The 576,716-nt window shown below is 43.8% G+C and overlaps 5 protein-coding genes and 1 non-coding gene across 14 annotated transcripts; 3 read left to right on the top strand and 3 right to left on the bottom strand.

The window, feature by feature from the left end:
* Positions 1 to 41,031: 41,031 nt before the first annotated feature.
* On the bottom strand, positions 41,032 to 191,861 carry LOC140463333 (uncharacterized). Of its 3 annotated transcripts, XM_072557139.1 has the most exons (16): positions 191,714 to 191,861; positions 157,660 to 157,748; positions 151,342 to 151,425; positions 131,569 to 131,625; positions 130,622 to 130,771; positions 112,468 to 112,593; positions 104,368 to 104,413; positions 100,881 to 100,971; positions 82,755 to 82,896; positions 79,481 to 79,585; positions 74,312 to 74,402; positions 73,575 to 73,665; positions 62,878 to 62,955; positions 46,729 to 46,831; positions 44,428 to 44,564; positions 41,032 to 43,307 (listed from the first exon to the last, which is right to left on the bottom strand). In XM_072557139.1, the coding sequence occupies exons 1-16, from the start codon at positions 191,769 to 191,771 to the stop codon at positions 43,172 to 43,174; spliced, it is 1,584 nt and encodes a 527-aa protein (XP_072413240.1). In that variant the 5' UTR covers positions 191,772 to 191,861; the 3' UTR covers positions 41,032 to 43,171. The 3 variants fall into 3 exon arrangements, 2 of the variants coding, with proteins under 2 accessions (XP_072413240.1, XP_072413241.1); XR_011954659.1 differs by lacking the exon at positions 46,729 to 46,831 and having other exon boundaries at positions 43,161 to 43,307; XM_072557140.1 differs by lacking the exons at positions 41,032 to 43,307; positions 44,428 to 44,564; positions 46,729 to 46,831 and adding an exon at positions 52,993 to 53,139.
* A 21,175-nt stretch (positions 191,862 to 213,036) lies between these two features.
* Positions 213,037 to 271,908, bottom strand: pyroxd2 (pyridine nucleotide-disulphide oxidoreductase domain 2). Its single transcript, XM_072557138.1, has 16 exons — positions 271,614 to 271,908; positions 268,685 to 268,704; positions 261,148 to 261,241; positions 253,744 to 253,817; positions 242,022 to 242,177; positions 239,753 to 239,906; positions 237,499 to 237,560; positions 234,985 to 235,082; positions 233,491 to 233,632; positions 232,748 to 232,882; positions 229,896 to 229,968; positions 227,724 to 227,880; positions 225,586 to 225,740; positions 219,408 to 219,514; positions 216,778 to 216,898; positions 213,037 to 214,857 (listed from the first exon to the last, which is right to left on the bottom strand). The coding sequence occupies exons 1-16, from the start codon at positions 271,732 to 271,734 to the stop codon at positions 214,787 to 214,789; spliced, it is 1,740 nt and encodes a 579-aa protein (XP_072413239.1). The 5' UTR covers positions 271,735 to 271,908; the 3' UTR covers positions 213,037 to 214,786.
* trnak-uuu (transfer RNA lysine (anticodon UUU)) lies at positions 247,285 to 247,357 on the top strand. Its single transcript has one exon. It is a non-coding gene; the product is annotated as a tRNA-Lys (tRNA).
* Positions 271,909 to 273,863: 1,955 nt separating the features above from the next.
* Positions 273,864 to 290,617, top strand: atpv0e2 (ATPase H+ transporting V0 subunit e2). Its single transcript, XM_072557137.1, has 4 exons — positions 273,864 to 274,048; positions 278,489 to 278,536; positions 280,821 to 280,940; positions 290,048 to 290,617. Exons 1-3 carry the CDS (start codon positions 273,945 to 273,947, stop codon positions 280,912 to 280,914), a joined length of 246 nt encoding a protein of 81 aa, XP_072413238.1. The 5' UTR covers positions 273,864 to 273,944; the 3' UTR covers positions 280,915 to 280,940; positions 290,048 to 290,617.
* A 10,704-nt stretch (positions 290,618 to 301,321) lies between these two features.
* LOC140463330 (CREB3 regulatory factor-like) lies at positions 301,322 to 459,762 on the top strand. 6 transcript variants are annotated; one of them, XM_072557131.1, is made up of 11 exons: positions 301,344 to 301,453; positions 311,985 to 312,198; positions 313,050 to 313,123; positions 395,766 to 395,984; positions 404,165 to 404,290; positions 411,072 to 412,077; positions 427,703 to 427,894; positions 433,886 to 434,075; positions 438,376 to 438,449; positions 440,945 to 441,067; positions 458,889 to 459,762. In XM_072557131.1, exons 4-11 carry the CDS (start codon positions 395,976 to 395,978, stop codon positions 458,975 to 458,977), a joined length of 1,809 nt encoding a protein of 602 aa, XP_072413232.1. In that variant the 5' UTR covers positions 301,344 to 301,453; positions 311,985 to 312,198; positions 313,050 to 313,123; positions 395,766 to 395,975; the 3' UTR covers positions 458,978 to 459,762. The 6 variants fall into 6 exon arrangements, with proteins under 6 accessions (XP_072413231.1, XP_072413234.1, XP_072413237.1 ...); XM_072557130.1 differs by lacking the exon at positions 311,985 to 312,198 and having other exon boundaries at positions 301,322 to 301,453; XM_072557134.1 differs by lacking the exon at positions 395,766 to 395,984 and having other exon boundaries at positions 301,343 to 301,453.
* Positions 459,763 to 496,627: 36,865 nt separating this feature from the next.
* Positions 496,628 to 575,727, bottom strand: LOC140463329 (ectonucleoside triphosphate diphosphohydrolase 4-like). 2 transcript variants are annotated; one of them, XM_072557128.1, is made up of 13 exons: positions 575,590 to 575,727; positions 570,987 to 571,159; positions 569,160 to 569,339; positions 547,194 to 547,399; positions 533,973 to 534,123; positions 531,998 to 532,101; positions 527,241 to 527,300; positions 523,128 to 523,282; positions 515,469 to 515,635; positions 513,308 to 513,632; positions 506,530 to 506,615; positions 502,382 to 502,543; positions 496,628 to 501,314 (listed from the first exon to the last, which is right to left on the bottom strand). In XM_072557128.1, the coding sequence occupies exons 2-13, from the start codon at positions 570,992 to 570,994 to the stop codon at positions 501,107 to 501,109; spliced, it is 1,812 nt and encodes a 603-aa protein (XP_072413229.1). In that variant the 5' UTR covers positions 570,995 to 571,159; positions 575,590 to 575,727; the 3' UTR covers positions 496,628 to 501,106. The 2 variants fall into 2 exon arrangements, with proteins under 2 accessions (XP_072413229.1, XP_072413230.1); XM_072557129.1 differs by having other exon boundaries at positions 513,458 to 513,632.
* Positions 575,728 to 576,716: the final 989 nt, after the last annotated feature.

The following is a 576,716-nucleotide window of genomic DNA, read 5'->3' as shown; positions in this document are numbered from 1 at the left end:
TACTTCCAGGATTCACCTCTCCGAGGTGGTCTCTCGTCTCAGACTGGCCTCCCTATGACAGCCTCCAGTCTGGTATTTGGATAAGGATACAGTGTTGTAAGCTGTTGGTGAGGAAAGATTGTTTGTTTTAAAGTGTCAGAAAACAGTGGTGGCAAGATCATTGAGTAATTTTAATGCTGAGTTAGACATTTCTTGCATAAAAGTAAGTCGAAGGGTGAAAAAGGGTAGGCAGGAAAGTGAAGCGGAGGTCATGGTGATGTAGAATGACAGAGCATGCTCTAAGGGCCTCCTCCTGTTTATAATTCACTTGTTAGTACGTGAGGAAGTGTAAGGTGATTAATTTCTATTATACACCAGAAGCATTTGTGAAAGGAAGTCTTCAGATGGGAAGTTATTCTTGTTGATCTTGGGGTTTCTACGTGACTGGGAAGCGATGTGAATGTTGACACCATACTGATTCGAGGCCTTGTCTGCTTTGTGATGTGACTTAGCGGCTACCTGCTCTGCATGTAAATCAACTCAGCCTTCCCAAGTGTTATCTGGAATGCATAACCATTTATTTCACCCTGCGGTATCTGTCCATTTGAAAATAGACATGTGAAGCCAATGAAGGTGTTGGAGCCAGATTCATAAATTCCATCAGACACCCAAGAGTTAAAAAAAACAATTCTGAGCAAAAGCAGAGTTAACAGGAGGGGCCAAAGGATATGTGTAGGAGAGATAAAGCACCAAAACAGGGAGCTGATATATGTATTAAAATGCACAGGGAAAAACAACAATGATGGGCGAAAGTGGGTTTAGAATAGATATCACATAGACTAGATGGGCTGAATGGCTGTGTGACTCCATGAGAAATTAATGTACTGTGTGTGATAGAGAAAAAAGCAAGTGTCATTCTCAAAACTGAAAGGGAGGTAGGAATAGAAACATGGGATTTCTATAACTGACCTTGACTCCCACTTCCTGCTCTACTCCCTCATGCCATTGTTATCTGGAAATCTCGAGAATTTCATTCCCTTGAGTAAGGAAATTCCATACTTCCCCAGACAAAGGATCAGCGCTCCGAAAGCTTGTGATTTCAAATAAACCTGTTGGATTGTAACCTGGTGGCGTGTAATTTCTGACTTTATCAACCCCAGTCCAACACCAGCAGCTCCACATCATTAAGAGGTGCACAGCCGCCCCTTTTATGTCGGCAGTGTTTAGCATAAAATACCTGATCCCAAAGCCGGTATGCAAATGCAAGTTGTTGTAATGGTATGGTCTACCCATCTGTCTCCAATCGGCGTGGAAGTGAGATGAGCCCTAGACTGGGAACGTGGCTTAAAATATAGTTTGAACAGTAATTAGAGAATGCAACAGGGAAAATAACAGACAAAAATGGAAATTGCTGGAAAATCTCAGCAGGTCTGGCAGCATCTGTGGAGAGAAATCAGAGTCAATGTTAGAGTTCCAGTGACCCTTCCTCAGAACTGTCCGTAGCTCGGATGGTTTTTATACAGAGGATAGGGGGGGAGAAGTAAACGATAGGTGGAGACAGAGATCCAAAAGCGAAAGAAGACCAGTTGATCAGGCAAAGGAATGGTTAAAAATTCTGGAGGAACAAATAGCTGCTTATTGGGACCATTAGTGACTGACAATGGGTTGCGTGCAGTGGCAGCCCACGTGGGGGCGTGGGAAAGCCTGGAGGAGGGTGAGTCTAGAAAGACCGAGTCTAGAAAGCTGCAATGACCCCAATCCAGGCAGAAAATGAGGTGCTGTTCTTCCAGCTTGCACTGAGCTTCACTGGAGCTCTGCAGCAAGCCTGAGACAGAGATGTTGGCCAGGGAACACCAGCAGATGGATTTGCTCAGCCTTTCTTTGTTTTAATAACATTTGAAGCTCTTCGGTCTGATGAATGAGTTAAACAGACGGCACATGCCAGTTGGAAGATACAGAGAGGCATCTGTTCCAGTTCAATGATGATCTCAGTTTTTACCTGGACACAGCCTTTCACAATCAGCGAAACAGCAGGAGGCCATTCAACCCCTCAAACCTATTTTATTATTACGGGGTCATGGTTTACAGAATCACAGGATGGTGATGTAGAATGACAGAGCATGCTCTAAGGGCCTCCTCCTGTTTATAATTCACTTGTTAGTACGTGAGGAAGTGTAAGGTGGTTAATTTTTATTATACACCAGAAGCATTTGTAAAAGGAAGTCTTCAGATGGGAAGAAAGAGTCCATTCAGCCCATTGTGTCTGCATCCAAATGAGCATCATGACTTAGTGCTATATTTCTGTCTTTCTCCCAGTAACCCTGCACCTTTTAAATATTGCACCTTTTGAATGTCTCAATTGAACCTGCTGCCACCATATTTCCAGACAGTGTATCCAAAACCTAAAACACTCATTGAAAAGGTTTTTTCACACATCATGCTCACTCTCCTTGTAAGTCACTTTCAATCTGTCCTATCTCGTTCTTGATCCTTTGATGTGTGGGACCAGTTTCTCCTGACTTACTCTATCCAGTTCCCCCTCAGGATATTGAAAATTTGTATCAGAGCTCCTTCTTAGCTTCTTCTCTCGAAGGAGACTGGATTGGGAATCGATGGGAAACTCTCTGCTGGTTGGAGTCAATGGAAAATGCTCATGATTGTTGGAGGTCAGTCATCTCAGCTCCAGGACATCTCTGCAGGAGTTCCTCAGGGTAGAGTCCTAGGTCACTGTCTTGATCGAGAGACAGCTGGTTGTGTGTTTAACCTGAGGGTTGCCAGACCTCAGGCGAGGTTCAGTTTCATAGTGACTTCAGGTGTATAGGAATTAAACTATCACTGGCCAGCATTCCAGCCAATCAAGCCACCCGATCCAAAAAGGTCAACAAAACTAAATGTTATGACATGGGGAAAATCCTCCTGCTTAATTTAAAACCAGCTACACAGAAAAGGTTTATCCAGTGCTATAATCTGTAAAATCCAAGTGAACTATTTAATGTAAAAATTAACAACTTCATTTCTTAAAATATAACAGAGAATAATTAACAAACCATTATTTACAATTTCTTCCTCTAACCGATCTGTTACTATAATATTCCCTTCTATATATATATTCCCTTCTATAATACTAGTCTGATAAAACGCTCAATTAAGATTTACAAAACCACGCTTCTAATCTCAAAACCTGGCAGCTTTCGTGCTTGTATTCGAATCTTCCTGTGTCTTATTTTCTTCTTCTTAGGAATTTCTGAGTCACAGGTTACGGATCAAAAAGGTACATTTAAGAGAGCTATTTTTCAAGCAGTCTGTTTACATGCTGGGCTTGGCAGTTCTCATCTCAACTGTTCAATTTTCTTACAGCCCCAAAGATTGTGTCACTGGCTTTTAAGGTTGTCAATATACTCAATTCCAATTGGATTAGAGTTTTATATTTTTGGGGGTATAATTTAAACTGATTGGCCAAATTCAAATTTGAGTGTTTTTTGTCTCATAGCAACTCAGCGAGTGCTGTTTGTTCTGAATCAAGTGTTACTTTGTAAATTCTCCAGCACTCCATGTACTTGCCAAGTCCTTCACTCTCTTAAAGGTACACCCACATCTTCATAACATAAAGAACTGATCATTGACTTCAGAAAGGAAGGAAGAGGACACCCCCCCCCCCCACTCATCTCCATCAATGGAGCTGAGTTTGAGAGGGGAGAGCATCAAGTTCCTCAGAGTAATGATGACCAAGAACCTGCACTGGACTTTCCATGTAGATGCAACGGGTAAGAAGGCACAACAATGTCGCTTTTTCCTCAGGTGGCTCAGGAAGTTTGGCATATCCATAAGGACCCTCACCAACCTCTATAGATGCATCATTGAGAGTGTACTGTCTGGGTGCATAATGGCCTGGTACTGCAACTGCTCTGCCAAGGGCTGTAAGGAACTACAGAAGGTGGTGCGCACAGCCCAGACCATCACGGAAGCCAACCTCCCATCCATGGACGCCACTTTCCGCTGCTGTGGAAAGGCTGCCATCATCACCAAAGACCCATCACACCCTAGTAATGCTCTCCTACAACCTCATCCATCGGACAGAGGATACAGAAGCCTGAACACATGCACCAGCAGGTTCAGGAACTGCTTTTTCCTGGCTGTTATTTGACTGATGAATAGACTCTCTGCCTCAAATAACGCTGTTCAAGCCTAGTGCTGGCCTGTGCAATGTAACCTGTATGCCTCTGCCTAAGTCTTTTTGATCTCTACATCCTTGCTTGCTATGATCTGCCTGTACTGCTGGTAAACAAAGCTTTTCACTGTACTTCGGTACAGGTGACAATAAATAATTCAATCAATCAAGTGTAGCGTTCTTTTTTTAATTCATTCACAGGAAGTGGGTATCACTGGCCAGGCCAATATTTATTGCTTGCCCATTATTGCCCATGTCCCCAGAACTTCAGCCTGCAGTCCTGGAATACTAGTCCAGTGACATCACCAGGACGCTACGACCAGCCCTCTCCCCTAAGCTATTGCAAGTTTCCCTCAAAGCCACAAACCATCATGACTTGGAACTATATCGCTAATCTGTAACTGAGTCCAAATCCTGGAGCTTCCAACCGAGCAGCGCTGTAGTAGTCTCTGTGCCAACATGAACTACAGCAGCTCTAGGAATCGGCTCACTACTGCTTTTTCAAGGGAAGTTAGTGATGAGTAAGAAATGCTGCCCTGATCTACAATGCTGACAACGTACAAGTAATTTGTTTAAAAGATTGCAATAGGCACACCTAACATGAAGTGGTTAAGCATAATTCCAAACATCAGGAGCCAGGACTGGCTCATCTGTCTTCATCAGGACTTTGCACTAGACTGCCCGATTCTTCACCTAAAAACTGTGGGACATCATCGAGAGCATTCTGTCTGGGTGTATCACTACCTGGTATGGCAACTCTACCATTCAAGATTGGAGACGGTTACAGAGAGTGGTGAACTCAGCCCAGACAATCACAAAGGCCAACCTCCCAACTATAGAATCAATCCAGCAGGCCCACGGTCAAGGAAAGGCCGCCAGCATTCTCAAAGATCCATCCCACCCTGGCAATGTGTTTCTATAATGTCCACCATTGGGGAGAAGGTACAGAAGCCTGAACACATGCACCAGCCAGTTTCAAAACAGTTTCTACCCTACTGTTGTTAGAATACTGAATGGACTCACAAACTCTTAGCATTCGCCTGTACCTGTGTTTTTGTTTTTGCCGCTGTTTACCTATTATTTACTTATCTATGCTACTTAACTCTGAGATCTGCCTGTATTGCTCGCAAGACAAAGCTTTTCACTGTGCCCCAGTACACATGGCAATAAATTCAACTCAATTCAGATTGATGGAACCAATGCAGCTTCAACATTAACTCTTTCACAAGGTTAGAAAGGTATAAAACTTCGGTGAGTCCACAGCTGGAGTATTGTGTGCAGTTCTGGTCACCACATTACAGGAAGGACGTAGTTGCGCTGGAGAGAGAAGATTTACTATAAGGTTGCCAGGGCTGGAGAATTGTAGCTATGAGAAGAGATTGGAAAGGTTGGGTTTGAAGAGAAGGCTGAGGGTGACCTGATTGAGGTTTACAAAATTGTGAGGGGGAGAGGTAGAGCAGACAGAGGAACCTGTTTTCTTTGGCAGAGAGTTCAAAGACCAGGGGTCGTGGATTCAAGCGAAGTGGCAGAAGACTTAGAGGAGATGTGAGGCAAAATGTTTTTATGCGGAGGGTGGTGGAAGCAGAGACCCTAAACTCTTTTAAAACCCTGCACCTCAAGTACTGTAAGCTGTAGGGTTTAGGGCCTGTGCAGGAAGACAGGATTAGAAAGGGCGTCTGGGTGTCTTTGGGCCAGCATGGACAAGATGGGCCGAATGGGAAAAAGTGAGGACTGCAGGTACTAGAGATCAGAGCTGTGAGTGTGGTGCTGGAAAAGCACAGCCGGTCAGGCAGCATCTGAAGAGCAGGAATAGTTCTGATGAAGGGCTTACACCTGAAACATCGATTCTCCTGCTCCTCGGAAGCTGCCTGACCGGCCGTGCTTTTCCAGCACCACAATCAAGATGGGCCGAATGGCATCCTTCTGTACTATATTATTTCTGTGGTTCTAGCAATGACCTTCTACCCTAAAGGGCACGACAGAAATAAATGTAATGGTTATAACTGTGATTTCCACAAATATCTTCAGAAATAAATTAATTAATTACAAGGCCACAGAACTCCTCAGAACAAGTGGCTTAAATTAACAAGAGGGAAGTTTTTCTGCAGCTGACAAACATTTGTTAAATTATTAGGTTTTACTCAGTTGACGAAACCCTTTTATTAGTGATGACCACAGGGGTGTAATGGAAAGTATGGCACATTGAGACAGGACTGCAATCATGCGTTTCCTCCTCTACCCTCACCTTTCTACTGATTGAACTTGACCATTGTTCATTGGAGCCACTGATCCCCCAATGCCACTGGGGAGTAAAGAACCTTCAGAGAAGATATTGCAACCCTCCCTTGCAGACTTTCAGGGCCTAGCTAGGTCGGGGGAGTCCAGAACTAGAGGGCAAAAGTTTAAGGGGAAAGGAGAAAAATTTTTAATTTTTCACTCAGAGGGTGGTGCGTGTATGAACTGCCAGAGAAAGTGGTGAAGGCTGGTACAGTTACAACATTTAAAAGGCATCTGGATGGATGTATGAATGGGAAAGGTTTAGAGGGATATAGGCCAAATGCCGGCAAATGGGGTTAGTTTAGTTTGGGAAACTTTGTTGGTGTGGATGAGTTGGACCGAGGGATCAGTTTCCATGCTGTATGACTCTATGGCTCTGAAAAGGGGCTGGCAATGGCCTGTTGGAATTATCACCAGCCTAATTAATCCAAAGGCCCACGTCATGTTCTGTACACCTGGGTTCAAATCCTGCCGTGGCTGTTGGGGGAACTTGAATTCGATAATAAAGAAATCTCGGATAAAGTGCTAATGATTATGTAACTATTATTGGATTCAACCCACAATGCTGTTCATCAGCAAAGGAAATCTGCCATCTTGACCCGATCTGGCCTATATGTGACTACAAACCCACAGCAACGTGATTGACTCTCAACTGCCCCCTATGCAGTTAGGGAAGAGCAATAAATTCTAGCCTGGCCAGTGACACCCACTTCCTGTGAGAGAGTCAAAAATCACACAACACCAGGTTGTAGTCCAACAGGTTTATTTGAAAGCACCGCTCCAAAAGTTTGTGTTTTCAAATAAACCTGTTGGACTATCACCTGGTGGCGTGTGATTTTTGATCCTGTCCTACCCAGTCCAACACTAGCACCTCCACATCATAAATTAAAACAAAACACAGACACCACAGAGCTCTGAGTTCCATGTGTACCTGACACTATATTGCCTTTACTCGTGGTGTAGACAGCCTTTTGTGTGGATTGCTACCGTGTTGCCATGGAGATGTTGGAATGTTCTGTCGATGCTGCGGGTGATGTCATCAGGAGTTCTCAGCGCCAAGAAGGACCACTCATGACGATAAGTTCAGAGGGCAGGAACCAGAGTGAGCACAATCCAAGACGAGTCCACAATGACCATCCAGGTGGAAGATTTGCAATCGGGAGATCGCCAGTGCTCAAGGTTTCACTGGAACCAGGCCTATCTCCTGTCAGGGACCGCGTATCCGCTGGTGGGCACGGTAGGAGATACCCCACACAACCATCTCGAAACAGGAACCAATTCCACCTCCAAGAATGTGTGGTTGGAAATGGGCTCATCAGCCACTCAGGGAGCCACCAAACCCCTGACAGGTGACACCAAATTTCCTGGGTGGACAATTGCACTCATCAAGGAGCGAATGCCGATGATTAAAGGCAACAGAGAAACAGGACTTTCGGCCCAACCGGTTGATGCCAGTGTTTGTGCTGAACTCGAGCCTCCTCCAATCTTTCCTCGTTTCAATCTGTAGTCATCCTCTAATCGCCTTCTCCTTCATCTGTTTGTCCAACTCCCCCTTAAACACCTCAACACTATTTACTTCAAACACACCCTGTGGTATGGGAGTTCCATTGTTTTACCAGATAAAGACGTGTTACCTGAATTCTTTCTTGGGTTGCTTGGTCATTATCTTACATTAATGGCCTCGAATCATTCCCTTCCTCAGAAGAGGAAAAGTTCTGTCTGGATCCACCAGCTAAACCTTTCATAATTTAAAAATGAGGGACTGCATTTTGGTAAGACAAGCCAAGGCAGGACTTGTTCAGTTAATGGTGGTGCCACGGGGAGTGTTGTCAAATAGAGAGACATAGGGGTGTGAGTACATAGTTCCTTGAAATTGTTGTCACAGGTAGTCAGGGTAGTGAAGGAAGCATTTGGCCCATTTGCCTTCATCAGGGAAAGCACTGAGTGCAGATGTTGAGACATCATGTGCAAACCTGTGCAAGACACATTGGTAAGGCCACATTTGGAGTACTGCACACAATTCTGTTTGCCCTGCTATAGGACAGTTGTTATTAAACTGGAAAACATGCAAAAAAGATTTACAAGGATGTTATGAAGGCTGGAAGGTTTTAATTATAAGGAGAGGCTGGTTAGGCTGGGACCTCTTTTGCCCTAGAGCTTCGGAGGCAATGGGTGACCTTGTGGAGGTTTATAAGATCATGAGGGAATGGATAAGGTTAAAAGTCAAGGTCTTTTCCTCAGGATAGGGGAGTCCAAAACTAGAGGACATAGGTTTAAGGTGAGAGGGGAAAGATTCAAAAGGGACCTGACGGGAACTTTTTCACACAGAGGGTGGTTTGCATATATTAGATTACTTACAGTGTGGAAACAGGCCCTTCAGCCCAACAAGTCCACACCGACCCGCAACCTACCAAGACCCAATCCCCTAACACTACGGGCAATTCAGCATGGCCAATTCACCTAACCTGCACATTTTTGGACTGTGGGAGGAAACCGGAGCACCCAGAGGAAACCCATGCAGACACGGGGAGAATGTGCAAACTCCACACAGTCAGTCACCTGAGGCGGGAATTGAACGCGGTTCCCTGGCGCTGTAAGGCAGCATACTAACCACTGTGCCACCGTGCCGCCCATATGGAGTGAACTACCAGAGGAAGTGGTGGAGGTAGGTACAATTATATTTAAAAGACATTTGGACAAGTACACGGGTAAGAAAGGTTTACAGAGATATGGGCCAAATGCAGGTAAACGGGTCAAGTTCCGTGTGGGAAAGCTGATCGACATGGAGAGGTGGCACCGAAGGGTCTGTTTCCATGCTGAACGACTCTATAAAGGCACACCCATAGATTTCTGGGATCAAGCTTGTAATCTTCTCTATGCTCTCTCAAGTGCCTTTGTGTTTGTGAGAATATTTGATAGGCATTTTCCAAGCATCAATCTTTAGAATCTGAGAATCAGGGTCCCGTACTTGAATCAGCAACCATTTCTGAAATTCTTGCAGGAGACATGGGTATTGTCGGCAAGGCCAGCATTAGCTTTCCTCTCTAATTTTCCTGGAATTGAATGGTTCACCGGACCATTCCAAGGGAATTTGAGAGCCAACCATGTTGTTTTTGTTAGATTGGCGTCTGTGCATGCCTGGAACATGATGTCAAAAGCTGGCCCATCCTAACTGTGGTGTCAACAAGCAGTAAACAGCTTTCATTAAGACACATTAAGGGGATAAAATCAGAAAATGTTGGATACACTCAAGAGGTCATACAGCATCCGTGGAGACAGAGAAACAGAGTGAGTGTGTGGAATCCTAAAGAGTCATGAAAGATGTGGGCTTTGATGGAGAAATACATGAGAAGTCCAACAAAGCCCATCTCAACTTGGGAGCAAACCCCTCCATCTTTTATATGTCTACAGGACATCAAGGTGAGTTTCTCTCTGGGCTATAGCGAATTACCCTTTAAGGGGGCTTATTGCTTGTTGGGGCTTGGTTAGCTCAGTTGGCCGGTTTGCAATACAGAGGAACATCAAGAGTGTAGGTTCAATTCCCACACTGGTTAAGGTTACCAGGAAGGACACTCCTTCTCAAACTCTCCCCTCACCTGAGGGGCGGTGACCCTCAGGTTAAACCACCATCAGTCGTCTCTCTCTCCAATGAGACAGCATGGTCTACTGGAATATGATGAATTTACCTTTCACTTCATTGCTTATTAAATGCCTTATCAATGACACAACTCAATCCATCAATATTCAGCTTTCTACTTTACCAAACGAGCTAGACATGGAGAAGTCCTGACATAGAAGTCAGAGTACTGGATTAGTGGTGCTGGAAGAGCACAGCAGTTCAGGCAGCATCCAACGAGCAGCGAAATCGACGTTTCGGGCAAAAGCCCTTCATCAAACGTCGATTTCGCTGCTCGTTGGATGCTGCCTGAACTGCTGTGCTCTTCCAGCACCACTAATCCAGTATTTGGTTTTCTGTATCTGCAGTTATTGTTTTTACCATAGAAGTCAGAGTGTATACTTGTGACTTAACTCACCACCACGCAGGGCATCCATGTTGGACACTGGGCACCAATATCTCAGGGCATGGTCTACGGGCACTGACCACATCCACACCATGCCCGTGGATATCAGCATCTGACATGTGCCAACATCTAAGAGCCCTCATAGCAAATCTCCGACCCATTATATAGAACACTCTGCACTCCAACACTGCACCTCAGAGTGTACCGGTAACTATCGTTGTCATGCCAGGGAATAATAGGCACATCTTGACCTCTTCTGTCCTATTGTGGGCTGTTTTTGTCCTGGAGTGAGGGAGGGGTAGGTATTACAGGAGATGAAAGTGGGTGACACGGATGTTAGTGTTGGTGTGGGTGGGGAAGAGCCCCGAGGGAGTGAGTAAGCAGTGTCGAGGGTATGCAGGGTGTCAGGGGCGGGGATGGGTGAGAAGGAGCGAGCGAAGATGTTGCAGGCAATGGCGAGGGTGATAGGGTATGAGCCTTGACTTCCTTAGGTTCAGATGGATATGGACCAAACGCATGCAAATGGGACAGAGGGAGGAGAAGAGAGTGGAGTTTGAGAATTACTCTGAAAATCTATTTTCGTCAATTTTATCAACTTGGACTGCAGAATGGGTAGAAAATAAATTGGACGAGCTGTAGGGAAAGCTTATCCCCACTTTCTGCTGCAGAAGGAGGTGGAGAACTATCATCTTGAACTACTGTGGTTCTTGGAGTGTAGGGATACCCACAATGCTCTTAGAGAGGGAAATCCAGCATTTTTACACAGCGCCAGTGATATATTTCCAAGTCAGGATGGTGAGCAGCTTGGAGGGGAACTTGCAAGGGGTAGTGTACCCATGTATCTGCTGCCCTTGTCCATTTAGATGGAAGTGGTTGTGGGTTTGGAAGGTGCAACTTGTCAATAGTACACACTGCTGCTACTGGGAGTTGGTGGTAGAGGGAATGGATGCTTGTGGATGTGATACCAATCAAAGGGGTTGCTTTGTCCTGGATGGTGTCAAACTTCTTGAGTGTTGTTGGAGCTGCACCCATCCAGGCAAGTGGGGAGTATTCCATCACTCTCTAGTTACAAACAAGATCATGAAACAAATAATCTGGTCATCATCACATTGCAGTTTGTGGGAACGTACTGTTGTAAATTTACCACCATGTTTCCTACATTACAGTGTAAAGATGAGTGCACTTCACAAAGTACTCCATTGATTATAAAACACTTAGAGATTTCCTGTCATTGAGAAAAGCTTTATATCAATGGAAATCTTTTTATTCCTGAACTTGCAGCTCCACAGAATCCAGGTAAAATTGTCAGCGTAATAAGGTTACATTAAAACCAAAGGATTTTTATGATGTATTGGTAGTGTTTCTATCGCTGATCCAGGCATTCTAGGTTCAAGTCCCATCTGCTCCAGAGGAGTGTCATAACATTGTTGAACAGGCTGGTTAGAAAATATCTACACTTCAGTCATTTATCCTCTGTATGGATCCCAGATCTGCTCCCAGCTGGATAGTAGTGAGAGTTTTACTGAACAGTTCATTCATTACCCTCATCAAAAAAAACTGTCCAAGCTCAGTCTCAGACTCTATTACAAAACAACTTTGAAGATCATCAGCAAAATACTTTATCTCCTGCCACCAGTCACTGGCACAATCATCAGAAGAGCTTGAGTAATTTGAGTCAAGAGTAACTGATTTATTGGAAAGATTGAAATTGTTCCCTGGAGAGGTTAACGCTGCGTCTGGTTTCTGTTTGCAGGAGGCTTTCTGCTTCCAGGAATTAGCACTTTCTCAGAAAGATCACGAGCGTCATTCAGCTGCCAGACTCCACGACAGGATTCGGGTGGAATTTATATCTTCGACCGATGCCAAGTTCTCTCTGAGAGTCATAAGAACCCATCGCTTCACCTCAGACACTGCGGTAAAACAGGGGGTTGGCATCAGGATGGGTCACATTTCCACATTTATAAAATCCATGTTTTATTTACGGAATTGTTGTAGAGCAGGGGGAGGCCACTTGGCCCATTGTGCCAGGATGTGTTCTATCCCCTAGTGAAATCTCCTGCCTTCTCTACATATCTCTGCATATTATTTCCATCCAAATAATCATCCAATGAATGGCTCAATTAAACATGCCTCCACCACATTTACAGACAGTGTATTCCATACCCTAACTACTCACAGTGTGAAAAAGATTTCTCCCACATAACTTTGTTTTGTTTTCATTTATTGACAGGATGAGGGCATTTATTATCCACCCCTAATTGACCAGAGGGGTGGTTAAGAGTCAACCACATTGCTGTGAGTCCAGAGTCACATGTAGGCTAGACCAGGTAAGGATGATAGTTTCCTTCCCTTCAGGACATTAGTGAAACAGATGGGCTTGCTTTTCCCAACAATTGGTCATCACGAGTCTCTTAATTCCACCATCTGCCATGGCTGGATCTGAACTCCAGAACATTACCTGGGTCTCTGGATTAATAGTCCAGCAATAATACCATCACCTCCACAATGTTTGTGCATCACTTTATTATTGATATGGTGTGGGCATCACTGGCAATTTCCTAACTCTATTTATCACTGGAATATCTTATTAGGTCAGTACTTTAAGGGACAGTTAAGAGACATAGACACCACTGGGATTTTGGAGTCACATGTGGTGCAGACCAGATAAGGATGGCAGTTTCCTTCCCTAAAGTACATTAGTGACCCTGATAGGTTACAATTGGCGGTGGTTACATGGTTGACATCAAGCTAGTTATTCTAGACATTACTGAATTCAAATTTCACCAACTTCCATGGTGCAAGTTGAAACTTTGGCCCCAGAACAGGTTCTCAAGTGTTCCAGATAACTATTCGAGTGATATTACCATGACACCACCACCTTCAGCTATTACAGTGGGATTTGATCTCATGTTTCTTAGACCAGTACATAGCTCTGCTGGATCATATGACCATCTTGCTTCTGCCTTGAATTCTGGGTTAATGTGGGAGCATGTTGTGTAAACCTCCCTGTGCATACGTCTAACATTACAACACTTCAGAAGAATGCCATTGGCCAGTTTGAAATGTCCTGAGGGAAACTGCAAAAGACATCGCAGAAAGTCAGGCTCTCTCCAACTTTGCATTCCCCAGAATGGCCCCCTCATCTCCCTACATATGTCAGCTGCTCCACTTCAAAACAGAACATTTTTAATTTATTCCAATTGACGTGGGTGTCACTGGCTGGGCCAGTATTCATTGCCTGTCTCAAATTGTTTCAGAGAAGTTGGTGCTGAGCTGCTTTCTTGAACTGTTGCAGTACTCAGGCGTATAGAGACACCCGCAGTGATGCTTGGGAGGCAGCCCGGGATTTTGACTCGGGACATTTGGAAGTGAATTGATGAACCACAACAAATGCATTTCTCGTAGTTCTTGGAATTTTCTTAATGTTTCTTGAAGGTCACCGTTGCTGATTTTAATTGTAACCTTTTGCTGGTGACGAAGACAGACTCAATTAATCTCCATTTACCAGGAAAGGACACTATTCTCTCGGCCGTGCTCTCTAGCACAGGGAGAGCTGCACAGGGGATACCCTGCTTTTAAGGGTTTTTGAGATATGTTTTTGACTTCCCACAATGCTTCCAGCTGGCTCCCATGGCCTTGGGACCACCAAAGCACGATGTCAAATTATTGCTCACATTTCTTTTGACCAAGGTCTGGACAAGAAGCAGCTAGCGCTGAACAAGATATAAATGGACACAAGTTCACCAAAACGTGCCCAGTTCCTGCTTTACTGAGCAGTGATTTACTCCAGCCCACAACTGTACTGGTCACCAAAAGGTCAGAATCATAGAATCCCTACAGTGTGGAAGCAGACCATTCAGCCCATCGAGTCCACACCAAACAGCAGCCCACCTAGACCCACCACCCTGCATTTCCCATGGTCAATCCATCTGACCTGCACACCTTTGAATTGTGGGAGGAAATCTGAGCACCCGGAGGAAACCCACACAGAAATGGGGAGAATGTGCAAACTCCACCCAGTCACCCGAGGGGGAATCAAACCTGGGTCGCTGGCGCTGTGAGGCAGCAGGGCTGACCACTGAGCCACAGTGCCACCTTAACTGAATATTAAAGGTACTCTTTTCTATTCAGCTTTCCATCCTCCCTCAGATGGAAACCTCAGATCTTTCCGGTGTTGTTTTGTCTGTTCTAATTAGTCGCATCCTCTCCTCCAGGGCCTCCCACCAAATGATAGTTCATTTTTAGCCACCTTAGTCCCACTTCTAAGACTCAAATGAATTCACAGTGGTCCAGTGACACAACACGTAGCATCCCTGCCTCAGAATCAAGATGTCCTAGGTTCAAATCCCACTCCAGGATTTGACACGGAAGAAAAGAATAGGTTTTAATATGGCTGATGTCAACTTGTAAATTCCCTCTAACGTGTGCCAATGGTAAGTGTAGAAGAGATTATTTGCCAGTAGTGTGGTACTACCCAGGCTAAGGTTTTAGACCAGCAACCACCTCCAACGAGAAAGAATCTAACTGCTACCCTGTGACATTTAATGACATTCCTGTCACTGAATCCCCCCACTATCAACATCCTTGGGGTTACCAATAACCAGAAACTGTACTGGACTCACCGTATAAATACTGTGAATACAAGAGTAGGTCAGATGCTAGGGAATACTACAGCGAGTAACTCCCCAAAATCCCACCCACCATCTGCAAGGCACAAGTCAGGAATGTGATGGAATCCTCCCCACTTGCCTGGATGGGTGCAGCCCCAACAACACTCAAGAAGCTTGACACCATCCAGGACAAAGCAGCCCACTTGACTGGCACCACATTCATTTCCTTTATTACTGATGTACAATAATAGCAATGTCTACTAACCACAAGATACACTGCAGAAATTCACCAAAGATCTTCAGAGAGCACCTTCCAAACCCACAATTCCTCCCATTTAGAAGGACAAAGCAGACACATGGGAACACCACCACCTGCAAGTTTCCCTCCTAGTCCCTCACCATCTTGACTTGGAAATATATCACCGTTCCTTCAGTGTTGCTGAAGGAATCCTGGAATTCCCTCCCTAACGACATTGTGGGTCAATCCACAGCACATGGAGTGCAGCAGTTCAAGAAGGCAGCTCACACCTACCTTCTCAAGAGGCAACTAGACGGGGGAATTAATGTGTCTCAGGCAGCGATGACCACATTCCATGAGCGAATTAAACAAAATCCTGTTCCTGGGAAAATACGCTACAAAAACAGTTGCAATCAAGTGATTTGCCTACCTCTTGTGACTCCAGTCATGAGAAATCTTCTGAGTCAGAGATTTGAAGATGGATACCTTCAAGGGCTGGCCCATGGAGGATTCTGAGGCCCTTTCTGTTCAGGGCAATGCAATATATTTGACCTTTGACTCCTCACTCAAGTAAGTCATTCTTCATAGTGAGCCATAATGAGTCACTACAATCCAATCCTCCCACGCATTAGATTCCAGAACAATGATCCAAGGAATTGTGCTCAGCCTAACCACCCACAGTAGGGGTGTTACCAGCCCATCACGATTACCCTGGAGTCCTCCCAGGACATCAATGTAAGTAACAGACAGAAGAAAAAAGTATCTAAAGGAAATAATGATGGAAAAATTTGAGTTATTGGGAATGAAACTGTTAGAGTTAAAAATAAATGCAGTTAGAGTCAAAACAACCATCCAAAATGGGTGTCTTTTTGTTGCAGGAGGGCAGGTGTCCTTGAGGATGGACCAATGGAAGGGTTTGTTTTTTTAATTCATTCATGGGATAAGGGCGTCACTAGCTAGGCCAGCACTTATTGCCCATCCCTAATTACCCAGAGGACAGTTAAGAGTCAATCACATTATTGAGGGTGTGGGGTGGCTTGTAGACCAGACTAGAGAAGGATGGCAGTTTCCTTCCCTAAAGGGTATTCGTGAACCTGATGGTCTTTTTTTCCCAACAATCAACAATGGATTCATGGTCATCATTAGACTTAATTCTAGATATTTTGTCCACAGTAGTATAGTGGTTAATATTCGCACCTGTCACATGGGAGACTGGGATTCAATTGCCCACCAGGGAGGTGGGCATTTTACAGGCAGCACGGTGGCTCAGTGGTTAGCACTGCTGCCTCACAGTACCAGAGACCTGAGTTCGATTTCAGCCTTGAGTGACTTTGTGGAGTTAGCGCACTCTCCCCGTATCTGTGCGGGTTTCCTCCGAGTGCTCCGGTTTCCTCCCACAGTCCAAAGATGTGCAGTTTAGGTGAACTGACCATGCTAAATTGCCCATAGTGCTCAGGGATGTGTAGGTTTGGCGCATACGTCATGGGAAATGTAGAGTAATAGGGTAGGGGAATGGGTCTGGGTGAGATAATCTTCAGAGGGTCAGTGTGGGTCACTTGTCGGGCCAAATGGCCTGTTTCCTCACTGTAGGGATTCTATGGGATTTCCCCAACAATGATTCACGGTCATTGTTAGATTTTTAGTCCAGATTTGTTTTTGAATTCAAAGTCCACTACCTACAGTGGTGGAATTTGAACCCAGGTTCCCAGAATATTACCTGTGTCTCTGGATTAACAGGCCAGTGATAATACCACTCGGCCGTTGCTTCTGTGTGTGTGGAGGGCAGGGTGGTTAGAGATGACAGATCATGTGATGTAAAGTCCAGAATGCGCCCAAGCAAGACTAATAACCCTATCCTTTTGCCCAGGCCACTACCGCCAATGGGAGTAGTCAATGCCCTGACAGCAGTGAACTGAAATGCAGGTAGGACAGCGATCTGGAACTACCCTCTCCTGAAGACCACAACAACTCACCAAGAAGTGGTTGGGGAGCATGGAGAGCTGGTTTGAGGGCCTTTTCTTTACCTCACTGTTACATTGTTGAATATTGAAAGAGTGGAGTGAAGCAATCTGATGTGAAGTCTCTGATGGCTAACTGACTGATGTTGCAATGCTACATTGGCCACCTGGTCTGCAACAACAACAGAAATTACTGGAGAAACTCAGCAGGTCTGGCAGCATGTGTGGAGACAAAGCAGAGTTAAGATTTCAGGTCCAGTGACCTTTCTTCAGAACACTGCTAACCATGGTTGGACTATATGTGACTCCAGATCCGCAGCAAGGTGGTCAAATCTCATCTGCCTTTTGAAATGGAGAAAGTGAGGACTGCAGATGCTGGAGATCAGAGTCGAGAGTGTGGTGCTGGAAAAGCACAGCAGGTCAGGCAGCATCCGAGGATCAGGAGAGTCGATGTTTTGGGCACAAACCCTTCATCAGGATTCCTGAATACAGCTAAGGGAAGATGGGCAGGACACATTGCCTGGCACCTGATAAAATGCCCTTCTGCGTTTAACTATTTGAAAGAAAACTTTCACATAGAGTCAGAATAATACTTTAAGGACAACCTTCAGAGTTTGAGTGTTGCTCCTGAAACATGGGTGGACACTGGCCAGCGGTCACTCTGGTGCAGAGGTGTTACCTCCAATGACCATCAGGGTGATGTATTGTTCACCAGGAACTGTCAGCCTTCCGAGTTATGTTGGGAAGGCTGTGGTGTCTGGACTAATAATTCAGAAACCTCCAGGTTAATGTTCTGGGGACATGGTTTCCAATCCCACCATGGCAGATGGTGAAATCTGAATTCAGTTAGAATTTGTACTTGCACACCCTGATACAAAAGACCATGTTAGGGGAGGCAATTGCCAAGAGTTATTATTGTTGGACTGTTAGTCCAGAGGCCTAGCTCATGCTCCAGGGACCCAGGTTCAAATTCTGCCATGGCAGATGGTGGAATTTGAACTTAATAAAGAAGCTGGAATTAAGAGTCTAATGTTGACCATGAATCAATTGTCAGGAAAAAGCCACCTGGTTCACTAATGTCCTTTAGGAAAGGAAACTGCCATTCTTACCTGGTTTGACCCACAGCAAGGTGGTTGACTCTTAACTGCCATTTAACGGGCATTTAAGACAGACAATAAATACTGCCCTAGCCAGTGGCACCAGCGTTCTGTGAATGAATTAAAAGGAAGAGTCATGAGCCTGTCTTCTGCAGCACCAGTACATGTGGGTCCAACGTTCAGCTGGTCTTTTTGTGCTCAGGTTGAACTGATACATTCATCTCCAAACAGGACATACTCAAATCCGAAACTTACTGAATTTGTGCTCATATCATTGTCATCTTTAACCGTGAAGACAAACGTTGTGTCCCTCAGTTACTTGCTGACAAATTCACTGAGGAATTATCCACTGCCATGCCTGGTGTGTGAATCCAAACACAGTGTTGTCAGGGACACATGGCATGGAGGCCTGTGTCTGTGAACCACCACAGCCACTGCAGGGATTCAACCTGTGATATTGGCATCATTCAGGATTGTACTGAAGGATAACTGTGCTGAGCTGATAACTGAGCTAACTGACATCTGGAAATAGGAAGACGTGGCTGACTATTTGACTGCGTGAAGCATCACAATCCTTTCGCTGCCCAATGTTTCCACCTGGAGTCAGTGGATAGCGACCGGGTGGGTAAGACTGATCTCATAGCTGCTTCCTTACCCCACGGGCACATTGTACCCCAGTGAGTTTTGCAAACTCAATGCAGACCAAACATGTTCTTTTTTCCTGTGTTTTCTACCCATTCCACACCAGGTCCTGTCATAACATGAGTTACTTACAGCAGAGTCACCCATTCCCTCCTACTCTCATTATCACCTATTCACCTTCTCTTCTGTCCTGGCCTACTATCAATATCGATAATGCTGACAGTTCTGAAGGAGGGTCACTGGACCTGAAGCATTAACTCTGTTTTCTGTCCTCAGATGCTGCCAGACCTGCTGAGTTTCTCCAGTGTCCACAGTTCTTTGTTTTATTTTAGCGTTTAACTCGCTGCTGCATCTCTTCTGGGTATGCCCACTTTGAAGAAGTTCTGCTCCTCTCGCTGAAAGGATTTCTGTTGTAATATTCCTTCTCGCTCTCCTTTGTTACTTGCATTTTCTCTCCTAGTATTTGACAAAGCCAATTTCCACAGCCACATCTCATTCCTCAGTCACTGCCTCTGGCTCAGAACCAACTCACGTGGATTCTGACTGAGATTTCATCCTTTGCATTTTGAATCCACACAGGGTCCACAGGTATCTTGTGATGTTCGACGTTCCTGAGATAGCTGTTCTCTCTGCATCCTGAAATCCACACTCAGTGCCAAACGTTGCCATATTCACACTCTCAACCTCTCACTGCATTACAGCACCTCACGCTGGCTCAGAGCTACAGTGATCCCACTTCCACTTCATCCTCCAGCTCATTCGACGTGCTAACAAGAAACCTTTTCTCTTCCATTCGGTCATGAAGGAAGTCAAGACATCCTGACTCAGAGATACCCACCGCCCTGCTCCCTTTCCCTTCCCTCTGATGCCATCCCGCCTCCCAAACCCACCTCCTGTTATGTAATCACTATCCCTCCTGATCTTTCACTGTCTGATGCTGAATGTTCGGTACTCAGCAAAGGTCTGTTTTATCCATCTGCAGCCCCCAACTCAAGGATTTTTTGGCATGACATGACGTTGAACTCTTCGTCCTTTGCCTTCACCTCTGTGCCCATTTCTCTGAACAGGAGTCATCTCCCTGTCCCATAAACCCCTTGACCCAACTCCAACACTCTCCCTCCACCTGGACTCCTCCCCCTGGCCTTTTATCTGCACTTGATCTGTTCATCGAGAAATGTCGATGTGTCACTGGTCGTCACAATTTCTCTGCACCCCTCCCCGCCACCCTCACCCCCACCCATTCCAACCTGTTTCTTCAGGTGAGGAGTCCTCACTACCGAGGTAGACAGGGTCCCATCCCCCACACATCGTCCCTTGTCACTTCCCCCCACCCCACTTCATTTTTGCGATTATTTATATATAAAGATAGTTTTTATGCGTAAAGGGCTTTCATTAAAAGGGGGATTGAGTTTAAGAGCCGCGAGGTTCTGCTGCAGCTCTATAAAGCCCCGGTTAGACCACAGTTGGAATATTGTGTTCAGTTCTGGTCTCCTCATTATGGGAAGGATGTGGAAGCTTTATGTGGGGGAGGGGGGGGGGGGGGGGGGGGGAGGGGGGGCAGAGGAGATTTACCAGGATACTGCCTGGACTGGAGGGCATGTCTTATGAAGAAAAGTTGAGGGAGCTAGGGCTTTTCTCATTGGAACAAAGAAGGATGAGAGGCGACTTCACAGATATGTACAAGGTGATGAGAGGCACAGATAGAGTGGATAGACTTTTTTCCCAGGGGTGGAAATGTCTATCACGAGGGGAGATAATTTTAAGGTGATTGGAGGAAGGTTTCGGGGAGATGTCAGAGGTAGGTTCTTTACACATTTATAATGTGGAATTTAATTTCCTGAGGTTGTTTGGCTTTGTAAATGCAAGCGATTTTCTTTATTTTCCTTGCTTCTCAATAATTTACATGTGTTTTTTTAACTTCATATATACTAAGTTATCATGTGGGTGCATGGAATGCACTGCCAGCAGTGGGAATAGAGTCAGATGCATTAAGGACATTTAAGTGACTCTTGGATAAGCACATGGATGCTAGTAAAATGAAGGGTATGTTGGTTAGTTTGATCTTAGAGTAGGGTAAAAGGTCGGCACAACATTGAAGGCTGAAGAGCCTATACTGTGCCAGACTGTTCTATGTTCCAAAGTTTATTTTTGAAATTTTTTTAAAAATCTAGGAATGGTGGGTGGAGTTTTTGATAGCTAGGATCCCTGACAATGCTGCACTCCCTCAGTACTGTACTGACTTGCTGCCTTACATTACATCGTTAGCTGTCTGGAATGGAGATTAAATCCACAAACCTGAGATCAATTCCACATTAAGCTGACTTGCCACATCCTGCAACTACTGTTCCTGTAAAAATCAAGTTGTACGAGAAAATGTGAACACTGAGGTACATGATGCATCTTTCATTGAGGTCAAAACTGACTGCTAGACACAGGTACAAAGGTTTTACTACACAGCAAAAATATTGCATAGCATTTTATAACATACAAAAAATTAATAGGAGAAACTAATAATGGTGCAAATGATCACTAATCTTAATAAAGAGATCAGGTAACCTTAATGTTTCAAGCAGCCTATGATCGGGTGATGTTTCAGTGTCAATAGTGCCCTCTATTGGACTGTGACACTCTGTGCTTAGAGTCACAGAGACATACAGCATGGAAACAGACTCTTGGTCCAACTCATCCCTGCAGACCAGATATCCGAAACTAATTTAGACCCATTTGCCAACATTGGCTCATATCTCTCTACACCCTTCTATTTCATATACCCATCCAGATTACTTTTAAATGTTGTCGTAGTATCAGCCGTTATCACTTCCTCTGAGGACTCATTCCATACATGCACCACCCTCTGCATGAAAATAAATTGCCCCTTTTGTCCCTTTTATACCTTTCCCCTCTCACCTTAAATCCTGCTTGTCGCAGATTCAAAGTCTCCCTTGTACCTTAAGTGCAGTACCTAGAACAGATTGCAGTAAAACAGGCCATCCTGCCCTGCAGGTTTATGTTCAACATGTAACTCCATCTCTCTGCTTCTGTGAAGAGGGGTCACTGGACTCAAAACATTAATTGTGTTTCTCTCTCCACAGATACTGCCAGACCTGCTGAGCTTCTCCAGCAAACTTCTGTTTTTTTCATTTCAGCACCCACGGTTCTTTGTGTGATTATAATGTCTCCACCATAGATTTGCAGTATCTTTCTTCCTTCCTCCCCCTTGTCTCTATCCCGCTTCCTCTGGAAGGCAGTCAGACCTTCGTCAACTCCTTGTGGTAGTAAGGTCTATCCACTCTTTGGGTGAAAATATTTATCTTGAATTTTTCTAAAAATTTAACACTACAGGTAGTTCTCCAATAACACTGTGGCTGTGTTCCATTGAAACCTTGCTTAATAGAAAATCGCTTCATATAAATAATGGGGCCTATTGGAAAGGTGGGATTTCACTTATGATCGCTCAAAAATCACCCAAAAGTCTAACGTGAAATATAGCACAGTCTGAATGAAGGTTGAAATCATATTTATTAATAAAAGTAAATTTAGCACAGTATTTTTGAAGAATGTAAGAAAGCTGCTCTCTGTACAGTATCGCTTACAGAAAGCTGCTCTCTCGGCAATTGACATCATGTTCGTGCAAAGCAAAGTGTGCAAACCAATCTCTGCTGGAATCACTCTATGGCCAACAAAGGTAAGTGCTCTTGAAAATACCGTTCTCGAATTCTTCAGCGACATTATAGTCAAATCGTGCTGCCAAAACAAGCTGTATGCGAGAACTACCTGTATTTTTCTAATCAACCTCTTAAGAAATGTATTACACACCTATGGAGCAGGTGGGACTTGAACCCACACTTTCTGGTCTGGGGGTAGGGACACTGTGTCACAAGAGGGCCTTTCTGATCCTTTTTCTTTTTTATTATTTAACCTAATTTTTTTCTAATCAACCTGTTTGGAGATTTATTACACATCTCTGGAGCGGATGAGATTTCAACCCAGACCTCCTAGTCCAAGGGCAAGGACACTATCACTACACCACAAATTTATTAGCAACTAGCTCGAATTTTATTTGGATGTAACTATCTCATATCATGACTCCATTATTTAGACTATGTCATCCAAAGCTGTGCAGGTCAGGTGAATTGGCTGTGCTAAATTGACCATAGTGTTAGGTGCATTAGTCAGGGGTAAATATAGAGGAATGGGTCTCGGTGGGTTACTCTTCAGACAGTCGGTATGGACTTGTTGTGCTGAAGGGCCTGTTTCCACACTGTAAGTAATCTAATCTAATCTAAATTGCCCATAGCAATAGGTGCATTAGTCAGAGGGTAGTGGGTCTGGGTGGGTTACTCTTCGGAGGGTCAGTGTGGACTGGTTGGGCTGAAGAGCCTGTTTCCACACTGTAGGGAATCTAAACTAATCTAATCTTCTGTACATCTATCCAATCCTACATTTCTAAAGATCTTGAAAAGGTTTTCCTCTAAATTTGTCCTTTCTAAGCAAACCATGATCCAGCCTTTCACTTTTCCTGATAATCGATCACTCAGCTCTGATCTTGAAGCGAGTTAATTTCAATGCTCCTCATATGATTCGCACAGGTTCACAAATGAGAACAGGAGTGCAGGATTGTAAAACAGAGATTGCAGGAATCACTTGGGTGTGTCGAGCAAAGACTTATAAGGGTTGAATTCATTATCACTGTGATTGAAGTTTGCAACATGTGGAGAACAAATGAGACCCAATGAGAAGAAAAACACAAGGAAAGGGGTGGAGCAGATTCTCTGAAGATTTGCCTTTAATGCTGCCACTCCGACAACATTGCTGAGCGGCCCGAGTCAGTATAGAAATTACAGGGATACTGGCTCTTCACGATGATTGATGTCATGTGTGTCATGTTTACTTTTTGTTTGGTGTGATGTGAAGGTAGGTGCCTGGGATGGACAAGGTCAGAAGTCACATGACACCAGGTTATAGTCCAACAGGTTTATTTGAAATCACAAGCTTTCGGAGCGCTGCCCTTTCATCAGGTGGAGTGAAGAGAAGCATACAGGCACAGCATTTATAGGCAGAGAGATCAAAAGATGGTACAAATGGTGTTAGTGGAGTGTTGACAGGCTGAAGAGTAAGTCTCTGCAAGTGATCAACAGTGTCAGATGGTGTGAATAAAGCATCAACAGCTGAATTTCAAGTGAGGGGATGACCTATAATTTGATTAATTGAGGCAGAGAGATAATTGCAAAAGAAATAAAAAATAAGATGGCGCTGGAAACAAACCAAATGGCTGGAATAACATGATAGATGTAAAAGTTGCATGCGGAGGTTCGAACCAAAGTAAAAAGTAATCCAAAACTGTCCAAACTAACTGAGGTACAGAGATCATAACAGGTTATTCAGACGATGGTGTCAAAACAGGATAGTAAGGAAGATTTACAAATACAGAACAGGATGGTGGGGTTGCATGCAGTGCAACATGTAGTGCTGGTGTTATCACAGGTCACCCAAGGCAAGGGACATATAGTATTATTGTTGGACCATGAGACTAGAGATCCAACTAATGCCCTGGGGATCTAAGTTTGAATCCTAACATGTCAGATGATGAAATTTGATTTCAATCATAATCCGGACATTAAAGTCTAATAATGGCTGCCAGCCTGTTTTCAATTGTGAGGAAAAGCTCATCTGGTTCCTTATTTCTCTTAGGGAAGGAAATCTGCCATCTTTACCTGGTCTGTCCGAAATGTAATCTAAAGAGCCATATCAATAAGGTTGACTCTTAACTGGGCAATTAGGGATGGGCAATAAATGCTGGCCTAGCCAGTGACATTCATGTCATAGAGATGTACAGCATGGAAACAGACCCTTCGGTCCAACCCATCCATGCTAACCAGATATCCTAACCCAATCTAGTCCCACTTGCCAGCACCCGGCCCATATCCCTCCAAACCCTTCCTACTCATATACTCATCCAAATGCCTTTTAAATATTGCAATTGTAGTAGCCTCCACCACTTCCTCTGGGAGTTCATTCCATACATGTACCACCCTCTGCGTGAAAATGTTGCCCCTTAGGTCTCTTTTATATCTTTCCCCTCTCACTCTAGACATATGCCCTCTAGTTCTGGACTCCCCGACCCCAGGAAAAAGACTTTATCTATTTATCCTATCCATGACCCTCATAATTTTATAAACCTCTATAAGGTCACCCCTCAGCCTCAGACACTCTAGGAAAAAACAGCCCCAGCCTATTAAACCTCTCCCTCAAATCCTCCAACCCTGGCAACATCCTTGTAAATCTTTTCTGAACCCTTTCAAGTTTCACAACATCTTTCCAATAGGAAGGAAACCAGAATTGCATGCAATATTCTAACAGTGGCCTAACCAATGTCCTGTACAGCCGCAACATGACCTCCCAACTCCTGTACGCAATGCTCTGACCAATAAAGGAAAACATACCAAATGCCTTCTTCACTATCCTATCTACCTGCAACTCCACTTTTAAGGTGCTATGAACCTGCACTCCAAGGTCTCTTTGTTCAGCAACACTCCCTAGGACCTTACCATTAAGTGTATAAGTCCTGGTAAGATTTGCTTTCCCAAAAGCAGCACCTTACATTTATCTAAATTGAACTCCATCTGCCACTTTTCAGCCCATTGGCCCATCTGATCAAGAACCTGTTGTAATCTGAGGTGACCTTCTTCACTGCCCATTACACCTTGGTGTCATCTGCAAACTTATTAAATATACCCCTTATACTTACATCCAAATCATTTATATAAATGATGAAAAGTAGTGGACCCAGCACCAATCCTTGTGGCACTCCACTGGTCACAGACCTCCAGTCTGAAAAACAATCCTCCACCACCACCCTCTGTCTTCTACCTTTGAGCCAGTTCTGTATCCAAATGGCTAGTTCTCCCTGTATTCCATGAGATTAAACCTTGCTAACCAGTCTCCCATGGGGAACCTTGTCGAATGCCTTACTGAAGTCCATATAGATCACATCTACCACTCTGCCCTCAACAATTCTCTTTATTACTTCTTCAAAAAATTCAATTAAGTTTGTGAGACATGATTTCCCACGCACAAAGCCATGCTGCCTATCTCTAATCAGTCCTTGCCTTTCCAAATACATCTACTTCCTGTCCCTCAGGATTCCTTCCAACAACTTGCCCACCAAATTGGGGCGGCACAGTAGCTCAGTGGTTAGCACTGCTGCCTCACAGCAGGTTCGATTCCAGCTTTGGGCGACTGTCTGTGTGGAGTTTGTACATTCTCCCTGTGTCTGCGTGGGTTTCCTCCGGGTGCTCCGGTTTCCTCCCACAGTCCAAAGATGTGCAGGTTAGGTAAATTGGCCATGCTAAATTTCCCCATAGTGTTAGGTGCATTAGTCAGAGAGAAAGGGGTCTGGGTGGGTTACTCTTCGGAGGGTTGGTGTGGACATGTTGGGCCAAAGGGCCTGTTTCCACACTGTAGGTAATCTAATCTAATCACCACCGAGGTCAGGCTCACTGGTCTATAGTTCCCTGGCTTGTCCTTACCACCTTTTGTAAACAGTGGCACCACTTTAGCCAACCTCCAGTCTTCCGGCACCTCACCTGTAACTATCGATCATACAAATATCTCAGCAACGGGCCCAGGAATGACTTCCCTCGCTTCCCACAGATTTCTAGCGAAGTTTGCCGATGATACGAAGTTAGGTGTTCAGGCAGGTAATACTGAGGAAGTGGGGAGGCTACAGAAGGATCTAGACAGGTTGGGAGAGTGGTCCAGGAAATGGCTGATGGAATTTAACGTGAGCAAGTGCGCGGTCTTGCACTTTGGCAAAAAGAATAAAAGCATGGACTACTTTCTAAATGGTGAGAAACTTAATAAAGCCAAAGCACAAAGGGATCTGGGAGTGCTAGTCAAGGATTCTCTAAAGGTAAACATGCAGGTTGAGTCTGTGATTAAGAAAGCGAATGCAATGTTGTCTCTTATCTCAAGAGGGTTGTAATATAAAAGCAGAGATGTACTACTAAGACTTTATAAAGCTCTGGTTATGCCCCATTTGGAGTACTGTGTCCAGTTTTGGTCCCCACACCTCAGGAAGGACATACTGGCACTGGAACGTGTCCAGCGGAGATTCACACGGATGATCCCTGGAATGACAGGTCTAGCATATGAGGAACGGCTGAGGATACTGGGATTGTATTCGTTGGAGTTTAGAAGATTAAGGGGAGATCTAATAGAGACGTACAAAATAATACATGGCTTTGAAAAGGTGGATGCTAGAAAATTGTTTCTGTTAGGCGAGGAGACTAGGACCCGTGGACACAGCCTTAGAATTAGAGGGGGTCATTTCAGAACAGAAATGCGGAGACATTTCTTCAGCCAGAGAGTGGTGGGCCTGTGGAATTCATTGCCACGGAGTGCAGTGGAAGCCGGGACGCTAAATGTCTTCAAGGCCGAGATTGATAGGTTCTTGTTGTCTAGAGGAATTAAGGGCTACGGGGAGAACGCTGGCAAGTGGAGCTGAAATGCGCATCAGCCATGATTGAATGGCGGAGTGGACTCGATGGGCCGAATGGCCTTACTTCCACTCCTATGTCTTATGGTCTTATGGTCTAGTGTACACCTGATCAGTTCCTGAGGAATTATCCACTTTTATGCATTTCAAGACATCCAGCACTTCCTCCTCTGTAATATTGGCATTTTTCAAGATGTCACCATCTATTTCTCTATATTCTATATCTTTCACGTCCTTTTCCACAGTAAATACTGATGAAAAATACTCGTTTAACATCTCCCCCATCTCCTGCGGTTCCACACAAAGGCCGCCTTGCTGATCTTTGGAGGGGGGGGGACCCTATTCTCTCCCTAGTTACCCTTTTGCCCTTAATGTGTTTGTAAAAACCCTTTGGATTCTCCTTAACTTTATTTGCCAAAGCTATCTCATGTCCCCTTTTTGTTCTCCAGATTTCCCTCTTAAGTAAACTCCCACAGCCTTTATATTCTTCTAAGGATTCACTCGATCCGTCCTGTCTATACCTGACATATGCTTCCTTCTTCTTCTTAACCAAACCCTCAATTTCTTTAATCATCCAACATTTCCTACACCTACCAGCCTTTCCTTTCATCCTGACAGGAATCCCGTGAATGATTTTTTAAAAAGCAATTGCAAAGACCTCACGTTGACCTGTACTGTTTGGATGGATGATTTCCCAGTTGGATACCCCAAAATCAGGATTCAGATCATCTAACTGGACAGAGTCTAACAATAAGTGATTTTAACAAAGATCAAGGCAGAGATAAAACCAGAAATACTGTGGGTGCTCAATCAGAAAGGTTCAATCAGTAACTTCATGGTCACCATTACTGATGCAGCTTTAGATTCCAGAATCATTTAATTAACTGATCGTTTAACTAAGTTTGCAGCTGCCATGATGGAATTTGAGCTCTGGATTATTAATCTAGTGACACAAGCTTTATGCCACCATATGTGGTGAGGCCATTTCTCTGGTACATAGAACAATGGGGCTTTATAATATATTTTATGGGTTAATATCTATACATGTTATATACATATATTATTTATATATGTATAAACAAGCTGAATGGAGTTTAAAAGCTCAAAGTATCAAAATCAATTAATTCTGTCAGGGTTGACCAACTGAGTACTGATCTTGCACAGATAATGATAACATAAAGCAGAAGCAATAGGTGGAATCATATTCTCCACTTTCCTTTGATAGTCATTCAAATATGATTTTTTTATTTTCAGTCATCCCACCAATTACACAAATTACACCAATTACACCGAGCATCAACCACTATTTTACTCACCAGTAACCTTCATCTTGCTCTCGAGACAGCCATTAGCAATTCAGAATAATTGCCGCTATCTCGACTTCATTCAGCCCCATCAGTAAGCTGCAAATTTGCAACAATTCCTGGTGTCAATGGGTGAACTTGAAATTGGCTGCTTTCCAAGTTCCAGACGTCATGGAGGTTTCACAAAACATGAATCATATATCGGAGCTTGGGTCATGAAAAGATGCAGCTGATCATAACATTGTCCATATGCAGGAATCTGATTCAATCCAGTTAAACATTTGCACTGTATTGATTCTCAATAGACTAATACATTAACACGTTTCACATTTACAGAATTCCAATAAACGAACCATATATTACTGCAAATATTTCCAGTGGGACCAACTATTTTGCATTAAATAGGCTTCCGAGCTCCTATTGTATTGACATTCATTCAATCAAACTTCTGTTTATGTTCTCCTACAGTACATGATTCCCAATCCAAGCAGGCTGCTGAAAGGTTTTAACACAGAAATTTGATGATATACTGTCTCTTAATTACCAAGCCCACAAAACATGTAGAATCGCTGGACACAGTAGACGTTATTTGGCTAATCAGGCCTGTTCAGCTCCTCTGATTAATATTGTCCCCCTGCTCTTCCCCACAGTCCTCAATATTTTTCCTCTTTGCATATTCATGCAATTCCCTTCGAAAGTTACCTGTTCCAGATTCCAGATCATAGCAACTCACGGTGATAAATAATTCCTCAACATCCCACTATTCTTTCACCAATTACCTTAAACACATGAAACTGACCACAGTCGCAGGTGGCTCTCTCCTTAGAGAGAGGTCTCTGGTGCTGAGTTTAACCCAAGGATCACCACACCTCAAGGAGGGGGTGACATTGAGAAGCAGTAGCTGGTATGGGAATTTAACCCACGTTGATGGTGTCACTGTCCATTGCAAACCAGCCTCTCATTCAATGGAAATGACTCATATAGATGGCTTTTGACCCCAGTGTTAGTGCAAGCAGCTTGTTCATTTATGATATCAACAGCTTTCCTGAATTTGATGTCTCAATTAAATGTCTCATTGATTTTCTGCTCTTTGTGGAACAATGCAGCATCTCTATTTTCTCAAAAGAACCAAAGTCCCTTCCTCATCTCTAGGCTTCATTCAATTAAAACCTCTCTACATTTAATCAATCTCGTCATGTTAGGAGTCACAGAGTCATAGAGATGTACAGCAAGGAAACAGACCCTCTGAACCCTTCCTGTTCATACACCCATCCAGATGCCTTTTAAATGTTGTAATTGTACCAGCCTCCACCACTTCCTCTGGCAGCTCATTCCATACACACTCCACCCTCTGCGTGAAAAAGGTGCCCCTTAGGTCCCTTTTAAATCTTTCCCCTTTCACCCTAAACATATGCCCTCTAGTTCTGGACCCCCCCTCCCCGCAGGGAAGAGACTTTGTCTATTTATCCTATCCATGCCTCTTATGATTCTAATGTTTCTTCTAATGGAACTACTGTGTTGCATTTCTTCAAGTCTTTAACAAGCTAACTAGACATTTTTATAATCTCACTATAGTAAATATCTAAGATTTAGATGTACAGTGGAGAAAAATATCAGATAGTAAGACTGCGTGAGCTAAGTTCTTGCCCTTTCTTAATAAGTGGACCTTTTATTTTAGATTATCTAGGTATCTAGTACACACAAACCTATTACAAAACCTGAATATTTTCAACTTTAGCTTCTAAGAATCCATACAGGTAAAATATTGCTCCACCTCAGATGAAATGTTCTGTACTCTTACAGACATTCACCACTTCCTGAGTTCAATCAGCTTAAGAACAAATTGAAGAAAGGCAGAGAATCAGGACCCAAAGAAGACACTAAGAGTCAGGGACATTAGCAGCTAATTATACACAGCTCTCCCAATGTGACCAAACTCATCGCTCTTTGCCTAACTGTGGAGAGATCGTAATCATGCAAAGATTGAGATATTGAGATGAAAAGGGACAAGAAATAAGTTTGCACAAAAGCTGAACCCACGAAGAGGTGTAACATCTCATTCCCTCCATCTCCAGGAGCAGGTTCAAGAACTTTGACTTTGTGGACTGGGTGGTTTGAAATGAAGTGAGGTTTTCAGTGGAAGAATCATCCTTGTGGCAGCTCCTAAATGTATTGCACTGTCCCGTTCTCTCTCAACAGCTCTGATTGGCTCTCCTTTTCAAAATATTTTTGAACCTTCCTTGGGAAGATATAATGGCATCTGCCCAATCACTGCAGCAAATTTTGACCTCTCCACCTCCTGATGCTGCCTAGCTTGCTGTCTTCTTCCAGCTACCTGTCTGTCTACTTTGAATCCCTGCAGTAAGGCAATCAATGCTCCAACATTCCCCAAGTAAGCCTTTCACCCAACCTCCGACCCCATCGGACACACCCTCACCCCAGATTCACCAGCCAGAGGAACATCAAATTCCCTATTCTCCCTGACAGATTCCCTCACTAATAAATCTCCTTCTCACTTTCCACGCTTCACTCAACATGATCCCAGAATCCCAGAAGTCTTTCCTAGTTTCTCAATATATTTGTTTTGGTAAATGTGCACAGGAAGGGAGCTGCATTTATTCTGATTTAATATTTCAACCTTTTTGGCCGGAGAACCTGTTCCAAGCAATATAAGTGTTTGATTTGGATTTTATTGTCAAGTGCATTTTACAGTAAGAATGCAATAAAATACAGCGAAAAGCTTTCATTTGTCGCCAGAAAATGCTGCCGTTTTGAATAATTTAAGAAGATAGAGCTGGAAGAGAGTCCATCAATCCTGAGTCAGCTCATGACCGTCCGTGACACCTATACCACTCTCCCTCCCCCACCACTTCACCGCCGTCTACACCAGAACCAATCAACATTGAAGTCTTTGAAGCCATACCTTGGTATCCAGTTATATGAGGCTTTTTAATAGAGTGCAGCAGGCAGAAGTTTAGAAGTCAGAGAAAGGTCCTTTGGCTCTTTAAATATTGCAGTCAATTAACCTGGAACTGCAAAATATTACGACAAATAATGGATTCAATTTTTTTGTCTAAACACCAGTTGGAAAGGTAGGACGATCAATTAAAGCAATAGTAAAAACCTCTCATAATATTACTCTCGGCTACACTTAATGGTATTAGGTGAACATTAAACTCAGTGTTCCACCCAATCTAGTGAGTCTCATGTCTGTAGAGCCAAGTAAAAATGAGACCCTGCTCTCTCAAATAAATCAAAATAACTGAAAGCCTGTGGCCTCATCTTGAGTTTGGAGTTGAGCTTAGCTGCTTCTATATCTTCAACTTCAAAGTCGGTCCACAATCTAAACAGCGTAAGTCAGGAGTGTGGTGGAACACTCTCCACTTGCCTGGATGAATACAGCTCCAATAACATTCAAAATGTGACACTATCCAGGACTAAGCAGCCTGTTTGATTGGCACCACATCCACAAACATCCGCTCCAGGCACCACCGATGCTCTGTAACAATACAGCGTACTGTATGTAAGATGCACAGCAGCAAATCACCAAACCTCCTCATACAGCACCTTCCAAACCCATAACCACTTCCATCTAGAAGGACAAGGGCAGCAGATACATGGGAACACCACCTCAACGTCCCCTCCAAGCCATTCACCATTCTGATATGGAACTATATCATCACCCCTTCACTGTTGCTTGGTTCAAAACCTCTTTCTAATGGGATTGTGGGTCCACCTACACCAGATGCACTGTGGTTCCTCACCACCTTGTCAAGGGGTAATTATTGATGGGCAATGAATGCTGGCTTAGCCAATAATATTCATACCCCATAGATGACTTCTAAAAATTATTCAAAGTAGGATTAGCACATTTCTTTTCACTTTATAATTCTCTTCCACTTACTTATCTTATTTCTAAATATTCAGTCTTTCTAATGGAAAACATTAACCCATGTTGAGCACAATCAGATCAGAGTTATCTTTATGAATTGCTCTGGAAACTGTGGCTTAGCAATTTTGGAAATTTGGATAATAGTGACTTAGTATTATTGTCACCAGTAAGTATAGAACCATTTGGCCCATCACATCCACACTGCTTCCCCAAAGAGTGACATACGGATCCCCCACCAACCCAATCCTTGTAGCCCCACATTTCCCATGGCTAACCCACCTAATGTACATATCCCTGGACTCTATGGTCAATTTGGCCTGGCCAATCCACCTAACCTGCACATCTTTGGACTGTCAGAGGAAACCCACGCAGACACAGGGAGAATGTGCAAACTCCACACAGACAGTCACATGAGGCTGGAATCGAACCCGGATCCCTGGCACTGTGAGGCTGCAGTGCTAACCACTGAGCCACAATACTATAAAGCAGGTATCATTCCCTACCTACCTTCAAAAACAGATTTACTAAATAAGTAATACCTTTGGGCTCGCAAATCACACATACAACTCAAATAAACTACTTCGGTTGAATTGAATTCACCAGTTTCCTCATCTCCATCCCCCCCCCCCCCCCCCCCCCCCCCTCCTATATACAACCCTCCAGCTCAGCACCATCCTCTTGACCTATCTTCCTTCCCACTATCCGTTCCGCTGTCCCCTCTGATCTGTTACCATTACCCCCATCTGGATCTACCTATTGCCTTCCTAGATACCTTCCCCCCCAGCCCACCCCTACCCTCCTATTTATCTCTCAGCACCACCACCACCACCCCCACCCCCCCCCCCCCCATTCCTGAATAAGGGTTTATGCCCATAACATTAATTCTCCTGCTCCTCAGCTGCTGCCTGACCTGCTGTGCTTTTCCAACGCCACATTTTTTGACCTTGAATTGAAAGGATCCTGGTTTGAACTAATAATTATTTTCTAATTGTGACATTGAGGGCAGTGAGACTGTGGAACTTGCTATCATAGGGTGTGGTTGAGGTGAATAGCATAAATACACTTAAGGGAAAGCTGGATAAACACATGATAGAGATAGGAATAGAAAGAGTTAACTGACAGTGTGAGATGGAGTATGGGAAGTGGTCTTTTAGAAGCATAAACATCAGAGTCAACCAGTTGGGTGAAAGCACTATTTCTGTCATGTAATTTCGGCATAATACCAACATTCCCATCTCCAGCCCTGTACAGGTGTTCCCCATGAGACAGCTTTTGCAAAAGAATCCAAAAAATTTGCATACAACCCGGCAGCTGCCTGAGATTATTAAGTGGGGGTATTAAGTGATGTGGGTCAAAGGCAGGTATATGGAGTTAAGCCACAGATCAGCCATGATCTCATTGAATGGCCTACTCTTGATGCTATGTCCCAAACAGGTGGATTCAACTGATTAACCACTGCCCAATGTGGAAACAAGCTATAACAAGATTGGGATTAGAAAGGTAATTGAGGTCCATCTGGTTGGTACTAGGCATGCAGCCAGTTTGAGGAATTAAGGCTAATGTAGGGGGCCCTTTAACACCAGTGACAGTATTTTACTGATGTCAGAGATGACCCCTCAATGCAGAGTCAACCAGGTTGATCCTGCAGTTGGGTCAGCGATGGGCTGACAGTTTGTTCATTACATGGTCAGACCAGTTAAGTAGGCACCAGCCTTGGCTCAGTGGTGGCGCCCTCACCTTGGAGTCACATGACTACAAGTTTGAGCCCCACTTGAGAGATTTGAGCACAAAATCAGACACTGTCAGCACAACAGCAAGGAATGCTATTGTTCTAAAGGAGATATTTGGTAGGGTCTTGAGCAGTGATTGCGTCCCTGAAGGGCTGGGTTCAAGTCCCACCTGCACTAGACATGTGTCCAAATCAAACTGGATGATTTAAAATTATTTTTCAAGGGGTCTCTTATGTTGAAATTCCTCATTTTAACAAGCATGGAGGGTCACAGTGGACGCCAAAACACAAAGCTGTATTGCGGTTTTACAAACGCACCATAGAAAACATTCTATCTGGGTTAGCAAGTTTTGAGAAGATTTATAGCTCAGGTTGAGGTTCTGGATGGAGGTTTGCTCACTGAGCTGGAAGGTTCATTTTCAGACATTTCGTCACTATGCTTGGTAACATCTTCAGTGAGCCTCCGGATGAAGTACTGATGGTATGGCTAAACATGTCAGAAGAAAGTGGGCCATGCCACCAGTGCTTCATCTGGAGACTCACTGATGATATTACCTAGTACGGTGATGAAACAAATGAAAATGAGCCTTCCAGCTCAGCGAGCAAACCCACATCCAAATTCTATCTGGGTGCCTCATGGCTTGGTGTGGCAACTGCTTTGCCCAGGACCGTAAGAAACTACAGAGAGTTGTGTCGATTACGCAAGCCAATCTCCCTTCTATGGATTCCATCTACATTTCTTATTGTCTCAGGGAAGCACCCAACATCATCATTACCTCCTACCCCAGTAATGCTCTCTTCTAGCCACCTCCATCAGGCAAAAGATACAGAAGCTTAAACACTGTACCAACAGGTTAAAGAACAGTTTCTTCCCCGCTGTTATCAGATGGCTGAATGGACCTCTAATGGCTCTTGCTTTGTACACCTCCTGTGCAGATGTAAACTTCTATTCCTCGCCTTGGTATAACAGCCTATAATCTATTTGTCCTTGGATGTAATGATCTACTTGTACTACATGCAAAACAAAACCTTTCACTGTACTGAGGTATTGTGACAACAGTAAATCAAATCAAATCAAATGAGTCTTCAACAGAATCAATGCATCATGCTCTGGCTGGAAAAAAAAGAATTGAACTAAATGTATCATTGCCATGTTTGTATGCTTTATTATCATTTTGTGAAAAATGGGCAATTTGAGAGGGTACAGTTCATAAAACAAGTTGGTGCAAGAGGACTAAAGTCCAGATTTCTCTATTTGGTGAAATTAGTAGTCAATGTTTAAGAACTGCAAGACAGTACAAAGTAACAATGCAGTTTACACTTACAAAATTTTCCCACAGGTCAAAAAAACCTTCTCAAAGATCAGAAATATCATTCTGAGGCCTATTTACATATTGCAAATCTTTACTGCTTGGCAGCTGTGCATAGTTAAGAGTATATATACTTCTATATATATTTTTTTAAAAGAGCAAGTCAGTAACTCTAATAAATATTTGGCATCGCAATTTTCTCGACCTTCAGCTTAGAATCTCAACATACAATACAAGACTAGAAATGTTTAAATCTCTCCAGAGCAAAACAGCCAAATCTTGGTCATCGAGAATGATAAAACATGTTTTTTCGAATGCTTAAGATTGGCATCATAGCAAACTCTTATTTAGCAGGTGTGAACTCACCATCCAGTTGGTACATGAGATCATCCTTCATTTTATTGGGGTCCGACCAGAAAACAATGATTACAAACTAGGATTCAATGGGTCCAAAATTGAAAGAAACAATGAAAATTGCTAAACCCGATGTCAGTTTGCTGCAGAGGTCTGTAAGACAGAAAACTGGTTCCCAGTTAAAAAAGAAAGCAACTGCACAGGGGTGAAAACAGAAAATACTGGAAAAGCTCAGCAGATCTGGCAGTATCTATGAAGAGAAATTAGAGAATTCTGGACCCGAAATGTTCACTCTGCTTTCTCTCCATAGATGCTGCCAGACCTGCTGAGCTTTTCCAACAATTTCTGTTTTTGTTTCTGATCTCCAGCAATTCTGTCAGTTTTAATTTTACAGTGGTCTTATCACTTGGGCATTATGTCTGTTAGATTTTGCAGCCATAAGATTTTGGACCAAGGCTTTGGATAATGGGAAAATTTTAATTTCCAGCACTTTAAACAATCTAGGTACATGCACTGATCTATTTCATTGTGACAGACAGCAGAAACTGGACTTTATTATTGGCTTAGCTCCACGCAATGTCAATGCGCAGTGTACATTCGGAAACACCCAGCTGTGAATGGGAAAGCTGTGATCCGTCTTCCTGGTGCCTGAATAAGCATCCCAACATCCAGGTAATGGCAGAACATCTGGAAATTCAGAGAAACAAACAAATGCCCTTCCTCTGCTCATCGCCATTCCAAAGGCAAGAGATTGTCTTAATCCTTCACCACACTGAACGGCTGGAAATAAATGCAAGCAACTCACTGGAGGCTCTTCCATCCATCCATTCAGAAAATTAGCAGCCAAAAGGAATTCCTGCCCAGCTTTCCAGGACATTCCTTCAAGCAAACACTCACAGTATATTTCACCCCTAGATGTGATTCCCATGTCCTTTCATAGTGTGGTGGATAGATACCAATCACTCAACACATTATTTCCACACCCTTCATTCTTTCAAAGCACATGTTGCATTGGGGATTTGGCTATATTAGGCTACAGCAGCTAATGGAAAGTGTCTTGGACCCTGCTTAGGCTAAGAATGCGTCTTGAATCCTTTCAGAGGCTTTCTTTCCTGCCTTTCATGTACATAAGGACACACCTCACAATCTGTACCTCACTCCAACACTGACTATATTCATTACGATGTCATTTTTCTGTTGAACATTTTGCCAATATTACAGCATAGTTGACTCCCCTTCAGTGAAGACACAAGTTAAGACACTCAGAGCAGCCTATATCTTCAGAAGGGCCTCATTGGCTGGAAAGCACTGTGAGGTAGAAACATGGAAAATAGGTGCAGGAGTAGGTCATTCAGCCCTTTGAGCCTGCACCACCATTCAGTATGATTATGACTGATCACACAATCTCAGTATCCCATTCATGCTTTCTCTCCATGCACCTTGATGCTTTTGGTCGTAAGGGCCATGTCCAGTTCCCTCTTGAATATGTCTAACAAACTGGCCCCAACAGCTTCCTGTGGGGAAGAATTCCACAGGTTCCCAACTCTGAGTGAAGAAATTCTTCCTCATCTCAGCCTTGAATGGTTTACCCCTTATTCGTGGACGGTGACCCCTTGTTCTGAACTTCCTGAACATCAGGAACACGCTTCCCACCTCCAGCCGGTCCAGTCCCATCAGGATTTTCTACGGGACCCCCCTCATTCTTCTAAATTCCAGTGAGTACAAGCCCAGAAGGTCTAGTCTTTCCTCACATGTTGGTCCAGCCATCTCGGGAATCAGTCTGGTGAACCTTTGCTGGACTCCCTCAATAATAAGAATGGCCTTTCTCAGACTAAGAGTCCAAAACTGCACACACTGATCAAGGTGTGGTCTCACTAAGGCCCTGTATAACTGCAGCATGATGTCCTTACTCCGATACTCAAATCCTCTCACTATGAAGGCCAATATGCCATTAGCTTTCCTCTCTGCCTGCTGCACCTACATGCCAACCTTCAGCAATTGTTCCACCATGACACTCAACTCTCATTGCACCTCACCTTCTCCAAAACTGCCACGATTCAGAAAATAATCTGCCTTCCCGTTTTTGTGACCAAAGCACATAATCTCACATTTATCCACATTGTACTTGCCAAGTATCTGTCCACTCAGCCAGTCTGTCCAAGTCACTCTGCAGCCTCTTAGCATCCTCCTCCTGGCACACACTGCCACCCAGCTCAGTGCCATTTGCAAATCTGGTGATATGGCATTCAATTCCTTCATCCAAATCGTTAATGTCGATGGTCAGGAAGAGCCAACAGCATTGTGATTTTATGACTAAACCAGAGACTGTGGGCGCATGTTCAAATCCCGCTGATTAAATAGTGGAATTTGAACTCAATGAAAATAAGGATGATCATGAAATCGTGAAGATTCCATCTGGTTCACTAATGCCCTTCAGAGAAGGAAGCAGCTGATCTCACCCACATGTGACTCCAGACCGCAATGTCACTGATTCTTAAATGCTGTCTGGAGATTGGAGATGGGCAATAAATGCTGCCTGGCCAATGATACCCACACCCAATGAACGATTAAAAACGAAATATTAATGTGAGGCTTTCTTTCATTCAAATTGAGAAGGTTACATTGGTAATTTCACCAGACTAGATATTCTAAGCAAATGGGGAACAAGAGGAGAAGATAATTTAACAAAATAGAAAGCACCTAATTTCAAAATTCATAATTCAAGTTGCGTTACAATAGGACAGAAACAACATAAGGGTTATACTGAAACATGAAGCACAGAGTCTGAAGTAGCAGACCTATGGGAACAGGAAGGGTGGTTCGGGGAGAGAATACGAAAAAGGGAAAAAGCAAAATATTGCACACATTTTCTGAAGGAGGTTTGGAAATAAAAAGCTTATTCATTATTTGTGAGTTCATTGCTGGTGGAACACTTTTTTGCAGAATTGCATTGCGTCTCCAACCTTTGCATGAACCCATCCTTGTCAGTCACGCTGACAACCTCAGAAAGAAAGATAACATAATGCTGGAAAATGAATACATTGACTGGTTACTGAATCAGGCAACAGGTGAATGGTCCCAATATCCAGTGATCACCACAGACTCATCAATACTTACACCATGTCTGAACCAATCAAATTGTCACTTTTCATTTAGTGGCCAATGGTCAAACCTGTAATAAATTACTAGATACTCCTGCACAAAATCTTCATCTTATTTTACGGCCAACCTCCCATTAAAACTTAAATCACACTAAGCCTCTGCTTCATTGACAAAAATGAATGTAGATTGAAATGTGGACAACTTACTGTTGGAGACCAGGAGCTGGAAGAACATAAAGCACTCTTTCTTCCCTGCACCACATTCCAATTCATGTCAACTCCTGTTCAAGGAGATCATTGTACAGGAATGGTGGTACGAGGGCCTCAGGCCTTTCAAAGGATACATGGGTTCCAACAAAAGTTCACTGCTCTGAAACAATAACCCTGCTCTTCCCTCCTTCTCTGTAGCTGTGGCCTGAGCCACCCAGAGTCCCAGTACATTTTCCCAAGATCTCCATCATCTGCAAGGCCTTGTTTTGTTTTATCTGAGACTTGACCAAAGCTACAGGTCTCGACTGGATTCTTGGACCAAAGGGTGGGAAGGTCCGGCCAGTTAGAAAGCAGGACTAAGAAATAGATGGAGGAGGCTTTTCAACCCCTCAAAGATCAGGGTGGACCTGCTCCAGACCTCATTGCAGCTCCTCATAGCCTTCAATTTCATGATATTTCATGAATCTAAAGTATTTAGTATTTAAAGAATTAAGTATTTTTTAGTACCAGCCTTCGCAACTTTTTGGCTGAGAGAATTCCAGACATTCACTGCCATCCGGGAGAAGGGCAGTGTATATTTTACAGTGGGGGGGAGCTGGTGGCATAGTGGCAATGTCACAAGACTAGTGGCCATCCCAAATCCCTGGCCAATGGTGCAGTCACACTTGGATTATTGTGTTCAGTTCTGGTCACTCCATTACAGGAAGCATTGGAAAAGGTGCAGAGGAGATTTACCAGGATGTTGCCTGGTCTGGAGGGAAGGTCTTATGAGGAAAGGCTGAGAGACTTGGGTCTGTTCTCATTGGAAAGAAGAAAGCTAAGGGGGGATTTGATAGAGACATACAAGATGATCAGAGGATTAGAAAGGGAGACAGTGAAAGACTTTTTCCCAGAATGACGATGTCAGCTTGTACGAGGGGGCGTAACTACAAATTAAGGGGTGATAGATTTAAAACAGATGTCAGAGGCAGGTTCTTTACACAGAGAGTGGTAAGGGTGTGGAATGCGCTAACTGCTAATGTAGTCAACTCAGCTACATGAGGGAGATTTAAACAATCCTTAGATAAGCACATGGATGATTTTGGGATACTGTAGGGGGACGAGCTGAAAATGTCAATTCATGTCAACTCCTGCTCAAGGAATTGAACAGGAATAGTGGTATGATAGCCTTAGGCCTTTCAAAGGATACATGGGTTCCAACAAAAGTTCACTGATCTGAAACAATAACCCTGCTCTTCCTGACCCACCCAGCGTCCCAGCACATTTTCCCAATGGTGCAACATCGAGGGCCGAAGGACCTGTTCTGCACTGTATTGTTCTATATTCTATGTTCTGGAGCCAAGAGTTCAAATCCCACCATATCAGACAATGACATTTAAATTCAATAAAATCTAGGCCTCAGCAATGACTATGCCGACCAAAAGTGATTGTCATAAAACCCCATCTAGTTCACTAACATCCTTTCAGAAACAAAACTTGCTGTCTTTACCTGATCAAGGCCTACACGTGATTCCAGACCCACAGCAATGTGGCTGACCCTTAACTGCCCTCTTGGCAATTAGGGATGGACAGGAAATGCTGACCTAGCTAAGAGATGCCCATGTCGCACAGATGAATAGATAAAAAGCAAAAGGAAAGTAAAAAGACATGTAAAACAGTGTCAGACCATCTTGAGAGACCTCATTACACCAATAAGAGAGTTCAACCTTGCTTCATATACATGATCTATCTAACTGTGTTCTTATGACAGTGCTGGTCTGGAAAAACTTTTCCAGAATGTTCCAGCTCACTGCCTCAAATCTCCTCAATTGAAGGAAGGGGGCACACACTCTATACTTCGAGTTGCTGTGTCCCGTTCTAGGAACCACAGTTAGGAAGGATCCTTCGTGTTGAGCACCACAGATTTACTAGAATGATACTGGCATCTGACACCCTATATTTAATTCTCCAATGCCCAAGAATGGGTGACAGATGTGATGAATGATGACTAATTTCACCAACTGGATCAAACTCCAATCAATGAAATAGTAGTTTCTCAACCAGAGGCAGTTTCTAGGTCTGAGAGATCATGATGGAAGGCTAGTCTCCAGGGGACCCAATCAGGAGACGAGGAACAGGGCAGACGGAGGTAAGGACTGGGAACCTGGTGACTAGCTCCCTATCCCCATTCCTGCCTTAGATTAGCCTCAGATTTGGGTAAATTGGAGACCAGGTTTCCCCAGGATATACCAGCCACTATTGCCACCTGATGGGAAGGAGGATAATGGGTTGATGGTGAGGTGAGCTCCTGATTGGCAGTTAATTGGCCAATTAAGGGCCTTAATTGCTTGCGAGTCAAGAGAGTTCCCGATGGATCATCTTGACAAGCACGGAGGTGGTGGGAACAGGGGAGAAAGACAACCTCTTCAGCTCTCCTCCACAAACATCTCGCTACCTGTGGGGACGGGCAAGTTGCACTCCAATGGTGATTCTGGGTGAAGAGATGACACAAACCAGGGTTTGTTCTCCCTGGAATTGAATAGGTTAAGGGGCGATTTGCTCAGATTTTTTGAGCTGTTCAAGGAAAGCAAGAGAGTGGATATAGAAAAACTATTTCTGCTGATTGGAGAGTCCAGAAGGAGGGGGGAGTCATTAAAATTGAGAACCAGACCTTTCCGGAAGTCTGGCAGAGTGGTAGATGGCTGGAATTCTTTTCTGCAAAAAGTAAGTTGTGCTATACCTATTGTAAAATTTCAATCTGGGATTTAAAGCTTTTTTTTGTTAGTCCAAGTTATGAAGGGAAACTGACAAAGATAGGCAGATTGAGTAGGTCGCAAATCAGCCACAACCTCAGGGATTCATGCAAAGAGGCTCAGCTCGGGGATAACTCGCCTCTTCCTATAGGTTTTAGATTCCAACTCAGGAGTCAGGGAAAGTGTGAGGCCCAGGAAATACTTCAACAAATCACTTCATGTCTTCAAAAAGAGATGAAGCAAGAGATTACAAAAGCAGGAAAGAGGAGGAGATTCTCGGAGCTGGTCCTCAAATGTGTGTGTGTCTATGTGTGGTGTGTCTGTGTGTATATGTGTGTATGTATGTGTGTCTGTGTGTGGCATGTGGTGTGCATGTATGTGTGTCTGTGTGTGGCATGTGGTGTGTATGTGTGTCTGTGTCTGTATGTGGTGTGTGTCTGTGTGTGTATGTGTGCCTGTGTGTGGTGTGTCTGTATGTGGCATGTGGTGTGTGTGTCTGTGTGCCTGCGTGTGGTGTGTCTGTGTGTGGCATGTGGTGTGTGTCTCTGTGTGCTTGTGTGTGATGTGTCTGTGAATGTGAGTGTGTGGTGTGTGTGTGTGTGGAGTGTGGTGTGTCTGTGTGTGTGTGTGGAGTGTGGTGTGTCTGTGTGTGTCTGTGTATAGAAATGTGTCTGTGTGTCTGTGAGTGAGTGTGCGTGAGTGTGTGTGCGCGCGTGTCTGTGTGTGTGTCTGAGAGTGAGTGTGAGAGCCTGTGTGTGTGCGTGTCAGATACCGTACAAATTTAGGCAGAGTTTTAAATTGGTGGCAATTTTGAAAAATACCCCCAAAACTGGAGTGTCTAAACATTGATCTTTCCTCAGTACTCATACTTAATCAAATAGGCCTGATATGGAGTGCAAATATCCAAATTCCACTTCCCATAGAGAAACTGTTGGATGTAATGATATGCTGATGACGCCAGATCAGCCTGAGATATGGAAGGTTCTGTTGAAATTAGTGCATCCGTAATACTTGGTTTTTTATTTGGTCTCTGAGCAGACTGGGGCTTCCTTCAGTGCTGCCAGGGTTTCTTGTCAACTCCTCTGTGCTCAGAGATGTGTTTGTAGCGGCACTTATCTCCAAAATGGCAGCCTGTCGTACGCCAAAAGTAGCATTCATCGCCGTCAACCGGGCCTCGACGTTTTGACCTGAAGGTGAAACAGCGACAAACATTTTAAGACTTGAAAAGCATAGAAATACAGAAAATAGGTGCAGGAGTAGGCCATTTGGCCCTTCGAGCCTGCACCACCATTCAATATGATCGTGGGTGATCATGTAATCTCAGTGTCCCATTCCCGCTCTCTCCCCATACCCCTTGGTCCCTTTAGCCACAAGGGCCATGTCCAGCTCCCTTTTGAATGTATCTGACTAACTGGCCCCAACAGCTTTCTCTGGGAGAGAATTCCGCAGGTTCACAACTCTCTGTGTGAAAACATTCTTCCTTATCTCAGCCCTGAATAGCTTACCCCCTATTGATCCCAGTTCTGAAAGTCCCCAACATCGGGAACATTCTTTCCGCATCTAGCCTGTCCAGTCCCATCAGGATTTTATATGTTCCTATGAAACTTCCCCCCCCCCCCCCAACCCCCCTTATTCTTCTAAATTCCAGTGAGTACAAGCCCAGTCAATCCAGTCTTTCTTCAGATGTCAGTCCTGCCATCCCAGGAATCAGTCTGTTATCGTGTTTCTCTTCATCCGACTCTAAAATCCAAACCAATCAGCCAAACACAACGATGAAGGACATTGTGTTAAAACTTGTTGAAGTTAAGTACCCCAGATGCCAGATTGTAATAGTGATATTTTAATTATGAAACACATTCTCAGGCTAAGGAATAAATGGGGCTGCACGGTGGCTCAGTGGTTAGCAATGCTGCATCACAGTGCCAGGGACCTGGATTCGATTCCAGCCTGTATGAAGCTTGCACATTCTCTCTGTGTCTGCGTGGGTTTGCTCCAGTTTCCTCCCACAATCCAAAGTTGTGCAGGTTAGGTGAATTGGCCAGGCTAAAATCGCCCATCGTGCCCAGGGTAGGGGAATGGGTCTGGGTGGGTTACTCTTCGGAGGGTTGGTGAAGACTTGTTGGGCCGAAGGGCCTGTTTCCATACTGTTGGGAATCTAATCTAGGTGGGTATATGAATGGGAAGGGTTTCAGGAGATATGGGCTAAATGCTAGCAAATTAGATTAGATTAATATAGGGTATCTGGTTGGCATGGATGAGTTGGACCGAAGGGTCTGTTTCCTTGCTGTACATGACTCTATAACTCACCCACATGCTGTTGTCCCACTTATGGGCTGAGGTGACACTCGCACTGGGGTAGAGGGTTTCTGCAATGGAGAACTTCGTTTATTCAGATGTCTGTCAGGGTATTTAATTAGCAGCTTTGTGTTCTCGATCTCCTTGCCCTGCGGATCAAAGAGAGAATCACTCACAAATGCAAACATGACTCGACACTGCCCGATACCATCAAAAAGATGCTAAATACCAGGAGGTTTCGAGCTTCAGACCTTCTGTGTCATCAGGATGGGCAATAAGCACCACCCCAGACTCTCTACGTAGAAACAGAAGTTATTTGATCAACCTGGGTGGCATAGTGGTTAGCACAGCTGCCTCACAGCACCAGGGTCCCAGGTTCGATTCCACCCTCGGGCAACTGTCTGTGTGGAGTTTGCATATTCTCCCCATGTCTGTGTGGGATTCCTCTGGGTACTTCGGTTTCCTCCTGCAGTCCAAAGATGTGCAGGTTAGGTGAATTAGCTATGGGAAATTCCCCATCATGCATAGGTTAGATGGATTAGCCACGAGATATACAGGGTTAGGGTTGGGGCGGGAAGCAAGTCTGAGTGAGATGCTCTTCAGAGGGTCGGTATGGACTTGCTGGTCCAAATGGCCTGTTTCCAAACTGTAGGGATTCTATGGGGAAAAAGAACATTCCTTGTGGTAGCACCCTGCAAATCAGAAGACACAATCACTTTTCTGATGTCATGTGTACAAAGTTGTGCAATGTATAGGTACCGTGTATTCCATTGAGCAGACTGAATACAACAACAATAATTTAGAAGGGAATTATGTTGAGCCCAAATGAGGGATGCTAATATTTATGCTTTACACAAGCCTACCAAACATTACTTCATTGCACCTCAACCACATCTAACTTCCTAACTTCCCTGTTAAATGCAGCTTTGTTACTCACTCAACTCATCCTTGCAGTAACAAGTTGCCTGTTCTCATCATTTTCCAAGTACAAACATTTCTCCTGAATGCATTCAGAAGGTGCTATTCTAGAGAAAGATTGAGCAGTTTAGGCCTATACTCTCTGGATTTTAAGTTTAGGAAAATGGAGGAGATCTAATTGAGGTCTCTAAGATGCTGAAGGGGATTGACAAAGTAGAGGTAGAGAGAATGTTTCCTTATGTGGGGGCAGTTTAGAATGAGAAGTCATAGGTTTAGGAGAAAGGGTGGCAGATTTTAAAATGGAGATGAGGAGGACTTACTTCTCTCTAGGGGTTGGGAATCTGTGGCATGGTGGCTCAGTGGTTAGCACTGCTGCCTCATGGCACCAGGGACCTGGGTTTGATTCCACTCTCGGGGTGAATGTCTGTGTGGAGTTTGCACATTTTCCCAGTGTCTGCGTGGGTTTCCTCCGGGTGTTCTGGTTTCCTCCCTCAACCCAAAGATGTACAGGTTATGGTCGTTTGGCCATGCTAAATTGCCTGTAGTGTTCAGGGATGTGTAGGTAAGGTGCATTAGTCAGAGGTAAATGTAGGGGAATGGGTCTGGGTGGGTTACCCTTCGGGGGTTGGTGTGGACTTGTTGGGCCGAAGGGCCTGTTTCCTTACTGTAGGGATTCTGTGGAAGAGAACGGTGGCCACTGAATAAATTTAAGGAGAAGAGAGACAGATTTTTAATTAGTAAGGGGTATGGGGAACAGGCAGGAGAGTGGAGCTGAGGCCAGGATGAGCTCAGCCTTGATCATATTAAATGGTGGGGCAGGACTCAAGGGGCCTCCTTCTCCTGGTTCTTACTGTTTGTTCAGAAAGGTTGAAGTAGCAGGGTGGCAGGAGAAGTCACTACTCATTGGCTGCTCTTCAGCTGTCCCACCCGAGTGACTGCAATCTCCTGAAGGTTGAAAATGTCGATCTGAATGGTACGAAATCACAAACCTCAGCCACAATGGAAATGACCACATGACCCCCGGTTAAATCACATTTCGAAACTACAGTGCTGTCAGAAACTGGGGTTAATCCATGTCCAAACTATCCTCCACTGACTGCATTTAACCAGAGAAACTATTTGCCTGTTAGTGGAGGACATTGCTATAGTTTCAGTCACAAGTTATATTTGTAAACGTCGCCCTTGCTTAGTGATGCAGTGCTGTCAATATCCAGCATTTTATTCCCAGGGCAAGTCAAAAAAGCATACAAAAATATCTTTTCAGAGCAGAACTGAATGATAATACCTTGTGCCATTTACAAGTCACACTTCACACCAATGAATCGGGAGACTTGCATGTGCAAGGATGGGTGACTAAAGGGACAAACCCAAAGAGCAAAACCTTTCCCAACTTACCTGCAATGCCTCCAATGCTTTAGCAGCTGCTGCATGGCACTTAAAGTTGACAAATGCACAGAAACGCTCATGTAGCACCCGGATACTTTCGATCTCCCCATAGCTAGAAGGAAGCAATTAGAAGTAAATCAAATATTCTCTGGTCGCATCTAATTGTTCTTATTCAAGATGCACCCTCACCAAGCTGGAGAGACATTGCACAACACAAGGAGGAGACGATTTTAAGAATCCAGACTTCAACTTAGAGACATAGAGTCACAGAGATGTACAGCATGGAAACAGACCCTTCGGTCCAACCCGTCCATGCCGACCAGATGTCCCAACCCAATCTGGTCCCACCTGCCAGCACCTGGCCCATATCCCTCCAAACCCTTCCTATTCATATACCCATCCAAATGCCTCTTAAATGTTGCAATCGTACCAGCCTCCACCACTTCCTCTGAGAGTTCATTCCATACACACTCCACCCTCTGTGTGAAAATGTTGCCCCTTAGTTCTCTTTTATATCTTTCCCCTCTCACACTAAACCTATGCCCTCTAGTTCTGGACTCCCCCACCCCAGGGAAGAGAATTTGTCTATTTACCCTATCCATGCCCCTCATGATTTTATAGACTCTATAAGGTCACCCCCTTTTCCCTGGAGCCTCCGACGCTCCAGGGAAAACAGCCCTAGCCTATTCAACCTCTCCTTATAGCTCAAATCCTCCAACCCTGGTAACATCCTTGTAAATCTTTTCTGAACCTTTTCAAATTTCACAACATCTTTCCGATAGGAAGGAGACCAGAATTGCACACAATATTCCAAACGTAGCCTAACCATTGCCGCAACATGACCTCCCAACTCCTGTACTCAGTACTCTGACCAATAAAGGAAAGCATACCAAATAACCTCTTCACTATCCTATCTACCTGCGACTCCACTTTCAAGAAGCTATGAACCTGACTCCAAGGTCTCTTTGTTCAGCAACACTCCCTAGGACTTTACCATTAAGTGTATAAGTCCTGCTAAGATTTGCTTTCCCAAAATGCAGCACCTCGCATTTATCTAAATTAAATCCATCTGCCAAACTTGCGCAGGTATTTGGCACCACTAGGCTACAATGGAGGAGGGAGAAATCTAACAAATGATTGACAAGTTTGGAGAGACCGTGAATAAACTGGAATTTATATGTCTCTTAATCACATCCCACCAAGAGTACTTAATCTTTCTCATTTATCTGATTTTACTCCGTGAATCTGTTGCTAAGTAGACACATGGAAACAGAAGGGAGGCTCGTAGCACAGGAAGGGAAATGTGTTCTTCATTACAGCCTCTGACAAAGTGGAGGGACACATTAGAGAAAATACTTTCGACAGCAGCTAGCGCAGTGTAAGGAATTACACCGATTTACTCAGCAAAGGAGGCCCTTCAGGTACTGGGCCTGCACTTGCTCTTGGAAAGATCAGTTCAATTAGTCCCTGTCCCTGCTCTCTCCCTGTGACTCTGCAAAGTGTTCCTTTTGAGTACTATTCCCTTTTCAAAATTATTACTAAAACTGTTAACATAAGCCATCCTGACACATCACAGCTTGGTATAGTAACTGTTCTACCCAAGACCACAAGAAATTACAGAGAGTTGTGAACACAGCCCAGTCCATCAGGCAAACCAGCCTTCCACCCATTGACTCTGTCTACACTTCCCACTGCCTCAGGGAAACAGCCAACATCATCGATAAACCCCTCCCACCCCGATACTCCCTTCCATCGGGCAGAAGATACAAAGGTTTGAAAATGTGCACCAACAGATTTAAGAACAGCTTCCTCCCCACTGTTATGAAAGTTATGAATAGACCTCTCATATATTCAAGTTGATCTTTCTCTACACCTTCTCTACAGCTGTAACACTATATTCTGTATTCTGCTACATTACCAGGATGTACTTCTGTAAGGTATGATCTGCCTACATAGCAGGCAAAACAATACTTTTCAATGGATCTCAGTGCGTGTGACAATATTAAAGCAAATCAATAAGAGTTTGCAAAAACCATTCTCTCGATCCGACTACTACTTATCTAAAATCTTAAATCAGGTTCCCTCGTTACTGCTCCTATTGTTAATGCAAAGAACGTCACCTTGCTTCATTTTCTGGGTTTTTCTCCCCCAAAGTCAACCCATTCAGAGATTTTAGGACACACCTCTGGAGCAAGTGGGACTTGAACCTCAGTCCTCCTGGCTTAGAAGCAGGGGCACTACCAGAGCACCCACTCCCTGCTTCAAGGTAATTTACAATCACCCTGTTCAGAGATGTTATTCCATGTCTTTGCAGCATGTGAGGCTTCAAACAGGATCTCCTGCCTTAGAGGCAGGGACGCTATCATACCACAAGAAATCCCCACCCTCTTGCTTCACTAAAACGCTTCATAAATATGAAACAACTGCCACTTGAATCTGCTCCATTTTGCTATTAGATTACAGACAATGGATACTTTAGGTCCATTTAGTTTCCTTCGCTCTGGGTCACCAGTTACCGTTACATTATGGACAACAGTTTGATGACTTTAACACTAGTCCTCCGGGAGTGAGGCAGGTAATAAGAGGGAGAAATATGGCTAATTCTACTCCTCTCTATATTGGTGCTGACAATAAACACCCCCGTACCGTGGTAATTACCAAAGTCAGCTCACTGTCACAGAATGGGGATCGAACCTGGTGATTTTCCATTCAGTTCCACACAGAGTGGGATGATCAATTTGCAAGTGTTAAGATGGAATCAGATTTACTGTGGTCCCTGAGAGATGGAGAGGCTGAATTTCAAGGCAAAATCCAGAGGGTTCTCCAATGTAATCAAGGCAGGAGATGTAAATCGAGTGTTTAACTGAATTTAAGGTGGTGGGCTGTAACTGGGTATCAATTCAAAACCCGATCTATTCGAGCAGACTGTAACTCTGGTAATGAGCTCCGCAAATAAAACAAGAAAAGATTAGGTTCCAGTTCTACTCTACCCCTGCCTTACTACAATTGGACAGAAATCCAAGTATCTGTCTAGATACTGTCTCACAAGGGTGTTGTTATTTACTATAAACCATACCTTTTCTGATAAGATAGAAAATCAGAAACCTCCATTTTGTCCAGATGGATGAGAAGGCCCTGTTACCTCATACTTACATGGATCATCACAATATTCATCCCAGGAACACCAAACAGGCTTCTTCAAATAGAGACAGCAAATGCTTCTGAAGGAAATTGGATACAATTTGGTTTAAGTCGAATTTTCAAAAGACGAAAATGGTTCGCGGCAAAACAATAACTAGCCCCTGGCAACCAAGTGAATCCTAATCCAGGCCGAACACTTCCTGGCAACTCCCGCGGGCCCTTTAATAGGAGCAGAGTAGCATACTCCGAGGGGTCAAGGAGTGGTGCCAGTGTCAGCTCCGGTGGCTGCTTGTGTCAGATTAACCTTCAGGCAGAGTCACAACATTTGTATACACACAGCGCATGGAGTCCTTCAGGACCAACTCTCTTGAAGATAAGGTATGAATAAAAACATCCTTATTTCTCAAAGGAAGTTGAACCACCTACGATAGCAAATGAGCCTATGAGTCTCTGTCACACTGAGATAATTTGCTGAGGTATTCATATCTTGTAATGGTGACTTTGTCTAGAGGTGCTACTGATGTCTCACCATCAGGAGTGATATTGTCCGTCCTTCTTGTCTGTGTTGCATAGTTGTTTTCTTTCATGGGCTGCAGTTCCTATTCTAAAATTTACTTATCCTGACACATTACCACAATGTTTTGCTCCAGATCAGTCACTCACTGACATCCGCCAAGTTATTTCAAGGGGTTAAAATCCTTTTGGCATTTACTGCTTTGTTCCTTAAGAACTCCCAGCCCAGTGTGAAGCATTTTGTTTTATACTCTAGATCCTTCTAATTCTATCAAAGCTTTCAGTCCATTATAGTCACAGTCATGGAGTCATACAGCACGGAAGCAGACCCTTCGGCCCAACCAGTCCATGCCGATCATAATCCCAAACTAAACCAGTCCCACTTGCCTGCTCTTGGCCCATATCCCTTCAAACATTTCTTATCTACGAAGTTTTAAACATCCACCACATCCTCCACAAGTTCATTTCCAAGCTCGAGCCAATCCCTGTGTAAAAAAAGTTGTCTCTTATGTCTTTTTAAATCTTTCTCCTCTCACCTTAAAAATATGGCCCCTGGTCTTGAAATCCCTCACCCTAGGGAAAAGACCCCTTGCCATTCACCTTATCTATCCCCCTCATGATTTTAAAATCTCTATATGGTCACCCTCAACCTCCTACACTCCAGTGAAAACAGTGCCAGCCTATCCAGTCTCTTTTTATAACTCAAACCCTCCAATCCCATAACATCCTAGTTAATCTCTTCTGAAGCTTCCCCAGCGTGATAACATCCTTCCTATAACAGGGCAACTAGAACTGGACACAGTACTCTAAAAGTAGCTTCACCAATGTCCTATATAACCTCAACATTACATCCCAACTCGTATACTCAAAGGTCTGATCAATAAGGCAAGCGTGCTCAATGCCTTGTTCACCACCCTGTTTTTATGTGATGTAAACTTCAAAGAATTACACACCTGAACCTCTAGGTCTCTCCATTTTACAACATGTTGTCTCCTTCATAACGTGCTCTGACTGTCCAACTTTGAAACCTAGCCTTTTCCACTTGCTGCTCCAGTAATTGTTTATTCTACTCTATTTACCTGCTTACGTTCTTTCAGCTGGGATTATTATTGACATTTATTTATGAAGAGAATATCAGGTGGGCGATTTGCAGCTCCATCTGTTTTTGCAGGTCTGTCACTTTCTCTAGAACTGCTTTGAGTTCAAGCCGACGTTTCTGTAGCTGCTTCTGGTGAGCTTGATGGGTTTTATTGTGTGCATTACTCCAGATCTTCCAGTACATCAGCAATCTTTCAATTGGACTGATGACAAATGGTTTGTAGTTCATGTTGTACCCTTTCTCTTTCTTCCAGTTGTTCATTCATTTTAATGAGCAGAGCGGAACTATCCACAACAGACGTTATCTTTCAGAGATGGCATTCTCAAGTTTGGATTTATCCTGGTTTAATTGTTTATCCTTTTCCTCTGAAGTTTCATTTGTCTCAGCAGGGACTGAGATTTTAACTCCACCAATTCAGAAGAGAGTGATGTGTACTATTGTTCTTTTACATTTAGTTCTGCAAGTATTTCTTGAATACAGTAGTCAATTGCAATCCCTGTTGTCTGATGTTTGACTGATTCCACGGGTTCTGAAGGGTTCAAGGTCACTTGATGTTGGTTCAGAAGAGTCTATGATGTGGAACATCTGCAGTGTCTGGATGGATTGATTGGAATTGCACTCCAGCATTATTGATCCTGCATATGGGATTGGGGAACTGTTGTATTTTGGAAGTTTTACATTTGTATGGTTCATCATGGTTTCCTATGTCTGTGGGTACATGAACTTTTAAAGAATTTGTAGTGGTAGCTATTTAAAACTTGCTCCGGTGTCAGTTTTAGCCAATAACAATAAATAGTTAGCGGAGGTGGCGGCATTGTGGTGATGTCACTGAATTTTATTAGGAGGTCTGCTGTGTCCCAATTTAAACTAGGAAATGTTCTTACACAATGCCTTTGATCTCCCCTTGCTTGTTATTGATACAGCACACACTCTGATCACATGCCTTTCTCAAATGAATTGAACTGACCTCTCAATACAGATTTGCTTACCACCTAACTGTGTTTACAACCCTCTCTGATGATGTAATGAACAAATACATCATAAGGGGTCTCATGCATTTTAGCACAACTTAAGACTACCCACTATTTATTTCACCTGTAGATTGACTGGTTTACTGACTGTTTGAGCATAATCAGCCTCATCAGTGCAATGTTCCCCAATGCTGTTCCCCCAGATCATATGAATGATATCGATCTATTAATCAATCACTCATCATGGATTGATGAACACGGTGAGTTGGTTTATTTAAAATAGTAAAACACATTACAAGTTACACAGCAAACTGACTGATTTGCGTGTGTAATTTACAAATTGCCATCCTGTCAGACTCACAACATTGTATATATACAGGACATAGAATGCTTAAACATGAATTTTCTTAAAGGCAAGGTACGTACATGACAGGAGTTACCAGAACTAACTGCTTCTTGGATGTTAAGGAAACCAAGCACTGAATAATTGTAGCTTGCAGAACACAGCATTCATTAAATTCCTCAGCTGTGTTACAGCTTTTTTCTGTCCACACAACAATAGTCACATGCATTAATATGACACCTTTAACACAGTGAGACATCCACTCCCTCAACCAATGAAGCGCAGAGTCAGCAGTTTGTACCAGCACTGCAGCAACTCACCAAAGACTCCTTCCAAACAGTGACCTCTACGCCCTGGAAGGATAAGGACAACACATACACAGCATCTGCAGGCTCTGCTCCACAACATCTGGACTTGGAACTACATCGCCGCTCCTTCACTGTCACTGGACAAAAGTCCTGGAACTCCCTTCCCAATAGCACTGTGGGTGTCTCTGTGCCCCAGGGGCTGCAGTGCTTGAAAGAGGCAGCACACCACCACCTTCTCCAGGGCAATTAGAGATGGGCAATAAATCAGATATTGCCAAAGATGCCCATGAAATAAGAGTCTTAAAGATTAAGATGCAACATTATAGAGAAAATTTGATACTGTGCCACGTATTCAGATGGGTGATCCAACACTTGGTCAGCAAGCTTTGTTCTGAGCATTTATTTGAAGTTATAAAGCAAATTCATGAGAAGCAGAGAGAATATTCCCCAATTTAGGCACTGTTAGGTATTTCTGCCAATAGTCTAACAAAGAACAGCAGGGAACCAGAAGAGGCCAGAATTGGAGGAGTGCAAAGTTGGGGTAGTGACGGGGGAGAAGGGAGGCCATGGAGGGATTTGAAAACAGGGATACATATGTAATGTGAATCTCAGCACTAAAAGTAGCCTTAGCTGGAGGGTTAGATAGGATGGACAGGGAGAGCCTTTTTCCAAGAATGGTGGCGGCGAGCACAAGGGGGCATAGCTTTAAATTGAGGGGTGATAGATATAGGACAGATGTCAGAGGTAGTTTCTTTACTCAGAGAGTAGTAAGGGTATGGAACGCTTTGCCTGCAACGGTAGTGGATTCGCCAACTTTAAGTACATTTAAGTCGTCATTGGACAAGCATATGGACGTACGTGGAATAGTGTAGGTTAGATGGGCTTCAGATTGGTATGACAGGTCGGCGCAACATCGAGGGCTGAAGGGCCTGTATTGCGCTGTTATATTCTATGTTGCTAGAGAAACTCAGTAGGTCTGGCAGCAACTGCAGAGAAAAAAAAACAAGAGTTTCCATTTCGAGTGAAGTTCTGTTTCTCTCTCTCCACAGATGCTGCCAGACCTGCTGAGTTTATCCAGCAATTACTGCTTTGGTTTCACGTCTCTAGCATCCGCTGCTCTTTGTTTTATGAAGAGGTGCGGGCACCATCTACTTCAGAATTCAACTTGAAACAGTAAGTCTGCTTTCTCTGCCAGACCTCCTGACAGTCTCCAGGAATTGCTGTTTTCGCTGGAGCTGTTCAGCGGTCTAAGCCAGCTGACGACAATGCGGTCATCTGTGAATGCATCTCAAATAGATGACAAACTTTCACTGATCAGAATGCGGAATCGAGCTAGTTTTACGCAGGGTTTGAGTCTTACAACCACTGCAGTTACTCCCTCAAATGACTGACAGCTTGCCAGTGGAAATTCCTGGATTTAATAAGGGTGGTACCATTCTGTTTGTGATTTTGCAGGATGCAGGCAGCACTGGCACAGGTACTGAGCAAGATAAAAGCTACTCTTGTTCCAAGACATCTATCGCATGCCCTTTAACTAAATAGCTTGTGATGTAATGTATGATTTAAATCATTAATTCAAAGCCTCATGAGCAATGTGTCTCGACAGAACATGTTTGACTCTCCTGCCCCTTAAAACATCAAATTATCCCGTGTCAATATTTAATTTTCCTTGCCTTATTCAGAACAGCTTATTTGTGCAGCGGTGTCATTAACTAGAAGACTTGACACAGGGGAGTTCCTGGCAGCACAGAGAAAGTCTCTCTCTCTCTGTATAGTATGCACCGACACACCTATAAGTCCCTTCATAAAGGGCAGTTTTGTAACGTTGGTATACAGAAATACTCAAAAGCAGCAATCATCAGTTCAGACAGCGCTTTCAAGAGCAAAATGAGTTCCTAAATAGAAGTGTGCAAATAAAACCAAATAGGACTGGGGTTTGCGATTAGAAAGTTGCTCACAAGGATAGCTTTGTTAGAAATCTTTATGTTGCTGCTACCTTTTAATTGGATTCAAGCCATTTTCTGAGTGATAGAAAAAGAAATTGCTTTGGATGGTACCTTTCCAGGATGTCCCAAATTGCTTTGCAACGAAGCACGTTTTAAATGTCAAAGTAGTCACTGGCGTAATGAAATACAAACAGCACTTTTGCACACAACCAGCTTTCACTAACAGCAACATAATAATATTCTGTTTTTGAGATGTCGTGTGAAGGGTAGACATTGACAAGGATACTGGCAATACCTTCTTTGTCCTTCAACATACTGCCATGTGACCACTGTATATTCGTACACTCCTACATTGTGGAAGCAGACCAGTCAGCCCATCGGGTCCAAACTGACCCTCTGAAGAGCACCCCACCCAGACCCACACCTGTAACCCTCCATTTGCAATGGCTAAACCACCTCGCCTACCCATCCCTGAACATGATGGGACAATTTAGCATGGCCAATTCACCTGACCTGCACCTCTCTGGATGGTGGGAGGAAATTGGAGTACCCAGAGCAAAGCCACGCAGACACAGGGAGAATGTTCAAACTCCACACACAGTTGCCCGAGGGTGGAATCGTGCTCGGATCCCTGGCGCTAACCACTGAGCCACCAGGCCACCCCAATCTCTGTCTGTATGATTCTGTCTGAAACAACAGATTGGGCCTCTGTAATGTCCAAGATAGTCATTCAATAATGTAGCACTCCCTCACTACTGCATTCAAGTGTCAACCTGGGGTTTTGTGCACAAGCACAGACAATGCTGAAGAAACACAGCAGGTTTGGAGAGAACTACAGAGTTAATGTTTCACATCTATATGACAGTTCAGAAGAAGAAAATTCTGAAGAGTCTCACTGGACTTGAAACGTCAATTTTGTTTCTCTCTCCACAAATGCTACCCCACCTGCTGCGTTTCTCCAGCACTCTCTGGGTTTGTTTCCAGCATTTTTACCTTAATTTTTAGAAACAAGTCTCTCTAGAGCGGTGCTTGACCCAAAAATGCTTTACTTAGAGGGAAAAGTGTTGCGTAAGGTAATGTTCTGAAAGGGTCAATGATGGATGTTGCATGAAGCACCAAACAAGCTGATGTCCTGGGGGGAGAGAAGGAGGGTCTCGCTCTGGATCCCAATCAGATCAGACATTACCATCCCTGGCTTTTAGTCTTAGTAATTATGTCTGACTGGCCAATGTAACTTGTACCTTCTGCTAACACACAGAAAACAACATCGTACTGTTAAGTCAAATGTTTCTTCTTTTTAAGACACGGAGGAGCTGGTGTTGGACCGGGGTGGACAAAGTTCAAAATCACATGACACCAGGTTATAGTCCAACAGGTTTATTTGAAAATTCATGCTTTCAGAGCCAAACTCCTCAGTGATGTTGCTCTGAAGGCTTGTATTTTAAATAAACCTGGTGTCATGGGATTTTCAACTTTCTTGTTAAGACTCACTGGTGGTTCAACCCCTCCCCACTGTTAACCAAACAGGCCAATATACCCAGTATAGAAAGGAGGGTCAATGGCAGCACCCATGAGTTGGTAGTTGGTTGGTTCTGTGGCAAATATAACTTGAACCACCCGCAGAGCCACAGCGACTAGCTCGTTGCATTTTTTAAAATTCTACCATTCCAACTCAGTGCGACCTGTGTAATGGAATACTATCCTGACCCAGGAGGCAGGCTCTTCCGAAGTTGGAATCGCTGTAATGGACAGGCTACAAGGCTAGTCCCTTTATTATATAAATCTTGCCTGACAGCAGAATATGAATGTTGTAGGTGGGAAATTAATTGCACCCATCAAGAAAGGAGTTAAGTGGTGTCACAACCTTGTGCATTTTTAAAATCAAGATGTGGAAGAAGTTGTTATTTATTAGTTTGAAAATAGTGATGGAAAAGGATAGACCAGATCTAAAAGTTGAAGTTCTAAATTGGAGGAAGGCTAATTTTGATGGTATTAGGCAAGAACTTTCACAAGCTGATTGGGGACAGATGTTCGCAGTAAAGGGACGGCTGGAAAATGTGAAGCCTTCAGAAATGAAATAACGAGAGTCCAGAGACAGTATATTCTGTTAGGATGAAAGGAAAGGCTGATAGGTATAGGGAATGCTGGATGACCAAAGAAATTGAGGGTTTGGTTAAGAAAAAGAAGGAAGCATATGTCAGGTATAGACAGGACAGATTGAGTGAATCCTTAAAAGAGTATAAAGGCAGTAGGAATATACTTAAGAGGGAAATCAGGAGGGCAAAAAGGGGACATGAGATAGCTTTGGCAAATAGGTTAAAGGAGAATCCAAAGGGTTTTTACAAATATATTAAGGACAAAAGGGTAACTAGGGAGAGAATAGGGCCCCTCAAAGATCAGCAAGGCGGCCTTTGTGTGGAGCCGCAGGAGAAGGCAGAGATACTAAACAAGTATTTTGCATCAGTGTTTACTGTGGACAAGGACATGGAGAATATAGAATGTAGGGAAATAGATGGTGAAAAATGTCCATATTACAGAGGAGGAAGTGCTACATGTCTTGAAATGCATAGAAGTGGATAAATCCCCAGGACCTGATCAGGTGTACCCAAGAACTCTGTGGGAAGCTAGAGAAGTGATTGCTGGGCCTCTTGCTAAGATATTTGTATCATCGATAGTCACAGGTGAGGTGCTGGAAGACTGGAGGTTGGCTAATGTGCTGCCACTGTTTAAGAAGGGCAGTAAGGACAAGCCAGGGAACTATAGACCAGTGAGCCTGATGTAGGTGGTGGGCAAGTTGTTGGAGGGAATCCTGAGGGACAGGATGTACATGTATTTGGAAAGGCAAGGACTGATTAGGGATAGTCAACATGGCTTTGTGCATGGGAAATCATGTCTCACAAACTTTATTGAGTTTTTTGAGGAAGTAACAAAGAGGATTGATGAAGGCAGAGCGGTAGATGTGATCTACATGGACTTCAGTAAGGCGTTCGACAAGGTTCCCCATGGGAGACTGGTTAGATCTCATGGAATACAGGGAGAACTAGCCATTTGGATACAGAACTGGCTCAAAGGTAGAAGACAGAGGGTAATGGTGGAGGGTTGTTTTTCAGACTGGAGGCCTGTGACCAGTGGAGTGCCACAAGGATCGGTGATGGGTCCACTGCTTTTCATCATTTATATAAATGATTTGGATATGAACATAAGAGGTATAGTCAGTAAGTTTGCAGATAACACCAAAATTGGAGGTGTAGTGGGCAGCGATGAAGGTTTCCTCAGATTACAGCGGGATGTTGATCAGATCAGCCAATGGGCTGAGAAGTGGCAGATGGAGTTTAATTCAGATAAATGCGAGGTGCTGCATTTTGGCAGGACTTATACCTAGGGAGTGTTGTTGAACAAAGAGACCTTGAAGTGGACTTGCAGGTAGATAGGATAGTGAAGAAGGTGTTTGGCATACTTTCCTTTATTGGTCAGAGTATTGAGTACAGGAGTTGGGAGGTCATGTTGCAGCTGTACAGGTCTTTGGTTAGGCCACTTTTGAAATATTGCATGCAATTCTGGTCTCCTTCCTAATGGAAGGATGTCGTGAAAGTTGAAAGGTTTCAGAAAAGATTTACAAGGATGTTGTCAGGGTTGGAGGATTTGAGCTATAGGGAGAGGATGAATAGGCTGGGGCTGTTTTCTCTGGAGTGTCGGAGGCTGAGGGGTGACCTTATAGAGGTTTATAAAATCATGAAGGACATGGATAGGATAAATAGACAAAATCTTTTCCCTGGAGTGGGTGAGTCTAGAACTAGACGGCATAGGTTTAGGGCGAGAGTGGAATGATATAAAAGACACCTAAGGGGAAAAAGTTTTACACAGAGGATGGTGCGTGTATGAAATGAGCTGCCAGAGGTATTGGAGGCTGGTACAATTACAACATTTACAAGGCATCCAGATGGGTATATGAATAGCAAGGGTTAGGAGGGATATGAGCCAGGTGCTGGCAGGTGGGACTAGATTGGGTTGGGATATCTGGTCAGCATGGACGGGTTGGACCGAAGGGTCTGTTTCCATGCTGTACATCTCTATGACTCTATAACTAAGTGTTATTAATAACTATTCTTACTTATATCTCTTTGATCAATCTATTTGATATTTGAGGCAGAGAATGAGGAGAAGCTGTTCATCTGTTCATCTAGTGACCCAGGTCATGTTCTGGGGACCTGGGTTCAAATTCTGCCACAGCAGATGGAATAAATATCTGGAATTAAGAGTCTAATGATGACTATGAATCAAATGTCAGGAAAAAACATCTGGTTCACTGATTCCCTTTAGGTAAGGCAGCTGCCATTCTGGCCTCCATGTGACACCAGACCCTCAGCAATGTGGGTGACTCTTAACTTCTCTCTGGTCAATTAGGGCCAGGCAATAAAAGCTGCCCAGCCAGAGATGTCCTCATCCTGTCATTGAATAACAAAAAAAATCACTCTCTCACCTATTATCGATAGCATGTGGCTTTACTGTCTCTCATTATTTGTTATTTTCATTTCATTAGCTTCTGGTTTTGACCATGGGCTTCCCTTTCCACATTTTGTTTTGGCTTCTCTTGTCTTTGTTTCTAGAATATGTCATACCTTCTCATCTATTCTCCCAGTTGCTCCAGCGTTGCTCCCCCAGCACATCTCAAGCCCAGGGTCACTGTTTCTGCTTTCCTCACCATTCCATACAAAGCTGCCAGATTGAATTCTGCCTCCTGCCCCTTCCCTAGGGACGCTGGTCACTCACCTTTCTCTATCCATCCCATATACTGTACTCCTTGCATTCCCATTTGTAGCTGAATACAACATTAGCCCAGAGACACAGCGCAAGGTAAAAAGTATCAACTCCATATTTGGGTTTTGGGGAAAAGCCCTAAGCTTCCCTGAAAACAATCTTAAGGGCCGAAGAAGATAATTTGTTTAGAATGTAATTACATGATTGTCATAATTGTTTAAAGTATGTTCAAATCCTTAATCTTAGATTTTTAAACATGTCAATTATAGAAAAACATATTCAGAAATAATTTTGAATGATGTTTTGGAACCAAGGACCAGATTACACAAACTCAACATGATATATTGGAACCATGACAACAATAGAACAGTTTTAACATTGGAATGCCCATTACAGGGCCATCTACAGGACTAATAGGTTTCAACAATAATAACTTTTAATGAAATACACATCCCAAGCATCAAATGTAACTGATAATGAATTGGTTAAAGTAGATACTTTAAGAGGGCTGAAGGTTTGTGATCCGATTCCAGAGACTTGTGCACAAATGTCCAAAGTGACACTTGGTGTGCGTTACTGAGGGAGTGCTGCACTTTTGGAAGTGCCATTTTTCAGATGACACTCCCACCTTGAGTCCTTCTCTGTTCTCTCTCAGGTTTTATTTTCATTTTTATGCTTTTATGGATTACATGTCACTGGTGAGGAGATCAGTTGTTGCCCATCGCTAACTGCCCTTGAACTAATGATGTGCTTAGGCCATTTCTGAGGATTGTCAAGAGTCAGTCATATTCTGGATTAGTGGTGCTGGAAGAGCACAGCAGTTCAGGCAGCATCCAAGAATCAGTCATATTACAGTGGGGCTGGAGTCATGTGCAAGCCAGACCAGGTAATTATGGCTGATTTCTTTCATTTAAGATTAGCAGGTTTTTTTTTAAATGACAATTGATGACAGTTTGATGGCCACCTTCAGTAAGATAAGTTTCCATTTTAAGTTCATTAATTAAATTTCAATTCTACCAGTTGTTACATTGGGATGCTCCTCCCCTCCCAGGCAATAACAGCTTAACATCCTATTAAGTGTTCACCCTTCAGCCAATGTCAAGCAGGAGAAAGAATTACAAATGGGGGAGTGGTCTGCAGGTCCCTCAATAGCAGCCACAACCTAGGACAGAGCATTCACGAAGAAATTTTGGGTGCTTGTGAGGAACAGTCCACAGTATAGGAAGGATGTTGTGAAACTTGAGAAGGTTCAGAAAAGATTTACAAGGAGGTTGCTGGGGTTGGAGGGTTTGAGCTACAGGAAGAGGCTGAATAAGCTGGGGCTGCTTTCCCATGGAGTGTCGGAGGCTGCGGGAGGTTGAAGAGCTTTATAAAGTCATGAGGGGCATGGATAGGATAAATAGACAAGATCCTTTCCCTGAGGTGGGGAGTCCAGAACTAGAGGGCTTTGGTTTAGGGTGGAAGGGGAAAGATTTAAAAGGGACCTGAGGGACAACATTTTCACACAGAGGATGGTGTGTGTTTGGAATGAGCTGCCAGGGGAAATGGTGGAGGCTGGTACAATTACAATATTTCAAAGGCATCTGGGTGGGTATATGAAGAGGAAGGCTTCAGAGGGATATGGGCCAAGTGCTGGCAATTGGGACTGGATTAATTTAGGATATCTGGTCAGCGTGGATGAGTTAGACCGAAGGATCTGATTCCATGTTGTACATCTCTAGACTCTCTAACTCTAATCGTGAGTTAGTGATCTACATGAACTGATTGGTAATGATTTACCGGATGAGTACAGGCTATCTTTGAGAGAGTTTTGTATTGTGCAAATTGGCTGCTGTATTTCATGTACTATGACAGTGATTGGACTTCAAATAGTACTTCCTTGGCTCAGGGACATACTATGAAATGGTTTCCTTTTTGACTGTGCATTCACATTGAAGCTTGCAAGCTCCCCACCATATTTCACTTGGAAGTTGTGGTCAGCATTCAGAGATTAGAAGCCCACTCAATCAGTGTCGGAGCTTAAACAGGCAGGAGCTGCAGCCGAGACACTCAACTCATGGAAAACACCACCAGATGTTGAGGTTTTGAGACAAAATGGCCCAAAGCACCTTCTTCATCCAAATTGGTCTTTTCTTTGCTCACTGCAATAATTCTGAGTTAAACTGATCCAACAGTAAAATGGCTTTGAAGGACTTTAGCGAGATCTGGAGTTGTGTTTAATAGCACTGTGAATCAGGCAAGGATGATATAAAATGTTCCCTCAAATGGGTAAATGTGTAGACTCCATGAAGGGGGCAGATTTTTAAAAAATAGAATGGAATCCCTACAGTGTGGAAACAAGCCATTTGGCCCAAGAAGTCCACACTGACCCTCCGTAGAGTATCCCACCCAGACCTATTCCCCTAACCTATTACTCTACATTTCCCCTGACTAATGCACCTAACCTACACATCCCTGAACACTATGGGCAATTTAGTATGGCCAGTTCACCTAGCCTGCACATCTTTGGATTGTGGGAGGAAACTGGAGCACTCAGAGGAAACCCATGCAGACATGGGGAGGGTGTGCAAACTCCACAGTCGCTCGAGGCTGGAATTGAACCTGGGTCCCTGGTGCTGTGAGGTAATAGTGCTAATCGCTGAGCCACCGTGCCACTGTGTATGAATATACATGAGGTCTGCAAGACAGGGCTAATTGTTTTTAAAAATTCACTGGCCAGGCCAGCAGTTATGCCCATTCCTTATTTCCCACAGGGCAGTTAAGAGTCAACCACATATGCTGTGGGTCTGGAGTGAGTCCAGGTAAAGTCGGCTGAAATCCTTCCCTCAAGGATGTTAGTGAACTAGATGAGTTTTTAGAACAATTAGCAATAGGTCATGGTCTTCAGTAGACTCCTAACTCCAGATTTTTATTGAATTCAATTCAATGGTGGGACTCGAACCCAATGACCAGGAACATTACCTGGCTCTCTGGATTAATAGTCTAGTGATAATACCACTAGGCCATCATGCTCCCTGCTATAGCCTCCAGTTTGTGCCAGTTCTGTAATCTGAAAGCTCTGAGCATGTCATGTACTTACTTTCTGAACAGATCCTTAAGCTGCTTCTCTTTGACGTGAACAGTGACATTTCCAACCCACAATGATGCACAAGTTAACCTGAGAGAGGAAAGAAAATATACAATTTAAGGACAATTGGCTCAGACAACACTCCTTCCTCAATCACCAAATGCACATGAACTGGTCTCTCATCTGATCTTGGAATCTTGCTCTGCACTATGCGCCTGCCTCACCTGCCAGCACAAAACTGCTGCTGAGCTTCAAAGTGGACCATTGATTGCCTAAAGATCTTCCTGAGATACGGGATTGTGCAGAGTGAATAGTTTGGTTTAATAAAGGAGACTTTCACTACCTCTTGCACAGTGCAATCAAACCCGATCTTGACAATCTCACTTGTCAACCATTTAACCCACAAGTCTATTTTGAAACATTCTGACTGTAAGACTATTATGGAAAAGATTGTTTTCTTCATACATTACGTGTGCCGTATAACATGCAGCCTGTCGCCACATTGCTGACATTTGTTTACTGTAATCTCATCCAAACACAGACTAATTGCTGAGTGATTAGCAAAAAAAACATTTGCAACAATTCCATTACTTTGATCAGCAGAAATTAAAGATGTGAAACCCTAGCTTTCTATAGGTTCCTCTATTGAACCGCAAGCCATGGAGATTGGAACAGGTCAAGGCTTATTCATCAATCTTTGTTTATTCAGCAAATCTCAGGGAGTCAGCAACAGCAAGAGTGAGATCCTTGTTAAACTCCTGGCCCTCATCACTGACATTCATCCCTCCTTCCTCATTCTTCTGGAGTACTGTGTTCAGTTGTGGTTGCCCTGTTATAAGAAGGATATTATTCAGCTGGAGAGGATGCAGAAGAGATTTACCAGGATGTTGAACATAGGTTAGGCTGGGACATTTTTCACTGGAGCATAGGAGTCTGAGCGGTGACCTTATACAAGCTTATAAAATCATAAGGGGTATCAATAGGATTAATGGCAGGTGTCTTTGTTGCCTTTAGAACTGATTATTCTAACGTTTTACTCTTTGTCAGTCGAAACTCTACTGCATGTGTTGTAAATCACACCAAGTTCAGTTCATCTGTCACCTCTTCACGCTTGTTCACCTACGTTGGATATCATTTAAGCAATAAATGGATCATAACATACTCCTAAATAAAATCCAACGACTGCAGGTGCTGCAAATCAGAAACAAAAACAGAAGTTGCTGGAAAAGCTCAGCAGGTCTGGCAGCATCTGTGGAGAGAAATCAAAGAACATGGAACAGTCTGGCACAGTAGAGACCCTAAGGCCCTCGATGTTGTGACGGCCTTTTATCCTACTCCAAGATCAGATTAACCTACCTACCCTTCATTGTACTATCTTCCATGTGCCTATCTAAGAGTCATTTAAATGTCCCTAATGTATCTACTCCAGTTGCCAGCAGTGCATTCCATGCACCCACCACTCTCTGTGTAAAGAACTGACCTCTAACATTTCCCTAAACCTTCCTCCAATCACCTTAAAATTATGCCCCATCGTGGAAGCCAATTCCATCCTAATTTACTGAAAGAAATACAGTGAATGTTTGAAGAAGGGAAGCTTACAGGGTTAGGGGACAAGAGGAGAGCAGTGGGATTGAGCCAAGCTGTTCCAAACAGCTAACCCAGACGTCACAGGCAGACTGGCCTTTTCTGTGCTGTTTTGCTCTGGGATGTTTTAAAGGAGATGATTCCAATTCAAATGGAGATAACAAAGCTGGTGCATTAAAGGGATGCAGTGAAGTGACACTTAACAGAGGAACATCCAGCCATCTCTCCAATTCCCAAAAACTTCCCAGCCTCCCTGGGTACGTCAATCTACAGGATGTGGCTTCACATCCTGTGATGAGGGCTCCCAAGGCAAAAACAGGCTAGTGTTCCGATAAGAGAAATGGTCACTTGACCGAGGCAGAACCGTTAAAGGGTTCAACAACCAAACAATCTGGGAGGGACTGAGGGCAGAAGAGAACCTCAAAATTGTCAAGGACATTAAAACAGATTAAGTCTTAAATTGCTGAGGTGTAATGCCTATGATTATGTCTGTAATCTAAATTCTCCCAGCTGAGCACCTAGTAATTGTTGGCAAAATGAGGGAAACATGAGTATTTAAGGCAAGTGCTAGCATGCTTCTTTTAAATACAGACTAATTAGCATACACTTAAAAGCCCACATATGTTGGAGCAGAAAAAGTGCATTTCGGTAAACAGACAATCATTAAATGTTGAGGCACAAGCCTGTGGGACTAGAGGGTTTGAACTGTAAGGAAAGTCATAGAATTATAGAGATGTACAGCACGGAAACAGACCCTTTGGCCCAACTTGTCCATGCCGACCAGATATCCTAAATTAATCCAGTCCCATTTGCCAGCATTTGGCCCATATCCCTCTAAACCTTTCCTATTCATATACCCATCCAGATGCCTTTTAAATGTTGTAATCGTATCAGCCTCCACCACTCCCTCGGGCAGCTCATTCCATACACGTACCACTCTCTGTGTGACAAAGTTGCCCCTTAGGTCCCTTTTAAAGCTTTCCCCTTCCACCCTAAACCTGAGCACTCTAGTTCTGGACTCCTCCAGCCCTGGGAAAAGACCTTGTCTATTTTCCCTATCTATGCCCCTCATGATTTTATAAACCTCTGTAAGGTCACCCCTCAGCCTCCGACGCTCCAGGGAAAACACCCCCAGCATACTCAGCCTCTCCCTATAGCTCAAATCCTCCAACCCTGGCAACATCCTTGTAAATCTTTTCTGAATCCTTTCAAGTTTCACAACATCTTTCCAATAGGAAGGAGACCAGAACTGAACACAGTATTTCAAAAGTGGAGAGGATGTTTTTCCCTGGAGAATTGAAGGCTGAGAGGTGACCGTATGCAGGTTTAAAATCATGAGGGGCACTAATAAGGTAAATAGCCGAAGTCTTTTTCCCAGGATAGGGGAGTCCAAAACTATGGAGCTGAGGTTTGAGTTGAGAGTGGAAAGATATAAAAAGGACCTGAAGGATACCTTTTTCATACAGAGAGTGGTGAGTGTATGGAATGAGCTGCCAGAAGAGGTAGAGGCTGGTACAATTAAAAGGCATCTGGATAGGAAAGGTTTAGAGGGATATGCGCCAAATGCTGCTAAATGGGACTAGTTGAGGTTAGGATACCAGGTCAACATAGGTTAAAAACAAGGACTGCAGATGCTGGAAACCTAGTTGATTTTAACCCTGCTGAGAATCCTCTTACAAGGATGCCTGCCTTGAAGAAGTTTTCCTCCTCTCTCTACAAGAATCTCAGTGAGTTTCTCTCTCATTGCAACCCCCAGGTCATACTCTATGCTACTTTCTCCCCACCACACCCCCCCCCTCACTTATCTCTCCACTCTGCAGGCACCCTGCCTCTATTCCTGATGAAGGGCTTTTGCCCGAAACGTCGATTTTCCTGCTCCTCGGATGCTGCCTGACCTGCTGTGCTCTATCAACTCAACATAGGCAAGTTGGACTGAAGGGTCTGTTTCTGTAATGTATGACTCTATGACTATTCTGGGGTTTCCAAAAACAAGTTAATAAACTGCAGGTGCTGAAGATCTGAAACAAACAGAAATTGCTGGAGAAACTCAGCAGGTCTGGCAGCCTCTGTGGAGAGAAAAACTGAGTTACCATTTCGAGTCCAGTGACCCTTCAGGTTAACTCAGTTGCTCTATCCGCAGAGGCTGCCAGACCTGCTGAGTTTCTCCAGCAGCCTCTGCTTTTGCTTCTGAGAGTGATTTTACCTGATCAACACCTTGTATTTAAACATTGAGCGTCTTTGGAATTCCCTTCCTCAAAAGGCAGTGGATGCACAATCTTTAAGTATTTTTAAGTCAGAGGTAGATACATTCTTCATTCCCAAGGGGATTTTCGAGAATATGTAGCTCCTTTATCTTGGGACCTGTTCCCTCTAGTCTGCATCTGTGAATTGTGCTCGATGCTAGCTTTACATTTTTGAGTCATACAGCATGGAAACAGACCCTTCGGCCCAACCAGTCCATGCTGATCATAATCCCAAACTAATCTGGTCCCACCTGCCTGCGTTTGGCCCATATCACTTCAAACAATTCATCTTTGTGTACTTATCTAAATGTCTTTTAAGCTTGCAACAACTGTACCCACATCCACCACTTGCTCTGGACGTTCATTCCACACACAAACCACACTCAGTGTAAAAAAAAGGCCCCTCGTGTCTTTTATAAACCTTTCTCCTCTCACCTTAAGAAAATACCCCTAGTCTTGAAATCCCCCACCCTAGGGAAAAGGCATCTGTCATTCATCTTATCTATATTCCTCATTATTTTATGAACCTCTATAAGGTGATCTCTCAACTTCCTATACTCCAGGCAAAAACCAGCCTATCCAGCCTCTCATTAAATCACAAACCTTCCACTCCTGGCAAGATCCTGGTAAATCTTTTCTGAATCCACTCCAGCTTAACAATATTCTTCCTATAACAGGGCAAACAGAACTGGACACAATACTCCAGAAGAGGTCACACTAATGCCCTGTACAACCTCAACATGATGTCCTAGCTCCTACACTCAAAGGTCTGAGCTACAACAGCATGTGTGCTAAATGCCTTCTTAACCACCCTGGAAGAAAGTGGGGACTGCAGAGGCTAGAGAGTGTGTTGCTGGAAAAGCACAGCAGGTCACGTAGCATCTGAGGAACAGGGAATTGACATTTCAGGCCAGAGCCCTTCAACAGGAATGAAGACTTCTTAACCACCCTGTCTACATGGGGCACAAACTTCAAAGAATTGTGTCCCTGAACCTGTACTTTGGGTCAGGGACTAAAAATCAACTGGGATATAAAAAAGATGTATAATCCCTGTGAGTCCCATCCTCCATGTTAAGAAGATGTGGTTGTACCTTTAAGAGAGTGAAGGTCTTGGCAAGTACACGGAGTGCTGGAGAAGTTACAAAGTAACAGTTTGAATAAGAACAAACAGCACTCGCTGAGTGGCCTGGTGACAAAAACAAATTTGAATTTGCCCAATTAGTTTAAATTATACCCTGAAAAAATACCAATTTCCAATTAAGTTTGAATTGAGTATATTGACAATCTTAAAAGCCAATGACACATTCCGATGCTCTGGGGTATAAGACCAGGGGAAATTGAACACTTGAGAGGAGAACTGCCAATTCTAGCATGTACCAGACTGCTTGAAAAAACCTCTCCCTTAAAAGTCCCTTTTCGATCAGTAACCTGTGATGCAGAAATTTTGAACAAGGGGAAAAGCAGACACAGGAATATCCAAAGACAATAACCTACAGCTGCCTGGTTTTGAGATATGAAGTGTGGTTTTATAAATCTTAATTGGGAGCTTTATCAGACTAGTATTATAGAAGAAAAGGTAACAGATAAGTTAGAGTAAGGACTTGTACATAGTTGTTAGTTAATTATTCTCTGTTGTACTTTATGAAATAAAGTTGTTAATTTTTACTTTACATAGTTCTTGGCCACTCGAAGTTTTACAGATTATAGCACGGGATAAATCTTTTCTGTGTTGCTGGTTTTAAATTAAGCAGGAGGGTTTACCCGTGTTGGAACACTCCACCTCGAGTGAGGTTACAATGATCACACACACTCAGTAAAATGTCAAGGTATCTAATGGTTTGTGATCTGCTTGCTTCACTTACACTAATGTGGGTCCCACAGCAAACACAGTCTAATGATGCCTTGGGAAACAACAACGGTGCTGAATTATAGTGGTAGAGGTAATAGTGGAAGATTATATCAGAGCAGAGGACTGAAGCTCAGTCTGTACAAGTGACAATTGCACAATATTTACTCTGATATGCCTCTGGGAGTGGAGAAACAGTCTGTTCCATTGCAAGCTGATCCACAGCAAGGTTAGATCACAGGTACGGCATGCCATCAAGAAGACTAATAGGATGTTAGCCTTTATTACGAGAGAAATTAAATATGAAAGTGGAGATATGATGCTTCACTTAAGTCAAACGTCACATGGCACCAGGTTATAGTCCAACAGGTTTATTTGAAACCACAAGCTTTCAGAGCACTTCACCTGAAGTGACGTCACCTGACGAAGGGGCAACGCTCCGAAAGCTTGTGATTTCAAATAAACCTGTTGGACTATAACCTGGTGCCGTGAGACTCCTGACCTTGTCCACCCCAGTCCAACACAGGCATCTCCACATTATTTAGACAGAGCACTATACAGATCACATCTTGAATAGCGAGTGTGCAGCTTTAGTCCACTTAGGAAGGATGTAAATGCATTGGGAGGTGGCTTACCAGATTCATCTCGGGAATGAGTAGGTTGTCTTATGAGAAATGGTTGGACTAGTTTTCACTAAAGTCTAGAAGAGAGAGCAGCGAATTGATTGAAATGTATAAGATACTGATAAGGTCCTGGTGGACATGTAACAGAATGCTTCCTGCAGTTTTAAAATTGGGGTTAGCCCTTTTATGACAGGTGTTTCTTTCAGAGGCTTCTTTAACTTTGGAACTCTCTGCCTCAAGAAGAGGTGCATGTATGGTTATTGAGTAGTTTTGAAAGCAAGGTGGATAGATTCTTGTTAGGCAGGTGAATCGAGGAGTAGATGGGAATGTGGAGTTTGAAACATGAGCAGATCAGCTGTGATCTTATTGAGTGGTGGAGTAGGTTTGAGGGGCTAAATGGCTTTTTTCTGCTTCTATTTCCAATGTTTGCATATTCACATGTTTGTACTTCCCTGTTAAAACCTTGGAAATCCATGCAAGCTGAACTTGCAGAATCTGAAATTTTCCATCTTTCTCCATGGCAACACCTCAGCTAATCACAATCAACATGCCAACCAATGGCCAGCCTTCTTTCCTGTACTGTTCAATTGTTTGAAATTTGGCATTCTTGCGCGTGTGTCCTGAAGTGTGAAAACATCAGCCGAATGTGTCTCTTTGCAGCAAGATTCATGTTCTGTCCTGTCAAACAACTGCTCGTATTGTACACTGCCACATGTCCTTCACTCGTGTCATCATTTTCTTGGACAAAAACAAGACTCTTCACCAAAAGGATAGCCATGCTGATTTATCATATGTAATACAGCGGGAGTAAACTATTTGGATACAAAATTGGCTCAAAGATAGGAGATAGAGGGTGGTGGTGGAAGGTTGCTTTTAAGACTGGAGGCCTGTGACCAGCGGTGTGGCACAAGGATTGATGCTGGGTCCACTATTTTTTGTCATTTATACAAATGACTTGCATGTGAACCTAGGAGGCATGGTTTGCAGATAGCACCAAAATTGGATGTGCAGTGGACATGGAAGAAGGTTACCTCAGAGTACAACAGGATCTGGATCAGATGGGCCAAGGGGCTGAGGAGTGGCAGATGGAGTTTAATGTAGATAAATGCGAGGTGCTGCATTTTGGAAAAATAAATCTTAGCAGGACTTATACACTTAATGGTAAGGTCCTGGGGAGTGTTGCTGAACAAAGAGAACTTGTAGTGCAGGTTCATAGTTCCTTGGAAGTAGAACTGCAAATAGATAGGACAGTGAAGAAGGCATTTGGTATGCTTTCCTTTATTGGACAGAGTATTGAGTATAGGAGTTGGGAGGTCATTTTGCATCTGTACAGGACATTGGTTAGGCCAGTTTGGAATAGTGTGTTCAATTCCGGTCTCCCTGATACAGGAAAGATGTGAAACTTGAAAGGGTTCAGAAAAGATTTACAAGGATGTTGGCAGGGTTGGAGGGTTTGAGCTATACAAAGATGCTGAATAGGTTGGAGCTGTTTTCACTGGAGCGTCAGAGGCTGAAGGGTGACCTTATAGAGGTTTATAAAATCATGAGGGGCATAGATATGGCAAGTACTCAAGATCTTTTCTCTAGGGTGGGTGAGTCCAGAACTAGAGGGCATAGGTTTAAGATGAGAGGAGAAATATTTAAAAAGGACCCAAGGGGTAATGTTTTCACACAGAGGGTGGTGCATGTATGGAATGGGCTGCCAGAGGAAGTGGTGGAGGCTGGTACAATTACTGCATTTAAAAGGCATCTGGATGGGGATATGAATAGGAAGGATTTGGAGGGATATGGGCCAAGTCCTGACAAATGGGGCTAGATTAATTTAGGATATCTGGTCGGTGAGTTGGACTAAAGGATCTGTGCTTTCCAACTCTGAGATTCTATGCAGTGGCCTCTCTCTCATGTAATCTGAAGTGGCAACAGAAGCCATTGCAAATCGCTCACGCCAGCAAACCTCAAGCAATGAAGTCCCTCAGGTTCTGAAAGCACATAATCTGTGCATTTTCTTTTAAAATTAAGAGTAGCAAAAAATCAGCCAGTAAATGCTTATGGAGCATTCAATTTTACACCATCCCTCTTAGTTTCTCTCAAGCTGAAGACAAACAGAATGGAGGGGAGGCAATGTGATTTCTCAAGGTAATCATTCAGAGTTGGAGAAAGGAATTCTCAAGCCAGAAAGTCACCCTGCACTGAGGCAAAGAAAAACTCTATCGAATAAGACCTTCCGAAAATAAAATTCCAATAGCTTTAATCATAGCCACACAGCCGCCACACGCTCCTGTTGATTTGACGAGCCCAAAGGCTGTTTTCCGTTCTGCCCTTCGTTTTATGCAGAAGATTAACTTCATCACACTCTGCCAGATGCTCAGCATCCAACCTCACTTCCTCTCAGTTGTGTAACAGAAAATCCTCTCAGTGAAACGCTGTGAAGAGGTCTCTCACTGTTGGGCCTGTCTTCTGCCTCCAGTTAGTAAACTGGCAGGGAGCCATGGAGTTGCTACAGAAAATGTGGAGGTCAAACACGCCCCTTCACCAAAGATTCCCATACTGTCTTGGAAGGGTGTCCAGCTTTAAACACATCTGTGCCAACCCCCAATATGCCTTGCAGGAACGCAAACACAGAGATCGAGAGATTGCACCCTTCCTCACACAGTTTGCTCATCAGTACCCTGCCTCCCCCACCAACTCAGCTCTGGGAGGGTGTGATTGCACTGGAAATGGAGATTCACCAGGATGCTGCTTGGGATGCAGCATTTCGGAAGTAGGGAGAGGCTGGATAAGTTCTGTTTTTTTCTCTTTAGAGCACAGAAGATTGAGCAGGGAGGAACCTGTTAGAGATTATGACATTATGAGGTGGAGGTCTTATGAGATCTTATGATCCTACTCCACAACCACCCGATGAAGGAGCAGTGCTCCAAAAGCTGGTACTTCCAAATAAACCGGCTGGACTATAACCTAGTGTTGTGTGGTTTTTGACATTATGAAGGGCATTGAAAGGGTGGAATGAGACCAGTTGTTTTTAGTTGAAGGTCAGTGACAAGGAGTATAATTTTAAAGTGAAAGGCAGGAGGTTGGGGAGAATTTGTGGAAAAGATTTTTCACCTGCAGGGTGGTGGGGACCTGAAATACATTACCTGGGAGGGTAGTTCAGGTGGTAAACCTTTACAAAGTACAGAACAACCTCAATTATCCGAACGAGAGGGGAGGGGATTATTTTGTTTGGATAACTGACTAGAATAGAAACAGGCCCTTCGGCTCAACAAGTCCACCCCAACCTCCGAAGAGTGACCCACCCATTCCCCTACCCTACATTTATCCCAACTAATGCACCTAGCCCACACCTCCCTGAACACTATTGGCAATTTAGCATGGCCACTTCATCCTAACCTGCACATCTTTGGGAGGAAATCCACACGGACACAAGAGAATGTGCAAACTCCACACACACAGTTGGCCGAGACTGGAATTGAACCCGGGCCCCTGGCGCTGTGAGGCAGCAGTGCTAACCACTGAGCCACCATGCCACCCTTATTGATTGTTTGGATAACATTTTTATGGGAGCTTGAACTCTTGTTTAAATAATCCAAAATTTGGATAATTAATGCTTGGATAACCAAGGTTTTTCTGTATTTGGATGACTATCTGGCTACGGGCCTAATGTAGGAAAGTGGGACTCGTACAGGGGGTAGTATATTTCTGGCGGCACAGACTTGATGGACTGAAGGGCCTCTGCTGTACTCCATGATGCCACAATGCCATCTCCATACACCCCCAGTGAGCCCAGGTCAATGAGAGGCTGTTCTGGTGATCCCTTTGTGGAAGTCCATTGTTGTACATTGAGAGATGGGATGAGGATCTTGGGGAGGGTGATTGCTGGTGAGAAGCAGGATTTGGGATCTGGCCAGAGGGTGGCCCTCAGTGACGGGGCGCTTGACCATGTCTGCACCCTGCACCCTCTCGCTTAAAGAAACCCCTTTCTCACCTTAGAATTGACACACCCTTGCACCCCTACCCCAGATGGGGAGGGCTTTAAGTTTGTCGTTCAGTATCAGTGTTGTCACATTCGCCGTCACAGCGGGCAGTTTGTGCACAGCAAGATCCCACAACCAGCGAAGAGACGAGCAGGCAGTATATTTGCAGATGTTACAGAGTTTTCCAGCTCTATAAGTGAACAAGCCTTGTTTTGACCTTTCTGGCAATGTAGCACCTGCTCAGTGCCACCCTGAGGTGTCAGTGTCGATCTGGGGTCAACTCTTAAAGGTGAAGTTTACTCTCACATCCTCTTGTGCACATTCCCACTGAGCCTGAGGAAGGTAGGTTGTAACTGTGAACGTCCTGCTGGCCTATGCAGCTATCTTCTTCCATACACATGGGAAAAAAACACACACACAAGAGTAAACACTTGGTACCTACTCAGTTTGATCCCCATTGACAGGACAATCGATCAAATATAAACAGTCCTCTTCGTCAGGTATCTCCAAGGTCCCAGAGTTTGGCCGTTGAACTGTGAAATAGGAAGAAGGTTACAAATTAGGAATTAAAACCTCAGGTCCAGCGTAACTTTGGGGATTCACAAATTCAGCATCAAAAACCAACCAAAAAGTCAATCGCAATGTTGTGGGGCTGGAGTCACACATAGGTGAAAGTGAGGACTGCAGATGCTGAAGATCAGAGTCGAAACGTGTGGTGCTGGAAAAGCACAGCAGGTCAGGCAGCATCTGGGGAGCAGGAGAATCGACATTTCGGGCATAAGCTCTTCATCAGGAACACGTAGGACAGACCAGGTAAGGACGGCAGATTTCCTTCCCAAAAGGAGCTGAGTGACCCAGGTGGGGGCTTTATGACCATCAGCGACACTAGTTATGGCACCATTACAGAGATTAGCCTTTTATTCCAGATTTATTGATTGAATATAAGTTCCACTAGCTGAGATGGTAGGACATGAACCCTTACCCCAACAGCATTCGCCCTGGGCTAGACCCCACTACATCAAGACTTTCCCTTAAACGTGTGGCAAGAGGAGTGAAGGAGAGGAAGAGTGGTGGAACAATGGAGAACATTCCAATTCAGAACCCTTTCAGTGTGTCCACCAAACACCAAGCAGGTAGGAACCGGCTGGAGAAACCAGTGGGCAAGTCAAGGATACTCACAATTCAACTCTAAACGAGAGTCTAGAGCAGCCTCGACAGTTTGATGCTGCTGGAGGGCCATTAAGCTTTGTTGCTGAGTGAAACCCATGTTCTGAAACAAATATTTAAAAAGACGCTGTTAAACAGAGGCAACACCTTCTCCACTTGATCAAACAAAAGTACCGCAGATGCCAGAAATCCGAAACAGACACAGAGAAGGATGGAGAAACTCAGCAGGTCGGGCAGCATCTCTGGATTCAGAAACAGAGTTAATCTTTCAAGTCATTAGATGAATGCTAACGCGGTTTCTCTCTCCACAGATGCTGCCAGACCTGCTGAGTTTCTCCAGCATCCTCTGCGTCTGTTCCAACATTTTGCACAGTTTCTCTGCAGGTTTCTGTTTTCAAATGTAAAGTGGGCCACTCGTAGACTGGAGAATACATTGACTTAACCAATCAAGCCAATACGGATCAGAATAGACGTAGAGAAGACAGTTACACATGTGGGCGAGAGTATGAGGGATAGTCACTATTAAAACCAATAAGCAGTGCAAGAGAAACCTATTTGTATAGAAAACGGTCAGAATGTGGCACGTGGTGATTACACTCAGATTAACACATGGGGAAAAAAGGGAGAGAATGTTCTGCTGAAGGGATAAGATGAAACACAGGAAGATGCATGCACCTTTCGCATTGAATGGTCCATTTCTGGCCTGTGAATGAAATGTAGGGTCCCTCACACAACTGGATGCAAATATCCTACAATGACTTAACACCAGGCGGTCTCAAGTCTGCATTCCAATGGGCCCCACAGTGCCAAACAGCCCTAACATCAGCACGGAGTTGCCAGTAGATAGTCAATGTGGGGAATCCTGACCGTTGTACAGATTGGGTGGTCTCTGAGAGGTTGCATTCAGGTATAATGCCGGACCAAGAGGAGAGAGTAGGACAGAAATGACCAAGCGTCCAAAAAAGACTTCAACAATTTTAATACCACTCGTCAACATTAAAATATACACCTACTCTAGATTTAATTTGACTCTGCTTACCCTTACGAAGAGAAGTACATTTGAGTGTCACCAATATTTTTGTAAATATATCTTTCAAACCAAAGCTAATCTTAGTGGAGGTGTGTTCTGCTGAGCTGGCAGCAATTAAGGAGATGCATAAATGTTCCTGTACTGCGTTTGTCTAGAGACAGTGGGTCATATGTAATGATTCATCACTCGACACAAAGAGTAACAGAATCCAAACAGAAACAGAAATTAACTTGTTAAAGAAAAGACAATCTCACAAGAGAGCAGTAACCACCAGTTACAAAGAAGTAATCAAGACAGCACTCCACACAAGTGCCATCAGTTCCAGTGTTTGGCCTCAGGACTACCTCCTCCATCAAGCTCTCTGCTAAGTCTTTGATGCAATTATTTTGGTCAACTCATTCAGGTTGCCGACAACAAGCTGCTCAAGAATTCTAGTCACTGAATTTCGACAAGCATCTGTCTGACATAATAAGGTATTTATATCAGTGAAACAGCCAATTTGTCACAACTGGTTGTCTTAGTGTTCATGTTCCTTGTGAGACTCCTCTCCCTCCCCTTCATCTTACACAAACATGGAGTCACAGGGTTCGAGAAAAGGCCCTTTGGCCCATAGGGTCTGTGCTGATCTAATCTATACTGCTCCCAATTTCCACTACTTAGCACATAGCCTTCAATGTTATGAAATTTTAAATGTTCATCCAAGTATAGGTTAATGTCTGGGGAAGTTTCTCATCTCTACAAGCCCCTCAGGCTCCACACTCCCACCATCCTCTGGGGGAGAAAAAGTGTCATTAAATCCCCAGTGAACCTCCTGCCTTCCACCTGAATATAATGCCCCTTTGTAGTGACAGGAATCAGGTTGACTGCATTGACCACGAGTTTCTTGATTGGGGTTGTTAACCTGGGTCAACCAGGAGTGCCCTGGCTGACCGATATAACCAGGAGATTAGAATTCCCTCAGTTGAGGGCCGACTCCGAACTGGCTGGGCCACAGCCAGTGTGTTATTGGTATTCTTGTTTGAAAACGGATTTCTGTGCTGGCTGACTGCACAGCCAGTTTGGGTGGCAAGGTGGCTCAGTGGTCAGCACTGCTGCCTCACGGTGCCACGGACCTGGCTTCGATTCCTGCCTCAGGCTAATGTCTGTGTAGAGTTTTCACATTCTCCCAGTAAAAGTGTGGGTTTGGTCCGGTTTCCCCCCATAGTCCAAACGAAGTGCAGGTCAGGTGAATTGGCCGTGCTAAATTGCCCGTAGTGTTAGGTGCATTAATCTAGGGATAAATACAGGGTAGGGGAATGAGTCTGGGTGGGTAACTCTTCGAAGGGTCGGTGTGGACTTATTGGGCTGAAGGGCCTATTTCCACACTGTAGGGAATCTAATCTATACTGTTCCAGTTTAGTTCTCACTAGGGAACTATGGTTTTGTTATTTCACTAGCTGGTCACAGCCTGTGTTACTATTTTTTATTTTTTTGGGCAAGGACTATGATCATTCCATGGCGGGGCTTGGCCCTTTCACTATGGTTTTTTAGAGTTTGCACACTTTCCTTTTGCATGTGTTTTCACAGTGTTTGGACTGAGGCCTGTAAGTCAACTGCACCTAAAACAAAACAAGGAGAATAGAATCTCCGCAGTTGAGGGCTGACTCTGAGCTGGTTGGGTACAGCCAGTGTACTGTGCATGAGTAAATAAAGGGGGGGGGGGGGCTTGGTGACAGGACCCTGTTATGTCAAACTTGTTATTGACTCTTCAACTATAGGGAACAGCTGCTGTCTTTTCACCCTGTCCATGGCCATCACACTCTTAGCGATATCCTTCTGTTTATTTATCTAACTGTCCTCTATTATGTCTGTGCTGTTCACTTCAACTTGTGGCAGAAGGTTCTGCCTCCTCACCCCTCTGTGAGTGAACGAGATTTGATGGAAGTGTTTTGATACATGTGTGTGACTGGGCATTATGTAAAGTATATGTTCTCTCACACTCAAATAACCACCTCCAAAATGACTGTTTGTTGACTCTAACTCCCCATAGTTACAAGGAAAGTTGCCTCTCTGAAGGAACGTTTCAGACAGGTTGAGATGACTATTTAGAGTCCCGTCCTGTACCTTGGGTAATCCTCATCAGCAAAAATTAAAATAGGCCAATATAATTACTGAATGTCCCCGTCAATCCTGAGTAAGACAGACAGAAAATAGTCAGGTAATCCAGTCAAGATTGAAGAGGAGGGTACCAGTAACTAAGCAGTGAGGCTGTCATTTGACAAGACCTTGAGTTTGTGCTTGTTGCAGTAAAATACACTGGCGGCAGGTTATAAATATTCCCCATGGTTAACAGTGCTCTCTATGCTCAGTGAGAGCGTCATAGGTTCAAGTCCTGCTCCAGAAATGTGAACACGTAATTCAGACCAGCACCAGAGCCAGCAACCTTAACAGCACCCTAATTCAGATGATGTGTTCAACCACAAACCCAAATGGTCTCTCAGATGGGTGCAAAAGATCCCATGCTACTATCCTAAAGAGAAATGAATGGGTGGGGTCAGGGGGTCCTGCTCTTCAACCTAACATCAGTAAAACTAATTGTTCAGTCAGTATTATCGCTGCTTCTGGGAGTTCACCGCGTGCTGTGTTTCCCACATTAAAATCTGGATTGTGAATTGTCTGTACCCACAGTCGGTTAATTAATGGTTTTCCTGTAGGTATGAGGTTTCACAGACTGCAAGGAATGCTCCTTCAAGGAACCACTTAGTGCCCAGGAATGGGAAATGTTGATGTTTTAAGAAAAATGTGAAGATATTAAGAGGGTAAAGCTTTACAAGAATGGATCCAGGGACAGTTCTGTGAATAGACTGGAGAAGCCAGGGGAGTACTTGTACTTTGATTGAAGGGTAAAGGAGTTGAAGATCATTTAAATGGGGCAAGTCGGCAGAAAGCTACTTCACAGGGGCTTTTGAGGTGGTAATCATGCATGAATGATAATAAGCTCGTGTTGAAGTTCAGTGGGTAACAGGGAAGGCAAATGGAATGTTGGCTTTTATTTCAAAGGGAATAGAACATGAAAATATTGAAGTTTTGTTAAAAACTATACAAGGCGCTTTTAAGACTACAATTAGAATATTGCAAACTGTTTTAGCTGCTTATCTAAGATAGACTGACATTTGAGGTATTGGGCTGTTACTGGGTTGAAGGCACTGTCTTATAAGGAGAGGCTGAGTAGATCAGGCCTGTACTCATTGGAATCCAGAAAATTGAGAGGAGACCTTATCGAAACATACAAGATTCTTTAGAGGACTTGACCGTGTCTAGGACCACAGGGCTTAATCTCAGAATAAGGGGTTGCATGTTTCAGACAGAGGTGAGGAGGAATTTCTTCCATATGTTGTCAGGCCTGGACTCCAGACCCACAGTGAGCTGGTTGACTCTTAACTGCCCTCTGAAATGGCCAAGAATCTGTAGAATTCTTTACCGCAGAGGGGTCTTGAGGTTGGGTCCTTAAGTATAATCAAGGCTGAGATAGACAGATTTTTCATCAGAACAGGAATCGAGGGTTATGGGGATAAGGCAGCAAAGGGGAGTCGAGGATCATCAGATCAACCAAGATCTATTTGAAAGGCAGAGCAGACTCAACGGGCTGAATGGCCTCCTTCGGTTGCTATGACTTATGGCCTTCTAGAATACAATGTTGAAGGAAGTTTCAATCAAAGCCTTTGAACTCATGAGAGGTTTGGACAACATAGATGGGGGAATCTGCTCCCCCTGGTGGAAGGTTTGAGAACTGGAGGATATTGGTAAAAGAAGGAGGAGGATACTAGGGAACACATTTTTAATGGATTAGAAAGCACTGAGTGAGTGGAGAGGCAGCCTCAATTGCGAATTTCCAAAGTGAATTTGATAAGACCCTGAAAGGAGAAATCTTGCAGGGCTGCACAGTAGAAATGGCTAAAGTCCTCTTGCTGAAGTGTAATACAATGATTATACAATTCATATGCTCCACATTACAGTAAATCGCAGCAAGAAGTTTTGATGATAATCCATGCAATTAGGAAATCCATGCAATTACGGACAACAAGTGAGAAAGTAATTATTTTTATATGAGTTGTCTCGATCATTAATTTTTCTAAAATCAGCAAAGATTTGAGTAAAAGTATCTACTTTACCATCAATCTAAACATACGAACTTTGAACAGTTCCTTAACAGCATCATCACAGTCTTTATCGAGCTGCAAGACCAGTTCGAATGCAGATTCTGCCTCAGCATACCTCTGTAAGAAGAAGGCCTCAGTGTTAGATTCTCAATCTCGCTGTTAAATAATCCCAAGTCTATTTGAAACATTCTTATCCTTTTCTTCTTTCTGCATCCAACTTGATGTGAAACCAAGGATCTCTCTGTCTCTTTTCCAATGGAATTGGAGGAGTCCTTGACAGTGCTCTCAAGTGACAACAGGCCATTCTGTTATTCACATACTTAACATGGGTACATTTATAAAACACTTTTCATGCAGTAAAATGTCCCAAGTTATCAAACAGAATTTGACATGCCTGAGCATTTCCCAAATTCATTCTTCTGGCATTCTGTTCCTCAGCTCCAAACTCACAAATCCCAACTCGCTGCACTCACTCGGGAGCTTTCTATGCCTTGGCATTTTTGCTCATTTTAAGATCTTTCTTAATCCCGATGACAGTGAGACTTTTGACCCTTGGCTGCTATCTGTATCCGTGCTGTCTGGGAGGGCACTGTAGAGCTATCTGGTGAAAGAATCATGCCTGGTCTTCCCCAGTCTACAATGGGTCAGTGGATGTCGTTGGTAACTGACAGGGTAATGGTTCAACACAATCGAAGGATAAAGCTGTCACTATTTGAGGGGGAAGCGGTGGCCTGTTTCTGGGCTAGTATTGCAGAATCCCAGGTGAATGCTCTTCGTTCAAATCCCACCGAGATAGGTAAGTAAAGTGTCGGGACGTTAATGGTATGGTGTTAGAGACTTGATCTCTCAAACAGAAGGTGCGGGCTCTCTCTCACCCAGTCCATAAGACCATAAGACATAGGAGTGGAAGGAAGGCCATTCGGCCCATCGAGTCCACTCCACCATTTAATCATGGCTGATGGGCGTTTTAATTCCACTTACCTGCACTCTCCCTTAATTCCTTGCGAAATCAAGAGTGTGTCAATCTCTGCCTTGAAGGCACCCAACGTCCCGGCCTCCACTGCACTCTGTGGTAATGAGGCAGTCCAGAGGTGTTTCATACACATTGGACCAGTTTCATTAAAAGTATCTATCTGGCTGCTCTTGTGGATAGCTGTAGAATCACTTTTGCCTCCACCATTTGCACTGGGATTCATTAGCAAGGCAGCTATATGTCTAAGACTAGACGGCATACATTTAAGGAGAGGAGCAAGTGGATTAGAGGGTTTCTAAGCAAAATAATTTCAACAAGACTGGGTACATACGTGAAACACACTGTCCAAGAGGGTGATGCAGGCAGGTACCCTCGCAACCTTTAAGAAGCATCTGAGTGAGCTCTTAAAAAGCCAGGACATAGGAGGCTATGGGCCAACAGCAGGGAAATGGGATTAGTGTAGTTTGGTCAGGAGGAGGAAGTGAGGACTGCAGATGCTGGAGATCTGAGTCGAGAGTGTGGTGCTGGAAAAGCACAGAAGGTCAGGTAGCAGAGGGGCATGGATAGGATAAATAGACAAAGCCTTTTCCCTGGGGCGGGGGAGTCCAGAACTAGAGGGCACAGGTTTAGGGTGAGAGGGGAAAGATATAAAAGAGACCTAAGGGGCAACATTTTCCTGCAGAGGGTGGTACGTGTATGGAATGAGCTACCAGAGGAAGTGGTGGAGGCTGGTACAATTGCGCCATTTAAAAGGCAACAGGATGGGTATATGAATAGGAAGGGTTTGGAGGGATATGGGCCGGGTGCTGGCAGGTGGGACTAGATTGGGTTGGGATATCTGGTCGGCATGGACGGGTTAGAGCGTAGGGTCTGTTTCCATGCTGTACATCTCTATGACTATGACCCTATCTGAGGAGCAGGACAGTTGACGTTACAGGCATAAGTCCTTCATCAGCAATGACAGAAGGACCTGTACTTTGCTGTATGTCTCAATAATAGTAGAATTATAGAATCCCTAGTGTGTGGAAGCAGACCATTGAGTCTACACCGATCTTCGAAGAGAGTTCCACCCAGCCCCCTACTCTGCATTTCTCCCTGCTAACCCACCTAGCCCGCATATCCCTGAACACTATGGGTAATTTCCCATGGCTAATCCACCTAATCTGCACATCTTTGGACTGTGGGAGGAAACCAGAGCACCCAGAGGAAATCCACGCAGACACGGGGAGAACGGGCAAACTCCACACAGACAGTCACCCGAGGGTGAAATCGAACCCAGGTCCTTGGCGCTGTGAGGCAGCAATGCTAACCATTGAGCCTCCCTGCTACCTTGAGGGAGGGGGATAGAAGAAGATCATTAAGCGTGTGTCAGCTCTTGTGAACAGCAATTATAACATTAAAAAGACATCTTGATGGGTACATGAACAGGAAGGATTTAGAGGGATACAGGATTAGTGGTGCTGGAAGAGCACAGCAGTTCAGGCAGCATCCAACGAGCAGCGAATTCGCTGCTCGTTGGATGCTGCCTGAACTGCTGTGCTCTTCCAGCACCACTAATCCAGTATTTGGTTTTCAGCATCTGCAGTCATTGTTTTTACCTTTAGAGGGATACAGGTCAAATGCTAGCAAATGGGACTAGATTTATTTAGGATATCTGGTTGGCATGGACGAGTTGGACCAAGGGATCTGAATCTGTGCTGTGTATCTCTATGACTCTAAATCCCTTTCGAAGTCTATGACTGAGTCTGGACCCCATAAGACTATTCACTGCTTTGGCTTTCTTAGGTGTGGTTCTTTCACAAGTTACCTTCAGCTTTTGGAGGTAGACTCACTTTATTAATTTATCAAAATCCTTTGTGATTCTAACCACTAACAAGGAGCACAGTTTGAGGATGATTCAACTAAATTGCTCATTTGTTGCTCATCCAGTGTCCAGGTCAAGTCTTTCACCGACTCAGACACGTGCTTCTATATTTGTAGCAGAATGGTTATCATCACAGAACAGACCAGGAGAGAGCACCATGTTGTGAAATTTGAAGTTAAATTAAATTAACAAATCTTGAGGAACCCCTTCCAGCCCCATCTAACACCCCTCTCCATCCCATCTTAAATGTTCATCTTCCTCTTGATTATACACCCCCTCCACATCCCACATTCCTGCCATTTAGCTACCCACACTCCCAACCTCTGGCACTGATTCATTGTGTAACAAATGATTAGTAAAAGGATATGAAACAGACGCAGGGAAAGAACATACAAAATCTAGAGTGGATCAATGAGCTGTCAGCGTCTGTGGTGGGTGAATACATTCACCTTTATTCCAACGAGTGCTCTTCCCTTTCGGAAATAACCTTTCGGCCAGTCATCAGCGAGTCTGATGGAGGTTTCAGCATCTTCTAGTGCGAGATTGTACTTGCGAAGTCTGTCATAGCAATAGGATCGATTTCCAAAATACCTGCACATGCAGCAACAATTTTATTTAGAAACCATACAGCAGGCATCCTAGCAAAAAGTTACTCAGAATCACAGCATTGTTACAGCACAGGAGAAGACCCTTCAGCCCATCATCCCTGCACTGGTTCTATCCCCTATGGCTAATTTTCTGCCTTCTCCTCACATGACTGTACACTACCTATATCCAAATAATCATCCCATACTCTCTTGAATGCATCAATTGAAACTGCCTCCACCATATTTCCAGATAGTGCATTCCAGACCTTAACAAAAAGTTTTTTATTTTCCTCACATCACCCTTGCTGCTTTTGCACACCTTTTTAAATGTATTCCTCTCGCCTTCATGTCCCTTTTAACAGTGGGAATATCTCCCTATCTACTTTGTGAAGCCCGCTCATGATGCTGGAAATCTCTACCTGATCTCCTGTCAGCCTTCATCTCTCCAAGGGAACAGTCCCAGCGCCTTCAGTCTGTCCTCGTCACCCCGAAGTTTCTCATTGCTGGAACCGTTCTTATAAACAACTCTCTCCAATGTGTTCACATCCTTCCTATAATGTGGTACCTTCAACAATATATCTAACAAGTGTCTTATACAAGTTCAACGTCACCTCCTTGTTCTTGCACTCTACACCCAGTTATGGATCAGACCAAACCCCCTCAAAATATATTAAGAAGATATCCTAGTCCCTTTTTTTATTTTAAAGGTAAGTGCCAGGTGTTGCGTTCCAGATGCAATTGGTCAAACTGTCAGTCTTGAAGCAGTAGACACTTTATTTATATACTCTACTTAAAAAGCAACAGAAGGAAAATGAAAGTGGAATAACTTAACTCGGTTGGAAAACTTAACAGAATAATAGATTATTTAATTACTAAACAGTAACTGTTCCAATACAGTAACATCCCAGAAAGACAAACTTGACAAAGGCAAATTCAGTAAACTAGATGTAGCTCTCCAGTCTAGGAGGACAAATATTAAGGGAAAACTCTGGGAAAGAGAGACAGACAGAGAGATAGAGAGAGAGAGAGAGAGACAGACAGAGAGAGAGAGAGAAAATAGCAGGGAGAGATTACTTTCAAACCCAGCAACTGGCACTGAAAAACTAAAACTAAACATCCTATTTCTGTAGGAGCTTTATCCCACCCATTCAGGCTGCTTCTATTGTTCCTACCAAAAAAAACCCCAAAGCTGCACAAACAGTTTATTGTATTGGCTCTGACTACTCCAATTGGCTCTTCTCCCAACCTTTCTTCATAAAAACACCCAGGACAAAATACACTTCTTAAAGACATAGTATTGTAACAGTCCCTAGTAATAAAGTTGAGGATGCTGAATGCTTTACTAACTGTTCTCGTTACTTGTCCTGCCACTTCCAATGGTCTATGCATGGATATATCCAGGTCCCTCTGTTCCTGCAGTCCTCTTTGGATTATGCATTCTATCTTACATTGTCTTTCAAAGTTCTTCTTAACAAAGTGCATTATCTCTCACTTCTTTGCATTGAAATTCTTCTGCCTACTCTTCCAACTTTGCCTATTTCCTTTGGAGTTCCACATTTTTCTCCTCATGGGTTACAATTCTTCCAAGTTTTGAGGCATCTGCAAACTTTGAAATTTCTCCGTACAAACCAAGATCTGGATCATTAACATACATCTACATCTGGATCATTAACATATTGTAATGTTGAGGAAAGGTAATGAAAATTTATATTTCAATGGAGAATGGGTGCCCCAGAAGGCACTGCTCAGGTAATTCAAGAGTCCAAGAAATGCTGAAACCTAAAAATATGTTTGGCCTGATTTTACATCATACCAAGGATTCAGAAATTCAAACCGAAACAGAAAGTTTTAGAAATAATTGGAAGCTTCTGTGGACAGAATCAGAAATTCCACAGCACCAGGTTATAACCCAACAGCTTCATTTGAAATCACAAGCTTTTGGAGTGCTACTCCTTCATCAGGTGAAGTAAGTCTCTTCTGAACCCTCTCCAGTTTAATACCATCCCTCCTATAACAGGGTGACCAGGACTGGACACAGTATTCCAGAAGAGGCCTCATCAACATCCTGAACAACCTCAACATGACGTTCCAACTCTGAAACTCAAAGGTCTGAGCAATGCAGGCAGGTGTGCTAAGTGCCTTCTCAAGCACCCAGTCTGTATGTGATGCAAACTTCAAACAATTATGTATCTGAGCTCTCTGTTCTACAACACTATGCAAGGGGCTACTTTTAATTGTGTAAGTCCTGCCCTTGTTTGTTTTACCAAATGCAACATCTTGCATTTATTGAACAAGAGGTCTTTCAAATTACAAGAAATCTAAGCAGAGGAGGTAAGGAGAAGATGTTTCTAATGGCCACTGGGTTAAGAACCACCGGACCCAGACTAAAGGTGACTGACAAAAGAACCAGAGATGACAGGAGGAAAACCTTCTTAACAGCTATCTAGGTTTCAGTGAGGGCTGCAGATGCTGGAGATCAGATATGAGAGATCAGATATCAGATATCAGATAGGAACAGGAAAATCAACGTTGCAGGCCGGAGCCCTTCATCAGGAATGAGGCCTCTGATGAAGGGCTCCAGCTAGAAGCATCGATGTTCCTGCTCCTCGGATGCTGCCTGACCTGCTGTGCTTTTCCAGCAATACACTCCCAACAGCAATCTAGCTTTGTTCAATATATCGCTTCAGTTGCATAGGACTGTAATCTTTTGCTATAAATTCTTTGTCTTATGATCTTCCTCCACAGCCACCAGATGAAGTAGCAACGCTCCAAGAACTAGTGATTCCAAATAAACTGGTTGGACTATAACCTGGTGTTGTGTGATTTTTAACTTTGCTGAAAATGTGTTGCCGGAAAAGCGCAGCAGGTCAGGCAGCATCCAAGGAGCAGGAGAATCGACGTTTCGGGCATGAGCCCTTCTTCAGGAATCATCATTCCTGGAGAAGGGCTCATGCCCGAAACGTCGATTCTCCTGCTCCTTGGATGCTGCCTGACCTGCTGCACTTTTCCAGCAACACATTTTCAGCTCTGATCTCCAGCATCTGCAGTCCTCACTTTCTCCTCGATGATTTTTAACTTTGTCCACCCCAGTCCACCACCAGCTCCTCCAAGTCATGGATTATTTTTTATAACAGAGTGAGTAGCCAGGAGCTGGAACGGACTGGGTGGAAAGACAGCAGATTCAACTGGAGCTTTTGGAATGGAATTCAGGATTTTCATTTGAAAAGAAAAAGAGTGCAGCGCTCTGGAGGAAAGGTAAGGGGCAAGGGGAGAAGTAGAAGTAGCAGGACTGCTCTTGCAGAGTGTTGGCATGGGCTCAATGGGCCAAACAACTTCCTAATGACCTCTAACCATTCAATGTTGACTGCCTGGGAAACTCATGTTTTCATCAGTTTTAGTAGTAGACTTGCAGGTAGATAGGATAGTGAAGAAGGCATTTAGTATGCTTTCCTTTATTGGTCAGAGTATTGAGTATAGCAGTTGGGAGGTCATGTTGTGTCTATACTGGACATCGGTTCGACTACTTTTGGAATATTGCGTGCAATTCTGGTCTCCCTGCTATCAGAAGGATGTTGTGAAACTTGAAAGGGTTCAGAAAAGATTTACAAGGATGCTGCCAGGGTTGGAGGATTTGAACTACAGGGAGAGGCTGAACAGGCTGGGGCTGTTTTTCCTGGAGCATTGGAGGCTGAGGGGTGACCTTATAGGGGTTTATAAAATCATGAGGGGGTATGGATAGGGTAACGAGACAATATCGTTTCCTTGGGTTGAGGGAGTCCAGAACTAGAGGGCATAGGTTAAAGGAGAGGGGGTAAGATTTATTAGGGACCCGAGGGATAACTTTTTCACACAGAGGGTGGTGTGTGTATGGAATGAGTTGCCAGAGGAAGTGGTGGAGGCTGGTACAATTACAACATTTAAAAGGCATCTGGATGGGTAAGTGAAGAGGAGGGGTTTAGGGGGATATGGGCCAAGTGCTGGCGAATGGAACTAGATTAATTTAGGATATCTGGTCAGGATGGACGGGTTGGACCAAAGGGTCTGTTTCCACGCTAAGCATCTCTACGACTCCAGTAATACTGGATTTAGGGAAAGGAATTATAATACTCCACTCCTGAGTGGTGTTACGGACCAGGCCAGACCCCCTCAAAACATTTCAAGAAGGTAGGCCAGACTCTAACTTTGCGAGTTGTTTTAAGTGGGTGTAGAGTGGATAGTCCAGGAGTGATGCAGCTGGCTCAACCACTTCGTTTTAAACAAAACAGAATGTATTTAGAAGAATACCAAATGAAACACAAACAAAAGAGAACAGAATACAGAATAATTTAACTTATCTGAAAACCCAACAGATTATCCCAATTTAATGATGCTGTTCCAAATTCCTGCAACAATCCCCATAAACATCCCTTGGCAAAAACAGGTACAATCAAACACAGGGTCCTACAGGAGAGAGAGAGATGTCAGAGCGATTCAGCATGGAACATCTTCTTCCATGGAGCCGTTTCTTTGACCAGCAGCCTCAAACTGACCAGCAGCTCTGAACAGCCAGAATACTAAAACCAAACTAAAGTAGAGAAAACCTGAGCTGGGAGAACTGGCCACTCTCCTTCCATTGTACAAGGGTTTGTTTAAAGACTTAAAAGCTTCTTCAAGTAAATAAACCCAGACATTTCGGAATCTATCCATTTATGACCCCATTGAAGACAAAACCAAGGACAACCTAACCTTGTTAAAGGAGCAGCATCGTCATAGTGATCAATGGGGAGTGTGAAAGGAGTGAGAGGCTGTTTGGTGTTGCTAACACGGATCAGATTCGGGAGGATCCTGGACCGAGTTATCGTGCAGCTTGGGTCAATATAGAGCCCCCAAACGCTGCCCAGAAATGCAGGCAGTGCAGCAAACCAACAAGCCATCACTTAGCAGAGGCCACATCTCCTCTTCAATCATCAGCTCACCTCACTTTGAACCAAAGTTGCAGTTTAGAGCAAAGACTGGATTCCCCAGGACCCTCTGGCTCACTTTGGAGCCGTATTGGTTCTCACCTCGAACAAGCTCCTCCGCACACCACAACACAAACGGAAATCTCTGAAACTAACGCCGGAGTCTGGGTGCTGCTCAACTGAGCTCTCCTCATTCCAGTTTGTGGCATTTCGCCAAGCATTCTCACCCATTGAGAGAAATCACAGAAGCACACACACGCGTTGGACCATGTCTGGGGCAGGAGGGACGTGAACCCGACCTTCTGAGTCAGAGGAGGGGGACGGTACCACTGCACTATAATGAGTGATAAGCGAGCTAAGTGGAGGAGGTTGAAGCCCCAGCAAGCACTCATCAAAGGATGCTGAACTTTTAACATTACTCCTTCATTTTTCCAGTTTATATTAAGGACTTCAATGTAAACTATTAGCTTATTTCTTTATTTTTCTATTTATTCCATAAAGGTAATACTTAACCTTTTAAAGGGATTGAGTTTAAAAGCAGGGAGGTTATGTTGCAGCTGTACAAGGTGCTGGTGAGGCCACACCTGGAGTACTGTGTGCAGTTTTGGTCTCCTTACTTGAGAAATGATGTACTGGCACTGGAGGGGGTACAGAGGAGGTTCACTAGGTTGGTTCTGGAGTTGAGGGGGCTGGCTGATGAGGAGAGGCTGAGGAGACTGGGATTATATTCATTGGAATTCAGAAGAATGAGGGGGATCTTATAGAAACATATAAAATTATGAAGGGAATCAATAAAATAGAAATAGAGAGGATGTTTCCACTGGTGGGTGAGACTAGGACAAGAGGGTATGGCCTCAAGATTAGAGGGAGCAGGTTTCAAACGGAACTGAGAAGGAACTTCTTCACCCAGAGGGTTGTGAATCTATGGAATTCCCTGCCTAGAGAAGTAGTTGACGCTATTTCAGTAAACATTTTTAAAGCTAAGGTTTATTTTTGAAAAATAAAGGAATTAAGGGATAGGGTGAGAGGGTGGGTAAGTGGAGCTGAGCCCACTAAAAGATCAGCCATGATCTTATTGAGTGGTGGGGCAGGCTCGAAGGGCCGGAAGGCCTACTCCTGCTCCTCGTTCTTATGTTCTTATATGTTCTTACCAGTTTGCACCAGAGTTTTTTTTTATATCTTTGTACCTAAGGTGGGTGTGTGTGTGACGGCATTTGACATTTTTTACTGTAATCCTGTACTTGAGTACATGTGACAATTACATCTAAATCTTGAACTTCTAACAACCCTAAGAACCCATCACCAGATGACCCATCTGACTACTTAAGCAAATAAAGTATGAGCACTGCCCATTAGGGTTGTATAACATAACAGAAATGTTTGAGGACTCTGGGTCTATATTCAATAGAGTTTAGAAGGATGAGGGGGGAATCTAATTGAAACTTATGGAATACCAAATGGCCTGGACAAAGTGGACATTGGGAAGATGTTTCCATTGACAGAAGAGACAAGGACCAAGGGCACAGCCTGAGTAAAGGGAAGACCCTTAGAATAGAGATAAGGAAAAGCCTCTTCAGCCAGAGAATGGTGACTGTGTAGTATTCATTGCCACGGAAGGCTGTGGGGGCTAAGTCACGGAGTATATTTCAAAGAGAGATGGATTGTCAAGGGGACCAAAGGTTACGGGGAGAAAGTGGGAGAATGGGGTTGAAAAACCTAACAGCCCCAATTGAATGGTGGAGCAGACTCAATGGGCTGAATGGCTTAATTTCTGCTCCTATGGTCTTATAAAGTGGATAAAGGGGAGGGTATCCAGTTGAGTAGCAAAAAGAGAGAGACAGATTATTATCTGAAAGATGTAAGCTGAGAGAGGGGAATGCACAATGTGACCAAAGTGTTCTTATACACCAGTCACTGCAAGTCAGCAATGCACCTGCAGCAGGTGGTGAAGAAGGCAAGTGGCACGCTGGTATTCACAGCAAGAGGATTCTGAGACAGGAACAACGATGGCTTGCTGCAATTGTCCAGGACCTTGTTAAGACCACATCCGGAATGTTGTGTACAGTTTTAGAGTCCTTGCTATAGAGGGGGTGCAATAGAGGTTTACCAGAACAATGGGATGGCAGGACTGACGTATGAGGAGAGGTTGAATTGGTTAGAACTATATTCACTTGAATTCAAAAGAATGGAGAAGGAATCTCATAGAAACCTATAAAATTCTAACAGGACTAGACTGGGGAAAGACATTCCCGATAACCAGGGAGTCCAGAACCAAAGGTCATCATCAAAGGAGATGAGGTGGGCCATTTAGGATTGAGAGGAGGAGACATTTCTTCGTCCAGGGAGTGGGGAGCCTGTGGAATTCTCTGCCATAGAAAGTGGTCCAGGCCAAAACTTTGAATGCTGTCAAGAAGGAGTTAGATATAGGCTAAAGGGATCAAAGGGGCATGGGGAGAAATTGGAAACAGATTGTTAAGTTGGACAATTAGCCATGATCACCCCTTTAACATTTTGGTGAAGATCTGTTGCTCAGGTTGTAGATGAGGTAGTTGGTGGGTTATCATGCAGAGGTCTCATGTTACCTAGCACCGTAACCCAGCAACTCGGCAAAGCTAACTACCTCATCATCACCTCTTCTGTCAGGCAGAAAATACAGAAGCTTGAACACACGCAACGACAGGTTCAAGAACAGCTTCTTCCCTGCTGTTATTAGACTACAGGGAAAATAGCCCCAGCCTGTTCAGCCTCTCCCTGTAGCTCAAATCCTCCAACCCTGGCAACATCCTTGTAAATCTTTTCTGAACTCTTTCAAGTTTCACAACATCTTTCCGATAGGAAGGAGACCAGAATTGCACACAATGTTCCAACAGTGGCCAAACCAATGTACTGTACAGCCGCAACATGACCTCCCACCTCATGTACTCAATACTCTGACCAATAAAGGAAAGCATACCAAACGTCTTCTTCACTATCCTATCTACCTGCGACTCCACTTTCAAGGAGCTATGAACCTGCACTCCAAAGTCTCTTTTTTCAGCAACACTCCCTAGGGCCTTACCATTAAGTGTATAAGTCCTGTTAAGGTTTGCTTTCCCAAAATGCAGCACCTCACATTTATCTGAATTAAACTCCATCTGCCACCTCTCAGCCCATTAGCTCATCTGGTCCAGATCTTGTTGTAATCTGAGGTAACCCTCTTCGCTGTCCACCACACCTCCAATTTTGGTGTCATCTGCAAACTTGCTAACTGTACCTCTTATGCTCGCATCCAAATCATGGGTATGTGAATAGGAAGGGTTTGGAGGGATATGGGCTGGGTGCTGGCAGGTGGGACTAGATTGGGCTGGGATATCCGGTCGGTATGGACGGGTTGGACCGAAGGGTCTGTTTCCATGCTGTACGTCTCTATGCTGGATGGGGTCCCAAACTTCATATAATGTTAATTTTGCTTTGTGCATCTTCTGTGCAGTTGTAACCCGTACGCCTCACTCTAAGCTCCCTATGATTTGTATTTCCTATGATCTGCCTGTATGCTCGCAAAACAAATCTTTTCACTGTACTTAGGTACATGTGACTACAATCAATCAAATCAAATGATCATAATGAAAGGGGTAGCAGACTCAAAAGAATTAATGGCCTACCCTACTCCTGCTTTCTAAGTTTCACCCGACAGTCAGTTTAAAGCCGTGTATACAGTCCCCATACACCGATTGGTCAGACACTCAGCCAATTGAGGTGGAACACATCCAAACGGAGCAGCTCACTATTCCCTCTGTACTAATGCGTGTGCCCTCTGAGTCAAGTCCCCTTCTTCCTATCGCAAACCTGAAAGAGCCTGCTCCTGAGCTGTAAGATTCTAATTTCAGAGACTGCTCGATTATCTGCAGGTAATTACTCCCGAAAAAATACACACACTTCTGCTGCATAGACAAAGCGAAAATTAATCACATTAATCCTGGAAATTAGTTATTGAAAGAGTATTAAGAACACGTCAATCTTCCTTTCAGGTGAGACTGACTTGGTTTTCGGTCTCAGTTGATAAATGCCAATGTTATGATAAAGGAAATCAGACACAACCAAACAGAGTTCCATCAGTCTGACGGTGCGAATAAAATGTTTTTGCTTTGTGATTCATGATTAAAATTTTACTTCGCCACAATGCACTGACTTAATGGTTTCTCGGCTCATGCCCAGCACTATAAACAATTCCAAGCACGTTAGTGAGGGAGCTACAGCTTGTCCCTGGCATTGCCAACTCTCAGTTATCCGATGGACCAGCCAGTGGACCCAAGTCCTTCACTCACTGGAAACAGGATGGCAGGTGTTTGGGGGAAAGTGGGATCCTCCTCTAAAGGAGTGCTTCCGGCTGCCGATAGTGGGGAAGAGACACAAAAACTGCAGATGCTGGAATCCAAAGGAGACAAGCAGGAGGCTGGAGGAACACAGCAAGCCAGGCAGCATCAGGAGGGACAGGCAGGAGGCTGGAGGAACACAGCAAGCCAGGCAGCATCAGGAGGTGCAGATGTGAGGAAGGGACAGTCACCACATCCCACAACATTGTTTTCCAAGACATCAGGAAAGGGAAAGCAGATTCCAAGATGGTGACTGCAGAGTAGGCAGCATCCAGGCTCCTCAGCCCAGAGCTCATCTGTCTACCCACTTTTTCTTTCTTCACTTTCCTCTCTTTTTTTCCAAAGATGTTAAAATGTTTTTTTTTAAATAAACTTTATCTTGGAAATGGCTAATGCCCAGAATGGGCTGGAGGCCCAGAGTGGAGCATTGCGGGTTGGAGGCCCAGAGCAGAACAGGCTGGAGGCCCAGAGTGGACCAGAATGGGCTACAGACCTGGAGCAGAGCAGGCTGAGGCCCGGAGTGGAACAGAGTGGGCTGGAGATCCTGAGTGGAGAGGGCTGGAGGCCCAGAGTGGGCTGGAGGCCTGCAGCAGAGTGTTTAAGACCTGGAATGGGTTGGAGTCCTGTGGTGGAGCAGGATGAGAACCGGAGAGGAGTAGGTTGGAGGTCTGGAGCGGAGCAGGGACAGTTGGTGGATTGGGTTCTGGCACAGGCGATCAGTGGTTTGCGAGCTGAGTCAGACTACTTGTGGAAGGCTCCCACGGTGACCTACTGCAATGTAATGTTTATCTGCAATTTGTTTATCCGACTGTAATGTTTATCCTTTTTAACTTTGTCTTACTTTCTAATGTATACCATGAATCACTGTAATGTCATTTGTTTCATCTTTATTTCTCTATTTTGTATCTAAGATTTGTACCTGAGCTGGCACTGTGAGGGTACAAGTGACAATAAACCTAATTCTAATTCAGATAATGGAAGAGTGTTTTTTTTAATAACAGTAAGAAGGGTGAGGCAGACAGGATTTTTGGTGGCATCTTACAGACTCTGAAAGGCTCTAAACCATCAAATCAGCTTGTAACACATAGAAACTCTTTAATCTCAGGGGAGTCAAAGCTCTGCACCTTCAGTCCAGATGAACAATAGGCAGTTGAAGATTTTCATCTCTCACTTGTCAGGACAGATGTCAAGTCTCAAAGGGAACAACAATTTATATTTCATGAGAAAAGACTGGTTGGAAACGCAACACCTTTTTTTAAAAGTGCAGCTTAAGCTGTTGTTTCCTTTGTGTAGTGATTTGAACAAAAGCCAGGTGGATCTCACTGACTACAACATCCTTGATTGGGGTTGTTAACCTGGGCCAATCAGGGAGCCCTGGCTGACTGATGTAAACAGGAGAGGTGCCCTCTGAGAAAGGCACTGCTTGTCACTGGCCACTCGGGTGTTTCCTTTCTTCCTGGTGGTGGAAAATAAATAAAGATTTACACACACGTTGTTCTTCACTGAGTCAGACACTTGCACATACACGGCATAGGTACTGGGGAAAAATAAGCACTACCGCTGAAGATAAAAAGAAAGCAAAAGAAAAAGAAACAAAAAAAAAAGAAAGGAGCACGCGGTGTCGACTAACACCCTCAAGATTTTCAGGGAGAGGTAGGCAACAGGATGTGCAGTGTTTTATTTCTCCCTCTGATTCCATTTTGATTTAGTCCCTGCCCTCTCCTTCACCTTTTTGATCACTCAGCATCGCGCTGTGATGAAGGTAAAAACAATGACTGCAGATGCTGAAAACCAAATGCTGGATTAGTGGTGCTGGAAGAGCACAGCAGTTCAGGCAGCATCCAACGAGCAGCGAAATCGACGTTTCGGGCAAACTTTTGCCCGAAACGTTGATTTCGCTGCTCGTTGGATGCTGCCTGAACTGCTGTGCTCTTCCAGCACCACTAATCCAGTAATCGCTCTGTGATGAGCAGGGCTTGTCACTGGCCACTCGGGTGGGTTTTTTTCTTCCTGGTGAATGGAATATGAATAACGTTTTCTGCACTCGAATTTTCTTCTACACCTGCACACGCACAACACGGGTACTGGGGAAAAATAAGCACTGCCGCTGTTGGGCGCTACTGTGGGGTTTACAAAACACATATGTTAACAGTGACTCTCCTCAGTCGAGGGGCTGGCTCTGAGCTGGCTGGTCAGAGTCCATTCACTGTAGCCATGTAAGTAAAGGATGACATGGTTAATGGGATACCCGCTTGTTGTGCAGTTATTTCACTTTGAAATTTGGTACTCATGCAGCTGTGTTAATCTGTCCTAACTTTGACAATGTGGCAAGTTCTGTACCACCAGGCAATCTTTAAGTCTTCGATTTTAGTCTCTGAAGATCACTGATGAATGGAGAGGGATCTCAGACTCCACGTAACTGGGGCCACTTGAAACATGACACTCTGATGGATGTATACGTAACCAAATAGTTTAGTTTTGGCCCAGGCATTACATTGTCTGTCACTGCAGTACATGCATGTACCAGGAGCTGGAATAGACATCTATTGAATCTTTCAGCACTACTGATCCACATCATACAGGAGTTAACATAAACATTGCAACATCAGGTACAAATATCCTGCTGAATGTATCACGGCGAACAATCACCTGCACTGAGTCAATGTAACCTCTGGCCAAGCAATGAGGCACAGACCAACATAACAACAGGGAAGTCCTGATAGAGGTTTTCAAAATCATGAGTGGGGCTGGACAGAGTGGATGGGGTCCAGATTGTTCCTGAGAAAAGAACAAGACGACATCGATGCGCCAATGAAGCAAGGGTTGTGGGAGATAACATTTCTTCACGCAGCGAGTGGTTAGGGAATGGGCTGAAAATGTGGTGGAGGCAGATTCAGTTGAGGCACTGGAAAGGGACATTGGATGATCATTTCGATGGAAATGGTATGGGGAAAAGGCTGGAGATTAGCACTAGAGGATAGTATTGCTATAGACACAATGGGCCGAATGTCCTCCTTCTGAACAGCTATAATTCTGTGATCAGTTTGAAGACCATTGCTCAGGCCCAATAATTTTCCTTCCATCACCATCATTGAGATGTTCATTAGTCACATATACTTTTGGTGGACCCTGTCATGTGAAAATCTGATGCTGAATTTGCCAGCAGACGCACGTCAAAAATAACCCATTGAAATTTGGATAATTCTGAAAGGAATTGGGCAATAGGAAATGTTTATGGCAGATCCACCCAAATTACACAGAGCAACAATGATTTAATAACAAGAAGTAACTAGTTTGACATAGAACATACCCATGGTTAATGAAATGTTTCTGGTGAAAAGTCCTAAGAATTAAGAACCAGCTACAAACAGACCATCTCAGGATCAGCAAACTCTTTTGGGAGTCACCATTCCCCCTGTTTTCATGGTTTTGAAAAGTCAGCTGAGCAATCATTTCGATGGCCTAAGTGAGTCGATCATTTCAGGAACAGGGCTGAGGAATCACAGGATTCTCACACACACAATTAATTTGATCAAAGATACTGAAACAGACACAATTAAATCAAACTGATTTCTGTCACTTGTTCACCCTCTGGACTCCAGATCAGAAACCAAGCCCAACCAGGCCTCATCAATAAGACAAAGATTGATCATCAAGCAGAGTGTGATTGATATTCTCGACAGTGCCTGAACAAAACTCCGTCGCCTGAATTAAATGACCACAGAGCAACAGAAAGCAGCGCTTTGATGAATGCTGCGCTCAAATTTTAATGATATTTTTCATGAAGTAAGCTGGGAGGGACATGGACTGAGCCTATGCTGCTGAGATTTAACAAGTCCCAAGTTGTCAATTAGTTGTGACACCACATTGCAAACCTGCACAGCAGCACGTACTGCACAGAGGCCACCAATTCAGCTCCTGTGCTATTTATAAGCCTGCTCCCAACTGTATTCCACAACTACACCACCATTTGTTCAGCACAGGGAATCAGGGATAGAGAGGAATTGCTACTGATCCTTAGCACACAACCAGATGCCTATACTGCACATGTGCCTATAGTGGCTCTCTGCTGAAGGACTTTGGAACCAATCCCATTGCCCTGCTCTCTCCTTCCATCTCCAAGAGTTTGCTGTCCTTGATTTCAATAACCTCACCCCTGGTTTCCAATCTCTCCATGACTTCACCCCTCCCCACCTCTCTAACGTCCTCAGACCCCACAACTCTCCGAGTTCTCTGTGCTCCTCTTGTGCACCTTCAATTGCTTTCGCCCCACCATTGGTGCCTGTTCCTTCAGCTGCCTGGTCCCCAAGCTTTGGAATTCCCTCCCTAAATCTCTCCACCTTCTCAAGTCCCTCTTCTCTCACTTGAGAACTTCTTAAAATCTACTTTGTCAACCCCAAGCTTTTGGTCATGTGAACAAATATCACTGTATGTGACCTAGTGTCAGACCTTGTTGTAAAGAGTATTGAGACATTTATTAAATTTTTAAAATTTACTTATGGGATGTGGGCATTGCTGGCTAGTCCAGCATTTATTGCTTGTCCCCAATTGCCCAGAGGCTAGTTAAGAGTCAACCACATTGCTGTGGGTCTTGAGTCACATGTAGGCCAGACCAGATAAGGATGGCGGATTTCCTTCCCGAAAGGATATGTGTGAACCAGATGGGATTTTCTGACAATCAACAATGAATTTATGGTCACCATTTGACCCTTAATTCCAACTTTTTTTTAATTGAATTCAAATTCCACTATCTGCCATAGTGGTGTTTGAACCCAGTTCCCCATAACGTTAGCTAACCTTCTGGATTAATAGTCCAGCAAATAATATCACGAGACCATTGCCTCCCTGAAAGTTGTCAGCCCACCTCTGAAATTGAACTGTCCTTTTAAAGCCCATCTCATCAGCTGAACCTTTCTCAACTCTGCTACAAATGGCAGGCAGCAGTGAACACTGAAGGCTTGTGTGGGACTGACATGGCAGCAAGTCCCAAGACATGGCTGAGGTTTGTACCAACTACTTTCAAACAGTCTTTACAACTGAGGATGTTACTCATCCTCTCACACAGAGGGGATGCTGGAAGTGAACCTATGAATATGGAGTAGGCCATTCAGCCTCTCCATCCCAGTCTTCCACTCAATAAAACCCTATGGTGGCTCAGTGGCTAGCACTGCTGCCTCACAGCACCAGGGACCCCGGTTCGATTCCAGCCTTGGGTGACTGTCTGTGTGGAGTTTGCACATTCTCCCTTTGTCTGCGTGGGTTTCCTCCGGGTGGTCCGGTTTCCTCCCACAGTCCAAAGATGTGCAGGTCAGGTGAATTGGCCATGCTAAATTGCCCGTAGTGTTAGGTGCATTAGTCAGAGGGAAATGGGTCTGGGTGGGTTACTCTTCGGAGGGTCGGTATGGACTGGTTGGGCCGAAGGGCCTGTTTCCATGCTGCAGGGAATCTAATAACTAGAGAGAAAGGGAAGTTGACAGCAGTGGGGAGGGCAGCAAAACTGGAGAGAGAAAGATGGAGGAATAAAGAAATAGAGAGAAAACAGAGGGAGAAAGATGATATGAGTTCTCATTATTCTCTTCTTTCTCTAAAGAATCGCATGCATCTTAAGATGCAGAAGGAGGCCATTTGGCCCATCCAGACTACATCAGCTGTTCATACCAGTGTCATTACTCAGTGTGGATCACCTTCCCTCCTTGAGTGAAGGGTAAAAGAACAACAGATAGGACAGAAGGGAGGACAAGTAGAAGAGAGAGAAAGAAATAAAGAGAGCTGGGCTTGGGTGGGGGAGAGGAAAAGCCTGTTGGGGTCTCATAGGTTGATGAAGTGAGATTATTCCCTGCAGCCAGTTAGATATTACTGTGGGGAGTGGTGTAAGAGAGTTGTGACGGAGTGAGATTGATCCCTTGAATATTCCTGAGCCCTAACTAAATGTAGCTGATGGTATCTTTAAAATTATTAGTTGAACAACAGTGCCCCCAGGTGTCAGGATCCGCAGTATCACTCCAAGGTCCAAACTATTCCAGCCATTCATTGCCAATCTGAGAGCTGGGCTGATCAGTGACAAATTAACAAAAGCTGAGTTTATTTTGATTTACGATACTGTTAGCCCACACCACAGCTGACATTCAGGGGCTCATTCAGGGGTAGTGTGCGAATTTTGATTATGAAGGGGCGGGAGGAGCTCAGAAATCCAGAACTCCCCCACAGGTGTCTTTCCTCAGGAGAGGAGGAGGAGTAGGAGTAGGCCATTCAACCCTTCAAGCCTAGTCCTCCATTCAATATGATCATGGCTGATCATCTAACTCAGTCTGCCCGTCCCTGCTTTCTCCCCCATCCCATTTGATCCCTTTAGCCACAAGAGCTATGTTTAATTCCTTCTTGATACATTTGCTGTTTTGGCCTCAACTATGGCAGTGGCAGTGAATTCCACAGGCTCACCCACTCTCTGGGTAAAGACATTTCTCCTCATCTTAGTACTAAGTGGCCCATCCTGTAACTCTCAGACTGTGACCCCTGGTTCCGGACCCCCAGTCATCGGGAACATCCGACCTGTGGTTACTCTGTCAATTCCCCTTATAATTTTATAGGTTTCTATGAGGTCTCAGCGAACCCCCGGCCCATTGTTCTTTAACTCCAGGGAATATGGTCCTAACCAATCCATTCTCTCTCCACAGGCCAGTCCCACCATCCCAGGAATCAGTCTGGGAAACAGAGAGATTCCCAACTGCAAAGGGTTTCCAGTCGGGTGGTTAAACATTGGTTTGAGTCCACAGGAGCTGCCTTGGAGATACCGTGCTGGGAATGCGCAAGTTGGCTCTACATAAGGTACATTCGAGTCTGAGAGAGACAGGCACTCTTTTTAAAACCAGAAATTGAATCGAGGGTTATGGGGAAAAAGCAGGAAAGTAAGGGTTGAAAGTTATCAGATCAGCCATGATCTCATTGAATGGGAAAGCAGATTTCATAGGCTGAATGGCCTATCTCCACTGCTATGTTTTGAGGTAAAACCATCACATGGAATCCCCACAGTGTGGAAACAGGCCATTGGGCCCAACAAGTCCACACCGACCCTCCGCAGAGTAACCCACCCAGACCCATTCCCCTGCTCTATTATTCTACATTTACCCCTGACTAATGCATCTAACCTATACATCCCTGAACATTATGGACAATTTAACATGGCTTATTCACCTAACCTGCACAACTTTGGACTGTGGGAGGAAACCAACTCACACGGACACTAGGGGAATGTGCAAACTCCACACAGACAGTGTGGAGGCTGGGATCAAACCCGGGTGCCTAGAGCTGTGAGGCACCAGGGCTAACCACTGAGCTATCATCATTTGCTGCCCATCCCTAATTGCCCTTGAACCAAGTTGTTTCCCGTTGCTTTCAGAGGGCAGTTAAGAGGCAACTGCATTGCTATAAGTCTGGAATCACATGTAGGCCAGACCTAATAAGGACGGCAGATTTCCTTCCCTGAAGGACATCAGTGAACTAGGTGGGACTGTTACAACAACAGAGTTTAGTTTCATATCACTGAGATTAGCTTTCAATTCCAGATTTGATTCGTTGTATTTAGATGCCAGTGGCTCCCGTGTTCCTGACTGACCCTAACCCTAATTACTCCCCCACCACTGCCTCCCCGCCTCCACCAACAGCCCTCTGGGTAACTAACCCAGTGACACTACCATGATGCACCATTTCCTGTGTGACTGGCAGTGTCATCTTTCAAAGAAGATTCTAGAGATTGGGGCAGCTGCCAAGGTGCAGGGGGAAAGACCACTGCCTGAGGTCTTCCTGCTGAAGGTAAATGGGGTTCCGTTCAGTTATTGGACACACCCAGTGCTTCGCATATATGTAAATATTAGTAGAGAGAAACCTCGATTATCTGAAGGACATAGGAGGGAATATTTCGTGTGGTTAATTGAATTCCGAATAATTGAATGCTGAGTTTAGCCAAGCATTGGGGAAATTGTGATCTTGCCAGATAATCCGACATTTGGATAATTCCTTTGTATTTTTATTTTGTTTTTTTTCTAATAGAGTCAAAGTCCAACGTTTTGTTTGTTTACTTGACATTAGATTAGATTAGATTAGATTACTTACAGTGTGGAAACAGGCCCTTCGGCCCAACAAGTCCACACCGATCCACCGAAGCGCAACCCATCCATTCCCCTACATTTACCCCTTTTGCCTAACACTACGGGCAATTTAGCGTGGCTAATTCACCTGACCTGCACATCTTTGGACTGTGGGAGGAAACCGGAGCACCCGGAGGAAACCCACGCAGACACGGGGAGAATGTGCAAACTCCACACAGTCAGTCGCCTGAGGCAGGAATTGAACCCGGGTCTCTGGCTCTGTGAGGCAGCAGTGCTAGCCACTGTGCCACCGTGCCGCCCACATGCTACTGTACAGAACCAAACTGTTTTGTGTCAATACACAAAGAGACTATTTTTTTGTGAATAAAGTATATTTTTGAAATAAAGGAAGTATTCAAAAGAAGGTTCCACCTCCTGGACACTGATTGGTTATTGGTCTCTTACACCGCCTCAGAAAACACAGGACTTTGACCAACCAGAGCTGGTTATCTTCTTTGCATCCCCACCATACCACCCGCACCCCCCCACCCCCCCCCCCCCCCACCCCCACACAAACATTCCAGCCAAACACAGCCTGGGTAGTTTCATTACCTGTGATCCTTGGGATCAAACTGGACAGCCTCTGTAAAGAGTTCCACAGCCTCAGAGTAGTAGCCTTGTTTGACCAGGTCAATCCCTTGCTCTGCAAGGTACAACAGACACTGAGTGAAACTAGGAACACAGACGCTAAGATGTGTTTGCTTGCCCTGACTGACAGCATTCCTACTGGATCCCAGCAACCTCACTCAGCTGGCTGGACGGCTGGACGGCTGGCCTGTGATGCAAAACATCACCAACAGCATGGGTTCAATTCCCATCACCGGCTGAGGTTCCCATGAAGGACTCTCCTTCCCAACCTCTCCCCTCGCCTGAGGCACGGTGACCCTCAAGTTAAACTCACCCTCAGTCATCTCTGTCCAATGAGTGGGTGAGAGAACAAGGTGGTGAGTGGGTCTGGGGCGGAGGCACCCAGTGGACTGGGCGAAGACGAGACTCAGTACCTCACCCCACCCTGGGACCAGTCCCAGAAGGGACAGCAGGCAAGATGGAGGAGCACGCTTCCTGAGACTGCACAGGGTACGAGGGAGGAGGACAAATGGATGGGTGAGAGGGGAAGAAGGGGTGAGGGAGAGATCGGGGGGAGAGAGAGATGGAGGGAGGGGAGAGAGAGAGAGATAGAGGGGAGGGATATTATGTGGGAGAGGTGGTGCGTGTGGGGGAGGGGGTGTGTGATGGTAGGGGTATTATATGGGGGAGGAGGTGAATGTGAGGGGACGGGGAGTGTGTGAGGGAAGGGGGTGGGGGGGTGGGGAGGTATGCACGAGGGGAATTCCAACAGCTGATAACATTCACCGACACAAGGTCAACATTCACTCTCTCCCACTCTGCCTCAGTCCCCTTCCCCTTCCCTCATAATAGGGACTCAGGGCCTCGACGGTCTCACTCTGAGCTATTTCTTAACCAAGTTGGTGAATCAAAAATGTTGTAGTCATTTGCTGCTTGGCACTTTTGTATTACTCATCTTTATTTCTCACTCACTGATTTAAAACAATCAATTAATTGCTTTGGAATTGTGTGAGATTTTTTCTTAACTTCATGTTTACTGCTCGTCAAACCTGATCTACTTGACCAAAAGAGAAAATGCTGGAAAATCTCAGCAGGTCTGGCAGCATCTGTAAGGAGAGAAAAGAGCTGACGTTTCGAGTCTAACTGACCCTTTGTCAAAGCTACAGATGCTGCCAGACCTGCTGAGATTTTCCAGCATTTTCTCTTTTGGTTTCAGATTCCAGCATCCGCAGTAATTTGCTTTTATCCTGATCTTCTTGATGTTTACTCACTGGTGCTGTCACAAAATGACATGCCCCTGCACCTTCCCATTCCCCTATGGGGAGCAGCCTGGTCTACATCAGTGGGTCCCTCCTCCCACCTTCACCTGCCCTGGGCTGGAGCACCCTGGTCTACATCGTGGGTCCCTCTGTGACCAGGAGCAGACACTGAACAAGTTTACTGAACAAGAGTTCAAACCTAAACTGAGAAATAGTCAATGCAATGGCCACCTTCCCTCTCACTCCAATCCACAGGTCACAACCCAAAAACGTTTACAAGTTTGGAAAGAAGATGGAGTGGAGACCTTTCATTTTCGGGAACACACTGCTGCTAGGTTTTTAACCCTCCACCTTGTTATTTGAGGTTGTGAACAGCAGCTCATGGCTGGCTCTCTCCTCTCTGATGCCAAAGGTTCTGGGTTCAAGCCCATAGTCCACAGAAAACAAGACCCACACTCCCAGTTCCGCAGGGTCCGCTGCCTCCTTCAGGTGAGACCAAAAACTGAGGTCCCATCTGACTGCCCCCTTCCCCCTCCAGGTGGGCACAGAAAGATCCCATTTTCAAGATTAGCCATGAAGGTTTCCTCCCCCCCAAACTGTCCACGACTCATTGCACAAATAAAACCTCAGATAAAAGTGGTTTAATCTGGCCTGTGGCTGCTTGTGGGCTCTCCCTGTGCACAAAAATGGCTGTCACGCTTCCCACATTACAACAAGAACTACATTCTTCAGAAAGTACCTCAGTGGTTGAAACACAGACTGGAACATCCTGAGCTTAAACACTAAGACACGTACAGGAACATTAGGTCAGGTAGGCAAACAGGTCAGAACATCCGAACGGAGAGATAGACGGACAGATTGAGACACTGAGATGGAGAGAGAGAGAGAGAGGCAAAGGAAGAAACTGAGAGAGAGATCGAGAGAAACAAACAGAAGGAAAGAGTGACAGTGAAGGATAGAAAGAGAAAGATAGAGAAAGATAAGGTGAGACAGAGACAGAGGCAAAGACAGAGTGAGGGAGAAACAGAGCAACAGAGTGAGATACTAAAGGAGAAAGAGAGAGTGAAAGAGGCAGAGAGAGAATGAGACAGCAAATAAGAGAGACAGAGACAGAAAGAGAGACAAAGAGAGATACAGAGAGAGAGGTGGAGAGACAGAATGACGGACAGAGAGGGAGGCAGAGAGAGAATGAGACAGGAGTGAAAGAGGCAAAGAGAGAACAAGAGAGACAGAGACAGAAAGAGAGACAAAGAGAGATACAGAGAGAGAGGAAGAGACAGAATTACAGAGAGAGAGAAAGAAAGAAAGAGAGAGAAAGTGAGCAAGTGGAAGCAAGGTAGAAAGATTTAAGGAGGGAATCGCAGAGCTTTGAACCCGGGCAGCTGAAGGCGTGGCCACTAATGCATGGAGTGATGAAGACCAGGATTGCTCAAAAGACTAAACTTGGAAACGTGCACAGGTCTTAGAGTTCCAAGGTTTGGTGGGGAATGATGCCATGGGGGAAAGGTTCGAACACTGGGAAGAGGGTGTTAAAGTCAGAATAGGGCTGAACTGGGAGCCTTGCCAGATTAACAAGCACAGGGGCTAATGGGCAATCGAGACTGGGTGAGAGTCAGGGCACAGACAGCTCCGTTTTGGGGTGGAGGGCAGAGGATGTGAGGGTGCACAGTGGAATAGCCCGGGTCAGAGGGAACAGAGACATAGGAGAGGGCTTCCACAGACAATGAGCTGAAGCAGGTGTTAGAAATGGGTCAAAGTTACAGAGACAAAATTCAGTGAGAGGGGTGATGGGTCAGTGAGAGGGGTGATGGGTCAGTGAGAGGGGTGATGGGTCAGTGAGAGGGGTGATGGGTCAGTGAGAGGGGTGATGGGTCAGTGAGAGGGGTGATGGGTCAGTGAGAGGGGTGATGGGTCAGTGAGAGGGGTGATGGGTCAGTGAGAGGGGTGATGGGTCAGTGAGAGGGGTGATGGGTCAGTGAGAGGGGTGATGGGTCAGTTTTGGAGTTAGAAGGTCACCTTGCAAAATGAGTATGTTTCACCATTGGACAGGAGTCAGAGGGGAGAACATGAAAGGCTGAGGGGCAGGAATTATGAACCGCATTTCCTACAATTAACGCTTCCAAAGAGACAAGGATTCACGTTTAATGTGGAGAAAACAAATGATAAACTTAAGATTACAAAAACAGTTTAAACGTCACTCTGAAATGACCTACCAGCCAGTTGCCTGCTTTTCAATATTAATGGATCCAAATCACTGAGCTGAAAAGTCAATTTAAAAGCCATTGATTAAAAATGGGCTGAATAAACACCCTTTATCTAAAGGACACAAAATGTACCATAAAATTAACAGACAGCAAAAGATCAGAGAATAGGCAACAGAGGGGCAGGTGAAAGTATGCATTTCACACATAAATTCCTCAGCTAAATCCACTAAATTAATTTTTAAAAATTCATTCACAGGACGTGGACAGCATTTATTGGCCAAAAGGCAGATAACAGTCAACCACATTGCTGTGGGTGAGGAGTCACGTGTAGGCCAGACCAGATAAAGGCAATAGTTTCCTTCCCTAAAGGATGTTGAGTGAACCAGATGAGTTTTTACAACAATTCACAATGGTTTCATGGTCATCACTAGACCCTTCAGTCCAGATTTGTTTTTTTTTTAATCACCCTGTCAGGATTCGAACCCAAGTCTCCAGAACATTTCCTGCAACTCTGGATTAATGTAAAACAAAAAACTGAGGATGCCGGAAATCTTAAACAAAAACAGAAATTACTGGAGAAACTCAGCAGGTCTGGCAGCACCTGGAGAGAGAAACAGAGTTAACATTTCAGGTCCAGTGAGCAGTTCTGAAGAAGGGTGACTGGACCCGTACCACTAACACTCTTTGAGCTGCACTGTGGAGGAGTGAATCCTACTTTTTAATCGTCTACCACACAAAATGAACTGGCAGGGGTCAAAGAAACCAGCTTCCAAAGAGAGAGAAAGAGAGAGAGAGAGAGAGAGAGAGAGAGAAAAAGGAACAAGAGAAAACATAGTGAGAGTAAAAGAAAGAGAGAGAAAGGTCAGTATTCACCCAGGAGGTGGCTATGGAGGATAGTGAGATTAGAGGGGAGCATGCTAATATGCTCGGGCATTTTGAGATCAAGAAAGAAGTGATGTTGGGTCTCTTGAAGAGCCTTAAGGTGGATAAGTCCCCAGGGCCCAATGGTGTCTATCCAGGTTACTGAGAGAGGCAAGATAGGAGATTGCTGGACTTTTACCAAGACTTTCACCAAAATTGGAGGTGTAGTGGACAGCGAAGAAGATTACCTCAGATTACAATGGGATCTGGATTAGATGGGCCAGTGGGCTGATGAGTGGCAGATGGAGTTTAATTTAGATAAATGAGAGGTGCTACATTTTAGGAAAGCAAATCTTAGCAGGACTTATACACTTAATGGTAAGGTCCTAGGGAGTTTTGCTGAACAAAGAGACCTTGGAGTGTAGGTTCATAGCTCCTTGAAAGTAGAGTCACTGTTAGGTAGGATAGTGAAGAAGGCATTTGGTATGATTTCCTTTATTGGTCAGAGTATTGAGTACAGGAGTTGAGAGGTCACGCTGTGGCTGTACAGGACATTGGTTACACCACTTTTGGAATATTGTGTGTAATTCTGGTCTCCTTCCTATCAGAAGGATGTTGTGAAACTTGAAAGAGTTCAGAAAAGATTTACAAGGATGTTGCCAGGGTTGGAGGATTTGAGCTACAAGGAGAGGCTGAACAGGCTGGGGCTATTTTCCCTGGAGCATTGGAGGCTGAGGACGTGACCTTATAGAGGTTTATAAAATCATGAAAGGCATGGATAGGATAAATAGACAGTCTTTTCCCTGGGGTGAGGGAGTCCAGAACTAGAGGGCACAGGTTTAGGATGAGAGGGGAAAGATATAAAAGGGATTTAAGGGGCAACTTTTTCACACAGAGGGTGGTACGTGCATGGAATGGGCTGCCAGAGGAAGTGGTGGAGGCTGGTACAATTGCAACATTTAAAAGGCATTTGGATGGGTATATGAATAGGAAGGGTTTGGAGGGATATGGGCCAAGTGTTGGCAAATGGGACTAGATTAGGTTGGGATATCCGGTTGGCATGGATGGGTTGGACCGAAGGGTCTGTTTCCGTGCTGTACAGCTCTACGACTCTATCTTTGTATTCTTGCTAGCCACTGGAGAGGTACCAGAGGACAGGTGAGTAGCTAATGGTGTTCCTCTGTTCAAGAAGGGAAATAATGATATTCCAGGAAACTATGGGCCAGTGAGTCTCACACTGGAAGCTATTGGAGAGAATTCTTAGGAATAGGATTGACTCACATTTGGAAAAGCATGGACTAATTAGGGGCAGTCAGCATGGTTTTGTGCAGGGCAGGTCAGGTCTTCCTGACTTGATTGAAGTTTTCGAGGAGGTGACGAAGCTGATCGATGAGGGTAAAGTAGTAGATATTGTCTACATGGATTTTAGTAAGGCTTTAAACGAGGTCCCTCATGGCAGGTTCATCCAGAATATTAAGATGCATGGGATCCACAGTGACTTGGCCACTTGGATTTAGAATTGGCTTACCCATGGAAGGCAGAGGGTAGTGGTGGAAAGCTGGAGGTCAGGATCTAGTGGTGTCCTGCTGGGATCTGTACTGAGACCTCTGCTGTTTGTGATGTAGATAACTGACTTCATTAAAAATGTAGATGGGTGGACTAGTAAGTTTGCAGATGATTCAAAGATCAGTGGAGTTAGAGTCATAGAGAGTCATAGAGATGTACAGCATGGAAACAGACCCTTTGGTCCAACCCATCCAAACCGACCAGATATCCCAATCCAATCTAGTCCCACCTGCCAGCACCCGGCCCATATCCCTCCAAACTCTCCCTATTCATATACCATTCCAAATGCCTCTTAAATGTTGCAATTGTACCAGCCTCCACCACTCCCTCTGGCTGCTCATTCCTTGCCCGTACCACCCTCTGCGTGAAAAAGTTGCCCCTTAGGTCTCTTTTATATCTTTCCCCTCTCACCCTAAACCCCTGCCCTCTAGTTCTAGACTCCCCGACCCCAGGGAAAAGACTTTGTCTATTTATCCTATCCATGACCCTCATATTTTTGTAAACCTCTATAAGGTCACCCCTCAGCCTCCGACACTCCAGGGAAAACAGCCCCAGCCTGTTCAGCCTCTCCCTATAACTCAAATCCTCCAACCCTGGCAACATCCTTGTAAATCTTTTCAGCAACTTTTCAAGTTTCACAACATCCTTCCTATAGAAGGAGACCAGAATTGCGTGTGGCCTAACCAATGTCCTGTACAGCCGCAACATGACCTCCCAACTCCTGTGCTCAATACTCCGACCAATAAAGGAAAGCATACCAAATGCCTTCTTCACTATCCTATCTATCTGCGACTCCACTTTCAAGGAGCTATGAACCTGCACTCCAAGGTCTCTTTGATCAGCAACACTCCCTAGGACCTTACCATTAAATGTGTAAGTCCTGCTGAGATGAGTTGTGGATAGCATAGAAGGTTGCCAAAGGATACAGGAGGATATAGATCAGTTGCAGACATGAGCGGAGAAATGGCAGATGGAATTTAATCCGGGTAAGTGTGAGGTACTACACATTGGGAGACCAAATGTTAAGGAAAAGTATACAGTCAGTAGCAGGACCCTGAACACCATTGATGTACAGAGGGATCTTGGGGTTCAAGTCCATAGCTCCCTGAAAGTAGCCACACAAGTAGATGGTAAAGAAGGCCTATGTTATTCTTGTTGTTACTGTTTGGGGAATTGAGTACAAGAGTCATGCTGCAGCTTTATGAGATTTTGGTTCGGCCACACAGATTATTCTGTTCATATCTGGTCGCCACATTACAGGAAGGATGTGCAGGCTTTGGAGAGGGTGCAGAAGAGGTTTACCAGGATGCTGCCTGGATTAGGGCTATGATCTATAAGGAGAGGCTGGGCAAACTTGGATAATTTTCTCTGGAGCGGCAGAGGCTTATGGGAGCCTTGATAGAAGTCTATTAAATTATGAGATGTATAGATGGGCTTGACGGTCAGAATCTTTCTCCCCAGAGTTGAAATGCCTAATAGTAGGGGGGCATGCACTTAAGGTGAGTGGGGGCAAGTTCAAAGGAGATGTGAGGGGCAAGTTTTTTTACACAGAAGGTGGTAGGAGTCTGGAACACAGTGCCAGGGGTGGTGTTCCACGTAAATATCATAGGGGCATTTAAGGGACTTGTAGATAAACACATGAATACGCAAGGAATGGAGGGATATGGACCAGGGGCAGGCAGAAGGGATTTGTTTAATTTTGCATCACGTTTGGCACAACATCGTGGGCCAAAGAGCCTGTTCCTGTGCTGTTCAGTCATATGTTCTAAAGAGGGGAAAGAGAAAGCAAAAAGAGAGGAGTGTGAGAGAGAGAAAGATAAAAAGAATAGGAGAGATATAGGAGGCGATGGCCTAGTGGTATTATCACTGGACTTTTAATCCAGAGACCCACATAATGTTCTTGTGACGCTGGTTCAAATCCTGCCGCAGCAGATGGTAGAATTTGAATTCAGTAAAAAAAAATTCTTGAATTAAGGTTGTAATGATGACCATGAATCCATTGCCAATTGTTGGTAAAACCCATCTGGTTCACTAATGTCCTGTAGGGAAGGAAATTGTTGCCCTTACCTGGTCTGGCCTACAAGTGACTCTAGATCCACAGCACTGTGGTTGACTCTTAACTGCCCCTCTGGGCCGTTAGGGACGGGCAAGAAATGCAGCAATGTCTTCATCCCATGAATGAATAAATTTAAAAAAGAACAAAGAACTGCAGATGCTGAAAATCTGAAACAAAAGTAGGAAGCACTGGAGAAACTCAACAGTCTGGCAGCATCTGTGGAGAGAGAGGAGCAGAGTCGATGTTTCACGTCTCGTAATTCTTCTTCCAAATATGGAGTGGGTTTTCAGGTGCAGATTTCCCCTTGAGTTGTTCCTTATTGTGCCAACCTAGTTCAGGGTCTTCCATGCATTTCTGGAGCAAGCTCCCAAATAATCCGCCTACCCAGCACTGCCTGCCTCGTGTGTGACAGAGCCTGCAGGTAGCATTTAGCAGCCACAGATAAAGCTATTTCACAGAATCCCTACAGTGCTGAAAGAGGCCATTCAGCCCATCAAGTCTGTACTAACCCTCCAAATAGCATCCCTCCCAGGTTCAACCCCTACCCTATCCCTGTAACCCTGCATTTCCCTTGGCTAATCCACCCAGTCTGCACATTCCTGGATCACTATGAGGTAATTTACTACAATCTTACGACAGCCATTGTAGTCAAGATGGTGTTGGTACAGTGAGTCGTGTTCGGGCTCATGGACCCCATCCACTCCATGCCGGCGTCATCGTTTTCTCCATGTATGTCTTGGTTTTTCTCTTTCTTATCTTCAAGGCCAAAGTAGTGTCAGTGGCGCTGTGGCATGGATCAGGACCCTTAGTGTGCTAGGCCCGGAGCCTGGACCACTGATGGCAGTAGGCCCGGAGCCTGGACCGCTGAAGGCAGTAGGCCTGGAGACTGGACCCCTGGCAGCGGTAGATCCGGAGCCTGGACTCCTGACAGTGCTAGGCTCAGAGCCTGGACCCCGTGGCGGTAGGCCCAGAGCCTGAACTCCTGGCGGCGGTAGGCCTGGAGCCTGGACCCTTAGCAGTGGTAGGCCTGGAGCTTGGACCTCAGGCGGTGGTAGACCTGGAGCATGGACCTGGAGCATGGAGCGGGGAGGGGGCCAGGAGACTGGAGTCCTGGTGGCAGTAGGCCCGGATCCTGGACCCTGTGGCAGTAGGCCCGGAGCCTGGACCTCAGGTGGCGGTAGGTCCGGAGCATGGACCTCTGGTGGTGGCAGCAGCAGCAGAGCCAGGATCCCCTGGGGCATCGCCATTGTCGTTTCTGTTCCTGGAGCGGGACTCCTTGAGGCCCACTTTTCAGAAGCCCTGAAGCTGTGCTTGAGACCTCAATTTGAACAGAAAATAAACTCTTATTTAAGTAACTTCTTTTTATCCTTATTGTAACTCAAAATAGTGCTAGATTGTGGTGACAAAACACTTTTCACTGTATCTTCAAGATCTACGTGACAATAAAGCATTCATTCATCGAATTCATCACGGCCAATCCACCTAACCTGCACATCTTTGGACTGTGGGAGGAAACCAAGGAAACTCACGCAGACACGGGGAGAATGTACAAACTCCACACAGACAGTCACCTAAGGATGGAATCGAATCCAGGTCGCTGGTGCTGTGAGCAGCAGTGCTAACAACAGAGCTACCATGCCGCCCAATCATATCTCCAAACCCACGGAATTGGAGCGTAAACAAATCATCCTTGATCCTGAGGGACTGCCCAAGATAAAAATCTCCCTTTCCATCGATAAACCATCCCAGAAACAAAGCTGCGCTGATGAGCTGGACCACGCACTCCACTCACAAAAGCAATTGTCCTCTAAACGCAACTGACTGTCTCTTATCCACTATACCCTGCGGTCACTTGCTGATGATTCTTCACCTGATTTATATCCTCGCACGATCACAAAGCTTTTCCCAGCTGGAGTTAGTGATTTTTATTCATGTGGTAACTTGTCTGTTCTCCTGCTTTAACTGTTCCTAATCAGTGTCTGAGCTCAAGAGAAGGCCCCGCATTAACAGGTGGTGAACAGCGCAGGTTTCTGCTTGTCTTTCATGACAGAAATCAATTGGACTGTGCATCATTCCAGCTCTCCTACATTAACAGCTTAGCAACATTCCCATGATGCACCTTCCCCATTTAAATAGACAATTTGCTGTTCAGTACAAACAGAAGGTGGCCCGTCAGTCCCTCCAGCCTGTTCCACCGCTCAAATCATCTGTCTTATCTCCTTAACCCTTTAACACCATTCCCCCTCATGACAAAGGATCTGTTGAATAAGCACAGAATTGGGAGCCCTCACTCATGTATCACAACAAAGCTAGCATCCGGTTTCACTGCGTAATAGGGAAGGCAAATGGAATGTTGGCCTTCATTTCAAAGCAAATGGAGTGTAAAAGTGGGGACGCGTTGCCAAAACTATTCAAGGCATTAGTCAGACCACAACTGGACAACTGTGAACAGTTTTGGGCCCCTGGCCTAAGGATAGACAGACAGGCATTGAAGCCGGTCCACTCAGATGATAGCAAATATGGAGGGACTGCCTAACGAGGAGAGGTTGAGTAAGTTGGATGTGGGCACATTGGACTATAGAAAAGTGGGAGGAGACATACATAAGCCTTAGTGACCTTGACAGGGTAGATGTGGAGAGGCTGCTTCCCCTTGTGGGGGAGTGTAGGATCCTCCAGTAATCTCCAAATAAAGGGTCACACATATAAGACAAAGATGAGGAGGAATTTCTTTCCTCAGAGGGTAGTGCACCAGTGGGACTCTTCATCACAAAGGGCTGTTAAGGTTGGTCCTTAAGCACATTATGGTGACTCTGTGGTTAGCACTGCTGCCTCACAGCGCCAGGGACCTGGGTTCAATTCCTGCCTCAGGCGACTGACTGTGTGGAGTTTGCACATTCTCCCAGTGCCTGCGTGGGTTTCCTCCAGGTGTTCCGGTTTCCTCCCACATTCCAAAGATATGCAGGTTAGGTGAATTGGCCGTGCTAAATTGTCCATAGTGTGCAGGCTAGGTGGGTTAGCCATGGGAAATGCAGGGTTACAGGAGAGGATTGCTCACTGGAGTGTCGTTATAGGCTGAATGGCCTGTTTCCACACTGTAGGGAACCTATATCAAGGCTGAGACAGATTTACTTTCAGTAATGGAATTGGGGTCATGGGGAAAAGGCAGGAAAGTTATCAAATCAGCCACAACCCCATTGTATGGCGCAGCAGACTCAATGGGCTGAATGGCCTACTTCAGCTCCTACATCTTATGTTTAGCATTTGAATGAGATCGAGCACCATTTACCATCCATTTTGCTGCAGAGTGATTATCAGAGGGAAAGAGAATTTAGGACAATGTTTTGATTTGAATAGAGCTGAACATATCCAGGATGAACACGCACCCACACTCACTCACTCTCTCACCCACACACTCAGACACACAAACTCACAGACATATACACACACAAAAAGACATGCACATGCACACAAATGAACGCGCACACACTGACACATGCATGATCACACGTACAGACACACACACATGCTCACAAAAACACACATACACTCAGATGGACACATTCATGCACAAGGACACAGACAGACACTAACACAGACACACCAGAGAAATTCTTGCCCACACTTACCTCATGGCTTTTGGTCTCATTCTCTTTGTTTTCTTTTGATTTTTTGTCAGATTTGCCTTTGCTCTTGGGTCTAATATGACTGGCAGCATTGGCAACGAAAGCACTGCTGATGTCCCATTCAGGTTCCTGGCAACAAGTGGAACATAAGAAAGTCAACTGCAAGTGCATCACCACAAGGCTCTTCCTAAATAGCTTCTCCCATCCAGCATTACCACCACCACCCTAACCCCCACCCCCGATGGACAGCTGCCAAACCTGGAGGGAAGGGGAACAAAGTGACTATCTCACACCTGAGCTCACACCCTTCGATTCCTCAGACACAGCCTGTTGAAGGAGCCATGAACTTAGTTTCCTTCATCCGTCCACGCTACACTAGACCATAAGATGTAAGCGCCATTCAGTCCATCCAGTCTGCTCCGCCATTCAACGAGCTCATGGCGAATCAGATAGTCCTCAATCTCAGGTTCCTGCCTTTACACCCAGAATCAGCCGCCAATTTACACTCAGCAACTTCCCACAAACAGCAGGGCAATAATCAATTGATTATTGGTTCTTAATAGTGTTGGTGACGGAGGGATGAATGTTGTCTGGGCCTTAGCTCCTTCAGCAACTGAGGTATGGAGATACCACGATGCTTCAATATGGCCTCCCACACTGTGTATTAGCTGTATCTGCATGTGTGTGTGTATCTCTGTGCGTCTTGTGTGCGGGCAGGCATTTCTGTGTGTGTGCATTGTTGTGTGTGTCTCTGCCATACCTGCGTGTCTGTCTGTATTTGTTTTGTGCCTGTTTCTGTGCGTGCGTTTCTATACATGTCTGTGTTTCTTTGTGCAGAATGTCAATCAGAGGGTCAGCACTGAGGGAGTGCCACACTGTCGGAGGGACATTACTGAGGGAGTGCCACACTATCAGAGAAAATGTACTGAGGGAATGCTGCACTGTCGGAGGATCAGTACTGAGAGAGTGTCACACTGTCAGAGGGACGGTACTGAGAGAGTGTCACACTGTCAGAGGGTCAGTGCTGAGGGAGTGCCACACTGTCAGAGGAACAATACAGAGGGAGTGCAGCACTGTCAGAGGGTCAGTACTGAGAGAGTGTCACACTGTCGGAGGGACAGTACTGAGGGAGTGCCACACTGTCAAGAGGGTCGGTGCTGAGGGAGTGCCACACTGTCAGAGGTGTTCCTTTTTGCTTGAGACATTAAACTCAGGCTCCATTTATTCTCTTGGGTGGGCAGAAAATATTCCATGGTACAACCTCAAAAAAAGACAAATTACCCCAGTATGTTTTTTTTTTGTTTCCCTTTACAACAGATTAAGTTTACTTGTCAACATTTCAGAGTTGCAGCTAAATTTAATTTTCACTGATATTCTGGCACGTTCCTGATGTGGTCAGAATCTGTGGTATTTACCACAGGCTGTACCGAGGATAATGTTGTTGTGACTGTAATGATGTACACCAGTCTTGGCTAACATAGCATAGCACTCAATCTCTGATTTCCTCAAGACTGGACAGTTGTTGGCAGAATAATCAGCATGATTCACCTCGGTGTGAATCATTCTGAATGTTTTTGTGAAACCCAGCACACTCTTGTCACTTTTCACAACTGACTAGACCCTGGAGTTGATGATCTTCAATGTGATATCTGTGTCTTCCTGGCTATCACCATCTTTGCCCACCTGTTGGCTGTGCTGTGGGCGAGGGGAGAGGAGACAGGGTGGGAGAGTCAGATGCACAGGGTCAGAATTCACACGGGGAGGACCAGTGGCAGTGCCAAAGCGAACCCAAGACGTATCTTGGCCAATTATCATCCACCAACCCCACACGACTGAAACACATCAGTTGGTCATTGACACACTGCTGTTTGTGGGAGCTTACTGTCTGTGAGAACTGACTGCAGCGTTGATCAGATTGCAGCAGTGACTACACTTTGAGAATATACGATTAGCTGCTCTGTGCCTTGAGATGGCCTGAGGAACATTGGAATTAGGAGTGGGAGTAGGCAACTCAAGCTCAGAGTCGAGAGTGTGGTGCTGGAAAAGCACAGCCAATCAGACAGTATTCGGCAAGCAGGAGAATCAATGTTTTGGACATAAGACTTTCATCATTCCTGATGAAGGGCTTTTGCCTGAAATGTTGACTCTCCTGCTCCTCGGATGCTGCCTGACCTGCTGTGCTTTTCGAGCACCACATTCTCGACTCTAATTTCCAGCATCTGCAGCCCTCACTTTCTCCTAGTCAGCTGTGAGCCTGCTCCACCATAATAACATGATCATGGTTCAACTCCACATCTCTGCCTGCTCCCTTCATCCCAGTTTTCATCAGAAACATATCGATTTCTTTCTTGAATCTGTTGATTGATTCTGCCTCCATCGCACTCTGGGGCAATGGTTCCCAAAGATTCACAACCCCTCTGACAGAAGAAGTTTCTCCTCATTTCTGCTTCGAACCTACCGCCTCTCACTCTATATCTATGACCTTCTGTTCAAGATTGTCCCATAAGGGAGAACATCTGTTCAATGGACACCTTATCAATCCCCTTTAGCATTTTATAGATCTCAATCAGACTTCCCTCTCAACAGAAGAAGGTTTGTTGACTTCGGCTTCATCTCACATGTGGAAACGCAGTGTTGGGACGAATATTGCAGCCCCTTCTCTGACCATTAACGGAATAAGGTAATTGGAGTCGCAGGTGGACAGGATGGTGAAGATATGAGAAAATGAGGACTACAGATCAGAATCGAGATTGTGATGCTGGAAAAGCACAGCAGGTCAGGCAGCATTTGAGGAGCAGGAGAATCAATGTTTTGGGCATAAGCCCTTCATCAGGAAGGTGAAGTAGATGTTTGTCTGGTATGCTTACCTTCGTTGGTCATAACATTGAGTACAGGAGTTGGGAGATCATGTTGCAGCTGTACAAGACTCTGGTTAGGCCACTTTTGGAATATTGCATACAATTCTGGTCATCCTTCTATCGGAGGATGTTGTTAAACTTGAAAGGGTTCAGAAAAGATTTACAAGAATGTTGCCAGGGTTGGAGGATTTGAGCTACAGGGAGAGGCTTAACAGGCTGGGGCTGTTTTCCTTGGAGCATCGGAGGCTGAAGGGTGACCTTATAGAGGTTTATCAAATCATGAGGGGCATGGATAGGGTGGTTTTCTACCCAGGGTAGGAGAGTCCAATAATCAAGGGCATATGTTTAAGGTGAGAGGGAAAAGATTTAAAAGGGACCTGAGGAGTAACCTTTTTTCACACAGAGGGTGGTACGTGTGTGGAATGAGCTGCCAGAGGAAGTGGTGGAGGCTGGTATAATTGCAATATTTAAAAGGCATCTGGATGGGCATATGAATAGGAAGGGTTTAGAGGGATACAGGCCAAGTGCTGGCAAATTGGACGAGGTCAGATTGGGATGTTTGGTCAGCATGAATGAGTTGGACCGAAGAGTCTGTTTACCTGCTGTACGACAATGAGTTAAAGCCAAGCTATTCAACTGCTCTTCATACAACGACCCTTTCACCTCCGGAATCAACCTAGTGAACTGAGATCCTGAAAGGTGCTACATAAATTCAAGTCCTACACCAGTCCCATGAACTTGGAGCAAGGTGATTCCCAATGCTTTATTCTTTTGGCAAGCGTTCGACAATAGGGTCATTGACAAGAAATATTGACCTTGCGGTTACCTCTCTCTCCACCCCTCCCTCCCTCTCTTCTCCCCCCCCCCCCCCCGCTTTCCCTCTCTCTCTCTCTCTCTCCCCCCTTCCATCTCTCCCTCCCCCCCCCCACTTTCTCTTTCTCTCTCTCTCACTCTCAGCTGCTGAGTTGACCAGCTCAGAGTTTTCCAGCACCTTCTGGTTTATTTATAGGCTTCGGTAAGTGAGGATTTTTAAGAGCGAAGGCAGGTTACAAGTCTACATTGTCACTCCGAGAACTGTACAGTACAGAAGAGGTCCTTCAGCCTGTCACATCTGCACCAACCTCCTGGAAACTTCATATTTTAAAAAACAGCCAGCAGACATTTCCCAGAGTGTTTCTGAGAGTTTTGTACATTGGATCTGACCTCATCATAAACATTGCATAGATTATAAGATAAGAATCGCTTATCCACGTCAGAAAAGTCCTTGAAATGACTTCTCCTGTGAACGGCAAAAGAAAAGGTGGGAAATGAGAAAAGTCAATACTTGGCAACTCATCAGTCCCACAAGGTGAGGCAATGTGATTGCCTGGTCCAATATACATCTCCTGACTGTATGCACCGTTCCAATAGATTCACTGTTCTCTCCATTTACAAACAGATTTCAAACTAAAGCTTTGGTAACATCTGGATCCAAGTGGAATGAGAGAGATCATTGACATTGACACGGGTCTGTGAGAATCGTGAACCCTTTCACAGTTCTGTTTGGACGATTGGGAACCAGAAACTTTCAAAGGGTTGGAGGACAAATCCAGGCTGACTCACCAATGCAGTAGTGTGGGAGTGCCACACTCTCAGAGGGACTGTCTTTCCACTGAGGCAACGCATTGAATCCTCATCATTCCTTCAAAAGTAATGGGAAAGGGGTCTTTCCCCTCCAACCTTCCCCCCAAAGCGTCCTGGCCCAAAATTATTCCTCAACCACTAAAACAGATTATTTACACTGTCCTGATCCCCCCAGAGCTTGTCCAGTAGTCAGCAGTGTGGTGGAACACTCCCCAGTTGCATGGATGGGTGCAGCTCCAAGCAGCTTGACACTATCCACTGGAGAGGGTACAGAGGTGGTGCCAGGATGGTGCCTGGACTGGAGAGTTCCATTGACAAAGAGAGATTGGACAGACTAGAGTGGGTAGTTTTCTTTGAAGTGGCAGAGGGGGTCATTGGTGGTGGGCAATGGAACACATGATTGAGATGTATGAAATTATGTAGGGTATATCCAGGATAGACAGGAAGGACTCATGGTGGAGTGATCACTGACCGTTTGGTGGGGGAACGTGCATAGATTTAAGGTAATGGGCGGGAGGTTTTAAGGGAAAAAGCATTTTTCACTCAGAGGGTGATGGGAATCCAGAACTCACTGCATGTAAAGATGGTAGAACCCCTCAATGTTTAAGAAATATTTAGATATGTATCAGCAATCCTAAGGAAAACAAGGCTACAGTTCTGGAAAATTGGATTGGATTAGAATCGAATAGATAAACTGAAGGGAATATTTATGCTGCTAGAAACCCCTCTGGTACTCTGACTATCCAGCACAAAACAATCCGTTTGAATAGTGCTACATTTACAAATGTTCACCCCCATCACCACTCACGCACAGTGGCAGCAAGAGTGCCATCTGCAAGATCCCAAACTGTCATCCAATCCACAATCTGGCTCCCGAACCATGCGCCACCCCCACTGTCCCCTCGTGAACCCAACCCCTTCCCCGACTGCGTCTCACCCTCTACAGATTTCAACACATCCAGCACCATAATCTCCCTCCTCACCCATCTTCCATCCTAACCCCTTCACCCCACACCCCACACCCCACACCCCACACCCCACACCCCACACCCCACACCCCACACCCCACACCCCACACCCCACCAGTAACTAGAATCAAGGTAATGGGTGGAACAGAAAAGGAAAGTAAGCTTTGAGAAGATTTGTAGCTCAGGTTAAGGCTCTGGATGTAGGTTTGCTCACTGAGCTGGAAGATTCAGTGAGCTCCCAAATGAAGCACTGGTGCTGTAACCTGCTTTCTATTTATATGTTTGAGTTTCCTTCAGTTGGTGATGTCATTTCCTGTGGTGACATCATTTTCTATTGTGGTGTCATTTCCTGCTCTTTTCTCAGGGGTTGGTAAATGGGATCCAAGTCAATGTGTTTGTTGATAGAGTTCCAGTTGGAATGCCATGCTTCTAGTAATTCTCATGTTTGGCTTGTCCTAGGATGGATGTGTTGTCCCAGTCGAAGTGGTGTCCTTCCACATCCGTATGTGAGGATACTAGTGAGAGTGGGTCATGACATACTTAGCAAGCAAATCTATATCCACAGAAAAGGAAAATAAAAGTCCTCAGAGAAACGGTGCAAGGAATTCTCACCAGAGTAAAGCGTTTAGCAGCAGAAACAGAGTACTTTATTCCTGATGAAGGGCTTTTGCCTGAAACGTCGATTTCAAAGCTACTTGGATGCTGCCTGAACTGCTGTGCTCTTCCAGCACCACTAATCCAGAATCTGGTTTCCAGCATCTGCAGCCATTGTTTTTACCTCCTTGAACAACTCACTGAGTTGGGATCTGCTGGGATTTTCCATCATTTTTTTTTGCTTCCAAACAGTTTTCAGGGTCAATGCTCAGATCTGACTCACAATGTGGACAGAGTGGGAAGTATTCCCCCTCCTGGGAATGATCCCTGCGTTGCAGGTTTCTTTGTGATGCCCATGCTTCTAATCGCAGAACATGCACTCGTCTTGAACAGACAGCATCTTTCACAATCTGAGACCATCACCAAGGGCTCAACGGACAACCACATTCTTCCTCTTGAAAGGTAATCCGAAAGGAAATGTGGGGCACCTGTCGCTAAAGTTTTGCCTTAACGTTGTAAGAAGAAAAATTGGCTCCAGGTTTCTGTATTTTCACTTCGGTTTCTTCCAAAGTTGGTCCAGTGGCTTCATTTGTTCCACCCCCTCACTCCCCACAGCCATCCCTCAACACCTCTCACTCCCCACAGCCATCCCTCAACACCCCTCACTCCCCACAGCCATCCCTCAACACCTCTCACTCCCCATAGCCATCCCTTAACACTCCTCACTCCCCACAGGCATCCCTCAACACCCCTCATTCCCCACAGCCATCCCTCAAGACCCCTCACTCCCCACAGCCATCCCTCAACACCTCTCACTCCCCACAGACATCCCTCAACACCCCTCACTCTCCACAGCCATCCCTCAACACTTCTCACTCCCCACAGCCATCCCTCAACACCCCTCATTCCCCACAGCCATCCCTCAACACCTCTCACTCCCCACAGGCATCCTTCAACATCTCTCACTCCCCACAGCCATCCCTCACCGTCCCTCACTCCCCACAGCCATCCCTCACTGTACTCACTCCCCACAGCCATCCCTCACTGTACCTCACTCCCCACAGCCATCCCTCACTGTACCTCACTCCCCACAGCCATCCCTCACTCCCCACAGCCATCCCTCAACACCTCTCACTCCCCACAGCCATCCCTCAACACCCCTCACTCCCCACTTCCATCCCTCAACACCTCTCACTCCCCACAGCCATCCCTCAACACCTCTCACTCCCCATAGCAATCCCTTAACACTCCTCACTCCCGACAGGCATCCCTCAACACCCCTCATTCCCCACAGCCATCCCTCAACACCTCTCACTCCCCACAGACATCCCTCAACACCCCTCACTCCCCACAGGCATCCTTCAACATCTCTCACTCCCCACAGCCATCCCTCACCGTCCCTCACTCCCCACAGCCATCCCTCACTGTACTCACTCCCCACAGCCATCCCTCACTCCCCACAGCCATCCCTCACTGTACTCACTCCCCACAGCCATCCCTCACTCCCCACAGCCATCCCTCACCGTCCCTCACTCCCCACAGCCATCCCTCACTGTACTCACTCCCCACAGCCATCCCTCAACACCTCACTCCCCACAGCCATCCCTCAACACCTCTCACTCCCCACAGCCATCCCTCAACACCTCTCACTCCCCACAGCCATCCCTCAACACCCCTCACTCCCCACTTCCATCCCTCAACACCTCTCACTCCCCACAGAAATCCCTCACTGCCCACAGCCGTCTCTCACCGTCCCTCACCTCACCCTGCAACCTTTGACTCCATCCCTCACATCATCACAATCTCCATCCAGAACTATAGTAGACAGCAACACAGATATGTGAGCCATTGAGCCCGTTAAACATGTGCTGTCTCTTTCAACACTCATGTAACTAATTCCACTCAATCCCATCCCAGTCTTGCCCCATCACAGTAAACATTCCAAATAACTGCGCTTCAAATACCTATCCAACTTCCTTCTGGAAGCTCCTATTGAATCTGCCTTCATTATCCTTTTAGGACATACATTCCACACTACAACAACTCAGAAAATAAAGTTCTCATCTTACCTGTGCTCCTTTTGCCTCTGACCTTCAGCCTGTGTTGCCTGGTTACTGGTCCTCCTCCCCAACTCAGTTACTCCGTTTAAAGCCTCCATGTTTTGAAGCTGTTCAACTATATCACCCCTTAATCTCTCTTCTCAAAGGAGATCAGTCTCAGCTGCTGTGGTCTCTCCCAGAAATAAAGTCTCTCATAGAAACGTAGAATATAGGGGTAGGCCATTCGGCCCTTCGAGCCTGTTGCACCATTCAATAAAATCATGGCTGACCATCCAATTCCGTCTCCTGTCCCTGCTTTCTCCCCATACCTTTTAATCTCTTTAGCCCTAAGAACTATATCCAACTCCTTTTTGAAACATACAAAGTTTTGGCCTCAACTACTTTCTGTGGCAGAAAATGGGGAGGCAAGGTGGCTCACCAGGGACCTGGGTTCGATTCCAGCCTCGGGCGACTCTCTGTGTGGGGTTTGTACATTCTCCCTGTGTCTGTGTGGGTTTCCTCCCACACTTCAAAGATGTGCAGGCTGGGTGGGTTGGCCATGCCATGGTGTCCAGGGATGTGTAGGCTAGGTGCATTATGTAAAAACAATGACTGCAGATGCTGGAAACCAGAGTCTAGGTTAGAGTGGTGCTGGAAAAGCACAGCAGTTCAGGCTGCATCCGAGGAGCAGTAAAATCGATGTTTCCGGCAAAAGCCCTTCATCAGGAATACAGGCAGAGAGCCTGAAGGGTGGAGAGATAAATGAGAGGAGGGTGGGGGTGGGGAGAAAGTAGCATAGAGTACAATCGGTGAGTGGGGGTGGGGATGAAGGTGATAGGTCAGGGGGGAGGGTGGGGGAAGGTAGCAGAGAGTACAATGGGTGGATGGGGTGGGATGAAGGTGATAGGTTGGGGGGGGGTGGATAGGTGGAAAGGAAGATAGGCAGGTAGGACAGGTCATGGGGATGGTGCTGAGCTGGAAGTTTGGAACTGGGGTGAGGTGGGGGAGTGAAAATGAGGAATGGTGAAGTCCACATTGATGCCCTGGGGTTGAAGTGTTCCGAGGCGGAAGATGAGGCGTTCTTCCTCCAGGCATCTGGTGGTGAGGGAGCAGCGGTGAAGGAGGCCCAGGACCTTCATGTCCTCAGCAGAGTGGGAGGGGGAGTTGAAATGTTGGGCCACGGGGCGGTGTGGTTGATTGGTGCGGGTGTCACGGAGATGTTCCCTAAAGCACTCTGCTAGGAGGCGCCCAGTCTCCCCAATGTAGAGGAGACCGCATCAGGAGCAACAGATACAATAAATAATATTAGTGGATGTGCAGGTAAAACTTTGATGGATGTGGAAGGCTCCTTTAGGGCCTTGGATGGAGGTGAGGGAGGAGGTGTGGGCGTAGGTTTTGCAATTCCTGTGGTGGCAGGGGAAGGTGCCAGTGCAATTCCTGCGGTTAGGTGCATTAGTCAGGGGTAAATGTAGGTTAATAGGGGAATGGGTTGGGATGGGATCCTCTTCGGAGGGTTGATGTGCACTTGTTGGACCGAATGGCCTGCTCCCACACTGTAGGGATTCTATGAATCCCACAGGCTCCCCACTCTCTGGGTGAAGAAATTTCTCCTCATCTCCATCCTAAATGACCCCCCAGTTTTGGACTCCCCGGTCATTGGGAAGATCCTTTCTGTGTTTACTCTGTCTAATTGGGTTGTCCCCTCATCTTTGGCCTCAAATACTGGGAACTAATAGCCTGCAGTTTCAATATGGAACAGAGACTCTACTCAGTCATTTCTTTAATTCAGCCATTCGCAACTTCTTAAAATTTCAATAATAAAATGATATGTTTAATTTAAATCTTTACACTATGAGATACAATGTCAATCAGTCCCTCTCCTTCTTTCTCCCCACACCAGTTAGATGTTCACACCAGAGTAAAGCAACCCACTTGATTGGCACCTCATCTGCCACCAACATTGACTCCCTCCCCCACTAACACTCAGTAACAGCAGGGTGTACCATCTGCAAGATACACTTCAACAACTCACTGAGGCTCCTTCAGCAGATACTGAAACGGCATATGCCCAAATATAGCAAGACCTGGATCGCTTCTAGACTTGGGCTGACAGGTGGCAAGTGACATTCGCTCCACACAAGTGCCAAGCTATGACCATCTCCATCCAGAGAGGCTTCAATCATCGCCCTCCATACTGGCATCACCATCACTGAACCCCTCAACTGTTAATATTCCATGGGGTTACCACTGATCAAAACTGAACTGGCCATTTAAATACAGTAGTTACAAGAGTAGGTCAGGGGAATGCACCATTCACAAGGCTACAGGAGGGAATCCTCACCGCTTGCCTGGATGGGTGCAGCTCCAACAACACTCAAGAAGCTCGACACCAACCAGGATAAAGCAACCCACTCAATCGGCACCACATCCACAAGCATCCACTCCGCCCCCTGACCAGAACAGCAGTGTGTACCATTACCATCAGTGTGTGCACTGCAGACATTCAACAAAGCTCAGTCCAAACCTAAGGCCACTTCCAGTCACCAGAAGTAAGTCACCAGAGTCCCAGAGGACCATTGCAGAGAGATGACTGCTGGTCAGTTTAGCCTAAATCAGTGTGGGAACTGAACCCATGCTATTGACTCCACTCTGCATCGCAAAGCAGCCAACTGAACCACCTGACCCTCTTCCATCTAAATGAATGAGGGCAATAGAAACAGGAGATGCACCACCATCGGAAAGTTCCCCTCCAAGCCACTCACCATTCCGACTTGGAAATACATCAGCCCATCCTTCACGGTCACTGGGTCAGAATCTTGGAATTCCCTCCTTAAGGGCATTGTGGGCTGCAGCGTTTCAACGAGGCAACTCACCCCCACCTTCTCAAGGGGCAACTAAGATCAGGCAATAAATGCTGACCCCAGCCAGTGATGCCCACATTTTGTGAATGAAACAAAACATTTTAATTAAATGTTATAAGCACTACTACAGTTAGGTGGCAGTGTGGGGGTAAAAGAAAAAAAAATCAATCTCTCCCTCAACATCAGCCAAACTAAACAGCAGGTCATTGACTTCAGGAAGCAAGGTGGAGGGAATGCCCCCATTTACATCAGAGAAGCTGAGGTGGAGAGGTTCGAGAGCGTCAAGTTTCTAGGCTGATGTCCTGACCTTCCTGGGAAGGTACGTCCAAGTTGGGGGAGAAGCCACTGATGTGATCGACCCCTTTGGAATCTGGACCAGTAAGCGGCAGGTCAGGGTAACTCTGAGGGCCGATGACAGTGGGAACATCCTCCACCCACCCTCGAGCTTCGCAATCGGAGGCAGCAGAGGCTACCTGACATATGCAGGGCAGCCGAAAGTGTGCCGAACCTGCGGGAAGTCGGGACACGTGCCGGTGGATTGCAAAGTGACCATCTGCAGGAACTGCAAACAGGAGGGTCACTTGACTAAGGACTGTCAGGAAGAAAAGAGCTGCAACCTGTGCGGAGAGGCGGGCCATATGTATAAGACCTGCCCAAGACGGGGGGGCCCCACCTACGGCACAGATGGCGGGAGGTGGCAACACGAGCCGCGGACCGACAAAGTCCAGCGAGGTACCGCGAATCAGCAAAGGAACGGTGTCTGGAGGCACCCAGAAGGAAGGGAAGGTTGTAGAGGAGCAGGCGGCAGACAGCGGGGAGATGCAGCAGCCGACCCAAGCTCCTGCAAGACAGACGGAGGAAATGGAAGAGGAGGGATCAAAGGAGGCAGAGCAGTGGATTATCGTTAAAAACAGGAAGAGGAAACCTCTCGAGGGCCCCAAAGCCACCAAGCGAAGGGGGAAGAGACACCTCCAAGAGGAGGATACAGGCAGCTCCTCCGAGGGTGAGGACGGGTGCAAGAAGGGTCGCCACCGGAGGAAGAGGCAGAGCGCCGTGGGGAGAAAGGAGGGCTGCACCGCCCAAGAAGGAAAAGACGATCCCTCTGAGGGGATGGGTGAAGGCCTCCCCCTACCCGGAGAGAACCAAGGGGTACCCACCGGCCCACAGCTCCAGGTAACTGGGAGCAGCGTCCCAGTGACAGCCCCGCTGTCAGATGGAGAACGGGGCGATGCGGACCCTGGGTCTGACGCGATGACACCAGAGCGGGGAAATGACTCCAGCGTGGAGCTGGACAACTACCTCAGCCCTGGGAAGGTCCAGCAGTTCGCTGTCACCACGGGGATGCACGCAGCGACCCCACTGGAGCAAGACCAGAAGAAAATGGACACTGGTAACCCCGTAAACTGGTAAAATGGGATTTAAAATTGCCAGCATAAATGTGCCTAGCATTAAATCGGCTACGCGATGTGTTTCAACGCTGGCCTTCCTGGCCAACGTCAAAGCCGATGTCCTGTTTCTGCAGGAGTGTGGGATACCGCACCTCAGCAGTTACAGGAGATGGTCGAGCTTGTGGGCCCACGGGCCGTCAGTGTGGTCGGGGGGGCAACGATAGCCGCGCCTCCGGCCTGGGTATCCTGTTGCGGGGAGGCAACTTCACCATCTCCGAGGTTAAGGAGGTGGTGGGCGGGCGCCTCCTCGTCGCGGACGTTAAATACAGAAACGCTCCCGTGAGACTAATCAACGTGTACGCCCCAGTGGGTAAGAGGGAACGGTTGGCCATCCTGCAACAGCTTCCACTGCTGCTGGCTACGTCCAGGCCGGTCATTCTGGCCGGAGACTTCAACTGTATCATTGATGCAGATGGACAATCCAGCAGGGGGGACAGTAAACTGGACGCCAAGTCCAGAGCCCTGATGGATACAGTAAACGATGTCAAGCTGCACGACGTCTTCAGCACCCCTGCAGATGGAGCGCAGCGTAGATACACCTGGTCACGGGCAGACGGGTCTATCCGTTCAAAGATAGATTACCTGTTTGTGTCCCGAACGCTCTCGGTCAGATCCACCGACGTCAAGCCGGTGTTCTTCTCTGACCACTGCCTCCTGCTGGCCGACTGTCACCTACAGGACGAACAGCGGGCGGGCAAGGGAACGTGGAAACTGAACACTAAGCTGTTGACCCCGGGAAGCATCGAAGAGCTCAAGAGGGATTACGCAGGTTGGAGAACCATGAAGCCCCTCTTTGAGTCTCCAGCGGACTGGTGGGAAACGGTAAAAGGGAACATCAAGAGGTTCTTTATCCTCAAAGGTGTCCAGGAGGCGAGAGAGAGGCGGGGAAAACTGTCCCAGCTCCAGGAAAGTATGCAGAACCTGCTCCTGCTGCAGACGATGGGGGTGGATGTCACGGAGGACCTCAAGGAGGTGAAGGGCCAGCAAGCCTTGCTCTTTACCTCGGAGGCCTCCAGGATAATCTTCCGGTCCAGGGTTCACTCGGTGGAGCAGGACGAGACGTGTTCACGTTTCTTTTTCCAGAAGGTGCACAAAGAGAGCTCCGTGCTCAGCAGCCTGAAGAAAGAAGATGGCTCGGTAACGTCATCTCAGGCTGACGTCATGAGGATCAGCAAATCCTTCTACGCCAGCCTGTATGACTCGAAGCTAACCGACAGCGCGGCCTCCCAGTCGTTCCTGTCCTCTATCACGGAGGTCCTAGATGACGGAACACGAGAGAGGCTGGACCAGCCGCTATCTCTGGATGAACTGACCAAGGCCCTCGAGTCCTTCGAAAAGAATAAAACTCCCGGAAGCGACGGCTTACCGGTCGAGGTTTATTCCGCTCTTTGGGACTTGATCGGCCAGGACCTGCTGGAGGTGTATTTCAGTATGCTTCGGGCAGGTACCATGAGTGAATCCATGAGGAAAGGCATCATCACCCTCGTCTACAAGCGGAAGGGGGAGAGGGAGGAAATTAGAAATTGGAGACCGATCTCACTGTTAAATGCAGACTACAAAATCCTGTCAAAGGTCATCGCCAACCGGGTCAGGTCTGCTCTGGGATCGGTGATCCACCCGGACCAAACCTGTGCTGTACCGGGCAGGAAGATCTCTGAGAGTCTTGCACTCCTCAGGGATACGATCGCCTATGTGCAGGACAGGGGGGTGGACACCTGCCTCATCAGCCTGGACCAGGAGAAAGCCTTTGACAGGATATCGCATACATATATGAGCGATGTCCTCTCCAAAATGGGCTTTGGGGAGGGAATCGGAAATTGGATCAGACTGCTGTACACCAACATTGTCAGTGCAGTCTCAATCAATAGGTGGGAATCAGATAGCTTCCCTGTAAGATCTGGAGTCAGGCAGGGATGCCCCCTCTCACCCGCCTTGTTTGTGTGTTGCATAGAGCCATTTGCCGAATCCATCAGGAAGGATGCGAGCCTGAGAGGGGTGACTATTCCTGGCAGCGGGGGCCTGCAGGTTAAGGCCTCCCTGTACATGGATGACGTCGCTGTTTTCTGCTCGGATCCGCTGTCCGTGCACAGACTCGTGTGCATCTGTGACCAGTTCGAACGGGCCTCGGGGGCCAAGGTAAACCGAGGCAAGAGCGAGGCCATGCTCTTCGGGAACTGGGCCGACCAATCCTCTATCCCCTTCACCGTCAGGACTGACCACCTGAAGGTGCTGGGCATTTGGTTCGGGGGGGCTGGGGCGTGCGCCAAGACCTGGGAGGAGCGGATCAGGAAGATGAGACAGAAACTAGGCAGATGGGGGCAACGGTCACTCTCCATCGCGGGAAAAAACCTGGTCATCAGGTGTGAGGTACTCTCAGTATTGCTATATGTGGCACAGGTCTGGCCTATCCCCAGAACCTGTGCCGCCGCAGTCACCCGGGCCATCTTCCAATTCATTTGGAGATCAAAGATGGACCGGGTCCGAAGAGACTCTATGTACAAAGACCGGTGCAATGGGGGAAAAAACACGCCCAATGCCACCCTCACCCTGATGGCCACCTTTGTGTGTGTCTGCATCAAGCTGTGCGTGGATCCCCGGTACGCAAACACCAAGTGTCACTACGTACTGAGGTTCTACCTGTCCCCGGTGTTGCGAAGGGCGGGCCTGGCCTCGCTGCCGCGGAACGCTCCGAGTAGTTGGACCGTTCCGTATCACCTGTCCTTCGTGGAGAAATTTATGAGGAAAAACACCTTTGACCACAAGTCCATCAGGAAGTGGTCAGCACGTAGCGTCCTTGAGACCCTTCGGGAAAAGGAGAGGGCGGATCCTGTCGAGCGGTTCCCTGAGCAGACTGTCAAAGCCATTTGGCAGAATGCCTCATCGCCAGAACTTTCCAACAAGCACCAAGACATGGCTTGGCTGGTGGTGAGAAGGGCTCTGCCTGTGAGATCCTTTATGCACGCCCGGACTCTCTGCCGCACCGCACGCTGCCCTCGAAGTGGCTGCGTGGGGGACGAGACTGTCACACACCTCCTTCTGGAATGTGCCTATGCAGAGGAAGTCTGGAGAGGAATGTAGTGGTGCTTGTCAAGGTTCGTCCCGAGCAGCGCCGTGACTCGGGACTCCGTGCTCTACGGCCTGTTCCCCGGGACTCACACCGAGACGAACATTAACTGCGCCTGGAGGATCATCAACTCGGTGAAGGACGCTCTCTGGGCGGTCCGAAACCTGTTGATCTTCCAGCTGAAGGAGTTGACCCCGACCGAGTGTTGCAGACTGGCACATTCCAAGGTCCAAGACTACGTGTTGAGGGACGCGTTGAAGCTTGGGGCAGCTGCCGCCAAGGCGCGGTGGGGAAAGACCACCGTGTAAGATCGGCCTGCCTAAAGAAGAACAGGGGGCCCATACAGACGTTTTTTTGGGCTCTGCTGATGCCTCAGCCAAATATATGTATATGTACAAGATTGAAAAATGCACAGGGTTGTAAATGACAAGGATAAATTCGAATCTGTGTTTGTAAATATGGACATATGTATGGCATGATCAAATGTACAGATCATCAAATCATTTTATGAATAAAGTATATTTTTGAAATAAAAAAAAGTCAAGTTTCTAGGAGTAACAAGCACTCCTAGATTGACAATCAATGACAACATTTAAAAGATATCTGGATGGTAACATGAATAGGGAGGATTTGGAGGGATATGGGTCAACTTCTGGCAAATGGGATTAGATTAATTTTGGATATCTGGTCGGCATGGACGAGTTGGAGCGAAGACTCTGTTTCCATGCTGTATAACTCTATGACTCTATTTTTAAAAACCTATTTCATTCACTAATATCTTTCGGGGAAGGAAATCTGCCATCCAAACCCAGTCTGGCCTACACGTGACTCCAGCCCCACAGCAATCAGATTGACTATTAACTGCCCTCTGTAATGGTCTATTCAGTTGGGTCGAAGGCTGCAGCGCACCACCACCTTCTCAAGGGCAATTATGGCTCAGCAATAGATGCCAGCAATGCCATGAATGGATAAGAAAGTGGTCACCGCTCCTACCTTACACACTCGCACAGACCTTCCCCCTTGTTCCTTATTTCCCTGCACTGTTTATCAACACACAAAAAAACCTCATCTCTCTATTACCCTTCTTAACAATTCCAGGTCAGCCTTCCATAACTTTTTGGGTTCAGCATCAGTCGATCCCACAAGTAGATTCCATTCCGTTTCTCCCCCAGGATTGATCCCAACTGAGTGCCTCCCTATTGGTTAACCCAACAACCAAGCAATAATAGCCTCCCATGACCTCAACTGGACTTGCATTCCTCGCTTGCCCATCCTAGCCTTTCCAGAGGCGATTCGGGCGAAGGGGGAGCCTGGTAAAAACGATCAGAAGTTGTTCTTTCTCAGAGAAAGCGAACACTTGGTGTCATGGCAAGGCCCAGACCACTGCCGTCCAACTTCCGTTCTGAAGAATAGTCACCAGACTTTTTCTCTCCCCATGGATGCTGCCAGATCTGCTGAGTTTCTCCAGCTATTTCTGCTCTTGTTGCAGTACCAATTCATTTTGCCTTATAACACAAAGTGACATGTGCACTACTTTTGCAGGGCTTGGGGGAGTCAGCTTGTTTCTACAATGCAAAATAGTTCCCCATAAAACACACCAAACAAAATCAGAAATTGCCCTCCCAGCTTTCTATTTTAAAAACCCTGCACCTTCATTTTTTTAAGGTAAAGTCATGAGGGGACTTGAAGTAAAATAAAGAGAAACTGATTTCATTTTTACTAAAGATTGAGCACATATGTGTGTGCGCGTGCGTGCGTGTATGTGGGTGTGTGCGTGTGGGTGTGGGTTGGGGGTGGGGGAGTTCACACAGTGATTGACAAAAGAAGCAGGAGCCCCATGAAAACAACATGTTACTACCAGAGGTGTATGTTATCTGCCATGGGGCGGTGGTATTGATCCAATCATCAGGGAGAACTCGAATAATAATTGACAGAAGTAAATAATGCAGGGATGTGGAGAAACAGCCAGGGATGACCCCCTTCTGTGCTGATCCTTCAAAAGCGATGGGTTGAGAGAGGCCATAAACAAATGATGCATTATTTAGAACTTTCAGAGAGGCGTTTCCCAACATGAGGGTTGAGATGAAAGAAAGAGGCAGCAAACTGAAATTTCAGGCTGGTGAGCTCCAGCTCCCCTTCCCCTGCGGTTGGAGGAGGTCACTGATCATAGCATAACCTCCTCAACATACAGTGTGCGCATGTGCAAAACAGGCACACATACACCCATACACACACACTAACGCACAAATACACATGCAAATATTCACACACACATACATATACACACTCTCACACACAACTATAAACACACACAAAACACTATTCACACACACTCATACAAGCGTACAGACACACACATGACTATTCACACACACTCCCATAATCACAGATTGATGACACATGACACTCACAGACAAACATACACCGGGTAGTTCACTAAGAGGTCGCAACAAAATGGAAAACCTCAAAACAGGGAAGCACTGTTTTAAGGAAACTGCTTCCCAATGCACCAACATCACATCCACTATCGACTGGGACTCTTTAGAGAAAACTGTAAAATTATTTTGTATCTAACCACCTCTAATTTTCTCCCAAATAGTCAAGATAACTTGTTAAAAACCATCACATTTTCTTGACTGTAAATGGAGTCATTTTCTAAAACTGAACCAATGATAAAATAGCTGAGATTTGTGCGAACTCACCTCGTCCATCATCACTGGGCCTGGTACAGTGCAGGAATCCCCATTCTCAAAGACGCCTAGAGGTTCCGAGGTCTCCACTCCTCCTTCTGGAATGTTCTGTATTTTAATAATTGTTTCAATCTCCTCATTACTATCGCTGTCTTCCTTTTCCTACAAATGTAAAAGATTCTGGCTTTTACTTTGCTTTAAATAATTCAAAAAAAACAACACTAATAATAAACCTTCCTGTAACTAATACGATCTCAGCTGACATTATGACTGGACAAAGTCAGATCCCAGAATCTGGATTGATAGATCCTGTTTGATTGTTAAAAAAAATATTTTAGATGGCATCTTTTTGGATTTATTTTTAGAATGAGTGTGATGTTCCTTCCATTCCCTGGACAACATTCAGCTGAAACAAATTGTAACACAAGGACATTGTACCCTGGAGAAAGATTATGATGATGTCACAGAGCTGCACATCCCTGAGTATAAATAGCACAGTGTGGGTGGAGTTAAAACACAATACTTTGGAAGGAGTATGGAGCTCTGCACTGGATCATGCTACAGCATGGATATGAACACATGAAGACGATAAGTTAGCCCTTATCTATTGTAACTGTATGATCAATGTCTGACATATCTTAATTACAATGTACTATAGCATTGAGTGTTAATATATAATAAATAGTGTTACTTTAAAGTCAAAGTCCGAAGGCAGTGATTGATTTTGCCTTTTCCTTCACCATTCTGTCTCAAATCCAAGCTCAGTGTAGCAGCAAACTACACAATCTTCAAAAATCAATCTTCAAAATATTCAATATTTCGCTTGTGCTTTGAAGTTGAGAAGACTGATGGAAGAGCTGAATGTCAGGTAAGTAGGGAGACTGGAATTCTGAGAGAATAACTTGATAAATCAAATGGATTCCTAGCTTAGAGCCGGTGACAAAACAGTCTTTCTTTACCAGTTTGTTCTCCTCATTGCTTCTTCCTTTCTCCTGCTTTCTTCTCTCTTTCTGACGCTGGAAGCAATAAAGCAAGAGGTGAGGGATTAATACAGAGGCTTCAGCTTTGAATCAACTTCTACAGAATAAGCTGTTTGAGGACAGGGCCTCATGATGGCAAATATCACAGAATTATTACGGCACAGAAAGAGGCCATTTGGACTTAGGTGCCTGCACCAGCTTTTCAACCAAGTGTCATTACCTACAGCCAAACTCCCAACATCCCTCCATGCCATTTCTACTCAAATGATCATCCAATGCCCCTCCTGAATGCCTCCATTGAACCTACCTCCATTATATTTCCAGACAGTGCGTTCAAGACTCTAACTACTCACTGGGTGAAAACGTTTCTTCTCACATCACCCTGGTTTCCTTTCTACATTATTTTCAATCTCTGTCCCTCTCGCATTTGCTCTTTTACTAGTGGGAACACCTTCTCCCTATCTACTCGGCCTTCTACACCGCAAGCAAAATCAGCCCGATTTCTATCCTCACCACTAAAGTTTCTCATCTTTGGAACCATTCTTGTAAAGTACTTCTGTGCTCTCTCAAAAGCATTTAAAGCCTTCCTGCAATGTGGCACCCATACCACCTGCACACAATACCCCAACACTGTCACGTAAAATCAAGGTGCCATGGAAACGAGAGCTAAGGTGAATCAGCGAGCCCTGAGGAAATTACTGTGAATCAAGGTGAGCTCAAGAATAGAGACAGCAGATTGAATTTGTCCAGTTTCGAGACATAGAAACAGAAGACAAAAGCAGGAGTAGACCATTTGACTCCCTTGAGCCTGTCCTGTCATTCAATATGACCATGGCAGCTCATTGAGCTCAATGCCCTAAACCACGTGCTCCCATATCCCTTCATTCTTTTAGCCATGAGAGCTGTATCTCCCTCCTTCCTGAAAACATAATGTTTTAGCCTCAACCACTTCCTGTGGTGGTGAATTCCACAGGCTCACCACTCTCTCAATGAAGAAATGTCTCCCCCTCTCAATCCTAAAAGGTTTAAACCTTTATCCTTAAACTATGACCCCTGGTTCTGGACTCCCCCACCATCAGGAACACCCTTCCTGCATCTACTGTGTCTATTCCTGTTCGAATTTTGTAGGGGGTTTCTAAGAGATCCTTCCTAATTCTTCTAAACTCCAGTGAATATAATCCTGACTGACTCAATCTCTCCTCACACGTTCAGCCCTTCCATCCTCAGAATCAGTTTGGTAAATCCTCACTGTACTCACTCCATAACACAAACATCCTTCCTCAGATCAGCAGGAGAAATCTGCACCCAATATTCCAGGTGTAGTCTCACCAGTTGCAGCAGGACATTTTTGTTCCCACAATCGAACCCTCTCACTATGAAGGTCAACATACAGTTTACCTTCTTCACTGCCTGCTGTACCTGCACTCTTACCTTCAATGTCTGGTACACAAGGACACCCAGGTCTTGTTGAACATTCCCTTCTCTCAATTTGCAGCCATTCAAATAATAACGTGCCTCCCTGTTTCTGCTGCCAAAGTGGATAACCTCACATTTATCTACACTATAATGTATCTGCCTTGCATTTGCCCACTCACACAGCCTGTCCAAATCACACTGCAACATCTCTGTATCCACCTCACAGCTCACCCTTCCCCCCAGCTTTGGGTCATCTGCAAATTTTGAGATATTGTATTTAGTTCCCTCATCTAAACCATCAACAGATATTGTCAATGGCTGGAGCCCTGAGACCGTTCCCAATGGTCATTGCTTTCATTCAGAAAAAGACTAATTTGTTCCTACTCTTTGTTTCCTGTCTGCTAATCAACTGTTTTTTTATCCAACTCAATACACTGCCCCCAATCCCATGAATTTTAATTTTACACATTAATCTCCATGTGGAACTTTGTCATAAACCTTACCAGGGCATGAATGAGGGCTTCAGGAAGAGATGAGCTGAGACAAGGGAGATGTCAAGGAATAGGAAACAGATGGAAAAAGACAGTCGTGATTCTAGATCATTGCCGATGAGTTGGGTGTTTACATTTTCTCACTCTCCATCCAGTTTCTACTGGGGCTAGGGAGTGTTAACTTTAAAATTCACTCAAGATCATTCAGGAGCAATGCTAGGAAGTACTCCCCCCGCAATGTTCCAACTCAAAAAGCAGTTCAGGTTAGAGGGCGAGTGAAAAACTCAAATTTGATTGATTTCAGGTCAGGCTATTAAGAGTTAAGGAGCCAAGATAATAAACTAAGTTATTTTTACTATTCTTTCAGGGGATTTAGACGTTGTTGGTTGGGCCTATCCCTAGTTGCCCTTGAAAAGATGGCAGTGAGCTGCCGTCTTGAACCACTACAGTCCATGTATTGTAGGTTGACCCACAATTCCCTTGGGGAGGGAATTCCAGGGTTTTGACTGAGCGACAGTGAAGGAACAGCAATCTATTCCCAAGTCAGGATGGTGAGTGGCTTGGAGGCAAATTTGCAGTGGGTGGTGTTCCCATCTATCTGCTGTCCTTGTCCTTCTAGATGGGAAGGGTCATGGATTTGGAAGGTGGCTTGATGAGTTTCTGCAGTGCATCTTGAAGATGGCACACATTGCTGCTGCAGACCATCAGTGGTTGAGGGAATGGATGTGGTGCCAATCAAGCGGGCTGCTTTGTCCTAATTGGTGTCAGTTTTTTGAGTGTTAATGGAGCTGCACCCATTCAGGCAGGTGGAGAGTACTCCATCACACTCCTGACTTGTGCCTTGTAGGTGGTGGTCAGGCTTTGGGTAGTCAGGACATGAGTAATCCACTGCCAGATTCCTAGCCTCTGACCTGCTCTTGTAGGCATTGTATTTACATGGCTAATCCAGTTCAGTTTCTAGTCAATGGTAGCCCCCAGAGTATTGATAGATGTGTGTTTAGTGATGGTGATGCCATTAAAGGTACAGAGCAGTTAGATTTTTGGAGATGGTCATTGCCTGACATTTGTGTGGCACAAGTGTTACTTGCCACCTATCAGCCTAAGCCTGGATATTGTCCACGTATTGCTGCATGTGGGCCCTTGATGTTTCAGTCACTGGGGAGTCATTATTGGTGCTGAAAACTGTTCACTTCTGGTTGTACACCCTGACTGCTAACCTTATGATAGACGGAAGGTCAGTTTAGGATACAAAGCAACCACAGTGTAATTGAATGGTACAACACGCACCAAGAGTTGAATCAGTCTCTCAGTTACCCTCCCTAATAAAAGGATAATTACATCATCAATAACAAGAATCTCTGACAACTTTTGCCTACCACCATCTATGATCACCCAATCCCATTCCCCCTGCAACCCCCTTTACAAATCAATTTATCTGCTTCCATCATCCTTACTGGCAAAGTATTCCCAATTACGATGACTCCTTGAGTAAGGATATTATTCCTCATCTCAACTAATTTATCTGGCTCATGGGTGGTCTTTCTACTAATCGCTGTGTTACTAGAAACAGTTTCATCATAATTAATCAATCTAAACCCTTCAAAAAGCCAAGGTGCTCAGTAGTTAGCACTGCTGCCTCACAGCACCAGGAACCCAAGTCAAATTTGCACATTCTCCCTGTGTTTTTGTGGGTGCCCTCCAGGTGCTTTGGTTTCCTCCCACAGTCTAAAGATGTGCAATTAGGGTGGATTAGCCATGCTAAATTGCACTGTGGTGTAGGTTAAGTGGATTAGCTATGAGAAATGCAAGGTCTGTTTGGGATGCTCTTCAGAGGGTAGGTTTGGGCTGAATGGCCTGCTTCCACACTGTAGGAAATCTATGACTGCTCTTATGAGGTCCAGCAGTATTAGCTTTCTTTCATTTTCGATGCTCTTTGTTGCTCTCAGTTCTTGAAAAATTTGCATTTGCTGCAAAGTACCCTTGCACATTGATGAATCACTTGGAGCCTCTAAATATGAACTCAACACTGACACAACAAAAAGTTAAAACTCCACATCACAGAAGAGTTGCAACAGAGTGAAGAGAAATGCTGCCGGAACAGTAACTCAGATTACCAGTCACGTGTTCAACAAGGAAACTCAATACTGCATCTGCATTTATTTGATTCTTTTGGTTTAACAAAGAGCTAAAAGAGTATACAATTTCAAACAGACAACTTGTGGTCAACGTTAAAGACTCTCATTATTATTTGTGAACCCCTTTCATACCCTTGCTTCCCTCTATCTCTTTCATCACCCCCCTGGCTCCACAACCATCCAGAATTTCAGTGCTCCTTTAATTTGAGCATTCCCAATTTTAATTGCTCCACTAGTTGTGGTTCATCTCATCTTGCCTTAGTCTGTCCTTACACTCCTCTACATTGATCTAAGGCACTCGTCTAGAAATCAAGCTTTTGATCTTGGTGTATGCACTTGTTTTGTCATTCACCTTTGAAGTGGCAAGTAACATTTGCGCCACACGAGTGCCAGGAAATGACCATCTCCGACAAGACAGAATTTAACCATTGTCCCTTGACAATCTATGGTATTACCATCGTTGAACCCCCCACGAGAATGGTCCCTGGAAGGAACAGCTTAACATTTGAGGAATGTTTGAGATCTCTGGGTCGATACTCAATGGAGTTTAGAAGGATGAGGGGGAGATCTAATTGAAACAAACAGAGCCTGGACAGAGTGGATGTTGGAAAGATTGGTAGGAGAGTCTAGGACCTGAGGCCACAGCCTTAGGGTAAAGGGAAGACCCTTTACAATGGAGAGAAGGAGACACTTCTTCAGCCAGAGAGTGGGGAATCTATGGAATTCACTGGCACAGAAGGCTGTGGAGACCAGGTCATTGAGTATATTTAAGACTTATGATAGGTTCTTGAGTATCAAGGGGATCAAGGGTTATGAGGAGAAAGCATGAGAACAGGGTTGAGAAACTTATCAGCCATGATTGAATGGCAGAGCAGAATCGATGGGCCGAATGGATTTCTGCTCATTTCTGCTCCTATGTCTTATGGTCTTATGAAGGTACAGTTAGCCTTATCCTGACGGGGTACAGTCAGTTGCCTCCTGCAGGGGTACCCCCTACAGTCAGTTGTTCGTTATTGAAGTCCTTATAGATGGAAATCTATTGATGTTGTATAAATTGGCATGAATTTTAATGACTTCACCAGAATCTCAGTGTCGGAAGATCCTGACAATATTTTGTCAAGTTGAGTGTGTTAAACTGGGCTCGAAAACAATATTTTAAGTCACAGTCCCTCCTGAACAACCTTCCTGGCCCCAAAATAAAATCATTTTGCATTTATGGACATTTAAATTTCTATGATGTTGCAGCCATTACAGAAACTTAGTCGAGAGAAGGGCAGGACTGGCAGCTCAGTTTTCCAGGCATGATGTTTCAATCATGACAGAGAGGGATGTAAAAGAGATTGGGTGGAGGGGTTGCATTACTGATTAAGGAGAGGTCACAGCTGCACAAAGAGAGGACATTTTCGAGGGTTCATCCAGTCAGGCCATATGGGTAGAACTCCTGAATAAGGAAGGTGTAATCACAATGACGAGGTGATACTATAGGCCTTCTAGTAGCCAGTGGGGTGCAGAGGAGCAGATAGATAGGTCAGGGAAAGATGTAAAAAATAACAGGGTTGTTGTAATGAATGATTTTTAACTTCTAGGAGAAAGTGAGGACTGCAGATGCTGGAGATCAGAGACAAAAAGTGTGATGCTGGAAAAGCGCAGCAGGTCAGACAGCATCTGAGAAAACTATTGACTGGGGCTCCTTTAGTGCCAAAAGTTTAGTTCAGGCAAAATTTGTTAGATGCATCCAGGAGGATTTCTTGAAACATTACGTAGATAGTCTCACTAGGAAAAGGGTCATATAAGACCTTGTATTGGGGAATGAGCCTGGCCAGGTGATCGGAGTTTTAAGGAACAGTGAGCATAATTCCGTAAGTTTTAAGATGGTTATGGATAAGAGTAAGGCTCGCCCTCAGGTGAAAGTCCTAAACTGAGGCAAGACTAATTACAACAACATTCGGCAGGAACTGGAGAAATTCGATTGGGGGAGATGGTAAATCCACATCGGACATGTGGGAGTCTTTTAAAGGCCAGTTGATCAGAGTTCAGGACCAGCACGTTCCTGTGAGGATGATAGATAAGGAGGCAAGATTCATAAACCTTGGATAACAAGACACATTGAAAATTCAGTTAAAAAGAAAAAGGAAGCACATGTAATGTTTAGGAAACTAAAATCAAATTAGGTCCTTAAGGAGTATAGAAGGAACAGAAAAGAATTTAAACAAGGAATTAGGAGGGCCAAAAGAAGCCATGTCATATCCTTGGCAAGTAGGATTAAGGAGAATCCCAAGGCATTTCATATGTTTGTTAGGAGCAAGAAGACAGCTAGGGAAAGGGTGGCTCCACTCACAGACAATGGACGGAATGTCTGTGTGGAGCCACTGGGAGTGGGTGAGGTCCTTAATGAGTACTTCACATTGACATTCAGCTAGGAGACTTGGGTAATGGTACGGTTAGGGAGGGGTATGTTGAGATTGGCGGAGGTGGTATTGGGAGTCTTGAAAAAACATTAAGGTAGATAAGTCCCCAGGGCCTGATAAACTCTATTCCAGGAGACTGAGGGAGGCAAAGGAGGAGATTGCTGGGGGTCTTGACTGAATTTCCCCTTTAAGCAGCAGCAAGGTCCCAGAAGATTGCAGAATAGTCAACACTGTTCCTTTGTTTCAGAAAACAGGGATAATCCAGGAGATAACAGTAAATGGCAGGCCCTTTAGGAACACTGATATACAGAGGAATCTTGGAGTGCAAGTCCATCGCTCCCGGAAAGTAGCAACTCAAGTGGATAAGGTGGTAAAGAAGGCATATAGCATGCTTGTCATCATAGGTCGGGGCACTGAGTATAAAAGTTGGTAATTCATGTGACAGCTGTATAAGACTTTAGTCAGGCCACATTTGGAGTAGTGTGTGCAGTTCTGGTCGTCATACTGTGGGAAAGATGTGGAGGCTTTGAAACGGGTGCAGAAGAGGTTTACCACAATGTTGCCTGGATTGGAGTGCATGAACTATAAGGAGTGCTGTAAGGAAACAAACTTAGACTGTATTCACAAGAGTTTCGGAGACTGAGGTATGACCTGTTGGAATACGTAACTCTCAAGGCATGACTAGAGGGGGTAGGTGGAGATTTTTCCCAGGATGGAAATGTCAAATACTAGGGGGTGTAGGTTTAAGGTGAGAGGGGAAAAAATTAAAGATAACATGCAAGGGAAGTTTTTGTAACACAGAGTGTGGTAGGTGCCCAGAATGCACTACCAGGAGAGGTAGTAGAAGCAGAGAGGATGGCAATGTTTAAGAGCCATTTTGACAGTCACATGATAAGGCAGGGACTAGAGGGATACAGAACAGATGGGATTAGTATAGTATGGCATCATGGTCTGTACAGAAACAGTGGATGAAGGGCCTGTTCACGTGCTATACTATTCTATGGACCTGATGATCAATATTCTGTATTTGTTTAATAAAATGGAAAAGAACACAGAACAGTACAGCACAGTACAGGCCCTTCGGCCCTCGATGTTGTGACGACCTTTTATTCCACTCTAAGATCAGGCTAACCTACATCCCCTTCATTGTACTATCTTCCATGTGCCTATCCAAGAGTCGCTTAAATGTCCCTAATGTATCTGACTCTACTCCCACCGCTGGCAGTGCATTCCACGCACCCACCACTCTCTGTGTAAAGGACCTACCTCTAACATCTCTCCTAAACCTTCCTCCAATCATCTTAAAATGATACCCCCTCGTGATAGCCATTTCTGCCCTGGGAAAAAGAGTCTGGCTATCCATTCTATCTATGCCTCCCATCATCTTGTACACCTCTCATCCTTCTTCAATCCAATGAGAAAAGCCCTAGCTCCCTCAAACATTCTTCATAAGACATGCCCTTCAGTACAGACAGTATCCTAGTAAATCTCCTCCACACTCTCTCTAAAGCTTCTATATCTTCCTTGTAATGAGGCGACCAGGACTGAACACAATATTCCAAGTGTCTAACCAGGGCTCTACAGAACTGCAGCATAACCTCGCAGCTCTTAAACTCAATCCCCCTGCTAATGAAAGCCAATACACCATACGCCTTCTTGACAACCCTGTAAACGTGGGTGGCAACATTAAGGGTTTTATGGATGTGGACCCCAAGATCCCTTTGTTCCTCCAAACTGCAAAGAATTCTGCCTTTAACCCTGTATTCTGCATTCAAATTCGACCTTCCAAAGTGAGTGTCTTCACACTTTTCCAGGTTGAACTCCATCTGCCACTTCTCAGCCCAGCTCTGCATCCTGCCAATGTCCCGTTGCAACCTCCAACAGCCCTCCACCCTATCCACAACTCCACCAACCTTCGTGTCATCAGCAAACTTACTAAACCACCCTTCTGCCTCCTCATCCAAGTCAATTATAAAATTCACAAAGAGCAGAGGTCCCAGAAAACGTTCGGGTTTGTTCAAGGTATTTCAATTTCTCATGTTCACATTCTTGTCTTTATTGCATATTCTATTGCTCAGTTCTGTGACCATTTAACCTTCACTGCTTTTGATTTCCTGTTTTGTTCCCGTCAAAAAAACTTCAATGTGCACAGCTGCTCAGTCTGCTTGATGTCATCACCAGTGCTGGATGTAGGAAATCCCTTACATTTGGCTCCAGAATTAAATTAACATCGAGAAAAATCAGAGTTATTCCACACGGATTGCCACAGATAGCTGTCTTCATCACTGCTCATTGATTAACAAACCTGGAGTCAATAATTCTGCATAAGTGTGTATTTCTCTTAATGACACAAAATCACAGAGTATTTCATACAGAGATCAATAAGACATGCCCAATTGCACCATTAAATCTCTCTGTCTCAAGGTTCCTCACTTGTGGAAAAGGAACAGCTCTGAGGCATGTCTCAAACCAGTGAAGTGAGTCCATTCATTGCAGCAACCAATTAAAGAAAATAACGGGAAATATTCTGAGTGCCTGAGAACATCCTGTAGAATTCCATGATGATATTCTCCCTTGCATCTCCAGTATTCACTGCTGTCCAAATACAAGATGATCCTCTCAACACCACCAACGCAGGGACTGAGGCAGGACGTGCAAGCAACTACATTGAGAGAATCGAGTGCTGTCTGTTCAGAAAAGGAACAGTGACCAATAGAACAAACAAGAGGGGAAGAGGGGTCACAGTGATAAACGGAAAGAGAGAGAGAGACTTAAAGAGCAGGTGTGGGTGGGGGGAGAGAAACAGAATGAGAGAGACAGAGGGTGGAGGAAGAGAAGCTGTTGGAGGGAGTGAAAAAAAGAGAGAAAGGGAGAGTTGCAAGAGGTACTGAGAGTTCGAGTGAGAGGAAAAGATAGAGAGAGAGAGAGAGACACACACACAAGATTGGGGTGTGGGGGAGACAGAAAGAGAGAGAGAGCAAAAAGCAGAGAGTGAGTGTGAGCCAGTGCAAAAAGGAGGGAAAGAGAGAGATAGAGAGAGAGCAAAAAGGAGGGAGAGAGAGAGAGGAAGTTAGAGAGAGAGAGCTGCAGGGCCCATGCAATGACAGGAGGGAGAAATGTTAATTTCCATTTCTATGGTAACTTGATCACACATCTGGGAGTGTTCCCAAGCGACTGCTGTCTAATACAATACTGACTGGATGCAGATACTATTCATGGAAATAAATAGGAAGGAAGCCTGAAAAAGTTGTGGTGCCAAAATCAGCAAATGTTAAGTTAATCTGTTTTTGTTTTGATGGCATAATTCAAAAACGGAAAGTTACCCTGTTCTTTTTAAACATAATTACAAGGTCTTTAACGTCTAATTGAAACACAGAGTCAGATCAAACTGTTCAATGCTTCCGCTGAAGAACTTCAGTTCCAACAATTCAGTCAGCTCTTACCAACATACAGTTGTGTTCGAGAGTCCTGGCTTAATACTTCAAAGGCCAAGCTGCTGCACTGTGTAGCTCAGCAACTGTACTTTTGCCCCAAAACCACGTGGTTCTGAGGTCAGGTCCCACTCCAGGTCTCGGGCAGAAAGATCAAGGCTGAGTTTCTCAGTACACTTCTAAAGGAGTGCTGCAGTGTCAACAGGCTCACCTTTCCAATGTAACATTAAGCTGCATAAAAGACACAGAATGGAAAAGATCCTGGGCTGTGTTTAAACAGGAGCAGGGAGCGCTCTCCAATGACTTTGAGGTTGGGATGTCATTGCTGAGGTTGTTCAGGACGTTGGTAAGGCCTGTTCTTGAGTACTTGCGTGCAGTTCTGACTGTCCTGTTACAGGAAGGATATTACTAAACTGGAGAGGGTTCAGAAGAGATTTACCAGGATGTTGCTGGGAATGGAGGGTTTGAATTATAAGGAGAAGCTGGGTCTTTTTTCAATGAAGTGTATGACATGAAGAGATGACCTTATCGAGGTTTATAAGTCATGAGGGGTATAGATAAGGTGAATGACATCTGTCTATTCCCTGAAGTGAGGGCGTTCAAAACTAGGGGGCATATTTTTAAAGTGAGGGGAGAAAGATTTGAAAAAGACATGAGAGGCAGCACAGAGAGTGGTTTGTGGGGGGGATGAACTTCCAGAGGAAGTGGTGGATATGGGTACAGTTACAATGTTTAAAAGACATTTAGATAAGTGCACGAACAGGAAATCTTGAGAAGGATTTGGATCAGGTGCAGGCAGGTGGTAAAAACAATAACTGCAGATGCTGAAAACCAAATACTAGATTAGTGGTGCTGGAAGAGCACAGCAGTTCAGGCAGCATCCAAGGAGCAGCGAAACGTCGATTTCGCTGCTCCTTGGATGCTGCCTGAACTGCTGTGCTCTTCCAGCACCACTAATCCAGTATGCAGGCAGGTGGGACTAGTGTAGTTTGGGATTATGGTCAGCATGAATTGGTTGGACCGAAGGGGCTGTTTCTGTGCCGTATGACTCTATGACTCAATCAATTTCTATCCCTCAATCAACGTGATGACAAGAAAGTCTGTCTGGCCCAAAAGACAGGAGAAGAAGTAGGCCATTCAGCCCATTGACTCTGCTTCAACATTCAATAATCTGATCATCTTCAACTCCACTTTGCTGCCTTTTCCCCAGGACTCTCAATTCCCATACTGATTAAAAATCTCTCTATCCCAGCTTTGAATATACTTAATGGCCCAGCCTCGACAGCCCTCTGCAGTAAAGAATTCCATAGATTCACTCCCCTCTGACAGAAGACATTTCTCATCTCTGTCTTAAATGTCTGACCCTTTATTCTGAGATTATTCCCTGTAGTCCTGGGCTCCCCTGTAAAAGGAAAACAAACTCTCTGCACATACCCTGTTGAGTCCCCCTTAGCATCATGTTTAATGAGGTCACCTTTCATTCTTCTAAATGCCAATGAGTATAGGGCCAACCTACTCAACCTCTCCTCATAAGACAAACCCTCCAAATCTGGTATCAGGTAGTGAACTATCTCTGGACTGCCTCCAATGCCAGGATATCTTTCCTTAGATAACAGAATGCTAAGCCATGACTACAATATTCAAAGTGTCTAACCAGGGCTCTACAGAGCTGCAGCATAACCTCGCAGCTCTTAAACTCAATCCTGTTGACAGAGTTTTCTTTATTCATTCATGGAATGTGGGCATTGTTGGCTATGCTGGCATTTATTTCACATCCACAAGTACCCTTCAGAAGGCAATGGCAAGCTGCCAACTTGGAAAAATGATGCACTGAGAACAACGTCGGCAAAACCAAGGAACTCATTATTGACTTTCGGCAGGATGTTACTCATGCCCCCCTACACGTTAACAGCACAGAGGTGGAACGAGTGGAGAGTGTCAAGCTCCTGGGAGTGGTCATCCACAACAAACTTTCTTGGACTCTTCACAAGGATGCACTGGTTACAAAGACCCAACACGTCTCTTCTTCCTCAGGCAGCTGAGGAAATTTGGCATGATGGCAAATACCCTTGCTAACTTTTATAGGTGCGCCATCTAGAGCACTCTGTCTGGATGTATCACTACCTGGTATGGCAACTGTACCATTCAAGATCGGAGATGGTTACAGAGAGTGGTGAACTTGGCCCGGACAATCACAAAGGCCAACCTCCCATCTATAGAATCCATCTACTAGGCCCGCTGTCAAGGAAAGACCACCAGCATTCTCAAAGATCCGTCTCACCCTGGCAATGCTTTTCTACAACCTCTACCATCGGGGAGAAGGTACAGAAGCCTGAACACACATGCACCAGCCGGTTTCAAAACAGTTTCTACCCTACTGTTGTTAGAATACTGAATGGACTCTCAAACTCTTAACATTCGCCTGTACCTGTGTTTTTGTTTTTGCTGCTGTTTACCTATTATTTACTTATCTATGCTATTTAACTATGTGATCTGACTGTATTGCTCGCAAGACAAAGCTTTTCACTGTGTCTCGGTACACGTGAAGATGAGTTCAATTCAATTCAATACAATTTAATTCACTTCATTACAATTCAATTCGTCTTGAACCGCTGCAGCCCATTTGGTGTAGGTAGATGCACAATGCTGTTAGGGAGGGGATTCCAAGACTATAGCCAAGCAATACTGAAGGAACGATGCTGTGATTTCTCCAAATCACGAAGGTGAGTGGCCTGGAGGAGAATTTACCGTTCATGTCCCCACACAGCAGCAACCCTTGACCCTCTAAATGGTAGTGGTCATGGGTTTGGAAGGTGTTGTCTAAGGAGCCTTGGTGAACTTCTACAGTGCATCAAATAAATGATACAGAGTGATGCCACTCAGCGGCGGTGGTGAAGGGAGCAAATGATTGTGGATGTGGTGCCAATCAAATTGGCTCCGTTTCTTGGGTGATGATTCTATTGAATTCATTTGGAGTTGCACCCACCCAAAGAAATGGACAGTATTCCATCAAACCTCAGAATTGTGGCTTACAGACGATGGACAGGTTTTTGGGAAAACAAGTTTGATTTGTTTTTCTATATGCAAGTAAGGGAGACATAGTTTAAGAACCATGAGGAGTAATAAGTTGTCTGGAGATTTGTTCACTTTAATTGAGGTTCTTTACAAACCGGGAGAAAGTGAGGACTGCAGATGCTGGAGATCAGAGTCAAAAGGTGTGGTGCTAGAAAAGCACAGCCAGTCAGGCAGCATCATGGAGCAGGAGAGTCAACATTTCGAGCATAAACTGTTCATCAGGAATGGCTTATGCTGGAAACGTCAACTGTCCTGCTCTTCAGATGCTGCCTGACTCTCGAATCTGGTTCTTTAAAACCCCTCAAGGTCAACAGTCCATCATTAAGCAACATTTGTCTTTACCATCTGCAAGCTGCAGAAATTCACCAAGACTCCTTAGACAGCACCTTCCAAATTCATAACCACTAGCATTTGGAAGTACAGAGACTGTTGCTATGTGAGAACATCATCTGCAAGTTCCTCTCCACGAGAAACTACAGAGAGATGTGAATGTAGCCCAGTCTATCCTGAAAACCAGCCTCCATCCCATTGACAACAAAAACAGAAGTTGCTGGAAAAGCTCAGCAGGTCTGGCAGCATCTGTGCAGCGGAATCAGTTAATGTTTCAGGCCAAGTCTTCCTTCCATTGATTCCATCTACACTTCCCACTGCCTTGGGAAAGCAGCCAACGTCATCAAAGACCCCTCTCACTCCAGTTATAACCTCTTCCATCAGGCAGAAGATACAACAGTTTGAAAACACGTACCAACAGAGTCAAGAACAGCTTCTTCCCTGGCATTATCAGACTTTTGAATGGATCTCTCATATATTGGAGTTGATCTTTCTCTGCTCCTTCTCTGTAGCTGTAGGACTATATTCTACATTCTATTCTATTATCTCAATGTTCTTATGGAAAAAGTCAGAAGTCATACCACACCAGGTTATAATCCAGCCGGTTTACTTGAAATCACAAGGTCTTGGAGCACTGCTCCTTCATCACTTAACACACCACTCCACCATACAAAGCAGCAGCGCTCTGAAAGCTTGTGATTTCAAGTAAACCTGTTGGACTATAACCTGGTGTCATGTGACTTTTGACATTGAACACCCCAGTCCAACACCGGCACCCCCACATTGTATTTATATAAGGTATGATTTGTCTGGATAGCATGCAAAACAGTACTTTTCATTGCATCTTGGTACATGTGGTAACAATGAATCAAATCAAATTCAAGCCACTCCCTATCATGACTTGGAAATATTCCTTCAGTATTGAGCACTAATTGTGTGTCATATCTCCTACGTACTAACAGTGATGATACTTCAGAAGTATCACATGCACTCTCCAGTGCTCTGGGACATTCACTGGTTGAGAAAGATGTTATTAGTATGTTACAATTGTTAGGGCAGACAAGGCAAACAAAAAAAAGGTAAAGTTGCCATATTCCTACTGGACCAAGGGCTGCTCTCTGATTCGAACCCATACTGTTGGCATCACTATGGATTGCAAAAGAGCCAACCTGCCAACTGAACTAGCTACTGGCAAGCTATAACCTGGATCACAACATCCATCTCTCTGAAGGAATTCATTTCACAGCCTTTGCTGATGTTGTTCTGTGCGGAAAATTAAAGGGATTGACACAAACAGAGTGATACTGACAGGAGAAGGAACAGTTGCTCAAATCAATACGCAATGCCTTGTAACACTGAATCAGTAATAAACAGCTCGCCAAATAGCCTACTCAATACTTGATTTATTAGGACGCCTGATGATCTAACATTGAGCACATGAAAAAAGGAAATCCCCTCAAGCTCAAGCTCATTGCTTTTCTTACACTATAAGCAACCTGTCAGATTTGTAAGTTGAAATGTTGCATTATTTAAACTGCCACTTGACAGAGCAGAGTAAGTCTTGCTGGAAAAAAAAGACATCTTATCAAAAGCTTTGTATCTTGTGTTCATCAAGACAAATGTAAGAATGGCAAATTTCAAACGATCACAATTTATACTGTGATGTAGCTTCATTACATATTATTGTTGAACATAAATAGTAGGGGAGGCAACAGCCTAATGGTATCACCAAAGGACTATTAACCCAGAGAGTCGATGAAGGGCTTATGCCCGAAACGTTGATTCTCCTGCTCCTCAGATGCTGCCTGACCAGCTGCGCTTTTCCAACACCACACTCTTTGACTCTGATCTCTATTAATCCACAACCACTAGCATTTAGAAATACAGGCACTTGCTATTTGAGAACATCATCTGCAAGTTCCTCTCCACGAGAAACTACAGAGAGATGTGAATGTCGCCCAGTCTATCCTGAAAACCAGCCTCCATCCCATTGACAACAAAAACAGAAATAGCTGGAACAGCTCAGCAGGTCTGGCAGCATCTGTGCAGAGAAATCAGAGTTAACGTTGCGGGTCAAGCTTTCCTTCCATTGACTCCATCTACACCTCCTGCTGCCGAGGGAAGCAGAGACCCAGGTAATGTTCGACAGACCCAGGTTCGAAACCTCCCATGACAGGTGGTGGAATTTGAATTCAATAAAATAATCTGGAATTAAGAGTCTAATGATGACCATGACTCCATCGTCAATTGTTAGAAAAATCCATCTTGGTTGACTAATGTCCTTTAAGGAAGGAAACTGCGTTCTTTACCCTAGATGTGACCCCCAGACCCACAGCAATGTGGGTAACTCTTAACTGCCCTCTGGAAGGGCATTAAATGCTGCCTAGCCAGCGATGCCCTTATCCCATGATTGAAAAACAATTTGGAGACTTGGGTCTTAAAATGGACTGCACTAGGGTGGCATGGTGGCTCAGTGGTTAGCACTGCTGCCTCACAGCACCAGGGACCCAGGTTCAATTCCTGCCTCTGGTGACTGTCTGTGTGGAGTTTGCATGTTCTCCCTGTGTCTGTGTGGGTTTCCTCTGGGTGCTCCGGTTTCCTCCCACAGTCCAAAGATGTGCAGGTCAGATGATTTGGCCAGGCTAAATTGCCCATAGGATCAAGTGCAATAGTCAAGGTTAAATATATGGTATGGGAATGGGTCTGGGTGGGTTACTCTTCAGAGGGTTGGTATGGACTTGTTAGGCCGAAGGGCCTGTTTCTATTGTGTAGGGAATCTAATCTATCTCATGTCTAGCTTTACCTATGCCTTGATTTGTATTTCTTTATTAGGTGTTTTAAGATGGGAGAAACACAGTTTAAGTTTTGCTTTTGAGAACCATTCCTCTGGAGATTTTTTCACAGTTAATTAAGGCTGTTTAAAAACCAAGGTCGATCATTTAGTGCTTTGTGAAACGAGAAGTAGAAGAGAAACAAAATGGGCTGTTAAGCAGCAACAAGGTTTTCTTGACACAAGATGATAGAGATGAAAACAAGAAATCTTTTAGAAAGAGAGAACGATCCAGAAGGTTAGGTAGTGGACAGGTTTCTTTCAAAGATAAACAGGTCACTCAGAGAGAAAAAGCTTATAACATCAACATTGCTGGTTGCCGTCTCCAAACCAATCAAGAGAAGTTCTAAAGCGGCTTAGAAATCAGTGAAAGAAAAGTTTCAAAAACAAAAAACTTAAGATGTCAGAAAAGAATTCCTCCTACAAGGCTGGCGAATGCATGAGTTTAAGGAACACATGTTACGCTATATTAGCAGCCTGTTTAAGGGTCTCAAAGAAACATTAAATAAAAATAATAACATTGAGTGAATGCAGACAATTGCCAGAAAAAACCAAATGCAATATTGTTCACTAAACAGAGAAACTTAAAGTGGAAATAGGAGTAGACTGTTCACTGAAGTTTGAGTATCTGTAAGGCTGTTGTTGAAAGAGGTAAAAAAAAGGTTGAACATTTATTTTTGACGTTTTCAATAAAATAACTTCAAACAGTTTTTAATGTAATATTATGATTTGGACTGGGGTGTACAAAGTTAAAAATCACACAACACCAGGTTATAGTCCAACAGGTTTATTTGGAACTACTAGCTTTCGAAGTGCTGCTCCTTCATTGTGTGATTGTAGAGAATAAGATTGTAAGACACAGAATTTATAGCAAAAGTTTACAGTGTGATGAAACTGAAATTATATATTGAAAAAGACTGGGATTGTTTGTTAAGTCTTTCATTTTTTAGAATGATCATGTTGGTTTCAATTCTTTAATATGTAGGTCACAGAACATTTTTTTAAAATTATTCTCAAGTGGACTTTAACACTCTCACTCACACACATATACACCCACATGCACACATACACATATAAGTTTGTGGGGTGAATTTGTACTTGCAGAATTACATTTTACTTTGCTCAATAATTGCATGAATCCCTGTAAGATTCTGTAAATCCGTTTTTTAGATTAGAATCAGTCTGACCATTGTGGCACAGACAGTCGCACAGGGAGCTAACACCTTCAATACCTTATCTGGGCTGACATGACACCAATTGTTAAAGCTCATTTGAGAATGTAACTTATTTTTTAAAAAGGTTTTGCGATTTACATATGAAAGAACTGAAACCAACATGTTCATTCTAAAAGATGAGAGACTTAACAAACAATCCAGGTCTTTTTCAATATATAATTTCAGTTACATCACACTGTAAACCTTTGCTATAAATTCTGTGTCTTACAATCTTATTCTCCACAACCACCTGATGAAGGAGCAGCGCTCCAAAAGTTAATGCTTCCAAATAAACCTGTTGGACTATAACCTGGTGTTGTGTGCTTTTTAACAATATAATATTTAGTACTTCATGTAAAATCAACTTTGTTGCTCTTTTATTAAAAATATATTTGTAGCCTCTTGTGAATTTGGTTCATCATTGTTTGTCAAGATAAACAAATTTCAAAATTAAAATCTGGAGTCTATTAAGACAGGGTGTCACACTAGAATCAGACTTGTCCAGTTTTAAGATCAGCTGGGATCATAGCAATACTACAGCAGATTGGTGGGTTGGTTGGTAAGTTGACTCTAATTGGTCAATACATTGCTATTGTTATGAAGGTGTAGAAGTGTACTATACCTTTCAGAGAGCGAAGGATTTAGCAAGGACACAGAGTGCAGGAGAATTTACAATGTAACATTTGATCCAGCAGCTAGCATTGGCTGAGTTGCTATGAGACAAAAACAAATTCAAATTTGGCCAATCAGTTTAAATTATACCTCAAAATACCAACCTCCAATCAAGTATGAATTTAGTGTATTGACAATATTAAAAACCAGTGAAACAATCCGATGCTTTAGGGTATAAGACTGGGAATAATTGAACAGTTGAGAGGAGAACTGCCAAGCCATCAGCACGTATAGACTGCCCAAAGCACAGCTCTCTTAAAGGCACCTTTATCTATCAATGATCTGAAACAGAAATCTCCAAGAAGAAGAAAATCTACGGAGGAATATACAAAGGGAAGATTCGACAGCTGCCTGATTTTGAAACTTGAATTTTTGGTAACCTTACTCAGGGGTTTTATCAGACTATTATTATAGAAGGGAAAGTAAAAGAGAGGTTAGAGGAATGAGTTGTAAATAGTTGTTAGTAAATTACTATCTGTTAAACTTTAAGAAATAAAGTGGCTAATTTTTACTTTAAATAGTTCTTGGCCTCTCAAATTTTCACTGATTACCGCACGGGATAAATCATTTCTGTGTTGCTGGTTTAAATTAAGCAGGAGATGTTTACCCCATGTCGTAACACTATGTCAAAAGCAACAGAGAACTATACGGCATTGCTCTGTTGGTGAAATTCATCCAGGTCTTGTCTTTGTTCATAGGAAATGGGCGTCGTTGGCTAGGTCAGCACTTATTGCCCATTCCTAATTGCCCTTGAACTGAAAGGCTTACTGGTCCATTTCAGAGGGCAGCTAATGGTCAACCACTTCACTGTGGGTCTGGAGTCACAAGTAGGCCAGACCAGGTAAAGATGCAGTTTTCTTCCCGAAAGGGAATAGTGACCCAGATGGGATTTTACAACAAATTGACAGTAAAAATGATTACATGGTCGCCATTTCATCCAATTCAAAATTTCTTCCGAACAGCATCTCAAGTCAAAAAGTGTGGTGCTGGAAAAGCACAGCCGGTCAGGCAGCATCCGAGGAGCAGGAGAGTCGATATTTCAAACATTCACCATCTGTCTGGATAGATTCAAAATCATGCCCTAAATTATAAATGCCTGGGATTCAGGATTACCAATCCAGTGGTGTTACCACAACAGCACCACCTCTCATTACCAGACCTCTCAGGATTTTACAGAATCACAGAGAGGAGAAGAGGCCTTTCTGCCCGTCAAGCTTGTACTGATACATGAGAAACACCTAACCTTCAACCTAGTCCCATTTACAGCACTTGGCCCATAGCCTTGAATGTTACGATGTGCCAAGTGCTCATCCAGGTCCTTTATAAAGGAGGTGAGGCAACTCGCTTCCACCACCCTCCCAGACAGCGCGCTTCAGACCATTACCACCCTCTGAGTAAAAAGGTTTTTCCTCACAACCCTCCAAACCTCCTGCCCCTCAACTTGAACCCACGTCCCCTCATGATTAGCCCTTCAACTGAGGGGACAGTTGCTCCTTATGTTGCCCATGTCCCTCGTGTTTATTGGGTTAAACCTCATTCTTTTCTTCACTAGCAATGTTACTACTGTTAGCAAATTTTGAGAAGATTTGTAGCTCAGGTTGATGATAAGTCTGTAAGTTAGCTCACTGAGCTGGAAGGTTTGTTTTCAGATGTTTTGTCACCATGACTAGGTAACATCATCAGTGAGAGTCTATGGTGATACCTTGGATACTACTATCATTGAAAAGCAACAAACAAAAAAATCACAAACCTTTTTTTTGGCTCTTCGCCTTTCTGCCTTTTTCTTTGCTCTTTCCTGGTCTGTTATGTGTTTGTCCAACTTGATTCCATTGTCCTGTTGGTAAATAGAGGGCAGTTACGACTAACATTGGAACCCCACCTTCATGACTTCAAGAGTCAGAAACTACAATATTTAATGTCCCGAGTACACTCAAGTAGAAAGACAGACCATCATTACAAGGTTGGGGCCCGTGTGATGCCAAGCTCAGCAACTGCAACATCAGTGCTCATCACATTGGCCAAATAAGCACCACACCATGATTGAAAACTGTTCTGTTATATGCCCTATCCAACATTCAGCTTTCTTGTAGCCAATGGAGTCCAGACAGATGAGGAGAATCCCACCCAGCAGCACCCAGTGGCAATTGTCAAGCCCTTCAAATAATCCTTTGCTGGGTCAATTCACCCAGGTGCTCAGACACTCTCAAAACAGAGGAAATCAGTGAAATCCCACAGATTCCCTGCAGTGTGGAAACAGGCCATTCAGCCCATGCTGACTCTCTGAAGAGCATCCCACCCAGTAACTATGCATTTCCCATGGCCAATCCACCTAGCCTGCACATCCACAGACACTACAGGCAATTTAGCATGGCCAATCCACCTAGCCTGCACATCTTTATGACTGTGGGAGGAAACAGAACACCTGGAAGAAACCCACACAAGCACAGGGAGAACGTGCTGATCCCACACAGACAGTTGCCTGAGTGTGGAATCGAACCCAGCTCCCTGGCACTGTGAGGCAGCTGTGCTAACCACTGAGCCACCACATTGCCCTTAAATTTAGAGGCAGGAAATTTAGGGGTGAATTTAGGAAGCATTTAAAATGATGCAATTCTGGAATTCAATCCCACCAAAAGGCTATGGGGATGAATGGAATTTTGTAAGACTGAAATCAAGGCATTTCATTCATTTGGTGAGGATGTTGAACAATACGCAGCTATAGTGCATATTGGCCATTATCTAATTGTGTGGCACGAGAGGATCAGAGGTTTACTCCTACTTTACCGGTTACCAGTGAAATTTCAGGGTTTCCTTTCAGATTGTAGACTGCAGCCACTTGACTGTAGATTATACTCTGACCGGTCCTTGCAGACAACGGTGACAATGTGCAGATTCTGTTCTATCCCGTTCCAACTACATTCCACAGTTCATGTTCATCAGTTCTGAACTTAACCAACACCCGGCTAAACAACTGGACAATTGCCTCTCAACAAAAAAACCGGGAGATCTGCGGATGCTGGAAACCAGAAACAAAGAAAAAAATTGCTGGAAAATCTCAGCAGGTCTGGCAGCATCTGTGGGGAGGAATGAGAGTTAACGTTTCGGGTTGAGTAATCCTTCTTCAGAACTGAGTTCTGATGCTGCTCGCAATTCTGTTTCCAGCAATTTCTTTTTTTGTTTGTTGCTGATCAAAGTTCTCAAAATATTAAAGAGAATAGATAGGGCAAAGAGAGAACAATTGCTTCCACTGGCTGGGGGGTCCAGAATTATGAGACAGAGTCTAAAACTCAATGTGTGTATCCCTATGACTCTCTGACATACGTTATATTCGGAAATGCTTTCAAACTTGAAGAGTTGAAGGCGTTTCAAACTTGCTTTCCAAATGGCCAATGATACTAGATAACAATTAGTATTAAATCAGAGACTGATAAATTTCTGTTAACCAAATGTATGAATAATTGTCTATATAGTAAATTAGAGCTGAGGATCTTTAACAATCCAGGTCCTCTTCACAGTCTCTGTAACAATAAATGTCTATCACACATCAATGTCACTTGTGCCTAGTTGCTACCCATGCAATAAACTATGACTTATTTAAGACAAGTGCCTCTTCTTCATAGACTACAGACGGGTTTGCTCCATCAACATTAAACCAAAGGACCCTGTCGATCCCTGAAAGAGGAGACAGTGAGGACTGCAGATGCTGGAGATCAGAGCTGAAAAATGTGTTGCTGGAAAAGCACAGCAGGTCAGGCAGCATCCAAGGAGCAGGAGAGTCGACATTTCGGGCATAAGAAGGGCTTATGCCCGAAACGTCAATCCCTAAAAGAGGACTGTAGCAGCAAAGCTACCTCACTGTGAGCAAAGGTGCAGACAGCTCAGCATAACACAATGAACAGCTGTACAGATTGCTCATCCAACAATGAGAGAGGAAAAGCTGGGAATGACAGACCCATTAGCATCGCATCTGTTGTTGGGAATTTACCAAACCCAGTGATGAATGACATGGTGACTTAACATCTTGGAAACTTTCAGCCAATCAGAGAGAGCCAGCATGGATTTGTAAGGGACTGTATATGATGGACTTAATGCAACTTTCTGAATAGTTTGGGGTGACTAGAACCAGGGCACCGTGGATCTCATCGACTACGAGAACCCTGATTGGCAAGGGTTAATGACCCCAATCAAGGATCCCATAGTCATTGAGATCCCCCACCTGGCCCTGGTTCCAATTACGACAGTTATCGACAGGGGAATGTCTGATGACAGTAATTATGCCAAATTTCTTTTGGAAATCAACAAAGTCCCTCAGAAGTGACCGTCATTCAAAGGTGAAGATTGTGGAACTGAAGGCAGAATACTGACTTGGTTTGGAAAGTGGCTGAATGGCAAGACAAGAGAAGAGGGATAATGGGGCAGGTTCTCACACTGGCAGGATGTGACGGGCGATATCAGTCTCCTGTAATCATGGATTTATTAATGGCACAGATGAGGGGAGGAAAGAAGTAACAAAGCCAAGTTTGCTGATGACATAAGACAGTCACCGGTGGCAATGTAGCAGGCAGCATACAATTAAGAGCATGTTCATAAGTTAAGTAAATGTACAAAATTGTAGTAAATAGATGTTTATACAGTAACTATGAGATCATTTACTTTGGATCGTATAAGCAGAGAATTATGCATTTTCAAAATGATGAAAAGCTAGAGACATATGATTAAATAATCATGAACCAATACAGAAATTATCACAAGGCTTTCGGAATGCTGGCTTTCAGATCTCAAGGACTATAAATGGAGGTAGACCTCTTGCTTTCATGATACAGAGCCTGGTTAGAGATCATTTGGAACCACTGAAAGCAGTCTTGGTGTCACATCTCAGGAAGAAGACATTATCCATGCAGGAATAATGTTTAGATTCAGCAGAATGACACCAGCACTCCAAGGATAAGATTAGACGAGAGGTTCATAATTAGGGTTGTATATAATTTTGATCAAAGTTCTCAAAATATTAAAGAGAATAGATAGGGCAAAGAGAGAACAATTGCTTCCACTGGCTGGGGGGTCCAGACTTATGAGACAGAGTCTAAAACTCAATGTGTGTATCCCTATGACTCTCTGACATGCGTTATATTCGGAAATGCTTCCAAACTTGAAGAGTTGAAGGCGTTTCAAACTTGCTTTCCAAATGGCCAATGATAACTAGATAACAATTAGTATTAAATCAGAGACTGATAAATTTCTGTTAACCAAATGTATGAAGAGTGGTGTATGGAGATAGGTCACAGAGCAGCCTAGGAAAGATGCTGTTAAATTTGAAAAGGTTCAGAAATGATTTACAAGGATGTTGCCAGGACTGAAAGGTTTGAGCGATAGGGGGAGGCTGAATAGGTTTAGGGTTTTTTTACCCCTGGAGTGTCTGAGGCTGAAAGGTGACCTTACAGAGGTTTATAAAATCATGGGAGGCATACATAGCCATGATTTTTTCCCACGGTGGAGGGATCCAAAACTAGAGGAGCAAAATTTAAATGGGAACCGAGGGATTATGTTTTCACACAGAGGGTGATACGTGCATGGAATGAGCTGCCAGAGGAAGTAGTGAAGGCTGGTACAATTACAACATTTAAAAGGCATCTAATGGGTGTATGAATAGGAAGGGTTTAGAGGAATATGGGCCAAATGCTGGCAAATTGAACTAGATTAGGTTAGGATATCTGGTCAGAGTGGTCAAGTTGAACTGAAGGGTCTGTTTCCATGCTGTGTATCCGTATGACTCTCTGACATCAATGATTGATATGGATCAGGGTCAAGGAATTAAACAGCCTACTCCTTCTCTTCCTGTGTTTCCATATCACTGACTACTGAGAGAGATTTAAGACACAAGAGTCAAATTACCAGCAGGACGAACATTAAAAAGACGCAAAAGTCAAGTGTGAACTTGAGTAGATCTTAAACATTTTCTCCACAAAACCTCACCATTCCATTCCTCCCATTTTCCTGAGTCTACTCTCCTACAGTTTGTTCCTGCTCTTTCTTCCTATGGATTTACTACAGGCAAAAGAATAAGCTATCATTACCACATACAATGGAACATTTTCCTAAATCCATCGACCTTCCCCCAACTTAACTCATGTAACATTACTCGAGTATCTGACTACATCAACTGTTCTCACTCCACCTCCTGATCACATTAGGCCCTCAGCTGTGAAGCCTCTTGGAAGGCCTTTTGCTACCTTGCACACTTACCTGGAGAGAGATAACCTAGGTAATCTAGGTTTCCTCCCATAGTCCAAAGATGTGCAGGTTAGGTAGATTGGCCAGGTTAAATTGACCATAATGTCGAGGGAAATGTACGTTAAGTGGGTTAGCCATGGGAAATGCAGGACTAGGAGAGATAGTGGCATAATTGTAATGTCGCTGGACTAATGGGCTAATTGTTCTGGGACATGGGTTCAAATTCCACCATGACAGATAATAAAATATGTATTTCAACAAAATAGTATAATAGAGCTGACCTAATGGCAAAGTGCTTTAACTTGCAGATTTCACATAGAAAATGGTGATCATGTAACCACTGTGAATTGTTACAAAAATCCATCTAGTTCACTAATGTCATTCAGAGAGAGAACTGCCATCCTTATCTAGTCTGTCCTACATGTGACTCCTGACCCTCTGGACAATTAGGGATGGGCAATAAAATGCTGCTCCAGCCCGTGAATGGATTTTTAAGAAAATAACTAAAATATAACTTGCTGAGACTCTCTGGTGTGTTATTACATGGAAAATGGTGACAATGTCTGAAATCTCAGTTTTGTTTTGTTTATACACATAGTGGGAAATTTGAATATTTAAACTTCTGGGTTTTTTTTTCAGATACATAGATTAAGGCATGGAGTACATTACTAAGAGTAATGTGTCATCTCAAGTCAAAATGTGAAAAGGAAAAAGTATTGTCGACAGAATTCAAGCTGAATCTTCTCAGCAGACCTTTAAATTGAGACCATGTCAGTGGAAATCATATTTCCCGTTTTACTATTTTGAAAAAGAACAAAACAGTTACCCTGGTGTTCTGGAAAACATTTAATCCCCAACCAAAGAAACTGCGAGGGTTTGCTGTGAACAAGTTGCTTGCTGCCTTTTCTCCATATCAAAAGCAACAATGCTTCAAAATTATTTAATTAGCTCGAGAGTACTTTGGGACATCCTAACGACGTGAAAAAAACCAAGTATTTTTTCTGTCGTTTCATATCCTCGTTCTGCATTACGCGTTCAATGAAATAACATAAATTCCTGAAAACTTCATCCACTGGGCTAATCAATGCAAAGAGCTGCTCCACATAGAAACTACGCTAAGGACATCTCAGGCCCAGATGAAGTCATGGACACCGTTGGGCTCTCTTTCCGATCTCAGTTCATCTCGGTCCAGGAATTCCCTGGATTCACACCCAACCTCCCATCAAATGACCACTGAGAGCTCACCCTGTTTTCTCCATTGGACCCACATCCTCACCAACCCCAGAAGATGCAATCCTTTCATAAACAACTCCATTGAGTAGGTGTTTACAACATAGGAATGGGAGTAGGCCATTCAGCCCTTTGAGCCTACCCCACCATTCTAGATCATGGCTGATCATCTCCTCAGTATGATTTCCCTGCACTCTCTCTAAGGTGGCACGGTGGCTCAGTGGTTAGCATAGCTGCCTCACAGCGGCAGGGACCTGGGTTTGAGTCCAGCCTCGGGCAACTGTCTGTGTGGAGTTTGCACATTCTCCCCGTGTCTGCGTGGGTTTCCCCCCGCAGTCCAAAGATGTGCACGTTAGGTGGATTGGCCATGCTATATTACCCTAGCATGTGTAGGCTTAGTAGATCAGTCATGGTAAATGTGGAAATAGGGTTGGAGGCTAGGTCTGGGTGGGATACTCTATGGATGGGCCAAAGGGCCTCTTTCCACAGTGTAGGGATTCTTTGATATCCAACGCCATTAGCCTCCAGAAGCCTATTGATTCTGTCTTGAATCTCCTCAGTCCATGGTCCAGCGGGAGAGGTAGAGAATCCTGAAGTTGTCTCTCACCTGAATGGAGGTGAGTTTGATTGGATTCCCTTCTCCATTCATCCCTTCACCACATTCCATGGCATTTTCCTCCACCTTCTCAAGGTTATCTGCAAAATCAAGAGGTGAGACAAGGTCAAGAAGGACAAGAAAACAGCTGAGATTGAAGGTGGCATAGTCAACTGAAATTAAGAAAATGTGAGGATTTTATATTTCATTTCTAAAAAGTTTAACATTGTAACCAAATGAGACATAATCTCATCTTCTGAACCAAAAAGGACTTGAACACAAAGATTTAGGTCAACATTCCAGCACAGGACTGAGGGGGTGCTGCACTGTCAGAGGAGCCACCATTTTGAAAGGGACTTCTTTCAGGTTGGGTAAAAATTATTTCTTGTCACAATTTTGATAAAGGTCAAGCAAGTTTTCCCCACTGTCCTCACACCTTTCCCTCATTCAACATTTGCAAAACAGATTATCTGGTCACGTGGGAAATATATATGTGATAATTAAAGGAGACGGTGACATTGTTAATTTGTGACTTGTCTAGTAATCCAGACTATTATTCTGGCAATATAGCTTCAAATCCCACCATGGCAAATAGTGAAATTAGACTAAAAAACACTATTCTAGTAATGACCAACGCTGATTGTTGTAAAAACCCATTTGTTTCCTTAATGTCCTTTAGGGAAGGGAATCACCCATTCTTACCTAGTCTGGCCCACACGGGACTCCAGACTCACAGCAAAGTGTTTGACTCTCAAATATCCTCTAGACAATAAATATTGGCCCAGCCAGCAACGCCCACATCCCATGAATAAATAAAGGAAATGGTTGCCACATATTCTACATTGCAACTGCAAAATAAGGTATAGGCCATTCTGATATAACGCATGATTCATTAAAGCAAATTCGTTATAAAATAATTGATGAATTGGGGACATTGACTCTAAAATGCGAAGTTTTAAAGTCTGAATTGGGAAAGAAACTCAACCACACTGCATTTCAAAGGACTAAAGCATTGACAATGCAGTTAGATTTCACACCAATATCGACAGAGTTGGAATTCCTGTCACATTACTGAATTCATATTATAAAGCTAATGTAAGAGTTGATGAGAGACAGTTTTACCTTCACTGTACACATTTAGGAATTCACATTCCAGTCATCCGACACAAAAACAACAGTTTTTAAAATTTAAAATCAGAAGGACAGAATAGTGTTATTAAATGCACCATTTGGCGTGGCACTTAACCACAGTAGAGCTGCAAAGATTTACATTCTGTCTGGGAGGAACTGGTCCATTCCAGTGAAACAGGCAGGACACTGAGACATTGGTCTCTGTTTGTGCAGTTCTGGTCACCACACTATCGGAAGGATATGATTGCACTGGAGAGGGTGCAGAGGAGACTCATCAGGACACTGCCTGGAGTGGAAAGTCTTAGATATGAGGGGAGACTGGATAGGCTGGGCTTGTTTTCCAAGAAGAGTTACACCCGAAACGTCCACTTCTCCACCTCCTGATGCTGCCTGGCTTGCTGTGTCCTTCCAGCCTCCTGCCTGTCTACTTTGTTTCCCCTGGAGCAGAGGAGACTGAGGGGGCAAGTTCTGATTGAGGTATACAAAATTATGAGAGGCGTAGATAGATTAGATTGTGAGATCTTTTCACCAAAATTTGATCACTTCAAATCTAATGGTGATCTTGCTTTTTATGTTTCTTTGCAGCTGTAACTTTGTTCAGTCGCTCTTTGTACGCTATGATCTGCCTGTACTACTCACAAAACAAAACTTTGCATTGTACTTAGGTACAAGTGACAATAATAAATCAAATCAAATCAAATCCAATCAGAACCAAGGCAGACGTGTCTAAGACCAGAGGGTGGTCAATATAGGGAACATACTGCCTGAGAGGGTGGTGGAGGCAGAAACTCTCACAATGCTTAAGAAGCATGTGGATGAGCACTTTAAATGCCAGGGCATAGTAAGCTAAGGACCAAGTGCAGGGAAATGGGATTAGTGGGATATGGGCATCACTGGCTGGGCCAGCATTTATTTCCTGTCCCTAGTTGCCCTTGGGAAGGTGAGGGTGAGCTGCTTTCTTGAACCACTGCAGTCTATGTGCTACAGGTAGACTACCCTTGGGGGGTATTTCCAGGACTTTGATCCCGCGACACTGAAGGGACAGTGATATATTTCCAAACCAGGATGGTGAATGATTTGGAGGGGAATTTGAAGGAGGTGATGTTCCCATATATCAGCAGCCCTTGTCCTTCTAGATGGAAGTGGCTGCGGCTTTGAAAGGTGCTGTCTGCGGATTTCTGCAGTGCGTCTCAAGGATGGTACACACTGCTGCTACTGAGCATCAGTGATGGAGGGAGTGGATGTTTGTGGATGTGGTACCAATCAAGTGGGCTGTTAGGTCCAGAATGGTATCAAGCTTCTTGGGTGTTGTTGGAGCTGCACCCATCCAGGCAAGTGTGGAGTATTCCATCACACTCCTGACTTGTGTCTTGTGGACAGTGGACAGACTCTGGGGACTAGATTAGAGTGGTGCTGGAAAAGCACAGCAGGTCAGGTAACATCTGAGGAGCAGGAAAATCGACGTTTCGGGCAAAAGCCCTTCATCAGGAATAGAGGCAGAGTGCCTGCAGAGTGGAGAGTCTCTGGGGAGTCAGGAGGTGAGTTACTCGTTGCAGTATTCCTAAACTCTGTCCTGTTCTTGTAGTTACTGTGTTTATATGGTGAGTCCAGTTCAATTTCTGGTCAATGGTACATAACAGTACAATTGAAGCTGAACCAGAATTTTACAAAGTTTCACCATCACTCCCTTCCTTTGTATGCCTCTATTTGTAAAGTCCAATATCACACATACCTTTTTAACCACTTTCTCAATCCAATGTAATCATACATGTACCTTGAGTCTTCCCCAATCTGCACCACTTTAGAATGTACTCTAGTTTAGAAAGCCTCCCCTTATTCTTATGGCTAAAGGATCAGGGAGAAAGAGGGAACAGGGTCCCAGGTTGGATTCTCAGCTGTGAACTTATGGAATCGTGGAGAGGGTGGAAGGACAGAACTGCCTACTCCTCTTAGTTTCTGTGTTTCCTGCCAAGACGCCCAAGCTCCAACTTCTATGCGCCAAATTACATCTGCTCTGTATCTGCTCATTCCACAAATATGTCTACAACCTCTTGAAGAGTATTCAAGAGCTATCTCTTTACCCCCAGAGCGGTTAGAGTGTGGGAGACATTACCACAAAGAGCAGTTGAGGTGGAACAGGACCAACACCTTAAAGGGAAATCTGTCAAGCACATGAGAAAGGAAAAAGGAAAGGGGCATGTTGGTCACATTGGCTGCATTAAGATGATGAAGGATGTGCTCAGCAGGGCCCCAAAAAGGCCTGGACCTTTTGCATAATTCCATAAATAAATTCTCAGTTCAGTCGGTGGCCTATAAATCACTCGTTGGTTCAATTATTTCCCATTTGAGTGGAACAGGCCTACGTTATTTGTTGTTTAGAAGATTGAAAGGTACTATCAGTGACACATGGTAAAATTTGTAAAGGGTTTAACAGCACACATGCTGAGACAGTTTCCCCAAGAAGGGAAACCAGGGATCACAGATGTTTGGGTCAGCTATCTCAGACAAGGTGAGGAGGAATTGCTTCAGACAGTGAAGAATCTTTGGCATCCTGGGTGCTCAGTCATTGGGTAGATACACAAATGAAACTGGACAGCAAAAGATAGGGCAGGAAGATGAAGTTAAGGTTGACGATCAGTCATTAGATCATCAGGCATAGGAGCAGGAGTAGGCCATTCAGCCCATCGAGTCTGCTCCGCCATTGAATAAGATCACGGCTGATCTGACAATCCTCAACTCCACTTTGCTGCTTTATTCTCATAATGTTAATTCCCTTACTGATTAAAATTCTGTGCCTTTGCAGCACAGAATTCCACAGATTCAATACCCTCTGAGAGCAGAAATTCCTCCTCACCTCTGTCTTAAATATGCAATCCCTTACTCTGAGATTATCCCTGTGATCCTAGATTCTCCCACAAGAGGAAATAGCCTCTCCACGTCTAGCCTCTAGCAATTTTGTAGCTTCAATAAAGTCGCCTCTCATACTTCTAAGGACTTCTGATGTAAGGTTCTGACCTGAAATGTTGACCTCCCTGTTCCTCTGATGCTGCTTGACCTGCTGTGCTTTTTCTAGCTCCACACTTTATCCCCTCTAAACAACAATGAGTATAGGCCCGATCTACTTGCTGCATTTTGGAAAGGCAAATCAGGGCAGGACTTACACACTTCATAGTCCTGGGGAGTGTTGCTGAACAAAACGATCTTGGAGTGCAGGTTCATAGCTCCTTGAAAGTGAAGTTGCAGGTAAACAGGATAGTGAAGGCGGCGTTTGGTACACTTGCCTTTATTGGCCAGTGCGTTCAGCATTGTAGTTGGGAGGTCACGTTGCAGCTGTACAGGACATTGGTGAGGCCTCATTTGGAAAACTGCATTCAATTCTGGTCTCCCTGCTTTAGGACACATGTTGTGAAACTTGAAATGGTTCAGAAATGATTTACATGGATGTTGCCAGGGTTGGAGGGTTTGTGCTAGAGGGAAAGGCTGAAAAGACTGGGGCTGTTTTCCCTGGAGCATCGAAGGCTGAGGGGTGACCTTATAGAGGTTTATATAATCATGAGGGGCATGGATAGGGTGAACAAACAAGCTCCCCAGGGTAGGAGAGTTCAGATCTAGAGGGTATAGGTTTAGGGTGAGTGGGGGAATATGTAAAAGGGACCTAAGGGGCAACTTTATCACACAGAGGGTGGTGCATGTCTAGAATGCGCTGCCAAAGGAAGTGGTGGAGGCTGGTACAATTACAGCATTTAAAAGGCATCTGGATGGGTATATGAATAGGATGGGTTTAAAAGTGATATGGGCCAAATGCTGGCAAATGGGGCTAGATTAATTTAGGATATCTGATCAGCATGGACTAGTTTGACAGAAGAGTCTGTTCCCATGCTGTATATCTCCACTACATAAGAGAATTCTCTCCAGACCTGGTTTCAGCTCAGTGGACCTTTTCTAGACTCCTGTGATCTTACTACATACAGCATACTCTGGGATGTTACACCACTGTTTAAAGAGAGAGGTAGGCAAAAGATGGGGAATTATAGACCAGTTAGCTTAATCTCTGTAGTGGGGAAGATGCTTGAGTCTATTATCAAGGAAAATTGCAAGGCATCGAGATAGAAATTGTCCCATTGTACAGATGCAGCATGGGCTCATGAAGGGCAGGTCATGCTTAACTAATCTTTTGGAATTCTATAAAGATATTATGATCGCGGTGGACAACAGGGACCCAGTAGATGTGGTGTACCTAGATTTCCAAAAGGCCTTCGACAAGGTACCGCACAAGAGGCTGCTGCATAAGATAGAGATGCATGGCATTATGGGTAAAGTATTAGCATGGATAGATGATTGGTTAACTAACACAAACTAAAGTGGGGGGGATGAACGAGTGTTATTCTGGTTGGCGATCAGTAATCAGTGTTGTGCCTCAGGGACTGCAATTATTCACAATTTATAGAGATGATTTGAAGTCGGGGACCACAGTTAGTGTGTCAAAATTTGCAGATGACACTAAGATGATTGGCAGAGTAAAGTGTGCTGAGGACTGTGAAACTTTGCAAGGAACATAGATACTTTAAATGAGTGGGCAAAGGTCTGGCAGATGGAATACAATGTTAATAAGTGTGAGGTCATCCATTTTGATAGGAGTGACGGTAAGAAGGATTATTACTTGAATGGTAAAAAGTTGCAGCATGCTGCTATGCAGAGATACCTGGGTGTCCTTGTGTATGAATCAGAAGGTTGGGCTGCAGGTACAAGTCATTAGGAAAGCAAATGGAATTTTGTCCTTCATTGCTAAAGGAATTGAGTTTAAAAGCAGGGAGGTTATGTTGCAGCTGTACAAAGTGCTGGTGAGGCCACACCTGGAGTACTGTGTGCAGTTTTGGTCTCCTTACGTGAGAAAGGATGTACTGGCACTGGAGGGGGTGCAGAGGAGGTTCACTAAGTTGGTTCCGGAGTTGAGAGGGTTGGTTTATGAGGAGATGCTGATGTAGACTGGGACTATATTCATTGGAATTCAGAAGAATTAGGGGGGATCGTATAGAAACATACAAAATTATGAAGGGAATGAACAAGATAGAACAAGACAGATATTTCCATTGGTGGGTGAAACTAGGACAGGACGCTACAGCCTCAAAATTGAGGGAGCAGATTTTAGGACTGAATTGAGAAGGAACTTCTTCACCCAGAGGGTTGTAAATCTGTGGAATTCCCTGCCCAGGGAAGCAGTTGACATTACTTCAGTAAATGTTTTTAAAGCCAAGTTGGATTTTTTGAACAATAAAGGAACTAAGGGATACGGTGAGAGGGCAGGTAAGTGGAGCTGAGACCAAAAAAAGGTCAGCCATGATTTTATTGAATGGTGGAGCAGGCTCAAAGAGTCAAATGGCCTACTCCTGCTCCTAGTTCTTCTGTTCTTATGATTGACTCCTGCTTCTATTTTGTGTGTTTTTGTGATTGAAATAAATGGTTGCTACAGCCAGTAATCTGATCAAACTGTCGTACTGTTTGGCAGACTCTAATGTTATTCAAGCCACTTGTTTCGATAAATTCCTTACAGCTTACTCATAGTAATTTATTATATCCTATTCAAGTTCAAGCTTGAAACATGCAAACAAAAATATTCAAGCAGGCATCACAATCCTTCTGTTATTAATCTCTGCGAGAAAACTCATTCTTAAGCAAACACACACACTACAAAGCTATGAAGGAGAGCACATTTTTCTTTTCTGAGTGAGGCACAGAGAGCACACAAGGGAGGGAAAGAATATATTTGTATTTCTGTCACACCTTTTCGCAACTTCCCAAATGGGCATTGTAGCCAAATGTATTGCCTTTGGAGTGTCTTCATGGAACACAGAAACTAATTTGTGCACAGAGTCTGCAAACTACAAGATGATAAAAGATGGGCTCATGAGGGTGGCACGGTGGCTCAGCAGTTAGCACTGCTGCTTCACAGGCCAGGGACCTGGGTTCGATTCCATTGTCAGGCAACTGTCTATTTGCACATTCTCCCCATGTCTGTGGGTTTCCTCCCACATCCAAAGATGTGCAAGTTAGGTGAATTGGCCATGCTAAATGGCCCATCGTGTCCAGGGATATGCAGGCTAGATGGGTTAACCATGGGAAATACAGAGTTACATGGATGGGTTGGGTCTCTGTGGATACTCACTGGAGAGTCTGTGTGGACACGATAGGCTGAATGGCCTGCTTCCACACTGTAGGGATTCTATGATCTGTTTCAGTGATATGATGGGGCTATACATACTGGCCAGGATACGGCCCTTCTTCAAAACAATGCCATGGGATCATTTAACAGAGAGGATGGACACGTCAATGTCTCACCTGAAAAGCAGCTGACCTAACACTGCAACATTGGACCTGTTAGTCTGGATTCTCTGCACATAACCCTGGTGCGGGATTTGACCCCACAACTTCCCTGACCCAGAACCACTGAGCTAAACGTGCAGAGTGGGAGTTGTTTGACTCTGATTAAAAACCTGAAAGGTTACTTGGCAAGTTGGTTGATGCTTAATCAGGAGCCAAAACACTGTGTCTCACAAATCGTGGTATTTTATTTTTATTCATTCATAGGACAAGTATATCGTTGGCTATGTCAGCACTTAATGCTCAGACCAGAGGGGAGCTGGGTCACCCACATTCAGTGGGTCTGGAGTCACATGTAGGCCAGACTGGGTAAGGATGGCAGTCTCCTTCCCTCAAAGACATTGGTGAACCAGATGGGATTTTCCCAACAATCAGCAATAATTTTGTAATCATCATTAGAATCTTAATGCCAGATTTCTTTTTATTAAATTCAAATTCCACCATCTGCCATGGCAGGATTCAAACCTGGATCCTCAGAAAGTTAGCTAAGTCTCTGGATTAAAATAATATCACTGAATAATATCATTGATAAGTAGTGTTCGAGAGAAGGCAAAGCACCATCAAAAATATTAACAGTACTGCATATTCATATCATATGCTATTATGGTGACTTAGTGCAAGATGGCAGCTTAGTAAGACACTCCCACTGGAGCTCCTTTGCTTGGTCCGTCCTTTTCCTTTCTTTCTTTCTCTCTGTCTTCTTTTTTTCTCCCTTCTGTATTAGGGGAAAGGGAGGAGCAGGCAAGCCCCAAAATCGAATCGCAGAACAGAAGCTGGTATGGGGGGTGAGAGTCCCAGGGCAGAGGCCTGTGTGGGGGGGTGAGAGTCCCAGAGCAGAGGCCGGTGTGGGGGATGTGAGTCCCAGAGCAGAGGCCAGTGTGGGGGGGTGAGAGTCCCAGAGCAGAGGCCGGTGTGGGGGATGTGAGTCCCAGAGCAGAGGCCAGTGCGGGGGCTGAGAATCCCAGGGCAGAGGCCAGTGTGGGGGATGTGTGTCCCAGAGCAGAGGCCGGTGTGGGGGATGAGAGTCTCAGAGCGGAGGAAGTGAGTCCTTGGGCAGCTGAGTGCCAGTACGGAGGCTTGGAGCAGAGCAGGGATGGTTATTGGACTGAGTTCTGGTGCAGGCGGTCAGACTAAGTGCCTGTGCTGAGCTGCTGCAATGTAACATTTAGTGTAATTTGTTTATCTGACTGTAATGTCTATCCTTTACCTATGTCATATTTTAACTTATTCTTTAAACATTGTAAAATAGAGCAACAATTTTCTTTCTCATTTCTCTTTTCATATCTAAGATTTGTACATAGGTGGTGCCAGAAGAGACAAGATTGTAAAACTCTTCACAGTACTCCTGTACTTGAGGACACGTGACAATAAAGGAAATTCTGATTCTAATTCTAGTTCTAGAAGGGAAACAGGTGATGGCTGATCAATTGAGCTCTAAACATATCAAGGGGGACCAGCTGGGACAGTGAGAAAGAGCAACTGGATCACTATAGGCAATAAACTCTCTGTACAAAGAAAGTCTGTGTCTCTTGGATCCCAATCAGGATATTCAAATATTAACTATCGAGACAGCAGGTACCTGTAAAAGAAATAGTTATCAGAAAACAAAGTGTAATTCATGATGAATAGATTAGATTAGATTGTAAGGCAGTCTGAATAGACTTGAGCACAAAATTCTCAGCTGACATCAACCCTGAGAGAGTGCTGCACCGTCAGAGGAAGCGCTGATGTTAACCCAAGGCTCAAATATGAAATAATGCAGTTCTATTGCTTTACTGAAGTAATGTTACCCCAAGTATTTATCCCTCAAACAACATCACAAACAGATTAACCAATCAGGGATGTACGGCAGCTTGTGTACTGTTGCATTTCTGATGTTACCACTGTGAAAATACTTCAAATAAGGCCTCGACTGGTTATGAAATACTTTGGAATGTCTCATACTATGAAAGGCACACTGGCACAGTGGTTAGCACTGCTGCCTCACAGTGTCAGAGACCTGGGCTCGATTCCTGCCTCAGGTGACTGACTGTGTGGAGTTTGCACACTCTCCCCATGGAGAATTCTGGTTTCCTCCCCCAGTCCAAAAATGTACAGGTTAGGTGAATCGGCCATTCTAAAGTTAGGTGAAGTGGGAATGGGTGTGGACCTGTTGGGCCAAAGGGCCTGTTTCCATGCTGTAAGAAATCTAATAAACGTGTTGTTTTTTTTCTTTCTTTGTGAGGTTGGCTCTCAACATCCTCTGACATGACCCAAGAAACCAGCCCAGCTGGGCTTAAGAAATCAGAGCAGTTTACATTGGAGCAAGCACTGGCTGGGATTCAGGCAAGGTCACAACACAAAGTTCAACACAAAAGCAGCACAAGATTATCAGAAGTAGGCTAACAGCAGAACAGTAAAGAGCATTGGCTTAGAGTGTGCTTTCTTTCAATAGGATCAGCGTTGATGAGGTTACAACTTGTTCAGTGATAACACCAAGTGTTACATTTGAGGACACTTAGCTTAGGCAACGTACTTATGAGATATGATTTGATTTATTTATTGTGAAAATACAGTGAAAAGTGTTGTATAGTGTCAACACATCCCGCAGCCGTCTTAAAATACCAGAGAAAACCAAATTATAGAATGTAAAGGCAGAAAAACGAAGAAATGAAGAAAAAGTGACCAAATTTACAGTCCTTCTTGTTAAGCGCTTCACTGCAGGCCATCGGCCTGATGGCTAGGCAGGAGTCCCCTTCACTACACCCCTGCCTCTGGAATGAAAGTCACTCTCTTCAGCGCCATCTCACCTCCGCCAACGCCCTCGCCATTATGAGTTCTCGCTGGACCTCACCAATGCAGGAGAAATTGCCGATGCTGCCAGGTACCGCACCTGCCCAAACTCGAGTCCGTACTGGGCCCAAACTGGCCTCCACTGCCACCAGTGTCGTTGGTGGCTTTTGTCACCCATCCTTAACTCCCTTGAACCGAGCAGCTTGCTACACCATTCCAGAGAGGAAACAGCAGCCAATCACAATGCTGTGGGCCTGGAGTCATGTGTAGGCCAGAATGAGTAAGAAAGGCAGATTTCCCTCCTAAAGCACATTAGTGAACCAGGCAGGTTTTAATGGCAAATTGGTGACATTTACATAAAGAGCAGCATAATGCAGACCCTGGAAATCTGAAATAAAAACAGAAAGTGCTGGAGAAACTCACAAGGTCTGGCAGCATCTGTAGAAAGGCAAACAGAGGTAAAGTATCAAGTCCAGTATGGCTTTTCTTCTTCAGAACTGAAGATTGGAAAATGGTGGTTTTAATGGGAGTGGAACAGATGGGAAAGGTGCCCAGAGCAAAATGCAAAGGGAGCACATTAATGGTAGTAGAGGAGCGATATCAATGAAATATAGGTGTCATTAGCAGAAAAATGAGTCAGCACTGCTGAACACAAACTCATGCAAACAAGACATTGGGGATTGGAGAGGAGAGGTTTCAAAATGAAAACACTGTCGTGCTCTGAAATTGTTGAACTCAATGGTGATTCCTTAAAAGTCTAAGCAGCTAACAAGGTGCTATTCCTTCAGTTTGTGTTGCACTGTAGCAGGGCTATACCTGATGAGGGGCTTTTGGCCGAAACGTCGATTTTCCTGCTCTTCGGATGCTGCCTGACCTGCTGTGCTTTTCCAGCACCACTCTAACCTTGCACAGTAGTAGGCCTTAGAGAGAAGCAATGATTGTTTCATTGTCAGCATTACTAAATTCCACCCATCGTTCTGATGGGATTGCGAGCCTGTGTCGCAGAGTATTACCATAGGCCTTTCAATTACCAGTCCAGTGACAATAACACCACACCAACATTGCCCCTCAATGGAGAAGAGGTGGAGCTACCAAGACCTACAAGGACAGACTCATTTTCCTGCCCATTCCCAGTGAAAGGAAGCCCATAAATCATACAGAATATTGAGAGTGGCTCCCTTTCCATTTTGCTCTGGGCACCTTTCCCATCTGTTCCACTCCCATTAAAACCACCATTTTCCAATCTTCAGTTCTGAAGAAGAAAAGCCATACTGGACTTGATACTTTACCTCTGTTTGTCTTTCTACAGATGCTGCCAGACCTTGTGAGTTTCTCCAGCACTTTCTGTTTTTATTTCAGATTTCCAGGGTCTGCATTATGCTGCTCTTTATGTAAATGTCACCAATTTGCCATTAAAACCTGCCTGGTTACTGCCTTCCAGACAGGAAGTAAAGGTCATTGACTGAAGGCATTAGGCAACCGCTTTCATTAAGATATGATGATAAATTCCAACAGCTTCTAAAATTCTTCGTTCTCTTGGAATGTAACTGGGTCATTCAAGAATTGGCACAGTTCGAACAAGACATTGGCAGCTTTTCAAATTTTGCAAAGCACATGGTTGGTTTGCTTTGCCAGCAGATTCCCAGTAAATTCAGCAACACATTGAAGTGTGTTGGCTTTGCAAAGCCCATTGCTTTCACAGAATCGTACAGGCACTTTGGCTCATCAAGACTGTACTGTAAAAAAAACTACTACTTACACTCAGGACCTCAATGCTGACCTTGCACAGCGATGCTCACATCTTGTTAAAGAGTAAAGGAGAAAGTGTACCCAGCTGTCTCAGCCAGCATCTGAACGAGACTTGGAAACATCACACTAAACCTCAACTGTCAAAGAACATCTCCAGTCATCTTGTGGGGTCTTATCAAACAGTGTTTGACACCTAGTCACACATTAAGACATATGTGTGGATAGAGTTCAGGCTCCTTTCCAAAAAGATAATGGACAAAGAGAGAGACTTAAGGTGGGAGATCGGTTTAGGGATGTACAGAGATCAGGTAGTTGAAAACTATTGTAGTATCGATGGAATGCAATGATCCTGTCAATGACCAGTGTCAGTCAAACCAACAACCTAACTATTCTAATCTCATTTTCCAGCACTTGGCCCACAGCCTTGTGTGCTTTGGCACTGCAAGTGTACATTTAAACACTTCCTCAACACTACAACAGTTTCTGCCTCTCCCAGCCTTACAGGCAGCGAGTTGCAGATTCCCCACCATCCTCTGGGTGAAAAAGTAATGGCAATCACTGAAGCTAACTGCACAACTCCTCCGGTATCCTGAATGAGACGACCACAGACCGGACCTTGTTCGATCCTCTGCAGTCGATTTGGGTTGCTGACATTTCAGAGCATTACCAAGGGAGGTGCTGTGTATGGATGAGACATTTACCTGAGGTCCTACTGCCCTCAAACTTGGATGTACCTGATCCCCCGACTCTCTAATGGAGAAGCTGCTCAGAGACTCTGCAGAAACTGCGCATGCACCAACCAACGTGCATTAAGTTCCAGTCCTAGAAATCGCTGTCATGCAGGGACCTCAGAGTCTGCACAGCGGCAGGAACAATTAAAGGGAATATCGAGGTTTATACTTGAGTGTTTATGATAGATAGAGTAAACATGCAAGGTCACTAACTTTGTTTTCAACTCAGATGTATTCAGAATGATTAAGTTTCTTTCTTACCTCAATTCTGAAGCAATTTTCTCAGTACAGTTCAAGTACGGCACGGTGGGGTAGCATGGTAGTTCAGTGATTAACACTACTGTCTCACAGGGCCAAGGACCTGGGTTTGATTCCACCCTTGGGCGACTGTGTGGAATTTGCACATTCTCCCCGTGTCTGCGTGGGTTTCCTCTGGGTGCTCCAGTTTCCTCCCACAATCCAAAGATGTGCAGGTCAGGTAGATTGGCCATGCTAAATTGCCCATGGTGTTCAGGGATGTGTAGGTAGGTGCATTAGTCAGGGGAAATGTAGAGTAATAGGGGAATGGGTCTGGGTGGATTATGCTGCGGAGAGGCGGTGTGGACTTGTTGGGCCAAATGGCCTGTTTCCACACTGGCGGGATTCTATGATACAGAAGCAAGCTTCATCTCTCTCCTAGGAGGAGAATTCAGGGCAGTTCAGGATATACGTAATTAGTGAAACCTTCCAAACCAGAAATGTTTGTTTAGAAAGCTGCAGGTTATTACAGCTGAACAGATTTAGCCTCCCAGATTTGTGGAAAGGTTCACGTCAACAGATTTGAAAGGAACTTATCAAACTGCTTTTCACAGTTCACAAGTAAACTGTCACAAGTTAGTTAATAGCACTCTAAAGAGCTGAGAAAACGTATAATTTCTGTGGATTCTCATCTCTGCAAGGGATAGTGTTGGGAAAAGGGTTGAAACATTGCTTGTGTGTTTTAGAGCTGGCTAACTATCTTCAATATTTGTACTTTTTTTACATTTCTTCTTTTATGTAATAAATTTCTGTTCTGTTGTTAGAGACCGTCTGTAGTCTCATGTGACTATATCTCACTGATTAACTACTATGTCAAGTAACAAAAACATCAACGTTAGCTACTAAGCCAGGCTATATCTGGGATCTGACTTTCCCAGTAGCACCATCAGCTGGGATCTTAATGCCAAGGATTCTTGCCCTGCTTATCTTCCATTAGAGCCAAGGGATCAGTTACATCCAGTTAAGCGGGCAGATAGGCCTCAGTTTGACATCTCGTCCACACAAGGCAGCTCCCTTGGTACTTGTCTCATTCAGGATACCAGAGGACTTATAGAACATAGAACATAGAAAAATACAGCGCAGTACAGGCCCTTCGGCCCTTGATGTTGTACCGACCGAAGCCTACCTAACCTACACTAGCCCAATAACCTCCATATGCTTGTCCAATGCCCGCTTAAATGACCCTAAAGAGGGAGAGTCCACCACTGATACTGGCAGGGCATTCCATGAACTCACAACCCGCTGAGTAAAAAATCTACCCCTAACATCTGTCCTATACCTACCACCCCTTAATTTAAAGCTTTGTCCCCTAGTAACAGCTGACTCCATACGCAGAAAAAGGTTCTCACTGTCAACCCTATCTAAACCCCTAATCATCTTGTACACCTCTATCAAATCTCCCCTAAACCTTCTTTTCTCCAATGAGAAAAGTCCCAAGTGCCTCAGTCTTTCCTCATACGATCTTCCTACCATACCAGGCAACATCCTGGTAAACCTCTTCTGCGCCCGTTCCAATGCCTCCACATCCTTCCTGTAGTATGGCGACCAAAACTGCACACAATACTCCAGATGAGGCCGCACCAGAGTCTTATACAACTGCAACATGACCTCAGGACTCCGGAACTCAATTCCTCGACTAATAAAGCCCAGTACACCATATGCCTTCTTCACAGCACTATTTACCTGGGTAGCAACTTTCAAAGATCTGTGTACATGGACACCAAGATCCTTCTGCTCATCCACACTACCAAGTAGTCTACCATTAGCCCAGTAATCCATCTTCAAGTTAGCTTCAATTATTGCCATTACTTCTTTACCCAAAGGATGGTGGGAATCTGAAACTCACTGCCTATAAGGATGGGAGAGATAGAAACTCTCGTCACATTTAAGAAGTATTTTGATGTACATTTGCAATGCCAAGGCACACAAGGATAATGGCCAAGTACTGGAAAATGGGATTAGATTTGTAAGGTGGTTGTTTTTGACTGACACTAGGTCGAAGGGTCCTTTCCTGTGCTGTACACCTTGATGACCCTATGACCAGAGTTTTTGCATCTGATTCCAATCTGGTGACCCTCTGCTGCCAGTGTACATAAACCTGGCCATTAATGGGAGGGCTGAACTATGTTATACCCTAGAATTAAAAGCTTTGCAACGCTTATCATTTAGGCTCACATATGCCATCAACAATCATTGGGGCAACATAGTAACAACTGAAAATTCCCAGAAATATGTTGCAGTATGGTGACTGGGGGAGAAATGAACGAAAGAAAGAACGAATTTACATGGCAAACAGATACAGAGATATGACTCTTGCAAAGATACTTGACAGAGCCTGTAGAATTAAGAAAAGTATCATTCAGGAGAAAAGCAGGAACAGACTATTGAGTTTGTTAAGCTCTCACCCCTACTTTGACCATCACAGTTGTCAGACCCTAGTCCTCAATGACCTTAAATGCTAATCTTCACCAGCAGTGCTGACTGTTTCACCATATTGTCCATTATGGAAGCTGCTGCTCAGCAATACAGACTGTACGATGTAGCTCAGTGACAGAGTTTGTGTTCTGCATGTGCAACAAACAGCATTCAATTCGAGCCATGTCTGGTCGATTTCATAGATTCAGAGAACGTTACAGCGCAGTACAGGCCCTTTGGCCCACGATGTTGCACCGACCTGTGAAGTTAATCTGATGCCCATCTAATCTACACTGTTCCATTATTATCCATGTGTGTGTCCAATGCCCGTTTAAATACCTTTAACGTCGGTGAGGCTACTACTGTTGCAGGCAGGCCATTCCACACCCCTACTACTCTCTGAGTGAAGAAACTACCCCTAATACCTGTCCTAAATCTATCACCCCTCAATTTAAAGCCATCTACCCTCAGGTTACCCTTCACCATCCGAGGAAAAAGGCTCTCACTGTCCACCCTATCTAACCCTCTGATTATCTTATGTGTCTCAATTAAGTCACTTCTCAGCCTTCTTCTCTCCAACGAAAACAGCCTCAGTTCCCTCAGCCTTTCCTTGTAAGACCTTCCCTCCATACCAGGCAATATCCTAGTAAATCTCCTCCGAACCCATTCCAAAGCTTCCACATCCTTCCTATAATGCGGTGACCAGAACTGCCCGCAATACTCCAGATGCGGCCTTACCAGTGTCATGTACAGCTGAAGCATGACCTCATGGCTCTGAAACTCAATCCCGCTACCAATAAACACCAACACACCATATACCTTCTTAACAACCTTCTCAACCTGGGTGGGAACTTCCAGGGATTTATGCACCTGGACACCAAGATCTCTCTGTTCATCTACACTGCCAAGAATTTTACTATTAGCCCAGTGCTCTGCATTCCTGTTACTTCTTCTGAAGTGAACTACCTCACACCTTTCCGCATTAAATTCCATTTGCCACTTCTCAGCCCAGCTCTGCAGCTTATCAATGTTCTTCTGTAACCCACAACATCCTTCAGCACTATCCACAACTCTGCCTACCTTAATGTCATCTGCAAATTTACTAACCCATCCTTCTACGCCCACGTTATTTATGAAAATAACAAACAGCAGTGGCCCCAAAACAAATCCTTGCAGCACACCACTGGTAACTGAGCTCCAGGATGAACATTTCCCATCAACAACCACCCTCTGTCTTCTTTCAGCTGGCCAATTTCTGATCCAACCCGCTAAATCACCTTCAATCCCGAAACTCCGTATTTTGTGCAATAGCCTACTGTGTGGAACCTTATCAAACACCTTACTGAAATCCATATACACCATGTCAACCGCTTTACCTTCACCCACCTGTTTTGTCACCTTCTCAAAGAACTCAATAAGGTTACTGATGCACGACCTACTCTTCACAAAACTGTGTTGACTATCCCTATTCAAATTATTCCTTTCCCGATGATTATAAATCCTATCTCTTATAACCTTTTCCAACACCTTACCCACAACTGAAGTAAGGCTCACTGGCCTATAATTACCAGGAATGTCCCGACTCCCCCTCTTCAATAAGGGAACAACATTTGCTATCCTCCAGTCTTCTGGCACTGCTCCTGTCAACAATAATGACATAAAGATCAAAGCCAAAGGCTCTGCAATCTCTTCCCTGGCTTCCTAGAGAATCCAAGGATAAATCCCATCCGGCCCTGGGGTCTTATCTATTTTCAGATCTTCCAAAATTGTTAAAACCTTCTCTTTGTCAACCTTAATCCCATCTAATCTAGTCACCTGTATCTCTGTAATCTCATTAACATTGCCCTTTCCCAATGTGAATACTGATAAAAATATTTATTAAGCGTTTCCCCATGTCTTCAGATTCCACATACAACTTGCCATTACTATCTTTGAATGGCCCTAATCTTACTGTAGCTATTCTTTTATTCCTGATATCCTATAGAAGGGCTTAGGGTTTTCCTTGATCCTATCCACCAACAACTTCTCATGTTCCCTCCTGGCTCTTCTTAGCCCTCTCTTTAGATCTTTTCTGGCTAACATATAACTCTCAACCTCCCTAACTGAGCCTTCACACCTCATCCTCACATAAGCCTTCCTCCTCTTGACAAGAGCTTCAACTTGTTTAATAAACCATGGCTCCCTCTCTCGACAACTATCTCCCTGCCTGATAGGTATATACTCATCAAGGACTTGCAGTAGCTGTTCCTTGAATAAGCTCCACATTTCAAGTATGTCCATCCCCTGCAGTTTCCTTCCCCATTCTACAAATCCTAAATCTTGCCTAATCGCATCATAATTGCCTTTTCCCCAGTTATGCCTCTTTCCCTGTGGTATATCCCAATCCCTGACCATTGCTATTGTAAACATAACCAAATTGTGGTCTCTATCACCAAAGTGCTCACCTACCTCCAAATCTAACACCTGGCCAGGTTCATTCCCCAGTACCAAATCCAATATGGCATCGCCCCTTATTGGCCTGTCTACATACTGTGTCAGAAAACCCTCCTGCATACATTGAACAAAAACTGACCCATCTAAACTACCTGAACTATTGTATTCCCAGTCAATATTGGGGAAGTTAAAGTCCCCCATAACAACTAGGAGAAAGTGAGGACTGCAGATGCTGGAGATCAGAGCTGAAAAATGTGTTGCTGGAAACGTGCAGCAGGTCAGGCAGCATCCAAGGAGCAAGAGAATCGGGTTTCGGGCATAAGCCCTTCTTCATAAGCTTATGCCCGAAACGTCGATTCTCCTGCTCCCTGGATGCTGCCTGACCTGCTGCGTGTTTCCAGCAACACATTTTTCACCCCATAACAACTATCCTATTACTCTCGCTCCTATCGAGAATCGTCTTTGCTATCCTTTCCTCTACATCCCTGGGACAATTCGGAGGCCTGGAGAAAATCCCCATCAGGGTGACCTCTCCTTTCCTGTTTCTAACCTCAGCCTAAACGACCTCAGTGGATGAGTCCTCAAATGTTCTCTCAGCTGCTGTAATATTACCCTTGATTAACAATGCCACATCCCGCCTCTTTTACCATCTTCTCCGTTCTTGCTGAAACATCTAAAACCCGGAATCTGCAACAACCATTCCTGTCCCTCCTCTAACCATGTCTCTAAAATGGCCACAACATTGAAATCTGAGGTACCAACTCATGCTGCAAGTTCACCCACCTTATTCTGGATGCTCCTGGCATTTCCAACCAAAACCCTGATTGCCAGTGCCCTCTCGCGACCTTGTAAACCTATTCCTGACCTCACTACCCTCAACCTCCTGTACACTGGAACTACAATTCAGGTTCCCATCCCCCTGCTGCATTAATTTAAACCCCCCCCCCCGGAGAGCAATAGCAAATTTCCCCTCCTCAGAATATTGGTATCCTTCTGGTTCAGGTGAAGACCATCCTGTTTGTAGAGATCCCACCTTCCCCAGAAAGAGCTCCAATTATCCAAGAATCCAAAACCCTCCCTCCTGGACCATCCCTGCAGCTACGCGTTCAGCTCCGCTCCCTCCCTGTCCCTCACTTCACTAGCACATGGCACGGGCAACAAACCAGAGATAACAACTCTGTATGTTCTAGCTCTAAGCTTCCACCCTAGCTCCCTGAATTTCCGCCTTAAATCCCCACCTTTCTTCCTACTTATGTCGTTGGTGCCTATGTGGAACACGGCTTGGGGCTGCTCTCCCTCCCCTTCAAGGCTCCCAAAAACACGATCAGAGACATCACAAACCCTGGCACCTGGGAGGCAACACACCAATCATGAATCTCTCTCGTTCTCATAAGATCTCCTGTCTGTCCCCCTTACTATGGAGTCCCCAGTGACTAAAGCTCTGCTCCTCTTCCCCCTTCCCCTCTGAGCGACAGGGACAGACTCTGCGCCAGAGACCTGTGCCCCATTGCTTACCCCTGGTAAGTCATCCCCCCCAGCAGTATCCAAAACGCTCTACTTGTTGTTGAGGGGAATCACCACAGGAGATCCCTGCACTGCCTGCTGGTTCCCTTTCCTACTCTGATGGTAACCTACCTTCTTTATGTGGCTGTGGAGTGACTACCTCCCTGTAACTCCTCTCAATAACCCCCTCTGCCTCCCGAATGATCCGAAGTTCATTCAGCTCCAGCTCCAGTTCCCTAACACAGTTCTCGAGGAGCTGGAGTTGGGTACACTTCCCACAAATGAGGTCAGCAGGGACACTAGAGGTGACCCTTACCTCCCACACACTGCAGGAGGAACATCCAACTGCCCTAACATCCATTCCCACTATTCTGAATTCCCAAATAGACTGCCAGAAAAAAAATGAAAGGAAACATTTGTCACTTTACCAACCGACATACAGAACCTTTTTTTAGGTTCGAGGTGGAGGATGGGTGGGAGACACTACCTGAGTAGTGTTTCGGTAAAGCAACCACTCAAATATGTAACCTCATGATCTCTCCGACTGCCTTCAGGAACTGAAGAAAAATCGGAACTAAAATAAATTCAAACTGTATACTCATATATTCCGATAGGTCCTGCTGCTCCCTGGGGACCTCGTGATTTCTCCGACTGCATCCAGGAACTTTCACAGTAGAGTTCTTAACAAAATGCTAAAATCTCGGTTCTGATCACTGCACATCGCGATTTACAAGGTAAGGAGGAAATAAACAAAAACAGAAATTGCTGGAAAAGCTCAGTAGGTCTGGCAGCTTCCGTGGAGAGAACTCAGAGTTAACATTTCAGGTCTAGTTCTGAGGAGGGGTCACCTGACCCGAAACATTAACTCTGAATTTCTCTTCACAGATTCTGCCAGACCTGCTGAGCTTTCCCAACAATTTCTGTTTTTGTTTCTGATTTACAGCATCCGCAATTCTTTCACTTTTGCACTTATATATCTCTTTTTGTAAACTCAATAAAGTGCATGAGGATACTAAACTGTAGGTGTATGTAAGTATGTCTTGAAGGACTTGGCCCAGTACTCAGCTGAGAAAAACAGAGATACGTTCAAGGGCAGATCTAAATGTTAAGTCTGTTTGTTATTAATTCATGTGACGTGGGTGTTGCTGGCTAGGTCAGCATTTACTGTCTATCTTTAATTGCTGTGGAGAAAGTGATGCTGTGCTGCCGTTTTAATTGCTGCAGCACTGGACCGTAAAGACATTGCAGTGCTCTGAGGGAGAGACTTTCAGGATATTGACTCAGTAACAGTGAAGAAATAGAGATATCGTTCTGAAGGGTGTGTCACTTAAAGGGAAGAATCTGCAGGTGGTGGTGCTCCTAGGTGCATCCCACTGGGTATAGAGGTGATGGCTGAGTGGTATTATCATTGGGCTGTTAATCCAGAGGCCCAGGTAATGCTCTGGAGAACCTGTGTTCAAATCCTGCCATGGCAGATGATGGAATTTGAATTCAGTGGGAATTATGAGTCTAATGATCACCATGCCAATTGTTGGGTTACTAATGTCCTTTAGGGAAGGAAACTGCCATCCTTACCTGGTCTGGCCTACATGTGACTCCAGACCCACAGCAATGTGGTTGACTCTTAACTGCCCTGTGGGCAATTAGGGATGGGAATAAATGCTTGCCTAGCCAGTGATGCCCTCAATCCCCTGAATGAATAGAAGGTGGTACAGATTGTGGGTTTTGAAGATGCTTTCTAAGGACTAAGGCACCTGGATGGGTATATGAAGAGGAAGGGTTTAGAGGGATATGAGCCAAGTGCTGGCAAATGAGACTAGATTAGGTTAGGATATCTGGTCACCATGGACAAGTTGGACCAAGAGGTCTGTTCCGTGCTATACATCTCTATGACTCTTGGTGAATTGCTGCAGTGCATCTTGTAAATGGTACACACTGCTGTACTGGATGTAAGTTGGTGGATGGGATGCCAATCAAACCTTGTCCCGAATAAACTTCACAAGCATTGTTGGAGCGGCACTCCTCCAGACAAGTGGGGAATATCCCAAAATATTCCTGATGAAGGGCTCCGGCCCGAAACATCAATTTTCCTGCTCCTCCGGTGCTGCCTGACCTGCTGTGCTTTTCCAGCACCACACTCTCAACTCTGATCTCCAGCATCTGCAGTCCTCACTGTCTCCTAATATCCCCAAACACTCCTGACTTGAGTTTTATAGATGGTAGACGGGCTTTGGGAAGACAGTATACTCATCACATCTCACTTATGCAGATAGGTACGAAGTTCTGGACCTCTCAACATTTACAAAGGCTGATCTGATCAACGTTTACAAAATAATAAGGGATGTGATGACTTTTTCAACTGAACCTATTAGGAAGGATGAGGACTCACAATTACAGACTACAAAGGGTAGAACTGAGTTGGATATTAAGTAGTTTGTACTTTCCTCAGACAATAAGGGAATGAAGCATTGTTCACTGCACATCAGAGGAGTGTTAGCTCTTGTACTAGCTGAGGTTAAGGATTGCCTTGTGCAAGGCAGGGGTAATCTGTGTATTTAAACCAGGGTCCATGTAGGATCCTGGACTAACAATGACCATCCAAAGAGATTGCATTGAATTGTTTTTTAATCTTCCTTTCCTGGGTTTTGATCCCACCTTCTGTCATCTCCTTCAGCACTACACTCCTCTAATACTTGCTCTCCTCCCAACCTGACCTCTTGCCCATCTTGAATTTAATAATTCCATTGTTCACGACCCTGCCTTCAGCTGCCTAGGCCCCAAACTCTAGAATTCTGCTAGTCAACCCTTCCATGCTAAAGCTCACTGATAAAGTCATACAGTACAGAAACAGACCCTTCAGTTCAACTCATTTGTGCTGACCAGACATCTCATATTCTTTGAATAAGTTTTTAATCATCTGCTCTAACCACTCAAATGTGGTTCAGTTACAAATTTTGTTTCTCAGAGCTCCTGTTAAGCACTTGGGAATTTTGTGATGTTAAAGGTGCTATATAAATGCAAGTTCTTGTTTTTTTCCTCCCTCTCCCAGGCAATCCAGGGTGGTAGATAGAATAGAAACAAGGCACCATGAATATATCCTGTTAATATTGTATGTTCATTTTAGATAATCCAACCCTTCCCTATCTTTTCCATTGTTTGCTAAATGCCTTGCGATGAAATAATCACACAGTCAGCCAGTCACATTTACAACCATCTACCTGCTAATTTATCACATCAAACCAAAAACATTTAGTCAGAAGCTACCACAAGGAATGTCAAATGGAAGTACCAACATTCAGAAGGCAAGCTGAATCTTCTCATCATGTAATTTTAATTCCCATACGACGGATCAAATGAAGTCATCCACTTAATTGAAACGGCCAAACAGCTGGAGAGAGGCATTTGCGTTTGGATCAGTGTTCTTCCTGTGACTCAGCTGGAAGCACTCTCATCTCTGAGTCAGAAGGTTGTGGCTTCAAATCCAAACTGCACTCCAGGACCAGGTATTGGCTTTGTGGCCATTTGTTGGACTCATACAGACTCATACAGCCAGAGGCTCTGGGGACACTGTTCAAAACCCACCATGGAAGATGGTGAAGTATGAATTCAACCAAATATGGTCTTAAAAACAGATTTTCTGGAAAAGTTCAACAGGTCTGGCAGCATCTGTGAAGAGAAATTAAAGTTAACATTTTGGGTCTGGTGACCCTTCCTCAGAACTGAGTTAACTCTGATTTCTCTTCACAGATGCTTCCAGACCTGCTGAGCTTTTCCAGCAACTTCTGTTTTTAAATTAGATTAGATTAGCTTCCCTACAGCATAGAAACAGGCCCTTCGGCTCAACGAGTCCACGCCGACCCTCCAGAGTAACCCACCCAAATTCATTCCCTACCCATTATTTACCCCTGATTAATGCACCTAACACTACGGGCAATTTAGCCTGGCCAATTCACCTGACCTCACATCTTTGGACTGTGGGAGGAAACCGGAGCACCCAGAGAAAACCCACAGAGACACTGGGAGAATGTGCAAGCTCCACACAGGCAGTCACCCGAGACAGGAATTGAACCCGGGTCACTGGCGCTGTGAGGCAGCAGTGCTAACCACTGAGCCACCGTGCCACCCTTGTTTCTGACTTACAGCTCTTTCAGATTTTATTCATTAAATGTGGTCATTATGGCAAAGAGTCCAACCTAATATCTACTCTTCATAACATAAGTCTTAGCCCAGTCCTCCCCAAATCGATACAGTTGGCATATATTTAAATGACATCACTATTGTAGAAACCTTGATCAGCTCAGGCTTTGTGCATGTGCACAGGCCGGTCTTACAGAGATATAACTAGTAAATAGACATTAATCTAGTCCAAAAGCTAGTGCTTCCAAATAAACCTGTTGGACCTGGTGTTGTGTGATTTTTAACTTTGTCCACCCTAGTCCAACACAGGCACTTCCTCATCATATTTTGAAGAAAGGTAGATGGGTTCTTCCTATGCCCTGGTCAATAGATATCCTTCTATCACCATCCATCAAAATACGTTATCTGGTTATCCCACTGCGGTCTGTGGAGCTTGAAGTGTACAAATTGGCTGCTGTGTACCCTACATTACAGCAATGAATATTGTGGAAGGGCTTTCAGACACTGAAACAACATTGCAATTATGTCACAGAGCTGCTCCTCAATGTGCATAAGTAGTACAATGTGGGAGGAGTTAAGAGAGAAGACAGAAACAACTGGAGATGAAGACAGAATCATGGTGCGTCACTTTGAGATTTTAGAAAGCTTCACAGTGTTGAGATTCTGAAGCTTCTGTGTCTCTGAAGCTAAAGACACCATAGATATCCTATTGGTCTTATCCCCTTTCAATCATAGGAAAGGTGATGGCTTCGTGGTGTTATCAGCGGACTGTTAGTCCAGAGACCTCAGTAAAACAAGTGCAGATAAGCATGTGGAATAGACTGACTAGTACTAGTCCTGGTGTTTATGGAATACTCTTCTAATAATGTAACACTAAGATGAGAGTCTGGGATCTCTGCGCCCAGTTCTGAAGACAGTTTGTGACCTCAACTTGTCTTTGACCAGACTACCATGAACATAGACTCATGGATTTTGGCATAAAACCACATGAAAAAATGTGTGATTAAACTTCAAAAGCACTTCATTGGCTGTAATGTTCTTTAAGACACAGGTCATGAAAGAGGTCACAGAAGTCACACAAAAAAGTCTTTATTTTCATAACATAGTGAAGCATAGGGTTATTTCAAACAGGTGAGGTATGAAAAAGTAGGTAAATCTTTCCAGGACGATACAAGGCCACTTAGAAGAAAGTGAGGGCTGTAGATGCTGGAGATCAGAGTTGAGAGTGTGGAGCTGGAAAAGCACAGCAGGTCAGGCAGCATCTGAGGAGCAGGAGAATCAACTGTTCATCAGGAATGAGGCTTGTGGGCCGGGGGCTGAGAGATAAATGGGAGGGGTGGGCCTGGGGGGAATGTAGCTGAGAATGCAATAGTTAGATGAAGGTGAGGGAGAAGGTGGTGGACGGATGAGGAGCAGATGGAGTGGGAAAGGTAATGACAGGTCAAGAGGGCGGTGCTGAGTTGGAGGCTTGAGACTGGGATAAGGTGGGAGGAGAGAAACAAGGAAACTGGTGAAATCCACATTACTCCCATGTGGTTGCAGGGTCCCAAGGCGGAAGATGAGGCGTTCTTCCTCCAGACGTCGGGTGGGTAGGGTTTGGTGGTGGAGGAGTTCCAAGAGCTGCATGTCCTTGGGGAAATGGGAGGGGGAGTTGAAGTGTTCAGCCACGGGGCGGTGGGGTTGGTTGGTGCCGGTGTCCCAGAGATGTTCTCTGAAATGATCCGCAAGCAGAGGAGGCTACATCGGGTCCCCAGTGTAGAGGATCTTTCCGCATCCAACAGAAATGTACATGTACCTCCACTAATGTCACCTCCTGTATCTGTTACACCCAATGCGGTCTCCTCTACATTGGGGCGACAGGATGCCAACTTGAGGATCATTTCAAAGAACATCTCTGGGACACCAATACCAACCAACCCCACCACCCCTTGACTGACCACTTCAACACCCCTCCCATTGCACCAAGGACATGCAGGTCCTGGGCCTCCTCCATTGCCACTCCCTAACTACCTGTCATCTGGAGGAAGAACACCTCATCTTTCGTCTTGAGACCCTGAGACCACACGGGAGTAATGTGGATTTCACCAGTTTCCTTATTTGCCCTTCCCCCACATTATCCCAGTCCCAACCTCCAGCTCGGCATTGCACTCTTGACCTGTCCACCATCTTTCCCATCTATCCACTCCACCTTCCTCTCCGACCTATCACCATTACCCCCACTGCCTCCATCTACCTATTACATTCCCAGCTAACTTTACCCCCCCCCCCCCCAGCCCCACCCCCCCAGCCCACAAGCCTCATTCCTGATGAAGACCTTATGCTCGAAACGTCGATTTTCCTGCTCCTTGGATGCTGCCTGACTTGCTGTGCTTTCCCAGCACTACACTCTCAACTATACAAGCCCATACCTGGAATATAGTGAACAGCTCTGCACGTCTTATCTGAAGATAGATAACTGGCTTTGGAAATAATCCAAAGAAAGTTCACTCAGCTGACCCCAGATGGATAGACTGTTTTATGAGGAGATGGTAAAAACAATGACTGCAGATGCTGAAAACCAAATACTGGATTGGTGGTGCTGGAAGAGCACAGCAGTTCAGGCAGCATCCAACGAGCAGCGAAATCGACGTTTCGGGCAAAAGCCCTTCATCAGGAATAAAGGCAGTGAGCCTGAAGCGTGGAGAGATAAGCTAGAGGAGGGTGGGGGTGGGGAGAGAGTACCTGGGAGTTGCAGTGGGAGAGGAGATGTTGAGTAGGTTCAGACTGTACTTATTAGAATTTAAAAGAATAAGAGGTGACCTTATTGAAACATACAAGATTCAAAGGGAGCTGTGGAGGTGTTTGCATTGAAAGGTTAATAGGGCTATGTAGGAACATATAGTAATCAGTTCAACCACAATATTATTGAATGGGAGAGTGGGGGTGAGTGAGCAGGTCTTGCTGTAAATTCATATGCTCGTGTGTTACATACCATTGGTTTTATTTGACCAATAGAAAACTTAGATTCTCAGGAGACAACGATGATCTTATAATGCATACGAGGATGTTTCAAAGAAATGCTCTCTTGCAACATTAATGTTTGTAATATAAAAATGTTTCCAATTTGTTTCCGGCATGAAAGACTTTATTTATGATATTTCAATTAAAATATGCATGTAAACCATATCAAAAATACAGCTCCCATTACACTCAAATTGTTTTGCAATAAGGATTTTTTTGTTTTGATGAGAGCATCATTGGCTGGGCCAGCATTTATTGCAAAGGGGGCAGTTAGAAGTCAATCCACGTCACTGTGGGTCTGGAGTAACACATGGGCTAGCCCAGATAGTGATGGCAGCTTTCTCCCTGAAAGGGCGTTAGTGAACTGGATGGTTTTTCTTCCCCCCAACCCCGAGATTACCAGTAAACCATTGCTGATTACCAATGGATTCCTAATTGCATTGAATTCAAATTCCACCATCTGCATGGTGGGATTTGAACCCAGGTCCCCAGAATACTTAGGTCTCTGGATTAATACCAGCCCAGCACTAATACCACTAAGCCATCACCTCCCCTAGTAACTGGAAGGGGATAAAACCGATAGGATATCCAAGGGGTCTTTGACCCCAAAGACTAAAAGGTTTGAGAATCTCTACATTGTGAAGCTTTCTAAAGAAAAGACATTCAAGTCCAGTGTAAAAAGAGGTGAGCAATGGACAAGAAAGCAATAGAGCACTTATTAGACACAGCCACGGGATGAGCCAAAGCTCTTTACAAACAGTGACTTATTTTTGAAATGCACTCACTGCTGTAATGGAATTAAACACTTCTGACGTGTACACTGGCATTCATACAGTTTGGCCAATGTGCTGTACACAAACAGCCATTCCATTTAATCACATGTCAAAGATGCTGACTAGCTTTAAATGCTGTTTATTGAGTATTTCTGGAAAAATCTCCAACATTGTGAAAGAATTGCTAAAGGAAACAGACCGAGATGTGAGTTGATAGGAGATACATCCTGATAACTGTGTCCCAACATCTCAACGATCAGATTTGTTAAATTTTGCCAACATAACCTCTGCTTTCACCTCAGCTCAGAGTCAAGCGAGAAGGCTCAGCTCCAGCAATTGAAACGTAATCCAGGGTGACGTTTTATTGAGTTACATCCCTCAAACTTATTGCCTTCACTCTTTTCTCAACATAAGCTTTTGGCCCTTGGTTTCAAAACCTCCATTATCTAATATCTCAAAGAACACCACATCATCTTTTGACTGGACGCTTTCCAACGTTCTGGACTCAATATTAAGATCAGCAACTTCAGATTAGAAACATCTTTCCTGTTTCCTTAGACACCAAGTGTCAGTGTAAATGCACCCTGAAAAACCGAGCAGGAACAACAGCATGAGTAAACTATTCCACAAAGTGGAACATTCACACTCAATACACTTTAAAAATACTTCAACACTCGTCGTAACAATGGCTAGCCACTTCAAAAGAGACACTATCTTTTTTGATACAAAGTTTACTAAACAGTCTCAACTTTTGCCAAATGTACCACCAACAAATTTATGACAAGTAATTTGGTCAAGTGAAGAGAAATGACCAAACATGTCTCTGTCATAGTCTTACGGTGTCTATCTCTACGGTGCCCCCCCCCCATCCCAATCGCACACTACATGAAGCGAGTCCACTCTGCTCCCACTCTACTTTAGTGATGACTACCTACCTCCTGGTAAAGTTAAATTTAGTTTTCTGGTAGACAAATTCTTACAACATCACACAGACAGGTCACTTGCCTTGAGAATGTTGCAACTTGTGCTATCGAATCTGAATCACGATCATGTCACTGCTATGTCAACAAGCAAGAGGTCAAGTCCCATCTATGTTGAAATTGTGGCACCTCATTAATGCACTGAAGCATTCCGCTGCAAATAATTCTGGCCTCATTTCGTTCCTGTTTTGCCACCGCGCTTTCCCGAGGTCTGAAGCTCTGGAATTCCTCCCTGTGCTTCCCAGTTCTCTCCTCCTTCCTCCTTTAGAACACTCCTTAAAACCCACCATCTTTTGTATCATCTCACCTAATATCCCACATGGCTCAGTTTCATGTCTCATTTTGTAAATCTGTGAAGCAGCTTGAGAGGTTTCATTATGTTAAAGGTGCTATATAAATATACAGGGTTTGCTGTCTCAGTAACAAACCATGATGCTTCGCACAACATGGAATATTTACTGCAATAAATCCAAATGGTCTTCTCTATCTGCAGTTCAATTGAATATAATCAAAGAGGTGTTTACTCTCATCATTCTGAATCAGAGCTTTGAATCTCCATTATGTCATGCAGCTAATGCAGGGCGAAGCAATTTTCTTCCTCCATCGTTGTTGTTGATTGAGAGACAAGGTGATGTATCAACTAGTGATCCTCCTTTAATGGTTTATGCGATGGTTTGAGGGAGCAATTTTCATAGCTTTGTAGGTTTAACTGTAACAATGAAGTGAAGTTGTTCCACAATAGCGGTCCAAAAGAAATAAGATGATGATTGGGTGGCACAGTGGCTCAGTGGTTAGCACTGCTGCCTTACAGCGCCAGGGACGTTGGTTCAATCCCACCTTCGGGTGACTGTGTGGAGTTTGCACATTCTCCCTGTGTCTGTATGGGTTCCCTAACACAGTCCAAAGATGTGCAGGTCACGTGAATTGGCCATGGGAAATACAGGGTTACAGGATGGGATGCTGTTTGGAGAGTTGATGTGGACTTGATGGGACAAATGGACTGTAGGGATTCTATGAACGAAGCACTGGGTACCCGGGTGATGAGCAATAATCTAATAACCGATAATCGATCCGATAATTGGACAGAGAAAGGCTTATCCAAACTGACAAGGTCCCCTCCAACAATGAGCATGGGGTTTACTTCAAACGAGCAACCTATGGCCAAACAGGGTGGAGATTAGATCAGAGTGGTGCTGGAAAAGCACAGCAGGTCAGGCAGCATCCGAGCAGCAGGAAAATCGACGTTTCAGGCAAAAGCCCTTCAGCAGGAATAGAGGCAGGAAGCCTCCAGGGTGGAGAGATAAATGGGGAGGGGGCCTGGGGAGAAGGTAGCAAAGAGTACAATAGGTGGATGGGGGTGGGGATGGAGGGGATAGGTCAGAGAGGAGGGTGGAGCGGATAGATGGGAAGGGAGATGGACAGGTCATGAGGACAGTGCTGAGCTGGAAGGTTGTTAGACATGTCCCTGGACGAAAACCATCCCGTGCAATGAGCTGATGGGAAGTTGCAGGAGGAGGAACACCCCAGGTAGTTTCAATGACTACCAGCCCCAAAACAGACTTGCATTTATTGAATGACTTTACCATGCAAGAACATCTCAGCTGCATTACAAGGAGAGAGAGAGAGAGAGAAAACAAATGCATGCAAAACTGTAATGAGACCCTTAGGACGCATGATTAGTTAAGGTCGTTCCTTTTTTCATTCTGGGGGGTTACTATTGACCAGAAACTGATTTGGATCAGTCATTTACATACTGTCAGAGATATGGAATTCTTCAGTAACTCACCTCTTAGCTCCCACTTGCCCGGATGGGTGCAGCCCCAACAATACTCAAGCAGTTCGACACTATCCAGGACAAAGCAACCCGCTTGATTGGTACCACATCCACAAGCATTCATTCCCTCCACCACCAACATTTAGTAGCAGCAGTGTGTACTATCTACAAAATAGACTGCAGAAATTCACCAAGGCTCCTCCAACAGCACCCTCCAAATTCACAACCACTTCCATCTAGAAGGACATGGGCAGCAAATACATGAGAACACCACCCCCTCAAGTTCTCCTCCAAGCCACTCACCATCCTGACTTGGAAACATATTTAATCAGTGTTACCAGGTCAATGTCTTGGAACTTTCTCCCTCAGGAAATTGTAGGTCTATCTGCAAAACATAATGTGGAGTGCCAATGTTGGACTGGGGTGGACAAAGTTAGAAATCATACGACACCAGATTACAGTCCAACGTAAACCTGTTCGACTATAACCTGGTGTTGTGTGATTTTTAACTCTGCAATGCATGGACTGCAATGATGCAAGAAGGCAGCTCACAACCACCTTCGCAAGGATAATAAGTGCAATATGTGCCAGCCTAACCAACAATGCTCATACCCTGTAAAAAGGTAAATTACAATAGTAATAATGTTTCAAGGTTGTTTTTAAGGGGAAGGAGAAGTAGGGAGGATGGATTTGGGGTGAATGTCCCTCACAAAGGAGCTAAAGATTCTTCCACAGATAATAGAGTGAAAAGATGGGGAAACACTCAATGTAGAGCCAGAGGGCTGAAGGTCATGTTGAGAGGATGAGGAAGTGTAATTATCAACTGAGTCAAGCCCATGCAGGTAATTGAAGTCAATTTGAAATTTAATACATTGAATGATTGAAAGCCAATGTAGGTCAGGGAGTGACGGGCAAGCATACCACAGTATGGGCAGTTGAACTTTGAACAAGTTGTAATTTATAGTGATGTAGGATGTGCAGTTGGTGTTACAGAAGCGCTACATGCAGAGCTTAGCATCAATGACCACACCCATGAAGTGACCACCCATCCTTCCCAAAACATGATGAATCTTTACATGCACATGATCTGGGAAAATGTATAATTTCCAACAGGAAATCCAGCTCTATATTCTAGTTTACCCAAATATATCACTTGTTAGTGCTTCATTTAATCTCTGGCAAATGAAGGAATATACATTTTAAGCCCGAAGCTAAATTATTACACAGTTATCTTAGCATAAAACCACTAAATAAAAAAGCATCCAGCATAATCTGCATGGTGTATATATCTACACCAGTAACAACTTTACAATTCTCAACATGTATCAAAACAACAAAGCTGTTGATTCTACAAAATCCCACAACATTAAATTGCTCCTTAAAACACAATTACTGTTTACAATGCAGTATATAGTCATTGCCATACATCAATCTCATTGTTGACCTCAGATTGACACAAAGCCAGCCACAAATGGACCATCAAAATCACTTTGGGATATAATCAGAACTGAGCTCTATTAGGTCTCAGGACTGCATTTGGGTTGGTTGCGTTTTATTTTCTTTATTTGTTTGTATGATGTGGGCATCACTGGCAAGGCCAGTATTTCACCCATCGGTAACTGCGCTTGATGTGAACATTTCAGGGGGCAGCTATTGGGACCCACATTACTGTGGGTCTGGAGTCACATGTAGGCTAGACTGGGCAAGGACGGTAGATTTCCTGATGATGCTTTCACACTTGATAATGACAGCTGTCACGGCCATCATAAGTGAAATTAGCTTGAATTTAAATATCACCGGCTGTCAGGGTGGGATTATTAACCTGGGCCTCTATATTGCTCATCTGTTGGAAATTACCACTGGGCTATCACCTTTCTGCATGTTGATATGGTCAGGAACTGAGCCTCCTGAGAGTCTACATATTCGCACTGATAATTTAAAGATATTAACACACCGATCCAATGAGCTTTACAACAATTACTTAAACAGTGTGTGCTCTATCTAATACAACAACAGCTTTCATTTACATACCACCTAAGATACTTGAAGCTGCTTGTCAGGAGCATAATTAACTAAATCTGACACTGGACTGCATAGAAACAGGAGTAGGCCATTCAGCCCATCAAGCCTGCCCTGCCATTCAATACGATTAAAAATCAAAAGCTTCAATGCTTTTTGCTCACTCCATCCCGTGGGGCACACAGTGGCTCAGTGGTTAGCACTGCTACCTCACAGCGCTAGGGATCCAGGTTTAATTCCACCCTCAGGTGACTGTCTGTGTGGAATTTGCACATTCTCCCCGTGTCTGCATGGGTTTCCTCCAGCTGCTCTGGTTTCCTCCCACAGTCCAAAGATGTGCAGGTTAGGTGGACTGGCCATGTTCAATTGCCCAGTGTGCAGGCTAGGTGGGTTAACCATGAGAAATGCAGAGATAGGATGGGATACTCCTTCGAGGGTCAGTGTGGACACAATGGGTCAAATGGCCTGCTTCTACACTGTAGGGATTCTATGATTCATATCCTGTACACAACTGGTAATCAAAAATCTATCAATATCTACCTTAGACATTGTCCACTGCCCTCTGTAAATTCTCAGGGTTCGCAATCTTGAGTAAAACAAACTCTCCTCATCTCACACCCAAATGGCATTTCCCTTATTTTTAAACTGTGCTCCCTGATTCTAGAGTCACCAATTAGGCGAAACATCTTCCCTGCATTTAATCTGTCTAACCCTTTAAGTATTTTGGAGGTTTCAGTAAAATCACCTCTCATTCATCAAAACTCTCGAGTCCCAGTTTTCCCAATCTCTCTTCATAGGACAGCACCACTGCCCTGGGAGCAAGTCCCACTTGTCCTTCCTCTACAGTCATATCTTTCCTGAGAGAACAAGGCTAAAATATAAATATTAGGACAGTTGAGCAAAAGCGTGGCAAGTGAAGTATGATATAAGGAATCTCTTAGAGAGTAACAACAGACAGATCAATTCAAGGAAAGAATTCTACAATTTAAGCACCAGGCAGGTGAAGTGAAAGGAGAGAAAAAGTGGAGAGAGATTAATTGTTCTAATTTACCCAGACAACATCCAAACCAAGTGTGGAGAATTTGCCTGTCATATTACCACACTTGAGCTTCCCTCAAGTCAGAACAATGTAGGTTTCTGAACCTTACTCCAAAAGATTTGAGCGAATCCTTTTAGACTGACATCTGAACGTTGGAGTCAGGCTGTGCAGCACTGGTCAAAGTCTCCATATTTCACAGGAGATACCAACACATAGCAGGGCACGCTGCAGATTCTACAGCACTTGGAAGTGTCAGAGACAACCACTGCTACATCAACCCCAGCACAGTCAGCCAGTGACCTCACCTCATCCCTGGGATCTTGCTGTGCTTAGAACAGCTGAACATTTTTTGCCCGCAGGTCAATACTACCGCGTGGAAAAATAGCTTTTTAGATTCAGAAAGCTTCAAGAGACAGACGTGTTAACGACATGGAAACAGTGAACAATTTACATCGGGAACAATACCCTTTAACAGCGCTGATCGCTTGAAAACTACTTGCAGATGGGCTACACCGCAGGAAATACAACTAGTCTGTACAGAAAACAAGGCATTTTCCATTTAAGAAATATATATATATTACAAATAACTCAACAATGGCGCTGATTAGAACTGACAGCACAGTTAGTTAAAAAGGGAATAAAAGAACAAATCTTTCGGCATCACAACTTCCTTCAATATTCGCCTGGTTAGGCACTTTCAAAGTAATTCCAAGCATTTACAGGGCGAAGGTCGAGTGGGGAGGAGAGAGGTCCAAACTTTAAACAAAGTTAACTTTTTTTTTCTGTCTCTCTTTTCTCATCAATGCCAGGCCTTGCAGTATCAATCGGGGAGGATTTGCAGCTGGTATTAGGAGGGTTCTCAATGGGAGTACGGGAGGCCCCGATGGGATCCACAGTCTCCGGGCTGGGCGGTGGAAGGGGAGACAGAAACTTACCTCTGGGGAAGCCCAGGAGCCTGTACAGTTCCCTTACTGACTGCATATCGCCCGGCATTCCTCATCGTCCCAGCGCTCGGCTGTCCCGGGGTTACACAGACCACCGGTAGTGTCCCAGCCCCGCTTGAAAAACCCGACCAACTAGCGGAGGGAATGGGTCGCTGCAGAAACTTGCAAAGCATCAAAACGGTTCGCATTCCCTTTCCGGGAGATGCAAGATTGAATCTGCAAACATTGCAATTCCATGCAACATTGTCACGGTGCCTTTTTCCAAGATTTATGTCCATAAATATATTTCAAGGTTGTTCTGAAATCATAATGTAGGGGAATAACCGCGGGCACAGGAATTCCTGAAAAATCTCATCAGATCTGGCAGCATCTGTGAAGGCAGAGCGGAATTAACGTTTCCAGTCCAGTGACCCTTCTCTGCTTTCTCGCCACAGACCTGCTGAGATTCTCCAGCATTTTTCTGTTTTGGTAATAATACTGTCAATTCCAAAGATGTGCAGGTCAGGTGAATTGGCCATGTTAAGTTGTGATGAGTCAGGGGGGTGGGTTACTCTTCGGAGGGTCGGTGTAGACTTGTTGGGCCCACAGAGTCTGTTTCCACATTGTCGGGAATCTAATCTAATCTAAAAGTCATTAGTGTCATAGCAGTAAGTTAAAAATAACACAACACCTGGTTATCGTCCAACAGGTTTATTTGGAAGCACTAGCTTTCGGAGTGCTGCTCCTTCATCAGGTGGTTGTCGCTCCAAAAGCTAGTGCTTCCAAACAAACCTGTTGGACGATAACCTGGTGTTGTGTGATTTTTAACTTTGTCCACCCGAGTCCAACACCGGCGTCTCCGAATCATGTCATAGAGCTGTACAACACGGAATCAGACCCTTCAGTCCAACTCGTCCATGCTGACCAGCTATCCGAAATCAATTCATTGTACTATCTTCCACTCTTGGATAGGCACATGGAAGAGAGTACGATGAAGGGCATGTCGGTTAGTCTGATATAAAAGTTGGATAAAAGGTCGGCACAACGTCGAGGGCCGAAGGCTTGGACTGTTCTGTGTTCTAAGTCAACTCAGCAAAAGTGAGTAGTGCGAGATGCTGGAAACCAGAGTTTAGATTAGAGTGGTGCTGGAAAAGCACAGCAGGTCAGGCAGCATCCGAAGAGCAGGAAAATCGACATTTCGGGGAAAAAAACCCTTCACCAGGAATTTATCCCTCCCATTTATCTCCACCCTGGAGGCTCCCTGCCTCCATTCCTGATGAAGGGCTTTTGCCCAAAATGCCAATTTTTCTGCTCCTCAGATGCTGCCTGACCTACTGTGCTTTTCCAGCACCACTGTAATCTAGACTCTATGTTCTAAATCAATCTAGTCCCATTTGCCAGCACTTGGCCCATATCCCTCTAAACCCTTCCTATCCAGATAGCCATCCAGATGCTTTTTCAATGTTGTACCAGCCTCCGCCACTTCCTCTGGCAGCTCATTCCCTACACGCACCACCCTCTGCGTGAAAAAGTTGCCCCTTTGGTCCCTTTTCAATCTTTCCCCTCTCACCCTATACCTATGCCCCTCTAGTTCTGGACTCCCCCACCCCAGGGAAAAGACCTTGTCTATTTACCCTATCCATGCCCCTCATGATTTTATAAACCTCTATGAGGTCACCCCTCAGCTTCCGATGCTCCAGGGAAAACAGCCCCAGCCTGTTCATCCTCTCCCTTTGGGTTCAATTGTTGAAATTATTTATATTGTGACTGTATCTTTTCTGAAATCATAAAACAGACTGAATGTCCAGTTCTCCACCACATCTGTCACATCCTCTATCTTGCTTTGTCATTGCTTCCTTATCCATGAGGAATTTTCCTCTGGATAGCTTTTGCTGAGGTGGTTGTCAGTGGTCAGCACAGACTCTATTCCTCAGTCACCTACTCCCAGCCTCTCCCTGGGTGACTGGACAGTGCTGAGGCAGACCACCATCTGACCTCTGGTCCAGGCCATTGCAATGCTCTCCAGGCCAATCCCTCCATCATGCAGTATCAGTAACACAGAGTCGGTCTTTATTTGACATTCATTCACGGGCTGCGGGTGTTGCTGAGCAGGTCAGCATTTATTGCTTGGTCCTAATTGCCCAGAGGGCAGTTAAGAGTCAACCACATTGCTGTGGGTCTAGAGTCACATGTAGACTGGGTAAAGATGGCAGCTTCCTTCCCTGAAGCACTATAGCCTAGATCCTGACTCCAGTCCAACGAGCTGACAAAATGGATTTAAAAGGGACCTAAGGGGAAACGTTTTCACGCAGAGGGTGGTACGTGTAGGGAATGAGCTGCCAGAGGAAGTGGTAGAGGCTGGTACAATTACAACATTTAAAAGGCTTCTGGATAGGTACATTATTAGGAAGAGTTTAGAGGAATATGGGCCAAGTACTGGCAAGTGGGACTAAATTAGTTTGGGATATCTGGTTGGCATGGACAAGTTGGACTGAAGGATCTGTTTCTGTGCTGTACATTACTATGACTCTGTGACTCTATACATTGACTCCCTGTCCAGGAACACTTGCATTTCAATAACTTTTATCCTTCTTCCCAGGGTAGGATGGAGTCCAAAACTAGAGGTCATGGGTTTAAGGTGAGAGGGGAATGATTTAAAGGGGAATTAAAGGGCAAGTTTTTCATGCAGAAGGTGGTATGTATATGGAATGAGCTGCCAGAGGAAGTGGTGGAGGCTGGTACAATTACAACATTTAAAAGGCACCTGGATGGGTGTATGAACAGGAAGGGTTCAGAGGGATATGGGACCAATATTGACAAATGGGACTAGATTAATTTAAGATATCTGGTCAGCAAGGATGAAAGGTCTGTTTCATGCTGTGTTTCTCTCTGACTTTTCAATGCCCCATAGCTTCACCACTCCCAAGCTCAGTAACTTTATTCAGATCTTCAGGACTCTGAGATGTTCACACTCTCCTATTCTGGCCTCCACTCAATCAATGACAGATTTATTATGACTTGAAGGAGCCTTTAGCGCTGGAACTCTCTCCTTGAATCTTGTCTCCTCTTTAAGTCTATTCTCTCCTGTAAGATGCTTCTTAAAACACCTCACTGTCCACATGCACAGTCACTGTCCTTTATATTGTGGTTCAGTGTCAAATGCTGTTTGACAGCATTGATGTGGAATGCCTTGTGTAAAGGCAGTGTCCTTTATTTGACTGTAGTTTTTGTTTGTAGAAATGAAAGTAAAGACCATTTTAAAATCAAGCATTGTGGAAGGAGTTACTGCACTTTTTAAAAAGAAGTTAGTGAACCTCATTGTAAGTGGTGGTTACACTGCTGTCTTGTTCAGGAGTTTGGCTCCAACAGCTAACACCATAGGGGCATTTCTGAAATGAGATTCAACTGGAAGCAAGTATCTAATGGCCAGCTGTGGCTGACAAAGTCCATCTACCTGCCAACAGCAATCTGATTGGGTAGTTGAACAGCTTGTGGGTATGAAGGAGATTTCCAGGAGTCTTCGGACCTCAGGAAGAGGTGGTGGTGGTCCCTCTGCTGTAGACAATACCTGAAACCTGAAGAAAATCAGTTATCTCTCCCACAAGTTGATGTAAACTGTCACTTCTAACCCACATATTAGAGACTTGATCATTTGTGAAGTAATCACTCTGTGCTTCTTGTAAACAAAGGTGAAAGGTATGGGAGAAGAGAGATTGAAGAATAGTGAACTCTGGCAAGCAGAAAGATCATTTCAGTGAATCACATGGATAGGGGCCAGTAAACAGCCTTCCCAGTTTTTCACTCCATCCATTACACCAATATTTTTTCTCTGCATGTGTATATAGGGAATGCTTTGTAAGGGTGTTTTAAGTTCATTGTTGTATATCCACAGACCAGATTCTTTTAAAAGATTTCATTAATGGGATTGTGGACATCACTGGCTAGGCAGCTTTTATTGCCGATCCTTAATTGTCCAGAGAGCAGCTAAGAGTCACTACGGTGGATCTGGAGTCACATGTAGGCCCGACCAGGTGAGGATGGCAGATTTCCTTCCCTGAGGGATATTAGTAAAATAGATGGGTTTTTATGACAACTGATGATGGTTTCATGATCACCATTATTGACATTGGGTTTCAATGCTAGATTTTTTTAACTGAATTTAAGTTGTACCAGTGGACAAAATAGGATTAGAATTATGTTCCCAGAGCACTAGGCTGCAACCCCCAGATTACTAGCTCAGGGACGAGTAAAGACTTATTCATTTTTCTTCCTTACTTTCACTTTTTTTTTAGATTCCCTACAGTGTGGAAACAAGCCCTTCGGCCCAACCAGTCCACACCAACCCTCCGAAGAGCAATCCACCAAGTCCCACTCCCTACATTTACCCCTGACTAATGCACCTAGTACTATAGGCAATTTTAGCACGGCCAGTTCACCTGACTTGCACATCTTTGTGCTGCAGAAAGAAACTGGAGCACCCGGAGGAAACCTGCACAAACACGGGGAGAATGTGCAAACTCTACACAGACGGTTGCCTGAGGCGGGAATTGAACCTGGGTCCCTGGCACTGTGAGGCAGCAGTGCTAACCACTGAGCCACCATGCCGCCCCATTAATAACCATGATTTGGATTTATATGATTAACATGGTAAAGCAACTGAAGCTATGTCACAGGAGCTTAAAACAGGCAAGTATTTCATTTCCTTTTCATTCATTCATGGGATGAGGGCATTGCTGGCTAGGCCAGTATTTAATGCTAATCCCTAATTGGTCTGCAGTCACGTGTAGTTGAGAGTGTGGTTCTGGAAAAGCACAGCAGATCAGGCAGCATCCGAGGAGCCGGAGAATCGACGTTTTGGGCATAAGCCCTTCATCAGAAATGTCAATTCTCCTGCTCCTCGGATGCTGCCTGACCTGCTGTGCTTTTACAGCACCACACTCTCGACTCTGATCTCCAGCATCTGCAGTCCTCACTTTTTCCTGGAGTCACATATAGGCCAGACCAAGTAAGAACAGCAGATTTCCTTCCCTGAATAATGTCAGTGAATATTCGTCTTCCCTGACACTGGTCATCATTAAACCCTTAATTCCAGATTTTTAATGAATTCAAACTCAAATTCCACTATGAGCCATGGGAGGATTCAAATCTGGGTCACCCCAGACATTACACAGGTTACTGGATAAACAGTCAAGCAATAATATCATTGGGCTATCACCTTCTCTTTGTGATAAATATTAATTTGAGTTAAGTACATAAACCTGGTCTGTCTTTTTTCTTCATTTGTATTGGCACAGATAGGTACATTAGCCTTTGTACAATGATCAAATCTTCAAATCTTCAGATAATTCTGGGAATAGTGGGATTTGGCATCCAGTGCGTTATCCCCAGTGGTCGTATGGAACAGGTGATTATTTTAATGATGCTGTATAAATGGAAGCTGTCATTTGAGTTCAACACTTCATCCGAGATTATTAACAGCTAGATATTTGAAATAAAAACAGAAAATGTTGAAACGATGAGTAAGCCGGGCAGCAGCTGTGGAACAAAAGGTGAGTTTAATGATTCATGTTGATTATCTTTCATTCAAATAATCCCAAGCATATCCAGCATTTTGTGGGTTCGGTATTAGCTCTTTAACATCTCTTTCCTTTAACAAGCAGTGAACTCCATATTCTAACAAATCACAGAAGGAAATGACAAGGAGAGACGCCACTTTAAGTGGGCAAAAATGCAACAAGAAAACAACGGTTGTGGATTTTTAGCTGAGTTTATTCCTTCCCTTATCATAAATAAATATAAATATTAATCCCTCAACACTCTATTTATCCTCAACCTAAATCATTAAAATGGATTAGAGTGGTGCTGGAAAAGCACAGCAGTTCGGGCAGGATCCGAGGAGCAGGATCATTAAAATGGTTTGTTCTTCTCTGAAGTACAAGCTTCCATCATGAAATGTCCAGTTGTCTTTTTAATGACAATATTCATAGATAAAAATCACACGACACCAAGTTTATTTGAAAGTACAAGCATTTGGAACACCTTCGTCAGGCAGCTAATGGGCTCACAGAACCATTGAAAAGCTCAGGACTGCAATATCACATTCAAACAGCAAGCTCATTCACTCCACTCCCTGCACTTTCCACATATCCCTGCATTTTCTTTCTCCTTCAAATATTTATCCATTTCCCCTTTGAAAGCTACCACTGCATGAATATTCACACTCTCCCAGGCATTGCATTCTAAAGCCCAACTACTCATTGTGTTTTCCTCCAGTGCTCTCTACTTCATTTGCCAACTTACTTAAGTGTGTGTCTGATAATTATTAACCATTATAAACAGTTTGTCTTTATTCACTGCCTTTGTAGGTACACAGGAACAGAAGTAGGCCTTTCGGCCCATTGAGCCTGTTCCGCCATTCAATGAGATCATGGTTGATCTGTGATCTAACGACATACATCTGCCTTTAGTCCATATCCCTTTGTTTAATGGAAGTATGTATATATATATACCTCAGATTTAAAATTAACAACTGATCCAGCATCCACTGCCATTCGTGGGAAAGAGTTCCAAATATCTACCACTCCTTGTGTGTAGAGGAGCTTCCTAACATCTTTGCTCTATGGCCTGGCCCTAATTCTCTGACTATGTCCCTGCTTCTGGATTCCCCAACCTATGGAAATAGTTTCTCTTTATCTATCCTGGATTTTTGTGTTGTTATCTTGAAGACCTCAATTAGATTACCTCTTAACCTCCTAAATTCTAAAGAAAAACAGGCCTAATTTGTATAATCTCTCCACCTAACTTTACCCCTGAGGTCCGATATCATTCTCATAAACCTACCTCCAAGGCCAATCTATCCTACCTAAGGTATGGTGCCCAGATCTGCTCACAGTACTCAAATAAATTTAAACACCTCCATCAAATTTGGGTGGCACGGTGGCTTTGTTGTTAGCCCTCACCGCGCTAGAGATCCGGGTTCGATTTCACTTTTGGTCTGTGTATTGTTTGCATGTTCTTCTGTGTCAGTGTATGGGATTTCCTCCGGTTCCCTCCCACAGTCCAAAGATGTGCAGGTTAGGTGGATGGACCATGCTGAATTGCCCTATAATGTCCAGGGATGTGCAGGTTAGGTGGATTCCTGATGTAGGGCGTTTGCCCTAAACATCGATTTTCCTGCTCCTCGGATGCTGCCTGACCTGCTGTGCTTTCCCAGCACCACTCAAATCTCAACTCTAATCTGCAGTCCCCACTTCCACCTAGGTGAATTAGCCAGGGAAAGTGCAGGGTTACAGGGATGAGGTAGAGTAAGAGATAATCTTCAGAGAGTTAGTGTGGACTCAATGGGCTGAATGGCCTGCTTCCACACTGTATATATTCTATGATTCAAATCTCTTCTTAGCCTTTTAAACTGAACAATTTCAGTTTCTCCAGTCTATCAAATAGCTGTAACCCTGCTTCCCTGGAACCATTCTTATAATCTGTTATGTAACTTCTTCAGAGCCTCAAGTCTTTCCTGAAATGTGATGCGAGAATTGCATGAGGTATTCCAGCTGGGAAATATTTCATCGAGTTTGCAGAGATGTGAAAATGTTATCTGGAACCCTTTTTGCTTTTAATGATTCCCAGATTGATTGACAATATAATACTTTTTACATCATGTCTTCACAGGAAAGGTGACAATTTCTTGGTTCTAACCTCTACCTCGTGGAATAGATCATTTTCCAAGCACTATTTTTTTTCAATGGAGAGACACCTACGGAGAAGTGACTGAGAAATAAGACTTAGGCAGTGGATGAAATAATTGGGGAAGAAGGATTAAAGATTTATAGTTAGAAGGTTAGATGAGAAGTTTAGAGATAAGGTACTGAGTGAGAAGAAATAATAGAAAAAGGAGAAGGAAGTGAGGTCAAAGAGAAAGAGAAGTTTTGTAGAAAGAGTAGTGAGAGACAACAAGGCAATTGTAAGGTGTTAAAGTTCTCTTCTAGGTACTAACATAGGTTTAAAACTTGTTTTAATCTCCTCGGTTTATACCTTTTGGGTTCTTCTTGCATAATTAAAATGGTCAAAAGTTCTTCCTCAGGTAATTCTTTTGGGTTTGAATCGTCAGGGTGCAGTTTTAAACATTAGGATGGATAGGACTGTGTCTTTTGACTTGCTTTCATGGTCACACTGAGAAAATTGGCCAGGGTATTTTTGAGTTCAGAGCAACTGGATGCAAACAAGTTGGCATCTGTTGTTCTGCAGAAATAAGGTATTTTCTAAGACATAAAAACAGAAATTGCTGTAAAATCTCAGCCGATCTGGCAGCATCTGTGGAGAGGAAATCAGAGTAAACCTTTCGGATCGAGTGACCCTTCCTCAGAACGAATCTTTTCTAAGAATCTTGCTCCTCTCGCCATAATCAATTACGATAAAGTTCGTAAGAAAGTTTTTAAAGCATTCTTTATGAAATCACATCAAAATTGGTGGTGTAGTGGACAGTGAAGAAGGTTATCTAAATACAATAGGATCTTGATCAGATGGGCCAAAGGACTGAGGACTGGTAGATGGAGTTTAATTTAGAAAAATGCGACATGTTGCATTTTGTTGAGATGAGAGAGGGCAGAATTTACACAGTTAATGTTACAGTACCGGGGAGTGTTATCAATCAGGGGTTCAGGTACATAATTCATTGAAAGGATGTCACAGATAGACAGGGTGGTGAAGAAGCCATTTGGCCCACTTGCCTTCATTGGTCAGTGCATTGAGTCTCGGAGTTGGGACATCATTTTGCAGCTGTACAGGACATTTTTCACTGGAGTGTAGGAAGTTGAAAGGTGACCTTATAGAGGTTTACAAAAACATGTGGGGTATAGATAAGGTGAAAAGCAAAGATCTTTTCCCTATGGTGGGGAAGTCTAAAACTAGAGGTATGAGTTTAAGGTGAGGGGGTAAGATATTAAAGGGACCTATGGTGTGTATATGAAATTTACTGCCAGAGAAAGCAATAGAGACAAGTACAATTACAACATTTAAAAGTTATTTGGACAGGTACAAACGCAGGCAATGGGACTAGTTTAATTAGCGGAAACCTGGTCGGTGTGGACATGTTGGTCTGTTTCCATTATGGATAACTCTAGAGTCAGGATTGGAAAGGAACAAGACTTAACAATGCTACCCGGGAAATCAGAACACTCATATTTCTTTTCCTGAATGCCTATTATTTACAAGATTTGGTCTCCCTCAAGGAAACAGGACTAAGAATCTGGAGTTGGAAAACAAATTTGTTATAGGAGACAGGGCAAGTGGTGCTTTAAGAAAACCTCAAAGTTGTCTCATGTATTTCAACTAAACTTTCCTTCTCAAAAAGCACAATACAAATGTATATACAGTACAACCTTGAATATCTGATCGAGATAGGCGGGAAGTATTTTGTTTGGATAACTGATTGTTCGGATAACTGATTGTTCAGATAATTGATAACGTTTTTACAGGACCTTGAGATCTTTTTCGGAGAATCCAAAATTCAGATAATTGATGTTCGGATAATCGAGGTTGTTCTGTGTAAAATTTAAATAAAAAACAGAAAGTGCCGGAGAAACTCAGCAGGTCTGGCAGTATCTGCCAGTAGAGAAATAGAGTTAGCGTCTTCAGTCCAATATACCTCTCCTTCAGGTCTCAAAATTTCAGACCTCAGAATTTTGCTTTTGTACAAATGGAATATGTTTGAATTGCACACTGTCCGTCAGTTGAAAAAATCAGTATTTCAGATGAAACCTCTTTGCTTAATGTTACACTTAAAATATGGCATTTTCTAAACATCTGATGCTTTCCTCACGTTGTTCTGAAGTCCTAGCTGAAATGATATGCTCAAGTCTTCAGAGTGGAGCTGGAGCCCAACATTATTTGCCGCCGAGAGAAGAAAACTAGTCTACTGAACAATGCATGTTTCACACTGAGGCTGCAATGCACTTTCTGCTAGAGTCTCACCTCACTTCAGGGTTAGATGCATACCACACACCAGCATGCACATGAAGGGTTGAATGGTCTCCTTCCGAGCTGTGTAGTTCTAGTGCATTTCCCAAATAAAAAGCAAGTTACTTGTCCAGTACCTCACTGTAATTCCTGTGCCACAATTCTGTGGTTTCGACTATAGACCAAGATGCAAATTGACTTTAGTGCTGTGAGGTGAACAACATGAAACAAAATTCAAAGGTATAGTTAATTTTGAAGAACTGACTGGTTTCTACAGAACTGTCATCACCACTGTTAAATTCCCACTGACTCATAACAGAATTTATCAGACCAACTTTCCAAGTACAACCTATTGGTTTTCTTCATTCCTGACAGCACTGACATTGTTCTGGTCAAAGTCACCCAGTAATGTCTTCCAAGAACACAACAATTTTGTTGAAACAAATGCAACTTTCTTGAGACTTGGGCGCCAGAGGCAAAATTGATATTTATTGTCAAAGCCTAGGTGCTCCAAGTACACCTAGCCTCCTTGAAATATTGCTGCCCAGGTGGTAACTCCTATTCTTTTACGTGACAACTGAGGGTGGGTGAGTGGGTGGGTCAGATGAAAGCAGGGGACAATGTTCTGATACTTTGGGTTTAGAAGCTGATTTCTGTTCCAATATGGCTACTCTCTACCTGGGTTTCTGGCCTTCCCTGACAGGCCAGTTCCCAAGATGTGTCCCTAAAGGTGTGAGTGTCTTTCAAGAGAACTCAAAGGAAAGAATTTCCCTCAGACTCTAGATCTGTGCATGGGGGTCCTGGAAACTATGATCCTGACCTACTACATGGGCCTGTGGACTTTCAGAACCAGGCTGGGCCTCTCTATGTACACTCAGCTTGACCGCTCTGCTATTTGCCCAATCCCACAACTCCTATCCATAGGGTCAGTCTGCCTAACTAAAACAGAAAGTGCTGGGGAAGCACAGTAGAAAACGTCCTTCTCTCTAACTCTTACTGTCTTTGTTTCAGATCTCCAGCATCTGCAATGCTTTGTTTTATTTTCAGTCAGTCTGCCTAGCTGTTCTTCAATTATAGCAAAGCTGAAATTTGCTGCGATTGATCACTAGGGTATCGAGTCTCTGTCTGATATCTTCCACAGATTGCACTAGACTGCATAAGGCCATGATGTTCTGTAACTCTCTGAACTGACCTTCAGTTCACATATCCTAACTGACAACAAGATCACTTCCCTCTCAACAACATTACTTCCCTCTGACCTGCAACTGACCTTCCCAAACATACATCTTCCTCAGTAAAAAGGGGGCATAACTTTAAAGCAAAAGGCAGGAGATTTCGAGGGGATTTGAGGATAAACTTTTATTTACCCAAAAGGTCATGTGGGGTGAGAGTGCACTGCCTGGGGGTTAGTTTAGTTGGGAAACCTCACAACCCTTAAAAAGTACTTGGATGAGCCCTTGAAGTCATAACACTCAAGGCTATAGGTCTCATGTAGGAAAGTGGGACTAGTGTAGGTATATTTTTTGCTGGACCAAAAGGCTTCTGCTGTACTGTATGACACTGATATTCTCATCCACACAGATAGATTCACCAATAGATTTATGACTCCAACATCTGTGAAGTTCACACTGTCCAACACTCAAAAATGGGCATGTTTTCCCCCATAAAATTCCATTTACTCTATCATCAAAATATCCACCCACCAACCTCACCACGTCACCATGGCACATATCCATCCCTTGTAGAATATAGTGCTCCACTCAAACACATTGTTTTGGAGCACATTGGAGCATACCGCTACCTATCATTTTAATGCTGCTTCTCTGCCACTTTGTGCACAGCAACAGGTGCACAGCTCATGTATTGTAGCAGGGTGTACCTCATGGCTCTTCATAGAAACATAGGAAACAGGAGCAAAAGTAGGCTGTTCAAGGGAATAACAAGGAATAGGAGGCACTGGTGGGAGGAGTCTATCAGCTGCTAAATATACTACTCTCTAGGACAGAGATTAAATCAAGAGATAATGAGGATATATAAAAGAGGCATTACACCAACTGAGTCACTTTAGTCTTCATGTAGATTTGGAAAATCAAATTGAAGGAAGGATATCATTAAGCTGGAGAGGGTTCAGATGAGATTTACCAGGATTTTTCCAGGAATAGAAGATTTGTGTTATTTATAAAAAGGCTGGATAGGCTGGGACTTTTTCAACTGGAGTGTTGGAGGTTTGGCAGTGACCTTACAGAGATTTATAAAACCAGGAGGTCTATAGATAGGGTGAATGGCAAGTACCTTTTCCCTATGATGGGGAACTTTAAGACTAGGGGCATATTTCTAAGGTGAGAGCAGAAAGATTTAAAAAAGACATTCGGCCAATATTTTTACAGAGAGAATGGTTCGCATGTGGAATGAACTTCCTGAGGAAGTTATGGACGCGGGTCCAGTTACAACATTTAAAAGACATTTGGATAAGTTAATGAATAGGAAATGATTGGAAGGGATATGTGCCAAGTGCAGGCAGGTGGCACTAGTTTAGTTTGGGATTATGGTCAACTTGGACTGGCTGGACGAAAGTGTCTGTTTCTATGCTGCTTGACTCCATGAATCTATGAGTCTATGGCGATAGTGGCCACAAGGAAGAATTCATACAATGTATTCAGTACAGTTTTTTTGAACAATATGTTGTGGATCCAACAAGGAATCAGGCTATTGTGAATCTGGTAATGTATAAATGAGGCAGGTTTAATAAATGATCTCAGGGTAAAAGGTCTTGTGGGTAACTGTGACCATAACAGAGTAGAATCTAGCATTCAGTTTGAGAGAGTGAGAAGCTTGGGTTGAAAACAGCTGTGTTCAGTATAAATAAGGATAGTTACATCTGGCTAAGGGCAGATTTGGCTGGAGCGAACTAGGAAAAGAATTTAGCAGGAAAGACAGTTGAGCAGCAATGGCAGATATTTAAGAAAATATTTTATGATCCACAGCGAAGATTTTTCCCAGCAAGGAACACGGATTTTAGGCAAGGCATAAACCAACCATTGTTAAGCAAAGAAGTTAAGAAATAGTATCAAATTGAAAGGAAGTTACCTGCAATGTGGTGGAAATTAGCAGTAAATTAGGGAACAGGCAAGTTTCAAAAAGACCGCAAAAGATGAAATGTGATTTATTAGTAGTTCTGGGATTTACATATTAATGAACAGAAACCTGCAACCCATTCTAAACGATGAAAGACTTAATAACAATCTAGGTTTGTTCAATACATCGTTATAATTGCATGACACTGTGACCTTTTGCAATAAATTATGTGTCTTATGAGCCTGCCCCACTAGTTACCTGATGAAGGAGCAGCGCTCTGAAAGCTAGTACTTCCAAACAAACCTGTTGGACTATAATCTGGTGTTGTGTGATTTTTTTTAACCAAATCAATAAAAAGGGAGATAAGGGAGGTGGGAAGTTCACAGTCCAATCCAGACAGAGTGTGCTGTGGAATTGTTACATACTGTGCCCTGCATTAGTGGAGAAGGCAAAGGTGGGGAGGGATGGGTTGGATGCTGGAGAGGTGGGAGAGCAGCATCAGCAATATTCAGGAGAGGAAGATGAGGACATTGAGTAGAAGGATCATCATCTTCAATGTGCTAGATTAGTGCAGCATCAGGTGCAAAAAGCCAGGCCCCAATAGATGAGATACATTTTCTATGTTTCTAAGAAGAGCCATGAGGTACACTCTGCTTCAATGCACGTGTTGTTTACCTGTTCCTATGTGCAAAGTAGCATAGCAACAGCATTACAACAATAGGTAGCAGTGTGCTCCAACGTGCTGTGTTTGAGTGGAGTGCTGTATTCTATGTGGGATACATGGTGATGTGGTGAGGATGGTGTGTAGATATTTTGAGGATGGAGTAAATGGAATTTAATGGGGAAGAATGTGCCTATTGTCGAATGTTGGAGTCTTGGATCTGTTGGCAAAACTATACCTATTGGTGGGAATCATAGAGTCATACAGTACAGTGTGGGAGTGATCTCACAGACACTGTACATCTATTGTTGCTCTAAAGGGAAGCAATCCCTGTTTGTTCCCAGAAGAAAATGCAAATTTTTTTTTGTTTGATTTTTTTTGTTGCTTTTCCTGTTGTTGAATAAAAGTTAACAGTTTCAATTGTTTGAAGACTTGAATCACACGATGCTCCCACATTAAACAATGAGAAGGTGTTATGCTACTCTGAGCATTTGGGAAGGAGTCATACTCTCTCAGACAGGGTGTTTAATACAGTGTGGTGCTCAGGATGGCTAGCCTTTGTAGCTTGATTTTTTTTGTTGCTGTTGTTAGAATGACTGTCAGCTGGACAGAAGACAATGTAAAATAGTTATACATTTACATACGTGAGATAGCGCAGCAAACTTTATTTTAACCAACATCTTATGAACCCTTACTCTTGATAAATCAGCAAAAGTTATATACCTCAAGTACAGTGAAGTTTGCCACATTATTCTGTTCAATTTATTATAGTTTTTTTTTCATTTATTTATCTCAGTGTAAAATATTTGTTGTTCTACTGAATGGCAATATAAAATATCATCAATTTTGAATCAATTTCTCCTCAAATTCTGCGGTCTACCACCATGTCCAAGTAGTCAGTTGAAGGTAGGAGTGAGTAGGTTTTATTTAAGGCAAGGTTGCATTACTATTTCAGTGGTTTATACTGTAAATAAAATATAACAGTGATGTATATATCCCCGCATTACATTTCTATTACTTACTGTGTGTTTATACATTGATTATGTGGACCTCATGATTATCAGGAACATTTGACCTATCAGCTCATTACTGGCCCTATCAGGGCTGGATAATAAAATGCCTATTGTATTTGCAATGATGTGTCACCTGGGCCTTTGTAGTTTTCTTTCTGGTTACCCTCCCACTATATGGGTTAGCACAGTAGTTAGCACAGCTGCCTCAATGCGCCAGAGACCTGGGTTCGATTCCACCCTTGGGTGACTGACTGTATGGAGGTTACACATCCTTCCCGTGTCTAAATAAGTATCCTCCAGGTGTCCAAAACTGTGCAGGTTAAGATGGATTGGCCATGCTAAGTTGCCCTGTAGTGTGGCAGGGATGTGCAGGCTAGATGGATTAGCCATGGGAAATATAGGGTTACAAGGATTGGGTGGGAAGACTGTCGGTGGATCAGTGTGTATTTAATGTGCCATATGGCCTGCTTCCACACTGTAGGGATTCTATGATACACAAACTGTGAAGCTCCTGGCTGGCAGCACTTGACCTGCCATACAAATTTTACCTGAAACATGGCACTAGTGTCAAGAATGCCAGAGGTGTCCCAGGTGGGTTGTGCATGCGAGATGGTGTGGCGCTATAGCGGCATGCTGCATACATATTGAGGTGAGCTGGGCAGAAGTGCCTGGGAAAAGCTACTTTGGTCCACAGAGGGATAACCTAGAGGGAACACCTCAAAATCGACACTTAGCCAATTTTTCTTTTGCTCAAATTCTGACCGAGTCCTCAGGTGGTGAACGAATACCCAGCAGGTACACAAGCTGGAAGCAAACATGACAGATTAAAATATGGCCGAACCATCGGGGATAAACAATAGAAATATATTCTAGAAGACATCAGTACCTTCAGAAGAAAGAAGACTTTGACCAATCGTTTACATTGACAAACAAGTCACTAAAGTTCACATCAGAGAATTACTTATCGAATAGTATATCCATAAAATGGCAGCGATGTCAATTGAGCAGTGACGGACATCAATCCCCTCACAGCTATTCTCAAGAAAAGATAAAAGCTTATGGCACTGGCAAAAGCAGTCGGGCTATTTTACCCCTAAAGGACTGGATGTCACTTGTTGAAATGAACTCAGATGCGTGGCATTCAAGTGGAGGAATCTGTGTCTGGGATATCAATGTTCTCCTGTTACAGCCTCTGTCCCTTCTCCAGCCCCATTCAATCTGTCATGTTAAAAAATAGCAGCATTACGCCTGGTTAGAGTGGGAGAAAAAACTGTGTAGAACCACAAATGATATAGAATGACAAAAGGTGCTCCTGACCTTCTGTGTATGTCTAATGTTTTCTGTGAGTTTTTTTTAGTTTTAGTGTAGAATAATGGCTGGTGCGTTAGGCTTTTAACTTGGATTGAGGGTTTATAGACCATGGGAAGGAAGCTTGATGAGCCTGTGATTGTCATTTGAAATTGAGGGATCATGTTACAGCCAATAATCCGCCTTATCTCGACTGTTATATGATGTGTCATCCGCCCCTTACTGCATTGAAGCCTCTTCTCCTGGGAGTCTAGATCTCCCTGAAGACTGAAATATAATTTCAACGTCTTTGTTTCATTATATTGCTGGATCCTTCATCCCTAACTCTTCATTTTTGTGCCAAAATGCTATTGGGAATGTTTGTAACAGCTTATTAGCACATTCTTTATTGCACAAAGTCATGCTGATTTCTGCTCATTTCAGTCTTTATTTTCCTGACATTACTCCTTAATTTACTTTGGACTCATTTCCATTGAGTGTGAAACTATTATCTTTACTACTGTGTGTAAAAGTCACTGCATCTTTCATCTTCTGAGAGTTGCAGTGGGAATTCTGCAGTGTAACACTTACAACCATCAGGCTGTAGCACAATCTTAATTCATCCCAATCCAATACTTAGTCTGCGCTCAATGTCTACCTGATCAAAATGCACCTTGATGTGGCCTGGAAAAGCTTCTGTCTGTGTCCAGAAACACGTGCTATTGGCCGTGAAATAAGTGACCAAAAAGATCATGTACTCATATAGAGTCAGAGGGTCATAGAGATGTACAGCATGGAAACAGACCCTTCAGTCCAACCCGTCCATGCCGACCAGATATCCCAACCCAATCTAGTCCCACCTGCCAGCACCCGGCCCATAGCCCTCCAAATCCTTCCTATTCATATACCCATCCAAATGCCTCTTAAATGTTGCAATTGTACTAGCCTCCACCATTTCCTCTGGCAGGTCATTCCATACACGTACCACCCTCTGCGTGAAAAGGTTGCCCTTTAGGTCTCTTTTATATCTTTCCCCTCTCACTCTAAACCTATGCCCTCTAGTTCTGGACTCCCTGACCCCAGGGAAAAGTCTTTGCCTATTTACCTGATCCATGCCCCTCATTAATTTTGTAAATCTGTATAAGGTCACCCCTCAGCCTCCAACGCTCCAGGGAAAAAAAGCCCCAGCCCATTCAGCCTCTCCCTATAGCTCAAATCCTCCAACCCTTACTCCTAATTATATATCCCCTTTAACAAAGTAAATGTATCACAAGGTACTTCACAGAAATGTTATCAGAAAGTTTTCACACAGAGGGTGGTGTGTGTATGGAATGAGCTGTCAGAGGAAGTGGTGGAGGTTGTACAACTACAACATTTAAAAGGCATCTCGATACGTATATGAATGGGCAGGATTTAGAGGGTATGAGGCAAATGCTGGCAAATGGAACTGGATTAATTTAGGATATCTGGTCGGCATGGGCAAGTTGAACCAAAGGGTCTGTTTCCATGCTATACAGCTCTATGACTTAATGACTCTAAATTTCTCTAACCTGGAGAAATATGCAGTCGGTTCTGCTCTAATGCATGTTACTTCAGAGCAATTTGAGAATTTAGACGGTTATTTGCAGAGTGTGAACTTGCCTTACCTGTATTGGATATAATGCAGTTCTGGCCCCATTAGTTTTAATGGTGCTGCTATTGCATGATTTTCTTATAACACAAGATCACGCAAGAATGAAACTATCGCTTTATATCCGAACCGACTGTACTGTCCTCAATCACCACCATTTTGACTCTTGTCAAGTTAGGCCTGCATAGGGGAACTGACTGCTGTCAGTTACTGAGTCATTAACTGGACAGAATCCAGTGGATCAAGGTGATAGTATCCAGAGACAGGATGCCATTCACACAGTGCAAAACCATGTTGAAAACATACTTTCCCCGACTGACAGCAGGCACCACATTGCTTCAGAGAGATTAGCAATGACTAAATCCCATCAATATCACGGTCCAGAGCGCTAATGTTAGTTTACAAAGCCAAAGGCCTGAGGGGGAATTTTCTGACAGTTAAGCACCAGTGATCCCATTCAAACTACTGCAGTGCAATTTCCAAATTGCCCTAAAACAATTGCAACAGCGACATGGAGAGACACCGTGGAGTGTTCACATCACCTCGTTCTGCCCACTTCCCTCGAGGTCATGACCTCTGTGTGGATCTGACTGTCTGTTCACAAGGTTCCATCGTGGAACATTGAGGGGCTGTTAGATAGGCCAACCCTTCAGCATTGCCTCTGAACTTCCCAGATTATGAGTGGTATGGGCAAATTGAGGGCAGGTTTACCAGTGACTGGGCTGGCACTGGGCAGCACATCCACCCACCAGTGGAACAACTTAAGACTCCCAAGCGGGCATCTAATGTCCATTCAAACACCTTATCCCATCCTATTGCCAGGGGTTCAACAGGCAGAGGGTGAAGCTTATGTTGAACAGCTAGAATGGCAGGTAGCCTCACACTTGGTCACTCTGTGCATCATTGATGACCCTGAACAAAGGTACTGAATGGATGTACAAGCTAGAACTGACTCCCCTCATCATTGGCTCTGCTCAGCTCAGCTCCACCCCAATGTTTACATCTTGGGAATAGGTAACCTGCCCACATTCTGATTCCAATGTTAACCTATTACCTGGAGTTTCAAAAGTCCGGTTTATTTCTTTAAATAGAAAGAATGAAGGACAGCAAAGAGTTAAGGTCTTCCATGAACCTAAACGCGAGGCTAGATTTCCCCATTCTGACTGGTTTGTTATTGGTTTTAGTTCCCTATAGGAACAAAACCCAGGCCATGTGAAATTCTGCAAGTGTAACTACACAGGGACTAGTGAGACCATACCTGGAGTATGGTGCGCAGTTTTAGTCTCCACATCTGAGGAAGGATACTCTGGCCTTGGAGGGAGTGGAGCAAAAGTTTACCCGATTGCTGGGATGGTAGGACTGATGTATGAGCAGAGGCTGAATTGGCTAGGATTATAGAATAGAATCCCTACAGTGTGGAAACAGGCCCTATGGCAATAAGTGCACATAGACCCTCTGAAGAGTAACCCACCCAGACCCATTCACCTACCTTATATTTACCCCTGACCAATGCACTTAACCTACACATCCCTGAACACGATGGGTAATTTAGCATGGCTAATTCACCTAGCATACACATCTTTGGATTGTGGGAGGAAACCCACACAGACACAGGGGGAAATGTGCAAATTCCACACGGTCGCCTGAGGCTGGAACTGAACCTGGGTCCCTGGTGCTGTGAGGCAGCAGTGCTAACCACTGAGCAACCATGTTGCCCCCCAAAGGGAGTTAAGAAAAATGAAGGCAAAGTCTTTGAAACCTATAAAATTCTAACAGGACTAGGCAGGCAAAAGATATTTCTTACGACCAGAGAGTTCAGAACCAGGGGCCACAGCCGAAGGATATGGGGTAGGTCATCTAGGACTGAGATGAGGAGAAATGTCTTCACCCGGAGAATGAGGAGCCTGTGGAATTCACTGCCACAGAAAGTGGTTGAGTCCAAAACATTCAAGAGGGAGTTGGATATAGTTCTTAGAGCCAAAGGGATCAATGAGTATGGGGAGAAAGCGGGAACAGGGTACGGAGTTAGCTGGCCAACCATGGTCATATTGAATGACAGAGCAGGCTCGATGGGTCGAATGGACTATTCCTGCTCCTATTCTCTATGTTTCTTTTTTTTCAATCCTGAACACTGTTTTCTCTTAGGCCAACGCAACAAAGTCTGACATTGTTCTCTCTCCCCAATCACACTTTGCAGCATGGATAGGATAAATAGACAAGGTCTTTTCCCCCAGGGTAGGGGAGTCCAGAACTACAGGGCATAGGTTTAGGGTGAGAAGGGGCCCAAGGGGCAATTTTTTACACAGCGGGTGGCGCATTTTTGGAATCAGCTACTGGAGGAAGTGATGGAGCACCTGGAGGAAACCCACACAGACACAAGGAGAATATGTAAACTCCATAGGCAGTTGCTCAAGATTGGAATTGAACCCGGGTTCCTAGCACTGTGAGGCAGCACTGCCAAACACTGAGCCACCGTGCCATCCCAATGATGCACTTCATTCTGAAAATGGCATCACCTGACCACAAACTGAGCATCAAAGAAACAACCAAATACAACAAAAATGCTGGAAATCTGAGGACAAGTCATATTGCATCGGAAACATTAACCGCATATCTTTCTCTCTGCTAATGCAGCCGGACCTGTTGAGTCTTTTAAGACCATAGGACCATGAGACATAGGAGTGAAAGTAAGGCCATTCGGCCCATCGAGTCCACTCCGCCATTCAATCATGGCTGATGGGCACTTCAACTCCACTTACCCGCATTCTCCCCGTAGCCCTTAATTCCCCGAGACAACAAGAATCTATCAATCTCTGCCTTGAAGACATTTAGCGTCCCGGCCTCCACTGCACTCTGCAGCAATGAATTCCATTTGTGACAATGCTGTGGCTTTAACACGTTATTTTGTACCAGTTTCTTTTAATACAGAGGTAGAACAAGAGTTTTCCAGCTGGCTAATGAAAACTGCTTGAGTAATCAGCTTGGGAGTCCATGGACATTTTTTAAAAACAGCCCAAATGGGTGTGGCCAGCTCTTACAGATGAGGGATTCTGGGTCTTGTTTTAGCATCAGAGGCTACTGGCGTCTCAATACAGTTGGAAGCTTCAGTAAATGTCTCCTGGCTGCTATACTCTCTGACTTTTCTCTTGATGCTTTTTTCCTCCTGGATGGGAGAACTGCATGTGAGTATCTGAATTTTCCTTTTCGCCAAAGGGGTGTGTTTGTGTGATGTTACTATATCGGAACTGTTAATTAGTAATTGCTACTGAATCTATTGTTCTGTTAAGTTTTCCAACAGAGTTAAGCTCTTCAAAGTTCTTCTTTCTTTGGTTGTATTTTAATTATAGTGTTTAAATACATTTTAAATAAATAAGTAGTTTGACCAATTGCATTGCATTGGGAGCATGACATTGTATCTTGGTGACCTGCTTAAACTATTTTGAGGGAGTCTGGCCAGGTCCATAACACTCTCCAGCACCTTCTGTCTCTGTTAAAGTTCCAGTGGTGTTAACTGTTCTAATTTATACCACCCTCCATCCCAACCCGTAACCTCCTACCAAATGTTTTACTCCACTCGGGCCCAAAACAAATAACAGGAGACTTTTAAAGCAGTTTACTTGCATGGTTCAACCAGACTGCTTCAATCGCTGATGGTCAGGAAGAGACTCATAAAACACTTCTGACATTAAAAGGCCATTATATCAAGACCAGCCAGTTGATGAAAGATCACTTTACTACAAAGGGCCATAATTTAAAACCCAAACTGACAAAATGTCAATGGGCTGTTGACTCCTCTAAGATTTTTACTGACACTTGAGACATTCAATGCCCGTTAAATTGTCTTTACTTCATAATTCTTCAGTGTTCTATTCCCAACATCAATCCAAGCAAAAGATATACAGTCCACTTTTGAAATGGTTTCTCACAGCTTTTAATGACAAATAGGACAAACCCCTCCATATTGTTTTCTTGCAATCTGCATTCTGCCTGCATAAATTATCACATTTAATTCAGAACCTGAAAATTAAAAGGTTTACTTAATGTTTTACTAGATAAAGCAGTATAGCTCTTAGCATCATAGAATTGGAGAAACAGACCATTCAGCCCATTATGTACACCCCAGGCATCAAGCATCTATCTACTCTCATCCCACTTTCCAACACGTGGCCCTAAGCCTTGTGTGAAAGGGAATTTCAAGTGCCCATCCAAATACTTCTTCAATATCCTGAGGGTTCCTGTCTCTATCGCCCTTTCATGCAGTGAGTTCCAGATACCCATGAATGACTGAATGAAAACATTCTCCTTTAAATTCCCTCAAAACATCTGTAACTTGCTCCTTCCCTTAAATCTGAGCCCTTGGTTAACTGACCCTTTTACTAAGGGGAAACGTTTCTCCCTATCTATGCTCCTCATAATTTTATTCATCTCAGCCGAGTTTCCCCTTCAGCCTTCTCTCCTCTAAGTAGATCAACCCCAGCCTTTTCAAAAGCTAAACTGCTCAAGCAATGGTAATCTCAGTCCCAGTGAATCCATTGCAGTCACATCCTTCCTACAGTGTGGTGAACAGAACTGCAAATGAAACTAAAAACAAAAAGTGCTGGAAATCTCAGGCAGCATCCGTGGAGAGACAGCAAGTTAACGTTTCGAGTTGAGATGACTCTTCATCAGAGCTGCATTGCATACAGTTGAAAAGTGAGGCACAGGAAATGCACAGCAGGTCAGGCAGCATCCGAGGAGCAGGAGAGTCGATGTTTCGGGCCTAAGCCCTTCATCAGGAATGTACTGCATACAGTACTCCAGCTGTGGCTTAACCTGCATTTTATCACAACCAGGAGAAAGGGAGGACTGCAGCTGCTGCAGATGTTGGAGACCGAAACGTTAACTCTCCTGCTCCTCGGATGCTGTCTGACCTGCTGTGCTTTTCCAGCATCACACTTTTAACTTTTATCACAACCACCCTACTCTTGTACTCAATGCCTCAACAAGTAATGGCAAGTATTCTGTATGTTTTTTAACCATTTTACAGAAATCTTCTGTTCACTTCAAGAATCTATGGATTTGCACGCCAGGGTCCCTCTGATTCTTTGTACTTCCTAAGGTCCTTTTGCTCATTGTATACTCCCTCTGTTACACTAGGAGTGATTGGAATCTGGAATGGGCTGCGTAATAAGGTGCTGGATGTGAAATCTATAGCAGCATTCCAAAGAGGATTGGATAAATACTTGAAAACGAAAAGTCAGGAATATCGGGAAAGAGCAGGGACTAACTGTCTTAGTCTTTGAAAGGGCCAAGCCTGGTCCAGTGGCCCTTTGGGCTCCTCTATGATGCTACGGGCAGATAGTAATCGTTGATGAAGTGCTTTCCCGTTCAGTAATCATTCTAAGCGTTGATCAGGTAGAGAGCGTGAGCATATTCCGTTGTAGAGGTGTATTCAAAGCCAGCAGTCCAGGTGGGAGGGGGGTCTGTTAAACTCGTCTCAAATCAGAAAGGACAACACGTGCTGCATTACGGCCTGCTGATCCCATTACTCCACCTCCTGATGAAAGACACAGGAGACGGTCATTCTTCAGTTGTTAAAGAATCTATTCAACCATGCAAAATGTCACAGCCAACCTGGTTTCACACAGCTTTCAAACTCCCAATTTCTAACATCAAGGGACACTACCAACTCTACCATCCCTTCAACTCACCTGTTCAGCTGAGTTGGGAATATACAGCTGTTTCCCCACTGTCGCTGGGTCAAAATCCTGAAACTCCCTCCCTGACGGTACTTAGCTCTCCTCACAGCTCACGGGCTGTAACAGTTCAAGAAGGTAGCTCACCACCAGCTTCTTAAGGGCAATTGGTGTTGGCATAAAGGGAGGGCTGCAGATGCTGGAGATCAGAGTCAAAGAGTGTGCTGCTGGAAAAGCACAGCAGGTCAGGCAGCATCCGAGGAGCAGGAGAGTCGACGTTTCGAGCATAAGCCCTTCATCAGGAACGCTCGATGCGTCGACTCGCCTGCTCCTTGGATGCTGCCTGACCTGCTTTGATTTTCCAGCACCACACACTTTGGCAATTGGTACTGGCCTGGCCAGTGACATCTACATCCCCTGAATGAATAAATAAAAAAAAACAGAAACCCACCCATAGGCACTTTCCTATCAAGGGTCCTGACAGAGTTTGGTGGAAAGTACCCTGATTGATTTTTCTAACTGTTGGCCATTCCCATTCCACGTAACTTTCAATTAGCTCCCAAACACTTCTCGGTTTAATAAATGTAAATTTTGTGGCTCATATAATATCTGAGACATTGTTTCTGAATGACTCCAGATACAAACCACTTGTACATGTTGAGCCTTCAGGTGATGAGTTGAAGGAGATTCTTCAGAAGCTGTTCTATCCCAATTTTAAAAAAGATTTGCATTTACATTGTGCCTTTCATACCCATTGGACAGTCAATAATGTCTTAAAGCTAATTAAGTGTAGACGATGTTGTAGGAAACATAGCGGCCAATCTAGGCACAGCTAGCTCCAAAAGCACAGCAATGTGATATAAAGACCAAATGACCTATTCTTGAGGGACACCTGGGTAACTAGACTGTCCTTTTTCAAAACAATGCAGTAATATCTTTCATGTTTGCTCAAAGGAGAGAGGGGGCCTTTGTTTATTGTATCAGCAACACCCAACAGTGTGGCACTTCCTTAGTACTACACCAAGCTTGTACCTAAGTCCTGGAGTGGGATTTGAACCGATAACTCTCTGACTCACAGACTACAAGTGTTACCCACTGAATCACAGCATATCCCTAACTGAAAGTATACTACTGCAGAAGCTGGGAGTCTGACACAAAGTGCCATGGATCGGTAATGGTAGGTATCCTTTGCTTTGTCTCTCCCACCAGTATGGCCTAAACCCCAAACCTCACCCCACCCCCACCCACCTCCAGAATTTCCAGCACAACTCGTTACTCACTATGCAACCCTTTTGAGTTTGTGGGTGAGTGCAGAGTTGGACCATAAGATATAGGTGCAGAATTAGGCCATTCTGCCCATTGAGTCCGCTCCACCAGTCAGTCATGGCTCAGCTATTTCTCAACCCCCATTCTCCTGTCTTCTCCCTGTAACCCTTGATCCCCTGACTGATCAAGAACCTATCTATTTCTGTCTTAAGTACACTCAATGACTTGGCCTCTGCAGCAGTGAATTCCACCCTCTGGCTGAAGGAATTCCTCCTCAGCTCAGTTCTCCTTCACTCTGAGGCCTTGGGTCCCAGTCTGTCTTATTATTGGAAACATCTTCTCCACATCCACAGTGTCCAGACCTCTCAGTATCCTCTAAGTTTCAATCAGATCCTTCTGAACTCCATCGAGTACAGACCCAGAGTCCTCAACTGCTCCCCATATGATAAGCCCTTCCTCCCAGGGATCATTCTTATTTTCGTTTCTTTTCAGACACCCATTACTTTGCTTGTTACCTGGGTGAGCTCCACTGCCACACAGGTAAAGGCCTTTAACCGGTGACCTGTAGTTCGAATATGAGGGCAGAGGTCGAGTCAGGTACAGCTGATCAAGTGACATTGCTCCATGGAAAATATTCTGCAAGAAAACACCACAATTGGGAATATTTATCCATCTCGGTACCAAATCAGACAGAAGGACAGAGAAATGCTGTCATTGAGAGCGATACAAAAGGGTAACATAGTGAGGGGCATTTCAAGAGATTTGCGTTGTTAGGATTTTATTGCCATCATCCAACCTGAGACAAGGGGAGAAGTTAAGGAGGAGAATCTTTCACTGTAACCTCAGCTGGTGTGGGAATCGAACCCACGCTGTTGATATCTCTCTGCATTGCAAGCCACCCTTATAAACCTCCCTACCCAGAAAGAAAAGCCAATAAAGTCAGCGAATGAGTCGTACAGGTCCTGTACACTTCAAAATAGAGGTCCAGTAAAACCTGTACATTCATTCCCAAGTATCACTGGGTCTTTCCCACTGGGCAGGACGTTCTCCAAAGCCTTAAGGTCTTTGTAAAGTACAATAGCCAGAGTCAGGCACTGGGCTCCAGCAGAAACTGGGGCCTAATCACTGGATTAACTGTAACGGATATCGATGTTTCCGTTTGGAGTGTGAGTTTGAATGTCAATGTGAACAACTGCTGCCTCACATTCAGGATTCCCAATGAAGACTGGTATCTGTAATAAACACAGTGGATATGGTATGTCTTATTGATGTGTCCAGCCACTGGTCCCAACTGGACTCTGGCAATCACCATACACTTAGGAGCAGAAATTGGCCATTCAGCCCATCGAGTCTGCTCTGCCATTCTGATGGCCCTCAAACCCCACTTTCCTGCCTTTTCTTGATCACCCTTGATCCCCTGAACTGATTTAAAAATGTTTGGTTCAAACCTGATTAGACTTAATGAATCAGCCTCTACCACCCTCTGTGGTAAAACATTCCACAATTCCTCCAACTCCAAGAGAGAAAATCCCTGCTCACTCCTGTCTGAAATGTGTGATCCCTCACTCTGAGATGATGCCCTCTGGTCCTAGACTCTTCCACAAGGGAAACAGCCTCTCCATATCTACCCTGTCAAGTCCCCTAGCAATCTTGTATGTTTCAACAAAGTCTCCTGTAATTCTTCTAAATCCCAATCAGTATAGGCCCAACCTACTTAATCTCTCCTCATAAGACAGTCCCAGCCTAGACTGCCTCTACTGACAGTATATCTTTCCATAAGACCATAAGACATAGGAGTGGAAGTAAGGCCATTCGGCCCATCGAGTCCACTCCGCCATTCAATCATGGCTGATGGGCACTTCAACTCCACTTACCCGCATTCTCCCCGTAGCCCTTAATTCCCCGAGACAACAAGAATCTATCAATCTCTGCCTTGAAGACATTTAGCGTCCCAGCCTCCACTGCACTCTGCGGCAATGAATTCCACAGGCCCACCACTCTCTGGCTGGAGAAATGTCTCCGCATTTCTGTTCTGAATTTACCCCCTGTAATTCTAAGGCTGTGTCCACGGGTCCTAGTCTCCTCACCTAACGGAAACAATTTCCTAGCATCCACCCTTTCCAAGCCATGTATTATCTTGTACGTCTCTATTAAGTCTCCCCTTAATCTTCTAAACTCCAATGAATACAATCCCAAGATCCTCAGCTGTTCCTCATATGTTAGACCTACCATTCCAGGGATCATCTGTGTGAATCTCTTAGACAAGTGTCCACAGTATTCCAGCTGTGGTCTGACTAGTGCTACGTATAGTTTTAGAGAAACCCCCCTACCTTTATACTCTGTTCCCTTTGAAATAAAGAGAGAAACTAAAGGAAAACAACGTCAGTCTACTTTGAGGATCAAACCCAGGCAAACATACAGCAGGCACTGCTGTTTCTTCTGGTGGACAGTGCTACCAAGATAAAGGATTGAGAAGTGGGACATGGCTATCTTGCTATTGTGAATTTCTGTGTAAAATTATTCCAATGAGTTTTATTTTAATGAAGTCAGTAAAATACTATACATGGGTTCAAATTCCACCACAACTGCAGTGTGCTTTAAAATTCAATTGATTAAAACACCTGGAACTAAAGCTAGTCACAGTAATGACGACTATCAAACAATCACCAATTGTTGTAAAAATCCATCTGGTTCACCGATGCCCTTTAGGAAGGGAAATCTGCCGTCCTTACCTGGTCTGGCCCACTAGCAATGTGGTTGACTCTAACTGCCCTCTGCAATGGCCTAGCAAGACACTCAGTTCAAGGGCAGTTAGGGATGGGTAACAATTTCTGGCCTTGCCAGTGAACTCCACATCCCATTCAAAAAATTGTTAAGCCTAATAGCCAAAACAGCGGAATGCAAGTCAATCTGTACAGTCTGGTTAGAATGTGTTTCAGTGCAATGCACAACCAGAACAACAGGATACTGGAGGAATGTTAAAATCCAGAAGGGAAAACGCAGAGTGAAGGTGGATGATCCCTGGTCTTTATGGTTTGAGTGATGAGGTGAATGAAGATCCCTCAGGCACCACAAACTAATCCGTCATTTTCAATCTATAGATTGATCATTTTTCATTGACCAAAGTTACAGGACTCATACCAACCCCTCCAGTTAAGCCAAACACTTTCTCCAGGTCCGGTGGTGTCAGGATGTCACGCCCAACCACGGAGGACTTGAACCCTGGAGCATACTGCTCAATGCAGTCGAACACTGAGGAAAACAAGAGATGACCAATGGTCATTCATACAGTCAAGAGAAGGGAATTAGGCAACTCATTCTCTTCAATGATCCTTTTTTCCTTCTCCTTCTCCTCCTCTCCTGAAAATGCACTCTTTCTAGCACCTTCTCATGATTTATTGTTGTCACATGCATCTACGTACAGTGAAAGGTTTTGTTTTGTGTGCAGTACGGGCAGATCATACCATACAAGGACATACAGGTCATATTGTGCTTAGACAGAGGAACGTATACCAGGTTATGCTGCGCAAGAGGTGCACAAAGGAACATCAACATTAGATTTGAGATAGATCGCTTTTGGAATATTGTGTGCAGTTCTGGCCTCCCTGCTGTAGGAAGAATGTTGTGAAACTTGAAAGGGTTCAGAAAAGATTTACAAGGATGTTGCCAGGGTTGGGGGATTTGAGCTACAGGGAGAGGCAGAACAGGCTGGGGCTGTTTTCCCTGGAGCGTCGGAGGCTGAGGGGTGACCTTATAAAGGTTTATAAAATCATGAGGGGCATGGATAGGGTAAATAGACAACATCTTTCCCCTGGGTTGGTGTGTCCAGAACTAGAGGGCAAAGGTTGAGGGTGAAAGGGGAAAAATTTAAAAGGGACCTAAGGGGCAATTTTTTTCATGCGGGGGGTGGTGTGTATGGAATGAGCTGCCAGAGGAAGTGGTGGAGGCTGATACAATTATAACATTTAAAAGGTATCTGGATATGTATATGAATAGGAAGGGTTTGGAGGAATATGGGCCAAGTGCTGGCAAATGGGACTAGAACAGTTTAGGATGTCTGGTCAGTATGGACAAGTTGAACCAAAGGGTCTGTTTCCATGATGTACACCTCTATGTCCCAAGAGAGGTCCATTCAGCAGTCTTATTCCTGAGAAATTATGATAATTTCACTGGACTAATCTCTCAGAGATCTGGGCTAATACTGTGGGAAGACAGGTTCAAATCCTACCATAGTGGCTAGCTGTGTTTGAACTGAATTTATAACTCTGGAATAAGTTAGCGAAGGTTTGACCTTGAAGCTGTTGTCGATTGGTGTAATCTGGTTCACTGATGACCTTTAGGGAAGGAAATCTGCTGTCTTTACCCAGCCCAGCTGCACATGATTCCAGACCCACCGCAATGTGGTTGGTTGGTAAGCTGCATTCTGGAATGGCCCAATAGGCCATCCAGTTCAAGGACCATCAGGGATGGAGAACAAGTTCTGGCTTTTCCAGTTGTTGTAGGAGTTACTTAAATTAAATATGCCCCACGTTGTATTGTGCACGTAAATCAAATTTGCACCACACCGGAGGAGGGGGTGGGGGGATGGGGGTTTAGATTTAGCCTTCTTCCTCTTGAAAGGTAAAGATTTACAGGACGTGTGAGGCCTGATATGGTAGCCAAAACATCTATTTCCAGTATTAACAAGAATTAACTCTTGTAGTGAACTAGAAGTAGTTTACTGCATATTAGCAACTAGATACATTGTTACAGAGATCGTGCGGGAGATCAGATACTGGGTCTCTCTCATTGAGCTCCTCAGCTATTCTGACTACAAGACCATATAACAGCATCATAATCAATGGTGCTTATGGCATTCTTTGGTATTAACCCTTTCAGACCTTTGCACCCATGTAAGTAACACCGACATCCCGTGAAAAAATAAAGGCAACAAGTTCAGTTGTAAGAACATTGTATTTTTTAAAGTTTTATGAAGACTTTATATTTAATAATTTTTGTGAAGTTGGGTTTGATGGGCTGTGGATACCCAGATTTTTAAAAAAGCGATCAGTTGAAAGGAAAATGGAAGATTCAACTTTAAAACAATTCTTGGAGTTGACACATCTAGTGACAAGCCTCTTGTTTACTGCAGGTCTCCTGTACAGGTTTACAATGGTCAGGCTGTGCTATCTGCATTGCAGATTGCTTGGTATTTGCAGTTGGTTGTGAGGCTGAGGGAAGGAAAGGAGAGAGAGCTTCCCAGCTCAACTCTCCTGTTTTTGAGTCCAGTGTGGTAGCTGGAACCCTGACCCACTCTGAACCCTGATTGTGTTCCTGAAGAGGCGCATCTCCAAGAACCCGTGACATTGTGTTCCCTGAGCAAGTCGTGTTGGTAAAGATCCCAAAGGCATAGAGTCATAGAGATGCACAGCATGAAAACAGACCTGGAGTGTCGGAGGCTGAGGGGTGATCTTATAGAGGTTTACAAAATTATGAGGGGCATGGATAGGATAAATAGACAAAGTCTTTTCCCTGGGGTCGGGGAGTCCAGAACTAGAGGGCATAGGTTTAGGGTGAGAGGGGAAAGATATAAAAGGGACCTAAGGGGCAACTTTTTCACGCAGAGGGTGGTACGTATTTGTGTTTGACAACATCACTGTTTGCACACTATAGCAGTAGACTGATGCCACCTGAACATTCCACACCATTTTGTTTATACTTTCAAGAACTAAAACGCAATGGCTAAAAGTGCTTTAATTTTCCCAAAGTGAATCTCCACAGAGAAATTTACTTTTTCACCTTTACTCAGTGCATGTTTGATTTAGATTATTTAAATGGGTAAAATTTGTTCTTATTGAATATGTTTTGCTTATAATTAATCAATAATTTTCTGTTCACTTTAAGAAACTTGGTTGTTAGATTTTTAAAATTTTAAGACCATAAGTCATCGGAGCAGAAATTAGGCCATTCAGCCCATCAAGTCTGCTCCACCATTCAATCATGGCTGATAGGTTTCTCAACTACATTCTCCCACTTTCTCCCCGTAAATAAGACCATAAGCTTAATACAGAGGAAGCATACAATTGGCTAATTGAGAACCAAGTTAAAAAACTGAAGATATGCTGTGGGCTGTGGAGTAATTGGAAACTAGTGAAATACATCTCAGTAATAACAAAGGGAAAGTTAGAAATGATTTGAAGCACAAGAGGACACGGGGACTAGCATAGGATTTGTTTTAGATTTGCTGTTGCAAAGAGCCATCACAACACAGAAGGCTGAGTGGCCTCCTACTGTGCCAAGACTATCATAAACAGAATGATAACCATGAGAGCATAAAATATAGGAGCAGTAGTAGGTCATTCAGCCCATTGAGTCTGCTCTACTGTTCAATAAGACCAGGGTCGATCTGATAATCCTCACCTCCTCTCTCTTGCCTTTTCGCTAAACCCTGATTCCTTTACGGATTAAAAATCTGTCTATCGCAGCCTTTCATGACCGAACCTCAACAGCCCTCTGCAGTAAAGAATTCCGCTCAGAGAAGAAGTTCTTCCTGATCTCTATCTTAAATTTGTGACTAATTATTCTGAGAATATACTCTCTGGCACTAAATTCTCCCATAAGGGGAAACAACCTTTCCTTAACTACCCTGTCATATCCCCCATGAAGCCTGTATGTTTAATAAGGTTACCTGTCATTCTTTTATATTCCATTGGGTACAAGAGGTATCCCCATAACCTCTCCATGTAAGACAATTTTTCCATACCTGATACCATTCAGTGAACTTTCCCTGCAGTGCTTCCAATGCCAGTACATTTTTCCTTAAATGTGGGGACCAAAACCATTCCCAGTATTCTAGCTGGGGTCTGACTAGTGCTTTGTATAGTTTTAGCAAAATCTCCCCACTTTTATATTCGGTTCCCTTTGAAACAAAGGCCAACATTCTATGTACTTTCCCGATTACCTGAGGAATTTTGCTAAAGGTTCTTGAGATCCTAATTCAATGTCTATCTGGAACACCCTAACAGCAGTTTATCTGCTATCTTCTGCATCTCACATGGGTAAGAGTTATGAAGCATAATGACCTATTCAACTTGTATCTGTCAAATCCCACCTAGAGGTGTTCAGACATATCAAGGGCTGGTGGGAGATGGGACTCAGAACTGAGTTTCACAGTGAAATGAAAGTTTTTCAGTTAGACCCAATGAGTCCACTCATCCCCACATACACTCTTCTAGCCCTGAGGAACGGCTGAGGATACTGGGATTGTATTCGTTGGAGTTTAGAAGATTAAGGGGAGATCTAATAGAGACGTACAAAATAATACATGGCTTTGAAAAGGTGGATGCTAGGAAATTGTTTCTGTTAGGCAAGGAGACTAGGACACGTGGACACAGCCTTAGAATTAGAGGGGATCATTTCAGAACAGAAATGCGGAGACATTTCTTCAGCCAGAGAGTGGTGGGCCTGTGGAATTCATTGCCACGGAGTGCAGTGGAAGCCGGGACGCTAAATGTCTTCAAGGCCGAGATTGATAGGTTCTTGTTGTCTAGAGGAATTAAGGGCTACGGGGAGAACGCTGGTAAGTGGAGCTGAAATGCGCATCAGCCATGATTGAATGGCGGAGTGGACTCGATGGGCCGAATGGCCTTACTTCCACTCCTATGTCTTATGGTCTTATGGTCTTATGGTCTTATGGTTAAGGCAAGCATGTTGGGGACCAACTACGAGTCTTCCAGAATTGGGAGATCAGAGAGTTAAAAACCCCAAATATCTCTTTATGTGGTTCAATGTTCATTTTAATTTGTTTGCAATCCTGTGATTGTTTGGGATGTTTCGTAACATAAAGGCCCTATGTTGAAGAAAGCTGTTGTTGTTAGTGGAGATGAATCCAGTGCAGCTAGCTGAATACAGGGAGGGCCTTCAACAGTAGTCTTCCACATTAGAAGGTCATCAGCAGAAAAACATGGCTAAGACCATCTGCAAGTTCAGGACCTTCTCGTGTATGAGACCCCAGCCAACTCCCGGGATGTTTCCCACACCCACAGCCCTCAGGGGACTGCAGCTGCACTCTCACTTCCCGTCTGCTGTCATTGGCAACTGAGACAGCTCAACAGGAATCTGCAGGTCCAAAAACAGAAATTTCTGGAAAACCTCGGCAGGTCTGGCAGCATATGTGGAGAGAAATCAGAGTTAATGTTTTGGGTCCACTGACCCTTCCTCAGAACTGTCTTCAGGGTTTGGATGAAGTGTCACAGGACAAGAAAACAAATTGCTTAGAGATTTCTTTAATGTAAAAAGTGAAAACATATTGACAGAAAGAAAAATAAGTCAACAGAAACAAAAAAAAATTGTGTTATGTCTCACAGTCAGTTTGCCTTTAGGAGATATCCTCATGATATCATCTGCTTTGTCTCCACTGATGCTGCCAGACCTGCTGAGTTTTATTTTCTGTTTTTTTTTGTGTCAGATTCTTTGTTGTAGGAATGCACTGGTGTCCAGGGGAGAGGGAAAACTCGGATAACTGGGGAGGAATGACTCCCCTGCCTGTCTTGTGAAGCAGGCACCCTGGGAAGTTTTCACAGACGATCAGCCACGGCCTGCAGCATCACTCATTAGGGGAAGCCACCCAGAATTCCCCAACAGGGATGTTTCTGGAAAACTTTGAGAGACTGGCTTCGTAGCATCAAAATAATCAGGCCTTGGCAAGTGCAGGAATAATTGTAAATAAGTGCACAGCCAAATCCCTCAGTGTCATATTTCAATTAAACTTTTGGGAATATAGGAAACCACAGGAGTAGGCTGTACAGCCCTTTCAGCCTGTTCTGCCATTCATTCCTAATGAAGGGCTTTTGTCCGAAACATTGATTTCGAAGCTACCTGGATGCTGCCTGAACTGCTGTGCTCTTCCAGCACCACTAATCCAGAATGCCATTCATTATCGTCCAACTCAATCATCTAATTCTGCTTTCTCCCAAATCCTTTGATCCTGTTAGCCTCAAGCGCTACACCCAACTCTTTCTTATAACCATACAATGTTTTGGCCTTGATCACCCTCTGTGATAAGAAATTCCTCAGACTCATCAATCTCTGGGTGAAGAAATTTCTCCTCATCTCAGTCCTACCCTGTATCCTTAAACTGTGACCCCTGGTTCTGGACTGCCCTGCACTGGGGAACATCCTTCCTCATCTCCCCTGACGAGACCTGTTAGAATTTTATTGGTATTTGTGAGATCCCTCCTCATTCTTCTGAATTCCAGTGAATATAATCCCAATTGCTGTACTCTCTGAATAAACCCACTGATTCTTAGAGAGCTAGTGGCAAGCCATTTCACTGTGTTGCCTACCTCTATCAGCGTAGAGATTCCTCTCCAGTTCATCCCACTCTTTACCTCCTTGTAGATAGTATGGTGTATATTGGGTAAAGATAGAGATGACATGGCAATTTGGTGGAGCGATAGTAGAATCCAGAATTGAGGGGATACATAACTCCAACACTGGTCTTATTGGAAGAAGACAAAGAAAAACAGAGTTTATATGAATACACTTTCTGACTTTACACATTCTGACAACATTTAATATGTTGGGAACACCGTGTTATTTTCAGGGATTGGCTTGGTCACTTTTGGAATACTGCGTTGAATTCTGGTCTCCCTGCTATAGGAAGGATATTGTGAAACTTGAAAGAGTTCAGAAAAGATTTACAACAGCGTTGCCAGGGTTGGAGGGTTTGAGCTGCAGGGGGAGGCTGAATTGGCAGGGGCTGTTTTCTCTGGAGCACTGGAGACTGAGGGATGACATTATAGAGGTTTCTAAAATCATGAGGGGCATGGATAGGGTGAATAAACAAGGTCTTTTCCCTGGAGTGAGGGAGTCCAAAACTAGAAGGCATAGGTTGAAGGTGAGAGGAGAAAGATTTAACAGGGATCTAAGGGGCAACTTTTTCACACAGAGTGTGGTGAGTGTATGGAATGAGCTGCCAGAGGAAGTGGTGGAGGCTGGTGCAATTACAATATTTAAAAGGCATCTGGATGAGTATATGATTAGGAAGGGTTTACAGGGATGTGGGCCAAATACTGGCAAATGGGACTAGATTAGGTTAAGATATCTGGTCAGTATGGACACAGGGTCTGTTTCAGTGTGTTCACTCCGATTACTCCATGACTCTACCACTCTATGATTCTATGAGCTCCAGAATTGCGCTTATGCACAAGACAAGCAAATGTAAAGAAAACAAATAATTTCTAAATATAAAGTGAAAACATGCAGTCAGAAAGAAAAATAAGTCAACAGGAAAAACAGTCTCACAGTCAGTTTGCCTTTAAGAGGTATCTTCATGATATCATCACTCTACTATAACATGTGACCTGAGGATATAAAGGTCTCGGTCTCCATCTTACCACGGATCACTTAAAGCATGACACCCTGGTTGCAATAAATGTCTGTTGGATTCTATAATACCATGATATCCATGCCCAGGTTCTCATGCTGCAGGGGCATTGCTGCATCAGATAAAAAATAAAGCTCCGATAGATAACGAAACACAATGCGGAGAGAAAGGTAGAAAAAGAAAGAAAAAAAAACATTTGTTTTTGACCTTAGGATGTCCCAAAGTATTAGGATCGACAGTGAGAGCCTGCTATAAAGTGGTCCATGGATTCTTATAAGTATTATAAGTAAGCTGCCTTATAAGTAAGACCACATTACTTCCGAGCTAGTAATCTATACTCAGGCTCAATTCCACTAGGGGCTGTGGCCAATACTACCTAATGATCACGACAGTTTCCAGTCTCCACACTCCATGACAAATGAATGAAGCAGGTGCTTTGCAAAATCAATCAAATAATCAAATGACTGCTTTTAAATTTCTTTTATCTATAGTTGGGAGGGGAATGAAGAGAGAGAGACATGGAGAGAGGCAGAGAGATGGAGAGAGATAGAGGGAGAGGGGTAGACAGAAAGAGAGAGAGCTAGATAGAGATATGGACAGGAGAGAGAGAGCTGGATAGAGATAGGGACAGGTAGAGAGAGATATAGAGAAAGAGTGAGGTAGAGAGATAGAGGGGAAGAGGTAGACAGGAAGAGAGAAAGATAGAGAGAGAGAGAGAGACAGAGGGAGAGAAAGGTAAAGAGATAAAGGGGAAGAGGTAGACAAAAAGAGAGAGATATAAAGATAGAGAGAGTGGTAGCTGCTGCATTTGCAGAGAGAAAACCTTGATGCTGAGACAATTTGTACTAGGTTTTACACCACAGCAGACCATGATCTACTGGATATCCAGTGTACTACTGAGGAGCACCCACTGTACATGTAGGCAAGTAAAGAAGCCAGTTTGTACACAGCAAGAGTTCACAAAATGCACCAAAGTAAACAAGCAGCTCATGTGTTTTCCAGAAGTGATGGCTGAGGGATAAATGTTGAGCAGGATAGTGGGAATCTCCTCCTCTCCCCTTCCCTCCCCAGAAGAACAAATTCCTCAGATTGTACCTGGTGGATGGAAGGCCCCGGCAGGCTTCCTCATAAGCCTCTTTGATATAGGCCATGTCCTCACAGTTCAAATGAATGGTACCAGCGATACGCTGAGAAGGAGGTATGCCATCATTGGTGGGCACAGCCAGGAAGTTTGGTAAGCGATCCACAGCAACTGGTAAATATCAAAACAATCAATGTTTTACCTTTGGTTTAGATTTAATATGTAAATTTAGGGCATTATGACCTACATAGGGACCTCCTCAGTTCTCATTGTTATTTTCAGATCCCTCAAAGCCCTCATTTCCTCCCCTTTCTCTATAACTTACTCTGGCACCAGATCTCTGCTCCTCTCCAGTACATCCTGGTTTTAATTCCTCAAATCTCACAGACTTTGCCTTTAACTGCCCTGTTTGGTACAAACTGTGGGATGTGTATTTTTTTTTAAAATAGGATATCTATTGTAAGTTTAGGTTTCTGAGTTAATAACAGGTAGATTTTGAATGATCTCAGAATCCCAACAGTACGGATAGGTGCCATTCGGCCCATCAGGTCCACACTGACCCACTGAAGAACATTCCACCCAGAACCACCCTCTATCCTATCCCTGTATTTCCCGTGGCTAACCCACCTAGCCTGCTCATCCCTGGACACTATGGGCAAGTTAACATGGCCAATCCACCCAACCTGCACATCTTTGGATTGTGAGAGGAAACTGGAGCAGCCGGGGGAAACCCACACAGACACGGGGAGAACGTGCAAACTCCGGTAAGACAGTCACCCAAGGCTGGAATTGAACTTGGGTTCCTGGCACTGTGAGGCAGCAGCACTAACCACCGTGCCACCTAATAATCTTGACCATGTGAACACGAGAAGATTGTTTCCTCTCTGCATCCGTCCAGAATGAGATGGCCTGGTTTTAAAATGCGGGGTGGGATGGAGATAAGGCGATTCTTGTTCCTCTCAGATATTTGTGCAGCTTTGGAGCTCAATCATGGAAGGTGACGGAGACCCCTGAATTGAATATTTTTAAGATGGCGGTAGATAGGTTTTCATTAAAGCAGGGAAGCAAAGTTCATCAGGGGGTAGATGGGAATGTGGAATTCCAAACAGATCAGCCCGTGATCTTAATGAATGGTGGAGCAAACTTAAGGGGCCCGAATGGTGCAATTTTGACTGTATTTTGTATGGGTTCGTAACTTTCCTGTTGAAGCATCTTGTGATGTTTACTATATTAAAGCTGCTATATGAATGAAAGTTTTTGTTGTCGCTAATGTCCCCACGTTTTATTCTAGTTGTGAATATCAAAGGGTTTCCAATTGTTGGTGGGGATCGAGTATCCCTGGTCCTGCACTGGGTTGGGCAATTGCTCTTTTTCTGGTCTTTGGTGCAAAGTTCAAATCCAGGTCAAAGCAATGCAGTGAACTGAATGGTGTCAGGGCTTAAATTCTGTAGCGAGGTTCCATAGAATGGCTTGCATTCCTTTTGAGTTTACAAATGCAGGGTCATCCGATTGATTGAAGGGATCTGACAAGAGTGAATCCAGAGATGACCAACAGAAGGATCTTACAGAAGGACAGAAAAGGCTTGAGAGATCAACCCCTTTGGGGGGGGAATCTGGTACAATACAGGAAGGCACAACCTTACAGCTGGAGCTAAGTTGTTCAGTGGAGAGATCAGGAGGCACTTTCTCTCACTTAAAGCAGGATAGCGGAAGTGAGGAGCTCACCTAAACTATCTCAGGGTGAAGGCGTGATTATAACTGAGCCCAGCAGACATCTTCCAGATTCCCCAGGGTAGGGGAGTCCAAAACTGGAGGGGGCTAGGTTTAAGGTGAGAGGGGATAGATTTAAAAGGGACCCGAGGGGCAACATTTTAACACAGAGGGTGGTGCGTGTATGGAATGAGCTGGCAGAGATGGGTACAATGACAGCATTTAAAAGATAATTGGATGGTACATGGATAGGAAAGTGGGGAGTGGAGCTAACTACAAGCAAATGGGACTAGTTCAGATTAGGAAACCTGGTAGGCATCGACGGGTTGGGCCGAAAGGTCTGTTTTCGTGTTGTATGACTCTATGAACGCCCAACATCAAAGACCATGATTGGTCCAGCCTAGGAACATGTCATCCAGCTGGTAGTACTCACTTCATTCAAATCCATCTCACCCTCTCACCAAGGCTATACGTACCATTGATCTTTGTAACAGGAGAAGTGTAGTCAATGGAGGAAACTTCCTTAATAAATTCTTTAGACAGTGATTCCTAGAACAGGCAGAATTTCACATTAAAGACTTGCATTTACACCTTATCTTTCATCTCTGTTTGACATACAATGTTGTAAATGTAAAGTCCTCAAGTAGCACTGGGATAATGTGGTATTCTTTGATCTATGAACATTGATCAGGACACTAGGGACAACTGTTAGTTTGTCATTGGGATATGGGCCAGAATTTATTGTCCATCCCTCACTATGCAGAGGGCCATGGTGAATAGTCAACCGCACTGCTCTGGGTCTGGAACACATGTAGGCCAGACTGGGTAAGGATGGCAGATTTCCTTCCAAAAATGGCATTAGTGGGCCAGATGGGTGTGTACTACATTTGACAGTGCTTCCAATGTCACCAGTAGGCTAGCTTTTTATCCCACATTTTTATTGAATTGATTTTCACCAGTGGCCACAAATTGAAACCTACATCCGCAAATCATCAGGCTACGTTTCTGGATTTTACCAGTCCAAAAACATTACTACAACACCTTTGGCTGTCTGCTTCTGTGTCATGGGATCATTTATGATGGGGCCCCATCAATATTGGAACCAGGAAAGTCAGCCTGGAGTTTACACTCAAAACATCCGCAGTGAGGCTGGAACCTATAAAACCTTTGACTCTGAGACGTGGCTGTGCCACAGCTGGTATGTAAAATTTGACAAGAAAGCCACCTGAGTAGATTACCCACATGTGCATAAAGCTAACATGGCAAACTGCCTCTGGAAAAACTGTCTGATATCCATTCTCATTGCCTCAGTGAATTTATCATTCAGGCAAACTAGTCTGATTAGCTAAGTGGTAACATGCTTATCTTTAATCACACTGGTTGCCAGCACAGCTAACATTTTCAGTGGAGACCTCACTGTCAGCTTCTTATTGAGATCAGTCGAGCGACTGATACCAAGTGGGGAAGGATATCCACACAATGTATTCAGCAGACAATGGGTTCCGTTTTGATCAAAGCAGTGGAAGTTTATTATATAGGTGTAACTAACTGATGAGCACTAAGGTTCACAATTGTGATACATCAGGCTGAAACGTATGTATCACTCTCGTAGCTACATGCTATTAGCAGTGAGAACAATTGTTGAACCACTGGTTGGAGCACCCTAAACATTCTGGGAGAACAAGTTCATTCCTTTCAGGAACAATCCTTTATATCCTGACCTTATCTTGTGGATGTTGGTTAACTCTATCAGGTACTAAGTGCCTTATACAACAATACCCAGATTCCAAAGTTCCCAGTTCGAAATTAGACAGGGTTGACGGGTGACAGCTTAAGCCGAACTTCATACATTAAGGTACAACCCAGCAGCTAAAGTCCCTCTGAATACTTTGAGTAATTAGCATTTGAACTTGATATTTTCCTAGACTCAACTCACCCTCCCCATGCAATGATCCTGAATCCATTGAATTCAATTCCGGTGTTCACCCACACGCATGGATGGTCTTCCACACTGTTAATATAATCTCTTAGTGTGGAACTGAATCCTAAAGTTCAGCAAGGTCCTAGCTGTGACCCTCCATCAATGCCAAGCTAATCACAGCCAGGGCTTCAATAGTTTTTCACAGGATATGGGCATCACTGGCTAAACCAACATTCATTAGCTATTCCTCATTACCCATGAGAAGGTAGAGGTTGCTGCCTACATGCTGCAGGTATATCCACAATACTGCTTGGGAGGAACTTCCAGCATTTAGACCCAATGACACTGAAGGAACAGTGATATATCTTCAAATCAAATGGTGTGTGGCTTGGAGGGGAACTTGCAGATGGTAGTGTTCCCAGGGATCTGTTGTTCTTGTCCTTCTAGATGGAGGTGTTTGTGAGTTTGGAAGGTGCTGTCTGAGGACCTTTAGTGAATTTCTGCAGTGCATCTTGTTAATTGTGCACATTGCTGCAACTTAGCATCAATGGTGGAGGGAGTGGATGTTTGCGAATGTGGTGCCAATCAAATGGCTGCTTTGTCCTGAATGGTGTCAAGCTTCTTGAGTGTTGTTGGGGCTGTACCCATCCGGGCAGGTGGGGAGTATTCCATCACACTCCTGACGTATGCCTTATAGATGGTGGGCAGGCTTTGGGGAGTCGGGAGGCGAGTTACTCACTGCAGGATACCTAGCCTCCAACCTGATCTTGTAGCCCTTGGTGTTTATATGGCCAGACTAGTTCAGTTTCTGGTCAACGGAATGCCCCAGGACAGTGATAGTGGGGTAATTCAATAATGGGAACACCAATGATTGTGAAGAGGCGACGGTCATTACTTGACACTCAATGGTGGTAGAAGTGATTCATGACAATTAAACCTAACGCTCATGGGTGAAGGATTGTTCACAGGGTGTAGGTATCACGGGCAATGGCCAGCATTTACACCCATCTCTAAACTGCCTTGAGGAGCTGTTGCTAAGCTGGTATCTCCAATCACTGCAGCCACTGTGGTGAAGGTGCAACCCATGGTGAGGATTTTGACCCAGTGACAACAAGGGGATATCAAGACGTGCCCAAGCTGGGACAAGGTGCACGGCCTGGAGGGGAACTCGGTTGCCAATGGGACTCCATTAACTGCTGACAGAAAGCAGTCATGGAATGGGGGTGGTAGATGTGGTAGATAATGGCGTGGGATGGTTGTTGGGCTCATCACCATTCAACAATCTGCCAACCTTCACTGTCTGAAAAAGGACTACTTGAGTGACATTATCTGGGTGTGAGCAGAACCCCTGGTAGTGAATATAAAAAGTATGGAAGAGGAATCAAATAGAGACATTATCCAATGTACCTTTGGCGTCAGCTGGAGGAAGGTCACATGAGCAGTGGCATTGGATAAAACCACTTTGCTCCTTATCTCAGTTCCATCTTGCAGCACAACTCCCTGTGCTTTCCCATTACTGTCCACAAGAATGGAATCCACTACCTGTTCAACAGAGAGAGAGAGAACTACATTAACTTTCACTGACAATATTAAAGGCATGAACAGTGTTAATTTTCATATTTATCAAGGTACTGTGAGCTTAGCAGTAAATTGCTCTACAAGACGACCAGAATGGCTGTAAGTGTGATACTGGTGTGACTCTAGGCTAAGCAATTTGGATACATTATTGAAACAGACTGAAGGGAACTTTAGGAGAAAGTGAGGACTGCAGATGCTGGAGATCCGAGTCAAGAGGGTGGTGCTGGAAAAGCACAGCAGGTCAGGCAACATCACACTCTCAACTGTGAAGGGAATTTTACCTCAAGCCTGGCCACGGCATAATACAGGGTTAAAGCACCATGACAGGGTGAAAAAGCAAAATGGGTTTAATTCTCCACATTAATGCTCCGCAGTAGACACATGAGACCATTTAATAGAAAGACTTTCCCTTTGTGCACACTGATATTGTTGCTAACTATCCTAAATTTGTACTCTCTGGTTGCTGGCCCTCCTGACAAAGAGATCAGCTTCTCCTTGTTTATTCAGTTTGTAACCTCCTTATAAAGCAAATTAAAATGGAATGGTCAGATGAGTGTATCTGGAGCACGTACCTTCTCTGTAAAGATTGAGGCTCCATGATCCGCAGCCACATTGGCGATGGATTTGGAAAGTGCACCCATTCCACCTTCCACATAACCCCAAGCCCCTTTAATCCCCTCCAGCTCCCCCATCACGTGATGAAGCAGTACATACCTAAAATGAGCAAGAAAACAGTTGAGGGGCTTTTGGAACACAAATTATCCATGTGTCACTTGACAAGTTTTATTTGCTCTGTACATGGAATTACTAAAGTTTGGGCAAGCCTTCAGAATCCTGAAACACTCTGCCACCTAATGGCCAGCATCTGCCACTGCACCATGACGGCGGAAATCCTAACACTGAATGGGAAAGGTTGACACAGCAATGTTGTCACAAAAGTATGTTTTATTTTCCTGGGACTTGTGCAATGGTGGCAAGATCAGCATTTATTACCCATTCCTAACTGCCTCAAGAGGGAGAGAATTCCAGGCTTTCGACCCAGTGACAGAGAAGGAACGGTGATATACTTCCAAGTTAGGATGGTGAGTGGCTCAGAGGGGAACTTGCAGGGGCTGGCAGGACCAAACATTATGCTGCCAGGAAATGAAGTTTGTCACATTTGTGCAGCAGTTTTTTTTTAATTCATTCACAGGATGTGGGCATCACTGGCTAGACCAGCATTTATTGCCCATCCCTGCCCAGAGGGCAATTAAGAGTCAACCACATTAGATTAGATTCCCTACAGAATGGAAACAGGCCCTTCGGCCCAACAAGCCCACACCGACCTTCCGAAGAGTAACCCACCCAAACCCATTCCCCTAACCTACATTTACCCCAGATTAATGCACCTAACACTATGGGAAATTTAGCATGGCCAATTCACCTGACCCGCACATCTTTGGATTGGGGAGGAAATCCACACAGACATGGGGAGAACGTGCAAACTCCGCACATACAGTCGCCCAAGGCTGGAATCGAACCCAGGTCCCTGGCATTGTGCTAACCACTGAGCCACCGTGCTGCCCCATTGCTGTGGGTCTGGAGTCACATGTAGGCCAGGCCAGGTAAGGATGGAAGTTTCCTTCCCTTTTGAACATTAGTGACCTAATGAGCTTTTCCAATAATTGGCAATGGACTCATCGTCATCATTAGACTCTTAGTGTCTGAGATTTTAAAAACTGAATTCAAATTCCACCATGGCAGGATTCAAACCTGGTCCCCAGAACAGTTTCTGGATTAACAGTTCATTGATAATACCACTAGGCCATTTCCTCCCCTTTGTAAGGTAGCAGATGCTGAACTGGGTTAATTAAATTAATATTCAGAAAAGTTTATATTAAAAACTGAAGAGAATCAGAGGTTATTGAGCAACGTTGGAAGAATAAATATCAGATACAAATTGTCCATGATTTAATTGAAAAGAATGTCTGAAACCTCTTTCTTTTACTATTTTAATAAATAACTTTGATGCAAAAGTTCAAGATAAATTTACTTGAAACGAATGAAAGATCTGATGGTTTTCCTACCCACTGCCTGCAGCCTGCGGACTTATCATTGCACCAATAACTCCATCAGTAGCCAGAGTCGCTTTCAGGGGCTCTGATTCAAACCAGTGATTTAGAATCTGCCAAAAAAAAGAAAATAAGGACAGCAAGTTGGCAAAGCGTAGCTATCAGAGGATAATGTCAGAACTGATGCTCCTGTAAATATCCCACGTGAAGCGAAATAGAGATTTAGTCACTGTCCAGCAATGCATTTCTCAAAGGACAGACTTCCACATTGGACAGACGCCTGCAAGGAAACAGCTCCAGGAACAACTGCTGAGCTGACGCTGTCAGTAACAAGGCTGCAAGGCAACTCCCATTTCATCGGGAAAGCCTCATCATTGTCAGTCTGTTCCTCACACAAAGACTGGGTACAGAATACTTACCCCAGAGCAAATAGGGAGGTGTGGGAGAGTCTGGCAAGGACTAGCGGGGAGGCTCCTGGGGGCAGGCAAGGCCAGAGATATCCTCGTGAAGTTCGGAGGGACGTTCCTGCTCTTCGGACTCCCCCCACCAACCTCCCCCCCCCCACTACAAAACAGGAATGTTTCTCTCTACTTCCCGATAGTTGCTGACCACTTTATAACCTACGCTGTCCTCCTGTAGGATACAACCTGTGGGAGAGGAGGACAGGCTCAGAGTGGGTAAGCAGTTTGTTCAGTTTCAGTGTCCATCCACCCAGTTTCCATCATGGCTTTGAGAGAGGAATCGCCCAAACGCCATGCTCTTGTTCCTCAGCCATTTTGTGTCTTAGCCAAATTTTTATTGTTTAATTTTAATCGATGGGGTCAGGATATCACTGGCTCGGCCAGTATTTATTGCCCATCCCTAAGTTAAGAGTCAACCACATTGTTGTGGGTGTGGAGTCACATGTAGGCCAGACCAGCTAAGAATGGCAGTTTCCTTCCCTAAAGGACAATAGACAAATGGGGACAATAGACTTTTTGTAGATTATTTTGTAATGGGTTAAATGCAATAAAATAAGGCACCATTGTCCTAGAGGGAGGTGACTGGTGGTGATTTAACCTGCGGGTCACCACTCCTCAGGCAAGGGGAGAGGTTGAGAAGGGGGGACATTCCTGGTGATTCCAGCCAGGGTGAGAATTGAACCCATGCTGTTGGCATTACTCTACATTTCGAACAAGCCCCCAGCAAGCTAACCAGGCCCCTAATGGGAAACAAAATTAGCTGGATAGACTTGGCAGGTCTGGCAGCATCTGTGGAGTGAAACAGAGAACAATAACTCCGATTTCTCTCCACATTTGTTGCCAGACCTGCTGAGTCTTCCCAGCAATTCCTGATCTTGTTTCTGATTTCCAGCCTCGCAGTTCTTTGGGGGTTTTTTTTTGTTTAGTTACCCCCTGTGGGATCAGTGCGATGCCAGCAAGTCTGGCATCCCCATCCTTAATGCCCATTGAACAAAGTGTCCTGCAAGAGCTATTTCAGAATCACCCCCATTGCAGTGGGTCTGGAGTCACATGTAGGCCAGGCTGAGTGAAGATGGCAGATTTTCTTCACTAAAAGGACACTGAGGCATAGTGTCCTACAGCACGGAAACAGACTCTTCAGTCCAACTCATCCATGTCAACAAGTTTTCCCAAATTAAACTAGTCCCACTTGCCTGCATTTGGCCCATATCCCTCTAAACCTTTCCTATTCATGTACCTGAACAGATGTCTTATAAATGCTTTAACTCTACCTGCCTCTAATACCTCCTCTGGCAACTCATTCTATACACACTCCATACCTCCCTCCGCATGAAAAAGTTGTCCTGTAGGTCCCTTTTAAATCTTTCCCCTCTCATTGTAAACCTATGCCCTCTGGTTTCTGAATCCCCCGTCCGAGGAAAACGACGTTGGCTATTTGCCTTATCCCTGTCCCTCATGACTTATAAACCTCTACAAGGTCACCCCTCAGCCTCCAACGCTCCAGGGAGAAAAGTCCCATTCCTCTCCTTATAACTCAAATCTCCAGTCCTGGCAAACAGTCTTGGAAATGTTTTTTCTGCACCCTTTCCAGTTTAACAGCATCAAGGTTAACAAGATGACAATAACTGTATGCAGGATTCTGAAAGGACCCTTGCCAATCTCTTGTACAGCTGTAACATGATGAGTCAACTCCTGCCCTCAATGCTCTGACAACAAATTCTGGAGATCACAGTGGGACAGGCAGCATCCATGGAGAGAGAGCAAGCTAACGTTTCGAGTTCAGATGATTCTTCATCAGAACTGAACTCTTGATGTTTTTATTAAACCCAACAATTGGCAATGACCGCCATTAGGCCATTTTAAATTCCAGACTTTATTGAGGTTGGATTTCCTCATTTGTCATTTGATGTCCCCAGAATGTTAGCCAGATTCCTAGCTCAGCGACATCGCACCTGCACCACGGTCTCTGCCAAGTGCGGAATCCCTGAGGCTGGGATCAGAAATGTTAGGGTCAATACACAATGGGACCATACAACAGCAGTTTCCAAAAGGGAATTTCTGTGCTTACTTTGGATATTGGAGCTGTCAATAGTTCGTAGAACTGTGGAATACGTCTCCCCAGTTTAAGACCTGTGAGGAGAAGAAGGAAAACGGTGAATAGGAGTGAACAAGAGAACTAGGAATAGGAGTCAGCCCCTTGAGCCTTGCCACCAGGCAATAAGACCATGACTGACCCTTGACCTTGACTTCACTCTCCTCAATGTTGAAAGATCAAGTGATTTCCATGTTGAATAGATTCAACCACTGAGCATCCACAGCTCAGGGGTAGAGGATTCTAGAATCCCTACAGTGTGGAAACAGGCCCTTCGGCCCAACAAAGAAGAGTAACCCACCCAGACCCTTTATTTACCCCTGACTAATGCACCCAATATAAACATCCTTGAACACCATGTGACAATTTAGCATGGCCAACTCACATTTTTGGACTGCACGAGGAAACCCGCACAGACATGGGGAGAATGTGCAAACTCTACTCAGACAGTCGCCCGATGCTGGAATCAAACCTGGGAGGTAGCAGTGCTAACCACTGAGCCACCATGCTGCTTTTTATTAAATTCATCCAACCCCTCCTACCCCTTGCAATTTCCTCCATTCAACCTGAAGGCTTATAAATGAGTAAAAAAGTAGCTCCTCATTTCAGTCCTAACTGGCTGGCCTCTTCACCCAAGGTTATGGGACTGTGTCCCAGGGGAAACAGCCTCACAATTGACAATATTGAAAATGGTGCTCGCTTTACGAATGGACCACGACATGCTGCAGATCTAGCAGAGAGTAGCTGATGCTCACTGGGGTAATTAAAGACTGGTTTTCTCCAGGAATGGGAATGGTCAGGAATGATTCAGAGCAAACCGATGTGCAGGTTAGGTGAATTGGCCATGCTAAGTTGCCCGTAGTGTTAGGAGAAGGGGTAAATGTAAGGGAATGGGTCTGGGTGGGTTGCGCTTTGGCGGGTCAGCATGGACTTGTTGGGCCAAAGGGCCTGTTTCCACACTAAGTAATCTAATCTAATCTTTAAAAAAAACTGGAGTTTGTATTGAACTGTGAAATACAAATAAACAGTTATGGAAGACAGATTGACTCCTACATCTGAAAGTGGATCTCTTGACATTTAATATTAATATGGTCTTTGTCAAGGCCATTCAGCAATTTGGAAGTATCAATCATACTTATTCTTCTAAAAGCCAGGGAGCTTTTACTACAATTCTCCTCACGGGTGGCCATTTAGAACCTTTCAATCAATCTAACAAACCTCCATTGCACAAATGACTTATGCCCTGATTCACAGTGTCAGGGACTCAGGTTCGATTATACCCTTAGGTGACTGTCTGTGTGGAGTTTGCATGTTCTCTTTGCGCTTGCATGGGTTTCCTCCGGGTGCTCCGGTTTCCTCCCACAGTCCAAAGATGTGTAGATTAGGTGATTTGGCCATGCTAAATTGCCCATAGTGTCCACGGATGAGCAGGTTAGGTGGATTAGCTGTGGTAAAATGGAGGCGTATGGTTCTGGTTGGGATGGTTTTCAGAGGGTTGGCGCAGACTCAATGGGCCAAATGGCCTCAATCTGCATTGGAGGGATTCTATGTTGAAAGGGTTTAATAATAGGGGAAGAGTTCCACCTCAGTGCTGAGAGCACCATTTGGGTGAGAGGGTGAATGGTACTTGTGGCACAGTGGTAATGTTCTTACCTCTAAGTCAGGAGGTGCAGGCTCAAGTCCCACCTACTTCAAAGGTGTACATTAACATCTCTCAACAGATTGATTAGAAAATATCAACTTATGGAGCATCAGATGTGGCGTATTAGGAATGAGATGACTGATCCCCCAAACAAACATAATCATCTTCATTAGTGCTAAGTATGACTCTAACAGCAGAGAACTGTAGGAGCTCTTCTGGTGCAATGGTAGTGTCTCTACCTATCAAACCAGGTGACTCCGGTTCAAGCCCCACCTCCTTCAGAGGTGTGTTCTAACATCTCTGAACAGATTGATTAAAAAGATATCTAATGCAGGGGATACATCTTTTTAAAAAATCTATACTCGCAACTGACATTTGTTCCACATTCAATGAACTCATCAGGGCTGAAAGCAGTTCATCTCTTTTTCCTGTCATTTGTCTGACCTTTCTGTTTTGGCAAATTTAGCTGTTGCATTTGTTTAAAAAAGGAACATTTGCAAAACTTGCAAAAGTATGTAATTGACTGCAACGTGCCTCGGGATGGCTCTGTGAAGGGCACTATATAAAGTGCAGTTTCTGTTCGATTACCTGTTTGGATGAGAGGTTTAACAGTGCGTAGGGATTGTATCTTCTGTATCAGTGAGCCACTAGTTAGTGATGAGACATCCACAGGTACTGCATCCAATAGGGGCTCCACGGACAGGGCCATGTGATTGATGAAAGCTTCATATTCTGCATATGACTAACAAACAAAACACAACTCACATGTAGATGTCAGAAAATATTCAGACCCTTTTTTTGTTCATTCACATGATGTGAGCATCCCTGGCTAGTTCAGAACTTATTACCCACATTTATTGCAGTTAAGTGTCAACCCTATTACTGTGGGTTTGGGGTCACACATGTACTCCAGACCAGGTAAGGATGGTAGTTTCCTTCCCTAAAGGGCATTAGTGAACCAGATGGCTTTTTTCAACAATAGATTCTTAGTCATTATTAGCTCCTTAATTTCAGATTTTTATTGAATTCATCTTCTACCATTATGGGATTTGAACCTAAGCCCCCAGATCATTACCTGGGGTCTCTGGATTAATAATCCCGTGACAATATCACTAGGCCATCCCCTCCACTCCCCTCCCATATATCAGAGATTGATTTAGATATTTAACCATCTTTGGAGGAATTTCATATAGAAACTCATTGCTCTCTAAGGATTGTCAAATAGATGTCAAATGGTATCTGCCCATCCTCACACACACCCCCATTCAACTTTGACCTACTATCCTGCAAAAGGAGTATTCCAACCCTCTTCTTCATGCACAGGGAACCATTGTGCCCCAGGATATTTTCATCATCTCAATCTGAACAGTAGTTGTTTGTTCGTGAAGCTGAGTGTGAGGAAATGCAAAAGTTGAATTTATATAGCAACTATCATGACCTCAGGATTACACCATATTGTCTTACAGCCAATGAAATATCTTTGAAGTGCGGCCAATGTTTGAACATATCAACAGAGCAACCAATTTGTGCACAGCAAGCTCCCTCAAGTGATAATGGCCAGATCAGCTGTTTCATGAGACATAAATGTGACCTGGACACTAGGGCCCTGCGCTTCTGGGAAATAGTGCCATGGAATTTGATCTGTACAAGCCTCTGTAGGCCTTAGTCCAGTCATCCCCAATGCTCCAACTCTCCTTCACCAGAAGACTACCTTTGGCTTTGGGTTAGAGAAGCCATCTTTAGTTGGGTACATTCCTATAAGTTCGATCAGAGGACCTCCGACTTCCAATCTTCCTAGCATGCTGAGCAGCCCTTTCTCTCACAAATAAAACAAATTCTTTCATGGGATTTGGGCATCACAGGCAATGTCAGCATTTGTGGTCCAGTTGGAAATGCCTATTGAATGGAAAGACTTACTGTACCATTTCAGAAGGTCAGTAACAGACAGTCACATTGGTGTGGAGTCACATTTGGGATCACACCAAGTACAGATGGAAAATTTCCTTCCCTAAAGGACATCCATGAACCAGATGGGTTTTGGTGACAATCAATAGTTGTTGCCATGGTCACCATTGAAGGGTGTAGCTTTTTTTTTCAGATTTATTCATGGGGTTCAACCCAGTAGCAGTCATGATGGGATTTGAACCTGTGCTTTTAAAAATCATTCATGGGAAATGGACATCACTGGCAGGTCAGCATTTATTGCCCATCCTTGGCTGCCCTTGAAGTAAGTGGCTTGCTAGGCCATTTCACAGGGCAGTTGAGAGTCAACCACACTGATATGGGTTTGGATTCACATGTAGATCAGACCAGTTGGGGATGGCAGATTTCCTTCTTGAAGGGCATTAGTGAACCAAATAAAATTTTCCCAACAATTGATAGTGATTTGTGGTCATCAGTAGATTCATAAATCCAGATTTGTTTTAAAAACTTGGATTCAAATTCTACCATCTGCTGTGGTGGGAGTCAAATTTAGTGCCCAGAACATTAGCTGAGTTTCTGGATTAATAGTCTAGTGGTAATACCACTAGGCCATCACCAGTATGTGTCCCTAATGGCATTAACCTGAGTTTTTGGAGTATTAGTGTCATCACCATTCCCAATACCCCCCATGTCCCCCTGGTCTCCAATACTCTTATAACAAAGAAACAAAAAGCCTTCAGAAGAAAATTAAACAAAAAGAAAGCACTTTTATTTTCCCAATTCCTTTACATATTTTTCCAGCGTTATGTCTATAAGATCCTATTTCAATTCATGGAGACTCTGGGACAATGTAACTGACTTGAGTCTATGTGTGTAACTTGGGGGATTGACTTTTGTGGGGTTAGAAAAGAAAGCTCCTGACAATTGGAGTTACCTGTGCATCTTTCACTGAAAACTGTGCAATTTGTTTCTGGGTCTCTTCCATGGTATTGCCCATCAGGAGTGAGCGAGGTGGTTTCCCTCCAACTCCATCCTCTAACATCGGGGTGAAAGAAGACGGGTTCCGTATGTGTACCTTTAATCCATGTTTCTGTCACGAAAAAAAAGTACAAAATCATGCTTAGAAAATGTATTTTTCCAAATTAACTCAATCAGGTTTGAATGAGCAGGTACAAGCAACACACGATGCTGGGATTTTGAGTTGGGAAACAGCAATGAGGTTAGGAAACTGTCAGGTAAGGAAAAAGACAGGGATGTGGAGATCCTCATTCAGATATCCCGAAAAGTGAACAAGTTCAGCAGGTAATAGGGAGGGTAAACGGAATGTTAGCCTTTATGTTGAAGGGAATGGAGAATGAAAACTAGGGATGTCTTAATAAGGCTATACAAAACACAAGTCATATCACAGCTGGAATGCTGTGAACAGTTTTGGGGCCCTTAGTTAAGATAGACAGGCATAGGAGACATCCTAGAGGAGGTTCTCTAGGGCTGACACCAGGTATGGTGGGACTGTCTTATAAGAACATGTCAAGTAGGTTGGGCTTGTATTCAGTGGGGCTTAGAAGAATGAGAGGAGACCTTATTAAACCATGAGAGTGTTGGACTGGGATGGACAAAGTTGGAAGTCACACAACTTATAGTCCAACAACTTCCCTTACTCCCCCCTTACTTCCCTCCAAGGCCCCAAGGGATCCTTCCATATCCGCCACAAATTCACCTGCACCTCCACACACATCATTTACTGCATCCGCTGCACCCAATGTGGCCTCCTATATATTGGGGAGACAGGCCGCCTACTTGCGGAACGTTTCAGAGAACACCTCTGGGACACCCGCACCAACCAACTCAACCACCCCGTGGTTCAGCACTTCAACTCCCCCTCCCACTCCACCAAGGACATGCAGGTCCTTGGACTCCTCTATCGCCAGACCATAGCAACACGACGGTTGGAGGAAGAGCGCCTCATCTTCCACCTAGGAACCCTCCAACCACAAGGGATGAACTCAGACTTCTCCAGTTTCCTCATTTCCCCTCCCCCCACCCTGTCTCAGTCCCAACCCTCGAACTCAGCACCACCTTCCCAACGTGCAATCTTCTTCCTGACCTCTCTGCCCCCACCCCCACTCCTGTCTATCACCCTCACCTTATCACCCTCACCTTAACCTCCTTCCACGTATCGCATTTCCAATGCCCCTCCCCCAAGTCCCTCCTCCCCACCTTTTATCTTAGCCTGCTGGACACACTTTCCTCATTCCTGAAGAAGGGCTCATGCCCGAAATGTTGATTCTCCTGCTCCTTGGATGCTGCCTGACCTGCTGTGCTTTTCCAGCAACACATTTTCAGTTCTGACCTCCAGTATTTGCAGTCCTCACTTTCTCCTTATAGTCCAACAAGTTGATATAAAATCACAAGCTTTCGGAGTGCTGCCCCTTTGTCAGGTGAAGTCTTCATTTAACCTGGTGTCGTCTAACTTCTGACTTTATTAAAACATGTAAGATTATTGTGAGGGGACTTGACAGGGTAGATGCAGAGAGTTTAGGACCAGATTTTTATGACAGAGATGAGGGAGAATATTTTAGTCCCAGAGGGTAGTGATTCTTTAACACAAAGGGCTGTCAAGGCTGGGTTGTTAAATATAGATCAGTAAGAGAAGAGAGTGTGGTGCTGGAAAAGCACAGCAGGTCAGGCAGTATCGAGGAGCAGGAGAGTCATTGTTTCGGGCAAAAGCTCTTCATCAGGATTGAGGCTGAGAAACGAGGGGTTGGTGAGATAAATGGGAGGGGGCTAGGGGGAAAGTAGCTGAGAGTGCGATAGGTGGATGGAAGAGGGGGTAAAGGGGATAGGTCAGAAAGGAGGATGTAGCGGATAGGTGGGAAGGAAGATGGGCAGGTAGGACAGGTCATGAGGGCGGTGCTGAGTTGGAAGGTTGGATCTGGAATAAGGTGGGGGGGGAGGGGAAATGAGGAAAGTGGTGGAAACCACCTTGATGCCATAAGGTTGGAGGGTCCCGAGGCGGAGAATGGGGTGTTCTTCCTCCAGGCATCGGGTGGTGAGGGAGTGGTAATGGAGGAGGCCCAGGACCTGCATGTTCTCAGCAGAGTGGGAGGGGGGGTTAAAGTGTTCGGCCACGGGGCAGTAGGTTTTGGTTGGTGCGAGTGTCCTGGAGATGTTCTCTGAAGTGCTCTTTCGCCTAGATCAGTAAGAGAATCAAGGGTTCTGGGGAAAAAGCAGGAAAGTGAAGTTTGGATTATCAGATCTTAATGAATGATGCAGCAGACTTGATGGGCTGAATGGACTCCATCTGGTTTTATGCTGTTGGTGCATAGAGGCAGCACGGCTTAATACAGGCTCTCTCAACTTTAACATTGCGAGGCGAAAGGATCTGGAAATAGTTTACACTAAAGAATGGTGGAGGCAGATGCAATAATAAACATGATAAGATCTTCAAGGTGAAAAACTAAAATGGAGTAAACGTAGCTCTTCTAAAGAGCTAGCATAAAGGCAATGGACTAAATAGCCCCTTGCTGTATTGAACAATTCTATGGAATCAGTGCAAAAGGGAAACCACAAGGTCCAGTGGGCATGAACCTGGAGATAAGGGTAACAAGGAAGTGGGAACGCCAAAATATCAAATGAGTTTTTCAGTTCAGTGTTTACAACTTGCATTTGGGTCACCCTTTACTGTAGTAAAATATTTGCACGTGTAAGACCAAGTGACATTAGGAAAGGTGACTGGAAGCTTGATGTAAGATAGGTTTTAAGGAATGCCTTTAAGAAACAGACAGAGAGTGGTAATGGTCCAGAAACAGAACTGAGCAATCTGATAGATTGGATGTTAACTACCGAGCAGGCAATTGTTGAACAGACTGGATGTTTAAGGATGCGGTTAGGAAACATTACATAGAGGTCATTGCAACCTGCCATAAAACCTGGTTTAAATCAATTCAAGACAAATTTTAATGAGGACATGCACAAACAAAGCACTATTTGACAGTACTGGCATAACAAGGAAGGGGACGAGATGGATGGGCAATCCTTCCCAGTTTAGAGCCGACTGTTCCACTTCCTTAAACAGACATCCAGAAAGATGGGGGCTGCTTCAGGCTGCCTTAAGAAACAGAAATGGGCTATAACCTTCAGCATTCACACGGCACTAAGATACAATGAAAGCACCATCTGGAAAAATGTGAGTCAGGGTTCACAGTACAGCAGGTTGTGTGGGAAAAAAGCAAATCAGGTTTTAGAATTCAGCGAGAAACTATGCCTGAAAGGAAATATTAGAATTAATTCATTTCCATTTACTAGGTGACAGAAAGGAGTACCCTTCAACAGTATACAAGATGTTATGTTCACTATGAAGTGTCTTTGGACGCTCTAGGCACTAACAGGGTCTACAGAAATGCAATTCCCCTTCATCCCCTTTTTACTATCTATTCTAATTCAAAGCTGGTCATTTCGAATGTATTGTTAATTTGAATTGAAATCATGCAAAGAAAAATTCTCCACTATTGCTCCATTATAAGTATTGAATTCCACCTACTTTAACGTGGTTTCTTCATCAGAAGGTAGACTGACACTGAGTGAGTAGAGTAAGCTGCAGTGGGATGGTGTTTCTGTCCAAAATCTATTGCTCAGGCACTTAGTGCAGGGCACAGACGAGGATGGAATCAGGAGGAGGGAAGAAGGTTCGGAATTGTGGAAAGCAAATCAGAGTAGATAACCCAGCCCCCACCCTCCTCCCATTTTTATCTCTCACATACTACCCAAGGCACCTCCCATACCTCTGCTTTGATCCCCTTCATGCCCAGAGGACCACAGGAATGGGAGTAGGCCATTCAGCCCATCAAGCCTACTCTGCCATTTAATACAATTGTGGCTGATTGAACAACTGGCAACTGCCCCTGTGATTAGCAGCAGGAAGAACATCCAGCAGAGGGTGACCAAGAGGGAGAAGCATCACTTCGGTGGATACACTGCAGCGGATTGTCATGGGCCTGGTATCAAGGAGCGCAAGGTAAAGGACTACATGCTGAGGCACATGCTAAAGCTCGGAGCAGCTGCTGCCAAGATGCAGTGGGGAAAGACCATTGTGTAAGGTCCTTCTGCTGAAGAATAATGGGGGTCCATTTGGTAATTGGGCCCTCCTGACACCTCAGCTAAATGTGAAGAGGTTGACTGCAAATATAAGAACGATGAACATCAAAGACTTAATTTGTTCTCTGTAAGTTAAGACAGTGTAGATATAAACAGCTCCATTAACTATACAAGTACCGAAGATTTCTTTCTATCAATAAAGCATATTTTTGCAATTCAGAAAAAGAGAGCCGGGATACAGAAATGTACTATTGCAAAATTTGTTGGTAGCAGAGTAAACAGTAAGGCATTGGCTCTAGAGGCTTCAGAAAGCAGCAACTCAGGAAAAATTCCAGGTAAGCTCAGGTAAAGTCCTTTTAACTTTCCTCTTTAGTCTGACTGCAGTTGAGATGGCTGTTAGGGCAGACACACGTTCCTCCTACAGGATGTGGGAGCTCAGGGGGGCTTCCATCATTCCTGAAGCCTACACGTGTGGGAAGTGCACCCACCTGCAGTTCCTGGGGGACCATGTTAGGGAGCTGCAGCTGGATGCACTAAGGATCGTCCGAGATGCTGAGCGCTTCACAGGTAAGGGTTTTATTGAGGTGGTCACATCCATGGTGCAGGCAGAGAGTAGCCTGGTGACTACCTGGAAAGGCAAAGGGAGAAGGCAGAGAGTGCAGGAATCCCCTGTGGCCAATCCCCTCAAAAATAAGTACACCATTTTGGACACTGTTGGGGGGGGTGACCATTCAGGGGAAAGCAGCAGTAGCCAGGTTGGTGACACTACGGCTGGCTCTGGGGCACAGCGGGCAAGTGTAAACTGGACCTTAGTGATAGGAGAGTCAAGTTAGGGGGAACAGACAGATAGGACGTTTTGTATCCTGGGATGTCTCAGAACAACTGTAGAACATTCTCAAGTGGGAGGGTAAGCAGCCGGAAACCAATGTGCACATTGGCACAATGAGATAGGCAGAAATAGAGAGGAGGTCCTGCAGAGTGATTATAGAGAGCTAGGAAAATAGTTAAAAACCAGGACCTCGTCAGTGGTAATCTCCAGGTTAAATGCAGTGCCACATGTTAGTGAGCGTAAAAACAGGAGGATATGGCAGATGAATGCTAAAGCCTGGGTAGCTCAGTCGGTAGAACATCAGACTTTTAATCTGAGGGTCCAGGGTTCAAGTCCTTGCTCGGGCGACTGCGTTTAATGGGCGGCATAGTGGCACAGTGGTTAGCACTGCTGCCTCACAGTGCCAGAGATCTGGGTTCAATTCTTACCTCAGGCGACTGACTGTGTGGAGTTTGCACATACTCCCCGTGTCTGTGCAGGTTTCCTCCCGCAATTCAAAAAACTGTGCAGGTTAGGTGAATTGGCCAGGCTAAATTGCCTGTAGTGTTAGGTGAATGGGTCTGGGTGGTGGGTTGGTGTGGACTTGATGGGCTGAAGGGCCTGTTTCCACACCGTAAGTAATCTAAATTGATGCAGGGGGTATTGATTGAGATTTTTAGATCATTGGGATCTCTTTTCTGAGGCAGAGGTGACCTGTTCAAGAAGGGCGGGTTGCACCTGAACCAGAGGGGGACCAATATCTTGGCGGCCGGGTTTGCTAGTGCTACAGGGGAGGGTTTAAACTAGATTGGCGGGGGATGGGATTCTCAACAGCAGGGAGGCAAGTGGGAGGCTGGAAGGAGATACAGTAATCTAAAATAATAAAGTAAAGAAACAGGTTAGGCTGGAACACAACAGGGAGCAAGAAATGGATTAAATGGCAACTATTTCAATGCTAGAGTGCTGACAGGTAAGGCCGATGAGCTCAGGGCATGGATAGGTACGTGGGACAGGGATATTATGACAATTACAGAAACATGGCTAAGGGAGGGACAGGACTGGCAGTTTAATGTGCCAGGGTACAGATGCTTTAGGCAAGACAGAGGTGATGGAAGGAGGGGAGGGGAAGTTGCATTTTTGATTAATTCGAGTATCACTGCAGTAATCAGAGATGAAACAACTAAAGAATCATCCAGTGAAGCTTTGTGGATGGAACTAAGAAACAAGAAAGGGATGGTGACGTCATTGGGGTTTTACTATAGGCCCCCAAATAGCCAATGGAGATTAGTGAAACAAATGTGCAGGGAGATTGGGGAGACTTGCAGGAGCAATAGGGCCATCGTAGAAGGGGATTTTAATTTTCCTAACATAGACTGGAACCGCCATAGTGTTAAGGGCTTATATGGGATGGAATTTGTTAAGTGCATTCAGGAAAGTTTCCTCAAGCAGGCTTACTCAGGAAGGGACAAAACTCGACCTACTTTTGGGAAATGGGGCAGGGCAGGTGACGGAAGTGACAGTGGGGGAGCACTTTGGGACCAGCGACCATAGTTCTATTAATTTTCAAATAAAAACTGGTCCGCAGGCTGAAGTTCTAAACTGGGGCAAGGTGAATATTGATGGAATTAGACAGGAGCTTGCAGGAGTTGATGGGAGTAGTTTGTCTGCAGACAAAAGGACCTCCGGCAAGTGGGAGGACTTTAAAAGTGAGATAGCTAGAGTTCAAGGTCAATATGTTCCTGTGAGGGTGAAAGGCAAGGTTGGCAGGAATAGGGAACCCTGGATGACAAGAGATATTGAGGTTTTGACCAGAAAAAAGGAGATGGCATGGCTCCAGGAACAGGCAGCTGGAATCAAAGGAATCCCTGGAGGTATACAGGGAATACAGAAGTTTACTGAAGAAGGAAATCAGGAAGGCAAAAGGGGGGAGCACGAGATAGCCTTGGCTGAGAAGATCAGGGTGAATCTAAAGAGGTTCTTTAAAAGTATACTAAAGGAAAAAGAATAACTAGAGAGAGAATAGGGACTGTTAAGGACCAGAGTGGACATGTATGTGTAGAACTGCAGGAGATGAGTGAGGTTCTCAATGAATATTTCTCCTCTGTGTTAAACATGGAGAAAGACATGAAGACTTGAGAACTTGACAAAGTTAGTGGTGATATCTTGGGAACAGTCCATATCACAGTAAAGGAGGTGTTGGATGTATTAGAATGCATGAAGGTGGATACATCTCTTGGGTCTGGCCAGATATATCCAAGAACGCTGCAAGAGGCTACAGAAGAAATTGCGGGGACCCTGGTTAATATTTTTGCATCATCATGAGCCACAGATGAGGTCACAGAAGACTGGAGGGTAGGAAATGTTGTGCCCTTATTCACTAAGTGCTGCTAAGAAAAACCTGGGAGCTACAGACCAGTAAGATTAACATCTGTGGTAGATAAGTTACTTGTGAAGATTCTGAGGGATAAGATTCACATGCATTCGGAAAAACAGGATTGGATTAGGAACGGTCAGCATGGCTTTGTGCATGGGAGATCATGCCCCACAAATTTGTTCGAGTTCTTTGATGAAGTGACCAGGAAGGTTGATGAGGGCAGGGTGTAGACATAGTCTATATGGATTTCAGTAAGTGTTTGATAAGTTTTCACATGGTAGGCTGTTCCGGAAGGTTGGATCACATGGAATCCAGAGGGAGCTAGCAAATTGGACACACAATTGGCTTGATGATATGAAGCAGAGGGTAATAATGGAAGGATGCCTGTCGGACTGGAGGCCTGTAACTAGTGGAGTGCCTCAGGGGTCGGTGCTGGGCCCATTGCTGTTTGTTATCAATACCCATGCTTTGAATGAAACTGTACAAGGCATAATTAGTAAGTTTTCAGATGACACTAAAAGAGGTGGTTTTGTGGACAGTGAGGAAGGTTTTCAGAAGTTGCAGCAGGGCTTTGATCAGCTGGGGAAGTGGGCCGAGAAGTGGCAAATGGAGTTTAATATAGACAAGTGTGAGGCCTTGCATTTTGGAAAGCCAAATCAAGGTAGGAGGTTCATGGTGAATGGTAGGGCCTTAAGGAGTGTAGTGGAACAGAGGGACCTTGGCGTTCAGGTGCACGATTCTCTGAAAGTGGAGTCGCAGGTAGACAGGGCAGTGAAGAAGGCTTTTGGCACACTGCCCTTCATCAGTCAGGGCACTGAGTGTAGAAGTTGGGATGTTGTGTTGCAGTTGTACAGGACATTGGTGAGGCCGCATTGGAGTATTGTTTTCAGTGTTGGTCACCTTGCTATAGGAAGGATGTTATTAAACTGGAAAGAATGCTGAAGAAATTTACACAAGGTAGTTGCCTGGACTCAATGGTCTGAGTTATAGGGAGAGATTGGACAAGCTAGGACTCTTTTCTTGAGAGTGTAGGAGATTATGGGGGTATCTTATAGAACTGTATAAGATTATGAGAGGCATGGATACGGTGAACACACTTAGTCTTTTTCCCAGGGTTAGGAAATTGAGGACTAGAGGTCATCAGTTTAAGGCTAGAGGGAAAGGAATAAAAGGGAATCTGAGGGGCAATGTTTTTACACAGAGGGTGGTACGCATATGGAATAAGCTGCCAGTGGAAGTGATTGAGGCATTTGGACAAATACATGGATAGGAAAGGTTGAGAAGAATATGGGCCAAGTGCAAGGAAATGGGGTTAACGTGGATGGACATTTTGATCGGCATGGGCCAGTTTGGGCCAAAGAACCTGTCACTATGCTGGAGGACTCTATGACTTCAATGCCTTTTACCAACCTCTACTTTAAATATACTCAAAGACTGAACTACCACATCCCATTGGGGTAGAGAATTCCAAAGAGTCACTGCCCTCTGAGTAAAGGATTTCTCCTTATCCCGGTCCTAAACGGAATCCTCCTTACTTCTAATTCTGAACTTCATAGTCAGGGGAAAACTTTTACCTGCATCTACCCAGTCCATCCCTTTATGTGTTTAGTAAGTTTCAATGAGATCACCTCTCGTTCTTTGAAACTATAGGGAATACAGACCTAGTTTGCCCATTCTCTCCTCATAGGACAGTCCCACCATCCCGGGAACCTTCATTGTACTTCCTCTGTGGCAATTATATCTTCCCTGAGGTGAGGAAGATATAACCGCACACAGTCCTCCAAGTGGGGTTCAACCAAGCTCCTAAACAACTGAAGCAGGACTTCAGCACCCTTGTATTCAGATCCTCTTGTGATAAAGATTAACATTTTATTAGCCTTCTTAGTATTCCTGAACAAAGAGACCTAGGGGCGCAGGTGCATAGATCCTTAAATATTGAGTCACAGCTATACAGGGTAGTGAAGAAGGCATTTGGCACATTTGCCTTCATTGCTCAGTGTATTGAGTATTGGAGTTAGGAAGCCAGCTGTGCAGGAGAGTGGTGAGGCCACTTTTGGAATACTGCATACAATTCGGTCTCCCTGCTGTTGGAAAGATGCTATTAAACTGAAGGGTGCAGAAAATATTTACAAGGATGTTGCTAAGACTGGAGGGTTTGAGCTGTAGGGAGTGGCCGAATAGACTGAGATTGTTATTCCTGGAGTGTCAGAGGCTAAGGGGTGACCTTTTTGTTAAATTTATTCACAGATGAGGGGTTCACCGATTAGGCCATCCCAAATTGCCCAGAGGACAGTTACAAGACAACCACATCCCTGTGAGTCTGGAATCACATGCAGGATAGACCAGGTAATTTATAAAATCAAGAGGGGCATAGATAGGGTGAATAGCCAAGGTCTTTTTCTGAAGCTGGGGAGTCCAGAACTAGAGGCCATAGGTTGAAGGTGAGAGTGGAAATATTTAATAAGGACCTGGGGGTTAACTTTTTCACGTAGAGGGTGGTGTGTGTATGAAATGAGCAGCCAAAGGAAGTGGTGGAGGTTGGTACAATTATATATTTAAAAGGCATTTGGATGCATACAATTCCGCAAACATTAACAGTAGGATTGGATAAAACTTAAAAATCAACAAAGGATGACTGGAAATGTAATGTAGAGGGAGAAATTAGAGCATGAGAAAGAGACAGAAATAAAAAAAGGTCATAAAAGTTTCTAAAGAATGTTTTAAAAGAAAAAGAGTAACTTAAAGTAATCATAACTCCTCTAGGAAGTGAGTCAGGAAATGATGTTTTATCATGCAGAGGGTGGTGTGTGTATGGAAGGAGCTGCTGGAAGAAGTGGTGGAGGCTGATACAATTACAGCATTTAAAAGACATCTGGATGGATAAGTGAATAGGAAGGGTTTAGAGGAAGGGTTTATGGGCCAAATGCTGATAAATGGGACTAGGTCAGATTGGGATGTATGATCGGCATGGACGAGTTGGATTGAAGGGTCTGTTTCCATAATGTATGACTCTGTGATTCTATAAAAGCACACAAACATTGATCAATCTCTGTATGAATATACTCAACAATGGAACATCTACAGTCTCTGGAGTAGAGGACTCCAACAATTCATAACTCTCTGAGCACAGAAATTACCCCTGAGTTCAGTCCTTACTAATTATCCCCTCATCTTGAGGTCATGCCATTTGGTTCAACACCCTCCACTTAGGTGAAGCAGAACTCTTGCATCTGCCCTAAGTCCTTTGGAGAATTCTGCTGCTTTAATTTCACTCAATTCTCACTCTCCTAAAGCCCACAAAATGAAGGTCAATTTTTACAGACTGGTGACATCTCAGTGTCCCTCGCATCCCAAGGTGTTTCACTTCCTCATCACTTCAATTAGTTAAGATTCCAGAACATTCTAGCACGCGCCATTTCAGTTCCTTGCTACGTGCGGATACGAATGGAACCGAAGAGTTGTTGTTTACTTTCTGCCTTCCTCCCACGCCAGCCCGTTGCCCAAGATATGAGTGCGACCATCACACATGATATTCTTCAACAAGTGGCATTGTCAAGTTGTGTGACTGTGGTGAGAATCTCTGCACAACCCAATCTTGTGCTCGCCCCCATTTTCCAAACTTCATTCAGTTTTGGAGTTAGGGCTTGGTGGTTGGTGGTCAGGAGTAGCAGCCCCAGCTAAATTTTTCATCTTTCCTATATGTGGGGCACTTCGGTTAATAGAAACACCTCAACTGCAGGGTCTGGCCGACAGCCCAAATTGCAAGCTGAAAGCTTCCTGTCGGACCTCGTTTTTAATTCACTCATGTGTTTATTGCCCACTCCTAGTGGAAGGTGATGGCGAACTGCCTTCTTGAACCCCTGCAGTCCATCTGCTGTAGGGTGACCCACAATGGCCTCAGGGAGGGCATTCCAGGATTTTGACCCCACGACAGTGAAGGGATCGCAATATATTTCCAAGTCAGGATGGTGAGTGGCTTGGGGGGGGGGCAACTTGCAGTTGGTGGTGTTCCAAAGTATGTGCTGCCCTTAGATGGAAGTGGTGATGGGTTTGGTCAGTGCTGCCTGAGGATCTTTGGTGAATTCCTGCCGTGCATCCTGTAGATGGCACACACTGCAACGAATGAGTGTTGGTGGTGGCACCACCAATCAAGCGGGCTGCTTTGTCCTGGATGGTATCAAGCTTCTTGAGTGTTGTTGGGGCTGCACCCATCCAGTCAAGTGGGGAGTATTTTATCACACTCCTGACTTGTGCCTTGCAGAGGGTGGGCAGGCTTTGGGGAGTCAGGAGGTGAGATACTCACTGCAGGATTCCTAGCCTCTGACCTGCTCTGGATACTACTTTTTCTACAGAACATTTCTTAAAAGAAAGTTGCCTCACCTTCAGCTCCAAGTCTTTGTAGATCTGAGGTCTCAGCAAACTGAGCACATAAGATGCACGTGAAAACTTAAAACCTGCGGTGTTAAAGCACAGCAAGAGATCCATAAACAGCATGTACATGTCTGGATATGCAAATGCAGCATTTCATTGTGAATATGCTCCGTTCAATCATCACAAAATGTTTCCTTTTTTTAAAAAACAATCAATGAACTCAAAAAAATCAATAAACCCCAAACTGCAGACAATTAATCCTCAGATTGCAGATGACCCGATATTTCTTGTATTTCCATTTAACAGTGATATAGAGGTGAGGGCATTTCATCAAATCCCTAAAGTATGGAAGCAGGCCATTCAGCCCACTGAGTTCACACAAACCGTCCCACCAAGAACCAAATCCCTACCCTATAATCCTGCATTTCTCACGGCCAATTCACCTAACCTGCACATCCCAGGGCACTAGGGGCAATTAGCATAGGCAATCCATCTGACCTGCACCATGAGAGGAAACCAGAGCACCTGAAGGAAACCCATGCAGACACGGGGAGAAGATGCAAGCTCCACACAGTCGTCTGAGGGGAGAATTGGAACCTGGTCCCTGGTGCTGTGAGGCAGCAGCGCGAACCACTGAGCCACCATGTCACACTAATTTTAAATCTGAGACTGATAGTTTTTTAATAATAGTACATTGGGGGCAGCACATCAAAACCAAATAAGCATGGCATATTGGCTCAATGGTTAGCACTGCTGCCTCGTAGTGCTAGGGACCCGGGTTCAATCCCAAGCTCGGGTGACTGTCTGTGTGGAGTTTGAACATTCTCCCTGTGTCTGTGTAGGTTTCCTCCGGGTGCTCTGGTTTCCTCCCATAATCCAAAGATGTGCAGGTCAGGTGAGCTAGCTGTGCTAAATTGCCCGTAGTGTTCAGGGATGTGTTAGTTAGGGGTAAATGTAGAATAATAGGGTAGGGGAATGGGTCTGAGTGGGTTACTCTTTGGAGGGCCGATGTGGACCTGTTGGGCCAAATGGCCTGTTTCCACACTTAGGGATCCTATGCAGCATAGAGAGCAGGAGGAGGCCATTCAGCCTTTCAAGGGGAGGCAATGGCCTTGTGGTATTATTGCTGGACTGTTAATCCAGAGACCCAGGTCATGTTCTGGGGACACGGGTTTGAATCCTGCCATGGCAAATAGTGGAATTTGAATTCAATAAAAATCCGGAGTTAAGAGTCTAATTATGACCATGAATCCATTGTCAATTGTTGGAAAAATGCATCTAGTTCACCAGAGACTGGATCAGCTGGGAGGATAATCACTGGAGTTTAGAAGAATGAGTGGGGTGATGGGAATCTCATTAAAACCTATAAACTTTTGACAGGACAGATGCAGGAGGTCACAGTTGAAGGATACGGGGTGGGTCATTTGGGACTGAGATGAGGAGAAATGTCTTCACCCAGAGAGTGGGGAGTCTGTGGAATTCTCTGCCACAGAAAACAGTTGAGGCCAAAACACTGAATGTTTTCGAGAGGGAGTTAGATATAGTTCTTCAGATGTAAGGGTTCAAAGGGTATGGGGAGAAAGCAGGAACAGGATACTGAGTTTGGTGGAGTTTGAATTCAATACAAATCTGTAATTAAAAGCTTAATGACTGTTGTTGATTTTGAGGGGGGAGAAACCCCATCTGGTTCACTAATGTCCTTTAGGGAAGGAAACTGCCATCCTTACCTGGTCTGGCCTACATGTGACTCCAGACCCACAGCAATGTGGTTGACTCTTAACTGCCCTCTGGGCAATTAGGAAGGGCAATAAATACTGGCTTAACTAGCAATGCCCTCATCCCATGAATGAATGAATACAAGTCTACCCTGCCAAATAATCTGATCATCCAACTCAGTATCCTGTTTCTGCTTTCTCCCCATACCCTTTTGAACCCTTGCACCTGAAGAACTATATCTAATTCTCTCTCAAAAACATTCAGTGTTTTGGCCTCAACTGTTTTCTGTGGCAGAGAATTCCACAGACTCCCCACTCTCTGGGTGAAGACATTTCTCCTCATCTCAGTCCCAAATGACCCACCCCGTATCCTTCAGCTGTGCCTTCCTGGCTAGTCCTGTTAAACATTTATAGGTTTTATGAGATTCCCCACTGCCCCACTCATTCTTCTAAATTCCAGTGAATACAGTCCCGGCTGATCCAGTCTCTCTGGGACCAGACCTTCCCATGCTTGGATCGGGGGCTGGAGACTCGGGGCAGGAGCAGTGTTGGGGCCTGGGATTTCTGCCCCTACCCTTAATTAGGAATATGGGACACAGCCAATGTATGGCCTTAAGATAATTAAGCGGAGGAAGAGTAGATCACTCGGGCCCTTGTGTCTGCTATGCCACTCAACAAGTCCATGGCTGATGCCCTACCTTACCCTCACCTTCCTTCCCCAACTGCCAAATAACAGCCATCTTTACCTCGTCTGACCTTCCTGTGACTCCAGAGCTACAACAAAGTGGTTGACTCTTAACTGCCCTCTGGACAAATTAGGGATGGGCAATAAATTCTAACCTGGCTCAGTGACATCCAAATCCGATTAACAAATTTTCTAAACTTCAGCCAGTTTCCTAATCAAGTCATTAATTCACGCTCAGCTCCACGGGTTTAGTTTAATTGGCTTTTGTCATTGGCTGCAGAGTGCTTTGAGAGGTCCATGCCATTAGCATGAGGCTGGACTTTTGGAACTTTAATATACTAGTTACTTAACTAGTCCAGCGTGTCTGTTACTTAATTGCTGTATTCTATTTACCCAGACTTTTAATAAAGTGAGTGCTTTATCTGAACCCATAACCTGGAGGTGCCGGTGTTGGACAGGGGTGGATAAAGTTAAAAATCACACAACACTAGGTTACAGTCCAACAGGTTTATTTGGAAGCACTAACTTTCGGAGCGACAACACCTGGTGAAGGAGTAGCGCTCCAAAAGTTAGTACTTCCAAATAAACCAATTGGACTGTAACCTGGTGTTTTGTGATTTTTAACTTTGCATAACCCAGTCCAACACCAGCACCTCCAAATTGTGAATTTCTAACTTCATCTAAACCCATGTATGATGACTTGCCTCTGAAGAGCTCCCTCTGATGGATATAAGTTCAATTACATGATAGACATTGAGTCAGAGTCATACAGCACAGAAACAGACCCTTCGGTTGAACTAGTCAATGCCAACCACAATCCCTAACTAAACTAGTTCCGCCTGCCTGCTCCTGGCCCATAGCCCATCAAACCCTTCCTATTCGTGTACTTATCCAAATGTCTTTTAAATTTTGTAATTGTACCCACATCCACTACATGCTCAGGAAGTTCATTCCACACACTAACCACCCTCTGTGTAAAAGGTTTGCCCCTCACGTCTCTTTAAAATCTTTCTCCTCTCAACTTAAAAACATGTCCCTGGTCTTGAAGTCCACCATCCTAGGGAAAAGACAACTACCATTTACTCTATCCATTATTTTATAAACCTCTACAAGGTCACCTCTCAACCTCCGACACTCCAGTGAAATAAAGACCCATCCCACCCAACCTCTTCTTATAACTCAAAGCTTCCATACCCAGAAAAATCCTGGTAAATCTTTTCTGAACCCCCTTCTAAACCCCCTTCACAACTGGGCGACCAGAACTGGACACGGTATTCCAGAAGAGGTCTCACCAATGTCCTGTACAATATCACATGACTTCCCAGCTCCTATACTCAAGGGATTGAGCAATGAAGGCAAACGTGCCAAATGCCTTTTTAACCACCCTATCTATAAGTGATGCAAATTATAAAGAATTATGAACTTGCATCCCTCATTCCCTCTACTCTACAACACTACCCAAGAGGGAGAAGGTGAGGACTGCAGATGTTGGAGAGTCAGAGTCGATAAAGTGTGGCGCTGGAAAAGCACAGCAAGTCAGGCGGCATCCAAGGATCAGGAGAGTTGACGTTTTGGCATAAACCCTTCATCAGGAATGTGGGGGGGAGGGAGCTGAGAGATAAATAGGAGGGTGGGGCAAGGGCTGGGGGGAAGGTAGCTGGGAAGGTGATAGGTGGATGCAGGAGGGGGAAGGATTGTGATAGGTCGGTAGGAAGAGTGGAGTGGATAGATGGGAAGGAAGATGGACAGGTAGGACAGGTCAAGAAGGTGGTGCTGAGTTGGAGAGTTAGATCTGGGATGAGGTGGGGGGGGGGAAATTTGGAAACTCGTGAAGTCGACCTTGATGCCGTGTAGTTGGAGGGTCCCAAGGCGGAAGATGAGGCGTTCTTCCTCCAGGCATCAGATGGTTTGGAATTGGTGGTGGAGGAAGCCCAGGATTTGCATGTCCTTGGTGGGGTGGGTGGGGAAGTTGAAGTGGTTGGCCATAGGGCAGTAGGGCTGGTGGGTGGGTGTGTCCCAGAGAAATTCCCTGAAATGCTCCGCGAGTTGGCGTTCTGTCTCCTCAATGTAGAGGTGATCACATTGAAAGCAATGGACACAGTAGATGAGGTGGGTGGATGTGCAGTAAAATCACTGCCAGATTGAAAAGGACACTACCCAAGTCCTTACTATTAAGTGTATAAGCCCTATGCTTGTTTGCTTATCAAAATGCAATATCTCCCATTTATGCAGATTGAACTCCATCTGCCATTAAATTTGTATTTGTATTAAAACAGAAAGTGCTGGAGAAACTCACCAGCTCTGGCAGCATCTCTGGAGAGAGAATTTAGAGATAATGCTTTGAGTCCAGTATAATTGGAAGACTGATGGTTTTTACATTGTAGATAAAGAGGAGGGGGTAGAGAAGTAAATGGAACAGATGGGAAAGATGTCCCAGAGTAAAAGGCAATGATTATGGTATTAATGGTGATGAAGAAGTGAAATAGATAAAGAGTAAGTGTTATTCGTAGAAAATTGATCATCCCCTCTTCAGATCCCAAGAATAGTCAGATTGGATTTGTAACTTTAATTCTGTTTCTCCCTTCATAGATTTTGCCAGATCTGTATTTCTCCTATACTTTATTCCTATTTTAATTTCAATTCTCCAGCAACCACAATTTTCTGTTTTTGTTTTAGTCTTGTATTTACATAGCTGCTTTCAATACCTCAGAAGTCACAATGTGCTTCATAGCCACTGAGGTATTTCTAGAGCAAGTAACTATAGTAATGTAAAGAGTGAAATAGAATAAACAATTAATTTGCATGCAGCAAGTTCCACCAAACAGCAAATTAGTAATAAGCATTGAGGGCCAGCCAGCTCAGTGGTCTAACCAGCTGATTTGTGGTGCAGAAAATTGCCCACAGTGATTAGTTGAGGTTACAATGAAGAATTCTCTTTCTCAACATTTCCCCTCACCTCAGACACAGTGACCCTCAGGTTAAACGATGACCAATCGTCTCTCTCTGACAGATTCACCCTATGGTCTAGTAAGACTATGGTTACCTTCCCTTTAATGACCACACAATTTGCTTTGGTGAAGTTTGCCTAAGTGAGTAGTGGGAACCATCAAGGTAAATAAGACATATTCAGATGAACACTTGGAAGGACAGAGCTTGTAGGCTACGAGTCAATCATTGGAATAGATGGATGTTTGATGACCAGCATGGACACCTTGGGCTGAAATGAGCACCACTAGCATTGCCAATATTTATTACCCAAGTTGCATTTGGGAAGCTGGCATTAGGATACAATTACTATGCCGTCCATAGGTCAGCTGGCAGTGCTGTCTCTGAGTTACAAGGTACAATGTTCAAATCCTACTCTAACACTTCAGATCAAAGGTCAAGGCTGACACTGGAATCCTGAGGGGACTGCTGCACTGTCAAGATTGCTGTGTGGTAGACATTAAACCAAGGCTCCATCCACCTTTTAGGTGGATCGCATGGCGCTCTCTCAAAGGAGAGAAGGACAGACGTTCCCAGATGCCAGCCCAGTATCTCTCAACCATCAGAAACACCAGAAAGCATGGTCATTGATGCCTGTGGGAGCAAGGTGCTATGCACTAATTGCCCATCAGACTTTCCAAATTGTAACAGTGACAACACTTCAGAAGTAAAGTGCTTTTGGACATCTATTGGAGGTGAACGGTGCTAGAGAAATGCAAGTGCTTTTTCTATTCTCAAATGATTGTCATCCGATCTCCTTTACAATAGTCTTAGGAAGGGAGTATCAGGGTCTTTACACATCAGCAGCGAAGGAATATTGAGATATTTGCAAGTTGGAATGATGTGAGACTTGATGCCCTTGCCTTTATAAAGGCTCCTTGCTTGCAGGCCATGAGGTCCAACAGCATGGAAACAGACTGTCTGGTCCAACTCATCCATGTCAATCAAGTTTCCCAAACTAAACTAGTCCCATTTGCCTGTGCTTGACCCATATCCCTCTAAATCTTTCCTATTCATGTATCTGCCCAAATGTCTTTTAAATGTTGTCAGTGGAAGTGGGTATTGCAGATGCTGGAGATTAGAGTCAAGATTAGAGTGGTGCTGGAAAAGCACAGCAGGTCTGGCAGCATCCGAGGAGCAGGAAAATCAATGTCTTCAGCAAAAGCCCTTCATTGGGATTCAATGTTTCAGGCAAAAGTCCTTCCTGATGAAGGGCTTTTGCCCGAAACATTGATTTTCATGTCCTCGGATGCTGCCTGACCTGCTGTGCTTTTCCAGCACCACACTAATCTTGATTTTAAATGCAGTAACTGTACCTGCATCTACACAGCCTCTGGCAATTCATTCCATATATGAATCACCCCCTGTGAGAAAAGGTTGCCCCACAGGTCCCTTTTAAATCTTTCCCCATGCACCTTAACCCTATGCCTTTTAGTTTAGATTCCCCCTACCCTAGAGAAAAGACTCTTGCTATTCACCTTATCTATGCCCCTCATGATTTTATAAACCTCTGTAAAATCACCTTGTCAACCTCCTACGCTCCAGTGAAAAACATCCCAGTCTATCCAGCCTCTCCTTATAACACAAACCCTCTAGTCCCAGTAACATTTACACCCAGGGACGGAGTGCTCACTGTTCTCACTCCAACTGCTTTCTTGGGGCGGCATGGTGGCTCAGTGGTTAGCACTACTGCCTCACAGCACCAGGGACCCACGTTCGATTCCCGCCTCGGGTGACTGTCTGTGTGGAATTTGTACATTCTCCCTGTGTCTATGTAGGTCTTCTCCCACAATCCAAAGATATGCAGGTCAGGTGAATTGGCCACGCTAAATTGCCCTGTCGTGTTAGGTGCATTAGTCAAGGGTAAGTATACAGTAGGGAATGGGGCTGGGTGGGTTACTCTCCGGAGGGTTGGTATGGACTTGTTGGGATGAAGGGCCCGTTTCCATACTGTAGGAAATCTAATCAAAATGTGCATCCTCTCAAATTTAATTACACCCTTACTGAAACCGCAGGAGCTGCTCCTACCTGGAATGAGTTCCTCTGTCACTGCAGCCCCACCAATTAAATGACGCCTCTCTAGTACGGCAGTGTTCACTCCAGATTTCTGTAGGTACGTTGCCTGCAAAAGGACAAGTGACAAGTTTATTTCAGGTTTCCAGTATTCTGCAGTATTCTGCTTTTCAATTAGTCAGACTTCAACAGAGTTTCCCAACATGCAGTCCTGAAGATCAGAACTGGACACGCATTTTCCAAAACGTTCGTTAAAAATGCTGCACGGGCATCATATGGAACTATTAGAGATTTGTTAAAGTTAAACAGTGTTTCATAGATTCAATGCAGTATTTTTGAAGAAGTGCATACATAAAGGGGGACAGGTTTTTCAGAAAGTAGGATACAAAAAATATGATAGTTCACTGTAACTTTTAACAAAAATTCACAAGAACTTTGGTTAGGTCACAGCTGGAATACTGCGTGGAGTTTGGTCACCTCATTGTAGGAGGGATGTGATTGCACAGGCCGGGGTTCAAGGAAGATTCATTGGGATATTGCCTGGGATGGAGCAGTTTAGCGACAAAGGGAGGCTGGACATCCCCAGGATGTTGCCCAGAAATGGAGGGTTTGATTTGGAATGAGAGGCGGGATAGGCTGCAGTATAGATAAGGTGAATGGTGGGCATCCTTTACCTAAACTGGGGGATCTCAAGACCAGGGTACATATTTTTAAGGTGACAGGCGAAAGTATTAAATAGATATGAGGGCCAATTTTCTACACAGAGAGTGTGTGGAATGAACTTCCAGAGGAAGTGGTGGATGCAGGTACAGTTGCAATGTTTAAAAGACATTTAGATATATGCATGAATAAGAAATGTTTGGAAGGATATTGGCCAAGCACAGGCAGGTGGGACTAGTTTAGTTTGGGATTAGTGAGTTTTGGGAAGACTTGTAGCTCAGGTTGAGGTTCTGGATGTAAGTTTGCTGACTGAGCTGGAAGGTTCATGTTCATGAAGTTTGGGATTATGGTCAGCACGGACTGTTTGGACTGAAAGGTGTGTTTCCGTGCTGGATGACTGTGACTTGGGTTGTTTTCTTTGTAGCAGAGCAGGCACCTAACTGATGTGTATAAGATTATAGAGGGGAGCATGGACAGTGTGAATAGAAAGCAGCTGTTAACCTTAGTCAAAGGGTCAGGAACAGCCTACACAGTGAACATGGAAGGTAGGAGATTTAAAGAGGATTTGGGGAGAAGGGTTTTAACCAGCATGGTGGGTGTCTGGAATGCACTGCTTGAGAGGGTAGTTTACACAGGATTCCCCACAACCTTTAAAAAGTATGTGATGAACATCTGAAGTGTCATAACATTGAAGGCTATGGGCCCAGTGCAGGAAATTGGAACTATTACAGTTAGGACTTTATTATTTGGTGGTACAGACTTGATTTGTCAAGTGACCTCTTCTTTACTGTTTGATTCTACGATTTGAAGAAGTTGCCAAGGATGACTGGCGATCAGGAGGTGGGTGACAGGCATTTCCCTCAAGATGCATTCAGTCTTGGGGAGGTCTGCATCACTGGTAATTATTAACCGTTCCCCCAGTCCTCATGGGGAAAGATTGTGATGGGTCTTCTCCATAAACCATCGCAATCAATATTGAGTTTTTGCGCGGGTCACTCCGTGCGATTGTTTGAAAGATAGAGTTTCTTGCTACAACATTTCAGAGGGGAGACAGGAGTCTACGATTGTCATGTGGATTTATGTAAAAGGCAAAACAGCAGGATTTCTTCCTGGAGAAAGACATTACCATCTGGTTAATTTCATCAGACAGCTTCAGCGTCACATTTCAACTCCAGGCTTTACTTCCAGATAAAACCCATTTCAAATTCTCCAACTCATTCAAGTGCTTAGGGAAAGTTTCAAAAACATAAAATAATTCATCAGCGAACACAACTGGACAGTGAAATTGGGAACAGTATATTATATTTTACTCCTTTCCATTAATAAAATATTCCTTGATGACTCTAAGACAGTAACTTGGAGCAGTGTTATTTCTACATTTTAAAACATGGAATTATCCCCAAAGGTAAGTATTTTGAATTGGTCTCCAGCTCCATGACCTTAAAAAATAAATCTCTTATGAACCATACAATCATTTCATTGGTGTACACCAACCAGTTCCAAATTTTCATTTTGATAATGGTGAACCTCTGAAACATCTCTACTAGTGCCTGTGCATCTTATGAAAATTTGACTATTTAACTAGCTTTCTTGAACAAATGTACCTTACATCGGGTTAGGGGGGGTCGAACCTCATTTGTATTCTTCATATCTTGAAATTTGTGTAAAAGTTAACTGAAAATGTGATTTCAGGTCATTTCATGTGTAACTCAGTTATATTTAAAATTCTGATAAAGAGTCCTACCAGATTCAAAACATTAACTCTGTTTCTCTCTCCACAGATTCTGTTAGGCCTGCTGAATTTCTCCAGCAATCTTTATGTTTGCTTCAGATTTCCAGCATCTGCAGGAGAAAGTGAGGACTGCAGATGCTGAAGACCAGAGTTGAAGAGAGTGGTGCTGGAAAGGCACAGCAGGTCAGGCAGTGTCCGAGGAGCAGAAGAGTCAACGTTTTGGGCATAAGCCCTTAATCAGGAATGAGGAGATTCCTGATGAAGAGCTTATGCTTGCAACATCAACTCTCCTGCTCCTCAGATGCTGCCTGACTTTTCCAGCACCACACTCTTCAACTTTGCAAATATTTTGCCTTTTATCAGGTTGGACAGATGGCTGATGAAAAGGAGCAAAGGGCAAAAATAACTTTAAAGTGGGATACAGTAGACATTGGAAATAATGGAGACAGATGGAAAATAACACTTTGGAAGTCAGGCAGCATCAGTGGAGAAAGAACCAAGAGCTGACATTTCATTTTGATAATCTGAGTCACAACCAAATGAAAGGTCAGCAGCTTGAAAGGTCTCTCTTCTCAGAAGCTGTCAGAACTGCTGAGTATTTCCAGCATTTTCAGGGTTTTTTTTAATCAAAGAGTTTAAGTCAATGGGTGCTGCTCAGATAGGGTGCACAATACAAAGTGGGACACCTTAGGGGAGTAAGTCTGGTCTCACTTTTCTCTTCAGTAGACAGAAGTTGTGGATTTGGCAATAGAATATTCTTGGCTATAGAACATAGCATTCCACAAGGATAGGTCAAAGTGATCCAGCAGATTGCAAGTACAATTTAATGCATGGGGAGATAAAGGAATATGTTTGTTGACTCGATGGTAAGACATTGAGACTGAGCAACTTAGAGAGAGATGGAAGGGTTCAGATAGATAAATAATTGAAGGTATAAGCGCAGGTACATAAAAATAAAAAAGACAAACAAAATAAAAAAGGAAGATTATAAATAGGAAGAATTCAAGAGGCTTGAGCGAGGTTATAAAATGTGCAAGTTATCAGTGTTACAGAACATGGACCAACGTGGGGCACTGAGGGATACAAGAAAATTTTCTGATTCAGTATGTGGGTGTACCTACTAGAGAAGGTGCAAAACTTGACCTACTCTTGGGAAATAAAGCAGGGTAGGTGTCTGAGGTGTCAGTGGGGGAGCACTTTGGGGCTAGCGACCAGAATTCTATTAATTTTAAAATAGTGATGGAAAAGGATAGACTAGATTTAAAAGTTGAATCTCTAAATTGGAGAAAGGCCGATTTTGATAGTCATAGAGTCATAGAGATATACATCATGGAAACAGACCCTTTGGTCCAACCTGTCCACGCCGACCAGATATCCCAACCCAATCTAGTCCCACCTGCCAGCACCCGGCCCATATCCCACCAAACTCTTCCTATTCATATACCCATCCAATTGCCTCTTAAATGTTGCAATTATACCAGCCTCCACCACGTCTTCTGACCGCTCACTCCATACACGTACCACCCTCTGTGTGAAAAAATTGTCCCTTAGGTCTCTTTTATATCTTTCCCCTCTCACCCTAAACCTATGCCCTCTAGTTCAGGACTCTCCAATCCCAGGGAAAAGACTTTGCCTATTTATGCTATCCATGTCCCTCATAATTTTGTAAACCTCTATAAGGTCACCCCTCAGTCTCCAATGCTCCGGGGAAAACAGCCCCAGCCTGTTCAGCCTCTCCCTATAGCTCAAATCCTTCAACCCTGGCAATATCCTTGTAAATCTTTTCTGAATCCTTTCAAGTTTCACAACGTCTTTCCGATAAGAAGGAGACCAGAATTGCACGCAATATTCCAACAGTGGCCTAACTAATGTCCTGTACAGCCGCAACATGACCTCCTAACTCCTGTACTCAATACTCTGACCAATAAAGGAAAGCATACCAAATGCCTTCTTCACTATCCTATCTACCTGCGACTCCACTTTCAAGGAGCTATGAACCTGCACTCCAAGGTCTCTTTGTTCAGCAACACTCCCAGGACCTTACCATTAAGTGTATAAGTCCTGGTAAGATTTGCTTTCCCAAAATGCAGCACCTCACATTTATCTGAATTAAACTCCATCTGCCACTTCTCAGCCCATTGGTCCATCTGGTCCAGATCCTGTTGTAATCTGAGATAACCCTCTTCGGTGTCCACTATACCTCCAATTTTGGTGTCATCTGCAAACTTACTAACTGTACTTCTTATGCTCGCATCCAAATCATTTATGTAAATGATAAAAAGTAGAGGACCCAGCACCAATCCTTGTGGCACTCCACTGGTCACAGGCCTCCAGTCTGAAAAACAACCCTCCACCACCATTTTCGAAAGCTGATTGGAGGCAGATGTTCAGAGGTAAAGGGACAGTTGGAAAATGGGAAGCCTTCAGAAATGAGATAACAAGAGTCCAGAGAAAGTATACTCCTGTTAGAGTGAAAGGGAAGGCTGTTAGGTATAGGGAATGCTGGATGACTAAAGAAATTGAGGGTTTGGTAAAAGAAGGAAGCATATGTCAGGTATAGACAGGATAGATCAAGTGAATCCTTAGAAGAGTATGAAGGCCGTAGGAGTATACTTAAGAGGGAAATCAGGAAGGCAAAAAGGGGACTTGAGATAGCTTTGACAAATAGAGTTAAGGAGAATCCAAAGGGATTTTACAAATACATTAAGGACAAAATGGTAACCAGGGAGAGAATAGGGCCCCTCAAAGATCAGCAAGGTGGCCTTTGTATGGAGCCGCAGGAGATGGGAGATATAAACAAGTATTTTGCATCAATATTTACTGTAGAAAAGGACATGGAAGATATAGAATGTAGTACATAGTACAATGTCTGGGACCCACTTCCCCGTGTCAGTTTCTGGTTTGGCACGGTGGCACAGTGGTTAGCACTTCTGCCTCACAGCACCAGAGACCTGGGTTCAATTGCTGACTCAGGTGACTGACTGTGTGGAGTTTGCACATTCTCCCCGTGTCTACGTGGGTTTCCTCCGGGTGCTCCGGTTTCCTCCCACAGTCCAAAGATGTACAGGTCAGGTGAATTGGCCATGCTAAATTGCCCATAGTGTTAGGTAAGGGGTAGATGTAGGGGTATGGGTGGGTTACGCTTCAGCGGGTTGGTGTGGACTTGTTGGGCCAAAGGGCCTGTTTCCACACTGTAAGTAAACTAACTAATCTAAATTAGTTAGATTTCTTTATTTTTTGGTGCAACTTTCCCATTCTGTGCAGTGGGAGATCACTAGAGCAGTCAAGTATTTAAATTCATGTGCAAAAAACCTGCACTCAAAATGAGATTACTAAACCAGAGACTGAGGTGATGTTCTAAGGACCAGGGTTCAAGTCCTGCTATGGCAGATAGTGGAATTTGAACTCAGCAATAATCTGGAGTTGGCAGTCTAATGATAACCACAAAGTCACTGGTGATTATCAAGAAAATATATCCAGTTCACGAATATCTTTTCGGGAAGGAATTCAGCCATCCTTACCTGGTCTGGCCTACAGGTGACTCCATGCCTACAGCAATGGGTTTGTCCTTTAACTGCCCTCTGGGCAATAAGTGCTGTACTCGCCAATAGAGCCCGCATCCCGTGAGTAAATGAAAACAAAATTAACTTCTCTAACTTTCTTTAAGAAGCCTAAGACTGTAATGTTTAACTTTCTTTCTTTATTTTTCTACTTTATATTAAGAAGGACTGTAATATTTAACTTTTAACTTTGTTTCTTTATTTTTGTACTTTGTACATAAGATTTTGTATCGAGGTAGCTTTGTACCTAAAATGGCACTGGGAATGGCTACATTGTACACTTTTCACTGTTCTCCTGAGTAGACTTCCATACTTGAGTACATGTGACAATAAAATCTAAACCTAATTCTAAATTCTGAGAGCTACCGGTTATATTATAGGAGATCGTGATAAGCTGAAGTCTGAATCCAACAGGATCACTCCAATGCAGTCATGAGGCACACTCCTTGACAGCACAATTAGAAACATGTGATGTGTCTGAGTTCTACTAGAACAAGATTCAATGTTCAGATTTTCCCAAATCACTCACCATACCTTCCACCATAACACAAAGTTCTGGATGGTCAGTCAACCTCAGTAATGATCTAGGGTAGGTTCATATTAAGGTTATGGGCAATCAACCTCAAAATGGGTTCTGACAGAGTCCAAAGAGGTTATCATGGTGATTAATCCATCAGTTCCAGCATGGTAGTGGCTTTAATGTCTGGGTATCACAGTCAGACTGAGCAAAGTAACAAAGTACAAATTTTGGACTATGTAAGGAATAGTACACAATAGTGATCACTACTTGGAATACAGGAGTCAGAATCAAAGGACAATGAGTACTAGAATGCTGGAGTGTGCTAAAGTCCAAATGGATTTATTCACTGAGTGTCACTGGCTGGTCAGCATTTTATTGCCCATCCCTAGCTGCCCCTTGAGAAGGTGGTGGTGAGCTGCCTTTTTGAATCTCTGCAGTCCATGTGCTGTAGGTAGACCCACAATGCCCTCAGGGAGGGAATTCCATGATTTTGAACAGCAATCATGAAGAAACAGCTAAATATTTAGAAGTTGGAATGGTGAGTGAGTGGTTTGGAGGGAAACTTGCAGTTGGTGTGTTCGCATGTAACTGCTGCTCTCATCTAAGTGGTTTGCATCGCTTTTCTCATCTCTGATTATCTTGCAAATTCCACTTTCTTTCACTGTGTGATAGCCACTTTGACTGCTATTTCCTGCTATCTCTTCTCTTTACTTGAGAGGACAAAATGTCCTCTTGGAGTCTCAGATGCCTCCTTTATCTGGCCGAGACTCAATCTGCGAAAGGTTGTGTGTTCTCCTTTCCAATGTCTGGAGCTGACCATCCCAGAGTTTAGAGACCTGTCCAGTTCCCTCCTCTTGCTGTCCAAGAGACATTGCCATATGAAACCTCCCCACAAGACATCCTATCCCAACTGCCCGAGAATTACAGTTCACCACACAGCGTCTGTCAAACTCAGCTGCACCCAGCCATCAGGCCCAGCTTTAACACTCTGGGAGTTTCCCAAATACAGGAAAAACTGAAACCTCAATGTAACAAGTATTAAAATGTTACCAGAAGCAAAGACAAGAAAGTTGTACGTACAGCTATAAGCCCATTGTGACCTGGGGAAATAAAGGAAAATAAGATGTTCATTTTCATATTACTTAAGTACAGTTAATACTATGCAGATTGTGAGTCAAATACTCTGTTTTAGCAACATCATATATCATAAACAAACAACACTTACATATAAAAGCAAAATACTGGTAATCCAAAGCTAACACAGAAAATGCTGAAGAATCTCAGCAGGTCCAACAGCGGCTATGGAGAATGAAACAAAGTCAACGTACCAAACTCAAAACTTAACTCTCTCCACAGACCTGCTGAGTTTATTCAGCATTTTATGTGATTGTAGTGCATTTATATAGTGCTTTTACCATTGGAAAATGCTCCTAGGTGCTGCCCATGAACATGGACAGAACACTGACACCAAGCCAAAGAAACAAACATTTGGGCAGGTCTCCAAAGCTTGTTCAAAGATGTAGGTTTTAAGTAGGGTCAGAAGGAAAGGGAGAGACAGAGGCAGAGAGGTTTGGGTAATGGATTCCAGAGAAAGTTGAAGGGATAGCCACTAATGTTAGGGAGAAGGAAGTGGGAAAGGCTCAACAGGACAAAGTTATAGGAACACAAGGTCACGAACTAGGGAGTAGCAAACTATGCTGTTATGCGGACAAAGAATGAAGCTACACTGTGCTTGACATGCTGCAAAATGCACTGGGATAAGCAACTGAGTTATCTGTTTTCTAATACCATTAGACAAAGGAGAAATGTTTACCAGATAGTTGAGGAAATCTTTGCCTTCCTTGAAATTTGCAAGTGATCTTTTGCAGCAATAGTAGCGAAGAAAATAGTAAAGAGAAGAATCAATTGTGACAGCAGTTCATAGGTCTCCACATAGTAATAACACTGTGGGACAGGGTATACAGGAAGGAATAATGGGGGGCTTCTGTGAAAGGTACAGCAATTATCATGGGTGATTTTAATTGACATACTGATTGAATGAGTTATACTGGCAAATATAACATGATAAAAATGAGCTAATAGAGTATTTTAAGACAATTTCTTAGAGCAGCATGTTCGAGACAGCAGGATATACCAGACCTGGGAGTGTGCAATGACATAGAGTGAATTAATGTGCCATAGTAAAGAATCCTCTGCAAAGCACCTGTATAAATTTTGCATTCAATTTGAGGAAGGTCTAAAACTAGTTTTTCAAATGCAAATAAGAGCACTCACAAGGAGTAAGGACAGAGCTGGTTAAAATGAACTAGGAAGAAAGGAAGGAGTAGGTCAGTAGAAATGTAGTGGCAGACATGCAAAGAGCTATTATATAGACTTCAGTGAAGATACATTCTCGTGATAAAGAAAGCGATGAATATAAAAGGATGGGTACATGAATAGGAAGGGTTTGGAGGGATAAGGGCCAAATGCTGGCAAATTGGATTAATTTAGGATATCTGGTTGGCATGGACGAATTGGACAGAAGGGTCTATTCCATGTTGTACATCTCCATGGCTCTACTGGGAAATAAGAAATCAAGGCAGAATCATTCAACACCTATTTAGTGTCTGTTTTCACTGTAGAAGGTGAAAATAGTATCAGAAATACACATTAATTGAGAAGTTTAAGGGAGAGCAGCTCAAACCAATGATAATCACCTGAGAAAGTGTCCTGAGAGCACAAGATACCTAAGGGGCAACTTTTTCATGCAGAGGGTGGTACATGTATGGAATGAGATGCCAGAGGAAATGGTGGAGGCTAGTACAACTGCAACGTTTAAAAGACATCTGGATGGGTATATGAATAGGAAGGGTTTGGAGGGATATGGGCCAGGTGCAGGCAGGCGGGACTAGATTGGGTTGGGATATCTGGTTGGCATGGACGGGTTGGACCGAAGGGTCTTTTTCCATGCTGTACATCATCATGACTCTATGACTCGAGATGGATTCCAGCAGATTGGAAATAGAAACTTTAACGCCTTCATTCGGGGGGGCGGGGGGGAATAGAAAACAGGAAATCACAGGTCAGTTGGCTTCACATCTAACAAATGGAATATGTCGGAATCTATTACAGTATTAAGGAGGTTACAGTAGGGCACTTTGACAATCTGAATGCAACCAGGCAAAGTCAACGTGGTTTTGTGAAAGGGAAACCATAGTAGATTAAATTATGAGAGTTCTTTATGAAAGTAACAGGTGAGATGGATACAGGGGAAACTGTTGATGTGGTGCACTTGAACTTCCAAATAGCATTTGATAAGGCCCACATTGTATAAGAGCTCATATTGCAGGGAGGGTGAACATACTGTCACGAATAGAAGATCGGTTAACTAACAGAAAGCGTACATTAGGGATAAACTGACAATTGATCATTGCATAAAATGATTGAAGATTAAAGGAGGGAAGATCAAAGTACACGAGTGTCACAGGGATCAGCGCTGCAGAATCAACCAGTTACTATCTAAGAAAATGACTTGGACGACGATGCAGTTGTTAAATTTGCTGATGGCAAAAAAAGATAGGGAAGAGAAAGTTGCGAGGACAGATAGGTTAGACGATTGGGGGGACAGATGATTGGGGGGTAAATGGCAGAGAGAGAGGAGTGTGTGGAGAAAATATTAACCTGTACACTAAGACAGAAAGGCACCTCATTATTTAAATAAAGAGAGATTGCAGACTCTGTGGTGCAGAGGTATTTGGAAGCTCTGATGAGATACATGACTGAAACATAATAACCACCTAAATTTATCGGGGTCATTCCATACCGAGAGGAATATCAGTAAGTGTACTACATAATACTATTCCAAAACAAAATACAAATTGTTGTTGGGCCGGACTGGTGTTCTCAATCCGGTGACGATTGTGCAGCGTTATATCACAGTTTAACGCCCTTTACTTGAAATGTAACCCCCTCACTCTGCTCAATCCCCTCACACCAATGTTCCACCAGGTTTATTTTTTTTGTCGCTTACCTCCGCCAATGATCACGGCGTCGTACTGGGGTCGGAGTGCAGCCTCGGAACTCCAGTTCCTGTTGACAGGGGGGTTCAAAAGGACTTTGCAAAACCTGCACCGGACTGAAGTGATCGCCATTGTAAATTAACCTTTTGCAGAAAATCAAAGTTTCAGTGTAACCAGAATCCAACAGGAGAAGATACTGTGGTTCCTTCCAGGGGCGGATCTGAAATAGGCGACACCTCTTCTGCAATTTGTTTTTAACCATAACTGTTTCAGAGCACTGAATCATTAATTTCACGAGTTTAGATTGTGAAACTTGTATTTGCGGTCATTGGAAACCGCTACTCCCCCTGTCGAATCTGGCATCATGTCTCCTCCCCCCGTCATTCTGTATTCCCTAGCCTGCCAATCAATTCATATCCAGACTATAACATTGTCATCCTTTTAAAATCCTTCCATGGCCTCATCCCTCTTTGACTCTGAACTCCTCCTGCATCCTCTCCAGGATTACCACGGACGAGAAACTGAACTAGGAATCCTGCAGCGAGTAACTCGCCTCCTGATTCCCCAACTTCTCTGTAAGATACAACCCACTTCTATCACCAAGAGTCAAGTAATGACTACCTCCAACAAAAAGGAAATCTAGTTGTGGGTCCTTGACATTTCATGATGTTCCCATTATGGAATCTCCCATTCTCACTCTTCTGAGGAATTCAGTTGACCAAAAGTTAAACTGGACTAGCCATATAAATATAGTGGCTACAAAAAGTCATGCTAAGATAATTGCAGTGAGTAATTCACCACCAACTCTACAAAGCTTGTCCACCATCCACAAGGCACAAGTCAGGAGTGTGATGGAATACTCCCCACTTGCCTGGATGGGCAATACTCAAAACGATTGACACCAATGGGGATACATCAGCCCACCAGATACACACCATATCCAAGACAATTACTCCCTCCACCACTGACACTCAGGAGCAGCAGTTTATGCCATATACAAGATGCATTGCAGAAATTCAGCTTGCAAGACAAAGCTTTTCACTGTGCCTTGGTACACGTGACAATAAGTTCAAATTGATTCAATTCAATAGCACCTTCAAAGCCCACAACACTTCCGTCAGGGAGAACAGAAATACATGGAAACACCACCACCTGCACATTCCCCTCCAAGCCACTCATTATCCTGACTTGGAAATATACCACCATCCTTTTGTAGCGATTGTAATGAGGTCAGCCAGGTGGACCTCAGAGAATATGAGTTCTCTGACTGGGGCTGTTAACCTGGTTCAATCAGGGAGCCCTGGTTGACAGATATAAACAGGAAGAGGTTCTGTTCACTCTGAGAGTTGGATCTGAGGGAGCTGCATCAGTGTCAATGACTGCTCATGTGTCACTAAAGGGTGTCTTGGTGACAGGATACTGGAATTATTTCATGCTTTGTATCATTGGGTCAAATAAGAGCATTGTGGATGTACCTTCACCAAATGAATTGCAGCAGTTCAAGAAGAGCAACTAGAATGTGGCAATAAATACTGACACAAGCGGGAGTAGTCTTAAAGAGAACAGATAGGGCTACGTGCATGAGTTTAAAAACTTCTTCGGTTATATCTGTGCTCCTTTAATTCTGGCTTAAATATGCAGGAAGCCTCAGCTCTCTGCAGCCAGGAGTTACAAAGTCCCCTCAATCCTCTTTTAAATAGGCCAATCGATAATTAGTCCTAATTTTTTTAAAAGTCTCGATCTCTGAATGATGAAAAATGAAGGCCATTTTGGGGGGGGGGGGGGGTGGTCCAGGCCGGGGGATTCCTTCCAGAGGGTGAAAAGTCCCAGTGTGGGATCTCATTAATGTTATAATATGACAGAACAGCTGACGGCCTACTTTCTAATGATTGACACCCAATCCAACCAATCATAAATCTAGACGGGAAGACCTGCCAATCACAAAGTGGCAGGGCAGTTAAATCTCGCCCATGTATGACGTACCGTCATGGCGACAAAGACAACCCTTGATCTTTGCTACAAAACAATTGTTGCAATCTACCTCGATGGAAGTGCAAGGTTTAAATGAGTTGCTTGGAACATCCTGGGAGCCAATGATAAAGGGGAAAATGAACTGAAGGGGGTTAAAAAGTGTAACCTGAATTAACATCCAATCACAGGGGTTGGGGAAATGATGGGCGTGGGGTTTGTCCAATGGAAAGGCACTTGTGTCATCGCTGACCAATGGGAACTGGGTATAGCGGGATTGCCAGGCTGAGGGAGATTGGTGGATTGGGCCGCTTGTGGGGCTGGTGGTAGAAGCGGTTGGCAGTGGGAAAGCAGGAGACTGGGACAAGGACAAGATGACCAGTCATTCAGTGACCATCCCCATGGTCTGCTTCACTATCTTCTGGGGGCTTGTAGGCTTTGCCCTGCCTTGGTTTGTGCCGAAGGGTCCTAACAGAGGGTACGTATCCACACAGCGTTTCTAACGAATGGTGATGGTTTTACTGGTGGGTGGGGGATGTCTGGGGTCCGACATTCTGCACGACTTAAGCATATATTTTCATGCCTCTGGATTTATTACATGCTTGAATTTTTCTGTCGCCTTGATTTCCCGTGATTCTGTAAGAAGTCAGCCAAGACCTCCAAATGTAGAAGGAAGGTGTTAGATTTGATTCAAAAATAGGACATGCTGGAAAAGCTCAGCAGGTCTGGCAGCATCGGTGGAGAGAAATCATAGTGAACGTTTCGGGTCAAGTTACTGTCCACAGATGCTGCTAGACCTGCTGAGCTTTTCCAACAATTCCTATTTTTGTTTCTGATTTACAGCATCCGCTGTTCTTTCGGTTTTTATTTGTTTTTTTTTATTTGCTATTTTTGATTTGTATTTCAGCTCATCACCTTTTGTTTTCAATTTCCCTGCCTCCGCCTCAGTACCTATTGTTTTTCTGCTAATATGCATGTAAGTTCCCCCTTTTTCCATCTCTGTCTCCCCTTAAGATTCTCCGTGACACCTACCTCTTTGACCAGGTCACCTCTACTCGTGACCTCCTATGTTTTGTTTTATGCATCGTTCGTGTTATCTGTGAGATATCTTGGGAGGTTTTGTTATTATGCTAATGTTATAAATTGCAAATAGTTATGAAGAAAGACTTTCATTTGCATAGTCTCTCTCACAGCCACCATGGATGCTTTAAAGCACCTTGTGACCAATGAATTACCTTTGAAACGTGACTGATCATTGTTTACAGTGAGCTGCCATGAATAGTAATATCAAAATGGCCAGATAATCTGTCCATGGATTCATAGGATTGCTGCAATAAAGAATGAGGGAAATCAGCCTGTCATACCCATACTGGCCCTCTGCCAAAGTAACTTGGTTAAGACTGCTTTGCTGCGTTTTCCCTGTACCCTTGCAATTTTTGATTTGGTTGTTTGAAGGATAATTATTGGTTAGTTTCCCTGCACTTCTTTGAAATGTGACACGCATTAGGGCAATTGGGGACTCTGTTTAATGTCTCAAAAGACAGCACATTGATGTTCCAGCCCTCAATACTGCACTGAAGCATCAGGCTTGGTTTGTGTGTTAGCATCCCGGAGTGAGACTTAAATTCTCAATCTTATGATTTGGAGGTGACTACATACTCACTGAGCCATAGCTTGTGGTTTTATTCTGCTGATCAGTGTTGCTGAGATTGACGGAAGCCTCAAGTCTGAAGTAGTTAGGTTTTGGCTGTGATGAAGATGTTTATGTATTTGTCATTCATTTATTTGCACATCTTAGATATACTATTGATATTTTGGTCAAAAGTTGTTTATGGAGTAAATATTCAGTGAGACATCGTGCCACCGAGTGTGGGCGGCACGGTGGCACAGTGGTTAGCACTGCTGCCTCACAGCGCCAGAGACCCGGGTTCAATTCCCGCCTCAGGCGACTCTCTGTGTGGAGTTTGCACATTCTCCCCGTGTCTGCGTGGGTTTCCTCCGGGTGCTCCGGTTTCCTCCCACAGTCCAAAGATGTGCAGGTCAGGTGAATTGGCCATGCTAAATTGCTCGTAGTGTTAGGTAAGGGGTAGATGTAGGGGTATGCGCTTCGGCGGGGCGGTGTGGACTTGTTGGGCCGAAGGGCCTGTTTCCACACTGTAAGTAATCTAATCTGTGATATGGAGGTGTTCCAATTCAGGTTTAAGTTCTGAAACCAGTCTGGTTGCTGGAGAACAATGGAGTATCCTCTCAGTCCATTACAGACTGCGCTATAAAGATAATTTGCAAAGTCTCCTGCCTCAAAAAATGCTTCCCCTACTGATTCTGTATTTAATTTAAATTGATGCATGTATAGTGTGGCCTGCATACGTTTTGTGAATTGCTGCCATCTCTGTTTTGCAGGCCTTACAGCTGCATAGGATATTCCTACACTTCACACAGCCACTATGCTGAAGGGGACTGTAGAAAATGCTGTTGAATTGTTCATCTTTATCAATGAGAATATGTTTAGTACTGAAGGATAATTCTGAGGTTTGAATGGCACTATCATTGGTCCCTATGAGGCAGTTACAACATTGGTATTGATCACCATCTCAATCCCTCTGCTAGTTTTTGCAGTATTCTTTTTTTTAGGCCAATCTTTCATTAGCATTCACTAATCTTTGGCATCTCCTAAGCGGCGCTCTGAAAGCTTGTACTTCCAAATAAACCTGTTGGACTATCAGCTGGTGTTGTGTGATTTTTAACTTTGTCCGCCACTGGCACCTCCAAGTCGATTTTTGTTTTAAAAAATCTCATTCACACTGCCTTCAGTGTGAAGTCACTAAGTTGTGCTTGATTTAGAGCTATTTTTGGATTAGAGACCTATATGTACAAATTTATGATAGGCTGTTTGGCCCCTTGAGTCTGCGCTGTCATTTGATAAGATCACTTTGGTGATGAGTTGTGGCCTCAAATCCGTTTTCCCTGTCTACTCCAGGTAACCACTGACTTCCTGCTTGGCCAAGAACCAATTTACTTTTGCCATTAAAATATTTAATAAACCCCACCCCCCTCAAAAACCATTGTTTTTGGGTTTTTTCCCCCAGAAATCCAAACACACTCAACCTTCTGAGAGAAAAAGATTATCCTCCTCGTCTCCATCTTAACTGAAAGACCCTTTATTTTTAAACTGTGCTACTTCATTTTTAGTCTCCTGATGATGTGAAATGTCTTTACAGCTACACCCAATTAGATCTCCTCAAGATAATCCACATCTCAATGCCCTGAATGTTTCAATCAGATCATCTGTCTTTTGAATTCAAATATATTGTCTCCACCTGTCCAACCTTTCATGAAAAGTCAATTCCCCACCCCAGATATCAGTTGAGAGAGCCTCCTCTGAACTGCTTCAAGCACACTTTCTCAAATAAAGGACCCAAAATGTATTGTATATATTAGTCCGGATTGCTTTTACCGGTATCCTTTACAATTATAGCAAAACATTCTTGCTATTATACTCCATTATCTTTGCAATAAACAACAAAACTACACTTGCCTTCCTAATTTATTTGCTATGACTGTATTCTAATGTTTTATGAATTATGTAGCTAAATGCCCAGATCTCTCTGTTCTGCAGTCTCTCTCCATTTAAATAATATACTGCTTATTGAGTTTAGAAAAGATTTGTAGCTCAGGTTGAGGTCCTGGATGTAAGTTTGCTTGCTGAGCAGGAAGATTTGTTTTTATGGAAAACAAACCTTCCAGCTCAGCGAGCAAACTTGCATCCATATATGGCTTATCTCGTTGCCCTGACCAGTTGGACGTTTTCCCACATTGTACTCTGTCTGTCACATTTTTGCCCATTTCTGTCTCTGACCTGTCTCCAACAGCAGAATTGCTATATCTTCTTCACAACTTATTTTCCTAGGCAAAAGTGAGGACTGCAGATGCTGGAAACCAGAGTTCAGATTAGAGTGGTGCTCTAATCCAAGGAGCAGGAAAATCGACTTGTGTTCCTACCTATTTCATTGTACCATCAGCAAATTTAGAAGCCATGCCTTTTGATTCCTTCTTTCAAGTTACCAATACAAATTGTCAATAATTGAGACCCTGACACTGATCCCCATACTCATCGCTTGAGTGTTAATGGGGGTGGCATAGGTGCAATCATGTTAAAGGTTAAAATGAAGAATAATTTTAGATATAGGAGAGTCACTGATAAATCCAATAGGATGGCCATTTACCTTCTTAATGATATATCACTGTTCCTGGGTCAAAATCCAGGAAACTCTTCCTAAACATGAGTCTGCCTACGTCAAACTGACTTCAACAATTCAAGATCCCTCACCATCACCACTTCGAGAGAAAACTAGAGATAGACAACAATTGCTAACATTGTCAGTGATGCCCACAACGTGGTAGTTATTTGTATTTAGCGTGAACCATCCCAATATGCTTCACACGAGTGTTATAATGTGGAAATGATATTGCACTACTCAGAGCAATATTAGGACAGATGCTCAAAAGTTTGGTCAATTTTGTCAATTTTAAGGAGTACTTTAAAAAAGGAAATGGAGATAGGGAGTAAGAAGTTTTGTGAGGGAATTCCAGAGCTTTGGGCTTTAAAAGTTGAATATGTAGTTACCACTGATGAAGTGATAAAAATTGGGGATGCTCAAGAGGTCAGAATTTGTTGAATAGGGAAATCTGAAGGATGTGGGCCTGGTGAAAATCATAGAAATGTCCCCAGGATGGCTTTAATGCACATTTTGTTTCTTTTTAATATTGTACCTTGCCTCTCCCTCCCACTTCTTGACCTTCAGCTGAGAAACATTTTGAGTTTCCTGGTTTCCCTCATGTATTACCTGACACATTGTTTGGTTAAGAGTATTGGCCTTTCTTATTAATTTTTAATTCCATCCTTCTGTTTATTTTGCAGTGTAATAATAACAATGATCGTCACGACAGCGGTTTGTTGCTATTTGTTGTAAGTACCATGTTACGGACTGTGTGTATGCTAAAAGAAGCTAATGTACTTATAAAGGTCAATTGGCAGATAGCTAATAATGCCCTATCTCTTTCTTAAAGGAGGAACAAGCTGTAGGATCTGTAAACCAGTTTGCTTGAGGTTTCTGGGTTGAAATAAAGGCTCAGATTTCAAATGTTTGCTGATGATTGAACAATATCCAACACTGTTTGCAACAACTTGAGAATAAAAGCAGTCCATGTCAAATGCAGCAAGACCTAGACAATATCCAGGCTTGAGCTGAAAATTGGCAAGAAATATTTGTGCCCCACAAACGCTAAGTCATCTCTAACAAGAGAGAATCTAACTATCGTCCCTTTGAGCAAAGATAATGCCATTGACTGTAATTCCGCATTATCAACATCATGAGGGTTGCCATTGATCAAAAACTGAGCTGCACTAAGTATTTAAACACAGTGGCTACAGGAACAGGTCAGACACTAAGAATCTTGCAGTAAGTAACTCACCTTCTGACTCTCCAAAACCTGTCCATCATCCACAAAGTATGGATTAAGAGTGTGTTGCAATGCCCCTACTTGTCTGAATGGGTGCAGCTCCAACCACATTCAAGAAACTTGACGCCAGCCAGGTCAAAGTAGCCTGTTTGATTTGGCACCATATTCACAAACATCTACTCTCTCCAGCACCATTTCTCAGTAGTATCAGTGTGTACTATGTACAAGAGGCGCCACAGAAATTCACCAAAGATCCTTAGAAAACACTTCCCAAAACCCACAACCACTTCTATCTTGAAGGACAAGGGCAGCAGATCAATGGGAACACCTCCACTTGAAGTTCTTCTCCAAGCCACTCACCATCCTGACATGGAAATAAATCGCTGTTCCCTTCAGTCTCATTAGGTCAAAATTTGGAATTCTCTCCCAAATGGCATTATGGGTGTACTAAATGGACTGCAACAACTCAAGAAGGCAGTTCACCATCTCCTTCTCAAGGGCAATGGTTGGGCCACTATTGTGATACTGTATGCAATTCTGGTCTCCCTGCTATAGGAACGATGTTGTTAAACTTGAAAGGGTTCAGAAAAGACTTAAAGGATGTTGACAGGGTTGGAAAGTTTCAGCTATAGGGAGAGGCTGAATAGACAGAGACTATTTTCTCTCGAGTGTTGGAGGCTGAGGGGTGACCTTATAGAGGTTTGTAAAATCATGAGGGGCATGGATAGGATAAATAGACAAGTCTTTTCCCCTGGGATGGGGGAAGTCCAAAACTAGAGGGCATCGGTTTAAGGTGAGAGGGGAAAGATTTAAAAGTCACCTAAGGGGCAACTTGTTCATGCAAAGGGTGGTATGTGTATGGAATGAGCTGTCAGAGGAAGTAGTGGAAGATGGTGCAATCGCAACATTTAAAAATCATCTGAATGGGTATATGAATAGGAAGGGTTTAGAGGGAAATGGGATCAGATTTATATAAAATATCTGGTCAGCATGGATGGGTTGGATGAAGGGTCTGTCTCCATGCTGTATATCTCTATGACTCTGTGATCTAGGTGTAGACAATAAATGCTGTCCCAGCCAGAGATGCTGACATCTTGTGAGTAATATTAAAAATCCAGCTCTAAACGTAGCAATGTGATTGCCCAGAGAGCAGTTGAGAGTCAGTTTGGTATGGTCAATGAATGTTGGCCAAGGCAATGACACCCACATCCTGTGAATGAATAAATAAGAGATAGATGTGGGATACATGGTAGATGTAAGATACTGGGACTTTCAAACAGCATTAGATAGAGAGTTTTGCATTGCAGACACAAGATTAAAGTTGGAGATGTGTGATGGATCAGATAACAAGCTGGCTATAAGGCAGGATTCTGATTTCTCTTGGAGCTGATTTAGGAAAGCCTGTTGCTACTCTGCTTTCATTTAGGATGTGACTAGTTGCTGGTTGTGTCCTGTCTTGCCTGCTGAGATAGACTAGCTTAATTTAATATATTTACCAAGTTACAAAAGTGAGATTAGAACTGTAGTCAATCCTTTATGTACTGTCAGTTCAAGCCCTTGAATTAAAGAATAACATTGCTAGTTGGCTCTAATTGGAATAAATTTGGTGCAATTAAATAGATTTTATTGAAAGCCAAACAACCTGGTGTGACTAGATAAAGGATTCCTACCTTGTGGTTGTTCAAGATTTCCTTTGTAACCGGGATTCGGTGGCGAAAGAAGTTAATTAAGTAATCCTCATGTTAAGCACTTTATTGGATTAAACTCTGTAATTTCTTTCTTTCCTTTAGCTGGCTCATTGCCATCCTAGCTCAGATGAACCCTCTCTTTGGCCCGCAGCTCAAGAATGAGACAATCTGGTATCTCCGTTACTTCTGGGAATAAAGGAGAACTGCGTCGGATCATCCATGGTACAGTACATGAAGCTCAGTGGAAAGAGAGGGGGAGAGAGAGAAAGTTAATACTGCTACTGCCTTCGGGTTCAATTCGATGCCTTAAACTGAACTGGCTCAACCCGTCAGCTATTCTGTGTTTGGCTTGTGCGGGGACGGGAAGGTCAACCAGGCTTCCCACTGCAGTACTGTTTACAACATAGCCAGCACTAGCATTGCTTTGAATTCCAGCTAAATAGTTGTGTAACCATAACAAAGACAGGGAATTCTATTGTTTCATGAGTCCTAATTTCCATCGCTTTGCCATGGGTTGCTATATCTTCAGGCACTTGGGTCTTGAGCTCTGGAATTTCATTTCCACAACTCTGTGCCTCTCTGTCTGTCTGTCTGTCTGTCTGTCTGTGTCTCTCTCTCTCTCATGTTTTAAAATGCTTCTTAAAGCCTTCCTGTTTGATCAATTTATTTGTCATTCTAGCAATATGTCTTTATACAGCTCCATGCCAGCTCTTTTTTTTTGATCATGCTTCTGTGAAAAACTTTAGAAGGTTTTGTTCTGCTAAAGGTGCTGCATAAATGTAGGTTGTAGTTGTTGAAATGGGAGGAGTCCTGCTCTGAGAGAGACCAGGGCTGCCAATGTCACCTTATCAAGTGGGTCCAAGTTTCCATGATGTAATGGAGCAAAGCGATGCTGTTCGTGCAATAGAAAGGGCTGGTCACAATTTATAAAGAACATTTAGTGCGGATAATTACAGGAATAGAAAGAGGCCTGTTCTATCGATCTTGGGTGATCTATACACTGAGTCCAATTAACTGTCTTCATCCTAAATCCCTTGATGCCCTCCACTACTCTGCGCCAATCTCCACACCACCCCCCCCCCCCCCCCCCCCCCCCCCCCCCCCACCCCACCCAAACAAAAATCTACCAACATTAGTTTTGAAAGTTGCATTTAACCAGTGTCCACAGCCTTTTGAGTTCTGGATTTGCAACACACTTTGTGTTCCCTGACTTTGGCCTTGAATAGCCCAGTTCTAGTTTGAACGTGATTATCCCCCAAAAATAGGGTCAAGAGGGAAAGGAACCCACAAATAACATGAACACCCCCGCTCAGACCATCAGGGACTCTCCTGTACGGGAAGGTTGATTTTCATTGTCGAGTGGGCTCTCCTGGTCACTAATTTTATTCATTGCTCTCCATTTTCTATTTGAGTCGCATTAAAAACCATTTTTCTGCCTTTCTTGAGGGTTCTCCTTTTCCTCTTCTCTCTCCGGTATCTAATAATGCCTTATCTTAGCTCCACAGTATGGGTATCTTTCATGTTTCTGACATCAGCCAGAAAGGAGATACCAACCCGTATAGCGACATTATTGCGGGTGTCTCTTGGTTATGAAAATGTCCAACTTACTATTGGTCACTCTCTCTGATAGATTATCAAACCAGAGGATCTCAAAGAGCTGACAGCAGCTCAAACACCTCATCATTCTCTGGCTGAACTTGAGAAAGTATTGTGTGCAAAATTTCATGTCTTAAATTTGCAAAGGCAATGGGAAGGGAGTGAGCTGTAGGTTAAGAACTTATCAAGGGCTTCAGCTGCTGTATCGAGAGACTAATAGATAACCAGACTCAGTCACAGACCATGTCAGTTCAGTTAGCTGGACAGCTGGTTTGCGATGCACAGTGGCACAAATCCCATACCAACTGAGGTCACCGTGAAGGTCCTGCCCTCTCAACCCCACTCCTAAGGTGTGGTGAAACTCTGCTTAAACTCAGCACCAGTCTCTCTCTCTCTCTCTCTCTCTGTCTCTGAGGACTATGATCCTCTGGGAATATGACAAATTTACCTTTGACCTTTACAGGCTGTAATCTAACTGAAGATCTCAGCGTTAAATAAGAATGGGTTTAAATTGATTGCTGTCCTCTGTCCTCAAGTAGCTATTGACCTATAATTCCCTTCCTGTGATCTGGCTTTAATTTTATTTGGAAAGTGTAGGCTTTCTTTTGTGTTATTTTTTTCCCCCATGTGAACAGCCCTTGGCGTGTGAAAGCAGGCTAATTCTGCTGGACAAACCCACCGCCAACATCAAAATCATTTCAGGCAAGGCTAGAGCCACTTGAGCGACTATTTTCAAGCTTGTTCAAGCATATTTAAGACCATTAGAAACCACCAGCCTGTTGGTAAAGCCAGGATCTGTAAGGTGTTTCAGTAGGTGTGGGCAGGGAGACCCTTTGGGAATGAGAGATCCCATACGTTTAGCCACCCGAGTTTTTCTGTGTGCAGGACTGAAGGTGGAGACAGTATAACCAACAAAAACAGCCTCACACAGCTTTATAGAACATAGAACAGAAATACGCAGTACATGCCCTTCAGCCCTCAATTAGATTAGATTAGATTCCTTACAGTGTAGAAACAGGCCCTTCGGCCCAACCAATCCACACCAACCCTCCGAAGAGCAACCCACCCAGACCCATTTCTCTGACTAATGCACCTAGCACTATGGGCAATTTAGCATGGCCAATTCACCTAACTTGCACATCTTTGGACTGTGGGAGGAAACCGGAGCACCCAGAGGAAACTCACGCAGATACTGGGAGAATGTGCAAACTCTACACAGGCAATCGCCCAAGGCTAGAATCGAACCCGGGACCCTGTTGTCAATCTTTTATCCCATTCTACATAGCCTTCATCTTCCATGTGCCTATCCAAGAGTTGCTTACATCTCCCTAATGTATTTGACTGAACTGCCAGCAGTGTATTCCGCGCTTTGTGTAAAGAACCTACCTCTGACATCTCCCCAAAACCTTCCTTCGTTCACCTTAAAATTATGCCCCCTCGTGATAGCAATTTCCACCCTGGGAAATAGTCTCTGACTATCCACTCTATCTATTCCTCTCATCATCTTGAACACCTCTATCATGCTCCTTCGCTCCAATGAGAAAAGCCCTAGATCCCTCAACCTTACTTCATAATGCTGCAGCTGTTTGAATTTATGTCTGGTATTCACATATTTGAAGCTATTTCCAAATTCTTTATAACCAAGAGGGAATCAATGCAGGGAATCTTGAACACTGCCAGAGAATGCATTGCCAGAAGACGGCACGATGGGAGGAAAGGAGCATTTGAACAATTTGGCAACCATTTCTGCATCTCTTTATTTGACATACTTTTCCTAATCAACCTGTTCAGAGATGTTTATATGCCCCTCTGGAGCAGGTGGGACTTGAACCTGGGTCTCTCGGCTCAGGGGTAGGGATACTACCACTGCACCACAAGAGGACTCCTTATTTGAAATTGAGTTGAATCAATTTGCTCTGCTAAGTAAATGTGCAGGGTACATCCACTACAAAATTGCCAACACTGCTTTCTAACCTCGACCACTGTTTGGTTAGAGAGGAATTCACAGCTAAACCCCAATTTGTCCACATGGTACGTTTTCCAGCAAAGGGGGGACTCTTGCTGTTTATTCCACCTCCTTTTTCCAATTTTGAATTTGCCTGAGTACTTATCCCAACTGAGAGAAGTGACTCCTAGGTGAAAGGAGATTTAACTGAGCACATCTTGTTTTGGTTTGTTCAGTTACTCAGGCAAAAGAACACAATATGTTTCTTCCCTAACAAACATTCCTCCATCATCCCTTTTACTGATTAGTGTTATTCGTATAAAATGGAGATAATTTAGTGTTATTTCATTGAGCATTGTATCCTGCTTAAAATGAAGGGCAGAACAATGGCTCAGTGGTTAGCACTGCTGCCTCACAGCGCCAGGGATCCAGGTTCGATTCCAATCTCGGGTGACTGTCATTGCAAAGTTTGCACCTTTTCTCTGCAGGTCTCCTCTGGGTGTTTTGGTTTCCTCCCACAGTCCAAATGTGTGCAGGTTAGGTGGATTGTGCGTGCTAAGTTGCCCCACAGTGTCCAGATTAGGTGTGTCAGCTGTGGGTAAATGCAGGGTTACAGGAGTAGGGTAAGGGGGTGCGTCTGGGTGGGATGCTCTTTGGAGGGTTGATGTGGACTTGATGGACTGAATGACCTGCTTCCACATCTGGGGATTGTATGGTTCTATGATCTACAGTACATTAATATTTTTCCATATTAAACTGACAATTGTAGTTTCTGTCACCTGATGGCGCCAGGATGCTCCATCACTCCTGGGGAAACAACACCACCCCTTACTGTAAGAGAAGCAGTACTACAAGTCGAATACATTCTGTTCCTCGTTGCACCCAGGAGCTCTTTACAGTACAAATCCTGCAAATGTCAATCCAAAGTCTGATACCTGATCTGTTTGGATTTTAGTTAATCCCAGCAGGACAACTGCAATTAGTTTTTATGTCAGAGGAGCAATATTTATTCTAAGAAAGAAAGCCACAATGTCCATTCCTGATTGTTGTCATGTGGCCCTTGCTGAGAGTTCCCTGCGAATTTTTTTTTTCCCTTTTAAAATATTTGAAAAGTCAATTCTACCAGAGGCCAGGATCAGGCTATAAATGAAACAAGTGATGGTGTAGATGGTAGTGTTGGGATAGGGCAGATGGGATTGTATTGAATAGTAGAATGCATTTTGAGAACAGCTTGTTTCTTGCTACTGCAGTGGCGGATGTCTGGTACTGATGTAGCCCTAGCAGTCCCTTCTTTCTCCATACTGATTTTTGAGGCATTTTTCTGTCTACATCAGATTGATCCCACCTCCCCCCCCCACCCCCCATCCCAATATTGCAAGAACTATAATGTCTCAATGTGAAGGGCAGGAGCAGTAATTATTGGAAAAAATGTACAGTGTGAGATTTGCAATGTATTCTGCAGCTCAAATTGATTTATCCTGTCAGGAGTGTTATGGGGAGAATCTTCTCTTGGGGAGAAGTTCAAAGTTGACTTCATGCTGACATTTTTATGAGAGGGGGATAAATACACAGTGAGGGAAAAGGAAGTTGACTAATGGGATATATATATATAAATGTAGATGATGGCTATATGCAGGTCATTCTCCACATTATAAAATTGACACACACACCTGGAAGTAATTGCAAAAAGACTTGCATAGATCGCTCTAAAGCTGAATGAAATAACTCCACAGAGACTGGTCTTCAGTCACCAATCACCCTTTATTTACAGCCAAAGAGTCCTTTTCAGCTTCCTCCGAGCCAGCACTGAATGAATAGAACCTCTGACACTCTTGTTTTGTTTTTCAGAACCCATGATGCACTCCTGTTTTTGTTTTCTTTTTTTCATTACCCCCACACTACCGTCTAACTGCGGTAGGGCTTATTTTTCCCCAGCACCCATGTTGTGTGTGTGCAGGTGTGAGACACAGTGAAAGACACAAGGTGCACAAATCTTTATTCAATTTCCACCACCAGGAAGAAAGGAAACACCCGAGTGGCCAGTGACAAGCAGCACCCTTCACATCAAAGGGCAACGCTGTGTGATCAAAACAGTGAAGGGGAGGGCAGGGGTTAAATCAAAATAGAGTTGGAGGGAGAAATAAAACACTCCACTCCCTGCGGTGCCCACCTCGCCCTGAACAACTCCAGGGTGTTGGTGGACGCCGCGTGCTCCTTCTCCAAGGACACCCGGGCTCTGACGTAACCCCGGAAGAGGGGCAGGCAGTCAGCCCTAACTGCCCCCTCCACGGCCCACTGCCTGGACCTGTTTATGGCCAGTTTGGCCAGGCCCAGGAGCAGACCCACGAGGAGGTCCTCGGACCTGCCCTCCCTCCTCCGTACCGGGTGCCCGAAGATCAGGAGCGTGGGACTGAAGTGCAACCAAAAGCAAAGAAGGAGGTTTTTGAGAAAATCAGAAAGGGGTCACTCTTGTTTATATCTGCCAGCCAGGGCTCCCTGATTGGGGCTGTTAATCTGGTGCAATCAGGGAAATTAAATTCTATAATGTCCTCCTGGCTGACCTCATTACAATCAGTACACTGAAGAATCTTTCGCAAAGAGCTGACCGTGTTGGTGCTTTCCTTTGCAAAAGTTAAGGTTCAGACGTTACCTAATGGAAGTTATGGGCGGCACAGTGGCTCAGTAGTTAGCACTGCTGCCTCACAGCACCAGGATCCCAGATTCAATTCCAGCCTTGGGCAATTGTCTGTGTGGAGTTTTCACATTCTCCCCGTGTCTGCATGGGTTTTCTCCAGGTGCTCCTGTTTCCTCCCACATTCCAAAGATGTGCAGGTTAGGCGAGTTGGCTATGCTAAATTGCTGATTGCGTTAGGTTCACTAGTCCGAGGGAAATGGGTCTGGGTGGGTTACTCTTCGGAGGGTCGGTGTGGACTTGTTGGGCCAAAGGGCCTGTTCCCACACTGTAGGAATCTAATCGAAAAGTCTATCAAATTATGAATGCATTCTATGGGGTTGATGTGTAGAGAATGTTATGACTTTTGTGCAAGTTCAAAGCCAGGTCTATCAATTCAAGACAGTTACTTCTAAATCTCATTGGGATAGTATTGAATAGTAGAATGCGTTTTGAGAACAGCTTGTTTCTTGCTGCAGTGGGGGATGTCTGGTACTGATGTAGCACTAGCAGTCCCTGTCACCAGTCAGAGGGGGTGACTATGCAGTGCCTGAAGCTGATGCATCATTCAGTGACTGTGCTGTGACTTAAGTACGTCTAACCACCTTTGCCCTGCATCTCTCATTAAGCAAACATTCACAAAAATTTCAATCTGAGATTTATAGATTAAAAATGGAATTAGAATTAGTTGCCACTTAGGCAAAATGGTTACAACTTCTGTCATTCTTTGTATATAGAAGTGTTGTTTTCCTAACCTCTCACTGAAAGATGACCCTAATTTTTAGACAATACATCCTAGTCCAAGATGTGGCAACCAGAGGAAGTAGGGTAGGAGAAACTAATCTGTTCCCTTCAATATAGTAAGTTTCAACATCTTAATGAAATTGCCACATTAACCTTCTAAATTCCAGGGAATACCGCTTGAGTTTGTATTCTCACCTCCCGGCTAATGCCTTCAAAAATTTAATCCAGGAGTCCGGGTATCATTCTGGGGAATCTAATTTGTACTTTCTAAAGCCAATCTGTCCTTCCTGAGGAATAGTGTCTGGTATTCCAAGTATGGCATTAAACTCTGACAGAATTTAAAGCAATGTTCTCCCAGGTGTTGGAACCTTAATGCAGCATCTGAGTAAGGAATAAGACTAGGCCAGTTGGCTGTTTGTGTCTGCTCTGCCATTCAATAATGTCATGGCTGATCTGAATTTAACCTTGAATCTGCATTCTTGCTATTCCCCCTTGGTAATCAAGAATCTACTTATCTCTGCCTTAAAATTATTTGAGGATTTTGCATTAACCACCCTTTTGAGGAAGAGACTTTCAAAGCCGCTTGATCCTCAGAGGAGAAATAAAATCTTTTCCCATCTCTGTCTTCAGTGGGTGATCTGTTATTTTTAGAATCTGCTCCCCAGTTCTAGATTCTCCCACAAGAATCAAAGGACGTTGAATCCTTTCAACATCCACCCGATCAAGTCCCCATAGGATCTTCTATGTTTCAATTAAGTCACCTCTGACTCTTCAAATAAGGTCAGGGGATATGGGCCCAGCCTGTCAGGACTTTTTCAGATATCAGGCTTCTCATTCCAGGTATTCATCTAGTGAACTTTCTCTGAACTGTTTCCAGTGCATTATCACCCTACTGTAAGTACGGTGATAGGGCCGTACAGAGTACTCCAGATCTGGTCTCACCAATGGCCTGTCTAATTGAAGCATAACCTCATTATTCTTGTATTCATTCCCACACAAACTTTCCTGATTACTTGCTGTGCCTGCATACTAACCTTCTGTGATGCATGAACTAGGACAAAAATGCAATCATTACCTATTAACGAAGCAGCAGAGTTGACTAGTGCAGGGTAGAAGCACCATGCACTAAACATCTAAACTGAACAGAACACCATAGGAACTGGTAGAAACACTTCAGAGTTTTCAAAACGAAGCCAGACAAATATGAGGGAAGGGATAGAGTAGGTCTTCACTTCCAGTTGTGTTTGCTTACTGAAAATCTTGACTTTAATCGAAAGAAACAACTTTCAAGTGAACCAAAAGTTCCTGGAAGAGAGTTGCTGTGCTGACCAACTTGTGGGATGAGGTAGAGGGAGTGTGTCAGTACAAGGATTGGAACCAGAGGTCGAAGAAGGGAACAGCTAAAATAAGGGCAGAGGATGAGGGACAAGACTGAGTGGGGGGGTTGAAGCAAGGCCAGGCAGGAGGGCAAGTTGGGAGACCAGGGCAGAGGGACATAATGCCAGAGGAAAGAAAGGCAGTGGTGGGGAGAGGACAGGCAACAACATTAAAATGAAAATGCCATCAAGTTTTGAGAAGATTTGTAGCTCAGGTTGAGGTTCTGGATGTAAGTTTGCTCACTGAGCTGGAAGGTTTGTTTTCAGACGTTTTATCATCATACCTGGTAACATCATCAGTGAGCCTCTGGATAAAGCAGTGGTGGCATAGTCCGCTTTCAATTTATATGTTTGAGTTTCCCTGGGTTGGTGATGTCATTTCTTGCTCTTTTTCTCATAAACACATTGACTTGAACCCCATTTACCACCCTCTGAGAAAAAGAGCAGGAAATGACATCACCAACCCAAATAACCTAAACACATAAATAGAAAGCAGGTCATAACACCAGTGCTTCACTGGAGGCTCACTGCTGATGTTCGAGGAGAAAGTGAGCACTGGAGATCAGAGCTGAAAATGTGTTGCTGGAAAAGCGCAGCAGGTCATGCAGCATCCAAGGAACAGGAGAATCGACGTTTCGGGCATTAGCCCTTCTTCAGGAAGGGCTTATGCCTGAAACGTCGATTCTCCTGTTCCTTGGATGCTGCCTGACCTGCTGCGCGTTTTCAGCTTCATCACTGATGATGTTATCTAGTATGGTGACGCAACTTCTGAAAACGAACCTTCCAGCTCATTTAGCAAACTTACATCCTGAAAATGCCAACGTAATTGAAGAAATGGACCTCAAACATCAAACAAAATTACATCAAGTTAACAACCTAAGTGCGTATGCTGTGACTCTCTTGCTGCTTGCTTTCTCTGTTTGATTGCATTCGATTTGTACTCTTGCTCAGTTTGAAGAAGGGTTGATACTTGAAACATGACCTCTTTTCTCCACAGATGCTGACTGACGACCTGAACATTCCAGAATATTCCAGATCTCCAAATTCCCTGTAAAAAAAAAAAATCATACCCAGTAAAACTTTTTGTGAGAGATTTTTCACACACTTCCAGCCCGCCCAAGCTCTACCTTTGACTTTTCTTTCTGATCTGGCTTCATTGCCTGAATTAAAATGATGATCTCTGTCTCACCAAAACCCTGGATTCCCCAAAGATTTTGTGCAAATTGGTTTGAGGATGTTTTAAATCAAATGTGTGTACAATGCTCAGATGCGAATGTTTGAAGGTTTTTTTTCTGTTCATAATTACAATATGTCCCAGGAACCTGCTCAAATTAAACATTTGTTTCTTTTATCCACTAAAAAGAACCAGGCATTATGGAGGGTAGCTATACTGTGATACTGTACTTAAGTTTGCTGTGACAAATCATGTAGCAATGTTTTGATTTGTAAGGGAATAATTATTTTGTTCCAGCATTCTGTTTCTAAGTATGTTTAAAAGTAGGAATTGATGTTCAATGCTGTAATATTTAAAAACATTGACAGTGCAATAAAATTAGATTGTGCCCCATTCCAACCTTTCTTCTATCTTTGTACAAATTCACTGAAATTGATATGGACATCACTAATGAGGTCAGCATTTATTGCCCATTTTTAATTTCCTTTTAATAGGACGGCACAGTGGCTCATTGGTTAGCCACTGAGTGCTGCCTCACAGCGCCAGGGACCCGAGTTCGATTCCTGCCTTGTGTGGAGTTTGCACATTCTCTCCGGTCTGCATGGGTTTCCTCTGGGTGCTCCGGTTTCCTCCCATAATCCCAAAGATGTGCAGGTCAGGTGAATTGGCCATGCTGAATTGCCCGTAGTGTTAGATGCATTGGACAAGGGTAAATATAGGGTAGGGGAATGGGTCTGGCTGGATTACATTGGAAGGTTAGTGTGGACTTGTTGACGGAATGGCCTGTTTTCACACTTTAGGGAATTTGATCTAACTAAATCTAAGCTGAATGTCTTGCCACAACATCTTAATGGACAGTTCACATCGATTGCAGTAACCTGGAGTGTCTCAGACTGGACTGTTTGAGGACAGCAGGGAGCCAAATGGGTTCTTCCCCCTGTTACCAAAGTGGGATGTTCTCAGCCCCAAGGCTTTGGATTTCTGATTCGGTACCATAACCACAATGCAATCATTTCGGGAATCCTGGAGGTTTTTATTTAAAATTCATTCATAGGGTATGGATGGCTGGGGTAACATTTATTACCCATCCTTAGCTGCTCCTTAGAAGGTGGTGGTGAGCTGCCTTCTTGAACCGCTGCAGTTCATGTTGTATAGGTAGACCTACAGTGCTGTTAAGGAGTGAGTTCCAACATTTTCTAATGATGCTGAAGGAATAGTGATGTATTTCCAAGTCAGGTTAGTGTGTGGTTTGGAAGGGAATGTACAGGCACTGGTGTTCCCATGTTTCTGCTACCCTTGATCTCCAAGTCATTCCTGCGGTCTGTAGCCATTGTAAATAATCTGAATGTGGTGTTATTTTAGTGAACTGATTTCCGGCTGTACTGTTTTCCATCCTCCTCCCAGTCTCTAGAGTCGCACACCACATACTTCTTGGTTCTTTACCCTAGTTTTATGATCTTTAAAAGGGAAAAAAAAAAACATTTTTGGTACCTAACTTATTTTTCTCCGGGATTGCAACTTTTATTGGCTGCTTGATAACTGTTTGGGGTTATGGATAAGTAATGTGCGTTTGTGTGTTAGCCTGTAAGCATAATGCTGAGCTGTTCCTCTGTGGGAGCATCGCTGCCCTGTTGCCACATGAGATAGATTCATTTCTATTGAGGATCATTGAATGGAGGTGAGGGTGTGTCTGATCGCCAACAATAAATCAGTTAACCACATTGGAGATTTGGAGTTGAGAGTGTATGCTGCAAAAGCACAGCCAGTCAGGCAGCATCTGGGGAGCAAGAGACTTGACGTTTCAGGCATAAGTCCTTTATTAGGAATGAGGCTTGTGAGCAGAGAGAGTAGAGAGATAAATGGGAGGAGGGTGGGGCTGGGGGAAGGAAACTGAGAATGCGATAGGGAGTTGAAGGTGATAGGTTGGAAAGGAGGGTGGAGCGGATAGGTGGGAAGGAAAATGGACAGGTAGGACAGGTCAAGAGGGCAGTGCCAAATTGGAAGGTTGGATCTGGGATAAGGTGGGGGGAGGAGAAGTGAGACAACTGGTGAAATCCAAATTGACGCTGTGAAATTGGAGGGTCCCAAGGTGGAAGATGACGCGTTCTTCCTCAAGACATCAGGTGGTAGGGGTTTAGTAGTGGAGGAGGCCCAGGCCCTGCACGTCCTTGGGGGAGTTAGTGTTCGTTCACTGGGCAGTGGGGTTGCAGTGTGTGTGTGTGTGTGTGTGTGTGTGTGTGTGTGTGTGTGTCCCGAAAATGTTCTCTGAAGCATTTTGAAAGGAAGTGTCCTGTCTCCCCAGTGTAGAGGAGACCACATCGGGAGCAATGGATACAGTAAATGATATCTGTGGAAGTGCAGGTAAATATCTGACAGATGGTGGAATGCTCCTTTTGGTCCTTGGACGGGGGGGGGGGGGCGGTGAGGGGGAGAGGTGTAGGCGTAGGTTTTGCAATTCCTGTGGTGGCAGGGGGAAGGCACTGGGAGGGGAGGGTGGGTTAGTGGGGGGTGTGGACCTGACGAGAGTGCAGATGGGGGTGGGGAGGGAAATATGGGGAAGTGTAGATCCAGGTCAGTGTCCTGTCTGTCTATATGTTGTAGGCTACAGTATTCCAGGCAATGGCTGATGAGTGAAGGACTGTTTGGGATGAAGAGTATTGGTGAAAGGCACCTTGATGAGTGAGTGCGAGTGGGTTTTGAAACCTCAGTTGTTGGTCATCTACCTGACACTTGCCATCATTGTCACCAAAATTACCATGGGAGTGGCACTGCTCAGAAATTTGGCAGTTTATATATCTAACTGCTGTTAATGGCAAATGCTATTGTGTATTTTGAAGCTTTGTATATTACATAACAAGGTGCTCTTCACTTTAACTTGCCCTTTCTCAGTGCCTTAATTTGATGAGCAGGTGGGGCAAGGTCAGGGCTGATGCTTTCACGAATGTAAAGTGTGCCTTTTATGAAATTGTCCCTTACACAACAAAATAGAGCAATTAGACTCAGATTTCACCTCATCTCACTGCATAGCAAACCATTAAGTGCACAAGATGCATGTTGCCAACAATTCAAATGGATGGTTTAAAGGTTACCTACCGGTGATATATATTGTCATTGGAGAGAAGTGCTAAATGTGTATTTCTGTGTATTCCCATCTCTGTCTGACAGATGCTTCTCCTGCCCTTTCTTGTAAAATGAGGGAATAACAACAATTTGCATTTAAATAGCACCTTTTTTAAAAGGGGCAAAATATCTCTTGGCACTTCGCAGGAGTGATCATCAAAAGAAAAAGTTGACACCAAGCCACATCATATGATGTCGGGTCAGTGATCAAGTCTTTGGTCCAGTGATTGTTGTTAAGGAGCTGCATAGAGGAAGAGAGAAAGATGTAGACCATTTCAGAGCTAAAAGTATTTCATAGTGCCCCTATTTCATAGTTTCCACGCTGTACATCTCTTTATCAGCTTGGCAGACATCTTTTATAGATCCATAGCATTGCAGCAAAGGAGCCAATTCAATCCATTGGAACTGCTCTAGCCTCTTGGTAGAATGAACCAGATTACTCCCATCGACTTTATTCAGTACCAAGATGTTTGATTTATGACCTCAAATTGAATCAAGGATCAGGAAGGAAAGTGAAGTTTAGATTAGATTAGATTACTTACAGTGTGGAAACAGGCCCTTCGGCCCAACAAGTCCACACCGCCCCGCCGAAGCGTAACCCACCCATACCCCTACATCTACATTTACATTTACCCCTTACCTAACACTATGGGCAATTTAGCATGGCCAATTCACCTGGCCTGCACATCTTTGGACTGTGGGAGGAAACCGGAGCACCCGGAGGAAACCCACGCAGACACGGGGAGAACGTGCAAACTCCACACAGTCAGTCGCCTGAGGCGGGAATTGAACCCGGGTCTCAGGCGCTGTGAGGCAGCAGTGCTAACCACTGTGCCACCGTGCCGCCCACAGAGTTGGGGTAAAAGATGAGCTATGGTCAAGCTGGAGGGCTTAGCAGAGTTGAGAACCATATAATTCCATTCCTTTTCCCATGGAATGTGGACATGCTAAGGCCAGCTTGTAATGACTCTCCATTCCACCTTTAAGAGGGTGATGCTGGAACACTTCTCTGAAACTGAGTGCCTTTCTAGGCCACAAGTTCGTGAAAAGTCAACTGTTGACTTTGGAATCAAAATAATGCAGACCAAAGGACAGAAGATTACCTTTTTTCAAAAGAACATTTGTGAACTAGAAATATCTTTAGAATAATCCAGTTGTTTCATGGTTGGCCATTACTGATGTTAGCTTTTTACTTTGAAATATAAACTCATTTAAATTCCTTTGCTGCTGTGGTGGGTTGTCTCTGGGTCACTCGACTGATGACGGAGCCATTATGTTACTATTCCCGTGTTCTTTCAGCTTTTCATTTATTCAATGTTTTTGTCTTCTGAGGAATTTTTTTTGTTTTTGAGGTATTCAAATCTTGAAAGATTTTGACAGTCAAAATGAGAGTGGGCTGTTGCTCATGGCTGAAACCTCAGTCACCAAAACGCACAACTTTAAGGTAATTGCCAAAAAAAACAGAGATGGGATGTGGGGAATTTGTTTATGCTGTTTCAATCTGGAATGGATTGCCTGAAAAATGATGGAAGCAATTTCAAAGTTTCAAAATGCAATTGGATAAGTACTGTAAAGGAGAAGAATTTCCAAGATTTGTGGGAGTGGGAGTAATCTGGTTCATTCTACCAAGAGGCCAGAGCAGTTCCAATGAATTGAATTGGCTCCTTTGCTGCAATGCTATGAATCTATAAAGATGACTGTCAAGCTCAGCAGATACAGAGTCATAGAGATGTACAGCGTGGAAACAGGACCTTCCATCCAACTCATCCATGCTGACCAGATATCCAAAATTAATCTAGTCCCATTTTCCAGCAATTAGCCCACATCCCTCTTCACCCTTCCAATGCATATACCCATCCAGATGCCTTTTAAATATTGTAATTGTACCAGCCTCCACCACTTCCTCTGGGAGCTCATTCCATACACGCACCACCTTCTGCATGAAAACAATGCCCCGTAGGTCCCTTTCAGACCTTTCCCCTCTCACTCTAAGTCTATCCCCTCTCGTTCTGGACTCCCCCACCCCAGGGAAAAGGCCTTGTCTATTTATACTATCCACACCCCTCATGATTTTATAAACCTCTATAAGGTCACCCCTCAGCCTCTGTTGAGGTGTCCAAATTGTTTCTCAAACCAAGGTGCCACACTATCCAAAAGGCTGTGCTTTTGCAAGTTAATTTCATTGCAGAACAATGAAGATGATGAGAAAACGATCAACATTCGACTGTTTTACTCCGATGGAGGAAGTGAGGACTGTAGATGCTGGAGATTAGAGTCAAGAGTATGGTGCTGGAAAAGCACAGCAGATCAGGCAGCATCAGAGAAGTAGGAGAGTCAACGTTTCGTGCATAAACCCTTCATCAGGAATGAGGAAGGGCTATGCCTTTCATTCATAAGCCCTTCATCCTCATTCTTGATGAAGGGCTTATGCCCGAAACATCAATTCTCCTACTGCTTGGATGCTGCCTGACCTGCTGCGCTTTTCCAGCACCACACTTTCGACATTGTTTTACTCTGAAGCCTAAGTTAGACAAGAGTGTTACCATTAAGATTAGACTGCAGAATTGCACAGTTGGTACTCCGAATACTGGTTGCCATGGTCTGATTTTGACCATATTGTTATGTCAAAGTCTTAAATATTAAAAATGAGTGTGAAGTAATTCTCTGCTTTTTAAGGATGCTTTTGTAAACGTAAAAATCCCAAATTCAGAATGTGGTAGCCCTATTGATGTTTTGCTTCACCTCAGATGGGGATTGCCTGCCCTCCAGGATTGCCCCGAGGCCCCCAAAAACATGTATCTCCAGCACAATGCAAAGAGCAACCTGGGAGAAAAATCAAAGAGGAATGAAGAAAATCATTTTAAAAATAAATTACTACTTGTAAAGTGGTCAGAGAGATATAGGGATAAAGGATGTTTCATGACCATTGGTGAAACAGCCAATGAGAGTCTTTCACTGTGGGAACACAGAATACAGCAAGGGTGGGCATGTCAAGTGACTGGATTACAAGGTTGAATGTGGGGGTTGGTGTTTAAGGGTTACGTGCTAAATCTTCCAGGAATGTGCCCACCCAGAGTTGCATCTGCTACACCCATACTCTTGGCCAGTGGTTTGTATGAAGCAAGGGATTTTACCTGTTTCACACAGGATTTTGAACTTTAAATTCTCGTGTGTCTCTGTGGTTATTTTGAAACAGAATATTAAGCATGACAGAGACTGGTTCTGGGCCTATTTGCATTCTGAATTTGGGTGTTGATGGGCACACCCAAAAAATGTCTTCCTGTACACCAATGGATTAAGGGGACTTGCTGGTTATTGTAAACTTCATACACTTTTATATCTTTCCTGCCTGACTTGTTGTAGCGAAAGTTAATTAGCCTATGTTTGTGATCGGTGAAGGGTGGGGTGTAGCTAGTGAAGAAGGGGAATTAAAAATAATGATGCGATACTAGAAACAGTCAGGAATGAAACTGGATGCAAATTTTATTAATAAACAGTTTGGCTGCATGCCATTTGTTCATAGGGTTGAATGTCTATTGTGATCGTCAAATTGTTCACACTTCCAAACACATAGGGATACTGTTCTTTCACTTTTGAAACTGCACGTGTCAATTACGATGTATCAGCTCCTTTTAATAACTCGAGGCCTCTCAGTTTTGCTCCTTTACATGAGTCATTAGCAAATTGTGTAAAGAGCTTTCTGTCTTTAATCTTTAGCCCACATTTCTCTACAGCCTGGAAGGCCTCTATATTGTTTGGCTCATGGGTTGCATACCGAGCTCCAGCAAGCAGAAAGGGGAAAGATAATTATCCTTAAGTCACAAGGAACCATTGTCATATGTTGTACACATACATCATCAGACAAGTGGGCAACCACTTTGCATCAACATGGGGCAAGGTGAGGTGTCAGCACTCCAGGGTACATTAGCTAGGATAGGGATTGAAAACCTTGCCCTGATTCTGCACCACTCTCTGGATGTCCAGCTAACTGACCCCCTCAGGGGAGCTTGTTTACAAGGAGACAGTGAAATGGTGGTGATGTTGCTGAACGAATAATCTTAGAAATCCAGGTTAATGGTTTGGGGAAAACAAAAATTATGGAAATCACAGCAGGTCAGGTAGTTGGTGCTGTAATGAAGAGTCATCTAGACTCAACGTTAGCTTGTTCTCTCTCCACAGATGGTGTCTGACCAGCTGGAATTTTCAGCATTTTTTTGTTTTCAGTACAGACTCCAGCATCTGTAGTAACTTGCTGCTATAATGGTTTAGGGACATGGGTTTAAATTCCACTAGTCTGTGATGGTGACCATGAGAACTAACATTGATCACTGTAATAGCCTGGATGTAATAGCCCAACTAGTACATTAATATCCTTTTTAGAGATAGAAATCTGCCATCCAGATGTAGTCTGACCAATGTGTAACTCAAGACCAACAGCAATGTAGTTGCAGAGGGCATTTAAGAATCATTGTCTTAGCTATCCAGTCAGTACAAGAGCAATTAGGGATGGGCAACTTTTGCTGGTCCTAATGTTCACATAAAATTTGAGTGTAGCATTGTTGGAAATGCTGGCTTTTGGGTGAGATGTCAAACTGGGACTCTCTGCCCTTTCGGATGAACACAAAAGATGTCATAGAATCATAGAGTAATACAGCATGGAAACAGGCCCTTCGACCCAAACTGGTCTGTGCTGACCATAGTGCCCACTCAGCTAGTTTCAATAGCCTATATTTGGTTCATATCCCTCCGCATCCATGTACCTATCCAAATGTTTTAAAATGTTGCTTTTGTACCTGCCTCAACTACTTTTTCTGGCAGCCCATTACATATACGCACTACTCTCTGTATGAAGAAGTTGCCCCTCATGTCCTCCTCAATCTTTCCACCCTTACCTTAAACCTGTGCTTTCTAGTTTTCAATTCCCATCCCTGGGAAAAAGACTATATGTATTCATCCTATCTATGCCCCTCATGATTTTATACACTTTAGTTTACACAAAACTACTAACCAAATAACCGCTGTTTAATTGGTCGTGGTGTCCTATGTTAGGAAGTGGTAATCGGCCAGGGTTGTGTGTATGCATATACTACTAATTCTGACTGTCTAAACTCTTGGCATTATCTTGAAAAATAACAGGAGACCACTTCAGTATTTTGGCCACTATTATCGTTCAATCATCATTGTTTAATTTGGATTCTCTGGTCATTATTGCAACACTATTTATAGGAGCTTGGTGTATATAAATCAGCTGCCATATTTTCTGTATTACAACTGTGAATATACTGTTACCTGTCACAGGGTTAAAATCCTGGAACATTCTTCACTGCTGCCCCTGTGGTGTAGGGACATCCACAATGCAATTATTAAAGAAGGCAGTTCACACCACCTTTTTGGGGAGGGGGTCAAGGATTGAGATGCTGCCCAGTCAGCAAAACTCATCCTCTGAAGAATAAAACCAAAAGTACTTGATTGGCAATATACTGTTCTGGACTGTTGAGTTAGGGAAGGTGCTATTTTTTTAAAAAAGCAAGTTTTTCTGTCACTTTAATTTCAGTACAGTGCTTTAAGAAGGAGAAAGTATTGTTAACAGGGACAGGCTGATGTCAGCTACAGGAATTATGAATGAGGATCCCTTGGATCTTGGGAATTATGGGCTGCAGTCTTTTGATAGAAGAAAAAACCTACAGGAAATTACCATTTTATAAAAATGACATTTTACACTTTGAGGTGAAAATTATTGGAGACCTACTTCCATTATAAAGACGGGAGACTTTCCAGTGACACTGCTCAGAGTACCTTAGAAGGTATCAGGAGCATCACACCATAACCTGCTGCCCATGTGTGTTGGCCAGTCTGTCCTTTGAAGCTGACAAGGCTTGCCTGGTGTAAACAATCACAGCTGGGATGATAGGATCAATGCATGAGCAATCAATCTCCAGAGGTTAAGCAGAAGGTCATTTTCTGTTGCTGGGCAGGTTGTCTTCTGAGACCAGTGCACCTTATCCCCTATACCTATCCCACAGCAAACTGCTGATCTCCTGCTTTACTGAAAATTACGTTGCCTTCTCCACCTTCCCTGGACCATTATCAAGCAATATTATCTACATTGCTCTATCACCCAATAGATAATATCCTGTTAGATGTTCCAATTGACACCTAAGTCAATTCCATTCTCTAGGATGTCTATTAGCCTGGTTTAGGTCATTGGAAAAAATTTGCATTTGTATAGCACTTTTGAATCTTGCTGAAAAGAGACACATTCACCGGAGCTTTATCTCATACTCATCAGGACTAATAAAACTCTGCATTCTCCCATGACGCTACATGAGGGAAAAGGAGTTTTTTTTTGGTTTGGAATTCAATTCTGATTCACAGAGGTGTTGCCATGAATAAAGTAACAGGAAACTTCTAAGCTCCTGGATAATTTTTTAAAAACACTTAAAACATATTCCTTTCAATGGTAGAATGAATCCATCGGTGTGAAAGTGAATGCTCATTTGACTGATGACTGATTCTTCATCCACCTATTATATTCTCAGGTACCTTCTCTCCAGCCCCACCCCCTCCCATTTATCTTTCCACCCCAGAGGCACCCTGCCTCATTCCTGATGAAGGGCCTTTGCCCGAAATGTTGATTTTCCTGCTCCTCGGATGCTGCCTGACCGGCTGTGCTTTTCCAGCACCATCTGATCTTGACTCTGACCTCCAGCATCTTCAGTCCTCACTTTCACCTAGTTGATTCTTAAATGTGTTAGTGTCGCTGTTAGCACACTCAGGATTCCTCAGCGATTGTGGTCCAATCTGGAATTACATCTAGCATCAGGACATGAATTGGACAGTGTGAATTTATGACATACTTTAAGGCGATTAAGTATTTCTGGCGTATTGTAATTGTTCTAATGGGGAAAAGACAGAAGCCAACACACACAAATCACATTCCCAGATGATAATTAAATGAATTAACATCTCTTCTGTTTGTTTGCAGAGGCAGATATTGACCAGGAGACAGAGAATTAAACTTTGCTGTTTTAAAGTTGCACTGTTTGATCTTTAATGCCCACATGAGAGGTCAGACAAGTCCTCAGTGTAACGTCTCATCCAAGTAATGAGGGGGTCCGGTAGAAAGCTTGGGACAATTACAGACAAAGAAAAACCATTCAGTCCATCAGCTGAAAACGAGCTGTACGGCCCAACCCACTTTCCAACTCTGAGCCGACAACAGCACAGACTAAAGTATTTCAAGTGCTTATTCGGGCATTTTGCAAATGCAGTTAATCTTTCTACATCTATTAACCTTTTAAGACGACGAGTTTCAGATCCCACTATATTTTAGGTGGGGGAAAAATCCTCCCCGCCTCTTCTGCCATCCTTCCAGCAGTTAGTTGAAACGTATGCCGTACCATGCCCACCTCCGCTCAATCCTCCCCTGTATATCCTCACTCCACCCCACCTCTGAACCCATCACCTCCTCCCCTTCACTGCCTGACTGCTAAGGGGAAATGGATCCTTCCTAGATTTTGTGTTCAAAGTTGCTGGAACAGAACCGCGAATCCACAAACTTCCGCCTCGGAGTTAACCTCAGGGCAACAGCTGATACGGGGTGGGGGGGGATATTAGACTACAGGGAGTGTCGTAACCAAATCCGACTGTCAACGATCACGTCTGCGCCCGTTTTCACGGCGAATGGGAAGGAAGGAGTGGACGCAAATACGCTTCTCCTCCTAACCTGACGGAGTGAGATTAACTAGACCAGACCCACCCTCACTAACCCCATGAGAATCAGCGACTGATACACTCGCGATCGGAACGATGATGCCTCTTTTGGAGGGACTCAAAAAGAAACGAGGTGTTGGAATATTTGTATTCATCCTCCCGAAGAATCCGCAAACGTGTGACAGTAATGAGAGACATCCTCGCTTTAAGGTTGCAGACGACACGGGAGCATGTGACAGGGGATGGGGGAGGGTTTGTGGGGCTGGTCATATGATCATCTTGACGGAATCAAAACAAACCCAGCAACAAAACTGAAGGGGAGAAGAGTAAGGGGGGTGGGGAAGGATTGCTTCAAGGATCTAGGTGTAGCGAACTTTTTCAGGAACCTGCTACAAAGTAAGTTGATTGTATCCGCGTGTGTCAGTCAGTGTCAGACTGGCGCTTTGTGGCTGGATCGCTACAATGTATCTGTTTTCTGTCTTTGTTGTTGCAGTCTTCCTGATCTGCTGTCTGGGTTGTTTCTCTCTCTCTCTCTCTCTCTCTCCCCCTTCGTTTATATATAGGTGCAGATATGAGTAAGCGTTGTTGGTGCACTTTTAGCAGCCCCTTCCCCTCCCTGATCGCTCTCCGGAGTCGAGTATCAAGGCAGGGACACATTTTTGTGTTTGTTCCCGATTCGTTTCTGAGTCTGTCTTCCCGTAATTGGATTCACCACTCTTACTTAACATTGCAAATAGGAAATCTCTCTCTCTCTCTCTGTTAAACCTGGAAAAACACCAAATAATCTTAAGAGGTCACAAAATTACAACCAAGACATCCCCTAAAGCGAACTGTTGTTGCTTTTTGTGATAAATGTACAATTCAACTGGCATTCACCTTCGGAGGCCGAGAGGCGGAAATAGTCCAAGCGGAGGCCGTCTCCCTCATCAGATTGGAGTTGTTTTTTTAAAGGGACACAGCGTTCGTGGCTGGGGCTGTTGGAAAAGAAGGTGCTGGGATTCTGCTACTCCCCTGACACAATCCAAGCCACAAGTCGGGGAGGCCATTTTACCCAACCTGCCACAACTGTTTTAGGAATTAATCCAGTATAATCTGTTCTCGGCTGTTCCTTCCCAAATACCATTTGAAAAGTGCCCCAACTCTCCGAAGAAGTGTTCAAGTGACCTTTTCGCCGGTTTATCCTGCGGTTTAGGGTTAACTGTTTTGCGTCCCTTGCATAATACCCCGAGTGTTTTGATCTCGGAGGAGCTTTTCAATGCTGGAGAGATGTTTTATGCGTAATCTTTTTGACAGCACCCTCAATGAATCAGGCTCATTGCCTAGACATTGCATCAAGTCAGCCGCTGGCGATACTGCAACTCGTGACAAATCATTCAATTTATTTCACTTTCCCAAACATACAGAAAGAAATTCTTAGGAAGACCAAAGACTCGATATTTCTTTTCCCCAATTACAACCACGATGATTTTGTTTCAACTCAAATTAAAGGGTTTTTTTTCTGAAATGTTCAGAGTTTTCACGTTTGATGGATTCCCAGCTTCAGAAATTGATCGAGATGCTGGAAGTTTGTGTATGTGAAGTAATACCAGTTTTGTTGCAAACCCCTGGTGCTAGATTTAAATAAATGACTCCGGAATAAGCAAATTTAATTCACTGGTTACAATACAGCGTTGTATGATGACATAGGGCAAGGGAGGAGTGGGATAAGTATTGGAAGAATTTAATCTGAAGAGGAAGGCTTTGGTAGGGCTGTGTAGGGGCGGGAGGGCAGAGAATTACTGAAAGATGACAGCAAATTGATCAGTCTGACAGAGAGAGAGAGAGATCATTGCCATTGTAGAAAAATTGACAGGGAAAAATACAAATGCCTGTAGTGGCGGGGGAAAAGATCAATGAGAGAATAGTGAATGGTTGATGTGAAAGTAATGGCAGGAACAGCGACGTCAAAGACAATCTGATCGCAGTCAGAAACAAATAGTCAACAGTGTGACAGTAAAGTGATGGGAGAGAGCAAGAGAACCTGAGTAATTGTAAAAAGAAGAAATAAAGTGAATGAAAAGCAAGATCTGGGTAACTGAAAATGAGGAGAGGTGTTAGAATAGATGAAGAAAATCAGGATAATTGGGAAGAGATCAGAATAATGACTGAAATGTTAAATAAGTATATGAATAGGAACAGTTTGGAGGGATATTGAGACAGGAGTAGGGAAGTGGAATAGTTTGGGATTATGTTTAGCATGTTTATGTTTGGAACGAAGGGTCTGTTTCTGTGCTTCATGACAATATTTGAAGACTAATGACTGGAAAAGGAAGGGAGAGATTATAGGAGTGAATAGAAGGTGTCAGGGAGAGAGAGATTATGATTAATAAATAAATAACTATAATGGCAGTATTGTATACTGACAGGGAATATGGAACACATATTTGAGACAGCATGGTCATTTTTTAATTGATTTAATGTCAATGTCCCTGTAATGTGAGGTCAGACAGCATTGCATCAGAATCTAAAATTTGCCAAAGCTTTGACAGAGAAAGGGATGGAGGGTAATATTAGAGATCTGGAAGTAGGTGATCCCTTGGGGATTCTAAGAGTTTTGATCCCAAAACAAAAGCAAAAAAAACTGTAAATGTTGTAAATCTGTAATAAAAACCGAATGGGCTGGACAAACTCTGGTTTGACAGCATCTGTGGAGAGAGAGAGAAACTGAGTTAATGTTTTGAGTTTGATATGATTCTTAATCAGAACTAAAGGGAATGGAAAAGTGGTGAATTTTCTGCTGTAGAAAAACGCAGGTAGGAGCAGGTGGAACAGAAAGAGTCAGACAGTGAGGGAGATTAGAGATGAAAGGGTCACAGAACAAATGTAAAGGGAGTGGTGATGGTTGTACAGATGAGAGATTTGGAGTGAGGGGATCAAAGGTGACAGAGGTGGGGGGTGAAGGCAGGAGAACAGGGTTGAGAAACAGCTAAGCCATGGATTGAGTGGTGGAGCAGACCTCAACGGGCTGAATGGCCTAATTCTATTGCTATATCTAATGGTCCAGAACAGACGTTAATAGTAGAATGACATTTAGCTCTGCTAAAGGAAAAACTAAGAATACCTGACTCTGGAGCAATCAAAAGGAGGGCAGAAAGGTTTTGGATGTTCAGTGGTGTTGCATTAACAGTTTGTTGCAAAACTTAATGGCTTTGTTTGTCACTTTGTTTTGACTGAAGGAACTGGCTGTCAGAGAATCAGAATTGTTAGGATGCAGAAGAAGGCCATTTGGTCCATCATGTCTGCACCAGTCTTCCAGGACTCAATATTACATAGCACTCTGTGGAGGGGAAGAGAGAAAGGAGGGGCTGGGTGTTATCACCGAAATAGGTGGAGTTTTGTTAGCCAAGGCAATTGAAAAATATGAATCATAGACTGGAAAACCGTTAAGTTGCAGAACTCCCTGATCAAATTGATGAGAAGAGTAGGTCTGAATGGTCAGTTCTTGTTCTGAAATATTACACCTTGAGGGCATAGGTTTAGGCTAAGAGGGGAAAGATTTAAAAGGTACCTAAGTGGCAACATTTTCACGCAGGATGATGCGTGTATGGAACGAGCTGCCAGAGGAAGTGATGGAGGCTAGTACAATTGCAACATTTAAAAGGCATCTGGGAGGGTATGTGAATAGGACGGATATGGGCCAAGTGCTGGCAAATGGGACTTGATTATTTTAGGATATCTGGTTGGCATGGATGACATTTGTGAGAAGATTTGTAGCTCGGGTGCTTGTTGTTGTGGTTCTGTTCGCCGAGCTGGGAATTTGTGTTGCAGACGTTTCGTCCCCTGTCTAGGTGATATCCTCAGCGCTTGGGAGCCTCCTGTGAAGCGTTTCTGTGATCTTTCCTCCGGCATTTGTAGTGGTTTGAATCTGCCGCTTCTGGTTGTCAGTTCCAGCTGTCTGTTGCAGTGGTCGGTATTTTGGGTCCAGGTCGATGGCATAGACAAGTTGGACCAAAGGGTCTGTTTCTGTGCTGTACATCTCTATGACCCTATTTAGTGCATCAGTGGAAGGTGACCCCATTTCCAGGGGAAATTTGGTAGATAAGGAAGAGGAGTGGGTTGAAGCAAAGATCCCAAAGGTAACAATGTGGGAACAAGTAGATTGATCCTAGTGGATGGGTAGGAGTGAAATAATGTGAGAGCAGCTCTGCAGAGCTGGACAATGGAGGAGAGGCACTAAGGAGAATGATACGGTTGAGTCTAATCAAAGGCTCAAGGCAAGTCAAGATGAGGAAGGGTTCTGGTCCTGGAGCATTTCATTCTGACTTTGGTTTATGGCTTGCGACAGGAGCAGAAATCCAATTGTAGAGATCTAGATTGAGAGTTGTGCGAATGGTCTTGAGAAGACTGAACTATGTTGAAGGAAAGGGAAGCTGGAGTTGGATCAATAGTTGGTTTTTAAAAAAGGGTGAGCTTCTGGGGATTAGAATGACAGTGACTAGTTTGATGGAGAAGGAGGAGGCCAGGAAAGGAGCTCGAGTGTAGTGAGAACAGAATCTGGAGGGAGACAGGTTGGGTCCTGTAGATAAGATAAACTCCAACTGGGGGAGATGGGGAGGAACAGACATGAACAGGGAGGAACAGGTGCAGAGGACGGGGTTGCCCTGGAGTGAAGTTTGGTTTGGTGGGAAAGGGGAGAAAGCCTGGGTAGCATCAGCAGAAGAAAGTGAATAAATTATTTTAAGCTGATTCCTTGCTTCCTTTGAACATGGAGCTGAGGGCAAATAGACAGATGGGGAGAAGTGGGTGTAAGGAATTTGTTGGTAGTGGAGACAAGAAGCCAGAGGTTTTGATTACTTTTCAGAATGATCCTGGAACACTGAGCTGTTTTGGCTGAAGAGAGGGAAATCTAATGCTGTTGTTCAATAGATCTGTTGATGGCTGTTTAATCCAGCTGCGCATCTGTTAGGCTGAAGCATGTGGGTTTTGGATTGAGGGAGAGAGGACATTAGATTAGATTAGATTAGATTACTTACAGTGTGGAAACAGGCCCTTCGGCCCAACAAATCCACACCGACCCGCCGAAGCGCAACCCACCCATACCCCTACATCTACCCCTTACCTAACACTACGGGCAATTTAGCATGGCCAATTCACCTGACCTGCACATCTTTGGAGTGTGGGAGGAAACCGGAGCACCCGGAGGAAACCCACGCAGACACGGGGAGAACGTGCAAACTCCACACAGTCAGTCGCCTGAGGCGGGAATTGAATCCAGGTCTCTGGCGCTGTGAGGCAGCAGTGCTAACCACTGTGCCACCATGCCGCCCACATAACCCGTAGCAGAGAGAAAAGCCAGAATGGGAGCCAGTGAGAGTTTTACTGGGGAAGATGGCATCCAAAGGTAGATGAACAGTTCTAAAACTGGAGACGAATTAGCAAGTGCAAGATTAGATAAAATGGGCATTTATAGCTTGAGATGTCGTGAGAGACAGACTGGGATCAATAATCATTGTATTGAGAGAAATATCAGGATAATTACTGAAAGTGGAGCCAGAAATAAAAAATAATGGTAAAGGTAATGAGTGAAAATAAGCAGGGGTTAAAACTGAGATAACATTGGAAAAGGGTGAGATCTGGGTAATAACAAGGAGAGAGAGTGAATTGAGTAAATTTAAGCTCAGGAACACCTCAGTGGACAGTGTGCTGTAACTTGTACAAAGTCCCATGTATTAATCAGTCTGCTGCTCAATGAGCAATACCTCACGTGGTAAGGTTCTTGTTGCTTGTTTTAAATCCCCCATGGCCTCCAGTCTCCCTGTTGCAATTTTGTTCAGGTCTACAATGCTCTGAGCTCAGTTGGCTGGATGGTTGGTTTGAGATGCAGACATTACGAGTTCAATTCCTGTACCAGCTGAGATAACCTTCTCAATCTTGCCACTTACCTGAGGTGTGGTGATCCTCTGGTTAAACCAGTTGACTCACTCTCTCTCGCTCTCGCGCGCTCTCTCTGTCACACGCTCTCTCTGTCGCGCGCTCTCGCACTCACTCTTGCACTCGCTCTCTCTCTCTGAGAGCATCCCTATGCTCCTTTTTACCTGGACCATCTCAGACTCCTCCACTTCTATCTCGGGCGACCGACTCAACACGGACATTTACTATAAACCAACCAACTCCCACAGCTACCTAGATTACACCTCCTCCCACCCTGCCCACTGTAAAAATGCCATTCCATATTCCCAATTCCTTCACCTCCGCCGCATCTGCTCCCAGGAGGACCAATTCCAATACCGAACAACCCAGATGGCCTCCTTCTTCAAAGACCGCAATTTCCCCTCAGACGTGGTTGATGATGCTCTCCACCGCATCTCCTCCACTTCCCGCTCCTCCGCCCTTGAGCCCCGCCCCTCCAATCGCCACCAGGACAGAACCCCACTGGTCTTCACCTACCACCCCACCAACCTCCAGATACATCGTATCATCCTTCATCATTTCCGCCACCTCCAAACAGACCCCACCACCAAGGATATATTTCCCTTCCCACCCCTATCAGCGTTCCGGAAAGACCACTCCCTCTGCGACTCCCTCGTCTGATCCACACCCCCCACCAACCCAACCTCCACTCCCGGTACCTTCCCCTGCAATCGCAAGAAATGTAAAACTTGTGCCCACACCTCCCCCCTCACTCACTTCCCCCCCCACCCCCCCCCCCCCCCCAAGGACCCAAGGGATCCTTCCATATCCGTCACAAATTCACCTGCACCTCCACACGTATTATTTACTGCATCCGCTGCACCTGATGTGGCTGCGTCTACGTTGGGGAGACAGGCCGCCTACTTCTGGAACGTTTCAGAGAACACCTCTGGAACACCTGCACCAACCAACCCAACCGCCCCGTGGCTGAACACTTTAATTCCTCCTCCCACTCCGCCAAGGACATGCAGGTCCTTGGCCTCCTCCATCTCCAGACCATGGCAACACGACGCCTGGAGGAAGAGCACCTCATCTTCTGCCTAGGAACCCTCCACCACAAGGGATGAATGCAGATTTCTCCAGCTTCCTCATTTCCCGCCCCCCCCCCCTTGTCTCAGTCCCAACCCTCGGACTCAGCACCGCCTTCTTGACCTGCAATTTTCTTCCCGACCTCTCCGGCCTATCACCCTCACCTTAACCTCCTTCCACCTATCGTATTCCCAATGCCCCTCCCCCAAGTCCCTCCTCCCTACCTTTTATCCGAAACGTCGCTTCTCCTGCTCCTTGGATGCTGCCTGACCTGCTGCGCTTTTCCAGCAACACATTTTTCAGCTGTGATCTCCAGCATCTGCAGTCCTCACTTTCTCCTCTGGGAATATGGCAACTTTACCTGGTGGGGTGAGAGAGTGCAATATGGAGAATGCCTAACTGACAGAGACATATGGAGATATTGATTGGAAAATGCGAGAGATAGGGCTTTGTAACTAAAAAGGAGAAAGTGAAAGAAATTTTACAGCTCACCTTCTATGGTAAAGGTCAGCCTTTATCACAAGCAGAAAATGAAAGTGAACTAGAAGAAAATGAGTCAGAATTCCCGGAACTAGATTACTGAAAACAGAACATGCTCACACTCAAAACGTCCAGTTATTTCATTTCTAATCTTGCTGCAGCTTTCTGTGGTCTCTTGTCCAGGTCTGTACAGGAAAAAGTGCACTGATGGAAGGGTGACCGAAAGGATCAGATGTCTTGAATTCAGTTTGCATTACGTTTTTTTCCAGCCCTTTCTAGAACAGTTTGTCATGATCAGAAACCCTTTAGGAATATGGGCAAAGTGGAAGGAGAGATTAATTTAATCTGTGTAAGGATATGCAATCTGAAACACTTCTTTGGTGTAAATGACAAACTGTAATCTAATCATATTTGTTCCACTATTTCAATTACCAATATTTGTTTGTTGAGCCCAGCTCAAATCCAGAACTGAATATTTGTTTATGGGATGTTTGGACATTGCCATGAAGTTGTGAGGCAGCTGATAGAAGTATATTTAAATAGGTTGGCTTGTAAATTAGGTAAAATGCAATGATGTATTAATATGTAACTTGGATTGTATTCTGTTCAGGATTCCTTAAATAAAATGGAATTTAACATAAATAGATGCTGTTCATACGGGTAACTTACAGTTGCAAAAGAGGATTTGAAGTTTGGAACTTATTTGTACATTACTAACAAGAAAAAAGTATGTCAAATAATTAAAACATTGATTAAAAATAGATATTTAAATTAGAGAGCTGCATGGCATTTGACAAATCTACTAAATTTAAACAGTAATCTCCGTAAAATGTGGTGAATACAAGCCATAAAAACAGAATTTGCTGGAAAAGCTCAGCAAGTCTGGCAGTATCTATGGAGAGAAATCAGAATCAATATTTTGAGTCCAGTGACCCTCCTTCAGAACTGATAGCATTTTTTTCCTAGCTATTATATATGCTGAAAATGGGAGTGGGTGTGGGGGTGAAGGAGCAAGCATATAGGCCTAGATGGAGCCCAGAGAGAGAGAACGACAGAGGGACAAATGGACACTTGACTGTATGCCAAGGAGATAGAAAGGCTCTCTTTGGGCTCCACTTTGCCCTAACTGTTCACTCCTTTCCCCATTCCCTGTCTTCAGTATATGTACCTTTTACTAGCTATAAGAACATAAGATATAGGAGCAGAATTAGGCTTTTTGGCCCATCGAGTCTGTTCCACTATTCGATAATGGTGGATATGTTTCTCAACCCCATTCTCCTGCCTTCTCCCATAACCATCGATTCCCTTACCAATCAAGAACATATTTATCTCTGTCTTAAAGAAACTCAATAGTTTGGCCTCCCCAGCCTTCTGTGGCAATGAGTTCCACAGATTCACCACCCTCTGGGTGAAGACATTTCTCCTCATCTCAGATCTAAAGGGTTGTCCCTTCACTCCAAGGCTATGCCCTCTGGTCTGAATCTCTGCTACTAGTGGAAATACTTTCTCCACATCCATTCTATCCAGGGTTTTCAGTAATCTGTAAGATACTACTAGTTCTCAAGAAGGGTCACTGGACTCAAAACATTAACTCTGTTTTCTTTTTCACAGATTCTGGCAGACCTCCTGAGTTTCTCTAGCAATATCTGCTGTTGTTTCAGATCTTCAGCATCCACAGTTCTTTGTTTTATTTTAATGAACATAAGCTATATGGATTTAACTACTTTAGGTTTTGGTTAACATTTAGTTAAGTAGAAAATTGAAGCATTGATAATTGATTAATTCCCATTGTAACAATACTATGGCTTTAAGAGATGTATTTTAAACTTGGTTTTTATTTATGAAGCAAAGTTGAGAAACAGCTGCTGTGCAATCTACTCAAAGCCAATAGAATAAACAGCTTGTGAGGCCTAGGTTTTTTTTAATGTTGCAACAGTAGACGCAGCCTGAATGATTGGTATCAAGCTCCCCCAGAACCAGAATGTTTAGTTTTAGCTTCCAGCAGTTGCTGGGGCTTCAAGCTGGATGTGGAAGCTGTTTCTCCTCTCCCTCTGTTACAGCTAAAGGCTGGGGAGTTCTCTTCCTGGTGCTAGAATTGCATATGAGACAATCTATTTTACTGAATTTGCCTTTGCCAAGGGAGTGTTTATGGGATGTTACTATACTGGAACAGTTCTGTTTAGTAGTTAAATGATCTAATATTCTGTAAAGTTTTCCATTAGAATTAAGTTATTCCAATTCTTTTTTTTTTGGTTGTATTTTAACTCTAGTGTGTGAATGAAGTGTGTTTTGCTTTTTCTATTTTTCAAGACTAGTAGCTTGACCAATTGAATTGAAATTTCTAACACTTGCTGTTAAAACAAGAAAAAGTTAGTCTAGGTGTCTTCTTAATCTATTTTGAGGGGATTTGGTCTGGTCTATAATAATACATGAATCCAAGATTGTATACAATTCTACTCTGAAGGAAGCTATTTAGCCAGTCATTCCTCTGCTGGCTCTTCCTACAAGAGTCCAGAAGCACTCCCCCGCTTGCTCCCCGTGACCTTGCAACTGTTTACTTTTCAGATAACCATTCCAATTCCGCCTTAAATATGAAACGAAACAAAGAACTTCGGATATTGGAAAACTGAAACAGAAACAGTATCTTCTGGATAAACTCAGCAGGTCTGGCATCTGAGGACAGAAAACAGAGTTAGCAGTTCAGGTCCAGTGACGCTTCATCTGAATTGATAATAACTAGGAAAAGGTGTATCTTTATCCTCAATGTTTCAGGTCCAGTGACCCTTCATCACCTTTTCCTAGCTTCTATCAACTCAGGTGAAGGGTCACTGGACCCGAAATGTCAACTCGGCTTTCTCTCCACCGATGCTGCCAGACCTGCTGAGTTTCTCCAGCAATTTCTGCTTTTGTATCCTCTTGAGGGTCCTGGTTCAACCTACCATGGAGTGTTTTCCTGATCTATGTTGTGTGAAAGATTTTCTCTGGTTCTCACTGCTTATTTTGCCAATCGCCTTAAGTGTACACAATCTTGTTCTCAGTTCTTTTTAATGGGAACAATTTCTCCCAATCTTACTCTGTCCAGCCTCCTCCTAACTGGACCAGTCCATCAGATCTCTACCAAATAACACCCTTTTAAAATACTTTCTGAAAGCCTTTGCTGTACTTAGCTCATAAATAATCAAAATACCGGGTGCTTAACTTTAGGTTTAAAATTGAACTTTGTTCTATAAACAATGAAACAGAGTGCCCCCGCTGTATCCTTTTTGTATATTGGAGATTAAAATGTTCTTTCTTAAACAGTGAAGTGACCTTATATTTTGGGTTTTCGATAACACTCAAAACTCATCAGGGAAATGTTTTCTTTTTAAAAAGTTCGGTTTTACTTCAAGGCGATTTAGACAGTAGTTTATCTTTTGGATTTGAAAGCTGCCAGAAAAGGTTTGAAGTTGTTATTTATTTGCCTCCGAAGGGAAGCGGCTGGGGAGATTCCCGTTTGTGGACCGTCCCCGAACGGTTTCTTTTCGAGTGAGACCGCTTTGTGACTCCGGGTGGGCCTGAGACCGGCCACTGGCTTTGACAGGGACCCGACCAGCAGTGTCTGAGAGCGGGCGCTGCCGCTCACTTGGTACCCCACTTTAACCCGAGCCTGCAAGAGCTGAGCCAATATCCCGACAACTCGGCAGGTGACTGAAAGCAGCTTCAAGTCTTTTTTTTCCCCCCCCTCTCTCTCCTGTTACTCGCTTGCTCCTTTCTTTGCTTATTTTCTTTCTCTCTCTGTCTTAATATCTCTCTCTCCCCCTTCACTCTTTCTCTCTTTCCCCCCCCCTCACTCTCTCTCCCCTTCACTCTTTCTCTCGCTGCCTTAATATCTCTCTTCCCCCCCTTCACTCTTTTTCTCTCTCTCTCTCCCTTCACTCTTTTTCTCTCTCTCCCTTCACTCTTTCTCTCTCCCCCTTCACTCGTCTTCTCCCTCCCTCTTTCTCCCCTCTTCACTCGTCTTCTCCCTCCCTCTCTCTCTCTACCCCCTTTCACTCGTCTTCTCCCTCCCTCTCTCTCTCTACCCCCTTTCACTCGTCTTCTCCCTCCCTCTCTCTCTCTACCCCCTTTCACTCGTCTTCTCCCTCCCTCTCTTTCCCCCCCTTCACTCTTTCTCTCTTCTCTTTCCCCCCCCCCCCCCCACTTCGCTCTTCCTCTCGCTGTCTTAATCTCTCTTCTTTCTCTCTCTCTCTCTCTCTCTCTCCCCTTTTCCACTTTTTTTCTCTCTCTCCCTCCCTTCCTTGCTCCATGGAGAGGAGAAACAGCCATTCCCCCCCCCCCCCCCCCGGTGCTTTCTCTCTGTGTGTCAGTGACCCTAGAGTTAAAACCAGGCATCGATAAATGAAGAAACCGGCTGCAATCTAAGAAAGCAAGGGAAACTAATGAAGTTTACTTCATCTTCAAATTTAAAGGCGAAACAGATATTATGGAACGGGGGTGAGGGGGCGATTGTTTGATACTTGTAACATCTGACACTGGTATCTCTTGTCTATGACAGCATCAGCATTAAGAAGATACAGTAATTTTCAGTACAATGTGGGGGAGGCTCAGAACTAAGCTGCCAAGATAATGGTAAGTAGATTATTGGTGACCAGTATCTTTTATTTTTTGATTTTAAATATCCATTTATGTGTTGTTGATTGTTACATTAAGCATTTTCTGATGTTAGTCTATTTGTCCTTTTAAACTCAACTAATTGATACGACAGAAAGGAAAGAACAGGCTAAAGTTCAATGCTCCTGACGTTTTAGTTCTTTTCAGTGCCTGCATATTTCTGTGGGTATTGTTGGACAATGCAGAATTTTAATTTTATTTAGTGCTGAGTCAAAACCTTCCATTCAATGATGTCCCTTCAGACAAGCTTTAGCAGAGCTGATGGTGCAAATCCACAATGCCTACATTGTGCAGTTTACTGTCTGATGTCTGCATTAATTCAAATAATCTAATATTTAATTCCTTCGGTATCAGATTGCCCCTTTTGCTCTGCTATTTTACACCTCATTTAGATTGTTGGACAAGATCATTTTAGTGGAAAAAATGTTTTTGAATTCCTATTTGTTGATTCTATGTTCGAGTAGCTGTTTGGTTGAACAGAACTTGCCGAAAAGGGCATCTATTTTGTTAAAGTATTTTGTTTTGCACACAAGACAAGAGGCATGGACAAAAATGTGTCGTTTTGTCTATTTTTTCCCTTTTTGGATCTGAGGGGCAGAGGTTAAGGCAAATAATATTTATGCTTTCCCTCGCTTTCTCAACTCCTCTCTCCTCTTCTTCCTTTACTGTGATGTACAGGATAAGTTACAGGATTTGAACCTTACTCAGAATGGATGAGCTGTAGAGAAATACTAAATACTTTATATGGAGCTAAACATGATCTAGTAGCAGGGGGCTATACTTAAGTGGAAGGAAGATAATGTGTATGAAAAAGAGATGTAAGGGTCTTTATTATACAGTAGATTAAAATTATTGCAACAATGTCTGATGCCAGTGAGTAAAGTAAATTAAATGTTGAGATGTGTTAAAAGGTCAATAGTAATGAGGTGGTTGTGCCATTTTATAAATTGTTATTACAGTGGCACTTGGAATACTGTGTATAGTCCTGGCTGTCACTGTACAGTAAAGATATTTGCGGTTATTGAAATGATCCAGAAGTCTGCATCCAAAATGATTTGAGGGGATGGTAGGGTTGGAATACAGGCAGTGATTATATAAATTGGGCTTCTTTTCATTTAGAAAAGAGAAGATTATGAGCTGAGTCATTTGACGATTTTCAGATTTCAAAATGGCAAGATAATGGTGAGCACGTCTGAATTTGAAATAGCTAGCCAGAGAATGGGAGGGGAAAATAGGAAAATGTATCTGTTCAGGATCTAGAATGTTCTACATGCAAGGATGATGGAATCAAAGCCTCCAAATGAAAACAAACCCAAATTATATAATCGCTGTTTGTGTTCCAACCTTACCATCCCATCAAATTGTTTTGGAGACAAATAATTTGCAAGGTTCTGTGGTGGGGGTGAAGCTGGAAACTAAAGTATGAATATGTTGAATAACTTTTTCAAAGAGCTGGAATGAGCAGGGCTAACAATTAGCCAGGTGCTGAGAGATTCTAGGTTTCAAAACTATTTTAAATGGAGTGGCAGTAGGAGAGGTCGTCGCCAACATTTGAAGAAATTATTAATTCAAAATGAATTTATAGAAATAACATCTCAGCGGTCAATCTATAGAACAGATTCCCTGAGGAGATAGGGAAAGTGGAAATTATTGATTCATTCAATAGCAAATTAGATTTTAATTCAGAAAGTATCATTGTGGAAGACACTAGAAGAGGAACTTGTGGGTGTGATGCACAGTGAGTGCAACAATGAATGGGTGACTTGTGTACAATGGTTGTGTAACTCTCAACTATTGGAGGTTGACCTCCCCTCATTGTCTAGGTCTGTTGTTGACTTGGATAGAAGTTATAAGCATTGCCGTTATTGATGTATGAGTTTGCCTACTAGGATGGTAACAGGTGTACTGGATGGATGTTGCCCTTTCTTTGATCTAAAAGTTCCTCATCTTTACAATGCTTTACATCTAACAATGCCAGCAATATCTGGGACGCAAGCACGAAGGCTAAATGGTTGCATTGTCAAAGATTGTGCCAGCAAAAGGACTTGACATGTATTCATATGAGTCCTTCACCTGGACATACCAGGAAACTGATGGGATTAGGAAATATAGTAGCCAGGAGGATTAATTTTAGATTACTCCAGCAAAGTGCTGGCATTGATATGGCCTCCTATATAAGTGGTTTAGGATGATAGGCTTTTGTATGTATTTTTGTTAGTGAGTAGATTATATGCCAAACCTGGTGAAAGTGAGGACTGCAGATGCTGGAGATCAGAGTCAAGAATGTGGTGCTGGAGAAGCACAGCAGGTCAGGCAGCATTCGAGGAGCAGGAGAATCAACATTTCGGGCAAAAGCCCTTCATCAGGAATGTCAAACCAGCCACAGCCTTCTCTCTAGTATTGACTCAGTCTGTCTTCAGAGAGTTGGAAAGGGTACATGTGCACACAGAACCTATCCAGATCAACCCAGCGCACAAAGAATTGGGTATCGAGTAGTTCAAAGCAAATGCCCAAATCACTGAAATGAGGGACTGACACTATTAAACATTGGAAAATATCTAATGTCAACCGAAATATATAACACCTGGATAACAGGTAACATTGTGTAAATACCTAGTGAAGCCTTTTGGTTCTTGATGTTTTTCGTTACTGACCCACTGTAAATTTGAAACAATGAGTTATTAATTGCACCTACAGGGATTTCACACTCTCCTTGGTTTGGTGCAAGTACAGGTCGATGAAGGTGGTAGATTTGGAAATGTTAGTTTACAGCTCCTTTCGAGGTTCAGGTGAGGCTGCTTGCCTGCATTCCCTGTGGATGGTCACTGATTTAGCCTGGAGAAAGGAGAGGAGACTGTGGAAATGGACAAAAAAGCATACCAGCTCAGAGTAAAAGGTTACTGAACCTGAAGAATATGGGAGTGGGACAGTTGTTACACGGAAGCTCTCACATACCGAATTCTGAAGCGAATGCTTCTGTACCTGCCCTCGAGTTTGTTTTTTTTTTGTTTCAATCCCAACACTCAAAGCATGAGATTAATATGGTGACTTTTTGTGTGGGCACTTGCAGCATTTCAGTTTCTTGCCAATTTTGATGTTTTCGCAACTGGTAAGGCATTAAGTATTTTAGATACGGCATAGTATCATGATTATTAATAATACTATAAAGAAGGATCTCATTGACGCTGAACCGGATATGTGTGTTTTGTTTTTAAGAGAAACCCAGTTAGTTCAAATCTGGACCACTTGATCGTTATTGGCATTTAAACTCTTGCAGGCAGCAGTAGCATTGGGAATTGATTTGTATTCTGCTCTGATCTCACTTTGGCTTGCTTTCTTTCTCTGCTGCCATATTGCACAGTGACTATAAAGTGAGGAAGTGGAAGCTATATACTATGCATAGGTTTGTGTGACCACATAAGTTGGTTTTGTTTTGGAGGAAACTGCTGCTTACTACTTGTTTATGACTGGTTTCTGTCACATGGTTTTATCAAGATGTAGGGTTTGTTTTGATCTGTGAGCAGGATATAAATTGTGCTTGTAAATCATGACTTGTGCTTACTCAGCCTGTGCATTTTTGCGCTCCTATTTTGAGGAAACGTTTGCCATTCCCACATCCTCTGCAGCTATTCTGAAGGTAATGAATCTTCATTGAATCACAGCTTTTGCTTATCCAGAGGATTAGTATCCAGGGGCTCTTCGACCATCTTACTGGAGGTGTTGTCCAGGTCTAGACTTGATCAGGCCAACCACCTACAAGCATGTACATCTCGGGCTGGTCTCACTCGTAACCTGGCCGTTCCCTCTTGCCATTCATTCTGCCCCTACTTTTGGAACGAAATGTAGCTAAGATTGTAACCATTATAGTGTCAGTGAGTTTTGAGAAGATTTGCAGCTCAGGTTGAGGTTCTGGATGTAGGTTTGCTCACTGAGCTGGAAGGTTTGGTTTCATTATAGTGTCTATTGCAGGGGAAGCTCAGCAGAATCTGGGCATTATGGCTTGACTCATTCTTTACTCAGCTGCACGCAATGCATTTGCTCCAAGACATGAACTGAGTACTGAACACATTTTGAACTCTTGGTGTTTTTTAATACAGTCAGTGGTCCTGTGAAGTGCCTTGGGATTTTTATACTACATTAAATGTATTATTAGGGCGGCACAGTGACTCAGTAGTTAGCACTGCGCCAGGGACCCGCATTCAATTCCCACCTTGGGCAATTGTCTGTGTGGAGTTTGCACACTCTCCCCACGTCTGTTTGGGTTTCCTCCGGGTGCTCCGGTTTCCTCTCACAGTCCAAAGATATGCAGGTTAGGTGAATTGGCCATGCTAAATTTGCCCATAATTTTAGGTGGATTAGTCAGGGGTAAATATAGGGGGTGGGTTTCTCTTTGGAGGGTCGGTGTGGACTTGTTGGGCCGAAGGGCCTGTTTCCACACTGTAGGTAATCTAATATAAATGGATGTTGTTGCAGTGGTTTCTAATGAAATCATTAAGATTGTTGTTTTCTATAAATTCGTTTCTTTTTAAAGTTCTTGAGATTTGATTCAAGAAAGGACAAAAAATCAATAATTGATCCTAGATCAATTGTTGATTTTTTTTTTTTAAAATTTGAGATTGAGAGATTTATTTTTGTTCATCAAAGGCACTAAAGCATTTGGAGTTAGCCCATTGATCAACCATGAATTTAAGTCAAATGTTAAGGGGAAATATACAGATAGGATTGACTGTCAGGACCTTTTTCCCAGAGTTGAAATGTCTAATACTAGAAGTGCATTTTAGGTGAGAGGGGAAAAATTCAAAGGCAATGTGAGGGGCAAATCTTTTTTGTACACAGAATGGTAGGAGTCTAGAATGCACTGGCAGGGATATGATAGGAATGTTTAAGGGACTTTTAGATAGGCACATGAATAAGCAAAGAATGGAGGGATTAGGGACCATGGGCGGGCAGAAGGGATTAGTTTAACTTTGGTGTCATGTTCGGCACCACATCGTGGGCTGAAGGGCCTGTTGCTGCACTATGCTCGTTTATGTTCTGAATTCTAGAGTGGCCTTGAGCGGCTGAATGGCCTCCTCCGATTCCTACATAAGCCTATTTTCATTTCTGTGCAGATTTGGCCTATTTCAATGTGTTTGAACCGCTAGGTTTCTTCTTCTTGCAGTTCACCCCCATTTTCTGATGAATGACAAAACATTCAAGCAAGGAGTACATTTTATTGTCAGCGCTGCTTATAAAAGGCTCAGAGGTCTGGGGGAGAAACAGAAAATGCTGGAAGTACATAGCAGCTCCACCATCATCTGAAGGACTAAAAGGCTGTTCAATGTTTTGGATAAAAAGGCTTTGGAAGAGGGTCTCCATCAGCTAATTACTTTTCTAATCTCAGAAGCTGGATGTGCTAATGAGCATTCCCAGCATTTTTTTTTTAATTTTAAAAGGCAGGCACTCCGTGTCAAATCCTCACTTTGTCAAATCCCCACTTTCTGTGTATCTGTATGTTTGTGGATGTATAAGTGACCAGACTTCAGCATTTAAACATATGATTAGGATCTAGTTGACTGGTAGCACTGAAGGCGATGGATTTTTGTCACTGCACTTGAACACCATTTGTGAATAAATCTAGCCAGTGTGAAACTTTTTTACCCTATGTGTAGACTTTTTTTGTCCTGGTCCAGGCAGCTCCCCAGACAGTTGGAGGAACAGCAAGCTGCCAGTCATTGGGAAAACGCTTGCAGCAGTTTGCCACTTGGGATGTGAAACTGCTTAACAATAAACATGCGCAATTTTTGCATTTATCCTCTAGTTTAATAGACATAAAGAATTCAGGAGGACCCGTATAGATTTTCGTCTTGTCAACTGACTGCTGTGTGTGGAGGGATTTCTTTAAACTCTCTAACAGGGTCTTTATAATGAAGTGAAATGAGTTAAGAATTTCACATATGTTGATTGGCAGAGCATCAAAATGCATTGGTTGCTGTAGTAAATGGGGCGAGGGCAGGAAATCGGAATTGAAAGTTATCACATCAGCCATGATCTCAATGGATAGTAGAGCAGACTCAGAGTTGAATCGTCTGCTTCTGCTCCAGTGTTGTATGGTCTTATGTTATGTTGTATCGATAGGGGAAAATAAGCTCCAGTAGTGACCAATTTGGTTCACTATTGATGGTTCCTCTTCCACTGTGTAGAATCAGAAGAACGACTGGTGGTCCTCCATGAAGGATACAGGTTTTCAGTCATCCTTGACCATCCCAGAGATTATTTGCCATCTGAAGCCCCCTAAATGACTTGCATGCAAATATGATTATTTTGGGCTCTTCTCTATTGTAGTTCATCTCTAAAGGAAGATGAAGCAAAGCAGATAAAATTTCCAAATTAGAATATGGTGTGGGTAAAGGTGAATATGCAATCATCTGTTTGATCCAAAATCCAAAATACAGGAATCTATGGAGACCTTAAATGTGAATATATTTAAGAAACTAGATTTCTAGAGGCTGATAGTGTCAAGAAACATGGAGAGAAAGAGGCAGTATGGTGTTCCGCTAGAGATCAGCCATGATAATTTTGATTGGTAAATTGGGGTCGATGGACCAAATGGCCTACCAGGCTCCTATTTTCTCTGTTTGTATTTTCAATGTTAAACCCATTGTGTGCATTTAATTGCATGAACTTGTACTTCAAATCTGCAATCTGAGGTTCATATTCTTTTAGAAACAAGTAAGTCAGCTTTTGTTCAAAGTCTGTTCCACATACCAACTACACTGCTGTAGAGACAATATCTTCAGCTTGCTCCAGGCTCATAACTCCATTCCCCTCTGTTCAATAATGTGTTTACATCTCTCAGCATTTTGGGCACCACTCTGCCTATATTTTAGGAACAGAAAAAGAGTAGCCAGTGAAGCAGCTTGTCAGATGTTACTGTTATATACTGACATGATATTAAGGTCCTATTATGTTGAGTGAGGGAGGATTATCATGCAGGACGTTGAGAGAACTGCCTCTTCCATTTGAATAATACCAAGGGATCTTTTAATGTCTACCTAAATCACAAGAATAGACTTGGTTTAACATCTCATCTAAAGACGATCACTCTTTACTGGAGCTTATTTTCCTGCTCCTCGGATGCTGCCTGAACTGCTGTGCTTTTCCAGCACCACTCTAATCTAGAATCTGGCTATGCCAGAGTCAGTTAAGAGCTAAGCACATTACTGTGGGTAATAGGGCAGACCAGATTTCTTTTCCTAAAGGGTATTAGTGAACCAGGTGGATTGTCATCAAGGTGGACATTAGTTATTTGGTCATTAATAGGCCTGCTTGTTTTTTTTCAGATTCTTATTGAATTCAAATTTGAAAGTAGGATTAGGTGATCAGAGTTTTGTCTGAATCCACGTTGCCATAACCTCTTTGTTCCTTGCAAGAGATCCAGTAGGGTTGCGGAAAATATTCTTTCCAAATATGATGTTGTATTAACCGGCATGTGTTTGTTTATGTTGGATTTGTTAATTGTGTTAGACCAGCTGGCTGCTGGGTAGCTCCCATGTACTGACAGCGCTCTTGCAAATGTTAGGGAGGGGCAGCCATATTCTGAAACATTCCCTTTGGGATTCTGGGGGGTGTCCAACTCCTTCAGTGTTCCAAATAATAACTTGGAGCTTCTTGCATTTTACGAGTGGGGGGGGGGGGTGCAGTTGGGAGATTTTCTGTTGCAAGTGGGAAAATTGGGAAAGAAGGATGTGCAGGATTGATGATATGTTTCAAGGTGGAGGATTTTGTGACTATTTAAAACAGCTTGTGTGACGATAGAGATTTAAAGTGTCAGTGAAAGTGTAGTCTGTGCAGTGAGAGGAGGGAGAATGATTAACAACAATTATTTTCACATGCTGGAAGTACAGTTTGAGGGATTTGAAAATGTAACTCATTAAATGAAGATTCTTTCTTTGATTCATTGAGCTAGTGGTGCTAATCCCGGACAGTCCTTGTGCATGAGACAATACGGGATTAGCTACAGTGTACGAAAGGGAAAATGAGGAATGGAGAAATGGTGTTTTTGAAGTGAAAGGGGAGCCTTTAGATTTAACAATCATGGTTTCAGCTGCTCAGAATCAAGATGGAGATGGAAGTTTGAGCGAGCAATGGACACTCACTACAAATTTTACAGAATCCCTCCTTTTCCTTTTACTGTATTTGACCCAAAGTGATGGAACAAATAAAGGCGTATGTGAGAACAAAAACAAAGTTAAGATCTCAAGTTGCAAGTAATTCTGACTTGCATCGTTTTTGTCTGATGTATGACAAGCATGTGGTAAAAGTCTTCGCGTCAGAGGTGGTTGTGCATTCACTGTATTCACTGCAAGTTTATTGAGGGATAGTACATAGATGATGGCAAAGCAGGATGGAGCCCTGGCACACAACAGAGATCACCATCAACCACAGAAGGGGAAACAGGAGCAGCAATGACTGCGCAGGTAGTGGTAAAGTCTAGGGAGGTTGATCAGGACAAAGAGAAAGCTACGCCAGCCGCTGTACAAGTTGATCAAGCGTCGGAATTGGGGTTGCAGTGGGTGTGTGGTTGGGTTAACAGAACACTCCTGTCACTGTGGGTTTGCACATATTCTTTATTTCCGACCAACTCTACAACGTATTGTTAATGATCTGGAACACTACATGATTGGAAAGAGCTGTTTTCGACCTCCTCTCTTGCTATTGATTAATTGTTTAACTTTCTGTTGCCCCTGTTGGATGCTTTTTTCTCATCACTGTCAGTCTATCCCATGTAATAGAGTCATGATATGCCTGCTGTTTATATGCTACAGCACTGAAATAAACATTGATCCTATTGAGCTTGTACCAGGTTAATCTCTGCATGCGTCACCTGGTCTAATCTTATGCTCCTGTTTACATCTCCTAACTTTTCAATGTCTCTTTTTAACTCCCTTTTTTGTTTTACATACCAATAGGTATGTAAAATGCCTCCTAAACTCAATCTGTGCCCTGAATGTTCTACTGCAAATAAGTTGGGACACCAGAGGTGATTGAGCTTTGGACAAATTGTTGGCTCTGGACTTTACCACTTTGTGTTATCTCTCAGCGTCTGATATGCTTTCAAAGGACGGAGCACTTCTCATTATTTGATTGTGCCAGGTGATCAAGGGAGTGCTTCTCTTAGTTGATATCAAAACTCCTCAGTGAAATTTCACTTCAGAGTGTCCTCTTGATGCTCGCTTTGACTGTCACGGAGCCCAGGCTGATCAGGGAAGTGGTGATTAGTCAGGCATTCTGGCTAAAGGGTCTGTTGATCTCATTTGTAATCAGTATGGTATGAAGGCTTGGCATGGGTGAGTAACTCACTTTCTGCTATTTTGTTCTGCTCAGCATCTTCAAAAGTTTCTGAAAGCAGCTAAATTAAAAATGGTTGAGCTTTGTGTCCTGTGTGTAGAGCAAAGTGGGTAGGATTGTTGTTCTGGAAAATTTCAGTTTGGTGGACAGATTTGTTTTCTCCTCAATCCCAGACTGATGTTCAAAGTCTTCCAAAAGCTTTGGAAGTTGTTGCCCACCATCAGTACAGACAGTTGGGGAGATGTTCCACTGAGATATGTGAATTAATCTGTTGCTGACAGGTTCATGACAAGAACCTAAACCTTGAGCTGGAGGTCAGGCTTTCCTGGAATGTTCTGGTACAGTGCTGCTGTTTGCTTCATGCTGGTTGCAAGGGTGCTGATTATTGCTTCTGGCGGAGAACAAATCCATCCTGTGTTGCAGTGTGATCATGAACCATCTTGTTCAAGAACTTGGCTGTTGCCTGATGTCATCTCCAATCGAGCAGCTCCTCTTCCATTCGAAATGCAATACAGGGTCACCACTATGGAAGGCATTGGCGAACACGTATGCTGAAGAGGATTGGTGCTTCAACACAGCCCTGTGGAACATCGTGAATGACTGAGGATGGGTAAGAACACTCCCCTTCATCCAGGATATGCATGCGTTGTTTTCTTGGAACTCTCGAATCATTGAGATTAATGTCTCCAATATCTTCCAAAGGCTATCATAGCTGACTCTGTGAAGGGACTCGATCAGGCCAATAAATATGGTGGAAAGCTTCCTTCTGTGACATTTAGTGCAACATCTTGAGCAGGATCTAGTGCCAGAGAATTGACTAGGACACTTGCAAAGGCTTACTGTATGTTCCTTCATAAATACTTGAGGCAATTTTTAGTCTTTTAAAAATGCTGCATAAATGCACGTCATTTTCTCTTTTAAAATTTAAATAGGCAAAGCCTATTAAAATAAATTTAAATGAAGCTCTTACATGGAAATCATTGGTATAGGTAACCCAAGATCATCCACCAGTGGATTTTTCTCTATCTCAGCATATTATTTGATGGAAAACTTTTTGATTTGGTGTGGTGATCGCGGTTTTTCATTGGACCAAATGGATTTGATATGTGGAAAAAAAAATAATCTGGGGCCACAGAGTCATGTCTCAGTGTGCTCGCTGGAAAATGAAGCTGCCAGCACATTACAATGGATTAACTGAAATAGCACTCAAGCCCTTGTAACTTATTCATGCTCTCAGCCCTGAGCGATCACATTTCGTTCAGGTCAGTATGACCCAAAGCTGAACAGGATCCCACAGGATTAATGCTCTCGCACACCACCTGCAGTGGAGTTTGAAGCTGAATGCTATGCACAAAGCAATCATTGGGAGTATGACCTTGGAGATATCTAGGTGATATTCCTTGTTGGACTGCACTCTGCACGGGAGATGCAATAATTTGAAGTGCACTGGGACAGTGTGGAATCTGATGTTCCTGGTGCCAGTGTTGGCACTGGCGTAATTAAGGTGCAACCACTGTTTTCCCAGTGCCAGTGGTGGTAACTAGATGACACTTGTCGGGCAATAACAGCAAGTTCTGGATGCTGCCATTGACAGACATGTTGGCAACCTGGCATATTATGCTTTTGGGGGTCTGTCCCATGCCAGCCAATAATGGGTACTTTTTAAACTGTGGATCTGCAGAGATTACCTCTCTGTTCCCTCACACATTCACATCATCATCCATGAAGGCTCAGTAAGAGTACAAAATTCAGGACCTTGGAACTTTTTTTATTACTCTTGGGTCATGGCATCACCGACTCAACCAACACTCCACCTTTAGCTGTGTGTTGAGAAGGTGGTAAGCTGCCTTCTTGAACTGCTGTGGATATACCCACAATGCCTTAAGAGAGGGAATTCCAAGGTTTTGACCCAGCAGCAGTGAAGGATTTATGGGTCAATAGAACATAGAACATAGAACATAGAACATTACAGCGCAGTACAGGCCCTTCGGCCCTCGATGTTGCGCCGATCAAAGCACCCCTAACCTACACTAAGCCACTATCCTGCATATACCTATCCAATGCCAGCTTAAATACCCATAAAGAGGGAGAGTCCACTACTGCTACTGGCAGGGCATTCCATGAACTTACGACTCGCTGAGTGAAGAACCTACCCCTAACATCAGTCCTATATCTACCCCCCCCTTAATTTAAAGCTATGCCCCCTTGTAATAGCTGACTCCATACGTGGAAAAAGGTTCTCACTGTCAACCCGATCTAACCCCCTAATCATGTACACCTCTATCAAGTCACCCCTAAACCTTCTTTTCTCCAATGAAAACAACCCCAAGTGCCTCAGCCTTTCCTCATAGGATTTTCCTACCATACCAGGCAACATCCTGGTAAACTTCCTCTGCACCCGTTCCAGTGCCTCCACATCCTTCCTATAGTATGGCGACCAAAACTGCACACAATATTCCAGATGCGGCCGCACCAGAGTCTTCTACAACTGCAGCATGACCTCAGGACTCCAGAACTCAATTCCTCTACCAATAAAAGCCAGTACGCCATATGCCTTCTTCACTGCACTATTTACCTGGGTGGCAACTTTCAGAGATCTGTGTACATGGACACCAAGATCCCTCTGCTCTTCCACACTACCAAGTAGTCTACCATTAGCCCAGTAATCCATCTTTTTATTACTCTTACCAAAGTGAATCACTTCACACTTAGCTACATTGAACTCCATTTGCCACCTTTCTGCCCAGCTCTGCAGCTTCTCTATATCCCACTGTAACCTGCCATACCCTTCCTCACTGTCTACAACTCCTCCGACTTTCGTATCATCCGCAAACTTGCTCACCCAACCTTCTAACCCTTCCTCCAGGTCATTTATAAAAATGACAAACAGCAATGGTCCCAAAACAGATCCTTGCGGAACACCGCTAGTGACGGCACTCCAAGATGAACCTTTGCCATCAACTACTACCCTCTGTCTTCTTCCAGAGAGCCAATTCCTAATCCAAACCTCCAACTCACCTTCAATGCCATATCTCTGTATTTTCTGCAGTAGCCTACCATGGGGGACCTTATCAAACGCCTTACTAAAATCCATATATACCACATCTACCGCTTTCCCCTCATCTACCTCCTTAGTCACCTTCTCAAAGAATTCAATAAGGTTTGTGAGGCACGACCTGCCCTTCACAAAACCATGCTGACTATCCTTGATCACATCATTCTTATCCAGATGTGCATAAATCCTATCCCTTACAATTCTCTCTAAGACTTTGCCCACAACAGAAGTGAGACTCACTGGCCTATAGTTACTAGGATTATCCCTACTCCCCTTCTTGAACAAGGGAACCACGTTTGCTAGCCTCCAGTCCTCTGGCACTACTCCTGTCGACAAAGAGGACACAAAAATCAAGGCCAATGGCTCTGCAATCTCCTCCCTTGCTTCCTAGAGAATCCTAGGATAAATACCATCAGGCCCAGGGGACTTATCTATTTTCACCCTTGCCAGAATTTCCAACACCTCTTCTCTACATATCTCAAAGCCATCCATTCTACTTATTCGTGCCTCAGTATTTATATCGACAACAATGTCCTGTTCCTGAGTGAATACTGACGAAAAGTATTCATTCAGCGCCTCCCCAATCTCTTCAGCCTCCACACGCAACTTCCCATTACTATCCTTGATTGGACCTATTCCTTCCCTAGTCATTCTTTTATTCCTAACATACCTATAGAAAGCCTTAGGGTTTTCCCTAATCCTACCAACTAAGGACCTTTCATGTCCCCTCCTTGCTGCTCTTAGCTCTCTCTTCAGGTCCTTCCGGGCTACCTTATAACTCTCAATTGCCCCTATTGAACCTTCACGCCTCATCTTTACAAAGGCCGCCCTCTTCCGTTTAACAAGGGATTCCAACTCCTTATTAAACCACGGCTCCCTCACACGACCCTTTCCTCCCTGCCTGATAGGTACGTACTTATCAAGGACACTCAATAGTTGCTCCTTGAACAAGTTCCACATATCAATTACGCTCTTGCCTTGGAATCTACTTTTCCAATCCACACATCCTAAGTCATGCCTCAACGCATCATGATTTCCCTGCCCCCAGCTATAACTCTTGCCCTGTAGTACACACTTATCCCTCTCCATCACGAGAGTAAAAATCACCGAATTGTGGTCACTGTCCCCAAAGTGCTCACCTACCTCTAGTTCTAATACCTGGCCTGGTTCGTTACCCAGAACCAAATCCAGTATGGCCTCACCTCTTGTAGGCTTATCTACATATTGTGTCAGGAAACTCTCCTGCACACATTGCACAAACACTGACCCATCTAACGAACTTGAGCTATAGCTTTCCCAATCAATATCAGGAAAGTTAAAGTCTCCCATAACAATCACCCTATTACTGTCGCTCTTCTCCTGAATCATCTTCACAATCCTTTCTTCAACGATTCTAGGACTATTAGGAGGCCTGTAAAAGACTCCTAACAGGGTGACCTCACCTCTCCTATTCCTAACCTCCACCCAAACTACCTCAGATGGCAAATCTTCGTCCATCTTCCTTTCCACCGCTGTAATACTATCTTTGACAAGCAAAGCCACACCCCCCCCTCTTTTGCCCCCACCTCTGACCCTACTAAAACATTTAAACCCTGGAACCTGCAACAGCCAATCCTGTCCCTGATCTAGCCATGTCTCCGTAATAGCCACAACATCGAAGTCCCAGGTACCAACCCACGCTGCGAGTTCAATAAATTTCTTCTCCTCTCCAATTTGCTCTATCGCCAGTCTACAATTTTACAATTTTGTTGAAATCAAATCCACAGTTTTTTGTCTGCTGGAACTTGAGCCCATGTCCTCTGCTGTATTGTAACTCCCAGGTTAGTGAATCCACAGTAACTCTGAATGCAACTGCCAATCATTATAACATCACAATTATCTCAACTGCAGTAAAAGGAAAAGCAATCCAAGTGGCATTGAATCATAGTCTGTGTTTGGGTCCGTGCAGGAAGTATTCTGGTGTGAAGCCTTTTGCCTTTTTTCAAGAAAATAAATTGATTTACTTTTAAACATTTCTCTCGCTCGCGCAGGCGTGCATGAACAAGAAAGGGGGAGATGGAATTCGACATACTTATACCTTTTATGTGGCACCAAATGTTATAGGATCACCTTCTCTAAGTGACCCTCTTTGTTCCAGTGGTGAACCTCGAGGTCCAGGCTAAGGTGCACTGCTTGGAGCCACTTACTGATTTTTTTAGTGACTTAAGGAATCAAAGAAGTGTGAGAGAAGTGACTTCTGTGACGTCCTGTTTGCAAATAGGAGAAATGGGACTTTCCAGGCTGCCCACAATATTGTGAGTAAGAGAAATCTGAAACATTGAACTGCTACGTCCTTGGGAAGGGGAAGCCCAAGGGATAATTTGAAAGGAATATTTTTGGTTTTCTGAGGGGCAGGAGGAATGTACAGTTCTCGACCACAGAAAGCGGTTCCAGTCAAGACATAGAAAGTTTTCAAGAAGGAGTTGGATGTAGTTCTTTGGGTTAAAGGGATCAAAGGGTATGGGGGGGAAAAGGAGGAACAGGGGACTGAGTAGGATGATGAGCCGTGATTGTACTGAATGGTGAAAAAGCTCAAGGGCTGAATGGCCTATTCCTATCTTCCTTGCAATCCAGCTGAGGGGATTTTATTTTGTGTTTTTGTTGTTTTGTGCGTGAAATTCAGATAAGGGGTGTGTTGAGAGTGACCAGCTTAAGAGAATTTTCATTTCAGTGCTGGAATGAGCTTAGAGTCATAGAAATGTATCGCATGGAAACAGACCATTCGGTCCAACCCGTCCATGTTGACCAGATATCCCAACCCAATCTAGTCCCACCTGCCAGTACCCGGCCCATATCCCTCCAAATCCTTCCTATTCAGATACCCATCCAAATGCCTCTTAAATATTGCAATTGTACCAGCCTCCACCACTTCCTCTGGCAGCTCATTCCATACACATACCACCCTCTGCGTGAAAAAGTTGCCTCTTAGGTCTCTTTTATATCTTTCCCCTCTCACCCTAAACCTATGCCCTCTAGTTCTGGACTCCCTGACCCCAGGGAAAAGACTTTGCCTACTTATCCTATCCATGTCCCCTCATAATTTTGTAAACCTCTACAAGGTCACCCCTCAGCCTCCGACGCTCCAGGGAAAACAGCCCCAGACTGTTCAGCCTCTCCCTGTAGCTCAGATCCTCCAACCCTAGCAATATCCTTGTAAATATTTTCTGAATCCTTTCAAGTTTCACAACATCTTTCTGATAGGGAGGAGACCAGAATTGCATGCAATATTCCAACAGTGGCCTAACCAATGTCCTATACAGCCGCAACATGACCTCCCAACTCCTGTACTTAATGCTCTGACCAATAAAGGAAAGCATACCAAACGCCGCCTTCACTATCCTATCTACCTGCGACTCCACTTTCAAGGAGCGATGAACCTGCACTCCAAGGTCTCTTTGTTCAGCAACACTCCCTTGGACCTTACCATTAAGTGTATAAGTGCTGCTAAGATTTGCTTTCCCAAAATGCAGCACCTCTCATTTATCTGAATTAAACTCCATCTGCCACTTCTCAGCCCATTGGCCCATCGGGTCCAGATCCTGTTGTAATCTGAGGTAACCCTCTTCGCTGTCCACTACACCTCTAATTTTGGTGTCATCTGCAAACTTACTAACTGTACCTCTTATGCTCACATCCAAATCATTTATGTAAATGTCAAAAAGTAGAGGTCCCAGCACCGATCCTTGTGGCACTCTACTGGTCGGAGGCCTCCAGTCTGAAAAACAACCCTCCACCACCACCCTCTGTCTTCTACCTTTTGAGCTAGTTCTGTATTCAAATGGCTAGTTCTCCCTGTATTCCATGAGATCTAACCTTGCTAATCAGTCTCCCATGGGGAACCTTGTCGAACGCCTTACTGAAGTCCATGTAGATCACATCTACTGCTCTGCCGTCATCAATCTTCTTTGTTACTTCTTCAAAAAACTCAATCAAGTTTGTGAGACATGGTTTCCCATGCACAAAGCCATGTTGACTATCCCTAATCAGTCCTTGCCTTTCCAAATACATGTACATCCTGTCTCTCAGAATTCCCTCCAACAACTTGCCCACCGCCGAGGTCAGGCTCACTGGTCTATAATTCCCTGGCTTGTCTTTACCGCCCTTCTTAAACAGTGGCACCACGTTTGCCAACCTCCAGTCTTCCGGCATCACACCTGTGACTATCGATGATATAAATATCTCAGCAAGAGGCCCAGCAGTCACATCTCTAGCTTCCCACAGAGTTCTCAGGTACACCTGATCAGGTCTTGGGGATTTATCCACCTTTAACTGTTTCAAGACATCCAGCACTTCCTCCTCTGTAATCTGGACATTTTGCAAGATGTCACCATCTATTTCCCTACAGTCTATATCTTCCATATCCTTTTCCACAGTAAATACTGAGGCAAAATATTCATTTAGTATCTCCCCCATTTTTTGTGGCTGTGGAACAGGAACCAGTGACGGTGCTGAAAGCAAGGAACAGAAAATTAGAGTCAGGGTTGTTGGATTTCAAAATGACGTCAAGCTTAACAGTGCAGAAACGGATTCAGTTGGTCTAACCGGTCTGTGCTGGTGGTTTAATCTCCTCCGTGCACACCACCTCCTATTTTAGATCATCTCACTTTATCAGCGTATCCTTCTCCCTGACCTATTTATCTGTCCTGCCCTTAAATGTATCAACGCTGTTCATCTTGACTAGTCCCTTGAGGGCGTTCCACATTCTCACCACTCTAGTTTCTCCTGAATTTCTTGCTGGATTTATTGGTAATTCCCTTGCATTTATGACCTCTAATTTTGGTCATTCATATGCCCCTTCATAATTTTAAATATCTCTAGGAAGTTACCCAGCAGTTTTCACTTTCTCTTTCTGTTTGACTGTTCACTTAGAATGTGTTGTGTTAATTTTGTGGAATGTTGGCTGAGCTGAGTAATGCGCCAATGCATACCATCTGGAACATTTGAGGAGAAATTGGATAAGGTTCATTGTACGGGGCAGGGGCATGAGGAGCAATCACAATGTAACCAAGTGTCATGATCCTGCAATGATCCCCCATCGAATGACAGCCCTGTAAATTCTGAGAGAAGCAAGGGAATTTTTTTAGAAACTTGTTGGGGCCGATGCAAAGATTAAAGAAAATGATTTTGGTGGAAATTCATCTCTAGGTGGATGCAGCACAAAATAAGTTCCTGAACATCACAATGATAGTGAAGCAGATTGTTCCTGGATAAAGTCGAGAATGGGGTGCTGGGAAAGCGCACCCAGGTCAGGCAGCATCTGAGGAGCAGGAGAATCAATGTTTCAGGCATAAACCTTTCATCAGGAAAGTGGGGGTGGGGAGGAAGTGTTTACGTGGACTATCTCGGACACCTCCCTTCCCTTCCTAGACCTCTTCACCTCCATTTCCAGTGACCAACTCAATACTGACATCTTCTACAAACCCACAGCTGCCTGGACTGCACCTCCTCCCAACTTGCCTCCTGTAAAAACACTATCCGTTACTTCCAATTCCTTTGTCTCCGCCACATATGCTCCCAGGAGGACCAGTTCCACTCCAGGACATCCCAGATGGCCTCTTATTTCAAGGTCTGCAATTTCCCCTCGCACATGGTGGTTGATGCCCTCCAGCGCATCTCCTCCACTTCCCACACCTCTGCTCTTGAACTTCACACCTCCAACCACAACAAGGACAGAACCCCACTTGCCCTCACCTTCCACCCCACTAATCTCCAGATTAAGCATATTATCCTCTGCCATTTCCACCACCGACAATCGGACCCCACCACCAGACCATCCAGAACCTCATCACCTCAGGGGATCTTCCATCCACAGCCCTCATCTCCTTCCCACCCCCACCCCACACCTTATCCCAGATGCAACCCTCCAACTTGGCACCGCCCTCTTGAATTGTCCTACCTGTCCATCTTCGTCCCCATCTATCCACTGCACCCTCCCCTCTGACACCTATCATCACCACCACTCCCCACACCTACATTTACCTATTGCCTTCACAGCTACCTCACCCCCCCCCCATTTATCTCGCAACGCTCTTCTCACCCTCTCTACCCCCCCTCCTCCCCTCCCCCCCCACCCCCCCCCCTCACCATTCCTGATGAAGGGCTTTTGCCTGAAGCATCCTCCTTGGATGCTGCCTGACCTGCTGTGCTTTTCCAGCACCACACTCTCAACTCTGATTTCTAGCATCTGCAGTCCTCACTTTCCCCCTGTTCCAGGATAAACGCAGGAGGACATTCAGGAGAAGGTCAAATGCAAAGTGTGGAACATGCGACCAGAAGGAAGGGTTAGAAGTGAATAGCAAGGGGAAACTAGATAAGTACATGAGAGAGCAAGCAATTTCTGTTGATGGGCTGGGATGATACAAGGTCAGAGGAGATGTATGTGGAGCCAAAACCGTGGGAATGGACCAATTGGATTGAACGCACAGTACAGAAATAGGCCATTCTTATGGAGATGGCTGGGTTCACTCCCAACATAACAATCAACAAACTGAAGAGGGTTACAGAAAGTGCAAGAGAAACTCAGCAGGTCTGGCAGCATCTGTGAAAATAGAAACTGTTAATGTGTCTTGTTGATGAGCACAATTTCTGCTTCAATTTAATTTGCAACCCACCCCTCATCTTTATAGTCATTCTCACTTTTGCTGTTTTTATTGTCCATTGCTGGACATTCCAAATGCAATTTCAGTGAGTTCTGAAGAAGGTCACTGGACTGGAAACATTAACTCTGCTTTCTCTCCACGGTTGGTGCCAGCCCTGTTGAGTTTCTGTGTTTGTTTACAATTTCAGCAGCTTGTGAGGCCACCACAGAGGCCCCCAAGGGTTTGCTGTTGCCCCAATTTGTGGGAGGCGATATTAAGGTTAGAGTGGCAAGTTCCCTGAAGTAACAGTCGTTAGGTGACTTTACCTGTTCATTTTAGAAATATCGAAAATAGGAGCAGGAGTAGAAACAGTTAATGCTTAGAGTCCAGTTTGACTCCTTATCTTGAGTTCTGGAAAAGAGTCATATTGGACTCTAAATGTTAACTCTGTTTCTCTCTCCACAGATGCTGCCAGGCCTGCTGAGTTTCTCCAGCATCTGTGTTTGTTTCAGATCTCCAGCATCTGCAGGACTTTTGTGAGGCATTTGCTTACCAAAGAAAATGCTTTGTTTGTACCTCACTAGAAAACTCCTGAATCCCACCTCCACAGTCAATTGATATCTCTTGGCATTACCACGCAAAACGAGAAGTGTGATAGAACTGAGGAGAAAGGGTATCTTTTGCAAATAAGATGCAAAGTGAATATACTGTGAAATTGCCCAAATTCCCCTACGTTTGTAAGTTTGAAAAATAGTTACTGACAATTATTTAAATAAATTATAAAATGAAAGACTGACTGGTGAATATCATGTAAATGATTGAATATTTCATAATTCGCGCTGACAACACATGGGCTTTAATACAAAGCACAGATTACAGATGCCTTTTTATTCTGTAAATGAAAGACATGCATTTATTCAAAATATGTAAAAAAAGGGAAGAAAATTAACAAGTCCCATAATTGGCCCATAATATTATAAATGTGCAATCCTTCTATTAAAAAATTGTTTGCAATTGTGAATAGTGGTTGTTTGTTTTATTTGTATTGTCATGACGATTTGGTACCTGCTGCTGTCATGGTGATTTTTCAATAAACCAGTTATCTAGCTGCTTGGTACTGTAGGTGTATCTAATTAAATAAAACGAGATTTCAAAATTGCTCAGTTGAGAGACTCTACAGCTTGGGAGGGGGGTGGCTTGCTCAGCCAATGTCAGCCACATTGCTGTGGGTTTGGAGTCACAGGTAGGCCAGACTGGGTAAACATGGCAGATTTCCCTTCCTAAAGTGGATTGGATGGGTGTTTTCTGCAATTTGTTATTTATACAGCGGTCACTTAACAGATTAAACTGGACAGGAGCATGGAACTGCCATTAATTAGCAAGTCTGAATTGTATCCAGATAGCCAGAGTCTTGTGACAGGCTGTTGTGACTGTACCTCTGGGCCAGAAGGTGTGGGTTCATGTCTCTCTGTCTGTCCCTCCCTCTCTGTCTGTCTGTCCCTCCCTCTCTGTCTGTCTGTCCCTCCCTCTCTGTCTGTCTGTCTCTCCCTCTCTGTCTGTCACTCTCTCTGTCTGTCTCTGTCTGTCTTGTCTCTCTGTCACCCCCCCCCCCCCCCCCCTCTCTCTGTCTCTCTGCTCACTCTCTGTCACCCTCTCTATCTCTCTCTCCCCCACCTCTCGGTCGCTCTTCCCTCTCCTCTCTTCCCCCCTCTCTCACACCAAACCAAGTGTGTCCCAGCGTGAAAATTATCTTTAACCTGCAAGTGCTGCCCATTGTATATTTCGCTACAATTCAAGGGTTAAGGCTTTTCTCAACAATGTATCTTCATAGAACTGGAACTATTCCTGATTTGAAAAGGCAACAGCCAGATTAAACCAGATAGGTGCTGTCAGATAATGTGCATGTGAATAATTTATGTAACATATGGTGCCAAGCTGGGAGTGTACTGCAGAGGAGATACCTCAGGCACAACTGTGTCAGGAGGGTTATAGTTTTAACTTGATACTTTCAGATTAATGGTTAAATTCTAAGGGAAGCATGAGGGATCTCGATAACATTCCTCATGATCTATGCTTCCCTTAGCAGAGGGGACAATAACCAAGAGGTACAGTTTTAAGGCAAGGAGCACGGGGTTTAGAGGCGATTTGAAGAAATATATTTTCACCCAGAGGGTGGTTGGTCTCTGGAACTCACTGCCTGAAAGGGCAGTAGAGGCAGGAGCCCTTAACACATTTCAGAAGTAGTTAGAGGAGTACTCTAAATGCCACAGCGTACATGGCTACAGGCTAAGTGCAGGAAAATTTCTTCAGAATAGATGGATGCGTGATGATCGACACAGGCAGGATGGGCCAAATGGCCTTTCTCAGTCCTACAAAAACTGACTCCTATGACTCAATCCTGTGAACTGGAGAGATCCATTTTTTGTTAATTTTAAGAATGTTGTTATTTTTAACTTTGGATCCCTGCCTTATGACAGTTGCACAATAACTTGCGTTAACATAAGGAAATTTCCCAAGGCACTTTATAGGCAGAGACCCATGTTGACATTGAGCCATGTAAGGTGATAGGTCAAAGGAGCCAGTTCAAAAGAATGTCTGAAATGGTGCGAGGGGGATGTGAGGTAGAAGGGAGTTTTTAAAGTTTAGGGCCTACGCAACTGAAGGGATAGCTGCCAATTGTGAAAAACTTAACATTGGGAATGCATAAGAGGCTAGAAAGAGAGCAGAGCAGAGTAGAGATCTTGGGGAATTGTAGAGCTAAAGGAATTTAGAGATGCTTAACAGACTGATATGCATAAAATTCGGCAGCAGAAGACGTTCAGAGACTTACATAGGGTTTTATTGTAAATCTAGTTTAGCACAGGTATCAGTTTCCACCTTTTCCCTCCTAGCTCTTAAACGCAAAGTCCAACACACAGACAATCAACCACCTCTGGAGCTGATCAAGCAGGACCTGTGTTCCTAACCCCGAGCGAGACTGGGAGGGGTGAGGCCAGGGTGACTTGAACAGTTTTACATTGAGAATTTCAAAATTGACGCACCTCCTGACCAGCACCTTTGTATATCTCACAAAATTGATGGGTGCACGAGATTTGGCATGAGGAGAAGTTTTGAATGGGGTAACGTTTGTTGTTGATGAAGACTCAAAGATTTTCAGTGAATGTTTGTTTATCAGCATCTAAATGGGAGTTGAGATACATACCCCACCTCCGCCGCCGCCCCCCCCGCCCCATTCCCTGCTCCGTGTGAGTGCTGCACGGGCCTGTTGTGTCTGGCCACTTTGTGGAGAGGAGATTGGTGACCGATGGCAACGAAGCAACCTTGTATTGTTTTTAAACAAATTCACGTTGACTTAAATTAACAAGGGAAGAAAGTTGGGCAAATTTCAGTGTGGAAGTGCTACTTCCAGAATAGGGTTCCAGCTGTGCCCCAGCTGACTCTGTACCTCCAAGTGCCACACCAGGAGAATCAATGTAAATTGTCAATAAGGTGAGCCGGCTAGCCGATGAGAAGAGGGTTTAATAGCGGAGGCCATTCACAGACAGCTCTGAGTGTGCTCCAGTTTCCTCCTACAGCCCAGAGATGGGCAGGTTAGGGTGGATTGGCTATGGTAAACTGTCCAGTGTCCAGGTATGTGCAGGCTAGGTGGGTTAGCCATGAAGATTCTGTGATTCTGAAGGGGAGTACAGTCAGTCTGTAACATTGGACCCCTTCAGTTTGCACTCTCCTGCCCCATCATGGAGCATGCTCAGTGCATTGGTTGTACCACCAAGCTCGTTCCAAGGATTCTGAATCGCATGCCACATGTTTTCGTATTTGCACCTCTGCTTGAAAGTTTGAGGATCTCTAAACAAATTGAACAGGGGGACATTGAGGATGAGGGAATTTTAGAATTTAAACCAGGCCATTTAGGAAGGGCTTCACACACACACACAAAATAAGAAGTTGCTGGAAAATTTCAGCTGGTCTGGGAGCATCTGTGGAGAGAAATCAGAGTTAATGCTTTGATTCTGATAGTAACAAGGAAAAAGTTGCTTTTAATGCAGAGGATAGGGTGGTGGGAGGGGGTGTGTACCTGGAGCCCAAAGAGAAAGGAGAACAGTTGGACAGATAAAGCAGTGGATAATGATTTGTGTGGGAGAATGAATAGCTGCTAATGGGAAGTAATACTGAGTAGTGTGTTAGATTAGATTCCCAACAGCATGGAAACAGGCCTTTAGCTCAACAAGTCCACACTGACCCTCTGAAGAGTAACCCACCCAAACCCATTTCCCTACATTTACTCCTGACTGATGCACCTAACACAATGGGTAATTTAGCATGGCCAATTCACCTGACCTGCACATCTTTGGACTATGGGAAGAAACCAGAGCACCCAGAGGAAACCCACGCAGACATGAAGAGAATGTGCAAACTCCACACAGACAATTGCCAGAGGCTGGAATTGAACCTGTGTCCCTGGCACTGTGAGGCAGTAGTGCTAACCACTGAGTCACCGTGCTCCCCCCGGTTATTAGCAGTGTTCTAGCAGACCAAGTGATAACAAGGTCTGGTATATGGGGGGAGGCAGGGGTAAGCATGTGATAATAAATGGAGTTGAGTAGATTGACCACGATCGAAGTGAATGCTGAAGTGGGTTTCTGGCTTTGAATGGCAATCTTTGTTTCCTGTTTTTTAAGATTAAGATTAAGATTACATAGAGCTTCTGTTGACAGACACTATCAGGAACCTGGTTGTTGTCTTTGGTAAATTAGACCCAACTGAAGATTTTTAACTACTGAGTTCTTGGTTCAACAGGATTTGGAACTTCTCCCCAGATTTTTGTTTTCTCATTTGTTTGTGATGATGTGTGCACACGTCCTTAATTGCCCAGAGGGATTTAAGAGTCATAGAGATGTACAGCATGGAACCAGATCCTTCGGTCCAACCCGTCCACGCCAACCAGATATCCCAACCCAATCTAGTCCCACCTGCCAGCACCCGGCCCATATCCCTCCAAACCCTTCCTATTCATATACCCACCCAGATGCCTTTTAAATGTTGCAATTGTACCAGCCTCCACCAGATCCTCTAGCAGCTCATTTCATACACGTACCACGCTCTGTGTGAAAAAGTTGCCCCTTAGGTCTCTTTTATATCTTTCCCCCCTCAGCCTAAACCTATGCCCTCTGGCTCTGGACTCCCCCAACCCCAGGGAAAAGACTTTGCCTATTTACCCTATCCATGCCCTTATTAATTTGTAAACCTCTATAAGGTTACCTCTCAGCCTCCGATGCTCCAGGGAAAACAGCCCCAGTCTGTTCAGTCTCTCCCTATCGCTCAAATCCTCCAACCCTGGCAATATCCTTGTAACTCTTTTTCTGAACCTTTTCAAGTTTCACAACATCTTTCCAATAGGAAGGAGACCAGAATTGCACACAATATTCCAACAGTGGCCTAACCAATGTCTTGTACAGCCGCAATATGACCTCCCAACTCCTGTGCTCGGTACTCTGACCAATAAAGGAAAGCATACCAAATGCCTTCTTCACTATCCTATCTACCTGTGACTCCACTTTCAAGGAGTTATGAACCTCCACTCCAAGGTCTCTTTGTTCAGCAACACTCCCTTGGACCTTACCATTAAGTGTATAAGTCCTGCTAAGATTTGCTCTCCCAAAATGCAGCACCTCGGATTTATCTGAACTAAACTCCATCTGCCACTTCTCAGCCCATTGGCCCATCTGGTCCAGATCCTGTTGTAATCTGATCTTTGCTGTCCACTACACCTCTAATTTTGGTGTCATCTGTAAACTTACTAACTGTACCTCTTATGCTCACATCAAAATCATTTATGTAAATGCTGGTGTTGGACTGGGGTGTACAAAGTTAAAAATCACACAGCACCAGGTCATAGTCCAACAGGTTTATTTGGAGGCACTAGCTTTTGGAGCGCTGCTCCTTCATCAGGTGGTTGTGGCGTATAAGATCGTAAGACACAGAATTTATAGCAAATGTTTACAGTGTGATGTAACTGAAATTATATAGTGAAAAAGACCTGGATTGTTTGTTAAGTCTCTAATCTTTTAGAATGGACATGTTGGTTTCAGTTCTTTCATATGTAAATCACAGAACTTTTTAAAAAGGTTACATTCTCAAATGAACTTTTAACAATTTTGTCAGGTCAGCCCAGATAATGCATTTAAGGTGTGAGCTGCTCTGTGTGAGACTGTCTGTCTATGCCACAATGGTCAGACTGATTCTCATCTTATAAAGTGGGTTTACAGAATCTTACATGCAGTAAACTTTTGCTATAAATTCTGTGTCTTACGATCTTATATGCCACAACCACCTGATGACGGAGCAGTGCTTTAAAAGCTCGTGTTTCCAAATAAACCTGTTGGATTATAACCTGGTATTGTGTGATTTTTAACTTGGCATTGCTATGGGTCTGGAGTCACGTGGGAGATTTGGAGAGGCCGTTTCCCCTTGTGGGAGAGTCGAGAACCAGAGGGCATAATCTCAGAATATGAGTTGCACATTTGAGACAGAGATGAGGAGGAATTTTGTCTGAGGGTAGTCAATTGTTTACCACAGAGGGCTGTTTACGCTCGATCATTTAAGTATAATCGAGGCTGTGCTAAACATAATTTTAATCAGTAAGCGAATCGAGGGTTGTAGGAAAAGGCAGGAAAGTGGAGTTGAGGATTTTCAAATCGGCCATGATCTCATTGAATGGCAGAGCAGACTGATGGGCTGAATGGTCTACTTCTGTCTTATGATTGGCCTGACTGGATCAGGACAGTAGATTTCATTTCCTGAAGGATGTTATGGACATAACTAAATACTGTCGGAGCAGAAGCAGTATATTCAGTTACCCAAGCCAGCCATTCAGTAAGATCATGGCTGATCTGATAACGTTTGAATTCCATGTTTCCAGCTAATCCTGGTCACCTTCAATATTTTTTTCCCCTTCCTGACAAGATTCTATCTAACTCACCGAGTCAACAGTCCCTTCAGCCACCATTCCTGTGCCAACAGAGGATGCCTTTCTAAATTTAAATACTGTCTCTACACAGTCATGATCCCTCCATTTTGGAGCTATCCACAGGAGGAATTAGTGAACCAGAATAGATTCTCTTGACAATTAACAGTGCTTTCATGGTCACCATTAGACTGACCCAAATCCCGGATTTTCATTGAATTCAGAATTCACGTTCTGCCGGGATGGGATTCAAATTTCCGTCCCTCCAGAAGATGAACCTGAATGTTCTGGTTAGCAAATCCAGTGATGTTGATGTGACACCATCATCTTCCCCCTCAAACACAGGGCAGGATTTTTACCCTGGGGATGGGAAGTAGAGGAGGGGATTGTTTACCCCGCCCCTATCCTCAACCCCCTGGAGAGAAGCATTCTCAAAAGCAGGAGGATAAGAGGAGCAGCCTCCAACCTGACAGAAACAGCAGGTTCCTACTGAGAGAAAATAACAAGGATGACCCCTGGGGATGGGGGGAAATAAAATAAATTTTTTAAAATGGATTTCCGGCTGCACTATTGACCTCTCATGTATCACCACAACGTTACAGTGGAAGTTGACAAGTGCTTAGCTACAGTTGACAGGCCTGAGAGAAAGCGAGGAAGGTGGCAGTCATGGAGTCATAGAGATGTACAGCATGGAAACAGACCCTTCGGTCCAACCCATCCATGCTGACCAGATATCCCAACCCAATCAGTCCCACCTGCCAGCATCCGGCCCATATCCCTCTAAATCCTTCCTATTCATATACCCATCCAATTGCCTCTTAAATGTTGCAATTGTACCAGCCTCCACCACATCCTCTGGCAGCTCATTCCATACACGCACCATCCTCTGCGTGAAAACGTTGCCCCTTAGGTCTCTTTTATATCTTTCCCCTCTCACTCTAAAGCTATGCCCTCTAGTTCTGGACTCCCTGACCCCAGGGAAAAGACTTTGTCTATTTACCCTATCCATGCCCCTCATAATTTTGTAAACCTCTATAAGGTCACCCCTCAGCCTCCGATGCTCCAGGGAAAACAGCCCCATCCTATTTAACCTCTCCCTATAGCTCAAATCCTCTGATGCTGGAGATCAGAGCTAAAAATGTGTCGCTGGAAAAGCGCAGCAGGTCAGGCAGCATCCAAGGAGCAGGAGAATCGACGTTTCGGGCATGAGCCCTTCTTCAGAATAAGGAAAATGTGTCCAGCAGGCTAAGATAAAAGGGAGGGAGGAGGGACTTGGGGGAGGGGCATTGGAAATGCGATAGGTGGAAGGAGGTCAAGGTGAGGGTGATAGGCCGGAGTGTGGGTGGGGGGGAGAGGGAATCACTGAAATCCTTGTAGAGGGAGGAAGAGAGCTTCTTCAAGGAAGGCATCCTTGCTAGAGGATTTGCAGTAGGTTAAAATCTTCGAGGAGAAAGTGAGGACTGCAGATGCTGGAGATCAGAGCTGAAAATGTGTTGCTGGAAAAGCGCAGCAGGTCAGGCAGCATCCAAGGAGCAGGAGAATCGACGTTTCGGGCATGAGCCCTCCCACTCCAGCCTATCACTCTCACCTTGACCTCCTTCCACCTATTGCATTTCCAACGCCCCTCACCCAAGTCCCTCCTCCCTACCTTTTATCTTAGCCTGCTGGACACACTTTCCTCATTCCTGAAGGTTAAAATCTTCGAGGAGAAAGTGAGCACTGCAGATGCTGGAGATCAGAGCTGAAAAATGTGTTGTTGGAAAAGCGCAGCAGGTCGGGCAGCATCAAAGGAGCAGGAGAATCGATGTTTCGGGACATGTACATCATGTCCCTCAGGATTCCCTCCAACAACTTGCCCACCACCGAGGTCAGGCTCACAGGTCTATAGTTCCCTGGCTTTTCTTTACCGCCCTTCTTAAACAGTGGCACCACGTTTGCCAACCTCCAGTCTTCCGGCACCTCACCTGTGACTATCGATGATACAAATATCTCAGCAAGAGGCCCAGCAATCACTTCTCTAGCTTCCCACAGAGTTCTCGGGTACACCTGATCAGGTCCTGGGGATTTATCCACCTTTAACTGTGTCAAGACATCCAGCACTTCCTCCTCTGTAATCTGGACATTTTGCAAAATATCAGCATCTATTGCCCTACAGTCTATATTTTCCATATCCTTTCAATGGAATGAGACAGTTGAAGGGCTAGAGGAAGTGACTGAGATGGCAAACAATGAGTCCTGAAACAGGAAGCTGATAATTTGCAAGAAGCCTGTGAAACCCGTTGTTTCTGTAACCGCTCCAAGTATCAGGGTCTCCAAAGGATTGTTTCTTTCTGTAAATTTTAAGATGACTATGAAAAGCCAATCTGAAATGCCCAACTATAAGCTCAGATGTTGGGGGATGGACCTGTTGAGTTTCTGTCGTGTGGTTTGACATCCAGTCAAGTAAAATTGCTGTTTGTTTGACATCGGGACATGGAATGCTTTGTGATCAAGAATGTTCTTTTTCTGAAAGGTACCCTGTAATATTGCACCAGCCACTTTCAGCACAGATTAGATAACGAGAAATGAGAAAGCTTATTCACCCAGAACCAGAGATATTCAGAGAGCTTTGATTCATTCTGCTTTAGAAGATATACCTTTGTAATGTAGGTCACACTTATTAAACCCAGTGCCAATGTCGTGGGGGGGGGGGGAAGTGAGCCAGTAGTGCAGGACAGTCATTCCAATGCTACTGCTGCATCTGGGGACGGCACGGTGGTTGGTACTGCTGCCTCACAGCACCAAGGAGCCTGGGTTCGATTCTAGCCTCTGCCAACTGCCTGTGTGGAGTTTTCACATTCTCCCCATGTCTGCGTGGGTTTCCTTTGGGTGCTCCAGTTTCCTCCCACAGGCCAAACATATACATGATAGGGTGGATTGGCAATGGTAAACTACCCAGTGTCCAGGTATGTGCAGGCTAGGTGGTTTAGCCATGGGGATTCTTTGATGCTGAAGGGGAGTGCAGTCGGTGTCTATCATTGGACCCCTTTAGTTTGCGCTCACCTACCCCATCGTGGAGCATGCTCAGTGCATTGGTTGTGCCACCAAGCTCAGCCCAAGGGTTCTCTCATCACATGCCACACTTACAATGAGATCTGCATGAAAGGGATTCTTGTCATTGTGTAAATCCACTGTGTCTGTAACATAGCACACACCATCATTTCCATCTGTCCTTTACTGACACCATGCCCCATTCTTTCTTACAAATTCAGATAGTGCAGAAAAGACCCATTGAGCCTGCGCTGACATAACTATCACTAAAAGTGCACTAATCCCAATTTCCATATCTCTGAATGTTATGATATCTCAAGTGCTCATCCAAATTTTTTTTCTAATTTGTAAAGTTTCCAGCCTCCACGACCTTCCCAGGAAATGCATTCCAGATTCATAGCATCCACTGAGTGAAAATGTTTTTACCCAGAACTCCCACCCCTTACCCTAAAATTATACCCTCTCATGATTGACCCCTCCACCAATGGGAATAACCGCTCTCTCTTCACCCTGTCCATACCCCTCATAATCTTATACAGCTCAATCATGACCCCCTCAATCTTCTCTGCTCGAAAGAAAACAATCTAAGCCTATCTAGTCTCTCCTTGTAGCTAAATTTGTGCATTCCAGGCAACATCTGTACCCCTTTTTGTGCTATTATATCCTTCCTACAGTGAGGTCACCAGAACTGCATACAGTAATCCATCTGTGGCCTGAACAACGCTTTGTACAACTCCAACATTAAGTCCATGCTTGATGAAAGCAAGTATCCCATATGCCTTCTTAACCATCATATTCACATGCTCTGCCGACTTCAGGGATCTGTGAATAATTAGATTACATTACAGCATGGAAACAGACCCTTCGGCCCAACAAGTCCACACCGACCCACCGAAGCAGAACCCACCCATTCCCCTACACTTACCCCTTACCTAACACTACGGGCAATTTAGCGTGGCTAATTCACCTGACCTGCACATTTTTGGACTGTGGGAGGAAACCGGAGCACCTGGAGGAAACCCACACAGACACGGGAAGAACGTGCAAACTCCACACAGTCAGTCGCCTGAGGCGGGAATTGAACCCGGGTCTCAGGCGCTGTGAAGCAGCAGTGTTAACCACTGTGCCACCGCGCTGCCCACAAATTACCCCAAGGGCCTTCTGTTCCTTAAGCTACCCAATGTCCTGCCGTTCATTAAATACTCCCTCATCTTGTTTCTTCTTCCAAAGTGCCTCACCTCACCCTTATCAGGGTTAAGTACCATTTGCCACCGTCTGCCCATCTGATCTTCCTGTATCCTGCAGCCATTTTGATGAGTTAAAATTTTTGTGAGACCATGAAGGAATTTGCAATGGCAGTGTTTGAATATAAATATGGCATTATTAGTAACATCTGGTATTTATACAACAGCTTGACTGCAGTGAACTTTCCTAAGACACTTTACAGGAGCACACACACATATAGGACAGGTGATCATGAACCCCACCTAACTGTCCAAGGTGCAGGAGGGTCTTATAAACAGGAGAGTGAGAAAGAGCACTGTGGGACACCAGAGACTAGGAGTGAGGCAACTGTCAGCAAGGCCATCAACTGGTGGGCACGGTTGCTCAGTGGTTAGCACTGCTGCCTCACAGTGCCAGGGATCCAGGTTTGATCCCACCCTTGGGTGGCTGTGCAAACTCCACATAGACATTCTTCCAGCATCGGTGTGGGTTTCCCTCCAGCTGTTCCAGTCTGGCCTACATGTGGCTCAGACCCACAGGAATGCGGTTGACTCTTTAACAACCCTCTGAAATTGCTCATTTGCTAGGGGCTATTAGGGACAGTCAATACATGCTGGCCCAGTCCGCAACCATAAACAAAATAGAACAGATTATCATGGAATCCCTACAGTGTGGAAACAGGCCATTCAGCCCAACAAGTCCGCACTGACCCTCTGAAGAGTAACCCACTCAGACCCATTCCCCCTACTCTATATTTATGCACATAACCTTACATCCTAGAACACTACGGGCTATTCAGCTTGGCCAATCCACCTAATCAGCACATCTTTGGACTGTGGGAGGAAACCGGAGCACCCGGAGGAAACCCACACAGACATGGGGAGAATGTGCAAACTCCACACAGTCAGTCGCCTGAGTCAGGAATTGAACCCAGGTCTCTGGTGCACCAGTTAATGATGATTGACAGTCAACCTGCCAAGTTCAAAATTAACCAATGCCTAACAGTTACCTTTGGTCAAGGCATTCCTCTGAGAAAGGAACCATTAACTGGTTGACACCTATTTTGTTGAGGTGAAGCAGACACACGATGTGCATGTGGGTATTTGTTTCTCTGTCTGCTAAGGCCAAGGCCCTGTACACGTAGCTTCCAGTGCTGCAAGAGGAGCAGACTGCAAGCTTGATTGACCATTCAAAATTGGTCATCAGTCTCATTCTTTGCTAGCTCAACAATATCCAACAAATTCTATCTAGTAATGGAATCACGTCTAATGTTGACATTGTGTGGGTCGTTGGGTACAGTCAGTGCCTTGGTTTTTGCAAGCAGCCAATGTTGTTTGATACAATCAGCCAGTCTTTGGGATATATGCCTATATGTTTGCCATCACATTAGCACTGACATTTATTTACCAACTTATCCATTTTTGTCATTTAACAGAACACCTTTTTAGCTTGTTAGGGTCATGTTAGTGGCAAACACTTTGCGTGTTGCAAATGTGTGGTAACGTGAAACAGCTAGCTTCACCTGTTGTGCAAATGTTTGAGATGCAGTGATTGTCCTGGGTAATTTGAAGTAGACTGCACATTTTTCAGAACCAGAAGTAACTTTCTTTGACCCGTTCCTGAGTTTGGTTCTCATTGTATACCATGCAAACTGATCGGGGTAACCATTATTCTGCAGGATTGCTAACCAATTGGCACTCTGCTCTCATACGGTTAGAAATGTTGATTTCCCTGGAACTGGCATTTCTTGCAACCTGTTCTGATGAACAAAAATTGACAAAATCTCTCGTCCGTAATCCTAAATCCACATCCTCCCGTTGTAGACATTTCTGTCAGTGAAATCTATTTACTCTATTTAAAATTCCTAGTAATTGCCTGAACTAAGCGTTAGCAAATGTTTACCCCCTGTTATAAAATGTTTAGCAATGTTGTAAATCAGAGTCATTGAATGGTAAGTTGTTGCTTATTGCAGTGGGCCAGTCATTCTGGGACTGAAACAGCCTTGGGCAGTGGCATTGAAAATGCTGCATCATTGTCAGGGAGCACTTGATGCTGCCAAGCCATGTCCGGAATAGGAAGAACTTCATTTTCCAAAACAAGCAAGTTAATATTAATGAGAATCCTATCTTTAGTATTTTCTCAAAAAAAAAGATAATTGTTAAATGTTGGCCTAAAATGAAGCAACAGATTACAATGCCGATAGTTTATGTAACATCTGTTTTCTTCCAAAGCTATGAAAGGGTCCCAACTTTTCACTAATTCCCTTTTTAAGGAATGATGGGCTTGCAGTAATTTCACTTTTCAGTAGTGACTTGCTGCAAGCTAATTAGCATCTTGGTACCTGGGACTTTGATGTTGTGGCCATTCTGGAGACATGGATAGAGCAGGGATAGGAATGGTTGTTGCAGTTTCTGGGATTTAGTTGTTTCAGTCAGAACAGAGAAGATGGTAAAAGAGTGGGAGGTGTGGTATTGTTAGTCAAGGACTGTATTATGGTGGCAGAGAGGACGTTTGGGGACTTGTCTACTAAGGTAGTATGGGCTGAGGTTAGAAACAGGACAGGGGAGGTCACCCAGTTGGGAGATTTCTATAGGCTTTCAAATAGCTTCAGAGGTGTAGAGGACAGCAATGATAATTCTGGATAGGAGTGAGACTAACAGGGTAGTTGTTACAGAGGCTTTAACTTTCCAAATGTTGGCTAGGAATACAATAGATTGAGTACTTAAGATGAGTCAGTTTTTGTCCAGTGTGTACAGGATGGTTTCCTGACATAGTATGTTGACAAGCCAACAAGGGGCGAAGCCACATTGGCTTTGATACTGGGTAATGAACCAGGCCAGGTGTTAGATTTGGAGGTAGGTGAGCACTTTGGTGATAGTGACTCCAATTCGATTATGTTTACTTTAGCGATGGAAAGGGATAGGTGTATAATGCAGGGCAAGAGTTATTGCTGAGGGAAAGGCAATTATGATGCAATCAGGCAAGACTTGGAATCCATGGGATGGGAAAGGAAACTGCAGGAGGTGGGCACAATTGAAATGTGGAGCTTATTCAAAGGAACAGCAACTGCGTATTCTTAATATGTACCTGTCAGGCAGAGAGGAAGTGGTCAAGCGAGGGAACCGTGGTTTACTAAGGAAGTCAAATCTCTTGTCAAGAGGAAGAAGAAGGCTTATGTTAGGATGAGATGTTTAGACCCAGTTAGGGCACTTGAGAGTTGCAAGTTAGCCAGGAAAGACAGAAAGAGACTGCTAAGAAGAGCCAGGAGGGGACATAAGAAGTCATTGGCAGCTAGGATTAAGGAAAACCCTAAGGCTTTCTATAGGTATATCAGGAACAAAAGGATGACTAGAGAAAGATTAGGGCCAATCAAGCATAGTAGTGGGAAGTTGTTCTTGGAGTCTGAGGAGATAGGGGAAGCACTAAATGAATATTTTTTGTCGGTATTCACTCTGGAAAAAGACAAATGTTGTCGAGGAAAATACTGAGAACAGGCTACTAGATTAGAAAGATTGACATTCGCAAGGAGGAGGTGTTATCTATTTTTACACTTTCCAGAATTGCTAAGTCCCCTGGGCCAGATGGGATTTATCCTAGGAATCTCTGGGAAGCCAGGGAGAAGATTGCAGAACCTTTGGCTTTGATCTTTATGTCATCATTGTCCAAAGGATTAGTACCAGATGACTGGAGGATAGCAAATGGTGTTCCCTTGTTCAAGAAGGGGAGGAGAGACAACCCTGGTTTAAAGACCAGTGAGCCTAACTTTGGTTGTGGGTAAAGTGTTGGAAAAGGTTATAAGAGATAGGATTGATATTCATCTAGAGAGGAATAAGTTGATTAGGGATTGTCAACATGGTTTTGTGAAAGGTAGGTCATGCCTCACAAACCTTATTGAGTTCTTTGAGATGGTGACCAAACAGGTGGATGAGGGTAAAGCAGTTGATGTGGTGTATATGGATTTCAGTAAGGCGTTTGATAAGGTTCCCCATGGTAGGCTATTGCACAAAATACAGAGGCATGAGATTGAGGGTGATTTAGCGGTTTGGGTCAGAAGTTGACTGGCTGGAAGAAGACAGGGTGGTGTTTGATGGGAAATGTTCATCCTGGAGTTCAGTTAACAGTAGGGTACCACAAGGATCTGTTTTGGGGCCACTGCTTTTTGTCATTTTTATAAATGACCTGGATGAGGGTGTAGAAGAATGGGATAGTAAATTTGCCGATGACACTAAGATCGGTGGTGTTGTGGATAGTGCTGAAGGATGTTGCAGGTTACAGAGGGGCATAGATAAGCTGCAGAGCTGGCCTGAGAGGTGGCAAATGGAGTTTAATGCAGAAAAGTGTGAGGTGATTCACTTCGGAAGGGGCAACAGGAATAGAGTACTGGGCTATTGGTAAGATTCTTGTTAGTGTAGATGAGCAGAGAGATCTCTGTGTCCATGTACACAGATCCCTAAAAGTTTCCACCCAGGTTGATAGAGTTGTTAAGAAGGCATATGGTGTGTTAGCTTTTATTGGTAGAAGGATTGAGTTTCAGAGCCATGATGTCATGCTGTAGCTGTACAAAACTCTGGTGCAGCTGCACTTGGAGTATTGTGTACAGTTCTGGTCACCGCACTATAGGAAGGATGTGGAAGCTTTGGAGAGGATTCAGAGGAGATTTACTAGGATGTTACCTGGTATGGAGGGAAGATCTTCTGAGGAAAGGCTGAGGGACTTGAGGCTGTTTTCGTTAGAGAGAAGGTTGAGAGGTGACTTAATTGAGACATATAAGATAATCAGAGGGTTAGACAGGGTGGACAGTGAGAGATTCTTTTCCTCCGATGGTGATGGCTAGCATAAGAGGACATAGCTTTAAATTGAGGGGTGATAGATATAGGACAGATGTCAGAGGTAGTTTCTTTACTCAGAGAGTAGTAGTACTGCCTGCAACAGTAGTACACTCGATAGTAGACTCGACAAATTTAAGGACCTTTAAATGGTTTTTGGATCAGCATATGAATGAAAATGGAATAGCGTAGGATAGATGGGCTTCAGATTGGTTCCACAGGTTGGCGCAACATCGAGGGCCGAAGGGCCTGAACTGCGTTGTAATGTTCTATGTTCTAAGTCTTCCCTGACCTTTTCCCACAAAGTCTTTAACATTTCCCTTGATGGCCTTAAGAAATCAGCGAACTGAATTCCTGCTCCCTAAGGTGAGAACTGGGTCAGCTGTGATTCATTGGGTTGTGCTTCTAAGGTCTGAGGTTGTTGATTCAAGTCCCTCCCCAGGCAGCTGAGGCTGACACTCTGTGCAGTGCTGAGGGAATTCTGAACTATTTTGGAATTTTGCAGCCTCCTTTACATCAGATATTATAACTGAGTCCTCATCTACCGTTACAGAAGATTTGAATGATTCTACGGTGTTATTTTGCAGAGGAGCAGGCAATTCTTCCTCCTTTCCAGGCGAATGTTTATTCCTCAGCTGAATACCTAAAGTCGGTAGTCTGCTTGTTATCACAGTGCTGTCTGTGTACTCGTGCTGTGTGCAAACAGGATTCTGCATTGCAACAACAATAATGTTTAAAGAATACTTCACTGACTGTAAAGCACTTTGAGAATTATTAGACCGTGGAAGACACTGTCGAAATGTAAATTTATTTTTATAAGTTCAGCCACAAATAAAATAAATTTAAAATATACCTTTCCAAAGTTAAACAATCGTGCCAATTATGCAATAATTTAGGTCACAATTTACAAGTGCAGGGACTGCCCCTTTAATGTCAATCTAGTAGACACTGGAAGCAGTTTGTTTGTCACTTAGCTGTCTTGCTGCTTGTCTGTCTTGTTACTTTGTACAGACAATACTGCAATTAGAATACCAAATAGATTTAGACATTCCTAACCCTTCAAACTGCTGCACTCCTTGAGACCTTTATTCTTCCAAGTATCAAGTGAGTCCATCATTTTTGTGCACATGCACATTTTGCGAAGGCCAATCTCCTGGATGAAGTGACTCCAGAGGTTTACCCTTAACTGCCTTCTGAAATGGGGACACACAGTTCAAGTGTCGTCTTTGTCAGCAGTGTCCATATCCTGTGAAAGAGCCCTCAACCAGATTTAGGTGGGAGTCCAGAGATGATGTCAATCTGGACGAAGGGTCTCTGCACTACAGGAGCTGAGCCAGGGTTGGAAATTCATTCCGAAAGTCCATCCTCTGACGGGAAAAGTTCAAACCCAGTTTGATGTTGAAAACAACAAATGCTGGTGATCACTGCGGGTCAGCCAGCATTCGTGGAGAGAGAGCAAGCTAACACTGATGTTTGTGTGGTTCTGCACATTGTCCCCTGGTCATTTCTAACCCACTAAATTCAATATGCACACTCTGTAAAGGATTAGAGTGGTGCTGGAAAAGCACAGCAGTTCAGGCAGCATCTGAGGAGCAGGAAAATCAATGTTTCGGGCAAAAGCCCTTCATCAGGAATACAGACAGAGAGCCTGAGGGTGGAGAGATAAATGAGGAGGATGGGGGTGGGGAGAAAGTAGCAGAGAGTACAATAGGTGAATGGGGGTGGGGATGAAGGTGGTAGGTCAGAGAGGAAGGTGGAGTGGATAGGTGGAAAAGGAAGATAGGCAGGTAGGACAGGTCATGGGGACAGTGGAACTGGGATGAGGTGGGGAGAGGGGAAATGAGGAAGCTGTTGAAGTCCACATTGATGCCCTGGGGTTGAAGTGTTCCGAGGCAGAAGATGAGGCGTTCTTCCTCCATGCGTCAGGTGGTGAGGGAGTGGCGGTGAAGGAGGCCCAGGACCTCCATGTCCTCGGCAGAGTGGGAGGGGGAGTTGAAATGTTGGGCCACAGGGCGGTGTGGTTGATTGGTGCGGGTGTCCCAGAGGTGTTCCCTAAAGCGCTCTACTAGGAGGCGCCCAGTCTCCCCAATGTAGAGGAGACCGCATCGGGAGCAACGGATACAATAAATGATATTAGTGGATGTGCAGGTAAAACTTTGGATGTGGAAGGCTCCTTTAGGGCCTTGGATGGAGGTGAAGGAGGTGGTATGGGTGCAAGTTTTGCAATTTCTGTGGTGGTAGGGAAGGTGCCAGGACAGGAGGGTGGGTTGTTGGGGGCGTGGACCTGTTGTTTCCAGCATCTGCAGTCATTGTTTTTACCTACTCTATAAAGGAACCCGGTAGAACAGTGGATGTAGTTTCATCCTCTCATTATTGTAACTGCCCAGTTCACTACAACAGCCAAGGTAGCCACAGGCCCTTATACTGGGCCTCACTCTAATGTCTCTCCCATGTCCTTTATCCAAGGCCTTTTTTATTTTTGATTCATTCATGGGATGTGTGTATCACTGGCTGGGTCAGCTGCTTTGCGTCAATGTTCACTTACTCATGTGCTGTACACTTCACGCTAAACGTTGAAATGTCAAAGTTGGTGCAGGTATAGTTCTGGATAGAATTGCCAATCAGTCCAGGATGCTGGTCTGATGACCATCACCCATCCCTACTTGCTCCAGCGACATGGCGCTATAGTTAAATTTCAATTGAGAATGTAACTTTTTTTTAAGAAAAGATCTGGGATTTACATATGAAAGAACTGAAACCAACATGGTCATTCTAAAAGATGAGAGACTTAAACAATCCAGGTCTTTTTCAATTTACAATTCCAGTTGCATCACACTGAACATTTGCTGTAAATTCTGTGTCTTACGATCTTATAAGCCACAAACACCCAATGAAGGAGCAGCCTTCCAAAAGCTAGTGCTTCCAAATAAACCTGTTGGTCTATAACCTGGTGTTGCATGAGTTTTAACTTTGTTCTGGAGAAGGTGATGATGAATTGCCTTCTTAAATTGCTGTAATCTTTGGAGTGGAGGGGCACCCACTTTAGGGAGGGAATTCCAGGATTTTGACTCAGCGACAGTGAAGGAACGGTGATATGTTTCCAAGTCAGGATAGTGAGTGGCTTGGAGAGGAACTTGCAGAGGGTGGTGTTCCCATGTATCCCTTGTCTTTCTAAATGGAAGTGGTCATGAATTTGGAAGGTGCTATCTCAGGAGCCTTGTAACTCAGCTTGTGAGTGAAGCAGAATTGGACATAGTCTTCACAATGAGGCCTGAAGAAGCTCTTGTGCAAAGTCAGTCCAAGACCACTGTGTTTGTTATGAGAATGCCCAAGCATTACATTCTTCTCTAGTTCTGATAATTGCAGCAATGAAGTTTGCAGCGGTTTGTGAGCAGCGCTGTGGACTGTGGACTATAAACCTGACTGCACCTGGGGCCCTCATCTTCACTTACACCAGATCCCCTTTACCCACTGCCCCTATACTGACTGCTGGTCCAGCGGTGCTTCATTTTTAAAACTCCCCTCCTCCTTTTCAAATCCCTCCATGGCCTCAGCACCTACGTATCCACGTCATTATCCACACCACCTCCACCCCTCACACCCCACCATCAATCTTCTCCAATTCCAGCTGAGAAGTTAAATGTAAGAGGCACATTGTCCATCCTCGTTGAGCAGCCTGGGTGGTACTCATCTAGACCAGCAGCCTGTTCTGATTGGCAATTCTATCCAGGACGATGTCTCCACCCACTTTAACGTCTAAGTTTAGCGAGTACAGTGCATTAGTAACTGGACATTGATGCAAAGCAGCTATTTTGAAGTTCTACCAAATCCAGTGCCTGTCCTTACTGGCTGTCTCACTCACTGAAATGTAGAAAACTTTAAGCACAGAAAGAGACCACTTGATTTGTCATGTGTGCACCAGCCAAAATATGAGCCACCCAACAATAGGTTCCATCTTTTAGCAATACAAAAGGCCTCCAAACATAGGTATTTTTAGATCTTTCATAATCAGCCTGGGAGGGACACTACCACAGCACCACAAGAGCCCCCCCCACTATTGTAAACTTTGCTGTTGCCACCTCAGTTAATTGGCCACTTTTTCTTTGTGTGTTTTGAGCTGGTCTTCTGTGTGTCTGTCATAACTCAGTAGTAGCACTTACTTGCTCTGAGCCAGAAGGTTCTGGGTTCAAGTTCCAATTCAGAGACTTGAGAATAAAAATCAAGGCTGACGCTCCAGCCCAGTACTGTGGGGGTGCTGCACTGTCGAAGGTGCAGTCTGTCAGAGTAGGTGTGAAATGGAGGCCTGCTTATAGATGTAAAAGATCCTATGTCATGTTAAAGAGCAGGGGAGCAATCTGTAATAACCCGACTAATAGTATATTTATTCTCAATCAACATCACAGGAAATAATTGTCTGGCCATTAGCAAATTGCTGTTTATATGAGCTGGCTGTGCACAAAATTGGCTACCACATCATTTTTGACATTGCAGAAGTGACTATTTCAAAACTACTTTGTCAGCTGTAAAGTGCTTTGAGTTGTCTAGTGGTGGTGAAGTGTGCTATATAAATGCAGTTTTTTCACCCCCACCTTTTTGCGTTCTATAGCAGCTATGGTTGTCTGTGGCCAACCCTGGTGCCTCTCCTGAAAGTTGTTGTTGTACACACACAGTTAGATAAGCTAAGGAGGATAATGTGGGCTGGATGTTAATATGTCTCTCATTGCAGTCCATGTGATTTAATAGTTTGACAATGTTCTGTGAAGTACATCTCTCAGGAATTGTTATTTATAAATAATGAGCTGTCTCTAGTGTCAAACCAACTGGAAGAGCTTGGAGCATTCTTGCTAGACTGGACAATATTCATTAATGGGAGCAATCAAAGAAGACCTGGCTAGATTTAACAAGCAGCGCAATGCCAAACTACACAGTGTATAAAACCCTAGATTCATGCCTTGGGCAATACTGGTTGCTTGCTCTTAATACAGACTGAGGAAGCTGCAAAAAGGACAGGCCGAGCATTTACAAAGCACCTTTCGTCACCTCCCAGATCAGTGCACGATGTAGCAGGGACCACATCTGAAAGATTGCTGTGATGTCAGCAATGCAGCATTTGTGCACAGTAAACCCCCACAATGTGCTAACAACCAATTTTTGTTTATATTTACTCCTGGGATGTGGGTTTCAATGGCTGGGCCCAGCATTTATTGCCCGCCCCTAGTTGCCCCTTGAGAAGGGCAGGATGAGCTGCCTTCTTGAACTGTTGTGGGTTGATCCACAATGCCATTAGTGAGGGAATTCCAGGATTTTGACCCAATGACATGAAGGAATGGCGAAATGTTTCCACGTCAGGATGATGAGTGGCTCGAAAGGTGGTATTCCCATGTATCCACTAGCCTTGTCTTTCTCAAGGGAAGTGGTCATGAATAACCCGTTTTTAGTGATGTGGAGAGAGGGGTAGATTTTGGCCAAGAAACTGAGGAAGCCTCCTCTGCTCCTTTTGGACATTAGTGCCACGAGTTTTTATTTACATCCACCTGAGAAAGCGGCTGGAGCGTTGGTGTGAGAGCCCACCCAGAAGACAGCACTACCAGCCATGCAGGATTCCCTCAGTATGGCACTGAGACATCAGTCTAGATTTTAGCAGACCATCAAAGCAGGATTCAGCATTTCCAGGCTGCAGTGTAGAAATGTGACTATGTTCCCATTCTTGATGTGGTTTCACAACACTGCTCTCTGCCTCCCACAGACAGAGACCCAGACACACACACACCCACCAACACTGACACCATTTCTAGTTGAGTAGTAATTGTGGATATCAGCTGATTGACTCCATAGTGCGTGGTTTTGTAGTTTTCAGTAGTCAAGGTGAAAGACCTTGCAAATCGTCTGCAAACCCTACCTTTCTTAAAATGAACAACGGCTCTTACAAACAGTGTTGAGTGCAGAAACTCCTGGACTTGCTGCATTGAGGAGCAGCAACTTGAGAGACAAGATGAAACAGTGGGTGAGAGGAAAATGCTTCACCTGCTCAATTTTTAAGGTGTTTTAAGGAATTTATTATATCTTCAGACAGCACCAGCGTCCCAGGTTCGATTCCAGCCTTAGGCGACTATCTGTGTGGAGCTTGCACATTCTCCCCGTGTCTGCGTGGGTTTCCTCAGGGTGCTCCGGTTTCCTCCCACAGTCCAAAGATGTGCAGGTTAGCGTGGATTGGCCATGCTAAATTGCCCATAGTGTTAGGTGCATTAGTCAGAGGGAAATGGGTCTGGGTGGGTTACTCTTCGGAGGGCCGGTGTGGACTTGTTGGGCCGAAGGGCCTGTTTCCACACTGTAGGGAATATAAATTAATCTAAACATGAGAAACAGGAGTAGGTTGATCGGCCCCTTTATCCTATGTCACCATTTTATACAATCATGTCTGATCTAATCCAGGCCTGAACTCCACTGCCCTGCCTGCTTTCCATAACCATTTATCCCATTACTAATTACAATTCGGTCTAACTTCTCCTCAAATTTGTTCAAGTCCTCCACTCTGGGGTATTGAATTATACAGATTTACGATGAGAAAAGTAGGTTGAGGTGTGTGCATAATTAAAGATTATCGTCACAATTAAATCCAGCGAGGAATTCAAGGGGATGTTATTTTCCTGGTGAAAACTCTCAAGTGAGAATTTAGTACTTGCTACTTCAGGAATTGATTGAGATGATACATTTAAGGGGAAGCTAGGGGTTAGATGAGGGAGTGGAGGACTGTGCGGATAGAGAATTGAGAAGAATAAGAGGGGGGGGGGGGGAAATCTCCTAGAAACATATATAAAATCCTGATGAGACTGGACAGGCTAGATGCAGAAATAATATTCCCGACGTTGGGGAATTTAGGGTCACAGTCTAAGAATAACAGGTAAGCCATTCAGGATTGGGATGAGGAAGAATTTCTTCACTCAGAGTTGTGAACCTGTGGAATTCTCTCCCACAGAAAGCTGTTGGGGCCAGTTCATTAGATATATTTATGAGGGAGCTGGACGTGGCCCTTGCGACTGAAGGGATCAAGGGAGAGTGAATGGGAATGGGACACTGAGATTACATGATCAATCGTGATCATATTGAATGGTGGTGCAGGCTTGAAGGGGCCAAATGGCCTACTCCTGCACCTTTTTTTTTCTATGTTTTTTTTTGTTTCAATGCAATGTCTGAAGAAAGTGGAATATACAAAGAAGAGAAGGATTGGTGGGGGTATGAGGGGAGGGTAATGGACATAGACCAGTGTTGGTACTTTAATGCCTCTGTGTCAACTGTGGTGCTGCTTCCAAGTGAGAGAAGAGGATTCAGCGTCTGCTCAGAGCCAGGAAACTGCTGAGTCACTGGCTGCTTGGCTGTCATCTGGTCTGCTGTGTTGTGCTGTGCTGACTGATGTGTCACTCACTGACACTGTCAGTGACTGGCTGCTGCTAACCACATGATCAATACACTGAGCCTGGCTTGTGACTGTTCAAGGTAGCCAGGCAAGACCAGCTTCAATCCGTCCGTGAGTGAAGGTTTTATATATACAACAAAAGTAAATAGGGAATTTGTATTTTGGCCCAAGTGTGGAAGCTGATAGACTTGGACACCTGTCACTAGTGCCTCAGAGCGTACAGTCAAGAATAGTTGTCCCAGCTGTAACTTGTACATGGGATTGATTGGGGTCTGTAGTTCCCCTTTGGCTCGGTGTACAAGCTGGGGTGGCCTCCCCTTCGGTCACCCTTTGTGTTAAATGGACCTTTCATGAGCTCCTGCCACTTTAGGCGCAAATTTGTATCTTTGGGATTTTTTTTACTGGTTAACGTTTAGTTGACAAGAAAGGGCTGGATCACTCACTCTGGATTTGAATGGTTGCAACAACAAACAAAAACCCACTAGTCCCATGACGCTATTTATATCTTAATGCCTTAAAGGGTTGATGCACAGTCTATATCAGGTTAGTTGACCTGTGCACACTCTGGCTTGTCGTCTTTCTGTACTGTTTTTAAGGTTGGCTGTTCAGGCACTGCTTGAATTACTTTCAGTCGGAACTTTGGTGTAAAGCAATGAAGGCCAGAAACGTTTGGACTGCAGATCAGGGAAGGGGAGTAATTGGGTAAGGGGCAGATAAGACTCCCGACACTATAATTCAAATGTCGTATTGTTTTTGTGCTTCAAATTTCAGGTGTCTGGACAGAGAATGAACCGCAGCAATTTTCTCTGTATTTCTAATATTTCTTCCCCCCCATCACCTCCTTGCCACTCTGAATTCCTGGTTTAGTGTTAGAGATAAGGAAATGATGGAGAAATTGGATTTGAATTAACTGGAATATGAAGTGCATTGGCATAAATTCTTTTACTTTAGAAAGAAATGGCACTGATATACTGAATAAATCTGATGACTGTGATCAATGCAGAGAAGGTGGTGTTGAGGTGGTGTTAATGCACTTCAGTTGTTGATCTAGTCTGAAGATTGGAAAGTGATGGATGATCATTTTTGAGGGCCACAAACTGCTAAGCTGATTGGCTTTATGTGGGGTGTGGGATGTTTCAGTGAGGTTGAGTTCCCCTTTCTTTTACCTGTTTGTGTCTATGCTGCTGGGTGCAATTGTTGGAATCTGCACAAAAAGCTTGGAAATCTGAAACCAACACAAAAAAGGCTTGAGAAACTCGACAGGTCTGGCAGGATCTGTGAAGAGAGAAACGGAGTTAATGTTTAGAGTCTGGTTTAACTCTTGTTCAGAATTTTAAATATCAGTGAGAAATTACCCAAAGTAACTTGAACTCTCGTTTTCAGTGAACCTTGACACAAGTTTAGAGGGCATAGGTTTAGGGTGAGAGGGGAAAGCTATAACAGAGACCCACGGGACAACTTTTTCACGCAGAGGGTAGTACGTATCTGGAATGAGCTGCCAAACGAAGTGGTGGAGGCTGGTACAGTTGCAACATTTAAAAGGCATTTGGATGGATATATGAATTGGAAGAGTTTGGAGGGATATGGGCCGGGTGCTGGCAGGTGGGACTAGATTGGGTTGCACTATCTGCTGGGCAAGAATGAGTTGGACCGAAGGTTCTGTTTCCATGCTGTACGTCTCTATGACTCTATATGAGGAACACAAATCAGGCTAGGTCCCCATTACAATGTAAAGGTGCATTTGTTCGAGAAGGCTGTTTTTAAATTGTCTCATTTTCATTAGGTGCACAGACACTAGTAGAGATGTTTTAGAAGTCATTGTCAAAATAAAAAGTTGGAGCTGATTGGTGTACATTGATGAAATTGGTTCCATTTTAAATTTAAATTATGTAATTTTCAGCTTATGGAGCTGGAGTTTAATACTTAGCTTTGAAGATAAATCCAATGTTTAATGTAGAAATTACACTGCTCCAGGTTACTCCTCTTAAAGCTGTCAAGGAATACTTTATTAATGGGGAGGGTTAAAATATAGTCTACTGTACCCAATTTCCCTGTCCAATTATGGATGCTCATGAATTATTTTATGTTTTTGAAACTTTCCCTAAGCACTTGAATGAGTTGGAGAATTTGAAATGGGTTTTATCTGGAAGTAAAGCCTGGATTTGAAATGTGACGCTGAAGCTGTCTAATTAAATAAACCAGACGGATTCAGATGGTAATGTCTTTCTCCAGGAAGAAATCTTGCTGTTCTGGCTTTTACATAAATTCACACGACAATCATAGACTCCTGCCTCCCCTCTGAGAGTTAGTAATGAGAAACTCTGCATTTAAACTACTGCATAGAGTGACTCGCGCAAAAAACCTGACATTGACTCGGTGGTTTGTGCAGAAGACCCATCAGCATCTTTCTCCAATTATGTTGCCCAATTACCACCCTCGTCAACAGTTATTGGCTGGAAAAGAGTAAAATCTACATTAGCTAACCACCAACTTCATTAATTTAGTTAAAACAGACATACAATTCACACCATTTGGTTATGAAAAGGCTAACAACAGGCATACAGTTCATACAAGACTAAAATCTATGCGCACACCCACTAGGTTCCTATGACATTCCCTGAACAGTCAAAGAATTTAAAGGCTAATACCTGAGAATAGGAGTTCATGCTGACCAGGTGATTTCCCCAAGTACTCGGTTGATCTCTGGAGTTGTTGTTGCTGGCATGCCCAAAATCCTTTTTCCTTATGTTCCTGAACTGTGGTGTCTTACTCTTCAATGGTTCTGGCTCATCTGCTGAGCCTGTGTCTTTTCGTTATAGGCTCTGGCCCAAGGACACAGTTAGGATGACCTCATTACATTTTCACCAAATAAGGATTTACACCTTTATGTCATCTGAGTGATCTGGTTCGAGACAGCCCAAGCCTGCGGCTGGGGCCCAGGTAACTTCAGTTCACGAGTTTGCTGTTCTTAGGTGTGGGCAGCCCCAGCCAACAACGTGAGGACTGGGGGATGGCTGATAAATAGCAGTGATGCCAATCTCCCCAAGTCTGAATGCATCTTGAGAGAAATGTATTTTGCATCAGTGGAAAAAGGTCTTGGAAGATACAGAATGTAAGGAAATAGATGGTGACATCTTGAAAAATGTCCATATTGCAGAGGAGGAAGAGCTGGATGTCTTGAAACGCACGAAGGTGGATAAATCCCCAGGACCTGATCAGGTGTACCCTAGAATTCTGTGGGAAGCTAGAGAAGTGATTGCTGGGCCTCTTGCTGAGATATTTGTATCATCGATAGTCACAGGTGAGGTGACGGAAGACTGGAGGTTGGCTAACGTGGTGCCACTGTTTAAGAAGGGTGGTAAGGACAAGCCAGGGAATTATAGACCAGTGAGCCTGACATGAAACTTGAAAGAGTTCAGAAAAGATTTACAAGGATGTTGCTGGGTTGGAGGATTTGAGCTATAGGGATAGGCTGAACAGGTGGGGCTGTTTTCCCTGGAGCGTTGGAGGCTGAGGGGTGACCTTTATAGAGGTTTACAAAATTATGAGGGACATGGATAGGATAAAAAGACAAAGTCTTTTCCCTGGGGTCAGGGAATCCAGACCTAGAGGGCATAGGTTTAGAGTGAGAGGGGAAAGATATAAAAGAGAACTAAAGGGCAACTTTTTCATGCAGAGGGTGGTACATGTATGGAATGAACTACCAGAGGAAGTGGTAGAGGCTGGTACAATTGCAGCATTTAAAAGGCATTTGGATGGTGATATGAATAGGAAGGGTTTGGAGGGATATGGGCCGGGTGCTGGCAGGTGGGACTAGATTGGACTGGGATATCTGGTCGGCATGGGCGGGTTGAACAGAAGAGTCTGTTTCCATGCTGTACATCTCTATGACTCTATGACTGTGAATGCTTGTCACTTCCTGCTTGCCTGTCATCCTTAGTACATTTCCTGCTTTCTGATGTTCTGGGTTACCGCCCTGTTTGTGGGATCCTGACTGAGTCGCATGTTATTGGGTGTCTGCTGCGGTAAGGAGGCAGCAAAGTCCCTGGCTCTCCCTGACTCTGTACGTCAAAGTTAGACCAACTGGTGCTACAGTGTTCTCTTTCTGATCCCATTGTCACTCTGGTGGGAATATGCCTGTCACTCACTTGACAACAGCCCATAGCTCACCAAAATCAGTAACTTGTTGTGGATGAGGTATTGATGGACACATTTATTTACCATACATGTTAGACTATTTTGATGCAGCAGTATTGCCCCTACCTCTAGGCCAGAAGACACAGGTTCAAGTCCTGCCTTCTCCCAGAAGCATGTTACAACAGCCCTATTCAGGGTGAATGAATGTATATATTAATGACTTGGATGAGGAAAATGTGAGGAAGGCAAATGGTGGGAAAGTCAGAATTACTTGGCACATTGTAACACTCAGGGCTATCGGCTAAGTGCTGGTAAATGGGATGAGATAGAAGATCAGGTGTTTCTCGCATGTTAGTACTGACTCGATGGCCCAAAGGGTCTCTTCTGCACTCTATGATTCTCTGATTCAATGACGTAGACAAGTGAGTGGGCAAACATTTGGCAGATGGAAGATATTATGGGAAAATGTGAGGTAGTGCACTTTGGAATGAAGAATGGAAGAACTGAATATTGTTTAAATTGAGAAAGACTGCAGAACCATACAGAAGAGAGATTTGGGAGACTTTGTGCATGAATGACAAAAAGCTAGCATCTAAATTCAGTGGGTAACAGGGAAGGCAAATGGAATGCTGGCCTTTATTTCCGAGGGAGTAGAATATAAAAGTAAGGAGGTAGTGCTAAAACTATACAAGGCACCAGTCAGACCTCAGCTGGAATATTGTGAATTTACATATGCCATTGATAATCACACGAGACAGTAATATACCGATAATAAAACAGTGATGCAGGAAGCTCAAGTGGAACATAGTTCTATCTGGTCTGGTCTCTCTCCATACGTCTGTCCTGATATTCCAAGAATTAGCCTGGTAAACGGAGACTATACTCATTGGAATTTAGGAAAATGAAGGGTGGAATCATATAGAAACAAATAACATTATGAAGGGAATGGATAAGTTGGAAGCAGGGAGGCTGTTTCCACTGGCAGGTGAAACTAGAACATAGCCTCAAAATAAGGATTATGAATCTATGGGATTTCCTGTCCATTGAAGCAGTTGAGGCTATCTTGTTGAATGTTTTTAAGGAAAAGATAGATTATTGAACAGTAAAGGAATAATGGTTATGGTGGACAGGCGGGTAAGTGGAGCTCAGTCCATGTAGAGGATCAGCCATTGATTGAATAGTGGGACAGATTCAGTGGGCCAGATGGCTTACTCCTGCTCCCATTTCTTATGTTCTTATGTAAACTGCAATTTTTAAAACTTCAATGGAGATGTCAGACGCTGCCATGGTTTAACCTTTCATCTGGATAATGGAGTTTGTGACAATGTAGCACTTTTTCAGCTTTGCACAGTGAGTGTCAGCCTGGGTTTCCTGATAGGAGTCTAAATCTGTGACCTTCATGGTGAGAGGAGCTGCCTACTGTGCTGACGTAGGGGAACAGGGTCACTCGAGAGTTGGGTTCAATAAGTAATAAACATTACAACATGGCAGGAATACTTGTTAGAGGTTTAGTGCAAGTTACATCAGCTGAGTGTTAGTGGTGACAGAGAAACTCATTCAGTGAAAGTGAAGATTTCTTTAATGGCATATGTCAGTCCTCACTTTCTCCCTGTGTCAGTTTGTGTAATAGGCGTGAAAGTGAGCCTGTCTAGACTTGTTTGCCTCTGTGTCAGGTTACCTGCTCAACAATTGAGCTGGTGTAGGCCATTCAGTTGTGTAAGCCTGCCCTGCCATTCAGTGAGATTGTAGCTGATCTAATTTTAGCCTCAGCTGTACCTGCATGCCCCACTAATCTTTCATTATCTTGGGAATCAAAAATCTATCTATCTCAGTCTTAAAAATATTGAAAGACTCTGCATCCACTGCCTTTTGAAAAAGGGAGTAACAAAGACTCTCTACCATCTGACAGAAAAAATGTTTACTCATCTCTTAAATGGTTGACTCCTTATTTTCAAACTATAACTCCTAGCTCTAGGTTCTCTCACATCGTGATAGTGTACGGAAACAGACCCTTCAGTCCAATTTGTCGATGATTTCCTAAATTAATCTAGTCCCATTTGTCAGCACTTGGTCCGTATCCTTTTAAACTTTCTATTTATGTGCCCATATAGATACATTTTAAATGTTGTAATTGTACCAGCCTCCACCACTTCCTCTGGCAGCTCATTCCACCCGTTGCATGAAAATGTTACCCCTTAAGTCCCTATGAAATCTTCCCACTCTCACTTTAAACCTACGCCCTTGAGTTTCGGACTGCCCTACCCTGTGGAAAAGACCTTGTGTATTCACCCTATCCCTGCCCCTCGTGATTTTATAAACCTCTATAAGGTCACCCCTCATCCTCCGAAGCTCCAGGGAAAACAGCTCCAGCCTATTCAGACTCTCCCTTTAGCGCAAAACCCTCCAACTCTGGAAACATCCTTGTAAATCTTTTCTGAACCTTTTCAAGTTTCACAACATCTTTCTTGTAACAGGGAGACCAGAACTGAATACAGTATTCCAAAAGTGGCCTAACCAATATCTTGTACAGCCTCAATGTGACCTCCCAACTCCTATACTCAATGCACTGACCAATAAAGACAAGCGTACAAACACCTCCTGTCTACCTGCGACTCAATCTTCAAGGAATTATGAACCTGCACTCCAAGGTCTCTTTGTTCTGCAATACTTCCCAGGACCTTACCGTTAAGTGTATAAATCCTCCCCTGATTTGCTCTACCAAAATATAACATCTCACATTTACCTAGTTTGAGGCAGCATCCTTTCTAAATCCCCTCAGTGGAGTCCCTTCAGTTTTTTTTATAGTTTCAGTGAAGCCTCCTCTGACTCCAGAGGTTACAGACTTGAAGAATGTTGTGCTGGAAAAGCACAGCCGGTCAGGCAGCATCCGAGGAGCAGGAAAATAGACGTTCTGGTGATTCTCCTGCTCTTTGGATGCTGCCTGACCTGCTGTGCTTTTCCAGCACCACGCCCTCGACTGTGAACTCCAGCATCTGCGATCCTCACTTTCTTTCAGGGGGTACAGACCTAGCCTTTCCTCACATGGTAATCCACTCATTCCAGGTATTAGTCTCGTAAACGTGTTCCCGGCATGTTAACCTACTGTAACCAGTGACCTGTGCTGTACACAGTACTCCAGATACCATCTCACGAATTCCCTCTAATACTGAAGTATAACTCCCTACTCTTGCATTCAGTTCCCCTTGCAATAAACCATTATCATTCTGCTAGCTTTCCTGATGACTCGCTGTACCTGCAGACTAACCTTTTACAAAATAGACTATAAAGTTGACCTCGCTCCTGCACAACTATCCATTCCCCTTGGTTCAGCTCAGACGAAAAGTAGCCAGATTTTATTCCATGACATCTTGTGCTGTAGATTCTCCAGCAATGATGCTTCATCTTCAGCCAAGTCTATGTGGTGGCCTCGGGAACTTACTACAGCGAGGTGCTTCTGTTTGTGCCCATTCCATGGCTGACTGACTGCATTTCAAACCACTCCCTCCCCTTCCTGCTGTAAAATTTCCAATCAAATTCTTCTGGGCACGTGGATTGAAATAATAGGAATTGTGACAGTTCTAGCTGGCATTGTCTGCTGTGATTGGTCCCAGTGGATACTAGCTCAGTGAGGCCATTCTTCCCTTTAATGTCAGAAGGTCATAGGTTCACACCCAACTTTAGAATCTGTAATCTGGGCATCTCATCACAGCGCTTAGAGTGTAAGTGTTACAGGAAGCACCTTATCTCATAAGCTGTCTGATTTGTATCCTTTAAACCATTCATAAGTATCATTGTAAATCCTTTCCTTCAACCAAATAATCAATCAACATCTTGTTTTTGTCCCAACCATTGTTTGTTTCCTAGGGCAGGGATATTTTTACTCGCTGATATGCTCTGTTTTCAGCTGGAACACTCTGAATACTAATCCTGCATTGGCCCAGTTGGGAAAGAGCACCTCCTATTGATTCATTGAAATTTTATGTACTCTTTCTTCCTCTCCCCTGTCTCAATTCAGTTGGATTTGCCCATCCTCCACCCTTTACGTTATTGTAGTGAATTCACTCCCAGTGTACACATCCGAAAGGAAGGACTCTTGTGTTGCAGCAGTAAGGTCCTGTAGGCCAGGAGGCCCAGTTTCAAGTCCCAGAGGATTGTCACATTTTCTAACCAACCTGTTCAGAGAGAGATTGCAAACGTAGATACTATCTCAGTCTATGAGCTGAAACCTTTCTCTATTCCCTGCCACATAGCACGAAGTGAACACAGCAAAAAGAAGAGACTCTGTTTAAGAAGGAAAAGCACCTTCTCTGATGAGGTCAGGCTAATTTATGTACAGCACAGAAGCTGACTTAGAGTTGTTGGGGGCAAAATGATGTGTTTATGCTCCACTTGAGCTTCCTGCTGCTTTATCACCAGTATATTCCCGTGTTGCGCATGTTTATCAACCTGCATTTAAAGTCTTAAAGCCGAGGGTTTAGGCTATCTACGTTTTTTGGTCTAACCAGAAAAGTCTTTTGTTGAGTAAATGATATGAAGCTTATTTCATTACAGTTACAGTTTACAAGTTGTATGAATGTGACTTACAATACTACAGAGACAGCTAGGAGTACACGAACCTCAGACCTGTCTCCCTCAAGTTCCTCCTTTTCATCAAAATCCCTGTGATATCAGTATTAACTTATTCAGACCCAAGTACAGCGTTCTACTCAAGAAACTCCTCCATTGGCAGATTGCATTTCTGAACTGGATTTACCAGTCTCTGTTTAAGCAAACAGAGCTCATTCCTCCGTTTACATTGTCAATACCCTTTTACAAAGAAAAGTCAACCATACAAGCCATTGCGTGGAGTTTTGAATCCCAAGCCCTGTAAATGCTTTCCTTTATCCCCGTATTTTGTTGGCTGCTTCATAAAATATAAGCTCATTCTCTTGTCACTCTGAAATGTGATTAGCATTTCCCATGACTATAATATAACAACAAGGAACAAGAGTAGGCCACTCGGCCCTTCGAGACTACTCCTCCTTTCAACAAGATCATGGCTGACCCGAATTTCACCCTAGTTCTACATTCCTGCCTATCCCCTGCAATATTCAGGCTGTGTCAATAATAAGGTCTATTGATTCGCTCAGAGTAGAAGCTGTTTCAAAAGCAACAAACATTCTGAATTCTGTAGTCAAGATTAAAGTGGTGCTGGAAAAGCACAGCAGGTCAGGCAGCATCCGAGGAGCAGGAAAATTGACGTTTTGGGCAAAAGCCTTCCATGTCCTTCTGAATGGAAATGAATGCACAACGTAGATTATGAATAAAAACTGCAAGTGGAAACACTCATTGGATCATTCAGCATCTGTGGGGAGAAACATGGTTCACTGAACTGAGTTTGTCTGGTAAGGTTTGCAAGGGACGGTCTTGTATCATGATCTGAAAGGGTATATCTTTAGCATTGCCCACTATGCGTCACCATTTAGTAGGTGAAAAGCCTAGGATTGTGAAGAAGTAAAGTTGCCAGAACCCCAGAGGATTGTGGGACTGCTCTCTCATTAGGAGAGAGACTAATGGTGGTTGTTTAACCTGAGGGTCGCCATGCCTCAGGTGAGGAGAGAGGTTGAGAGTCCTTCACGGTAACTTCAGCCGGTGATGGAAGTTGAACCCACATTGTTGGCAACCTCTGCATTACGGCCAAGTGAGCTAACTGTGCTCCACCATGGAAGTTCTGCCTTTTAAACCCCGCCCCCATGCTTGAGGTATGGTGACCCTCAGCTGAAACCACAACCAGTCATCTCTCCCCTGATTCGTGAACCTACAATCTAGACCCTCTCCAAATTCCTGCCCTGAAAGAAGATAGCTGCAACAAACTTACTCTAGGATAAGTAATGGACCAAACAGGGTACCTTCATACAACAACATCATCCCGGAAAGTTCCCCTCCAAGCCATTCACCTTTCTGACCTGGAAATATATCACCGTTCCTTCGGTTTCACTTGATCAAAATCCTGTAATGCCCTTCGTAAGGGCATTGTGGACTGCAGCAGTTCAAGAAGGTAGCTCACCACCACCTTCTCAAGGGCAACTATGGTTAGACAGCCAGCGATGCCCACATCTGTCCTGGTTGACTCTATTGCAACTAGAGAGACAAATAAGCTGGGAAATGATCCAGCAGCCAGTCTGGAGGTGAATTTCATTCTGAAGGTCCACTGTTTCTTACACTGATTACAAATTGTAACTCCTGACTGATGATCAGATAGGATCAGGAACAATGGGATTGTGATGTTTGAGTTATTAAGCTCACTCCGAACATTCCCTAGTGCATTTCCACTCCTTGGCAGGCTGAAATCTTTTGTCTAACCCTGGGCAATCACCTCAGTGGGTACCATTTAAACAGGACCTGCAAGTGAACTGAAATTATAACTAGCCACTCAGACTCAAAGGAACCCTGGGGTTTTGAAAGCAAAACAGCTGTACCTGCAGGGGGATTAAACCAAACAGAATGCAAGTCAACCTGACAAAATCCATTAACAATCAGCAACAAAAATAAACAAAATAAATGGATTTACTTACTTTTTAAATGATTTTTTTCCCCCCAGCATGTTAAGGCATTAAGCAGGGAATTGCTATCCAGTCTTCAATTGGATGGTGATGGTTTTTCTTAATCCTCAGGTCATGATTATGAATCTGACATGAGAGAATTTTGTCCTTAAATTGTTTGAAATAGGTTTTTATTGATTAACTGTACTCTTGGGAGATGATGGCTTGGTGGTATTGTCGCTAGATTATTAATCCAGAAACTATTCTGGGAACCTGGGTTTGAATGCAGATGGTGGAATTTGAATTCAGTAAAGAAAAATGTCGAATTAAGGATCTACTGTTGACTGTGAAACCATTGCTGATTTGTCAGAAAAACCCATCTGGCTCACTGATGTCATTCAGGGAAGGACATCTGCTGTCCTTACCTGATCTGGCCTACATGTGATTCCAGATCCACAGCCATGTAGTTAACCCTCAACTGCCTTCTGAAATGGAGTCGAGAGTGTGGTGTTGAAAAAGCACAGAAGGTCAGGCAGCATCTGAGGAGCAGGAAACTCGATGATGTTTCAGGCAAAAGCCCTCTGAAATGGCCGAGCAAGCTCTCGGTTCAAGGGCAGTGAGTGACTGACAATGGATGCTGGCCAGTCAGCAGCACCCGTTTTCCATGAGTAATTTTTAAAAAAACATCTGTTCTCACATTGGAAATTGGAAATTTGTATGTTTACTGAAATTTCCTGATGATATATCATCTTATAGAGTCATACAGCATGGAAACAGACCCTTCAGTCCAACCAGTCTATGCTGACTGTAACCCCAAACTAAACTAGTCCTACCTGCCTGCAGTTGGCCCAGATCCCTCCAGATCTTTCTTATTCATGTGCTTATTCAAATATTGTAACTGTACCTGCATAAATGACCTCCTCTAGAAGTTCATTCCATACATGAACCACTCGTTGTGCTTAAACAAAAATTGCCCCTCACAATACTTAACTCTTTCCACTCTCACCTTAAAAATATGGCTCCCAGTCTTGAAAGCCCCACCACAGGGAAAAGACACCTGCCTTATCTATTCCACTCATGATTTTATAAATTTCTATAAGATCACCCCTAAGCTCCAGTGAAAGAAGTCCCAGCCTATCCACCCTCTCCTTATAACTCAAACCCTCCATTCCTGGCAACATTCTAGTAAATCTCTTCTGAAGCCACTCCAGCTTAATAATGTCCTTTCTATAACTGGGAGACCAGAACTGCACACAGTACTCCAGAAAATGTCTCACCAATGGGCTGTACTACCTCAATATGACATGCCTACTTAAAACTCTGTCTACATGTGATGCAAACTCTAAAGACTTATGCACCTGATCCCCTAAGTCTCTGTGTTCCACAAGACTACCCAAGGCCTTACTTTTAATTGTAGAAGTCCTGCCCCAGTTTGTTTTGCTGAAATACAATACCTTGCATTTATATGAATTAAACTCCACCTTATTCTCTTAAATCATCAAAAAAACATTTGTTTTAGCAGAGAGAGCAATTGATGAATGATTGGTAAGTTAACCGTGCATAAACTTAGATTTGCTTAAGAACTAGTTGTTGATCTTCATGAAGCCAATTTGTTTAGTTGCTGTCAGGTGACAGAGACTATGCCGGAAGTGTTTCCGCTTAATATATGGCCCAAATTAACAGCCTCAGAGATAACATGGCAAGTAACCTTGTGATAATTTGCTGGTTGGTTTACTTTTGCCACTGGAGTTTGTTTCTGAGAATGCTGCTAGAAGCTTGGGTAAAACATACACATTTGTCCTTGAATAGGTTAGTCATCCAATTACCTGTCATAGAACAAAGTGACTCTGTGCTGCATGACGTGCAAGTTAACTCTGCCCGTTCTTAAGGAGCCTCTTTGTTGCTCCTTTTAAATAGTGGATGATCTTTGGAGTATCGTTCAGTTACCTTAGTTACCAAGGTGAAGGATATTGTTTTACATTCAAAATACCACTACTGAAAGTAATTCTTTAAATTACAGGTACAATAAATACATCGCCCCCTCCCTTGTACAGCACAGAAATAGACTGTTGGATGTAATCCTAGAATCCCAACAATGTGGGAACAGATCCTTCGGCCCAACAAGTGCACACTGACCCTCTGAAGAGTCATCCACCCAGACCCCCATTCCCCTACATTTACCCCTGACTAATGCACCTAACCTACACATCCCTGAACACTATGGGCCAATCCACCTAACCTGCACATCTTTGGACAGTGGGAGGAAACCCATAAACACTGGGAGAACGCGCAAACTCTACATAGATAGTTGCCCAAGGCTGGAATCGAACTCGGGTCCCTAGTGCTGTGAGGCAGCAGTGCTGACCACTGAGCCACAGTGCCACACAGACTGTTTCACCAATCAGGCAAAAGTGAGGACTGCAGGTGTTGGAGATTATTAGAGTCGAGTGTGTGGTGCTGGAAAAGCACAACAGGTCAGGCAGCGTCCAAGGAGCAGGAAAATTGATGTTTTGGGCAAATGCCCTTCATCAGGAACGAAGGTGGGAGCCTCAGGGTTAGAGAGATAAATGGGGTGGGGGGGGGGGGGGGGGGGAAGGTAGCCGAGAGTGCAGTAGGTAGGTGGAGGTGGGGGTAAATATGATAGGTCATGTCCGTGTCATTTCTTTGAGTTATCTATTAGTCCATCTTCTCTCTTTTTTTTCTCTTTCCTGATTAACTTTTCAGGTTTCTCATTTTCAAGTGATGATCTAGTTTCCTTTTGGAGGCTACTGTTGAATGCATTGTCGCCACTTGATTTTTTATTGGGCGGTTCATAACTCTTTGCATAATACAATGAAATTCTTCTCATCTTTCTGCTCACCCATGCAGCCTCACTCAGGGCCTATGTTTTGTTTGTGCCAGTTATTCTAAACTTATTTCCTCCAGTACCATCTCTCCTCAGTCCAAATGTAGGCACGATTGAAAAGAAGATATGTAATATTCAGCAGTGTCATGCATTGGCTAGACCACATTTGGGATACAGTGACTGGTTCTGCTCACCATATTTTATTCTTTTTTTTGGGAGTCCTTGACATTGGTCCAGCTCCCTCAGAGCCAGCTCTGAGTGTTTTTTTTTCTTTTTTTATAATATTAATCCCCACACTACCGCCGAAGCGCAGTAGTGCTTATTTTTTTCCCCAACACCCATGTTGTGTGTGCAGGTTTGAGACACAAGTTGTACGAATCTTTATTCAATTTCCACCACCAGGACGAAAGGAAACACCCAAGTGGCCAGCGACAAGCAGTGCCCTTCACATCAAAGGGCAACGCTGTGTGATCAAACAGTGAAGGGGTGGGCAGGGATTAAATCAAAATAGAGTTGGAGGGGGAAATAATGCACTCCACTCCCTGCGGCATCCACCTCTCCCTGAACAACTCCAAGGTTTTGGTGGAGACAACGTGCTCCTTCTCTAAGGACACCCGGGCTCTAACGTAACCGCGGAAGAGGGGCAGGCAGTCGGCCCTAACGACCCCCTCCACGGCCCTCTGCCTGGACCTGTTTATGGCCAGTTTGGCCAGGCCCAGGAGCAGACCCACGAGGAGGTCTTCAGATCTGCCCTCTCTCCTCCGTACCGGGTGCCCGAAGATCAGAAGCGTGGGACTGAAGTGCAACCAAAAGCAGAGGAGGAGGTTTTAAAGAAAATTAAAAAAGGGAGTGCAAACGCCCACACCCAATATACACGTGGTCCACGGACTCCACAGCGCCACAGAACAAGCAGTTGGGCTGGGAGTCCGTGAACCACCGCAATCTGCGGTTGCAGGGGACCATGCATGCAGCAACCCCCACCCCAGATCCCCGAGAGAAAGGGGGAGGACTCCCGGGTAGGGAGCCCTCCACTGGGGATCCCCACCGCACGGTGGCAAATGGGCACACCAAGGCGTGTCCGGATGGTGGATGAGGGAGAAGAGGTGGATGGTGTGCAGCAGCAGTCGATAGAGGGCCCGCCTTTTTACATCCTTAAAAGGGACAAAATTAAAATTCCGGAGGTGGCTCAGGTTGTGGGGCACAGGCTCCCTCAGGAAGTACTGGACCTTGGGGCCATTGTGAAATTCCATTCGGGCTGCTCACCATATTTTAAGCTGGAATTGGAGGCACTGGCAATGGTGCAAAATCGGATTCCTTAGAATGATACCAGAACTGAGAGGTTGTACCTGTCAGGAAAGATTTGAACAGGTTATATCCTTCAACCCAGAAAAGAGAATGCTGAACAGTGCTCCGAAAAGACCCCTTAAATCCTCCATAGAGTAATACAGCAGGGAAACGGACCCTTCGGTCCAACCAATCCATGCTAAACATAATCCCAAATGAAACTAGTCCCAGCTGCCTGCTCATGGCCTATATCCCTCCAAACCTTTCCTATTCATGTATCCAACCAAATTTGTTCTAAATGTTATAATTTTACCTGCATCCAACACTTCCTCAGGAAGTGCACTCCACATACAAACCACGTTCTGTGTAAAACATTTGCCTTTTATATCTTTTTTAAATCTCTCTCCACTTATGTTAAAAATGTGCTGCCTAATCATGTAATTCACTGTCTTAGCGAAAAGACAACTACCATCAACTCCTATCTATGCCTCTCATTACTTTATAAACTTCTGTCAGGTCACCCCTCAACCTCCTGCACTCCAGTGAAAACAGTCCCAGCTCATCTAGCCTTTGTTGATAACGCAAACCTCCCATACCTGGCAGCATCCTGGTAATTCTGTCATGAAAGGTCTGAGGAATTCTCTATCACAGAACGGTGTTGGGCCCAATTTGTTAGATATATTTAAGAGGGAGCTGGATGTGGCCAGCATGGTTAAAAAGATCAGGGGTATGGAGAGAAAGTGGGAGTGGGATACTGAAATTGCATGATCAGTGCCATGATCATATTGAATGATGGTGCAGGCTCAAAGAGCCGAATGGCCTACTCCTGCACCTATTTTCTATGCTTTTATGAAAGGTTACACGTAGTCATAGAGTCATAGAGATGTACAGCATGGAAACAGACCCTTCGGTCCAACCTGTCCATGCCAACCAGATATCCCAACCCAATCTAGTCCAACCTGCCAGCACCTGGCCCATATCCCTCCAAACCCTTCCTATTCATGTACCCATCCAAATGCCTTTTAAATGTTGCAATTGTACCAGCCTCCACCACGTCCTCTGGCAGCTCATTCCATACACGTACCACCCTCTGGCTGAAAATAATTGCCCCTTGGGTCTCTTTTATATCTTTCCCCTCTCACTCTAAACCTATGCCCTCTAGTTTGGATTCCCTGATCCGAGGGAAAAGACTTTGTCTATTTATCCTATCCATGCCCCTCATGATTTTATAAACCTCTATAAGGTCACCCCTAAGCCTCCGACGCTCCAGGGAAAACAGCCCCAGCCTGTTCAGCCTCTCCCTATAGCTCAAATCCACCAACCCTGACAACATCCTTGTAAATCTTTTCTGAACCCTTTCAAATTTCACAACATCTTTCCGATATGAAGGAGACCAGATTTGCACGCAATATTCCAACAGTGGCCTAACCAATGTCCTGTACAACCGCAACATGACCTCCCAACTCAGTACTCTGACCAATAAAGGAAAGCATACCAAACACTTTCTTCACTATCCTATCTACCTGCGACTCCACTTTCAAGGAGCAAAGAACCTGCACTCCAAGGTCTCTTTGTTCAGCAACTCTCCCTAGGACCTTACCATTAAGTGTATAAGTCCTGGTAAGATTTGCTTTCCCTAAATGCAGCACCTCGCATTTATCTGAATTAAACTCCATCTGTCACTTCTCAGCCCATTGGCCCATCTGGTCCAGATCCTGTTGTAATTTGAGGTAACCCTCTTCGCTGTCCACTACACCTCCAATTTTGGTATCATCTGCAAACTTACTAATTGTACCTCTTATGCTCGCATCCAAATCATTTATGTAAATGACAAAAGTTAGAGGACCCAGCACTAATCCTTGTGGCACTCCACTGGTCACAGGCCTCCAGTCTGAAAAACAACCCTCCACCACCACCCTCTGTCTTCTACCTTTGAGCTAGTTCTGTATCCAAATGGTTCATTCTCCCTGTATTCCATGAGATCTAACCTTGCTAATCAGTCTCCCATGGGGAACCTTGTCGAATGCCTTACTGAAGTCCATATAGATCACATCTACTGCTCTGCCGTCATCAATCTTCTTTGTTACTTCTTCAAAAAACTCAATCAAGTTTGTGAGACATGGTTTCCCATGCACAAAGCCATGTTGACTATCCCTAATCAGTCCTTGCCTTTCCAAATACATGTACATCCTGTATCTCAGGATTCCCTCCAACACCTTGCCTACCGCCGAGGTCAGGCTCACTGGTCTATAATTCCCTGGCTTGTCTTTACCGCCCTTCTTAAACAGTGGCACCACGTTTGCCAACCTCCAGTCTTCCGGCATCACACCTGTGACTATCGATGATATAAATATCTCAGCAAGAGGCCCAGCAGTCACATCTCTAGCTTCCCACAGAGTTCTCAGGCACACCTGATCAGGTCCTGGGGATTTATCCACCTTTAACCATTTCAAGGCATCCAGCACTTCCTCCTCTGTAATCTGGACATTTTGCAAGATGTCACCATCTATTTCCCAGCAGTCTATATCTTCCATATCCTTTTCCACAGTAAATACTGATGCAAAATATTCATTTAGTATCTCCCCCATTTTCTGTGGCTCCACACAAAGGCCGCCTTGCTGACCTTTGAGGGGCCCTATTCTCTCCCTAGTTACCCTTTTGTCCTTAATATATTTGTAAAAACCCTTTGGAATCTCCTTAATTCTATTTGCCAAAGCTATCTCATGTCCCCTTTTTGCCCTCCTGATTTCCCTCTTAAGTATACTCCTATATCCTTTATACTCTTCAAAGGATTCACTCGATCTATCCTGTCTATACCTGGCATATGCTTCCCTCTTTTTCTGAACCAAACCCTCAATTTCTTTAGTCATCCAGCATTCCCTATACCTACTAGCCTTCCCTTTCACCCTGACAGGAATATACGTTCTCTGGATTCTTGTTATCTCATTCCTGAAGGCTTCCCATTTTCTAGCCATCCCTTTACCTGCAAACATCTGCCCCCAATCAGCTTTCGAAAGTTCTTGCCTAATACCGTCAAAATTGGCCTTTCTCCAATTTAGAACTTCAACTTTTAGATCTGGTCTATCCTTTTCCATCACTATTTTAAAATGAATAGAATTATGGTTGCTAGCCCCAAAGTGCTCCCCCACTGACACCTCAGTCACCTGCCCTGCCTTATTTCCCAAGAGTAGGTCAAGTTTTACACCTTCTCTAGTAGGTATATCCACATACTGAATCAGAAAATTGTCTTGTATACACTTAAGAACTTCCTCCCCATCTAAACCTTTAACACTATGGCAGTCTCAGTCGATGAAGGTATTTCTACTCTTGTGTGAAATCAGTATGTGGGCCATAAGTAGAGTTGCTGATCAATCCAATGGGGAATTCATGAAACCTCGTCCACCCAGTGTGTGGTTACAATGTAGGATTTACTAGTAGTTAGAATGTAGAACTTTCTGCCACAAGGGGTAGGGATAGTTGAGTGAGAAGCATAGATATATTTATCTAACTTTCCATGAAATAAGAGGGGAAAGGGACAGAAGGGTATTTTGATAGGGTTACATCATAAAAGATGGAGCATGAACATCAGCGTGGATCACTTTGGCCCAATTTTACATTTTGTGCTTAACTACAGGCGGCACTGTGGCTCAGTGGTTAGCACTGCTGCCTCACAGCACCAGGTTCTCCGGTTCGATTCCAGCCTTGGGCAACTGTCTGTGGGGAGTTTGCACATTCTCCCTGTGTTTGAGTGCGCTCCCTCTGTGTGCTCCAGTTTCCTGCTACAGTCCTAAGATATGCAGGTCAGGTGAATTAGCCATGGTAAATTGCCCCTAGTGTTGGGTGCATTAGTCAGAGGGTCTGGGTGGGTTACTCTTCAGAGGGTCAATCCGGACTTATTGGGCTGAAGGGCCTGTTTCCACACTGTAGGGAACCTAATCTCATTTGATCTGGGCAACAGTTTTCAGAATGAGCAGACATGTTGAAGGGGAGATTAATTGGCTGACATATCACAAGCTCCACCCAACTGACCTCTTCTACTTTCTAATTAACAATGGTATGAGGGAATGAACAAAGATATAAAATAAAGAATTAACGTTTTATTATTTTGAAGATGACCTTAAAATGCGACTGGAAGTTCAGTCTCTTTTTCTTATAGTTGGGATGTGTGCATCATTGACAGCAATTGTTGGCCAGCCCTAATTGCCTTTGAATGGTGCCTTGCTTGAGCCATTTCAGAGGGCAGATAAGATTCAACAACATTACTGTCGGTCTAGAGTCAAGTATAGGCCAGATGAAACCAGATTTTCTTCCCAAAGCCCACTCATGAGCCCTGTGGGTTAATGTGACAGTTGGGTTATTTTGTGATCATTATTTATGAGACACCCCTTTTATTTCAGATTTACTGATAAATTTAAGTTAACTTCCCCCCTTCCCCCCCAAATAGTTCACGGCTCCTGCAGATTTGCTTTTAAAATCAAAAAAAGTGTTCTGTGGATCTCTTGCTCTGTATCTTAGTCCAGGGTTATATTGCATTACCACGACAGACAACCTACCATTTAGCCTAGGTAGCTATGCCAGTGGTTATCTTCCACATGAGTTCCAGACACTCTAGTTTCCTCCGTGATCTCTGTCCCCTCTTCTGATGTCTGTGTATCCAGCTTTGCTACAACCACTCGCATATCAGAACACGTTCTCCATCCTCAGCAATTTCTGTAAAGAACGTTCTCCAACTCTTGCTATTGCTGGCTGTATTCTATCATCAGTCGATCAGAGAGAAGTCGTTTCTCCATGTGGAATCCATACAGTGCGCAAAGAGGCCATTCAGCCCATCAATACCATACCAATCCTCTGAAGAGCATCCACCCTATCCCCATAAACTCATATTTACAATGGCCAATCCATCTGACCTGCACAGCTTTGGTCACGTACACACACACGTACGTACACACACACGTACGTACACACACACGTACGTACACACACACGTACGTACACACACACGTACGTACACACACACGTACGTACACACACACACACACACACACCCCTGCTGTGAGGTAGCAGTGCTAACTACTGTGCTACTCCAATGCTATCCATGCTATCAAAACCCTTGAAGACTTTTATCTCTGCTTTTCCAGGGAGAAGAGTCAGTATCTCCTCATCAGATTCCAGTAGCATCTGTGTGAATCTCAAAAGCATGTTTCATCTCTATTTTACAACCAATTTATTTTTTCTTCAGTCTGCCTTCCTGCCCCCTCTCTGGAGTTTCGATATCCTATTTGAAGCATAGAGACCAGAACTGCAAAGGAAGGTCTTATCAAAGTTCTGTGTAAATTTAACATTGCAGAGTAATGGGACTAACATCAGAGTGTGTCTCTTGGTGATATCAGTGTTACATGATCATCAAAGAAAAATCTGGAAGGGAGCAGAAGCTCTAATAGAGTCCTGAGAGAATGTGTGGGTAGATCAAGCTGTAAATTAAGTGATCTTGCAGTAAGCTCCATGCCCCTGAGCAGTATTGTTTAGGGTGACTAAATAAAGTTAGACCCAATGCGTAATTCTGTATTTGTATTCCTGCAGGAATTATCTCCAACATTCTCTCTTCATTCTATCACCAACAGATTAAATAAAAGCAGTTTCTCCACATCCACGCTGTCAAAACCGTTCCTTCCTTTTGAAGATTTCTATTGATTCTGTTCTGACTCTTTGCTCTTCGAGGGAAAAAAAGCCAAAATTTTCTCTGTCTCTCCTGGTCGGATTCTGGTAACATTTGTGTGAATCTCAAAGGCTTTATCTTTGTTTTGCTATTAATGTTTTTTCCAATCTCTCTCCCTCCCCCTTCCTTGCTTTAATAGTTTCTCCCTTTGAAGTCCATTTGTTTGCATTGCCATTTGGACTCTATTTTTCCCTAAATTCAGCTTCCACCATCCCCCGCGTGACCTATCCTCCCTCCTTTTTAAAGTGTGTGTTGAGAACACAAGGGCTAATTTGACCCTGTTCCCATGGGATATGATTTTATTCAGAACGCTCTTGCGACGCAATGGTGGTATCACTAACTCTGGACCTGGAGGTCTGGGGGTGGGGGTGTTCAAGTCCAGAGTTGCATCATGACATCTCTGAACTGGTTGATTAAAACATATCTTCTCAAGGTGTAGACATTGCTAACAAAGCCAGCCCAATCCTCACTGCTCTTAAGAAGGTGAGTCGCTTTCTGGAATCCAACTGAGTGACTTGCTGGGCCATGTCAGAAGCAGTTAGAAGTCAATCATATTGAAGGTTTGGGAGTCACATGTAGGTCAGACCAGGTAAGATTGGCAGACTTCCTTTCCAAAAGGATATCAGTGAACCAGATGCGTTTTGATGACGGCCTGGCAGTTTTATAGTTAATAACAATGCTTGCTTTATTCCAAATTCAGTTATTTGGATCTGAATTCCCCATCTGCCCTGGTGAGAACTCTAGTCTCTGGAAATTTAGTCTAAACCTCGAGATTACTAATCTAAAGTATACAGCCATTTTCAGCTGCCACATCCACAGTATCAAGTGGAACATGAACAGAAAGTTGCTGTGTTTCTGTTGGATTGAATCTTCAAGTTTGAAGATTCGTAGCAGCATGCATTGCCAGCGACTGCCAACATGGTGTTGGGTAGACAGTTGCCATCCCCACCTATTCTAACCTCGTCTATGGGGCCTTTTTGGTCTACAATAATAGAGGAAAGTCACTCTACTCTAATGAGAAAAGGCTGTTTGTCTTGAGCAAGATATAAAACATAGAACAGTACAGAACAGTACAGGCCCTTCAGTCATCGATTATGTGATGGCCTTTTATCCTACTCTAGTAACCTACCTACCCTTCATTGTACTATCTTCCATGTGCCTATCTAAGAGTCACTGAAATGTCCCTCATGTATCCAACTGCTGGCAGTGCATTCCATGCACCCACCACTCTCTGTGTAAAGTACCTATCTCTGACATCTTCTCCGAAACCTTCCTTCAATTACCTTAAAAGTATGCCCCCTCATTATAGACATTTCCGCCATGGGAAAAGGTCTCTGGCTATACATTCTGTCTATGCCTCTCAACATCTTGTACACCTCTATCCAGTCAACCCCATCCTTCGTTGCTCCAGTGAGAAAAGTCCTAGCTCCCTCAAGCTTTCTTCATAAGACTGCTGGCAGGTGGGACTAGATTAGGTTATCTGGTCAGCATGGACAAGTTGGACTGAAAGGTCTGTTTCCGTGCAGTACATCTCTATGACTCTATGATATACCCACCATTCCAGGCAGCATCCTGGTAAATCTCCTCTGCACCCTCTCTAAAGCTTTCACATCCGTCCTATAATGAGAAGACCAGAACTGAACACAGTATTCCAAGTGTGGTCTAACCAGGGGTTTATAGAGCTGCAGCATAATCTTGTGGCTCTTAAATTCAATCCTTCTGCTCATGAAAGCCAATGCACCATACATCGTCTTAACAACCCTATCAACCTAGATGGCAACTTTGAGGGATCTATGGACGTGGACCCCAAGATCCCTCTATTACTCTACACTGCCAAGAATCCTGCCTTTAACCCTGTATTCTGTATTCAAATTCGACCTTCCAAAGTGAGTGACTTCACACTTTTCCAGGTTGTACTGCATATGCCATTTCTCAGCCGAGCTCTGCATCCTGTCAATGTCCCGTTGCAACCTCCAACAACCCTCCACACTATCCACCACTCAACCTTCATGTCATTGGCAAACTTACTAATCCACCCTTCCATCTCCTCATCCAAACCATTTATAAAAATCACGAAGAGCTTAGGTCCCAGAACCAATCCCAGCGGAACACCACTGGTCACTGAGCTCCAGGCTGAATACTTTCTGTCTACACCGCTGTCTGCCTGCTATGGGTCAGCTAAATCTGGATCCAGACAGCCAGATTTCCTTGTATGCCATGCCTCCTTATATTCTGAATGAGCCTACCAAGGGGAACCTTCTCAAATGCCTTGCTAAAATCCATGTACATCACATCCACTGCTCTATCTTCATCAACGTATTTTGTGACATCTTCAATCGGGAACGAAATGCATTGGTAAGACAGACAATGCTACAAAGACTGAAGAGTCTGAGGATGTTCTTTTTTTGAGATTCTGAGATTCCTTGCCTTTCTGTAGCCTAGTCCCAGTAGCATCATCAGATTGCATGGAACTTAATTCAGAGTCCAACATTAACCGTTTCAGAACCATTATCTAAGACAACGCTTGTGTTAAACAAGGCAGGGAATAAGAACCCAACCTCTTCAGTTTCACAGTCATCACCTCAGATTAAAATTGCTCCCTAATAGGAGCTTCACAGGAATTCGTGGTGAGATTGACCTGCTTTCTTTTTTGCAGTTGCCACTAGGGCCTTCGGTAGTTGCAAATTTCCTGAAAATTGTGATGTTAGATCGAGAGACAGTGATTGCTATTTCTGCAGCATCAAAACTGCAGTGTGCAGCTCTGAGCTTTTTGATAGACCCCTCTTGGCACAAGCTCATATGTCTATACAGCCACTTGGCATTTGGGGTTGTTAGAAACGAAAATCGCTTCTTAATAATCGCTCTAGACAAATTCAGGAAAACAAAGTTTTATTAGCAAGTCTGCAGAGTCGGGCAGCCTTCTGAGTAAAAGGCGCGCTGAGGCTTACAAAGTTTCTCATTATATACAGTACAAATCCCTCCCCTCCTTGGTTCTAACGAGCCATGAGGTTCACATTCTTAAAAAAAAACATCATTATTCTCCAACTTGTATCCTTATCACAAAGTCTGCAACAAATGTCTCCAGACCCTCCCCTTCCTGGCTCTTAATGAGCCATGAGGTTCACATTCTTAAGAACATCATTATTCTCCAACTTGCATCCTTATCACAAAGTCTGCAACAAATGTCTCCAGACCCTAGAGGTGTTATTTTTCTCTCCCTGTAGTCTTATCAGTCAAGGACTCCTCCTTCCCTGCCTGTGTTAATGGTTTCATCAATCAAGGGCCTGTTTGTTTTTACTCTGCTCACAAATTGTCAGCATTCTGCACAATTTAAACTATTCTACTTTTGAGTATACAAAATGTTTTAGAAAAGAAACAAATGTTTTGTCTTTTATTATAGATCAGTCTGTGGTCCAGGCACATCTTAAAGTTTAAACCGAAATTACCTCTCACAATTCCACCCTTTTCTTTCTTTAAGATGTGCCTGACCAATATAGCCCCCCCTCCTCAAGGGCCCGGGAAATCCTTGGTCTTTCGCAGCGACTTCACTTTAAGTTCACGCGTCCCATGTTGTGGAACCACCACTGCCTGGAGTCGGGAAATATTTTTCTGAATTAAAACCTGAATACAGGGAGTTAGGCAGGGTAATACGAGAAGAAGAATCATGCCCCCCCCCAACCACCAGCAACACCGTGCGCCACCAGCTACCACCTAGGAGACCATCCCACCATCCGATTCCACTAAGAGGACGCCAAGATTGTACTGGCACATGGGCCAATTTCCGAATTTCATCGGAAATTTTCAAAACCGCTTTACCATTATCGTCAATTTCTAGACAGCAGTTAGTCAGGTTAAACTTCCCGTACACGCCCCCCTCCGAGGCCAACAGATAATCCAAGGCAAGTCGGTTTTGATATATAGCAGCCCTCATCTGATCCTGCTGTTTAGCCAGCAGCTCCAGGGCCAGGGCAGTCCGGTTAGTAATAACCTCTACGACTGCTTGGAGCCTGATAATTCGATTCAACATATAGATAGGAGTACGGTATCCCCATGATCCGTCCTGTGCCCATGTAGCTGGCCCGTAGTATGCAATAATCCGGGCCGGTGGCCACTCATCCCCCCAATCACCGACTTGGATATCCCTTGGCGACCTACGGAGAGAGTCAAATAGTTTAATTCCCAAATCGTTGCCTTCCTTCCGGGGTAATAGGAAGAACGCAGGTCGTATTAGACCCAGGAAGCATACCCCAGCCCATCCCATGGGTAGTTTGGAGTATGCCTGATTACCGCATATCCAAAATAGGCCATCTGGAGCAGGCCCTCCCTGCCTCACAACATCATCCCACAGTTCCTTTACCCCAGGGACGCCCTCATAAGGACTAGGACCACTGCAATTCCAGTAATCAGTCCCCAGCTCGTCAGAGGAGGAATCAGTACGTAATGGAACGCAATTTCCATGATCCCGGTTTGCAATGTACCAAGTAATATCCTCAGGCCACCATACTCGCGTGGTTGCATCCAATACATTCTGACAGGGACTAATCCCTACCTCCAGTGTCCCCTTGCCTTCAATACGGAACCGGCCCTCAGGGCTGTTTGTCAGTCTCCACCCCTGGCTTTTTCTATCGTTGACACAGGTCCAAGTGGTTTGTAGCAACTCCCCTATGTCTAAGCTTTGACCAGTCCACGGCCATTGTTCAGACATATGCGGCCCCCCACAAACCCAGCAATTGCTAACATTTAAAACAGTGGCTATTCTAGAGGTGAGATCAATAAACAGGTTTTGTGTAACATCAGGGAGTTCAATCTTTCCTTCTACCTCTTCGTATACCGATGGCACTTTAGAGAGCACGACCGTTCCCTGACGGTCTTGCTCTTTCCCCAACCCCCAATCAGTGATCTGTATCTTGGTCTCCTTGACTCTGTCAACCTGTTCCCTGCGCAACACGGAGGATAGGTCCCACCTCCCAGTTTTGCTAATACACACCCAGCGGTCATTTATAGGGCATCCACGGATTTTGCCACCGTATCCTTTATTATATACCTGATAATAGGGTCTCCCATCCTCCCAACATTCATGGCGTGCACTCACATCGTAACACCTATCGTCCACATAGGAATGGGACACAAATGATCCCGAGTAGATTCGAATCCCAAGTCTTACTGTAGTTCGACATTTGTCACATCTTCCCTCACCCTCCCCCACATACAGGAGTAAATTGATCAATATCCCCACCAATACAGTCCAAGTAGAGTTCATTATTGCTGTCTTTTCAGTTTTACCACCAACGGCTTGTCCCCTTGCTCGCATGTCCAAGTGCTTTCTTCTTCAGATGGAACAGGCCCCTTTATCCTTAATGCGTGGACCCACCCTTTTTCTTTCGTCCGAACAGCTGCTTCAGTTGTTAACAGAACCAGGAACGGTCCTTCCCACCGCGGCTGGAGCTTTTCGGCCTTCCAGGTCTTAACAAGTACCCAGTCTCCGGGCTCCACCTTATGCAAGAGGAAGTCGAGCGGCGGAGTGTGAGCCAGGAGACCTTTCCTCCGGAGTTCTCTTGGGCAAATTTGACCTCAGTGGGATCCCTCCTGCGCCACGTGGTGTACCACAGATTGAGGTCACCTTTGATATTGACGCAAATGGCATCTTGAATGTCTCTGCTGTGGACAAGAGCACTGGCAAAGAGAGCAAAATCACCATCACCAATAACAAGGGCAGGTTGAGTAAGGAGGAGATCGAGAGGATAGTGCAGGAAGCGGAGAGGTACAAAGGTCAGGATGATATGCAGCGTGAGAAAATTACAGCCAAGAATTCCCTGGAGTCGTACGCATTTAACATGAAGAGTTCAGTGGAGGAAGAGAAAACGAAAGGCAAGATCAGTGAGGAAGATAAGAACAAAGTCATCGAAAAGTGTAACCAGGCCATCTCCTGGCTGGAGGCAAACCAAACAGCAGAGAAGGAGGACTTTGAGCAGCAGTTGAAAGATTTGAAAAAAAAAAATGCAAGCCCATCATTGCCAAACTTTACCAGGGAGGTATGCCCGAAGGGCCATTCTCAGAACAAGTCAGAAAGGACCCTTCTGGTGGACCAACAATTGAAGAGGTTGATTGAAACTTTAACTCTCTTCAAAGTAATATCATTTTCAGTTGGTCTCTCTTCTCCACCATTCCATCCCCCCACCTCCCTGAAATTGCAACAGTCCTTTAGAATTTCTCGGGGCTTCTGTAAACCCAATTGATTTGGACATTTGCACAGTTAGGTAAATGATGGCCTACATTTCTGAAGTTTGGGTGTTTGAATGGTAGCAATCAAACGTGTCAATGGTGAATTTTTCTGCAAACTGTTTCCTGTATGTTTTATACATTGAGTAGTTTACACCCTTTTAGCTGCTAATGGAGTTCTTTCTCGGTTTTCTGCACACTACAAGAATGCACCGTATGATTCAGAAATTCAGTCAGTTGTCACTAATCCTGAGAAGTTATTGTTTAGACAGGTTATACTTACAGTTAAGCAAGCCAGCTATTCTTTCTGTCATGTAGTTGGAACAGTGTTCCCTTATAATAAATAGTATACAACAGAGATTCTATTTTCATACAGACCACAAGAAGGTGGTGTTATAACAATTGGCAGCCTTTGCAGACTTAATTTGTATGCAATTATTGGGGAAAGTAATCACAATTAAATATCTTTGGTGGAAAATGCATAACATCCGAGCAGTGGCTATCAATAATACAATTTCTCTCCGTGCACAACCAATTTTCAGATGATGTCCTTTGTGTTCTCCAAAAGCTTGTTTAACCATTTGAATCATTAAGTGGATAGGACCAATTTTCATGCATTGTGTGTCTGTTGCTGTCATAAATGTTTTTTTGTTTGCAGCAAAATTTAAGTTTTTTTTTGATACCTTCCAGACATTGATTCTCTCACAATCTTTTCCATTTTTATGACTTTTCTTTCAACTCTGTCTGTTTTTTTTCCCTTGGTTAATCATTCTTTGATATTCCCTTCCTGGAATCGTTTTTCCTCACTGAGGAAACTGGGAGTCATGAACTATTTTCATAAAAGTGTGCAGTTGTTCATTAGTTGTCTTTTCTATTAAACTTCTTTCTGAGTCCACTCCAGTTAACTCTGCACAATGCCTACCTTCTTCGAGTTTATAGCACAGTTGTTTTCAACCCAAGTTTCTTACTCTTAACATGAATGCTAACTTCTATCATATTATGGTCACTGTAACCTTTAGAGTTTATTTTTACTTTGTGATCATGTATTAAACCTTCCTCAGTATATATTATCAGACGCAAAATAGCTTGATTCCCATTTGGATGTAGAACATATGATTCTAGAAAAGTGTCCTTCTGACTTCCTTAGGCAACTTGATTTTCCCAATCTACATGAAAATTAAAATCACCAGTGATAAATATACTGCCTGTTTTTTACACACCTTATTTTCTCCCTGAACTATTCTGTCCCAAAGAAAGCTACTGTTGATGGGTCTGTGGACAACTCCCAGCAGCATCTTTACCCATTATTTTTATAAGCTCCCACTTATATGGATTTTACAACATATGTTTCCAAGATCATTTCCTGCTACTTATACTTATTCTATCTACAAATAACAAAACATACCCCAGCCCATCCCTTAATCGCCTTAGATCCCTTATTTCCCATTTCCGAGGACTTCGTATTTCTCCCGTGATAATCTATCACAATGTAGCCAATTCCCGGACCTTCAGTCCCGTGATCGCCCAGGTTCCTTTGCAGGCACCCCCGGTCTTTGGATTCCTGTGTCCTACGTCTCTGTGACACAGATCACAGGCACCCCGTAGGTACACGTTCCTCCGCAAACACGGTCTCTGCAAAATCCCTCACAGGCCAGCCCCGGTCTCTAGATACCTGAGTCCTACGTCTCTGTAGAAAAATCCACAGGCACCCCGTAGGTCCCCAGGCGTCCGGAAACACGGTCCCCGCAAGTTTTTCTTACCTGGGTTCGGTGCACCGAAATTACTCGATCGTTAACCGTCCCCACTGCCTCGGTTACACCCCTCCTTTGTTTTCCTGAGCCTCCCGGATATCACTCGCTCAAGCCGCGCGGGGCGACAAGCAAGGAATCAGGGACTGCTGAAATCAGCAGGGTGCACCTTCTCCGATGTCCTTCCTCAGCTCCCCCGCGGCCGGAGTGTTGATCCCGGACGACGAGCCCCCAAGTTGTTAGAAACGAAAATCGCTTCTTAATAATCGCTCTAGACAAATTCAGGAAAACAAAGTTTTATTAGCAAGTCTGCAGAGTCGGGCAGCCTTCTGAGTAAAAGGCGCGCTGAGGCTTACAAAGTTTCTCATTATATACAGTACAAATCCCTCCCCTCCTTGGTTCTAACGAGCCATGAGGTTCACATTCTTAAAAAAAAACATCATTATTCTCCAACTTGTATCCTTATCACAAAGTCTGCAACAAATGTCTCCAGACCCTCCCCTTCCTGGCTCTTAATGAGCCATGAGGTTCACATTCTTAAGAACATCATTATTCTCCAACTTGCATCCTTATCACAAAGTCTGCAACAAATGTCTCCAGACCCTAGAGGTGTTATTTTTCTCTCCCTGTAGTCTTATCAGTCAAGGACTCCTCCTTCCCTGCCTGTGTTAATGGTTTCATCAATCAAGGGCCTGTTTGTTTTTACTCTGCTCACAAATTGTCAGCATTCTGCACAATTTAAACTATTCTACTTTTGAGTATACAAAATGTTTTAGAAAAGAAACAAATGTTTTGTCTTTTATTATAGATCAGTCTGTGGTCCAGGCACATCTTAAAGTTTAAACCGAAATTACCTCTCACAGGGTTAACCAAACCAAACATGTGGCTGAAGTACGTTGAATTTTTGCAGCTTTTATTTTTTTTGCACGTTGCTTGTTTAATCAAGGAGCTGTTTGTTTAACTGGGACTGTCTTGAGTATAGGCCAAAAGCTTGAGGGAATGTTACTTATTTTTCATTGGTGCCCAGTATATCGTCTACATGCTTTAAGTAGGGCAGTTGATTTCTTTGCCAGTTGTACTCCTTTTTAACCTGACCCTTTTGACTCTGTTGCTAGCTGTGGCGTTGCGACATGTCTATTTTGTTTGTTTGTGGGTTTTTTGTGTCGCTGGCTCGGCTATCATTTATTTCCCATCCGTAATTGCCCATAGGAATGTTAAGAGTTAATTGCACTGCTGTGGATGTGGAGTCTCATGTAGGCCAGACTGGGTACAGATAAGCAAATATCTATTTCCTTTCCTAAAAAGCGTTTGTGAACTGGATGGTTTTTTTTCAACAATGGGCAGTGATTTTGCGGTCGTCATCCCACTAGCTTTTTAGTCCAGATTTTTATTGAATTCAAATATTGCTCTCTGCTGCAAGTAGACAATGTGCTGTGAATATTTACGCACCATGTAATTGAGACTCTCTGGAGCAGTTATAAATGGGAATTGTGGTCAATTGTTTTCTGAGCTAAATATGGTGACCATAAGCTCAAGTGACATTTGTATAGATCAGCAACCATTTCTGAGTAAACACGACATTTGCAATTGACTGTTGAATGTTCAGCATAGTCGTTTCCCATTATAACTTGGGAGGCAAGATACTTTAGATTTCCTTTCAATCAACCTGCTCAGATATTATTGCACATCGCCAGAGCAGGTGGGACTTGAACCTAGGTCTCCAGTCCCAGAGATAGAGACATTACCGCCAGACCATGAGAATTAGGGCAATATGTTTTCCTTTCTTTGCCTCCAGTTCCTGTTAAAATTTCCATCCCTGCTCAGGGCCCCTGTTTTCAGGATAATTATCAACTGTGATACTATTGTTGGCAAAACACCTAATGAGCTTTGCAACGTTAGCCCTTTTTTAGTTGCGAGGTGTCCCTCCTTACCCACGCCTCCCCCAGTCCTGTCCCTCTTGAACAGTGTATTGAAGGTCAAAGATCACACAACGCCAATTTATAGTTCAACAAGTTTATTTGAAACAGCAAGCTTTTGAAGCCCTTGCTTTTTCCTCAGGCAGCTGTTTAACAGGATCTTGAAAGGGAATAGAGAAGCAAAGAGGCTTTCATCTCGAACTTGATTTGCAGCAGATACATCGCCCCTTTCCCTACCTCCCTCTATTAGTGACCTAAAAGAAATTGAGAAGAAGATGGACACGTTCTGGCCTTTTGTGTCGTCCTAATTTTCCTTGTGTCCTGCCATTGGCATCTGTACCTTCAGAATGCTCCTTTTTAAGAAAAGCTATTCAGTTAGTCACAGCTCACAGAGGTGCCATGGTGTAAATGGTGGCCATTTGGCCCATCATGCCTGCACTGACTCATTAAATGACAATCATTACTCAAGTCAAGATTAGAGTGGTGCTGGAAAAGCACAGCAGGTCAGGCATCACCAGAGGAGCAGAAAAATCGACGTTTCGGGCAAAAGCCCTTCATTCCTGATGAAATGCTTTTGCCCAAAACGTCGATTTTCCTGCTCTTTGGATGCTGCCTGACCTGCTGTGCTTTTCCAGCCCCACTCTGATCTAAATTCTGGTGACCAACATCTATAGTCTCCACTTTCGCCATCATTACTCAAGTGCCAATCTCCTGCTTTATCCCCCACCATAGCATTGCACATTATTTTTATCCAAATGATGATCGAATACTCTCTCGAATGTCCCAGTTGAACCTGTCTCAACCACTTTTCCAGGCAGTGTATTCCATACTCGCTGTTCGCTGAGTGAAAAAGCTTTTCCTCATTTCCTCACTTCACTATTGTTTCTTTTGCAGTTTGTTTTGCATTTATGCCCTTTTGTTTGTGTTCCTTTTACAAGCAGGAACAGTTTCTCCCTGTCTGTTCTGTTCAAGCCTGCCCATTGTTTTGAGAAACACTGTCAGAGCTCCCTTTAGCCTTATTCTCTCCAAGGAGAGCAGTCCCAACTTCTTCAACTGATCGTCATGAAAGAAGTTCCAAATTTCTGGAACCACTCTTGTAAACAGTTTCTGCACTCTCTCCAATATGTTCACACCCTCCCAATAGTGTGGCATTCACAACTGTACACAATACTTGAGCTGAACTCTTATGCCCAAGTCCAACGTTTGTTTTCTCTGCCCCATTAAGAAAGCCAGGGTTGTTTTACTTACCATTCTCTCTACCTGTCCTACCTGTTCTCATCCCATCCTGCTCTTTCCCTATAGCCCTGAAAATGTCTCCTGATTTGTGTTTGTCCAATCCTCTCTTTTGTCCTGACTTCTTCACCCTTGCTGCATTCAAGATCACCATTTCCTGCCTAACAATCCCCCCATTATTTTCTGTATTCTTTCTGGGGCAAGATCCTTAGAATCCCTACAGTGTGGAAACAGGCTATTGGGTCCAACAAGCCCAATACACCCAGACCCATTCCTGGATACTATCCCTGTATTTCCCATGGCTAATGCAACTAACATACATATCACTACACAGCACTTTGGTATGGCCAGTCCATCTAATTTTCACGTCTTTGGACTGTGAGAGGAAACCGGAGCACCCGGTGGAAACCCATTGGGAGAATGTGCAAGCTCCATACAGACAACAGTAAGAATGCCACGAGGCCATCACCTTCTCCAATTGAAGAGGAATTTCTTCACCCAAAGGGTTGTAAATCCATGGAATTCCCTGCCCAGTGAAGTCGTTGATGATACTTCAGTAAATGTTTTTAAAGCTAAGATAGATTTTTTTTCAAACAATGAAGGAATTAACGGATATAGTGAGAGGGCAGGTAAGTGGAGCTGTGGCCCTAAAAAGATCAGCCATGTTCTTATTGAATGGTGGAGCAGGCTCGAAGGGCCAGATGGCCTAATCCTGCTCCTAGTGCTTGTGCTCTTACGTAATTGCCCTTGAGTTGAGGCTGGGCCATTTCAGAGGGCAGTTAAAAGTCAATAACTTTGACCTGTCTCTGGATCCTCATGTAGAGTACAACAGGTCAATTAAGGTATTAGTGAATCAAATGGGTTTTCACTACAATTGATGATTGTTGTTGTGGTCATCGTTATTGAGATTAGCTTTTAATTCCTGATTTATTAATTGATTTTCAGTTCCACTAGGCACTGTGGTTCAATTTGAACCCAGAACATTAGCTTGGGCCCTAGATTTCTAGATGTTTTGGAATCAACCTGTTCAGAGATGTTATTACTCACCTCTGGAGCAGGTGGGACTTGAACCTGGGTCTTCTGGCTCAGAGGTAGGGACACTACCACTGTGCTCTGAGTACCTTCACTGGATTTCTAAGCCAGTGAAGTAAGACTACACCACTGTCTTTCCTCCTTGTTAATTTACCAGTTGTCTTAAAATTTTATCTGTCAAAATAGCCAACTGTCCCACAGTGATTCTCAGTTGAAGCATTTGAGAAAGAGTTCACAAAGAAACGGCGGATTCTTTACAAAGTGGTAGTGTCCCCCTCTTCTTGCCTTGAAGCAATAATCCCTCTAAGCTGGTTGGCTGTGTATGTAACTCTTGAGTTAAGGGATAAAGTCAGCTGACGAAAAAAGGTGGTATCGAGGCCCCTAGGAGGATTTTGAAGGTAAGGAGAAATGTGCAGTGAATAGAGGCATTTGTACTCACACCTTCAACCACCTTGGCACTAAGCCCTGGAACCTTTTCCTAATGTTCCTGACTTCCATACCATTACCTCCTTTTAAAGGTGTTCTTTTCTTAACATAAAACATTGGAAGTGCCCTGTTGGCATATGTTAATAGGCATTAAAAAGTACCTTGGCATGCGTTACTTATTAAAGGTTATTTTATAAATGCAAGTTTATTGAGGAAAACTGGGAATTCAAAAAGCAGTAGAGGCATTTTTTTTTAAAAAAAGCAAATATCTCCAACCACTTCAGAGAGCAATAGTAGTTGGATGCTTTGGAAATGTTTCAGGAGAGCATTTTCAGTGCTGGAGACTGTTCTTAACTAGAGCTCTTTTACTGTTTGGCCCACCAGGCCTGTGCTGATTTTTAGTCCTTATTTAGACCTGCTACCTATTGCCCATACACTGCTTCTGTTCCTCTGTTCACCTCCCGTTCACATGTCTATCAAGATATGCCTTAAACATGCCTGCTTCCACCGCCTCCACTGGCAGTGCATTCCAGGCACCCACCACCCTCTGTGTGAAAATGTTTCCCTGCACTACTTCCCTAAAGGTGCCCCTTCTCACCTTGAACCCATGCCCTCCTGTAGTTGACCTTTCCACCCTGGGAAAAAGTCTCTTACTATCCAACATATCTATGCTTCTCATAATTTTGTAGACCTCTAACAGTTCGCTCCTCAGCCTCAGTCTCGCCAGCGTGAACAATCTGAGTTTATCCAACCACTAAAACCCTGCAGACCAGGCAACATCCTGGTAAACCTTCTGTGCACCCTCCCCAAAGCATCCATGTCCTTCTGGTAGTGTGGCAAGCAGAACTACATGTAATATTCCAAACATGGTCAATCTAAAGTTTAGTAGAGCTGCAGCATTGCTTGCCAACTTTTATATTCAATGCCCCAATCAATGAAGGCAAGAGCTCCGTATGCCGCCTTGATCGCCAGAATGGTGATCAATAACTAGTGGTGGTGGGACCTTTGTTGTTTATATATCTGAATGCCACTAGTTACTGATCTCCATTCTGAAAAGTGCTCTTCCACCACTACTGTGTCATCTTGGACCAAGACAGTTTTATATCCTTCTAGCCAGCTCGCCATGGATCCCATAAGACTGCACCTTTTACTAAAGTCCATACTAAAGTCCATGTAGACAACATCCACTGCCCTTCCCTCATCAATCATTCTTTTCACCTCCTTATTAAAAACTCAATCAAATTGGTGAGATATGACCTTCCCTACACTAATCCATACTGCCTATCACTAACCAGTCCAAGCACTTCCAAATATGAACAAATCCTGTGTCTCAGTATCTTCTCCAACAGCTTCACTATCACTGCTGTCAGGCTGACCAGGATTACCAGAATTATCTCTGTTTCCTTGTTTAAGCAAAGGAACATTATTGGCCAATCTCCAGTCCTCTGATCCAAAGATATCTGTTAAGGCCCCAGCTATTTCCTCCCTTGCCTCCTACAGTATCCTGGGATAGATCCTGTCCAGCCCTTGGAATTTGTCTACATTAATGTATTTCAAGACACCCGACACTTCCTCTGTCATTATGTTGCCCTGAGCAACAGTATTCACACACCTTTCCCTAACCTCAGCATCCCTCATGTCCCTCTCTTTAGTGAATACTGATGTAAAGAACTCATTTAAGGATCGCACCCATTTCCTCTGATTCCTTTGTCCTCCCTCCTTTATCCTTGAGTGGGGCTACTCTGTCCTCGCTGCCCTCTTGTTCCTAATGTATGTATAAAATGCCCTGGGATTATCCTTAACCCTGTTGGCCAAGGACATTTCATAGCCCCTTTTAGCCCTCTTTAACTCCCTGTTTCAGCCTGTTGTATTCCTCAAGGACTTTGTCTCTTTTTAGTTGCCTTGATGTTTGATATGCTTCCCTTTTTTTTGACTCAGCTAACAATTTCCCCTGGGGAGGATGTCAGGACTGCAGAAGCCTCATTCCTGATGAAGAATTTATGCTCAAAACATCAATTCCCCTGCTCCTTGGATGCTGCCTGACTGGCTGTGCTTTTCCAGCGCCACACTGATAATTTCTCCCGCCATCCAAGGTTCCTGAATTCCGGTCTTTCATCTTCACAGGAACATGCCTGTCCTCCACTCTCATCAACTGGTCTTTAAAACATTCCTACGTGTCAGATGTGAGTTTACCTTCAAACAGCCAATCCTCATCCTCCAATTCTTGCCTGATTCAGTTATAGGTCGCCTCTCCCCAATTTAATACTTTGATCCAAAGTCCACTCTTATCCATAAGTATCCAAAAACTTACGGAATTATGATCACTGTTCCCAAAGTATTCCCCCACTGAAACTTCGATCACCTGGACGGGCTCATTTCCCAGTACCAGGTCCAGTAAGACCCCCAGCCTTGTTGGATGACTCTCGTACTGATTCAAAAGACCATCCTGCATACACCTAACAAATTGCACACTATCCAAAACTCCGCCACTAAGCAAGTCCCAGTCAATATGGGGCAAGTTAAAATTACCCACCACCACAATCCTGTTATTTTCACATCTTTCCACAGTCTGACTACATATCTCTTGATCTATCTCTCGCTGACAGCTGGGAGTACAATCCCAGCACTGTGATTGCATGCTTCCTATTCCTGAGTTCTATTCATAATACCTCATTGCAAGATCCCTCCAGGGTGCCCTTCCCCAACACAGCTGTGGTATGCTCCCTAACCAGTAATGCAACTTCCCCCACCTCTTTTGCTTCCTCCTCTGTCCCATCTAAACATTGATATCGTGGAACACTAAGCTGACAATGCTGTCAGTTTTTCAACCACGTCTCTGTGATAACAACATCCTAATTGCATGTATTAATCCAGGGTCTTACCTGTTAGACTTCTTGCATTGAAGCACGTACACAGTCCAAGCCTCCAGTTCCACTGAGCTCAGCAACTCTTCCTGACTGCTCTTCCTCTTAGCTATGTTTTCCTTAGTCTCAAGCTCTTTCCAGTCTTGATTATATACTGACCCGCTGCTCCGGTTCCCATCCCCGTGCCATGCTAGTTTAAACCCTTCCAAGTGACACTATGGAATCTCCCTGCTAGGATATTGGTGCGTCTCCAGTTTAGATGCAACCTATCCTTCTTGTACAGGTTCCACTTCCCTGGAAGACATCCCATTGATCTGCATATCTAAAGCCCTTCCAGCTACTACAGCTCTTTAGCCACATGTTCAATTGCACGCTATCTCTGTTCCTAGCCTCAGCAGCATGGAGAGTAATCCTGAGATTACTACCTAGAGGTCCTGTTTTTCGGCTTACTACCTAACTCCCTGAATTATCATTGCAGGACCTTGTCACTCACCTTAATCATGTCATTTGTACCAATGTGGACAGTGACATCTGTCTGTTTACCCTCCTAGTACGGGATGTCCTTACCTGCTCAGAGAGATCCAGGACCCTGGCACCAGGGAGGCAATATACCAGCCTGGGATCTCTCTCTCTGCCACAGAAGTGCCTATATGTGCCCCTGAATCTCCAATAACTGTTGGTCTCTCCCCTCTGTACTGCAGAGCCAGCCATGGTGCCACTGATCTGGTTGCTGCTGTTACCTGGTGGGCCATCCCCCTCATCAGTATTCCAAGTGGAAAACTTGTTTGAGAGGGGGATCCTGCACTGACAGCCTGCCCCATCTAACGATCAACCATCTATCTTCCTGTACCTTGGGTATGGCCATGTTTCTCTAACTTCTATCTACGCCACTCTCCGCCATTTGTATGCACCTCAGTGTCTCCAACTGCCACTTAAGCCGATCTGTTTGTTCAATGAGCAGCTGAAGCTAGGTACGCCTTCCTGCAGATGTCGTTATCAGGGATGCTCTCAGCATCCATGATTGACCACATCTTGCAGGCAGAACACAAGGGCTTTTGCCAGAAATGTCAATTTTCCTGCTTCACGGAGACCTGCTGTGCTTTTCCAGCACCACCCTCTTGACTCTGATCTCCAGCATCTGCAGTCCTGACTTTCACCTAGAACACAAAACCCCACCAACTGACATGAACAACCCTCTATTGGCTGTTAGTTTACAAGTTAAATCTTAATTAGCTCCCTAAAAATTACAGTTATAACTTCCTAACTAATAGACCCCAATAACTTGTTTTGTATTCACTTCGCATGTGGTCACTGCCTTCGTTTCTCTCTCTTTTTCTTAAAATGCCATTGTTTTGATTTTTTTTCCTCCACAAAGTTCCAAAACAATGCAACATCTTACAAAACGTAACTACTGCTCCTAGAATTTGAGGAAGTCAACTCCAACACCTGAAAAAAAATCTCCATAAGGAGCAGATCTTAACAGCCACAGTTTCTTATTATCTTCCATCTTGGATTACCCAGAATCCTCTTAGATCATATGGAATACAGGGGAGAACTGGCTCAAAGGTAGAAGGCAGAGGGTGATTGTGGAGGGTTGTTTTTCAGACTGGAGGCCTGTGACCAGTGGTGGGCCACAAGCTGGTCATTTATGTAAATGATTTGGGTGTGAACATAGGAGGTATGGTTAGTAAGTTTGCAGGTGACACCAAAATTAGAGGTGTAATGGATAGCAAAGAAGGTTACCTCAGAGCACAGTGGGATCTTGATCAGATGGAATTTAATTTAGATAAACGTGAGGTGCTACATTTTGAAAAGGCAAATCAGGGTCGGACTTATACCCTTAATGGTAAGGTTCTGGGGAGCTTTGCTGAACATGGAGACCTTGGAGTGCGGGTTCATATACCTTGAAAGTGGAGTTGCAGGTAGATAGGATAGTGAAGAAGGCGTTTGGTATGCTTTCCTTAATTGGTCAGAGCATTGAGGATAGGAGTTGGGAAGTCCTGTTGTGGCTGTACAGGACATTGGTTAGGCCACTTTCAGAATTCTGGTGTCCCTACTACAGGAAAGGTGTTGTGAAACTTGAAAGGGTCCAGAAAAAATTTACACTAATGTTGCCAGGGTTGGAGGATTTGAGCTGTAGGGAGTGGCTGAATAGGCTGGGGCTGTTTTCCCTGGAGCGTCGGAGGCTGAGGGGTGACCTTATAAAGGTCTATAAAATCATGAGGGGCATGGATAGGGTAAAGAGACAAGGTGTTTTCCTGGGTTGGGGGAGTCCAAAACTAGCGGGCATAGGTTTAAGGTGAGAGGGGAAAGATTTAAAAGGGACCCAATGGGTAGCATTTCCACACAGTGTGTGGTGTGTATGTGGAATGAGCTGCCAGAGAAAGTAGACCATAAGACAGGAGTAGAAGCAAGGCCATTCATCCCATCGAGTCCACTCTGCCACTTAATCATGGCAAAAGAAAGTGGTGGAGGCTGCTACAATTACAGCATGTAAAAGGCATTTGGGTGGTTGTATGAATAGGAAGGGTTTATAGGGATGTAGACCAAACGCTGGCAAATGGGACTAGATTAATTTAGGATATCTGGTTGACATGGACAAGTTGGTCTGAAGGGTCTGTGTCCGTGCAATACGACTCTAGGACTCTATAACTTAATCATGATCTGAATTTCCTGTACTAACCAGAAGATGAACCAACTTGTATAATTATAATAATTAACTAACTTACATAATTAAAGACTTATACAATTAAAAGTAGGGACTTGGGCAGCATTGTGGAACAGAGAGACCTGCGGGTTCAGGTGCATTATTCTTTGAAGTATGCATCACAAACAGACAGGGTGGGTAAGAAGGCATTCAACACACTTGCCTTCATTGTTCAGACCTTTGAGTATAGGAGTTGGGACATTATGCTGAGGTTATACAGGACATTTCTGAGGCCTCTTCTGGAATACTGTGTCCAGTTCTGGTCGCCCTGTTATGGGAAGGATATTATTAAGCTGGAGAGGGTTCAGAAGAGATTTATCAGGATGTTGCAGGTATGGAGGGTTGGAACCACTGAACCACCATGCTGCCCCTAGTTATAAAGAGAGACTGGATAGGCTGGGACTTTTTTTACTGGAGCTTAAGCTTAAACCTTGACCTTTTCGAGGTTTATAATATCATGCAGCGTACAGATAAGGTGGATGGCATGGGACGTTTCCTAGAATGGGGGTTTTCAAGACTAAGGGGCATATCTTTAAGGTGAGAGGAGAAAGATTTTAAAAAAGACGTGAGGGGCAGATTTTTTACACTGAGAATGGGTCATTTGTGGAATGAACTTCCAGAGGATGTACTGGATGTAGGTACAGTTACGATGTTTAAAAGACATTTAGATAAGTACATTATATAGGCCGAGTGCAGGCAGGTGGGACTAGTTTGGTTTGGAATTATGGTAGGCATGGACTGATTGGACTGAAGGGTCTGTTTCCATGCTGTATGACTCTGTGACTCTTTAACGTACTAACCCTTTAGAAAGACTGAGACACACTTACATTGTACTGCAGTGAGATCCCTTCACCCAGGTTGTGTCGCATTCTAAGTTTGGAAAACTTGTGACCCAGAGATGTACAAGCCTAAATGCTGCAGCAGGCTGGCAAGGTGATAAGAGAGAATGTTGATGTTTACCCAATGTTCCTTTTACTTTAAATTTCAAAAGAAAAGTTTGCGGTCAAACATTTGTAGCCAAGTAAGATTCTTCTACAAACGTGTTTATCATGGTCCATCAAATGTTTTGATTATTGGCTTTATATTTCCCGTTTTAGAGGTAGATGTTATGAATTGATAAACCTGCTTTAACCTGTGACGGCCTGTCTGTTTTTGCAAAATGTTATTTTGGGACAGGAGGCTGTGCAGTTTCTTGTAACTCCCTGAAATAGGTGCTTAATCAGACACTGCCCTCTTTGTGACAGAGAGCTTTGAAGGGGATTCTGCGTTCATGTGATTTGACTTGATCCTGCTTTAACTGTGCCAGGTTGCAGTCTGTAGCTTTGGCGGCTTTGATTGTTTGTGTCGAAAACCTGAACCTTTCTGATCGAAGTAATGAACGTCAAACCATGTATTTCTTTTCAAATATAGTGTTCCAACCCCTCTCTCTCTCTCTCTCTCTCTCTCTCTTTCTCTCTCTCTCTCTCTCTCTCTCATTGCTCCCCCTTCATAGGGCCAACATTGAAGAAATCGAATACTGCCAGATGGAACAGACTTGAGCCGTAAATAATTTTCTTTCTAATCGTCCCTGATCACCGAACTCCTACTGTCCTTGGGGAGTTTTGACCGATTCGCTTTGCAGTAGAAAGCATTTTCGTGCCAACTGATTTTGGGGGCCTGCCACATTTTGTTCCTGTTCTGAGGCACCAACTTAGGCTCGGTCATGCCACAGGTATGAGCTTCTCTGTTTATTCTTAACATACTACCCTGAACGCTTCACCTGCCCTGCCTAGTTCTGTCTGTTGAATGGGTGAGTGAGTGAGTGAGTCTGTGTTTGTGTGTGTGTGTCTCTCTCTCTCTCTCTCTCTCTCTCTCTCTCTCTCTCTCTAGTAAAATGTATACATTTGCCTCTACATAAAGAAGGGGCCTAGAAAATCCAATTTCTTGACCCTTGTCTTGTCCATCTTTGTGACTCAAACTTAATCTGACCATGCATGTGCACATATATAGACAGAAACGGTATTGTCACCACTTGCCATAATCTTGTTGAGTGTGTTTTTAAAAAAATTGTTTACTCATGCTGACCAGCATCCATTGCTCATCCCTAGCTGCCCTTGAACTGAGTGGCTTGCTCAACCATTTCAGAGGGCAATTAAGGGTCAACGCATTGGTGTAGATCTGGAGCCACACCTAGGCCAGACCAGGTGAGGATGGCAGATTTCCGTCCCTCAGGAACGTTAGATTTGTTGGAAGAGAACAGGCTCCATTCAGGTTAATGGCAAAAATTTTGTTTTTATTCATTTTTATTTCAACATTATGTTAATTACAATGAAATGTTGTGGTTGATAGGAAAGCCTGTTTGTGTGCTGGCAGATGGGCATGTCACAAAGCCTTCAGAATGGACAAAATTATCTCTCTCATGCCCTCTCATTATTTCCTGTGATTCTGATTTCTGTTAGGGAATAACACTAAAAGAAGGACCTGCGTTTCCATCAGCGTCTAGTCTCACACCAGGGTCTTGAGCGCAAAATCTAACTGGACACTCCAATAAAGGACTGAGGGAGTGCTGCAATGTTGCAATTGCCACTTTTCAGATGAGGTGTTTAGATTACTTACAGTGTGGAAACAGGCCCTTCGGCCCAACAAGCCCACACCAACGCATTCCCCGACATTTACCCCTTCACCTAACACTACGGCCAATTTAGCATGGCCAATTCACCTAACCTGCACATTTTTGGACTGTGGGAGGAAACCGGAGCACTCGGAGGAAACCCATGCAGACATGGGGAGAACGTGCAAACTCCACAGACAGTTGAGGCGGGAATTGAACCCGGGTCTCAGGTACTGTGAGGCAGCAGTGCTAACCACTGCGCCACTGTGCCGCCCAAAGTGAGGCCCAGCATGCTGTCCAAGATATATGTAAAAGTTCCTGCAGTGCTACTTTGAAAGCGAGCAAGAGCGAGGGGGGGGTTAGTGTTACCCCAAGTGTCCTGGATTGATGCTTATTCCTCAGACTACACTGCGAGTTTGTCATGATCAGATTACTATTGATGGAATCTTCCCCAATGCAAATTGCAATGCATTCTATATTATATTGGTGACTGCACTGTGTGCAGGTTTCAAACTGCTTTGGGACATCCTTAGGGTGTGAGAGAGACAGTGATAAGAGCCTTTCTTCCCCTGGGAGAAGGAGATTGGGTCTTTCTACCGAGCTTGCTCAGTTGACAGATTGACGGAAACCCAACTGCCTAGGTTAGATCGCGGTTGAAAAGTCCAAAAATCCAGAAGATTGCCAAGTTTAGTTGCAGAGAGCAAGATAACCAAGAGCAGACAATTGATGGAAAGACCATAAAGACCCCTTCTTTATGTAGAGGCAAATGTATACATTTTACTAGCGAGAGAGAGAGAGAGACACACACACAGACTCACTCACCCGCACACCCATTCACCAGACAGAACTAGCAACAACTGAAAGAGAAAATGTAGATAAAAACACAAAGAGGATAATCTGATGTGTGGATCACATTGAGGTGTGGACTGAGGCTTGAAGAAAGCCTGAGAGAAGGGAGACATCCCACTAGGTACACAATGAAAACAAATGAATGAATGAACTCCAGTTCTATGGAGAGAAACATTCCTGACCCCCTGCTCAGTGACCTGCCTGGATGGGGATCACCTTTCTCTGGATGATACGAGAATGTGCAATTTTCTTTTAGTCATTCACCGGATTTGGGCATTGCTGGCTGGACCAGCATTTTGTGGCACATCCCTAGTTCCCCGTAATGACTGGCTTGCTCAGCTATTTCAGAACGTAGTTAAGAGTCTGCCACATTGTCTGGAGTTGCCAGTAAACCAGATCAGCCGATGGATTTCCTTCATTTAAAGTGAGCTAGGTGAATCAACAATGGTCATCATTACATCATTAACTCCAGACTTGCATTGAATTCAAATTCTGCCATCTGCCCCCAAACCATTTCCTGGCTCACTGCATTGATAATTCAGCAACAATTAGACTACCCCCTTCAATGCTCCCTGTCTGGGCTGACAGTGGCTGCTTTAGGTTTGCAATGGAACTGTTTCATGAGGGAACAACAGCCACGGCTGACGTCGTTGACCCCAAAGCAGCTGTAGCACAAGGCAGTCCTGAGTGTCAGGTTTCTTCTCCGCCAAATATAGTTGAACCTCTTCCTCTGGCTATTTGCCAGACCACCTGCAGAAGCTAAACAAAATAACAAACCCCACTTAGCAATTGCTGCAGTGTTTCCTGGGGAATAGTCCGACCCTGCTGCAGCTCAACTCAAATCAAACCAGGAGGAAGTTATAGTTTCTATCTGTTTTATTTTGGTTTGCTTCGTCTAATAGACCTCCTGACCTCAGTCTGCTTTTGGTTGCAAGTATGCATGTGTTTGTCTGTCTGTCCGATGTGACTAGTTCCTATAGATCACAGGGATCCCAAGATATTTACTCATTCAAAGTTGACCTTTCCTCTTCTTACTCTTCCATATTATGCAAATGAGAATATTTTTGAATTTTTAAAAAAGTTTTGTGTTGGAGGATGTGCACATGGCATTGCTTGATGTGATCGATTTACCTTGCTGCAGAGAAGCTTTGTGTGATATTTAGTTTCGGCAGAGGTCTACAGGATACCTACAGAGATGAATTGGAAAGCAGTATTTGGCAGGGAGCATAGCTTGTAATGAAGAGAGATTTCAAAGGAAGTTAAGTAGGAACACCAAGGAGGAAGAAGTAGGCGATTCTGATGGTGTGAGAGGAAGTGTGAGTGAAGGGGCTGTGCAGAGCATAAAGGCTAAGAGACTGGTTTTGCGCTCTTGAGTTCTATATGTCTTTAAATAAAATTGAGATGAATTGCCCAATAAGGGACTATCATTTTCCAATTTAACATTAAACATCTTGAAGTGCTTTACACCCATTGAAGTGAGAATATTATTGTTGTTGTGGGTGGTCAGGAGTAGAAATAGGGTTTAATGAGCCTCTAGATGACTCTGAGTCATGTTGTGATGCGAATATGATCGTATTTGGCAGGTAAGGGGACTTTCCTAGAAGGTCAGAACTAGATACAGCTCTGAAGCCCCATCTACCTATTGGTTACTAAACATTTATCCAAAAGGAGTTTATTTTTAATAATTGTAGGTTGCCACTGTTGATTTGTTACCCATCCCAAATTACCCTCTGAAGTGAGTGGCTTGCTGGATCATTTCAGAGGGCAGATAAGAGTCAATCACATTCTGGAGGCCTGTCTGGGCAAGGACAGCAGATTTCTTCAAATAGAACAAAACTGCAGATGCTGGGATACAGATCATTCGGCAGTTAGGAAGGCGAATGCAACATTGGCATTCATTTCAAGAGGACGCGACAACAAGAGCAGGGATGTACCACTGAGACTGTATAGACCACATTTGGAATATTGTGAGTAGTTTTGGGTCCCATATCTGAGGAAAGATGTGCTGGTGTTTTAGAGGGTCCAGAGGAGATTTGCAAGAATGATGCCAGAATGAAGGGCTAGTCATATGAGGAATGGTTGAGGACTCTGCATCTGTACTCAGTGGAGTACACCTGTTCACTGCAGCCATTTGCTCGTTGGAGCCAGTCCGGGCTAGGTTCATTGGGCTGATACTGGGAATGGAGGGACTGTTTTATGAGTCGAGGTTGAGTAAGTTGGGCCTGTACTAATTGGAGGTTAGAAGAAGGAAAGGTGACCTTATTGAGATGTATAGGATTCATAGGGAACTTGAAAGCTTTCAATGCAGAGAAATTGGTCCTAGACTCTCTCTGACAAGGAGAAACAAAGAGCATAATCTCAGAATGAGGGGTTGCACATTTAAAACATTTAATTCTCTGAAAGTTATGGATCTGTGGAATTATTTACTGCAAAGGTTGTAGATGTTGGGTTGTTAAGTGCATTTGAGGCTGAGAAGCAGATGTTTTTTTCCTCAGTAAGGAAATCAAGGGTAATGGAGAATAGCCAGGAAGTGAGTTGAGGATTATCTGATCGATAGTGATCTATCTGAATGGGGGAGCAGTCTTGATGGGCTGAATGGCCTACTTCTACTCCTACATCTTATGGTGTCACCCTCCCTCCAACCTTTACTGCTCTGGGAAAAAAAAAGACACTTTAGGATTGACAGTGTGGGCAACCTGGCCTTCTCTAGACTGTGGCAGGAACTTGCTTTAACCTCGGAGAGGTGTTTTACTGGACTTTCCTGATGCCATTTACTGCTCAGATTAGCCCGCAATGAGGATTTCATTTGTGATCACCTACATTTGGAAATGGTGCTCTGAGGTGTTAGTTATCACCTGATGTGCAAAGGAATGCAGGTTGTCACCCAGTTATTAACACAAAGTGATAATGGGGTTTCTGCACTATCAAGAACTGAGGAACACAAAGATATAAACATATAGGAACTAGGAATAAGAGAAGACCACTCAGTCCTTCAAATGATCATGACTAATCACCCAACTCAGTAAGCTGTGCCCACATTCCCCTCATAGATCCTTTTGCCTGCAGAACCAAGTATTATCTCCTTGTTTAAAACAATATTTTGGCTCTAAATGCCTTCTGAGGCAGTGTGTTCCATAGGCTCACCACTCTCTGGGTGAAGATTAGAATGGTGCTGGAAAAGCACAGCTGGAAATCCACACAAATCGACGTTTCAGGCAAAAGCCCTTCATCAGGAATTCCTGATGAAGGGCTCCTGCCCGAAATGTCGATCTTCCCGCTCCTCGGATGCTGCCTGATCTGCTGTGCTTTTCCAGCACCACTCTAATCTCGACTCTGATCTCTGGCATCTGCAGTCCTCACTTTCGCCTACTTTCTGGGTGAAAACACTTCTCCTCATCTCAGTAAGGTCAGCTGAGGGGCAGATTGGGAAGAGTTGAACACTTAACATACCGATCATCTGGCAATCCTGAAACAGTCCAGCCAAACTTGTCTTGATTCCAGTCAACACTCATTGAAAATCATTTGAAGCCATTTGTCTGCGACCTGTCTTGTGCTCACAATCCCACACATAGACTAGAAGACAACGTTCAGCCTCAACTCTTCCAGTTTTAGATCTCAAATTACTGGTGTGAACTTAGAAATAACTATGCAAGGAGCATGTCCTGGATCAATAAATTCACCTCTCGAAGCAGGTTTTAATCCATCAAGTCTTGAAGGATTTACTGTAAGCATTTATGCAGCTTACTGCCGTATCTTCCAGTCCTCTTTCCCCTTGTCAAAACACTAACAATTTGCATTTTGGTAGCACCTTCAGCTAGTGTAAGAGAGAGCACACAGAAAGGGTGCTGTCCTACTCAGAGATAAAAAGGTTTACAAGGATGTTGCCAAGGTTGGAGGGTTTGAGCTACAGGGAGAGGCTGAATACGTTGGGGCTATTTTCCCTGTGGTGTTGGAGGCTGAGGGGTGACCTTGTAGAGGTTTAGAAAATTATGAGGGACGTGGATAGGGTAAATGGACAAGGTCTTTTCCCTGGGCTGGGGAGTCCAGAACTAGAGGGTATTGGTTTAAGGTGAGAGGGGAAAGGTTTAAAGGAGACCTAAGAGACAACTTTTTCATGCAGAAGACGACGTGTGTCTGGAATGAGCTGCCTGAGGAAGTGGTGAAGGCTGGTTCAATTAAAGCATTTTAAATGCATCTGAATGGGTATATGAATAGGAAGGGTTTAGAGGCATATGGGCCAAGTGCTGGCAGGTGGGACTAGATTACTTTAGGATATCTGGTCGGCATGGATAAGTTGGACTAAAAGGTCTATTCCATGCTGTACATCTCTATGACTCTATGATCCCAAAAGCTCAAACAGAGAGACTTGATAAGCCTCTTTTTAAGGAGAGAGGAGAGTTTTAGGAAGGAGGTTCCAAGGTTCTGGGTCAAAGCGACCGCCCATGTTGGCACAGAGAAAACCTGGGCAATTCAAAGCTGGAGATGGAGGGACAGAATTCTCTGTGAGTTGTGTGGGCGGGAGGAGAATACAAAGATGGAGTCAGGTGATTTGAGCAAAGGATGAGAATGTTTAAATCTGACCTGTTGCTGTACCAGATGCCAATAGATTGTAATGCAAATGTAGTTCAGCTGCTGTGACCTACTTTCAGATTTCTAAAGGACTCACTGTCTGCTTTATTTTTCTTTGTAGTTTGCGACCACTGACATTATCTGTTATGTCCCTGACTGTCAGTGATGCCCACAGCCTTTTAAAGGATAAACAGGGTAAAAGATTAAGGATTACAAATTTGCCAAGACATACCTGATTTTCTTTGAGAATTTTTTGGAATCATAGAATCCCTACAGTGTGGAAGCAGACCATTTGACCCATTGAGTCCTCACTGACTCTCTGAAGAGCATCCCATCCAGACCCTATCACCCCACATTTCTCATAGCTAACCCACCTAGTCTGCATATCTCTGAACACTGCACAATTTAGCACGGCCCATCCTCCTAACATGCACTATGGAAACTGGAGCACTCTGAGGAAACCCACACAGACACTGGGAGAGTATGCAAACACCACACTGACTGTTGCCTGAGGGTGGAATTGAACCTGGGTCCCTGGCACTGTGCTAACCACTGAGCCACCATGCTACTCTCAATCTGGATCATTCCATCCACCTGAGAAGGCAGAGAGGGACAAGGTTAAATATCTCATTCAAAGGCCTTTTGATGGTAAAGATAAAGTCCCATATTCCAAAAGAACTATCAAGCTGTTCTTTCATTAGACCGATGGTGAGGACTTATGAAGGACTTCCTGATGAGTCGAAACATTGACTCTCTTGCTCCTCGGATGCTGCCTGACCCGCTGTACTTTTCCAGCGCCACCCTGTTTGACTCTGACTCTGCAGCATCTGCAGTCCTCACTTTCTCCTGATGATGAGTTTAACCTGAGAGTCTATTCGCCTCAGGCGAGTGCTGAGGTTGATAACTTGGTGGTGAGCTTAGCCAGTGTAGGAATTGATTCTGCGCCATTGACATTGTTCTGCATCCCAAAGCAGCAGTCCAATCAACTGAGCTAACAGGATAGGGTCTGGAATGTACTGTACTGCCTGAAGATGTAGGATGGGGAGCAGGTTCCATTGAGGCATTCGAGAAGGGCGTTGGATGACTATTTCAGCAGAGACCATGTGCGGGAGTCACAGGGAAAAGGCATGGCTTTTGCAGGCAATCACGATGGTCGTTTGAGGAGCCTACACTGAATGGCTTCCTTCCCATAGCATAGTACGTCTGTCATTCTGAGAGCTGACAGCCAGCCTGCATTCTGGTCTCTGCATAGGGGTCTGCGAGTTGAGCTGCGCTAGAGTGTCACACACCAGGACACATCTGAAAACTGAGTGAGTGACTCCCGCTTTTTTAGATCCCTGTTCATCCTGTAGTTAAAGCAGCAAAGTAAAGCGTCCTGCATTGTCATTTTCAAAATATATGTCATATCCAATTACACATGATGCTTTTAATCCAGCTCTAACTATCTCCTGGAAGTATGAGTCACCGTGATGCTGCCACGGTAACCTGCAAAGCCCTGTAGTGCTCTTAAATGCTCGGAGTGCAGCAAGCCTTTCCTTTGTTGCATCAGTTAAGCATGTTTTGCTTTCTGTACTGGTTGCAAAGGATCCCATTGTCAAAGGATTTGCTGCCAAAGAAGATCAGGAGTAAGAGCCAGCAAAGGGCTAATCTAATGGAGGCTCACCTCAAAGTGCAGCCGGGGTGTGACCAGATTGCTTTAATCCTGCCAGGATTTACAAAGCAAATCACCATTCTGCCTGACAAAGGATTAGCAAGTAGGTAATTCTGGCATCAGCAGTTGCTTTGCTCATGATATGTTGGGGGCAGGCACTGTAAATGTGTATTTTTTTTTAATGAGTGCGTCTAGTTGTGATCTCTAATGATTTTTCTCCTCTTTCCCTCAGCCCAATGTTAGTGGGATGGAACCTGCCTTCGGAGATGCTTTTCGAAGTTGCTGCCTCTACTCATCCTCGGACCAGACTGTTGCTAGCCCAGACAGCAGTCCGAACTCTGGCTTCCTGTATGAACAGGTGAGCAGACCACAAATGGTCTATTTGTAACATCTCTTTAGACAGTAGCTTAAGAATCCCACAAATCAATGGTCAATAAAGTGTGTGCACTGCTACTCATCTAGACTAATAATAGCGCTTCTGCAAATACATCTGTGTAAAATATGTGTGAGCAAATATCTGAGAATCCTGCAGCAAAGGAAAAGATTACTTAGTCTGTAGTGCCTGTGTTAGGTTTTTAGAACCATCCAGTTCTACTTCCCTCTCTCATTGTCATAGTTCATTCCACACAGGAACCACTCCCTGTGTAATAAAGGAATTGCCCCTCATGTCTTTGTAAAATCTTTCTCCTCTCGCCTTAAAAATATGGCCCCAAGTATTGAAACTATCCCCCCCCTTCCCCCCCACCCCGAGGACAAAGACCTTACCTATTCACCCTATCTATACCCCTCATGACTTAATAAAGTCTACTAGATCACCCCTAATCACCTACGTTCCGGTGAGAAAAGTCCCAGCCTATCCAGCCTGTTCTCATAACTTCTGATAGACATGCAGATTTCTTCTTTTCACACGTACACACAATTCATTTTTGCAAGTGATCTACTTCCTCCACCCTTTCAGTCGTAGAGTCATAGAGATCTGCAGCACAGAAACAGACCCTTTGGTCCAACCTGTTCCATGCCGACCAGATATCCCAAATTAATCTAGTCCCACCTGCCAGCACCCGGCCCATATCTCTCCAATCCCTTCCTATTCATATACCCATCCAAATGCCTTTTAAATGCTGCAATTGTACCAGCCTCCACCACTTCTTCTGGCAGCTCATCCCATACACGTACCACCCTCTGTGTGAAAAAGTTGCCTCTTAGGTCCCTTTTATATCTTGCCCCTCCGCCCTCTAGTTCTGGACTACCCCCCCCCCCCCCCCCCCCCAGGGAAAAGACTTTGTCTCTTTATCCTCTCCATGCCCCTCATGATTTTATAAACCTCTATAAGGTCACCCCTCAGCTCCAGGGAAAAAAAGACCCAGCCTATTCAACCTCTCCCTATAGCTCAAACCCTAGTAACTTCATTATAAATCTTTTCTGAACCCTTTCAAGTTTCACACCATCCTTCCAATAGGAAGGAGACCAGAATGGTGCGCAATATTCTAAACATGGTCTAACCACGTTTGTTGTATAATGTGTTGTATAATCTCAACATGACCTCCCAACTCCTATCCTCAATGCTCTGACCAATAAAGGAAAGCATACCAAATGCCGCCTTCACTATTCTATCTGCCTGCGACTCCACTTTCAAGGAGCTATGAACATGCACTCCAAGGTCTCTTTGTTCAGCAACACTCCCAGGACACTTATCATTAAGTGATTTGATTTCCCAAGATTCAACACCTCACATTTATCTAAATTAAATTCCATCTGCCACTCCTCAGCCCATTGGCCCATCCATTCAAGATCCCATTGTAATCTGAGGTAACCTTCTTCACTGTCCACTACACCTCCAATTTTGGTGTCTTCTGCAAACTTACGAACTATACCTCCTCTGTTCATATCCAAATCATTTATGTAAATGACGAAAAGCAGTGGACCCAGCACCGATCCTTGTGGCACTCCACTGGTCACAGGCCTCCAGTCTGAAAAACAACCCCCCACCACCACCCTCTGTCTTCTACCTTAGAGCCAGTTCTGTATCCAAATGGCTAGTTCTCCCTGTATTCCATGAGATCTAACCTGGCTCACCAGTCTCCCATGGGGAACCTTGTCGAATGCCAGTTGCCATGATCCTGAATGAGGCCATAACTTGTGTTCTTTTTTAACTAGAATATTTTCCTTTTCTTTATTTACTGAAGGATTGAATTTTTATTTTCCAAGATCAATCAATACATACTGTAACTACAATTTTTGCTAAGCCCCAAACAAAAATCGGAAATTGCAGGAGAAACTCAGTAGGGCTGGCAGCATCTGTGAAGAGAAGGCAGCGTTAATGGTTCGAGGCCAGTGACCCTTCTTCAGAGATTTGTTTCTGATTTCTAGCATCTGCAGTTCTTTTGGTTTTTCACTGAGTGAAACAACTGCACAGAGGCTGGTATCCCGTTACCAAGTCATCCTGTATTTACTTGTTCACTGTGGCCAGCCAACTCCGAGTCAGAATCCCGAACTGAGAAAATTCTAAATCCCCTGTTTATACGTTTTTTTTCTTTTTTTTACACTGACTGTGGCCCAGTCAGCACAGTCAGTCTCCTAAACTGAGGAGATCGAATCTCCTGGTTATTTTTTTTCCTTTGTTTTGTTTTTCTTTCCCCCCCCCCCCCCCCCACACCACTGCCTAACAGCGGTAATACTTATTTTTTACCCCAACACCTGTATCATGTGTGTGCAGCTATGAGACACAGTGAAAGACAACAGGTGTATAAATCTTTCTTCATTTTCCACCATTAGGAAGAAAGGAGACACCTGAATGGCCAGTGGCAAGTGGTGCCATCCTCCTCAAAGGGCAATGCTGTGTGATCAAAAATGCGAAGGGGATTGCGGGAATTAAATCAAAGTAGAGTTGGAGGGAGAAATAAAATACTCCACTCCCTGCGGTGTCCACCTCTCCCTGAACAGCTCAAGGGTGTTGGTGGACACCGTGTGCTCCTTCTCCAGAGACACCTGGGCTCTAACGTAACCCCGGAAGAGGGGCAGGCAATCGGCCCTAACGACCCCCTTCCACGGCCTACTGCCTGGATCTGTTTATGGCCAGTTTGGCCAGGCCCAGGAGCAGACCCACGAGGTGATCGTATGGCCTGCCCACCCCCTCCGCACCGGGTGCCCAAAGATCGGGAGCGTGGGGCTAAAGTGCAACTAAAAATAGAGGAGAAGAATTTCCAGGTAACTAAAAAGAGAGTGAGGTGGGGGGGTGCCATACCCAATATATAAGTGGTCCACCGAACAAGCAGTTGGGCTGGGAGCCCGTGAACCACTGCAATCTGCAGTTTCAAGGGACTGCTGCGTGCAACACCCTCCACCCCAGATCCCCGAGAGAAAGGGGGAAGACTCCCACGTAGAGTGCCCTCCACTGGGGATCCCCACTGCCTGGTGGCAAATGGGCACAGCAAAGCGTGATCCCCTGTTTATATTGATCAGCCAGGGCTTCCCAATTGGGATTAACCTGGGCCAATCAGGATCTCGTACTCCATGAGATCCACCTGGTTCCAAAAACTACCTTTAGCTAAGCCCTTATGCGCTGAAACCTAGAGTCATTGCAAGTTTTAGTTCCTCAAGCTTTAAATGGCACATTCAACACATATGTAGCAAACGCGACATATGTAGCAAATGTGTTGCTGATCTCAGTCACTCAGTCCTTTAGAACTCTGTCTTCCTCATGAAGAAGTTGATAAAATCATGGGGGGCACGAATAAGGTGAATAGTCAAGGTCTTTTCCCCAGGGTAGGGGAGTCCAAAACTAGAGGGCATATGTTAAAGGTGAGAGGGGAAAGATATGAAAGGGACCCAAGGGGCAAATATTTCACACAAGAGGGTGGTGTGTGTCTGGAACAAGCTGACAGAAATTGTCGTGGAGGCCCCTACAATTACAACATTTAAAAGGCATCAGGATGGGAATGTGAATAGGAAGGGTTTAGAGAGATATCGGTAAACATTCTGATGGCAATAGAACGTTCTGGAGAGCTTTTGCCCAAAACATCGATTTTCCTGCTCCTTGGATGCTGCCTGACCTGCTGGGTTTTTCCAGTACCACTCTAATCTAAACTCTGATTTTCCAGCATCTGCAGTCCTCACTTTTGCCTTAGAGGGATATCGGCCAATCGCTGGCAAATGGGACTAGATTAATTTAGGATATCTGGTCGGCAGGGATGAGTTGGACTGAAGGGTCTGTTTCTGTGCAGTCCATCTCTATGTCTGTAAGAAGTTCAGATTTTTTTTGGGGGGGGGGATTTAATCTTATCCCCAGCTGACAGCAGCACTGTTCGCAGATGTTTGCAAAGTCCCAGTGACGATCTGGATGAATGGTCACGATCTAGCAAAGTAATGGAAACATTTACAGCAACTGTATTTTTGTCGATTTTCAGCCTCTGGATCGAGTTCATACCCAGTTTAATGTTCAATCCGAATGTTGTTAGTGGAACCGAGTTATGGGTGGGGAACATAACGGCTTCCTTTGCAGTGACCTCCATCCCTATCCCATCCCAAACTCTCTTTCTCACCACCTGTGTTGCATTTCTGCAGGAAAATAACATGACATATTCTTATGGACCTGTGGAATATGTATTCAATATTGCAGTACATCTTTCTTACCAATAGAGAAAACTATTGCCATAACTTGCTGCAGTTGCTATTTTAGGGTCATAAATAGCCTTTACATACAACTGGTGAGTACTGTACGGCAAAACAAAACTTAATGTTCAGAAGTGCAAAGAGATCTTTGACCTGCTTCTTATTTATTTGCTTTTCCTTGGTTCCCAGGCTTTTTTATTAGTTTCTTTTAAATTTTATTTTAAACAAACAAACAAGCTGGACTAGACAAGGCTAAACCATGGAAGGATGTTCCCAGTGACTGGAGAGTCTAGAATCAGGGCTGACAGTCTGAGGATACAGGGTAGGCCATTCAGGACTGAGGTCAAAACAATGACTGCAGATGCCGGAAGCCAGATTCTGGATTAGTGGTGCAGGAAGAGCACAGCAGTTCAGGCAGCATCCGAGGAGCAGTAAAATCGATGTTTCGGGCAAAAGCCCTTCATCAGGAATACAATCTCTCCACCCTTCAGGCACTCTCTGCCTGTATTCCTGATGAAGGGCTTTTGCCCGACACGTCGATTTTACTGCTCCTCGGATGCTGCCTGAACTGCTGTGCTCTTCCAGCACCACTAATCCACATTCAGGACTGAGGTGAGGAGAAATATTTTCACCCAGAGAGTGATGAGCCTGAGGAACTCTCTGTTACAGAAAACGGTTGAGGCCAAAACATTGTACGTTTTTCAAGAAAGAGTTGAATGTAATTCTTGGGGCTAAAGGAATCACCGAGTATGGAGGGAAAGTGAGAACCAGGGTACTAACTTTGATGATCAGCCATGAACTGCCAAAGAAAGTGGTGGATGCAGGTACGGATAAAAAGTCCACAGGCTATTTAGATAGGTTCATGAAGAGGAAAGGTTTAGAGGGCTAGTTTAGTTTGGGATTGTTGTTGGCATGGACTGGTTGGGCAGAATGGTCTGTCTCTGTGCTGTATGACTTTATTACGCTGAAGGGTCTGTCTCCGTGCTGTATGTCTCTATCACACTGAGTGGTGGCACAGGCTTATTGAGCAGAATGGGTTACTACTTGGTTTTTTTTTGCTTTTCTTTTCCAATCTTTGGTGTTAATGTTTACCACCATTACCACACCGATGAAATAAAGGCCTGCATGGCTTGATGCTATCTCACTTTACACTTTTGTGCAAAAGACCTTTTTCTGAAAAATGTTTCAAGTTTCTTAGACATTTGCTTAGAATTTACAAAAGAGCCAGAGTCAACATGAGGAAAACAGATATGTACAAAGACACTGTTGGGATCTGGAGAGAGCTGCCTGAATGAGTAGTGGAAGTAGATTTAATAGAAACCTTCAGAATGAAATCTGGTAAAGAGGAAAGATTTACAAGTCATTTACAAGGAGAGAGCAAGGGACTAATTGAATAGATTTTTCAAAGAGTTAACATGAGCCTGAAGGCCGCGTTCTGTGTTGGTAGGTTTCTCACTTTTATACGGACTTGTGTTTGAAAATTCCCATCTGAACTTGTGCACCAATTAGATAAATCTCCCTGTATTCATTAAAATCATCTTGGTCCATTCCTTGTGATTGTTCACAAGAATGTCAAGAGGAAGTTATTTAACATTTGCTTAGAAATCATGGAGCTGAAAATCTAAGACCTATTTAATGTTCAGCAGTATTCCTTGTGTTACCGTGATAGGATAGGGGTTAATGTCTGTGTCTGCACAAACTGGATTATCCCCTTTAAAGGCAAGCCATGCTTTCTACCTCTAAACACCTTTCACTTGTGGGTCATGGTTGTCCACTGGCCCAGTATTTATTGCCTGTCTCTAGTTACTTTTGAGATGATGGTGAGCTGCCTTATTGAACCGCCACAGTCCATGTTCTGTAGGTAGATCCCACTGCTGTTAGGGAGGGATTCCAGGACTTTGACCCAGCAACAATAAGGAGCGGCAATATAAGCCCAAGTCAGAATGGTGAGTGGCTAGAGGGGAACTTGAAGGGGGTGGTGGTCCCATGTAACAGCTGCCCTTGCCCTTGCCCTTTTAAGTAGTAGTGCTGGAAGGAGTTGTCTAAGAATCTTTGGTGAATTTCTGCAGTGCATCTTGTTGACAGTACACACTGCTGCTACTGAGTGTCAGTGGTGGAGGGAATGGATGCTTATGGATGTGGTGCCAATCAGGCGGGCTGATTTGTCCTGGATGGTGTCAAGCTTCTTGAGCGTTGTTGGAGCTGCACCCATCCAGTCAAGCGGGGAGTATTCCCTCACATTTCTAACAGGTGCCTTGTACATGGAGCTTACTTTCCCCCAGTCTCCCACTGGAGTAACTTCAGGCCACAGCTCAAAACCATTGAGTAGGTAAATTCACACTTTATTACTCCTAACCATCTCACTGGACTTGGGCAAGGATGGCCTTTCTCGTTTGCCCAGTCATAGGGATGGCTTACCTCTGCCAGGTGGGTATCATTGTCAGCTCAGGATGTCAAGAGTTGGTGGCAGGGATTGAGGGGGGAATAAAACACACTCAAGATATTAATTGTACTTTTTTCAATCCTAGGAACGTCAACTGGCTTATACAAATAGCTCCAGAAATGATCTGCTAAGTCTGAATTTGTACAGGAGTCCTGTGAAAGAGAATATAGAGCTGTTGAGTGACCTGGTGGATGATGAACCATCTGACAGCGACAGATGTGAGCGATGGGATATATCAGCTTTAGAAGACTTTACCAAGTACACCAAAGCGGATCTTTGGAATGACAAGGAGTTGGACCTGTTGGGTTTGGACGAGCACACAAGTCCTTATCAAAACGAAGCCGAGATTTCGCGAACACCAACGTTAGCTGAGCTGAATGCTGATGACTCGCAGCTTGTTGCTGACTCTTGGTGTCTTCTTCGACCTGTGAAGGAGGCTTCCCCATTCTCTGGTAAACCTGACAGTGTTTGCAGAACTGCAGGAAACCCTAAAAAAGGCAACTGCGTGGATCCTTTAATAGATCCTGACTTCCAGGCAGAAAGCACTGCTTTTCTTCAGAAAGGGGAAGATCAGCAGAGCCATTTGAGAAGCAGCAAGTCCTGTATCAAAAATCCTGAAATACCATTGAACTCCGGAAACAATGACCTCAGTGACCAAACCAGCAACTCCACAGCATCTATTGACTCTACATCAAACCCAGAGGAAGGAGCAATTCATAACAAAATAGGATCAAATTCTTGGAAGCATCAAAGACGATTAGCAACCACAGAATTGGGGAACATGGGTGCAGAGAAACCTGACTTCAATAAGGGGAATGGTCTTATCTGTACCCTCCCAACTGCATTCCCCAGCTGGTCTGCCCGGCAGGCAAGTGGGGGACAAAGCCCTGAAGCTGGAATTGAACTGAAGAGCCAGGAGCACAACTACTCCCTCTTCAGCGCTGAAGGCCTGGGATTGCACACGAGTGAAGAGAGGTTGGAGCCAGAGAACGGCTCGGACAGTGAGCAGGATGACAGCGAGAATGAAGACGATGAGGAGGAAGATGATGATGAAGATAAGGACGACTTCAGCGACTACCTTTCGGAAGCTGGTAGGTTGAGTGTGTAAACAAAAATATAAATTGCTGGAAACGTTCAGCAGATCTGGCAGCATCTGTGGAGAGAAGTCAGTTAACATTTCAGGTCGAGTAACCCTTTCACAGGACCCTTCTTTGACCTGAAACGTTAACTCTGATTTCTCTCCATAGATGCTGGCAGACCTCCTGAATTTTTCTAGCAATTTCTGTTTTTAATTTACAGCGTCCACAGTTCTTCCAGTTTTTATCTAGGCTGAGGGTAGATTTACACTTTGTTCTTGACTTCGAGCAGCTGGCGTTTATATAATGCAATGACTGTAGCAAAGCAGCCCAAGGCGTTTTGCAAAAAGATAATCAAGTTTTTAAAAAAAACAAAGTCACACAAGGAGACCTTTAAATGGATTACTAAAGCTCGATCAGAGAGGAATGTTTGAAGGGACTATTCGAGAGGGAGGTGGCGGATACTGGAGGCTTTCGGAAGTATGAGGGGTGGAATTCCAGTGCTGAGATTCTTTTGAAGTCTTGCCTTTTGCTTTTAGATATCATTTCATAGTTGGGCATCTTGAATGGAGCTAACCACACGGGTTGGGTTGCAGAAAAATGGCCCAAGAGATGGATAGAAACATTGTCAAACTGTTCTTGTGGAAACTGACATAGTGAGCTATTGGGGAGAAAGTGAGGACTGCAGATGCTGGAGATCAGAGCTAAAAATGTGTTGCTGGAAAAGCGCAGCAGGTCAGGCAGCAACCAAGGAACAGGAGAATCGACGTTTCGGGCATAAGCCCTTCTTCAGGAAGCTGTTGGTCTCATTGCTCTCAAAGTTGTGTTTCTGTTTTCCATGCAACAATCTCAGCTCAAGTATTCATGGGATGGGCCATCATTTGTTGCCCATTCACTGGAGAAGGTGGTGACAAGTTGCAGCATTGAAATACTGTGGTCCTTGGGGTCTGGGTTAGACCGTTGTTGAAGGGGGGGGAGGAGTGGTGGCGGTGTTCCCGGATTTTGACTCAGCAACACGAAAATATCAAAGTCAGGATGGTGAGTGGTTTGGAGGGGACCTTGCAGGGGGTGGTGTTCCTTTATATCTGCTGCCCTTGCCTTTCTTGATGGTAGAGGTCATGGCTTTGGAAGATGCTATTGACAGAGCCTTGCTGAATTGCCTAAGTGCATCTTGTAGAGGGTACACACTGCTTCCACCATGTAGTGGTGATGGAGGGAGTAAAGGTTTAAGGGTGCCAATCAAATGAGCTGCTTTGTGTTGACTAACTGAGTATATGTTTAAGTGATTCAGTGAGATCAATCCCCAACTTGACTGTCTCTCTCCTTAAATTCCCACTGGCTTGAGTCATCAGAGAGGCAACCAGAGTTAGGTAGGGACCAACTGGCCATCAAGAGGTGTCAATATCAATGAGATGGGGGAGAAATTAGATGGTAAGAAATATTTGAATGTTACATTAACTGATGATAAATAAGTTAGTTGTAATCTCTGTACAGGCAGTAACTGTAGCATGTTTAAGAGAAAAAACATTCCTTGGAAAGGCCCTAGGGAGTGTTGGTGAACTAAGAGACCTTGGAGTGCAGGTTCATAACTCCTTGAAAGTGGACTCGCAGGTAGATAGGATAGTGAAGAAGGCGTTTGGTATGCTTTCTTTTATTGGTCAGAGTATTGAGTCCAGGAGTTGGGAGCACATGTTACGGCCATACAGGACATTGGTTAGGCCACTGTTGGAATATTGCGTGCAATTCTGGTCTCCTTTCTATTGGAACGATGTTGTGAAACTTGAAAGGGTTCAGAAAAGATTTACAAGGATGTTCCCAGGGTATGAGGGGCATGGATAGGGTAAATAGGCAAAGTCTTTTCCCTGGGGTTGGGGAGTGCAGAACTAGAGGGCATAGGTTTAAGGTGAGAGGGGAAAGATATAAAAGAGACCTAAGGGGCAGCTTTTTCACGCAGAGGTGGTACGTGTATGGAATGAGCTGCCAGAGGAAGTGGCAATTACAACATTTAAAAGGCATTTGGATGGGTATATGAATAGGAAGGGTTTGAAGGGATATGGGCCAGGTGCTGGCAGGTGGGACTAGATTGGGTTGGGATATCCAATCTGCATGGACGGGTTGGACCGAAAGGTCTGTTTCCATGCTGTACCTCTCTATGACTCTATGACATCAGCAGAGCTGAGTTTAGTGAAGACTGCAGAAATGCAAGAGGTGACCATGTTTCAGTCAGTAGAACCAGGAACACATTTCTCACCTCCCCACAGGTGCTGTCTATTCATTAAAGATCTGTGCCTCAATTATGTCACCACTAACCACCGGATGTTAATTTGTAGGTACAAGTAATCAGGAAAGCTAGTAGAATGTAGTGATTTAGTGTGAGGGGAATTGAATCTGAGAGTAGGGGAGTCTGGACAAGGAAAAAAGATGGCCTGCAAAAGATAGCTATGGATTGGGGAGGACAGATTCTATTAAAATAAAGCAGGATCTGGCCGCAGTAGGTGGGAACAGTGGATGGGAACAGCTCCTTGTGGGTAAGTCCACACCGGAGCATTCAAAAGAGAGAGTACGGGTCCAACACATAATCTTTGGAGGGAAATGCAGGAGCAATAATTTCAGAGAACCCGAGATGTCTAGAACAGTTCAGGAGTGGATGAGGAAAAAGAATAGAGCTTTTAGCAAGTCCAAAGGGAACCATTCAGCTGCAGCCTGAGAGGAATACAGGAAGTGCAGGAGGGAAATTAAGAAAGCAATTAGAAGAGCAAAAAGGGGGCATGAGAAAGGACTTATGAATTGAATTAGGGAGAATCCGAAGATATTTTATACACAAATTAAAGGAAAGAGGTTAAGCAGGGAAGGAGTTTGGGGCCAAGAGGACAACTTGTGTGTGGAGCAGCAGGATATTGAAGGGTTTTGAGTGAATACTTTCCTTCGGTTTTCACTCTGGAAATGGAGAATGTAGGTATGGAATTCAGGGAAAGGAACTGAGAGGAACTTGCACATAGGAAATGGGGAGGTATTGGAGGCTCTGTCAGGCTTAAAACTGGACAAAGCCCCATCCTGAGACAAATCTTTTATTCCTCTCTGGCCATGGGGGAACTACCAGAGGACTGGAGGACAGCTAATGGCTTTTAAGAAGGATGGTAGAGATGAACCAGGAAATTACAGACAGGTGAGTCTCATGTAAGTGAGGGGAAACTATATTGGAGAAAATTATGATGGAGTGAATTAATACCCACTTGGAAAGGCATGGGTTAATTAGGGATAGTCAACATCTCTTTGTCAGAGGGAGGTCATGCCTAGCAAATTTGTTAGAATGTTTTGAAAATGTGATTGTGTGTGTGGATGAGGAATGTTCGGTTAATGTAGTTTATATGGACTTTAGCAAAGCTTTTGACAAGGTCCCACAAGGGGGACTGATTTGAGAAGGATGAAGTACGTGGAATTCAGGGAAACTTGGCGAGATGGATCAGAAGGTTCTTGATTGATTGGAGGCTGGTCTCTAGCGGTGCACCACACATCAGTCCTGGGACACTTACTGTTTCTTAGCTGTATAAATGATATAGATTAAAACATGGGGGGAATGTTAAGCAAATTTGCAGGTGACATCAAGATTAGTACAGTAGTTAACAGCGAAGAAGACGGTTGTAAGTTACAGGAAGATATAAGTGAGTTGGTCAAATGGGCAGACCAGTGGCAGATGGTATTTATTTAACCCTGATAAGTGCAAGGTGATACACTTTGGAAGAAGAATCAAGGCGAGGGAATATTCAATGAATGGCAGGACACTGGGTAACTTAGAGGGACAGAGGGATCTTGGGTTAATTATTCACAGATTCCCGAGGTCGGCAGAGCATGATAGTGAATAGGATAGTTAAGAAGGCATATGGGGCACTTGCTTTCATCAGTCATGGCACAGAGTATATAAGCAAGGAAATAATGTTGTACAAAGCGTTGATCAGGCCACAGCCGGAGTACTGTATATAGTTCAAGTCACCTAACTACAGGAAGGATATGATAGCACTAGAGTACATACAGAGCAGGTTCACCAGGATGTTGCCTGGGATGGAAAAATTAAGCTATAAAGAAAGACTGGATTGTCCTGGATTAGAATCATATGGCACAGAAACAGACCCCTTCGGTCCATCCAGTCAATGCCAAACATAATCCCAAACTAAACTAGCCCCATCTGCCTGCGCTTGGCCCATATCCCTCAAACCTTTCTTATTCATATACTTCCAAATGTCTTCTGAACGTTATAACTGTGCCCACATCCACCACTTCCTCTGGAAGTTCTTTCCACACATGAACCATTCTCTGTATTTTAAAAAAATTGCTCCTCATGTCTTTTTTAAATCTTTCTCCTCTAACTTTAAAAATATACCCCCTCATTTTGAAATTCTACCCCCCCCCCCCCCCAACCCTATGGAAAAGATACCTGCCATTCACTTTATCTATGCTGCTCATTATTTTATAAACCTCTATTAGATTATTTTCTGTGGAGCAGAGCTGACTGAAGTGGTCATGATTGAGGTGTATAAGATGATGAAGGGTATGGACAGGGTGAAGAGCGAGCAGCTGCTCCCTTGGTTGAGGGGTCAATAATGAGAGAGCATAGGGTGAGGGGTAGGAGATTCAGAGGGGATTTGGGAAAAACTGTTTTCACTCCACGAGCAGTGGGAACCTGGAATGCACTGCCTGGGCAGGCACTGTAGGCTGGAAACTTTATAACCTTTTAAAAAGCATTTGGATGAGCACTTGAGATATCATAATATATGGTACATGTGCAGGAAATTGGGATTAGTGCATCTTTAGTGGTAGTTATGTAGGTACGGGTTTGATGTGCTGAAGGGCCTTTTCTGTGCTGTTTGACTCAGGGGAAAAAAAATTGCTCAGGGTTGATCAGCCATGATCATATTGAAGGTGGAGCAGACCCAAAGGCCAGAGTGGCCTACTCCTGCTCCTATTCTCTATGGGTGTATGTTATGCTTTGGGGGCATTGATGGGACCAGATCTGTGTACAGAACTGGTCACTGCACACAGAAGAATGTTAGTGTATTGGAAGCATTAATGTAAGGTTTACTAGACTAATACCTGGAATAAGCAGATTGTCATATGAGGAAAAGCTAGACAGGCTGGGCCTGTATCCTCTCGAGTTGAGAAGAGTCCGAGGAGCCTTGCTTAAAACATATAAAATCCCGAGAGGGCCTGACCAGCTGGATGTTGGTAGGCCGTTTCCTGTTGTGGGAGAATCTAGAACTAGGGAGACAGTTTAAAAATAAGGGGGCACCTACAGTCAGTTTGGATATATCGCAATAGTTCTGTTCTTGGACAATCTCGCGTTATGTGAAAATCACGCAATAGCCGCACCATTTAAACTCACGGGACCAGAATCACTTTATAGCAGTACAGGTAAAGAACGTACGCGTTCTACAAATAACGGTCTAAATTCTTCAATCGCATTAAAGTCAATTCGCATTGAAAAAACATGCGCTATAGCAGAACCGACTGTATTTAAAACAGGTGAGGAGAAGGAATTATGATTCTTGAGTCTTTGGAATTCTCTTCCTCCAAAAGGCAGTGGATATAGAATCTTTAAATATTTTTGAGGCTGAGGTAGGTAGATTCGTGTTTACTCAGGGGATGAAAGATTCAATCAGGAGTATACAAGAATGTAGAGTTGAGGTTAAAACCACTAAAAAGCTTGCGCCCGCATGTCCCCCCTCACTTCCCTCCAAGACCCCAAGGAATCCTTCGATATCCATCACAAATTCACCTGCACCTCCACACACATCATTTACTGCATCCGCAGCACCCGATGTGGCCTCCTCTATTGGGGAGAGAGGCTGCCTATTTGCAGAATGTTTCAGAGAACACCTCTGGGACACCCGCACCAACCAACCCAACCACCCTGTGGCTGAACACTTTTTAACTCCCCCTCCCACTCCTCCAAGGACATGCAGGTCTTTGGCCGCCTCCATCGCCAGACCATGGCAACACTACGCCTGGAGGAAGAGCGCCTCATCTTCCGCCTAGGAACCCTCTAACCACAAGGGATGAATGCAGATTTCTCCAGCGTCCTCATTTCCCCTCCCCCCACCTTATCTCAGTCCCAACCCCCGGACTCCGCACTGCCTTCTTGACCTGCAATCTCTTTCCCGACCTCTTCACCCCCACCCCCTCTCCGGCCTATCACCCTCACCTTAACCTCCTTCCACCTATCGCATTCCCAACCCCCCTCCCCCAAGTCCCTCCTCCCTACCTTTTATCTTAGCCTGCTTGGCACACCTTCCTCATTCCTGAAGAAGGGCTTAGGCCCAAAACGTCGATTCTCCTGCTCCTTGGATGCTGCCTGACCTGCTGCGCTTTTCCAGCAACACATTTTTCAGCTGTGATCTCCAGCATCTGCAGTCCTCACTTTCTCCTAGTTAAAACCAGGTCATCCATGATCTTATTGAATGGGAGAGAAGGATCAAAGGGCTGAGTGGCCTTCTTTTGTTCCTTGTTTGTATGTTCGCTAACAGTTGCTCGAGGGATAGGTGTCTGGATTGCTGGGCATCCTCAAAGGAAGTTAAGTCAGGCCCAGTGACCCTGTGGATCCAGGATTGATGTGGGTTGGCACTGCAGTGTTGTCAGGATTGTTGCTGCACAAGTGGCCATTGGTGCTGAGGGTCCCTTCCCAGGACTATCGAGTACTATAGACAGGGCCCCCCAACCCGACTTTACCCAGAAACTGTTGAGAGTCTGCCACGTTCAGGGGCGGTGGTGGTGTTGTGGTAATGTCACTGCACTAGTGATCGAGAGACCCAGGTTAATGCCCCGGGGAATATGGGTTCAAATTTCAGCATAGCAGATGGTGAAATTTGATTTCTATAAAAGTCCTGAGTTAAAAGCTAGCCTAATGGTGACCATTATCGTAAAAGCCCATCTGGTTCACCAATGCCCTTTAGGGAAGGATCTTACCCAGTCTGGCCTACATATGACTCCAAACCCACAGAACGTAGTTGACTCAAGAACCACCCTCTGGGCAATCAAAGATAAGCAATAAGTGCTGCACTAGCTAGCAACGCCTGCATCCCATGACTTAATTTTTTTTTAAACATTTCGACCCTCACTGCCGAAAGAGAGCAAAATGCCCCCAGAACAGGCTGTTATTCAACCACTTAGCAGCTGAGTTGGCCTAGTGAAAAGCAGCCAGAGTGCTAACTTGCCTTTCTACCTGTCTGCCCTTGCCATTTTGCTACCTGTCTTGCTTCCTATGCTGTAAACCTCGGATCATAATTTCCAAATCTCTCCAAGATTGAGGGCTTTCCCCAAATTGTGATTGGGTCTTCATTGAAGGAAATGGATTGTGATTCATAGAGATGTACAGCACTGAAACAGACCCTTCAGTCCAACTTGTCCATGTCGACCAGATATCCTAAGTTAATCTCGTCCCATTTGCCAGGATTTGGCCCAGATCCCTCTCAATCCTTCCTGTTCATGCACCCGTTCAGGTGATGGTCAGCATGTCCATCATTATTGTAATATGGGACTGTCAGGATAGTGGGAGGTTAAATAGATGGACCCTGGAGTTTTCATGTCTCATAATTGTTTTGTACAACATAAGCAATGAAGATGTTAAAAGAAATGGAAATAAATGTGATTCATTTAGGTGGAAAAGTCCAACGTCGACAGTATATGGACAGTGAGTAAATCTAAAATACGTAACTGAATCTGTTTTTGATATGAACGTAATGAGCCACGGTGTCAAATTTGCTATGGTGTAAATTACTTTATGTTGTATAGTCATTTGATAGGAATGAGAATTACTGAAAAAATGCGCACGTTATCAAAGCTTTTATCCTGCATGAGAGGGCCCTCCTCTCGGTGTAAATATTGGCCTTCCCCTTGAATTGGTATTCTTGCAAAGTGTCCTGATATGTGCAAGATGAAAACTTTTGTCCTAAATTTCTTTTTTTACAGAATTCTATAATGTGACCAATACTAACTACTTTGAGAACAACTGACCCTGATCAGGTTCATAAATTGTCTGGCAAATTGCATTTGTGTGTGCACTCTCCATTATCAGAGCTTCAGCGTCAAAACTATCCTCCTGACTGAGTGACTAAGTGCGTTGTCTGTGCTAAAAGGCAGCCTCCAGATTGGAAATACCGTACACTTTATGTCTACACTTTAGGAGCATTATTGAACCCTTGATGAACTCGGGGACTTTCTTGTTAGCTCCGTATCCTTCCTTCACAAAAGTTCAACTTTTCCAGTCTTTACTGTGAATCTCCTATCACTTTTTCCTCAATCACTCATTCCTGTTCTTGGTAGCATAGTGGTGATGTTATTGAACGGTAATCCAGGAATTCAGGCTGATGCTCTTCAATTTACTTGCACAGACAGAGACAGAGAGACAGTCAAATGAGAGAGATGCACACACACTGAGAAACATAGACAAAAATATCAACATGCATATATGCAGACTGAAGAACAGATGCACAGACTGAGAAACATATGCACTTTCATAGACAATGGGATAGACATGCATGCACATGCACAGACTGAGAGACAGATATACCCAGAGAGAGAGAGAGAGACTGAGGCATACCCACATGCTGAAACACACGTTGTCAGTCACTATCAGAAAACCTTGTTTGTAAGGGCTTACTCTGAGCAAAGCTCACCTTTTTTTGTTCTGCAGTTAACACCATCAATTTACGGAGAAAGTGAGGACTTCAGATGCTGGAGATCAGAGTGGAGAGTGTGGTGCTGGAAAAGCGCAGCAGGTCAGGCAGCATCCGAGGAGCAGGAGAATCAGGAATTTCTGATGAAGGGCCTTTGCCTGAAACGTCAATCCTCCTGCTCCTCAGATGCTGCCTGACCTGCTGTGCTTTTCCAGCACCACACACTCTTGACCATCGATTTATATCTACTCTTCATCTGTTCTCTCCTGTACTACAATTAGCAGCCACTTGGCCTTCTGCTGTGGGCACCTCCACCCCATGTTCCACTTGTTCTCCTTCCCCATTTTTCCCAAGTGTAAAAGCCATCACCTTTCACTTCTCTTCAGTTCTAAAGAAGAGTCATATCAGATTCAAACAGATGCTGCCAGACGTGCTGAGTTTCTCTAGCACTTTCTGCATTTAATACTAACGCCTTGGGATCACGGGTTCAAACCCAACCATCTAAAACATGAAGTTTGTCTCAGTTATGGTCTCCATAAAATGATCATCAGTTGTCGTGGAAACCCATCTGGTTCATTTAATAGAATTTTATAGAATCCCTACAGTGTGGAAATAGGCCCTTTGGCCCAACAAGTCCACACTGACCCTCTGAAGATCGACCCATTCCCCTACCTGATGACATTTACCCCTGACCTACACATCCCTGATTTCTATGGGGCAATTTAAATGGCCAATTCACCTGACCTGCACATTTTTGGACTGTGGAAGGAAACTGGAGCACCCGGAGGAAACCCACGCAGACACGGGGAGAATGTGCAAACTCCACACAGACAGTCACCCGAGGCTGGAATCGAACCCAGGTCCCTGGCGCTGTGAGGAAGCAATGCTAACCACTGAGCCACCATGCCACCACGATGTTTCCTAAATGTCCATTTAGGAAAGGAAATCTACTAACCTTCCCTGGTCTGGTGTCGACATGACTCCAGATCTACAGTAATGACCTGGATGGTTGTTCAGTTCAAAGCAATTAGGGATGAACAACGAATGCTGACCTTGTCAGCAACACCTATCTCAGAGCTTTTTTTTTTAAATTGCACCCCCTCCCCCTCCCCAAATCCCAACGTGTTTCAAATGTATGAACATATGATTTAGAAACCAGATGAAGGCAGTTTGTTTTGCCATTCAATACAATGATGGCTGATCTGATTACTCCACGTTCCTCACCTAACCTGAGCTTCATCACCCCCATAACTTATCCCCAATCTACCTTTGGGATATTCACAGCCTCTTGAGGAAGAGACTTCTAAAGACTCGTGACCTAAAAGGACAAGGGCAACAGATAAACGGGAACACGCCCCCCTGCATATTTCCTTCCAAACCACTCACCATCCTGACTTAGGAATATTGTGGTTCTTGTTTACTGTCTCTATATTCAGTGTCTCAGTATGCCTTTAAGAGACTTGCTCATGATTTCATTATTGCATGATAGCATGTGACCTGAGAGTATATAGGTCTCAGACTCCATCTTACTTGGGACCAGTTGAAGCAAGACATGTTCTTTGAAAGTATGTTGCTCTGACCTATTATCTGCCAAGGCACCATTCATGTGATTGCAGTATTTTTATATAATAGTCAACTGTAAACAATATCTGTTGAATTTTCCAATCCCATTTTATCCATACCTTGTTTTATTAATGTTAAACAATTAGATAAGCATTGCTGTATCAGGTAATGATCCCTGACTCGAGGCAAAACCTACATCAGTTCCTTCAGTATCACTGTGTCAAATTCCTGAAGCTCTGTGGGTGTCACAACATCCCAAGGGCTGCAGTGATTCATGAAGACAGTTCCCCCACCACTTCTTCTCCAAGGCAATTAGGGATAGGCAATAAAGACTGGTACAGCAAACAATACCCACATCCCATGAACAAGTTTTAATATTTTTACCGTTTTTGTTAACCAATTTGCATCTTTCCTTTGACCGCGCTCAAACCTTTTTCCGCTCCCGTTGGTATCCTGTTGTGTATTTCGTTTGTAGTTTGGGAGATGAGATCACAGTGGAATTGTTGGTGGGGCTAATTGAACAGGCAGCAATTTGGGAAGCTATGAAGGGGCAGTCACCCTCGTTTAAGCGAGGGGTTGGGGAATTGAATTTGTCCTGGAGAGTTGGGTTGTAGGGGCATTAGCTACAGCAGGTCTGAGCTGTTTATTAGAGATGGCTAAGCTGCTGGCCAAGTTTCACTTTACCAATTTATTATAAATCGCCCCTTGAGTGTAATGTTGGAGAGGCACCAGCTATGGTGAGACATCAGAAAGCTTGGCTTTGTGGAATCTCACCAAAATATTAACCTGAGAGTTCAGGAGAAATATTGGGAGAAAGCAAGAGTTTTGATAATCAAAATGGCTGTACTTTCTCAGGTGGAAGCAAGTGACCTTCTACTCTGTTATAATTAAACTGCCTGTTCCTGAGACCTTACCATGAGGGGAGCTGATAACATTTCCAAACAAACTTTCATCTATGATGAAGCAATTCTAAATCACTCAACTTACTTGGAAGTTGATGATAACTGGATCATCTAGTTCAACCAGTTAAAAACTTCCCTTCCCCAAACCTACTGCTGAATTAATCCAGTCTTCCAAATCCTAAACAATGCAGATGTTCTTTGCATTTCCAGGATAAATACAGATCCCTGTTTCATCTCTTTTTAATAAGCTCCAGCAGTCAATGTGAATCTCTACACTGGCTGAAATGTGCAGCTTCCAATAGACTTCAGTAAAGGTGTTAGAGGAAATGAATCTTGGTACAATAGGATACATGCTGTGGAGATTTGGCAGACCTCCAGTTTATGAGGTTAGAGTCATCCCTACAGAATGGAAACAGGCCATTTGGCCTACCGCGTCCACACCAACCTTCCAAAGAGCATCCCACCCAGACCCGCCCCATTTCCCATTACTAATCCACTAAACTGCACATCCCTGGACAATTTAGTGTGACCAATCCACCTGAACTTTGGACTGTGGGAGGAAACCCACACAGACACAGGGAGAATGCACAAACTCCAACCAGACAGTTGCCCGCGGGTGGGATCGAACCCAGGTCCCTGGTGCAATGAGACAGCAGTGCTAACCACTGAGGCACCATACCACCCTAGACGTTTTGGAAGGACTCAGTCTTTGTGCTTATTGACTCCAGTTAACTGGGACAGTGACAGCAATGCTACATTGTCCAGTGTATTTGAGAGGTTTGTACACAAAAAGGTGGCATACTTACTTTTGCGGGTATGAGAGGGGAAATGAGGGAGGGGGCAGTGCACAAGGGTGTTAAGGATGGCTGAGTACTATGTGCACGTGTCTGTCTGTCCACATGTGGCATGTATGTAGAACAGTGAAACTCCAATGACCAGATGCCTAGACACCTGTGTACACTATTCATATCCACGGTATATGAGTCAGATACCATATCCACCCGTACCCAACATTTTCCAAAGAGGTGATCCCTCTCACCTTTCAGTTCAGTGTATTAATGCGCCTCCATTTCCTCTCCTACAGAAACATTGGGTATAGAGTAGACTGAAAGAATGTTGCCAATGGGGCTCTACCGCAATTCAAACCCCATCTTCATTCTCTTGGGATTGAGATTGAATTTTTCAGGTTCCATGTCTTCATCTAAAAGATATGAAGGCTAGCGTCTAATAAATTTCTGAAAATAGTGGTTTTTTGGATGTTGGTTTATTTTGACACAATGGGGAATGGGGGTGGCAGCACTGCACTGATAGTATTTTCTAGAGGAGCATAGCATAAAGTGAGGCCATCTGATGTTTTGATGGATCAGCCAATTTAGCTGTTCCTTTTATCTTGAAAAGCCTCTATTAAAAATGTAAAGGCAACACTATCATTCAGTGTGTGCTGTGGTCACAGTAGCAGTATTTAATATAAAAGCGATGAATTTTGCATTTACAACAACCATGTCCTCAATTGTCAAGGGATCGGTTGTGCAATTGGCAGAAATTCAGGAAGTAAAGGTGGCCCCATAAGACCATAAGAAATAGGAGTGGAAGTAAGGCCAATTGGCCTATCGAGTCCACGCAGCCATTCAATCATGGCTGATGGGCTTTCAACTCCACTTACCTGCACTCTCCTTAATTCCTTGTGAGATTAAGAATTTATCAATCTCTGCCTTGAAGACGTTTAATGTCCCGGCCTCCACTGCACTCCGTGGCAATGAATTCCACAGGCTCACCACTCTCTGGCTGAAGAAATGTCTCCTCATTTCCATTCTAAATTGTCCCCCTTGATTTCTAAAGGCTGTGCCCATGGGTCCTAGTATCCCCGCCTGATGGAAACAATTTCCCAGCGTCCACCCTTTCTAAGCCATGTATTATCTTGTAAGTTTCTATTAGATCTCCCCTCAACCTTCTAAACTCTAATGAATACAATCCCAGGATCCTCAGCCTATGTTAGGCCTACCATTCCAGGGATCATCCGTGTGAATCTCCGCTGGACACACTCCAGTGCCAGTATGTCCTTCCTGAGGTGTGGGGCCCAAAACTGGATACAGTACTCCAAATGGGGCCTAACCACAGCTTTATAAAGTCTCAGTAGCACATCACTGCTTTTACATTCCAACCCTCTTGAAATAAATGACAACATTACATTTGCTTTCTTAACCACGGACTCAATCTGCAAGTCAACATTTAGAGAATCTTGGGCTAGTACTCCCAGATCCCTTTGTACTTTGGCTTTATGAATTTTCTCACCGTTTAGAAAATAGTCCATGCCTGTGTTCTCTTTTCAAAGTGCAAGACTCACATTTGCTCATATTGAATTTCATCAGCCATTTCTTGGACCATTCACCTAAACTGTCTAAATCTTTCTGCAGCCTCCCCACCTCAGTACTACCTAGGTAAAAACAAGGACTGCAGATGCTGGAAACCAGATTCTGGATTAGAGTGGTGCTGGAAAAGCACAGCAGTTCAGGCAGCATCTGAGGAGCAGGAAAATCAACGATTCGGGCAAAAGCCCTTCATGTCGATTTTCCTGCTCCTCTGATGCTGCCTGAACTGCTGTGCTTTTCCAGCACCACTAATCCAGAACCTCCGTACTACCTGCCTGACCACCTAACTTCGTATCATCAGTGAACCTCACCAGAATGCCCCTAGTCCTTTCATCCAGATCATTAATATATAAAGCAGCCCCAACACTGAACCCTGCGGAACACCACTTGTCATTAGCTGCCATTCTGAAAAAGGACCTTTTATCCCAACTCTCTGCCTTCTGTCAGACAGCCAATCCCCAATCCATGCCAATAGCTCACCTCGAATACCATGGGCCCTCACCTTACTCAGCAGCTTCCCGTGATGCACCTTATCAAAGGCCTTTTGGAAGTCTAGGTAGATAACATCCACTGGGTTTGCCTGGTCTAACCTACCTGTTACCTTTTCAAAGAATTCTAACAGGTTTGTCAGGCACAACCTCCCCTTACTAAATCCATGCTGACTTGTTCTAATTTGACCCTGCACTTCCAAGTCTTTTGTCTTGATCCTTTCTTGAACAAGGGGGTTACAACAGTGATTTTCCAATCATCTGGGACTTTCCCTGACTCCAGTGATTTTTGAACGATTGCAACCAACGCCCCTACTATTTCCTCAGCCACCTCCCTCAGAACTTTAAGATGTAGTCCGTCCAGGGCAGGAGATTTATCAATTTTTAGACCTTTTATCTTATCAAGTACTTTCTCCTTTGTAATGGCCACCATACTCAACTCTGCCCCTTGACTCTCCTTAAGGGGGCTCATGGGGGGTCAGTAAAATCACTCCCTCTTATACCTCTGCCACTCTCACACTGACAGTAAACTAGTAAAGAGATTCTCAGGAAAGATCACTGATCTGGAATCCATTAAAGATTATCGAAGGTTATAAATATATTAACAGGATTGCTTCATTGTTCTGTTTCTCTGCCAGACTGGCATCTGTAAAAATAGACAAACAAAGGTTTGTGTGGGAGATGAAGCTGATGAAATGATGACGGATGAACTTGGAGTGGAGCAGTATTGATAGCCACCTTGTGATCAGTAAGCTGGTAATGTGTTTATGAAAATACAAAGAAGGACTAGCTTGGAAAGATGCCTCTCTCGCTGTCACTCGCTTAATGGCTTGAGCAACGATATTTAAAATAATTTGTCCCTTGAACTCTTTGACATTTTCACTGACCTTTCCTGAGAACTAATCACTCACGTTTGGCCAAGCTGAGCTCCACAGTAAGAAAGTGCCATCAAGTCTTAAGCAGTCAGCTTGATAATTGACTGAATGGTGTAGCTGCATCTGTCAGTTACTTAGCACTGAATGAAATCATCGCAAACACATTTGGCCCAACAAGTCCACACCAACCCTCCAAAGAGCAACCCACCAAGACCCATTCCCCTACATTTTACCCCTGACTAATGCACCTAGCACTATGGACAATTTCCCATGGCCAATTCACCTGACCTGCACATCTTTGGGAGGAAACCCACGCAGACACAGGGGGAATGTGCAAACTCCACACAGACAGTCGCCTGAGACCGGAATCTAATCTCTGGCGCAGTGAGGCAACAGTGCTAACCACTGAGCTACTGTGCTGCGAGAATGTGGACTTAAAAGAATGCAGTTCTCGGAGGGTTCAGGAGATGCAGCGAGGTGTACGGAAAGGGAGCAGTGCAACCGTGAAGAATTGTGGCAGCTTTTAATCAATTCTTTGATAGATTTGCTTTTTTTCACTGTGTGCCTCAGGCTAATCAGCATGTCCTTCTCACCTCTCATTAAGGCAATGATTGCTGCACGATGGACTTGCTGGTCACCCTTGGGCCAGGTTCCTGCTTCCCGACGCCCCTTTTGTTTTTGGTTTTGTTGTCGGCAGTGTTGGATGTGAAAGGCGCAGAGCCCGGGGAGGTGTTTTAAACGCCACGTGCAACTTTTTTTTATTTAAAAATGTTTCAGGAAATGAGCACGAGACGTCAGCTGACATCACATCAGAGGTGGGCGGCAGGCGGCTGAAACGGCGATATTTCTGGGAGTACAGTGATAGCCACACCACGCCCAGCAAACAAGAACGGACCCTGCAGCCTTCGGAGTGGGACTGCTCCACGTTACCGAGTAATGTCTATCAGAAGGAGAATGGCGTCGGGCAAGGTGAGAGCAAAAATGAGCGGATGCCAGTGGAAGCCTTCATCCCATTAGCTACCTTGTACGTCTCGCCTGATGTGTGTCTATGGCGTGTCTTGGACCTTTGTGGTTGCTATATAAATGCACGTTGTTGTTGGTAAAGACTTCAACGCCATTGAATGATTGGCGATAGGCCGGGAAAGTGGAGTTGAGGGCCGAAGTTAAGCCATCATCTTACTGAATGGCAGAGGGAAGGCTTAACTGGTCATAATCAAAAGTTGTGGAGGAGGTCAGAAAAATGGAGATGGGGATGATCAGACCAGCCATGATCTCACTGAATGGCAGGCCAGATCCGATGGGCTGAAGGGCCTACTTCTGTTCCTACATCTTATGATTTTGTATGATCTGTAGTTATTATGGTGAGGGAGTTGAACCAAAAGATTGAGAAACATCAGCAGAGTGAACATTATGAATGACAATAGGAAATGGAAATCTTTTGAGGGAGAGAAATTTCCAAAGCAATTTTTTTTTTTGCTTTACGTTTAAGCATTGCCACTTTCTCAGTAAAAGAAGTTGTGTTTTAATATTATTTCTTAATCTGGCTTCAGTTTCCAGTTTCCTTGCTCTGTCCAAAGACGTGCAGGCTAGGTGGTTTGGCTGTGCTAAAGTGTTCGTATTGAGTAGGGATTCATGGCTAGGTGGCTTAGTCATGGAAAATGCGAGGTTAATGTGATAGGGTGAGGGATAGGGTGCTCTCAGGAGGGTCAGTGCGGACTTGATGGGCCAGTTGGTTTCTATCTACACTGTAGAGGGTCTAGGTTTCCATTATTCAGTCTAGCCTTTGGCTTTCTAAAAATGACCAGAAAGGTACCTGGTTCTAGCCCTGGTCCGTGTTGAGTGATCAATTTCACTCCCATACGCTAGTTTGTTTTAGAGTCATTGAGGCCGAGGGTGTGGAAAATGTAAAGGGATTGGTTTCCCAAACCTATTTGGCAGCTCTTGCTGCCAACATTAGAGTGTAGGCATCAAGTTAGGCATCATTTCACCCAACTGTGTCCTGTCATCATTGGTCCACCAGTTCACGGTCATGTATGAGGCCAGGTGGCCAGCTCATTGACTATCAGGATTTAGTGTGATGTTGAAGAAATCAGTAGCTTCAGGAAAGGGTAAGGGGAATTCTCTGCAGCTGTACAGGTTGGCATGACCATCCCATTACCAAGCGAACAACTGGAGGTGTTGGTGCAGAATGTGATGAAGTCTCGTAATCTGGGGAACAAATGATCTTTTTAATTTGCATTCTGGAGTCTACACTCATGTACACACTCCTGTGTTGACAGTGAGAGCTGCCAAACTCGTTTGGGGAATCCAGCCCTTTGCATTTTCACTTCCTTGATTGCAGTGACTCCAAACAAAACCAGCCTATGGGAGTGAGATCGATCACTCAACGCGGACTAGGGTTGGAACCAGGCACCTTTCTGACCCCTGATCATTTTCAAAAAGCCTAGGGCAAGACTGAATCATAGAATCCTAGAATCCCTACAGGACAGAACTGAGAACACAGACCTGACAGCACAGGAACAGGCCCTTTGGCCCTCCAAGCCTTTGCCGATGCAAATCCTCTATCTAAATCTGACGTCTATTTTCTAAGGATCTGTATCCCTTTGCTCCCTGCTCATTCATGTATCTGTCTATCATTCCCACTCCTACCACCTCCACTGGCAAAGCATTCCAGGTACCCACCACCCTCTGCGTAAAGAACTTTGCCCGTGTGTCTCCCCTAAACTTTCCCCTCTCACTTTGAACTCATGAACCCTAGTAATTGAGTCCTCCACTCTGAGAAAAAGTTTCTTGCTATCCACCCTGTCTACACCTCTCATGATTTTGTACATCTCCATCAGGTTCCCCCCTCAACCTCCTCCTTCTAAGTGAAAATAAACCTGATCTATTCAACCTCTCCTCCTAGCGCTCACCCTCCATACCAGGCAACATCCTAATGGACCTTCTCTGCACCCTCTCCAAAGCATCCACATCCTTTTGGTAATGTGGTGACCAGAACTGTATGCAGTATTCCACATGTGGCGGAACCAAAATCTTATATAACTATAACATGACCTGCCAACTCTTGTACTCAATACCCCGTCTGACGGAAAGCATGCTATATGCCTTCTTGACCACTCTACTGACCTGCGTTGCCACCTTCAGTGAAAAGTGGACCTGAACACCCAGATCTCTCTGTATATCAATTTTCCCCAGGATTTTTCTATTTACAGTATAGCTCACTGTGGAATTGCATCTTCCAAAATGCATCACCTCGCATTTGTCTGGATTGAACTCCATCTGCTATTTCTGTGCCCGATTCTCCAATATACCCCTATTCCGCTGTATTCTCTGACAGTCCCCTTCACTATCTGCTGCTCCACCAATCTTAGTGTCATCTGCAAACATGCTATTGAGGCAATCTACATCTCCCTCCAAATCATTTATGGTATATCACAAACAACAATGGTCCCAGCACAGATCCCTGTGGGACACCACTGGTCACAGATCTCCACTTTGAGAAGCTCCCTTCCACTACTACTCTCTGTCTCTTGTTGCCCAACCAGTTCTCTATCCATCTAACTAGAACACCCTGAACTCCATGCGACTTCACCTTCTTCATCAGCCTACCATGGGGAACCTTATCAAATGCCTCACTAAAGTCTGTATGTATGACATCTATACCCCTTCCTTCATTAATCAACTTTGTCACCTCTTCAAAGAATTCTGTTAGGTTTGCAAGCATGATCTTCCCTGCATAAAACCGTGCTGCATATCACCGATAAGCCCATTTTCTTCCAAATGCATACATATCCTATCCCTTAGTAACTTCTTCAGCAGCTTCCCTACCACTGATGTCAGGCTCACAGGTCTGTAATTCCCTGGATTATCCCTGCTACCCTTCTTAAACAAGGGGACAACATTAACAATCCTTCAGTCCTCTGGGACCTCCCCCGTGTTAAAGGATGCTGCAAAGGTATCTGTTAAAGCCTCAGCTATTTCCTCTTTCACTTTCCCCAGTAACCTGGGATAGAACCCATCCGGACCTGGGGACTTGTCCACCTTAATGCTTTTTAGAATACACACTTCCTCCCTCCTTATGCTGACTTGACCTACAGTAATCAAATATCTATCCCTAACCTCAACATCCTCCATGTCCCTCTCCTCAGTGAATATCGATGCAAAGTACTCATTAAGAATCCTCACCCATTTTCTCTGACTCCACGCATAACTTTCCTCCTTTGTCCTTGAGTGAGCCAACCCTTTTACTAGTTACTCTCTTGCTCCTTTATATATGAATAAAAGGCTTTGAGGTTTTCCTTAACCCTGCTGGCAAAGGATATCTCATGACCTCTTTTAGCCTCTTAATTCCTCATTTCAAATTGGTCGTACGTTCCTGATTTTCTTCCAAAGCTTTGTCTTCAGAGCTAAAAATGTGTTGCTGGAAAAGCACAGCAGGACAGGCAGCATCCAAGGAACAGGAGAATCGACGTTTCGGGCATAAGCCCTTCAGGAAGGAGACCCCTGAAGAAGGGCTTATGCCCGAAACGTCAATTCTCCTGTTCCTTGGATGCTGCCTGACCTGCTGCGCTTTTCCAGCAACACATTTTCAGCTCTGATCTCCAGCATCTGCAGTCCTCACTTTCTCCTTTGTCTGTCTTCAGTCACCTAAACCTTATGTACACTTCCTTTTTCCTCTTAGCTAGTCATCTATGGTTCCCTAACCTTGCCATTTCAATCCCTCATTTTCATAAGAACATATCTCTCCTGAACTCTAAACAACCTCTCTTTAAAAGCCTCCCACATATCGAATGTGGATTTACCTTCAAACAGCTGCTCCCATTCTACATTCCCCAGCTCCTGCCGAATGTTGGTATAGGTGACCTTCCCCCAGTTTAGCACTCTTCCTTTCGGACCACTCTCATTTTTGTCCATGAATATTCTAAAACTTATGGAATTGTGACCACTATTCCCAAACTAATCCCCTACTGAAACTTCAACCACCTGGACAGACTCATTCCCCTACACCAGGTCCAGTATGGCCCCTTCCCAAGTTGAAATATTTACATACTGCTCTAGAAAGCCCTCTTGCATTCTCCTTACATATTCTGTTCCATCCAGACCTCTAACACGAAGTGAATCCTAGTCAATGTTGGGAAAATTAAAATCTCCTATCACCACCACCCTGCTGCTTCTCTATCTTTCCATGAGCTAGTTACACTTTTGTACCTCTATCTCACACTCGCTGTTCGGAGGTCTGTAGTACAGCCCCAACGTTGTTACCGCACCCTTCCTATTTCTGAGCTCTGCCCATCTTGCCTCACTGCTCGAGTCTTCCATAGTGCCCTCCTTCAGCACAGCTGGGATATCATCTGTGACCAATAATGCAACTCCTCCATCCCTTTTAGCTCCCTTTCTTTACCTTGATTCTAATTAATTTAAGAGTGGCATGGTGGCTCAGTGGTTAGCACTGCTGCCTCACAGCACCAGGGTCCCAGGTTCAATTCCAGCTTTGGGCGACTGACTGTGTGGAGTTTGCACATTCTCCCCGTGTCTGCGTGGGTTTCCTCCGGGTGCTGCAGTTTCCTCCCACAGTCCAAAAATGTGCAGGTTAGGTGAATTGGCCATGCTAAATTGCCTGTAGTTTTAGGTGCATTAGTCAAAGGGAATTGGGTCTGGGTGGGTTACTCTTCAGAGGGTTGGTGTGGACTGGTTGGGCTGAAGGGCCTGTTTCCACACTGTAGGGAATCTAATCTTCCATAGTGTCCTCCTTCAGCACAGCTGGGATATGCTCTCTGACCAGTAATGCAATTCTCCACCCCTTTTACCTCCCCCTCTCTCCTGCCTGAAGCATCGGTATCTTGGGATATTTAGTTGCCCATCATGCCCTTCCCTCAATCAAGTCCCAGTAAAAGCAATAATACTCCCAGGTACTAATCCAAGCCTTACCTACTACTTGCATTAAAACAAATGCACCTCAGTTCATCAGTCCCTCTGCGTTCATCCTTTGCTTCCTGCCCACTCTTTCCCTTACTCACGCTGACTTCATTACTTATTTCCATACAAGGTTTAGGTACTACCTCCTTGCTGTCCTCTAACCTCATTTGGTTCCTATCCTCCTGCCACATTAGTTTGAACTTTCCCCAACAGCGTTATCAAAACCTCCCCTCAAGGACATTGGTTCCAGTCAGGCCCAGGTGGAGACCATCCAATTTGTAATAGTCCCACCTCCCCCAGAACTGGTCCAAATGTCCAAAAAATTCTGAAGCCCTCCCTCCTGCAGCATCTCTCAAGCCACGCATCCATCCTGCTTATTCTATCATTCCTACTCTGACTAGCACATGCACTGGTAGGAATCCTGAGATTACTACTTCTCAGGTCCTACTTTTTAACTTGTTTCCTAACTCCCTAAATTCTTCTTGTACAGCGACATCCCATTTTTTACCTGTATCATTGGTGCCTACATGCACCACGGCAACTGGCTGTTCACCCTCCCCCTTGAGAATTTTCTGCAGTCGATTCACGATGTTCCTCACCTGTGCACCTGGGAGGCAACATACCATTCAGGAGTCTCGTTTACGATCACAGAAACGCCTAGCTATGCCCCTTACAATTGAATCCCCTATGACTATAGCCCTTCCACTCTTTTTCCTGCCCTTCTGTACGGCAGAGCCAGCCACGGTGCCATGAACCTGGCTACTGCTGCCTTCCCCTGGTGAGCCATCTCCCCCAATAGTATCCAAAATGGTATACCTGTTTTTGGAGGGAGATGACCGCAGGGGACACCTGCACTGCCTTCCTGCTCTTCCTCTGCCTTTTGGTTACCCATTCCCTTTCTCCCTCAGCAAACCTAATTTGAGGTGTGACTAATACAGATGGAAAGGTCTCTGAAGGAAGGGTCATTTTCTTGGTAGATGATGCTAGAGGATGATTGTTAAGAGTTCCATTCTCCTATGTAATTGTTTGTATCCTCTGATCCAGGACGCAGAATAGCGAAAAAATCCCGGCGCACAGATGTGGATGACTTGACGCCTAACCCAAGAAAGTTACTGCACATCGGAGATGAACTGAAGAAGCTCAACAAGGTAATTGATGACCTGACACCAGTGAACGAGCTGCCAGTGAACGCCAGACCACGGTCCAGAAAGGAGAAAAATAAACTGGCTTCTAGGTAAATAAAATCAGCAAGCAACTTAGCTGAGCTGCATCAAGTAGATTAGAGTCATTTCTTTGTTGCAAGCGTATACTTTGTGTCTCTCAAAGTGACTTGTGATTCTTTAAACTGTGACAACTCATCTCATGCTTCCAATTGGAGCTGTTTTGACATATCCATCAGGAATGGGAAGACAAGAAAATACTCTCTTTTGGGATATAGTCACAGTTCCTGCCATCAATTAGTCCAAACCCCTCAATTCATGGTTTAAAACAACTTTCCAGCAGCCTGAGGTTGTGAAAGGTGCTATAGAAATAAAAATAACTACAATGCTTTTTTCTTTTCTAGTAACGACATATACATTTAGGAACAGAAGTAGGCCATTCAGCCCTCTGCTACACCATTGATAAGATGTTCTGTTGGTTTCAGATTCCATGTTCCTGTCTATCCCCCTCCCCGATCACTTCAGAATCTTGCACAGAAAGTGCTGCAGGAACTCTGCAATCCTGTCAGAGTTCTTGTTTCCAGTCCAGTAACTTTGTCACTAGATCCAAGATGTTAACTCTTTCGCAGTACAGATGCTGCCAGACCTGCTGAGTTTCTCCACCCGTTTGTTTTTTGTTTCAGGTTTCCAGCCTCTGCAGTTCGTTGTTTTTAATCTGAATCCGTGATACTTGTTCACCTTCGCCTTAAAAATATTCAGTGATCTTATTTTCTTGTTTTCAGAGGCAGCGATTTTGTTTTTGTAGATGGACATGAAGTGGAGGGATTTTTATTTTTGCCATGCATTGCTGGGATGTAGGTGTTACTGACTAGACCAGTGTTTATAGTCCAGTCGTATGACTGACCTTGAGTTGCTGAACTGCCTTTGTGAACCACTGCGGTCCCTAGAGTGTAAGGACACCCACAATGCTGAAGGAATTCCAGGACTTTGATTCAGCTCTCTCCAGGGACACAGCTTTCAAATAGCATCATAGAACCTGATAAATCTGGTCATTCTCACGTTACTGTTCGTGGTAATTCACTCTGGGCGAATTATAACTGACTACACTTATAAAATACTCCCTTGACTGTGAAGCAGTTTTGGCTAAAGTGGGGACTGCAGATGCTGGAGGTCAGAGTCGAGAGTGTGGTTCTGGAACCATTATTGTCAGGCAGCATCCGAGGAGCGGGAGAATCGATGGTTCAGGCAAAAAGCCCTTCATCAGGAAAGCAGTTTTGATCAAGTGTGGCCCTGGAAAAGGCACAACAGGTTAGGCACCATCTTGATGAGGGGTCCTGCCCAAAACCTCGACTCTTGCTCCTCGGATGTTGCCTGTCCTGTACCTTTTACAGCACCACGCTTTATCAGCTGTGACTCTCCAGCATCTGCAGTCCTCCCTGTCTCCTTGTTAAGCAGTTTCACATGTCCATCATCATCAAAAGTGCAAAATAAATGCAGGTCTTTCTTTCTTTCTTCCTTCCTTTCTTTCTTTAAGTCAACAAATACTTAAGAAAGAGCGAGAATAATCTTTATAAATTGCAGCTACAAAAATTCAGACACAGCCTGTCTTTAATGCAGAGTATTGTCCCATCTATCAGACAGAGATTGATTTGATGTTCCACTGTTGTACTCAGTGGGAGTACAGCAAGGGTTTTGACACCAACTGCCCAAGAACTGACTCCCTGGCATCTCTCCAAGTTCAATTTTGAAAACCGAAATTGCTGGAGAATTTCAGCAGCTCTGGCAGCATCTGTGGAGAGAAAGCAGAGTTAACTGAAGAAGGGTCGCTGGACCCAATACATTAACTTTGCTTTCTCTCCACAGGTGCTACCAGACCTGCTGAGATTCCTCAGCAATTTGTTTCTGATTTCCAGCATCCTCAGTTTTTTTTTAAATTTCGGGTATTGCCATATTACCTTTGGTTGTGAGTATATTTCAAGTTGCATTATTTACCTATGTTCTTCATTACCCAGGGGAAGCTTTGGAGGCTATAATTTGATCCAGTGTTTCTTGTTGAATCAAACACCTTCCCTTTGAAAGGGAATAGGTTAGATTTCCAGGGTGATGTGATTCTAGGGAATGATGAATGGGAATTCACTCCATACAGTTTCTAGCTCCAGCAAGTGAAAGGGGGAAAACTGAAAGACGTCCAAGGAATTGCCATGCCCTTGTCCTGCTTAGTTCACAGTAAAATGTTGCCAGTGACAAGCAGAAAACCTGAGCATGTCAGCTGAAGTTCTGAAGAGGACTATTTCCGAATCCGTAGATGCTGCCAGTCCTCGCTGAGTTTCTCCAGCATATTTCCATCTTTGTTTCAGATTTCCAGCATCTGCAGCATTTTTACTTTTATTCATATAGTCCTGAAGGTGTCCAACACCTTCAGGACTATATGTATCCTAGTCCTGATAAAAGCATGTGGCATGTGTGAAACTTGCAGTGAAAAATTCAAATCAGATTCCGCTCATCATCCCAAGGACCACCCGATTGCCAGGGGTTATGTTAGACTCTACCTTCCCCATATTCTATTGGGAGTACCGATTTGATTTGATTGACTTTTTTCCACTGGGATGAGCTGGGTGGGAACTAGTAGAGCAGCCTGAAGGACTTTGACCCAAAATGTCAAGCCTTCTGCTCCTCAGATGCTGCCTGACCTGCTGTGCTTTTCCAGCTCCATACTTTATGACTCTTGACCTTCCAGTATCTGCAGTCCTCACTTCCTCCATGCTTACTGTAGCCAAGGCAAGAGAAGCACTCGCTACCCCCACTCATCAGTGCTGAAAACGTGACTCTAGCACAGCAAGTAGAAAAGGTGGAGACCAATGTGTTGAGAGGGGGGGGGGCAAGGGGAGGCAGGCAATGACCCCTGACCCCTACCCCAGGCCCACGACCATTCACAAAGCCTTGGGAATGGTGCTCTCGAGACTGTTGTAACAGGCAGTGAGAACAATCCCAGACTCTGTTCCTCTGACCAGGTCTGAGCTATTCTCTATTAATTGTGTCAGTGAAACCTCCCTGCAAACGTGGCTTCCCTGCTGGGGGTCTAAAGCTGTTGGACGTACTTAGACAGAACCTTGAACACGGTATCTATCAAATAGTCTTTCATTTAATATAACCTGACCTCCTATATTACTGTACGCTTGAGTGTTCTATATTAGAAATTCAAGAACACAAGTCTGTGTGTATTATCACACAGACTTGCATCTCTACCGCAGGTCAGTTAGCTTAGTTGGCTGGATGGCTGGTTTGTGATGCCGAGTGGCACAACAGAGTAGGTTAAACTCCCATCACCAGCTGAGGTTACCATTGACTACTCTCCTTCTCAACCTCTCCGGTTAGACTCCCACCAGACATCTCTTTCCTAATGAGAGAGCAGCCCTGTGATCTTTTGGGAAACTTGTAACTTTAGGATCTTGAAGGACTGAAAATGATCTTTTCTCCTTCTAAATGGTGGTATACAGTGGGCAGTGCAAAAGGTACGCCTCAGCATTAACCCTTTCAGATACTTATACAACAGCGCCCCTGCAAACTTTACCGGACAAACTGCAGTGAACCATGTTTTCCCCACTGATGCTGCCTGACCCAGTGAGTGTTTCCACCTGCAGTTTTTATTCATGATCTCGAGTGTTATGTATTCAATTCCATCCAGAAGAACCTGGAGTTAACTACAGCATTCAGAACATTCACTGCTTTTGAAACAGCTTCTACTCTGAACGAAGCAATAGATCTTATTATTGACACGGCCTGAATATTGCGGAGGACAGGCAGGAATGTAGAGCTGGACTCAAATTCAGGTCAGCCATGATCTTATTGAATGACAGCGTTGGCTGGAAGGGCTGATTGGCCTACTCCTTTTCCTTGTGGTTATATTATAGTCATGGGAAATGCTAATCACGTTTCAGAGTGACAAGAGAATGAGCTTATATTTTACTTTCAGGTTAAATCAGCACCAGTTATCCCTCTTTAATGAGGGAGCAGCCCTGTCCTCTGAGACTATGGCGACATTACTTTGTGTCTTGACATTATTAAAACCTTATTGAATTGCAGAAACTTCTAGACAACTGATCGACCCTCCATTTTTGAAATGTTGCATCCGTTTTTAGTCAAGATTTTCTAATTGTAACCATTCTGAATGTTTATGCAGCTTCACATTTAATTCCCATTATCTTATTTGTGCAACATTCTTTCTAAAGACTCTCACTCTCACAGGTTCTTTTTTTTTGAGTTGTGTGTGATTCCATATTTATGAACAAATGGTCATGTAGTGCAGTTGAGGCCAGGATCTGAAGGGTGCCATTTCACCACATCTTACACATTCTTTTCTCTTTGTGTGTACAGGGCCTGCAGACTAAAGAAGAAAGCCCAACATGAGGCCAACAAAATCAAGTTATGGGGTCTCAACACCGAGCACGGTGAGTGTCCCCATCTCCATATTACAGACTGGTGCTGGATTGAGGGGAATGGGGATTGACTTGAGGAACTTTGGTCCCTGCACCATTCCCAGTCCTCCCCCTTTCCCCTGCCTCCCACATCGCTTCCTCCAAGGGATACATTCCCTCAGCTGTGAACCCACCCTGAATTCTTGGCCTGGTTCTCAGAGCGAATCCCTGCAAGTCTTTGCAGGGAATCAGACAGCTCAGTCTTGGCAAAGTGTAGTCTCCAGGCAACAATACTGAGTCTCCTCCCCTCCCCTCCCCTCCCATTCCTGACCTGCTGCACAGCCGCCTGTATCTGAGCTCAAACTGAGGGAGAGCTTCACGCTGTGCAGACACTGGAAGCATTCATTTGCAGTAATTAAATTTCAGTTTCCAAAATTAATTTGTTGTTTTTGGAACCTTTTCTCACTCCGTCGTTTTCCCCATAACATTCCAGACAATTAAATAGTTATAAGTCAGCTTGAAGGCATTTTAAGAATGTGATAATGTATATGATTTTTCCCTCCTTAACTGACAAATCTTTTAATCAAATTGAGAGCTCTTGTGGCGCAGTGGTAATGTCCTCTCCTTTTAAGGCAGAAGTTCCCGGTTCAAGTCCCATCTGATTCACCTGAACGGATAACTTAAAGAATACCTTCCCATTAAATCATTAGCAGTTTTCCTGTGACATTATCCTTTTGCACAACAGCGGTACACAGAGAAGAAAGTTAAACAATCTACCTTTTGGAACGAAATTGCAAAATGTTCCAGACAATAGATCGATCGATCCTCCATTTTGAAAGGTTGCATTTGTTTTTAGTCAAGAATTCCTAATTGTAACCATTCTGAATGTGTTTCCAACCTTACCTTAATTCCTATTATCTTATATTTGTGCTCTCTCACTACCATCTGATTGACTGACTCATGAAAGTAGTTCTCATGATTTCAATCCCTTTCACCTTTTTACCCTAAGAAGAAAGTGAGCCTTAAGTTTTCAATGATCCGTAAACCCTGCTGAAATACTAATGAATTTATAAACCTCCCCCCTGCCCCCAAACCCACACCCAGAACTAATTATAGTACGACAGTGTGGTTATACAAATTATCCTGTCCCTCAGTACAAATCTGAAGATTCAGTTTGTCTTGCTTTTATCTTTTTACCTGGTTGGTGATATCACCTTCAGTGTGTGTGTGTACCTGCACAACCAAGACCATTTGGCCTGTATTCTCAAAGTCTTGACCTATTATTTGCCTGATCTTGCTTTCACAGTGCATTAGCAAATATTTTTCTTGATTAAACTGCAGCTTCCACCTGGCTGCCCATTCTGCCTGCCTTCCTAGGTTCTCCTGTGTCTTTTAGATGGTTTCATCAATAATCGTCTGCCCAGATACTTATGTATTTTTAAAAGAAAAAAGAGATGTTACTAATATACAAATAAAGTAATGGGAAAATATCTGATATCTCTTAATAACCAGGTATCAGCTTGCATCAGCTGATTAGCATCTTGCTACAGAGTCAAAAGGGGAGCATTGAAACTTCTCTCTCAGGATCTGAGTACACAAGTTAGGTTGACACTACAATGCAGTACCAACAGGGAGCTGCATTGTCAGAGTTGCAGTGTTTCAGTTAAGTTAATAACCTGACTTTAGGTGAATGTTAAAGGCCTTACAGACAGTATCTCAAAATGAAATGAGATTTTTCTTGATGCCCTGTATATTAACCCAAAGAATAGACTTGCCCCTCCCTAAACACCTTTCTCCCCCACCCAAAAACTCCCATGGTCCTTTAGAGCCTACTGTTCACAAAATGGTAGCCATGTTTGTGTAGATAACAATGAAACTAAAACTAAGGAAAGCCAGACTGACATTGGAGATAGTAGAGAGAAGGTTCACTCAGCTGATGAGGTATGGAGTGACTGTCTTACAAGGAGTGGTCACATAATTTGGGCATTACCCATTGGAATTTAGAAGGATGACAGGTAACCTTATTAAAACATACAAAATTCATAGGGAACTTGACAGGGTAGATTTAGAAAATACCTTATGGGAGAGTCTCAGACCAGAGGATATAATCTCAGAATGAGTCCTTGCACATTTTAGGCAGAGGTGAGGAATTTCTTCTCTCTCTGAGGGTAGCTAAACTGTGGAATTCTCTATCACAGGGGGCTGTCAAGACTGGGTTGTTAATTATATTCAAAGCCAGGATGGACACATTTTTTAATCAGTGCGGGAATCGAGGATTACAGGGAAATTGCAGGAAAGTGCAGTTGAGGATTATCAGATTAGCAATGATTGAATCTAGTTAATCATTCAGTATAATGGGCTGAATGGCCTATTCTTTTCATTTGTCTTAAGTGTTGCTGTAATACAAAATAATTGTTGCATATTAAGATTGGAGTTATTTTAAGAGGCCTCGTTCAGCTGAGCTAATATCAATATGGAAAATGCAAGTAATTGACGTCGATTAAAATTGTTGTTTCTTTTGTCCCAAGATAACTTACTCAAAGTTATTGTCGCAATCAAGCGGCAGATTATGCAGCGAGTGGAGAGCAGTAATCGAGTTGAAGAAGAGAGCATGACCGAAAAGCTGGAAAAACTGATGAAAGACACAATCGGTAAGAGCGAGAGGGAGCTCCTGAGTTTGAGGGTATTTCAAATTGGCACATCCATGGAATTCAGTTTGAAACTTGGTGTAAGATGCTGAGATGTGCTTAGTCAAGTGTGATCTAATTCCATTTGGCTAGGAATTTGCAATGCTATGTATTGGCAATTTATTGGTAGTTTTTGATTTTGGCTTTGGGAAATGGAAATGTCATAATGTTTGCAAGGTTGAGCTCCACTATGTTAAGTATTTTAGGGCCAAGTTGGGCAGTTTCTTTTCTCCAAATGTATACACGATGTGGTTGTCATAGGCAACACCAGCATTTGTGATTTGTCCCTTAATCGTCCTTAATGATGGTGGTGAGTTGCCATCTTAAAATGCTGCTGCATTTGCATTATGGATCTTTGATGTGCTCCACAGTAATTTGTTTGATCGTCTTGGAGGACAGCTGGGGATGGAGCACATTGCTGAGGGTCTGGAGTTACAGATAGGGTAGATATGGTAACTGGGTCTCACTTTACTAAAGGGCATTTTTAAACAGTTGTGTCTTGGTGATTATCACAGAATGCAAAAGGAGGTCATTGTGCCAGCACTGGCCCTTCAAATGAGTGTCATTACTAGTACTAATCTGCTACGTTTTCCTCCAAGCTTTGTACATTATTTTTATCCAAATAATTCTCCAGTGCCGGAGAGTGTGGTGCTGGAAAAGCACAGCCGGTAAGGCAGCATCTGAGGAGCAGGAGAATCAACGTTTCAGGCATAATTGATGTTCGTGATGAAGAGCATATGCCCGAAACATCGACTCTTCTCCTCTGATGCTGCCTGACTGGCTGTGCTTTTCCAGCACCACACTCTTCGACTCTGATCTCCAGATCTGCAGTCCTCAAATTCTCCAATGTCGTCTTGAATGCCTCAATTGAATCTCCCTCTGTTACCAATGCTAGCTTTTTATTCCAGATTTAGTTTAATTGAATTTAAGTTCCCCAGGAGCTCTGGTGGGATTCAAACTCCTGTCTCCAGATCATTATCCAGGCCTTGGTCCATGCTATCGCGCTTCAATCATTTACTCTGCTCTCTGGCTCGAAGTTTTAAATAATAAGGAGTCTTTAGCAGCTAGGCTTCCCTTGTTGGGAGTTGAGGTGAATCTTTGACAGGATAGCATGCTGCTTGGAGTGCTCATACCCCACTCCCATGCCCTGCTCTGCTGTTGGGCCTCTCTGAGTCTCTCTGCCTGTGTCTTCAAGCAGCCATGTTGACCCCCAGTACTCTGAGAAGCTTTTGACCTCCAGAACTTGGCCTTTCGGTCACTTGGCTACAGTGTGCTTACAGAGATCCTGCCTCTGGGAAATTGCCAGGGCAGGATGGAAATGAGTCACAACTCCCCTAAACGTCCAAGCCAATCAGGGCCTAATAATTTAACCTAATTCTAGAATAATTGAACAAGTGGAGTTTAAATTGTTGAGCTGGGATTTGAACTCCCCTCTGATCATCTGTCCAAGTGCCTTTGGTTTGCTGTCCACTAACACGGCCTATGTGTCACAGTTACAGCTGATAAGGGGATGCAGTGTGTGGATGAGAGCAGGTTGTCTTTAAGAATTTAAACTTATAGTGTATCTTTTCTTATGAATGACAATTAGCAAAGCTTCCTTGGTTACAGGTGGGATATTCAGGTTCTGGATAAACTTGAGGGCTTCTTAATGTGATTGTTGTGAAGGGAGAGATGACGGTATAGCATTGACGGAGTTGTAGTGGTTGTAGTTGTAGTGCAAGAGACAAGAGATACCAAGAACACTGGAGAAATAATGTATTCAGCAGCACATCCATCAAATGGAAGTAATTCTAACATATCCTTGAGGGATGTAGACAGAGTCTCTTTTGAGGAAGAAAAATAAGTTGTAACTTCTTTTACTTGGATGAGATTGAGGTCAATGAATTTGGTTGTTGCAAGATTTGATTTCACAGAGGGAGTGCATTTACATGGATTTACAGGATGAGGTCTTGGGTATGATTAATAGATTGAGAATACAGATTTAGGCTGGGCAGCTGGTTTGTGATAGTGATGCCAGCAATGTGGCTTCAATTCACCATGTGCAGCTTAGGTTGCTATAAAGGATTCTCTCTCTCTCTCCCTTTACCTGAGGTATGGTGACCCTAAGGTTAAACCATCACTAGCTGTTGCTCTCTATTAGGAGACCAGTCTTATATGCTGGTATGACTATGGCAACTTTGATTAGTCAATCACTCATGCCAACTGTATTATTGTTTCCTTGAATTAAGAGAAAAATAATTGTTTCAGAATGAAAGATGTGTATTTATTGTTAATACACTGTTAATTAATCAGTAAGGAAATCAAGGTTGTTGGGATAAGGTAGGAAAGTAGAGTTGAGGATTATCAGAGCAGCCACAATATCATTGAATGGTAGGGTAGACGTGATGGGCTGAATGGACTACTTTTGTTCCTGACGAGTGGCAGTGTAAGATGATCTGAAAAGATGGAATTATTGCAACCATGTCATAGAATCGTAGAACACAAAGGCCATTCAACCCATTGGGTACATCCTGCTCCTTCAAAGAGAAACTAAGCTAGTGCCCACTGCCTTGTCTTTTCCCCACGGCTCTACAATTTTCTTCTTGCCTTTAGGTAATTGTCCAGTTTCCTTTTGAAAGCTGTATTTGAAGCTGCCTCCATCCAGCTTCCAAGCGACGCATTTCAGATCCAAACCTTTGCTGCGTAAAAAAAAAGTTTGCTCCGAATTGTCTCTGGCTCTTTTTAAACAATCACCTTGACTCAGTCTCTGGTTCTAGATCCTTCCGTCACAGTTCTGTCCAGACCCCTCGTGATTTTGTACACCTCTGTTGCATTTCCTCTCAGCCTCCTTTTCCTTAAGGAGAAATGCGGTACCACACAAATGAACTTCTCCAGCCTCTGCACAGTTCTTGTTAATGTAATGTTTGTGAACCCTTTCCGATGCCTTCACATCCTTAATAGGCACGTACACTGCTTATTGACTGTTATGGGGTGGGGGTTGGGGGCAATCAAACTCTAATTACAGTAACATGGAGTTCAGTTAAAGGTTAATGACTTCAGGAAAGTTCTGCCTGCATTTACAGTAAAAGGCAATTTTTGTTACCAGGGCAGTTTCTGCAAACATTAGCAACGATTGGTTGTTGTCTACCCGCCCCCTCTCACCCCTATTTACCAACCAGAAACCGTCTCGCTGTCACTGCTCGACCTCTTCAAGGGCAGCGAGAAAATGATGAGAATTGTTGGCCTCCAGTCAATGCTGCTTCGGAACAGCTTTGGACTTGCAGCTCCCCCCACGAGAGCACAGTTTACTTTTTAAATAGCTACCCATGTTAACTCCAGTGGAGTAATGTTTGTATTAAATAATACGGCTAACTTACTCAGATTCATTTGGAATGCCAGGTGAAACTTGCACCCTGCTAAAGTTGTTGTTGTTTCTTGTAGTTGGGGTGCTAAAAATTGGGCTCAGTGGCTAGATTGGCAAACTAATCAGTTTATTGCACCAGCAGAGTTTCCATTAGTTTACTCGATATGGACTGCATTAAACATAGGAAATCTGAGAAGGATTAGGCCATTCAGTCCTTCAAGCCTGCTATACCATTCAATATGGCTGATCTTCCAACTCAACACCCATTTTCCACTCTCTCGCCATCCTATCAGCCCTAAGAACAGTATCTAACTCTAACCTGTACCTAATTAAGGGGGTCGGTTAGCTCAGTTGGCTGGTCTGTAATGCAGAGTGACACTGAGTACAGGTTCAATTCTTTCACCAGCAAAGGTTACCATAGAGGTTACACTTTCTCAACCTCTTTGCTCACCTTAGGCATGGCGATCCTCAGGTTAAAATTGCTCTCAGTCGGCTGGCCATCTCTCTCACTCTTGTCCGCTGTCTCTCTTACCCGCCTCAGTGGGACTGTGGTGACTTTACCTTGTATCTAATTAATTTAAGGGCGGCACGTTGGCTCAGTGGTTAGCACTGCTGCCTCACAGTGCCAGGGGCCCGGGTTCAATTCCAGCCTCGGGTGACTGTGTGGAGTTTGTACATTCTCCCCGTGTCTGCGTGGGTTTCCTCTGGGCACTCTGGTTTCCTCCCACAGTTCAAAGATGTGCAGATCAGGTGAATCGGCCATGCTAAATTGCCCCGTAGTGTTAGGTGCATTAGTCAGGGGTAAGTATAGTATAGGGGAATGCGTCTGGGTGAGTTACTCTTTGGAGGGTCGAAGTGGACTTGTTGGACCGAAGGGCCTGTTTCCATACCGCAGGGAATCTAATCTAATCTAATCTAATTGCTGCATTTGGCTGCTGTATATGTTTCATATTGTAAGGTACCTAAAAATTAGATTTAAAATTAGGTTTTATTATCACGTGTGCTCGAGTACAGGAATATAGGAATACAGTGAAAAGTGTACAAAGTCACCAATCTCCAAATCATGACTGGAGGTGCCAATGTTGGACTGGGGTGTACAAAGTTAAAAATCCCACAACACCAGGTTATAGTCCAAAAGGTTTCATTGGAAACCCCACTCCTTCATCAGATCCTTCACAACCACCTGATGAGTGAGCAGTGCCTCAAAAGCAAGTGCTTTCAATTAAACCTGTTGGACTATAACCTGGTGTTGCGGAATTTTTAACCAATCTGCAGAACCAGCTTAGTGACAAAGCTACAAAAGCTTAGGTATAAAGTAGAAAAGAAAGAAGGTTATAAGTTTAGCATGACAGGCCTTCTTAAGTATTTAGCCTGGATCTGGGCTCTTCCACTCCGAGACTGAGACCGTCACCAGCACAAGTCCCCTCACTGCCACAGAACCATGTCTCCATTCTTCGGCACCATCTTGCCTCTGCCAATGACATAATCGCTGTGAGACTGTCCTGGGGCTGGTCTTGACAGTGCAGCCACCACTGAAGCTGCCGGGTACTCTTCACAGAAACAAAGTGAGGTTAAAGTCAGAAAAAAAGTAAAATCAGACAAGTCCGCGCTGGGCTCCAATTCAGGTCCGTGCTGGCTCAACTCATTGCCATCGAGGATGGAAGGAAAAGAGGAAAATGTGGAACATAAATGGTCGGAGCAGCTGAGCTCTGGCTCAGGAACCCTACTCTGCCACCATCTTGAGTCTTTTGAAGTATTCCCTATAAATTAAACCAGAGTTAAACTCATCAGAACTTTAAGTTTGTTGAGTTAAATGAGTCTCTTAAACAGAAGCAGAATGTGGCCCTTTTTAAATTAACTTGTTCTCCAAGTGGCTGCATGGGATTCTTCAAATTCCCAGGATGACCAGCTGCAGGCTAATTCTCACACTAATTAACCAGACTATCTTTCTAAGCATGTGGAATGCTGATATGGTTATAATGCAATATCACCTCCACAGCAAGATGACCCTGGAGTTATTGGACAATTCTTCACTTGTTGTCTATTATATTGAAGCAGCTATTCAAAGCTGCTCCAGCATTCTTAGCTCATCTCAGTCTCTGGAATGGGATCAATTTGTATTTTTCTCTGAAAATAAAGGGTGGAATATGCCCTATTCAGCCCTTCTCTCCTGCTCCACTATGCCATCAGATTACACTTGATCTGTACCTACACTCCTGTTTACTGTACCAGACATTAGGCCATTCAGCCCATCAAGTCTGCTCCACCATTCAGTCATGGCTGATATATTTCTCAATCCTATTCTCCTCCTTTCTCCCCATCACCCTTGATTCTTTTGACAATCCAGAACCTGTTTATACTCAATGACCTGGCCTCCATAGCCTTCTGTGCCAGTGAATTCCATAGATTCCCCACTCTCTGGCTGAAGAAGTTTCTCCTTATCTCCATTCTAAAAGGTCCTCTCTTTACTCTAAGGCTGTGCTCTCAGGACCTAGTCTCTCCTACCAATGGAAACATCGTCCCAATGTCCATTCTGTCCAGGCCGTTCAGTATTCTGTATGTTTTAATCAGATCCCTCTCAACCTTCTAAACTCCATCGAGTATAATCCCAGAGTCCTCAAACGTTCCTCATACGTTAAGCTTTTCATTCCTGTGACCATTCTTGTGAACCTCCTCTGAATCCGTTCCAGGATCAGTACATCTTTCCTGAGATATCGGGCCCAAAACTGTGCAAAATATTCCAAATATGGTCTGACCAGAGCCTTCTAGAGGCTCAGAAGTACATCACTGCTTTTATATTCAAGTCCTCTCAAAATAAATGCTAACATTACACTTGCCTTCCAAACTACTGACTCAACCTGCAAGTTTACCTTGTTTTAGCTGCATATCCCTCCATACCAGTACAGTACTTAACAAGAAAATCGATCTCCTCTTGAAATGCCTGCAAATTGATAGATTTCTAGATGTTGAAGTTCAGATAGTTGCATATTAAAGATGGGAAAAGAGTGTGGGGAAAATAACAGTGAGGTAGGAGATCAACTGTGATCAAGTTGAACAGGCTCAAGGGGGCCAAATGGCCTTTTTAATCATTCCCCCCTCACCCCCCCCCCCCCCAACCCCGTGTTGTTCATTGTTTTAGCACCCACAGAGCACTGAATTGTAGAATCCTTGTGTATAAAGAAACATTTTCTGATTTAACTGCTAAATAACATGGTGTTAGTGTTAAATGATTAGTCCTTCTGCTTGATTTCTGGACCAAGGGAAGGAGGTATTTTAACAGACTCCATTCGATCACTGCTTGATCATTGATAAGGTTGTTTATGTGGCCTGGTTTCTTATCTTAACCTCCTGAATTCCAGGATCATTCTGAAATTGTAAAGAAATTCCTTTCTTCCTTTGGTCTGGTTCTTTTAGCCCCTTGTGAGGTTTGGCATTATCCAATTGGGACGCTGTTTCTACCACCCAAGCCTCAGCACCCCACAGTGTCGTTGTCAACATCAGGCCTTTCCTTTGTAGAATTGATTTTCTTGACTATGTTGTCTCCTTCTCATGACCTTTCCTATTTCTCTATCGCGTAGTGTTTTTGCAACTTCCTTTCAGTCTCTGCGTTGTGACTCACTCTTTTCAGCTTTGGTGCCCCTTGTCCCACTCCTGTTTCTATGCAGACTCACCTGCCTGTTCCTGTTTGTTCTATTTCTCTTGTCTTCCCCAAGGTGCATCCCCCATTTTCCTGTGGCTCCCCTTGATTATCATTGATCCCTCATTCACTTCCACCTCTCTCCCATCCGTTCCACTGTGATCTCCATGATAATTCCTGCCCATCCGTGTTTTGTGGCTCCTTTCCAATTGTTGGAACCTTGTCAAAAGTTGGAGTCATTGAGATTATTAAAATCCCGTTCTTACATCATGGCCTTATCAACATCTTGCAGAAATTGGGTAAGACTTCCTCACTTTGGCTACCGATAGGATTGGTTAGAATGTGGACATGCCCATCACAAGGTGTTAAGGTACAGATGTATTTTAGGGGGAGACAGATAAACCGATGAGGGAGAAAGGAAATGAAGCAAATCCTGATTGGACAAGGCATGGAAGAATGGAAGAAGACTTGTGTGGGGTCTAACCACCAGCATGGACCATTGGGCTGAATGACCTGTCTCTCCACTGCTAATACTTTGGAAACATTCTGATGTTGAAATCTCCTCCTCTGACTCACCCATTTCAAAACAAAACAAACTGTAGTGTGTTTAGCATTTCTTTCATAATTGAGAAACGCAAGGTCAAAAAAGAACTGCCACAGTTGGAAGGAATTGGAAAGAAGATCAAAATAAATCTAGAAGCACTAATGGGGGAGGCCCAGGAACCTAGAGATTGCAAGTGGAATGGAAGATTGAAGAAGGGTCTGATAAGCAAGTGGATTCAGATTTTTCAGTTATGAGGATAGAGGAGTGAGGATCTTCAATGATGAGGATAGATTGAAGACTGTTCTCCTTAGATGGCAGAAGGCAAAGAGGAGATTTCTTCAAGGCTTTTAAAATCCTGATTGGATTGAGTAGATGGGACAAAGCTGTTCCAGCTTGCAAATGGGACAAGATGATAAGGCCATAGATTTAAAGTGATTTGCCAATAAAGCAAGGGTGATATAAGAAAAGAAAAGAGGTTCTCACACAGCGAGTGGTTAGGATTTGGAATGCAGAGATTGGAAATGTGTTGGGGGCAGGTTCGATTGAGGCATTCAAGAGAGGGTTTGGATGATTATTTGGATAGAAATGGTGTGCAGGGATTGGAGGAAAAGGCAAGGGATTTGGCACTAGGGGATAGAACCGGTGCAGGCATGATGAGCAGAATGGACAACTCCTACACCTGCCAATTGTGACCCTGTGGAGTTGAAACCACAACAGCCATGATCGTCTTGAATGGCAGTACAAACGCAAGGGGCTGAATGGCCTGTTCGTGCTCCTAAATCCTCCCTCCCCTTTACAAGAGGAATCTGACATCTTACAAAAGGTGTACATTAAGGTCAGGAGTCGATGCTGTAAATGTTAGTAATATCAACGGTGAGCAATAGAGGTGTCATAAAGGCCCCCTCGGCCCCACTTCTTGCTGGCTGCTATCATCTTGGCTGTTCTTTGCTGATCTTCATCCTCGGAAGGATTCATACACTGAACAAACGTTTTTTCCTAGCCATATCGAACATCAAAGAAAGTAAATACAAAAAACTCATTCCTGAAGAAGGGCTTATGCCCGAAACGTCGATTCTCCTGCTCCTCGGATGCTGTCTGCCCTGCTGTGTTTTTCCAGCACCACATTTTTCAACTCTGGTACTCCAGCATCTGCAGTCCTCACTTTCTCCTGCTATCATCTTGGGAAGATTACCATGTCCTAGTAGCTCAAGGCTGTGGTTAAGTGGTTATAGTTGGAGTACTGTGGGCAGTTCTGGCCACCACGCTAACGGAAGGATGTAGATTAGATTAGATTACTTAGATTACTTACAGTGTGGAAACAGGCCCTTCGGCCCAACAAGTCCACACCGACCCGCTGAAGCGCAACCCACCCATACCCCTACATTTACCCCTTACCTAACACTACAGGCAATTTAGCATGGCCAATTCACCTGACCTGCACATCTTTGGACTGTGGGACGAAACCGGAGCACCTGGAGGAAACCCACGCAGACACGGGGAGAATGTGCAAACTCCACACAGACAGTCACCTGAGGTGGGAATTGAACCCAGGTCTCTGGCGCTGTGAGGCAGCAGTGCTAACCACTGTGCCACCGTGCCACCCCTAATTGTAATTGCACAGGAGGGGGTGCAGAGGAGAATCACCTGGATGGTGCCTGGGGGGGAGCAGTTTAGCGATGAAAAGAGGCTGGATAAGCTCGGGCTGTTTTCTTTGGAGCAGAGAAAGTTGAGAGGGGAACCCCTGGAGGTGTGTGAGATTATGAGGGGCATGGTCAGGGTGGATAGAAAACAGCTGTTCCCTTTGCTATCATTTTGAAGTGAAAAGCGGGAGGTTTAGAGGGGTTTTGAGGAAAATATTTTCACACATTTTATGTGAATCTGGAATGCACTGCCTGGGAGGGTAGTTGGGAGGAAATCTCTTTAGAACTTATGAGCACTTGAAGTGTCATAACATTTAAGTCAATAGGCCAAATGAGATCAGGGTAGATAAATCGGCACAGACTGGATGGATTGAAGGGCCTTTTCTGCACGGTATGACTGTATCAGTGAGCCTACTCCACGGTCTCAGGCAGATATGAATAATGCTATAGGCATTCAACCATTCGGTACATCAGATAACTGTCACACCCACATGCACACAGACCGGAACCATGGATCATCCTGTATGTTGCTTGATCTTGCCCCAAGGGGACATTTTGTTCTCGGGCTCAATCTACGTTAGGAAAGTGCTGGACCTTTGGTGATGATGTCACTGATTAACATAATCCATCTTGCGGTTGCTGGTCTCTCCACTCCCTAATTTGGATTCTATTTTTCCCCCTAAAACCCACAAGAGACTTCACAGCCAACATTCCAAAGCACTTGAAAAATATTAATTACACTGAAACTTTGAAAACTCACTGGGTTATTTCGTCTAATTACACTGCTCTCTGCTTGCTTTTCACCATTTCTCCAATTCAATTTTTCCTCCCCATTTTTTTCCTTCTGTCTGGCTGTCCCTCTCTGTCTGTGTCTGTCTGTCTCTCTCTCTCTCTCTCTCTCTCTCTCCCCTTTTGTCTTCCCTTTCTCTCCTGCCTCCTCTCCTGATCAGGTCTTTTAGACCTGTACTGACTTTGTCAAAGGCAAATTATCAGCCATTGTTACAATAACAGAATCCAGTAAGAGTCTGTGTAAGAAGGGTAAATAAGAGAGAGAGAGTTTGAACATTGATCAGGCAAAGAGTATAAAAGGTGCTTTACATAGAAAAGAGTGAAAGTGCACACTGTCAAAGCAGAGGGTTTATGGGAGAGAGTTTGAGTGAGGGTTCTGCTAACTATGGCCGCGGGAGTGCCCAGGGTGAACTGTCCAGATGTGTCTACACTCCTTCCATATGGCCTCATTCACATCCCCAAATTCCTGTTAATGAAGACATCCTCAGCTTCCAAGGCCCTCAATCCTGGATGTCTGCCCCTGAAACATGCCACCTCTCTTCCTTCCTTTCAGAAACTCATTGACTCCTCCTGGGCACCTGGCTACATATCTCCTTATGGGGCTCTGTTGGGTAAACATATGAAATCCAGTAGTCACAAGACTGAAGGGTTTTTTAATCACCCTTGGAAATACACAGGTTAACTCTCACATTTGTGAGAGTTGCTATGTGCAAATTGGTTTCCTCCATTAAAATAGTGACACTTCAAAAGAACCACATTAGCTCCGAAGTGCTTTGAGAAAGCCCAGGGTTGTGAAAAATGCTACAGTAATGAAAGCTTTTTGCTCATTACTGAACTGATTGGGTTGACATTAAAAACTCAAACTGTTCACTTACTGAGGAAGCCTTTTATCTTCAATATGGCTCCAGAACCATACCAGCTGTGAGCTGTCCTGTGACATGGCCTCACAAGCCACCCAGATCATCAAATGGCTAGAAAGAGAATCTCGTGGATTACATAGTTTCAGAAAGTGGCCCAAAACTCCATCATAGAGTGTTAAAGAGGGTGGCTGTAGAGATGGTGGATGCAATGTTGGTCATCTTTCAAAATTCACAGGCTTGGGGATTAGTAAATGTAACGACACTATTAAAGAAAGGGTGTTTGGCATGCCAAGGTGATGGTGGTACAGGTTGTGTTGGCACTGGTGTCAAACATGGGCATAGAAAGGGAGCTGACAGACCTGTTAGTTTGATGTCAGTCAGAGGAAATTTTCTAAAGGATGTGATTACTCAACGCTTGAATGCTTGGGCAGATTCAATATGGATTTGTGAAAGGGGAGATTGTGTTTGACAGACCTGTTTGTCACTTACAGGAGAACAGTGGGTGTGGTGTATTTGACATTTGAGAAGGCTCTCATTAAGGACCCACAAAGGAGACTGGATAAAACAACAAGTCAGAGCCTGTGAAATTGGGAGTATGATGATAAGGTTTGGGAGCTAAAGGAAGCCTTTCAGCCCATTGAGTCTTTCCTGCCTTTCAGTAGGATCATGGCTGATCGGATAATCTGATTATCCTCAACTCAGTTGGTAACATTGATTGAGTGTTAGTGAACAGACAGCTAATGGAGAGTGAGAATGAGCTGGTCATGCTCAGGTAGCAGGCAGTTGGTACAGCTGCAAGGATCAGAGCTTGGGCCACAATTGTTCAAAATCTACATGCTGCATGCAATTACAGTTAGGAAGAGAAATGATATTCCTGATGAAGGGCTTTGGCCCAAAACATCGATTCTCCTGCTCCTCGGATGCTGCATGACCTGCTGTGCTTTTCCAGCGCCACTCTAATCTTGAATCTGATCTCCAGCATCTGCAGTACCCACTTTTGCCTAAGAGAAATGATATGTTGACTTTCATCATAAGAGGATTGGAATGCAGGAGTAAAGATATTTTGCTGTGGTTGTACAGAGCCTGGCTGAGACCAAGCCTGGATTATGGTGTGCCACTCTGGTCCCCTAATCTAAGGGAGGATGTATTTGTCATAAAGGGAGTGCAATGGAGGTTCATCAAGCTAATCCCTGGGATCGTCTTGTCAGAACACCTTGAGGAAATTGATGCTATATTCTCTAGAAGGTTGAAGAATGAGAGATGATCTCACTGAAACCTATGACGTTCTTGCAGGGCGTGAACAGGGTAGATACGGATATATTTGTTTCCCGACTGGTGAATCAAGAAACAGGGGAAGAATCTCCGGTTAATGGGTAGGCTGCTGTAGCTTGACCTGATGAAGGGCTTTTGCCCGAAACGTTGATTTCGCTGCTCGTTGGATGCTGCCTGAACTGCTGTGCTCTTCCAGCACCACTAATCCAGTATTTGATTTTCAGCATCTGCAGTCATTGTTTTTACCTTGAGGAGGAATTCCTACACTGAGAAAGCAGTGAGTCATTGGCATTCTCTTCCTCCAAGGGCTGTGGAGATTCACTCATTGAGTATGATCAAGACAAATTTCAGTAGGTTTATGGTTGTGAATGACATTAAGGGATAATGAGATAGGGAAGGAAGTGGTGTTTATTTAGCTAGTCCACCATGATCTGTTTTAGGAATAACTGCTTCTGTTCCTATGTCATGTGTTCCTACATTTCAGAGAGCAGCTGGCAATCAGCAGTTCATCTTGTGATTGAACACTTCTGTTAACAGTTTCTTTGTCTTGCGGATGCTCCAGGAAAGAATGTTGAGCTGTGCTTGGATCAGTTACTGGGGAATTTCACAGTTCAGTAGTTTGTAACCAGATATAAAAAATGTATAATGGCTTTGAACCAGAAAGATCTTAGAAATCAAAGGTACCAGAAAGGAAGGACAGCAAGGAAGCTCCTCCCACTCAGTCCTCAGTCACAACTTTCTTTGCCTTGATCTAGAGCAGAAGTTGCAATAGAAGGTTCCAGTATCTGATTGACAAGTCAGTTAAGCCAGTTTTAGAATACTACATTCTATTCTGGTCACCCTGCTATAGGAAGCATGTTGTGAAACTTGAAAGAGTTCAGAAAAGATTTACTAGGAGGGTTTGAGTTATAGGGAGGGGCTGAACAGGCTGGGGTTGTTTTCCCTGGAATGTCTGAGGCTTATAGAGGTTTATAAAATCATGAGGGGCATGGATAGAGGAAATGGACAAGGCCTTTTCCCTGGGGTGAGGGAGTCCAAAACTAGAGGGCAAAGGTTGAGGGTGAGAGGGGAAGGATATAAAAGGGACCTGAGGAGCAACGTTTTCCCTCAGAGGGTGGTGTGTGTACGGAATGAGTTGCCAGAGGAAGTGGTACAATTACAGCATTTAAGAGGCATCTGGATGAGTATGTGAATAGGAAGGGTTTAGAGGGATATGGGCCAAAACTGGCAAATGGGACTAGATTGGGTTGGGATATCTGTTCGGCATGGACGAATTGGACCGAAGAGTCTGTTTCTGTGCTGTACATCTCTAGGACTCTAAGTCAGCCCTGACAGCTGATGTTTGAGCTGTTTCTTGGGCTGGTTATAGGCTGGGTGGTTAATCACAATCTCTGCGTTACAGCTTTAACCTTCTAACTTCCTCCACATAAAGAGGGATGATCATTTGAGGGGAGGAGCATGTAATTAATACTTAATAATGAAAAATGCAGCATTTCAAAGCAGCCCTGGCAATTAGCTTTAGCATGGAATTCAGAAGTATCCTTTTGACTTAGTATAAAGGGGATGATCCTCCTTTCATTTTAAAGATGTGAGGATTTTGTCAGGACGTTCTAACTGAACAACTTTCTCTTGAATGACTGATCAGAATCTGGTGTCATTGTCTAGCTACCTTGCATTAACTTCTCTCTCTCCTGTGCTGACTATGCTAACTCATACTCAATTACAGCACCAGACTGCCAGATCCTCCATGTTCAGTCACTGATGTGCTATCATCATTAGGTCAATGGAGTTTGGAGAGCCTTGGGACTAAGCCTGATGTTGTCCCGGACTGGCCTTTTACAATGCAAGCTCCTCAGCATGAGGGAATGGATAGGAATTTGGACCAGGAACTTGTGGTGCAGTCTGGGAGAAACCTTCGTGTTGGAGCATTGAATAGGTGTGTTGCTGAGCTAGTCGTGTAAAGCCCGGGCCACAGGCTGATATTTTACCAGTTATGGAGAATCCAGATTAATTAAATAAATGTATCATTTAAAAATCAATATCAATAAAGACAACAGTGAAACTAAGGGTTGGTTGTGAAAACCCATCTGGGTTGACTCTTAATTGCCCTTTGAAATGGCCTAGTAAGCCAATCAGTTCAAGGGAAGGTAGTGACTTGTAATAAATGGCGATGCCTATATCCCTCGGAAGAATGGAGAAAAAAAAATTCCTTTGGGAAGGAAGTCTGCTGTCCTTGGCTGGTCTGGTCTGCATATGGCTCCAGACCAAAGTAATGTGGTTAACTCTTTAACTGCCCTCAGCAATGGTTGAGGAAACCACCCAGTCATATTCAAAAAGACAGCTCACGACCACCTTCTGGAAAGCAATTAGGATGAGCAATAAATGCTGGCCTTGCGCATGAATGAAAAATTGAAAGCAGTTTGAAAGTATTTAGATCTTCAATATGACCTGTGCAGTCATAGAACATAGAACATAGAACAATACAGCGCAGTACAGGCCCTTCGGCCCTCGATGTTGCGCCGATACTAGCCCACCATCCTCCATATGCCTATCCAATGCCCGTTTAAATGCCCATAAAGAGGGAGAGTCCACCACTGCTACTGGCAGGGCATTCCATGAACTCACGAATCGCTGAGTAAAGAATCTACCCCTAACATCTGTCCTATACCTATCACCCCTTAATTTAAAGCTATGCCCCCTCGTAATGGCTGACTCCATACGTGGAAAAAGGTTCTCATGGTCAACCCTATCTAAACCCCTAATCATCTTGTACACCTCTATCAAGTCACCCCTAAACCTTCTTTTCTCCAATGAAAACAGCCCCAAGTGCTCAGCCTTTCCTCATACGATCTTCCTACCATACCAGGCAACATCCTGGTAAACCTCCTCTGCACCCGTTCCAATGCCTCCACATCCTTTCTATAGTATGGCGACCAAAACTGCACACAATACTCCAGATGCGGCCGCACCAGAGTCTTATACAACTGCAACATGAAGTTCTTAGACCATTCAGCCCTTGACCCTGCTCCATCTTTCAATAAGATTGTGGCTGATGGTTGACAGGATATTTATTGCAGATCCCTAGTTGGGCCAATGAAAGGTTGTGAATTGCTTTATTAAACTGCAACATTTGATACAGCCAAGGGATTTGAATGTTTCTGTCAGAGAGCATTTCAGAGTCAGTTGTCCTACTGTGAGACCGGAGTTGTTTATGCTGCCAGTTTGGGACTGGGTGATATGTGCACTTCTCAAAAGCTGGCCACTTCATAATGAGACCTAATTTTCATTTTATTTTCATTACTATAGTCTTTTTTAAATTCTTTCTGCTGCGATAGGATTTGAACTCATGTTGTCTCCATTATTTGTCCAGTCCTTTGGTTTGTTACTCCAAGTACATAATCACTACTGTACTGTACCTTTATATGTACTGTTAAAATAATCATAATTGTACTAAGCTTTTTTTTTAATCTTTGCTAACTCTGTTGCGCAAATTCTGCTCTGTGTTGGGGTGATTTGCTGCCAGTGCATCAACTCCTCCCCAAATCCTCCAAATGTAACTTCAGTTCCACCCTGCCTACCTCTCATATGTTTTATATGTTTTAAAACAGGGATGTTAACTGTGCAGAACATTGCTTGTTCAATCTATAAGTACCCTGCTCTCATCCCTGGAGCACTGCACTGTGATCAGTGTCAGCTTCACATTGCCTGCTAGGAGCAAATTCCTGCAGATGCCGGAATCTGTACTGAAAATGACAAATGCTGGAGATCATGTAGCCTGCCTCTGCATGTTGTAACTGCAACATAAATGTCTAAATGCTCCTTCCTTGGGAAAAAAAAAGCTGATGTGATCGTGTGCATGCAGAAATTTTAGCACTCCCTGTCTGTGCACTTGGTAACTAGCTTACTCTGTTCGTGAACCCACAGCCTGAGAACAGGAGCAAGCCATTCAGCCCATCAAGCCAACTCCAGTATGATCATGGCTGATCCTCTATCTCAATGCTATACTCTTCTACTATTCTTGTACCCAACAGCTTTTAGTCTCCACAAATCTATCTAGATTTTTCTGAAGCACATTTTATAACTTGGCTTCCAGTGCTTTCTATAGTAGAGCATTTCCCCCACTTCACCCCCCTCTGAGTGAAGAAATGTCCCTTTATCTCAGTCTCCAAATGGCATATTGCATATACTGAGATTGTGACTCCTATGTTCTGATCCCCTCAGCTGGGGAGATCATCATTTCTGTGTCCAATCCATCCAGCCCAGTTACAATTGTAAATGTTTCAATGAGATCCCACCCATTATGCTAAGCTCCAGTGTATAGAGGCCGAGTCAACACACAGTATTTGACAAATTGCCATCCCAGGAATCAATCTTGTGAACCTTTACTGTACTCCCCCTATGACAATCATATCCTTTCTTAGGTAAGTATAGGAAAGCACAGCATATTAGGGGATCATTCAGCCCACCAAGTCCTCCATAGCTCTTTCGAAGAGCAAACAAGTTAGTCTGACTCACCCACTCTCCTGCATCTGACTCCCATTATACCTGACAGACATCTCATTGCCTGTTCGTATCCTGATGTCGTTCCTGATTCTTTCACTGATCACCTTCAGTCTGTGTCCTTTGGGTTGTAACCTTTTGGGAAACAGTTTCTCTTGATTCATTCTGTGGAAACCCTTTATGATTTGCACTTTTCTATCAAATCTGCCTTGAGGAGGAACCATCTTGTTGGCTGTCTGTAAAATAAGCCAGTCTATCCCAGTCCCTGATCTATCGCTGGTACATTGCAGGTTAATTGCCTTCAAGCATCCATCTTATTTTCATTTGAAGTCAAAATGAGCAAAGAATTCAATTTTAAAGAAAGAAGGATCTAATGAAATCATGAATGACCTGAAGTGTTAAAGTATCTCCAAAGAAGCTAACTCACTGCTCCAATATTACATCAGCTCAGTTGGCTGGATGCCTAGTTTGAAATGGAGGGTGATGCTAACAGTGTGGGTTCAATTTCTGCACAGGCTGAGGTTACCGTGAAATACTCTCCCCAATCTCTCCCCTCGCCTGAGACATGGTGACCTTCCAGTTAATGAGAGAGCAACGCTGTGCTCCAGTAGGACTATGGTGACTTCACCCTCTACGTTATATTACTCTCCACTGCCATCAACAGAAAGTTGTCAGCCCAGGATCACATTCTGATAGCCACGTTTGGTCACGGTGCTCAGAGTCACCCAGACTAGAAACGTTAGCTTGCTCTTTCACCAGACACTGCCTGACCTGCTGTGATTTCCAGCATTTTGTTATTTCCAGTTTTAACACTTGTTTTTCTCTCTCTTCAACCCTGCCCACCTCTCTCTCTCTCTCTCTCTCTCTCTCTCTCTCTCTCTCTCTCTCTCTCTCTCTCTCTCTCTCTCTCTCTCTCTCTCTCTCTCTCTCTCTCTCTCTCTCTCTCTCTCTCTCCCCCCCCCCCCCCTTTCCCTTTCCCCTTCTATCTCTCTTCCCCCCTCTTCTGTCTCACCCCCTGTCTCTCTCCCCGCGTCCCTCACTTTCTCCCTCTGTTCTCCCCCACCCTTTCTCTGCAGATGCTGCCTACCCTGCTGACCCACCTCCAGCATATTTTAATTAATTGATCTTTTTTGAACTGAATCAGTGCCTGCGTGGAATGCTCACTCGGCTGTTCACTGACTCTTGTGCCTTATGTTGCAGGCTGCTCGGTGGCAGGTCAAACGTCTGAGTTTGTGAACGAGGTCCTGGAGAAGGTGTCCGCTGGAGAGTCTGCTGCAGGACTGAGCTGACCATCGTGAGCATCGTCCTCAATTCGAAACCTTTCCTTAACAACAGGATGTTCCTAAACAGGAGGGAAGGGAGAATGCAAACAGAAAAGAAGTCACTATTTCTGCAGCACCCTTACGCTACCTGTAATCTTGTTTTTTTTTTGGTGTTTGGCAGGGTGAAGGGATTTGGGGGAGAGTTTTGACACTCTCTCCTGAATCCCTGTCTTCGCCCACTTTGCCACTGCTCCCTGCTCTGGTCACCCAGTGCCCCTTGACGTTGGCATGCCTGGGAGATATGTTGTGTGCCAATCTGTGTCCTCTGGGACTGATCCCCCCCCCGGGCAAAATTATGGGGTGCTTAAGCTGATGGCAATAAGGGACGCAAGGAAAAGATGTCGATTTTGGTAAGAATAGCAGATTGAGCTGCATTAATATTCTTTTCGCCTTTCAACAAGTGATTGAGGAAAGAGGACACAGGGAGTTGGCTCTTTGTTTGCTGGGTCAGACTCAAGGGCGATCTCAGTTGCGTCGGAATGATTCTGCTGGTGGGTGAACACGACTCTTTTGAAATGATCCAGCTTCCACTGAACTCCCATGATTCATCTTCCAGACGTTAACATCCCTTTTTATTGAAGGAGAACGTTTGATTTCAGAGTAAGTGTAGTGTTTTAAATGTCCTGGCACCCCATCAACACGCACCTCCTCCTCCTGCTAACACCAAAAAAAAACATGGTCCTGGAACATCAGGAGTGTAATGGTGTTTCTGCGGGAATATTTCAGTGACCGTGAGAAAAGGCAGTGGGATGAGGTGGGGGGGGGGGGGCGGCGGCAGGTGGGTGGGGGTGTTAGGATTTGGCGAAGGAATGATGGAATTTTGGTTGCCTTGGTGACACAGTGAGAGCGGCGCTTGGTCAAGAAATGTCCGATGTTTTATCATAGATGCATTTGAATGTAGAATTTATGACTTGACCAGACTTTACTCAATGGATACTGTGAATTGGGAATTGGGTGGCTCCCTGTAGTTCCTGTGATTTAATGTTTTATACATAATGAGCACTTTAACTTTACAGATAGACACAAAAAGAGAAATCACTTTTACAGGTGTTGGGTGACAGCTTTATTTTTTTCTGGGTGGGGGGGGAGGTTAGGGTTGGGACTAGGGAGAGAATTTCTAAATAAAGTTTAGCTACTGACAGTTAACATAGTCCTATCTGCGAGAGATGGTGAGGAGCAGAGTTGGGGACGAGAATGAGGTATTCTTGAGGACAGTAATGAATGTGCATCTTGCAACAATATTCTCCTTGACTGCCGATTTCATTTTTTGGCTTTGCTTTCTTACGAAAGACCCAGGAGTTGACTGACATTGACATCAGGCTAGAATGAGTTGTCCCACATCAGATATGATTCACCCCTGTTTTCACCGTTTTAGTTCCATATTCAAATGGCCTCCCGTGCTTTGGAATTGGTCCTCGGCACCTGCTACGATGGAATTGGAACTCAACAAGTTTCAGAACTGGCCGTTTGTCCATCAGGCACAGGGAAGGAAAACAGACTTGGGTTAGATATCCCCAGTAGAGAAATACCCACTAGGACCACATTCCCTCTTCAATAATGGCCATTTAGACTTCGGGAGCTGAGAGAGCAACTGGTCTTTATAAATCCCACCCCAGCACCGAGCTGGGGCAGAGGAGAAGACTGAGGAAGGAAAAACAAATCTGAAGGGGGTGCAATTACTGTTAAAGCTGTTATTCCAGATGCTGGTGACAGACTGTGTAAAGGCCCCAGGGAGTGGGAAACCGTGTCTAGCCAGGGTATCTTCGGCAATAGCCAAATGGAGGGGGACTTGCCTGTTGTGAACACAATTACAGGGGTGATTTTTGGGGAGTAGTTAACTGGGGGGTGGGGGGGTAGTTGCCTGACACCTGGAGAGCTCTGTAAGAGCCCCAGGATGTCTCTTGAGAAGACTGCCCATATCCATCATCGATGGCATCTCATTGGACGGCAGCTGACCTATCCCAGGGGAGGGTAAGATGGACAGACTGAGAATTACCAGCCAATCGTAAGCCAGCAGCTCTATTGAACTGACTGCCTCTGGGGAGCTGGGGGGAGAGGGGTGCAGCAGCAAAAGCAGAGTCAGATTTCACCCCATCCCTGCGCCATGATTGGAGATTGCAGGCAATTGGAAAAGAGCCAGCTTACAACAGCATTCAAAGGAAGGCTGGGCTCTAACTGTGATGCATTCTGTTTCATCTTTCCCCCAGCTCTGAAATCCAGCACTACGTTTGAATAAAACCAGCTGCAGATGGCACAGAGGGGAAGGGGGAGGCCAAAGGTTAAGAAAAGCCTTCAGCACAGGCAAAATACTGTGAATGCTGGAAATCTGAAACAAACACGGCAGAGAATGCTGAAGAAACTCCAGTGTCAAAGAAGAGAGAAACCGAGTTAATGTTTCGAGTCTGATGCTGGAGTGCTGAAGGAGAGTCCAAATGGATTTGAAACATTAACTTTGATCTCTCCAGGTGCTGCCAAACCTGCCAAACTGAGTTTCATCAGCACTTTCTGTTTTTAGTAAAGTAATTGCCTTCCCTTCTGCCATGCTGTACAATGATTCTTCAATATTTTTTGCTCTAAGGTAAAACATTGCCATGTGCTCTGGCCTTCAGAGAGAAGGGCCCAATTGAAGCCTGATTTCTATGCCTTTTGTAATCTCTCTCTCCCTCCTCCCCCCCATCCCTTATCCCATCTCTTTCTCTCTCTTTTTACCTGTCTCATCATATCCTTTTGTTCTATCTTACACCCCCACCTCAACATTTGCACCCCTGCCCAATCTCCCCATGCGTTCTCTCTCTCGCATGCTCACTCACACTCTCTCACGCTCATTGTCTCTCTCTCTCTCTCTCTCTCTCTCTCTCTCTCTCTCTCTCTCATTCTCTCATCTTGTCCCTGTCCAGTCTTTTTCCAGACAATTGAATCTTGAAATGCGAAAGTGAAGTTCTTGGTTGAGATTCTCCCCAATCCCCCTGTGCTGCAATTATTTTCATTTACCATTCTGTGAATTTAATAAATTGCCACATTCCCCCAACTTCCAGTAGGAATCTAAACACTGCCTGGAAGTTTCAATAGACAACTGAACAATGAAACACTACTGAAAAATCTTAAAAAACTGATAAGGTGAAAGAACAGAGAAAAATCCCACTTCTCCCCAGAGGTGATTGGGGAGAACAAGTCTACTTCAAAACTTGATGAGGCCAAAAAGAGAACTTTATTGGAAGATTTCTTCAATCCTTTACCATTTGGGTGCGGCACTGGGAGAAAGTGAGGGACAGTGATCTCAATAACCCCATCTTCCCGAGTGTTTTTTTCCAGAAGGATTTAACCTCCAGTCCTGACAATGTGTAGGGTTAAAATCTCCTCCTGCTCCCATTCCATCATGGCACCTCTGTGACTCTGTAGGAGATCCTTTGACCTCACGATGCCGATGTCTCCTGGCCACTAGGTTTCTGCTTTGGTGAGAGCAAAGCACAAATTTCAATTTGTTTCTTTTTAAGATTGGAACTTTTTAAAAATATATTTGCTAGCCTATGGCTTCCGACTGGCTTTTAGTTGCTGGCACCAGAGGCAGTTAGAGAATTCCAATTGATTTAACAATCCTGCGCAGTTTAATTTAAAGCAAAATACTGCAGATGCTGGAAATCTGAAAAACAAAACCTGAGGTGCTGGAAATCCAGCAGGTTTGCCTTTAGTTAATGTTTGAGATTGAATGTCACCTCCTTCAGAACTGTGCAGTTTTAAGTTGCTTTCTGAGTGCGGTCAAGAAATTGGAAAAGCTATTCCATAGACATTAAATCTTCACTTTCTGTAACAATTCTCTTCTCCACTCTCTCTCGCACTTTCTCCCTCCCTGTCTCTCTCGCTCTCTCTCCCTCCTTCTCTCTCTCTCTCGCCCCCTCTTGCTCCTTCACACTGTCTCTCTCGCCCTCTCCTCTCTCTCTCTCTCTCTCTCTCTCTCTCTCTCCCTCTCACCCCTTCACACTCTCTCTCTCTCTCTCTCTCTCTCTCTCTCTCTCTCTCTCTCCCTCGCCCTCTCCATCCCTGTGTTTCTCGCCCCCTCTCTCTCTCCCTCCCTCCATGTTTCCCTCCGTCTCGCCCTCCCTCTGAGTCTCCCTCTCGCCCTCCCTCCCTCTCTCTCTCATCCTTCCTGTCCCACCCCCGCCCTCCCTGTCCCACCCCCACCTTCTGCTCCCCCCTCCCGACTCCTATACCCATGTTTCTACGTTGCTATGTATTCATTACCTATTCTATTCCCTTCAATGCTGCTGTGACCATGTTAAAGTGAGGCCTGCAAATATTCTTGTATCCATCATCCTGATGGGTGAAGGTGGAATCCTTGGTGTTGACTGTTGGGGAAGCTGGGTTTCTTTGAACAGGGACTTCTTTTGAAGTGTTATTGCACCTGCTGTGAACTCGATAAGATACTGAGTGCCAGGAAGAAATTGGATACACTGCTCTGAACTGCCGATAATGTCTGAATGTTTTCATTACTTTGGGGTCTATCTACGAAGCTGCCTTTTTGAGGGGTGGGGCTAGAATGGGGCAAGATGTTTTTGGTCACTCACATCATGGCAGAGCACAAAGAATGGGAAACTGGTTTCGCTGAACCTGACTTTGTCTGACCCATGTACTGTCCCTGGAATGTCCTTTTGGCAGGAAGTCTAGTATCAGGAGGGTGGATGTGTAGTTTGAGTTGAGTTACACTCTGAAGCCTGAATCCCAACCCTCCAATGTGTTGAGGATGGCACTGCCTCCCCTTTGTAGGTCAGGGCTGTTATGTTTTATAACTCAGTGGGGCCAAAGCATTTGGAGAAGCTGAAAATTTCACTTATGGAGGAGAAGAATGTATTTTAGCATATAGTATTGTCAAGTCTAGAACTTATATTGCTGACTCTGAGCACTTTATTAAGCAAGTTATTGTAATACATTGCAGAGCTAGAAATAGTCAATGTCCAAAGTTTCATAGGCTTGGCTTTGATATATAATAAAGTATATAGAGATATATATATATAAAAATAAAAACACAAGGTATGCCTTTTGAGGGAAGAAGGAGAGTTGTCAGCTACGAACAGAATGTAATATTTGAAGTTGAGGTTCTGAAGCTGGCTCTTTCTGTTATTAACTCAGCACTTGTGTAAATGGTTTCATTAAAAGTCAATGGCCAACCTGTGAGGGGTTTGCAAATCTTCCCTGTTCTCTGCCAATGAGAGTCGGGGTTTGATGGTAAGTAAAGGGTTAAACGTCTACGTCCTGGCCATCGGAATCTTTTCCTGTCGGGACATGAAGGAAAAATATGAATGTTCTTTCACCGTTGGCATATAATTGGGTTTTGTCGCCAGTCCCTCATCAGAAGATTCCTTCAAGGCCAGAAGTAGAAGTTTCCAACCCTTTTGAGTTCTTGATATGCCTGAGGTGTTGACACAGCCTCTGCCCAACTGCATTGTATATCCAGCAGTTAGTTTTTCCTTGTACATTACTTTCTCCAGTAGCTCGATTCTTTTATGGCCTCCAGGGAGATGTGTAATTTTCAGAACTCAAGTTGATAATTCCCCCAAAACCCGTGTTGTATGTGTAGAATGAAGATAGCTTGATTGTTCTGCTGTTTTTGGGTTCCACGGGTCTCCAATGGATCAGATCTAAAAGACCAAGAGTCATAAGTTCCTTTGCTCATGATCCTCCAATCAACATCCAGAATAAGGACTGGTAGAACTCCTCACTTGGAGCTGCTGACATGGTTACAGACTGCTGAGGCCTGGCAGTCAGTTGTAACTCTTCATCCTGGTGAATGTTCAACTCATGGATACCTACAGCTCTCTAGTTCCTCAATGACCAGCAACACCATCTCCTCCCCAACCCAGCATCACCTCTTCCCAATCCAGACCAAAGATTGAAGATGGAGCCAGACCATTCTAAAACACCGCACAGTATCCAGCTGAGTTAGAGTTTGTGGATGACAGTTAATGGCAACATCCTCTCTGGCAACATGTAGCCCCCTGACCGCTGTCAGTCCAATGCTGCCAACTCGAGTGGTTTAAAACTCAACTTCAACAAAGGCTCACTCCGACAGTGACTGCAGTGCAGGTTTTGTTGGCTGGACAGATGTCAGAGACTTGAAGAAATCCTTTCTGTATGACTGCAAGATTCTTATGTGACTGATCAGGAAATATACAGGGCTGATCTTCTTTTCGAAGTGATGTTGGTGAAATGTGAATGTTGGACTCACCCAAAGGCCTAACTCTCCCATTGAGAGCGATGCCATCTTGAATGTGTGCACGTTCCTCGATATCCCCTTATTACACACTGTGTTCCTGGAGGCCAACGGGGAGGGATCAGCATATTGATGTGCCAACTTCATTGTGCCAAGGTGGGTGTGAATGTGGATTTTTATTTTCCCATGGAATTAGCTCCGGTTAAGAAGGTGGGTTGGGGCTAGAGAATGGATGAAGGGGCGCGGGGGCTTTGGGAGCTGGGTCAACACCTTGAGCCTGGATTTAACTGCAGCAAGGAGCAGCTGGTCCTGCCTGGTTTCTCCCCAAGCAACGATCCAGTAGTGGGAGGAGGGAGTGTGATGGAGGGGGAGAATGAAAGGTATACAGAAAATTGTTTGCTGCCTGCCCCATTGATGGAGAAGCAGGCATCATCCAAGGGAATGTTGTTTGAGAGATGGGAACAGGAACCATTTACAAACCTGAGCAGGTTGGCCATTTATAACTGAAAGCTGCTACACTGATCTTTGCTTGTTATGCAAGTGTCATATGTATATATAGAGGTCTTCTTTCTTGTCCCTGGCTAATAAGTACTGTAAACTACTTTGAATGTGGAGTAAATCTGTTGTCAAGAGTCTATATTTTAGTAGTTTGGATAAGTGTGGTCTGAATTTTCATCAGAAAGTTGAAAGTGTGTGTGTATTGTGAAACAAATCCATATTAAGGTTAGCTACAGCTAGGCTTATTGAGTTGTTGTGGCTCCTCAACTTGTACAAAGGGTATCGAAGCACACGAGTAACTCCATCTTACTCAGGAAGGAGTCTGAATTCCAGGGTTGGCCAAGATGGCACCTCTGGATGATTTGAGCTGTCATTGCACCTTTCCCTGTGCCCCTCAGACACCAAACCTTGCATTTATTTCACAGTCTGGGTGGCATGCAACTCCTGACTTCTGCACTTTGCCCATTTTTGTTCTTTCACAGTCACTTTTTATCTCCTCCCCCCCCCATTGATTGGTGGGGGAAGGTTGAAAAAAACCACTGCCCCCCTCAGTCCCTTTCAGAGGTGGCTCACCCACTGGCCCTCACTATATTCAATCCCACCCCCCTCCTCCTCACCACCTCCCCCCTGGAACCACATGCGCAGACCTCAGCCAAGGGTTCACCGTGACTGCGAAAGTGGCTGAGTATTTATGAGCTATCGATTTAGCTTTCAGCTGCTGGAGGCTGTGTTGGACGGTGGGCAGCGGGAGATCCCTCTGTGAGGAGACTCTGGCTCTCCGTCTAACCGCAATCAGATAGACAGATGGGGTCTGTGCAGAGAGCTGTTTGCTTCGATTTGCACCCTCTCATTGAGATTCTCTCCATGTCATTGAGCTTCAGGATATTAATGTGGAATGCTTCCTAACACACAGGCTGTCCTGCCTCTCAAAGTCCATATGTTTGGTGATGTATATTTTAACGCTGTTCCCCAAGGGGTTGTAAAGGGCCAGGGTGAGTCAAGCTGCTCAATGCCTTTCTCAGGGTTCGTGTTGAAAGCCAGGGGATCTCTATTTATTTTGTCAGGTCAGAGATGGTGAAGAGCCTGAACCAGGCCTCAGGCCAATCTCTTATCCCCCCTGTACAGGATCACACACTTGTGCAATGGCCAGCTAGGGGGATTGGTGGGACTCTTCCAAATAAATCAAGTGGCTCCCAACTCCATAAATTTGTTCAAAGCTTCCTTTTGAAAATAATTAAATGACATATTGACCTTAATTGGTTTCTGACCTGTCCAGGGCAGTGTTCCACGGCCCCAATATCACTCAAAGGGTAAGTGAACCCATTTGGTAATCGTACATCTTTGCCCCACCAGAACCAAACTGAGTCAAAGGAAAGGCTCCAGAAGCGATATTTGGATTTTTTTTCAGGGTTAACGTTCCTCTTCAAGTTCAAATGAATTATGTTCTGCTTTACCAATTATCTCGTTCTTTGTTCCGTATCCTGCGTTGTACAGTTGTATATAACTGTGAGATTGAGGCCCAGTTCACCAGCGAGGAACTGCTCCCCAGAGGGGAATCACCTCCTTTCAGTCCACCCCTGACCTGATCATTCAGCAATTTAAGTGATTTTTGTTTCCTTCCAACATGTGAACATTAAAGTTGTGTCTGCAAGCCAGCCATACAGGTTGGCTGGAGTCAAGGAGATAAGAAATGCAGAAATCGAGTTTGTCACTACATTCCTCCAAGTGGACCCAAAGGTAATTATTTCTGGGCCTGTCTGAACCCAAACAGCCCCTTCCAAACAGGGGATAACTTCCAACTCTACATTTTTACGATTTCTGAATTTTTGTTTCCCTATGCCATACATAGAGAGAGAGAAGGGAGAGGCAGGACATTTAATGATGTTGCTTGGGACAACTGAGCATGACTCACTCTTCAATTTTTACTTATTTTTCAGTGCAACAGGACAGGGCCATGTGGCCTTGTCTGTGCTCAGCACCTTCTTGCAGTAGCATAACTGGAATAAGGGAGTGCAGTACTGTGGGTGAAGGAAGAGCAACTGAGCCCAGATCCATCACTGGAGCTCTGCTCTTCCCCTAAAGAAGCTTTCTCTATTCTGGCCTCCACTCCCGATGTGCACAATACATTATTTTTGGGTAAAAGTGACAGTTGATATTTTGCGAGAACACCACAACTCTCTAAGCCTAACTACGCTGCTGATAGGAGGAGAGCAGGGATAACTGTAGCTGATGGTAAAGCACAGTTGTTTCATATTGCCTTGATCAATAAAGTTGGTGGGTCCAACTTGATGGAAGTTTCTGGTATAGGTGATGGGAATCGCTGACTTTTAAAGAAGCAAGAATTCTAAGTCACTCGAAGCAGCTCAATGTTTCGTGACTCATACCTTGGAGAAGATGGCTGAGGCAGAACCCAGAAATGCACAATACCGTGAATGAGATAAACCTACATTGGACTGGTCAACAAGTGAGCTGTGATTTTCATGAATTCTTTCTGTGCTGACACTCCATCCCAATGTTGATACCTCGCTGCCTTGCCCCGATACACGCGGGCAGAGCGACTAATATTTGGTATCTTCCACTGTTGTTTCAAATGGAGACCTTCCCCACATTGTGATTGAATCAAGCCCATATGGTGAAATTGCCTGGAATTTGACTGGAGAGAAACGATGAACTATGAAAATTCTCTTCCCTCACTGATGCATAGTTTCTGTCTTGGATTATGTAGTTTTGTTCAAAGTTGTTTTATCCCTCCCCCAGTTTGTAGTTTCTAACCTGTTGATGATGTTTAACCTGCTACTGTTTGGTGCATTATTCTAAATGTAGAAATTGTGCAATCTTTTTTTTGTCCAGGCAGGTACAGAGTAGGGAAAGAGAGCGCTCCAACTCCTAGGTGATTGTGGATGGAGTGGGGCCAGATTTTCACACTGCAGATCTATAAGTAATCATTTTTTTTTAAAAGGTGATCCTTCCAAAGGAGTTGAACTGGTTTCTGAAGCCATTCTTCTTTCCTGAGATGAAAAACGCAACTTCACCATCCTTCTGCAATTATTCCATCATACCTGTAGCTTGTGTGTTGAAATTAGACACAGTGCTGGGTGGTAAACAATTAAACAGATAGTGCTGTAAATATGTATTGTCTTTTTTTTTAAACACCTTCATCTGTCTCCAAAGGGGTTCGTCAAGAAATGAGCACAGATCTAATTGATTTCTAGTTGAGGGATAAATCTTTGCAATTGCTATTGATGGGAGTTGTTCATTCACTGGATGTTGTTTAACAAAGGGTTTTTGTGGTAAAGCACATTTGATGTCTCTCCTTCTCCCAAGCAGTGATCATAAATCAGTCATGATTAATAAAACAGGCTAGTCAACGGATCAAAGATGATTACATTCTGGGATCCCTTGCTATTAAATGTTCACCTATATTGTAAATTTTGAGCTGGTTGGATTCTGATTATTTGTGTTTAAAAAATATAGTATGGTGTCTTTATTTTTAAGAAGATTTTATTTAAATGTTGTAGTTCAAATTTGTTGAAGACCCAGCTATTCATTAGAGCTCGCTAGAATTTTGCTATCTAAACAAAATCATTTTCTTGAAAGATGTTTAATTTTTTTTATTGTTTGAGACCATCAATAAAGCCAATAATTTTCTCCATCTGTCAAATTGTTTTTGATTTCTTCCAAGGCTGTGTAATGTGGAAAAGGTAGAGAGGTTGCAAGAGTGTTACTCAGAATGACACTTGCTGTCTTCCCCGTTCCCTCAGCCCCTCCTCCCTTCCTCTATTCCCATTGAGTAGGCTGGCACACACCCCGTCTAGGGACCAGATATCCTTAGAGTTACTTGGGAGCAATAGTCTGAGGTCAATTGCACCCAGTTTCCATTTGTTACTGCAGCACTGTGGACTGGCCAATATACAGCACTCACACCTTTTGCCCCTGGTTTTTCCACATCAGTGCTGATCAATGCATCTTTTTATTCACTTGTGGGATTGCTGGATGGGCTCAGCACTTATTGCCCATTTCTAGTTGCCCTTGAGAAGGTGGTGGTGAGCTGCCTTCTTGAACCGTTGCAGTCCATGTGCAGTAGATAGACCCTGTTAGGGAGTGAATTCCAGGATTTTGACCCAGCAACACTGAAGGAACAGCGATAAATTTCCAAGTCAGGATGGTGAGTGGTTTGAGGGGAACTTGCAGGAGGTGGTATTCCCATGTATCTGCTGCCCTTGACCTTCTAGCTAGAAGTGGTCATGAGTTTGTCGAGGGGACTTAGAATTTCTGCAGTGCCTCTTGTAGATAGTACACACTGCTGCTACCAAGCATCGGTCATGGAGGGAGTGGATGTGGTGTCGATCAAGCGGGCTGCTTTGCTTTGGATGGTGTCAAGCTTCTTGAGTGTTGGAGCTGCATTATTCCAGGCAAGTGGGGAATATTCCATCATATTCCTGACTTTTGCCTTGTGGATGGTGGACAGGATTTGGGGAGTCAGGAGGTGAGTTATCACAGTATTCCTACCTTTGACATGCTCTTGTAGTCCCTACAATTATGTAATGAGTCCAGTGAGTTTCTGGTCAATGATAACTCCCAGGATGTTGATAGTAGGGGATTCAGTGATGGTAACACCATTGAATGCCAAGGGTTAGTGGTTAGATTGGCTCTTATTGATAATGGTTATTGCCTGGCATCTGTGTGGTGTGAATGTTACTTGCCACTTGTCAGCCCAAGCCTGGAGATTGTCCAGATCTTGTTGTGTTTGAGCATGGACTGCTTCAGTGTCTGAGGAGTCAGGAATGGTGCAATCATCAGTGAACATCTTCACTTCAGATCTTATGATGGAGGGCAGGTCAATGATGAACCAGCTGAAGGTGGTTGGGTCTAGGACACTACCCTGAGAAGCTCCTGCAGAGATGTCCTGGAGCTGAGATGACTGACCTCGAATAACCGCAACCTATGTACCAGATATGACTCCAACATGCGGAGAGTTTACCCCCCGATTCCTGTTGATCCCAGTTTAACTCTGGGTTCCTTGATGCCACACGCAGTCAGATGCAGCGTTGACGTCAAGGGCTGTTACTCTGACCTCACCTCTGGAGTTCAGTTGTTTTGTCCGTGTTTGAACCAAGTCTGTATTGAGGTGCGGAACGAAGGCCCAAACTGGGCTGTGAATTGCAAAACAAGAAGCAGACCAGTACACAAGGGGGAAAGCATGGTAACCATCTACATGCACAGGGTTGGTTTGATCACACTGTGGAACCAGTAGGACAGTTCGTAAAGGGCAATAAATGCCAACCATGCCAGTGTCGCTAGTATCCCCATGAGCTAAATTAAAAATAATTACTGCTCATGTAGAGATATTGCAGTCAGCACAAAATCACCTCTTGTTACTTTACTAATGCTGCTGTGAATCAGGAATCAATGGATACAGAACAGGATTAGGATTCCTCATCATCTCCTGTAAGGAAACATTTTAAATCAATTAAATTATTTCTCAATATGCCTGAAGCATGTTGTCCAAATCCGACAGCCTCACCTCAAACCCAAACAGATCAAGCTGATCTTCTGTAGGTGGGACATTTGACTGTTCTTACTGTTTAACCCAAACCTCCTGTTCCCTGGCTGTCAGTTAGCTCAGGTGGCCGGTTTGTGACGCAGAGTGATGTTACCATGAATGTTGTTCCTCCTCCTCCTCAACTGAGGTGTGGTGACCCTTGGGTTAAACCACCCCCACCCCAATCATTTCTTCCTACTGAGAGAGAACACTCTGGAACCCTGGTCACTTTGCATTTTACAGTCATTGTGAGCTGTCTCACATGAAGCCCAGAAGGTGAGGTCCTTTCTCAGCCAAATTCCAGACCTAATGGCCATTTTGATAATTTGTGAATTGATTTAGCTCGCCGTCGGGCAACACAAAGGGATATTGGCCCTTTCTGCCAAAAGGGAGCGCGAAAGCAGCAGTGAGATACTGAAATTACAGGATCAGCCATGATCATACTGAATGGTGGTGCAGGCTCGAAGGGCCAAATGGCCTCCTCCCACACATTTTCTATGTTCCTGTGATAGGAGACATCCAAAGCGCTCACCCCAGATAAATTGTGAGATATAAAAACAAAGATCTGGAGCAAGTTAGGCTGTAGTTGTGGTGAGAGAAAGAGAAGGAAGAGTTAATGTTTCAAGTCTTGATGACCTTTAATCAGAAAGAATAACAATACATAATGTGATGGTGCAGATTCTTATCTGATGATCATTGCTGATTCACTCTGATCAAAACAAAAAGCCAATTGTAACTCTTACTCCTCCAAGTGAATCTGAAATCTTGTAGTTAACTTGACAAAGATGAACAGCACAAAGCAGTAAATCCCATCTTGCCAAATTTGTGTGGCTGGGTGAGTTTATCAAAGTAGTGGGAGAGAGCCCAGTGTTAGATTCGAGATGTTAAATTTTCCTCCTTTAATATTTCATTCAAGACTGAGAGGCGAGTTATTAAAACAATGACCTTGAGCTTCCATTGTACTTTTTATTTACAGCTTCAATGACAGACAGCTCAAGTTTCTGCAAAAAATCTCCCCAAGGCGCAGCTGCATATTTTAATCACTCTTTAAATTAATTTTTTAGCTAAGCTCGAGTCCTGGAGGCAAAGGCAGTTTGATAGCCTAACAGAAGACAACACTCTAGTCCAAGCGTCACAGGTTAATGGTCACAAAGCAGTCTGCCAGTCACCGAGAGCTCTACAAATGTAACATGCTGATTGGTAATACTCTTCACCTCTAAGCCAGAAGGTTGAAGTCCCACTTCAGAGACTTGAGAATATTATCTAAGCTGATAATCCCTTTGCAGTACTGACGGAGGGCACAGTATTTTGGATGGAGTATTAAACTAAAACCTTATCCCCCCCCCCCCCCAAGGTATTTACTCTGTTATTGCTAAATGTTATTACTAAATAACATTCCCATTGCATTATCTTAAAGGAACAGCTATAATATGAAGGAGCCGGTGTTGGACTGGGGTGTCCAAAGTTAAAAATCACACAACATCAGGTTATAGTCCAACAGGTTTATTTGGAAGTACTAGCTTTCAGAGCTCCTTCATCAGGTAACTATAACCAGATGTTGTGTGATTTTTAACTTTAAAGGAACAGAGCAGAGTTCTGCAGGGTGTCAATATTCATGATTTGTCACTAAAAAGCTTTTCTTTTGACTTGTTGATAGGATGTGACCATCACTAGCTAGGCCAGCATTTATTACCCAGAGGGCAGTTAAGAGTCAGTCACATTGCTGTGGGTCTGGAGTCACAGGTAGGCCTGACCAAGTAAGGATGGCAGATTTCCTTCCCTAAAGGACATTAGTGAATCAGATGGATTTTTACAACAATCAACAATGGTCACAGTGTCACAACAAGGCTGGCATTCTCAAAGTTGAAATTTAATTTTGTCTGCCATGGTGAGGTTCAAATCCATGTCCCCAGAATGTTAACCTGGGGTTTTGGATCACTAGTTTAGTGACTTACAAACATGTCAACACCTCCACAGTAAGAATTGGTCATTATTAAATTGCAGGTTGTGGGAGTGGTATAGTAATGCTATTGAATGTCAGGGGTGAGATGGTTACATCATTGCCTGCTACTTGTGTGATACGAGTGTTTCTTGCCACTTAGCAGACCTAGTCTGAATGTTATCCAGGTCTTGCTGACTGTAGGATTGCTTCAATATCTGAGGAGTTGCTAACAGTACTGAACACTCTAATCATCAGTTCTGACCTTGTGGTGGAGATAGGATCATTGTTCAAACAGCTGAAGCTGAAGACCTTGAGAAATTGCTTGGATAATATGTAGGACTGAGATGACTGACCTCCAACAGCCATAACCAACTTCTTTTGAGCTAGATATGACTTCAACCAACATAGCCTTTTCCCCCAATCCCCATTTGCTTCAATTTTGCCAGGGCTCCTTAATGTCACATGATCTTCATTGGGAGCTTGATCTTAATGGCAATCACTCTTCCCCTGACCTTCTGGAGTTCAGCTCATTTTCAATTTTGGTCCAAGGCTGTAATGAGCTAGGGAGCTGTGTGGCTGTAACAGAATACAAACTGAACAAATTATTGCTGTGTAACTGCCTCTTGACAGGTGTATTGATTTCCATGAATCACATTACAGGAAGCATGGGAAGGCATTGGAGAGAGTATAGAAGCGGTTTACAAGATCAGTTCCAGGAATGAGAAGCTTCCCCATAGAGTCTTAGAGATGTACAGCACAGAAGCAGACCCTTCGGTCCAACCCATCCACGCCGACCAGATATCCCAACTCAATCTAGTCCCACCTGCCAGCACCCGGCCCATATCACTCCAAACCCTTCCTGTTCATATACCCATCCAGATGCCTTTTAAATGTTGCAATTGTAGCTGACTACCACTTCCTCTGGCAGCTCATTCCATACACGTACCACCCGCTGCGAGAAAACGTTGTCCCTTAGGTATCTTTTATATCTTTCCCCTTTCACCCTAAATCTATGCGCTCTAGTTCTGGCCTCCACCACCCAGGGAAAAGACTTTATCTACTTACCCTATCCATGTCCCTCATGATTTTATAAACATCTACAAGGTCACCCCTCAACCTCCGACGCTCCAGGTAAAACAGCCCCAGCCTATTCAGCCTGTCCTTATAGCTCAGATCCTCCAACCCTGGCAACATCCTTGGAAATCTTTTCTGAACCCTTTCAAGTTTCACAACATCTTTCCGATCGGAAGGAGACCAGAATTGCATGCAACATTCCAACAGTGGCCTAACCAATGTCCTGCAACGCGACCTCCCAACTCCTGTACTCAATTCTCTGACCAATAATGGAAAGCATTCCAAACACCTCTTTCACTATCCTATCTACCTGCAACTCCACTTCCAACGAGCTATGAACCTGCACTCCAAGGTCTCTTTGTTCAGCAACACTCCCTAGGACCAATCTGTTAAGTGTGTAAGTCCTGCTAAGAGTTGCTTTCCCAAAATGTAGCACCTCACATTTATCTAAATTAAACTCCATCTGCCACTTCTCAGTCCATTGGCCCATCTGGTCTAGATCCTGTTGTAATCTGAGGTAACCCTCTTCACTGTCCACTACACCTCCAATTTTGGTGTCATCTGCAAACTTACTAACTGTTCCTCTTATGCTCACATCCAAATTATTTATATAAATGATGAAAAGTAGAGGACTCAGCACCGATCCTTGTGGCCACTGAAGATAGATTGAGGAAGTTGGGACTGTTCTTCTTGGAGAGAAGGAGGCTGAGAAGAATTTTGATTTGAGCTCTTCAAAATCGTGAGTGGGCTGGATAGAGTAGAGAGGGATACACTGTTCCCATTTGGAAAAGGAACAAAATTGAAAGGACATTGCTTCTTTTGGACTTCACTTTTTGAATCTAAGGTAAAATGAAGAAAAATGTTTTCACTCAGTGAGTAGTTAGGGTCTGGAATGCACTTTGACTGGAGCTGTGCTGGAGGGAGGTTCAACTGAGGCTTTCATGAGGGGCATTTGGTTAAAAGTAATGTGCAAGAGTCTGAGGAGAAAGCAGGAGATTGGCACAAGGTAATGATGCTTGTTTGACGAGCCAGAGCAGCAACTCTGCAAACCTTCTGTGAACCTGTGACATTTCAATAATCCCTTGCATCACTTTTGCTGATAATCAAGGTCAATACGACAGTAATTGGCCAGGGTGGATTCATCCTACTGTTTCAGGGCAAGATCTACCTGAAGCATTGTCCATGTTTTCGGGTAGATGCTGACAATGTGACTACGCTGGAGTGGCCCTGGGGAAAGGTATGTGGCTAACCCTGCAGCACAAGCCTTCAGTACTGTGTCTCAAGTATCTCGCAGCTCACTGGAGTGACAGCTGGTGTAATGCTCAGGGAGAAGTCGAGATGGATTGTTGCAAATATTACAGTCTTCGCCTTTTCCATCTTCACTGCAGTTTGTGAATACTCTCTTAGAGTCCTGTTTCGAGCACAGGTTTGCGGCTGGAATAAGTATTGAATCACATGCTGTGATCAAATAGTTTCCTATGTGCACATCACTGAGGGCATGGGAGGACAGAAAGAGGCCAGTCAGCCCTCCATAGAACATAGAACTGTATAGTACAGAAACGGGCCCTTCGACTCATGATGTGATGAACGTTATGCCAAATGAAACGAATCCCTTCTGCCTGCCCTCGGTCCATATCCCTCCATTCCTTGCGTATCCACGTGTTTACCTAAAAATCTCTCAAATGACCCTATGGTATCTGCCTCCGCCACCAGCCCTGGCGGTACGTTCCAGACTCCTCCCACTCCCTGTGTTAAAAAAAACCTGCCCTCGTGTATCCTTTGACCTTTCCCCTCTGACCTTAAACATTTGCCACCTAGTATTAGACATTTCAATTCTAGGGGGCAAGAAGATTCCAAGCGTCAACTCAAATCTCATAATTTTAAAGACTTCTACCAAGTCTCCCCTCCGTATCTGCAACAGCTGAGAGAAAGCTGGACGCTGACCTACCATCTCTTTGGTTACAGTGCTTCAGCTGTAGACCCAGTTTCCTTTTAGTGTTTAGTGTGGGAATGCCTCATTTAAACCCTGGTCCTGATTAATTGTCATTCCAGAGGGGGGAGGTGAGAGTGACTGTATTCTATCAAGGTGGCATTTAGCAGAGTGCAACAAGATAGAATCCTGGCAACATTGAAGTAAGAGGGCATCGGGAAGAAGTTCTGTACTGGTTCTTTCTCGTAAGGGATGGTTGTGGATGTCAGAAACACTTTTACAGATAAGCAGATGCCTCATTGTAATTGCTGACCCAGAGCTATCACCGTACCACAAACGCCCATAGCCTGTCTCCATTTTAACAAGGTTTATTAGATTAGATTTGATTCCTGACAGTGTGGAAACAGGCCCTTCAACCCAACAAGTCCACACTGACCCTCCAAAGAGCAACCCACCCAGACCCATTTCCCTCTGATTAATGCGCCTAACACTGTGGGCAATTTAGCATAGCCAATCCACCTAACCTGCACACCTTTGGACTGTGGGAGGAAACCCAAGCAGACACTGGGAGAATGTGCAAACTCCACACAGACAGTTGGCCATGGTGGGAATTGAACCCAGGTTTATAATACTCCAATGAACATTGTTATCCTGTGCACCTAAAACCAGCACATGTCTGTGTGGGGTTCGTCTGGATGCTCCAATTTCCTCCCACTGTCCAAAGATGTGCAGGTTAAGTGGATGGACCATGCTAAATTGCCCCATACTGTCCAGGGATATGCAGGTTAGATGGATTGGCTGTGGGAAATGCAGGGTTACAGGGATAGGGTAGTGGGGTGGGCTGCTCTTTGGAGGGTCACTGAGACTTGATGGGCCAAATAGCCTACTTCTACACTGTAGGGATGCTATGATTCTATGAAATTGAGTTAACTCATTCTCTCTGTCTGAGTCTCTCTCTCTCTCTCTCTTTCTCCCTCTCTCTCTCACACTCTCTTGACTTCTCACATGCATTCTCTCTGTCTCATTTTCTCTCATTTGCAGACTTTCACTCACTCTCATTGACTCTGACTCTTACCTGTACTCTCTCATGTTTTATACCCCTGGTGCTATGGGACATGAATAGCAGTTTCAGGAAATATCAGGATGAATTCTGAGTTGCTAAGATATTGAAAATTGAAACGAGCCCCAAATCGAAATAGTCCAGTTACCACTTTATCTTTTGGAGGAACTCTACATTGAGCACAGCTGGCTAAAACTAGCTCTTACTAGGTAGGATCTAGTCAAATCAGAATTTTCCAACCAGATTTCAGTGAGTGCCTCAGGCAGTCATCAAAATAAATGTGTTATGTGCTTGAATCAAATGTTTTCCTCCATGCCCAATACTGAGCATAAACTAAAAATAGTCTGGGAGTATCTCGCTTAATATTGACATGATATGACGAAGGCAGAAGCTACCCACCTGACCCTGTGAAAGAGCTCCCTCGCAAGCGTGGCAAATCAAGCAATTGTCTGGCGTGATCATTTCGCATCATATTATTCAGTCGCAATTCCTGACAATGCTACGTGATCATCCATGGTCAGGCTTTACCCCAGCAGGTCGTTGAGAGGAGGCAGCACAGTGGTGTCTGAGGCATGTTAGAGCACACTCGGGAGTGCTGTGGTCAGTTCTGGTTGTTTTATCAGCAGAAGTCGAGGCATTGGAGAGAGGGCAGGAAACTTTTACAAGACCAATGCAATTCAGTGACGCTGAATAGCTGGGCTTGGTTTCTCTTCAATAAGGAAGAGAATGATGCTGCCTTTGGCCAACAGAAAAACTGATTGGCTATAAATGTAAGATAGCCACCAAGAAATTAAACGGTAATTCAAATGAAATTACCTTGTCAGAGAGTGGTGAGATTGTAGACCTTGCTCCAATGGGGAGCAACAAGATAGATGGTAAGGTGCATCAGAGGAAAGCTAGATAAACGAGAGAGAGAGAGAGAGGAATATAGACTTTTGCTGATAGTTTGATGAGGAAGGATGGTTGGAGACTTGAGTAAAGTATAAATGCTAGCATGGACTGGTTGGGCATGTTCTACCTAACAAGTCAGGAGTGTGATGGAATTCTCCACTCGCCTTGATGGGTGCAGTTCTAACAAAAGTCAAGAAACTCAACACTATCCAGGACAAAGCAGTCTGCTTCATTGGTGGCAAATCCATCACCTTCATGTTCCCTCCCCTGCTGAGACAGAGACAGCAGTGTGTACCACCTACAGGGTCGCTGCTGCAACTCACCAAGCTTCCAGTAATAAACCCATAACCAGGATCATCTAAAAGGACAAGGGCAGCAGACACGTAGGGAAACCTACCACCTGCAATCTCCCCTTCAAACCACATGCCATCCTGACTTGGAAATATATTACTGTCCATTCAGTGTCACTGGATCAAAATCCTGGAACTCCCTCCCTAAGAGCATTGGAGTCTACCTACACCAGAACAGCTGCAATGGGTCAACACAACTGCTCATCACTGCCTTCTACAGGGCAATTAGTAAATGGGCAATAAATACATCCCCCCCACCATGAATAAAAGGAATTTTGGTCTGAGATTGTTTGATGGCAAGCAGAAGATTTGGAAATATATGTCCACACCTTCAGTGTCACTAGTTCCAAATCCTGGAATTACCTGTCTAAAAGCATTGTGGGTGTCTTTACACCACTTGGATGGTAGCAGTTCAAGATGGTGGCTCAGCAGCACTCTCTTGAGAGTATTTAGCAATGGAAAAGACATGTGGTGATTGTAACGAGGTCAGCCAGGTGAATTTCATGAGTGGCCAATTTGTTAACCTGGTCCAATCAGGGAACCTTAGCTGACAGATACAAACAGGAGTGTTTGGGAGGGACGGGGACTTGCTGGGTCTGTATTGTACACTGTTTATGTAACTGGGTTGGCTTTTATGTACAAATGTCATTGTCGCTGACCTTATATGTGGAACTGGGATTTGGGGTTTGTCCTCCTCTCCCTATAAACTGTTTGAATGGTAGGGTTTGGTGCCTAGCTTTGCTGCTCCTCTCCCTTGTAAAATTGCTGTTGTAAACAGCTGTAAATGTTAACTGTTTTTTGTAAACTGTGTTTTGTAATTTGGTTAATAAAATAATACAAACAGGAGTGTTACACCCTGGAGTTGTTCAGGGAGAGGTGGGCGCCGCAGGGAGTGGAGTGTATTATTTCTCCCTCCAACTCTATTTTGATTTAGTCCCTACCCTCCCCTTCACTGTTTTGATCACACAGCATTGCCCTGTGGTTTGAAGGGCAGTGCTTGTCACTGGCCACTCGGGTGTTTTCCCTATCTTCCTGGTGGTGGAAATTGAATAAAGGTTCGTGCACTTTGTGTCCTTTCACTGTGTCTCACACCTGCGCGCACACACCATGGGTGCTGGGGAAAAAAAAAATAAACAGGGAAGTCTCACTGTGTCTCACACCTACACACACACACACCATGGGCGCTGGGGAAAAAATAAGCACTACCGCACTTAGGCGGTAGTGTAGTTAAAAAAAAAGAAAAAAGAGAAGAAAAAAAAACAAACAGGAGTGTTACACCCTGGAGTTGTTCAGGGAGAGGTGGGCGCCGCAGGGAGTGGAGTGTATTATTTCTCCCTCCAACTCTATTTTGATTTAGTCCCTACCCTCCCCTCCACTGTTTTGATCACACAGCATTGCCCTGTGGTTTGAAGGGCAGTGCTTGTCACTGGCCACTCGGGTGTTTTTCCTATCTTCCTGGTGGTGGAAATTGAATAAAGATTTGTGCACTTTGTGTCTTTTCACTGTGTCTCACATCTACACACACACACCAAAAGAAAAAAAAATAAACAGAGGATTTTGATCACACAGCATTGCCCTTTTGATGTGAAGGGTAGTGCTTGTCACTGGTCACTTAGGTGTTTTGCCTATCTTGGGAAAAAAAAGACAAACAGGAGTGTTACACCCTGGAGTTGTTCAGGGAGAGGTGGGCGCCGCAGGGAGTGGAGTGTATTATTTCTCCCTCCAACTCTATTTTGATTTAGTCCCTACCCTCCCCTCCACTGTTTTGATCACACAGCATTGCCCTGTGGTTTGAAGGGCAGTGCTTGTCACTGGCCACTCGGGTGTTTTTCCTGTCTTCCTGGTGGTGGCAATTGAATAAAGATTCGTGCACTTTGTGTCTTTCACTGTGTTTTATACTTGCACACACACACATCATGGGTGCTGGGGAAAAATAAGCCCTACCGCAGTTAGGCGGTAGTGTGGGGGTTAAATAAGAAAAAGAAAATAAAAAGAAAAAAAAACAGAAAAAAAGAACAGAAAAAAAAGAACAGAAAAAAAGAACACAAACAGGAGTGTACCTGCACACACACACACACCATGGGTGCTGGGGGATAAAATAAGCACTACCGCAGTTAGGCGGTAGTGTGGGGGGAAAAAATAAAATATAAAAATAAAAAAAGCAAAAAAAAACAAGGTCTCGCACCTGCACACACACACACACACCATGGGTGCTGGGGGAAAAAAAGAAAAAAGAAAGAGAAAAAAAAAACAAACAGGAGTGTCAGGGGTTCTGTTCACTCTGAGAGCTGGCTCTGAGGCAGCTGGGTCAGTGCCATGTACTGTGCACATGTAAATAAAGGGTGATTTGATGGTATCAGCCTTCGTGGAGTTATGTCAGTTCTTATCATTAATGCTCATATCCCTGAAATAATGTTTTCAAAATATAGCTTTGCATGAACCTTTGCTTGTTATCCATATTTTATCCTGCTTGACCAAAGGCCTGGGACATTATTAGGAGAGTGAATCCTTCCCATCCCCATCCCTTTCTGAGGAGGTCTAATCCAATTTTGGCATCTCAATCTTCGGTCCTCAGCTGAGGTCAGCTATTCCCTGCAGAGCAAGGTACAGACCCAACTCTTTCCACAAGACCGTTATTCTATTAAAACCATGATGCAAGTATTGTTATTGTAACCTTTCTTAAAGACAGTATGGCATGGGGTTTTTTATATTAATGAGCTTGAAGTCTGATCTTTTGCAAGATACTGGATAGGTTGCCATGGAATCCAAAGTGTCATAGCCGACAGCAACAACTGATGTGTGGAGGTCACTAAAAGATTAAATTTACAATGTAGTCATCACAAAATTATGAAAATTTAATCTGTATTTGATTGCAAGGGAATAAAGCAGCCCAGTGCATTTCAGAAAAACACAAATGCTTTGTTTGCTCTTGAAATGTGCTGGAAAATTGCACAATGATTCAAGATTGAGTTTCTAATTTACATATAAAATGGATCAACTCAGAGATAATCAGCCTCCTTAATAAAGCTATAGAGAGGTTCTGTTTCACTGAATCTTAGAACAGAATATTTACAAATTGGACTCTAATTCTCTCATAGTTGTTCAGTCACTGGGCTGTATTCAAATGTAAGTGACACAATAGAAATTCCAGGGAAGGGGAGTTACAATGGAAATTGTAAAATTCGATATATTATGGTCACTCTTCCCATAAAGCTACTTTTTAATTATTAATTAGCCATTTCAAAAGCAAAATACTCCATCTAAAATACTACCTTTTTCAACGTACTCCTCGAGAAACTTTCATGCATTCCAGAAATCCATTCTCATAGAGTTGGTGCTAATTAAGGTTCCTAGTCTTGATAGAAAATGTCTCTTGAATACAGTACTGCCCTTGTTAGATGCACCTCTAATTTCTTGATTCATACCATACCACCAAATAGCATCAATGCGAGAACGAACAGTTGTTCCAATTCCCCTGCTCTTGCTCTGTTGCCTTTGTTGTCTAGTGACAATTTACAATAGCTTTTACTATAAAACTAAACTATTTCTAATCCTATTCAGCCCCTTAAATTTATAATACTTCCCAAGTCTCTTGTAGGTTTATACAGTCGTGCTCTGTCTCTGTCTCTATCTTTATCTCTGGCTCTGGGTTTGGCTCTGTCTCTATCTCTGTCCCTGGCTCTGACTCTGGATCTTGCTCTGTCTCTGCGAAGCTGATTTCTCTGGATGGTCAGTGGATCCCTGCCCCTTGCAATGCTGGTCTGCTCTCTAGGCTTCCAGAAAATTCCAGAGTGGTCTGCAGGTCTTCAGAGTTCTTTTTTTGGAACTCACTATAGCTCTGGCCAATCAGGGAGACTCTCTTAATAGTTTGAAACAGAATCAGTTATTTGGATGGCATGTTACTGTTTGTTTGTTTGTGTCGCAGGGGGTATAATGCCTTTCTGTCTAGGTTCTCCTTTGTTTCATGGATAAGTTGTTGGGGATATGTCTGTCTAGGACTTGTCCATCACCTTTCCCATCTATCCGCTCCACCTTCCTCTCTGACCTATGACCTTCTTCCTCACCTTCACCTACCTATTGCATTATCAGCTACCTTCACCCCCTCCCATTTATCTCTCAGCTCCCCAACCCACAAGCCTCATGCCTGATGAAGGGCTTATGGCAAAAACGTCGATTCTCCTGCTCCTCGGATGCTGCCTGACCTGCTGTGCTTTTCCAGCACCACACTCTCAACCCAGGATAATTGTTGCCTTTTAGATTATGCTAACGTCATTAGCACCTGGCTGCTGTGTTTGCCATGTGGGTTTTGTTTTACTTGATCAGTGTACCCAACATCCCTTGCTGTTTGGCCAAGTTAGCAACTTCTCTGTGTTTTAGCAGCCAGGATGCTGCTACACCCTGCAACGTTTTCCCCTTCAAGCATTTATTTAATTCTCTTTTTGAGATGCATTATTGAATCTGCTTCCACCATCCTTTCAGACAGCACATTCCAGACAATAGCAATTGCTCTGCAAAAACACTTTACCCTCATTGTGCCTTTGGTTTAAATCCTTTGTCACATTGGCCAGTTTGATTAAATCTCTCTTCATGCTTATCTGCTCAAAGGAAATCCAGCCCAACCTCTCCTGTTGTGCTATACTATTATCATTTAAAATATTTCACTCCGTTCTTGAGGAGTGGGGCCAGGGTTAGGAGGTACCTTATACTTCTGAACAAATCCAAACACATCACCACAGGATGGTCTTAGATGGCCTTAAAGGGACAGGTTGGCAGCAAATAAAACATGAGTTTATAGAGTGGAATTGTACATTTAAGCGCAAGATTGGATTTTTAATTCTCACTCCAAAACCTGGAGCATAAAATCCAGGCTGACACTCAGTACAGTAATGAGGCAGTGTTCTGTCAACAAATAAAATTGCTGGAAATTACAGCAAGTCAGGCAGCATCCGTGGAGAGAGCGCAAGCTAATGTTTCGAGTCTAGGTGACTCTTCATCAGAGCATGGGGAGAAGCTGTTCCCTCCTGTAAAAGGAATAAGAGTGATGGGGTGGGAGGGGAGCTAGATTTGAAGTAACGTTCAAAGACAGCAAGCAAAATGTGACTATAATGAATTTCACACAGTGATTAGTTAGGGCATGGAATGCCCTGCCTGGAAATGCAGTTATTTTAGATTACTTAGTGTGGAAACAGGCCCTTTGGCCCAACAAGCCCACACCAACCCTCCTAAGTGCAACCCACCCAGACCCATTTCCCTACACTTACCATGGCCAATTCACCTGACCTGCACATTTTTGGACTGTGGGAGGAAACCGGAGCACCCGGAGGAAACCCACACAGACACGGGGAGAATGTGCAAACTCCACACAGACAGTCGCCGGAGGCAGGAATTGAACCCGGCTCTCAAGCACTGTGAGGCAGCACTGTGCCGCCCCAATTCTGTTGAGGTATTCAGCAGGGCAGTGAATGGTTGTTTGGGTAGTAATGGTAGGAAAATGTAGGAGATTGGCATGAAGTAATAGAACTAGGGCAAGGCTGAATGGCCACCTTCTGCACCATAATAATTGTGAAGCAGGGGCACCATCTGTCTGATGATATGTCAAACTGAGGCTCATCTCCCTCTTCAGTTGAAAGTGAAGAAGTTCCATGGTACTAAAGGAAGCAAAGCAGTGGAGATGCCCTTGACATTATCCACCTAACCCCAACCCCGGCCAATAATAAGAAAGTATTGACTTGATTACACTCCATGGCACCTCTATGACCACAAATTGGCAGCCAAGTTTGATGACATCACGGTTGAGCATGCTGCCGTAGTAACTCCCTGTGAAGACCTTTGGGGTGACATGAGCATGGAGCTAGATTAAAGCATCAATCTAAAATTACACCCAAGATTAACACAGAATATTTATTTTAAAATGAATAACCAATGTGGAAAGGTCCCTTAGACTCATTTTGTAAGCTGTGGGAAACACTTCAGATACATTGTGTGTATTAGTGCTGAATTGGCTAATCTCAAACATTTTAAGGTGGCAAAGGGTACAATTGAAAGGAATACTGGAAATCTGAAAAAACAAAGTGCTGGAGAAACTCAGGAGGTCTGGCAGCATTTGTGAAGAGAGAAGCAGAGTTAACATTTTGAGCTTAGTATGACTTCAGACCAATCCCTTCTTCCATTCTGAAGTGTCACTGGGCACTAAATGTTAACTCTGTTTCTCTCCCCACAGATGTTACCTGACTGCTGAGTTTCTCCAAAAATTCCTGTTTTTGTTTCAGATTTTCAGCATCCGCAGTATTTTTCTTCTAAGGTTGTCGGAAAAATCGGCCTGATTAGTGCTCTTGGTCACTATCATGTGATCCTCACTGGAAAGGTAATTCTGGATGTAGATTTGCTTGCTGAGCTGGAAGGTTTGATTTCAGATGTTTCGTCACCATACTAGGTAACATCATCAATGAGACTCATGATGAAGCACTGTTAACATGGCCTGCTTTCTATTTGTGTGTTTAGGTTTCCTTGGGTCAGTGATGCCATTTCCCATGGTGATGCCATTTCCTGTTCTTTTTCTCAGGGGTAGTAAATGTGATCCAAGTCAGTGTGTTTGTTGATAGAGTTCTTGTTGGAATGCCATGCTTCTAGGAATTCTCATGCGTGTCTCTGTTTGGCTTGAGCTGGAATGGATGTGTTGTCCTTCCTCATCTGTATGTAAGGATACCAATGAGAGTGGGTCTAACACATTCACGAGAATCAAGATTAAAGTGGTGCTGGAAAAGCACAGCGGGTCAGGCAGCATCCGAGTAGCAAGAAAATCGACATTTTGGGCAAAAGCCCGTCATCAGGCTTTTGCCCAAAACATTGATTTTCCTGCTTCTCAGATGCTGCCTGACCTGCTGTGCTTTTCTAGCACCACTCTAATCTTGAATCTAATCTCCAGCATCTGACGTCTGACACGCACAAGAATTCCTAGAGGCATGGCATTTCAACCAGAACTTTATCAACAAACACATCAACTTGGATCCCAGTTACCACCCACCCTGAGAAAATGAACATGAAATTACATCACCACAGGAAATGACATCACAGACCCAAGGAAACCTAAATACAAATAGAAAGTGCACCATGCCACCAGTGCTTCATCCAGAGACTCACTGAATGGTGACGAAACGTCTGAAAACAAACCTTCCTGCTCAGCGAGCAAACCTACATCCAGAATCTCAACCTGAGCTACAAATCTTCTCAAATCTTGTGGAAAAGTAATTGCTAAGTGGTTATAAGCTCAACTACAGGACAATTGGCCGAAAAGGTACATGTTGATATTTATATACTCTACCAGTCTCTTCCTGAACTTCTTCTAACTGTAATCTGCCATCCTCCCATTTCTTTCACCTCCATGTGTGTAACTAATTTTCCCTTAAATGGCATTCATGTCAACTACTCCATTTGGTAGCAAGTTGCACATTCTCACCACACTCTACTGAAAGAAATTCCTTATCTGATTTCTTAGCCATCCTTTTGAATTTATAGTCTCTAGATTTGGTTTTGTTTTGCAAATGAAAACATCTTGATGCTAACTTTGTCAAGCTCTTTCATAATTTTCAACACTTTTATAAATCGTGCTGCAGTCTGTTAGTTTCTACCTTTCAGTTCTGATTGGATTGTAAGAAACATACTTTGAATCTTCTCCAATGACATAATATTCCTGATACAATAGAGAGGCCAAGTGCTCCCACTGTCGTCTAACCAGGATTGCATATACGTAGAAGTGAGCAAAGGACACAGTGGAACCCCCTCATCGGAATAATCATAGAAGCCCTACAGTGTGGAAACAACACTGGCCCAACAAGTCCACACCAACTCAGATCCATTCCCCTACCTATTATTCTACATTATTCCTGACTAATGTACCTAACCTACACATCCCTGAACACTATGGGTAATTTAGCATGGCCAATTCACCTAACCTGCACATCTTTGAACTGTGGGAGGAAACCTGAGCACCTGGAAGAAACCCATGCAGACACAGGGATAATGTGCAAACTCCACACAGATAGTGTGGAATTAAACCAGAGTCCCTGGCACTGTGAGGCAGCAGTGCTAACTACTGAATCACCACACTGACCGACAGTGGGAATAACCTGCTGGTGTTCACGGTCTAGGCCTAAGAATGAAGAACAGCCACTTGGTTTCCTGTATCCGAACTTCCCCCAAGTCCCTCTATGTAACACCACTGATACTGGAACAGAACTAAGTCATTTGGCCCATCGGTTTGCTGCTTTGAGTTTGGTCAGTGCTCATTGATACGTGTCTCAATCCCATTCTCCTGCCTTTTCTCTCTCACCCAGTGTTCTGGTGCTCACCAACATCCTTTGCCTCTAAGTTCCCACAGCACGCCAATCTAGAAATCAGTTCTTAATGTCACCTCCTTGCCTGGCCTCGCTATTATCACTCCCCCAAACCCCACCTCCCCCCTGAATACAGAAAAATACACATACACACACAAACAATTCTCCCAGGTGTTTTCCCTTTGCGTGATAACAAAAGACAGGGAAGTCAATTTGGATTTTAATTAAATAAACTGTTCTTTATTTAACCCTTTAGGTACCAAGACTCAAGATAAAACACATTCATAATAAGCACTACCGCAGTTAGACGGTTTAAAAAAACATTTGTTGTAACATTTACTTTTTACTTCATTTAACTTCACTTTACCTTACTTTAAGTTAAGCTACATTTAACAGTAACTCTAAATTTTGCTTGAAATACAGACTGACGTGATTTGAGTGAAGCAGCCAACTTTGCTCTTGGTGTTGATCTTGCCTCGTGGGTCTTTGTCTTCTCTGAAGATAACTTCAGGACTTGTGCTTCTCAAATGTTGGTCCCAAGGCTCATTCCTGCCAAAACCTTTGTCCTCCTATTATCACAAAATGTGCTCAACGTCCAGGAACCTCTCTGACACTCAGCCAATGAATTGAACAAACCTGATCATAATGGTAGATTCCAGCCAATGGAATTTACTGGTAACAACTTCCAAATGTTTATAGCGAGTCATAAACAGCCACAAACCATGTGTCATATAAGCTGGTGGTGGTGGTGTCAGTGTGTCAAGCAGACCACTGTGAGATCTCTCTCATTTGGCCAACAGGAAACTGCAGGTTACAGCTTACAGTATAAGTTCCAGCATGTCCTGACTGCACTTCTAACCAAGGTGAGAGTTTAAACTAGCTTGACCAAAGCTCCCAGCATTCTTGATTGTAACTCTTAACCAATCTTGTAGCCATTTCACCTGCTGCCCACCTGACCACACCCTGGGCTTACTGTTTCAGGAATCCCTGACTGATAGGTGCCTCCACTGACTTCTTTTGCTTCTGTGAACTTCTGTGGTATCCTCCACCTCTTTTGGCCATCATCAATCGCTATGACTTCAGCTGTTCAGGCCTTTAAACTTTAGCATTCCCCCTCTACACATTAAGACCTTGCACTTGGATCAAGCTTTTAATCACCATACCTAATATCACCTTTGTTTGGTGTTTATTTTCATCTGATTGCACTCTGTAAAGCAACTTGGGGCAGGTTTCTACATTGAAGCTGAAATATAAATATAAATGAAGTTTTTGTAGAATTAGTGGGAAATGACCATTGTTGTTAGAACTGGGCTCAAGAATGAAAACAGGTGTACAAAACAGGGAAGGGGAAAATAACAAATAACAGCTCTTCATTTTTAATAGCTACAGTCTACACACTTCCAATCAAGGAGTCTTTGGAGCTGATTTCATGAAAAGGAGGGTGGAAACAGAGTTCTTGAATACATTTAGGTAGGTGGATAGATGTTTGTTAAGCAAAGGGTGAAAGGTTATCAGAGATGGTTGAAATGTGGATTTAAGGTTACAATTAGGTCAGCCATGATTTTATTGAATGCTGGCACAGGCTTACTTCTTGTCTCTATATTACTTATGTCATTTTATTGGCTCATTCAATATACAGTGCTGACCCCAGAATCTGAACAATTATTTCAAGTTTGCCCTAAAATCCAAACACATTTTCAGAATCCGAACACTACGTACCGTTCAGGTTACACATTGTTTGTTCAGTTCGTCCCGGGAAGTAGTCGTGAAAGCATCTCTCATGTATCTATCACTAGTTTACCTCATGTTTTCACCTTGATTTGTTTCTGTTTTTTTTAAAATTATCATCCTTGTGCATTCACCATGGCACCCAAGAGGAGCAGGGAAGCAAATAAGAGTAACAGGAAGTCGGTGAGAATGACAATTCTGTCTCCTGTGCTCTATTTACTTCAATTGAGACAAATATCAAATACTTGATATTTAGGTTGTTTACTCATTTTACCGAAACCACGTGTATTTGCAGTTAAAAGTGTCTTGAGAAGGTTTTTTTTGGGGGTCCAGAAACAGATTAATTCACTTTTTTTCCATTGTTTCTTATGGGGAAAATAGTTTCGGAATCAGAACTTTTCACAATCGGAACAGCCTCCTGGAACGAATTAAAGTTGGATTCCAAGGCACCACTGTATTAGTGCAAAATAGAACAATGAATTATCAGTCATCTGTACACTTTTGATAAGAGTATGAACCAACAGGAGAGCTAAAAAAAAAACATTAAAATAAAATTTTATGATTAGCAAGCAAACATTGCAGATTTGGAGGTTGCTTTTAAAGTACAGCGGGTAGATTTGCAAATACAAAATGCATGAGATATTTGACTTCCTCCTATAGTGAGGATAATTCAAAGCAGTGTGCAACACTGAACTGAAATAGACACTGAACAGCTGCTGAATAGCAAGAGCAAACACTTGTTTGAATTGACTTAGTTTCTGAACTGTGTCAGTGTTAATCTGAAATGCACATGGGCAGCAAATAAAATTGACTGATTTGGTATCATTAAAGGTACACCATTTTCTTCAGATGCCACCTTACACCAGACAACATTTGTGCTTCCTTACTCACGTTTAACCTGATGCCACAAAAGTTCTTGAGGTCTGGAATCTATGTTCAGGACTCCCAGATGGTAACCTACTGTGCTGCAACCTCTAGTGGGTCAGAGTCATAGAGATGTACAGCATGGAGACAGACCCTTCGGTCCAACCTGTCCATGCCGACCAGATATCCCAACCCAATCTAGCCCCACCTGCCAGCACCCGGCCCATACCCTCCAAACCCTTCCTATTCATCTACCCATCCAAATGCCTCTTAAATGTTGCAATTATACCAGCCTTCACCACATCCTCTGGCAGCTTATTTCATACATGTACCATCCACTGCGTGAAAAAGTTGCCCCCTAGGTCTCTTTTATATCTTTCCCCTCTCACCTTAAACCTATGCCATCCAGTTCTAGACTCCCCGACCCAAGGGAAAAGACTTTGCCTACTTATCCTATCCATGCCCCCTCATAATTTTGTAAACCTCTATAAGGTCACCCCTCAGCCTCTGATGCTCCAGGGAAAACAGCCCCAGCCTGTTCAGCCTCTCCCTGTAGCTCAGATCCTCCAACCCTAGCAACATCCTTGTAAATCTTTTCTGAACCCTTTCAAGTTTCACAACATCTTTCCGATAGGAAGGAGACCAGAATTGCACACAATATTCCAACAGTGGCCTAACCAATGTCCTGCAACACGACCTCCCAACTCCTGTACTCAATTCTCTAGATCTAGTCTATCCTTTTCCATCACTATTTTAAAATGAATAGAATTATGGTCGCTGGCCCCAAAGTGCTCCCCCACTGACACCTCAGTCACCTGCCCTGCCTTATTTTCCAAGAGGAGGTCAAATTTTGCACCTTCTCTAGTAGGTATATCCACATACTGAATCAGAAAATTGTCTTGTACACACTTAAAACATTCCTCTCCATCTAAACCTTTATCTGAGACTTGCCCCCCCCCCCAACTTCCTATAACTGCCATCCATCACATACTATTGCTGTTGCAAATTCCTCATCGCTTCGATCTGTCTCTCCAACCGATCCACTCGATCTGATAAGATTCGCATCCAACAGCATTTATGGCAGATATAATCCGCAGTAACCTTTAAATGTTCTTTAAACTCCCACATCTGACAAGAAGTACATATCACTGCAAACGCCATTTTTGCTCCTTCACAATCTACAGACCCAGAAAATAACACCGTCTTATTCCTCTACAAACGCTGCCCCAAGTTAAAATATAAGCCATAGCTATTAATTTAAGTTTAATGAAGAGACTTATCTCCAAAATCATATAAATCAACAAAGAATCCACAATACTCACTACTGCAGCCTCTCTCTTGGACAGACTTAAAATAACAATTAACTTATCTGATTCTGTGCTGTGAACTTCACCCAACAGTTCCTCCAAGATTAGTTGTGAATTTCACTGTTCGTTAATTTTCCCAGACGCACTCCGATGTCCAGCGATACATGAACTCAAACAGCAAAGGCAGTAACTGTGCAGGTTCTCTCTCTCTCTCCTGCACTGTCCTCACCATGTGCTCCGATGCCAGTGTTGTGACAGGTCACAAACAGGGAAGGTGATGGTTTCTGGAAAATTGCCCGTAAGGTAGGTTTCCTAGAATATAACAACTCTGCTGTAAGACATCTCTCCCAATTCTGGCACAGCTGCCAAACTTTAAGATGCAGGTGCAGAAGTAGGCTGTTCAGCCCTTCAAGTCTGCCTCTGCTGTTCACTGAGATCATGGTTGAATTGTTTAATACTCAACTTCTTTTCTGCCTTTGCTCCATAGCCCTTGATTCCCTTACGGATTAAAAATCGTTTTCAGCCTTAAATGTACCTAATGCCCCAGCCTCATCAGCTCTCTGCAATAAAGAATTCCGCAGAATCACTACTGTTAAAGAAGTTCCTCTTCATCTCCGTCTTGAACATACAACTCATTATTCAGAGATAGCCTACTGGTCCTGGACTCTGCCACAAAGGGAAACAACCTCTCTGTATCTAACATGTCATGTTGTCCAAGAATCTTGTATGTTTCAATAAGGTCGCCTTTCATTCTTCCACATTCCAAGTACGGGCATCATTCACCAACTGTTCTTATAAGACAGTCCCTTGATACCTAATATCAGCCTAGTGAATCTGCTCTGGACTACCTCAAATGAGAGTATATATTTCCTCAAATAAGGCGTCCAAAATTGTTCACAGTATTCCAGCTGCGGTCTGACTAGTGCATTAATAAGGAGGCCTTTGCTCAATCAATAAGGTTTGGTTCATTGTCATTGTCTCCAGGACCTAGTTGACACCATTGGTCGAACTTTTCAAGACCAAGACTCCTACCAGGTCAAAATAAAGGGATGCTGCATTGCCAAGGACACTGGGGTATGGTGAGATATTAAACTAGGGTTCTGCCTATCAGTGCACTGTTGAGGAAGGAAGATTGATGTGGGTTAGTTATGTATTCCATCAAAAAAAAAGAAAAAAAATCCAAACGACAGTCTTTCATTAATCATGCTGTTGGTCAGTCTGTGGTTGATGACAGGATGTGGCTTTGTTGAATTATTTTTCTTACTCTCGCCTCTTTGGTCTTAGAAGTCCATGAACAGTGCAATAAGGTTAATGTTGTTAAAATATGTGTCCTCAAATTTGACACTCAACTGGAATGAATTTATTATTCTGGGATAGACTGCTTTCCTCACTGCAATGAAAGACTTCAAATCCTCATCTGGCTATATCTAGACATCATCCTTATTATTAATCATTCTACTTTCAAATTCCAGTCTTTTATTTTACTCACATGTGCCAGCAAGACCATCATTTGTTGCCCATCTTTAATGCCTTGAGTCCAGCGAGCTACTCAGTTCATTGCAGAGGGCAATTAAAAGACAACAATATTGTCATATGTAAGCCAGACCAAGGAAGGAGAACAGATCTTCCCAGAATGCAATCAGTAAACCAGATTTTGTTTTTAAAATGTTAAGTAGCAGTGCTACAAGACCACCTTTAGCCAACTTCTTAATGAATTCAAATTTCACCAGCTGCCATGGTAGGGTATGAACCCATGCCTGCTGAACATTGATTTGGGATTCTAGATTACTAACCCAATCACTTTGCCACTCAAGATATGTAGCAAGACAAATAAGCTGATGGCACAAATAGAAATAAGTGAGTATGACTTGATAGCTATGGCAGAGACAGGGTTGCAGTGTGAGCAAGATCTCACTCAAAATGTAAGGTTATTGCACGATCTGAAAGAATAGATATGCAGAAAAATGTAGCTTTGTTTATCAGGGAGGGTAACAGTGCAGTGATACAAGAGCAAAAGAATGTGATACAGAATTAGTCTAGGTGAAAATTAGCAAAGGGATTAAGTTACTGGTAGGAGTCATCTGATGTCACAGTCACTGCTGCCAGACTTTGTTCAGACACAGGTGCCCTAAGACCTTAATGCAACCCTCATGTCTGCGCATTCTTGACTAGGATTTTGACTAGGTTCACAGTCCTGCCTCTGTTGCCAATTCCCTATCACCACAGGACTTCGTAAATGATCCCTTAGAGAAGCTTGGTGTGACTGTTTAACGTGGGGGACCTTCGACATCGCCAAAATGATCTGGTCACTTATCTCACTGCTTCCTGTGACAGCTTACTTTGTGCAAGTTGGTTCCCACATTTCAACACTTAACTACTCTGTAAAGAAGTCTTTGCATTTTCTGAAAATCTGAAAGGTGCTATATAAACAAGGAAATAGTGGCGTAGTGTAATGCCAATGGCTTCACAATAAGAAATGTGTCACAGCAGCTCCTGGAAGCCATATTCACTTCATAAACCTGGAATTGAAAAGATGGCTTCGTGTTTACCAACTGAACTATCAAACAAATTCTGGTTCACTGGTGTTATTGTTGGGAGGGAAACATGCTACACAGGATTCTAGATTCACAGCAATGCGATTAGACTCTTAACTGCAGTCCGAAACGGCAGAGTTTAGAGATGGGCAATAAATGATGGCCTTGCCAGCAGCATCCATATTTCATCAAAGAATAAATAATAAGCAAAACATTATTATACTAGCTAAAGGCTAAGCGCCACAACTCTCGCCTGGTTTTGGTTTTCTTTGCAATGCATTTAGTTTCTATTTAATTACTGTTTAATGGATAACAGTTTCAATGAGAAATGGAATTCCAACTTGCATATCTGTTGTGTGGTGAGACTAGAAAAACTGCAATGTTCATTTTAGACCAGAGAGGGTCAATGGACAACTGATCAGCAATGTTTTAATAGCGGAAATAACCCAAAACGGTCTTCAATGGCTGGAGGGTTGATAACCAGGTTTAAGGTAACTGGCAAGGGAGCCAGTGGGAGATGAGGAAAAATTGTCTATGCAGATGGAAAAGCTGATTTTAACTTTCAAACAAGAATTGCGCATATTCTTAAACAGGGAAACATGCAGGGCCATGGCGAAAGAGCCAGGGAACGAGACTAATTGAAGAATTCATTCAGAATCGGAGGTAAGTCGAATGATGCTCAGACCAGTGTTAGGACTTGGAATTTGTTTAGTTTGCTGCAGGGTCTTGATGAGTTCACAGCTTGAGTATTGTATGCAACTTTGGTCTCTCAGTCTGAGGAAAGACATTCTCTCTGTTGAGGGAGTCCAGCAAAGGTTCACCAGACTGATTCCCGGGATGGCAGGACTGACATATGAGGAAAGACTGGATCGACCATGCGTGTACTCACTGGAATTTAGAAGAATGAAGGGGAATCACACAGAATCATATAAAGTCTTGACTTGGACAGGCTCGATGCGGCAGAATGGCCCTGATGTGGGGAAGTTCAGAACAAGAGGTCACAGTTTAAGACTAAGGGGTAAGCCATTCAGTACTGAGATAGGGAAAAATCTCTTCATTCAGAGAGGTGTGAACCTGGGGAATACTCTCCAACAGAAAACTGTTGGGGCTGGCTCATTCGATAAATTCAAGAGAGAGCTGGACCTGGCCCTTGATGCTAAAGAGATCAGGGTACGGAGAGAAAACTGGAATGGGATACTGAGATTGCGTGATCGTTCTGGATGGGGGTGCAGGTTTGAAGGGCCAAATTCCCAACTGCTGCACCTATTTTCTATGTTTGCCTATTCATATAGTTACACCCTTCCCCGTGTTTTATTTACCAGTAGAGATCAGGTTTATGGAGTCAGAGTCCATGGTGGCGAGATCAACAAATGACACTGAAATTTTATTTTGTAATTTACTTTAAAATTCTCGACAAATGTATGTCATTAAATAGTTTGCTGGCATATCAGGTCCAACTAAGCAATTCTTATGAAACAAAGGAAATGATCTAATATCACTCAATGAATACAAACATTTAACTGTGATTTATTAGGTAGGAATTAACCAGTCTCATGACTCAGCAGAAGGAAAATCATTCGATAACTTTAAACTGTGAATGCTAAACACTACTTAGGGTGCACGTCGCCAAGTGATATAAAAACCACAGCCTGCATTGGCTTGACTGGGTCCACTGTTCTGTCTTGGCATTGGCTATTGATTAACCTGCAGCATGTTTACAAATGAAATGAGGTAAACTTTGGACTTAGAATCACCTGGAAATATTTTAGGCATCTGCGAATTGCATTCCCTGTTGGGTTGCCAACACTAGGCTGTTATGAAATGTTACAAAGCTGCACTTTGGTCTCTTACCTGCTGGGGACACAAGCAGTAATCTTTGGATACAAAGCTCTGTCCTATCAACCAGTGAGCCCACATCATCAGGCCGACATGGAGGAATGATAAGCAGCCTGGCTGGAAGGAATCTCAGTGCAAAACTGAAGTTGTCAATTATGGATTGGAAATAAATGCTGGCTTTGCCAGGGACATTCATAGCCCCAAAGTGCACAAATCAAATAAAATGCATTGCTTGCTTAATAAATTATATGTGTCTCGACACAATATTAATAACAATTCTAGTTTTAAATTTTATCTCATTCTAGAGTACAGAAATATAATTCAATTACAGCAAATCTGTTTGACTCTGAGTTTCAGTTACAAGATTGAAGACAACATACGAGTTAGAAGTTCAGACGTGTATTAGTTGATTTAACTTACTTGGATCTAATTAGTATCAGTACACTTACAAACATTGGAAATTTGCAATTTATCTTCCTTCCATATACCTTCAAAAGATATTGGGTGGAAAGTGTCAGAAGACAACAGTTCTAGATTCAGTAAAGGTGGAGATAACCATCAATGAGTTAAAACAAAATAGCAAATCATTGCATTTGCTAATTAATTAACCAGAAGATGTTGTGCTGCCATGAGACTTCCACTGACAAGCTCTCAAGTCTCAACTCCAAACCGAACCATCAACACAACTCAATGACTGGTCTTCGTAGCTTCTTTGGGCTGGTACACAGCATATTTATGACAGGAATTTAGGTGACAGCAAAGGAACTTCAGACTTTGGAACTAAAGTTTAAGATTGTGTATTGTTGGTCAATAAAGAGTCAACATGAATAGTGATCAGATCCATAGAGAAGCTTAAGCTTATTAACGAGATAAAGTTCAGTGGAGTATAAACTGAGAATAATAAATTGAGATCAAGATTTCTTTTCTTTTCCTTCCCCATTGTCTTTTTCCTACTGTTGTCTATGATTCACAAAAGGGTATTTTATGTTTCGGCAACAACCGTTGGGTGCAGAGCACCATAACTGATCTGATTGCTATCTTCCATGTTGATTATTGCTAAGTAAGCAGGAACCAGGGCATTTCCTACCCCCAATCCACTTCCTAGTTCAGAGTTCCAAGTTGAACCGTATTTCTACCATAGACTGCTCCACCTGGTCCTGCAGGTTGGACCTTTTTCGTCTGTATAATATTGGGCTACTTCTGGTGATTTGTTTACCAGCTGGGGAAGTTTTCAAATTGCCTGAACATGAACATCAACAGATCTGTGTGTTGGATGTTCCAACTGGGGCAGTTTCCAAAAACAAAACTATTGTACAAGTTTTTCCTCTCGTCTGGACAGGATAACTTAGAACTCCATATTTGGCTCAGATGACAGTAGCAGTATGATGTTACTGCTGCACAGACTGATAGGATTAGGACATTTTTAAGTTTTGAGAGGGCAAGATCAATAACCACAGCATGGCAGAAAACAGCAATATAATTTCCCATTGGAATTGGGGGGGGAAATAAAAAAAAAAATAAATAAAAAAATCGGGGAAGGAAATCCGAACCACAGTCAACTTTTGTCACTTGTACACTTTATATCGGATGGAGAGTGAGTTAGTCAGTCAATCACTTCAACAATTTCCCCAAGTCCTCACAACTGAGCAAAATGACAAAGAAAAATGCAACTATAAAAATATAACTCTTTTCAGAAAAAGTATTTTCAGCAGGTTTCACTGCCTCACTGTTGAAGGAGAAATGCACCACAAACACTACTGGATTAAAACAAAGGGAAATCATTTAAATCTAATGACATAGGGGAAGAAAGTATCGTCAATGACACTGCAACAAAATCTTCAACTGCTATGGTCGAAAGCCATTTTTAAAAAAAAGCCACTGACATCAGGAGATCCAGAGTATTGGTGCAGTCATGGAACAATTCCCACAGGAGAGTTGCTCACAGTGTTACAGCAAGTTTCCCACAGGTATCCACTACACCAGGTACACTGGTGGAATGTGTGCACAGCCTGCCGATGGTGAGAACAATGGTTGCTGACAGGGGTTTAGATTTGTTGCTGAACTAAAATGGCAGAAACAAACATTGAAAGCAGTGGTTCATCCAGTCCTGCCTCTTGTGTAACAATGCATGAAGGGGTCTGCACAAGTAAGGAGGGTAAAATCAAAAACAAAACATTGCTGGAGAAACTCAGCAGGTCTGGCAGCACCTGTGGACAGAAAGTAGAGTTAACGCTTTTGAGTTTGGTGACTTTTGTTTTATTGAAGAATGCATCATATCTCAACCGTAGGATGTGCCATAGCAGTTTACAGTCTTTGACATATTTTTGAAATGACATTGCTGCAGCAAAGTAGGAATTGTGGCAGCCAACTTATGCACAGTGAGATTCCATAAACTACAATGCTGCAATCATTAGAATTTTTTTTTAAGTGATGACACTTGAGGGATAATTATTGGCAGGACTCCAAACATGACATAGCCACTTCAAAAAAATAATGCCATCAGGATTTTTAACGTCCATTTGAGAAGTTAGATGGGTCCTCAGTTTCACACATTACATCCAAATGTATTCTCTAAGTACTGCACTATACTGCCAAGCTTGGATTACGTGCTCAAGTCTTTGCTGGGGATGTGTATCCCCAACCTTCTGCCTCAGTGGCAACAATGCTCCCAACTGAACAGTGGCTGGAAATTAGTGATAGCATGCACACTTAAACCCTGATGTCCTCCTGATCACTCCCAATAAAGCAAGATATATAATGAGAAATATTGTGGGTATGCCCAGTGTGGAACTGTAGCTGCAAAGAAATCCCCCTGATAGTGTCCTGGAAGAATCCATGATAGTAGATTCATATGGTCTCTACATGGGGTGGGCTTGTTAGTTTGAATGTTAGATTGCAATTAGAAGTAGGCAAATGGTAGGTGGCAAACCAGCAATGGGAGACAAATGGTGAGCTCCAGGTCACAATTACTCTCATAGTGAGGTAGTGGGAGAGAGGGGGAAACAAGAAATGCTTCTCAGCTAACTAATGGCCATACTTTGGAATCGAACATTTTTCCATCAACAGTGCTCAAAGCCAGGTATAGCAACAGTTAGGTAGAGAACAAAGGCAGGAACATGCTTTAATCTCAACGTTAAAACATCACCAGAACAGCGTAGACCCTACATTCCATATTTCAACAGCGACAACACTTCAACATTTCTGTGGAGAGTTTCGAAACACCTTGAGCACCTGAAACATGTCAAGTAAATGCAGATTCCTGAAGAAGGGCTTATGCCCAAAACGTCGATTCTCCTGCCCCCTGGATGCAGACTGACCTGCTGTGCTTTTCCAGCAACACACTGTTTGACTCTGATCTCCAGTCCTCACTTTCTCCTTCTTTCATTTTCATTCCTGTTTAATAATCGCCACCCTGTAGCTGAACCACAGTTCAATATTGTGGGCATAACTAGTAACACCACAGCTGGATAACAGCTGCCCAGGACTCATTTCACACATATAGAGTGAACATCCTCATCCCAACTTCTTGGGCTGCATTTAGAAACTTGAGGCACACCCAAAGATTTGAGTACAAAAATCTAGCACTGAGGGAATGACTTTCATATGTGACATATTAATCCTAGACCCTGTTTACTTTCTCAGATGGGATGTTAAAAACACCATGGTCTTATCCTGAAGAACAGCAGGAGAGTTATTCCTTCTTCTGGTAAACAGTTTTCATCAATTAACCCAAATAAAACAGATTACTTAGTCAATAACATATTGCTATTTGTGGGATCTTACTGAGCACACATTGACAGCTGCATTTCCCACAATGCAACATTTCCAACATAGTTCAGGCACACTGGAATGTCTCAGGCTCACGAAAACTGCATTAAACCCTTTGCTTCCATTTAGACTCAGAAAATGCTCCAGCATTTACATTTATAAATTAGAAAAGTCTTTTGTTTAAAAATAAGAGACATTCAATCATTTGGTCAGCAATAACTTTTAAAAAGTGCCCAACTGTTTGAAGAAAAATTACCCACAATTTAGCAGCAACAGCAACCCCAAGTGTGCAGTCTTATCTCAGATCACACACGCACAGGGTTCAAATCAAAACAATGGAGCACTGGATCTATAAACCTCTTCCCATTTCATCACAGGAAATTTCAAAGTTAACAAGAGCTTCTGTGATATGACATTTTGAGCTTGAAGTAGGGGAAATCGTTTGACTAAAAAACAATGCACAACCGTCCTGTCAGGCTGTGATAACCGCTCCACAAGACCGTGCTTGTGTGTGTCAGAGTGATTTCCAAGAATGATATGGTAATAGTTAAAGGGAATGCCCAGCACTACATTTTTCAAATTTCATGCAGCTGGTAATAATTCATGCTGCAAAGACTTGCAACACTTGGAAACGGAACACAGCAGAGAGGGACAGCGAGCCCACACCCATTTGCCTCCTTCCAGCATACGTTTCTCAACATCGCCTGTGTTATCTTGGCAGTGACGAGATGAAACCTGGACTCTTGAATTATAGGATACTTCCAAACAAAGATTTCTCACCTTCAATGCAGAAATGGAGCACAGATCAACAGCAAATGTAAGTGCCCTTCGATTCCCAAGAGAAGCTTACTGCAGCTGTAATTCTATATTTGAGCACAGTGGGCGCTCCTCTGGACTGTAGCTCTTCACACAGGTAGGTCATCACCACCTTCGCCAAGGCAATTAGGGAGGAGCAAAACATACTAGAGTGACGCACAATCCATGAACTAATTTGTTTTTTAAAAAAATCTCTTGCAATTCAGGTACTGTTTCAGCATAAAGAACAAAATCTGGCTACTGAGAATTCAGATTTTAATTTTCAGACAACTCCATGAAAATTGGCAATAGCCTACAACAGCGCTGCATTGCTGGACTGAACGGACCATAACATACTCGATTCAGTGGCTTTCACCAGGGGTTTGGGGATCATTTTGAATTATTCTGTCCCTTAGATCGCTTTATGAAAAACACATCAGTGGTTTTATTGATCATCTACCCAAATTTAGGGGAGGCAATAGTCCAGTGGTATTATTGCTGGACTGTTAATCCAGAGACCCAGGTAACATTCTGGGGAACCAGGTTCAAATCCCGCCAAGGCAGATGGTAGAATTTGAATTCCAAGAAAAATTTGAAATTAAGAATCTAATGATGACCATGAATCCATTGCCGATCGTTGGAAAAACCCATCTGATTCACTAATGTCCTTTAAGGCCAGCGCCATCCTGGTCTGGCTGACATGCGACTCCAGGTGCACAGCAATGTAGTTGGTTCTGAACTGTCCTCCAGGCAATTAGGGATGGGCAATAAATGCTGGCCCAGCCAGCGATGACCTCATCACGCGAATGAGTAAGAAAAATTAATTGAAAAAACAGCAGTCCATTTTCCCATTCGAATCCATGTCAAATAGGTTCCTCATTCTAGCTGCCTTAATGTTCACTCTTAGAGTGGATGCTAGGTGACTCTGGCAATGTGAGCGTGGCTCAGTTGGTAGCACTGATTTCTGAGAAGGTTGTAGGTCAAGCCTCACTCCAGGGACACATGATCTCAGCTGACCCTTCACTCCCGGAATGAGGGAGAACTGTGGGAACAAGTCTTTGGGTGCCAGTAGAAGAGGACCCAAAATATCAGTACTGTTCCCACCACCTACCCTGTGGCGACTCTGGAGAATAATTAATGCAGACAAGACCTGATATCAAGACACCATACAAATCATCACAACTTTAAATGTACCACTTCGCATCCCAACATCACAGGGTGTATGAAAATAAATACAGGTTACTGAATGTTCAACTACCTCCAACTTAAAAAGGAAGTCAGATGGTTGGAACAGGACAAAGTTATCCAATGGCAGGAATTTCCAGATTAAACATAAATAATTGAGGTATCTGAAAGGCTTTTGCCCATGTTGCACTTGAGATTTGCCCCGGAATATGAAGAGAATGGTGGAATGTTTTCTGATGGATCTATCTTGCAAGTCAGAGCCCCTCAGTTGACAATTTGCCCTCCTCCATCCACAGCAGCTCACGTTGTGTTCGTCTGTGAATCCGCCGTAATCTCAAGATATACAGAGCAATGGCGAGAAGGACCACAAAGAAGCAGGCGAAGAACAGGTAGTGGTTGTAGACGAAGGAGATACGCAGCCACCTAGAATGGTTTGCTTTTCCAGATTCGCGCTGGAGATCCCTGTCATTGGTGGAGGGGGTTAAGGGGAAGAGAGAGCCAGGAAAAAACCATTACCATCATTTTCTACAGAATCCTTTAAGTTCCTCCTTCAGCTGAGCAATATTTAGTTAAGGACAGAGACAGACAAGAGAGAGGGAGGGAGAGACAAGGGAAGAAGAAGTGAGAGAGAGACAGACAGAGAGAGAGATTTTGCATTTTATTTTGCAAGAGGGAGGAGCACTCATACTTAATGAAACACAGGGAAATGGCTTTGAAATTTTATCAATACCTTTTAAATAATAAAAAGTGAGAGATAAAAAATGGTCAGGCTCTACATTGATAAGGAGGTTCATCACACTAAAGTACCATCTAAAACAAAAACTATCCCAAGGATACCCTAAAACAAAAAACAGGCCATTGCTTTGCTTTGCAATGGACCATGGACTTTTGTAATGCAGGTTTTCATCTGTCAACTAGTCATAAGGTGCAATGGCCTCTGCAGGGCAACTGGGAGCAAACAACACTGTGCTCCCTTAAGAAATCCGATTGAAGCACTATTAATGAGCAGCACAGTGTCTGAAACAGGAAGTGTTCGTTAGATCAATGAGAAGGAAATGGAATTCAGGGAATATACAAAACACACTAAGTATAATCATTTGTTTTATTTTAAATAACTAAATTTTAAAGGAATGATACTCTACAATTAGAAAAGTTAATTTTCAGCACCAGAGAGGCCGCTTAGTAGTAAAAGGGTGCTTAACTGGGAATGGACAAGACCTAGCATTCAACAGGGAGTTTAGCGTGTAATGGGGAAACACTCACACTGTTTTGTTTCATTGATGAATCTCTCATTGTTTTTGGAAATAAAGGGAAGCTCAGACACCAACATCCTTACTTCCACCGTTAACAGTGTATATACAATGACCAGAAGTGATTGTCCTATTTCTATGCACAGTGAATGTTGCTATTTCTAAATTCTTGCCAATAAACAACACAGCTTGCACACAAAACAGCAATGAGAGTCTGAAATTCAAACTTTGCAAAATCCTTCGAGTTTCGCCCACCATTCTTTTGTTGAGGAAACTTACCTGAGAGGTAGAAAGCGAGTTTTATAAAGAATTGCTCCCAGTGTCCATTGTACTTCCTTGTCATATACCAGTTGAGCTGTCTTCAGGTTGGAATAGTCAACTGGGAAGTTAAAACCACTGTGCAAAACCTCATGCATCCATGCAGATTTAAAACACTGATATCTACAAAGTTAGAGAAGGTGGTCAGATAATGACAGACCAAAATAAATTGTACAACCCACATACAACAAGAGCAAAACATGCCAGGATATATGACAGGAATGTTATCCAGTGTGACTTTAGGTCCAGACCTTCCCTCCATTGTAAGGTTAGAAGTAGGGATGTTCACTGAGGATTACACAATGTCCAACACCTGAGATGAAGCAGTCCATATCCAAATACAACAAAATCCAGCTTGAGCTGAAAAGTTCCAAACAACATTCGCACCACAAATGCCAGGCAATGGCCATTTCCAACACAAGACAAGCTAACCATCGCCTCTCGACATTCAATGGTGTTACCATCACTGAACCCCCCACTTTCAACATCCTGGAGTTGCCATTGACCAGAGACTGAACTGGATTTGCCAAGTAAATGTAGTGGCTACAAGAGCAGGTTAGAGACGAGGAATACTGCGGTGAATACTCTCCAAAACCCGCCCACCATCTGCTAAGTCAGGAGTGTGATGGAATACGCTTAATTTGCTTGGATAAGTGCAACCCCAATAATCCAAGAAGCTCAACACTGTCTAGGACAAAGCAAGTGAATTAAAAAAAGACACACTGCCACAAAATGAGATATTGGGGGCTTCTTCAAAAGGACGGGCTTTAAGGAGTTTCTTAAATGGACAGCCTCAAGAAACAAAAAAATAGATTGTAGTCCTTACAGCTCTAAATTTTAGATGATTTTATTAATCTAATTATCCCCCATGTCTCACTTACAATTATTGAATTTTGCAACATACTGTAAAACAACAATTGTCTATACAGCAAAAGTTACCCTGAGGTGCTATACAAATGCAAGTTCTTCCTTTAAAAATGCAGGATTGGTGTCTACTAATGTTAGAACTATTTTTTCCTCACTCTCTTGCTGAGGTCCCACATGAACAGGGCCTCACCCTTTCATCTGTTTCTTATGTTGGAAAATAAACCCAATACTCACGATTCCTTTTGCCATTTGCTCAGTGCATACTTCAAAATATTCTATTCAATGATTACTTGCTCTTCCTTTCCTGCTATCAATCTGTTTGCATTAATGGAATAATTACAAAACAGAATGCTGCAGCAGAGAGAGACAATCTCTGCACCAATGTCATTCTCCACGTGAGTCATTCACTCTTTCCTTATTCTCCAGTGTAGAACATTACTGCACAAAAGCAGAGAATTCAGTCCATGTACAGCCTTATCTCATGTTAAATCATTTCAAGGCACTTCTATAAGGCAGTGCAGGGATTTGTAATCTGAAAAGATGTGGCAACATTTCAATGTCAGCATGCATTAGATGACTCACCAATGCAATGTGCACTGATGGAGAGCGGATATTGGCTAGGAGACTGGACGGAGTGCCTGGAGATCTTCTAAACTAATCAGGCAGACAGGACCTCAGTTTAAACTCTCTCCCAAACAGTGGCCCCTAAGACAGCAGAACTACTGCTATATCTTGTATTCAGATTGGCTGGATCTGGCAGAGAATTCCGAACACAAACCTTCACCTGATGTCCTTAACTTTGATAAATTTATGATAGATTTGGCTGAAACATACATACTTTTTATTTTAAAAAGGCATAAATAAAATCCATCTCTAAAACTCCAACAGAGAGTGTGACCATTTAACACGGTGAAGGGGCAGTGTACTGGTAACCTCACTAGACGAGTAATCCAGAGCCCCAGGCTAATGGTTCAGGGACACAGGCTTGAATCCCACCATGGCAGGTGGTGAAACCTGAAATCAACAAAATCCAGAATTTAAAAAGACAGACTAGTCTAATCACAATATCATTGCTTTTTACAAATATATACCATTCACAGGATGAGGACATAGCTGGCTGAGCCAGGATTCACTGACCGTCCCTAATTACAGTTGAGAGTCTCACGTAGTTCAGATGGGTAAGGATGGCAGTTTCCTTCCCTAAAACACATCAGTGAACTGGATAAGGTTTTCCTGACAATTAACAATAGTTTCATGATCATTTGCATTTTAATTCCAGATTTATGTTGAAATCAAATTCTTGGTGGGATTCGATCCCAGCTCTGCCAAACATTGCCTGGGTCTCTGAATTATAGTCTAGACATAATACCACTTGATGATCACCTTCACTTATTGCCATGAAAATCTATCTGGGTTTTCGAATGTCGTTTACAGAAAAGAATCTATGTCCACACCCAGTTTGGTCTAAATGCGACTCCAGACCCAAGTGATATGGCTGATTCAGAAATAGCTTAGGGAGCCAATAAGTTCAAAGACAATTAGGGATGGACAAGAAATGTTGGCCTCATTAGTGACACTCACTTCCCATCTGAGAATCAAAACATCAGGCACAGGAGCTGTGTCACACGATCGCCCATCAATCAGGGGACAAAAGGAAGGGACCAGGAGATTAATGCACAATTTAGTGCCAAGCTTTTGAAAACCTCTGTAGTTACAATTGCTTGTAACTGATGCGGTTTTATAATGGTTCCATCATGTGTCCAGTGCGTTTCTTAAATGGTAGGGTCCAGCAAGACTGACCTTAGCTGCAAAGAGGGTCAGTGGATACATTCGATCACAGCAGGCGAGAAAATCCTCTCCGAAATAACTAATCTTTCATGTTAACAAGGAGCACAGGTAGCAGGTAGATGGTTAGCCTGACTGCTGTACAAAAGTACAGTAAGCAGTTTCACTGGCTTTGTGTTAGTGTGTAAATCTGTGTATAACTTTAATCCAGAAAATAAAGAAGGTTTTAAATTTTCCCTCTCTGATTGCAGAAATGAGCATGCCTCTGATCAAGATCAACTAATTAATGACAGGTGTAGTGAAGATTCATGAGAAAGATTCAAGGAACTTCAGTGACACAGAACTGGAGAAGTTGGGATTATTTTCCTCAGAGATTGAAAGGATATTTGATAAAATTCTGAGGAAACTCAAAAGAAGGATGGGGAAAAATTGTTCTTATTGGCGAAGGAATTAAGAGCAATGGCAAAATGATATAAGGTAATTCGCAAAAGAAGCAATTGAGGCGGGAGGGCAAATTCTTTTTCACGCAGTGTGTAGTTAAGAGCTGGAAATGCACAGCCTGCAAGTGTGATGGAGGAAGGATTGGACATGACATTTGAAAGAGAATTAGATTATTATCCAAAAAGGAAGTGATTTACAGGAATTTCACACCTTTTCACTATTGCTCTGTGTGAGATAATGAAGATCCTACTCCAAAACCAACTCAAAGCAACCACATCTTTGACCCTGTATTTCTCCAGCTATCTGTGATGCTAATGTGAGTAAACGTGGAAATCGAAACAGACCACCAAGTTTTTAAGCAGATGAGACAAATCACACTGAAGTAGTGAACCACAAGACAAACAGCATGCTGAACTAGGGTAAAGATAGGGGTCAGCACTAGGTGAACTGCTCTTTCAGAGGCCCAGCGCAGAACAATGGGCCAAATGGCCTCTTTTTGCATTATTATTCTATGAATACAGGGTAGACTTTTGTCCAGTCTCTAATTTGTCAATGTGGAATGGCTTATTGCATAATTGAATCAGATGTTCCAATATTTTCATCCTCCTTTCCACCTCAAAAAGGTTTTTTTTCTGTCGCCTTTCCTCCTCCTATTAGAGGCTTGGGGCAAACATTGTGGAAGGGGAACGGATATATTCAGAACATTTTGTTAGTAGCTGTTTCTGGGATGTGAACATCACTGGCAAGTCTTGCATTTATTGCTCATTTTTAATTATCCTGTCAAATGATTTCCTTCTTTGCTAACCCTAACCTTCAACCCCAAAGTCTTTAATTACTCGACTGTTCTCGAACACTGTCTGAACATAATGCCATGTAAAATTCATTTAATACAGTATCTCAGTTGACCTCTTGGAGCCTAAGCATCAACAACAGCCCTTGAACAATTACTTGGGGAGAGATTTGTGTGGTTCTGCTCAAGCTTCTGATGTGTTAAGATAAGTCTCTGACATACTTACTTCAATCTGTGAAGATCAGCATGTGATGAAAACAGATTTAGATCAAACCGTTCTTTTAATGTTGTCCATTTGGTAGCACAGTAATCCTAACAAAAAAATTGCAATGGAATAAAATTAATCTTAAAGACATTTGGTTATCACAAAAGCTTCTCATGGAACACTCATCAGGCTTGCGAGATTAATTACAATAATATATTCAAAATTGCTGCATTATTGATGTTGAAAATGTGTTGCTGAAGAAGGGCTTATGCCCGAAACGTCGATTCTTCTGTTCCTTGGATGCTGCCTGACCTGCTGCGCTTTTCCAGCAACACATTTTCAGCTCTGATCTCCAGCATCTGCAGTCCTCACTTTCTCCTAGCATTATTGATGTTGCCAGGGTTGGAGGGTTTGAGCTGTAGGAAGAGGCTGAATAGGCTGGGGCTGTTTTCCCCACAGCATTACAGGCTGAGGGGTGACCTTACAGAGGTTTACAAAACATGAGGGGCATGGATAACATAAATAGATAAGACCTTTTTCCCTGGGATGGAGTGTCCAGAAACAGACGGCATAGGTTTAGGGTGATAGGGGAAAGATATAAAGGGGACCTAAGTGGAAACTTACCCACACAGAGGGTGGTACATGTATGGAATGAGCTGCCAGAGGAAGTGGTGGAGGGCTGGTACAATACAACATTTAAAAGGCATCTGGATGGGTATATAAATAAGAAGGATTGAGAGGGATATGGGCCTGGCAAATGGGACTAGATTAAGTTAGGATATCTGGTCGGCATGGACGAGTTGGACTGAAGGGTCTGCTTCTGTGCTCTATGACTATTGACAAATGCAATGACAAATTGCAATAGCTATTTTCCCCTTTTTTTTAAAATCAAAAAGGAAACTAAATTCTGGTGGTTTGGAATTTCTGAATTGTAGTTAACAACTTAGCTGGGTCATTCCTACTAGTATGGGACAAATTCCCAATTTCTTTTTAAATTAACACCAACTTACAGAAAATAAATGTCTTGCCTTTATCAATCACATCTATAGAAAGTAATAGAAACCATTTACCAGAACTTGGTAAGGTGACTGCATCATGTATCCCACCTGTGTAGCAAGCCTAATATTCTCACTGTCTCTCTGAGACTGACCTCCTCTCAATTGTGCGCACACTTACCTTCTCAGCAATGTGGGTTAAACAGAGGCTTTGTCCAAATGGAATGGTATTCTGCTGTAGGAAAAGGAATTTGAAATGTTCATCTGATGCAGATGTTGGAGGAGATTGGTGGCGACTGTGGAAAACCCTAGTCATGCTGTGAGCTTGAGAGATTGGTTGTACTTTCTCATAAATGGTACCTTGGTAAACTCTTCCAGATTGTATCAAATTTCAGTCTCATGTGAGAGAGTCTCTAGCAACCACTGGTTTATAAAGTAATTTTATTTATAGGTTAATTTTTTTAAAAACCAAATTAAATTTTCACACCTTATCACTATTGTTCTGTGTGAGATAATGAAGATCCTATTCAGAAACCAACTCAAAGCAACCACACCTTTGACCCTGTATTTCTCCATTTATCTGTGATGCTAATGTGAGTAAACGTGGAAATTGAAACAGACCACGAGGTTTTTAGCAGATCAGACAAATCACGCTGAAGAGGTGAACCACAAGGCAAACAGCATGCTGAATCGCAACACTAGATTACACACCAGAGAAGGCTAGACTCAACCTGCATAGGAATTTAGTTAGGTCACTTCTTATGCGCTGGGTCCATTTCTGATCACAAAGATGCAAGATAGTCACTCAAGACTTCGAAATGTTTCAGTAAACGCTTGGAACATCAGAGGAACACAGAAAGCGAGCACACAGATGCAGTGTGTAATCAGGAAAGCTAATGGAATGTTGGCCATTATTTCAAGAGTATAAGAGTCAGAAAGTCTTTCTGTAGCTGTACAAGGTGCTATTGAGATTGCATTTGGAGTGCCTCAGCTAATTTGGTCCCCTTATTTAAGAAAAAATATTTGCGATTTTGTGAAGCTTCAACAGAGGCTCACTGATGTTACCTAGCATTGACTGAGAATAAACTTTCCAGCTCAATACATAAACTTATAACCAGAAAAAGTATAACTTCACTGGAGGCAGTTCAGAGAAGGTCCACCAGGATGATCTCCCATTTGGAGGGATTATCTTAAGAGCAAAGATTAAACAGTTTGGGACTCCACTCACTGGAGTTTAGAAGACAGAGTGTTGAGAAGTTTGACAGGGTAAATGCTGAAGGATGTTTTCCCTCACTGGTGAGTCTAGGTCCACAGGACACAGCTACAGAATTAACAGAGCGCCAAGTTAAGGTTGAGATGAAGAGAAATTTCTTCTCTCAGAGGGTCGCATGTCTTGGGAGCTCCTTACCACAGAGAGGTATGGGGCAGAGTAAGCATATACTGAAGGCTGAAACAGCTAGATTCTTGATCGGTAAGAAAATAAAGGGCTACAGGGAAAGAGCAGGAAAGTGAGTGAGAGGAGTGTTGGATCAGCCATGATTATATTGAACGGTGGAGCATGCTCAAGGGACAAACCCCGTTCCTATTTCTAATGGTCTTATAGCAAATCAACAACAAGAAAATGGGACTTTAAGATTGAGAAAGAGGTGACTGAAAGGTGATCTTGTAGAGGCTGACAAGATGGTAAACTCCCAGCTGGCTAGAAGAATTCCAAATGTTTCTCGAAGTCAACATTCCATCCTTGGCCAATCATACCAAAAACTGCCTGTGGGCTCATACTGTGTGCACTTTTGGCTCCTACACATATCCACGTAGCACTCACTGTGCCTCAGAAAGCTTTCTATCAGGATTGATATCCTAACTGCTTTTTAAATGAAGTTTTATTTCATAGCACTGGAGAACTGGATCGAAAACACATCAAGTTAAACTGTAATAATAATGATAATTAATGACAATGACTTAAATTTGTACCAGACAAATTTAGCACTGGTACCACAAAAGAAAGGACCAACACATTGCACAGACCTCTGAACAGCGCTACAGAGTCAAAAATCTTCAAATCATTATATACCATAATATGAAAGGGAGGAAGAATGGAGAAGAAAAATAATTTGTAGCATCTTTCTGGATGAACGAGTCAGAAAATGCGACAAACAATTTTACATGCGAAAGGTAAGCACTTCTTACCATGGAATTTGGAACTCCACACAAGATCTAGTTGAGGCTAATGGTATTGATGCATTGTAAGGAAAATTAGACAAGACACATGGGAGCAGGAAGAGAATATTATCCCGAAATTGTGAAGAAAGGCAAGAGAAAGCTCATGTGGACAATATACGCTAGTATCAATCAGCTGAACCAGATGGATATCGACCTCAGCCTCAGCACAAGGTCCCCAACAGCCCAGATACCAACCTTTAGCCAAATCAATTCACTTCATTGATGTATCAATACGTAGCTGAAGACATTGTATATCACAATGGTTATGGGCCCTGACAACATTCTGGTAACAGTACTGAAGACTTACATTCCAGACTGTAGTCCATGTCTAAATGCAATACCAAGCTTGGTCTGAAAAGTGGCAAGTAATATTCGGACCACACAAATGCCAAACAAAGACCACTCCAAAAACAAACAAACTAACCTTCATCCCTTGATAATGAATGATAATTTCATCACTGAATCCCCAACTATCAACATCCTCGGAGTTATCACTGACCAGAACCTGAACTGGATTTGCCGTATAAATACATTGGCAACAAGAACTGTTCAGAGACTAGGAATTCACCTCCCGATCCCCAAACACTGCCCACCATTTACAAGGCATAAGTCAGGAGTATGATGGAATACTTCCCACTTACCTGGATGGATGCAGCCTCAAACAACACAAGAAACTGGACAACATCCAAGCCAAAGCAGCCCACGTGATTGAATGCTTATGGAGGCACCACTCCCTCCACCACCAATGCTAGGTAGCAGCATTGTCTACCATTGATAAGATGCACTGGAGCAATCCAAAGATTTTAGTCAGCACCTTCCAAACTCTCAGCCAAATCCATCTGGATGGATAAGGGCACCACTTGCATGCTCCCCTCCAAGCTACTCATCATCCTTACTTGGAAATAAATCGCTATCCCTTCTCTATCGCTGGGCCAAAACCCTGGAATTGCCTCCCTGTGTTATGAAGATGGAAGTGTACTGTACCTTTAAGAGAGTTAAAAGCTAGCAGAACTACCTGACACAGCACCAAGTGTTCTGAAAAAGATATAATATAACATTTGGTCAAACAACTCTATTTGCTGGAGACGACAAAAGAATTTGAATTAGGCCAATCAGTTTAAATTATACCCCGAAAAAATACCAAACTCCAATCAAGTCTGAATTTAGTATACTGACAACCTTAAAAGCCAATGACACAATCCGATGTTTTGGGGGTATAAGACCGAGGAAAATTGGGCAGCATGACGGCTCAGCAGTTAGCACTGCTGCCTCACAGCGCCAGGGACCCGGGTTTGATTCCTGCCTCGGGTGACTATCGGTGTGAAGTTTGCACGTTCTCCATGTGTCTGAATGGGTTTCCTCCTAGGGTGAATTGGTCTTGCTAAATTGCCCATAGTGTTAGGTGCGTGAGTCAGGGTAAATATAGGGGAAGAGAATGGGTCTGGGTGGGTTACTCTTCGGAGGGTCGGTGTAGACTTGTTGGGTCAAATGGCCTGTTTCCATACTGTAGGGTATCTAATCTAAAACAGTTGGAAGGACAACTGCCAAGCCATCAGCATCTGCACTCTGCCCAGAGACTAGCTCTCTTAAAGATACCTTTATCAATCAGTGACCTGTGAAACAGAAACCCCCAAGAAGAAAAGACAGAGGAAGAGAAGATTTGACATCTGGCTGGTTTTGAAAACTTGAATTTTTGGTAGATCTTAATTGGGGGTTTTTATTGGACTAGTATTATAGAAGGGAAGATAAAAGATAGGTTAGAGGAAGGAGTTGTAAATAGTTGTTAGTTAATAATTTTTAATTAATAATTTAATTAATAATTCTCTGTTATAATTTAAGAAATAAAGTTGTTAATTTTTACTTTAAATAGTTCTTAGCCTCAAATTTTCAGATTACTGTGAAATCTTTTCTGTGTTGCTGGAGGGTTTAATTAAGCAGGAGGGTTTACCCCGTTTTGTAACACCTGACAATATTGTAGGTCTACCTACAGCACATGGAGTGCAGTAGTTCAAGAGGACAGCTTACCAATGCCTTCAAGGGCAAGTAGGGACACACAATAAATGCTGGCCCAGCCAAAGGTGCCCACATCTCACAAGTGAATTAAAAAGAGAAGGACTGGCTATGTCCAAAACAAGCTGTTCCAACAACTGCTACAACAATGACATCTATCTGGCAATGCAGAACATTTCTCAGATACATCCTGTCCTCAAAATGCAGGACAAATCCATTCGGGCCAATTATTGCCCCATTTGTTTCATCATCAGTAAAGTGGAGAAAGTGATCGTTGAGAGTGCTATCAAACAGCACTTGCACAACAATAACCTATTCACTGATGCACTGTGAATTCTATCAGAACCACTTAGCTTATGAGCTCATTACAGTGTTGGCTCAAATTTGGACAGAAAGGCTGAACTCGAGAGGTGAGGTGAGAGTGGTGGCCCATGACATCAAGGCAACATTTGAGAGCATATGGGATCAAGGAGCGCAAGCAAACCAGAGTTTATGGGAGTCCAGAGGGACAGCTCTCCATGGACTGGAATCAAATCAAACATGAAGGAAGACTGTGGTCCATGGAGGTCAATCCTCTCAGTCCAAGGTCATCACTGCAGGAGTTTCTCAAGTTAGTGCATCAACACAAACATTTTCACCAGTTTTATCAATTACCTTCAGAAGGTCAGCAGTGGGGATGTTCACTGGTGATTGCACAATGTTGAACAATATTCATATCTCCTCAGAAACTGGAAAAGCAGTTCATCTCCATATGCAGCAAACCCTGGTCAACATTCAGGCTTGTGCTAATAAGTGGCAAATAACATTCATGCCACATAAGTGCCAAGCAATGGCCATCTCAAAATTCAAATGAAATTCCTATCACTGAATCCTCCTTATTATATCCTGGGGGTTAGTGTTAACCAGAAACTTAATGAAACTTGACATATAAATATTGTAGTTGTAAGAGTAAGTCAAAAGCTGGGAATTCTGCAGTAAATAACTCACCTCTCGACTCCCCTGTCTACCATTTACAAGGCACAAGTCAGAAGTGGGATGGGATACTCCCCATTTGCCTGGATGAGTGCAGTTTATTCAATACTCAAGAAGCTTGACACCATTTAGGACAAAGCAGGCTGCTTGAGAGGCACCCACCTTCAACACTGACCCTGAACCACTGATGCATAGTAGCATCAATATGCAATGCAGTATCTCACCAAGACCCCTCCAAGAGCACCTATTGGAGTTGCTATCTCTACCACCTAGAAGGACAAGATCAGCAAATCTTGCATGTTTCCCTTTACGCCTCACACCATCCTCAATTGAAACAATTCCTTCATTTTCGCTGGGTCATCATCTGGAATTCCATTCCTAATAGCAATGTGAGTGGACCTATGCCACACAGACTATAGTAGTTCAAGAACATGTTTCATTCCCAACTTCTCCAGGGCAATTAGAGATGGGCAATAAATGATGACCTAGCTAGTGATGGCCACATTCGGTAAAAACACATGGCATCTGAGCTATATATACTATACACTGAATTTTACCAAACAATTTTATGACCATGTTAAAAAAATACTAGATTTCCGTACCTTGGCTGCTTTTGTGTATTTAACGCCATCATAGTGACCTCCCATGCGCAAGACGTCTTCAGTACAGTAATAAAATTCAGAGAATCCATAGAATTCACTATTATGGAAGTCAATGGGGGATTGATAAACCCCATTGAGGGACATGTTTGCCTCATTCCCTTTGTTCAGGAGTGGTTTTATTAGTTTGCAACACTCATCAAAGTTCCCAGCACCTCTCAAGTGCATTGTCTGTTCATCCTTTTGAATGGTGTCAGCTGTTTCAAATGACAGGCAAGGATCAAGGTAGGGGCTCTCTGCACTGACACCCATGTATTGGTCAAGCAACCTGCAAGAAAGGTAACCACTTTAATATTAAAATCAAACCCTCCAGTTACTTAAATCACATTTGCTCTCTCTATCATTTATTCCATTTGGACTGTATCTCAAAAAATGGCATCTATCTCAATTTCAAAGTCATGTTTAGCTTAAGAGTCATTGAGTCAGAGAGATGTACAGCATGGAAACAGACTCTTCGGTCCAACCCGTCCATGCCGACCAGCTATTCCAACCCAATCCAGTCCCACCTACCAGCACCTGGCCCATATCCCTCCAAACCCTTCCTATTCACATAGCCATCCAGATGCCTTTTAAGTGTTGCAATTGCACCAGCCTCCACTACTTCCTCTGGCAGCTCATTCCATACAAATATTACCCTCTGCATGAAAATGTTGCCCCTTAGGTCTCTTTCATGCCTTTCCCCTCTCACCCTAAAACTATGCCCTCTAGTTCTGGACTCCCACACCCCAGAGAAAAGACCTGGTCTATTTATCCTATCCATGCCCCTCATGATCTTATAAACCTCTATAAGGTCACCCCTCAGCCTCCGACGCTCCAGGGGAAACAGCCCTAGCCTATTCAGCCTCTCCCTATAGCTCAAACCCTCCAACCCTGGCAACATCCTTGTAAATCTTTTCTGAACCCTTTCAAGTTTCACAACCTCTTTCCAACAGGAAGGAGACCAGAATTGCACGCAATATTCCAAAAGTTATCTAACCAATGCCCTGTACAGCTGCAACATGACCTTCCAACTCCTACACTCAATATTCTGACCAATAAAGGAAAGCATACCAAACGCCTTCTTCACTATCCTATCTACCTGCAACTCTACTGTCAAGGAGCTATGAACCTGCACTTTGTTCAGCAACACTCCCTCAGATGGTTTTAGACAGAAAATTTGGAAGCATTTTTATATGTCCTTAGCGGATGTCTTGAACCCATATGAGTAATGATTAAAAAATACAAACCACCTAAACTGTAATTAAAGCTTTACTTTTTAACAGCTCAAAAATCTGCTAAATCCTTTTCAACTAGGTCACAGCCTGTAAATCAGTCCAGGTATTTATTATTACACTATATAAAAAGATTTTGAACCACGCATTTCCTCTTATTTGATCCATCATTTGCAATGCAGACAATGAGAATTACTAACTCCATTCACTTTATTTGCTGGTGGTATGTGGGTGTTGCCTACTGGCCATCATTTATTCCTTGTCCCCAGTTGGCCTTGAATGCTGAAGTGCAGAATGTGGTGTTAACTTCAAAATATTTAGTTTTGCGATAAACTTATTATGAAACAGAGTTTTGCTGCTATTTTGGAGAAGCAGAAATCAAATCTAAATAATATCCACTTAGAGTACAGATTTATCTTTGGGCCTGTACAAGTCAAAATATATTCACATTAACGACAATAGTGCTCTATAAAAGTCTGTGTGAGGGAAAGATATCATTTAAGTATAAACTTCTTTCTCTTATACTGCATAAGCATACTCTGCTTTTCAGTGGGCTGTGTTTATGGATTCCTACATATTCCTGCCCATTTCTCCCCTTATTTTTCCCCATCTCCCTCTTACACATTGCTGCCTATCTTCTAATAGATCAACTATCAGCACAAACACCAACTGTTTGACTGCAAAAGGTCAGACAGTCTCATCTCACTGATGGCTATACGAATGCATTTAAAAACAAGAAAGAATAGATAGAAATCAGGATCAGGAAACTGCCATGATTCTCGGCACAGAGATCACTGCCAGCATGCTGCCTGTATCTCAAGCTGAGCTGTTGGATTTGCTGTCCAATTTTGGGGTTCCAAAAGTAAACTACTGCGCACTGATGTATAACATACCTATTCGTGGCAGTGGTATTATTGAAAATTAGATCTTCATAGAGTTGTCGTGCATAATTCCCACCGAATCCCAGGAAGGTAGTTACGTAGACCCTGTACACATGTTCAGTATGATGCAAATCACAGCCGAGGTTGAATTCAGCTAGTAAACCTTTGGCAGCTTCTTCCTGTAATCATAAATGTGCAGCTTAATTGAAGTTAATTGAATGCACCATGGGAGATGCATACAAAAATAATCTTTTAAGTACTTTTTCTCCTCCCTATGCCACCCAACCTGCTAATATGATGTTCCTATTCAAGGAGGCAGTGAGACAGAAAGCTGGAAACTATAGGCCTAACATCATTGGAAAAATGCTAAGGGTTCATAATTAAGGAAGAAATATTGAGATGTTTTGAAAAGCTTAAGGCAATCAAATAGAATTAACGGAATGCATTTGACAAATTTGCTTGAGTACTTTGAAGGTATTAAAAGCAGAGTTGATAAAAAGGGAACAGATTGGTAGATTTTCAGAAGACATTCGATAAAGTGCCACATAAAAGGTTATTGCACAAGATAGGAACTCTCAGTATGGGGGTAAATGGATTTAGGATTGGTTAGCAGACAAAAGATAGAGCAAGATTCGTGGGCCTTTTCAGGTCGGAAAGCCTAGTGAATTGCCACATGTTTGAGGCCTAGGCTTCAATTATTTACTATCTATATTAATGACTTGAAGGAGAGGGACAGAATGCAATGTATCCAAGTTTACTGATGATTCAAAACATGTTGCAGGGAGGACATGATGAACCAGCATGGGGATGGAGATAGGTTGCATGAGTGGACAAAAACACGGCAGATGAAATTTAACGTAGCAAAGTGAGAGGAAATACAGTTTGCGAGGAGGAATCAAAAGACAAGCTATTATTTAAATAGAGAGAGACTCAAAAAGATTGCAGCACAGAGTGATCTGGATGTTCTTGTGCACAAAAAGCAAATTAGTGTGGAGGTAAAGCAAAAAAATTAAGGCGGCAAATGGAAATTTGGGCTTCATTGCTCGGGGCGTGGGAGTTTAGAAATAGACGTCCTGTTACAAATATCCAGGTACTGGGGAGGCTGCACCAAGAGTGCGGTGTACCGTTTTGCATTTAAAAAAGGACACACACACACTGGAGGCAGTTGAACATACAATATTTTCAGGGGGCTTGACAGGATGGGTGCTCAAAAGATGTTTCCACCTGTGGCAGAATCTTGCACTCAGGGACAGACTCACAGGGGTCACTCGCTCAAAACTAAGAAGCAAAGGAATTTTATCTCCCAGAGGATGACTGGAATTTTTCTGTCCTGGAGAGTTGTGGAGGCTAGACCACAAAGTATTTAAAGAGCGGTTAGATCTTGAAATATGAGAACTTGGCACAAAAGAGGATTTGAGGCCTGGGACGAATCGGCCACGTTCTTGTAGAATGAGGGGGTAGTATTGAGGAGACGAATATATGATTCTTGCTCCTATTACATGTTCTGTTCAAATAAAACCTCCAAAAAGCATCCTCCCATCTTTCCTTACAGAAGAAACCCAAAGCATAAAAAGAAATCCTTTATTACGTTATGAATGAAGTTTATACTCCCAGTGAAGTCCATCACTGCTGGGAATGGAACAATTTTCCAATCTTTGCCAGTGCCATCAATATCAGCCACTTCTCACCTGAAGCTCGGAGAAAAGTTTGTCCAACTACATTTTTGTTTAAAAAAAGGGTTTCAAAGGTGATTTTATTTAAAAATAAATTCTCGATTTAAACAAAACTGTGTTTCTATGTTAAAAATTCCGCTCATAATTGTTGTCAACATTTCTGTAATAAACCTTTATGTTTACATTTATACTGAAAAGCACCCATGTAAACTTGTTACACTGGAAAAATACCCTCTTCCCAACGGTGGTGTTGTGGTGCTTCTGTTTCTCATCTTCCAACCAGTTCTCCACAGTCAGTACTTAGGGCTCTGACAGTTTTACCAACTCTACTGCTCGCTTTCTGAATTGTCTCACACACTGCAATTTAATTATAATATCACAACTGTGGTTACACTTCAATAGCGTACTGCATTAGACAAAAGCAATCTGGGATCTCCTGAGGTCATGGAGTGTTACATAAATGCAAGTTATATCTATCAATCAAAGCACAAGTCAAGGTGCTTTGCAAGGAGGACAGAATGTCCGACCACAAATGGAGGCTCACTTTATGCCTTCATTAGACTCTGACATGATTTAACCTTGCTTCATCTGAAGTCACTGGTCTTCAGTTCCTGTGTGTAATGTGACAGGATTTCAATCAGCTTCAAATGAAGTGTCAGCTGTGTGACCATTTAACCTTCAGTATCAATGTCTCCCCCCAATGTTGTCCCTCAGTCAGTTCAAGCTTTGTGTTGAATTAATTCACTGAACAACCACTTATGACCCTGGACAAAACCTTGAGTTGGAATATTGCTATCTGTAAGCAACTAGTTCAAAACAACAGTAAAGGACAAATGGCAGCAACAGCGGAGGGAGCAGTTCTCATCACACCTGGCAAAAATTGAGAGCTATTATAATCAACACCCTTATAGTTCAACAGACCACAAATTTTGTTGCTGTTTTCCCCCAAGAACAAATATTTACACAGCGATCCTTGTAATTGAAGGGAAACTTAGCCCAAAGTGGCTGGTTGCTCTTCAGCCAGAGAAAAATTAAGCCATTATCAAGGGAACGGAGACTAAATTAGAAATTACTGGAAAAGCTCAGCAGCTTTGAAAAGTATGTACCTGACAGACAGGGGGAAGTGGTTGAGCGAGGGAGTGGTGGTTTACTGAAGAAGTTGAATCTCTTGTCAGGAGGAAGAGGGTAGTTTATGTTAAGATGAGACGTGAAGGCTCAGTTAGGGTGCTTGAGTGTGAAAAGTTAGCCAGGAGAAACCTAAAGAGAGCGTGAAGAGGAGCCAGGAGGGGACATGAGAAGTCGTTGGCAGAGGAAATTCCTAAAGCTTTCTATAGGTATATCAGGAATAAAAGAATGACTAGGGAAAGATTAGGGCCAAACAAGGATAGCAGTGGGAAGTTGTGCGTGGAATCTGAGGAGATAGGGAAAGAGCTAAATAAATGGAAAAAGACAATGGTGTTGAAGAGAATACAGATTAGACGGGATTGAGGTTCACAAGGAGGTGGTGTTAGCAATTCTGGAAAGCATTAAAATAAATATGTCCCCTGGGCAGGATGGATTTATCCTAAGATTCGCTGGGAAACCAGGGAGGAGATTGCCGAGCCTTTGGCTTTGATTTTTATGTCATCATTGTCTACAGGAATAGTACCAGAAGACTGGAGGATAGCAAATAGTGTCTCCTTGTTCAAGAAGGGAAGTAGAGACAACCCAGTGAACCTTACTTCGGTTGTGCGTAAGGTGTTGGAAAAGGTTGAGAGATAGGATTTATAATCATCTCAAGAGGAATAAGTTGATTAGGGATAGTCAACATGTTTTGTGAAGGGTAGGTCGTGCCTCACAAACCTTATTGAGTTCTTTGAGAAGGTGACCAAACAGGTGGATGAGGGTAAAGTGGTTGATGTGGATTTCAGTTAGGATTTCAGTAACGCGTTCAGTAAGACCCCACAATAGGCTGTTGCATAAAATACGGAGGCATGGGATTGAGGGTGATTTAGCAGTGATTGAGGGCGATTTAGCAGTGATTGAGGGCATAGAAAGATGAGTTAGTAAATTTGCAGATGACACTAAGGCTGGAGGGGTTGCGGTTAGTACTGAAGGATATTGCAGGTTACAGAGGGAGGTAAGCTGAGGGGTGGCGAATGGAGTTTACTGCTGAAAAGTGAGGGGTGATTAACTTTGGAAAGAGCAACAAGAATAAAGAGTATTGGGCTAATGGCAAGATTAGCGTAGTGTAGATGAGCAGCGTTATCTCAGTGTCCATGTAGAGATCTCTGAAAGTTGCCACCCAGGTTGATAGGGTTGTTAAGAAGGCATATGGTGTGTTAGCTTTTGTTGGTAGAAGGATTGAGTTTTGGAGCCACAAGGTCATGCTGCAACTGTACGTAGCTGTGGCGTGGCCGCACTTGGAGTATTGCATACAGTTCTGGTCACCACACTATAGGAAGGATATGGAAACTTTGGAAAGGGTGCAGAGGAGATTTACTAGGATGTTGCCTGGTATGGAGGGAAAGTCTTACAAGGAAAGACTGAGGGACTTGAGGCTGTTTTTGTTAGAGAGAAGAAAGTTGAGAGGTGACTTAACTGAGACATAAGATATTCAGAGGGTTAGATAGGGTAGACTTTATGTGAGAGCCTTTTTCCTTGGATGGTGATGGCTAGCACGAGGAGACATTGCTTTAACTTGAAGAGTAATAGATATAGGACAAATGTCAGATGTAGTTTCTTTACTCAGAAGAGAGCGTGTGGAATGCACTGCCTGCAACAGGAGTAGACTCGCCAACTCTAAGGGTATTTAAATGGTCATTGGATAAACACATGGATGAAAATGGAATAGTGTAGGATAGATTGGTTCCACAGCTCGGCACAACATTGAGGGCTGAAGGACCTGTGCTGTGCTGTAATACTCTTATGTCTACAGTTCTTTCGGTTTTTTAATCTACGGAAAGAAGCTTGGAGGCAGGGACTTAAGACAATCTTCCCAATGTGTCATTGGGGGATTTTTCTGCTGGTCCTTTACGGAATGTTAGCTACAAAATGGGACAGTTTGGGAGCCAAAGATGTCGGAAGTTACATGGATATTACAGAACTGTGTGCCTTCAGCATGCGCCAACTATTTGGATGATTGTTTCAAGCGCCAAGGAATGAGCTAAGGATAAATTATAGGTGGGCGCGAGTGAGGACACTATCAGTTGTAATAGAGTGGAAACAGGAGGAGAAGCCATTGCAAGTGATTTTCTGTAATGATCAATGTTCCCTCTTATTCTAGTCACTGCTTGCAGCCTCTGAGGTCACAGTCATTTCTTCCAGAAGCAGACACCATCCATCAATTCATGAAAAAATATGAACCGAGGCTCAATGGCTGGGTGAGGGAACATTGGTTATGGCAGGAATGGAAGTAGTCAACTGCATTCTAACCTAGAGGGGAGAGATGGGTGACTGAAGAGGACCACAAGAGGTATGGGTGAGGAGGAGATGGGGGAATGGAAAAAGTGGAGTAAAGTGGTATAGGTGGAGATAGAGAGTGGTTGGTGAGGGATGGGTACACTGGATGGGTAAGAGAATGGGCAAAAAGCAGGAAAGAAAGAACATTGTTAAACCTGATCCTGTCTTTCAGCTGACATCAATACAGAAAAGGCCACTGTGTTTACTGTTGGTTACTTTGTTTTCCTCCCGAGATCGGAGAGAAGCTACAGTAAATGGCAATGAACTGCTGCTCAACATCATGTTGTGCCCAGTAGTTGGCTCAGGGAAGATGAGCTAATTGCTAAACATTTCTGCTGTTCTCCTCTTGCCAATTAAGTCGTAGAAGATTACCATGACTGGTCTCCAACACAAAAGTGAAATACAATAGAGTTCTGATTTCAGTGCAATAGTCCCTCATAGCAGCAATAGAAAACTCAGTATTACTTTAGCACAGAACCTTTGAATTACAGATTTGATCCCAAAGAGTCCCACGCCAGGAAGTGTATTAAGCCAGCAACATAAGCGGTTAACTAATTGGTTTCCAGTGCATTCTCTTCATGAAATAGAGATAATTTACCATTTTTTAAAAAAACCTTTTGATGTCAACTGGAGGGTTTTGTATTGAAATTAGTTGTTTGCCATAGTACTTCTGCCACATGATGACAATTTGCTGTCACTGAAGAGGGACATTTTTGAAATGTTATTTTCAATGGGATGTGGGAGCAACTGGCTAAGCCAGAATTTATTTTACGTCATTAACTGCCCTAGATAGTGGTGGCAATCTGCCTAAACCACTACATTGGGCAGTTTGGTTGTACAAAAGAGATTTGTGTGTTTATAATTGACTTGGTCATGGTTACTAGAGAGCTAAAGTTCCCCACAATGCACTCTGCAGGTACAGCAATATCGGAGGTTGAAAATGAGACTTTGTAATAGTAACAATTTTTGCTCATGTAAGCAACTTTTAAAGGTAATATAACTTCACAGGAACATTAATTACTAAATTTATTCACTCACGGAATGTAGGCATCTCTGGCTAGGCCAGTAACTATTGCCAATCCCTAATTGCCCAAAGGGTAGTTAAGAATTAACCACATTGCTGTGGGTCTGGAGTCACACATAGGCCAGACCAGGTAAGGATGGCAGCTTCCTTCCCTAAAGGACATTAGTGAACCAGATGGATTTTTCTGATAATCAACAATGGTTTCATGGACATCATTAGACTCTTAATTCCAGATTCTTTAGTGAATTCAAATTCTACCACCTGTCATGGTGGGATTTGAAACTCAGTCCCCAGAACATTAACCGAGTTTCTAGATTAAGTCTCGCGATGTTACCACGAGGTCATTGCCTCCCCTACTTGATAATGAAATGAGGAGAAATTAAGATGGGAACCAAAAACTTGGTCATTAAGGCACGATTCAAAGAGCACCTTAAAGGAATCCAGGTATAGAAGGAAACAGGTTTAGTCAGGGAATTCCAGTGTATTGTGTGTAGACAAACAAAGGCTCATTAATATTCAGTGGGGGAAAGAAAATTGAGAATACACATTAAGCCAGAGTTAGAGAAACGTTAGTTTCAGAAGGTTGTAGAGTTGGAGGAGAATACAAAAAAGGGAAGAGATGAGGCTATGAACAAGCAAAGTAAAATACCGCACATGCTGAAAATCTGAACTCAGTGCAGGAAGTTTAGAAAAACACTCAATCGCTCTGGCAGCATCTGTGGTGAGACTAGAGAGTTAAACAATCAAATATCAACTTCCTTGAGAACAGAGGATAGAAATGTGCTGTGTAATACGCCACGAAAATCTGTAGGTATGGAAGAACAAAAGGGAAGGCTTAGTACAGAGTACAGGGCAGAAAAGATTAAATAACAAAGATGTCATAGTGCAAAAGTCAAAGGGAGTGGTGGCAGTTGTAGTGAAGAAACAGAGTGAGCATAAATTCCCAGCTAATGAAGGAAAATAGAAGCAGGGAAAGCAAATTCATATTAGCACATGACAAAAACATGAAAGAGTTCTTGGTCAGGAGCTGAACTCAATGCTGAGTCCAGAACTGCCCGTGGGAAGACCAGAAATGTTAACCAATTACAGTAAGACACTGACAGGAATGGCCATGGGTGGAGGTGGCAAATTTCTGTCATCATGTCTCAAACCCCAGGCCCTTTGCTGATGCATCAACTAAAGGGCAGTTCAACACTCTGGAAGTCTAGTACTGCCTGACACAGCTGTTCTTCAGGCAGGTATAAACAGCCATCCAATTGCAAAGGGAAATCATAATTGAGTTCAATCCTGACCTTGCTGATTCCTACTGCTTAAACATCTTCCAACAGGAATCAGTGCACAGGATTTAAGTTGGGCTGTGAGAAAGGGTTGATTTTGGTTTATTTTCTGCAGGTTGGAAAACAGTTTCATGCATCAGAGTGTGACAGGTCATTAGAGGCAGGGAGTCTTTGCAGCTCGTTTCTTGCAACCACTGACACAATCTAAAAGCCATCCTAATTATTAAGAATAATTGATATAAAATGTTGTTCTAACCTGCTCTGGTGAGGTAAAGCTTACAGGATTCGTCACCTCATATGCAATTTGAACAGAAGCTCCACCCATGTCCAGTATGCCAACCGTTCGCTTGCGAATCACAGGACCTTGGTTAGGATTGCTGGAGACAGTCACAGCAACACGTGCATCATCATCTAATAACAACAGGAGAGCAAATGACTGAGGCTGTGATTAGGTCAGTGACGTCTTCAAGTCTGATAAAGCATTGTAATACAGCACAAACAACATTTTTGAAATATGGGTTCACAGGATATGGGTGTGACCATGGTGTAAAGGAAACTTACAGCCCAGGAACAGGCCCTTCGGCCCTCCAAGCCTGAGCCAAAAAGGTTGTGATCACTTTTCATTGCCCACCCTTAATGACCATTGAGCAGTGGTGTTGAGTTGCCCTTTTGAACCACTGTAATCCATGTAGGTATACCCACAGTGCTATTAGGAAGGGAGTTCCAAGATTTTGACACAGCGACATCGAAGAAGCAGTGATGTAGGTACAAATCTGGATAGTCATGTTGTTTCCAAACATCATCTGAACTTGCCCTTCTGTGTGAATGGAAAGTGCTGTCAAAGCAACCTTGATGAATTTCTGCAGCGCATCTTGTACACACTGCTGTCATTGTGGTGATGAAGACTAGAGTTGCTGGAAGAGTTGCACGCCCAGTAGATTGCTTTGTCCTTGAGGATACTGAACTTTTAGTGTCATTGTAGTTGCACTCATTCAGACAGGTGGCAAGATTTACATCACACTCCTGACTGCGTGCCTTGCAAGTGATGGAAAGGTCTTAGAAAATCAGGAGATGAAACATTCACTGCAAGATATCCAAACTCATGTCTGTTCTAGCCTAACACCAACTTTTTAACTGCTCCTATTCAGAGGATCAGATCTCAATAAATAAGACCATTTTAGCCATGATACTCATCTTTCCAACAAGCTGTCCCATCCAAGACCCTCCTATATTATTTTCCGAGTGTTGAGGTGAGAAGGAATAGCCTATGGCAAGAGGAAGTGGGGGAACAGTTGTATAACCGCAAGTGAAAAATCAAGTACTGTGTAATTTGCAGAAAATCAAATGCCAGGATATTGATCGACATTTTGTTTATGCTGCTCAGCTCTGACCTGTTGTGAGAATTTCCTGTGACCTAGCATAATGGAAAGAGTTCGTCTAAATCTGTCCTTGGAACATTCAGTTCCTTTCTCAATCAGATATTTTTCCAGATACTTTTTAAAGCCAAAATGCAACAAACATAACGTCACCCAAATTCATTTCAAATTCAGACCAAAGGCAGCTGAATTGTTCCAGGAGTTACGTCTAGCATGGTTAGACTGGGGACATTAATCCAACACAGATGAAACTGCGTTCTCTCTCACCAGTATGTTAAAAGATTTTGAAAGCAAAATTATGAAGAAGATTATACAAATGAGGCTCAAATTCCCTGTGTAATAGGTTAAGCCACTTAGCAGTACAGAAATACCATTGAAAAGAGGCATGTGTCCACACGTTCTCATCTCGCATTCACTAGGACAAATGTAAAAATGCCAAATTTCCACTGATCACAACAATTTATAGTACAGGAGAAAAGGTTGCTGACTGAAAGCAAATCAACTTTGCCTTGTACAGACTTGTTCATAAAATATTTAAAGAGGTCAATAGATTTTTGAAATATTGAGGAGTTGAGAGCTATGATGACCTGTTGCGCATGAGGAGTTCAAGTCTGGGACAGATAAGCCATGATCGTGTTGAATGGCAGGGTAGGCCTGTTTGACCAAATGAGCTTATGATTGGTTGAGCGGTATTATTCATATGCATACCAGTTATTGACTGATTGCCTTATTTAGATCACTGAGGAAACATGTTATTGATTCAAAGAACTGCAATTGCTGGAAACCAGAAACAAAAACAGAAATCACTGGGGAAACTCAGCAGGTCCGACAGACCTGTGGAAAGCAGAGCCAATGTTTCAGGTGACCCTTCATCAGAACAACCACCGAAGATAGATCAATGGACCTGAAACATCAACTCTGCTTTCTCTCCATCAATGCTGCCAGACCTGCTGAACTTCTCCAGCAATTGCCGTTTATGTTCCTTCAATTGTTTGTTTATAGCTGGTGTACAGATCGTATTCATCAAGCCGGTACTTGCAAAACCTAAACTAAAATGTATAACATTTGATGTGGTTTTGCAATTGGGCTGAATGATATTGATACAATAATAGCTACATGAAAACCAATGTAAGGTATTCAGTCAAGCTCAGAAAGTGGTACATTATGCTTGCTAGAGCAACACATATGCAGGGAGACATAATCTGTGCACAAAAGGAACATGTTCATGACTTGAGAGCCTCGAGTTAGCCATGGCAATACCAGTCAGAGATCACTTGCCAACTCATTGGCACCCTTTTCTCCTTAATGAAGTATAACGTGTTATGATAGTTTGAAATTTGGCATTCTTGCCTTTGCCCTGATGAGTGCAAACTTATATGGAATCGATTTCCTCCTTTCAGCAACATTCGAGAAGGTTAAATGATGATTTCATTGCGGCGTTTAGGATTTTGAAAAGAACTCAAAATAGTAGACAGAGAGAAACATCTCCTGTTGGTGTTGAAATCTGAATGGGACAACAGAACAAGAAGATCAGTGTCTGGTGCTCAAATGTGGAACTCTTCCAAAATGAAAACTCATCTGTATTAGTTTGATCTCTAACTGTTAAACCCAAAATCCATCAGTTTTTGCTAGTTGGGAATATTAATTTTTTTTTTAGAAAATTCATTCACAGGATGTGGGCATTATGGCTGGATCAGCATTTCCTGTTGTCCTTGAACCAAGTGGATTGCTAGACTACTTCAAAGGGCAATTAAAAATCAAACATATTGTGAATAGGTCTGGAGTCACACTTAGGTTAGACCCAATAAGGACGGCAGTCTGCCTTCCCTAAAAGACATTATTGAACCAGGTTTATTACATCGATGGCTCCATCATCATTATTAGACTTTTAATTCCAGAAATACATCGATTTAAAGTTTCACATCTGCCGTAGGTTTCAAACTCATGTTCCCAGAACATTAGTCCTGATGGAAAGGCCTAATTGGACTTTTCCAATGCTGCTAGATCTGCAGAACTTTGTCAGCAATTGCCGTTTTTGTTCCCCAGAATGTTACTTAGGTCTCTGGATAACTGAGAGGAAGTGAGGACTGCAGATGCTGGAGATCAGAGTCGAGAGTGTGGCGCTGGAAGAGGACAGCAGGTCAGGCAGCATCCGAGGAGCAGGAGAATCGATATTTCAGGCATAAGCCTTTCATCAGCCTGACCTGCTGTGCTTTTTCAGCACCACACTCTCTGGATAACTAGTCCAGTGACAATACCACTACTCTATCGCCTCCCCATACTGATGGGAGAATGATCTCACTGAATAACAAAACAAGCTTGAAGGGGTAAATAGCCAATTACACTTCCCGACATTCCTATATCCAGAATATTGTTTACCCTTTCAACTCAGAAATTGAAACTGGTTGACTACAATTACTTTTCTTTTGAGTAACTGAAAGACTTGATGTACAATTTGAGACAGACGTGTGAAATTAGGAGCTTCTGAAAGGATGTTGGTGGTTGTACGAACACTTCCTGCAAAAATAACTTTTTGGAGACAAAAATAAAGCAGTAAACATGAAACAGAAACTGGCCAAATGAGAAGGAGGAAGAAAACAACTTACATTTAGGTAGCACTTGGTAGAAAAAAACAAGTACCTGTCATCCAAAACACCTCGGGGGGGGGGGGGGGGGGGGGGGTGGAGCAAAAGACAAATGGCTGAAAGAAGGAAAGATGCCTTGAGATGTGGCATAGTTGATGTGTTTTAAAATGGCTTTAGAAAACAGGAAAGAAAACTAGGCCAGGAAGGAGGTCTGGGCAGAAACCTCTAGAGAAAAAGGGGATGGAGAGCTGAAATATAATGAAGAAGAAAACACAAGGTGGAACAAAGACACGGGCAACAGGAGTTAGGAATTGATGTAGACTAGAACAGACAGCAGGGCTCTGGTTGGGCTACAGAGATCCACAATCAACCCATTAAAGAAACAAACATACTAATGGGTGAACTCACCATCTTCAATGTGGTCAAATCTACCAAGAACAAAATTGATTCCGATCCAGGCATAGACTCCTGTCAAAATAATTGTACAAATCAGCAACAACATTAATCAAGTGAAACATGTGAGAATGTGTTTCAGAATACTAATCCAGGGTTGGTGAAGCTGGGGCTGTTTATCCTGGAGCAAAGGAGCTTGTGGGAAATCTAATGATGCTCCTGTTAATTAATGGTGCAGGGACTTCAGGGATTTAACTTTTTGGGCAAGAGATGAGGGAGGAAGTGGGGGTGCAGGGAACGTGGGGAAGAACATTTTTAAGCAGAGATTAGCAATGACAAGGGTGCAGAGATGATCAGTGGTATCAACAGGAAATTGGATTGAATGCAAAGGAAATTGTGTTGGTTATTAGAAGGTTGAGGTCTATGAAACTGCATCTCCAAGATGGAGTACTTTGTCATGAAGAGAGTAGCGAAGATTTGAGACAGAATGAAATGTGAGGCAAATGATGTAGTCTTACTGGTTGTGCACTAGTTTGATCTGGTTTGCAGGAGGTTTGTTACAAACTTAGCTGGGCTATGTGGTCATTTGCAACTTAACAGCAAGCTTCCACCTTCAGTCCCTTCCATCAATGAAGTCTCCACCTTATAGGATCAAATACCAGTGCTGGTGAAATGTAATACATGCAAAGGGATTTTTCAGTGTGCTTTAGAGTCCACTGACTGAGTAATTGGACAATCTGACCAATTGCAATGAAAAGGTTTTGTTAACGTACAGGTAACAATGCTTGCATTTAAGCATCGTCTGACATTCTGTCAGTTTCTACAAGGCTCTTTCAACAGAAATCCAACACACAATGAGAGGAATTTCAAGTGTGGGGGGGGAAAAAAACTGCAATACTTTTTTGTTTAATTCAGTCTATTCAGATCATACTTTACAAACGGAACCCTGTAAAATCTGAAGATTTAATCAAGTTTGGCTGCAGGGGTGGTTAAATTACAGAGATAATTAATTATCACTCACTGATATTTGGAACAATGGTGCAAGGAGATAAATTTATACATGATTATATATTCATATAAAAAACCAAAAGGAAAACCTGAAAGCTACCAGAAACAAAGGTTTCCGATAATAAAGCACATGCATTTGCACAGCTTCAGCAAGGGGTAACTGTGTTGCCTTGGTGCTGCTGACCCAGATATCAATCAAGTTCATGCGGAGGTGTAGTGAAGCTTGCAGTTCTCGGAGTAATTTGCAAGAACACGGTACATAGGACTGATGTAGTGATGGACTACAATTCTCAGCTCACCAAAACTATCGGATACTTGCTGGCTATCAATGGTATTACAAATATCACTGATTTGAATTTCTTTTTAACAAGTGCTTTGTAATGTCGTTGCTCTGTGGCAACAAACTCATGGCCTCTTACAACTACATAAAGGAAACAAAGACAAGCTGGGATAGGTCCCAGACCATCCCAGTGTCTGCATAAATAAGCTTTGTACAGCATTTAAGGCCTTCCATTGTCATCTCTCTCCCCATGGCTGTACTACTCAATCTCACAGAAACAGCCTCATAGGCTCCTGTCATCCTGCAGCTTTGGTACAAGTGATTATTTCTCAAGTAGGAAGGAATATAGATGTAATGAATGTCAAAAGGCTGCCTAACTAGAGAAAGAATAATTTTGGGATGAACATGATAGCATAGTGGTGATCTCATTGTGTGCAACAATCAAGGGGCCCAGATTCAATAGCAGGGGGATATGGAAACGCACAATCTTCTGCCTTAGAGGTGACAGCCACTGCAGTCACAAAGATCAAGACTGAGCACAATCAACAGATATTCACATTTTCACAGAGCAGTCAGTGGGAAAACAGTCAAGGGCAAGAGGGCTGTGCAGCCTATAGTGTATCAGGTAGGATTACCCACATCAGTACAAACTATATTAAATTTAGGACTTTGGTCATGGCTCATCTGCCCTGATTTGACACTATGCCATGCAGCAGAACACACCTCTGTGCCTTCAGTATGGCATCTGTAGCTTTCAATAAAACACAGTAATAATTTCAGGCATGTCACTGGCTAACACTTCATATTGGGGCAGATACTAAAAGAGTATTTTGAATCAGTGTTTACTGCAGAAAAGGACACGGAAAATCGATGGTGACATCTTGAAAAATGTCCATATTACAGAAGAAGTGCTGGATGTCTTGAAACGCATAAAAGTGGATAAGTCCCCAGGATCTGATCAGGTGTACCCTAGAACTCTGTGGGAAGCTAAGGAAGTGATTGCTGGGCCTCTTACTAAGTTATATTTGTACCATCGATAGTCACAGGTGAGGTGCTGGAAGACTGGAGGTTGGCTAACGTGGTGCCACTGTTTAAGAAAGGTTTTAAGGAGAAGCCAGGAAACTACAGACCAAAGAGCCTGATGTCGGTGGTGGGCAAGTTGTTGGAGGGAATCCTGAGGGACAGGATGTACATGTGTTTGGAAAGGCAAGGACTGATTAGGGAGTCAACATGCCTTTATGCGTGGGAAATCATGTCTCACTAACTTGACTGAGTTTTTTGAAGAAGTAACAAAGAGGATTGATGAGGGCAGAGCAGTAGATGTGATCTATATGGACTTCAGTAAAGCATTCGACAAGGTTCCCCATGGGAGACTGGTTAGCAAGGTTAGATCTCATGGAATACAGGGAGAACTAGCCATTTGGATACACAACTGGCTCAAAGGTAGAAGACAGAGGGTGTTGGTGGAAGGTTGTTTTTCAGACTGGAGGCCTGTGACCAGTGGAGTGCCACAAGGATCGGTGCTGGGTCCACTACTTTTTGTCATTTACATAAATAATTTGGATGTGAGCATAGAGGTATAGTTACTAAGTTTGCAGATGACATCAAAATTAGAGGTGTAGTGGACAATGAAGAAGGTTGCCTCAGATTACAACGAGGTCTTGATCAGATGGGCCAATGAGCTGGGAAGTGGCAGATGGAAGTTAATTTAGATAAATGTGAGGTGCTGCATTTTGGAAAAGCAAATTTCAGCAGGACTTATACACTTAATGGTAAGGTCCTAGGGAGTGCTGCTGATCAAAGAGACCTTGGAGTGCAGGTTCATAGTTCCTTGAAAGTGGAGTCGCAGGTAGAAAGGATAGTGAAGGCGGCATTTGGTATGCTTTCCTTTATTGGTCAGAGTATTGAGTACAGGAGTTGGGAGGTCATGTTGCGGCTGAGTCTTTTCCCTGGGGTGGGGGAGTCCAGAACTAGAGGGCATAGGTTTAGGGTGAGAGGGGAAAGATATAAAAGAGACCAAAGGGTCAACTTTTTCACGCAGAGGGTGGTACATGTATGGAATGAGCTGCCAGAGGATGTGGTGGAGGTTGAGACAATTGCAACATTTAAGAGGCAATTGGATGGGTAGATGAATAGGAAGGGTTTGGAGGGATATGGGCCAGGTGCTGCCAGGTGGGACTAGATTGGGTTGGGATATCTGGGCGTCATGGACATGTTGGACCGAGGGTCGGTTTCCATGCTGCACATCACTATGACTCTATTCCCCAGACAGATCAAGTGTTAATAGTCTCTGCAAATAGGTCAGCGAATAGACACACAAGTATACACACACACACGCAGCCAGAGTGTTGTGGCTCTGCGCTCCAAGAATGCAACATACACATTTGCATTTTAAATTACAAAACTATTCAAGAATTCGACCAGAGAACCTTGCAAACTGGATTACGTGTCAGAACTAATTTAAGAAGTCAAATACAAAACACAAGTGAAACTCTAATTTCATGCCTGGCTATGTTTGACCTTTGCGACTGTGCCACGTGAAATATTTGCAATTGTTCAGCTTTCATGATTCATATGCAGAATCTGTGCAAATGTCCTGATCTGCATTGTGTCTAATGAGAAATGTAAGCATCATAGTGACTCTTCGTGGGAGATTGATATTTCAATTACGTCAAGAACTGACTGTTAAGCGTACTTATTAAGCAGTCCCAATTTAGGGACTATTATTCAAGTCAATGACCTCGGAACTGGAGTAGGTCATTCAGCACCTTGAGAGCCTGTTCTGTCATTCAATTACAACATGGCTAATCGGTAATTTTGATTCTGTTGCCGTCAACATGTTAACCTAACCAGTCTCAGATTGAAGGGTTTCAATATACCGAGTATCTCCTGCAAGCAGGACAGGCTGACGTCACCAATCGGAGCCTGGATCTGTATCTCAGTGCTAACTCTATCTACATGCTCAAAGGTGACGTCTCTGACACCCAATGAATTCTTACCACCTTCACTCTGCATACTGCTCTACTTGAAGTTCAGCCCCCACCACTCACTGCTTCACACGGCATTGCTCCCCTTACTCCCTTTCTCCCCTCCTTCGCCCCACTTGCTAACACTCTCTTCCCCCTGCACCAAACCCGCCCAAGAATTTGAGAGAGTTGGCTAAAATCGGGTCTTTTTCTGTTCACCCAATAAGGGCACCCGCAGAGCTGACCATCCAGTAAGGGCGACCCTACGAGTTGCCAATGCCGTGGAGAGCTTTTATTTAGATGTTGGCAGGTTGGAGATGTAAAACATTACTGAAGGACTCTTGTGCCGGGGTGGCAGTGCCGATGTCTTCGGCCGGAAGATTAGAGTACAAATCCCACCTGGTCCGGATGTGTGTTGTAACGTGTCTGAACAGGTTGATTAAAAATATCTATAAAATGTATTTGGCCAAGGCCCAATTTTGAGCTGCAATGCTGATTGGATGCACCATAAAACACACCTTCTTGTTTACCAGAAATCACCTCCGCATGGGACTCAGAAAACAGGAAGTCAAATTCGACTGGCACATCAGTGTATAGGTCCTCGAGAATAGCATTCTGTTGCCTAGAGAGATTAAAAACAGTTTAATTCAGGTCAGATTTTCCCCCTCAACATAATAACTAATAATGAATTAGTAATTAATTATTAATTAATTAAATAAACATGAATCAACCGATTAATCCTGAAAATAAAATGAAGTACTTATAGCACTGAATAGCTCCAGTCCTTCTGGTGTATTTCCATTAGAAGGTAAGCAGCCAGACACAGAGTGCCAGCCTCCAGATGGGATCTTCAGTGGGAGTACAGCTCCCTCTAACAGGAGGCTTAGCTTACCCAGTCCCCTCTTCACTACTGTGATATCAATGGGCAGACTCCAAATGGGCAAACTCCATCGAAACATGGAAAGGCCACAGTCTAAAGTCTTCCAGCTGAAGAGCATCAAAGTGCTGGACAATGTGTAGAAATCCTTGGGTTGTGCACCTGATACTGAATGCATGCAAGAAATATCACACAGAATGCAACTGTATTGAGGCATCTCAGAGTGAAACACGCTCTACAGAGAAAAGTTAAATTTCGTTGAACTTGCAATAATGTTCAATATTGGAATGTGCGGTTCCAAATTTTTATGAATTAACCTACTTTTGGATAAGGAAATTAACCAATGAAAAACAGCTGATACCTAACTGGGGTAGATGGCTACGATGGGGATTCCTGATGAAGGGCTTTTGCCTGAAATGCCGATCCTCCTGCTCCTCAGATGCTGCTGACCGGCTGTGCTTTTCCAGCACCACCCTCTCGACTCTAAGATGGGGATTTGACAGGCTTTAAAATCTGGGAATGAGGGTGAAGTAGAGGAACAACTTGCATTCCTTGATGAAGCACTCTTCCACTGGGCATTCTGCCTTTGTTGGCACAGCTGTGGCCCTCAGATGACACATACCATTTCATGGTGAAATAGAGAGAATCTCCCTTTCCTTTTGGGAAATCTCCAAGAAAAAGCACAGGTTGGCATTTGCTTTGAGAGACATTCTGCGAGCCTACATTACCTTGTAAAACATACGCTGAATTCGAATCTGCATCTGAAGATCGAAAGACAGCTGCTGTCAATAAAAAGTTGAACTGATCACAAATATCACATGGGACAGCTCAGAGAGGAAAGGCTTTTTTTTTAATAAAGTTGGAGTGCAGGTTTAGGGGGAGGTGGTGAGACAGACTTTGCTTTGTGTGAAATATTGTCAGCGCTGAATGTGGTCTCACAGGATGGATACTTGCAAAGTAGCCCACAGGCCAATGTTCAGTTACAGGCCCTTTGCAATAGGTACACGCCCCACAGCCAAATTCAACACAGTCCAACAGGGATCCAACTTAAAGGACCTTCAAGTCAGCAACTGAGATCAACGCTCAAACAAAACTTTCAAATAAAAAACAACCCTGGTAGAGATATTTAGTCTGTGTTACAGTGAATGGGAAATTTTCCAAAAACAAAATCTATAAAACCCTGCACTTCTTTTCTTTTTTCTAAAAGATCAAATTGCGACCAGACCTGACAGCACAATTGGAAAACTCACTCCCTTGTGTTCTGTATTTGCCAGGGAGTTCCCCGGTTCTGTCACTAGGCTGGCCGAAATCATACATCTAGCTGACCTCAGGTAAAGTAGCAGCAGCAGATTGCGTTCAGGGAGAGTTGGCACGGCAGTAATGTCACTGGATGGGGAAACCATGCAAACTCCACACAGGAATCAAACCTGGCTCCCTGACGCTGAGAGGCAGCAGTGCTAACCACTGAGCCACCGTGCCACCATCTCTCTTTTAAACAGGAACATGATCAGCAAAGGTCTAATTGCAAGCATCGCACACCCGATTAACAGTCAAATGTCAAAAGTATATTCAAATTGAGAAGCGCCTGTGAAATTCTCAAATTGCGATTGTAGTACCTTTCTGGTAACAGCCTCATTCCAGCAGTACACAGGATGTATAATGGTGTCTCTTTGTGCTTGGTAACAGGAACATGTGCAGCAGCAAACTGTAGGAGAGGACGGAGATAATCGCTGGCTTTTGCTGGGGAGGAGGCCAATGTTGAGATACCTGCAAGAGTGGTGCAACAGATGTACATCAAAAGGTTCATTAGGTTTTGGAATATCTTTTGTAAGAGGAAATAGAAGCAGGCAGCCATTCAGGCTCTTGACCACGCCACGCCATCGGTTTTTGAGACAATTTGTAACTCCGGTGAGTGTCTCCGGTGAAGCACTGGTGGTATGTTCAGTCTCTCTATTTATAGGTCTTGGTTTTTTAAGGTGGATCCCATCCACCTTCCCTTGAAAAGAAAAAACTGGAAATGACATCACCCACCTTAAGAAACCAAGACCTATAGAGAGATGGGACACACCACCAGTGCTTCACCAGAAACTCACTCTGATGATGTTACCTCGTATGGTGACGAAACATCTGAAAACAAACCCTCCAGCTCAGTGAGCTAACTTACATACTGACTGCTCTGCTATTCTAGATCATGATGTTGACATGCTGGTGTTGGACTGCAGTAGACAAAGTCAGAAGTCAGAACAACAGGTGGTAGCCCAACAGGTTTAGGTGAAAACACAAGCCTTCAGAGAGCTGCTCCTTCATCAGGAGAAGTCATTTTACCTGACAAAGGGCAGTGCTCCAAAAGGCTTGTGGTTTCAAAACAAACCTGTTGAACTGTAACCTGGTATCGTGCGAATTCTAGATCACACCTGATCTGCAGCCTCAACACTGATTTCCTGCACTATATCATATCCCTTTTCATTATTTAGAAATTGGTCAGTGTCTGTATAGTACAGACTACTTCCACCACCATCTGTGGGAAGTAATGTCCAAAGATTCACTACAGTCTGCATGAAGGAGCTTCTCTCCATCCTAAATGGTGTCTCTATGACTGCATCCTCTGGCTCAAGATACCCCTAGCCAGGGCGGAAATTTCCTTCTTGCATTTATACTTTTGAATCCTACAAGACTTCTTTTTGGGTGGGGGAATCCAGAACTAGAGGGCATGGGTTTAGGGTGAGAGGGGAAAGATATAAAAGAGACCTATGGGGAAACCTTTTCATGCAGAGGGTGGTACATGTGTGGAGCTGCCAGAGGAAGTGGTGGAGGCTGGTACAATTGCAACATTTTAAAGGCATCTGGATGGGTATATGAATAGGAAGGGTTTGGAGGGATATGGGCCAGGTGCTGGCAGGTGGGACTAGAGTGGATTGGGATATCCAGATGAGTTGGACTGAAGGGTCTGTTTCCATGCTGTACATCTCTATGACTCTATGATGAAGACTTTTTAAATTTATAATGAGGTCAACTCTAACTTTTTAAAACTCCAAAAAACACAGATCCAGTCTAATCTATCCCCAATTATGGTACAGTACCACCATCCCATGGACATTTCTGGTGATCTTTTGTTGCATCCTTCCTTAGATCGAAGCTGTGCACAAGGCTCCAAGTGCAGTCTACATAACTACAGCTTTACCTAAGCGAATCCAACCTTCTGTGCCTCTGTACACAAATCCTCTCATAATAATGGGCAACGTAGCATTTGCTTCTCCATTCACCAGGATGACAAAGCTTCAATGACATTCAAGAAGCTTGACAACATCCAAGGAGTAGGGCTGCTGCTGCAGTTATACAGGGCCTTGGTGAGGCCATGCCCTGAATTGTGCGTGCAGTTTTGGTCTCTTAGTCTGTGGAAGGACATTCTTGCTCCTGAGGAAGTCCAGGGAAGGTTCAGCAGACTGACTCCTGAAATGGAAGGACTGATATATGAAGACAGACTGGATTGACTAGGCTTGTACTCACTGTAATTTAAAATTAGGGACATCTCGTAGAAACAAAATCCTGAGGAGACTGGACAGGCTAGATGTGGGATGAATGTTCCTGATGTTGGGGAGTTCCAGAACTCGGGTCACAGTCTAAAAATGTGGGGCAAGTCATTTCAGGATTGATACATGGAAGAATTTCTTCAGAGTGTTATGAACCTGTGGAATTCTTTCCCAAAGGAAGTCACTGGGGCCAGTTCCTTCAATATATATATTCAAGAGGAAGCTGGATGCGGCTCTTGAGGCTGTAGGGATCAAGGGGTATGCAGAAGCAGCGGGAACGGGATACTGAGATTGCATGATCAACATTGATGATACTGAATGGTGGGGTAAGCTCAATGAGCTGAATGGCCTACTCCTGCAGCCATTTTCTATATATCTAAGACAAAACAGTCTGTATGCTTGGTAAACCCTATCCACCAATCACTCCCTTTGCTGCCAACACAGTGGCAGCAGTGTGTACCATCTGCAACAAGCCACCGAAGCTCCAGAGATAGCACCTTCCACAATGCAACCTCTACCATGCCAAGGGCAAAGGCAGCACATACATAGGAACCATCATTTGCAAATTCTCAATTCACACACATCATCCTGACATGGAAATATCTCACTATTCTTTCACTGTCATTGAATTAAAATCCTGGAATCCTTTCCCAACAGCAATGTCGCACCCTTCCACAGTGGCAGTTCAACCAGGCAGCTCAACGCCACCTTCGCCAGGAAAATGAGGGAGGGATGGGCATTGCATGTTGCTCTGGCCAGCAACACCCACGCCCCTTGAATGAATGAAAAAAAAGGCTTGATGCACCTTCATGTTAGCTTTCAGTGACTTCTAATCATGGACAGCCTTCAACAGCAACAGTACTCATACTGTTGTTTTTCAAAACTTATATAAAAAAGCCTCCAGCAAAGTGCATAGCTGCTGTTTATAACTTCAGTTAGACTGCATTAATACAATGGACATTGAAGATACTCTTCAGAGGGTCAGTGTGGACTTGTTGGGTCGAAGGGCCTGTTTCCACCCTGTAGGGAGTCTAATCTAATCTACATACGTGAAATTCTTTCCTAGTCAGGATTCATAATTATTGTAACCACAGGAGGGCAGTAAAATTACATCACGCTCAAGGATACACAAAAGATCTAAATAAAAGCAAAATCAAAACAGAAAGTACTGGAAATATTCAGTAGATGAGACAGCATCTGGTTTTAGATTACATTACAGTACAGTATGGAAACAGGCCCTTCGGCCCAACAAGTCCACACCGACCCGCCGAAGCGCAACCCACCCATACCCCTACATTTACCCCTTCACCTAACACTACGGGCAATTTAGCATGGCCAATTCACCTTGACCTGCACATCTTTGGACTGTGGGAGGAAACCGGAGCACCCGGAGGAAACCCACGCAGACACGGGGAGAATGTGCAAACTCCACACAGTCCGTCACCTGAGGCGGGAATTGAACCTCGGTCTCTGGCGCCGTGAGGCAGCAGTGCTAACCACTGTGCCGCCCACAATGCAACCTCTACCATGCCAAGGGCAAAGGCAGCACATACATATGAACCATCAATTGCAAATTCTCAATTCACACATCATCCTGACTTGGAAAAATCTCACTATTCCTTCACTGTCATTGAATTAAAATCCTGGAATCCTTTCCAAACAGCAATGTCGCACCCCTCCACAGTGGTGAAAGAAAAACAGGTAATATGTCAAATCCAATGACTTCTTCAGAATAGTCCACCTATTCTGTGTTTTATAGACAGGATGCCCCTTCACTGCTAACTCACCTTAAAGAAAAAACAGCTCAGCTTATTTAAGACACTATTAAATTACAATTTTAAAACCAAAAATACCTAGCACTGCTTTTGTGCTTTATAAGATAAGCTGACATTGACTCAGTTAAAGAGTCTGAAGATCACATGTCAAGTTCCAAAGAGATATGAGCACATCAGCTTTGCCAGACTGACACACCAATGTAGTACGAACAGAAACTGCCCTCTCTCTCACTGCAGCTTATAGGAGGATAGAGTGTAAAATTGGTATCCAAGTTTCTTCACATTGCATCAGGGACTACATTTCAACACAATTATATTAGCAGCAAAGTGCTTGGGGATGCCCCGAATGGAAGAGAGAATTTGTGTACTAAGTTTTATGAAGTGAGAATGTTCCAACTGCCTTTACAGAGAATTATGTTTTCCTCAGTGTAGGCAGTGCTCTAACGTGGGAAATGCTGCCGCTGATTTGCACACAGCAATCTCCCACAACCAGTAAGGGGACAATGACCACACCATCCATTTGAGAGATATTGATTAAGGGGTAAATACTGGGCACAGCATCAAACAGAATGCCTCAAAATGATACCTGCAGGATCTTTTATGACCCCCTGAGAGTTTTTTTTTGGGTGGGGGGGGGCGGAGAGGAGAAGAGAGAGGGGGAGACGGAGAGGGGGAGAGAGACAGAGAGAAAGATTGAAAATTGCACCCAAATAGCACTCTGAGCTTGTACTAGGAGTTCTCTTGAGCTGGAGACATGGAGAAAGGGGACACCTGATCCAGTAAGAAGTCACACACTCACTCAAATCTGCCAACTGCAGCAGCAGTTTGAGGGATGGTATATAATTACGAGGAGTTTGTGGTCAACTGGGAATGTCAGTGGACTTATAATCCAGAGGTCCCAGGCCCAAATCTCAGCATGGCAGTTGGCGGAATTTGAATTCAATTAGTAAATCTGGAATTGAAAAGTAACCTAATGATGATCAAGAAATGCTGTGATGGCTGTTAAGACCCTGCCTAGTCATAGGGCAAAAATCCTTCCCTATCTACCCGGCCTATACATGACCCCAGATGCACAGCAAGATGGCCGAGACTCTGAAATAGGTGAGTTAGTTCAAGGGCAATAAGGAACAAGAACAAAATTTGCTGGAAAAGTTCAGGCGGTCTGGTAGCATCTGTAAAATCTGCCCTATCTACCTGGCCTACACATAACCCCTGATCCACAGCAAGATGGTTGACTTCAAAGATAACGTTTTGGGTCCAGTGACCCTTCGTCAGAACCTGACCCACCCAGACCTGAAACGTTAACTCTAATTTCTCTTCATAGTTGCTGCCAGACTGGCTGAGCTGTTCCAGCAACTTCTATTTCTGTTTCTGAATTACAGCATCCGTAGTTCTTTCAGTTTTAACGAGGAAAGTTAGGGATGGGTGACATGTACTGGTCCTGTCAGTGATACCACCTTCCCATGAAAAAAATTTTTTAAAAAGTCTCAGTGGCTATTCTGAGAAACTCTTCAACATCATCCCCTCCGCCAGCCTCTTCTTTACCCAAAACCTTCAGTGCCTCATTTGTTCTGTTCTCAATGGGACGAAATTGTCTTTCTGCAGATGGGACCTGTCCTGTAGAGATTCAGAGCACTGTGCTGAACTCCACAATGATTTGCAAAGTGAACTGAATGACAACTAATGTCCCCACTGGGCAGTGAGTGACATGCTGTTAGAAACAGAACCAGGTTTGATTTTAGGGGTGAAGAATAAGCAACAAATCAGTCTTCAATTTCAGCAGCAAAGCAAAGCCTGAGTAATTAATTTATTAAAAGTTCAGCAGACTTGGAGTGAGTAGCGTGAGACCAGGTTAATCACGATCATGTTGGAATCAGACAAGGCTGCACTGTAGACAAATCCTTCATTAGTTACGGATCTACTTCAGTTGCACAACCACAGGGTGGCAGCAGAGGTCCACAGAACAAAACCGTGCAGATCTACAGTAGCTTTGGAATCACGTATTTAATGAAAAATTAACTTGCATTTACACGGTGCCTCACGACACATCCCAGACCTGGTCTCAAATGCTTCATATGATGTATAATTCAGATGGTGAAATGTTGACAGACCAGCTGCATTCTAACCACTTGCCCTAAGATGACTGGAGGGGACGTCTGAGGGAGAGTCGCTGCTGAGGATAAGGAGAGAACTGCCTCAACTACAAATTGTACTTTTCTCTCTTTAAGACCCAGCTGAGCCAGAGAAGTTAAACTTTAATGTAAAGACAGCATTTCAGAGAGCACACTGTGCAAGGCCAGCTTCACTGTGTGCTGAGGTCCCAGAGGCAAAGGTTAGAATGCCACCCACAGGTGACAAGTAAGTCACCAAGTTTTGAATATTTTCTAATCAGCCTGATCAGAGATGTTATGACACACCTTGGGAGCAGATGGGACTTGAACTTGGGCCTCGTGGGTGAGCGTAGGGACACTACCACTGTACAACAAGGAACCTTGTTTTTAAGGGAAATGGGACAGAGGGGACCAAACTCTCTCAGCAGAGGGAACTCCTACCATCTCTCCAGCACAAACATTCCCTGAGAGTTTTGTCTCTGGCGCATCCCCCCCCCCCATCAAATCAGTTCACAGGCTGTATTATAACACCTCTAATGCAGCAGGTAGGAAATGAACCTGGGCTTTGAGGATGAGAGACAGGGACATTACTACTGCACCAAAAGAGCCCTTCACAAATTATTTTTAAATAAACCTGCTGCGACCATGTCTTACACACCATTGGAGCAGGTGGGACTTGAACACACGCCTCCTGATCCAGTGTGGTACATGTGCACCGCAACTGCATAAAGACCTTCTATTATCAACCTAATCAGAGATGTTGCAGCAGACAGGAATTGAACCTGGTCCCTGGTCCAAAGATTTATGACACTACCACGTCACCAAAATACACAAAGAATGTTTAAAATTGATCACCGATAAGCATCAGATGTCAAAGCTACCTGCAGGGTTCATTTGTAATCACTCATACCTCAATGTTTGTGTAGCCTTGAAACCGTAATGTTCTGACTGAGAGTTTATCATCTCATGCAGTGCAGTCCTGCAGAATGGCAACTCTGAACGGAAAATGCTTTGGTGTAAATGAGAAACAGTTTTCAAATCTCAAGATGTTCAGGTAATTCAATCAGACATGCTCACACACTTGACTTTGCACAGAGGGATTTGTAGAGATCTAGAAAACTACTCTTAACAAAAGGCTGCAAATGCTGAATGACCAATGGAGCTCTCAAAACGGGGTTGGATGGATCTTTGTCCACTAAGTTAATCAAAGGACAGGGAAGTTGCGAGAAAGACCAATTGAGATCTAACTGCATGACAAAGCAGAATCAAGGTGCTGTGCGACTTGCTCCAATTCCAATGTTGCTGACATGGACAGAACAAGCTGACTGGCCTCCTACTGGGCTAAAATCACTCTGTGATTCTACAGCCAACAATGATCTCTCAACTGACATCACACACTATCCACTGTGCAATAACTTCTGTGTTCACACTAACTCGCTGTACGCCAAACAATTTTACACCTTTTTTTGTGACAATGATGACCTGTTAGATAAAGCCCATACTTTCCCTTGCTAGCAATCCAAGATGGAGGACGGGAAAAATTTCTGGCTGGAAGAGCTGCTCCTTTTTTTTTGAGGTATTTTAGGCGTTGGAGGCGATTTCCTCGAATTCCAGGAGCAGCTGTTGCATTATTTTCGAACTTTGGGAATAAAAAAATCAAAACAACAGCAGTTTAAAAGGGAGAAGAGCAGACAAAGGAAGCACATGGTGAGGACAGTGCAGGAGAGAGAGAGAGAGAGAGAGAGAGAACCTGCACAGTTACTACCTTTGCTGTTTGAATTCGCAGATCGCTGGACATCGGAGTGCACCTGGGAAAATTAACAAGCAGTGAAATTCACAACTAATCTTGGAGGAATGTTGGGCAAAGTTCACAGCACAGAATCAGATAAGTTAATTGTTGTTTTAAGTCTGTCCAAGAGAGAGGCTGCAGTAGTGAGTATAGTGGATTCTTTCTTGTTTGTGTGTTTTTAGAGATAGGTCTCTTGATTAAACTTAAAATATAAGCCATAGCTATTAATTTAACCTGGTGCAGTGTTTGTAGAGGAATACGACGGTGTTATTTTCTGGGTCTGTAGGATTGTGAAGGAGTAAAAATGGCCTTTGCAGTGATATGTACTTCTTGTCAGATGTGGGAGTTTAAAGAGAGTTTAAGGGTTACTGTGGATTATATCTGCCATAAATGCTGTTGGATACAAATCTCATCAGATCAAGTGGATCGGTTGGAGAGACAGATAGAAGCAATGAGGAATTTGCAACAGCAACAGTATGTGATGGATGGCAGTTATAGAAAGGGGGGAAAGTCTCAGATACAGTCACATAGATGGGTTAACTCCAGGAAGGGAGAGAGATGTTGGCACCGAGGGCAGGAGTTTTTTGTGGATATACCCATTTCAAACAGGTATGTTGTTTTGGAAAATGTAGGGGGTGATGGATTCTTAGGGGAACGTAGCACAAACAGCCAAGTTTCTGGTATTAAGACTGGCTCTAATGCAACGAGGGGTACGTCTGCTTCCGAGAGATCAATTGTGTTAGGGGATTCTGTAGTCAGAGGTACACACAGACGTTTCTGTGGCCAGTAGAGAAAAAGCAGAATGGTGAGTTATTTCCCTGGTGCCAGGATCAAGGATGCCTCAGAGCAGTGCAGAATGTTCTCATGGGGGAGAGAGGCCAGCAAGAGGTCATTGTCCACATTGGAACCAACGACATTGGAACAGAAAAGGTTGAGACTCTGAAGGGACATTACAGAGAATTAGGCAGAAATTTAAAAAGGAGGTCCTCAAGGGTAGTAATATCTGGATTACTCCCAGTGCTACGAGCTAGTGAGGGCAGGAATAGGAGGATAGAGCAGATGAATGCATGGCTGAGGAGCTGGTGTGTGGGAGAAGGATTCACATTTTTGGATCATTGGAATCTCTCTTGGGGTAGAAGTGACCTGTACAAGAAGGACAGATTGCACCTAAATTGGAAGGGGACTGAATACTGGCAGGGAAATTTGCTAGAACTGCTTGGGAGGATTTAAACTAGTAAGGTGGGGAGGTGGGACCCAGGGAGATAGTGAGGAAAGAGATCGATCTGAGACGGGTACAGCTGAGAACAGAAGGGAGTCAAACTGTCAGGGCAGGCAGGGACAAGGTAGGACTAATAAATTGAACTGCATTTATTTCAATGCAAGGGGCCTAACAGGGAAGGCAGATGAACTCAGAGCATGGTTAGGAACATGGGACTGGGATATCATAGCAATTACGGAAACATGGCTCAGGGATTGGCAGGACTGGCAGCTTAATGTTCCAGGATACAAATGCCACAGGAAGGATAGAAAGGGAGGCAAGAGAGGAGGGAGAGTGGCATTTTTGATGAGGGATAGCTGTGCTGAGGGAGGATATTCCCGGAAATACATCCAGGGAAGTTATTTGGGTGGAACTGAAAAATAGGAAAGGGATGATCACCTGATTGGGATTGTATTATAGACCACCCAATAATAGTCAGAGGGAAATTGACAATCAAACTTGTCAGGAGATCTCAGCTATCTGTAAGAATAACAGGGTAGTTATGGTAGGGGATTTTAACTTTTGACTGGGACTGCCATAGTGTTAAAGGTTTAGATGGAGAGGAATGTTTTAAGTGTGTACAAGACAATTTTCTGATTCAGTATGTGGATGTATCTACTAGAGAAGGTGCAAAATTTGACCTCCTCTTGGGAAATAAGGCAGGGCAGGTGACTGAGGTGTCAGTGGGGGAGCACGTTGGGGCCAGCGACCATAATTTATTCGTTTTAAAATAGTGATGGAAAAGGATAGACCAGATCTAAAAGTTGAAGTCCTAAATTGGAGAAAGGCCAATTTTGACAGTATTAGGCAAGAACTTTCGAAAGCTGATTGGAGGCAGATGTTTGCAGGTAAAGGGAAGGCTGGAAAATGGGAAGCCTTCAGGAATGAGATAACAAGAATCCAGAGAACGTATATTCCTGTCAGGGTGAAAGGGAAGGCTAGTAGGTATAGGGAATGCTGGATGACTAAAGAAATTGAGGGTTTAGTTAAGAAAAAGAAGGAAGCATATGTCAGGTATAGACAGGATAGACCGAGTGAATCCTTAGAAGAGTATAAAGGAAAGTAAGAGTATACTTAAGAGGGAAATCAGGGGACATGAGATAGCATTGGCAAATAGAATTAAGGAGAACCCAAAGGGTTTTTACAAATATATTAAGGACAAAAGGGTAACTAGGGAGACAATAGGGCCCCTCAAAGATCAGCAAGGCAGCCTTTGTGTGGAGCCGCAGAAAATGGGGGAGATACTAAATGCATATTTTGCATCAGTATTTACTGTGAAAAGGACATGGAAGATATAGACTGTAGGGAAATAGATGGTGACATCTTGCAAAATGTCCAGATTACAGAGGAGGAAGTGCTGGATGTCTTGAAACGGTTAAAAGTGGATAAATCCCCAGGACCTGATCAGGTGTACCCGAGAACTCAGTGGGAAGCTAGAGAAGTGATTGCTAGGCCTCTTGCTGTGATATTTGTATCATCGATAGTCACAGGTGAGATGCCGGAAGACTGGAGGTTGGCAACCGTGGTGCCATTGTTTAAGAAGGGCGGTAAAGACAAGCCAGGGAACTATGTAGACCGGTGAGCCTGACCTGGGTGGTGGGCAAGTTGTTGGAGGGAATCCTGAGGGGCATGATGTATATTTGGAAAGGCAAGGACTGATTCGGGATAGTCAACATGGCTTTTTGCATAGGAAATCATGTCTCACCAACTTGATTGAGTTTTTTGAAGAAGTAACAAAGAAGATTGATGAGGGCAGAGCAGTAGATGTGATCTATATGGACTTCAGTAAGACGTTCGACAAGGTTCCCCATGGGAGACTGATTAGCAAGGTTAGATCTCATGGAATACAGGGAGAACTAGCCATTTGGATACAGAACTGGCTCAAAAATAGAAGACAGAGGGTGATGGTGGAGGGTTGCTTTTCAGACTGGAGACCTGTGACCAGTGGAGTGCCACAAGGATCGGTGTTGGGCCCTCTACTTTTTGTCATTTACATAAATGATTTGGATGCGAGCAGAAGAGGTACAGTTAGTAAGTTTGCAGATGACACCAAAATTGGAGGTGTAGTGGACAGCAAAGAGGGTTACCTCAGATTACAACAGGATCTGGACCAGATGGGCCAATGGGCTGAGAAGTGGCAGATGGAGTTTAATTCAGATAAATGAGAGGTGCTGTATTTTGGGAAAGCAAATCTTAGCAACACTTATACACTTAATGGTAAGGTCCTAGGGAGTGTTGCTGAACAAAGAGACCTTGGAGTGCAGGTTCATAACTCCTTGAAAGTGGAGTCGCAGATAGATAGGATAGTGAAGGCGGCGTTTGGTATGCTTTCCTTTATTGGTCAGAGTATCGAGTACAGGAGTTGGGAGGTCATGTTGCGGCTGTACAGGACATTGGTTAGGCCACTGTTGGAATATTGCATGCAATTATGGTCTCTTTCCTGTTGGAAAGATGTTGTGAAACTTGAAAGGATTCAGAAAAGATTTACAAGGATGTTGCCAGGGTTGGAGGATCTGAGCTACAGGGAAAGGCTGAACAGGCTGGGGCTGTTTACCCTGGAGCATCGAAGGCTGAGGGGTGACCTTATAGAGGTTTACAAAATTATGAGGGGCATGGATGGGATAAATAGACAAAGTTTTCCCTGGGGTCGAGGAGTCCAGAACTAGAGGGCATAGGTTTAGGGTGAGAGGGGAAAGATATAAAAGAGACCTAAGGGGCAATCTTTTCACACAGAGGGTAGCAAATGTATGGAATGAGCTGCCAAAGGATGTGGTGGAGGCTGGTACAATTGCAACATTTAAGAGGCATTTGGATGGGTAGATGAATAGGAAGGGTTTAGAGGGATATGGGCTGGGTGCTGGCAGGTGGGACTAGCTTGGGTTGGGATATCTGGTCAGCATGGACAGGTTGGACCGAAGGGTCTGTTTCCATGCTGTACATCTCTATGACTCTAGCAGGGTAGACAAGGCACAGATTCAGCTTTGCTGCAGTCAATGGAGAGGGGCCAAAAGATTTCTAATCAGGAATAAAATGCTGTGCCAATATTTCAACATCCGCAAACTCAGCGCTAGCTACTAGAGTCAGCCCCACAGGGATCTCGCCCTCACGGTGACCTAGATTTCAGCCTGGAGGGGACAATTTCAGTTTGCAGATGACATTAAGCTCGAAAGTATTGAGAGTTGCAAAGAGGTTATGTTAAACATCTAAAGGACATAACACAAGTTGGACAATGGATTGAAAAGTGACAGATGAGGTTTAATGCAGAAAAAAAGAGAAGTGATTCACTTTTGTAGGAAGAAAATGAAGAAAATATAAAGAGACAATTTTCAAGTGTATGCAGGAACAGTCAGGACTGGATGTGTATATGCACAAATCATTGAAGGTGGCAGGACAGCTTGAGAGCTGCTATTAAGTACATTGTATTCTAAGCTTTAGAATACAGACATAAGGGACAGAAACAATAAGTTATAATAAACTGATACAAAATACTAATTCAGCCTCAAATGGAATAGTACATGCAGTTCTGGACACCACACTTTAGGAAAGATATCAATCCATTAAAACAAGTGGAGAGAAGATTCACGAAACTGGTTCCTAGGATGTGGAAGCTCAGTTATGAGATTACACTGGAGAAACTGGGATTATTCCTGTCAGCCATATGGATATTTTCTTGAGGCATGCAAAATATTGAAGAGACTGGGAGAAACCATTCCCACTGGGGTTTGGCAAAAGTAGCAAATGCAACAGGAGGTAAAACCTTCCCATGCAGTGAACAGTTAGGACTTGGAATGCCCTCCTTCAGAGTGTGGTGAAGGGAGTTTCAAACCTGGCTTTCACAAAGGAATTACATCACCGTGTGAACAAGAATAAATTCCAGACTATAGGCCAAAGGCAGCTGAGTAGCATTCGGTAAATGTCAATATTTTGGTTTCTGATTCAACGTTCTTCGCAGATTGTTGTTCTCTGCTGGCTGGCCATATTGAACAATAAGTTAAGTGTGACATCTTGGTCTCTTTCAATTTAATACATCAATTTATTTTTCCAGCCTGTTTGAAAGACAGGACCTCTGAGAAACAAGTGATCCCTGGGAGCATCTACAGGGATAATGTGTCCCAAGTTTTTGGCATGAGATTTAAACACAAGCTCTTATTAGGTACACAAACCGAAGCAAGCTGGCGTATGAAATGTGATAAGAGGAACCTTGGAAGCTCCTGATATCAGAAAACGCTGGGTGGATATCAATAAGTTCTTAGCTGCTCAGAGAAATTCTCTGTTCGATTCTGAAACGAATGCTGTGACACACAGGCTATGCTTGATCCTTGAAACCAGCACAGCCTCCTCTGGTTTTGTGGGGTACACATACACTGTAGTTACCTGGTTTGATTTTCTTAACCACTGGCTTCCTGTTTTTGTCCTTCATCTGCCTGATATCGAGCAGGTCGTGAGGGTTCCCATTGTGCTGTGGCCAAAAATAGACAAATACCCTGGATCCACTACTTCCACAGTCTACCACCACTCCATAGTCGAGGTCCACATCATCAGTGTCTGTAGCTTCCATATCTTCAATTCTGGCCATATACCTGTAAGAAAAGAGATTTCTTTTTTGGAGAGACAAAACTAACTGGATTCTGAACAAGAGTCATGTCGGATTCGAAACGTTAATCCTGCTGGTCTCTCCACAGATGCTGCTAGACCCGCTCATTTTCTCCAGCACTTTTTTTTTGCTTTTATTCACAACATCTCCAATCTACGTTCAGAATTACACTATTAGTTCAACATGTCTAGTGGCAAAGTCTGATATCTAGATATGTACATAGGATTCCACATTATTTATATGGGTTCAATTCCCGCCTCAGGCAACTGACTGTGTGGAGTTTGCACATTCTCCCCGTGTCTGCGTGGGTTTCCTCCGGGTGCTCCGGTTTCCTCCCACAGTCACAAAGATGTGCAGGTCAGGTGAATTGGCCATGCTAAATTGCCCATAGTGTTAGGTAAGGGGTAGATGTAGGGGTATGGGTGGGTTGCGCTTCGGCGGGTCAGTGTGGACTTGTTGGGCCGAAGGGCCTGTTTCCACACTAAGTAATCTAATCTAATCTTATCAGTCATACAAAAGCAAATAGGGAGATGGTGGTTTTGTGGTAATGGCCTTCTCTCCCAGCTTTCTGCTCTACTTGCCCCACATCATCCCCACTCAATCCCACCACTGTCTAAAGAATCAAATTGTAAAAGAAAATAGGGTTAATTTGAATGTAATTATAATTGAAATTAAACATTGTGAAAGAAACATTTTATTAGTAGTTTTCATCTGCACCCATCAGAATGTTTCACAAGAATGCCACTTCAAAGGGAAAAATGTTTAAATTATCTTGAATAATAATATTAAAATGTTGGCTTTCCCCTTTACTCGGTACACTTGCAAAGCATCCTGACCAGACGAAATGTATCCTTTTGCAGTAATATTCAAATTCTGTGCTGCTAAACAACAAATTGAACTAATTAACGGAAATAAAGCAATCAAGATTAAGTGCTCACTGACAGCCTAAGCAAGAGAGGAAAGGAGCAGCTGCTAGTTTCCTGCAACCTTGAAAAGGGAGGGCCAATACTTCAGGAGATGACCTGGTAGAAGTTTCAAAATGGCATAACTGAAAATAAAACAGGCATTTGAGGGTAATCACCAGAGTAAAGAGCAGGGTCAAGAGGCATTAGCAGGACTGGACTAGAATCATGGTGTAAGTATTGAATGCTTGAAATAAGAAATGTTATGCAGAGCTGTTGGGCAACTTGTGAACAGCTCTTTCAAAGAGCTGACACAGGCACAAAGGGCCGAATGGCCATCTTGTGTGTGGTGAGACTTTACAATTCAATATCATAAGCTAAATAAACAACCAGTGAAGCTTGGCTGTTGATAGCTGTTATTTTACAACAAGATTCCAGACCAGATGGGTCTGTATCAGTATAAAACACCACAACATGAAACTTCCAGTATAAAAGGTACTTGTCTCATCTTCAGTCAGTCTCTGTTTAATAGAGTTAGTTATACATATGCACAATAACATCAGTAAGCCCAGACTAAAAGTCTGTGATATCATATCATCTCTGTGGTATACATTGCACAGGCTTATATGTTTAAAAAAAACATAAAATGTGGTCAATCATAGGTTGCTGGAGGCTGACAATATTAGCACCCAGCTAGTGCTAGACTGTCACAGGTTTCCTCAAGCACTCCAGCCCCATTCTACATTATTAGGGCCTGTTCCACCTCCTGGGGCAACAAAGCATTGGACCATCTTCAACTTTAGGTCAAGTCAACTTCCTTAAAAAGTAGTTAGATAACACCAGACTGTCACCGGTGTATTAACAGGAATGATTAAATCAGAACTAGATGCTTGATCACAACTGGGCCAGGTTTTGGTTAATAGCGGGAAATCATTCCAATTGCCACCCCCCACTCACATAGTGGATCCCAGAAGAAAGTGCACACTGCTGACTAAGGGCAGGCTGCAATGCAGCCAGTGGTAAAATACCTGGCAATGTGCACTACACAGGCTAACATATGAACAGTACTTAGAGGTGAGAGGTGTCAGCGGCTATAGATGATATTTTTACGAAACAAAGTGAAATTAGGGATTTGCTGTTGGTGGGTGTACATCAGAATGCAAAAGTTAAAAATTGGCAGGTTAATGAACAAAATGGTGAGGGTTTACTGTGCTTACAAAATGTCTGGCACTGCAAATACAACTCCTCTTGAGGCATTTGTGCATTTTGGCACATAAACTTTGATAAAGCAGTAAGTAATAGGAGTCCTTATTGAAACTCCCATCATGATAACAGCATCTAAAGGGCTTGTATTAACTAGAAGAAAATTGATATTGAATACTGCTTGTAGCATAATAAGTTTAAACCTCCAAAGATTGCCAGCTTTCACATTAGTAAGTGGTGTCAAAAGATGACTAGTCATCCCCAGTCCCCACCAAAGAACTAAATTGCTGCATTACCTGTATTAAATTTCAACCAAAGACAATCTTGCTCTTCCAAGTTGTTGGTTCAACGCCATGTCAATTAGTATCTGCTGTCGACAGACTGCAAAATGAGTGGGAATTGCTTCCGATTGCTCCCTCTAGATCATTAGAAATCGAGTGTGTGTTCACTGGTAACACTGTTTATGCCCAATGTAATTTGTTTCTGTAAGCAAAAAATTTCACTTTCCTGTTGCTGCATGAGAAATTCTATCCTCCTTGGTCATAAGATGTTGTGCAGTGTTGAAGTAAATCACATTAAGTGCACGGAGATTGACCTTATCTGCAAATTTTCCTTCAATTTGACTAAATTATATCACATGAGAACTGAAGAACAGCCTCACTACAAAGTGCGTAGCTCATCATAGAATACTTAAGGAGCAAAGTACTCTTAAGTATGGCGTGCATTAGCAAGCAATGAGCAATAATCAATTCAATTGATCATTTGACTTCCGGATTCAAATTGTTGAAGGAGTAATATAGAATTAAATAAGACTATCCTGGCAACATCGCAAAATCTCTTCAAAAATGCAGAAACTGGTAGGTTAATCTGTAATGTTTGTTTCTTAATTCGATCAAAATGTTAAGTTGCAAATATAATTTGTTGATTTCTCCCCCAAGACATTCCTTTCACGTCCTGCCCAAATTCAAAGTTTTTAAAATTTGATTTATTGTAATCACATGTACCTAAATACAGTGAAGATTTTTGTTTTGTGAGCAGTACCTGCAGATCTAGCAAACAAGGACCTACAGATCATAGGGGGCATAGACAGAGCGAGGCACACTGGTGACAACTGCTCGACTTTACTCTCTTGCTCTATTCTGCAGTAAGGAAGCTTGAGTTACCTCTTAGTCTTCAACCTAATCCAAACTTAATGGCGGCCAAACCCCGTCTCAATTTCTCTCTCACTTGTTACAACCTCTATATATTTCTTCCTTCATGGCGGGTGTAAATTACTGGCAATTCAGAATTTGTTGACCATCCCTAATTGCTCTTGAACCAAGTCGCTTGCTCAGCCACTTCAGAGGGCAGTTCAGAGTCAACCACCTTGCTATAAGTCTGGAGTGACATAGGCCAGACCAGGTGAGATTGGCAGATTTCTTTCCCTAACCAATATTAGCGAACCAGATGGGTTTTCACTATAATCGAAAATGGTTTTATGGTCATCAATACAGAGACTAGCTTTCAATTCTAGACTTATTCATTGAATTCAAATTCCACTCACTGCCACGGTTGGATTTGAAATCATGGTCCCAGAACATTCCTGAAGAAGGGCTTATGCCCGAAACGTCGATTCTCCTGTTCCTTTGATGCTGCCTGACCTGCTGCGCTTTTCCAGCAACACATTTTTAAGCTCTGATCTCCAGCATCTGCAGTCCTCACTTTCTCCCAGAACATTACCCTCAGGTACTTGATTATTCATCCAGTCACATTAAAACTTGAAGTCGTTTTCACCATTATCAGCCTGAATACCAATTAAAATAATCAAACATCTCACCTTAAAAATCTATCTATTACATTTGGTTGGAAGTTTTATTCTGGTTAGACAGTGAGCATGGGGATGTTTGTTTCCCATGACAGTATAATCAATACCTCACAGACATATGAGTGTATATGAGCAAGGTCAGCAACAATGACAAATGAAAATTAAATAGTGATCACACCCAGAAACAGAAAGCTAGCAATTTACAAAGATGAGTCCAAGTAATGGTACTTCTCAGAAATGTATACTTGCTTTAAGATAATTTCTTTTAATCTAAGAGAAGTCAGCAAAAAAGATTTTAAAATTAATTGTGGTGATTACAATTAATACCTCAGTAATAACATTTCATGTCAAGACAATAAAGGCAGCTGAAGATTTAGTAAAAGTCTATTTTAAAACAATTGTTGCACGACTGCAGAGCTGAAAGCAAAGCAAAGTCAATCCCTCTGCAAGAGCATTTACAAAGATCACAATTTCAATTCTAAAAACTTCTAAACAAACACACTTAGGGCCCATTGCCAGTGAACACAGCTCGGAGCTAACAGCCTCTAGAAATGAGCAGAAGTCTTCCCCAAATTAAATGCATTGCCACTTCCAACTCCATACATTGTGAGCTATGGACTGAGTAGCAGAGATAAACCCTGCTCGCATTGCAAGGCATCTTTCAAACAACAGGCCCATCCCACTGGCTGGAAAAGGAATATGAACCACCAGATAACGAGGCAGTGAAATACCTCTGTAGCTCATTTTGTTCTTGTCTTCTATCATCTACTGTATCTCACAGAACTTATCAGTACAGAGAGACATGATCTTTCAAACATTTTATTTGTTACTTAACTTTTTCAAACAAAACCCTATTGAACTCTCAGTGAGAATGAAATGAAATGTCACTCTTCAATGGCTTCCCAAAATGGAGGACTCCATGCAGTTTGCAAAACATGCTGTTTTGTGTGGATACAATTCTGCAGGCCTTGGCAGTCCTAGGTTTGTTACCTCAATTCATGCAGGAGGGAGTTGATCTCAAACAAGACAGAGATGGGAATGCTCCAGGCCAAAGAAGAATTGGGTGAGAAAGAAAATCAAAAATGTGGGCCAATATTAATTGAGCAAATGACCCATCACAGTTCATTCTGGGCTGCTTCATCTCAAGCATGATCCATGCATGTTGGGTTGTTGATGCGGAAATGCGTTAAAGAAAGTGGGGCATTTGCAGAGAGGGGAATCAAAAAACTGATAACAGTGAACTGAAGGATAAAAGAAAAAACAAAGAGGTTTTTTTTTAAACCAAAACAGCACAACATCAATCAGTACTGGAATCTTATGTCCTGCACTTGAGATCTAATAGGTACTTCCCTGCACTCGTACCCTGGGCACAGGACTGCCTTCAATAGGAGGAAGCCGTTCCCATCAAAGCACAGCAAGAAGGTCACTGTCAGATGGAGCAATAAATTGGGTCTTTACATAAACTGTCACAACTGGGAAATAAAATGTACAACATAGTACAATGTGTGCCAATGGGTGTAGATTACACCAGGAAACATTCCCTGGGACAAAAATTTAATATATCCATAAATAGGCTATCATTTTGCAAAAGCAGGGGACCTAATAATAGTTGTTCCTTAATCTTGCAAAGCATCTTTGTGCTTACTTCTCAACCATCAGGAAAATCTTAAAGGAATGCAGTACAATTCGTTGAAGTGGTCAGAGGTGACTTCCCTCTTACCAAGGGGGTAAAAAAAAAAGAGAAATGCTTTTAAACCAAGCTTATAATGGTCAGACTGGTGCAACTTGATCATATCTTGTAAACTCTGCATCAATATATTTAAGTACTTACAGGGGATCTCCAGTTTACAAACAACCGACTTACAAATGCACGTCCTTGGGAACATGATCACATACAGGGGTACACGTACATTCTTTTGAAGATCCGGGTATGAACAACTTCTTGTACTTACAAACAGATATTTTATATTGTCCCGAATAGTATTCCAACTCACAAGTCATTCGCGAATGGACTCAAGAATAAAAGCCATTTGCAACTCAGAGGCTGCTTTTATGTTTAAGATTAATACAGACTGACTCACTGGGTTAATGTGAAACAAAGTTGAATTACAAACTTACTTTTCAAAGCAATGTATTTTCCCATGGGAAATAAAGTGAAAGTGCATTTTACCCCACAAACCTGTGAGATTCTAAAGAGGCTTGACAGAGTAGACCATGAGGGCATCCTTTCTATGGCTGGGAAAATCTAAAACATGGACGTGCAGTCTCAAGATAAGAGAATTGATCATTTAGGACGGATTAGGAAAGATTTCTTCATTCAAAGGTTAGTCAATGTTATGAATTATCAACTCCAGAGGATTATGGTTGATCAACCTTGAGTATATCCAAGACTGAGAGTTAGTTTTAAGACCATAAGACCATAAGACATAGGAGTGGAAGTAAGGCCATTCGGCCCATCGAGTCCACTCCGCCATTCAATCATGGCTGATGCGCATTTCAGCTCCACTTGCCAGCGTTCTCCCCGTAGCCCTTAATTCCTCTAGACAACAAGAACCTATCAATCTCGGCCTTGAAGACATTTAGCGTCCCGGCTTCCACTGCACTCCGTGGCAATGAATTCCACAGGCCCACCACTCTCTGGCTGAAGAAATGTCTCCGCATTTCCGTTCTGAAATGACCCCCTCTAATTCTAAGGCTGTGTCCACGGGTCCTAGTCTCCTCGCCTAACAGAAACAATTTTCTAGCATCCACCTTTTCAAAGCCATGTATTATTTTGTACGTCTCTATTAGATCTCCCCTTAATCTTCTAAACTCCAACGAATACAACCCCAGTATCCTCAGCCGTTCCTCATATGCTAGACCTGTCATTCCAGGGATCATCCGTGTGAATCTCCGCTGGACACGTTCCAGTGCCAGTATGTCCTTCCTGAGGTGTGGGGACCAAAACTGGACACAGTACTCCAAATGGGGCCTAACCAGAGCTTTATAAAGTCTTAGTAGTACATCTCTGCTTTTATATTCCAACCCTCTTGAGATAAGAGACAACATTGCATTCGCTTTCTTAATCACAGACTCAACCTGCATGTTTACCTTTAGAGAATCCTCGACTAGCACTCCCAGATCCCTTTGTGCTTTGGCTTTATTAAGTTTCTCACCATTTAGAAAGTAGTCCATTCCTATATTCTTTTTGCCAAAGTGCAAGACCTCGCACTTGCTCACGTTAAATTCCATCAGCCATTTCCTGGACCACTCTCCCAACCTGTCTAGATCCTTCTGTAGCCTCCCCACTTCCTCAGTACTACCTGCCTGTCTACCTAACTTTGTATCATCGGCAAACTTCACTAGAATGCCCCCGGTTCCCTCATCCAAATCATTAATATATAATGCGAACAGCTGTGGCCCCAGCACCGAACCCTGCAGGACACCGCTCGTCACCGGCTGCCATTCTGAAAAAGAACCTTTTATCCCAACTCTCTGCCTTCTGTTAGATAGCCAATCCTCAATCCATCCCAGCAGCTCACCTCGAACACCATGGGCCCTCACCTTGCTCAGTAGTCTCCCGTGTGGCACCTTATCAAAGGCCTTTTGAAAGTCCAGATAGACCACATCCACTGGGTTCCCCTGGTCTAACCTACTTGTTACCTCTTCAAAAAATTCCAACAGGTTTGTCAGGCATGACCTCCCTTTACTAAATCCATGTTGACTTGTTCTAATCAGACTCTGCTCTTCCAAGAATTTAGAAACCTCATCCTTAATGATGGATTCTAGAATTTTACCAACAACCGAGGTTAAGCTGATTGGCCTATAATTTTCCATCTTTTGCCTTGATCCTTTCTTGAACAAGGGGGTTACTACAGCCATCTTCCAATCGTCCGGGACCTTTCCTGACTCCAGTGACTCTTGAAAGATCTCAACCAATGCCTCTGCTATTTCCTCAGCAACCTCTCTCAGAACTCTAGGGTGTATCCCATCGGGGCCAGGAGATTTATCAATTTTAAGACTTTTTAACTTTTCGAGCACTATCTCTTTCGTAATGGCAACCATACTCAACTCAGCCCGGTGACACCCTTTAATTTTTGGGATATTACTCCTGTCTTCCACTGTGAAAACTGACGCAAAGTACTTGTTTTTTCTTGATCATCTAGGGAATCGCGAGATTTGGCAGGAAGGAAGGAAAATGGATTAGAGGTATACAAAGGAATCTCGATTATCCGAAGGGCAAGGGCGGGCAGTATTTCATTCAGTTAATCGAATTCCGGATAACATAGTTTCGCTGAGCATCGGAACCTTGCGATCTTGCCAGATAATTCGATATTCGGATAGTCGAAGCCTGATAACAGAGGTTCCTCTGCACATGATTGCACTGACCAGCTGTGCAATTTCAGGGGGGGTTTGCATGTAAGTGTCTTGCAAATTCTGTATTCCTCTCACAAAAGCTGGATTAGAGCAAAGCTATTAAAATTTGTGCAGCAAAATTTTAAATCAATTTAAGCCTGTAATAAACATTACGAACAAGCAAACAGCTTTAAAAAAAAACCCAAACTGCTTTAATCCTTTCTCAAAACAGAATCATATAGATGGCTGTGATACTGTAAATATGTCTTTTTACTTGAAAATAACCCTCAAAAAACTGCAGGTGCTGAATATCTGAAACAAAAACAGAATTTACTGGAGAAACTCAACAGATCTGGCAGCACCTAAGGAGAGAAAGCAGATTTAACATTTCGGATCTGGCAACCCTCCTTCAGAAGACGTATTGGACCTGAAACGGTAACTCTGCTTTCTCTCCACAGATGCTGTCAAGACCTGCAGGTTTCTCCAGCCATTTGTGTTATTGAGTCTTTTTACTGGTTTGGTCAAAACTGTGGAAGGTTCTACCCTACACCTCAGCAAGAGTACCTTCACCACACAGACTGCAGTGGCTCAGATACAGCACAACTTTCTCATGAGGGGTTGAGACAGTGTCAAAAGCTAGGTTTGTCAGTGATCCCTATGTCTCAAGTAATAAAGAACTTACATTTCAGCATCCCTTCTTGAATGAAGGTGCAAAGTTCTATTCTCATGCTGCGTTCTTGCTCACTGCCTCTGTTATTCTGTGTCAACAGAAGTAGAGACCAAGGGTCCCTTCGGAGTTCAAATAGAAAACTTTTGCTTGTCAGCTGCACACTTCACTGAGACCCAAGGATTGACTACTCCCTGAGGAACTGTACTGCACCAACACATTTAACAACTTCAAGAGCAGAGGAAAGGGGAGAAACACTGTTCAACAAAACAGTGATCAAATATTCTGCAACATGTTTAGCTTGAAGTGTAATAATTGTATGGTAGCCATTTTGCATGTCAAGATCCCACAAATAGTAATAAGATAAATGAAACATTCAATCTAAAACACAAGAACAAGTAGACTGGAGCCTGGTATGAAGTCTGATGCTGTCAATAGCACCTCTGACAATGCAGCATCTCGGTATCAACCCAGATCAGATAATTGGTAAGACCAAGATCAAGGTCATGTGGTCAACTAGGTATGTCAATACTCACTGTTTAGAACATAGAACATAGAACAATGCAGCACAGAACAGGTCCTTCAGCCCTTGATGTTGCGCCAACCTGTGAACTATTCTCAGCTCGTCCCCCTACACTTTCCATCATCATCCATGTGCTTATCTAAGGATTGTTTAAATCTCCCTAATGTGGCTGAGTTGACTACATTAGCAGGCAGGGCATTCCACGCACTTATCACTGAGTAAAGAATCTGCCTCTGACATCTATCTTCAATCTATCACCCCTCAATTTGTAGTTATGCCCCCACGGACAACCTGACGTCATCATCCTAGGAAAAAGACTTTCACTGTCTACCCTATCTAATCCTCTGATCATCTTGTATGTCTCTGTCAAATCCACTCTTAGTTGTCTTCTTTCCAATGAGAACAGACCCAAGTCTCTCAGCCTTTCCTCATAAGACCTTCCCTCCAGACCAGGCAACATCCTGGTAAGTCTCCTCTGCACCTTTTCCAAGAACCAGGACTGTACACAATATTCCAAGTGTGGCTGCACTAACACACCATATGCCTTAACAGCACTATCCACCTAGGTAGCAACTTTCAGGAATCTATGTACATGGACTCCAAGATCCCTCTGCACATCCACACTACCAAGAATCTTTCCATTGACCCAGTACTCTGCCTTCCTGTTATTCTTCCCAAAGTGCATCACCTCACATTTAGCTGCATTGAACTCCATTTGCCACCTCTCAGCCCAATTCTGCATGTTTATCCAAGTCACCCCGCAACCTGTAACATTCTTCCAAACTGTCCACGACGCCACTGACTTTAGTGTCGTCTGCAAATTTACTAATCCATCCACTATGCCTGCGTCCAAGTCATTTATAAAAATGACAAACAGCAGTGGTCCCAAAACAGATCCTTATGGCACACCACTTTGTAACCGGACTCGAGGCTGAATATTTTCCATCAACCACCATTCACTGCCTTCTTTCAGAAAGCCAGTTTCTAATCCAAACTGCTAAATCACCCTCAATTCCATGCCTTTGCAATTTCTCCAACAGCCTACCATGTGGAACCTTATTAAAGGCTTTACTGAAGTCCATGTATACCACGTCAACTGCTCTACCCTCATCTACATGCTTGGGCACCTTCTCAAAAAACTCCGTGAGGTTTGTGAGACACGACCTGTCCATGATGAAACCACGTTGACTATCTGAAATCAAATTGCTGCTTGCTAGATGATTATAAATCTTATTTGTTATAATCCTTTCCAAAGCCTTCCCAACAACAGCAGTAAGGCTCACTGGTCTAAAATTACCTGAGTCATCTCTACTGGTAGGAGTTTAGATGAATGAAAAACAGACACCAGGGTAAGATGCATTATCTTCCTGGTTATGCAGGGTTTTAATTAACATAAACCTTGGTCTTTAGGAAACATCCCTATGCAAAATTTCTAATAAAAACCATTTGGATTCATTTGAAATCAAAATATCACTTCAGGAATGTCTCTCAATTCTTCCTTATGTGTAATGCATATGGGAACAAACCACCTGTGAGAAATATCCTAATTAGCAAGATAGGTGAAACTGGCTGGCCTTCTTTGCGGTCTATTTTTAAACTAAATTATCAATTAGAGAGATTTTATTTTGGTTTACTCCTTCTCAAGGTTAAAGCTAGTCATATTTTCCAGCAAGGCTGACTTGTTAACTGCAGAAGAGATATTGATGGCCTTGAGCTAACTTACCCTCTCCCTGCCCTCTCAATTAATGGCCCAAAACATGTGCAGTGCCAGCACAATACAGCACATCATCTCAAGCCTTCAGTATTTTTCACAAGCAGAGTTATACAGTATTTTCAGCAATGCAACTGATCAGTCAGTTCAACTGGTTGATCCAAGCCAGTGTTCAGGGTCCACAAGGGTCTCCTGCCAGACCTATCTATCTAACCACACAACACAGCCTTCTGTTCCTTTCTCCCTCACTTGAGGAGAAGCAAAATCAGAGTTCAGAATTACAGCAAGGAAGCCATTCAGCCCACTGTGTCAGCACTGGCTCTCTGAATGAGTACTTAATCTAAATTCCTGCCTACTCCCTGTAGTCCAGCACATTTCCTTTTTAGATAATAAGCTAATGCCCTCCTGAATGCAGTGATTGAATCTCACTCTCTCACACTCACAGGAAGCATTCCATAAGTTAACCGTGGGCTGAGAGAAAAGGTTTTCCCATGTGTCCATTATTTATTTCCTCAATTACCTTATATTTGTATCTTCTCATTCTCACAAACTGGAGATAATTTTTCATTAAATCTATGCTTTATAGTATTTGAACAAGTAGAATAAAGGTTGTGCCATTTTGTTTAGGAAGTTTGGGGACAGAATGGAATTAATTTCCTTCACATTTGGAGTAGGTCTATACTCCAATTGTGCCATAAGGGCCCCAGAAAAAAGAATGGTCCTCCTCAATCTGAAGTCACTATCAATTTTGACCTTCTCCAACATACCACTAAATTATACAGCATTTCCTCCCCAGTGTGAAGGTTGAGAGTTGAAATCTTACCCAAGAACTCAATCTAGGTTGACACTCTAGTGCAGCAATAAGGGTGTTCTACATCATCATACGTTAAAATAAGTCTTGTCAGCCATTCAAGTTAATTTTAAATCTCAATGGGAAAACTACGTTTACAGATTCCAGTCATGATGGATATTCATCAGTTTAGATCTCTGGACCTCTCCTGAGTCACTCGTGCTGCAGGCAGTCCAGTCGAGTTTCTCTGGAATAGAACTGGCCACAGTAAAGCATAATCACTCACTAAATTAATTCACCCTGTTTCAAGGTGGCACTCATGCAAGGGTTATGAGCCTTGACTACATCCTAGCTATTCTACTCAGGACTCCACAACTTGGCACGCCCCTAGCCAAGCTGTTCCAGTACAGCTATAACACTAGCATTTACCCGATTGTGGAAAATTGCTCAGCTATGTCCTGAACACAAAAACAAGATAAATCCACTCCAGCCAATTATTGCCTTATTAAATCGCTTGATCAGTGAAGTGATGGTCATCAATAATGCAGACAGGTAGCACCAGCAATAACCAGCACACAAATAAACATTCTGTTGGGTTTCGCTAAGACCACACAACTCCTGACCTCCTTACAACCTTGGTAGAAACACAGCCAAAGAAGTTGAATTCCAGGGGTCTGGGGAGAGTGCTTGCCCACAACTTGGAGGCCACATTTGACCAACTGTAGCATCAACAAGCCTGAGCAAAACTAGGGTCAATGTGAATCCGGGAGGAAGGGCACTCTTGGCTGGTCAGAGCCATACCCAGCACAAAAAAAGATGGCTGAGGTTGTTGAAGGTCAGTTATTGCAACTCCAGAACATCTCTGCCTCCCCTCCAGGAGAAAAAGGAATGAAGACCGATGACTGCACAATCTAACCACTGCACTCAACATCATTACTATCGTTAAATCCTCCTTATTCTTGGAGGGGAGGGGGGGGGGGGGCGAAGAATCAACATCCTAGGCATTACCATTGACCAGAAATTCAACTGAACTAGCTACTCCTAGGTCAAAGGGTAGGAGTCCTGCAATGAATAGTTCATCTCCCGACTCCCAAAAGCCTGTCCACGTGAGTGTGACAGAATACTCGCCACTTGCCTATATGAATGCAGCTCCAACAAACTCAAGCTCACCCAGGACAAAGCAACCCACTTGACTGACGCCACATCCACAAGCATTCACTCCCTCCAATGACAAAACTTAGTCGCAGTAGTGTATACGATCTGTAAGATGCACTGTAGAAATTCACCAAGGTTTCTTAGACTTCACATTCCAACCCACTACCACTTCCATCTGGAAGACAAGAACAACATATAAAGGAACTCCACCATGTACAACTTCCCTTCCAAGCCATTCACCAACCTGCCTTGGAAATATCTTGCTCTGCCTTTAGTGTTATTGGGTCAAAATCCTGGAACTCATTCTCTAACAGCTTATGGACCGCAGCAGTTGAAGGTGGCAGCTCGTCTATCTTCTCAATGGCAATAAGAGACAGGCAACAAATGCTGGCTCAGGGAGCAAAGCCTACATCCCATAAATGACTAAAACCAAATTCAGATATAGCTACAGCCTATCCTTCAACTGAAAATACAACTGAATTGCACGAGCAAACTACTTAATGGCAAATCATGTCTGATTTGCGCAATTCAATTGTTATCCAAAATCACTTTTTTCTCTTTCCCTTGGATCTCAACTCCTTATTGAAAAAGGATGTCCACTCTTGCCCCAGCAGGCTGCCTGGGGGTTGGGGGAGGTTCTCCAAATGGTAATCAGAACGTTTTCTTGCCTGCGTTTCATCTGACGCCATGAGATTTCAAGGGGTCTGAAAGCAAAGTTGAGGACTCCCAAGGCAATTTTGTCCCACCTTTATACCATTGTCCTGCCAATGGGACAGGACAGGACAGGACCATGGTGATGTCTGGGACATTGTCTGTCAGGCATGGTTCTGCGAATATGACAACATCAGGCTTTTGCTCGACTAGCTTATGGGACAGCTTTCGCGATTTTGGCATGAGATGTTAGGAAGGAGGGACCTGATGGATTGTGTTTGCCATTGTCATTTCCAATGCTTATGTTGATGACACAGATCCATTTAGTTTCATTCCTTTGCTTGGATTCCAAAGTGGTATTACACAACTGAGCACCTTGCTTGGCCATTTCCCAGGGCAGTTAAGCATTAATTAACTCGTTACCATGTCATCTGGAATAATGAGATTATGGTTATGAGGACGGTTGGGTAAAAGGCACTGAAGTATTCAATCAGCCATGACCACACTGAAAGGTAGGGCAGGGTCAACAGTCAGAATGACCTCTTCCTTTTCCGACAGATATATGTTTGGAACAGGATAGCCAATTTCCTTTTCAAAAGAATGCTAGTGAACCAGATGGATTTTAAAAGCCTCAATTAGCAGTGAGTTGGTACTTCCAGATAGCTTTCCTGGCAACACTTGATTGGCTTGAGTTTAGAAAGAGAGGGGGTCTCCATGTTCAGTCCAGCCATCAGATTAAATGCCCCCGCCACCAAATTCAATCGAGGGAGGGAGGAGACAAAATCCTGCCCATTAACTGTTTCAATTCCTGCCTTGGGCCACTATCTGTGTGGAGTTTGCACATTCTCCCAGCGTCTGCGTGGGTTTCCTCCGGGTGCTCCGGTTTCCTCCCACAGTCCAAAAATGCGCAGGTTAGGTGAATTGGCCATGCTGAATTGCCCGTAGTGTTAGGTGAAGGGGTAAATGTAGAGGAATGGGTCTGGGTGGGTTGTTCTTCGGAGGACCGGTGTGGACTTGTTGGGCCGAAGGGCCTGTTTCCACACTAAGTAATCTAATCTAATCATCTAAATCTAAATCTTCTCTACCTTCATAGATATTATCAGACCAGCTCAATAGTCCAGGGTCTTCAGACTTTATTTCAGAGTTCAGGGACCTGTGAATTTCAGGCAAATTGGTTCTGATTGCAGGTACAAGACCATTGAGCTGTTACAAACATCCTACCTACAGTGAAACACCAAGTGACAGTGTGAACATAAAAACAGATATTTCTGCAAATACATATCAGGTCAGCCCAGTGTTGGAGAGAGTAGAAAGGGTTTCACATTTCAGAAAGACAGCTTTCCTCATAACTGCAAGATACTGAATTCCTGATAAAGACTAAAAGAAAGCGGAGGGGACAGAAGAAATACATCTGCAAGAAAGGTGGATATGAGCAGTTAAGTTTAATGTGCCTGAAAATAAGTTTTTGGAAAAAGAACGAATACAAGGTGGCATCATACGATGCTCAGTGGGGGCATAAAATGCATTAAGGACTCACTAAGTTTTAGATAGGCCTGTTTCTGTGCTGTACATCCTTCGGGTCAACTAACCAATTCCTCACTTAAAATCAATCGTCTCCACCCATTAGTTTTTCATTGTACACTTGCCTAGCTTCCATTATCCACATTTATATCATTCACTTCAATCACCACTCTTTTGGTAGAAAAGCTTTTTTCTGAATTCCTGATTGGAATTCTTGGTGACCATCTTACAGTCACCTCTAGTTGTGCCCCACAACAGAAGGAATAGTACATACATCAATTGTACAAAGTTGATGTATTGCTTCTAGCTCACCAGATTCTGGGAAATATTACATGAAGAAGGAATAACACCAGGTGGTTTTGATAGAAATCGCTGATTGAATACTTTTTGGTTGGTCCTTGTGGTGAATAATAAATAGATTCAATGGAGTTCCTGCAGAGTGGGAAGTTAGGACGGGAATAGAACGGCTAACAATCACTACATAGCTTGGCAGGAGCTTGTGTCTGAACTGTAGACAGAGCAGGATAGTTACAAATCTTATATGACAGGTTATGGGCAAAGATTGAGTTATGACTGTGATGTTTAATCCCTAGTATTCAATGCAATTCTATCAAAAAAATGATCTTCTACCCTGTTCACCTGCAAAACATAAGATTCAAATTCACACAACTTCCAACTGAAATGATTCTTATGACACTTTGTGTCAATTTCTTTGATTATAAATGCTTCGATCCACATTATTCATAGCAAACTGATCATCTATAGTCAATCTTACAGCACAATTCAACCATAAGATTTTTACAATTGTCCAAATGCTTTCTGAAATTTATTTCATTCACAATTTTTTCCTCAGAAACTGAAATTTCCACCACCCAAAAACAAGGGCTGAACCAAAGTAAATTTAGTTATTTTAAAATATGTTCTACTTATCCAATAAGTTGTCCTTTGTCTCTTAATGCTTTCTTTAAAATTAGTACTTAGACCATAGCCTTTCCTAAACTCCAGGGGCTGATATTTTGCCCTTATTAGTGGCACTAAGACTATGTGCATATGCAGCTTACCACTTTTCTCAAACTGCATTTGTATCATTTGGTTAGCTGCACTCAATTTTTTCCACTGTTACCGACCAATTTCTATTAAAACCTTTTTCAAAATATCAGAAGTTTAACTGAGATGTTTATAAGAGTGATTCAGGAGTAAACAGGTGAGGGACAAAGTCTTTTCTCATATTACGTTATCTTAATTTTCAAATTAAAGAGGCAGTTAATTTCCTCAATTAGGTGACAAATAAGGTCAGAGAATTAAATATAGAGGTGATAGAATGAGGGAGAGACATACAGAAGAAACAAAGAGAAAGGCTCTTTCTTTCCTAACTCTAAATTCTATAGAAGTTGAATTCTGAAAGCAAAAAAAGCATTGGAGGAAAACAGAATATGGGGCAAAGGGACGTAAGTGAAGAATTCAGGGTTGAGGAGGCCTCTGATCTCTTACTGTTTGAAATTTGGGACACCAAGATAGAGACAGAATTATGGATATCATACAGGATAACTGAGTACACACAACAGTTCAAAAAATGAAGCAGTTGAACAGTGACAGAAATGGTTAGAAAGAGAACAAGCACAATGGAAGAAAGCACAATTAACAAGGGTTTCGGGAGATGCAAAGGTTCCAGCCAGCGGCTGTTCATTGTTATTATGCCTCTGAACAGACAGCAGCTTCTGGAGTCCAGACATGCACAGCTAAATGTGGATGTTCAGAAGTTGTTGTCAGTAACTCTATATTTCTCCAGAGGATATAGTGTTGACTTTCAGTCTGCAATCAATAAGAAAACTGAAGAGAACTTGTCTTATTCTATTTACTCCATCCATTTCACAGTTTAAAAAAATTGAAAACATTGCACCTTGTTAAATGAGTTTTAACAGTTTAAGCAGCAAAGTTCATAATTACTGCTGACACATCTCACTGGCTCTGGAAAGTTAAGTTAACATTTCTGGAACATCAAATGACTCCATTATGAGAAAACAGTTCTTGTATTTAATGTTTTTACATACTCATGACATTTCAGCTTCTACTGTAATCCCAATTGCATCTGCAAAATCATTTATTCTACTCTGTAACACTTAGTTAAGTGAAGTTTAATCCATGCATTTTATAGTCCGATTTGTTTTCTGTTGACATATTTGTTTCTGGTTGCCTAATGATCCCCCTACTTGATGCCAGGTTCAAACCAACATCAGGAAAAGGGACACACACACTACAAAGAACTGACTTAAAGTCAGTTGCAAGCAGCATCAATTTGCCACTGACTGTGAAAGTTCTGGCCATAAACTTGACTTACTGTAACTACACTCTCTCTAGAGTAGCAATTCTTGCCCATTACTATTAGCAAAAATCCCTCATCATCCCAGTATTAAATGGCGTATGCTTATTCTGAGATTATGTCCTTTGGTTCTCTACTCACCAGCTACCGATAACACCCTATCTACACTGAACTTGTCACAACCTATAAGAATTTTATAAGTTTGTAATATTGTCTTATGGAAAGGAATTTGCTACCTAACTGTGCCATTCTATTGAATATTACTCATCAAAAAGCTCAAAAACTACATTAGCTGAACATAACTTCCCTTAGTTAACCTACATTTGACTCTATGATGACTTTCTTGTTTTTATAGAAGTTGTTCTAGAAGACTTCCTGAAATTGTGTCTAGAAGTTTCCAGATCATTGAAATTAAGCTGTCTGATCTCAAGATGTTTGGCTCATCCTTAAACCTTTTCTTTTGAACAAAGGCGTAATGTTTGCAATTATCCAGTCCTCAGCCACCAACCCTAATTGTAAGGGAGGAATGTTCGATGCCTGTGCACTTCCTATAATCACTTCCCTCAGTGGATTCATCTCATCAGTACAGTACATCAGCTCAGCCTTGGGAGAGAAGGAATGGAATATTACTTCCTGAAAAGTTAAACCTTTCCTTCCAAAGCAAAGGTGATCTGCTGTACTGGCAGAAAGTGAGTACTGCCGATGCTGGAGATCAGAGTCGCGAGTGTGGTGCTTGAAAAGTACAGCAGGTCAGGCAGCATCCAAGAAGCAGGAGAATCAATGTTTCAGGCATAATTCCTTCATCAGGAATGAGGCTTGTGGATCGGGGCTGAGAGATAAATGGGAGGGGGGTGGGTTGGGAGGAGGCAGCTGGGAAAGCGATAGGTTTCTCCTGTCTCCCCAGTGGAGAAGAGACCACAGTGGGTGCAACTTATTCAATAGATGACATTGGTAGAGGTACAGGTGAATTTCTGACGGGGATACAGGATGCCTTCTTGCGGATCATTTCAGAGAACATCTCTGGGACACCCGCACTTCAACTCCCCCTCCCACTCCGCCAAGGACATGCAGGTCCTGGGCCTCCTCCACTGCCAAACAGTTACCACCTTGTGCCTGGAGGAGGAATGCCTCATATTCTGCCTTGGGACCCTGCAACCACAAGGGATTGACTGGATTTCAACAGCTTCCTCATTTCTCCATCCCCCACATTATCCCAGTTCCAAGCCTCCAACTATGCACCGCTCTCCGGACCAGTCCATCACTGCCCCCTCTGACCCATCACCTTCAACCACCTATCACTTTCCCAGCTCCCTCTCCCAAATCCCACCCCCCCCCCCTCCCATTTATCTCTCAGCCCCAGCCCACAAGCCTCATTCCTGATGAAGGGGTTATGCCCGAAACGTCGATTCTCCTGCTCCTCAGAGGCTGCCTGACCTGCTATGCTTTTCCAACACCACACTCAACTCTGATCTGCTGTACTGATGAGATGAATCCATTAAGGGAAGTACACACACATCTAACATTCTTCCTTACAATTAGGAATGGTGCCTGAGGTCTAAATAATTGCAAACATTATGCCCTTGTTCAAAAGAAAAGGTGTAAGGATAAGCCAAACATCTTGAAACCAGACAGCTTAACTTCAATGATCTGGAATCTTCTTGAACAACTTCTGTAAAAACAATTAATAGTCATAGAATCAAAAGTGGGTTAACTAAGGGAAGTTATGTTCAGCTAGAGTAGTAGAGCTTTTTGATGAGTAAAAAAAAAAAAGAGGGTTGATCAAGGCAATGTTGTAGATGAGGTATTCAGTAACTTCTAGGAGACACTTAATACACATTATATAATAGACTTGTGGGCAAAGTTGGAGATAGTGGAATGAAAGAGACAGTAGCAACATGGATACAAAATTAGTGAGTGATTGGGAATAAGATAACACACTTAACTGATGGTCTTCAATCTAGAGGAAGATTTGAGGTGGAGTTCCCCAAGGATCACCACTGGGACCCTTGCCTTCTCAGGTATATATTAATTATTTGGAACTTCAGATATAGGGCACAATTTCAAAATCTTTGGAGGATTCAAAACTTGGAAACACTGCAAACTAATTGGAGGATAGTGCAGAACTTCAAAAGGACAAGGTGGGGGAGCGAGTTGCCATAGTCCTACAGACCATAGGGCTGCTCTTTCATTAGAGAGAGCGACAACTGTTGGTGATTTAACCTAAGGACTAAAAGGTAAGGGGAGAGGTTGAGAAGGTGAGTCCTTCATGGAGAATGGACAGGTAGATAGCTGATGACGTTCAATGTGTAGAAGTATTTGGTGATTTATTTTGGTCGGAAGAAAATGGAGAGACAGAACAAATTAAAAGATACAGCTCTAAATTGGGTGCAGCCATAGAGACACCTAGATGTATACGTATGTAAGTAATTCAAGGTGACGGGAAAGGTTGACACAACAATTAGTAAAACATATATTATCTGAGGCTATATTTAAAAAAAGAAAAAATAGAGCAAGGTGGTTATACGGTATTTGTATAAAACATTAATTCATCCTCAGTTGGGATATTCTAGCTCGTTTTAGATTCTACACTTCCAGAAGAATGAGATTGCATTGGAGAGATTGCATGAGAGATTTACGAAAATGGTTCCAGGGATAAGGAATTTCAGTTATGAAAAGGAACTGGAGAAGCTGGGGCTGTTCGCCTTGGAGAGTAGAAGGCTGCACAGAAGATATGATTTTGTAAACTTCAATCGAGAGGTCTGAATGGAGTAAAGAGAGGAAATGAACTAACCATGATCACATGCAATGAAAGAGGATCGAGGGAGGGCTATATTTTACTCATGTTCCAATGCTCTGATGTTCTAATAGTTCCTAGGAATGATGTAGAGCTGCTGATGTTGCACTGGGGTGGACTAAGTTAAAAATCACATGAACACCAGGTTGTAGTCCAACAGGTTTACTTAGAAGTAAAGGCTTTTGGAGCGCTGTTCCTTCATCAGGTTGCTAGTGGAGTAGGATCATTGATCTTTTGCGATAAATTCTGTGTCCATAGTGTCATAGTCTGATGCAATGCATTTAGCAAACCTAGACTGCTGCTCCTGGAAAGGACAACCTCATTGCAACAAACACAAACGTTACAAATACTAAATCCTGAGGCAGGTAACTAAAGTGCAAAATCCCATCCGAGTTAACAACAGGCAAAGAACAACAACAGACTCCTTTTCCCAGATGTCACAGTGGAACGAACAGCCAATCAAGAACTGCAGACCAGCATCTACAGCGAAGTCTCACACACTCAACTGCAGGAGCAATCATCCCAACACCCACAAACTCAGCTTATAACGTTATTTAAATGGGCTACAACGCACTGTTGCACCCAGGAACTACGACAAGAAAAATACCTATACTGCACATTCAAGAAGAACAGGTACCCAATAAACACACTCCGCCAATTCTTAAACAACAAACCTAAATGAGAAGACACAATATGCCCAGAGACTCTAGCCACATTGCTACACTTGAAAGACATCTCAGAGATGACTGCTAGACTACTCCGACCTCTTGACATCATGGTAGCCCACAAACCTACCAACGTACTGAAGCAGCTACTGAGGAACCTAAATGACGCTGTACCAACAACCCACAAATCAAATGTAATTTACAAAATATCCGCAAAGACTCTAACACCCCACCAGACAGAGAGGCAGAAAACTAGTCACCAGGATACATGAGCACCAACTAGCCACCAAAAGACCAGTTATCACTAGTATCCTTACACACAGACTAAGAACACCACTTCGACTGGGACAACACATCCATCCTGGGACAAGCTAAACAGTGACACTCTCGGGAATTCCTAGAGGCATGGCATTCAAATCGGAACTCCATCAATGAACACATCGATTTGGACCCCATTTACCAACCTCTTGGAAGAGGAGGTTTCTCAGAGAACAAACCTACCAGCTCAGCAAGCAAATTTACAACCTGAACAGGTAAAGAGTTAGTACACATAAACATTATATTGTCAACTGTTTTAACAGAACCATTTGCAAATCGGCTAAAGCCTCCACTAAATCAATATGGATAATGGAGGGTCAAATAGTGTTAAATGTTCACCTGCTGTTGTCAACTGTAATTTCGAGTCTTAGGAAAAATTCTACTTACTTTTCCAGCTCTTTGTCCCTGAGTGGTGACCTCCAATGCTGATACTCCATAAAAATCAGAAAAAACAGTAGACAGAAAGTGAAGAAGACACCTGCAAACACGATTTTCTGTCGGGCTGTGGTATTTCTGAGGGACAGACTGAAGTGCCACGATGCAGGAAACAAACAAGATAAATTAACTCTGCAAGAAAATTAGAAGGTAACATTTTAAAACTTTGAAGATTAAAAAAGGCAATTATCACATATCATGACATGTTTCACAGCCTCAGAAGTTTGGAATCGATTTAGGTTGAAAGGCAACCCTGGTTGTCAAGTAGGATGCATTAGCACATTGATGTCGAGTGTGTGGTGCTGGAAAAGCACAGCATGTCAGGCAGCATCTGAGAAGCATCAGGAATGATGTTGAAGGGCTGATGCCTGTAACGTTAACTCCCCTGCTCCTCAGATGCTGCCTGGCCGGCTGTGCTTTTCCAGCACCACACTTTCAACTCAGATCTCCAGTCTCTGCAGTCCTCACTTTCTCCATTTGAACACATTGGTGCACAGTAAGCTCCCACCAACGGTACTGAAATAAAAGACCTTATCATCTGTTTTAGGTATCAAATAAAGATAAATATTGATCAGGACACTGGGGCCTGAATTTTATGCCCCATGCCTGCGGGCTAGAAGGCAGGGGTCCATGCAGTGCAAGAGTTTCCATAGTCCCAGAGGAACATATGCAGCTCTCTAATTTGAAAGAGATGACGAGTGGCAAGGTTAATCTGAGGCTCAGCAAGCTTCAGGTGAAGGGACAAAGTTGAGAAGGTGACCTCAGCTGATCACGGAACTGAACTCAGGTTGACGGCTCTTCTGCTCGTCAGATGCTGCCTGGTCTGCTGTGCTTTTTCCCGAGCTAGACTTTATCAACTCTTACTGTGTCATGCATTCCCACTACCAAAGTACTTAGGCCAAGCGGTTGGGAATGGGTGATAAATATTGGCTTTATCAGTGTTTTCAAAAGATGAATAATTCCTCGTGCATAGAGCACTGGAAATTGTTTCTAAGGTATGACAAAATATAATGTAAGTTCAAGTCTTTGGCTTGCTTTTTAAATTGGAAGCCTCGATACCTTGGTCAGTAGTTGTATGCTGAAAATATTCAGGAAACCCTAAATTGTACCATGATTTCCCAATGGTGCTAAAATAAGCAGGCAACTTAGTTGGCAGGGTGCCGTCCCATTATCTTAAGAAATTTCCTGTGAGCATGGGAAATTCAAACCCTTATTTTAAAAAGCCATACGGCCATGTGAAATCAAACAAAACTTAGTCTTAAGAACTGAAATACTTAAAAATAATTGAATGTTAGGATCCTGCATGCGGATGCCAGCAGTCAGTTGGGGTGGACCCATAACAGGCTGTTAAGACAGTTTCCATTATAGCTAGCTATTGTTGACCACTGGAATGGGTTGCATTATATTGATATCTGTAGAATTCATCATCAAGTTGTTTCATCATTTGTACCTGTGGGAATTAAACCATCTACCCACTTTCATTACCTTTCGAGAATTTTCAAAACCCCACATTTCACAATGTCAGATAATGGAAGTTCCACTAGATTGCTGATCCTGCACCATCAATTAAAGAACATGCTCTTCGAAACAGAATAAATAGTTTTAACATTCGCAGAAAAGGCCATGGTATAATATAAGCCACTTCAGACAGAGGAGAGAAAAGACAAAATAATTCCTCTGACCTTAAATTATCAAACTCAATTTGATAAATCATTAAGATAAAGGTAGCAGAAAAAGATTTAGCTAGCTATAAGTCTATTGAAGGAGTCGCAAGCTTACCTAGCCATATGGTAAAGGCACAGTGTGTAGGTGGAAAGGACTTCACCATACAGCTTCTATATTAAGCTCCTTGTTTGTGAATGTCACCTCAGCATCTTGAGTTGATAAGCGTAGACTGTTGACAGCGTGGCTCAGACATGCCCCCTTTTTGCTATGCACAGTTCAACGGCTGACTGATAACAGAGCAGAAAAACAGAGAGGGGGAGAAAAAGTTAGAACTGAGGTCAGATAATCAACAATAAAACAAAACAGGTCTGAAACAACAAATAATTATGTACTCATAAGAATCATCAGCAATTTCTCCATTTACTTTCCTTATCTCCAAGTCCACATACCCTAAGCAGGCGATTGGAGTAATCCATCACTAAGCTGTTGACACTCAAGTATCCAAACACTGATCATGAAAATGTGCACTGCAGGTTAGCAACAAAATGCCAATTTAGTACTGGACTTCATTCCTCGAGAGACAGAATTGAAAAGCAGCAAAGCTTTTCTAAAACTACATCAAACCTTCGTTATACCATCGCAAGAGCACTGTATGCAGTTCTGATCACCATATTTTTAAAAAAGATATAGAGACACTGGAGTGGTTGCAGAGAGATTACGAGGATTTCTTAAAATGAATAGCCACACATTTATGAAATACTTGTCAAAGAAGAATTGCTCCTCTTGTGAAAACAGTCTGAGAGGGTGAACTAATACAGGTCTTTAAAATTATGAAAGATTTTGACAGTGTGAATAAAGGGACAATGTGTCCTCTTGTGGAGAAGAGCATAAATAGAGGCCATGAACTCCAGATGGTCACAAGAAATCCAATAACAAATACAGAAGAAACCCAGGTAGCGGTGAGAATGTGGAATTTGTGTTACCACGAGTGGGAGATGTATTTAAAATGAAACTAGAAAAGCACGTGAGGGAGAAGGGCACAAATGGTTAGGATGGTAGTTTTATATGGGAATGTTGGAAGGAGAATTAAATAGACTGGTTGGGCTGAACAGGCTATTTCGATACTTTGAACCTTTTGGTACAGCAATGATAGATAGGATAAAGGATATCGGTGTTACGGAACAAATGAGCATCCATTTTAGAAATTCCAGTATAAGCTTCAAACACTGTGCCTCGTGCCAAGTAAAATTGCCTCCACTGTAGCGGCTGTCTGAAATCTCCTTCTATACAACGGCATTTGACTAGACATTCTCCGACAGATAGAGAGCATTTGCAGGTCTGTCTAAACTGCTGCCATCAAGGCATTCCCACCTCTAGCTAAACCTATGAATTAGGAAGAGTAAATCACTCCACCAATGATCTGGGCTGATCTTTCACACACTTGTTTATAAAGTTTTCACCTCTTTGCTTATCAAGAATCTGTCTACTTCTGCCTGAAAATATTCAAAGATTGTCCTCCCACTGCCTTTTGAGGAACAGTGTTTCGACTCATGACCCTCTACGAGAACAGATTTATCTTCATCTCAGTCTTAAATTGGCAATCATTTTTGTTAAGAAGTTGTGAGGTCTAGTTCTGGTTACTCCTAGAAAAGTAAACATGCTCTGCACATCTACCTTGTCAAGACCTCAGGATCTTGTCGCCTCTCAAATTCCAGTGGATACAAGCCTTCTGACCTTTCTCTATTAGACAACCACCTATTCGACTAGCATACCTTTTTCTGAACTGCTTCCAACAGATTTACATCCTTTCTTAAATAAGGAAACAAATACTGCACTTTTCTCTCATGTGGTCTCATCATTGCTCAGTATAATTGAAGCACAACCTCCCTCCTTCTGTTTGCAATTCCTCTCACAACAAACGATAATAGCGTAATTGCTTTCCTAATTACTCCTTGTCGCTGCATATCAGCATTTTTTAAAAATTCACTCGTGAGACATCATTGACTAGCCAGGATTTATTGCCCATCCGTAATGCCCTTGAAAAGATGGTGGTGAGCTGTCTTCTTAAACCGCTAAAGTCCACATGCTCACGGTTGATCCACAATGCCTTTAGAGAGAGAATTCCATGATTTTGAGTCACCAGCTCAAAAGGAATCTGGATATATTTCCAAGTCAGCTTGGAGAGGAACTTGCTGGGGGTGGTGCTCCCATGTATTTGCAGCCCTTGTCTTTCCTGTCGGAATTGGTTGTGGGTTTGGAAGATGTTGTCTAAGAAACCTTGGTGAATTTCTGCAGTGCATCGTGTAGATAGTACACACAGCTTCTACTGAAGATCGGTGGCGGAGACAGCGGGTGCTTGTAGATGTGGTACCAATCAAGTAGTTTAGTTTTTCCTGGATGGTGTCAAGTTTCTTGAGTGTTGTTGGAGCTACACTCATCCAAACAAGTGGGGAGGATTCCATCAAACTCCTGACTTGTACCTCGTGGATAGTGGACAGGCTTTGGAGAATCAGGAGCTAAGTTATTCACTGCAAAATTCCTAGCCTCTGATCTGCCATTGTAGCCACTGAATTTATGTGACAAGCCCAGCTAACTTTCATTGGTAAACTCCTGGATGTTGCTTGTAAAGGATGGTCAGTGGACATCATTGAATGTCACAGGACAGTGGTTAGATTGTCCCTTATTGGAGATGTTCATTGCCCATGATGCAAACGTGACCTCTGTAATTCATATAGTTAGGTTTCAAGATTCCTCTGCATATTAAAGCTCTATAATCTATCTAAAATTATTTAGAAAGATGCTCCCTCCAAGCACTGAGCGCCTTTTGAATTCCCTTCCTCAAAAGGCAATAGTTGCAGAATTTTAAAATATTTTAATACAATGGTAGAAAGATGAAAAGATGGGAAGTTTCTATGATGCTCTCCCCCTCTCCCACTGATCAGCACAATCCTGAGTTGTCACCCACTGACACTCTCCCACATTGGCCATCCCTCCCATCAACACTCATCTCTTCCTGACCCTCACACTTCCCTCTGACCATCCACTACTGATCCTCATCCCTTCTCTACATATCATGGGTCTATTGACTCACTTCCCCAACAACCTGCATCACTCCCAAATTGTCTCTTACTGGCCTTTGCTCATTGGCTCTCACGACCTCCTTAATGACTGCACCTTTGCTGATCCTTACCCCTCCCTCACTGACCACACCTTTTTCTTTCCCCATTAATTTATCACCCTCCACCGACTCTAACTCCTCCTCTCAATGATCATATCTCCATGTGCCTCACCCCTCACAAATCTCCTCTATCTTGCATAACACTCCCCAGCCCAAGTGAACATCACCCCCAGTAGCCATCTCCCCCCTCCATGGCCACTGCCTCCACATCCCTCAGTGACCCCCCCCCCCCAACCCCATGTCCCCCAGTGACCCCCTCTCACCATCCCCAGAGACACCCCCACCCCCACGACACCAATCCCCACATCCTCCAGTGACCCCCCACTCTCTCATCCCCAATCCCCCAGTGACCCAACCCCCACGTCCCTGTGACCCCCCACTCTCACATCCCCAATCCCCCAGTGACCCACCCCCACCCAACCCCACCCCCACGTCCCCCAGTGACCCCCACCCCCACGTCCCCAGTGACCCCACCCACGTCCCCCAGTGACCCCCCCACGCCACACCCACGTCCCCCAGTGACCCGCCCCCCCCACCTCACCCCCACGTCCACCCAGTGACCCCCCCACCCCACCCCCACGTCCCCAGTGACACCTCCCACCGCACCCCCACGTCCCCCAGTGACCCGCCCCCCCCACGCCACAGCCACGTCCACCCAGTGACCTCCCACCCCACCCCCACGTCCCCCAGATACCGCCCCACGTCCCCCAGTGACACTCCGTCACCCCACCCCCACGTGCCCCAGTGACCACCCCCACCCCACCCCCCCGTCCCCCCGTGACCACCCCCACCCCACCCCCCCGTCCCCCCGTGACCACCCCCACCCCACCCCCCCGTCCCCCAGTGACCACCCCCACCCCACCCCACCTCCCCATCCCCCAGTGACCTCCCCCACGTCCCCCAGTGACCGTCCCCCAGTGACCATCCCCCAGTGACCATCCCCCAGTGACCTCCCACCACCTCCCCCACGTGGCCCCGTGACCTCCCCCCACGTGACCTCCCCCAGTGACCTACCCCCACGTCCCCCAGTGACCTACCCCCACGTCCCCCAGTGACCTACCCCCAGTGTCCTCCCCCACCCCACCCCCACGTCCCCCAGTGACCGACCCCCAGTGTCCTCCCCCACCCCACCCCCACGTCCCCCAGTGACCGCCCCCACCCCAGCCCCACGTCCCCCAGTGACCTCCCCCACCCCACCACACCCGCACGTCCCCAGGTGACCCCCCCACCCCACCCCTCCCCCACGTCCCCCGGTGACCCCCCCACCCCACCCCTCCCCCACGTCCCCCGGTGACCCCCCCACCCCACCCCTCCCCCACGTCCCCCAGTGACCTCACCCCCACCCCACCCCACACCCCACACCCCACCCCACACCCCACACCCCACACCACACATCCACGTCCCTAAGTGACCCCCCATCCCAACCCCAGGTGACCCCCCTCCCCCCAGTGAGACCCCCACGTCCTCGTCCCCGTGACCCCCCCCTCACCTCCTCCACATTACCCAGTGAACCCCTCCCCAGCCGTGACCGTCACTGACCTGGGACCGGGAACAGCCCCAAGCCGCCGCCGCCGTTGATCAGCTTCCGGGGCCTGTGCCCGTTGCTGTGGGGCAGCAAGTGGAAACCCGGCCGAACAGCCACCTCTCCCCCGCCCCCAGATTCACAGCCGGAAAGCGAAGGCCACGTCACCGACACCGTCACCCACCCCCTCCCCCGGGCTGTCGTAAAACGTCGCCCGCTGTGAGCAATCCAGTTTCCGGCAGGAGGGTTGCTATGGTCAGTTGTAGTTCAGGCCCAGTGGAAGCTGCTCTATTCTGTGTTCACCAAACCCCACAAGAGCTGGGGCATGTGCACTCATTTTTGACAACTTGAATTTCAGAGTTTTGCTTTGGTGATGGTTTTACAATACACCCATATTCTACCGCAACCACCATTAAATTCCAAAGTTTCATCTCTTGCTTTGCATTGATGTAGCGCCTCTGACATAGCAAGGCATTCCCAAAGGATTATGTGGAGACATTCAGACAGGTGAGTGCTACAGAGGTAGCTTTTGTTTGTGTCGTTGGGTGGGGGGGGAATGGGAGGATCTGAGAGAAAGGAAGAGATTTAGGGAAGGAATTCGTGAGTTAAAAATCACACAACACTGGGTTAAAGTCCAACATGTTTATTTGGAAGTAGTAGCTTTGGAAGCACTACTCCTTCATCAGGTAGCATAAGATATAAGGGCAGAATTAGGCCATTCGCATTTGCTCTGCCGTTCGATTGTGGCCAATATGCTCTTCACCCCCATTATCTTGCCGTGTCCGCACATCCTTTCAACCCATTACCAATTAAAGATGTGTTTAACTCCTTAAATTTACTCACTTTCCCAGCATCCACTGCACTTTGGCACAGCAAATTCCACAGATTCACAACCCTTTGGGAGAAGTAATTTCTCGTCAACTTTGTTTTAAATTTGCAATCCCTTATCCTAAGACTATGACCTCTCTGCATAGACTGCCCCACAAGAGGAAGCATTGACTCCACAGCTATTTTATCCCCACGGTTTATCATCTTGAAAACATCAATTTGACCTCCCTTCATTCTTCTAAATTCCAGAGAGTACAGGTTTAAACTGTTGCATCTCTCTTCATATGACTAGTCTCTCATCTTTGTGCTCAATTTT

This window comes from Chiloscyllium punctatum, chromosome 38, assembly GCF_047496795.1.
Source record: "Chiloscyllium punctatum isolate Juve2018m chromosome 38, sChiPun1.3, whole genome shotgun sequence".
In the NCBI taxonomy this organism is placed as follows: Eukaryota; Metazoa; Chordata; class Chondrichthyes; order Orectolobiformes; family Hemiscylliidae; genus Chiloscyllium; species Chiloscyllium punctatum.
This window is presented reverse-complemented; position numbering and strand designations above follow the sequence as displayed.

Bases quoted from the DNA above. Each gene is read 5' to 3' on its own strand.
- LOC140463333 (XM_072557139.1), bottom strand. From the start codon at position 191,771: ATGCCGGGCGATATGCAGTCAGTAAGGGAACTGTACAGGCTCCTGGGC. The intron at 100,972-104,367 runs GTAGGTCATTTC...TGTACCTTGCAG, and splicing joins GAAAAGCAGGCAACTGGCTG to AGCAAGGGATTGACCTGGTC. The intron at 62,956-73,574 runs GTAGGTACCAAG...TTCCTCTCTCAG, and splicing joins GTCAATGGGGATCAAACTGA to GTTAACTTGTGCATCATTGT.
- pyroxd2 (XM_072557138.1), bottom strand. From the start codon at position 271,734: ATGGCGATCACTTCAGTCCGGTGCAGGTTTTGCAAAGTCCTTTTGAAC. The intron at 229,969-232,747 runs GTACATTGGATA...TGCCTGTTCTAG, and splicing joins TCCTCCAGCTGACGCCAAAG to GAATCACTGTCTAAAGAATT. The intron at 219,515-225,585 runs GTAGGCAACACA...TGTTTTCCTCAG, and splicing joins GAATCTCTACGCTGATAGAG to TGTTCGACTGCATTGAGCAG.
- atpv0e2 (XM_072557137.1), top strand. From the start codon at position 273,945: ATGACCAGTCATTCAGTGACCATCCCCATGGTCTGCTTCACTATCTTC. The intron at 274,049-278,488 runs GTACGTATCCAC...TTTATTTTGCAG, and splicing joins CCGAAGGGTCCTAACAGAGG to TGTAATAATAACAATGATCG. The intron at 278,537-280,820 runs GTAAGTACCATG...TCTTTCCTTTAG, and splicing joins GCGGTTTGTTGCTATTTGTT to CTGGCTCATTGCCATCCTAG.
- LOC140463330 (XM_072557130.1), top strand. The intron at 404,291-411,071 runs GTGAGCAGACCA...TTTCAATCCTAG, and splicing joins CTGGCTTCCTGTATGAACAG to GAACGTCAACTGGCTTATAC. The intron at 412,078-427,702 runs GTAGGTTGAGTG...AAAATGTTTCAG, and splicing joins CGACTACCTTTCGGAAGCTG to GAAATGAGCACGAGACGTCA.
- LOC140463329 (XM_072557128.1), bottom strand. The intron at 527,301-531,997 runs GTGTGTTTTATG...TTATTTTGACAG, and splicing joins GATTTCTGGTAAACAAGAAG to GAGTCTATGCCTGGATCGGA. The intron at 502,544-506,529 runs GTAAGTATGTCA...CTAACTTTGTAG, and splicing joins GCTGATCTTCACAGATTGAA to ATATCAGTGTTTTAAATCTG.